This window comes from Castor canadensis, chromosome 1 (assembly GCF_047511655.1).
Source record: "Castor canadensis chromosome 1, mCasCan1.hap1v2, whole genome shotgun sequence".
Classification (NCBI taxonomy): Eukaryota; Metazoa; Chordata; class Mammalia; order Rodentia; family Castoridae; genus Castor; species Castor canadensis.
In genome coordinates, this window is record NC_133386.1 from 18,290,843 (window position 1) to 18,843,662 (window position 552,820).

At 37.0% G+C, this 552,820-nt stretch overlaps 1 protein-coding gene, 1 long non-coding RNA gene and 1 pseudogene across 8 annotated transcripts; 2 read left to right on the forward strand and 1 right to left on the reverse strand.

Annotated features, from left to right (window-relative positions):
* The first annotated feature begins 64,862 nt into the window (after positions 1–64,862).
* On the forward strand, positions 64,863–330,695 carry LOC141423177 (uncharacterized). Of its 6 annotated transcripts, XR_012447825.1 has the most exons (10): positions 109,778–112,322; positions 193,986–194,088; positions 194,208–194,305; positions 196,719–196,895; positions 197,965–198,109; positions 203,695–203,741; positions 283,641–283,900; positions 285,355–285,538; positions 318,680–318,747; positions 319,657–330,695. It is a non-coding gene; the product is annotated as an uncharacterized lncRNA (long non-coding RNA). The 6 variants fall into 6 exon arrangements; XR_012447824.1 differs by lacking the exon at positions 109,778–112,322 and adding an exon at positions 64,874–64,983 and having other exon boundaries at positions 194,208–196,895; XR_012447823.1 differs by having other exon boundaries at positions 108,785–112,322; positions 194,208–196,895.
* A 38,563-nt stretch (positions 330,696–369,258) lies between these two features.
* On the reverse strand, positions 369,259–520,709 carry Adgb (androglobin). Of its 2 annotated transcripts, XM_074072532.1 has the most exons (38): positions 520,636–520,709; positions 502,926–503,088; positions 497,124–497,216; positions 493,519–493,590; positions 492,370–492,579; positions 486,931–487,070; positions 484,405–484,491; positions 478,841–479,088; positions 472,014–472,154; positions 461,317–461,411; positions 455,554–455,728; positions 452,841–452,931; positions 441,295–441,424; positions 435,524–435,557; positions 434,342–434,516; positions 433,718–433,781; positions 430,690–430,792; positions 428,223–428,364; positions 426,584–426,698; positions 424,088–424,255; positions 423,434–423,569; positions 422,709–422,846; positions 420,759–420,852; positions 419,637–419,771; positions 418,977–419,130; positions 415,280–415,467; positions 410,477–410,661; positions 405,718–405,917; positions 402,985–403,096; positions 395,822–396,000; positions 392,849–393,028; positions 392,009–392,118; positions 387,838–387,860; positions 384,379–384,510; positions 381,222–381,233; positions 373,966–374,056; positions 373,121–373,304; positions 369,259–369,496 (listed from the first exon to the last, which is right to left on the reverse strand). In XM_074072532.1, exons 1-38 carry the CDS (start codon positions 520,707–520,709, stop codon positions 369,314–369,316), a joined length of 4,956 nt encoding a protein of 1,651 aa, XP_073928633.1. In that variant the 3' UTR covers positions 369,259–369,313. The 2 variants fall into 2 exon arrangements, with proteins under 2 accessions (XP_073928633.1, XP_073928629.1); XM_074072528.1 differs by lacking the exons at positions 381,222–381,233; positions 387,838–387,860 and having other exon boundaries at positions 384,352–384,567; positions 392,013–392,118; positions 392,849–393,025; ... (2 more) ...; positions 435,520–435,557; positions 502,926–503,112.
* Positions 385,391–386,269, forward strand: LOC141411421 (GTP-binding protein 4 pseudogene; annotated as a pseudogene).
* Positions 520,710–552,820: the final 32,111 nt, after the last annotated feature.

Genomic DNA, 552,820 nt, shown 5'->3' on the forward strand with positions numbered 1-552,820 from the left:
GAAATAAATTTAAAATTAATTAAACTATAAACATTTACAATAAAACAAGTACAAATTTAATAACATTATTCCTTTCAAAGTTTAATTCAAAGCTCAGCGTTTTACCTGTAGTTATATCTCAGCACAGTTTCATTTTTTGTTTGTTTCATTTCAGTGACTCAATCAGCATGTTGATTTCAAACAATTCAATAGCTTTCTGCCTTTGGGCTATGGACAGTTTCCCAAATGGAATTCTTTCTTCCTTGTTTATTGAAAACTGACCCAAGTCATAATGATGTGATAGCAAACCACATAGAGTTACATGTAGATTACATTAACATGAGTCAGGGTGGCACTAAATAATTCTGAATTAATAGATGAAAATAAAGACAAATTTTAAAAATCCACATACACAAAAAGAAAGGCAGTCTACTAAATTATGAGGCATGGAAAGCTAAAAACCAGGAATGCATAAAATTCCTGAATCTGCCAATCCTTATTATGTGGCTTAAAAAAGTTACCAGATTAATGAAGTCTCTGGTATTGATCTCATAGAGCAAACTGGATTCTGATCAAGATAAAGTGGAAACTGAAAATAAATATTTTAATGAGAAATTGTTCGTTGGCTGAAACTTTCTGGAAAGCAGACCAAACCTACATTACTGGTTAGCATTCATTTTTATTGACTTTTTGTGACTTAATTTCAGTTTCATGTAAGCATGACAATAATTGATTCGCTATCCCATTTAACAGAGTATTACATTTAAATTTTTCCTAAATTGCAGTATAGATGTTAATTACTTGGTTTTCTAAATGGGTTTGCTAGACACTGATGAAGTGATGGGCCTGGGCAACTAAGTTTTAGTCAGGTGACCCTGTTTCCTGATGCCAAGCCATTGGATCAAAGGTAGGCATATGAAATAAACCAAGCCAACAATTTTCCAGCAATTTGGAACTAGATTATAAAGTTGACAATTCGACTGGTCTAGGAGGAAGTCATGTAGGGACAGGGCTACATGCCATGATTTACGTCATGTACAATGAACTTGAGATTGACCATTCTTACATGGAACATAGGAGGATGAAGCCAGTGACCACCAGCAATTCCAGGGAGGTATAAAGTAGGATCTCTGTTCCTGATATGCCTGTTCCCAGGCTTTGCTGCTTGTACAGTCTTCCTTCTATATTTTCTTTCCTTATTTGTGTAAGTTAGTTTGAACATGTTTCTTGTTTTGCAATCAAATATTCTGATAGAAATTTAGTATCAACCTGCATCCCAAAGTAAAAGACTGTAGGGATATTATAGCTGTCTTTCACTGTCATTTCTACCTTCTACTGTCCATTCCCCCCTATAGTTAAGAGGATACTGCAGTAACCCAGCAAGGGATTGGTAGTTCAGACCAGAATGGTTAAGTGTGGCAGTGATGCAAAGTGGTCAGATTCAGGTCAGTCAGATTCTGGGTAATATTTTAATGGCAGAGCAAGAGGATTTGCTGATGGCATAGGGACTTCCAGAGAAAGAGAAGAGGCCAGGACAATGCCTCAAATTTTAGCCTGCACATTTCAGAGTGACACTGTAACTTAATTTTCACATTTATGACTCTTGGGTAATTTCCAGTTACCATTTGTACCTTAATGGACTCAACAAATATCATCAGCTAAATACACAGACCCTTGTCTGGGAACAAGAAATCTGATCTAACATATTGTGGCTCTGTTCTTTCTAGAAACACAGAGCATGCAGACTTTAGTGAGCCTTCACAATTCCACAGAATACTCTGTCACTTTAATATAATTTGTAAGAATAACATTAAACTATAGGCAAAAATGTCTAGATAAATTTCAGTAAGTTCAAGTAAAGAGAAAATTCCAGAAGTACAAAGCATAATTAATAGAATCAAATGTACACTTAAATGTAAGATATAAGGCATTCATATATTTTGTGAATGAAAATGTCAAATTCTTAAAACCTAGAACTTAATTGGGCAATGCTATTTCTACAATGAGAAGAGTATTTGATGAAGAATAATGCTCTCAGTAGTTTTAATTTCAGCATCTCATTTTAGGACTTAAATATTGTTGTAAATATTTTGAGCATTTTGCTAAACTTGCACCACAGGGTTACCTTCCTTTTAAGAAACTTATTAAAATTAGATTTGTAGACTGAACTCTAGCAGCAAAGTATCTTGTGCAATTAATCACAGTTAATATTCCAGCATAACAAAATAAGCTTTGAGCAATAGTTTAGTACTTTTTCCACTGTCCCTCACCCCACCCCAAAAGTAACTTAGAACAGAGAGTCAAAATAATTATCATAATGAAACTTCTCAATTTATGATAGGGTTGTATATGATTAATCCCATTGCAAATTGAAAACATTGTAAATAGAACGTTTTATATCCCCAATTTACTATGCAACCCAGCCTAGAGGCCCTACCACAGCAGGTGTTGATTGTTGACTGGGTGATCAATCACAGAGCTGAGGAGGAGCTGGGCTAGCTGCAGGAGCCCAGCATCACTAGTGCAGATGAAGAAGACCATCCCTCCTCTCACCAGACCCGGAAAGACTCAAATTCAACATTGGAACTGTGGTTTCTATTGAACGTGTGGCACTTTCACACCATCCTAAAGTCCAGAAAAATCATAAGTAGAACCATTAAACCATGATAAATTGAACCATTGAAAGGCTTCTGTACTTCTAAAAAGTACTCCCTTAGGGTAGATCAAGCATACCAAGTGTGATTCAGCTAGAATTGCCAAGGTCACTTTTTTTTTAATTAAACACTACTCAGTACACAAAGTAATGTTCTTTATCTGGAAAAAAAGAACAGTCACTAAATGCTAGCATACTAACAGAAAACTGACCACTTTTCCCCTAAGAAAGTCACCTGACAGGCCACCCAGTGAGATAGTGTCAACTGAGACAGAGTGTGACAAGGCCTTCCCCATTAGGCTCTGGAGCTAGACGTGGAGTTGTTTCACATCTCTTAGACTGATGCCAACTCACTTTTATCTCTGGTCAACCTTTAAGTCTATCACAGGAAATCAAAAAGGATCAAAACAAAACCATAAGGAGAGCAGGAAGACTCCTCTCTCCAAGGACCCTTCAGTGCCAAGAGAGTAACACTAACAATGAAAACACGTGAAGGATATAATTAGCTCCCAGAGGTCTCACACAGAAGGGGAAGAGCATAGTTATCCAGGCATATACTTTGAAATTCAGAATGGAGTCCTTGAGTGTGTTTCAAGCAAACACTTTGTCCAACAGCAATTCACTTGTAGACCCATAATTAGAGTATCTGCTTCTCCCAACTCTGGGTCAAACATCTTCCACTTTGGGGTAAATTTCTGACCCTTAGTCAGCTGCTCTTTTTCATGCTACTCTATTGTTCTATTTTCACATTTTCTTAGCTCCAATTCTATCTTCAGTGGCCACAATACTGCTCCTGGTTCTATGACCAACAGCATAAACTAAATTCATTGAGCATGAAATTTTTAATGCAAAATCTCTACTAAGTAACCTGCTGACATGTTAGTAAATCCAAATATTAGTAAAATGAATGTAAAGATACTCACTATGCCCCTAATAAAACTGGGTATCTTTTATTCTCAACACAACAAAATACACACAACACACACACACACACACACACCCCTACCTCCCAAAGCCTTGGAGAACAATTTAGATATTTTCTGAATGTTTTTAGATTACCATTTAAAGGAAGATTTAAGTACTTAGAATAGGAAAACATCCCAAGATTCTCTTCACTCATTTATTAGTCTCCCCACTGTGCACATGGCAGTTTTGCAACTATTCATCCCCTATCCCTCTCTACCTAGAAAGCCTAGTCTTACTTAGCTAGATAGCTTGTTTCATCTCTTGGATTTTTCTGCTTTACATACTGTACTTTCTTATGTAGCATCATCTATTCCCTTCCTTCTGACACTAGCTAATAATATCTCAGCTAATAAGGAAAAGGAAAAAAAGGGAGTAGCCCAGATGCAGAAAGAATATTCTTCATAAGAGAGGGACAAGGAATGTGACTGCTTGCACTTCAGTAGTTTACTGCCAGTTGACTCCTGGCAAGTGAATAAATCCAGAGAGAAAGTAACCATCATGTCAAGGCCATAAAATTACTAATGTCTATAAAGCATAGGAATTACAGATGAATACAGTGTCTTAGTGCTTATGTTCATCTACCAGCAGGATGATGATTTGTATTCCCTTCCAATCATTGCTGTGTGCCTACTATGTGACAGGTACTTTGCTGAAATGTTGCAGAGAATGTAGTCATGACACATGGTACAACTTGGTTGAAGCACTCAATAACAGAGCAACAAAGTGACAAGCAAGCAAAATCCTGAAAAAGAAAGGGAAAAGCCAATGAGAAATAAACTTTTATTCTCTTGAGCATTATTACTATTTATCATTTCACTGTCTCCATAGCAACAATCTCCCACAGGTTGTATCTTCATTGCCTGGATGTAACACTTGAGAATGGCAAACATGCTAGGTGGAGGAGGGAGCAGAATCACTCAATTCCCTGATATTCATCCCAAAGCTCCAACTAGTTCCACTAGGTTTCATTCAGACCAGCATGACCCAAATATTTCTACCAAGACTTGATCTTGTTCAACAAACTGCAAGTACAACTTCCCTTCCTTGGTTTCCTCATAACTGTAATGAGTGTGGCTTCATAATTGGGGCATGTAGCGTTCTCACATTTTCAGAGGGTTTGTTCCTAGTCCCCTTTCAGCATGAAGTGCCGAGCCTCTTTTGACCTTTGTGGTGATAAATAACAGGGAGCACTTCAGCTCCTACCATAGGTAAAAAGGGAAGAAGGACACCAGGCCTTTTTTTGCTCCTCATTATTTTATAGTGGTTAGATATAACTACACTTTTGAGAAGCCAGTGCAGACTAAGTAGTTGGAGACTAGCCGTCAACCAAAACATGTTTTGCTTAGGGCCAATATATTTGTGAAGGTAAATGCAACAGTGTAAGGATTTTAGTGACCCTGTGGGTCATATCTATTGATGAGTAATATCCTCTTTCTGTGCTGTTTCAAATGATTCATATTTAGCTTTCAGTTAAAAGTTCCTTTCCTCTGTTTTAATACAGGATTTTTTTCAGTGCCAAGTAAGACCACCCAAACTTGGTTAACAGTTTCCCTAAAATGCCATGCATGTCATAGATGCATAAATTCTTTGGAAATGACTGCCTCTTACTCTCCTTTTAAGGTAGAAATGTTCTGCTTATTTGTGATGAGAGAGTTTGTTAAATTCAGGAAATTGAGGAGGAAGTTTCATGAGAACATTATCATAGTTCATAAGTCTAGTGGTTTCCTTAAAACGAGGTCTCACCACAGTTCCGTTAAAGAAGAGGTACCCACCTGGGAACAACTCGTTGGGTAATTCTACTGCTTCTTTAACTTTGAGATCATCCCAGTTGGTGGTAACTTTTGTAGCCCTATTTTTTTTTCCAGTACTGAGATTTGAACTCAGGGTCTTGTATTTGCACAGCTGTTGTTCTGCTATTTGAGCCACACTCACAGATATTGTTCCTATTTCTCATGTCACAGAGTGACAGAGCTCAAACCGATGAGATAAGTGTACCTGAATCCTGTCCCTATCTAAATAGAGTTAGGTAAGTCAGTTAACACTTAAGTTTTGTTTCCTTATGTGAAGAATGGGGGTAAAAATGTCTACTAAAGTGTTATAAAACAGAGTGTAAAGTTCCTAGTCAAAACCTGTCATATATTGAAATTAAATGGGAGCCATTCAAATCATTCTTATTAATGGTCATTGCCCTTCGCTGGGTGATTCTATTCTGTTCTCTTGACTTAAACATTATTTAAACACGAGTGATTCTTAAATTTGTATATCCATTTCAAGTTTCTCCAGATTTGGTATAAAACCTCTTTAACATCTGGATATTCAGAAAACATCAAAAATTTAACGTTCAAACTAAATTATCCACTTCAAACTGCAAATGATACCTTACACATCCCAGTCTTCCTTATGTCTGTATTAACAAACACAAGTAATTCTGCCCTTCCAGATGTTCAGGCTCAGAACAGTAAACTTTGACCAGCACCTCCCCTGTCCCCACCCACAGCATGCACAGGTACACACACACACACACACACACACACACACACACACACACATACATACCAGCAAATCCTATCAGCTATAGCTTTACAATATATTCAGAATTGGCAAATCTTCTCACAACCTCCATCTTCATTGTTTAGTCCAAGCCAGAATCTTTTTTCATCTAGATTATTCCAGTTTATATCAAACTGACTCCCTCTCAATTATTCTAAACAGTGAGATTGATTTAAAATGTAAGTCAGATTATGTCAGTCCTATATCAACTGTCTCCATGACTTTCTTATCTCCATGTAAGTAAAGGTCAAAGTTCCCTACAGGATTCCTGCCCATCTCTATCTTTATCTCCTGTTGCTCTCCCCTCCCTAGTCCCAACATAGCTATACTTGCTTTCTTGCTGCTTTTTCTTTAGTGGGTCAGGTAGTAAATATTTTTAATTTTATGGGTCACATACATCCTGAGTTGCAACTACTCAGTGCTGCCAAGGTGGCACAAAAGAAACCACAGACAATATGCAAACAATGCAGCATGGCTGTGTTCCAGCAAAATCTCACAAGAACAGGTGATAGGCTGGACTTGGCAAATCCCTGGCCAGACATTTTCTCTTCCTCCAGATAGTTTCACAATCCTTTTCTACATTTCCTTCAAGAGCCTTTCTGATTGTCACAAGTTGATATGACAGTAATGTCCCCTCATTAATTACCCTTCCTTTGCTTTTTCCCATAAAATCGGAATAATTTATCCCCTCACCAACATACACAAAGAGGCTTTTCCCATCCCTACTTCAGAACCCCTATCCTGCCTTACTTTCCTCCTGAGCACTAACCACTACCTATCACACTGTACATTCATGTATAAGGGACTTTGTTTCTTCACTTCAGTGTCCCTATGGCATGGGACAGTTGATTGAGGGAGAATAAATTAATGGACTCTGGGCTAAAAGGCAGGGGCTCCTTCTGGCCTTTATTACAAGGCAACATAATGCCTAAGCATGTCATTTAACCCCTTAGTTTATAAACACCTCTATGAAATGGGAAACACAATAATTCCTGCTCTAGAGATCAGCTCAAGTAGCAAATGCCAAAAAAATACCCAAAACACACTATTGAAAAGCAATAGAAAAGTAGGAATTTGTTAGTTCTGTCTTAAGCTATTTTGGGAAAAATATAAGTACTTTTTAAATCAGAGAACTTTGATTTATTCAAAGTCCTAAAGAACCTTCCCCCTTATGGCAATTTTCTCTGTTCAAACTTTCTATATTGAAAAAAGTTAAGTCTTTAGGAATAATTCAAATATTCAATGTAATTGTTTCCACCTTTCCACAACCATCCCTTAATAATCTGAGTATCCACTATGGAGATCAGGAACAGGCAATTATTTAGGTTCCCATTTTACAATTTAAGAAATAAAGGTTATTAAATTTTGATTAATTTAACCTAGAGTCATATCATTGACCCACGTTTCTCTCAATAATTTGATTTGCAAGCTACAATTTATATTTAAAATGGAAAGATCACATGTCAGAATATTATTGTCTAATGTTTATGACTTCTAGTCCCTTGTGAATTAATTCTAATTTTGGCTCTTATTAATTCTGAAGTGATCAAGTTCCAGAGACGAATAAATCTCTGTCCAATGACAAACCCTCAGAAAGCCTTGGCATTTCTACACATATGGAAATGAATGCTTTCAAAGACTGAGTGAAAAATTGTGGTGCTATTGGCCAGGAAAGTAACTTTAAGGGGACAGAGAACTTGGAATGAGAGAGTGGGGTAAACCAAAAAATAGAAGCCAAAATCATTCTGGCAGAATAAAGCCCGTTCTGCTCTATGCCCCTGAGCATGAATTGTTATGTCCAATTAGCAAACATAGGATCTGAGATTTTCTTGGCTGCCATACAAGTCAGATTGCAGCTTTAGAGGCAGCCAAATGATTACCCAGGAGTGCATTAGGGAGAAGGGCAGAAATCCCCAAAAGAGCAGATCTAAGACATTATTATTACAGTAGCAGGCACAAAGTTCACAGTGTACAAATGAAACTTTCTTCATTTGCAAATACTAAAAATAATTTCTGACTTGTATATACCCTTCTTTTTTCTCTTAATGCAGAAAAGTAGTCTGAAAAATCAGAGTTAATTTTTCAGCCATTTCCAGTTTTAAACAGAGTCATTTCAAGATGTTTGCTTTTTTGTGTTTTTCACAGTGATACCACAGTGGGGATGGAGAGCAATGCACCTTCCCAACCTTGGTTTCATCTTCTAGGTGGTCAACACAGCAATGAACCTCAGGTCTTTAAAGGGCAAAGAGATGGTCTTGGGAAGCTGACCTGATTCCCTGCAGCTGACAGTCAACTAAAATATAGAAATGGACTCAACAGATTTCCATGGGGAAAGCCAATGTCATAGCCATCTCATGTGGCATCCTTTTATCCAGTTGTAAGATACAAACCAGGGACAGGGAGACTTTCTCCAACCCTGTCCTGCCTGCTATTGTGTTAGGTTCTGCTTGATTGATCTATACCAACTGGCTGGGGTAGGTGAATTCTCTGGAAAGCTGACAGTTCTCTGGAGCTCACCTGGAATAGAAAGCAAAGGCTCTCAATTCATAGATGGCTAAACTAAGCATGGTCTAATCGATGTATGCCCAGTGGATACATTGCATGATCCTCTACTGTTACTGCTGGCTCTAGACTTGCATTCCCTTGGGCACAATTTATAGTATTTTTCTACTGATCCAGCCACTGCCATGATAACTGAGAGATACACACTTGTTATCTCTGTTTCCTCCACTTTCCATATTTCCTAGTAACCTCTGGGATATTGTTACACCTCAGTTCACTGGATCATGGTAAAGAAGGGGACTAGACAAAATATATAAAGACTAACCTCCAGTTATCAGTTATCTTAAACTTCTCCAAGCATTACCTGCTGAGATAGGGAAATAAAATATTTTTTGCCCTTGTATAGAATTATTAAACTAGATATTTGCATTATCAGTTGTTGGGTCCTTTCCAATTCTTAGTTCAGGTATATGCCTTGCCTGGAGCTGTGCCTAGAGGGTAAATTTCCTGATGAACCAAGGACAGAGTTGGCTGGTAGATTCTACTGACATAGAATGGTACCTCAGAATAAGAGCTGAAGTGTAGGATACGAATTTAACCCTGCCTCAGGCTCAGCTCAGCAACACTTTCTCTCTCTGCCCCCTACTGTCAACCTACCTAAGAATTTCAAAAGCTTAGCATACCTGAATTCTAAGCTGATGCCAAGACACTTTGTTATGTTAACAAGAAGAGAGAAGAATAATGTTCAGCAACTGAACCTGAAAATAGCACAGTCAATATATTTCATTTGTATGGCATTTTATACATAAAAAGTCTATTTTGTCATCAATAGTTATAACAATACCTACATCTCATTGTCCCTATCTTAGGATTTAGACAATAAAGCTCACAGAAGATAAGTTGTTAAGTCACATAGCCAATAAATGACAGAGCAAGGTGAGAACTCAGCTCTTTGGACCACCTGCCCCAGATCCTTTTTTTCTATACCATACCAACTTTGTGGTAGCTCACGTTACAAAATGATGGGAAACAAGGATTGTGAGAAACTTCTTTGGCTTCGACTTTATTTTAATTCCTAATCCCTGCCTTCCACCAGATTTCCCCATTTGCCTCAATATCCTTCTTGCCTGTGAATCTTCCTTCCAGGCTAAATCTGACTTGGCTCTAAAAGATCCTTTTTCTCCCCAGATTCTCTTTTTCGCATTAAAAGTCTTCTTTAAAACCCAATTAATAGGGCAGTCCTAAAGTATATTCTTAAAATGCGTTTGAAGGTCTAAATTCAGGAATTAAATTTTATATATTGTGTCCTGCTCCTGTTAATACTCAAAACACTCTAAATAAACTTTAAAATTTTTATTGACACTTAATAATTATACAGATTTATGAAACACAATGAGATTTGATGTGTGTGTACAAGGTATAATGATTGAATCAAAAAATTAGCATTTCTTTTCCTGATCATATCTTTATGTTTGAAGTCTTCAAATTTCTAATTTTTCATAAAATATATATTAGGTTGTTATAATGAGACAAGTTGCAGGATCTAAAGCTGTAGATAGTGCTGACTTCTTCCACCAAGGTTATAATACCATGAAGTTCCTCCCTCACAGGGGACTTAGTGGATTTAGAATAGTCAGTCTATGAAAAATACTCAGAACAATGCCTTGAATATCATATTTGCTCAATAAAACTTGTGAATGATTTGTTCTTACTATTATTATAACTATTTTCCATACAATAGAGTAGGAGAAAAGTATCCCCCTTAGGTCACATTAAAAATATATTTGATTCTATTTTTTAAATTTAAATTAAACTTATTATTATCTGGTACATAAAAACACAAAAATTATACATAGTAAGGGGGGAATGTGATGTTTTGATCCATGTGTATATTGTACAATGTTCAAATCAGTCTAGACATTTATCTCCTCAAATATTTATTATTTTTTTATGGTACAAAATTTTAATATATGTTGTTCAGCTTTTTTTTTTTGGCAACACCAGAATTTGAACTCAGAGGCTTGTGCTTGTTTCTTCTAGGTTTTTGAATAGTACAGTTTATTGTTGTTATCTGTAGTCACGCAACACTAGAGTAGGGAAACCAGAACTTCTTGCTCCTATCAAACTGTAAGTTAGTACTTATCAATCCACCTTTCTTTCTCTTCCTTCTCTCTCCAGCATTTTGTAACCATCATTCTATTCTCTACTCCTATGAGGTCAACTTTTTTATATTCCACTAGGAGTGAGATCATGCACAACTTGTCATTCTGGGCCTGACTATTTCACTTAACATAGTTCCGTCCTGTCGCTGCAAATGACAAGATTTTGCCCTTTTCATAGGTCAGTAGTATGCCATTGTGTATATGTATTTCATTTTTCTTTGGTCCATTCCTCATCAATGAACGTATTGGTTGTTTCCATTTCTTTGCTGCTATGATACTGCTGCAAGAAATGTGACAGGGCTCATGTCAAAAACACGTACTTGATTCTAAGTGAATATTGCATATTGCCCTTCTGATTTGTATAAAATTAATTACTTTCTTTGGCTATTCTTTTAAAATGAATATTGACATTAATATTTATTGAGATAAAAGAATTCCAGTCTCATAAATTTCCTTTTACAAGATACGGGTTGCAAAAACTTCATATCCTGAAAGTTACTGGGGGTGAAAGTTATTTGGTGGCAGTTATAAACATGATCATTGTATCACCATTTTGGGGTACAAATATTGTAGTATTGAATGCTCTGGATTTTTTCAGGTTCTTTATTTTTTTAATCACTAAGGATAAAAGAAATGAAAATAATTTTCTTGTTATTCAAGAGTTCTGCTGGTGCAATTTATTTCTCTTGCCTGAAGTAGAAATATATTTTTAATTCCTAAAATTAAATGCACATAGTCATTATGTTTAAAAACCATAAACTTACAACAATAGAAGTAATAAACTCAAACTAAACCTGGGAAGAATGCGTACTAAAGAACTGTGTTGTAATTCAAAATTTACTTCTAACAAGAGACAGTATGGAGTGGTTTTATAGTCACCCAGAATTTATATAGTCCAAGCATGCAGTTACTGATATTGAGTGCAAACATATCCGTCATAGTGATTACCAAAATGCCTTCCCACTGAAATTTGCAATGATCCCTGCTCTTTGCCTCTGACATCCAACTTATCTCCTTTCCCAAAGCAAATGATTTGCTTCTTTCATCAGGTTATCTCACTCCTTCTTACATGGAAAATTCTACTATTCCCAGAATTCCAAGCACATCATTCTATAAATAGCTAAAATGCTGTGTCCTCGATGAAACTGTCCTTGATGGTTTGAAAAGAAAGTAGTTTTCCTCTATATTTTCATTCTGCCTCCATGTATGGCTATCAGAGCTTACCATTCCTCAAAGTTTGGTACGTACTATTTGTTCCTGTTTAATCATTTTGGCTTAGGGCTGTCGATGTCAGTTTGCCATTTCAAATTTGAAGTTCTGCTCTCTAAATGCTGTTGATGATAGCGACTTTTAGTAAGATGACTCCATTAAGATGAAGTCTCGCTAGAGAACTTGATCCAAATACCTTCTTAACAAGTGTGCGGATAGCCACACAGCTAGGTTCTTTTATTTTTTTAATTGAATCGTTCTAAATGCTCCTGGTGTGCCTATCCAGCTCATTCATTCCTTGGCATGTGCAAGCACCTTCCTGATCAGAGAGAAGACACATGCTCTATCCTGCCAGTATTCTCCAGGCAAGCAGCTTGATTGCAAAGGGGTGGATGCCTTGGAAAAGAGGAAGCTCAGTGTGAGGTTTTTGCTGCTTCTTGAGAACAGGTCAGCCCCGAGCTGCAAGGCCCCCTTCCCTCTGCAGGGAGCTATGGATCCCAAAGCCACCTACTCCTCAGTGTCAGTGAAAGGGAAATGATCCCAATAGCCTGTTGCCATCCGAGCATTTGCATGGATGCCACTCAGGAACTTCTGATACAACAGTTCTAAAGCTAAGCTGTTCATTTCTTCCTTTGAATATGGCCCCTGGCATTCTCTCTCTCAGAGAAGGCTATCATCATTCATCCCTCATCATTGCATCCAGTTAGTTACCAAGCCCTGGGACTCTCCCTCCTCACTTGCTGCTCTTCCTTTCCCAACTGCCACACTCACTCTAGTTTGGCCCCTCACTATTTTCACTTAGGTTATTGCAATATGACACCATCCTCTCTCTAGAATGGAACTTCTTCTTGCTATCCAAGAATTATTTTTTCTAAAATTATCATCTAATCATGTCTTTATTCAAAGTTCTTCATATCTCTTCACTCCTTGCCTCCAGGATACTGAGAGTATCTTTACCATCTGGTCCCAGCCTGCTTCTCAAGTTTATCTCCTGCCATGACCCACCTTGCATCTCACATTTCAGAAATATGGAAAACTGTTTTCTCCTTTCAGCCCTGTTTTTGCTTGTGCTTGGATCATTCCTTCTGCTAATCTCAAGTCCAATGTCATCTGATCCATGAAGGTTGTCATTTCCTCAAAGAAAATGGGTGCCTAGTCACTTATGTACTCATGGCCCGTACTTTCTTTTGTTTTGTAAGTTTTATAAGATTGGTGAGCAACTCCTAGTCTACGAAATGAATAATCAATCACCTGGATCTAATGCAGTGCACAGTAGCATAGCACAGATGTTAGTGGAGGGTAGTTCTGCCTGTTTGCATGCCTACCTTACTGCTTAAAGACAAGGATTTACTTTTGTTTCTCTCTCCAATAATTAACACTGACCAGGTGTTCTTTAAATTCCTAGTGAAACTATCTATTCACACACATAAACATTCTTCCTAAAAAGTAACTTTCCTTTCTCTTAGGTAACATAGGCATAAATTATTCAACTTTCAACTCCATTCAATCCAAATTGGAATAAATTCACCAAAATTAAGCAATCCAATTAAACCTCTTTCAGTGATTTCATGGCTTAGAGTTGGAATGATGAAAAAATCCTGTTAGTATTTTTTCTTCTTGTGGGTCTTGCTATGTAGTCCAGTCTGGCCTCAAGCTCCATGTGTAGCCTAAGCTGGCCTCCTCAGTCTCCCAAGTGCTGAGTTTACAAGCATATGCCACCGGACCTGGATGTAGGTCAAAGTTTATAAGAAAATTCCATTTTTATCTCTTTTAGAATAATAACAAGTAATTAATAAATAATTAAATTCATAAATTTTATTTTTAGAGCACTTTTTAGGTTCACATTACAATTGAGTACAATGTAAGATTTCCCATTTATCTTCTCTTCTCTCATTGCCACCCACAGCCTCCTCCCATTATCAACATTTGGCACAAAGTGTTACATGTGATATAATCAATGTGACACATCATTGTCTCCTAAGTGCATAGTTTACTTCCAAGTTTACTCTTAGTGCTGTACATTCTGCGTTTTGACAAATGTGTAATGGATCTACCATTGTAGTATCACACAAAATAATTTTATCTGTTTTTAATGTCTGAATTCAAAGACATTACTTTTGATTTTTTTCCTGGCATTTTTTTTTTTTTTGAATAAACTGGATATATCTTACTTTCCCTGAAATTGATTTTCTGTTTGTTTCTTAGGAGATGGCATCAATGATGTCATTGGGAACTATGGTGGATGTTAGTGAATGTGTTGGTAAGATAGACAATTCCCTCTAGTCTCTCTTCCATACAGAACCTCTGAATGGTTGAGGCTATTTACATTGTGCTGTTTACTTACTTGATGGCAGGCAAAGTGAACACCTTGTCTCCTGGGCTTTATTCTCAGATTTCCCCTCTCTATTTTTTTCCTCCTTACCTTTTGGAAAACTACATGGAATCTTGTTCTCAATAGGGCTTATTGTCTTTTTAAAAATGATAAAATTAATTGAGAGTAATATTAGAAAGTTTGGAAAACAAAGATAAAATTCACAAATGTAAGCCAAAGTAATCTGCCATACCCAGTGATAAGCATATCAGCATTTTGGCTTATTTGCTTCTTATCTTTTTCCTGTATGTGTGTGTACACATACACATATGTACTAAATATACTATATAATTATATTTATTTAAATCATTCTATATAGAGAATTTCATATTCTCTTTTTTAATGAAACATAGTAAGCACTTTATTGTGATCAGTAAAATTCTCTGAATAAAGTTTATCACAATCCAGTGCTAGATGTGGTGGGACATGTCTGTAATCCCAGCTAAGTGGGAGGCATTGATAGGATTGGGGTCCAGAATGACCTGGGCAAAAACACAAGACCCTATCCAAAAGTAAGTAAAGCAGAAAAGGGCTGGAGTGTGGTTCAAGTGGTAGAACGCTTGCTTAGAAAGCACAAGGCCCTGAGTTTAAACTCAGTACTGCTAAAAAAAAATTCTAAGCCATTGTATATTTAAGTGATTTGTATTGTTTGACATTTAAGTTGTTTTAAAAATAGTTTGCCAGCATAATTTTGAATAATTTTGCTGCGCAGTGTAGATTATTTCTTAGGAATAAATTTTTAGACGAGCACTCCTGGGTGAGAGGCTGACTACATGGACTCTATGGTAGTATTTCTCCTACCCACTCTGATTGAGCAAAGTTTTTCTGAGATACTTGCAGTCTTTTGGGTCTTTACGTCATTCACATAGCAAGATGAAGGGGAAAGAGAATAAGCACTATCTTTGGTAGAGCTACAGTGGTCAAATCCTCACTCAAATTTTTACACTGTGTGTGAACCTGGAAAAGCTAGTCAATATGTCTGTTATAGTTCATTACTAAAATTGAGCTAATAGTATTTTCTTTGTAGGGTTCTTTTTAGGAATATAACTACACTAAATATATGTGGCATCTTTTAAAATTCATCTAGTGACTAATGGAGTTGAGTATCTCACTGGAGTACTGGTTGAAACTCCAATCCCCTAAAGAGAATTCTCTCTTTAGCATCCACTACTAGATACGGTGGATATGACCAAGATGCTGAGCCACATGCAGCATATTTTTGAATTTTTTGTTACTATTTATTATTTTTTAATATATATGCTGGCAAGGCAAACACTATTTTTGACTTCTTAATATCCCAGAATGTGTTATCTTGGTTCTAGCTTTCTACTTTTCTTACTCTTTGAAATTAAAAGCAGAAGGTAAATGTAGAAAAAAAGTGTTCATATTCTTTTCCATTTTTTAATTTACACATAGCAGATGGAAGTTTCCAGATTAGTGGATTATGGTGGATGCATTATTCTGCACTGAAAATGTTTACCAGATTTTGCTAACTCATTGGGTCAGTTTCAAAACTTTTCCTTTTTAGTTTCTAATTCTAATATAATTCCTTGCAAAAAAGTTGCAAAAACTACTATGCTTTTTCCCCAGATTCAGCAGTCTCAACATTATAGCCCTTTTGCTTGAGCTTTTGTTCTCTTTTCTTTTTATGCACAAATACATTAGCATATATGTTCCAAGGACAATCTCTTACATTACCAAGGTACTTCCATTAAAACTAGGAAATATAACATTATTATCTAATTCATAGATTTTATTTAATTTTCACAACTTATTTCAATAATTTCCTAGTAGTTTTTTGCTTTCTTTTCTGGTCCTGTATACATTCAGAATCATTCATTGTCACATATCTTCTGATTCCTTTTATGTTCAGCAATTCCTCAGCCTTTCTTTTTGTGTTATGATCTTAGCATTTTGGGGGAGACTGAAGCCAGTAACTTTGTAGAATATCCTTTAATTTGGATTTCTTTGATGTCTCATCACAGTTAGCTTCAGTTTTGTAATTGTTATTGCAATGTCATACAAGTGATACTGTGTCTTCAGTACCTACCAGAAGCATAATGTCAATTTATTTGCTATTAGTGACACTGATTATTGAAACATATTGTTGTTAGGTTAGTCTCTACTGTCAAGCTACTATTTTTCTCTTTGTAATTAATAAGCAATTTGTTGTATATTTCTCTGAAATACTTTGTAAATACCTTCTTGCTCATCAAATTTTATTTCATCTACTAGTGTTAACACCTATTAAAATGAATATTGTGGGTTTTTTTGTTGACATGTCCCTCTTATTTTAGCACTTTCTTGTTTTCTGGCACAACAAAATGTTCCAGGCTCATTTTATAATTTTCCTGCCTCAGCCACTGACTTGGCTATTTCTTTAAGGATTCCTGGTTCTTTTGAGTTAAAAAATTGTATTTAGAAACAAAGATCTCAGTGTTTGATTGCTTACTGCTCTTGTGGTGTTTCAATAAGAAACTTAAACATACACACACATATTTCTATCTCTTTCTGTCAAATTAGGGATTATATTATATAACTATATATAGTGAATTCACATTGATACCTATAATTCCAGTTCAATTACAGAAGGATCATGAAATAGCCTTACAAGATAAAACAGATGTTCTTATTATTAATTGGATGTGGAAGTAAAAGAGAGGAAGAAGTGAGGGGTGACTAAAAGCTGTAAATACTGGAGTGGCATGTCCATCACTTCAGTGAAAATGGTTTGTGTACTGATCTTTTTTTTTTTTTTCATTGCCAAACCTACCAATAAAGTCTAAGGTTGTGTTACTTTATTAGCAGTTGTGTTACAGTATTCCTGTCTATTGATCTTGTGGTCAAATAAAAGTTAGGATCTTTTATTAACTGTTTTAACTGTTGTTGAGCAAAGTTTCCTACTTCTCTCATTATGAATTTGCTACTTCAAAATATACTGCATGTAAAATTATACAATATTTATCTTATTATAATTAGATCACCATTCATCATCTTTGAATCCTTTTAACCTTAGTTTACCTAATGTACTAGTTGTCCCTACAAATTATCTGTTATACAAATAGTTTTGTTTAACAAAACTGTATGCTTTGGCTGATATCTCCTTAGCAGATAAAGGAGAAGGGAAGATAGCCAAAGCTGTAGTACGGTGCTGTGGTGAGGTGATAATCTTGGAAGAGTAATTGGAATTGAGGTTGTTTCTTATATAGTATATACAGTAAGTTATAAAGTAGACAATAGGTTGTCAAATGCATAAAAAGAAAAAGTAAAGTAAGATGTGAAATGTGGCACAAAATTTAAAAGACAAGGGAATTTATACTTCAACTCATTAGTTGCTCTTATGTAGTCTGAAATGACTAATAGTAATTCGGTTCCCTCCTTGACCTTCTTTTCTTCTCACAATTTACATCCTTTCTAGGTGGTTCAATCCACTTCTGTAGCTTTAAACTCTCTACTATGCTAGAGCAGGGACTGTTTCTTCTATAATAATGGGATTTTAGCTATTTGTGTCAAGCAAGCAAGGGGTTACATTTCTTGATCTCATTTCAGTAGATATGGGCACATACATGGTGGTTCTCACATATGGAATATGATTAGAAAGATATGCAACTGACTCTTCATTTCCTTAAGAGGAAATCTTGAGCATCAAATATCCACTCTTTTCTCCAAGCCATATCGAGAAAATCCCATATCAAGCATGGAAAAACTACCATCAGCCTGGATCCCTGAATGGTTATTTGGGAGACAGCTAGTCACCAACCTGAAACACCTGTGCTAGAATTTTTTGTGAGTGAGAAACACCTTCCATTTTATTTGAGCAATCACATTTCTTATGTTTCTCCTGAGTACCTTCTATATTTTGTCCTTAGGTAATTCTACTTTGTATGTTACAGTTGGCTCAAATACAGCATATTTCTCTTCAAATTTTCTTTTCCTTTCAAGCACTATTCTCTTCTCAGATGCCCAATAAAGAAATTTTGGAGTTATTATTGAGTACTTTTCCTTTTTGCCTGCATCTGCTCTGAACAATTACGTCTTGTTTCTGACTTCTTTATTCCTCCTTTCTCCAGCCTTTCTTCTCCTTCCTCTTGTTTACTCCTTAGGTGAAGCCCCAGTCATCTCAGGTAGGGATTAATGCAACTAACTGGGTTTTTTTTGTTTGTTTGTTTTTTAAGTTTCTAATCTTGCTTCCTTCATCTCTATGCTTGACTCTGGTTCTATATTTGCTAGCATAGTAATGCTGCCTGAAAAAATAGGAATATTAGCAGTGTCTATCTTATGGAGTTTGTTAAGAATTAGTTGAGAAAATGCACATCAAGCGTTTGGCATGATGCCTGAGATATATGTTAGCTCTTGTTATAATAATATCATTAGCATATTTAACTGTGCTAAAATTAGTCATTGTGAGGCTGGAAAGTTCAGTTGGTAAGTGTTTGCCTAGCATGAATGAGGCCCTGGGTTCCATCCCTGGTACCAAAAAGAAAATAAAAAATTAGACATTATTATACTACTATTAAGTGTTTTCATGTCATATCTTTGTTAAAATTTCCTAGTGGATTATAATTGCCTCTAGGATAAAATCACATTCCTTACTGACCACGACTATTATTCCATAATCTAGTTTTAGCTAACTTTCCAGCTTTATCTCTTGTCATTGTCCCCTTTGCAGCCTGAATAGGTGTATTGAAACACCTATAGTGACCTCAAGACAACTTATGTACCTCTTTGTACATGTTGATTCCTTTGCATCAAGCATTCTTTTTCATTGTCTTTTGCTAAATTTTTATCCAGTCATTTTTCATATCTCAGTTCACATATTACCTTCTTTAAGAACTTGTAATGGCACATGTCTGTGTGTTTCCGTAACACCGTGTTTTCCTTTATTTTAGCAACTTAAGATAATGTTCTATAGATTTTATTAACTGTAGATTTGTTTTTGGTATTTGGCTGGCTCATCCTCCTTTCTTGGGGAATTATCCTGACTGGGCAGGCTTTGATGACATGATTTATATGAGTCTTAACACAGTTTGTCGTGTCTGACTAGAACATACCTAGAAACTAAACAGAGAGAAGTTGGTAAACCTATTAAAAGTTTGAATTGAGATAAAATTATGGTTAATGTGGATCCTTGGTCTTAAAGTATGGGTGTTTGGAATCAAGTTCATGTCTTAGAAGGGAAGAAAATAAAAATAAAGCTCATACATATAAAACCACAGGCAGAGTATAGAAAAACAGGGATTTTTGGAGAGAGGATTAGAATTGATTATTGAACTATCCAACCTGACCAAGAGAATAGTTTTCATATGAATTTGAACTTGAATTCATTTACTTAACTTAGAACATCTCTATAAATGACAAAGAATCATGTTTTCATACTACTTTGACTTACTTTTTGATTGCATGAATTTATAGTCATATCTTATAGTAATGATAAAAATACAAATATAATTATTAATGAAGTAACTGCAGAGGAATTGTGATGCTGCTCTTACTCTTATTTATATTCATTTATAAAAATTTTGAATAGCTAAACTTGATGTCACTTTTGACTGAGACTAAGATTTTCTTTTCAGTCAAGAATGGCCAAGACTGGACTGGAGGAATGGTTCAAGTAGTAGAGCGCCTGCCTAGCAAGCATGAGGCCCAGAGTTCAAACCCCAATGCCAGAAAAAAAGAATGGTGGTAAAGACTGATAACTAATAGTCATACCACAAACCAGAGCATTTTTGCAGAGCATAGAATAAAAAGCCAGAACCTGCAAAGGTGTCTGTCTTCCAATCCCTGTTATTAGGCAAATTATAAATTATAATTCTGAAGGTCAGCCTCATGAGCTTTTTAAGTATTCAAGATCCAGTATTCCAGAGAATATTTCTTTTAGGTTTAAGATGTGATTTGGAGTTGACCATGTATTTTCTCCACCTCTTTTCTCTTTCTGCACAGTTTTGTATTATACATTGAGTTGTATACTTTTGAAAAAGCGAGGGGGTATTTAAGAGACAATCTGCTAGAAAAACATTGAATGAGTCATCAGAAGGCCAAGGTTCTAGACTTAGCTCTGCTGTTCTTTCACTGTATAATCTTTGGTAAGGCGGTCACCTGGACTTCTCTTTCTGTTATCTCATTGCTAAAGTAACAAAATCATAATCCCTTTATTGCTTACTTTGGAGTTGTAACAATCAAATGTACATTTAGAAAATGCTAACTGTATATATATATATATATATATATATATATATATGTATATATATATGAGGGCTTTCTTAATATCCTGCAGTGGAATACAAACCTGGAATGATTGCAATGATTAGTTCCTAGAAAGGATGTTTACAATTATATGCCATGGTCATTCAAAGCATAGGCTTTTAGTTGCCAGTTGTCACAACTTATAAAAGTAGCATTTAACAATTATAGAAGCAAATGGGAATATAATGAGTTTAGCACAAATCCTAGCACAAAAAAAATTAGATGTATAAGTAAACTTCAGCCCTACTCTTTGCTCTGAAATGGAATTTGGAAAATGGGATTATTGATAAGAAGTGTGAAGCAGACCAGCTGTGGAAATGTGGTTTCAGGTGTGGAGTTTCACAGCAGGTCACTTCTTTGCATTTCCATAACATTCCATATGGGAGGATCTGGTTCCTTTTATTTGTCTTCTGGGAGGTGAGTTCTTATTGATCACCAATTCCTGCTGAACATCAGCCAATCAAATGGCATTTTCCAACATTTTAAACGCAGTAGGTTTTACCAATGTCTTGATGAAGCATTGTAGAACCAACCCAATATAAATATAGGAAACATTTAACCAGCTCCACCTAGTTTTTTAAAGATCTTTCAACAAATATTTACAGAAACCTATCATTGAAACCCCACCTACATTCTGATAGAATGGTAAATAAAATGTAAGAGGATATTAGATATGGATATAGCTTTATATGACATTGTACAAAAAAGCATGGAAAAAGTAATAAAACTTTGTGCTTAATGAATACTACCTTATAGGTATGCATTAATTGCAAATAGACCTGATGACAATAGTTCAGAAGGTTAATTTTAACTTTCTTCAGCTTTCAAGACTATTGTTAAATCAATTTTGGCTATAATTCTGAATACATTCGTAACTCCCTATATGATGTAAATATCATGAGTACCTATAGCAGAGGACAGGACTTTTGATTGACTAAGTGGAATGGCTGTCATTATAGAACAAAACAACTCTGGAATGGTAATAATAATAATGAACAATGCACACCAGAAATGTAATAAGCAGAGAGAGTCACTGAAATAACAATAATAAAAACATAATATTGCATGCATTTTTCAGAAACAATGGGGAATACTTCCCTCATTAGAAAACACTGGGCGTATATCCTTGGGGAATTACCAATCATTATTGTTTTAAATTAAGACAAAGGGGTTTTTTATTTTCTTAAAATTGAGTCCTCCAAAAAGCCCCAATTCAGTACTCTCTGTCCCTACCTGGTGCGGAGTGCCAGGTTTGCACTAAAAGATAGCTGTAAGTACAAAAAGGATCCACAATTAAATTAGATTTCTAGAAGATAATCTGTGGATCTTCTATATTTGAAATACTATTTCCTGGTTCAGTGCATTTTAAAAGATGTAATATTTCTAAATGTGATACACAATTTAACTTATATTGATGCTTAAACTTGAATTATGATTTTCATTTTCAGAGTAGGGAATAAGTTAAAACATGATGTGATGAAAGACATTATGTACACATGAAGCTTCTATGACATTCTTTTGGTTTGAAATCCTTTAAGAAACACTGAAGTATTAAATGGTAGCTCTATTTTTAAATTCTGTGAAATACAATGTCTTATACCTACTATAAGTTAAGTGCTTCCACTGATGTCTCATCCTTGGGTGACTCCATAGGACATGAAAGCAACTGAAAAAATGGCCCTACCAAAAAAAAAAAAATCACTGAGTTTATGGAGAAACTACTCTGTAAAGCAGCTTAAACATACAGATTTGAGATTTTTAAGAATATCAGTTTTTGAGTAAATTAAGTAGGAATTCTTTTTTCTATTCCAGTAATTCCACTTGTGTTAATGTGCATATGATATTCTGGATGTTAGTAGTTCTCAGATTTTGCTGTTTATAACAGTACCCTGATGTGTGTTTGAAACTGCACACTCCCAAATTCTAAATCCCCAAGAAAGTCTGGGGCTGGCTCATGGTTCTGTAGTTTTAAAAAGACCTTAGAAGGTCATGATCCAGGTGGTCTACCCATCATATTTGAAAAACATGAGAATTTTGTATTGGTTTCTTTCTTTTTTTTCTGCAATACTCAGGATTGAACCCCATGTCATGCACGTGGTAGGTCACTGTCTCTTTTACTTTACTTTGAGACAGGCTGGAAATCCTCAAGTCTCACTCAGCCTCCTGAGTATCTGGGAATATAGGTGTGTACTATCACAACACTAGAAAGTTTGAAATAGCTTTGAGAGGGAAAGCAGTTTATTTAGCAAGATCTGCAAGTCTAATCTTAATCTTTTTCCAGCAGCTTATAGACAAAGACAGAAAAAAAAAATCTCAATCTGTCGACAATAATAGATTTGAGCCCCAGGGCACCCACTTGTGGATTCTGTACACCACCTCTCTCTTCCAGGTTTGATTCTGGAATCATATGTACTGTATGATTGCAGTACATATATGTATGTGTGTGTAGACCTGGTTATTTCTCATGTACCTTCTCACACTATGTGATTTTGTGGTTCTGTGCTCGGCACCTCTGTTTTCCTTGGCTCCTGGTTAGATTGCCCATGAACCTAAGAGCATTTCCTGGCAGAGTTGGGGAATAGAAGCAGAGTGGAAGTCCACAAAATAAATAAATAAATAAATAAACCCCAGAATTATTTTAGAGAGTTCATGATTGTCTTCTCCCTTGGAAAGGGAAGAATTGGTTGAACACTGGGTCTGATGATTTTATGTATTTGTAGGAATATAAGAAATTCCATATTGAATTCATAAATATGATGGTCTTTCCACAAATTTGTATCTTCTTCAGTTTCTTTGTATTTGATTTTTTTTTGAGGCTATTGTGAGTGAGATTGCTTTCCTGATTTCTTTCTCAGACTGTTCATTTTTGGTGAAAAAAGCTATAAGTTTTTGTAATTTGATTTTCTATCCTACTACTTTGCTCAAAGTGTTTATCAAATCTAAGAGTTTTTTGGTAGAGCTGCTAGGGACTTTTAAATATGGGATTATATCATCTGCAAATAGGGATAATTCTTTTCCTGCTTATACCTCTTCATTTCTATCTGTTGCCATAGAGCTGTGGCTAAGAATTAAAGGACAATATTGAATGCAACTGGACAGAGTGGACATCTTTGTCCTATTCCTGACTTTAGAGGAAATTGTTTCATTTTCCCCCCCATTTAATATGATGTTGACTGAAGGTTTATTATATATAACCTTTATTATTGTGATGTATGTTCCTTCTTTACCCAGTTTCTTTGGTGCTTTTGTTATGAAGGGATATTGAAGGATTCCAAGCTGGTGACTAGAGGGAGGAAGCAGAAAGCATGTTTCCTAAAGTAAACACTTGGAGAGGTGCTGGAGATACACCTGGCAAGAAAAACCACCAAGAAGAGGCAAAACTCCAACACCTCCAAACCCACAGCCTGCGCATAGCATCCCCAAGCCACATTAAACAGAGAAACAAGGAAGACTCCTGTGCCACCAGACGCCAGCTCCTAACCTGCTTGGGAGACCACCAGATATCATCATTGTTACTATTACAAGCTAGACAATACTGAATTACACACGGTACAGGGACAGTAACAGTAGCAAGGGGAATGATGGGAAGATGGAAAAAAGAGGGAAAACGTTTTCCTCCCAATAATAAATTAGTACAGGAACCAGAGGGAAATGAAGAAAACAGATGCCCAGATCCAGACTCCAACAAAATGAAGATAAACTATGCCAAAGAACACAATGAAGCCCACAAGAACACTCTGAAAGAAGAAATCCTGCCAGTAATCAATGAGAATTTTATAGAGAAGATACTGGATAGGGTCAACCAAAATATACAGGAGACACTCAAGAAATTCCAAGACAACAAAAATAGAGAATTTGAGAAAGCACAAGAACAAATAAAAGAACTACAGAAGCACTGTATAAACTCCAAAGTGAAACAAAGAAAATGATAAATAAAGAGATAAATGAACTCAGGACAAAAGTAGACAATATTAAAGAGGAAGGGATTCAGGATATGGAAAACCTCAGAAAAAAGAACGAAACAGAACTGCAAAACAAAATGGAAGGCCAATCCAACAGACTAGAACAAGCAGAAGACAAAATCTCAAAACTTGAAGATGGAATGGTAATTAAAGGAAAAAACCAAAGAACTATTAGTTAAACAACTCAAGACCTGTGAAAAGAAAATGCAAGAACTTACTGACTCCATCAAAAGAACCTGAGAATCATGGGCATTGAAGAAGGAGAAGAGGTGCAAGCAAAAGGAATGTGTAATTCAGGTACGGGAAGCCTCCAGGACACCAAACAGACCAGACCAAAATAGAACTACCCCACGACATATTATCATTAAAACAACAAGTTCAGAAACTAGGGAAAGAATATTGAAGGCTGTAAGAGAGAAAAAACAAATAACATACAAAGGTAAACCCATCAAAATCACAGCAGACTTCTCAACAGAAACATTAAAAAAAGAAGAGCGTGGAGTGAGGTCTTCTGGGCACTGAATGAAAATAACTTCAACCCTAGGATACTCTACCCAGCAAAACTATCATTCAAAATAGATGGAGCAATAAAAGTCTTCCATGATATGCAGAAACTAAAACAATATGTGACCACAAAGCCACCACTACAAAAGATTCTTCAAGGGATTCTATACACAGAAAGTGAAATCCAATATAACCATGAAAGGGTAGGCAGTACTAAACTACAGGAAAAGAAAGTAGAGAGTAACCTCAACACACAATCAAACCCTCAAACAACTAAGACAACTAAATGACAGGAATCACCACATACCTATCAGTACTAACACTTAATGTTAACAGACTTAATTCACCCATCAAAAGGCACCGCTTGACGAAATGGATTAAAAGGGAAGATCCAACAATTTGTTGCTTACAGGAGACCCATCTCACTGACAGAAATAAGCATAGGCTTAGGATGAAAGGCTGGAAGAAGATTTACCAAGCCAATGGCCCCCCAAAACAGGAGGAGTAGCAATACTTATCTTGCACAAAGTAGACTTCAAACCTATATTAATCAAATGAGATAAAGAAGGACATTCCATACTAATAAAAGGGAAATAGATGAAAAGGAAATAACAATTATCAACCTATATGCACCCAATGTCAACACACCCAATTTCATCAAACATACCCTGAAGGACTTAAAAGCATATATTAACTCCAACACAGTGGTTGTGGGAGACTTTAACACCCCATTATCATCAATAGATAGGTCATCCAAACAAAAAATCAATAAAGAAATCCTAGATCTAAAATATACCATAGATTAAATGGACCTACTTGATGTCTACAGAGCATTTCATCCAACTTCTACACAATATACTTTCTTCTCAGCAGCCCATGGAACCTTCTCCAAAATAGATCATATCCAAGGGCACAAAGCAAGCCTCAGAAAGCCAGTTGGCCGTGGAGCCTCCTTGGGAACCAGCTCTCAACTCACGACCTCTGGCAGCTATAGGAAGAGAGTGCTTGAAAAACTGAGCCAAAGACAAGGTAATATAGTAAAGTACCTCAACATTATAAAGACTATATATGACAAACCTACAGCCAGCATTATACTTAATGGAGAAAAACTGAAAACATTCCCTCTAAAATCAGGAACTAGACAAGGATGCCCACTATCTCCACTCCTATTCAACATAGTACTGGAATTCCTAGCCAGAGCAATTAGGCAAGAAGAAGGAATAAAAGGAATACAAATAGGTAAAGAAACTGTCAAAATATCCCTATTTGCAGATGACATGATCCTATACCTTAAAGACCCAAAAAACTCTACTCAAAAGCTCCTAGACATCATCAATAGCTACAGCAAGGTAGCAGGATATAAAATTAACATAGAAAAATCATTAGCATTTCTATACACTAATAATGAACAAACTGAGACAGAATATATGAAAACAATTCCATTTACAATAGACTCAAAAAATCAAATACCTAGGAGTAAACTTAACAAAGGATGTGAATGGTCTCTACAAGGAAAACTATAAACTTCTGAAGAAAGAGATTGAGGAAGACTATAGAAAGTGGAGAGATCTCCCATGCTTATGGATTGGTAGGATCAACATAGTAAAAATGGCTATACTCCCAAAGCAATCTACATGTTTAATGCAATTCCCATCAAAATCCCAATGACATTCATCAAAGAGATTGAAAAATCTACCCTAAAATGCATTTGGAAACACAAGAGACCGTGAATAGCCAAGGCAATACTCAGCAAAAAGAACAATGCTGGAGGTATCACAATACCTGACTTCAAACTATATTACAGAGCAATAACAATAAAAACAGCATGGTACTGGCACAAAAACAGGCATGAAGACCACCAGTGGAACAGAATAGAGGACCCAGATATGAAGCCACACAGCTATAACCAACTTGTCTTTGGCAAAGGCGCTAAAAATATATGATGGAGAAATAGCAGCCTCTTCAACAAAAACTGCTGGGAAAACTGGTTAGCAGTCTGCAAAAAACAGAAACTAGATACATGTTTATCACCCTATACCATTATTAACTCAAAATGGATCAAGGACCTTAATATCAGACCCCAAACTCCGAAGTTGGTACAGGAAAGAGTAGGAAATACTTTGGAACCAATAGGTATAGGTAAGGACTTCCTCGATAGAACCCTAGCAGATCAGCAACTAAGAGATTGCATAGACATATAGGACTTCATAAAACTAAAAAGCTCTGCTCAACAAAAGAAATGCTCTCTAAACTGAAGAGAACACCCACAGAGTGGGAGAAAATATTTGCCAGCTACACATCAGACAAAGAACTGATAACCAGAATATATAGGGAACTCAAAAAACTACACTCTCCCCAAATTAATGAACCAGTAAGGAAATGGGCAAGTGAACTAAATAGAACTTTCTCAAAAGAAGAAATTCAAATAGCCAAAAAACACATGAAACAATTCTCACCATCTCTAGCCATTAAGGAAATGCAAATCAAAATCATACTAAGATTCCACCTCACCTCTGTTAGAATAGCCATCATTAGCAACACCACCAACAACAGGTGTTGGCGAGGATGCGGGGAAAAAGGAACCCTCTTACACTGTTGGTAGGAATGCAAACTGGTACAACCATTCTGGAAAAAAATTTGGAGGCTTCTTAAAAATCTAAATATACATCTGCCATATGATACAGCAATACCACTCTTGGGGATATACCCAAAAGAATGCAACACAGGTTACTCCAGAGGCACTTGCACACCCATGTTTATTGCAGTACTATTCACAATAGCCAAGTTATGGAAACAGCCAAGATGCCCCGCTTGACGAATGGATTAAGAAAATGTGGTATTTATATACAATGGAATACTACTCAGCCATGAAAAAGAATGAAATCTTATCATTTGCAGGTAAATGGATGGAACTGGAGAACATTATCCTAAGTGAGGTTAGCCAGGCCCAGAAGACCAAGAATCGTATGTTCTCTCTCATATGTGGACATTAGATCAAGGGCAAACACAACAAGGGGATTGGACTTTGATCACATGATGAGGTGAGAGCCCACAAGGGAGGTGTGAGGATAGGCAAGGAACCCATAAAAAACAAGATAGCATTTGATGTCCTCAATGCAAGGGAACTGATGCAGAAACTTAAAAGCAACAGAGGCCAATAGGTGAAGGGGACCAGGAACTAGAAAAAGGTTAGTTTGAGAAGAATTAATTTAGAATGTAACACATATGTACAGGAAAGCAATGCAAGTAACCTCCCTGTATAGCGATCCTTATCTCAACTAGCAAAAACCCTTGGTCCTTCCTATCATTGCTTATCTCTTTCTTCAACAAAATTAGAGATAAGGGCAAAATAGTTTCTGCCTGGTAGTGAGGGGGTAGGGGGGAGAGGGAGGGGGCAGGGGAAAAGGGAAGAGGCAGGGGAAAGGCGGGAGAAATGCTCCAAACATTGAATGCACATATGAATAAAAGAAATTTTAAAAAGAAGGGATATTGAAAATTATTAAAGGCTTTTTCTTCAGCTGTTGAGAGGATCATGCAATTTTTGTCCTTTATTCTGTTGATGTGCTGTATTACATTCATGGATTTGCAAATGTTGAACCATCCTGGCATCCTTAGTATGAAATCAACTTGATCAAGGTGCATGGTAAATGTGTTGTTGAATTTGGTTTGTAAGTATTTTATTGAGAATTTTTTGTCTGTGCTCATCAAGGAAATTGGTCTGTAATTTTCTTTTTAAAACATGTTCTTATTAGTTTTGGTGTCACAGTAATACTGATTCCTAGAATGAGTTTGGTAGCATTCCTTCCCTTTCCATTTTATGGAATAATTTGAGGAGCATTGGTGTTCTTTTTTAAAGGTCTGCTAGAATTCAGCAGTGAATCCAGCCCTGGGCTTTTCTTTGTTGGGAAACTCTTTTATTACTGCTTCAATGTCATTATTTTTTTATATATCTGTTTAGGGGTTTATATCCTTCTGATTCAATTTTGGTAGATCATATGCATCTAGAAATTTATTCTTTTCTTCTAGGCTACCCAGTTGATTAGACTATAAATTTTCAAAGTATTCCCTAATGATCCATTGAATTTCATTTGTGATAAATCCTTTTTGTTTCTGATTTTGTTAAGTTAGGTGTCCTCACTCTTTTGGTTAGTTTGTCTAATGGTTTCTCAGGTTTGCTTGTCCTTTCAAAGAAGCAACTTTTTTTTCATTGATTCTTTGTATTTTTTTTTAAGTCTCCATTTTATTGTATTCTGCCCTGATCTTTATTATTTCTTTCTGACTACTGCTTTTGGGTTTGGCTTGTTCCTGTTTTCCTAAGAGCTTCAGGTGCATTATTAAGTTATTTATTTGGGATTGCTGATTTGTTAATGAATGAATTCATAGCTATAAATTTCCTTCTCTGCCTTGCCTTTGCTGTGTCCCAAAGATTCTAGTAAGTTGTGTTTTCATTTTTATTTCATTTTAGGATTTAAAAAAAAATCCCCTCTCTCATTTTTTCAATGACTTGCTGATCATTCTAAAGTGAATGGTTCAGTCTTAATGTGTTTGGATATTTTTCTGTAGTTTTTCTTGTTATTGATTTCTAGTTTTTAGTCTATTGTGGTTTGAGGAATTTCAATCTTCTTGTATTTGTTAAGACTTGCTATATATCCCAAGATATGTTCTATTTTGGAGAAAGTCTCATGATCTGCTGAGAAGAATATGTATTTTGTGGCTGTTGGATAGAAAGACATCTACAGAATTCAATTTAATTTAATTAATTCTGAGGTTTCCTTATTGGTTTTGTATTTGGATGATCTGTCCAATGGTGAGAGTGAGTTATTAAAGCTACACACCATTATAGTATTGGGGTCTATCATCTGTGTCCTGAAGTGTTTGCTTTACAAAACTGGGCACACCAAACTTTGGTGTGTATGTGTTTATAATTGTTATCACTTTGTGCTTGATCATTTTCTTTATCAATAAGAAGTGATCTGTTCTCTCTTCAGGCTAACTTTGAAATGCACTATTCATTTAATATGAAAATGAACTTTAATAAAATAGCACAGCAATTTATATCTAGCTCAAGCATGTATCAATAAGTTTTCATGCTTCACTAACCCATAAATGAGAAATTGAAAGTCCTTTGATTTTCCAGCCTTCAAACTCTAGAATAGAATATCTCTATCTTTAAAATAAATGATCTCCAAAAAGACAAAAATGAAAAGAAAGCTTAACATACTATTAACTGCTCATCTTTGTAGTATTTCAAAAATTCACCGTATATGTCCTCTCATTGACATATGCAATTATGACATTTCCAAGAAGTGATGGCATCTGGTGTTAAGGACAAAGAGTGGGAATTTGCCACAGGGCCCTGATTCTCCCACATGTTCTGTCTGAACAAGAACGTTATCTGAGGCCACATATGGTATAAGTCGTTGCCTAATGTGAGAAGTAAAAGTTTGTCACTTTTCACCAATGCTATGGCTTGTGAATATATTAGCAAATAATTAGATAGCATGAACTTAGATTTAAGTATTATGTATGTATATAGATACACATGCATATATATTCATATAACTGACATGATAACTCTCATTATCTCCATTTTACAAATGGGAAGCTGAGCCATGAAGAAATTAAGTACCCTGACCAAAATTACATAGCTGGCAAGTGATAGATTGGATTCAAATCCAAGTAATGCAGCCCCACAATCTAACTTCTTAACTAGTGTACATCTCTACCTCTCAATGTAAAATCAGTTGTCCTGCTAAGTGGTCATCCTGGGAGGCTGTAGAGTTATTCCAGCTATGTTAGATTTGCTGAAAACATTCTTGGATTTTTCTCTACTGGGATTGCCAATTAATTAAAAGCCAATACAAAGAGTGAAATAACCCCCAAGAGCTCAATCTGGTAATATAAAAGGGAGATGATCTATCCTTCTAGCTGGACAAAGCCCACAGACAAGCTTAGTTTGTCTGTGATTTTGACCTTTACAGTGTTTTACATTTTAATCAGTTACCAAAATAGACACAGTACAATTTAAAAGCCTTATATGCAAATTCGAATTTACACTCTTTGAGATCATTGGAACGGTTACACTGGGCTTGTGTCTCTAGTTTCCCATTATACTCACCAATTTGTCTCCCACAAACTGGGCCTAAGGATCACAGCTAGGGCCTAGTGTTACTTTGTCACATTTGCATCTATTCCACTTTATTTTACCTGCCTCACTCTTCAATTATCTGATTTGCTGCTACTCAAACAAAAACATTGTTTTCAAAAGGTAGATGGAAACAAACCAATCATTGCAACTTACATAAAGGGCATCTCAGACAGGTGGCTTTTAGGCTAGAAGGATATTTTCTCCTGCTGTACATCCATGAAGAGTTAAAGGAAGTTCCTCACTTTTCATGGAGAATAGCATAGTTTCTAAATTATACATATGACTTACTCTATAAAATAACAAGCAAATCTTTTCAATGGCTATTCCGGGGAAGATTAAAATGTTGCTGTAATAATTAGGAAAAAAATATTCCGTAGCGAATCAAAATCTCTCTTTCTCCAAGGATGAAAAACAATGAATTCTCCAACAAACAGTATCCATGGAGTAATCACAAAGAACACATGCTAACTTAGTAATGTCTGCTGGCTAAGAAATGAGCAAATGTGTTGTTGATATTTTTATACACGACTAGAAATGTGCTCACCAACTGCCTCCAAATAAAATTCCATAACCAAAAATGCTTTGGATGGTGTCTTCAGAATCTTTGCCTTTACCTATAATGCAGGTTTAATATCTTTTACCTGAAATTCTTGGGACCAGAAATGTTTTGGATTTCTGATCTTTCCAAATTTTGGAATATTTGCATATAGAGAATATGATGTCTTGGGATTGGATTGAAATCTAAACACAAAATTCATTTATGTTTCATAAACAGGTTGCCTAAATATTATATAATGTTTTGAATGTGCTTCTGTTTTGGCTGGGCCCATCCCATGTAGTTAGGTGAAGATTTTTCTACTTGTAGTATCATGTCAGAACTCAAAAATTTCTGATTTTGGAGCATTTCAGATCCAGGTTTTCAGATTAAGTATGCTCAATGAGCACATGCAAACTATTTTATGCCTTTTTATGTGACACTGTTAGGATTTGTGGAAACACAAGCCTAAACGATATACCCAAGTATTTAGCGACTGGTTCATTCACAAGGTGATTACCGACTATGCGGTACTCAGCTTTATATGGTAATTTACAACTTGACATGAGGGATACTCAGAGTTATGATGAAGGGGGTCTCTGTGTGATATTTTGATGTTTGGATGGGGATACTGATATTAGTGAAGAAATAATTCCTTATATTTGAGTTATAAAATTAATAGCAAAGTAGCAATATCCTATATATACATTGTTCTCAATGTTTGTGATCCTAGTTAGGAGAAGTCGCTACATAATTTAGTATCTCTACATCATCAGTCTGCTGGCATTATAGGGGGAAGGCTGATGGGATTTTAAAGAACTAATTATTTTTCTTTGTGAAAAATTGCCACTTTGTGTACCCTCTCATGTCATTCCTCACAGTCTTTTTCAAAAGTTTTGCTACATTCAGTTTGGCAAGTTATTTGGTTTATATTACCTTGGACTACTTCCTGTCCCTTCCTTCTGGTTCATCCTTACTTGGTCATATTGAAGATGCTTTACAAGGTCAAACATATCAAGGCTTCTTCTTTCCAATAATACATAAATGATATCAGTGAGTAAGGTTTACAGTACCTTCCATTCTTTCATCTGAGATTAAAAAGAGTAATCTATAATTCTATTTAAATCTTGTAAGGTTGTAGAAGTACAAGTCAAACTGCTTTAAGCAATTATTTATGAGCCTGCTTCCTTTACTTGCTGATGTTCAGCCACAGTTAACAGCATCTTGGCCACTGGTTCCCTGAACAACTGCAACAAGTTCCAATAGAGACTATCAGTCAGAAGCCCATTAATGCCCTAATGAGAGCAATTTGTATCAACCAAGTCACAGTGAAGACTCAGGAGGGAAAAGGCTAACCCTGCCAAATCGGTGTCTTATTCCATTAAGTGAAAACTGCAGCTCTCTCTTTCCCCCAGAATTGTGGGTAAGAAAAAGATACAAGCTACATTGATGATACGTATTTTTGGATTATGTTTGTTTGTTTTGCTCTTATGGTTTGGCATATATTCATTTAAAATATCTCTCTACTGTACTTTATTTTACTTTGATTCTGAGAATACGTTGATGGAATGATCAAGGTGTATGTTGACGGGGGAGGGCGGGTTAGAGGGGAATGGAGTCTCAAAGAAAAGGAAATCAAGAGAGCTCTAAAGGTGTCTTTTATTTGCTGATTCAACAAGCAAAGCACCTGTTTTAGTAGGTATTTACCAGGCAGTGCTACCCATCTAATGGGTTCAGCTCCACCAAAACCTAGTATCGTTGGAATTCTTCGAATAGAAAATATATTTCATAGAGGTCTATTTTCTTTTTCCTGAGAAAGAAGAGTAGATAATATGATCACCATCTTCAACATTTGTAAATACATTTGCATAAGGATCTTGATTGAGGCCTTAGAAATAAGAGAACAAATGCTAAGGAATGTGGGCACTTTACTTATTTATTTAGCTGTACTGGTTTGAATTCAGGGCTTCACACTTACTAGGCAGGTGCTCTACCACTGGAGCCACACCCCCATCCCTTCATGCTTTAGTTATTGTTTTGGATAAGGCCTTGTGCTTTTGATCTAAGGCTTGCCTCAGATTGAGACCCTCCTAACCTTTGTAGCTGAAGTCACAGGCACAAGCTACCATGTTCAACTTATTGGTTGAGGTTGGGTATTGATAAATTTTTGCCCAGACTGGTTTCTTTATATGTAAGGAAACAGATCATATACATGTATAGATAATCAAAGCTACCTGTGATAAGTGTGTAGATAACTGCAATACAGATAAGGGTGAGACAGGAAGTTGAAATGGAAGTTTTCATGGAGATTACTATCAACCTAAATTTTCTGGGACTTAATGATATAAGGCCTAATATCAACCAAGGAAATGACTATTAAAAATAATTTAAGCTAGAGTGCCTGCCTAGCAAGCATGAAACCTCGAGTTCAAACCTAAGCACCACCAAAAATAAAAATAAAAATAAAAATAATTTAAGAATGTCCAAAGGACAGAAGAGACATTTAATTTATTTTCAATTTTTCTGTAAGAGATCTGTTTCCATTGTCCAGATTACTTGTTGCTTTTTGCATTGCCCCAGTGAATTGCTTTTGAACAAGGGTGAACAAATTAAGTTGACATGTCCCACAAGACACTGCAATGGGAATAGCCCACCTTTTTTTGGATTCACTTCAATAACTGTTTAGGCAAGCCTCTTCTGACCAAAGCTCTTCTCCCTCCCTGTGTTCTTGCTACTGTTGGTTTCTGTCTTAAATGTCCTTTTGTTGTGGTCTGCCTGGTGAACTTCTTACTCTTCAGAAAATACCAGTTCAAAAATTGTTCCTCTTTGTGCCTTCCACAGAGACCATCAGAAACATTAATTAGTTCATTATCTTTGCATTTTTCTCTGCACTTCTGATGTATTTACACAGTAACATTTAGAAATGAAAGATTATTGATTTATGGGTCTCTAACCTGGTTGCATTGGAATGTGAGTATCTCAAAGCAGGGATCATGTTAGATTAGTCTGCACATCACCTATTCCTTAGTCATGGAATCAGTTACCGAACTGATAGTTATTGATTTAAAGATGGCCATGCCTGGCCAGGCATGGTGGTATACATCTGTAATCTCAGCTACTCAGGAGGCTGAGGTAGGAGGATCATAGTTAGAAGCTACTCTGACTTTTAGTTTGAAAACAAACTAAAAGCAAAAGAGCTAGAGACATGGTTCAAGTGGTAGAGCACTTGCCTTACAAGTGTGAGGCCCTGAGTTCAGTCCCCATTACCACAAAAAACATGGTGCTGGCTATACTCAAATGCTTAATAAAAGGAGAAGACATATAACTAACTGGATTGAAAACATGAGGGCAAAAGTCAAGGACGACGCTTAATTTTAAACCTTTAAGTAGGTGGTTACTAAGAGAGACAAATGGTATCACTGATAGAAAAGGGGAGGAGTTTCTTTTTTGGAAAATAGGAGCCTTGGTTTTATTTTTCCTGAGCTGCGGATTGACCGTGGATCACCTAATAAACACTTTTTTTTTTTATCAGAAGTTAGAGAAACTAGCTGAATTTCAAACAAAAAATAATGTGGATTGTGTTGTTATTAGCATATTAGCCCATCTGTGAATTTAAGAGGCAGATTTCTGAGGTAGATAATTGCATTAAATAGTAATTTTCAACTTCAGGTATGCATAGCCATTATCTAGCAAGCATGTGAAAAAAATTAATTTCCTGTGCTTCAACCCACTGAGCTGCGGATTCTGAATGGCCCAGGAATCTTCACTTCACAGGGCCCTTGTGAGGATTCTGATGTGTAGAGCCCACTCCTCTACTTTGAAGGATGCTGGCATAATAGGAGAAAGAAAAAGGTTACAGAAATGAATTTTGGAGAGATTTGGAAGGCTGAGAGAAGATGGGTACTCAATGAAGGAGAAAGAGAAAGAGATAAAGTGCTGGAATTTAGAAATGGCTTTGCTACTATCTGCAAAAAACCAGAAAACACTGCAATTAGAATTTACCAGTTACATTATCTTCTGATTCATGGTTTGAATTTAAAAATGTCTTTATGTCACAGACTTTAGAAACAGTTTACTGGAAGGACTGAGAAGTTATCGGGGGAACTCATGCTGCTTTTCTACCTATGCTGACTATTAGAACTCTACTGCTCTAATTATCATGCTATTTTCTTCCACTTACCAAACGCTTTTACACTAATAAAATAAATCTTATTTTCAGATTTAACACCCTTTTGTTAAGCAAATTATTTAAAAACCCTTTACAGTGCTTTTTTTTAAAATACCATATACAAACCCCTTTGGTTATGACTCATCTCTACATGCAAAATTCAAAGAATCTATAATTTACAGCATGAATTACCATTGAAAAGTTTCCCTTCATTGTTCACTCTGAAAAATGAATGAAGCCTTTGTGAATATTTTCCATTTGCAATCTAAATTCTATTTTTTACACTAGCCATATCTGGTTCTACAAAGACAACAAGTACAACTGAAATTTTAATGATAAAATGACCCTTAATAAATTATTTAATGTCGTGAATTTTAAATAAATAAATGTTAACCAAAATATGTTACTGTTAAATTTGCCAATGACGTTACAATAAATGGTATCAAGCTTGAAAAGTAGCATTGCCTGCTATATGGGGAGAAAAATGAGAAGCAACCAAAGGAGAACAAGAAAGGACTAATATTCAGAGCTTGAATCAAGGACCATTGATTGTGTTTTGGCAGAGACTCAAAGGTAGGCAGAAGAGTGGAAAGACTTTATAGTGGGAAAAAAAAGGATGACCTCAGTTGTTCCTTGACTGAGGTCCTTGACTGTTGCCACTGGGAAGCTCTTAGAAGATTCTAGAAGCTGGATATGTGATTCACTAAGGGTTGTATTTGACGTTCTCTGGTTGGTCTAAGCTGAAAGTCAGGACAAAGATTAAAGAGCTGTCAGTTATTTGGGGGTTGGTTGTCCCAAAGGTAATTATTTGGCTTCCTGAGCTAGTTTCTAGAGATAGTGATTTGTCTTCCTATAAATCTCATCTATAGACTGCAGATGCTTCCTGGTCCTGTTACTGTAGATTATTGGTTCGTTTCCTCTGCTGGTTGCTCGGTTTGTGAGTTAGAATTCTGCTTTTATATCTGATCCTGTCAATGCCAGTTTGTACATTCACTCTCATATACAATGATATTTAGGAATTTTTAATTTATAGGAAAAGTTGAATAGAACCTCAAGACTTACTCTAGAACAACAAAATAAGCTGAACACAGACACATATGTTATCATTTATATTATGTGAAAATAATTTGAAAAGAAAGAAGAATCTACCTGAACAGTACTATAGATATTTAACAAATACATAATGTTTAGCAAGAGGTTAGGATTGCTAGACTTACCACGACAGAAAGCAAGAGAATCCCTGAGGTACTGAATAAATACTTAAAGTTTTTCCCAAGACTCAAGGATGGTGGAAAAGGGAGCAGTTTTTTTTTTTTTTTTGTAGTGAGGCCTATATATCTGTGTAAGGCAACCTTTGTGTGTGTGGGGGAACCTGAGGTGACAAAACAGGGGTAGTGGGTCCATCTCCCTTAAACATGTATCCCAGGGGGGAATCCTAAGGACTTGGCATTCTGAATTTTTATTTATAAATCCTAAATTCATCATCAGGATGGCTGTGAAGTAAGACTGTCAAGATAGGATAAAATGTATTTTATTAACAATTTATCAGCTCAATGCATCATTTTGAAATATTTCCATTTTTTAGTATGTGAGTCTCTGTGTTCCTCAAGTATAGTCCAACAGGCTGAGAGGGACTCTTGTCCTGGGACCCAAAGGAGAACTGAATTGAAAAGACTGAAGAAATGTGTCAACCAGGCAGAACATAGTTTTCCCTTTCCCTGTCTCAAACTATCTGTCCACACAATGCAGTCCACCTAGCTATACAGAGACCATTTAGACCGCTGGATTAAAAGCAACTGCTTCCCAACACCTCATTTCTGGTTTATGCGCTCCATGAATCTGTGTGTCTAATAAAGAGGATCATTCCACAAATTATATTTCCTAGAGTACCTTGAAATTATTCCACTTGGATTTTTTGCTTTAATTAAGAATGGAATTGAAAATTATTAGATTTTGATATTATTAGACTTTATTGGGAACAATTTCATGCTTCCTGAAAATACCATACAGAGAACATTTTTCTTCCCCATGTACTTTAGTTTATACTTCCTATAAACAAAACATTCTTCTACAAAACCAAAATATAATTATCAAAACTTGGAGATTAGTACCCTTTAATCTTCTGACCTCGGTTAGGTTGTGTCAATTATCCAGACAGAGGACACACAAGACCACACATGATCTGACCTACTGTGGATCTCCTGGCTCAGGTGGCTTCTGCTGACTAAATTAAAGCCTTCTCTCTCTCATGAATTCTTATTTCACTCATTAACATATTTGTATGGCCTAACATGGTGCCTAGTACATAGTAGATGCTTATTTAAATTTTATTAAATGAATGAACATGTATAACTTTTCATATATAATGCATGAAAATATATAATTTTTCTGCTCAGCATTTATGCAAATGAAAGTAATATCAATTCAATAATGTGATACAAATAATAAGTGAATACTGTGAACTACATTATGGAGAAAAAACTAAGCACTATCGATGTTTTTAAAAAACTAAACTTGAATTTACAATTTTGACTTTTTCTATAGAAACTGAAGAGTACATTTAACACAAAGATATTAGTTGAAGAATTTTCTTGCTGAAAAAAATTTCAATGTACTATGGATCTATTAATAAATTTTAGGGACATTTCATTGAGATCCATCCATTTAACTTAGAAAATACATACTAACTATTCCCTAGGAAGGGAATTTGATTTATTTGACTCTTAAAGGGAAAACAAGAGTAGCAGTGCTATTCCTATTGTTTTCATAGTCACTGTGGACATAGTAAGAGGCTCTTCTCTTGCATAAGAACATGTATAGATGTATGCAGAATTTGCACTTAAATTATCAGATAATTCTTTTTTTAAAAATTTTTATTTTATTCATATGTGCATACATTGTTTGGGTCATTTCTCCCCCCTTCCCCCCGCCCCCTCCTTTACCTCCCCCCACCCCATGCCTCCCCCCCACCCTGCTCCCTCCCTCTCTCCCCCTTACCCCTCACTACCTGGCAGAAACTATTCTGCCCTTATCTCTAATTTTGTTGAAGAGAGAGTATAAGCAATAATAGGAAGGACCAAGGGTTTTTGCTAGTTGAGATAAGGATAGCTATACAGGGAGTTGACTTGCATTGATTTCCTGTGCATGTGTGTTACCTTCTAGGTTAATTCTTCTTGAAATAACCTTTTCTCTAGTTCCTAGTCCCCTTCTCCTATTGGCCTCAGTTGCTTTAAAGTATCTGCTTTAGTTTCTCTGAGTTGAGGGCAATAAATGCTATCTAGTTTTTTGGGTGTCTTACTAATTCTATTAAGCAGTATAAATTATAAAACCTATAAGAATACATCATCTGTAGTGAGCTTTGTAAATGAAATGCCTGTTTTCAATAAGTTGAAACAAGCTATAAGGCAGAAAATAACACCTTCTTTCTTACCCTACCCCCAAAGTTAAAAGATAGATATGTGACTAGATTCTACTTTACTTTAAAATCATCACAATATACACAAAACTGTTAGTAATTCAGACACAATTCTTTTTCTACTGAACGTGTGCTTATTGGCATGGTCTGACCCCTATCACTAGCCACTGAAAGTAAAGCATATGTCATGTTCTACTTAAATGCGCTGTGAGAAGTAGCAGGCTTTTTCCGTTTTTCCTCTAGAGTGACAAAATGAGTATGTTTAGAGCAACGTACATAGTGTCTGGATGTTCCTTAACATAATGTGAGACATGTACAGAACTTTGAAATTTTCAACTTCTGTGTTGAAATAATTATATCTTACTTTTAAAATTTATTATTTATTCACCTACAGGTGAAATCAATTTTAATAATATATTTTATTCAAGCCACTATGTCATTTCAAAATGTATACAATGTAAAATAGATGAAATATTTTACATTTTTAATACTAAACCTTTGAAATCAGTTGTGCATTTTAGACTTGCCACTCATTTCTGTTTGGTTTAGCCATATTTCATGTGCTCAATAACCATGTATGGTGACTATATTGTATTGTGCAGTGTAGATATACAGTTTGCAGGAAAAGAAAAACAGATAAGGAGGAAGAGAGATGAAAAGAAGTAATAAGTTAGTTATTATTTCTTCAAAATAATATCAATAGTCTTTCCAAAATGAAAAGTAAGCATTAATTATATATTTAAGGCTTAAGGCAAACAAGAAACCATGTAGCTTGGTTTCCTACCAGTGTCTTGTGTGGATAGAATATGAGGTACTTACAGGCAAATATTTTTCTTATGCATCTCATTACTCTTAGAGCTTAACACACTGCCTGGCCTATATTAGACACATATATATTTGTTGAGTATGTGAATAAATGAATAAATAGAAGTATTATACCCTAAATATGTTTATTTTAGATATTAAGGATACCAAGCTGGTCGATTACTTATTAGCAAGGGATTTAGGCAGAGTATGAAAGATCTCCATTTCAGAAATAGAAAGAGAAGTTGTGTTTGGTACCCTGTATCATGGGTACTTGTGAAATATATTTAAAGAGAATAGTAAATATAAGCATGATACTATTCTAAAATAACATGGATTTAGAAAGCAAGTTTTCAAAAAGGTGGCCCTCTGGTAGAATTTGTCATTTCACCTAATTTTAGAGCATCAATTGCAAGCCCAAAAACTAAATAACTTGGTTAAATTCTTCATAAGAAAATCTTGTATTAAAAGAATGACTTTTAAAAAACATTATGGTGTGTGTAGTTCATGTGTTACTTTCATTACTTTTTCTTTTAATCTACTGTATAACTTTTATAATACATATACTTAAATTCTAAGGACTGAGTTCCTGAAGGAGAAATCAAATTCATATTTTATGTCTCAAAGAATCAAATTGCTTGGATTTCAAGGGCATGTGAAGTACATATTTACATTTAAAAGGAGACTCACTGTGCTCTTACCTGCTTGCTTCCAGACTAACCAGGAACCATTTTATTACAAAAACAATTTTACTGAGTATAACTCTAAGACATCCACTAACCTATCATCTTACTATTCAGAGTCACTTTAATATTTTTCTGAAGTAAAAATTATATTTAAGAATATAAATATATTAATTTTATAAAAATTGGTGTATTATATGTACAGGTTTATATCTAATCATTATAAGAATTTCATCTTCATATAAATAATCTTTGAAACTAAGAATTTTAAATTTATAAAAATTGGTGTATTACATGTACAGGTTTATATCTAATCATTATAAGAATTTCATCTTCATATAAATAATCTTTGAAACTAAGAATTTAGTGACTGTGTAAGATCTCAAAGAACTTCAATATGAACAACGAAGCAAAACCTCATGATTCATCCATTCTACTTTGTATGGAAGAAATCACTGAAATTCCTGATAGAAAGTGTGCTTCTAAGCTTTCTTTTCCTTCCTCTAATTCTTAAATGCTTCAGTATTGCTGGTACAAATGTTTTCGTGACATTGATAAGTAGTCCTGCGTGAGACAAGACAAAGTATTTTGCTTTGCTCTTGGAAAGGAAAGGGAAGATCAGAAGTTAAGAAGAGGCCAGTGAAATGGCAGAATGAAGTGCTGTGTGGATTTCTGTCTCTTTATTCATTCTTTCAACTAGCTCTGATGATTAAGATCACCAGCAGAGTTCTTGAAACTCAGAAATGTTTAGGGTTGAGTGTACTTTTTGTGAAAATTAGTGGTAATGCTTGACTCCAAGCACTCTGTTAGATTGACATGGAGTAAAAACAGTGAGAGTAGATCCATGGGCTGGAGACAAAAGGCTATGAAAAGGCAAACTTTTGGGAATTAAAATATATGATGGGAAATTGTTGGGCTACTACCAGCCATTGAAAAGTTAGGATCCATGTTTTTGGTCTCAGGAATTCTGTTTGGAATGTAAAGACAGTAATTCCCCGTTATTCACTGGAATATGTTCTAAGACTCTGAATGAATGCCTGAACCTGTGAATAATAACTAGCCTTAAATATACAATGGATTCTTTTCCTATACATGCATACCCATGATGATTTAATTTAAAAGTAGGCAAGAAAGAGATTAACAGCTATAAAATAATTATAGCAATATACTGTAATAAAATTATTACTATCTTTACTCTTGAACTTTAAAGCCATTGTTAAGTAAAAGAAGGATGACTTGCACACAGGCTCTGTGATACTGGTGTATCAGATGGTCTGACTAATGTGTGTGTAGTGTATATAGCATGGAAACTCTGGACAAAAGGGTGATTCATTCATATCCCAGGGAGTATGTAGCAGGATGAGGTGAAATTTTATCATGTTACTAAAAAAAAAAAAACACATAATTTAAAACTTATGAATTGTTTATTTGTGGAATTTCCTATTTAGTATTTTCAGATCATGGTTGACCACCAGTAACTGAAACCAAGGAAAGTGAAGCCGTAATTAAGGAGGACTACTATATTTATCTTAGATTTTCTCCTCTACTTTCCCAAGGTGGGAAGGCTAATTGTCATCCACATCCTTCTCATGGTCATATGTCTTAGACCTGAGATCTTTGATCTTTATTTCTCAATTACTTTCTGAGCCCTTTTCTTCTTCCACAAGCATTCTCAAAGCTTGGGAAAGCCTTCCCGAGGGTATTTCCTATGGTACTTATCTGGCCAGAGGCTTCAGCCTCTCTGGGTTCTGTCTGTAATTGGATCATGATTACATTGCTTACTCTGTTTCCTTCCTGGCCTCATAGCATGACAACCTATTCACTTCAACAAATGAAAAGCAAACAACAATGTTTTCCAGACTTGGTGTCTATATTTTAATTTTGATTCAAATTTGTCATTTGTTTCTACCATGTCCTCTAAATGTATCATAATATTCAAGGTAGAGAATTGCTTTTAGTTTATAACATGTTGGGTGGAGAGGGAAAGAAAATTAATGAATCTACAAAGTGTCACTAGGTTAATTGGTCCCACAGTTAGTGTGGATTCTCAGCTTCAATTTTATATTTTTTCAAGGAAAACAATCATTTAAGAGTTCATTTTTTAGTAATTACAGTGAAGAATTAGAGTATTATGGAGGGTCTTTTACATAATTGCTATCTAAATACCATGTAAGAATAAGTCATTTTGCAAAATGGTTGCATGTTAATTTAACCTTCCTGAGAGATGTTTCTCAATAAAATCCATATTGCAAGAAACAGTTATGTACAGTGTGGTTTGTAGGTTCCAGTCAATTGTGCAGACTCAGGTTACTCCATATCACTTTCAGTAACCGTGCTCTGTCTCTTCCAACAACTGTAAACAACGGATTTCTCCATTTACAGTTTTAAGGAGACTTAGAGTTACTTGGAAAGTAGCTGCATAAAGATTATTTCTGACTTCTAGAAAAGAAGAAAAACATTAAAAAAAACTTTCTTCAATCCATATTCAGGTCTAGCTATTTTCTTTGGATATTTCTATTTATTTATCAGAATGCTTATTTTTATTTTTGTCAGAATGAAAAGTTTTTATTGAATTGCTACTATAATCAAACACTGTGTAGAATATGGAAATAAATAAGACAAATTGGTTCCTTACAGAAAATTCCTAGGATTTATATTTATGTATATTTTCTTGATGTTTTGATGCTATGAACTCAGCATTTAACTTTTGTTGGTGGTGGTGGTACTGGGATTTGAGCTCAGGGTCTTGAGCTTATTAGGCAGGTACTATACCAATAGAGCCAACCCTTTTTGCTTTAGTTGTTTTTCAGACAGTGTCTTGCATTTTTCCTTGGGTTGGCCTGGACCATAATCTTCATATTCTTGCCTTCCCAGTACCTGAGATTACAGGTACCTACAATTGTGTCCAGCAATTTCTAAACAGTTTTGAGAAATAATAGCTCAGTCTATCCAGCAAATAGTTTAAACTCAATTTGTGCCTTGGATATTTATATCCACCTTGAGCCATCCAGCTCTTCTGACACCCTCAGATTTGAAATGGAAATGAACAGGTGGTCCAATGCCTCTCTGCTGAGATTGGGAGAGTAAAGGGAAACCAGAGGGCAGAGGCTTTTTCTTGCTCCCCAAGAACAAAAGGCAGAAAGATTGGCAGGGTTTAGGACAGCCAACATCAAGGTGGAATAGAGAGGTCCTTATCTCCCTTTCTTCTTTCCTTAATGGTGCCATTGGTTCTTTTTCTATTTTATCATTGTATTTGAGAGGAGAACTGGGAGGAAAACTGAGAGTGTAGTTGTCTTCATAAACATTATCACATTGAATCTAGTCTCTAACCTGGGCCAGAGGTTTGCAGGGAAGGAAACTGGCCACCATAAAGTGAAGAATCCTGACTTCTATATTTAATGTACATGGAACATATTGCTGGGGCAGAATGGTAATAAGAAAGGATTCTGTTATGAACCATCAGAGAGAAAGAGAGAGAGAGAGACAGAGAGAGAGAGAGAGAGAGAGAGAGAGAGAGAGAGAGAGAGAGAGAGAGAGATGGAAAACCGTGAGTCTTGTAGGGGGAAGGAGAGGAAGGAGACTTTCTCTTATCATTAGTCATACCTAAATTGCTTCCATGCATGTTTTATATGCATGCTGAGTTTACCCATGTTTATTATCTCCCTTTGCTAGACTATGAGCATCTTGAGTCACTGTCTTCCTCTTATCATCTAGCACATTCCGTAACTGTGGAAGAATAAACATTGAACTTAAGAACCACCCATGAATTTATTATCACAATGCAATTAGTATGTATGGAAGGAGCCATAGTAAAAGTGCAGGCATTAAGATTCCCAAATTGCTGCATAGGAAAAATTTGTAGCTATTGCTTTTTGAATTGTGTGGGCAGGAAATATGTCTAAATGGAGAGACAGTGGTGATGGTATACATGCTTTAGTCAAAATTTATTAACTTGAATTATAACTGAAAGATACAATAAACTGTCTTAGAGGTGGATTAGGTAGAGATGATGCCCATATGATGGGGAATTATTTATCTTTTAACATCAAATTAGAGTAAATTCCTAATTTACTCCTGCTACTTCTACTACCCATGCAATAGAGGAGAAAGAAATGGAATTATCTCTGGTTCACAGTGACTTGGATCTAAACTTTTATAAGTCTTCAAGAGTATTAAAGATAATGTCATTGGTAGAGAAAATATTCAGAACCACGGATTTTTGTCTCATATTTTTCCATCCTGGCAATTGTACACTGTTTTTTTTTCATCAGTTTTTTTACATGCACCTGATATTCCTCTTGTTAAAGTGTAAGAATTACAGGTAACAGGAAATGCTGGATCTGTTTTCCTATATATCACAGTACTTTTCAAATTAGAGGTATCCAATATAAACACAGTACAATGATCACAATCAGGATAAAGATACATTACTTTCCTCTAAATCTTTGAACCTCAGTCATGTTTTGCTAATTGTTCCAACAATGTGCCTTACAGAAAAAAATGCATGACATATAAGTATGTGCCTGATCTGACACCTGTTAACCTTATTTAACTATCTTCTTCCCAATTTTCAGTCTGTGAAAACTAAACACCTGACACATAATAAGTTGTAGTTTCTAACCAGGCTTTAGATAAATAGAGGGTGAATGTGGCATGTTTAACCAGACTTGCCCTTAAAAAATTAGCCCTGTTTATGTTTACAATGAACAAACAGAGTTGAGTCACCACTCATAAAAAGAATTTCAGTGATATAGTCCAAATAATCTTCAGTATCTTCTTTCCTCAGGAAGCTTCAGTTTTGAGGCTATGTGTCTGTCCATGACAGCTTCACGTGCTGACTGGAGAAAATTCATCCGTCTCAAGAATAGATTGCTCCAGCCAGCTATCAGGTGTCTGCATGCTGATTCTTCAGGGCGGCCAATGCCTGGAGAAGAAATAACAATGAGTGATGGCAGGCAGGCCCTGAGATCTGTCCTTCACCTTGTTCCTTCATTCTGTTACATTGTACAAAAGGCCTTGTGGCCCTGTCACTAGAAAACACTGAATAGCATTAAGCTACCTGACTGCGTGTAAATACAAGCTGTCTCAGAGTGAAGAGAGCTGACTGAAACATAATAGAGGGCTATCCAGTGTAAGAGGGGCCACGCATGGCAGTGAGGTGAAATGTGGCTGGAACATGGGGCAGGGTAGCAGTTCATGGAAATCTCTCTGACTTAGAAGATTGGAGGTGACAAAACAGAGGACAATTTACCTCTCCCTTCTAGTGCCACATACTAGCAAAGTCATCTGGCCAGACAGAGTCAAGCCTGATTTTGAAATCCATCTTGCTAAAAGATTAAAAAAACTTTAATGAAAATATGTTTTTCTTTTCATTGGATTACATGCACAAAACTACCCTTATTTTGTTTTAAGTGTCTCTGTATGTCAGCAGCTTTACTTGATGCTGGGCATCCAGGCATGAAATATAGTCAAGGATTCAAAGAGCTTGTTGTCCATCTGCCGAGGAGACCAGGCTAGAATGCATGCAGCAATAGAAGAACTAGAAAGGCTCAGGTCCCCTGGAGACAGAGCGTTTCTTGTTTTTACTCTTCAGAATAAATTTTCTCTGGTTTTCATAGCCTTTATTAATTTATTAAGCTTAAGGAGTAACTTCACGCCCATTTTTACTCTTAGAACCTAGCATTTTCTCAATTTGGGTGAGGCTATACTGACTTAAACACTTAGAAAAAACAATGCTCTCTTCCTAATGGATGCTCTTCTTACCTGTGTAGCAAGAATGCAGGATCTCTCACAGCTATTCTCCAGATAGTCATGAAAAGTGGCCTGGCTGAAGTGGGGATAGGACCAACACAGGCTTGGAACCTCTCTGACAAGCTCCAATTGAACCTGGTTCCAGAGGCCACTGAATGTGTGGCTATAGGGCTGTTGGGGTTGGAGAAACCTGAGGTGTGAAACCTCAGGAGAGGGGAGGAGAGGAATGGGCAGAGGAGGGTGTTTTCAAGAGGAAAATCAGGCACCATTATATTTTTATGCAAAGAAGAATTGGAGAATGAGCTCTGGAGTTGAACCTCCTGTGTTCAAACTTTGCTCTTTCAGTAACAGAGCCTTTGAGCAAATTACTTGGTCTCTCTGAACCTCAATTTCCTTATGTGCAAAATACGGCAGATAGAATGTTACATAGAATATTCCTAAGGTCCTTCGCCCAGTGTCTGTTTGTTAGATGATGATGATGACGAAGAATAGGATGATGGAGAAGAAAATGATGATAATAAGGAAAATGTCATTTGTGAGGAATTCACAAAAGGATGAGACAGATATGGCTGCTGGTCTCCAAAATGAATAAAGTAGACAGGCAAACCAGTGCAATAAAACAAGTGTTGCTGGGGAAGAAAACTTCCATGAGTTCTAAGAGCTCATAGGTAGATATCAAGCCCACACTTGGAAGATCAGAGAAGACTTCTTTGAGGAAGAATGATCTAAACAGAAATTTTAATTTTAGATAAGTAAGAGTAGTGAAAATGAAGAAGAGGGTAGGGTGGGAGGGGACAAAAGCACATAGGAGAAGGAATGGGGGTGGAGACCACAGTGATGTCAGGGAACTAGAAGACATTCTGGAAGGCTGCAGTAGGCAAGGGCAAGTTGGGGAGTGACAGAAAAGAGCCTGAAGAGTGTGTGAGCAAGAACTGTAGTTCCAGGCACAGACTTTGTACTATATTCTAGCAGGCCTGGGTATTCTTTTGATGTTCTTAGCAAATGAGAAATGATCAAATCAACATTTTGAAAGCTTCATGTGGTGGCAAGCTATATTCCTATATAGCTTCCTATGTGAAAAGCTGCTAGAACAGAATAAGACTGAGAGTTGAAGAAATTGTTGGAGAAATCCACAGGAGAGATGATGGTGGCTTGAACTAGGAAGTGGTATTCACTTTAGAAAAGGCTGACAAATATGACCTATATTTAGAAGGTAGAATGAGTAATACTTCACAATAGATTGTATATGTGGGAGAAAGAAGAGAGAGTTTAGGAGGAGACAAGTTTGGGTTGAGATTCTGATTTTGACATTATCTATGGCTTTATGTATCCATTAAAATGTTTTGGGCTATAAGTAGTAGGGAATCCCAGGTCAACTATTTAAATTAGTGGTTCTCAATAGCTGAGCAGCACTGGCATCAACTGGGAGAAAGTTAGCAATGCAAATTCTTAGGCTGTACTTTACAGGAACTGAATCAAAACCTATGGTGGTAGGGTTGGATCTCTGTTTTAGAAGCCTTTTACATGAGACTGAAGCATATTGAGTTTGAGAGCAATTGATTGGAGCCATCACTCAAAAGAAGAGCAGCCTGAGGAATGGGACTGTAGCTATGCTTCTTTACCATTTTTTCCAATTCTGTCTTCCATTGCCTCCTGCATTTGTTCTTGGGCAAGCTTCTGTATGAAAGCACAAGATGCCTGCAACAGTTTCAGTTGTCAACCCAAGCCCAACAATGTTCAGGGGCAACAAAGGGGCAGATTCTTTGTGTGTTTTTTATTAAAAGTGAGGAACCTTTCCCAGCAGCAACCCAACAGACTTCTGTTCATCTCATTGACCAAAATTGTATCACATGTTGGTACAAAGCCATTTCTAGACCTGAGGTCTAATATTGTTGCTTTAAAGTTCTTTCAACCAATGATGACACATCATGATTAACACTCAGGAACCTTATAGAGGAGGAAGGAAATCTGAATGAAATTGAGGTCGCAGAAGAAAAGGACAAAGGTAGATCTAGGTTAGGCATCCAACCTTATTTGCTACTGCTGATGCCTTAGTAGAGCAGGAGCAGAAATTGTGTAAATAATGATGAGTTCAAATTTAGATGTATATTTTATTGCATTTTGGACCCTGTCAGACATCCAAATGGAGATATTCAAAAGGAATCTGGATAGGTAGGTATGAAGCTCTGGAGAAAATTCCTAGCTGAAGACTGTTTAGAAATTGTGGAAATAGCAATTGTAACCAAGGGAGTGGATGAAATCACTCATGAGGAGTACATACAGTAAAAAGAGGAGAATCACTGAGAGATCTGTAATTAAGATAGCACTTTAGGAAAAGAATATGAGGTAGGTCTTAGGAAGAAGCTGAGAAACATGACCCAGAAAAGTAGAAGAAAAATGAGATGGTAAAATATTAAGGAAGCCAAAGCAAGAGTATTTTATAAGTCAAGAGTGGTCAACTAGTTCAGATGCTTACAGAAATTCCAATAAGATAAGAACTGAAAAGTGTGAGTTGTTGCTGTGGAATGACTGTATTTCAGTGATTAGATACTGAGGAATGGAGATTGCAAGACTGATAAACCTCCACTGTCATGAGACTGAATGGATGAGGTTTTAAAAATAAGAAATGGGACAGGAGGAAATTTCAAAATGATATTTAGAAGGAGAATAACCAGTGTAAAGAACCAAAGTTTTTTCAATTAGTTAGGAAGGTGTCATGGTTGCAAAATTATTTAAGTGAGTAGAGGGCAAGGTTGAAGCATTTTTTGCCTGGCAGAGGGCTGGAATAAAATGGAATTGGGAGAGTAGCACTCCATGACTAGAAAGGAGAGAGGAGAAGAGAGGAGAGGAATTCTCAAAAATTTAAGAATTCCATTGACAAAATAAATTTAAAATATATAAAACTAATAGCAGATAATAACATGTTCATTTGTGTAGAAATTTTTGTGATTGTAATTAGCAGTGTTAATCTACTACCCTAACAGATAATCAAATTGTTAGAAGGGTTATTAGCTTTTTAAAGCCATGTGGTACATTTTAGAAGACAATGGTAATCTCTAAATACAATCTAGGGGCTGTGATGACTTCTTAGGAAGGGCTTGGCTCTGTACACACTTCTAAATTGCCCACCATACTGATGCACAATGATTAACCAAGTGTCTTGTTAACCTGTGCCCCAAAAGTTACCAAATTAAAGTAGGCTTTTAACTACTGAATGATCCAAGTGAAAGAGCACTTAGTCATATCATTTTAAGACATACTTTATCTTTTACTTTAGAATTCTGTTTCTCCTAGAATCGTTTAATTTATCTCATCTACCTTACAGATTACTGTGGGGACAAATATGAAAAATATGATTTATAGAAACCTCATTTCAGTCAGAGAGAACTGAATTTAAAAGTAAAACTATTTGATAAATGACAGAAAAGGCAAGGGTAACAATACAATAATTAGCAAATCAACTTTGTCTTCACATTTAGTGTTTTTGGAGTTTGTTTTTGTCTTAGTATAATGTATCCCGAAATTTAGATGCTCCTGTGTTTTTCCATTATGAATTCATTCTTGGTGTAGCAGAGATTTGCTTTTTGTAATATCAGCAAATAAAAATGCACTCACAAAATATGTTTCTTTTTAGTTTCATTGTCTATCATCAATTATTCTTGATGAGAATTTAAGTACGAAGACAAGAAAGGGGCAGATTTAATGTTAACTATATATGTTTTATATGTTATGAGTTTAATATTCTTATGTAGCTTAATTCTAATAAGCAATTTTGAATTCATTTTAGTGAGTCAATATTACTCATTAGTTGTACCTCGAAATTTATTGTCTTAATTTAAAGAATTGTGATTTGTTCTTTTAGGTCTTGGAGCTAGAAGTTTTGAGTAGCATTTCTTTCAAGGAGTCATCAAAATTCACAAGTGATCATATTTAATTGTTCATCTTTGCAGAAGATCCTCCTGTGTCAATATCTGTGACCATGTTTCATAGCTAAAATTATTTGCTTTAATGTGTTTTGTTTTAATATATTTGGTAGTATATAAGATTTGTCAGAAAATTAGTGCTTATACCAGTGAACTGACTGTAATTTATTGGTTCAATTTGGTAAGGTTCATTTACTAATAATAGTAATAAATAGTGAAAGTGGCATCCAAATTTGTATCCCTCCAAAAAAATCCCAAAAGCAAAACAGCAACAGTAAAACCTGGCAAGATTGTCAGGATAGGGTTTTTCAGAACACTGGAAATTAGCCAAGCTTTATAACAACCAACCCAGGAGGTATTTATTCAAGAAAAACTACTGAATGTTGGTAAGAATTGCAAACTTTCTGGTGTTTTAGTTTAACCTAGTCTTAATTTACCCCCCCCTCCCCCGCCACCTCAGCAATCTGCCTCTCAGAACCAGAAGGAGCAGACCAGTGCTGGAGCCTTTTTAAAGCTTCATTCCCAAGAATTAACATTATTTAATTTGCCTGATGATTCCTTGGAAGACCCAACTGGAAAGCTTTGTCCTTATTTGACCCAACTCAAGCTTATCCAGAACTAAAAGCCTCTCCTTAGAGGCTTTTATTGAAAACATTTGCAGGCAGGTGTTTTTTTAGCATCATAATACCAGAGACAATGGCTAACAGTTGGGAAAAACAATAGACCACTATAAGAAAAAGCTGAAAATGAAAGTATCCATAGGGGCTTTGAAAGGCTCTGACGTATTCTTAGGATTCTAAAAGGTCATGAAATGTTTGGGGCTATATGCATAGTGAGGAAAGATCTGAGGAAGTATCCACATATGAAAATCAGTCAGTGTAATATACCACATTAAGAGAACAAAGAGCATAATTCTCTCAATAGAAAAAATCAAACAGAACAGACATTTGGCAAAATCCTTTGTCATTTTAGCATGAAACACTCATCAAGCTAGAAATTGCAGGGAAGTTCCTCAATCTAATTAACATCTATAGAAACCTTCAGCTAATATTGTAGTCAAGGTGAGAGACGATGCTTGACCTCTAAGACAAGGAACAAGAGAAAGACCACTGGCCCAAAATAATGTCAGGAGAAGTAGAATCTAGCACAGAATTTCTTCAGTGTGAGGATGTCTTCCTGTTGTATGTTTTATCAGATAAGCAGATAAGGACTGGGCATATTTCTGAAATGAGAATGCAGTGGGTCAAAATCCCCTCACTTTTAGTCCCTTTTGGAATTGTTTAAATGTTTATGCCATTAGGTGAAAATATTGGTCTCTGTCATTTTCACTCAGTCTTACTCAAGTCATTTCTTGAATTTACATCTTATTTTAAACTTTTTTTGAAGAAAACCATGACTAAATTTAGACAAAACCCACTATAATATCTTACTTTATGAATTAATTTGTAGAATGTACTTCAATCTTATTAGAATGGAGTTAATGCAAAATAAGTCAGTTTCTAAGAAGGTTATGAAGCTTAAAATAAGTATTTTCAGTATGTCCTATTTGGATGTGTTATTCCTTCCCAGTTTTACTGCAAGCTCTATTAAGATGACTTTAGTAATAAGTATAGATAATTGTATAGTACTGTTATAGAGAAAATAATTAAAGTACATCAATGAGATTGTAGTTGAAAGCACAAAATGAAGAAAGTTCATTTCTGTTACATATAAATTCTGAAATGCTGCTTCTGAAAATATCAGAGTCTAGATTCATCTAAAAATAGAGCACAGGTTCCTCCAGCTATGCAGCACTGCACCGTGTTATAAAGTTCACATATGTTCAGAATAATTAAAATAATTGAAAATTTTCAAATATTTGCATACTATTTATTTGGTATTACACTGCATACATGAACTTTGTTTTCCCAGTAAGGAAAAGAAACTCAAAGTCCAAACTAAGTAAAGAGTGACATACCTATTTTAGAAAAGCAAATATATGACTGCATTTGTTAAATTCCATAAGCAATAAGAACAGTTTTGCTTCAGTTTGCTTTAAGGCAGGGCAAAAAAGAAAGAAGGTGATAGATACTCAATAGTGGACCAGGCAGACATTTTTTTCTAAAAATCAAAGAAAACAATACAAAGAGGAAGTAGTGGGCCTAGAGGGAAGAGGTAGAGAGAGAAGAAAATGCAAGATACAGGAAGAGAAAAGAGAAAGAAGAGAGAAAAGAAACAAGGGGGAGTGACCGGAACAGAGGTAGAAAAGGATAAAGATTGGATGGGAAGGCAGAGAAACAGAAGGTATGATAGTTGGAGAGCATGTAGAATCTAAAAAAGTTGATCTTATAGAAATTGGCAATAGAACCATAGTTACCAAAGGCTGAAGAGTAGGGTTGTGAGGAAGATTGGCAAGAAGTTGATCAATGAGTACTAGGTTATGGTTAGACAGGAACAGGAAGTTCTGGTGTGCTATTGCACAGTAGGGTGACTATAAAGCAATAATACAATGTTCATTTCATAAAGATAGAAGAAAGGATTTCAAAAGTTTTGAAATGACAAATGTTTGAGGAGATACGTCTAACCTGACTTAAACATTATACAATGTATGTGTGTATTGAAGTGTTACATAGCACTCCAGTAATATGTACAATTTTTATGCGTTTATGTGTTGGTTAAAAAAATTTTAAAGACTAAATATATTTGTAAAGGAATAGTCAGACATGTATACGATTTCAATAGATCTCAAGTCAAATGCCATTTCACCAGAGACTTTTCCAGACCACTTAACTAAAGCTCTGCCTCCACCCAGTTATAATTATTTATCTTCAAAGCACTAATTGCCCAAAGTGATCTGATTTGTCTATTTACACATGTATTCCCTATCTAGTTTTTTCAAGTGAAGAACTTCTATTGTGGTCAGACCCATTACCTTGCTTTCTCCTTCACTTCCAATGCCTTAAAAATCAAATGTGTATTGAGCACATGCAATACGTTTAGTAAAGTTCCTAGCAAATACATGTTCAGTACACAAGTGATGACTGTAGAGTGCAAGAACATCTATGTATTTGCTGTTTTCATAAAATCAAGATGAAATCAGAATTTTGAACTCAAACTCCTGGAATTCCATATGTCAGTTCTGTCCACTTGTCCTCATACACCAAATAAAGAGACATGGTGAAGGGCAGAGAAAGAAGATTTACTATACAGCATGGAACATGCAATGGGAAGAGGCAAAGTAAGTCCCCAGCCCATCTTCAGCCATCTTCAGGGTATAGACATAGCTTTATCTTTAAATAGACAATGAATTAGAGGAGGAGACAAGAAGTTCCATTAAGAGTTCCTGTGGTGAATGGGTCCTAGTTGACCCTTATGTCAGTCCTTATTCTTCAAGACCATTCTGGAGAAGTTGTTGCTGTCCTCACTTGAGGGGAGCAATCTGTTTCCCAAGGCATGATTACTCTTGCTCCAGGATGAGCCCCATCATTATAGGTAATTGTTGTCATTTGGAGGGTTGGTTTGTCCTGCAAGGCCCTGTTGTTCCTTAGGGGTAGTTTTGGTTCCTTGTCAAAATGATGCTGTTAATCATTCCTGTTCTTTTTTTTTTATTATTCATATGTGCATACAAGGCTTGGTTCATTTCTCCCCCCTGCCCCCACCCCCTCCCTTACCACCCACTCCACCCCCTCCCACTCCCCCCCTCAATACCCAGCAGAAACTATTTTGCCCTTATCTCTAATTTTGTTGTAGAGAGAGTATAAGCAATAATAGGAAGGAACAAGGGGTTTTGCTGGTTGAGATAAGGATAGCTATACAGGGCATTGACTCACATTGATTTCCTGTGCGTGGGTGTTACCTTCTAGGTTAATTCTTTTTGATCTAACCTTTTCTCTAGTACCTGTTCCCCTTTTCCTATTGGCCTCAGTTGCTTTTCCTATTGGCCTCAGTTGCTTTAAGGTATCTGCTTTAGTTTCTCTGAGTTAAGGGCAACAAATGCTATCTAGTTTTTTAGGTGTCTTACCTATCCTCACCCCTCCCTTGTGTGCTCTCACTTTTATCATGTGCTCATAGTCCAATCCCCTTGTTGTGTTTGCCCTTGATCTAATGTCCACATATGAGGGAGAACATACGATTTTTGATTTTTTGAGCCAGGCTAACCTCACTCAGAATGATGTTCTCCAATTCCATCCATTTACCAGCGAATGATAACATTTCGTTCTTCTTCATGGCTGCATAAAATTCCATTGTGTATAGATACCACATTTTCTTAATCCATTCGTCAGTGGTGGGGCATCTTGGCTGTTTCCATAACTTGGCTATTGTGAATAGTGCCGCAATAAACATGGATGTGCAGGTGCCTCTGGAGTAACAGTCTTTTGGGTATATCCCCAAGAGTGGTATTGCTGGATCAAATGGTAGATCGATGTCCAGCTTTTTAAGTAGCCTCCAAATTTTTTTCCAGAGTGGTTGTACTAGTCTACATTCCCACCAACAGTGTAAGAGGGTTCATTCCTGTTCTTGATTGCAAGGTGGCTGTAGGAAAGAATGACATAGAGCAAAGGACAATGGGTACAAAATGGAGGCAGAGATGATAAGCTTTTCTCCTGTTTTTAGTTAATTCACGAGCCCAAGTCAGGAGTAAGTGCTTATCAGCAAAAGCAGTTTAAATACCTTTTACAAAGACAGTTCAGCTTCAATTGGGATAACACAAAAACAACCACACGTATAATAGCTGGACAATTTACCTTTTTATAGAGGCCTTTAAACTTCACTCCTTTAGAATTTCTTCTCTGGCTACCAGCTGCTCAGTGTTAAGGATCCTGTCACTAAGGCTCAAGGGAGTGTCCTCACTTCTGTCCCCAACAGCTACTTGTAGTAGACTTGATGCTATCTTTTACTATTTTACTGAATTCCAGCTGGTCTACAACTTTATAAATATAGCAAGTCATATGGAGGTGATTGATTTCCTAAGAGCTAATATATTTATAATAAGTAAAATTATAGTAACTATAAATTATATAAGGGAATAGGAAGTGAGTGGCAAAAGTAACTAGGGATCATTTTTTGGAAAAGCAATTACAGAAAGCTATTCATTACTGCTTCTTAGCAGAGGCGGCTTATTTCTTCTGCTCCTGGAAGCCCAGCCTTTGGCTTGTTACTCATTGCATGCTATTGTCCAGCCAATGAATGAGTTCACAGCAGTCTGGAAGTTGACAGCCTGCAGATTTCTTCATGTGATAAAGCAGGGACTTTATAAAATACAAAAATCATTTTTCTATAAACTATTTTATATGATATAATTAAAAGATCGAAACCCAAGTTTATAGCATTCCTCCACAGTGGTAAGAGTGGTTTTCTGTATTGTTTGGGGGCTTATAAAAAGATTCTAGTCCTCAATGTCACTCTTGTTTTTGATTTTCCCCCCTTTTTGTAGAGGTTTGCACATTTATGTAATTACTTGTTCACTGCTACCACTATTTAGGTGAATAATAACATGACATAAAAATTTGTCAGAAGAGAGTGATAGTGAATAATATCAAAATACATTGCATCTGCCTACGAAGATAGTATTGAATACACTGAGAGCTATTGAGTAATAGTGGAGCATGGAGGTAGAGGAGGAGTGAGTAATACAGGGGTAATCTGATCAAAGTACAATTATGCATGTGTGAAATACCATGGTGAAACCCCTCGAACAATCAATATAAACTTAAAAAAAGTGAAGAACAGGAAGGTAAAACAAAGTCCTGCCTGAGAGTGGGTACCAGTGGGAGGGTAAGCACAGAGGGTGACAGAAGGTGAATATTGTTGATGTACTTTTCATACATGTATGAAAATACAACAATGAAATTTGTTGAAAATTATTCTAAGGGAGGAAGGAAGATGAGGGAGAATGATGGGGGGATGAATTTAATTAAGATACATTATAAGTACATATGTGTATGTTACAATGAAACCCTCCTGTACAAATGCATGCTAATAAAAATTTTTAAAATGTGTCAGAAGAATAAGAATTTTGAATGCTTGAAGGGTTCAGACTGAAAGACACTGATGATTTCCCATATTTTCAAGTTGATTGGTTAGTATTAGAATCAAATCTGCAGCATGGAGTAGGGAATAAGTAAAAATTCACTTTATCTCCCCAAAATACAGCTATCTAAAACCTAGCAGATGTCTAGAGTTCTTAGATGTAGAATTTAAAAATTAAAACAGAGGAGTTCTATTAAAACTGTGAGGCTCACTTTGAGCTGAATTCAACTATCCTGTTTGGGAACTGAGCAAAATTCCACAATTACTAATGTGACTTTGACCTAAAGTTATGAAATAATGTTTTTGAGAATGTTTCTTGATCTCTGTGTTTAATACTGATTTGGTCAGAGATGGTGCTGGTAGAGGAAAGAAGGATCCAGAGTACAGGAGTCCTATGTATTTCCTATGAACTTCCCTAAGAAGCATCTTTTAAAGGGCCTGTATTCTCATGCCAAAACACTTTTCTGTTATTTTTAGGATTGGTCTGGAATGGTCATGAATATTAAGGTGCTAAATGGATTACTTGGTTTGCCCTAGGGCAGACACATTTTGAGGCTTGAACATAAAAAAATCTGGCCTTTGGTGGAGGAGGTATAGAATGAAGGTAACTAGGAGGAAGTCAGGAGGAGGGCTTCTGTTGAATACAACAAGGTGCCTTAGGCCAGACCCAATCCAGATTTTCTGAATTGGTTCTTGCATCAAGCCAGCTTTCAGAACTGGAGATGAAGTAAGGTTCTATAGGTTGAGTGTGCTTGTTCTCTTCAAAACTCACGTTGAAATTGCATTGCTATTGTAACAGTATTAAGAGGTGATTAGACCACAAGGGCTCTTCCCTCATACGTGGACTTAATGCTTGTATGAAAGGACTTTTGGTGGTGGGTTCTCTCCTGTCCTTCTGCCTTCTGGCATGAGATGAAACAGTTTGAAGACCTTCACCAGATGCTTGCATATGCTTTCAGATTTACCATGTCCAGAATCATGAGCTAAATAAATTTCTGCTGTTCATAAATTACCCAGTTTTATCACTTTTGTTATAGCAACATAAAACAAAGACACAAAGTATAAACAGGAAATGTCATCTCTTCTTTCCATGGTAACCTAGCATTTCAAGAATGTGCAATCTTATTCTTACATTTAATTTCAAAAACACCAAGAATATTAACAATATGTTACTTTATCATGTCCAATGTCATCAGTACTATCTTTGAAAGGTTAAAGAGTTTGAGTACTGGTTGAGTATCATTTTATCTAAAATGCTTGGGACCAGAAGTGTTTCGGGTTTCTAACCAATTTATTATTGTAAAATTCACACTTAGAATTAAGAAAATTAGAAAGAGTGCTTGCTTCAGAATGCTTCTTTAGTTGTTAAACTTTGATAGCTCTGTGCACAAAACAACGGGACTTCTTTATAGCCCCCAACATACACTACATTGGTAGGAAAAATATGCTAATACTAAAAAGGAAGAAGGAATGAAGTAGTAAGTGTCTGGACCAGGAGAGAGTTTAGTGGCTCTGTAAGGTTCTGCTAAAAGTCATGTTTCACTCCTAGAGGTGCATAGTAGTGGCAGTTGTGCTGTTTCAGACTGTCCCTTGACTTCTACTTGCTCTGGAAAAAGTAAGTCTAGTGAAGCACATTTGTTTATGACTTTTTTCTTAAAGGGGGACTGTGATGATCAACACTAATAGGTTTTATTCACAAGTTTTATTTTATTTATCATCAGTTTACTCAAGATCATAGTAAATGTTTAATATTTTAGTTCTCTATATTCTTTGGTAGTATGGTTATTAATATAGATATCAACTATGATTCATGCCATGTTTTTGTCTTCACAAAACCTCAAACAAGGTTCTTTCACCATGCTTCCTGTAAAACCCCTTAAAATTAGCCATTAGAAGAATTATTGATTTTTGTTAAAATATAACACTTTCTTGGTGTTTGAGAATGTTTCAATATGAATTTAACCTACAAACTGATGGATGGACAATCATTCTGAGTATTTGGATATGACTTGGAAGCCCAAAATAAAAATTTTAAATGATTACTTATGAATCTGGTGTCAGGTTTCTATAGAAACAAAAGCATTCTCTCCAGAAAAAAAAAATATTAACTTTCTTTTAGCAAAAGATGACAACATATGAAAATGGCAAAATGTAATACCTTAGTCAAATTATTTACAAGTATTCCCTGTGGTGCCACAAAATCAGAGCCGAACATTTAGCAATCTAGCTTTTCTCATTGTGAACTGGCTCTGTGAATGTGGAGACCCCATTGATGTCTGTGCACCCGTCAAAGAAAGTGTTAGCAATTTCCTTGTTCATTAGCAAAAAGCTTAGATTTGTCATAACATTCCTTGAAAACATATGTATTAGTTTTATAGGACTGCCATAACAAAGTACCACAAACTGGGTAACTTAAACGACAGAAATTTATTATCTTACAGTTCTGGAAGGTAGAAGTTGGAGATGATGGCGTCAGCAGAGCTGTGAGGGAGAATCTGTTCCAGGTCTCTTTCTCAGTTTCTGGTACTTTGCTGCAATCTTTGGTGTTTTTGCATGATAGATGCAATATCTTGATTTCTGTCTGCCTCATTACATGGCCTTCTGTCTCTGTCTCTTCACAGGGATGTCCTTCTGTGCATATTAGCCTCTGCATTGAAATTTCCTCCTTTTATAAGACCAGACTTCATGACCTTATTTCAACTTCATTACCTCTTTAAAGACTACATTTCCAAATAAGGTCATATTTTGAGGTACAGGAGGTTAGGAACTCAATGTGTCTGTTTTGGGAGACACAATTTGATATGTAGCAGTACTACTGAGGTTCCTGGTGCTAACACAAAGCCTATGCCATATCCATGTTCTTTTGCCTGGCCTTTCTTACTCACTCTCTTCTCAAAGAGCAGCTTTACTGGCTGACTTTGGGCAGCAGAATGAGTTGTGAGGGACTGAGTTTAGGATTTACAATAAGCAAGAGGCTGAGTTAGTATAAACCTAATTTAATATTCAAAAAACACAAATTTTGAGATATTTTTTACTAGATCTGTTCCTTGCCTCACATGAAAATATGTAACCTCTGAAAATGTTCTCTATAACATATTGATAAAACAAGTCACACTCTAGATTTGGACCAGCTTGATAAGAAACCAAATGTACTGTTTCCTTGGGACAATTATCTAACATTCTTTCATCTTGGTGCCCTTATTTTAGGGAAATCTGTTGAATCCACAGAAGGTCATATCTCTAAACTTCTCCACTGATACCATGGGAGAGAGAAAATGAGAAATAGATATGTACATATAGAGAGCTTCTTATTTAATTGGGATACTCAATCTGCTATAATGTGAGATTATAGGTAGCTTTGCTTTTTTCCACAAGCAAATGATTTGTTTGCAGCTATAGAGAAAAGGTGAACTCTCAGAATAAAAGAAACTTGAGACTTGTTGATACCATTAAATCTTCTGAATCTGTGACTAACAGTAGATCTACCCATTATCTTCTTAGTTATATGAGCCAATGGTTGTTTCATTTTTGCTTAAGGTAAATGGAAGTTAGGTTTCTCTTATTTGTAAAAACTAGGAGAATCTTGATTAATGCAAACAAGTAGTTTAATTTCTTACTCACTTTGCTTGGAATATTCCATTGAAAGTCATGTATATAGTAAGTAAATTATTTTCTCTATGTAGTCAAATAACAAAATCTTACCTTCTGTTTTATTTTTACATGACTTTTGGTGAAACAAGTACAAGGATGTGAATTTGTAATGTTCAAAAGAAACCATACTCACCTAGTGATATAAATATTCAGTTTATAAAGTATCTGAGTAAGCTTTTGTTGTCTTGAGGTGTGGCATGGACAACTACTAATCACCATACATGGATGTACTGTGGCAGACTTAGAAAACAGTCTTTTCCCTCCAGAAGCTGACAGTCTAACTGAGCAGATTAAGCATATACACACAAACCAGGAAAACATAATGGTGCAACACTCCAGTCAATAATTCATGCTGTGTATGTAAATGCAAAAATGATACCTGTTGAAACCATTCTAGGAACAGGAAGTAGGGAAGATAAAGGAGGGCGGTGGAGGGGATGAATTCAAGTATGATATGTTTGATACATTGTAGGAACTTTTGTAAATGCCACAATGTACCCCCACCTAGCATAACAATAAAAAATAATAATTTATTCTGGACTTAAGAGGATGTTCAGAATACTAAAAGGTAAGAGGAAGTGGTGGAAAATTCCAGCGGTGACATGCATGAACAAAAGCCAAGAGATGAAAAAGCATAATGCAAATACATATTTAGAGAGGTGATTCACCCATTTGGCTTGGGAGGTGATTCCTGTAGGGAGTACTGGAACTTAAAACAGAACAGTGTGACTCTGATCAGATTTTACAAGCTTGGACTTTCAGGTAAGGAATTAGCTTTTAGCTTTCTGGCAGAGAGAGTTGGGGAATGGAAGCTGCAATGTGGTTCAGGTTGTCTTTCAGGTGTTTCATGCCATGGATGTATAGTGATTTGCCCTAGGAACTTTTAGGGTAAAAGCTAGAGAAAGGAGTCATAACAGCCCACACCAAAAATAAATAAATAAATAAATAAATAAAGGAGTCATATCAGGAAATACTGAGACATTTGAGGCATGAAGTGACAGTGCTCAAATGTGGTTAGTGGCAAAAAGGCAGTGAGAAAACACACGAGAGAGGAAGAATTGGTAGAACTTTGAGCCAGAATGGATGGGGAAAAATGAGGCAACTAATTTTGAGCTAGAAAGAAAGGCAGAAAGTTGTATATGTGGAGGAGGGGGAAGAATTAGGAAATTTAAGAATTGTAGTAGCTGGATGGAGACTGCTACAATTTCTTGTTTATTTATGCTATAATTTGATTAATGTCTTTCTCCCATTACAGACTATCTACTCGTTTAATTGGAAGACCATTTCAGTGTTTGCTGTAGTTTCATATCTAACATTTAACATGGTTTCTGAGCCATAATAGGGGTTCAATAAATATTTGCTGAATGAATGAATATTTTGCATGACTTATTGGATGCAATGCAGTATACACATTAAGTTAATAATATATTTATTTGAGCTGAAGATAGTAGAACAGTTTGGTGTATCTTAGAATATTAAAACAACTCTGCCACTATTGAGCCATTATTATTTCCAGATTTATTGAGACATTTCTGACAAATAAAAATTATATTTTTAGGATATTATGTTGTGATGTTTATACACACCAACACTACACACACACACATCATTTTGTGGTGAGACTGTTTAAGATTTGCCCTCTTAGTAACTTTCAAGTATACAGAAGATAGTTTCAACTATAGTCACCATACTGCACACTAAGTCTCTGGAATTAATTCATTGTATAACTGAATTTTTGGACCCTTTGACCAGTATCTCACCTTTTCTTCCCTGGTAACCACACTTCTACTCTGTTTCTAGGAGTTCAACTTTTTCAGATTCTACAAGTTAGTGATATCATATGGTATTTGTCTTCCTGTGTCTGAGTTGATTCCTTTAGGATAAAGTCCTCAAAGTTCATTCAGATTGCTACAAATGACAGGATTTCTCTCCATTTTAAGGTAATATAATATTCCACTGTATACATACATACACTGAATTTTCTTTATACTGTTATCTGTTGCCAGACAGTAAGATTGTTTCAATATCTTGGCTATTATGAATATTGCTACAATGAAATGGAAGACACTAATTTTATTTCCTTTGGAAATATGCCCAGAAATGTCACTGCTGGATGATATGGTAGTTCTATTTTAAATTTTCTTTTTCACAGTACTGGGATTTGAACTCCGGGCCTTGCAATTGCTAGATAAGTGCTCTGCCACTTGAGCCATGATTTCAGCCCTTTCTACTTTAGTTTACTTTTCAGATAAGATCTCATGTTTTGCCCAGGCTGGCCTCAAACTGCAATTTTTCCATCTCTGCCTCTTGTTTACGAATATTTCCTCCCATTCTCCCATTTTGGTGCAGAAACTTTTTAGTTTGATGTAGTCCCATTTTAGTTTTGCTTTTGTTGTCTATGCCTTTGGAGTTAAATCTAAAAAATTATTGCTGAGACCAATGTCAAAGTAGCTTTCCTTCTTGCTGTTTTTTTTTTTATAAGAGTTTTATGGTTTCACATTTTATGTTTAAGTCTTTAATCCATTTTAAGTGTGATTTTTGTGTATGGCATAAAATGAATGAATCTACTTTCATTCTTTGTATAAGCAGCTTTCCCAACACCATTTACTGAACAGTCTATCTTTTCCCCATTGTGTATTTTTATTTCCAATCAAAGGAAAAGAAATATCTCCAGAAATTTTTTGAACTGCTAAATTATGTTACAAAAACAGAAAAATCAACCATCAAAAGTATATGTGAAGTCAACCACAAGATTAACATTTGCTTTCTGTTCTGATTAATTCTTCATGAAGGAGTTCTTTCTCAATAGGCTTATGGTACAATTATCATAGACAGTTATAGAAAATTGTCCTTAATTTCTGTTTAAACATCATAAACATTTGGAATCAGCCTTAAGTTCAAGTGCCAGCTGTGTTCCTAACTAGCTATGTGATTTCAAGGAAAGTCATTTCATCTCTTTGAGATTTTATTTTATCTGTAAGCTGGGGACAAGAGTGCTTACCCTCCTCCCTTGTTGTATTGATGTAAAGATTAACAAGCTATTTATGGCATGTAGTGTTCAGCATAGAACTTGGCACATGGCAGGTCCTCAGTAAATATTTTTTGTTTTTTTTGTACTTTGTGATAATTATTAACTTGACACCAACTCCAGGGCTTCAAACATGCCAGGTCAAGCCACCTGCCCCAATATGCCAATTAAAAGAATGGTGAAGGGCCAGTGCTGTAAAGAAGAGGGAGAGAAAACATCTCAACCCATCTTTGGGGGTACTGGTATAAGCTTTTGGTTTAAACAGAGGACAAATTGGGAAAGGGGATGAGAGGTATGCATAATTAAGAATTCCCAGTCAAAACGTGATCATTTTCTCCGTTCTGGTCCTGCAAAGAGGTTCAAAGAAGTATTTACTGCTTGAGGGGATAATCTGGTTCCCACGGGATGATTACTTCTGCTTGGGGTGGGATTTCATGATGGGGTGATCTGTCTGTGAAACTCTGCTGTTCCTGGAATCCAAGGTGAATGCAGATTTAGGACAATGATGAGAGACTTTGGGGTACCCTTTTAGGGGTTGAAAACAAGACATGGCATAAAAGGACAGTACTCTTCATGCCTTGTCTTTGAAGGTGGATGAGATAGGTTAAGTTAACACCAATGCTTAAATAAACACTCCTTGAATTATTGACATGCCTACTGCAGAGTTAAGTGGGAGTCTGACCCAAAGTTTTAAAACAAAGGACAAATGCATAGGACTTCATCTTGCATTTAGTTAACTTGTGGGCTCAAGTTAGAAATCAGCGTTATATAGAAACAGCAGTTTCTAAATACTAGTTATAGGAATATGTCTTAAAGCAGCTTACACCTAATGCTTAGCATGTTGGAACCCCAGCTCCGCTCAAGGATGTTTGCAGAATTGAACCAAGACCCTTCTGTTGAGAATGGGGATAATAAAAACAAAGAATCTGTGGAAAAAAGGAGTCTAGTGTTATAATTCAGTCACATGCTTTACATTCAGGTTAAAAAAATGTGAAGGCCAAAGAATCTTTTAAAATATAACCTACACAGGGAAGTGGATTTAATTATTTAAGTTGAAGCACTGGAAAAAACAGTCTAGAAAAATAAGGATGAATTTGTGTAATCAAAAGGTGATCTTTACTATTGCTTTGGTAAAGATAGACTTCTCATCCAAAATTGCTTTCATATATGCGACTCTATGAAGCCTTTTGTAATTCCCTGTGATAGGAAAACTGCATTCGCATCAGGCCATTATGAATTTATGCATAACAGACAATGCATAACATCACTTGACTTGTGTAATAACAATATGCATGCAATAATTGTCTATGAGAAAATGAGATTCTTTTCTGCATGGGTCACGTGGGTATGTTATACCAGAAAGTCAGTGGTGTTGCTGTATCTATTGTGAAGCTTTCACTTAAAGACAATAGATGTTAGAACAACTTTCAAAAAAGACATGAAACACATATGTAAAATTTTATGTATTATAGGAATTAGAAAACATTTGTTACCAATTATTATTGTAATTCAGGCTGAATGATGCTAGCTATTTTGCTACGCTGCTGAAGTCCCCTTTTTTGAGCCTACACTGAACCTGTAATACTTATGGAAAGAGTAACCATAGCAACGTATATTGATGTCACAAGCTAAGGCTTCTGACTTCATTGCATAATGCAGTAGCAACTGGATTTGCAGCAGAAACACCCTGCTCAAAGAACAAGTGTCTTGATTCACAGCAAAGAGGACAAAGGAAAACAGCAAGTGATGGGGGTTGAATCCTGGATTGTGAGTCAGATTGCCGAGTTCTTATTTGAACCCTGCCTCTCACTTGTTGCCTTGTTTTGAGTAATTGTGTTTACATGTGTGCACTGAGATTTGAAGCAAGAAATCTTCTGTCTCTGGGATGGTCAGAGCAGAGAAAAACCCAAAATATCTAATGTTTTGCATTTGGTAGAGAGCTTAATAAAGCTAAAACACCCTAAAAATAACTTGGAAAGAAAGGATTTTCTAATGCCTTGTAATAGGTAAATAGCTAGCTCATAAATTTAAAAAGGACACCTTGAAATAATAAGCATCTAGCTAGGCTTTCCATTTTTATCTTTTTGAAATAGTAATGGGTAAAAGACAAGATTGATGATTGATGTTTCAACCTTAATTTCAGTAAGGAAACAGAAAACATACAAACATGTCACTGTCTATATAGCTACATTTATTTAAAGATGTTTTTATGTCTACAGTGTGAAGTAGATTAATCTGGATCAGTGGGTGTGATGTTTCCCATGTTTATATTATACACATTAGATAATAACGCTTACCAATTTTATCATGTAAACGTTGATCTCATTAGAAAATGACTGAATAAGGGAAATGTTTTTGCTAATTTAAGATGAAGTTTTTTCAAAAACTCTAATTATACCCTTTTTAAAACAAAGAGCTAACCTTTTCATTGGAGGCTATAACCTAGTCATTATTTCCATTGGCCTAGTTTTTTATTATACACTAAATTTCAGAACTGACACTTGAATATTTTAGAATTTGAAAGGCATTTAAACTAATCAACTTCTTCATCTGAAACTAAGGTGAAAATATGATACAGTTTTTACATATTTATTTTATCTAAGGTAACAGGGTTAAACATTTTGAGAGAACTATGACCTTTGCCTTCTATCCATTGGTTAAATCATTCCGAATTGTCAGTAACAGTTTACCATACCATAAAACTTCATTAGCTCAGTTCCATGTGGAATAATCCTCATGAATTCATAACTTGCCAAGTAATGGGAAAAATTTAGGCTACTGTTTAAAAAGTGTAAAGGGAAATATAAGTGTGGGGCATATTTTAGAATAAGCACTTAAATGCAATTGAGTTACACATTATGATGTAGCCCAAGTATTTGTATCTGTGTCAAAATCTTTCAAAAAACAGAATTTCGCATATATAAGATTGTGAACTAATTCTTTTATTGTAGAGGCATCATGCTTATCTAACTAGCTAAAGTAATCTTTTATACTGGCAGAAAACTTCTTTGTGTATTTATGTAAGTTTTATTCAATAGATTTTTATTGACTTTAGTGATACAAATAGGTCCTAAGTACACAAAATTTTGTGAAAGAGCCTACATTTTAAAAATCTTAAGTCCAAAGAGCAATATTGGTTACTATCTACTTTGTCCTTCTGCTAAATTCTACTGCTTCCTCCAAGCCCCTTGAAATTGCTGAGACTAAACATCCACGTAAAATCCTGAACACTAAGGCATTATAATTATAGAAAGAGTTCTTGTTTATTCATCAAATCTATCTGATAGAGTTAAATAACTTTCTCAAAGATAACTGGTAGAATTTAAACCTCAACCAAGTACATATTCTGTCACATCAGATTGTCTTGATCATGTTTATGGCTTCCTTCCAAAATCATATCTTTGCCTAATCTTAACAATTCTGCACTAGCCCTCTCTCAAGATCTGTTCTTTTGGCAAAGTTTTAGCCAATAAACTAAGTTTGGCTACTTAGAGTTATTCAGTTAAATTCACTCAACATTTTAAAATGTCTATGGGTACAGAGATTTGTGATGTACAAAAGTAGTACAAGAATATTTATAAAACTTTGCCTGGTGCCATTACTTAGAAAAGTAAAGCAACTGGAAAACAAAATCAAGCACGTGTTAAAGCTGTCAGAACTGTATGCATGGAAATGGGAATTCCAGGAGTGGGTGTAATCAGAGGCAATGAGGCCATCAATTTAGACAAAGAACATTTCTTAGTAGAGGAGATACTTACACTGGTATTTGTCCTTCTGTTTTCATCTTTCTTGCTCACTCTATTGCTTTCAGTCTATTTTCTCATCACACAAATAATTTTTATTTATTGTTGAAACATTAGGTAGAATAGTTGAGAAAAATTAAATAAAAGGAAAACCTCTTGATTAAAAGAGTATCTGCAGCATCTTCTGCATATCTTTTCTCAAAAATTTTAATCATATATATTTACATATGTTCAAATATTATTATTACTATTTTGGCAGTACTGGGGTTTGAACTAAAGGTTTCACAAACTTGCTATGCAGGCACTCTATCACTTGAGCCATGTCTCTGGTCCCTTTTTGCTCTGGTTATCTTGCAGATTGGGTCTTGCTTTTTACCCATGCCAATTGCTATCCTCCTGATCTCAGCCTCCCAAGTAGCTAGGATTATAGGTGGAAGCCGCTGGTACTCAATTCAAACATTACTTTTAAAAATGGAAGTACATTGTGCATATTGCTTTGTAACTTACTCTTTTTCTGTGACCATATTGTGTGACTATGTTTCTGTGTGTGTAATTAGAGTTTTATATACATTTAAGTTACATAAAATTTTATTGTATGGATCTATCATTATTTACTTAATCATTTTATATTTTTAGAACTTAGTCAATCCTCAATTTCTTGCTGACATCATGCTATAAATTAAAAAATATATATGTGTGTATATGTACATACCTGCATTTAATATTCTCATATATACAACCTTGGAGATGTCTAGTTTTTTACTTAATTGAAAAAATAGCTCAGGTTTATTGAGGGATTATTTATATATATTCAGTTGTTTTCTGATTATAAAACCTTCAAGACAGAATTTCTAGATCAAAGGGTATACATTGTAAGAGTTTTAGTACATGTTGATAAACTGATTCTTAGCAACATATCAACTAGTAATGTAAGAATGAAACTCATATCTCTACTTGCATGCTACTGCTGAGTATAGGCATAATTTTTAGCCATAACAAACAGAGAAAAAAATACTTTAAAATGTGTGTGGTATGTTAGAGATCTTGTGATGTTGAGTAGCTTTTCATATGTGAATTAATTAAATTCAATTTAAATTGCTTCCTTTAATTGACTATGTGTATCCTTCACTTAGTTCCAACTGGGTATTAGTCTATTTCTTACGAATTTATGTGTTACTTTTATGAGAAGGTTATAATTGACATATCTCATTCTAATTTGTGTTCTAGTTAACCATTTTTCTTTCGCTAGAGTTTGTATTTGCTTGAGTCGTGTTATTTCATATTTTTATGTAATAATCTGTTAATCTTCTCTTATGGTTTCTGATTTTGGTGTCTGGACTTCAAAAGAAGTTTGCCTATTTTTTCTAAGATTACTTTTTATTTAATTATTTACCTTTTCTGGATTTTATGTTGAGTTAACAAGTAAAATATAGTTGAATATCATTAGAAAAATTTCCCAAGTTTTATATTTTCCTCTCTTTTTACCCAAGTTTGTATGTGGTTTTGATAATTCTGTTTCATGATCTCATGCCAGTGCTATACTGGTTTACTTATTATTGTTTAAAGCTTTTTGTATCATGCTTTTAGTAACTTTAGAAAAGGAAGTAGAAAATGTAAGCTTTTTTTAATGAGAATAGAACTGTACTGCACTATTTTCTTTGACTTGCTCTTTTCATCTAAGACCCTACATTTTATTTTTGTTGCATCCAGATGAGATTTAATTGTTTTATCTGATATGTAATATTTCTTTCACTGAATATGTGATAATTCTTATTTTCTCAGAAGGCACTTGGGTTAATTCACTTTTATCAAATATTCATCATAGATCCAGCAAGATGATTTTATGGTTTTTATTTTTAAGGGGTTAATGATGCAAATTTCATTGATAGATATTCCAATGCATATCTTGCATTACAGTTAAATTCAACATAATCATGATAGCATCATTTTCTACACTGCTGGGTTCAACTTAATGATATTTTATTTTGGGTTTTCACATCCATAGTTTCCAGGGAGATTTTCCTTGTTATTTTTATTTTTTCCTTATAATTTTTGGTAACAGGATCAGGCTTTCCTTTAAGAAAAGAATTTGGAATATTCTCTCTTTTTCTTTTTACCTGAAAAAGAAATTTTGTCTGTTGTTTGCGCCTTTATTTATGGTAAATTTTCCTGTGAAACCACATGGTCTTTGTTCTTTTTTCTGCTGTTATTATTTGTTTTGAAGTGGTATGACTTCTGGAGTAAAGATGGAATTACCTGTAAAATTGTGTTAACTTTTTTCTTGCTCTTCTTTGTTTTGGAGAGGTATGGAAGATTATTTAAATTACTGATTTGAATTCCTTAATGGTTATAGGTCTGCTTAAAAGTTTTGTTTGGTAAATTATTTTTTTTCTAGAAATTTATCTACTTTCTTTGTTTTCAAGTATTTACTTTTTTTTCTTTTTTGAAAGAGCTGACCTATAGTCTTTTATATCTTAATTTGTTTTCAAGGTATCGTGTGTACAAGTTAACCACTCTACCACTGAGCTACATCCCCAGCCTTAAATTTTTTTTTTTTAATATTTTACTTGTGTCTTGAAAAACAACAAAAGCAGCATTATCAGTAACAATGGGACACAAATGCTATTAGTTTTTTCAAAGAATGAATTTTTGGTTTTGTTTACTACTACTTTTATCTTTCAAAGTACCCTCAAAACATGCTGGCTTAAAAGTAACCACCATTTTATTATTTTGTGGTTAGGAATCTATATAGAGTTTGTTTGGGTAATTTTTTGCTCTATGTGTTATTGACTAGGTTTACCTATTGGTATTCAGTTGGTAGTAGTCTGATCTGCAGAGTCTAAGATTTGCCTGAGACTTTAGTAAGGACAGGTAAAAGGCAGAGCTCAGCCGTGTTTCTCCCATCATCCCTGGCACAGGCTCTCTCCACATGTCCTCTCCAGGAGAATGATATTTAGACTTCCTACATTGCAACCAAGGCTCCAAAAACCTTCCAAGGGATGAAAAGTAGAAGTTGCAAGTCCTCTTAATGGCTAGAATATGGATCTGGCTAAGCATCACTTCGGCCATAAGCTTGGTCAAAGCAATCACTAAACAAAGATTCAGGGGAGGGTAAATGCATCTGCCTTCTCACTGAGATGAAGATCAAAGAACTGGAGTCATCTTCATTCCATTCATCCTATATTTAGTTTTCAGTTTCAACAGTCTGCTCTTTTCTTTATTTCTTCGTGTATATTCTGTTGAGTCCTCATACCCCATTTTCTTAAGCTGGATGCTTAAGTCGTGTTCACTATTACTTCCTCTAATAAGTATAACAAAGTGTAAAATTTTGTTAAATTATTGCCTTTGCTGCTTTTCATAGTCTTAGCAATGTTGGTTATTTGTTCCTCATTGCATTTGCAAATAGTTTTAATGTTCCATCAGCATTTCCTCTGTGACTTATGTTATTTAGAAGCATGGTTTTAAAATTCCAATTATGTAGATTATTAACAGTGTATCTTCCCTGGACCTAAGAGACATTTCCATTAATTGCAATATATGGTCCTTATTTGCATCCTGACTTGACCAAACAAACAATGACATAATCAGGGAAATTTGAACATCAACTAAATATCGGAGGAATTAAAAAAAAGATATATAATGTTATTGTGGCCCTTCTTTGGAATTACAGACAGATGTATTTGTGGATGAATTTGCTTTAGAAGAGTATTGATGAGATGGCTAAAAGCTGCATATTTTAACAGACTTTTTCCTGCTTGAACTACTAATAATCAAAAAGGAATGTTTTATTTTCATATCATTATGATTTAATTTCTCTATGTATGTTTTGCATGATATGATTTGTGGTTTTCCTCTAGGTTCAAGTACGTAACTAAATTTAATCAACCATTTACCATTTCCCTTCCTTTCCTGAAAAATATAAGGATACTAGAATAGCACAACTCTAATCATCCTTCCTAACTTCCATGTCATTACTTAAGTTCAGTCATTTATCAGAGAAGGCATTTCAATATTAGTTATATGACAATGTTCATTTAAATTAGCCTCTATGTTTACCAGTTTCTATTTACCTTTCTTCTTAGATCTTCTGGGACAAATTGTTCTCAAAGTATATTTTAAAGAAATTTCATTATTTTTAACTGTATAAAATTTGTATAAATATATTTGAATATCTTTAATTCATTCTTAATCTTAAAGAAATTTCTCTAGGTATCAAAATAGTAGATTGCTATACCTGAACTTCTGGGGTGATGTGCAGGTTTCCATTTCAGGCCATGCTTTATGATCTTAGGAACTTTTAGGGCTTCTTCATCTTGATGGTTTTCATCCATCCTACCAGTCTTTCTGACACCTTCATACCTGTACAGCCCTGATGTGCCATGCCTGAGGACTAGGAACGCAGGAGATTGGTTTAGGCTCATTGGCTAGGTTACGTTCTACTTCCACTGCTGCCTCATTGCTTTGCATTACGTTGGCAGTGATCATACACAGGACTTACCCTTAAGTCTTGTGGGCTCTCCCTTAGAATCCTCACTAGTCTGCTATTTTCAGTTTTCCTTCCAGCCTATCTGTGTCCCTCTTTCCAGGACTTATGATTGAAGACATGACTTTCTTCATCTCCCCTGTCTCTTTTCTCAAATAATTTTTAAAAAGAAATTATTTCACTGCTCCTGGCTTCCATTGTTGTTTTGAGAAGTTGACTTGTAGACAACTACTCTTTTACCTCTTTAGATTTTTTTTTAAGGTTAGGGGTATGACTCAAATGGTAGAGTACCTGCCTAGCAAATGCAAGGTCCTGAATTTATACCCCAGTACTGCCCCCCCAAAAAGATTATCTCTTAAATTGTGGTGGTCTTCATTTTTTTACAATATATGTAGATGTGGATATCTTTCATATGCCTATCCAGACACTTCATTAATTCTGGAATTTCCCAAATACAATCTTTTAAAATATTTCCTCTCATTCATTCTTCTATCAGTCCTTTCTGTTGCCTTTATCTCTCTCACCTTGCATCTCCTTCCCCATCTGAATGATTCAGGAGTGTCTCCAGAAGAATCTTGCAATTTTCCATGTTTGTTCAACTCTATCAAGTTACTAGGTAACTCAGAAATTTTTATGTTTATTTTCATTATTATATTTATCCTAAAAACTATTTTTAAAACATTTGCTTGATCATTTAAGAGAATAATTTTCTCTTGCTGCTTTCCTTATGAACTTATTTCTTTAAACATTAGATATATATTTTTATCTGATAATTTTACAATTTGACTTTATTGGGCATCTAAACATGTTTTATTTTTCTGTTGATTTATACTCATGGTGAGCTGACCTCTATGTTAATTTTTATGATGACTTCTTAATATATGGGAATCCTTGGGGTTGAAATAAAAAAAAAATGCTTTTCTCTGGAAAGAATTGAGTTTGGTTCACTTGTATTCCAGGATTACTACCAACCTGGATCTGTTTTGTTCATGATCAAGACCCTCAGCCAAATATTGGAGATTCAGATTGTGCTCACTCAACCTTGAGGCAGAGACATGCAACGTATTTTGATGAAATTTGTCAATTTTTCCATTTTAAGGGAAATTTTCCATGTTCGCCAACATAGATATCCTTTTTTACCCTTAAACTTTTTTCTTTGTTCATCTTCATAGCTTAATACAGAGTTTCTGAATACATGGGTTAAAATAAGTTTTCAAAGAGGAATCAAATTGAAATTCCATGAATTGTGTTTTTTTAAAAAGAAGGCTTGAAGATGAAGTTTGAGTGAAAAAATAACATAAAATATTAAATAAATTTTATATTGATGAGAATAGATAAAATTGGAACATTACATTTATTCTGAGTTATCCATTTTATCACAAAAGAGAAAATATAATGAAAACTGCTAGAGAAAAATGGCAGTTATGGATAGCATGAATCAATTTAAGAAGAGCCTAAGATTGGGGAAAGGTGGGGTTAGAAGTTTTTTTCCCCATTTTGTTTTGAGGAAGGGTCTTTCTTTGTATCCCAGAATGGCCTGGAACTCCTGATACTGCTGCCTCTACCTCTCAAGTGCTGGGGTTACAGATATGTGCCATCATGCCCCATTTGTATGCTCTGTTTAATTAACCAGAGATGATGGCAGCAATAGTGTTGAATTTGGATGATGAGTAGCTCTGGAAGTGAAAGCTATTCTCTAAGAGACTTAAGTACTGGTAGCAGGTTAAGAGTGGAAGATGAGGTAAGAAATCAACCTGACAGAAAATAATGCTGATGATGTCATTGCTACTATTGGGAGTTAAAGGATATAAAACTTAGTGTTGTTTTTTAATATATTATTATATAATGATATTTTATTTTCCATTATTTCATACCATTGAGAGAAAACTTAAGTTGTTAAGCATCATAGTTAAATAGCTATGTTCATTATTGCTTTATTTCCCAATACTTCTTATATACCAAGTCATGTGACTTATTTTGGCTGTAGTACCAAACTCTGTATGTGTCCACAACAATTTCACTTACACGTCATAGTATCTTACTTTAAGGCCATGTCAAGTGCCAACCATTTCCCAATCCAGGACTTCCATGTTGACATTAAGGTGTGAGTCATCTTGCTTAGTATCTACAAATGAAGAGTCTGAAATTTTAGAGGAGTTAAGTCCCAGGAGAGTAAATTTTGACCAATGACTAAAAAAGAAAAGGTGATAAATAATTGTCTGTTCTTCTCAATATCTGTGGTCCTGAGATGCAGTTGATGTGACCTTTCATGGCTTAGACCCATGACATGAACCTGTCTAAATTAATGCTTACTAGTTCAGTGAAACATTCTCTAATCAATTTCCCCTTCTTCTCTATCTTAGTTCCTTTTATATTCACTCTCACTCCCTTGGTAAAAATAGTAGCAATTAAATCTTTACATCTGGCTCTGGTCTCTGGCAGATGCAGGCTAAAATACCTGCCCACATCACATCCAGTACTGAAGGGACAGGCCATGTTTTTGCATCAGATACTCCTTCCCACTCCTTAGGGGTGGACTGAACAAGCCTGCACATCTAACACAAAGGCTGCCAATTCAGTGAATGCATTGAGATAGGAATCTGTTTTTATCTTGGTTCCACTTACCTCTTAGGGATTATGAGCATCTAGCCAAACAAAATGTCCAGAATATATATATATATATATATATATATATATATATGTGATTTTTTTTGAGACAACATGGGTCCCATACTCAAGCCAGCTGATTCATCCACAGTTCAACTGAACAATCAGTGATTTGTTCCAATAATGGATGGAAAACAGCTGAGGCAGGCCTTACTGAGAGATTGTTCCAGGGTTATATCTTCCTAAGGGATTTTCATATGTAAATTTCATCATATGAGAATTTCACTTTTAATTCTGACTTTTGAATCAAAATGTATTTGTGTAGAACAGAGAGTTTTGAGATGTAAGAGATGTGAATGAATGCTAGAATGGCTTAAGAAGAAAGAGCTATAGTAATTAATTACCTTAGCATTACTTTCCAGCACTATGAAAAGCAGGCAGATCTAAGATGGAAAGGCATCATCATTACTTGAGGACCCCAAAGTCTTAAGTGAGGAAATTCCTTCCTTTTCCTTCCAGTTGGCTCTTCTTCTCTACATCCTAGATCTCACTTAGACTTCATCTTTTAGTCTAGGTGAAAGCAGTTAGGTGCCAACTATGTTCCAGGCATTGGGCTAAATACTTTATGTAGTTTCTCTCTTGAGACATTCACAACAATGTCAAGAATTATTATTATTATCTTCCAATTCACAGATGAGGAAACCAAGACTCTGAAGTCTAGGTGATTAACTCAGCTAGTAAATGAAGAAAGTAGGCTCAGAATGCAGCAAGACTAGACTCTTTCCAGCACACCATATCCTGTCTTTTTTAAGACTGTCTGTTCTTATCAATAATTTCTTGGGGTTGACTTGGGTGCCCTTGATGGCCGGGAAGAGATCATTTCCCCATAACATTGCCAAAAATGGAATCAGGTGATGGGCGGCCCTGCAACGGAATGTCAGCTACAATTGCCTTGATATCTGTTTGGATGTCATCAGTGCTTTGTCTTAAGGTTTAGTTTTCCTGATGGAAAGTTTAATTTCACTTTCCAGTGTGTTGCCTTTAGCTTGTTTGTAGATATAATTGTTTACTTAATGAGGATGCCTCCTTCCTTTCGGAGTGCTGCCTTTAAAATGAATTTCCATAGATTTACATAAATTCCCTGGGGATCACTATAATGTGAGCAAAGAAAGAATTGCCCAGTTGTGCACTGATTTAATGGAATTATGAAGCTTTAGGGTGTGGATTCTGAAAAAGATATCTGAGGGAAATAGTCACTCAAACTGTTGGAGAAATAGTTCCTTAAATGAATTTGCTCTTACTTCGATAGGAGGTTATTTGAGAAGCCAACATCAGCCCAAGGTTTTAAACAATTCATCTTAGGAAAAGCTTGTGAGAATGCCGTGCATTTCAGAAATCACTCATTCTTTTCAGGAATGAATGTAAATATTTTGTTATAGCAATTTTTGGGGTAGAGACTTTTATTTTAACATAGTTTCAGTTAAAACAGAGAGAATTTGCAAATGCCCTATATCTCATGTTGTCAAAACTATCTATTTACCTTTAAATGAAAAGGATGTGGGCCCCACTTTTTATGGATGTTCTCTATGTGCTTCACATCTCAGCCCGGCCAGTGATGGGCAAAGATCTAAGCAGGATACATCAACTTCTGGGGCTCAGGGATTTTGCCATTTATTTAACTGTGAATCTTTCTTTAGATGGTGGTGTCCCAAACAATTATGTGGTTTTGTAGTCTGTGGCTGGGTCTGTAGGTTGGTTAGAATAAATAATAGCATGGGAAAGAGCTGATCATTCCCTTGGCTTTGTAATGTAGTAGTATGAAGTATGTTCTTCTCAAACAGTGCCTTGGCCTTAACCAGTTGTCTGTATGTGTGTATCTTTGGTTCAAGGAGGCTTATTCAAGAATATGAAGGGATCAATACCAATTTATATTCCATGCTGAAAAAACAATCACTGATAGTGAGTCAATAGGTACATTTTTGTGTAAGAATACATAAGCCAGTCAATGTGAAATACAGTAATATATGGAAAATCCTCTATGAAGAGTGCAGATATTTTTCCATGACATCAGAGAGTGTTTACCATCTGTATCAAAGAAAACAATAATAAAAGCTAAATGTTTTGTACACTTAGGTGCCAGGATTTTCCTTTGACCATCTTGCATAAAATTCACAACAACCTTATGACTGGTACTCTAATTAACCCATTTTACAGATGAGAAAATAGGGGTACAGAATAACTGAATTTCCTCTTTTATAGGCATCACTGTTAATGTTTGGGATAGCTGGGGTGCTAACCTTGACATTTTGACTCCAAAAAAAAATTTGGGGGGGATTTAAAAGAGCACAAGTAGGATTCAGTAGGACTGAGGGTTGAACTCAAGGTCTCACACTTGCTAGGCAGGCAGACACTCTACCCCTTGAGCCACTCCATCAGCACCTAATTCTTATTTTTAATTACAATAAAGCACACCTTTCCCAACGTTTTCCACTTTAGCCATTTTTTAGTGTGCAGTTCAAGCATAGTAAGTGCATTTACACTGTTTGCAACCACTACCATCATCTATCTGTAAAACTGTGTTCACCTTTCCAAATTGAAACTGTGCTCTCCAGGTCTCCCTTCCCTCCATCCCTGGAAATCATCAGTATGCTCTCAGCTTTTATGAATTTGACTGTTCAAGGTAACTCATATGTGGAATTATGAAGTACTTATCCTTCTGTGACTGGTCAATTTCTCTGAGCATAATTTTTCAAAATTCATGTTGTAGCATTTATCAGAACTTCATTTCTTTTTATAACTAAATATAATTCCACTGTAGGTATGTGCTACATTTTACTTATCCATTCATCCAGCAAGGGACCCTTAAATTGAGGCCACTTTTTGGCTAATGTGAACAGTGCTGGTATGAAAAAGGGTGTTCGATAGTCTATTTGAGCACCTACTTTCAATTCCCTTAGGTGTATATCTAGAAATGACACTGCTAAATTCTACAGTAATTCTACCTTAATTATTTAAAGAGCTGTCATACCATTTTCATAGTGGCCAAACGATTTTACCTTCCTCACCAGCAAACCACAACATCCTTATCAATAGTTCTTTCTGTTGAGAATAGTCCTGCCAATGATGCTTCATGGTGGCTTTGATTTACCTTTCCTTAATGACCAGTGATGTTGAGGACTTTGCATGTACTTACTGAGTGTTTATGTATGTTAGTGAATTATCCGTCCTTTGCTTATTGTTAAAGCATTGCTTTGTTGTTAACTTACAGGAATTCTCTATATATTGTGGATGTTACTTCTTCCTCAACTCCTCAATATATAAATATTTTCTCCTAGTCCATAATTTGTTTGCCTTTTCATGCTGTTAATGTCACTCAATGCATAAAAGTTTCTAATTTTGATGAAATCTAATTTATCTATTTTTTTCTTTTCTGGCCTGTGCTCAAACCCATGCTCTTAGCCAATACACTGAAGCATGCAACTAAGACTGCATGCTGCAAAATGATTTTGTATCAGTCATATCTTCTGATGAGATGAGAATGAGTCTGTGTTGTCAGAGAATGTATAAACGAGGCAGGGAAATCTAGAACATTGTAGATTTGCTTAGTGCATGTTTCTCGATGAGAGTTCATTTTTCTATAAGAATTGATTGCAAAAAAAAAAAAAAGCCTTCTGAATGACCTGTGTGTCAACTCTGCCTGTTTCCCAGGCATTTATTAGGGAAAATGAAGGCTGGGAAAGGGGTGGGGTCCTTGGAGCTGAATATAAAGCTGCAGGCATATTGCCTGGATGTTTTCTGATAGAAGTTTCATTAAACCCTACTTTAAAGAGGTGAACTAGAACCTCTGTAGTCTCCTTAACAGTCTGCCACTGTAAGTTCACTTTCCCTTGGAGCTTAACCAAGGCAGAAAATAAAGAGGAGAAAAAGAGAAATGCCGTTTCTTCTCCGCCAGATGCAGCACTGAACTCTGCCTTTCTGGGTATCGTTGGGGCAGAGATGCTTGACAGTCTGAGCCCAGCTTGTGCTCCTTCATCTGAACAAGTGACAGGAGTGTGACTCAGGTTTCAATTACAGGTCTTTGCTTCTAACTGCTTACCCCCACTCTTGTTTTCTCTCTGCTTTATACCTTAACCCTTCTTGTTCTTTTTGTTTTAGTTTTTTAACTTGAGATGCACATAAGATGATTACTTTTTTTCCTCTGAACTATTAGTGAATTGTCAGTTCCATGTCTCAGGCATAGAGGTTGTGTGCAGATACCATCAACAATAACAGTTGCTAAAGTTTAACAAGGAACAGTCTCCTTCCAACCAGTAAAGGAATAAACTGAAGTTTTCATGTTGCAGGCAAATGCTTGCTCTAGGCTCAGAGCATTTTCTGTGTTTAAGGTAATCATGAAAGGGGTCTGCTTACAAGGGTAATAGTAGAATGCAAGAGTTTGGTATTTATAAGTGCAATGGGGTCAGAGCTAACAGGGAGGTTGCAGAAAGAAGTGGCCTTGTGTAAGCCTCCCTGAAGCTTCATAGCTACACTTTATGTGTAATAGCTTCCTCTCCTTGTGATGGCTTGGGTAACAGGTGAAGACCATAATGTTCTGGATTACAGGGTGGGAGGAGGGTTAAGACAGGAAAGCAGGAGGGGAGTTAAGTCCACCTGACTGAATTCCATGTGATAGCATCATCTTCCAAGTCGGGACCTCTGTGATCCAAGTACCAGACTCACTGTAAGCCCAAGATCCCCATGTTCTGGTGATAGTGGTTTTGAGTTCATCAGCTTCTTGCCCAAGGTCAGTTGAATGACGAGCCCAGACGTCTGGGCAATGAGTGGCAGGTGGAAAAGAAGTTTATTAAAGTAGATAAAGACAGAATAACCCACGCCGGTGGGACTCAGAGAGACAGACCCGCTGGTGGTTCCTTCGGTTGGGAGGTTTTATAAAGACTCTTCTTCCCCGGATAAAGAGACGCCCACCGAGTCCCAACACCATTGGCTTGTTCAAATCGCCCTCCATGCGTGCTTTGTTTGTCCATTTCTGATTGGCCCGGTTAGTGGGCTGCAGTGATTCCAAGATGCCTGGAGTAGTTTCAAGATTCTACACGACCTGTTTATTTTGCTTCTGGATCAATGGTACATTCCATCAAGTCCCTTTCCCAAATCCTGTCCTGCCAAGCAAGTCCCTCCTCCCTAGTGTCCAGTCTCACTGGTCATTGTCAGACAGATTTTTTCTTCCAAGGTCAATTCCAGCTTGAATTTAGCCTTCTTGGGATCTTTTAAAGACCAAGAAGAAGATTCATATTGCAAGAAAAATTTAATGCTATTAGTTATTGTATATACTGTTGCATTAGGTGCTTATGTATTTCATTTAATTCTGGTAACCCAGAGTAGGTTTTCCTTATTTTTGAGTAAATCCAGGCTGGGGAAGGGAAGGAAAGGAAATTTGCTCCTGGGAACTCCATTGTGACAAGCAAACAACAGTGGTCTGGGTAGGTCTCTTTGGCTCCAGAGCTTGCCCTCCTTTTCCTCTTTAGCTTTGGCTTCTTTCTGTCTTCTCTCCCTCGGCTTTTAAATTATCATTACAGATTCCAGTAAACAAAGGAAAATCAGGGATGCTTTGTATGAAACTTGCTAACTGAAGTTAGAAACAATTACCCCCTTTAGGAGGAGAGAGCTCTGTTCCCTGGCATTTTCAAATGACAACAGCAGGCCTGATATAATGCAAACATTAGTTGATGGTCCTGTTTACATGCTAAATGAATAACCCCATGCACACTCTTCCTTTGGTGTAACTGTTTTCTCCTCCAGTAGCACAGTTGACTATGGAGATCTTAGAGACAGTTCTCATACTGCTTACAGCAGCCTTTAAGTGAAAGAATTGCTGCGCAGGTGCAGGTAATATCATTCAGCTATAATGAGAGCAATTTACAAGAGAATTGCTCCTGTTCATGGCTAAAGCCAATGGCAGAACCTTGGCCAGCAGATACTTCCTGACAGATTTTTTTTCTTACTGCAGCTCAGTCGTTGGCTTATTCCTACTTGTTTTTATCTGAATAATGATTTTTTTTGTAGTGTCATTTTCAGGTCATGATTATTCTTCTCCCAAATCCAGTAATCAAGGCAAATTAAAAGCATTATTTATTGATTTTTTTAGAAGGAATGGGTTTATTGTGCCTTACTTATTCTTGATGAAGCTTATTTGATACCCAGAAAACAGCCTTAGGGTCAGATAATGCTACTAGTAAATATAGTTTGCTCAGTCATTTAGAAAAAGTCGTTATTTTCTTAAATATGGCACAGATATCACAGTAGTAATCATTTTCAGTGATGCTTATAGAACAAGAAAAGACTCAATTTTGCCTGTTGAAAACTGTAGCAGGAGATCTGAGCAGCAGCTTAGGCATCAGATTTTCTGGAAAAAACTACAATCAGGTAGGAAGTATTCCAGTTAGGAGGTGTTGTCACCATTTCTGTTGGATATAAAAGTGGCAGCCCCATTTCTTTCCTAGGTTTCAACAAGAGATGCAGGAAGGGCATGTCCTTGAGCATAAGATTTTTATTATTTTTTTGTGTGTGTGATACTGCTAGGCAAGCACTGTACCATTTGGGCCATGTCCCCAGCCCTTTTGTTTTTATTTTCTTTTTGATATGGGGTGTTGCTACCTTTTTGCCCGGTCTGTCCTTAAACTAGAGATTCTCCTGCCTCTGCCTCCCCAGTGGGTGGGATGAACTTTAGTATTTCTAAGGTTGGTGCTTTGGGTGGAGAGGGAGCAGTTTCCTTTTCACCATGGTAACAATAAAAGCAAACATATAGCATCCCAAGGTAGGAGGTCTTGTTCTGGCAATTTATGTGCAATAACTCATTTCGTCCTCATGGCAACCCAAGGAAATAGAAACTATTTAAAGTGAGGACAGTGAAGTATAGAGAGCTTAGGCAACTTGCCCAAGATTTCACAGCTAGCAAGTGGGAGAATTGGAATATATATCTAAGTAGCCTATCTTCAGGGTTCATGCTTTTAACTTCTACTCTACAGGACAACATTTATTGAGTAGCACTATATCATACATTGTGCTAGGCACTGTGACTAGAGAGATAAAAATCCCCCAGGTATTTATTGTCTGGTGCACACACATACTGATCTACCTCCTGTCTTTAGAGGTCATTGTTGAAGTTTCTGATGGCATGAAAAACTTTTCCCAGTTATCAATGATTTTTGTGATCATTAGCAAAGAAGCACTGCTCTCCATGAAGGAAATGGCCTAATGATGTCCATAATTTCGAGTCAGAATGAAGCTTGACATCAAGTCCACCCATCACTATTGAATGAGTGCTTTCATAAAGTAGGCATTGTGCTAGACACTCATGTATGGCCCCATGAAGTACTCACAACCATGGGGCTGGGTCATTAGCTTGAATGGATCACTACTTCTGCTGCCACACTTGCAGTTCTGCTTTTGGGTTGGTCTTGTTGGACTCACTCTCAAGCAGCATTCTTGCTATGTGCCTTGAGTCACAGAAAGGTGGAGGATATCCCTTTTGTTGGTTTATTGGTTGCAACTATAAGACATCCTTCTCACATAAAACCCAGAAATCACACCCACACTCAAGCTAGTCTGGTTGTTAACGAATTTTGTTGGGGGGAAATCAGCTAATTTCCACACTCCCCTGATCCTGTTATTTTCATTGTCACACTTCCCTGCAGTTCCTAGTTTCAATTAGGGCTGAAAACAATGCACCAAAATCATAGGAATATCTATTCTCAGAGTGCTCCCTTTCTGCTGAGAGGATGTAGTGCTTCCTCACCCAGGAGCTCAGGAGACCCAGCAGACCTCTTCCCATGGATTAGATGGAGTGGACTCTTGCAAACTGGGAAAGCTTTTGGAACCTAGCTACAATTTGCTGTAACTATTTCAAATGAACTTCAAAATAGTTCTTCGGGGGTGGTACTAGAGTTTGAACTCAGGGCTTCACTCTTCTTGGACAGGTACTCTACCACTTGAGCCATGTCCCCAGCCCAAAATAATTTTAAAGTTTGACCGTTGGTACCCCTGCCTTTTTTTGGGGGGGGGTTCAGCTGCTGGAACTGTGAAATGTTAGGTTGAACAACACTGGGCTATACATATTAATCATTTATATTTGAATAGTTAAGATTTCACAATGATGTAGCCAGCCTCATTAGGGTGAAATGACCTGAATTCTGAAGATTCCCAAAGACCCATCTTTAAATGGGTTTATTTATTTATAAAGCTAGAAATAAAATTTGTAGAACATTTCTTTCTCTTTGTGTCTGTGCCTATATCTACAGAATGTGCACATACTCAAAGGATGTGCAACAAACAGAATAGAGGAATGACAGATGAGGTGAGCATATTCATATTTTATACTTTCATATTCATATTTTATAATTTCAAGTATCAGAATTATAAAAAATACACATTTTTTGAAAGTTTACAAATACTTTTAAAATAAAGAAGCACACTGTTCTAGAGTTACTCAAGTGAAAAGAAACTTACATCTCCTTTTTTGAGAATAAAGATAATATTCTGGGGCTATTAGCCATTCCCTCTGAGAGACTTAACCTTTGCTGGAACAAATGTCTACATTTGCATAACCAGTTACTAAAATAATTCTCACGTTACAGCAACCATTGTTTACCTGCCACAATATATGACAAAATAGTTTGGGAGTGATTTTATAATTATACTTTCTTGATGCTGTGCCTTTGGCTGCCAAAAAGTCAGACCTACCAATGCAATGCATATTTTATATTATCATGTAAGTAAAGACTAAAAATAGATGATTTTAAAAGTTTGTCATTTCATTGTGTCATCCTTGGACAAATTATAGCTCCAAAATGAATATTATAAAAACATTTTAATTGGGCAGTTTTCTATAGCACTATTGAATTCTTTTTATGCAACTATCAAAAATACCTGGATCATTTACAGAATTTAAAAGAAAAATGGCCTAAAGCCTTTGGAATCTTTTAACCAAATATGTTTCTCATGATTACACAAATGCAAGAACACAAGTTTTTTTTTTTTTAAAATAAGCACAGATATCTATAAAAAGTTCCTGGTCTTCTCTGCCAATGTTGGCAGACAGCTTTAGCTAGGAAGAAAGTGAAGTTCATCTTCATAGCATCTGTTCACCTTTCTTTTCCCAACCTATAGCTGCCATTTCTGGTTCTAAGATATTTATGTATCCGTGCTCTTTTGCAATGCCTCTGCTAACCTTATTCTCACACGTGAGCACGTGCTGTCTTCCTAGGGAATACATTTTTAAGTCAACGGATTAAATCTTTGATGTCTGAATATTGAACAACAGAAAGCAGGAAAAAATTTGGGAGTAGATGATTTCCCAAGGTCTCAGAAGTAATCAAATAAATACACTTTAGAGTATGCTTTAGCTATCCTGGGTCTTCCCATAAAATATGCTTTGATAGTGTTATTAGAGAAAGAGTAAATATGGATTGGTTGTATCATCTACTTACCACATATTAGTAATAACATACTTTGATATTCTCTTTTTCTCGTATTTTATTTTGGTAATACCACTATAGCTATTTTAAAGTTCAGGTTTTAGCCTGTGTTGACTTAGAATTAATTTGAATTTAATGAAAAAAATCAAGTAACCCCAACAATATTTTATTTCAATATCTTAGTATTTATACCATCCAAAATGCTTAGAATGCTTGGAATCTCTTAAGCACCTCTTTGAAACATTAGTGTGTCCAATAATAAAAATATTTATTAAATATTCAAAATGTGCCAAACACTGTGCTGCAGTGTATAAGTTATATATTTTTTAATATTTGTAAGAATCCTTGGTGGTAGGAACTCATTCTTCCTCTTTAAAGAGGAGATTGAAGCTGAGAGAGCCCAAATAGTTGGTTAGTTGGTTCCTGTCCAAACAGGAAGTTGCAAAACCAGAATTTGAGTCTGGTCCTTTTTTAGTTCGTAGCCTTTTGTTCCTTCCTGTTGCCGTCTTTATCTAATATATGACTTGCTCATCCTTTTTCAATGTCAACGGTGTACCAGGCACTGAGTTTAGGTACCAACATACCTTTCCCCCTTCATTTAACCATGCTTAAGTGGCCTGTCCAATTTTACACAGCTTAGAAATAGCAGAGCCAGGGTCTTACAATTTCAAATTGAGTAGTTTTTCTACCACATGAAGCTAATCTCTTAATCAAACCAAGTATGATATAAAATATCAAATATCAAATAGAATTTTAGAGATGTGCTCTTTTGTACAATTCACTCAGAAAAACAGAACAAAATCACCCTTGCAAGTCCCTCTTCCAAAAGAATAACCCTCAGGACTACCTTTAAAAGGAAGCATAGAATTCACTATTTTGTATTTTTTGGGTAAGACATTAACTTAAAGCAAACTAAACTTAATAGTTGCCATGCTTAATATCTAGGTTAAATGACATCTAGCATATATTTTATAGCTAGAATAAATATCTTAGAAGCAGTTATTTTTAGTTGCTGGAAATTAATAGACCTCACAAATTAAAACTTTCATTGATTAGAGTGGTTTACTTGATGTTAAACTTGAGCTATTTCAGGTATTTTGCATAAAGGACGAGAATCAGGAAGGTTCTTCTGTAATGTAATGAGTGGGAAGTGGTTCTATGAGAAGGAGAAATGATTTCAGAAAGGGAATATAATTTTCCTGACTAGGAAAGATGGTGAGTACCTCTGCAGAAGAACACTAAAAATATTGTAACAGGAGCACACTGGTGATCAAAATATCTTGGGTATGTCTCATTCCGATGACGCTCATTCTGTCAGGAAGCATGATAACATCTCCAGGTCACCAGGTCTTCACATAAGTCTGTCTTAAGGTTCCATTTTCTTTTTCTTTGCATTGTCCCTCCTTTGTCAATTATTTGCTGCCATTTTCCTGATAGCTTCAAAGGGAGTGCTCATATCCACCCCAATTGATCTATTCTTTATGCCATAGTCATGGATCTTCTCCAACAGCATTTGCTAAACTTTGAGATCCCTCAGACAGAAGGAAAAGCTCATGGAGTTGTGGAGACGGTTATTAAGGATAGGAGATGCTACTTTTGTATCTGGAACACAGATTTCTGATGATTTTACTGCTCTGATTAGTTATGTACCATATTGCACTGATTTGTTAAATAATCACGTTTCCTTATGAACTTTAAAATGTAATAGCCATTGTGTAAGTTTCCTGGGGCTTCTGTAACAAAGTACCAGAAATTGGGTGCTTAAAACAATAGAAGTTTATTTTCTCACAGCTGTAGAGGCTAGAAGTTTAAAATCAATGTGTTAGCAAGGCCATGCACTCTCAGAAGCTCTAGGGAGAAATCTTTCATTGCCTTTTCCAACTTCTGGTGGTATCCGACAATCTTCAGCATCCCTTGTCATTCCTTTGCTTAGTGATGCTCCACTCCAACCTCTGCCCCTGTAATTGTATGGAATTATACTCTATGTCTGTGTCCTTCTATGAAGACACCATCATTGGGTTTTGGTCCCACCCTAATCCAGTGTGTCCTCATTTTAACTAAGTACCTGCTGAGGTTCCAGGCAGATGCACATTTTGGGTTACACCAACCCACTATAAAGTATTGGTTTGGGTCAGGCATTTGCTTGATCTATGTTCAAATCAATTCAATGGTAAAAACAATATGTATGAGACAATAAGAGAAATTTGAACTCAATATGAATCATAGATGACATTAGAGAATATTACTTTCTCTTGGTTGGGGCAAGGATAATGATTTGATTATATTTTTAAAGTTATCATTTTGAAATACATACTGAAATATTTATGAGTAAAATGATATAATTGTAGGGATTTGCCTCAAAATATTCTGGTTGCTGTGGAGAAGTGAAGAAGCAGATGGGAGAAGAGGGAAAACAAGCTTGATCTCTGTGTTGGGTTTGTAGCTGGGTGATAGGAGTGTGGGGAAATCATACTTCTTTTTTTCAATGAACAATGAAAGGAGGAAAAAAATCAATTAGGAAATAGAAAAGAACCTTCCTTTGTGAATGCCTACCTCTCTTCCATGTTATCATAAACATTTTTGGTGCCTGATTCTGGGTAATGTTCCCTTTCTCAAGCATGGTCACCAAGGCAACGACTGTTGTGTTTCCAGGCAGGGAATGTGGCAGTTATGAGGTCAGGATCCCTTGAGGTCTTTTACATGTTGAATTATCAAGTACCACAGGAAACTGAGAAAGAAGATGAAGACCACAGGAAAGATGTGTACCTCTGCTGTTTTCCTTTTCCTGAAGGAAGGATAATAGAAAAATCCAGGAAAAGATGTACCTGGTGTGCTTGAAACTGGAGGCTATATACTTTTTCCTGAACATAGCAAATATGGTATAAACAAGAACTCAACCACTTAAACAATAACTACTTGATTTTTAAAAAATCATCATTGTGTAGGTACTACCTTTGAGTGACCAACCAATGGCTGCTTAAAACATCATCTATAGAATTTTCAATGTTCCCTTTTTCTGAAATTAATTGCTACTTAAAACCTGGAATATTTGTCTTGAAATTACTTGAGTCCTTTTATATTGTTTGAGGAATCAGTAGGAAATTAGATTTGTAAAGGGCTTAGGATATAACTCATGATAGACATTAGCCTAACATGTGTAAGGCCTGGTTCCATCCCCAGCACTGCAAGAAAACAGAAATTAGCTTTGTTACCATTTTAGAATCCATTAGAATTATTTTTTAGTGAAAAAAATTGCTGTGGCTTATACATCTGCCAAAAACACAGGAGAGGAAGTAGAAAAAAATCAATATCTATTCATAATTACAACATATTAAGCACACATGAAAATCATAAAGAAAATTATAAACTTAGAATCGGTGTAGACTATCAATCTGTTTGCTTTAATAAAATATAACTAGTGGAAATCAGTCAAAACAATAAATATGCTGACAACACCTGAAAGCATCTCAAGGTTTAACCTTTGTATTGAGTTCCAAAATGACAAACTGACTTCTGGACTTTTCCACCTAGATGACCTTCCCACAAACAACTGAAAATCAATGAGTTTAACTGAGTTCAATTCAACATTTATTTATTGAGCTCTTTTTAGGAGATGTGTTGGAAGCAGGAGATACAAAGATAGTTAGGATCTGGCTTCCATCCAGAGAGGTCACAAATAAAACACAATTGTTTTCCCACCCAAACTTACACTTTCTTTTGAGTTCCATGTCATCGTAGATGGTGACCCATAGTCTCCAAGGCCAGAAACATCGGAATCATCTTTGGCACACTTTCCCTTACAACTGGCATTCAACCCGTTTGCAGTTCTTTCTTTTATCAATGCATTTTTAATTGTTATACTGGGGGTACCTTTTGACATTTACAAAAGTTCTTACAATATATCATAGTTATATTGACCCCCAGTCCATCATTCTCCTTTATTCTTACCTCCCTCCATTCCTGGAATAGTTGCAACAGGTCCCATTCTTTCTGATAATACTTCTAAAAATCCTGTGATTCTTTCCCCTTCTTTCTAGTTCTCCAGTTATGGACTAGTTTTGCACCTTGTCATCTTTCTGCTGTAATAACTTTCCTGTTCTCCTGTTCTCTGATTTTGTAGGAAAAGAAAACCATAAAAGATATAGTGAGAAACATGACATTTTTCTAATTTGAGATGAAGATAGCTACACAGGGAGATTCCTTGTGTTGTTTTCACACATGTATGCATTATAACCCCAATTGGTTCATCTATGCGCGTCCTCTTCACTCCTCCCTAGTCTGCTTTCCATGGTGGCCCTGGCCAGTTTAAAATTTCTGTACTCATTCCTGTACAGTGAGCACATCAACCTCATTCAAGAATTTAGTTTCCTTCCCTTGCACAGCCTCCCCTTAGATGACCCATGTCCTATAATATTGCTTCATTTGTTCTCAATCTACATATGAGGGAGAGCATGTGGTCTTCGGAGCCTGACTAACTTCACTGAAGATGATGCTCTCCAGTTCCACCCATTTACCTGTGACTGACAAAAATCTCATTCTTCTTTGTGGCTGAGTAGTATTCCATTGCATATCAATACAGCATTTTATGAATCCATTCATTGGTAGTGGGGCATCTTGGTTGTTTCCATAAGTGGGCTATTGTGAATAGTGCTGCAATAAACATGACATGCAGGTGCCTTTGTTGTAACCTGAGTCACATTCCCTCAAGTATATCCCTAGGAGTAGTATTGCTGGGTCGAATGGCAAATCTATTTCAGAATAACTTTTAAAAAAAAATAACAAGTTTGAAACTTCTCTCACCCTTCACCAAGTGCACTGCAATAAAAGATAAGGCATAAGAAGACAAAGCAGCTTGGTGCTGGTTGCTCATGCCTGTAATTCCAACTACCTTGGAGGCTGAGATCAGGAGGATGGTGGCTCCAGGCCAGCCAGGGCAAATAGTTCACAACACCAAGTCTCTAAAATAACTGAGCTAAATGGACTGGAGGTGTGGCTCACGTAGTAGTGTACCTGCTTTCCCAGCGTGAAGCTTTGAGTTCAAACCCCAGTGCCATCAAAAAAAAAAAAAGTCTAGAGAATAAAAAAGGAAAAGAGAGCTATGAAACATAGCTGGAGTCTTAGACAAGATGGAAATTACCATGGAGCAGAATTGGCACAAACACAAAGTGAGGTGAGGCTGATCTCTAGACTCCCAGCAGGGATTCAGACTCCAGAGGAGTGAAGGAACACAAAAGTACAGTTGGCTCTCTATATCTGTGTGTTCCACATTTGTAGGTACAGCCAACCAGAGATGAAAAATGTTTGGAAAAATATTATTGTAACTGTATTGAACACAAACAGAGTTTTTCCTTATCATTTTTCTATAAATATTACAGAAAAGCAACTATTTACATAGCATTAGGTATAAGTAATCCAGAGGTAATTTAAAGTATATAAGAGGACTGCAGAGGTTATATGCAAATATTGCACCATTTTCTACAAGGAACTTGAGCTTCTGCAGATTCTGGTACCTGCAAAGGGTCCTGGAGTCAATCCAGTATGCAGAACCACAACCCGCCTCAGTGCTTCTACAGTGAGGGAGGATAAATGCAATGTTTCAGACAGTTTCTATGCTGGTAGAAGGAAACTAAAAAGATTTCATATGCAATGTAAGTCAGGAAGAAAAAAATCAAGGCAGAAGGACAATTTGAAAACAATAGAATGGTACTCACAAGCTCAATATGTTAATATTTGTAGTAAATACAATTAGATTGGACTCTTCTGTCAAAAGTTAATTGAAATAGATTTTTAAAAATGAGCTATTTGTCTTGAAAATACATAAAATCTTCTGCAGAATATGCATTCTTTCCAAGTTTGCATTGAATGTTTATAAAAACTGACCGTGGACCAAGTCATAGAACAAAGGAATACCTGCAGTTTAAAAAATGTATATCAAAGAGACTAGAATCCATGTAATTGTAGGTAGATTAAAAACAGGAGAAGACGGGTTTAAAAATCTACCTGAGAAAAAATTTTGACCTATTTGGAAGAAATAGAGCATGAAGTTTGGAATCCAGTTTTTAATTATTTTCCAAAGAGGACCAAGATTGTTCATTAATTATAAATGCAGCTTTTTTCATGTGCACTATTCTCACATAGATTTGAGTCTTTTATCAAATTCTATGTTAGGATCTATTAATAATAGAGTACCAAATAATTTAGCATTGAAGCTCTGTGACATGTTTAGTGGACTGGTATTATCTTCTCCTTTGTAAAAATTTTATGCACTGTGTATTTTCTCTGATTAACTATAATATCATTTTTAATTTGAAAATTAATTGAATTTTAATTTTTTTGAATTTTAAATTTGATTGCATGGAATTTTTAGATTAACTCAAAAGTTTTACAATACTGAACTCTGCTAACCAAAAACAACATTTAAGGCATTTAAGCCTTTTTTGTTTTTGAGTGGCATTTTAATGCTATATGAAAACAGAACAATGAAACCCATTACAAAATTTAAAAATAGGGAGAGAAGAGTATGGAAGAGATAGAGGGGGTGAATTTGATCAAAGTACATTGTATGTATATGTAAGCCTAACACCATGAGGCCCCTTTGTACAATTTATATGTGTACAATTTAAAGAATTAGAAAGAAAATATACAGTTTTATGAATTCTTATTAACTGATTCCTGGATTTTTAAATGTATTTTTGGCTGATGTTATTCTTTGAATCTTATTTTTTCCATTTTTGCATTTAAATAAACAATAGATCTATAATATATTGTATATTACAAATTGATTTTGTAATTAGGCACATTTTTGAATTTTCTAATTGTTTATAATCGTTTTAAATAGCTTCTGTTGGATTTTTCAGGTCTATGATAATGACAAGAAAAGTGCCATCTCTGCATTCTGAAAGTCTCCTCTTCCTGCCTTATGTAATTAGTTCTTTCCTTGCTCTCTCCTTTTTGCATTGACTCATTACCTCCAGAAAACAATGTTAAATGAGGTTAAATAGTACTGGTGATAGTGATGTCCTGATTGTATTGACAGTGCTTCTACTTTTTAAAAAAATCATTAAATGTTCCCTGTTCTCAGCTAATCAGTAACCAAAGGAAGCATCAAAAATCATAAAATATGATTTTAACCAATTAAGACTTATCTATTGATAAAAACACAAGTGTATTGATTAGTAATACAGTAATAAATAATAACTGTTAACAGTATAAACTAATTTCTTTTTAGTTTTTAGGTGGGATCAAAAAACCAAACTAAGTACAAGAAATACATTTAACTCAGATTTAAAAAGGCAGACAAAAAATAGGAGGTAAATGCTAAGCAAAAAAATGTGGAGTTAGGATATTTCCATCAGACCATTTGGGCAGCGGTGTTAATGAGAAAAGGAAGAACATTTTAAGAATTATAAAAGGGAAAATCCACACATGGTTGTGATTTTATGCTTTAGACTTAGGCAGTAATTAACAAAGTGAGAATCCAAAAGTGATACTGGCTATGGCTGTGAGGTATGTGTAGCCTATGCTACCATGGGAGAAAAAAACCAAGAAATCTGTCTTAGGTAAACCACAAAAAATAAGAACACTTATTAAGAAACAAAGCCTTAAGTCTCTTTCTTGTAAGTCTTACTCCAGGAGAGAGCAACTTTATCTTTGGCATTTGAAGATAGGCAGCAATCCTTGAAGCTATGATAATCCTGTGAGGGAAAACATCTCTTATCTCCAAGGAGAAGAATGAACTAACTGTAACGTTGAGTATTTCTTATTCCTTAAAGTATGAACTACATCCTTCATTCAGGAAGCCCAATTCTTCTGAATTTTATTGCCAATAAAATATGATTCTCAATGCTCAGATTTTTCTTTGAATTTGCCTTTATTGTAACATCAAGGTATATTAAGCATAAAATGCAGGAAACAGGAGAAATGGACAGAAACACAATTATGGTTCAATATTAACTTATTTTTTGACCTTTGACAAAATAGGAACATAAAAATAAGAATATGACATTAGAAAAATATGGTTACATGTCTACTCAATAATATAGTTTTTACTTCTTATTAACTTTGTCAGTGTTGATTGCTCACAGAGAAAGATGAAGGTATGAGTGCATTTAAACTAGCTTTTCCCACTAACTACATCTTTAGCCGTATTACTGCTATTCAATTTTAATGGTATGTTAAAATATTAAAATTTGGCAATTTCCTCCATAACCCTGCTTCCCATATATACTTAGTGCTCACCATTGACTCTTATGTTATGGATTCTTTTTTCAAGAAGCACCATGGGTTCTGTCTTCTCTGTTCTCAGATATTGGAAGGTATCTGTCTTTGGCTGTAGAGTATAGTTATTGAGAGCCTGGGCTTTGTAGGTGAGTCAGTAACTGTGCTTGTTTCCTTAGTCTTAAAAGAGTTGTCCCGGCTGGTGGAGTAGCTCAAATAGTAGAGTGCCTGCCTAGCAAGTGTGAGGCCTGAGTTCAAACCCCCAATACTGCTAAGAAAAAGAGAGAGAGAAAGAAAGAGAGAGAGAGATGTATACTTGCTGTTTATCCTGTTTTCTGGTTTCCCCACACCTGCCCCAGATTCACTCTTGGCCCTGTTCTGCCTCATTTTTGCCTTGGAGGAAGACTGACCTCTGCTCAGCTGTATATGCTATCCCCCACTGGCTTCCAGTTGAGTTTGGCAAATGAGAAGGGATGCTTACAGGAAAGCAGAGGAAAGCAGGAGAGAGATGGGTGATTTTGCCCTTGCCTTTTCCCCAGTTCAGGAGCACACATCTAAGTAGGTGCTCTCTTTGTGAGGACAGTCCCTGCACATGGACACTTCTCCACAGAAAGTCACATGTACGCTGTGTTTAATAGGAAGCTGAATTCACTTTAAGGGAAGATAGTAAACAGACCAAAGAATTACAACGCTTTTCAGTTTTCTTTTTTGGTGTTATTGGGGTTTGAACTCAGAGCTTTGCACTTGCTAGGCAGGCACTCTCACTTGAACCATACCCTTTTATCTCTGGTTATTTTTGACATAGGAGCTCGTTGTTTTCCAGGTTGGCCTGAATGGTGATCCTTTTGATCTTAGCATCCCATATACCTGAGTTGAGAGGTGTGTGCCACCAGGCCCAGTGATTGGTTGAGATGAGGTCTCATCTCAACTGAACTTTTTGAGCTCTAATTACACAATCATCCTCTTGATGACAGCTTCCTAAGCAGCTAGGATTACAGGCATGAGCAACTGACACCTGGCTTGCTTTTCAGGTCATGTTAGAGGAGTAGAAACATAGGGAACATTTAAGACAATGTATTTGAAGGGTTTTAGAGCAAAAATTGGCAAATTTTAGATTGTGTGGCAATGGCCAGCTGCTTGTTTTTCTATGGCTTGAAATGTAGAATAATTTTAACATTTCTAAATTGTTAAAAGGTATTTCATGTCACTGGCAATTTATGTTTTAGTATTCATAAATAAAGCTTTATTGGAACACAGCCATACTTCTTAGTTTCTGGCTGCTTTTCTGCTATGAAGTAAGTAGTCATGACTACTACTGTCCATTCATTTACAGAAAACTTTGCTGATCCTTGCTCCGTAAATTGAAGATGATAGTGGGAAAAGCTGTCATTGAATTAGGAACCAAATTTTAATGGAAATAATGAGATCCTGGTGAGCCAGAGCCCTGAGCCAAGTGGTGAGGCTTAACCAACCAAACCAAAAGAATGGATATTGTATAATAGGTAGAATCTTAAGTGTCAGCTATTTTGGCCATAGGAATCTTGCCTGAGGTTAATTGATTATGTGTCAATAAGAATAAATGAATGTACAGCATATATCCATTAAGCTATTGATTAAGCTTTCTAATCTTGTGACCTAAACATGACATGCGGGAATTCACAGGCCACTATCAATTCTAGACTCAAACCAGTTCAGACTTGAAAAGTGATGGAGGGAAGGCTGAGTTTCTGTGAGAAGGGTCCTGTAACAGAGTCATCAATAGATGCTGTAAGTCTTTCCTTAAGTTTTTCCCTTGGATTTTTATAGGGTGATTGTATACTAGGGAAAGGGAATTTTCCAGACTTCCAGGTGTGATGTGATGCTGATCCTTGGGTGAGGCTGGGGTGTCTGATCATTAAATATGCAGTATGCCATTGGAGTTCCCTATGACCAATTAACAAAAGAGGAAAAATCGAAAGCCTAGCTTATGTGTGAGTGTGCTGGTACCAGCTGGTAGTGGAGAATTAAACTGCTTTTACTTATTCATTTAGTAGTATCTGATGGTTAGTGATGAAGGGACATTTCCCAGTGGGAAGAACTTTGAGCAGCACATCTGGTAGTCTGCTCTCCTTAAAGGAAGATCAGCTTAAATATGGATCTGTACTGAATCATGGGCTTGGCTGGTTAGGCAAGGTCTGAGGAAGAAATAACGGGAAGTTGGTGACTGAAGGTCTGGTAAACAGTGAATGTCCATCTACTTGCAGGCTGTCAGTAATGAGATGGGTTGATGACCTGTGCCGTGGAGGTCAGCCCCTTTATCAACAACCATGATGCTTGCCCAAGGGACTCTTTTTAAAGTGGGTATGACATCAGGGATGGAAGCTGTACAGTGGCTCAATAGCATGGACTTCCCTTTACCAAGCTGACCTACTCAACACTGTTGCTGAGAGTCAAAGGAATCAGTGGTAAGTTGACTGTATTGGTTTCCTACCATTGTGGAGAGGGAAGTTGTCCTCACAAGATTCATATTCTGGACATAGACTTGTCTTTCCTCCCCACATTTCTCCTATTAGTACTGCCATCTTCTATTGAGGGACCCATAAGTGTTCCCTACAACATCTCCTTCAACCAAGAGTTTCATTTCATAGTAAAAGAACTATAAGGCCATGAAATCCGCTGGACTTCCTACTTGCTCATGATCTGAAGGCAGCCAGTAGAAAGGTCAGACAGTAGAAAGTTTACTAAAGACTGAGTTATGGGGTCAGTTTGGAGATAATCTCTATGAGGTTTTAATGCTGTATTGAAAATAACATAGACTTCATTTTAGTAATGTTTGTGCCATTCCCCCAGAATATTTGGTGTGGGAATCAAGGAGCTGAGTTGTAAGTCACCCTTATTATTATTATTTAAGAATCTAGAATTTCTGCCCCTTTTTCTGCAACTTTATGTGTCCAGAGTTGTACCATCTAAAGGAAGGAGACTTCTCTTAGGTTATACAGTGGTGTCACATTAAATTGAAGACAATGTCCATGGCCATTTGGAGGTCTCAAAGGTACTGAAGCAACAGACCAGGGTTATTAATCCTCACTACCAAAGGGAAATTGGGTTCTGTTATATAAGGGGATAAGAAGGACAAGGCTCCAAATATAGTCATGCATATCTCTAACACTCATCACCACCTGGTATACTCCTGTTGAATGATAACTTTTAGCACATCAAAGTGTTAAGGAGTTTAATTGAACAGATAGCAATTCCTGAGTCTAGCAGCTCCAAACCAGAAATGGTGCTGGGCTCCTCTAGAGGTGGCTTAAGGGAAAGATTTCATTGGGTGAATTCAGAAGCATAACAAAGAACTTATTTCATTAGATACACTTAAGCAGTGGCCTTATTTGGATTATTCCAATGGGAAGAACAACTAGTGCCTGTGGTTGGCTGGGTTTTAAGTTTCATTTTCTTTTAGGAAGTAAGTCTTAGGTTTTGTTTGCTTACTTAGAACCCAAGTACATTGGTCTCACCTTATTATAATGGCTTCTCATTTAGTTATTTTAATATGACACGTTTCTTTCTTGCCTCATTGAACTGCACATTTCATGTTAGGATTTTGACCATCTTTTTCATTACTGTATACCTGACTTCTACAACTTAAGAGTTGCTTAATAAATATTAACTCAGTGAATGTACATTGCCTGTGTCAACTAAATGTTAAAATTTTAGACTCTAATCTGGGTTTGCATCTGATTTCCATTACTTTTTACCTATTTGACCTGGGCACACTTTGTGTCTTGACACTTTCTTGGCTTTAGTTTTCTCACTTGTGTGTTGTCCACTATAGGTCCCAGTTTCATACACAGAAGTCCAAAATCCAAAATACTCTACAAACTTTAAGTTTTTGGAATCTTGGCCCAAACTCATTTGATGGAAAAACCTGACCTAACCTGAACTTCCATGAGTTATTTATGGAATTATGTTTTCCACTTTATGTCTATAGTCATAGAGTTTACTACAAAATATTAACATGTTTGAACACAGAGTGCTTCTCCAGAACTGGTGGGTTTTGTGTCTTATATGAAAAACCTATCTTATTCACTCTCTAAAATTTGAAAATAATCTAAATTTCAAGAGATATTTGGTTCTAAGACTTTTGAATATAAAATTGTGTGTTAGTTGGCTTTCTATTACTGCAATAAAATACCTGAGACAATCAGCTTAAAAGGAAGATAAGTTTATTTTGGGTTATAGTCTTACAGGTTTCAGTTCATGATTGCTTGTTACTATTGTTTCCAGGTCTGTGATAAGGCAGCACATCATGCCCAGAAGCATATGGTAGAGTGAGACACTTAGCTCATGGCTCCTGGAATGCAAAGAGAGAGGCAGAGGAAGGACCAGGGCTCCCAAAATTCCTTTCCAGGGTATACTGCCAGGGACCTAACTTCCACTTCCCAGAGGCATCATGTGCTGGGGATCAACCCTTTAACAAATGAGCCTGTGGAATACTTATCCAAACCTTAGCAAACAGTATATTAATAATAATACCTGCTTTATTGGGTTGTTTATGAACTCAGTGAATGAATATATGGAAAGCAGTAGTGCTTTCCTGGCACATAATAAACAATAAGTGTTTGATTTTACTGGTATCATGAGGGTCTTTCACTGCTTGGTAGGGCTCAAATTTATGGGCTTCTTCTGGCTTCCTTCTGCATATAAAAATCAAGCTGGGGTCTAGTTATTATTACCCATCAATTTCTATGGGTGTACTGTTTTCTTAGATATGATAGTAGTGATATTTCTTCAATTTCATTTCACCTGAACCCTGTTTGAATTGTTTAGAGTCTGGAGGTTGAGTCATGTGTGTTGGCTTGTTTTCTGTTGCAAGAAGAGCAGGGGAGAGGAGAGCTTATCAGGATTCATGGGAAGCTGATCTCTGCTCTAACTATTCCAGATTGATCCAAAGCCCTGCTTAGAATTTGCTTTATGTATCTGAGGTTTTGTCTGATGAGACTGAGGGAGATTTTCAGCTTTAGGAGGCACCTAGAAACTTCTTTGCATAGACACAAGGCACACTAGGATTTTACTCCTTTCTCACTTGCATCTCCCCAACTGCTGTTTCTATTTCCAACAAAATAGGTTAAAACTTGTGGGCTGGGCTTATGACCTCCTCATTTGCTGAGAGGGAGCAACTGATCTGCTGGGGCTCTTTGTGGCTTCTCACCCTGGGCCTCTTGCATCTCCAAAAGAGTTTGTTTCAGACTTCTTCTATTTGTATTATTTTTATTTTTTAAATTTTGCTGAATATATATATTTTGTTGGATATAATTAGCTGTAAGTAATGGTGAACAGTCTGTCTTCTTTTTGCAGCTTTATTCTTAACTGGGAAAAAACCCAACAAAACAAAATACAAAATAGACAGTGAACTCTGGAGATAAATTTTCTGGTTCTGGAGAGATATTAGTGGTTTTTTATGTATCTTTCCTTTGAATTTTATATACCTTTAGTAGTCTTCCTGCATTGGAAGCATTATAAATATAACAAATGTATAACATATATATGTTATTAAGTTGGCTCAATAGCATGATTTCTCTTTACCAAGGCCGATTTAGATACTGCTATTGCTGCCGAGTGCCAAATTTATCCATGGTGGAAGCCAATTCTTAGCTTGCAGTAGACTTTCATTCTTCAGAGAGCTTAGCCAGACTCCTACTGGGAACATGAGTAAGTTGTTTTCCTATCATCATGGAAAAGGAAGCTAACCTCAAAGATTTATATTGTGGATATAGGTTATGCTTCTCATACAGTGAGCAAAAGGCTGTATCTCTTTCTTTGTTAGGTTGCTACTAGTTTATTTTTTTATGTCTTATTTTGTGCATGGCTTGTAAGTTTGGAAAGAATTTGATGATTTCACTCTGTCATCTTACTCAAAAAATTCCACCATGTACATTTTCTATTATAATAAGAAGGTATGCTGTCCAATGAGACAATTTTTAGGAATTCATGGGTAACAGTAACTAGACCCAGGCTACTTAAATTTTTATATGCAGAAGGAAGCCAGAAGAACCCCATAGAATTAAGTTCTACCACATATCACAGTAAAAGACCCTCATGATCACTCATTCATTCACTAATTTCTTCTACACATATTTCTTGAGCACATCCTATGAGCTGGAGACCCTCAGATAGAGCAGACCAGTGAAAGAAACATGAAAAATTCTTGCCTGCATAGAACTTAGATTCTGTTGAAGAGAAACAGGCAAAAAACAAAATAAATAAGTATATTCTTTAGTGTATTAGCATATGTAATAACTATGGAGAAAAATACATGAAAGCATGCTGACTGCAATGGGGGAACAGGAAGTTGCAGTTTCCTCTCTTTAGGGATAACCTCCCTAAGAAGTAGACATTTGAAAAAAAGAATTGAAAAATGAGAGAAAGCAAATCTCTCATATTTCTGGGGAGGAGAACATTCTAGGAAGAGGAAACAGCAAGATAACACCCCTCTCCCACAGTTTTCCTTCTCCTTTCTCCCATATATAAGAAATAAAAGTCCTTCCATGATCTGGGCTACTCAGAAAATAATTTCCAATTTTCATTCCAGTCTTCATGTGTAACATAGCCTGAAGGGACTGCAGAATTTAAAGTAATTATTAATACTTGTAATAAAACTTACAGAATCCTTTTAGCGATACAAGAATGAGTATGCACAAATTAGTAATTGTCAATAAGTACATGTTCTAGCAAAGTTAGCTTGGTTCTTGTTTTTCACATTAGCACTTGTAGGTTATCAGTTAAAAGCCCAAGCAATAGTGCTGAGTAGCACTGGACAGAGACAAGCTCCATCTCTCAGAATCTTTCAAGGAAATGCATCTTCCTCTTTTCTATATGCTCCCTCCAAAACCCCTCCTCACCACTTTTAATGGCTGCATGGTGGTCTGGGTTTGAATTGCAATTTCCTCTCTACACTGATCTGCTTTGCAGAGCTGAGGAAAATGATCTAAAAGGAAATACAAGCTTTTTCTTCAAGGGGGCTGGATGGTTTTATTAGGTGATTTCAATCTAAAAGTAAATAGTTCTCTGGAGGATAGTTGCTTATTGCCATTGTTTTTAAAGAAAAGACTTAACAAATAATTTTAACATATGCCTAGTTCTGGTTGAAACAGACATTAATAAAACAGTATTTAGGATATAGAACAAGGAGCTAAAAATAACAGAGACTATACTCCGATTTGCAAAAATTTGCTACAAAATGATTTTTTTCTTATTCTGAGAACTGCATAAAGCAAAACCAATTCACACTAAGTCAGGGTATATTTTCAAAGAGAATGCTGGTCATTTTAGCTCAGGACCCTCGAGACCTCATTATACTGCCATTACAAACAGACCTGCAGCGAGCTGTGTATGCCTTTGTGCTGGTGAGTTAAGCAAATGACATGGACTGCTGTGCAGAGACACTTACTAGAGGCTGCCACACATGCAAATACTCCTGATGTTCCTTACTTTGTGGAATAAGTGTGTTTTTTGAAATTGTATTCTAATTTAATTGTATCTTTAAGGGTTTATGTCAGCGATTCCCAGAGGACACTCCTGAGCAGGTTTATCAGAATCACTGATGCTTAGAGGTTATTTTGAAAATTCTGTGTGCTATAACATCCTATTTTGCTATATCCTCTGAGAGGACTTGTGAGTGTCTTCTACCCCCACCCACCTGCCTCCACAGAGGGTGAGAATCTCCTCTGTGGAAAACTGCTGTTCTTGTTTGGAGAACATGATGGCCTTAAAATTGCTGGAGTGGAGACAAGGTTGAACACTGTGCTAAGGCTTCCTTCTCAGGGTCTTATAGAATCAAGGCCAAACTTGGTCCATGGGGCTTTACACAGTGCTTTGTAAGTCTTTGTTCATGTTTGTATGGGTATGTGCTCCTACTAGGGATGAAGGTAAGAGTGGTGATTCATTATAACACCTTTTATTTAGCAACTGCTAGTGTTCTTGAATGAATGATTTTAAAGACACTATGTTGAGAGAACGTACTTTATACAGGTGTTTCAGTCCTCATGGATTTAAAAATCTAATTAGGAAAATAAAGCTTACATATATATGAAAACAAATCTAGGGTTAAAACACAGCAGTTTTTCTAAGGAGAATAAATTCTGTTAAATGAGGGACCATTTTATTTTGCTGATTGCCTTAATTCATTTGCATATGCAAATGTAGGCCTGATGCTGACTTTCAGAGGAAAGACTGGAGGGAATTGAATTCTTCTAACAAACTGAATTTATAACAATAACAGCAATAACCAAAACCTTGGCATTTGTAGAAGGTGCTCCAGAAAGGATGGGAGAGAATTGATGATGACAAAAGAGGGTGAATAGAGGAGAAGGACAGAAGCCACAGAGGTGAAGTGAAGCTGGGGTACCACTTGAGGCAAAAGGCCAGTGACACTCTTCAGTATGAATCCCCAGATCTCACTATTCATTGTGTTGCCATTTTTGATAGTGGAGTTTAGACTTTTGCTTTGTCTTCTCAGTTGTTCAGTAATGACTATTTAATTCCAGATCTCTGACTATACATCTCTGATATCTATACATCTGTGAGTCAACCTAGTGCATAGCTATTGCGTAGACACCTCTGTGGTTGTAATGTTTCCAAACTTTTGGTAAATTCTACCATTTACACAGAATCTTACACAGCAGAGATTTTTTTTTTTTTTTTTGCTTATGTAGGGTTGTTTTGTTTTTGTAGACATCAGGAAGGGCTGAATTCTATGACCAGGGGGCAGAATAGGAACAGCGCATACAGGAGAGGAAGATGAGCAACATACCAAATTAATTGTACAGAAGAAGGAGTTTGGAGCCACAGGTGATAATTAACACAAATGTACCCCAGGAATCCTCTAGAATTATGAAGCAGGTGGAGGATTGGCAGGAGTGGGGTTTGCGATACATTTAGATCTTAGTGATTAGATAGGTTCTAGCTGACATCTGAGTTACAGATACATGAAAAGAAGAAATTGAAATTACAATGCAATGTATTATAAATGTCAGATGAGTGACAGATAGAATAAACAGTAGAGAAGTTCAAAGTGGAAGATGTCAATTGAGCTGAGGGAGATGGAAAAGTTTCTTGAAGGAATGTGAACTAAATGCAAATCTTGTGAAAGGCTTCTGATTAGGAATTATTGTTCATAATATTTATTAAGCCAATCCTCCCTTTATTTTCTTTTAAATATTCAGCTCTTAGAAGATGTCAGGCATGATGGTGGGCTGTCTGAACATACAAATTATTGAGACATAATCTTTGTCCATAAAGAGCATAAAACCTAAGTGCAAAAACAGTTTCATAATTAATAATAATATTCTACAGTGGTATGAATCCTACATTGGTATATGATCAAAATCCTATGAAAAAACAGACATGGGAATGATCCTTTCTGCTTAGGTTATTTCAAGGAAGATTTCACTAGTAATTTGAGATTTGTACTGGGCCAGGAAGAATGTATAGACTACGAGTAATTAAAGAATAAGAATGTTTCAGTCAAAGAGAACAATGTGAGCAAAACTGGGAGATTTGAGTATATAAAATACAACAAAGTCCAGTTGGTTGAAGCACAGTGAGTGTGGTAGGAGAAGTCTAGAATGTTACCTTGGGGCAAGGAGGTTTGAATGGAATTGTTTGTAGACAGCAAGGAACCATCTCAGGTTCCTGGGTTGGAGAGCATGATTGGATTTATTTTGGAAAAGTGATTGAATGGGGTAGGGGTGAGAAAAAAAGAGAAAAACCCATGGGTAAAATTTGCCTAGATTTACTTTGTAGTAGGTGCATTCTCAGTGTTAGACACATATCACCTACACGACAACAGGTAAGTACTACTGATAACCCATTTTGTAGATAAGAAGCTGTATAAGTGATAAAGCCAGGTTTAACCCATCTGGTTGAGTGCAATGTGCATCATGGTCTTAAATGCTACATTGAACTGCCTCTTAAAAACTGTGAAATGAAAGCAAAAGTCCAAGGTAGAGATTTATGAGATTTTAAAATAGGAAAATGTATAGAAGAATGGTAAAATAGAGGTAGAACCCAAAACCACTGCCTGGAGTATGGGAGAAAATTTAACAAAAATGAATCAGTTTTCTTGTTTGGATTGCCCAGAAATAAAATGAAGACATTAACTTCAATATCTCAAATATTAACATATCAGTCTACTAAAAAGTAAGGAGAACACAGTAGCTTTTCAATATGTTGTGATCTTTATGCTCTCAACAAACATCTAAACATTATCAAAGGGTAATGCAGACACATACTAATATTTCAGTATGGATGGACAACCTTAAATTTGTGAAAAGAAAAAATATTACTGGTGTTACAAGCTGTCAGATTAAATTTAAATCTGTGATACATAATTCCAAACATCAAATACCAAGGGGAGGAATCAATCAATCACTCCATGGGTGTCACCTGATGAGCACATCTGGAAAATTGAATGAGTTTCACATGTAATGTAGTTTCTTTGCCATTATGTAGCTGCCATATTTAAGAAACGAGGCTAACCTCAAAGATGTATATGCAAAAATGCAGGCAACAGTAGCATCAGGGTCTGTTTCTGGATTGTAAAAACATTCTTAGCCCCTGGCATGTGCATATAGATTGCTGAATTTCATGAAATAATAAAAAAATAATGCTTCGTAGTGGGATAATGCTTTATACAGTTTTCAACACTTTACCAGAAAAAATGATAAAACCTAATATGCATATGCATTCCAAAGTGATTAGTAATATAACAGTATGTCTGGCTCTAATATTTCTTTATGTGTTTCTTGAATGTCAATAATGTATTCAGAAAGGAAGTATAAGGATTACAGGGAATTCAATAAAATCACATTGCACATGTTTTGTTTCTTTTATATTTTCGAAACCAGCTGGGGGAATGTTGAGACGGTTTATTTCCTACAGGCTGACCTAGTTAGAAAACGACCTCCCTTTGCTAAGCTTTATGCTTACACATTGCTAATGTGTTTTATACTTCTTTCATTTCTTGATTTGTTTATGCATTCAGCGTTTGTTCAGTTGTTTCTGTGTGTACTTGTTTGGAGTTTTATTTGAAGTTGCTAGAGGACAGAGACACTGTCTCTCATCCATGGTGCACAGCATGACATAGAGAGGAGGAACGAGGTGGGTGGGATGAATGATTCTGCTTGATGACAATAGGGTAATAATGACACATGAATACCTTTGGTGGTACCCAGAAAATTATTTAGAATATAGAGCCCACCAATTTTTGCTATAGTATATTATATGTTTAGATATCACATGATGCCATATGTATGATAACTAAGGAGAATGATGCTTTCATTCTATATCTATCCAGGAAAAGGTAGATGAGTAAAATCTCATCTCTGAGGCATTTAAAGATAGAACCTGAGCCAGGCTCTGTTCTGGTGTCTCAGCCTGTAATCCCAGCAACTCAGGAGGCAGAGATCAGGAGGATTGTGGTTTGAAGCCTGGGCAAATAGTTCAATAAAACCCTTGAAAAAGGGCTGGTGAAGTGGCTCAAGGTGTAGACGTTGAGTTCAACCCCAGTACCACAAAAGAAATAAATAAAAATAAAGATAGAACCTGATAGTTTGATAGCCTAAATGTGTATGTATACATACATACATACATACATATGTATGTATTATAAATAATGCTTTCCCTGCCAGGCACTTTACAGATTAAAGTACTGACACATCAAATTTTTTCATGTAACTTTCGATTACCCTAACATGGTGTTCGTATTAGTGTTATACAGGTAAAGAACTTAAAGCTTGAAGACACTAACCACTAACTTTCTAGAGGTCATACTCTTAGTAAAGCAAGCCTTGAAGACAGGTACAGGGGTTGTAAGGCAATGAGTACTCTTGTTTTACCTACTGAGGCAGCCACAGCACCACATGAAACTTAGCAAATTTAAGGGAACCCAGATGGAAAGAACTTCAAGTAACCAATCCCACAGTTAGAATATAGACACCACTTGCACGTTGTTAAGAATTCAGCAAACCCCTCCAACACTGCATTTCTGTTCATTACTTAAGTCTACTTCCCCACATATTTGGACTGAATGGATTACTCATTTGATGAGTTTAGAGAAGGTGAGTTACTCACAGATAATAGTTGCCTGACAAAGGAAAAAAAAGCAGTGAAAATGGATTATACTTCTACCAATTTACTTAAATTCAACTTTCAAAGCAAGTTCACACATAGCTATGAAGGGAGCACCTGTTATCTGTCATTTTGTTGTTCGAGGCATGGTAGCAAGGTTTAAACTCTTAAACAAACAAATCAAGCATGGTTGCTTCCCTCATTAAGCTTAACAATCATCTTGTTTGGAAAAGACCAGATGGGGAAGACCCCACTTCTCTTTTTTTCTTTTTCTTTTTTTTTTTTGTGGCTTATCCACCAGGCAAACTTGTTCAGTTATCTTCTAGCATCTGTACTAAAATCAATTCTAAACCAAGATGGGAAAATTGGGTAGCTTTTTTAGTTTGGTGCCACATTTCACAAAATCGATTGAGTGAAACCAACATGCAATGGATATATCTGACTATCTGGAGAAAGTAAACCAAGAGATTGCAAGTATAAATCCTAGTGTGAAGATATACAAAATGATGACCCAAACAACCTGAGTGTAATCCTACAACTGAAATATAATGGGGATTAGAAAACACATGCACTTTCACTGGGAACAATTTGAATTTGCAGAATAGATATTTAAATTTTCTATAAAATCTGAAGAATTTTTCCTGATTTGTCTTTTACATCAGATAGCAGAAAACTAAACTTGCTGATATCCAGGTAAGCTTGGTCAAAGCAATGACCGAGTATCTGCAAGTATATTCCATCAACTCAGGGTTTTTCTTGGATCACCTTCTTGGGGTGGTGAAAAGGAAGGGTCTGCTCTTTGAGTGTTCCCTGTCTGTCTTGACCTATGTCATATGGTCCTCATTGTTGGTTATTGATATTTTTTCTGAACAGGTCCCAGTGCTCTGGAGTTTTCTCCCACAAACTTTAAGTCCCACTGTCGATCTTACCTACTTCCTTAGAGGGTTCAGGAACTGTTTTTCCTAGAACAGTCTAGGGGTGCCTACATCTTTGCCAGACTGCTCATCTGTCTGACTGGCTTAGTCAGCCATATGTATTTTCCTATTCTCATTCTATATTGGATAGAGGCTTCCTTCATAAATTCTAAAGGCTATATGTTGGAAGGATGACATATATCTTCTCTGTTTTGAGACACAAACTTAGCTGGTTTTTCTGTTACCATGCCCCAGATTCAGTTCTTTTGAGGGGACAGGATACAGAACCTCTAAGAGAATCATATACCAGATAACTAATTTCTTTCCTCTTCTTTTCTGAACATTTTCCTCCACTAGCCTACAAATCATTTCCCTCTAGAGGATTAGAAAAACTGAAGAGATGACTGTCCTATCAGTCTCTAATTATGGGTCTTTTAGGGCCTTAGCTCTTTATGAGTAAGCCAAGTTTTTGGTGCTAAAAATCCTCACTCTTAAAAAAAACTTCATTATTAAAAATCAAAAAATCCTTGCTTTTCAAAACTATTGTTTTTGCTTTAGTTTCAAAATCTATTTGTAGATTCAATTGATTCTTATATTCTTGGCTACATCTATCTTTCCAGCCAGGAACCAAATGTCAAGTGATTCAATGGGTAAAGGTTGTAGGGCAATGAACAGAACAATGAAGCGACTGCTTGGTTTTCACAGAAATTGTGTTTCTCCATATTCAACTCCATGCTGAATTTTTTTCTCCCTCCAAAAAGTTCACGCCATCCTCCTGTCCCCCATCTAGGCATTATTCCCTCAAGAAAATTGGATTGGGGTGTCTGCCCAGGATCTGCTTCTCCTTAAGTGCACTCCTACACATGGATGTGGGATCATTGCAGTAAAATAGCATGTAGGAAACTGATTACTGGTTGAAATTCTCACCTCCCTCAGCTATAAGCACTATTTTGCTTGAAGGCTCTTCTTTGGTTCAATATGTTTTCTTGGTACATAGACATGAAGGTAGGAACAACTTTTCTAAAGGGAGAAAAGCAAAGAGGAATAGCAGCCTTTTAAAATATATATATAGGGCTGAACTCAGGGCTTTGCTCTTGCAAAGCAGGCTCTCTATCACTTGAGCCACACCTGCAGTCCATTCTGTTCTAGTTATTTTAGAAATAGGGTCTCATGAACTATGTGCCTGGACTGGCCTCGAACTTCTATCCTCCCGATGTCAGCTGGATTTACAGGGTGAGCCACCACATCCGGCCGAACAGTAGTCTTTTTAGAAAACTGTTCTTGAAACATTGTGCATGTTATTCTCCAAGTCCTTTCACCCAATGACATCCTTTCTGAAGAGTTCTTGTGTTAATTCATCTTTCTGTCCTTGAGAAAAAAACAACTTAAGGAGGAAAGTTTTATTTTTATGCATGGTTCCAGAGGCTTCAGTGCATGGTCACTTGGCTCCCTTGTCTGTGGGCCATGGCGAGGAAGCATGATAAACTCATGGCAGCCAGGGAGCAGAGAGAGAGAGAGAGAGAGAGAGAGAGAGAGAGAGAGAGAGGGAGAGAGAGAGAAGACAGACAAGAGGAAGGGGGAAGTACCTCTCAAAGGCAGGCCTGTTACCAATAGTGACAAACTTCCTCTAAGTAGGCCCCACCTCTTATAGTACCCTCCTGATCAGTTCATCTCTTAAAAGGCCATCAGTTGGCAACCACGTCTTCAACACATGAGCCTCTAGGGTGACACTTCACATCTAAATCATAACAGTACTGACTGCAGCTTTGAGCCCCTATACCCTTCCATCCCTAGTTTCTTGAAACCTCACAAGTCTACTAAGATATATGTTATAATTCACAATAAAGCAAAAATAACTTGCTTCTAAAGAGTCGTAGCAGCTGTTTACACTTCCCTTCCAGATAAGGCTTTGCTCAATGCTTACTATGTAAACTAGGAATGCTGGAATTGTTCAGGTCCATCTAGGGAGGAGATTTTGTACTTTTACCATTTCAGAGTGTGTGGGATGTTCAGTGAAGTTCAGATTTCTTCTTACTTTCCACTTTCTAACCTCTTCTAAAATAAATAGAAGGTGGAGACACTCTGCCTACTTTTGCGGCCTACTTTGGCACTCAGAAGAAGAAACTGCTATATATTGCAGATATTTATACTAATGTTTCTTTAAATCTCGTCTCCCCTCTCCCCTCTCTCTTTGTATAACTATCTACAGAAGGAGAAAGGGGAAGAAGGCGAAAAAGGAAAGTGAGAAATCAAGTACTTGTTATGATGGAAATGTTTTTTTTTTTAATTCCTGACTTTTCTTCTTAGAAAGTACATGATTCAGAGCAGAGATTTTTCTCATGAGTTGATGGATCTAAAACCAGAAAAGATTAATGTACAAGCTTCAGGGGTACCAAGGACTATCTGAATAGTATGAAATATTTTTTGCATATGTGAATCTTTCTGGGGAGAAGCTTCTTAGTTTTGCACAAGTGTCCCCCCTGCCAAAAAAAAAAAAAAGCTAAGAGCAAGTTTAAGCAAAGGTGGCAGCGATGTTTTTCTTAAGCACAAAGATAAATTTTCTTGGAGCACTGTGTTAAGGACTCTGTGGGTCAGCAGAAAACACTGATGAGCAGGTATGTGTCAGGTATGTGTATGTAAGGGAAGTGTTTCCCATCATTAAAGTGAGTTTTTTTTTCAGAAGAGCTGCAAATCCCTGGGTTCTTAAGGGAATTAAGAAACATTACCTACAATCTAAGGACAGTGCATTGTAAAAGGAAGATTTCAGCTTAGTCTGTGGGTGACTTATAAATTTGTTTTTAAAATACTTAAGAGCAGATTTAGGTTTTTAAATCATTTTCGTTTCTTGATATTTTCTGTATCAGAATTTGTACTCTTAAAGTAATAGTTAAGACATGCACAAATGTAGCATCAAGTTCAGAAGTATTCCATGCTAGCAAATTCAGTTGTTAAATGCATGAACACAGCTCTTGATTAATGTAATAGCAACTGTGAGCATGCATTAAAGATCAGAATTTAGCACTTTCTGAGTAGGACTATGAGCACATGACATGGTCTAAATATAAAACTAAAGCTAGGAGATAGGAAGGTTCGTAAGACAACTGAAATAAGCTCCACATGAACATTGCTGAAGTTACTGTCACCTTTGACACTCAGTCCCTTTGGCTTCCTTCATGTCTAGGGGAGCCCAGATCTCAGGGAGGAGAAGACTTCTGATCTTTCCCTCTCTTCATAAGGGGGGACATTGAGAGTGAACTGATGTAGACACAGCTTACTTTAAGGGCATTGCATAGACCTAAAGAAAGACTTGTTTACTAATCACTCCATAGGAGGTGGAAGCCAATGTGCCATAAGAGTGTTCCAAGAGTTCAGAGGGAGGACCACCTCAGGACGCATCAGTGCCAGTCAGTCCTGTGCATTTGCTCATTGACTTTACTCCATCTAGCCTGTGCTGTGTGATGACCAGGCAATGCCCTAAGGTAGGGGATCTGTTAATATATTCTCTGCTTAGCTTTCTGAGTAGACAGGGTATTGACACTCACCTTCTGGGCCTTATAAAGGAAACTGAACTTATGTCATTACCATTACAAGGATCTTACGTAATTTGGGTATTTATTTTGCATAAGCACTCTGTGTTTGTTTTCATGGCAGAGCATTTTAGTGATTTCATGTCTTAGTGAAATGTCATATTAATTTTATTTTCAGTAGAGCCAGGTGTTGACTTGCTACGTCAACAATAAATTAGCCTCTCCTAAACTTAAGTCAAAGGGTACATAAAGAAAAACATGGTGACCTTGTGGTAAGTGCCTGTTTGATGCATTTGGAAATGTTATATATCTTATATAGTCAAACTCTGATAATTGAAAGAAGGAAAGGGGAGAGGAAATCATGGAAGAGTCAAAGATTTGCTAGAGACCTTGAAATAAAAATGTTTCCCATAGTAAGTAGAAATTATTAATTAACATCAAGCAGTAATCCCTAGCTAGAAAAATGGGATAATTAATTATAGTTTTCAGTAAGAATCTTATATAATGTTTCAAAAACAGTTCTTAAACATATAGCAATTTATTACTGACCTCAAAAATTGAAAGCCAAAGCCCACTAGATGAATTTTACATTGGGGATTATGGACAGAAGGAAGAAATTGCCCATCGTCTATCTGGAGTGAAGCAATAAGCACTACTTTTTAGTTCTAGTACAATGAGAGAAAACCAGAACTTGGGCATTGATAACCATTCTAAACTCAGTATTCCTTCACACCATTCTCTTTCTTCTTGTCCTTATTTTGGAGGCCAACTTTATCCCTAGACTGACAGCTTTTATGTAGGCATCATTTTTGAGGAATGCAGGCAAACCAGTTTTTAGAGATTACCTAAAGTGTTTCTCATCCATCATGACCTTTATGCTGTACACTTATATCGAACGATTAAAATTACCAGAGTCAACAGTGTGCAAGTAATTTGGTGTAATTTTGTTTGGCTGTCTATGACCTCCTTTGTGTGCCTGGTTCATTATTTAGCTTCTTTTGTACACAGAATCTAGCCAACCATTCATGCATGTGCATGGCAAGAAGTCAGTTTGCAGGATGTTTGACAGCTCAGGAACAGTGATAAAGCAATGTTGTCACACAGCTTCAAGGAAGCCTTAAGAAGCACTAAGTGAGCCATCAATAAGTGATAAAGTCTTCAATCTGAAAACACTGAAGTCCTAGAATTCTTAGAATTCAAACACTTTGATTCCTATGGATTTATTTAAAAATGAAACTGGCAGACACAAAATAGAAGGGCACTGATGTCTGAGATCTGGATCCTCTTTCCACTGTTAGTAGGCTCTGTGACGCTGGCCAAACATTAAGTCTCTTTTTATTTTCCTGCTCTGTTAAATATCACCTATGAGACCTGCTCTACCTACCTTTCAGGGTTGCCATGAGAGCCAGAAAAGAGGGAAATCTTTGTACGGGGAGGAGTTCTGTATTTCTAAAGTGCTGTGTGATTACTGATCCTGCAGGTCCAGTCTTGTACACAGGATCAGGGTCTCAATAAATGTTTACAAAGTAAACAGACTAGGATATAATCTTAGCACCTGAAGTTTTGAAGCTGTTAAAAATCATGTTAGTCTCAGTAATCATCCTGCTAAATTAGAAAACCAGCTTCATTTGTTGTCAGGAAAAACTGAACAATAATGGTCAGAAGAATCAAAACATAGTTTGGTTTTTCTGGACATCTCTGATGAAAGATCATAGGTCAAAATGTCATTCTACCTGTAGACTTTGCATAAAAAGCATTATTTAACTTACTAGAGTTTCAACTTAAATCCAAAAGCTTTCAGGTCCTCTATAACCTTTATTTTGTTTCTTGTGGCTAGAAAATTGATTTATTAGTCAAGATATTTAATTATTTTTCTAGGCCTTTTGGAGAATATGATTTTTGTCCATTAGAGACTGGGAGCATCCTAAGAAAGATAGGACATATATGTTATATTTTTAAAGAAAATTAATTCAAACAAGTAGATGAGTGTAGGGAAGAAGGTTATATGAGGTCATTATGGGATGGAATAGCAGCATAGCTATAATTTGAGCTGAGTGGAAAGGAGCTGAACCTCAAGGGAGCTGAACAAGGAAATCCTGACTGCTTTATGACTTTTCCTGATGAAAAACTTTCAAAAATATCAGGAACTTGCCTTTTGAGAGCAAACTATTTTGTGTTTCTATAAAATGAAGATTTGTGTTAATTTTGGTGCACTGGCTTGTTTTCACACTAGACAACTTTTGTTTTAGAAAAAAAGACAGTTAATAATGTTTGGCCTTGGTTGAATTTCAGAGTTAGACTTAAATATTACATTGTGATTTTTAAATCTTATTGCTAGGTAGCACTTATCCGTTAATTGACAATGATATCAAGACATATATGCCTAACTTCTAAAAAGCCTCTAGTTTCATCAATGCAAGGCTAACTTTACCAAGTTTTTCTGTGACATGAATTCCTTATTTAAAACTCAACCTACCTTGGGTAGAATTCTAAAATATGGCTAGAATAACCTGAGAGAGAGAGAGAGAGAGAGAGAGAGAGAGTGAGAGAGAGAGAGAGAGAAATCCTGGCAGTACACCAGTACATTCAGGCCAGGCCAGATGATCCTCTGAGATTCTCTGGACGTTCTTGACCATTTCAAAGGTACTGATGAAATTTTAAACCATGAAAGTTCAGTTGTATATTCATTAGCTCTCTCTGGGAAAGTAAATAAAATATTGTTTGATTCTATTTCATGGATTCAACTTTGAATTTGTGTAAGTTTATTCCAATTTTGAGTTGTTTTATTGCAGTAAAAATTACTTGTGGTGTTTCACTGAAAATTCAAAGCAAGTGCTATTTTTCTCCAGTTCATGGCCATTGCCCATCCCCCTCTGCTCCCTAAACTGTGCTGCATTGGCCTGGGTGGGTGCAAATGACAGTTCTCAACAGGGAATTCCTACTTTACAGCTCCAGAAATCATGACTGTCTTTTTTAGTAATTCTAGTAATCGACTGTTCCTTATACATGAAACATGGCACATAAACACCTGTTATTGCAGGTTTTAGGTACATCACTAAAATCAAGCACCAGAGACTCATTTGGATGGAGGAGTGGTAAGCAGGCAGTAAAATGGAAAAATACAGACAACCTTAAAAGATTGAATCTGAAAGGGTCAGAGGCCCCATGCCAAATCAAATTCATGTGGAGAAGGGTTGTTACAGTTTTTCTTAGCTTCCATTTGTCTCTCTCTCTTTTTTTTTTTTTCCTGTTCTGGTTCTTTGTAGATTTGTCAAGTTTCATCTATAATCTTTCTCTTCTACAGCATGACTTGCTTCCCTGGGGCTCCTATAGAGTCTAGCTTAACTTGTGGCGAGGAAAAATGATTGAACCAGTTGATTTTCCTATAATACCAAAAATCTGATTTGAATTTCCAAATTATTTTAAGTTTTAATTGGCATGGCTGAGATCACCCAAGGAGGTTATCTCTAGTAAGAGGAAGGTTTGTTTTTGACTGAGTTCTTGGACTTCAATTTCCTTATCTCTAAAGTGGGACTAGAAATAACTTATGGGGTTATCTTAATGTATTTGAAACTTCTCTGTGTCCTATCATGTGCTAAATGAAACTGATTTAATATTCCAAAGGAGGCAGTTTACCTGAAACAAATAGCCTTTGCTGGGAAAGAGAAAGACGGTGTCCTTGGGTTTTATTTACATGAGAGAAAAGTAAAAGGGTTTTCTGGGGACATTTTTTAAATAGGACAGAACATACTTGTTCAAATGGAACATTTCCCTGGGATGTCTCCCTGGGGCAGGCTGGTTTTGTTGTTAGGAACGTATTGCCTACACAGGTTTCTCCTGTCACAGATGGTCGAGATACAGGAAGAGACTTGCGGTTTATCTCTCATCAATCTGGCTTCCTGAATACACTTGTTCAGTTCCTGTTAAACGGCACTTCCATTTGATGGTGGGGGTGACTGGATTTGTTCAGTATGGATGTCATGCTTCTTCTCTTCTCAGATTTATCCCTGCCTTTTAGTGACACAGTGTTCCCTTACCAGGTATGTGCTGGGCACACTGACAGCTCCAACAATGGGGGCACAAGGCCAGGCCAAGGAGAACTTGACCTACTTTGACTTGGCTTCTGTGACTGTGACTACTTGTCATGCCAGTCACATCTCAAGAGGTAATAATGCTGTTTTTGATTCTGCTGCTGGACCCTTTAACTTTAGTACTTGTAACAACCTTCTAAATTAAGACATTTCCTTCTTAGTTAAGCACAGTTCTATGTCTACAGAGTATTGTTTAGTTTAAGGTAGAGTGGATATTTTTAAATATATTCATCTGTATTCTATTTACTGTCACATAGCTATTATGCTTAGGGGCAGTGTTTTAAGGATTGATTCATTGTGTCTATAATTTTATTTATTTTTAAGGCACTAGATTTCTTCAGATGCCTTCTTTACTATTGACTGAGGTTGCTTTTTAGTAGTGCTTCTGGAATCTGACTCCCTGTGCTGAAATTTCCATTCTGTTTCTTACTAAGAAAATCTAAGACACAGAATAGAATGAATGTATCACTGAAGTAGATAGAGAAAAAATGTAGAGATTTCTAGATTTTTCTAAGCTCTTGCTGTTTTTAAACTATAAATTTGGAATGCCTGAAAGGTTTGTAGCTGCCTCCTATTAAAACTATATTCACTGCTTTCAGGTGTTTGGTTGGCAGAGAGGTCTGCAGGAAGGTTATGACCTGGGTTAGATTCAGAAAACAAATTTATCCAACCAGTGTGGATAGAGGATACTTTGTGTGTTGGCAGAGAATAGAGGATCTCTCCTATAAAATTCTTGCTCACCTTTGAGACATGCCCTCCACTGGCCTCTTCCTTTGCTGGGTCTGTATTGATCTATTGAGTGGTCCAGTGATAAATACCACATCTTGAGGATATCCTGATGATTCCCACATCACATCTTCCCTCTGTCTTCAGAATGTATGACTACCCATGTGACGTGATGGTCTATGTTTACTTACCTGCATTGGGATCACTTCTTCTTTACTGTAAGGCCATGCAAGCTGAAATCGTTAACTTCTGTGTGTTACCTGGATATGCTGTGAGCCTTCCTTCTTCTCCTTCTCTTTCTCCTCCTCCTTCTGTGCTGAGGAGAAAACGTGGGACCTCATATATGCTAGGCAAGTGTTCCACACACATTCCTAGCCCCCATTGTTTTCTTAATGAAAAAAATCCCTTCATCTAGAGCTTTCCAGTGTTGACACCTTTTGCACATATGCTCTCCATTTCCCTTTTACATTCTCTTTCTCACTATGGTGTTGTCATCTCCAGTGCTATCTAGCATGTCCTGCGATGATCCCAGATGTGCAGTAGGTGGGCTGAGGCACCTGTTTGTCAAAGACTAACAGCTCTCTGTTGAACTGAGGGTCTCAGGTTTTGGCTTGTGTAATTCTGTTAGGAAAGTGTGCCTCCTCGGAAGGCCTCATGATAACGGCTTTCAAAATCATGTGCACTCAGCAATGAAGTCTGTGTGCTGGGATGTCTGGGCTCAGGACTGGATGGTAAAGTGAATGCTCCCAGATGTATGCCCTGTGCATGGATGCTGGTCCTGAGGGTCCATGTGGAGGCAATTCTAGGAGAGAGGTGGACTTTGATGGATTTCTTTTTTATGTTGTCCCCTGGGCAGCTTTCACCTTGACTTTTTCTGGGTTTTACTTTTCCATCATTTTCCTATGGATGAATGCTTGTGAATAATTTTTGGTTGCAATTTCATGAAGTAAAACCTTTCATGCCAATTTTTATTCTCTCAAGTCTTCCTTGTTTCTAGACAAGATAGTTTCAGGGGACAGGAAGTGAGAAATGAGCATGTGGGAGGAAGGTAGCAGCGAACTTCCTACATGAAAATCTACTTCCTCTGAATTTAATCCTTTATTTGATATAAAATAGTGTTAGATATCTCCACCCTATGATGATATTAGTTGTTAACACTTACCAGCTCTTATTTTTTTTAAGTGTTTCACATGTATCGCCTCAATTAATTTCCTAATCCTATGAGGCAGCTTTTATTATTTCCCCCTGTTCAAAGAAGGGAAACTGCAGAGGATGAAGAGATTCAGTGACTTTCTGAAGTTACTTGTCCAATAGGCAGGTTTGCTGCTTCTAGACCTGTGTTCCTAACAAATAAACTGTACTATGGTTTCTGTAGGACCAACTGATGTTCTTACGGAGTTTAGGTGAAAAGTTCTGGTTCTCTTGGATGTAAGTCCATATTTGATTCCAAGCCTTGTTAAAAAACCCTTTGTAAAAAGCTCTTCTACTTCCTATCATATTAAGACAAAATTCCTTAATGTGACATTTGAAGCCTTGCCCATCAAAAGCCATTTTGCCCTTCTTATTATTTTTCCATTACTTTTTCTGTCAAATTTGTCAGTTCCATTTACAAAAAAGTTAACTGAACATTTTAATAGTTCAAGGTACTTAAAACTTGATTTTAAAACTCCATATCTAATTACCTTATATTTTGTAGATGTGGTATTAGCTAGGATGACCAAAATAATAAGTATGATTTGAAGACATATTTTATGCAAAATACTCTTTATATGTGAAACTATTCAATATGTCACTTTTAAATATAAATTTATAACCATTTCAATTTGTTTTAATGAATTTATTAAGCACCTGCTCTGTACTAATCATTGTGCTTCAAGCTCTGAATATGAAGTAATTGCTGACACAGTTCATGCTGTGAGGGAGATTAAGGTCTTATTAGATAGGGTTATTTATCGGAAATTACAAATTACAAGGCTAAAATTAAAAATTACAAAGCATTTAAGCTGAAAAAATATGAGACAAATATATTTTCTTTATTATGCTCATTAGTTTTCTGAAAGGAATTTAGAATACTTAAGACCCAACTTACTGCTTTTTACATTTCCATTCGCAGTTTTCACTCATCCATTTATTTCTTCATTCACCTAATATTTATCAAAGAATATGGGTAGAAGGTGACTATGAACTCTTTGAATGATTCCAAGATTCTGTGGAATAGACTTTGACAGCTATTTGGTAGGTTAATAAATGTAATTACAGATCTAGAATATCAAATAAGATGCTGGCTTCTAGTTCCATTCAATAATTTTAGGTTGGTGTTATAGATAAAATTGTTTCAAATCACAGAGTTGGCATCTATAGAGCACCTCTTCGTTTACAAACTAAATGGGAATTTGAAAAAAAAACTGTGAACTTTTCTTAAACACAGAAAGGGGAAAAGGGACAATCAATAATGGACTATAATGGAATGATAGATGCTAAACATACAAGTAAGCAAGAGTGTGATAGAAGATGGGAGGACACAGGGCACAAACAGCCTGGAGAAGTCAGGGGAGGTTTCTGGAAGATGAAACCTTAAAGTGGAGAGGAAATAGGGTGGACAGGATTCCAAATCGCTGGGTTGAAGCAAAGTGTATCTCATTCAGGTGCTCTCTCCCAGGGAGAAACAGATTGATTGTGTGTGTTTGGGGAAATGCTATAGGAAATTATTTATCTTGAAGGTTTGATTGAGTTAATCTGAATCATAGAAACTTATTAGAATCACTATTTTCTTGTTTTCCCAAGGATTGAACATAAGTTGCATAATAGTCAAACCCCTCTTACCTACAATTTCACTTTCTATAGTTTCTGTTATCTGGGTCCACTGTGTTCTGAAAAAATTAAGTGGAAAATTTCAGAAATAAACAATTCATAAATTTTAAATTATGCACCATTCTTAATATTGTGATAAAACCTATGACATCTGGCTCCACCCCACCCAAGAGATGGATCCTCCCTTGGTCTGTCATACCCTTGCTGAGTATGCTACCTGTTGTTTAGTAGGTACATTGCAGTGAGATATTTTGAGAGAGAAAAAGAGATTGCATTCGCATAACTTTTATATGGTATATTGTTGTAATTACACTTTTTTATTATTAGTTATTGTTGATGATCTTTTATTGTGCCTAATTTATAAATTAAACTTTATCATAGGTAGGTATGTATAGGGAAAAATATCTCTTAAATAGGGTTCAATAGTATCCGTGGCTTCAGGAGTCCAGTGGAGGGCTTGAAACACATCCCTCGTGGATAAGGGGGATTATTGTAGTGCAGATGCTAAAGGGAGAAGATAATTCACACACAGTGGATGCCTCATAGTATTAGGAGTTGAGTCTGAGGAACTCCAGGGGAGATCAGTCCCCAGGAACACTAATATGAATGTCAATTTTTTTTTCAGTCCTACCAGAATTTCCCAAATTTCAGTTGGAGCTCATTCTCAAATGCAGTACTTTTGTTGTATAAAATAATGTCCTATACTTAATTTATTTGATGCATACTTCTTTAGCCATATCTATAAGATTTCCTTGGCTAGTCCTTATTACCATCAAAATTACTTACTGGCCTCCAAGTCACAGACACCACTTTCTCCTTGTAAAAAATCTTCCTATACTTATCCTCTAGCATGAACTCTGAATCCATCTGCAGCTTTTCCTGTAACTGTTAATATGTCCTGACATAATTTTATCAGGAGATAATTGTGAAGAAATAGTTGAATATGAATCTTTGGTATAGCATTATAGAATTAAAATGACTTTTGGTTTTGTTTTTACTTCTTCCTAGTATTTATTCTAGATTTTGGAATATTGCTCTTTTGAGTTGCCATCCTATCTCCTTTTCTCCCTCCTTCTGTTTCTTTCCCTCTCTCCCTCCCTCCCTCCATGCTCCCTCCTTCCCTCCTCTCTCTCTCCCTCCCTCCCTCTCTCCCTCCCTTCCTCCCTCCTTCTTTCTTCCTTTCCTCTATTACTTTGGGAGAATCTTCCAAATAATTGGCCTTTTAGAAACTATTCTCCTCCATAGGCTCATAGTTCTTCCCGAAGGCTTCAATCCTTGGTACAAAATCACATTCTATTATACTCATTTATATCCTCTGCATGAGATTTTAAGTAAAATTTTCACAGAAATATCAAACTCATGGTGAAAGATGAATATAAATTGGCTCCACAAAGGTGGTTTTTAAGGCTAATTTGAGATAGGACTCTTTTTCAAAGTGACTGACTTTCCAAAGCAAATGTCTATAACAATTTGCTAGGTATTTAGAGTGAGGGGAGCTCTTTCTTTCTTCATTTTTTTTTCTTTTTTGTAAGGATTAATGTCTTCAGATGTCTCCCATGCAGTGTACTTTGTGCTTCTATATGTTTTTGCAGTTCTGGTTTACTTCTTACATTGCTGGGTAGATACATAACAGATGTCTCTCCTAAGTGATAAGTCATGTCTTTTGAAGACAGATAAGCTGCAGCTTCTGTCCTTTGACTTTGCCAGTTTGCTTTTGCATCAGGAAACAGTCTTCCTATCAAAAAGTCTTTGTTTCCTGGCTTGGGTTAGGGCTAGGTCTACAGAGGTTGACCCAGAAGTTGGCATTCTGTTCCTCGTAGCTCTGTACAATCCAAGAAAGCCAATGCTTGTGACCTCCTTTTAATTCATGCCACAGTGATTTAAAGAGAAAAGATTCACTCATTTATACAGATGCCTGTTTCTTCAGCTGTGCCTTCAGTATAAATACTGCACAATGCACAGCATTATCTAGGTAACTGGAATCCTATGATTTATTAGAAAATCAGGTTAAAGCTACCAAATTTCAGTGTGGTCACCCAAGTGGGATCTATTGAATCAAAATAAGGAACAATCATGGTTTATTTTCAGGACTGTGTTATGTGGATCAGACTACACATTCCTCTAATACTATTTGTCTTGGCATGCTTTGATAAGAAGATACTGGAAGTACAAAGGAGGAAAAGGGGGAGGAGAAGGGGGAGAAGAGAAGATGATGAGGAAGAAGAAGACCATCAGCAGTTAAATAAAACCAGTGTTATAGAGGAGTGAGTACACTATCTTTTCCTTCTCATGATAGACAAGCAAATTATTTCTCACATGGGCAATCTATTGATAAATATTAGATGGAGAACACTAAGTTGCATGAGCTTATCATGGAAATTTTTATGTTCCTGTGTATAACCAGTCTGGTTTTATGGGCCTGTTATAGTGGTTGGCTTAGCTTGATGTAAAATACAATCCACATCCCTTTGTTTTTATCTTGACAGTTTCTGTGGCCACCCTTGCTTCTTCGTGAATCTTGTTAGGTGATCTGTACATCTAAATGAAAGGTTCCAGCATACTGAATAAACACTACTCCTGCTTCTGGAATCCTTATGAGCTCCTCTGTGCATCAAACTGCTGCATCAGCTTTATCAGGAATGAGTTTGCTCCTGGCTGGTATTTCTCAGTGAAGGCCATGTTTAGCATGGCAAGGCTAACTTTGAAATCACTTTGATAAGCACTGTAAAAAGCTTCACAAAAAAATAACTTCTCAAGGTCTCCTTTATTTCAAAGCAAGCAAGTTAAATCCAGACATTTACAGAACATTTCCAAACATTGACAGAAATAGATTAGATGCTTTTTAATTTTTGAAATTTCATGGTGTACGACTGTCTCACCACTACCAGAACCAAATCTCATTTTTCCATTTTGATTATACTTTCAATTTGTCAGGTATTCCATACAGAAGTTGAAATGGTTCTTGCTATTAAATAATTCTTCTGAGACTGTACCTGCTGTTTAGATATGGTGCAAATTCTAAATGAAAGGCTATAGTCAAGCATTTCAGGAAAAATAATGCCATCATTTTAAGTTATTAACACATAAAAATTTCATGCTAAGTTTCCCTTCAATGCATTGAATTAAATATACTGAAATTATATCTTAAGGATAAATTACTATGATTTTATTTATAAAAACTGAGGGCTATGTATTTTTGTTCCTAACCAATATATATATATATATATATATACATACGTATATATATATATATATATATATATATATATACATACAGCTTATGGTTCAATCAAAAGTCTATTATGTTCACATTTTCATGTTTATAACTTACTCTACTTATGTGACTCCAGCTCAGATTTACATGCAGCCTGTGTCTTGCACTTAAAAGCACTGAATTATTTTTATCCACAAAAGAACCCTATTAGAGGATGTAATAAGATTTTGAAAATTAAAACAAAAAAAAGCTCAAGCCACTGAGTTACAATGTTCCACCTAATAGATGACATTAGGTGAAGGATGCTTGACTCTTACTTTTCAGTTTCTAGGCTATTATTTGCTCTCTCCTATTTCAGGGAGACAAAATAAGGAAGGTAGCATGGGAGACAGGCAGGAGAGAAACAGCAGAAGGACGGCTCCCCTATCCTGAAGGATCCCAAGGTCATGTTCCCCATGGTCCCTGTCTGTTCCTGTGGCACCCATCGGTGGAAGTTTTTTTTTTTATGAACACAAGGGTATCCAGTCAGCTGGCTGCCATGCTGCTGAGCCTCCTCTCAGCTTCACAGCCCAATCTCACCAGGTGATTTCCATGTTTCCACGAGCACACAATATCACATCAGGATGCACATCTGAACTCTGACCTCTTACTTTCTCTCTTGGGTCAGTCACAATTCTCAGTAATCATACTTGATGGCTATTGATGAAAAAGATCAAGAATTTGGTGAAGGTATGAAGAAATAGAATTTTGTACATTCTTACTGCAATTTTTCCTCCTTCACTTTCTGTGTAATTTGCTATGGAAATGAACCTGGAGACTGAGACAGTACACACTAGCATGCTTTGTTGGTGTCCTGTAGGAAATGAGCACAGACCATATGATACCACCGAGTAAGTGTTGATCCTTGGCGTTTCAGTCAGTCAAGTCATGATTTCTCTTTGCTTTTCCTGTATAATGGGAGCAATACTCTCTTACTGACTTATGTCTCAGTGTGTTTTGGATTATGGCATGTGCTAATATATCTAAAAGCAAAATTTTAAAGACTATAAGCAAATAGAAATGTAATTTTTCATCATTTCTACATTTGCTGCTGTAATTGAGGCCATGAAACTCACAGTTGGATAAGGACTTTTACATTTAAAAAGTGATTGTGTGAGAAGAGAAATCTACCCTGATTCTCCTCCCTTTTTTCTGTCCCTACTCAGTCTAGAGAAGCCATAAGTGCTTTATAAATCTCTTACACTTTGCTTTAAGAAAGAAAGTCAAAAATGTTTGGATTAATACACAATTTTCTAGACCCATGCTATGTGCCCTCTGTTTTTGTAGCAAAGAGAAAGTAAATTGAAATTACTATGTGCTGAATACTTACTACATGTTATGTGCTGACCTATATGTTTTCTCTGCATTATCTTTTAATTCTGGAAATACTGTGACAACTGGTTCACACCCTGTCATTCCAGCTCTAGTGAGATTAAGGCAGTTGGAACATGAGTTTGAGGCCAGCCTGGGCTATAGTTGAGTTGCTGTGTCAAATAAACAAACAAACAAATGGAGATTCCTAGGACAGCAGCTGCTTTTATTACCTCAGTTTTTTTTTTTAAATAGTACTGGGGGTTGAACTCAGGGTCTTGTGCATGCTAGGCAAGCATTCTCCTCTTTGAGCTCACCCCTAGCCCAATCACCCCCATTTTAGAGATGAGGAGATAAAGTCAAAGGAGGTTAACTTGCTGCATGTTCCAGAGCTAGTAGGTTCTCTTGGAAAGAAAGCCTGTGTTGTGTGGGAAGTTGCACTTGAAGACACATTCTGATTTCATTTGTGTGTGTGTGTTTATGTGAAAGTAAACTAGACCATTCTTCGGTATCAGTCAAATGATGTGGAATTGAACCATACCATTTGGTCAGTGCACAACCAAACACATCTGTTTCTGATGTCACAGAAATTAGCCCAGGAAATCTGGGCTAATTAATCAATGGTGATTGAAACATTGTGCATTTCTTCAGGGATTATTAACCATCTGGATTAATGGACCAGACCATGCTACAGGTCATTAACTACAACAGTAGTTATTTCTGGCAAATGTCTTATTTTGAAAGTAGTACTTTGGCTTAAATATGAATATTTGAATCAAACTGCTGGATTCTTCTTGTACTGTGTGGACTAAAGGGGTTACAATGAGGGAAAACCTGCCAGAGGGACTGATCATAGCTCTCTACAGCAAAACAAGAGAGAAAAATGGTGTGTATGTGAAAAGGGAAGCATACTCAAGTGCTTTCCACTCCATTTTCTTGTCTCAGAAGTCGGCATTTACATCATCCCTTGTCAACTACAGAGTCCTGGGAAGCAGTGCTACCTGTAGAATATTGAGCAAAGATGAAGGCCAAGGGCTAGGTGGGTGAGGGAGGGGAAAGAGGGAATTTGGAAAGGCGGAATTTCAAAACAAAAGTCAACAAAAAGAATTGGCAAAAGGGAAGAAATTAGGGAAATAGTAAAGAAGGTACAGATGACCTCAGAGAATTCTACTCACTGGATCTGTCCTTCTGTGTCATTTCAGCAGCTCCTTCTATGGCTTAAGTGTCCCTTGCCTGTTTATTTTGCATTTCTCATACACTCTTACCATCACTGCCACTGGTTGCTTTCAATAACCTAACTCACTGGGTAATTTCTACTCTTAAGGGAGGCTCAGATTGAATTGCCCTATGTACTTGGTACCTCAGAGCCTTTCAGACCAGTGCTTTTCTTCTGTTGCTCTAGGCAACTCAGCACTGCACCAGACTTGCACATCACACTCACAGGCAGTGCTCTGCTGTCCTCAGAGATAAAACCTCACGACCCTGAGCATGGCCCTTTTTGGCAGAGGGGGCAGAGGGAAGGGTGTCTTACTTTTGCCACCTCAAAAAACAATCAAATTTGCCTCCTTATCATATAGATTACTGCCATTGCTCTTTGAGAGAGGTTCAGGTAAGAGTAATTTGCTACAATGACATTTTTGTATCTTGTATAAATTGGTCCCCTGACAAGCTTTAAACTGGCTTTCTCAGGTGGCAAACTCTTTCACATTTCATTACATCTTTCATCTTTTAAACTCTATTCCCACCACTTCTCTCTCTCTCTCCCATACATACACATTTATAAACAAAATCTTTAAAATTCAATTCTAACTTGTCACTGATGCTCTTGATCTCATCCTTTTCTATGTCCTCCAGAACTGCTTGATCAATTACAATCTTATTTCTGCAAACATCATGTCTACAGTCTATAAACTGACTCACTTTTCAAAATTAAGAACAATATTTTTCTCTGGGTCTTCTTGTATACTTGTATAACCATAATCTTGTTTTGTTGTAAAGCCACAATTAATTAATTTATTTATCCTGGCAGTAGTCTGGGTCCTGTGTGCTAGCGGGTGCTACACTACTTGAGCCATATCTCTAGCCCTTATTTGCTTTAGTTATTTTTTCAATAGTGTCTTGAATTTTGGCCCAGAGATAGTCTTGGATTGCAATTCTTCTACCTGTACCTCTATGGAGCTGGGATTATAGGTACACTCCACCACACACAGCTTATTTATTTATTTACTGTGGTACTGGGCCTCACACTTGCTAGGCAGGTGCTTTACCACTTAAGCCATTCTGCCAGTCCAACAGTTTATTTGTTGAGATGGGATTTCACTAACTTTTTGGCCTGGGCTGGCCTAGAGCTGCTATCCTCTCAATCTTTGTCTCCTGAGTAACTGGGGAAGCCACAATTTTGTTGATGATGATGGTGATGGTAATATGACTAATACTTTATGTGGATTATTAAATATGTGCTACACATTAAACACTTTAGTGTCTATCATTTCATTTCCATTTCATATCAATCATCTGTAATTCATTTGCTTTCCATTTTAGATGGAGAGGCTGCAATATACAAAAATAAGTAAATTAGATCACACAGGAAAGAAGTGGCTGGATCAGAATTTAAAGCAGACCTGTCTGAATGCAAAGCCTTTTTAACAATTACAGTATAATTTCCTGACAAGCCTATACTTGCTCTTTATACTTCCCTACTTGCTAGAACCTGGGAGGAGAAGAATGACAGCATTTTGCAGTGAATATTATGTCTGCCTTTCAGTCTTTATTGACCTTGACTTTTCAGATGCTCACGACACCTTGGAAGCCCTCTTTTTTCAGAGTTTCTGTGAAACCACTGTTCTTGTTATTTTTATTTTGGTCAGTCCTTAGTCTGTATCACTGGTAAGTTTTACTTTTCCTGTCCTGTGAATGCTCCAAACTTGACCTAAAGGATCTCACAGTGTCAATTTGGTCATTTAAAACTGTATGTCCAACCTAGACCTTTCACCTGGATTTCACAAAGCTATTTCTAGTCACTTACATGATACTTACACATGGACAATTCTCAGAGAGACTGGAAATCCACAACTAGGATGTAAAGCCCATGATCTCCTTCCTATTTGGTAATTTCTATTCATTTGTCTTCTAGATCACCAGTCTTTCTTTGCTAAGACTCATTTTCTGTTAAGTCTGTTGAATACGTCCTAACTTCTGATGCTGTATTTATATGGGGTGTTTCAGTTTTCTCTTTTGCATTTGTCTCTGTGTTTACTTTTTCTGCTTGGTCCTTTAACACTTCTCATAGTTATTTTATAATCTGTCTGTAAATTGCAACTTTTAAGCTATCGCTAGGTCTACTTTAATGGGTTTTTTTCCTTTGTGTTCTCTAGCTTTTTAAAAATATAATCTACAATTTTAATTTTATTCTAAGCATGGCATATAAAAGTAAAAGTTCAAGTATATTTGCCTGCAGAAAATGACACATTTAAACTTCTTCAGGTGTCTGATGGTGTATGGAGTGGGGCAGAGTGAGCCTAATTGCATTTGAACTGCAGACTCACCAGTTCACTACTGGTTTCAGATACTTTGAAGGAGAGGGGGTCAGGACTTTCCCTGCAACAGGGCTTGAACCTTAGCTCTCAGTGGTGCTCTGAGGTCTCTGTGCTTTACAGTTTAAGAGCCAGCTTTCCAACTGAGGGAGATCTGTCTCTGTTTTGCAACCCAATTATCTCTTTTGAGTCACTGGGGCATGAATCATCTTTGTTCCATAGTTGCACCCCTGGTTTTCTGTGCCTTGGAAGATGTTTTAGTTCATTTTCTGTTGCTGTAAGTATATACCACAGGCTGAGTGATTTATAAAGAATAAAGGTTCATTCAGCTGTTGGTTCTGGAGGCTGGAAGGTCCAAGGATGAGGGGCTCTATCTGGTGAGGGCCTTTGTACTGGTGGGAACTCTCTGCAGAGTCTTGTGGTGGTATAGACATCACACGGCAAGAGGGGCACATCCAAAAACAGAGACACAGTGGCTCTTAGAACAGATAACCCATTAACCCAGTGGATTAATCTATTCATAAATGTAGGACCTTCATGATCTAATCACCTTTTAAATTTGCCTCCCATTCCTATGTTTTAGTATCTCATAATGAAGATTAAATTTCATCATAGGTATTGGGGGGGGACAGTCAAACCATATAAAAGATTGTTCTCTATACTGTTGCCCAGCCCCCAGACTTGAGAGGACCTCTACAATGCACTGGGGGAGACCTGGAGTTCTTGGAGGGATTCTTGTCTATTCTTCGGCCTCTCTTCCAGCCATCAGCGGGCTGCTGGCTGGTCTACATGTAAGCAGGCCTGAGATTCCTTCTGGCCCTCTTGCTCTGGTCTTTGTTATACAACTCATGCACTCAGGGCAAGCTCCTGGGAAAGCACTGGGAAGTGGGTGCAGACTGTCTGTGGACTGCAGTCCTTTAGGAATCGCTTTTCCCCTGTTAACCATTTGTTAGACTTTGGCAGTTTCTCTCTACCCTGTCTATTGTGTATCCCTTTCTCACTGTACTATCATAGTCAAAAGCAAAGTTTGGGTCTCCTCTTTTCTGGGAGTGGTTTTTGGAACTTAATTCATTTGGGTTAACATCTTAATGCGTTTGGACTCTTAGTATCCTCAGCTCTGGATGGGTTTAAAGAAGACTATTATTGCGTATCTTTTCTGACTTGTTCTCATTTTAAGAGTAGGAGAGAAACATGGTCTCCTCCTACACCTTAAATCCTCTGAATTGTCCCTTACGTACCATTCTCCCTACATTGCAAATGCTGGAAAACTAAAGACTACATTAAGGGCTTCTTTGAAGTCAAGTTTCTAAGTGTCATTTATGTTTGGTTGGTGAATGCACTCTCATGAAATAAAAAGGGAGGAAAAGAGTTGGGTTGTCTCCATTGCTTTTCTTGCTGTCAAGCATGGACATAGAGGCAGTGAATGTTTCTGCAATGGTGTTAATGCAGAGCCCTGTGACCCATGCTTAAATTTTTGGTTATGGAGAAACAGGTCACAGTGTGGGAGGCATCCATTTTTCTGCTATATGGCTGCTTAGAATGAACAGTTCTACTGGTAGTTTCCTGATTTTTCAATTGTAATTAAGACAGAATTCTTTTTTGCAGTTAACGCTTTGCAGGAATAACTTCCTGATGTGTCAGTTTTCTGATTCTTATAGAGGCTGCAAATGTCTGAGAGCCCAGTGCCATTCTGATGCTCTGAGAACTACTCTCGAAGGTATCACTTTGAACTTGCTGCTCTAGGCCTCCCAAACATTTCAGAAAAACCTTGGTTAGCCTCTTTTCTGCTTAAAAATAGAGTGGTTTTCCCTCTTCTACTGATTTTGACAGTTAATACAGAGCCCTTAAATTTTTGGTTATGGAGAAACAGGTCAGTGTGGGAGGCACCATGCTCATCTTTGTCATTTGTGTTGACATTTGTCATTTAGAAAGCACTTTTCCCTACATGATCTCACCTGATCTTGCTGAAGGTTTTATGTTTCATGAAACTGACGTGCCATTGATTGTGAATGCACGTTTACAAATGTACCACCATGAAAGCCAAAAAATTGTTTCACCATAACAAAATGCTTTTAATAACTTCGGAGTTTTATTTTATGCTTCTTGTAAATGCATTTCGAGTTCCTCCCAACCCCAGGTGAGTTTCCTAATCGTTCCCAAAGTGACTTACGACTAGAAGTGCCTGTAGTGGATGTGATAACTCAGAAGACAGATAATAGAGCTAGGCAACAGTTCACTGAAATCTGTCTTACCCAGTGTCCTGCATTAAACCACCAGGTTCTCCGTCTGGAGACTTTTAAACCCAGATTCAGCAGAAAGAGGACTTGGAGCAAAGAGGCTGTGTAAGAACAGCTAGGGAGACAAGGGGACTCCAAAGAAACCATGTGTTTGTAAGACACACCTCAATTTCAGTCAACCCTGTGGAAAGAAATGTGCATGTGATAATCACAGATGGTGCTTTATTATCTTTGTATAAGTGAGAACATCTAGGCTCAGGGATTGTAGTGACTAGAAGTAGCTAGTAAGATGCAGATATAGGAATTAGACTTGGTCTTTCAGAGCTAAATTCTGTGTTCTTCAGACCCCTTAGATGGCTACCTTGCATAGGCAAGCTATAGATCTGAAACCATAAACTAAATTTTCAGAGAAGCCCAATAAAATTGGATGAGATCTTGTGACAATTCCTTGTTATGTTTTTCTTAAATCTGACAAGAAATTCTTAACCTGCAGGGCTCAGCTCAAAACACTCAAATGGATGAGGATGTGGAAAGTCATTTTCCTTGAGCCTTTTTGGATCTTTCAAAGCCTGCTTCATCCAGGACTGTGTACATGTGCTGATATCATCCCATGGCTAAAACCAAAGTCTATTTTCAGTCATGCCTTAAATCACAGAAAATGAAACAAAATCCCAGCTAATGACAACCATTTTAGAGTCTGTGTCCTCCAGGAATCAAATAAAAGGGCTCAACAGCATGTCATTGAGAAGGACTGAATTGAGAAGGAAGCAGATTTAGTGGTACCTCCTTAAAGTAATGATAAAACACTGGTCTGTCTAATCTGTCCCTCAGCACTGGGGACAGTAGGTCACTTCTAATTACCTTTCCCTTTCTGGGCTATATATAGATAAATGCTTGTGATATTAAAATGCCTTGTGGGCTGGTTATTTAATTGCTACAGAATTGATTTCATAAGGGAACGAAAGCATATTAGATTCTAAGATGTTAATGTGAGAGTTGACAGACTGCAGTGTGTTGCTCGAGTCTATCAATAGAACTGTCAGCCCACAGTTTCAGGCTGGCTATTATGGGTCCTGGTAATATGGGAAGAACACATTTGACAACTATAAGAGCAAATGGAGCTGCTCTTCTCTCCAAAATAACAAGAAATGGTATATTTTTGTGCTTTTATTTCTCATGCCATCTAACATATTATATAACAAAATGGTTTTAGATTGGAGTAGTTTCCGTTTGCTCATGAGATGTTCATGCTTTACTTTTGCTCTTTTCTTTGTTTATTCCTCACAAGTGGTGATGACATGCTTTATTTTGGACACTAGAGAAGTGGGTTTTATGTTCTTTCTGTGTCTCATGACTATAAACTAGGAAACACATCAAATACATCTCTGATTTATTTTTTGCTTCAGGAAAATCTTGCCATTTTAGACTAGGGAAAGGAATATCCAAACATCAGAAAAATCAGACCTAAATCCCACTTTAAAATTCATTTATTTAACTTTATTTTTGTAGCAAACATCAACTGAGCATTTACAATGCATTACTTACTATGCTATGTTTTGAGGATTCAAGAAAGAAGAAGAGAAAGACTTGCTCTCATATTCCTTTCTAGATGTGAAACACACTAAAATCAGAAGTGTAGCATTAGGTCCAATAGGTTCAAAGAAGACATATTTTATTAATATATATTTAAGGTACATTTCTCTTCATTGCAATTATGAAAATAGAGTAGCATAAAAGTCTGCTTGGGCTGCCATAACCAAATTATGGCATAACATAAATTTATTTCTCAAAGTTTTAAGACAAGAATTCTGGCATTCTACCTACTCTCCTCTTGGTTTATTGGTGGCCCCCATCTTGCTTTGTACTCATATGACATCTTTGTGTGTTTGATGAGAGAGAGAGAGAGAGAGAGAGAGAGAGGAGAGAGGAGAGAAGAAAGAGGAGAGAAGAAAGAGAGGAACAGAGAGGAGAGAGGGAGGAGAGCAGAGGAGAGAGGGAGGAGAGCAGAGGAGAGAGGAGATGAGAGGAGAAGAGAGAGAGAAAACTCTCTCGTGTTACTTCTTATAAGGACGCTATTCTTATAGCATCCTTTCAGATCAGGGCCCTGTCCTTATGACTTCTCTTAACCTTAATTGATTCCTAAGCGCCCTCATGTTCAAATGTAGACACATATTCGGGTTTCAACATGAATTTGGAGGGAATACTTATATTTAGTTTACAATAAGTACAGAAGGGGATACAGTGTGAGAATAAATGATACCATGTGGGTTGATGGGAAGGACTGTTTTATGAAGATGATTTATCTTTCTGATAGGGCAGCCTTTGAGCAGAGACCCCCATATGAAAGGAGTGAGCCAGATGGATGCCTAGGGAAGAGTGTGCCAGGCAATGGGGTACTAAGAACAAATGTCTTGAGGAAGAAGCAGATGTGGTGTGTCTGAGAAAAACAGCAAGGTAGGCAGGATGGAATGAGCCAGAAGAGTGGTGGGAGGTGAGCAAAGAGGGTTTTGGGCCCAGTTTTATAGATGGTAACTCTCAACTTTATCAAACATGCCCTACTTTATAGAAAATATTTTATAATGACCATATGTTTCTTCCAAATAAAATTCATAAAAAGTATAATCAACCACTAGAAATATATTTAGAAAGACAAAATATTATATACACCAATATGTACAAGATACATTATTACACAACATGTAGAATATAAAAGCTTGAAACGTGTACAAAGTAAAACTAGAAAAATCTATCTTGTGTTAATGAAACTTAAAAGTGCTTATATTTTCCTCAGTTGCTTTGGCATACACATTTCTATTGGACTTACGAATATATTTAAAGTATCTACATAAACAGATAACATAAAGGTAAACTTAAGATATATATCAGTCAAAATTTCAGACTAAGATTTGAATTAATTCCACTTTCCTAAATCTCTTTACAAAGTGTTCAGATACGTGCTAGTAAACCAATTATTGTTTTATTTATATATGTGCTATACATCATAACCATACATACTCCAAAAGAATGGGAGTGGTTCTGTTTTTCCCCTTTTTGGCTACAGTGAAGGTGCATATTTTCTATGTAAATAGGGGAATGGGTGCTAAATTAGAGGAAACTCCAGAGTGGAATTCTGAAAGGAAGCTTGGGAAAGGTAAATGAAATTTCATACAATGCCTAAAAACAATTAGAGGTTGGGGAGAGTGACCTTGTGAAAAAAAGTAAAATGAGCTAAGATCTACGGGATGCCTGTAGCTCAATGGACCCGCAGGCAAACTTTCAGTGGCCTAGAGAATGATCTGGATTTAGGATGACTTTCCGGTGCTAGAGAGGGAAGCATCAACAGCCCCCTGTCAAAAATAGCTAGGGTGGAAATGAATGTGAACATTTTTGTCCTCTCATTTCTATTGTGCTAGGCTTACAGTAATGTGCTTTCAACATCAATATTTCTGGGATACTCTAAGCATTATGAAGTATAATATGGTTTCTGAGGTGACTGGCTTCCTTTGATTTGTAAATATTTCCTTGGAAGTTTATCCTCATGTTTATTAAAAAATTTGTAAATGATTATTGATGACCCATATTTCTTATACTTGAGATTTAAATGCTCTCACTCTGTATTTAATTAACGTTGGCTAGGAAGTTGAAAGAAATTCTGCCTCATGACTTATGGAAACTCAAATCCAATAGACAAATTTTCTATCTATCTCATGCCTTATCTATCATGATGAATGGACTCTAAACTTAATTCTATTTTATATAGGAAACTACATTAGATTGTGAATCTACTTTAAAAATTGTAAATGGAGCCAGGCATTTTTACAGACCCAGGACAGGTCTGTAATCCCAGCCCTCGGGAGGTTGAGGAAGGGTTTTGAATTCTATGTCAGCCTGTGCTATCTAGTGAAACCCTGCCTCATAAGAAAAACAAACAAAAAAACTAAACATGGTTTAATTTTTTTCCTGTCATGATTTATATTTTGGATCTGTGATAGTAGGTTTTAGTCAATGAAATAATGTATAAGAAGAGATATTAAATACTCTTAAGTACTTTTTCTCTTTAAAAATTGAACACTGGCTCTACTGTAGCTATTGTAAGCTCACCTTAAACATTGGTTAAAGTGATGCAAAATCAGTTGGTAAAATGCCAGCTTTTGTGCCTTGGGTTGGCAAGCTACTAAGCAGGACATGGGAGGGGTGCAGCTAGAATGTGCAAAATCTCTCCTTCAACACTACTAGGATTCAGTTATTCTTTTTCCTTTGAAAGGAAGGAGTGAAGAAGAGAAAAAGAGACCAGGAATGGAGCATTAGCAGAGAAGCCATGTAGAAGGACACATTAAGAATGGGCAAAGCATTCCTTTCTTAATAAGGAGGAAATCTTTTCATCTATAATTTTTAAATTGTACTTAGGCCTCTGCTAAAAAGTAAAGAAATTATGAGGTCATTCAGGTTTGATCAGATTCAAAGAAAGATATAATATAATACCTGGGTTCCTATTAGCATTTTATTAGGATACAGTGACTTTTTCTTGACAGAGAATATTATCATAGAAGGCATCAAATTTTATTTCCCAGAGATTGAGTCCTGATGAACCAAGAGGATATTCTAAGTGCTGAGGATTTTGCCTGGAGGCCATGGTTCCAGCTGAACAGATTTTGAATGGAGCAGCTGTACCAGATGCATTTTTTTTCTGCTTGGTCATTAGATTTCATGTTACTGCAGAGACAGATAAAATAAAAATCACTTCAGAAGGAGAAACCTATTAGATTTTAGCATTTTTATGAGGTAGGAATAGTCTACTTTTTACTAAATATAAATTTAAATCACTGAAAAATATAAACAAACAACATCCACTTCTGGAAACTTATGATATAGTGCTAAAAGAACCCCTCCTACTTTTTTCTAAAGAAATGTGACCATATTTAGATTAGGAGAGAAAAGCTAAAATACTAAAGATTTCTGCATAATCTGATTTTTCCATTAAATATAGTGTTGATCACTCTAATTAGCTCAATTTTAGGCACAGTTTTTCTCCTTGTATCTGCCATTTGTCATGGCTATGTTCCACGGCAGAGGCTCTGTCCTCTTAATCTCATATAGCTATTTTACAGTGTGTTTCCCTAGTCATAAGGAAGACTAAATAAATAAATAAATGGAGAAAGAAGTCATCATTGCATAATACAAAACACGGGACCTAGAGTTGGTTGAGAAGGCAGAGAGACATGTGCAGATGTCTTCAAGAAGTGCTAAACAACTTCCCATTAGAATACTATCTTACTTAAACATGCACAAGCCTTAAACGTAGGAGTTGCCACCATGGAAACCTGAAGGTGTTCACTAATTTGCTTTGGGCCACATAGGCATCAAGATCCAAATCTTGGTCCATCTGATACTAGAGTGATTGCTGTATATGCTACAGTGCTTTTCAGGGGCTGAGCTCTGCTCGGTCAACCACTTAGCACTTCCATAAAGCATGAGTAACTACTAACTTCAGATTTTTACTGGGAAAATTAAGATGGTACCATGTATATGAATATGCTTGTGAAATCCAAAATGCCAGAAAATAGGATGTATTGAAAAGTCATTATGATTCTAATACTGAGGGGAGCACTTCAATATACCCATGTCACCATGTGGGGAGTTCACAAGAGCTATTTTCCAAACAAATATGGAAAGTAATTGTATTTAAGATATACATTTTATTTGAAAATGATTGCCCAAGGTAGTCTGAATATAGGAAAGTAGAACCTAAAAGAGGAAAGGCTCTGTAGCAAGTACGATGTTACTAGTTGATAATTGGAAACTATGAGTGGATAAGCATGGTTTTCATAGGTGGAACACATAGGAAAATACTATTATGATTAAAATTTATCAAGAAGAGATGCATGCCAGTGGGCATAGTTAAATATAAGATTTCTTGTAGGTACTATCAGGAAAATCTTTGTATTTGCTAGTTTTATAAAAGTGGAGGGAAACACACATACACTTTTTACCCTTCAAAAATGTATCCTTTCATTCATACATAGTAATCAGACAGCACCAACTATTTCTGGCTCACAATCCCTTTGCAAATTGCCTGGCTACCACTCACCTTGTTTCATCCTTGCCTACACATTTGTCAGCCATCAGAACCACCTACAACAGCTTCCACTCAGAATAGCACGATTACTAACAAATCCCCTTAAAGGGAAAATACATGTGTGCAGTCAGGTGACACCCCCTCCTTTTTCCTTCTTCTTCTCCATGGCTGGGGCCCACTTGGCACCAAGCATTGTGTGGTCCAGATGGTGCTCTCTTCTCTGCTCCTGCTTGAGCACATCCTCTGCCAAGGCACTGAGTGCCAGTTTTCTGGTGAGAATCTGCTTGCAGAAAGATAGTTGCCTGGGTTATGTCACCTCCCATGAGGTCTACATAAAAATTGCTGCCATAGTGAATCAAGTGGTAGGGACAAAAGATGGCGAAGGCAGGAGGTAGGCAGAGATAATGTTTGTATGCAAAAGGAAAATTGTTGAAGATATGGAAAGCATTCACTTACCTGTGTGAACTTTGGTAAGTTATTTCAACTCTCTGCACTTCATTGTCTCATCTCTAAAAGGAAAGTTTTGAACTGGAAGACACCCTATTGCTCTTCATCTCTAACATTCTACTTTAGTGTAAAATGTTTCAGGAGGATGCATGTAAGTGAGATTCATTGTGTTGAAAACATTGTACATTAAAGTGATGTTATATTATAGCCAGCCAGAAATTTGGGGGAGGAATAAATAAGTTTCAGATAAGTGTGGGAGGTAGCTTCTTTTATAGAAAAACTAGGTCTGCCTGATGACAGATTTCAGTGAGATCCTAATTTCAGATTCTCATGCTCTTTAATGTTGAGAAGAGTTTTCTAGGCAAGTGCAGATTTCTTGTGATATAGACAATTGGTTTAGGATTGATGCAGGAAAGGATGGTTTACTGGGTTTCTACTATAATTTAGGTGTCAGGGATGTAGTGGTATAGCAGGCTGTACAATGTCTCGTACTAACAAAGTGTAGGCAATCTTTCCACCAGAATGCTGAATTATTACGCTTCAGATACTATTTGCTGAAGTAGAGGACATTCTGAAAGGCTATTGGAGAGGTCTGGTCTCCTGTTTTCTACTCTGGCCATCAGGAGAGCTGAAAGAGTACTACTCAGGAGCTGAGCTGGTCAGGTCTTGGAACAGTTCATGGTTGCAAGATTTGAGGTGGGACAGAGTCTGCAGCAGTCTCATTGAATGCTGAGCATTGGATCAACTCCTCTATGCTGTGTGGCTTTAAATATTTCTTTGTTGGTTCCATTATCTATTAGGTAGAAAATTAGAAGTCGAGAAGGATGCTTGAGATTAAAAAATACTGCTGATTTGATATTTAGGTTACTCATATCCAAATTATGAGTTATTCTTCCATCAATATGTTTTATAGCTATTTTGAATATATAATTTGAGTACACAATAACACTGAATATTTTTTCATGATCCATCCAGCTTTTCCTCCCACTTAAAGTTTCAGCTGATAGGCTTTGTATAAAAAAAAAAGTTTTGACAAAAAAGTTTTCTTCTCTTTGAATATGCTAGAGTTCTGTCTATAATGTATGAAAATGGATGGTGGTCCTGTGTTTCCTATACTTTTCGTTTGGTACACATTTCCTCTTGTGACATATACACTAGTGTACATAAGAACAACTCTGACCACAGGAGATGATATAAGGATTAGACCTGGGAAACTTTAGGTATCTGAAGTATATTTGGCTACTCAGGCTGCCTCTTAGTCCATTTTCTGATTTTATAACAGAATAGCACAGACTGAAAAATTTATAAAGAAAAGTATATTTGGCTCATGATTCTGGGGTCTGAGAAATCTAAGGGCATGGCACCAACATCTGCTTGGTATCTGGTGAGGACCTTCTTGTTGAGTTGAGTCTTAATATAGCAGAAGGTGAGAGAGTTTGCTTTTATAACAAAGCTACTCCCCAATAGCTAACCCATTCCTGTGAGAACTAACTTACTCTTGAGAGAAAGACCTTATGAAAAGTGTAGAGTTCTTATGAGCTAAAATACCTCCCACTAGGCTCTACCTCTCAACACTGGGAATTAAATTTTCAACACATGAATTCATAGGGGACACATTCAGGTCAAAGAAAGCTGCCGTAACAAAACACAACAGCCTAGTCCTTAAATAACAGAAATTTTTCATAGTTCTGGTGACTGGAAGTCCAGGATCAAGATTCTGGCCCATTTGATTTTTGGTGAGGGCGCTCTTTCTGGCTTGTAGACCGCAGTCTTCTCACTATGTCCTCACATGAATTTACTCATTGAGTGCTCAAGGAGAGAGAGAGAGGGACAAAGAGAGAGAGAGAGAGAAAGAGAGAATACATGAACATATACTAGCGTCTCTTTTATAAGGATACTGATCTTTATGGCTTCATTTAAGTTTAATTATTTTATTAGAGACCCCATATCCAAATACAGCCACACTGAGGGTTAAAGTTTGAATGCATTATTTTGGGAACACAGAAATATTTAGTTCATAACAAGAAGCATGCCTCTCAGGGGAAGTATGGTATAGTGTTTAAAGTGGTACAGCTTAGAGGCCCACGAATATGCTCTTGGGAGTCAGCTATCTCTCACTTTGATTTATATAAGATTTCCCTTATCATGTAACTGTAGGTAAATTTATTTAAAAGTCATTTGCTGAATATTTTTGAGTATCTACTGGGTTCTATGCTAGGAGCTGGTTATAAAGTTATAACTATGACAAGATAAATGATATTTATATTGTCATGTAAATCCTTAGAAGTAGATGGAACATGGAAAGTACATGGTAAATGCTACTTAGCTCCATAGATTTTCCAGTGGGACTGTGCTTTCACAAATATTGTGCAGTTTCTACAGGCAGTGTGAAGTATATGCATGTATTTGTGTGTATGAGGGGCAGAGGAGGGCTGGTCCAAGATGACATAAACAATAGAGCTAGATGTCACCTGAGACTGGTAGCATTCATTATGACCTGATTGGTAGGGCTTAGGCATTACAGATTGTGCCATAGAAGTGGTTCCCTCATGGCTTCTTTTTCTTCTTCTTATGGTTGTACTGGGAATATATTGTGACATTTACAAAAGTTCTTACAATATATCATAGTTGAATTCACGCCCTCCATCATTCTCCTTTATTCTCCCTCCATTGCTCTGAAACTCTTCTGGGAAAGAGATGAACCCTGGAGGTCCTTTGTTGGGGATTCTGCATGGATTCACTCACTATACTTGATGTTATCTCTTCAATTTTGGATTGATGTAGATTTCTCTTCCCCACTGAATAAACAAATTCATATGCTCACATGCATACACTTTTGTGGTCCTATTCACACGCAGACATATACACATATACTTTTTTCAAATTCACAGAGAGAGTTTAGAGGTAGAGCAATGCAGGCATAAATCTTAAAATCCATTTTGTTTTCCTATAAGGGAAAATGTTTCAGCAGTATCATTGTGTTTAGAATCACAGATAACATCTTTTAATTTTTTATTGATTTTAAAGTTAACTTGCTATCAGATCAATCTAAAGGCATCTTAAAAGCTGTCTCTAGACTCTCCAATAATACTCCAAGTCCAACCACTAATTTAGAGTTTTGTCAATCACTTGAAGGTTTTTCAACCTGCGATTTAATTATAGTAGCATTGGAATGCTGCAGGAAGGGCAGTGAGCTGAGAGGCATGGGGTCAGACCTAGTCATGGCTACCCCAAGCCAGTGAGGATGGTGAGAAAGCCTCTGATTAATTCTTCTAAAGGCGACTCTAGTCTTCCCCTTTTAATTACCTCTCTTGGACTTAATTTGTGAAATGAAGGCATTTAGTGTATGACCTTAAATGCCCTTTCTAGTTGATCTTTTAAAGGCTGTCAGGTTAAAATACCAAAGATACTATTCTAAGTGTTTTCTATACATTATCTCATTTAATCTTGATGACTACCTTAGTACGTTTTGTGTTGCTTCAATGGAATACTTGAGACTAGTCAATTTATAAAGAAAACAAATGCATTTCTCATAGTTCTGGAGTCTGAGAAGTCCAAGAACCAAGGGGCACATCTGGCGAGGACTTTCTTGCTGCATGGTGGAGGTCCCCACATGGCATGGCAAGAGGACAGAAACTACCCACTCAGGTCTTTTCTCATAATGCACTCAGGTCTTTTCTCCACAATGGAGACCCTGCCTCATGACCTCGTCTAACCTAATTACTTCCCAAAGACCCCCACATCCAAGTGGGAATTTGGGGATTAAGCTTCCAACCCACAAGCTTTGGAGGAACACATTAAGACCATGGCAGTGACCTTTGTTACTTACATCTTTGTTTCAAAAATGAGAAAACCAAAGCTCAGAGTAGTTAAAAAATTTTCCCAGAGATTTCATTACCTATAAGTGTGGCCATCCCAGCCTGCCACCTACATCACTCTCTTATACTTTCCAATAAACACACACAGCCCTATTCTACAGGCGTGGGTTTGACTCTGTGAGTGGTTATCACAATACATTAGCTAGAGTCTTCTGATTACTAAGAGGTCATGTCAAATTTGGGAAACAGTTAAAGAAACAAATATGCAAATGAACAGAAATACTAGAAGCTAATTGCTTCTTAACTGTGTGTTGTCATCTGAATGATAATTTGGCAAATGGAGAGACAAATTTGGGTCTGAAGTCTTCAAAATGGGTATGGGCTTGGGAATGGTGGGCCTTTAAACTTAAGGAGTATTTGAGTAACAAAGGGGGTATGCAAGAGAGTGTGCAAGAATGTGAATGCATCCAGAGCAAGGGCAAGATGTCAAATTGTGTCAGGTGTAGATTGTGACTTGTGGAGGTCTGTGTTAGGAAGTTATTGTGGAATCATATGGAGTTGGTCTAGGTACAAGAGACGTGGAAAATCTCTAAGTGGGAAGTTAGGAATTGGATGCAATTTTTAAAGCTGGGATGTAATTTGAGCAAATATGTGATCATGCATTTGATCAGGCAGTGTGTGCAGAAGATAGAAAGGAGAACCCATGGTAAGTATGTAGATTTTTGGACAAGAGAAGAGACAGAAAGAAAGAAAAGGAGTTCATTTTGAGTGAGTCTTAAAGGACAAAAATAGACTTGGAGGTAGTTTAGCTACAGGGAATGTAAGAACAGTAAATATCAAAGATGACTCAAAATTTCTTTGCCGGCTTTCTAATAAATGTTAACATTACTATGCTGCTCTGCATAAGAAATAAGAAGAAACTCGTAGATGAAAGAAAATAAAGAGAGACTTGTAGGCCTCCCAAGGAGCTGGAACCCACTTAGTGGAAATGAATATTTGAAGGGATGTCTAACACTGAATTAGTGGTATGCGTGTGAGTTGCTGTGATATGAACTCCCTCTGTTTTTCCAAAACTTCTGTAAGTCTACTACACATACAGATAATTTGTGACTACTCCTTTTGTTTATTTGTTTTTTCTGATGGAAATCAGGGAAAAGGGTTTTATTACTTATGTGATAGATATTGAGCAGAACATAGTTTGTGGAGCCACTCAGTTAAGGATCTGAAGCCAGGTTGGGACCTGAGAACCTACCCTTTATATCCTAAACACACATCTCCATCTCATTCCTGCCCTTCTTAAGGTTTGTGTTAGACTTTCTATAGGATGCAGGATGGGAATGAGTCCAATATTACCTAGATTCAATTAATGTGTTACATATGGAACTTTAATAAGGAGAAGTATAAAGTCAAGCCTATTGAAAACAATCTAAATGAAGTAGAACAATTTTAATCCTGTGAGAACCATTCACAGTATGATAATTAATTTGTAAGTTATTTAAATGATCTTTTATGTCTTTTATTCAAAAAGACTCCTTTGAAACTTTTAAAAGTGTGACTAGGATAAGGACAAATTCTTACAAAGTATTTTCTGCCAAGTTTTCAGAAAGTATGTATTTTCAGTCAATTTTTATAGAATACCAGTTATAATTAAGATATTGCATTTGGTCCTGTGGGAAGATCTAAAGGGATCTAGTGGTCTGCGCCCTGGACACTTAGAGTTTACTTCAATACATGGGAGCCCTTTTCTATTGATAAAGAGGGTATTCAGTGGAATCTCATCATTGGGAAAAAAGTTAGGGTGGATCTGCAGTGCTTTTTTTGTTGTTGTTGTTAGTAAGAGGAGATGTTTCAGCAGCACCCTTTAACCTCTGTCTTTAGCTTGAATCTGAGCAAATACCAGTCAGTGGTCTTCATAATGATAAGAACTTGTATGTGTATGTGTGTGTGCATGTGTGTGTAACAGAAGAAGCAGGAGCACAGTGTCAAAAATAGAGAAATTTCTGGGTGTCAGTGGTCCACACCTGTAATCCTAGCTACTTGAGAGGCTGAGATCAAGAGGATAGTGGCTTGAGGCCAGCCTAGGGGAAAAAGTTCATGAAACCCCATCTCCAAAACAAACAGAGCAAAATGGACTGGAAGTGTGGCTCAAATTGTAGAGCACCTGAAGATACTCATTCTTTGTGGAACATTACTTGTTCTGCCTTTGGCTCCAAAGTAACCAGTACGCCTATATCCTTGTCTATATTACAAATAAAATGCAATATTTTAAGGATCATTCATTCATTCAAGAAAACATTTAGCAGGTGTGCACCAAATCAAAATAGTGTTGTGGATACTGAAGATAGTGGACACAATTGAGTAGTTTTTATCATCACAGAAATTATATTTAAGTGGGGAAGGCAGAAGGAAAAACGTTGTTAATACGAAGTAAATTGGAGAGTTTGGGAGAGCAAAAATTAAGCAGGCTGGAAATGAAAGATGTAGATGGGACAAGTTGGGTTATAGTCATTGTCTAAGGTAATCAGGGGAAGCCTCACTGAGAAGGTAAGATTTAGGTAAAGACTTAAGGGAGTGAAAAAATGAGTCACAGGGATATGTGAGAAAGTATTCCAGGCAGATGAAAGAACAAGTTCAAAGATCCTGATGTTAATATAATAAACAATAGCAAGGAGGCCAGTTTGATAGGAAAGAGTAAGCTAGGGGATCACTGGGAAGTGAGCCACAAAGGAGTCAGATCAGGTAGGACTTTATTACTATCCTGAAAGAAATGTTGGAACATTTAGAACATAAGTGTGACATGATTTTTTTTTTTTTAGCAAAAAACCACTTTAGTTGCTGGTGATGATTAGAAAGTGGGGCGGGGTGCCCAGCTAGGGGGTTATTGTAGTAATGGAGGCAAGTCTTAACAGTGGTGTGTTGACAGGGGTAGCAATGGAAATGGTAAGAAACAGTTGAGTTCTGAATATGGTCTGAAGCTACAGCTGACAAGATTTGCTAATGGATCAGAAGTGTGTTGTGAAAGAAAAAAATGGTGTCAAGAATAACATCACGTTTTCAACCTGAGTCATCATTTGCTGAGATGAGAAGGGCTGAATGAGGAGGAGTGTGGCTTTGGATCTGTTTAGTTTGACATGCCCATAGCCATCCAAGTGAAGATCTGGGTTGAAGACAAACAAGCAGGAATTATGGATGGAATTTAAATTGAGGAAATTGGGTAATATCACCAAGGGGGTGAGAGAGGTAAGAGAATTCAAAAGGCAGTGCTGTGGGCTGGTGGCTGTTGACTCACACAGAGTTGGGAAGAGGGAAGAAGCCTTCTATATGTTCACTTGTACTAATGCCTCAAGAGTGTATTAGTCTTCTTGGAGGCTCTACCATACTGTGGACTTGTATTGAGCTTTCTGCTCCTGACTTTCCCTCTCCCATCTGATGACTCTTTCTTCTATGTGCTAATGCTACACTACACCATCTACCTCCTCTCTCTTCCCCACTTCTGTGTGCAGAGGCTGGTAAAACTTCCACCAAAATCTGGTTTGGATGTTGGGACTGATGATGTCACACTGCAAGAGAGTACAGATTTATTATTCACACAATGGAGGTCTCTGAGACCACCAGGTGGGCTTCTTAAGCAAGGGTGAAATGGCGTGAGAGAGTATGGAAAGGAGAGTTACCTGGGGTTTTCACTGTGACTGGATGTTGGAATTGGGCCAGGATACCTGTACAAGGGCAAGGGCTTATGTGGTGTGAGTTTCCTACAGGAGCTCAAGAAAAGAGCTCCAAGCTTTTCAGTGGCTTCCCCAGATGTGGGGCAGAAGGGGAAGAATGAGAGGATTATTATGTCAGGAGTCAGATATCAAAAAATGAAGTTACTTGTATTCTATTGTATCTGTATTGTACCCTGATTTTGTGTCATTAGTATTTCGACTTGAGTTCAGGATCATTCATTTATTTTTCTTGCACTAAGTATTTTTATATTCAGCCCATTGTCCTGGGATGCTAAAATATGAGAACCTGAATATGTTTTTGCAGTACTACCAAAACATTTATCAGTGGAAAATGCAATGACTGTAACCTCACATTTTTTAATGATTGATCAAAATGTTGAACATTATAAAGCCAAGATAAAACACCACGCCAGCCCCAGTCAATCGTTTCCTCCAGGTTTGCTTAATTCCATCCTTTGAATGTGGAAGTCACTAATTCACCAAATTAATCTAGCTTTCAAATGTTATTATTGTGGATTTTCTTGAAGGTCTTGAAGTTCTGGTTTCTATAGCACAATACAGTGACTATAGTTAAGAACAACAATTGTATAGCCCAACATAGCTAGAACAGAGGACTTTGAATGCTTTCACAGCAAAGAAATAAGTATTTGAAGTGATCAAAATGCTCCTTACCCCAATTTGATCATGAAATAATATATACTTGTAACAAAACAGCACATTGTACCTATAAATATATACATTTATTATTTGTCAATTAAAAATTTAAAAATAGGTCACAAACATGATGTATAAGCCCAGGTTGATCTACCAGATTAATGGTAGCTTTGAAGTAGGAAACATGGTTCTATTTGCTTTTTAATCATTGACTGACAATGCTGCTGGGAATCCAGCAAATTTCCCTCCCTGCAGCTTTTTAAATCCACTGTTTCATTTATTTCTGGACTCCCAGTACTGCTCTTATATCCAGAGATCTCAATTGCAAATTAGTTTTATACTGTGCTTTGTAATTCATCATGATCAAGAAACATGATTTCATTAAGAGCAGATAGGGACTGACCAATAAAGTCTTTACCTTCATTGGGCCTTAATTTCTTCCTAATGGAGTTTAGGCAGAGTTTTGGAGGTCGAACACCATTTTCTTTTTTTTTTTTCATTTTTCTTTTATTATTCATATGTGCATACAAGGCTTGGTTCATCCCTCCCCCCCTGCCCCCACCCCCTCCCTTACCACCCACTCCACCCCCTCCCGCTCCCCCCCCTCAATACCCAGCAGAAACTATTTTGCCCTTATCTCTAATTTTGTTGTAGAGAGAGTATAAGCAATAATAGGAAGGAACAAGGGGTTTTGCTGGTTGAGATAAGGATAGCTATACAGGGCATTGACTCACATTGATTTCCTGTGCGTGGGTGTTACCTTCTAGGTTAATTCTTTTTGATCTAACCTTTTCTCTAGTTCCTGGTCCCCTTTTCCTATTGGCCTCAGTTGCTTTAAGGTATCTGCTTTAGTTTCTCTGCATTAAGGGCAACAAATGCTAGCTAGTTTTTTAGGTGTCTTACCTATCCTCACCCCTCCCTTGTGTGCTCTCGCTTTATCATGTGCTCATAGTCCAGTCCCCTTGTTGTGTTTGCCCTTGATCTAATGTCCACATATGAGGGAGAACATACGATTTTTGGTCTTTTGGGCCAGGCTAACCTCACTCAGAATGATGTTCTCCAATTCCATCCATTTACCAGAGAATGATAACATTTCGTTCTTCTTCATGGCATAAAATTCCATTGGAACACCATTTTCTTATATTATCATTGTATCATTTTATCATGGCCTTTTCTTGCTCCCAATAAAACTCTAAGTTACTTTCAGTATTTAAAAATTGTTTTTCCCCTAAAATCTTAGCTCAGTTGGAGCATCATTTTCTCTGACCTGAGTCTTACTGGCCCTATCACTGTGCTATTCAGTGTAGATTTGTTCAGTCCCTCATTTGACAATGTTTTTTGAATATTTGTTGTATTCTTAGCAGTGTATCACTGAGAAGATGAAAAAGAAATACATTCATACTCCTCAATTGTATTATTCTTTAAAAATATTTGTAGCTATTTTTTTCAGCTTTCTTTCTCCTTTGGTCTTCATTTTATCATTTGCAATTGCACTCAAGATTGCATTTTTGAGACCATCATACACTTTTGAGTCATAATCTCTTTAGGAGTCTCATGCTATGAATAATGGATATCTTTTCTCTAAACATGTTGCAGACTTTCATCTAATCTAGGGTATATAATTCATAATGTCCAGCTTTCTTTGGAAAAAATAAAATTCAAGATAATCAAGTTACTTTCTAAATTCATATTATTTTCATTTCATCAATCAAGTTGTCATGTTGTCAGACTAGATCTAAGTGGTTGTTTCCTCTGGCTGTTGTTTCCTTGCCTGTTTTTAGAGATTAAATTGTCATTAATGACATTCAAGAATCTGTTATATAGTTGGCTTTTAGCCAAATAAAATGATTGGCTAATTCATGGATGGTTGAAGTTTTTTCTTTTTTCTCTAACTACTGATAAGAACAGGAGCCTTGCTTGTTTGGTCTGCCATTAATTCCTGCACCATGATGGACACTCCATAATGATCACTGATATTATCACTTAATGCTTTCTAGTGCACTTTGCCTTCAAGAAATGAAGATTTCTAAACAGATGTTAATCTTCTCAACCTTTAGCCTTACCCTGCTTCTCTTCTTAAAAGTCTGTTTCTGTTGAATAAGACAAATCTTTCTTCTATCTTGTTTTAATTTAGAGGGCAATCATATCTCAGAGATTCAGTGTATTATTTTTGCATTTACTCAGCAAATATTTATTGAGTGCCTCTACTAGAATAACAATCATATTAAAAGTTATTGTGATTGAGCATTTATGTCAGGTACTTTCTAAAGTGTTTTTATATAAAGTAATTAATTCAATCTTTATAATTCAACTGAGGCACAGAGACATTAACAGAATTTTCCAAGGTTAAAATTTTAAGTGGAGATGAGTGATAGTATTCTGGACACTAGCAATTAATCAATGAACAAAATTGATGACTCTGTTGGGGAATTTAGATTCCAGTGAGGAAACCAAATGGTAAATAAACAAGATGCTTTCTGATGATAAGTGCAATGAAGAAAGAGAAACATGGGAATGTCATAGAGCATGACAGTGGGGAGAAATCACTTTTATAAAGGGAGGTTTCTCTGGGGGAGGTGATGCTTTTACTATGGAGCAGCCAAGGTATTTTCAGGACCTAGTAACAGAAAACTGAGCACAAAGTATTTTACATAATAGGAGAATTTGTTATTTAGAGAAGAAGATAGAGAGTCCCTGAGACTAATTGTTAAGTAGCTAAGGATGTGAAAGAACATAGGTTCTTGCCATCTCAGAATGTAGACAGCTACTTCCTAGCTTGCAAGATGACTACAACACTTTCATGCAATCTGTCCTCACATACATTACACAAAGTTCTTAGACACAAAGAGACAGTTTCCTTCCAATCAGTCTCTTTCTTAACATGAAGAAAATCTTTATTCTTAGCTAAACTCGTTACCTGCATGAGGAATGAAATTACCTTGAATCGCCTAGAGTTTAAATTTTAGACTAATTAAGAATTTTTAAACCTGTTAAAAATCACCATAAGTAGGAGACTAAAGGAGAGAGGAGAAAAATGGAAGGATGAACCAATTCAGGCTATAATAGGTAATATATAGATGGAAATGTCACAAAGGACATTCCTTGTATAGCTATCTTAAACAAACAAAAATGTCTTTTTTAAAAACTGGAGGACAGAAAGGTAAAACAGGTCCTGTCTAGGGGGTGGTACCAGTGGGAGGGGGGGAGGATATAAGGAAAGGGTGAAGGAGGGTGAATGGTATAAATATTATATACTCATGAATGAAAATGGAAAAATGAGACCCATTGAAACTATTCTAAGAAGGGGGGAGGGTGAATAAAGGAGAATGAATGAGGGGGTAAATTTATTTATGTTCTTTGCCTCTTATCACAAAGTATTCATTGGACAAAAATAATATTACAGCAAAAATGATACATGTATGAAAGTGAAAGAACACTTGCAGTCATAGAAAAGGTGTATACAAAGAGACGAACATTCAGATTATACAGTTCTAACAAACTTTAGCATTAACATTTCAACACTGATTAGCAAACATAAAAAATAGAAAAAAAGTAATGTTCCTTGTAACTTATTTTCTGACTAAACACACACACACTCACACACACACACACACACACACACACACACACAGAATGAGGCAGAACTATAAGAGTTAACTAAGATACTTTGTAAGCACTTTTATAAATGTCTCAAGGTACCTCCAGTGCAACAATAATACAATAAAAATAAAAAAAGATTCAATCTTCAAAGCTTTAGTTTGGGTTAATTTTTCTTAAGTATAAGAATGAAAAAAGAAAGTTAAATAGTCAAAAAATATTACAGCCAGATAGGGGATAGATTTGGATAGGGAATCACAAATGCCCTGTAACAAGCTTACTCTCAGAAATGAGGAGACAAGCTTGTGTAAAGATTTGGGGGAAGAACATTTGAGAGAAGCAGACAGTCAAGTCCTGAGGAGTGGAAATTAACTCAGTATGTTTAAGGGACAGAGATATGTGTGGCTATGCCTAGTCCTCTGGGATCATGGAAGGCAGAGGAATGGAAAGAGATAACTTTTCACACTGTGGTCAGGAACCGTAGTGCATGGAATTGCATAAAAGACTTGTGTTTTTAATTTTTTCATTCAATTTTGTACAAATTACCTAACCTATGTCTCAGTTTCAGCATCTTTAAAATGTACATAAATAATATATAACTTGTGGGATCACTGAAAGATGAAAAACAAGATAAGATACAAACAGTGGTCAGAATAAGGCCTGGAATATGGTAGGTAGATGCTCAATTAATACTAGCCATAATTATGATATCATTTGTTCAGAGTGTAGATCATGTAGGGTCTTGTAGGTCACAGTAAGATATTTTGATTTTATTTAAATAAAATTGTAAAGCCATCGGTGTGTTCCATGCAGGCAGTGATCTGACATAATTTAGATTTTTAAGGAATCCTTTTTTTCTTCCATGTGTAGATTGGAGTATGGTAGGCGAGGGAGAGTAGGATTTTGTTTTAATCTAGGTCTGGTAGATTTGACTAGGGAGAAAGCTCTAGGAGGGGGAGTAGAGCTGGAAGAACTTGATGTTATCACCTTGTACTTGAGCTTGTAGTCAAGGGAAAGCAGGGATTCTGACTATTTGACTTGGAAAATTAGAGAAGTGATTATGCCCTTTACTGAGCTAGGAGAGGGCCCTGTAGGATTCACAAAACTGTTGAAAGGAACCATGGAACAAAGTGTTTAAGGTGCCTGCTTTAAAATTCTTTGTCCATACATCTGTTTTTCCACATTTCTGGAGATACTTTTTCTTTTGCGCTATGTTCTTGGCAATTCGCTTTCTCCCAATTTATACACTTGACCCGATAATAGATAAAATAGCTCGTGAAGATGATCTTTGTCAAACTGGCTTACCACAGAGCAGAAGTGAGAACGCAATGGACTTAATGCTAGCTTGCTGAAATGTCCCAAAGCTTTTAAGCCCAGCTGTTCAAGTTTACTGAGTCTCATGAAAACTAAATTGTAGTTAGTTTCATTTTTATTTCCCCTATCCTTTATTTCCAGCTGTTAGAACCTAATTTTTCCTGTAGGTAGAAAGTAATTTTAATTTCTTTTATTTTCAGTCAAGTTGAAAAGTAGACAGAATAGTCATTTCAGTTTAGCCTACTGTATCCCTTTGCCATGACCCCAATGGCCATCAGTGATGAGGAGATAAATGCCCGTCTCTACCTGTTCTTGACAATATCTGGTGACGACATTGTCTAGATCGGTGGATAGACAGTCATCTTTGCACATCACATGGGTTTTTTTCCCACGTTTTACCACAGAAGATCAGTAGCATTTGCAAGGCTTTTGCAAATGACTCAAGCCTTGTTGCATTTTCATGACAACAAATAAAACAATATTATAAATTATATTTTGTGTTGGCAAGAAACACTGTAGTGTTTGGGTCAATAAACACTCTAGCTCAGAGGATAGATCTATAAATAGATAGATTCATAGATAGATAGGTAGATAGGTAGGTAGGTAGGGAGGTAGATAGGTAGGTAGGGAGGGAGGTAGGTAGATACGTAGGTAGGTAGGTAGATGTTTGATATGGTTAAAGATCATTGACATGCTCCTCATATTTGGTCACTTAATTTATTTTTCTAGCAATGATGAAGTGAGCTAAACCACCTCTTTTTACTTTTCTTACCTCTGGTAAAATTTACTACATCAGAAAGGACATTTTTAGTGGCAAAATATAGAAATCCAACTTAAACTAGTTTTGGCAGAAAATCTAGGCTTGAAAATCAAAAGAAGAATTGAAGGAATTTTTACAAGGCAAGGAACAGCGTGGTTTGGGGCATCTTAGGAACAGGGATTGATGTTTGAACACTTTCATGGTTCCTTTTCTTTCCATCTCCATCTCTCGTCTGTTTTTTTTTTTTTATAACTTTTTTTTCTCAGCAGAACATCTTCTTCCACTGACAGCTTTGAAATTGTATCTTTCCAGTGTTAGCATCAGAAAGCTAAGGTTTTTTCCTCTCAGTTTCACATGAAGAAACCATAAAAAAGAGCTTTTATTGGTCAGGTTGGGAAGGATCCCAACTGCATCAGCCTGCTGCTACAAGTAAGTCAAGGCTGCATAGTGAGGTGGCAGCTCCCAGACCATGAGTGTGAGTGAATCTGGAGTGACTGAGGGCTCATTCCCCAACATGGGTGGGGGTAGGAAGCTGGTGCTGCTCCAGCAGGAAGAGAGGGCTACTGTAAAAAACCAACCAAGCTAAACAATTGAAAAATCACAGCAAGTGTTCACCAAAACAACACATTTACAAGATGACCAGAAGGAATTTGAGGCTGACTAGGGAATAGAGATTTACTGGTTCGGGAGTAGCATGTACCTCTCTTGAGTGGTCAGTCTGTCAGTTAAACTCATTAGATGGTTTTCTTAACAACTTTAGATATCTAATTCAAGATCAGCTCTTCCCCAGCAATCAGATCTCACCCAATTGCTTTGCTTTCTTTATGTCTTTGTTTTAATTTAGACAAGTGTTTTTTTTTTTTCAGTGTGTATGATGCTTCAGGGACTTTCTTTTTGAAGATCATCTAGTATATAATAGTTTTAAACTGAATTGAGATTTAGTCAGTATTTTCTCTGTCTCTCAATAACTGATTGATAAACTAAACCAGAATTATTTGGAATATATAATAACAGGTAGATCTGGGAGGAATTTTTATTATAGTTGGTGTAATCCCCATAATTTATGGACCAAGTGAGATTCAGAGAAAGTATATGATACACCCAAGCTCACTTCTCTCACCAAAAACTCCAGCACTAAAAATCCAAAGATTTTCTAATGTCCCAAGTTTTGTGTCTTTCTATTATATCAGTTTAGTGAAGAAAAGGTGAGAATAAAGAGCAACTAGGAAAATCAGGTTGGATCTTCCCAGTTCACTTTGATGAACACTTACTACCATTAGGACCTAGAAGGTAAAAACAAAGTTTTGGCCTCGGAAGAGAGGAAGTGCTTTAGGCAGGGGTGATGGGTGTTTCTGTGTTGGGACAAGTTATGACCAGAACATTTTTCTCTCTGCTTTCAGCCCAAGTCCAATCTGATTGTAGTTCTCATCCCTCCCTCCAAGCAGCACTTCTTGTACTTTGCCACTGATATGGCAGCAGTTCTGGTCCTCCTCACTCTCCCTGCTTCCCAAACAGCCTCTTTCCAACCCATCATCACCATAGTGATCTGTCTGAAATGCAAATTCAGTAGCATCGTGCTCCAGCTTAAAATAGTTCAATGCCTACCCCTTCCTGCCACCAGACAACTTAATTCATTCCATTCACACCAGCATTCTCTTTAGGCTGTTTCTGCCAAATCTAGTTCCTGATTTGAGATTTTGAACTGACCAAATAACTGGAACTCCTAGAGGTTAGGGCTATGGAGCCTCATTCATCTCCATGAATCTAGTGATTCACATCTATTTACTGAACCAGTTCTCTTTTGAACCAGACTAGACCTAAAAGTCAAAAGAAATAAAGCCACTGAGTAAATAAGTTAATGTTTTTGTAGACAAAAATGTAACTGCAAAGGATTGCTCTCATATTTTACCCCCATATTCTTCAGAAACTCCCAATTCATTGACAGTGTAATATGCAGCAAATGAATTTTGAATTCTGTAATCTGATTTGCAGCTTTGGGAAATAACTAGCACTTAATGCAAGGCAAAATTTGAGTAAATGTAGGCAAAGAAGTTTTCTTTCTTATCTCTTTTTTTGATGGTCTGGGATTGTTTAAGATTTCTGCATTCTTGGATCTCTTCTTATATATTCTTGCTCCAATTTTATTTTAGAAAAAAGTAAGTGAAACAAACAACAATAACCGAAAGAGGAGTGACTGCTGAGGGCAGAAGTCTGTAAGCATTGTTCAATTGAAAGAGTGATGATTACTTTAAGATTGTTAGTGGCTATATCCCTTGGCATATATGAGAAATATTTGCGTAACTGCACTACCCTGATATCTCCTTTAAAATAGTATCCCTTAAGATGCCCCTGAATGGTGCTATGAAGTGAAGTTAGGAAATCTGAAAGCAAGTGGGCCTAATTCAGTGGCACTAACTCAGCTCTAGGAAGACTGAATCAGAGAAGGTTAGCAGTAGTCCAAATTGCAATGTCATCAAGGGGAAATTTTAGGCTTTGATCAAAGTAGAATAGGATAAACCTGATGGGTGAACATTTCAACTGTGGGTATACCTAGGTATTAATGTAAAACATCAGGTGTCAACTTTCTTAGCAAGACGGATTTGGGCTTCACCTGATTCTAATAGCATTGGTCTAGATTGTCTCTGGGTCTGGGTGAGGCTGGCTGTCATCGTCATGCACCAGTGACTCTGACTGAGTGGGTATGAGGCAGAAAATGATGTCCTTATTTCAGATTCATTGACCTTCTCTCTTTTCCTTTCCCTGGACCGTGTCTGCCGCACAGAAATACATGATAGAAATTTATTGCATAAATGATAACTTGCCATTTTCATCATATTTGTATTTCAGAAAAATTCTTAATTTTAAAAGCATTTCCCCTCCTGTATCATTGGCTTGTGTGACCTTAATGGCTCCTTGTTATGAGCATCTATCTGCAAGATCAAGACCTTGTCCTCTGGCTGTCTGATAGCTCACACACACACTAATCCTGGTGCCCAACCTATAGCTGCCTCCCTCTTTCCCACAGGCACACACATATCTCAGCCTATCTGTTGTAGTTTTTATCTGACTCTTCTCTTATTGGCCCATTCTCTATAATTCTGGACTCCATTTCTCTTGGGTCCCATGGTTCCTTTTAGGCATCAGTGCTTCAGTAACTTGGAATCATTTTTTTAAATATACCCCAAACACTGCAATTCCCCCAAATCCAGGCAGTTAACATGTCCTGCCCATCTTCCTTCAGGATTTTTATCACTATTTCTTTTCTATTCCTCTGTAGGCATCCTTGCCCAAACTGTCTTTGCCTCATATAGGTTATGGTAGCCTCCCACAAGCTTTTCATATGTGCAGTCCTCTCTGTCACCTGGCATTTTGATGCAGACATTTTCCCTATAGAGAATTTCTCGTTACCAGCTTGCTGACTTGTATGCAATTTTATGATGCACTATTTTGCAAAATGATTTGCAAACCAGTGATCCCATCACTCTTGCAAACCTGCAAAGCTGTATCCTTTTTCTGTGACTTGGCTTGTGATTAAGCTCTGCTTGGAAGGTTTTGCCTTTGCTCTCTATCACCTGTCAGGGCTCAGTCCTTTTATCTCTTACCACTTGTGAAATTTTATCTGCCTCTTTTACTCTTTACTGAGCTCTTACTAAGTTTCACCCTTTCAAAGCTGCTGTTTTTTTAAGGTTTTTGTATGATTTACTTTTGTCCTACCTACAATAGTCATTTTTTTTTTCTCTTTGTGGTGCCAGGGATTGAATCCATGATTTTGTGCTGGCTAGGCAAGCTCTCTACCACTGAGCTGAATCCTAATCCCTTTCCAGAATAATCTCATTTTCAAATACATTGTGGGTTCATTGATGTCACATGTCATTGGTGGCCTGCTTGGTATAATTCTAAGTATGTAAGAGATCTTATGGGCTTATTAAATATGCTATAATGCTTTAAAAATACTGTTGGTACATTTTATTTTGTCATATATAGTTTCCAGAAGTCAGATATTTAAAATCTCCAAATGATACGCACTACTATGTGCAACTGTTCTATAATCCTTACATTCTAGGATTTTTTGGGCGAGCTTCCCAAAGAACAAAATGGCTAAAGAGAGAAGGGACTCACTCTGTGTTTTAATTAACTATGCTTCAAGCAAGCCAAGCTAATGCTAATTCCATAATGCTTGTTATAGAGAAAAATTTAATAGAGATGATTCAATATCTAGACTTTTGAGTGTCATTGCTTTAATTCTTGCGTTTTTATAGTTGAAAATAAATGACCTGTACTTATTACTCTCATATTCAGAATTTTTAATGCTTATCCTTAGATACTATTAACAATAGCAGTATTAACAGTAAAAGTAGAAGATGTAACAGTGTTAGTAGAAGTCACCATTTATAGAGAATTCATTATGTATCAGGCACTAAGTTAGGTATGATATATACATTATTTCATTTACCCTTATACAGCTTATGAAGTTTTGTTACTTATTACAAGATCAGTAGAACTGGTCAAAGAGGCTTATAACTTGTCTAAGGACTGTAGTTAGAATCTTGGCAGATCTGGAAACCTGATGTCTGTCTAATTTCAAAGCTGGAGTCCAAAGCAATATTATTTAATGTAGTGAAATCAATGGGAAAAAGCTTACTATAGATTTTTCAAACTACAGTCTTTTATATATGTCTTGTTGTAGCCTTATACTACTGTGTAACTGTATAAGATTAATTGAATCCTGAGGTTTTTTTTTGAAGGTACTGATGTGTGGTCTATACAATCTTGGAGTGTAACTTTGAGCAATTCAGAAATCCAAAATAGGTAGTCATATCTTTAACTCCATTCCCCTTCGTCAGGCATTCAGGTTTGAGATTTTAAGATATTTAAATTCACATAAACTGGATGTGTACTATTCTTGAGTTCACCTTAATTTTGATTTCTCCAATCATAAATAAGGAGTCCAGTCAAAAAATCATATGAAAGTCTGGAGAATGCACGCTATAAATAGTTTACTAAAGTTTTTTTGAGTACAATAATGACTGAGATTATGAAATCCAGCTAATTTTGTTAAGTTAATTCCAACAGCGATTTTCTTATTCTTCACTTATTTAGGATTAGAGTCAGAATGTGCTCTTGGCTGTGCAGCTGCTGTGTATGTTGAAGATGTAATGTGTGAAGCTGGTCCATAGGCAAACCAGTTGCTGTCTGACAAGTCTGAAGTTATTTGTGGTTCATTTTGTAGTTCCATGTGATGTGTGCATGATTTGTTCTTGGCCCTGATGATGAAAATCAGACACATTTAACATATAAATAAAGGAGTATTTTGCTTTGGCTTTTTAGAAGCTTCAAAATTGTTTAGCTGTTTCCATAGTCTGTGCAGTTTGTTTTTCTACCAGTTCACACTGGTAAAGAGTTAATAGTACCACAATCATAGGGATAGTGTTTCAAGGGTTGTCTCAGAACACTCTAGAGAAGTTTCTTGCTCAGGTTATGGTGCCATGATGGTGGTGATGGTTCTGGAAAGCTGCAAATATGCCTCTTGTTTTTACTAAAATTACAGCTTCCAATATATGTAAATGTCAATGCCATAGCTGTGGGTAAGTCAGAAGCTGATCCAGGCTTTCAAGGCAGATTATCTGATGCCTTATGTGGTGCCTTGTGTCCTACTAAATGGACAGACTTCCCTTCTACTCTGATACATACTGCAGATTCAATTCAGAGCCATTTGTGTTCCGGAAGGCTTGCAGACACTTCAGTTTTGTCACAGTCATTTATCATAGCCTGAGGCCAAGTTTATGTGCTCTGGGGCTGAGGATACATTTGAGTATCAGTGAGATGCTGTACTTGAAATTGCTTCTCTTTAGCCTGAGGGTGAATTCCTTCTCAAGAGGGATTCATGATTCTCATGTAAATTAACCTCTGGACAACAGTTAGAGAGTCCACATTGCCCATTTAATATAACTAAGTCTTAATGTGTTCAAACTTCAGGTCTGAATTAATTTTACATGTTCTTGTTATTTAAGCATTCCTGTGCCATATTTGTGCTAGCTCCAAGTGCATTCTTTCAAAAGACACAGAAGTCATTATGTTCTAGTTAGTGCAACAAGAAGTTTAAGTAAATTTGTTTTCAATGACTTTAGCAGAAACTTTATATTTTCTTCCTCCCTCCTTTCCTTTCTTCTTCCCTTCTTCTCTGGTTCTCTCTCATTCCCTTGTTCCCTCTCTCCCTTGCTTCTTTGCTCCATTAACTAGATTTCCCTGTAGGGTGGGAGTGAGTTTTTAGAACAAGTCAGTTTACCTGCATCAGTTGGCTAGGCCTGTATCATGCCAACAACAGGCAAACAGGAAGGATATTCAAACCTTAGCTAGGAACAGGAAGAACTGGCTAGGTCAGAAGTGTGTTTCCTTTCATATCTGGGGCATTTTGCCTCACCCTGATTTGTTGTCACACCTACAAAGTATAGCAATGTCTATCCTACTGTTGTAGGGTTATTTGGTCTCTGATCAGAAGATTTCTAAATTCTTGTGTGCCCCAAAAAGGAATCCAGGCAAAACATGTGGATGTATTAAGGGAGGTAATGGGGTTTATTAAACATTAAGGAAAGGTTTTACACAAGGCCATGGTGGGCCAGGTGAGAAAGACCAGAAGCAGAGAGAGAGTTGGCTGTGTCAAGGTGTTTAAAAGTGTACCAACCTGTAGTAGTAGTAAAATCTGGGCAGTTCTCGACCACCAATAATTGTCTAATGAGGAGGAATTTGGGTGTTCTGGTGGGTCAGGTTAGGGTGATTGACAGTTACTCTGCTCATGAACCCAAGCCAACTCCTAGGCACTCTAATCATGTGTGTGGGGTGTGATCAACACCCAGGCTTTTATCTGAGAGATAATGGAGTGTGAAATCACCCCAAGGCCTTTGGTCTTACAATTTACAGCAGCAAAGTATATCATTAGACTGAGATAAAGAATTTGGTGTTAGATGTGCAGAGAATAAGTTGCATGGGTCTGAGGAGTCCATGGCATCTTTTTCTATTTTCTAATCTGCCTCACAACCTGGTCCCATCTTACTCATATATGTTCACAATAACTCCATGGCAACCTGAATGCTCTCTGCTCTCTGAAATTTTTCCCAGTGGAGGATCTCCCATCTTCTACCTTCTTGGACTCTTGCTTCTAGGAAAGTCTTTTGGGTATCCAATTGTTTTTTTAATCCTGATAGACAATTTTGAAAGAGAGGTCTGGTCCCCAGAGAGAATGACATCTGGATGGAGGGACATCTGGATAGAGGGAGCTGCCCAATACTTTTCCTTCAGTTGAGGGCCTCCAGCACACAAAGAACTCTGTATTAGAGGTGGCATGCCCCACCCTGACTTTTGGTTGGTATTTAGTGATAATGTATATAGTCATTGCTTCAAATCTATGAAGAACTCTACTTCCAAAAAGGTTAATTGTGTCTGCTCTGCTGGTTATTGTAGATAAATACTGCTTTTCAGTAATGTAACCTCATCCTCATTTTCCATCATGGTCAGACTCACACAACACATTATAAATTCAGGCTTTCCTTAAGTTTGGTATTGTGATATGCTGCATTGCACCTAATCTTTATTTCTGTCAGAAAATTGAAGAGTTGGAACTGTGGCATTTGTGAATATTAATCAACAAATTCAGAATTTTTTTGACAGAAGGATTGACTTAACTGAGCATTCAATATTGAGTAATGAGCAAACTTTATGTGCAAAAAGAAATGGTTTATTTATTAGATGTCAACCTTGTATCAGGTACCATTGTGTATGTCAGTGTACAGTGGGAGGCATCTTAGCCCTGGTACTCTTGGAGCTTATAGTCAGCAAGAAAAACGTTTATTGAATAGGTAACACAATGTGTCTATGAACATCATGGTGAAGAATCTCACAGAAAACTTGCTCGTTTACTATGAAATCTTAGAGAGAAACAATGCAATATATAGAAGAATATTTTAATTAAGAAAACAATTAAATGTAAATTACTTAAGATTGAAATTCAGTGTTTTCTTAGTACCTTAAATATTTTTTAATAATGAATCTAACCTTGTTATAAGGAAAATTATATCATGACCAACAGCAAAACATAATAACAAAAAAAGTAAAAGAAAATCTAACTATGGAGTTGACTAAAGGAAAATACTGTTGAAAAGACATGTTCCTTACTCCTATCTCCATTCCTATTGTTTACTCCAGTGCCTTGCTTAATTGTTATTTAACAAACTCCAAGATGTACTTGAAAACTATAACATAGTCCTTAAGGGCCTATTATGTACACTAAATTTACAAATAGCAAGGACTCAAGCTTAAAAATCTATATGAGAATCATATATGTCAGGAACGGGAATCCTATTCCCCCGAGAGACAGAGAGCCAGGCGTGAATGCAATCAACAAAGCAGAGTTTATTGGGCTGGCTAGCCAGGGTCGAGCTCCCACATGGACACGCAGGACCGGTTAGGAAAACACAACCCTGAGCCTCTTTAGGGGAAATCTTATATAGACCACTACCTGCCGTTAAAGCAAAAGCCCGTGCAGCACTTAACCAATGATTTTGTAACACAGAGTAAAAGGTCAGCAGTTGTGTGTGTATTTTCGTTATCAACATTGAGCAAGCAGGCAGAGCACATCTTGCACGTACATCCCATCACCTTTCACAACCTTCTCACATTCCTCACATTCTATATCCCCGAGCCGAGCCCTGCTGCCCTGCTTATCTTATCTACAAGGGGCATCTGGTACCGGTTTCTCCAACAGGGGGGTGGGGTCCGTTGAGACATCTCATTCCTTCTTATCCCTTTCATTCCCCCCTTTTCTTATGGCCCAAATTGAGGAATCATTCTCAAGGGGATGAAGAGCCTGATATTGTTGGCGGAGGACCAGAAGTTGGATAGTATTAATTCGACCTTTGACAAAAGTCATAAGTCGGTTTAGAATCCAGGGTCCTATGGTAACAAGTAATAGGAAGATTATTATTGGCCCTGCCAGTGCAGATAAAAGGGTAGCTAACCATGGGGACTGGTTAAACCAAGACTCAACCAGCTTTCCCCGGCCTCTTTTTCTCGTTTTCTTTGTTCCAGGCTCTTTCGAAGTTTAGACATGGAGTCACGAACAACTCCGGTATGGTCAGCGTAAAAACAACATTCTTCCCCTAGAGCAACACATAGTCCCCCCTTTTGGAGGAACAACAAGTCCAGACCTCGTCGGTTTTGAAGTACTACCTCAGACAGAGAAGTGAGGGATTTTTCTAGGTGGCTAATGGAGGTTTCTATTCTCTCTATATCTTCGTCTATGGCTGCGCACAGCAAAGACATCCCTTTCTGTTGGGTGGCCAAAGAAGCTATGCCGGTTCCTGCTCCTGCTAACCCTAGGCTGAGTAGGGTAGCAATAGTTACTGCGGAAATAGGTTCTCTCTTTTTCCTTTTTTCAACCATTTTTGTATTCCAGTATGAATATAGACTCTCTTCCGAATGATAGAGGATGCAGGGCAGCACAGCCACTATAACACAGAATTCTTTAGAGCTGTTAAACACCTTAGTTGATAGGCACGGGGTGAGTCCAGACCGCAAGCATAGCCACCACCCATTGTCCTTTGGAATTACCCATTTAATAGCATTTTCCCAGGTAGAACTGGCGTTAATAACAGTACATAAGTCCCGTCTGTTCTTTGGCACTTTTCCTAAGCAGGTTCCTTGGCCACTTACCTGCTGTATGGTCAGACCTCTCTTTTGGTCTCCCCAGGAACACTGAGTGGGGTTTTCCTCAGATGAGGTATTGTGAGTGGTGTTTAGCCCTATTGCCTCATAGAATGGGGGCCTCACATCATAACATAACCAACAGGAGTTAGTCATGTTAGGGTTGGTGTGGTTTAACGTCAGGAAGGCAGTGCCCCCTAGGTCCCAGAGGGGGTCTTTAGATCCGGTCATGAGACTGGGCCTCACCAGGGGAGGGCTGGTTCCTGATGGTCTTGGAGTTGTAACATTAGCCCGGGCTATGGTTGAGGGAAGGTGGTGAGTTGTGGAAGGTCGGGGAGGTGGCTTTACATAGGGTGGCCTAAGTACCTTATTAGGGCCTACTGCTGTGGACGGTGGCCCTGTGGGCTCAGTTTTCAATCTGACTACTATGGTCGAGCCAGAGTGTCCACCATATTTATAAAATACAATTCCCCATGCCCTTCCTTGTATCCATCCTGGGGTGTCCTCTTTGCCAGCTTCAGTGAAAGTGACCTTGATTCTATCTAGATCTGCGGGCCAGCACTCGTGGGTGATATGCGGAAGGCGCAGGCCCCCCCCATCTGCTTCCCCATGGTACCCCATTTACAAAGGCAAATTTGAGCAGGTCTGGTTTTGATACTCCCCATTTCCATTCACCATCGTTAGATGTGACGCATGCCCATGACTTACAGAAAGAGTATTGTATCCCCCCACAGTCTTTGCTCTTTTGGTGGCCCGGGCAAGCATAAAAACCATAGCGTCGAGCTGAGTCCGGGGCGGTGGCCCCTTAGGCAGGATTGATGTCTCTGAAGCAGAATTGTAGTTCCAGCCACCAAGTTCCCAATGGGGCAGTGTGAGTAGTCTCGTTGAGGGTGGTATGTATCTCCCCATCGGTGAGTATCCAGGTTTGTTTATAAGGCTGGTGAGGGTTGGTTTCAGCAAGGCTCCTGCTCCGGGCAATGAGCAGGATCAGGAAGATCATCCAACTCATTCGTGACAGCTCCTGAAGACTCTGCATGTTTTTGGGGCCGCAAGAGCTTTAGCTTTAATGGGTTGTCTGGGTGCTGCCGTACGGTCCACTCTTTAGCCCCTTTTTGTTTTTGATGATTGGCTCGACGCACGTGGGAGTAATGGATCCAAGGTCCAATGCCATCAACCTTGAGGGCGGTAGGGGTAGTAAACAGTACCACATAAGGTCCTTTCCATCTAGGCTCTAGGGTTTTGGACTGATGCCTTTTAACCCATACCATATCCCCTGGGACTATGCCATGTTCCGTGTTCAGGGTCCTCTCAGCAGCATGGTACGCTTGAATTAGGGGCCATATTTGTTGTTGTACTTTAGCTAAAGCCTGTAGCATAATCAGATAATTTGGGGCCAGATCATCTAGTCTCGGGCCTAAGGTCCTTTGAATGATGGGGGGTGGAGCCCCATACAGGATCTCAAAGGGAGTTAGCCCATGGACATACGGGGAGTTCCGGACCCGGAAGATGGCCAAGGGAAGGAGTGTCACCCAATCACCGCCAGTCTCCAGGGCCAATTTGGCTAAAGTCTCCTTTAGTGTCCTATTCATCCTTTCTACTTGCCCTGAGCTCTGGGGGTTGTATTCACAATGTAACTTCCAATTGGTCCCCATAGCCTGGGCTAGTCCCTGCAGGACTTTACTAACAAAAGCCGGACCATTATCTGACCCAATTGCCTCGGGCACTCCATATCTGGGTATGATTTCCTCTAGCAAGGCCTTTGCCACTACCTGACTCATCTCCTTCTTTGTAGGAAAAGCCTCCACCCAGCCCAAAAAGGTATCTATGAATACCAGCAAATATTTGTACCCAAACTTTCCTGGTTTTACCTCAGTAAAATCCACTTCCCAACTTCTTCCCAGAGCCCTCCCCTGTTCCTGAGTACCTGTATGGTGCCCCTCCCTTCGTCCTGGTTTCATGACTGTGCAGCTGGCACAATCTTCCACAATTTGGCGGACTGCCACGGTCTGGTTCGGAAATCAGAGCTGCGCGGATGTCAGCAGGTCTAGCAATTTTCTCCGCCCCAAATGGGTGGACTTATGTAAGTTAATCAACAGGAATCGTCCGAGTTTTTCGGGCAGAATTAACTTGCCTTTTAAGTCGCTTCTCCATCCGTTTTCCCCTTCTCTAATGGGGGAGTGGGCTCTCATCCAGGTGAAATCCTCCGTGGAGTATTCTGGTCGGGGGAGAGGGGTAGCGAAGGGAGCTCTGGGACAGGCACGTCTACAGCCGCGACCATGGAAGGACTCACCATTGCTGCTCTCTTTGCTTCTTGATCTGCTCTGTTGTTACCGACAGCTTCCGGCGTCTTGGCAGACTGGTGGCCTGGGACATACATCACTGCCACTGCCTTCAGTTTTTCCACTGCCATTAATAGACGCTGGACCTCGGCCAGGTTCTTTAGATTTTTCCCTTCTGCTGTGCGGAATCCTCTTTCGCGATAGATGGCCCCGTGGACATGGATGTTACCGAAAGCATAGCGGCTATCGGTGTAGATATTGACTCGCTTTCCTTTTGCCCTCTCCAGGGCCTCTGCCAAGGCAATTAATTCCGCTTTTTGGGCTGAGGTTCCGGGTGGGAGAGCGCTGCTCCATACCGTATTCCCTTCTTGGTCGACTACAGCTGCCCCTGCCCTTCGGACTCCATCTTGGACAAAGCTGCTTCCATCCATGTACCAGTTTAATTTGCAGCCGGACAAGGGGGTATCCTTTAGGTCAGCCCGTACCTGTGTAACTTCGGTGAGGAATTCTTTGCAGTCATGGACAGGTGTCGGTAGTTCCGGGTTGGGCAACAGGGTGGCAGGGTTCAGGGTTACGGGATCTGTGAATGTGATTCGAGGGGAATCCAACAAGAGCCCCTGGTAGTGGGTGAGCCTGGCATTTGTCATCCATTTCCCGGGGGGTTGTTTAAGGATTCCCTCCACCGGGTGAGGGGCCGTTACCCAAAGGGCCTGTCCAAAAGTTAATTTATCGGCTTCTCTCACTAGCATGGCGATGGCCGCTATGATGTGGAGGCAGGGGGGCCATCCCGCTGCTACTGCGTCTAATTTCTTGGAAAGGTATGCCACAGGTCTCTTCCAGGGGCCTAGTTGTTGGGTCAGGACTCCTTTGGCTACCCCCTTTTTTTCATCTACAAATAGAGTGAATGGTCTTGTAGGATCTGGCAAGGCTAAGGCAGGGGCCTGTAAAAGAGCGTCCTTTAGCTGGTCAAAGGCCTGTTGTTCTCTTTCCCCCCATCTCCAATCCGGAGCCTCTTTGGTGGCCTCATATAAGGGTCTGGCTATCTCTGCAAATCCCGGAATCCAGAGTCTACAGAATCCTGCGGAGCCCAGGAACTCTCTCACTCCCCTAGTGGATGTGGGGGATGGGATAGCCAAAATAGTCTGTTTCATGGCATCAGTCAGCCATCTTGCCCCGTCTGTGATCCGATAACCCAGATATGTCACTGACCTTTTACAGATGTGGGTTTTCTTGGCACTCGCCCAATATCCCAGCTCACCTAATTCCGTTAGCAGGTGTTCAGTAGCCTCGTTGCATTCCTCTCGGGTTTCTGCCGCTAACAGTAAATCATCAACATACTGTAATAGAGTGACTCGCGGGTGGCTCCGGCGAAAGGGTTCCAGGTCCTGGCTCAGGGCCTCGTTAAACAGGGTGGGAGAATTTTTAAATCCTTGCGGCAGTCCAGTCCAAGTAAACTGTCCAGATTGGCCCCCATCCTCGTGCCACTCGAAAGCAAATAGCGGCTGGCTAATTTCTGACAATGGAATGCTGAAGAAAGCATCTTTCAAATCAAGGGTTGTATACCACACTTGCAAGGGGGGTAGATGGCTGAGCAAGGTATAGGGATTCGGAACGGTGGGATGAATGTCCTCCGTCCACTCATTTACCTTTCGCAGGTCTTGCACAGGCCTATAGTCCTTGCTTCCTGGCTTTTGGACGGGGAGCAGAGGTGTATTCCAGGCGGACCGACAAGGCTGCAGTACTCCTTCCTTTAATAGCCTGCAGATATGAGGGGCTATGCCTCTTCGAGCCTCCTCGGGCATAGGATACTGTTTCACCTGAATGGGAAGAGTGGAAGCCTTCAATTGTATAACTACGGGAGGGAGGTGTTTGGCGAGCCCAATTCCTGCAGTCTCTGCCCAGGCCGTGGGCAATCATTTTACCCATTGGGCCATGTCCCCTCCTGGCTCCTGTTGACTCTCAAACAGACGATGTTCATCAACCAATGATAGGGATAGGACATGTATCGGGCTCCCCTCTCGATCAGTCACAATTATTCCATCTGGCTCAAAATGGATATGGGCCCCTATTTTGGTGAGTAGGTCCTGTCCGAGCAGGGGAGCGGGGCTCTCAGGAACGACCAGGAAGGAGTGTGTGACCTGGTGTTTTCCTAAGTTTACCCTTCTTTTGGTAGTCCATGTACATAACTGTGTACCGGTGGCCCCCTGAACGACACTTGTTCGTTCCTTGTTCAAAGGTCCATGTGCCTTGTTTAAGACCGAATACTGGGTGCCGGTATCCACCATGAACCCCATCGGCTTCCCCTCCACATGTATTGTTACCCAAGACTCGGGGAGGGGGTCCGAGCCCCGTCTCCTTCAGTCCTCTTCTCCGCTAGGAGGACTCTGGCCTGCTCTACTGCTTGTTCCCTTTCCCTTTTATCCCTCGGTCTCCTTCCAAACCCTCTTCTTCCCTTTAACTTAGGGCATTCTCTCTTCCAATGCCCAGTTTCCTTACAGTAAAAACAGTGTTCCTTATCCGGGGTCCTGGCGTGGCCCCCTCCCCTGGGTTGGTCCCGGACACCTGCTAGGAAGATACGGGCCATTTCTCTTTGTTGCTTTCGGTTTTCCTTAGCCTGGAACTCCCTGTCCTCCTTTCTCAATTTCTCCTGGGCCTCCCTGTCTTCCTTTCTCCGCCTTTCCTCCCTTTCTTCTGGAGTTTCCCTAGCGGTAAAGACCTTCTCTGCTATTTGTAGCATTTCCCTAATGGTCATTTCCCCTAAGTTTTCCTGTTTATTGAGTTTTCTCCTAATGTCTGGAGCTGCCTGATTAATGAATGAGAGCACCACAGCAGACCGGTGGAGCTCCTCCTCAGGGTCAATAGGGGTGTACTGACGGTATGCCTCGTAGAGGCGCTCTAAGAAACCGGCCAGGCTTTCGTTTTCCCCTTGGGCGACTGCTTTTACTTTTGCAAAGTTGGTGGGCCTTCTAGCGGCCGCTCGGAGACCGGCCATAAGAGTCTGGTGGTACATTCGGAGACGCTCCCTACCTTCTGCGGTCCCGAAATCCCAATCAGGGCGGTGTAGGGGGAAGGCCTCGTCTATGGCCGGTTGGAGAGTTGTGGGTCTCCCATTATCCCCCAAGACGTTTTTTCTTGCTTCATTGAGGATGCGCTCTCGTTCCTCCATTGTAAAAAGAGTATTGAGCAGCTGATGACAGTCATCCCAAGTGGGGCGGTGTGTATGCATGATGGACTCCAAGAGATCTATGAGATACTTAGGGTCTTCTGAAAAGGGTGGGTTCTGCGTCCTCCAGTTATATAGATCACTGGAGGAGAAGGGCCAGTACTGAAACTGTTGCCCCCCTCCCGGTCCCCCTTGGCCTACCATCCGGACTGGAAATGTGGGGACAGTTTCCTCCCCCTGTGTTGATGAGGAGGGCCCGTCTTCCCCCTCCCTTTCCCGAACCCCTCGGGGGCGAAGTCTTCGACCCATTCCTCCTCCTGCTGCCAGTCCTGTTGAGGAGGATGAGGAAATTTCCTCCTCCGGGGCACTGGCTTGGCCAGGGGGAGTCACGTATGGAGGCGGCCGATCTTCCTCTGCCCCTGCGAGGGATGGGTAAAGGGGGGAACTCTCTGGTAAGACCGGAGATGGTAAGGGAGGTGCCCTATTCTGAGGACCGGTCAGGGTGGGAAGAGGAAGTTTCTCCTCCTCCTTTATGACCAAGGCGGGCGTGACTGGGGTTTTAGCCCCGGGAGCCGAACTGGAGGGGTGAGTCAGAAAAGCTGTTAACCAAGGGGGGGGGGGTTCCTCGCCAGATCCTCCCAAACCATAATGTAAGGGACTTGGTCTGGATGGCCTCGATTGCCTGGCCGAAAAATGACTGCTTTAACCTTAGTGATCATGTCTAGGGAGAGGGAACCTTGAATGGGCCACCCGACTCCGAAGGTGGGCCACTCTGCAGAACAAAAGGTGTTGAACTTACCTTTCTTGATAACCAGACCCGCATTTAAGGCCCTTTCTTTAACTTCTGAAAAGTGAGAAAGGATCAAAGACTTTGGGGTTGTTTGTCCCTGTCCCATTGTGGAAGGAGAATCAAACACCAAGAGAGATAGAACAAAAAGGGTAAAGGCAACAATAATTCCACACACACACAACACTCTCCAGCACTCGCTCAGACCGGTCCTTCTCTCACGCTGGTGCGCACCCCATTCAACCTCCTCACCGTCCGACTTGGATATTAGGCCAAAAGGCGTCCACTTGACGGGTGGTTGGTTGACTAGCTCAATTAGTTCTTCACCTGGTGCCAGGATTCCTAAAATGCTCGAGCCCAAATGAGAGGAGAAACTCTCCCGGCAGGATCCTGCGGTCCTCCTAATGAAATTCTCAGAGTAGAACTCCCTGGGGATTGGCCGAATCCCCGCCACGGCCCAAATGGAACACTCAAGTTCCTCCAAATGAGGGTCTTGGATCCCCTCCCAACGCCTAGGACTTGGGATCGCCCCTGCTTTCTCGTGGGCAAGTTCTGTCTCTCGAGAAAATGGAATCTCGGTGGGACCTCCAAATGTTAGGAATGGGAATCCTATTCCCCCGAGAGACAGAGAGCCAGGCGTGAATGCAATCAACAAAGCAGAGTTTATTGGGCTGGCTAGCCAGGGTCGAGCTCCCACATGGACACGCAGGACCGGTTAGGAAAACACGACCCTGAGCCTCTTTAGGGGAAATCTTATATAGACCACTACCTGCCGTTATAGCAAAGGCCCACGCAGCACTTAACCAATGATTTTGTAACACAGAGTAAAAGGTCAGCAGTTGTGTGTGTATTTTCGTTATCAACATTGAGCAAGCAGGCAGAGCACATCTTGCACGTACATCCCGTCACCTTTCGCAACCTTCTCACATTCCTCACATTCTATATCCCCGAACCGAGCCCTGCTGCCCTGCTTATCTTATCTACAAGGGGCATCTGGTACCGGTTTCTCCAACAGGGGGGTGGGGTCCGTTGAGACATCTCATTCCTTCTTATCCCTTTCAATATACTCATAGCTAGCACAGCCCAATCATCCCTTTGGATTCAGAAAAGTCGGTACAGATTGTCACCCAATGGTATCAGCTCTGACAAAGGATTTAGAAATGGGCTTGGCTCATTGAGAAGGCTATAAAAGCCTTTTTTATATGGTGGGTAGGGTTGAGTTTGGGAACACAAGAATAATGGACTTAGAGAAGGTGTTATTTTTCAGTACATGCAGGATAGTCACTGTGATTCAGCTGCAAACTCCTCTACTAAGGGCCTTAAATTTAGCAAAATATCTATGCAAGAAGAAGAAAATCTTTATCTTCTTTTGGACAAATGCCTAACTAAACAGATGGACTTTTTGTAATGCCCTAGCCAGTTAATTTGTATGCTTCAGACTAGAAGAGAAAATATTTCGGAGTTCCACTACTCTTGTAGAAGAAACTATGTTTTATAATTCAATAAATCCAATTCTGGAAAATTTCATTACTGTATGGGACAAAAACATCAGTAAGGTGAGCAGAGTCCAGGCCTACTAGGATTATAGATTAATGACAAACACCTTGCAGTACCTGGGGTGGGAAATAATTTGGCAGGCTACAAGCACAGGTGTGAAGCTGATAAACTAGCAGAGAATTTTTTATGTGATTTTCAAGCAAGCTGTAAATATTTTTCATTTTATCAATAGTCTATTGCTATTTACATTAAAGGAAATAATGGATATAAAGATTTTGCATAATTATTCAAAACAAACAGCACTAAATAAATAAGATGGTATTGTTGTGTACATAATTCATGAAGTAGTTTCAAACTCTGTTTATGTCTAGAAGAAACAACCATTATCTAGTCATGAAAACTTAGTGGACCCATAGTCCAGCTATGCATTTGCCTGAAAGCAACATTCCTGTTAAACTGACTCCTCCTCCTTTCCTGAAGGTTTGGACTACATTAGCTGCTAGTGATCTCAATGGTGAAGTGATCCAGGATGGACCGCACACTATTAATTTGGCAATTTAGAAATCTCAAACAGTACCTGAATGTTTCCAATGCATGATTTTAGATGAATCACCTGTGTCTAAGAAGTAATCTCTAATCTCTCTGTCCTTTTCTTTCCTCAGGGCACTAAGTGGAAATGACTTTTTGGAAACTTTACCCAATGTTCTATAAAAGCATTTAATGTTATTGTAATAGATACTGGGTTGGAAGAAAGAATGGACTTTTGTTTTCACATCTGCCAATTATTAATTGTGGTCTTTTGTCAAATTTTTCACTACTTTGAGTGAACTGACCCATTTATATAAAGGGACTGGGAAGGAGCTTTTAGCTGGGTAGGAGGGGGAGTGAAATAGGGGTGCATCCAGAGCCCTTCTGACAGTCAGGGGTTCCTTGAGAGTTGCTGAATCCTGAATCTGATTTTTGTAAGATATTAATATCTGGTATACCTGACTTGTGTTAGATGCCTCCCATTGATGGATGAAATACCTGTGAAATGAAAGAGAGAAATGCTAAGGACATTGATGGAAGAAAGGAGCCAAAACAGGCTTTAAATTTTTTTTCTTTTATGATTGGAGAAATAACAGGTTAATTATATTGTAGGGGCAATCAAATCAATAAATAGAAAGGGAGTAATTGATGCTGGAGAGAAAAGGAGAAATTTATTGCATCAATGTATTAATTTGGTAATTGGTATAGTTGTGTGTTTTTTATCTTTTGAGTCAATTTTGGTAACTTGCACTCATTGCCATTAATACTGGTATTTCTATCTTTCTTTGGGTACTAATTTCCTACTACATATTTTTTCTGACTCTAATTTTAAACATTCTGTCTCACATTGTTTTGCTCATAGCTCTTATAAATAACATGTTACTAGATGAGCAAAGTATAATGTAGGAATTTCTATCTTTTAATCTGGATTTCGGGCCTCCTTCTTCAAACATCTCATCCAAGATAGTTGAGAGCACCTGGAGTGTAGCTTCTTCACATTTCTATACTGTGTTGCCTTTCAGTGACTTTTGATAGCTACATATACATACTGATGTCACCTTCTTAGGGGACACATTTAATGGTAGTGAAATTCTTCATGGCTTAAGTGGAGCCAGTGCCTTCAATTATTTCAGTTATACTAATGTTGATAGGTTTAAACTTATTTTTACACATTTTTCTATATATTGTATTTTCTGGTTTTTTCCCCGGCCTTTTCTGCTTTAGAAATAAACAACTTGAATTAATTCACTTTAATATTCAGCCAATTTCAAAGTTATAAACTTGACTTCAATGTTTAAACAGGAATACTTAAATTTATATTTGTCTAAGATATTTAAAGTTAATGAATACTTTTTTCCCCAACAAGATGTGTTTTTAAGTTTGTCTGAATTCTTCTTACCTCCATCTGTCAGGAACAATGAAAAGCTTGGGATTTTATGCTACTAGCAAACTAACAAGTTAAGCTGCCATAATTGCATGGGTGCTAGCACAAGACATAGCCCAGGTGAGAGGCAGAGAGCTTTACACTCATTGTAAAAGTTCTAGCAAGAAGATGGGAATTTCCTTTCCCAGTTTCTGGAGTTCAATTTCCAGAGTGACACAGAGATGGCAAGATGACACTTGGAAACACAAAAGGTTGTACTAAAGCGAAAGAGACCCTGAATTTAGAGAGCTCAAATGTTTTATGATAGGCATTGAGAATAGATAACCTTCGTCTTCCAACCTTTCCAATAAGGAAAACTGTCCTCTATTTCAGAGAGAGACTCTGTGTATAAGGAATTTTATGCTACTAGCAAACTAAACAAGTATGTCTGCTTGCATGACATGGAGAAACATTGCACCCATGGTGAATGTTCTCCTCAATAGTATTATTTAAAAAATAATATTATTAGGTACTTTGTACCGTTATTAGGTACTTTACAGAAAAATAGATTCAGATCCATGTTTGATTAACTAATTTGGTCACATCTACTTTTGACATGTCATTTCTTTTCATTGTGTTCCTTTTTCTTGCTAAAGTGTATCTTTGACAAGGCTACCCATGTGGGTCTGTTGATAACAAACTTTCTGGGTGTTTTCTTTTTAAAAGGATGATTGATTTATAATGTGACTGGATATAACAGTTATTTTCACTTAGCACTTTGAGTATATGACATTGTTCCTTTTGGAATTCACTGTTGTTTATACAACTTACTATCATTGCTGTTGTTAATACTTTATAGATTTGCTTTCTTTTAGGGATTTCTGTTCTGTTTGATGGTCTGCAGTTTTATTATAGTTGTGGGTTTTTGTTTGCTCATTTTTGTTTTGTTGTGGTGTAGAAATTGAATTCTGAGCCTTATACATGCTAGGCAAGTGTTCTACCACTGAGTCACAACTCTAGCCCCCCTACAGCTTTTTTATTTTTGTGTTTGGGGGAGACAGGGTCTCACTATGTAGTCCAGGCTGGTCTTGAACTTATGATCCTCTTGCCTCAACTTCCCAAGTTCTGGGATTCCATATGTGTGCCATCATGCCTGGTTTATTGATGCATATTTAAAAGCAAACAAAAAATCCCAAACACCAAATTTTGGCATTCAGCAGATTTTTAAATCTGAGAAATCAAGTCTTTTTTAAGTCTTGTAGCATTTTCATTGTCTATTTCATTATCACATCTTCCCTACTTCTTCTACTCCTTACTTCAAAAAGACTTACCAGGGAAATCTTAGTGCTTATTTATTCTCTTTATTGCTTAATTTTTCTACATTTTTCACTTTTTTCTTTGTAATGCTATGGGAGGCATTCTTAATTTTATCTTTCAATTCAATTAATTTTGTCTTAATTTCGTAACAAGACCACATATGGCCCATATGTGGAGATCTTAATTTTAAATTACTTTAATTCTGTAATACCTATACTTTATAACAAACTGACTTTTTTCACAATTATCTGATTTTATTTCATAAGTGATGGTCTGTACTTAGTCTCTAAAATTTTTTAAAGATACTCCTTACAGAACCTTTTTCATATTCATTATATTTCTTCAGATAGAGTTTCTTGCTTGATATGTCTGTGAGTTGTCTTTTTTTGTGTGGTACTGGGGTTTGAACTCAGGTTGCAAGACAGTTGCCTTACCACTTGAGCCAGACTGCTCAGCCTGTCAATCATAATTTATAATAGTTGATTCCCTTTATTTTTTTTACTTCTTTCCCAGGTTTTTCTTCTGGGACTTGATATTCATGTAAGGTTCAGCCTTTTACTACTTCGGGTGTATAAAACTTAATCCCCAAGTTTTCTGATTTTTTTCAGTGCTCCAAACTTATAGCCCATGTGTGGCCTCAGCTTTCATGAGAATTTTTGGTTTATCTTTTGCTTCCCTCTCTGGAATATTCCTTCATTTATGGCATCTTGAGATTTTTGGTTTTGACTTTGTGGTTCATTAAGTAGTTTATATATTTTTTAAATTTTATGCTTTTATGTAGTTTGAAGAAAAAGGTTGTTTTAATGTGTGTTTAATTTGCCATATTTAGCATGAATTATTTTTTAAAGATTTGCAATGAAAAATTAAATAAGAGAATGGTAGTTTGGGATTAATAAAGAATTTCTAGAGTAGAGGAAAGAAAAAATGGTGGAACCAGAGAAAAACAATTTGATGAAAGAATAAGGGATAGAGAATCTTGGAAGAGAAGAGAGGGATTAGAATCACAATCTAAGTTGGACTTTCATTACACTTCAAAGATGAAAAGAGAGATCCAATGGAACTCAGGATGCTTAGATATCACATCAGGTCAGCTTAAGTCAGGGCCAGATTATCTACTCTAAAGAGTCAGAAATTTGATTATGTCAGTATTCTTGCAGATAACCAATTTTTCAGCGATAAACTCACAAGACTGGTATATAAATAAGAATGGCATTCTTTTACAGTGAAAAGTATACTTGTCAAAAGAATGTTTCTGTCTTGACCTACAAGACAGTTAACTAACAAGCCTAATTAGTAACAGTAGGTTGGTTAATGAGCAAAGTGTTAGAATAATGAGAGTTCATGGGTTATTTGGATGTTTTTGAGCCATGGTAGCCCAAAGGACTACATGGAAATGTACCTGCCAAGAGAACTGACTAAAACGGCCTCCTTGATTAGGGAACAACTGCCTAGTACAGAGTCATAACTGCCCTTTGACATCACTGTTCTGTGTACAATACTAAGTGTTACCATGTCACATTAAGACCGACAATGTTGTTATGGTTTGGATCTTAAATGTTCCCTAAAACTCATGCATTGAAGACTTGATCTCCCAGTGATGATGGCACTACTGGGAGGTGATGGAAACTTTGGGGGTAGGGTCTTGTTGGAATAAGTAGGTCATTAGGTGCATGCCTTTCAAGGATATACTGGGATCCTTGTTCCTTCCACTGTCTCTCTCTCTTCACTTGCCAGCTACCATGATGTAAGCAGTTTTGCTTCACCATATCCTCCATGATGTTCTACCTCACCTTAGGCTCAAAGGCAACAGGGCCAAGGGACCATGGACTGAAATCTCTGAACTACGAACCAAAATAAATTTTTCCTCCTTTTAAGTTATCTCAGGTTATTTTGTCACAGCAGTGAAAAGCTAACACAAATATTATCCAATTACCACTACAACTAGTACAATTTCTACGATTATAGTTACAGCTACATCACTTGTTATTGACATCATGTACATGTTACATATAAATCTTTACAATTGTGTGACGTATGTACCATCAACCTTATTTAATAAATGAGAAAATGAGAGAGAGAAAACATAGATAAATTTGACAAAATTACATGAGGAGTTTAGCCTGAATTGCTTAAACAATGACTGTTGGTCTCCAAATTTCATGTCTTTCAATCTAGTTGATTGGCTATAGTCCTACACTGGCTAATGATTCTCAGAGCGGGCACTGAGGGCACTGAGACTGGATGTTCCTGAAACACTTTAGCTTCTCTGTCCTGAGAGAGGATGGCTAACTTCATCAATTATATTTCTCTCAATTTCATGCTCAGCGTGTAAGCTTGAAGTTATGAGAAGGACTTCATTGACACTCCCCCTACTATTGTTTTCTAGAATACCTCTGTAAGCAAAAGAAACATCTGTTCTAAAATAAGAGTCAGGAAGGAAGGAAAGGAAATGGAGATGATAGAAATTTAGGAGAGGACAAGAAAAAAGCCAGGTAAGTTTAAATGTGGTAACTTCTATGATTTCTGCGCAGTAGTAGCTAATGTTATCCTTTGGCTCTGAAGCAAATATTCAGTCTTTAAGTTCAATAATTTTAATGACATTGATGATTAGTTGCTGTTAAAAAAGGAGTAGGAAATGAACTACAGGTGAGAATAAATTTGAAGTAATCTAAGAAGAACAGCCATGGAATACTCATCTGTTGAGGAAGCTGAGAGAGCAAGCCCAGGGGCTTGTGTGCCATGGATTTCTGTTCTTGGGTTCACAACAGACACCTGGGTGGGAGGTCTGGCTTGAGCATCGTCAGCTTCGTGTACTTAGGAACGTAATGAATGAACTGGCCCGGGTAGATATGTAGACCAAAATGCAACTGGCAGAGTGGAATCCTGGAGATGAAGGAGGGGTTGAGCTGGGAAAGAGTAACACAGCATGGAAACCAAGAAGGAGCAGGGAGGAAGACAGAGAAGAACCACAGAAGGAGTCGATGTTTAAGATGGTGCATGTGATCTGGGGATGTCTGATATATCATTGTATGTGCCTTTTAGACAGTATACATAATTAGGATCAGTTATTGAAAAGAACAAATCAGTGATTGTATTTTCTAAAAAGTTCTTTAAGATGCCCAAGAGGTAATCTGGGGGCAGGTAAAGAATGTTGATTGTTACAGTTAGGAGGCTTACTCTTATTCTTAGTTATCAGACATTGACTTACTGACTTACTTTCTCAGAGCTTCAATATTTGTGAAAGTTTTTCATACAAAGAAGGTCATCATACAAAAGTGTATTATTGTTTGTTTTTAAAAAGTTGTAGAGAGTAAGAAGCATACTATATTTAAACTTCATTATTTAAAATTTTATAATTTGTGATGGGGAAGATTTATTAAACTATGTATGATTTCATAAGTTATTGTATGGTACAAATGACAGAGGAGATAGTTATTGTCTTAAAACTCTAAGTTTCAGATGGGTAAAAGTTTTATTCATCTATAAGATATATTCAATGGACTATTATCCAATAGCCCATTAAGAAAACTGTTGTCAGAGATACTTCTTTTTTGTATTTCTGTCTGTTTTTGTCCTCTATATTTTGAGGGCAATGTTAGGAAGCACATATAGGATTGTCTTCCCTTGAACAATCCTATATATTAAATATTATATAGTTAAAAGTATTATATTATTAAAAATAATAGTTTTATCTTTAACATGATTTCTGCTCAATACTTCCACTACCTGATATTACTATTGCAATTGTATCTTTTGGTCCTTTGGGTTAACTGATTCATTATTTCCTATATTTCCTGTATCTTTAAGTCTTACATAATAATTTATGTAAACAGAAAATAACTTTTGATTTTTTAAATCTTATCTTAGAATCTCTACTTTCTTATGGTTGAATTTAACCCATTTATATTTTTTGTGATACTGACTTGGATTAATATTGAACATCTTAGTTTGTCTCTTCTATTTACCAAGGTGTAGTTTGCTTTTGTAGTTCTTTTTTTTTTTGTGTGTGTGTATGTATATGTGTGTGTCTCTGTTTTGCTTGAAATTTTACTTTTGCATAAGTACTTAGCTTGCCATTTTCTTCTGGCTTCTATTTTTGCTGATGTGAAATTTGATATTCTTCTAATTGTCATCCCTTTATTTTCTCCCAGTTACTTTAAAGATTTTCTCTTTGATGTTGTATTATTCTGATGAGCTGTGGTACAAATTTATTTTATGTTTTCACTCTGCTCAGGATTTATTATACTTGCTTCAATTGTGGAAAGTTCCCAGTTATTCTCATTGAATTTTTGCATTGACATTTTCTTTATTATTTTGTCTAGAGTTCCTATTGGAAATATGCTAGGATTAATTTATTATTCATGTCTTAACAGGTATTGATTTTTTTTTTGTTGGTACTGTGGTTTGAACTCAGTGCCTTTTAGTTATTTTCAGAATAGACTCCCATGTAGCCTGGACCATGATACTCTTTGTTAAGCCTCCTGCATAACTGGGATGACAATCATGCACCACCATGCCCAGCTTTATTGGTTTAGATGGGATCTTGCTAACTTTTTGCTTGGATTGGCCTCTAACCACAATCCTCCCTCTCTCCGCCTCTTGTGTAGTAGAGATTAAAGGTGTGTGTGAGTCACTGTTCCCAGCTTGATGCTTTCTATTTTTGATAGCTCTGTGTTACACTCTGGACACTTTTTTTTCAAACTCTTTTCCAATTTCCTTTTTTCTCTTTTTAATGCACTTTTTTACCCACCATTTTCACTTTATATTTTAGTGATAATTTTTTTAAATTTATAGAATAATGTTTTTCCTTATCTGTTTTTATACTAGCATCATTAACTTGTAGTGATTTGGTTCACATTCATATTTTTTATTACTTTGAAATACTTATTTTGGAAGCTTTCTATACCATTTCAAGGTTTTAGTTAGCAGCCTCAGTTTCCTGTTCTATCTTCTGACTACAGTGATTCATTTCCTTGTGTGATTTATGATTTCTTAGCGTTAGCTCATCTTCATAATTATCTGTGGGAGTTCTATGTGATCTGCATGCTTACAAAGTAGCTGTATCTTTTTGTTATTTTTCTTTTTACTTCTATCAAAAATATCAGCTCTTAGAGCCATCAACTGTTATATTTATTCCTTCATTTTATAAACCTTTAAAATTTGTTTTTTATTTTAAAAATGTTACATTTGCCAAGCATTTCTTTACTTATTTCAAAGTAAAGTTTGCATCATCTGAGCCAGTCATATTCCCAGAAGAGATAATATGGAAGCAAATTTTAATTAATCTATCATTAATAAATAGATCTATTTTAAAAATCTTACAGCTTAGTGCCTTTATTTAGGCAATTTATCTTTCTTGACTCAATTGTTCTGAAATATAATGTAGCCAAAAATTTCTGGAATAGGTGTCAGGAATATATAAACAGCTATACTTTAATGAAAGATTTCAACCTTTAAAGGATATGTAGTAAAACTCACATAAAACTATAGACTCTGGGAATGAACATGAGAAAAGGTAACAACACTACCATGCCACTTCACATCAGACCTTCCTGGGAATTTGATTCTGCTACTTCACTTTTCTTTCTTTGTACTCTAGTAACCCTAAACCCATATTTCTTGATCACATTCTGAGTCACCTTTCTGACTCTCACTGTCCCTTCTCGCTGCAGTTTTGTATGTCTTCCTGTCCAGAACCTCCTCCTCTCTCCTACCTCTGCTGTGTGGTGAAGCTCCTGTAGGAGGGAGTGGAAATAGATCAGGGTGTTGTCCTTGAAGAATGCATGAATCAACCTGACATGTGGACATGAGTTGTAGGAGTTCTCATATGGACTGAATTGTGTCCTTCATAAAAAACATGCTGATATTGTAGCCCTCAAGTATCTGTGAATCTGACCTTATTTGGAAATAATGTATTTGTAAATATAAACTCAAGTTGAGATGAGGTCACTAGGATGAACCCTAATCTTATATGACTGATGTCTTACAAGGAAAGGAAGATGCCATGCAAAGACAAAGACAGACAGGGAGAAGGCAAAGGCAGGATTGAAGCAGCTGAGAGCCAAGAAATATCAAGGACTGGTGTCCTTGGAAGGGGCAAGGGAAGATTCACCCTTTTAGGTTTCAGAGGGAACATGTCCCTGCTGACACCTAGACTATGAACTTCTTGCCTCCGGAACTGTGACACAACAGATTTCTGCTGTACACTACTTAGTTTCTAGCACTTTATTCTAGCAACCTAAGAAAACAAGTACAGATTCGTTTATGCGTAGTGAAGATGAAAAGTCCTGGATCAGACTGGAGAATCTTTCATGGTTGGATCAGCTTCTATTGTTATTTTTTTTCCCTTATAGCTGAGCATCTTTTCCTGCACTACATGAGTGAATCTTCCCACTTTGTGGGAGAGATGATTACTCCTGTTTTCCTCAGTTAGAATTGTTCACTATTGAAGGGATACCTTAGTTTACTGTCCTGCTCACCTCACTGTGGCTCTCCTATCCCCCACTCCTAGAAGTCAAAAGGAAAGAAAATGCTAAGATAGTTAAAAAAGGTGAAGCAACTTATTATTTTCCACATCTAATTTCGCCTTAAGATATCTTCCCCCGGCATGTCTATTTATGCTATGTCCATGGTGAGTCAAACAAGAATAAACACCTGATTTTCTTTAGAGACTGCCACCCCTATGCTAAAAAAAAAGTAAGCTCTGATCCTTCCAAAACGCTCTTTGCAGATAGTAGCTCTGCAGCATCTCACTACCCTCTGGGAAAAGCAGACCTTTTTGGATTGCTTTAGAATAGCTTGGAGTGGGAGAAAAGTAAAATCATCCCATTCTTTTTACAAAGTTCAGAATGACTGACTACCTCAAATGGTCACACTTACTCTACTTAGCCATTTTTTTCCAAGCAAGTAAAATTATAGGTCTGACTTCTTTTCTCTCCCCGTCCACCCACATACTACCTTTTCTCTTTGGTGATTTCTCCTCGCTGTCGAACTCACCCACCTCCAGTTAGTTTCCAAAAGAAAGCTGAACAGGAAATATGTGTCTATTCCTAATTGTACTAAGGACTGCAGGTGATGGACAAGAACGGCTGGAACTGGAAGCAGCATGTGTAATAAGCCTTGGGGAGTGTGGACCGCTGGGAGGGAGGAGGAAGCAAACTTTATGTCCAGCCTTCAGTCTTCGCTCTGCCTTCAGTTCTTGACACTTAGTGTCATGATGTGGGTTTGGGGCCTCAAGTTGAGAAATGTTGCCAAGTCACGCTCCTCTACTACTCACACTGTCTTCTAAGTACAACTTGTTCTCACTGTCTTTTCTGAGACATTCATACTGGCCTTTTTCTGCTGTAAATGGTGGTAGTAATGATGGATAAATTTCTAAGGTCTTTCTCTTTGACATGTGTGGAGATCAGGCTGTTCCCTGCTCCAGAGTTACTCCATATTATATAGAACATTAGCTTTCAGGCTGTGCCTTGACCTGAGTGACTCCATTTTATATAATAGCAGATTGCTCCATTTGAGTGCAAATGCTGAGACAGAATGACTACATTTTTTTTTCTGCAAATAAACAACCACCATCTGTCCAGCACAAACCATAAGGCAGACTGATAAACAACTCATTTACATTTATGAAAGATTACCACCTATGAACTTATCAAAGTAAATCAAGAGTATCTGGAAGGTAGGGTATCACACACATTGTCAGAAAAAAATGAGCTATGATCTATAAAACACACAAGACCCAGGAATCATGCAACCTCCTTACCTAGATCATATAAAAAGAAGGACACCTAAGACTGGGCTATGGTGGCACACACTGGGACCATCATCTTTGCATGCATGAAGCAACTACAGGTGACAAAGTCCCAAATTTGTTCCCAGGGCTTCAGCTCAGCTCAATTCTCCTGCTTGGCATGAGCCACTCAAATTGCAGTCCCTCTTACCCAGTAACCCTGGAATCAATCCTGTGCCTTAAACCCACACTGTGCCTTGACACCACTGACCTTACAGCTCTGTGACTGGGTTCATTACTGTGATCTGGTCACTAACCACCTGTAGTGACTCTCTGTACATCTATATTAGTCCTCTGCCCTTGTCTTCAAGCAAGGCTTCTTTAAAGTCTGCCACTTTAGCCCTTTCTTAGTTTTTGGTAGCTTTATATTATTGTGAAGGATAATGTCTGATCTGAGAGTTAACATTAGTAATTAAGATTGGAATTAAAAATCTCTGCCAATTGCTGATGGCTATCAAGCCAAATCATTAGTACTTGACAAATTAATGCCAACAAAATTATGTAGCTTGTGAATTTATTGTTATTTAATAAATTCTGATATTGTGAAAATACATAAGCATGTCTGTGTTTCTGATGTAGCTTGCCGATGACACCTGGGCTCAAATCCTGACTCTACTATTTGAGTTCTTTGAGTCTTACTGAGTTTCTTACCTGTAAAATAAGGATAAGTTTCATATCTGTAAAGTCAATAACAGGATTAAGTAATATACTGTTTGTTCCTGGCCTTGAACAAGCACTCACTATAAAGAGTAACTGCTTATTGTTGAAATTGTTGATAAACTTGGCTCCATGTTTGCCTTCAGGTGATAGTTAATATTTTTGGTTAGAACAAGTTCTTGGGTAGATGTTTTTAGTTTTAAATATCACTATTTTGGGTACATTAAGAAATGTACCCAATATATATGAATATTTTCACTGTTGCTTTCTGGGATTTCTTGGACAGTGTCTAACAGGGCACATTGAAGTCATGGAAGGTACCACAGCAACTTTTGTCTCTTGCTTTGCTGCGAGCCCTTTTTGAAGTGGAAGTACAGAAACCACCTTGGCAGGCAATCAAGACTCACATTGGAATTAAGCCTGAGATGAAGGATGTTGGAGCTGTGGCCATGAGAAGGCCTTGCAGGGAAACTTTGGAGCCTAGCAGCACAAAGACATGGGTGGCAATGCTGTGATGCCAGGTCTTCAGTGGCTAAGATGTTATTAATGCATCTGTCCCTCCACATTTCTATGAAGTTGACATTATACTAATTTTATAAAAGGAAGGCCACTGTGCTGAGCTTGCTGTCTGCAAAGCAAGCCAGCCAGGGAGGTGGGGGTAAAAGGTATATCTAACAAATTACTTCCAACATACTAACAGTGCTTTGATAAATGACCCTTTCTATATAGCTTCAAAATCAATTTAAGATTACAAAGAAATGAAAAAGCTTTTTATTTTCATGGAAGGGGAAGTTTCTATGCCTTTAAATTGAAAATTTAGAAAACAATAGGTAGGAAGTAGATTTTATATTCTGTCTGGTAGTTATTGAGAAAAAAAAAGGCAATTTAATTAATTGGTTTGGATACCCTATAGATTATCATCATAGGAAGGTTTATTCTTTGTGAACATTACCTTTATGTCTGTTGGCAAGATTGTATGGAGTCCTTGGCTTCCACCTACTGCTTTCACAATACTGCTTTTGGAAACAAATAGGATAAAACAAGTAGGAATTTCATTTTAAGATGTTAGTTTCTTTTTGCCTCTATTTAATCGGTGGTTTGCTGGTTTGTTAACTTCATTTTGTCATGGGATAACAGTGAAGTAAGTCTTTATAAAATATACAATCGATTTTGCCTAAATCTAAAAGCGAACATGAAAAGTTGCTCGGCCCTTGAATGTCTTACTTTTGGAGAAATGCCAGGGAAAATCATAAGAGCAAAAGGTGTATTTAATCCCTCATTCTTACTGTCTCTAGTGCATTGTGGTCAAAAGAACATGCAGTTGAGATTGACTTGGATTCCAGAACCACCCCTGACACCTGTGAGAAACTGAGATCCTTTAGCTTCTCAAACTGTCAGTTTCTTACTTCCAAATGGAAGTTACAGCTTGCATCTATCTGGTTTCTAAGGACTTAGCATGTATAGTGGAACTCTGTAGATTGTATACTATAATGGTTAATTTTATTTATTGATGTGGCTAGATCAAGATACCCAAATATTTGGTTAAATATTATTCTAGATACTTCTCAGAAGGCATTTTAAAGATGAGATTAACATTTAAATCTGTAGAACTTGAGTAAATTATCCTTCATAATGGGGTGGGCTCATGTAATCAATTATAAGCCTTAATCACAAAAGACTGATCTTTCAGTAAAAAGGAGGAATTCTTCCATATCCTTCTTTCGAATTTGAACTGCAGCCCTTCTCTGAGTCACTAGCTTGATTTGCCTCCCTGCAAGTTTTGGGCTTGTCAAACCTCCACAGCCAAGTCTCCACAACTTTTTTTTCTCTCTCTCGCTATTGCTTTTGCTCTCTCCTTTTCAGTTGGTTCCTTTGGAGAACCTTGACTAATACAAATAGAAAATATTTTGGCTAAGAATGTTTTTCTCAATAAAAAAGGTTTAATTTCTGCTGTTTCTTGTTTTCTTTTTCTAGAAAGGGCAAAATTCTTTCATAAAGAGATCATTTTCCAGTCTTTTCTTTTTGTCAGAGTTATTGATCTACATATAATAAAATTCACCAATTTTGTGTCTGGTTAGATGAATCTTGACAATTTCAAACCACAGCATGTTTCATGAACATTATTATATAGATATTTCTCTTAATACAAAATTTGTAGCTATTTGTTTGCAGCCAATCATCCAGGCAACCACAGATTTGCTTAGAATCATTCCAATTGTGCTTTTCTAGAATTTAATAAAAATGAACCCACAGAGCACATAGTCTTTCTGAGTCAGTGAATAGATCTGTATTCCATCAATTCTTTCTCTTTGTGTTTTGCCTTTTGCACTTTTGAGAGCTACCCATATTGTTGCATCTAGCTGTACCCTGTTCCTTGTTATTGCTGAGTAATATTCTACTGCAGGAGAATACTCCCACCTTGTTTATTCATGCATCAGTTGATGGATATTTATATTCTTTCCATTTTAGACTCTTACGAAGGAAGTTTTCTTTGAAGATTTGCATGCAAAACTTTGTGTGGATATGTGCTTTCTTTTCTCTTGGGTAAATATACTTAGAAGAGGAATTGCAGGTCATAGGGTAAGCACCTCTGTTTTACAAAGTGATTTTTAAAGTAATGTATTTCTGCATTTGGTGAATAAGGGTCTGGGTTGCCTCACATTCTTGTAAACACTTGGTAATTTCAGCCTTTTAGATTTTAGCCAGATTAGTGGGTGTGTAATACCTCATTGTGGTTTTAATTTGTATTTTCTTAATGATTAATTACATTGCTTATTATTTTCATGTGGTTATTTTTCATCTACATATCTTTATTGAGCTTCTATTCAAATCTTTTACTCATTTTAAACAAAGGGTTGTTTGGTTTTTTTCTTAATTTGTAAGTGTTCTGTATGTATTTTAGGTACAAGTCACTTCATAGACCTGTATTTCATAAGGTTTTTCTCTTATGCTGTGGATTGCCTTTTAATTTGCTTGAAATATTTTTGGAAAGTAAAATTTTTCATTCTTGTGAAGTTTAACTTACTGATCTTTTGTGCTTTTTGTATCCTGTTTAAAAAATTTGGCCTAACACAAGATCACAAAGTTTTCTTCTGTGTTTCAACCTAGAAGTTTTGTTGGGTTAGTACTCAGTTTATAGGTCTAGAATACATTTTTAGTTATATTGTGCATATGGTGTAAAGGAAAGTCATGGTTAGTTTTTTTTTGATAATGGATGTTCAATGGTTCCATCAATATTTCCTGGAAAGATTGTTGTTTCCCAACTGAATTACTTTGGCAACATTGTTGAAAATCAATTTGAGATATATACATATGTGTGTATATATATATATACTCTATTCATTTCCAGTGACTTGAATATCTATTTTTATATCATATAATGCTATTTTGATTGCCAAAGTGGTAAAGTAAATCTTGAAATCAACTGAGTAGGCTTTGACTTTGTTCTTCTGCTCCCAGATTGTTTTGGCCAGTCTGTGTAAGTTTTGTAATCAAATTGTCAATAAAAAAAGCCTATGAGAGTGTAGATTACATTGAGTTTATATTAGTTGGGGAGGAAATTACCTTAAAAATTATTGTGTCCTATAGAATTAGAGGTATTCCTTTATGTTTATGAAGGTATTCTTTAAGTACTTTCAACAATGTTTCATTGTTTTCAGTCTGAAGTCCTTATGCAAATTTTGTTAAATTTCATATTTTAGATGCTATGGGAAATGGTACTTTACAATAAACCTTACTTGTGGAATTGTTTTAGATGTACCAAAAAGTTATTTTTCAGAATTTCCATATATCCTGCATCTTGCCTCCTCACTTCTCAATTTCCTTAATTAATAGGTGTACCTATGATAGTTGGAAAGCCAATATCAATACATTAACAAAAGCATCCACTTCATTCACACTTCCTACTTTTTCCCTAATGTTCTTGTTTTGATCCTGAATCCCATCTAAGATGCCATGTTACATTTGGTCATCATCCTTTTGCCTGTGAGTGACAGTTTCTCAGACTTGTTTTGTTGACATTAAAAGTTCTAAGTCAGTTATTTTGTAGATTGTCCCTTAATCAAGACTTACCTGCTGTTTTCCTTAAGATTAAATTTGGGTTATGGTTTCGAGGAAGGAAGGCCTCAGAGGTAAAGTGCATTTTCATGAGATCACTTCAAAGGTACAGATCTTCAGCTTGACTTCCTACTGCTGAAGCTGGTATTGCTCACGCAGCAGGGGTAATGTATGTCCAGGTGCCTCAGTAGAAAGTTACTCCTTTCCCCTTTTTTATAATGTAGTTTTTGGAAGGAAATCACTATGTGCAGTTCACATTTAGAGAGTGAAGAGTTATGGTTTACCTTCTTGAGGGTGGAGTAAATATGCAATATATTTGGAATTCTGCCCAGGACATTTGTCTCTTCTCTGTTGTTTGATTATTAAATCATTTATTTAAGTAGTGCATATTCATGGGTATTTATTTTTATAGTTTGGGTTATAATCCAATATGATTTTGTTTTGATGCTCAAGTTGTTCCACCTTTAGCCATTTTAGAACCCTTTCATTTAAGTTCTGAGTAACCCTGTCATATTCTCTGTGTGCTAATTAATGTTTCCTTACTTGCTAATACTACAAGATACTCCAGTAATGTATTTCTTGTTCCCATCAAAAAGTAAGACATTTCTTCAAGGAGCTCTAGTTTTTTTTTTAGTGAAAGAATAGTATTAAAAATAAGATTTGGGCACTAATGGTGCAGGTGAATTTCGTATATGTATTTGTGTTTTAATTTCAGCTTTTTTTTCCTTTAAAAGCTTGCAATTGACATTTATGACCTGACCTTGAATCTTGTGGCATCGTGGAACTTGAGTATGAGATATAGTTCCATTCTTCAGGTTCCTCGGAACGAACATATAAACAATCATGTTTGTAGTACAGATACTGTTTTTTCCTTTCCCACTGGCACACATTTTGAGTCTTTCCCCTGCCAATCACAATATCTATGACAGTGGTATAAGAAGATAGCCTTACGTAATGCTAAAGACAAACATTTGGTTTCTTACTCTTAAGTATGTTGTTTTTACAGATGCCATCTATTAGGTTGAGGAAGTTAATTGTAAATTTCTGGTTTGATAAGAGCTTTTAATGTACTTTAATTTTTATTGAATTGTTTACTGTATCTATTGAGTTGTGCATATTTCTTTTTTATATTTTTGATACAGTAAATTACATTGATTAATTTGTGAATGTTGAAATGGTCTTACATTTTTGGAATGAATTCCATTTGGCCATATATAAAAAGAATTTTTAAAGGCATTTGGATGGTAAACCCATCAAAATCACAGCAGATTTCTCAATAGAAACAGTAAAAGCAAGAAGAGCATGGGGTGAGATCTTCCAAGCACTGAATGAAAATAACTTCCATCCTAGGATACTTTACCCAGCAAAACTATCATTCAAAATAGATGGAAAAATAAAAGTCTACCATGATAAGCAGAAATTAAAACAAAATATGACCACCAAGCCACCACTACAAAAGATTCTCCAAGGAATTCTGCACACAGATAATGAAAGCAAACAAAACCATGAAGGGCAATACCAAACCACAGGAGAAGAAAAGGCAAGAAAGTTAAGAGTAACATTGTTTCAGCTACACATGATCAAACTCTTAATCAACAAAGACATCTACATGACAGGGATCACCACGTATTTATCAATACTAACACTGAATGTTAATGGACTAAATTCCCCCATCAAAAGACAATGACTGGCAAACTGGATTAAAAAGGAAGATCCAACAATATGCTGCCTACAGGAAACCCACCTCATTGACAGAAATTTTTTTTTAAAAAGTGAAAGTGAAAGGCTGGAAAAAGATTTACCAAGACAATGGTCCCCGAAAACAGTCAGGAGTAGCCATACTTATCTCAGACAAAGTAGACTTCAAACCTACATTGATCGAATGAGATAAAGAAGGACACTTCATACTAATAAAAGGGGAAATAGACCAAAAGGAAATAACAATTATCAACCTATATGCACCCAATGTCAATGCACCCAATTTCATCAAACATACTCTGAAGGACCTAAAAACATATATAAACTCCAACACAATGATAGTGAGAGACCTTAATACTCCCCTATCACCAACAGATAGGTCATCCAAACAAAAAATCAATAAAGAAATTCTGGAACTAAACCACACCATGGATTAAATGGACCTAGCTGATGTCTACAGAATATTTCATCCAACTTCTGCACAATTCACATTCTTCTCAGCAGCCCATGGAACCTTCTCAAAAATTGATATCTTAGGGCACAAAGCAAGCCTCAGCAAATATAAGAAAATAGAAATTAATCCCATGCATTCTATCTGACCACAATTCATTAAAACTAGAAACCAACAAAAAAACAGCAGTAAAACACATGTAAACTATTGGAAGCTGAACAACACATTGCTCAATGATCAGTGGGTTACTGATGAAATAAAAGAGGAAATTAAAAGTTTCCTGGAAGTTAATGAAAATAAAAACACAACCTACCAGAACCTATGGGACACAGCAAAGGCAGTCTTAAGAGGAAAATTTATAGCCATGAGTGCATATATTAAAAGGACAGAAAGATCTCAAATCAATGACCTAATACAACAGAGCAAACTCCTAGAAAAACAAGAACAAGAAAATCCCAAAACAAGCAGAAGGAAAGAAATAATTAAAATAAGGGCTAAAATCAATGAAATAGAAACCAAAAAAAAAAAAAACCATACAAAGAATCAATGGAACAAAAATAAATAAGATTGAAAGACCCCTGGCAAACCTGACTAAAATGAAGAGAGTAAAAACCCAAATCAGTAAAATCAAAATGCAAAAGGGGAGATAATAACAAACCCCATGGAAATCCGGGAAATCATCAGAGACAACTTTGAGAGGCTATACTCTAATAAATTTGAAAATCTTGAAGAAATGGACAGATTTCTAGAAACTTAACCACACAAAACTAAACCAAGAAGATATTAATCACCTGAATAGATCTATAACACAAAAGGAAATTGAAGCTCAAACATCTCCCAAAAAAGAAAAGTCCAGGACCTGATGGATTCACTGCTGAATTCTATCAGACATTTAAAGAAGAACTGACACCACCTCTCCTTAAACTGTTCCACAAAACAGAAAGGGAAGGAACACTGCCTAACTCATTCTATGAAGCCAATATAACTCTCATCCCAAAACCAGACAAAGACACCTCCAAAAAAGAGAATTATAGGCCAATTTCCTTAATGAATATTGATGCAAAAATCCTTAATAAAATAATGGCAAACCAAATCCAACAACACATCAGAAAGATCATACACTATGACCAAGTAGGCTTCATCCCAGGGATACAGGGGTGGTTCAACATACGAAAATCAATAAACGTAATAAACCACATTAACAGAAGCAAAGACAAAAAACTACTTGATCATCTCAGTAGATGCAGAAAAAGCCTTCAACAAGATTCAACACCACTTTATGATAAAAGCTCTAAGAAAACTAGGAATAGAAGGAACGTCCCTCAACATTGTAAAGGCTATATATGACAAACCTACAGCCAACATCATGCTTAATGGTGAAAAACTGAAGCCACTTTCTTAAAATCAGGGACGAAACAAGGGTGTTCACTATTACCACTCTTATTCAACATAGTCCTGGAATTCCTAGCCAGAGCAATCAAGCAAGAAGAAGAAATAAAAGGAATACAAATAGGCAACTTACAAAAATCATTAGCTTTTCTATACACCAACAATGAACAAACTGAGAAAGAATATATGGAAACAATTCCATTTACAATAGCCTCAAAAAAATCAAGTACCTAGGAGTAAACTTAACAAAGGATGTGAATGACTTCTACAAGGAGAGCTACAAACACCTGAAGAAAGAGACTAAGGAAGACTACAGAAGGTGGGGAGATCTCCTGTGCTCATGGATTGGTAGAAACAACATAATAAAAATGGCTATACTACCAAAAGCAATCTACATGTTTAATGCAATTCCCATCAAAATCCCAATGACTTTCATAGAGTAGATTGAAAAATCTACTCTAAAGTTCATTTGGAAACACAAGAGACCGCAAATAGCCAAGGCAATACTCAGCCAACAGAGCAATGCTGGAGGTATCACAATACCTGACTTCAAACTATATTACAAAGCAATAGCAGTAAAAACGGCATGGTACTGGCATAAAAACAGACATGAAGACCAGTGGAACAGAATACAAGATCCAGATATGAATCCACACAACTATATCCACCTAACTTTTGACAAAGGTGCCAAAAACATACGATGGAGAAAAGACAGCCTCTTCAACAAATGTTGCTGGGAAAAGTGGTTATCCATCTGCAAGAAATTGAAACTAGATCCATGCCTATCACCCTGTACTAGTATCAACTCAAAATGGATCCAGGACCTAAATATCAGACCTGAAACTCTGAAGTTACTAGAGGAAAGAGCAGGAAGCACTCTGGAACTAATAGGTATAGGCAAAGACTTCCTCAATACAACCCCAGCAGCCCAGCAACTAAGAGAAAGGATGGACAAATGGGACTTCATAAAATTAAAAAGCTCTGCACAACAAAAGAAATGCTCTCTAAACTGAAGAGACCACCCACAGAGTGGGAGAAAATATTTGCCAGCTACACATCAGACAAGGGACTGATAACCAGAATATACAGGGAACTTAAGAAACTAAACTCTCCTAAAATCAACGAACCAATTAAAAAATGGGCAACTGAACTCAACTAGCAAAACCACTTTGTCTTCCTTATTAGGCTTGTCTCTTTTCTTCAACAAAACTAGTGATAAAGACAGAACAGGACCTGCCTGGAACTGAGTGAGGAAGGGAGGAGAGGATGGGAGAGAGGGGCAGGGGAGAGAAATGACCCAAACACTGTATGCACATGTGAATAAAAGAACAACAACAACAAAAAAAGCAAAAAAGAAAAAAAAAGCATTTGGATTAAACCTGTTTAAACTTTGAAAGGATTTGTGTCATAGACACAAATTCCTTCCTTCCTCTTTTTTGTGGTGCTAGGATTTGAACTCAGCACCTCACTATTGCTAGGTAAGTATTGTACAGCATAAGCCACACCCTCAGCCCTTTTTGCTTTGTTATTCAGATGGGATCTTATAGTTTTGCCTGGGCTCTGCCTTGGACCATGGATCCTCCTACCTCTGCCTCTTACTTAGGTATGATTACAGAAGTGAGCCATCATATTTGGCTTGATCTTTGAGATAATGTCTTACTAACTTTTTGCCAGGGCTGGTCTCAAATCATGTTCTTCCTATCTCTGCTGGGCTGAGATATGATTTTCTTGATATTTTGTAGACATTTCACATGCATTTGAAATGCATATGTATCCTTCTGTTTGTTGACATGTTCTACTAATGTCAGTTTGGTTATGCAGTTTGATGTTATTGTTTATGTTATCAAAATTGCTTTCAATTTTGTGTGTGCTGTTCTATTTGTTATTTGTTCTATAAATATTGAAATGCTAAATGTAATGTGGATTTTCAGTTTCTCTCAGTTCTATAAGCTTTTGCTTTAATTTAAGTCCTGTGGTTAGGTGCATATATATTTAGAAATTTTATGTCATTTAATGACTTATTTTTATGATAGAATATCTCTTTTGCTTAATAATATTCTTTCCTCTATAATAGACTTTTCTGTAATTTCTTTTTCTTCATTTTTTATTAATATTTGCTTGACCTCTCTTTTCCCATTCTTTTACTTTGTGCTTATATTTGAAGTGAGTTTCTTTTAGAGGGCATAGAGCTGGATTTTGATATTTTTATCATAGCTATCATTTCTGCCTTTCAGTTGGAATGTTTATGCTCTTTTGAGTGGATATGGTTATTGGTAAGATTTTGATTAAGTCTCCCACATTGCTATTTGTTTTCTATATGATATGTTTATTATTTATTCATTCCCTTCCTATTCTCCTATCTTCTAGATTTATTGAGTATTTTTTAAAGGATTCCTTTTTTACTCCATTGTTAGCTTATCAGCAGTAAGACTTAGAAGCAATTTGTCATCACCTATTTCAAGTAATATAATAGCATTTCATATGTTGAAAAAGAAACATAAACCACAGCACTTCCTGTTTTTCTACTTTATTTTACGCTGTTGTTATGTATTTAGGTAATAGACCCAAGACAACTATTTTTCCTTTAAATAATGAGTTACCTTTTTTTTTTAATGAGCTAACTTTTTTTAAAAGTTAGTGAAAATGAGAAATATTTTTCTTATTTACCTACCATTTATCATTTTCCTGTTATTCTTTTTGTTAGATCCAAATATGTGCGTGATATCACTTCTTTTTGCTCAAAGAATTTCTTTGAATATTTCCTATAGTGTTCTTAGGCTGATGATAAATTCTGTGAGCTTTTTTAAAATCTGAAACATTTTGCTGAGTATAAAATTTTATGTTGGCAAATTTTCTTTCATTTCAGTAAATATGTCATTCTTTTCTTTTGTCCCATAAGAACTGTGCTGTAGTTTTTGTTTTACTGTTTATATCTTTTTGTCTTCTGCTTACTTTTAATATTTTCACTGTCTTTACAAATTAGTTGCAACGTGTCTTTATAGGGTTTTTGTGTGTGTGTGTTTCTTTTGTCTTTTTGCTCGAGGTTCATTGAATCTGTTGGACCTTTGGGTTTAATTTTTCTCAAATTTGGCAAAGTTTGCCATTAGTTCTTAGTATACTTTTCTCACTGTACCCGTCTCCACTTTCTTTTTAGAAATCTCAGTTCATATGTGTTTAGAGTATTAGACATTGACCACATGTCATTGAAGTTCTATTCTTTTTTTTTTTTTTCATTAAAAAAGCTTGGTACTTTCTGGATAGTATCTCATAGAGCCTCAAGTTCTACTTAAAGATTTTCAGGAGTTTCTGATCTGTTGCTAACTTCATTTAAGCTATTGTAATAAAACTTTTTTCTTTAGAAATGTTGAGTCTGAAAAATAATCTCATATGTATAGTTTTTCTATCTTCTTGAACAAATGGATTGTATTTTTAATAGCAGCTACAAAATTCTTATCAATTTTGTCATCTATTATTTAGGGTCTTTTCTGTTGTATTTTCTCTTATAATGTGTGCTATTTTTTGCTTCTTTGCATTGTTGGCAATGTTGTATTAGAATTAAGATACTATGAATTTTAAGCCTGGTATGGTGGTACACACCTATAATTCCAGCACTCAGGAGGCTCAGGCAGGAGGGTCATGAGTTTGAGGTGAGCATGGAGTATAGAGCATGACTTGGTCCCTAAAAACATTATGAGGTCCTAAAGATTTGTCTGTCCCTTTAAATAATGTTGGGCTTTGTTTTGAGAAATCAGGTCACTTGAACTTGTGTTAAGATCTATTATGGTGGATGCAGAGCAACTTTTACCCCTGAGTTAATTTGCCTTATTACAGAGTACCTATCTGAAGAAGGCACACAATGTCTTTTGTTATCCTTTCTTTCTGGCTACTGGGAACTTGTTTCCAGGCCTGTGTAAGTCTCAGTGATTGTTTCCTGCTCCACCCTAGTGATGCTTTTCCTGGTAAACTTTTCTCTACTGCATGAGCCAGTCAGTGCTCAGCTGAGGATTTTGTGGGCCCTCTCTCTCTGTATCTCTGGAGCTCCCTCAGCAGTTTCCCACTTTTCAGTATTTGACTCCACAAATGTCCTCCTTCTGGCCTTCCTAAAGTCCAGATTCTATGGTCTCCATAGAGACCATATGGGGTTTCTCTCCCTCCATGACTTGGAAATACTGAGGTTAGAAGTTGGCGGATGGTGTATTTATTTCATAGTACTCTGTTGTGTGTTCTCTAATATCTAGGAAACGTCATTTTATATATCTGTCCCACGTCCTCGTCTCTTAATGTGGATAGGAAAATCTGGTCCCTATTATTCCAACAGGGTAAGATGTGGAAATTCATAAACATGGTTTTTTTTTTTTTTGGTACTTGGGATTGAACCCAGGGCCCGCTACTTAAGCTATGCCCTCAGTCCTTTTTGTCTTTATTTTTTTTTTTTTGAGATAGGGCCTGCCTAATTTTCCCAGAGCCAGGCTTGAACTCAGTATCCTCCTGCTTCCATCTTCCAAATAAGCTGGAATTAAGGCCTGAGCCATGGCTGGCTCTAATCATGTCTTTATGACATTCAATGTCCAGATTTATTAACTTTCTGTCAGAAATAAGAAAGTAAATAAAGAAAGAAATAAACTCACCCTGGTGTCATTGTACTTGTATTCAAATCCTAGATTCTTCACTAATAACTCTGTGACTTTAGACAAGTTAATCCAGCTATCTGGACTTTAATATTCTCCTTTATTTAAGGAAGGAGTTAGATGTGATACTTTGCAGGTTACCTCTATGTGGCTCTGTAGCTATGCTCGAGCAGAGCCCCTGTCTTAGGTTACAGGCTCTTGAAGACAGCCCTGAAGATGCAGAATGAGCTACACAAAGTCCTTTGATTGAATAATCTGGGCAGGTCAAAATTTCCAGAGTGACCAAGTTTTCACAATTTAATTCCAGAAGAAGAACGATATTCACATCAAAATTGAGGTGTGTGCCATTTCCTGGTGTTTCACAGCAAAGCCCTTGCTGAAGAACATGGCAGACCGAAAATACCAACCTCAGTTAAGCTAAATCCTTATTCAGCTGGTTAGAGCTTGGGCTGCCAAACTGGAAAAATAACCCCCATCTCAATGAGCACAGAGATCTCTAAAAATGCGTCTTTCTTGCTTGCTCTGAAATAATCACCACACACAAGAAGTCCACTGCATTAGGACTGTTAACATTAGAAGGGGTTATGCTCTGGAAGGGCTGCGGGAGAGCTGAATAGTTTTCTAGTGGTCTGGAAGATGAAGCATGTGCAAGGCTATTACAGGCCTTAGAGCTGAGCTACATAGATTTGAATCTTGGCTCTGCTGCTTTTTAGTGGTGTGATTTCAATTCTTGTATGCTTCTGTGTTCTTCTCTGTAATGTGGCTATAAAATAGTACTTTCATCACATAATAGCCATAAGGAATGCATAAATGAATACATAAACTAAGTCAGTACATAAAATAAGATTTAGAAGAATATCTTTTCAAAATCTGTTCAAATGTTGGCCAATTTATTATTATTTTTCTTTAAAAACTATTGATAGCCTGTGAGGTGAATCACATGTAACCTTGGGAAATAAGGAAGTTTTTCCTTGGTTACATCTGTTTAGTTTAGTTTTTTTTTTTTTTTTTTTTTGTGTTACTAGGGTTTGAACTCAGGGCCTAACTCTTGCTATACAGGCACTCTACCACTTGAGCCACTCCACCAGCCCACATCTGTTTAGTTTCTTTAACCACCATTATCTGTGCCCCATCCTACAGGGCTTTGCTGTGGACTAAACTTCTGAGCTGCAAACTGAATTGACAAAGGGATCCCCCCAGTGGCTTCAAATGTTTATTTTTCCAGGAACAGTTGCATTTCTTTTTTTTTTTATTGTTTTATTATTCATATGTGCATACAAGGCTTGGGTCATTTCTCCCCCCTGCCCCCACCCCCTCCCTTACCACCCACTCCGCCCCCTCCCTTTCCCCCCAATCCCCTCAATACCCGGCAGAAACTATTTTGCCCTTATCTCTAATTTTGTTGAAGAGAGAGTATAAGCAATAATAGGAAGGAACAAGTGTTTTTGCTGGTTGAGATAAGGATAGCTATACAGGGAGTTGATTCACATTAATTTCCTGTGCGTGTGTGTTACCTTCTAGGTTAATTCTTTTTGATCTCACCTTTCTCTAGTTCCTGGTCCCCTTTTCCTATTGGCCTCAGTTGCTTTTAAGGTATCTGCTTTAGTTTCTCTGCATTAGGGGCAACAAATGCTAGCTAGTTTTTTAGGTGTCTTACCTATCCTCACCCCTCCCTTGTGTGCTCTCGCTTTTATCAAGTGCTCAAAGTCCAATCCCCTTGTTGTGTTTGCCCTTGATCTAATGTCCACATATGAGGGAGAACATACGATTTTTGGTCTTTTGGGTCAGGCTAACCTCACTCAGAATGATGTTCTCCAGTTCCATCCATTTACTAAGACTCTGGAAGATGCAAAACCTTCTTAGTCTTAATGAATTACTTGCATCCTCAGGCCATTTAGACAGGGCTATTGTGGCCCGGCAGGCTTGGCAGCCTATACCAGAAATAACTTGGTATAGTAATTTTCAAATCTTGCTTGTTGGAACCTCTGGGATTATGGACACCATGAAGAAAGAACTCCCTGTACTCTCATTTTCCTATTCCTGTAGCTGTTTTGTGCAATTTCTATGCTGGACATGGTGTACTTTAAAAAGAAGTTTGGAAAGCATAGGTTTAGTGTAGTGTATATGTATGCATATGTATCCCACATAAATATTTCCAGTGAATGGATTGACAGGCTATATGGGAAACATACTTTTCTCCAGTAGAGTATCCAAACCTCTGTGGCTTTGACTAAAGAATACTGATTTGCGATAATACATCTTCATGGTTTTGATCTTAAAGTCTGTTACTGTTTAATACACATAACTTCATCTTTGCCAGGTGACATGACTCCAGTGAGGCTTGTTGAAAGCCAAATGTTATTGTGTGATTAACAATGGAATTCCTCAAATGCCAAAGGTCTCTTGGATGTCTCATCTGCAAATGTGTTCATGTAGCAAATCCAAAAGAGATTTACATAAATCTATTTTCTGAGTATAGAAACAATATGACATCCTTGACTTTTGACCTTTGCTGTCTCACCTTTCAATTTTCTTTTCTACATTTCAAGGGACATACATATCTTCAAATGTTTAAATTTTGTTATTCACTATTAGAACTAGAAGAGGCCTCACAAAGACCATCTTTAGCAACCTCCTACCAAGAAAGAGATTTCTCTTTGTCACATGTCATAGAATCCTACATTTTAAAATGGAAATGTATTGTAAAACTTCTTTAACATAAACAGCACATCCTATATGGCATCTGAAAATTGCTTGAGTTAAGTTACATAAAATGCCTGAGGTAGTAGTATAAGGTAAAGGTTGAGTTTTCAAGTAAATGTGACAGGATATATCAGCCGTGGAAGAACTGCTGGGTGGGAAAAACACCTATGCTACCAGGTATTTTCTTCCTTAATCAAAAGCCTTATTTCCCCTCCTGTGACTACATGTAGTCCCTCTCCACTTTTCTCATCCAACAAAGCATGTTCATTGTTTCTGATATTTTCTCTGCTTTACCAGCCTCTAGTCATAAATCATTAGCATGGAATACAATATGCCCCTATGAACTCATATCTGGGGCAACGGATCTAAGTAGGTTATTGGTTGTAATTTCAAGGTGGGAAAAGCAAGAACTGGACATGATCTCCATCCCTGATTAACCCTTTAAGCAAATTCCAAAGGGAATTATATGAAAAGAGTAGTGAGCTGGACTGGAATATAAATGTGCTGTAGAAATTTTTTCTCTGTCTTTCGGTAAAAGTTGTTCTTTAGAGTCCCTTATTCACACTTTGATTAGGTTAGCATGCCACAATAACCTAACCTGGCTATGTGAGGCCTGTCATGTGGGGATATGGCCCTTGATTCATCTTAATGACTGTGTTCCATGAAACTGCCAAGATAGAGCAATCCAAAGTGGAACGTATGTCTGAAACAAACATCAAGAAGAATGAACTATATAGCTACATGAACTTTGTTTTTATTTTCCTTTTTTAAATGTATTTATTTATTTTTTGTTCATTTACTCACATGTGCATAAATTGTTTGGGTCATTTCTCCACCCTATCATCTCCCCCAACCTTCCTCCCCTCCCCTGCTTTGTTTCAGGCAGGTCCCTTCTGCCCTTTTCACTGATTTTGTTGAAGAAAAGACATATGCATAATAAGAAAGACAAAGCATTTTTGCTAGTTGAGTTAAGGGTAGCTATACAGAAAGATTCCTACTATTGCTTTCATGAACTTTGAAGTGCTCCTTTCTTCATAGTAAAACTCTAACCTATAGTGGTTTAAGTGACCCTTGGTATTGACCCAAGACAAGTTTCCTCTTCCTGAATGGAACAACCCGAGACTACTTGAGTAGATGAAGATTGTGTTCATATACAAGACACTAAGCTAAAATAAAGGCAGTGGCAGTAGTCATTGTACTACCTTTCTCTGGCTTCTTCCTTTTGGGTTCATTTCTTTTTCCATCTACTTTTTAGGTATCACAGTACTTCCCAACCTTCTTAATCTGGCTCTTTGGTTTTCTTAGCATTAGTCAACTTGCTACTTTTAGCTCTAGGTTTATAAGTGAATCTTACCATGGTGATCATACTCAGAGGGGCTTTCATGTTTTGATAATCTTGTGCAGCACTTTTGATGAAAGATTAATAGTCCACAAGTTGTTAATAGGTATTTTAAGAAAGAAGGTTCTATGTTTAAACAGGTTTGGCAATACCATATTCTATATAGTCTTCTTTCTCTTTCTTCACTGACACTTCCAATTCTAAATCTTTCAGTTGTGCATATGTCTATGAGTTTTGTAATTTTTTTGTGTGAATGAATTTTTACCAGATAACAGAGTGATGGTGGCTATGGAACATAGGTACAAACACATTTAGAGAGATGTGAGGGTCAGTGGCTTCTTGGTGATCTCCTTGATGAAACAGAAATCTTCCCAGCCAGAAATATGTATGTAAAAACCCAGAACAGACTTTCATTTGCCTGCCTTAGATAGTATAAATGTAGTGTAGGGTATAAACTCTACCTAGCATGATGGACATACTGGGATTTGCCAATGATTATCCTTGACTATCTCTTGGGTTCAGGAAATCAGCTTATTATGGTTGGCAACTCCACTAGTATTGGATAGAGAATATAAGGAGTTACTCATCAGAGGAAAAAGGTTATGTTGACAGAAGTGGGAGAAGGAATGCTGTGCAGATAAATACAGCAGATGTCTCTGAATACCTTTGTTCACTGGAATTGCCTAGAGAGATTTACAAAAGGCTGATGTCTGAATCTCACTCCCCAGTGATTCTGATTTACTTCATCTAGAGTGTGGCCTGATCTTTGAGGATTTTAGAAGTTCCACTGGTGATTCCAGTGCTAACTGTTGCTCACCTCTTATCTAGTTTTATTTCCATGCCATTGTTTTACATATTATCAAGAGTTATTCTTTCTGAATCTCAGTTCTCTGTTCAGTACAAAGGGCAGACTCCAAATAAACGCATTCAACACTCACTGAAATTTAACCCAACTTTCCTGTCAACTTTTATCTTCTACTATTACTTTGTTGATACAACAGGCTTCAGCAAATATGGGAAGTTTACTGGTTTCCATGCATCTGTAAAACTCCTGCCATTTCCCATGGGTGTTTATCCCATGTCTTCAACTTAGAACAGAACTGTGCCACAGAGTGTTTTGCATAAATGGAAATGTTCTTCTATGTGGTCTGCTGTGGTAGCCACTAATGACTGTGTTGTTCTTGCCTACTGGGCACTTGAAATGTAGCTAGTGTGACTGAATTTGTGATTTTACTCCAGTTAAATTTAAATTTAAACAGCTACATGTGGTTCGTGGCTACCATACTTAAGGGCAGACAGATTGCTTTATTCAGTTGATCTCTGCCAATGTTCTGTCAAATATTTCAAGGTCCATGTTGTATAACCCTCTATCCTAATATTTTCCTGATGTCTCTAAAATGTTTGTTAATTACTGAGCATTGTAATTGGACCCTGGATATGGCACTTATCTATATTGTCCCCATATTGCTGTTTTCTGTTGCTCTTTCTTCTCACCTCTGATACTAGAAATTTCTTGAAAGAGGGACTGATTAGGGGGCTTTTGAGTTTAATGCAAACTCAGTAAGCATTTGTTGAATAAATGCAGACAAAATTGCACCAAGCATAAATGTCTGTACCCACTTATACATTTTATTAGGCCATAAATACACACACATGGAGGTTCATGTGTTTAAGTACTGACAACTAGATGGGAAGGCACATGTCCTGGCTGTGGAAGAGAAACTGGGCCAGTAGAATAGGTAGGAAAGGATGACTAATTTGTGAAGCAACCACAGAGTGCTAGCCTATTTTATTTGGCTTGGAGGCAAAAATAATTGTGGATATCAAAACTACTGATGACTTTTATTAATGCAAACAAGAGGGTGTGGCCACTGAGAATATACTCCAACACTTCTTGAAGAATTATGGGATCTGTCCTGGTGAAATGGTTATAAATTCTCCCAGACCCACACTTTTTCCCCAAAATTAGTTTGTAAAATGATGAACTCTCACTTCCTAAATTTTCTGCAGATGCTACTGTTGCTGGAGAAATGTCACTGTTAAAGAATAGAAGACTATTATTCTAAAGAGTATTTCAGACTGACTGAATCAGGTCTGGAACATTATTGAAATGGTAAGATAAACCCAACTACTTCCTGGTAAAAGAAAAATTCTTTTTACAAAATCTATTCCCTTCTGAATTATGGGCAAATGTCACTGACTCATTTTCAATGAAATTTTATCTGTTAACAGTAAGGAGATGGGACGAGGCTCTGAGCTCCCCCTGAGAGCCTGCAGCTGAGGTTTCTTTCCCTTGAGAGCTCCTGTGATAGAAGCAGCTGAAGCCGGAGGTCATTAACATTTTGAGAACACTGCAAACTGACACTGTGTAATGTTATGACATTTCATCTCCAGACATTTAATCTCTTTTAATCAGTGTTTATGTTGGTGATACTTCACAGTTATTTGCTTTCACGTAAAAATGGAACACGTTGGCATGTCATTAACATAGGACTAATTTACTATCTATTGCAATTGTTTTCAGATCGTTTTCTCTTTTCCTTTTCCTTTTTCCCTTTTGCCTTTCTCCTTCCTTTTTTTCTCTCCATTGTTTTTTGACTTTTGCTGCTATTCCTCCTATTTTCAAAAACATTTCCAATTTTTTCCCTTTGTTATTGTCTCCCCTGTCAGTTGGTGGTTTGGGTTTTCAGGCCATTGCCTTAGTAAAGTTTCAGTATAGAGTCTGTAAGAAGAATGATCTCACCTTTCTGAAAATTGTTTCTGGTCCCCCGTTGAGCTAGGTTAGAAACAACTTCTTCCTTCCTTAATGGTGCTCTGAGGATGACTTAGCTGCACTTGGCTTTTCTCTCCCATTTTCCTTCTCTCATTTGCTTAGGATATTATTGGAAGTGTCTAGCAACTATCTTCCTGCATGCATTTCTCTTTGTCTTACTTTAAAGACACTTTCACTTTTCTTCCCCCCCCAATTCTTTTCATTAAATGCAGAATTGACTACTGATTACTTTATACTAGAGAAATAATTTTCAGTGGGTCTCTTACTTGCAATATCTTAACTTAGGATGGTGCCAAACAATATACATTCAGCAGAAACTCTACTTTGAATTTGAAATTTGATCTTTCCCCCAGCTAACAGTCTGTGGTATGAGCTTCTCTCATTATGGTTGGCAGTGGCAGTGAGTCACAGCCCTCAGTCAGTCCCACAATTTTGGGGGTGAGCAACTGACACTGTGCTGTATGCTGTGTTTCTAAACTATGTCATTCATAGGTTAAGTGTACTGAGTGCATTTCTGACATAAAAGCATTAACTTCTGTTGAGTTATCTGGGATTTGACTCCCTGCTAAATTAAGGACCACCTGTACTCCTTAGCACAAAAAGTGCTGTGGACTCACTATCATTTTCTTTATTTTTAAATAAATGACCACAATTTCTGTTATAAACCTCTTATTTCACCAATGGTCAAGACCGATTTCAGTTTGGTCATTGTCTATCAAACAAGACACTATTGACATTTGTCCCAAGCATCTAGAACATTTATCAGCACCTCTGACCTTTGCCCACCAGATACCAATACTATCTTCCAGGCAGTGGCTGGGGGGATGGGGAGATTGGCTCTCTGTTGAGATCCACTGGGTTTGAGGCATGCCCTCTGTTTTTAAGGAGTTTGTGTAAGTTCCATAGAAGGGACTTCAGGACAGAGGGAGATGACCTGTTTTTGAAATCCTGCAACCCCATCCCCCTATGACTTTGAGCCTTGGTGCATCTACCTTGATCAGGCCAAGGGCTCTTAGCAGCAGTCTTTGCTCTGCTGCTAGAAACAAAGCAACTTCCTGTTCCCTGTAACTTCTGTACTTTTGGCAGCAAGAGGCTCTGTGAAGAGGCTTTAGGCCTGTCTGCAGTGCCATCCTAGGGAGCCGAGGTGGGGGATAAAAACTATGGAATTTTGCCACCTCCAAGGTCTTCCGAGTGCAGGAGTTATTTCTGACTCAGGTCCTCAACAACTAGTGGGGAGGCACTCAGGAGTCCACCATCACCTGAGGTTTGCTATTTTTCTACTCTCTTTGTTCCACTCAGTCTCACCATATTTATGTAGTCTGAGGACAAGTGTGCCTGGTTCTTTATCCGCTTCTTCAAACAATGTCATATGGCATAAAACTTATGTATTTCATTAAAATTTTTTTCTTTATTTTCTACTGTATTACCCTTTCCCTAATGCAATAAATTTTGCTGAGTGAAAGTGAGGAAGAGGTCAGAGGCAGAGGAAACAAAGATACAAGAAAATGAGAGAAAAAAATTTTATTTAACAATCAAAATATTTGTGGATTGAACCCTAGTACCACCAAAAAAAGTGAGTAAAATAAAAATATTTTACAAATCTAATTTATTAAAAACATAATCATTCATTTATTCCAGTGTTATATTTCTACAAGAATAGAAATATTTAGAAAACCAGGTAAAAATCCAGGCCATTTTATCCTTAGTCTACTGTAGGATGATATGGTGGTTGATTTTAATTTTCAACTTGACTGGATTGAGAGATGCCTAGAAGCACACTTTGGGAGTGTCTATGAGGGTGTTCCAGAGAGGAGTAACACATGGGGGAGCAAATAGGGGCCAAAGACTTGTCCTGGATGTGGGCAGCACCATCCAATAGCTGAGAGCCATGCGTGTAAGCGCCATTCTTCCTAAGCAAGTGCATCTACCTCTCTGCCATCACCAGTGACATCAGGTTCCACCTTCTTTAGCCTTTCAAGGCACATTCACCAGCTCCCTGGAGGGGGCTTCCAGGCCTTCAGCTTTGGACTAGGGCTGCATAATTGGCCCTTTCATTCTAAAGCCTCCAGCTTCCTGGACTGAGCAGCTACCAGGTTCTCTGGCTCCCCAGTGTGAAGATGGCCTTTGAGAGACTAGCTTCCAATCATGTAAGTAAACCTAATAAATCATTCTTTATAATAATGTATAAGTGTGTATAAATATATGTTTAGATATTCTGTTGGCTCTGTTCTACAAGACTCTGACTAATACAGATGATTAGGAGTATGGGGACACTAGAGAGTCATGGGGGAAACAAAGAACTTGGATGATGGTGGACTTCCAAGCCAGGTGGCCTGTGGGTAGGAATCCTGAGAGAGAAGTGGGAATCCAGAGGGTGGGTGAATCTCCTCTGCGTATTCTGGTTTGCTTTGTGTTAATGAGCCTAGGGCTCCTTAGCCATTTGCTGTAGAATATTACAGCTAGCAGCCATTTGTCTCTGCAAAGCCCTGGTCTGCTCTCCCAGTTCCCCAACATATGCTTAGTACATCTTTCTATTTTAAAGCACTTGTGTAAACTGTGCCACATTTCAAGTAGTTTAAATTTACATACATGGTATAGTGTTTCTTAGGGATTTTTTTTTTTTTACTATTTAGGATCTGATAAATGTAATGTGCTATTCTTTCTTTTTATTAATTTATTTAGGTGGTACGGAGTTTGAATTTAGGGTTTTGTGCTCGTTAGGTAGGCACTCTACCACTTGTACCACACTCCACCCTTTTCTGCTTTACTTTTCAGATTGAACCTTCCGTTTTTGCCAGGGGTGGACTTCAGACTCACAATCCTCCTATCTATGGCTTCTTATATATCTGAGATTACTGAGATTACCACAGTTGGCTTGCTGGTTGAGATGGTGTCTCACTAACTTTTGACTAGGCTGACTTCAACCCACTTTCCTCTTAATATCTGCCTCCTTTTTTCTTTTAAAATTGTGTTTCTCTGGTTTCTAATGTCTTTGAGCATTTCTTTACATATATTTTAAGGCTTTGAGTTTCTTTAGCTACAATTGAACCCAAATATCCCTTTCTTTTTAAAAAAATTATTTATTTTATAGCATATAATAGTTGTACAGGGGAATATGCTGTGACATTTACATATGTGTTTACTATGTATCTTAGTTAGATTTACCCCTCCATCATTATCTATTATTCCTTTATCATTTTCTCTCTTTTTTTGCAGTACTGGGGCTCTTCACCTTGAGCCACTCCACCAGCCCTATTTTTGTGAAGAGTTTTTCCAGATAGGGTCTCAGGAACTATTTGCCTGGGCTGACTTCAAACTGTGATCGTCATGATCTCTGCCTTCTGAGTAGCTAGAATTACAGGTGTGACCACCAGTGCCCAGCTATCCTTTTCTTGGATTTGAAAGTTGGGATGAGTTCTTCACATGAATGAATTCTCTGTATATTTTGGATATAGTTTCTTTTTGATTTTAGATATGAAAAATATATATCTGTGATATCTTTCTGCTCACTATAACCACAGAATTTCCTTATTTTGATGTGATTAAATCTGTTAATTTATGTTTTGGGGGACTTGCTTAAAAAATTCTTCTCTAGCCCTAAAGTCATATTCTGTCTTTATTGTTTTCCTTGACTTGTTTCTTTAATATATCTGGGTTCTATTTTTACATGTGGTAATAGGTGTGAATTTTTCTCTGTAATGGGTAGTTTTCTTATCATCATTTACTGAGCAGTCTTACTTATGGTGCCATCTTTACTATGAATTAAATTATGAGATGTGTCTTTCTCACAGAAATCCTAATCTGTAGGTCAATTTGTCTCTTCAGAATGCTTATGCTACCATGACCTGTAAGGGGAAGTGTTTCTCTCCTTTACTTACCATGTTAATATTATCTATAATTATAATTCAAGATTGATTTTAAGTAAGTAAGTACAGACCATTTCTCAGACCACACCCCAGATTTTGGGGGGTAAATTAAAGGGAAATAAAAGTATTTGGAAGAGTTCTGTCCAATGTGGTCTTGGGCAGACAATGAAAATTGAGTAAAATCAACTTAAACCAGAGAGGAACTCTACTTTTGGGCTACAGGGCTTTTAAACCACATGATTTAAGAAATTCTAGAATTGAAAACAATAATTAATGAATTTAAAACATAATGAAAGTGTTATAGAGTTTAACAAAAAAAGAGGTTACATGGATACTGAATAATAAGACCATCATGCATCCAATGAGAATTACAGAAGGATAAATTTATATAGTCTGTTTAAGTAAAAATAATAATAACATCCAGTTCATGGGGTAAAAGCAAAGCAACAAAGAGCTAAGTGTTTTAGCAACAGCAGCTGCACACTGGCAGGAAGTGATGGAAATTGCATGCCAGGGTCCTTGAACTGTTGGGTTGAGGGTAGAGCTATTGATTGCTATTAGACTTTGCTAAGTATGCATATTAAAATTTCAAGGATAATTGCTAAAAAAGAAAAACTGAGTGGTTATATTCCACAACTGTTAAAAGAAGGAAAAGAAGAAAATCAATTTAAAAGATGGCAATTTTCTATTTGGAAGGGCATTGACTTCACCAGTTGGAAACTGCCACCAAACCGCTAACTAGGTGTTTTCCACTCTGATCCTGAAAATATTTCTCTGTCATCTTTCTCTCTCTCTCTCTCTCTCTCTCTTTTTGGTATTTTAAAAAGAAGGAGTCTTTATTTATGGAATAAAAGAAAAAGAAACTTGCAAATTTTTGAAAACTTAGGTAGACTTAGAAAGAACTGTATTTTGTATAAGTTGATTTAAAAATAAATTAAATTTTTAACATATTAAGTCTGACTCTGAAACAAAATCCAATAAAAGAATTAATTGTTATCAGTAATAATCATTCTCATCTGAGTTACTAGTAACTGAAAACAATTCAACTTATCATAAAGAAATACTTTTATCTTTGCCGAGGATCTTTGTCATAGTTCTGTGTTTGCTTGTAACAACCCAGACTGCTATTACATTTTGCCCAGTTTTTTTTTTTTTTAACACAAGAAAAGAGTTAAAAAAAAAATCACAAAATTTGGTACTAAGAGAAAGTACAATGTAAGATTATAGAAATAAATCCAAATATATCAGGAAACACTGTAAACTGGAAGAGATTATCTGGGTACATACTTTGAAAAGATGAAGCCATACAGCATTTATAAGAGACATGCCTACTACAAAAGCACACCGAGAACAAGGAAAAACTGATGAAGCTATTAGTTTTAACTACATGAACTTATGGATAATATAATAGTATCAAATAACACAGTTAGAAAACATTTAGCATAATGAGTATCAGTATATATTAATATAAGTTTGAATCCACTAAGAGAATATAGCCCTTAAGAATATAACAGCAGAGATTAAATCTATAAGAAGCAAGAAGTCAAAATTTCAGGGACAAACAAATATCCAGCATCACAGTGAGACATTTTAACATCATTCTCTGTTATTTATAATTGAACCAGAAAATTTATGGAAGATTTCAGTCACATAACTAAGAATAATCTACTAGAAACAAAAATTTTCAAAACAATTAAGAATTGTTTTAATCAATCATATTTAAAACCATAAACTCTGCCTCAAAAAATATCAGGGAATGTATATCATACAAGCACAATATGTTGGCCTTATAACAAGTAAGTCAACAAATTTCAATAGATCAGTTTACAGTGTTTCAGGTCACAGTAAAATTAATCAAGAAAGAATTTTTTAAAAAATCCTATCTATTTAAAGAATGAAAAACATAACTTTGAATAACCAAAGCCAAAGATAATATAAGAAAGTAGTTTAACAACATGGAGGCTTCTTTAAAAACTAAGCATGGATCTACCATATGATCCAGCAATCCCACTCCTAGGGATATACCCAAAGGAATGAGACTCAGATTATTCCAAAGGCACCTGCACACCCATGTTTATTGCAGCACTATTAATGATAGCCAAGCTATAGAAATAGCCAAGATGCCCCACTTCTGACGAATGTATTAAGAAAATGTGGTATTTATACACAATGGAGTTTTACTCAGCCACGAAGAAGAATGAAATTTTGTCATTAGCAAGTAATTGGCTGGAACTGGAGAACATCATCTTAAGCAAAGTTAACCAGGCTCAGAATGCCAAAAATCATATATTATCTCTCATATGTGGATTATAGACCTAAAACAAATGCAGTAATATTATTGGACATGGGTCACATGATAAGGGGAGAATGTGTACAGGAGGTATAGGGAAAGGGAAGAAAACCTAAAACTTGAAAGTGTTTGATGTGCCCACTGTAGAGGAGCTAATAAAGTAATCTTAAACTGGCAGAGGCCACTATGGGAAGATGACCAGGAAGTAGTGAAGAGGTCAGGTAGAGATAAGCCAATTCGGGTTGCAGTACACATGTGCATGGAAGCAATGTTAGGAATCTCTCTGTATAGCTATCTTTATCTCAAACTAGCAAAAATGCTATGTCTTTCTTATTATCTCTTATGTTTTCTCTTCTACAAAACTAGAGAAGAGGGCAGAACAGGTTCTGCCTGGAAGTGAGGGGGAGGGAACAGTGGGCAGGGGAGAGAGGTGACCCAAACAATGTATACACATATGAAAAAAATGAATAAACAATAAAAATAAAGGAGTTTAATATTGAGTGAAAAAACAAAGCACCAAAGAATGAATATGTGATATCAAGTTTATAATTTTCAAAAGTAAGCAAAAGTAAAAATATGTTAAAACAAAGGAGGACTGTGATTAAAATTTAAACTCCTGCTAGTGGGTTCTATATGTGTAGGCTGAGGAAAGAGGAAAGGCTGATGAATGGTATTGAAAATATTTAATTTTTACTTGGCGGTGACTTATGGCCTTCACCTTTTGTTTTCATAACCTGCATATGACGTATCCATTTCTTTTCTATGTTAAATGAACCAAAAGAAAAGACAACCAAGCTGCTCATCCTTTCTCTTCTCAATTGGCACAGAACTGTCATCACACTGTTTTTAAATATTCTCAATCTCCCTTTTCTGGAAAATCACTTCCTATTCTTTCTGTCCACTCCTCTTTCTTTCTTGCGCTTATTTCAATCCAAATTATGTTGTGTTTTTTTGTGTTGTTTTAGTTTATTTTTTAAACTGTTTGTTCCACTTCATGGTAAAATTCATGTGACCGTTGTTTTCCACTTAACTCCATCCTATCCATTTCTTATACTTCTTGGCACTGTCTATGACCTGAGAGGCTGAAGACTTTTATCACTTCAGTTCCCCTACCTTCATACTTCCAGGTGGGGCTGGTCACTGGGGAGCCCTGGTAAGAGACTGGACTGGGAGAGGAGAGAGACTGAGATACCTCCTCCCTACATTTCCTATCTTTAGATGGCATTTGTATCTCTCATAATTTTTCTGGACAGTCTTTCCTCATTGCTTCTGTAACACGATGCACCCTTTGTAACACGATGCACCCTTTGTAACACGATGCACCCTTTGTAACATGATGCACCCTTTGCAACACGATGCACCCTTTGTAACACGATGCACCCTTTGTAACACGATGCACCCTTTGCAACACGATGCACCCTTTGTAACACGATGCACCCTTTGCAACACGATGCACCCTTTGTAACACGATGCACCCTTTGCAACACGATGCACCCTTTGCAACACGATGCACCCTTTGTAACACGATGCACCCTTTGTAACACGAAGGTGTGGCCACAGCTTCTCACTATTGCTAGTCTGAATGTGATACAATTTCCTCAACATGTATAGGAAGCCATTTCATTAAAATCACTTAATTTGTTCCACGTGGGGTAAATTTTGGTTCCTACAAGTATCTTTCTACACATCTGTCCTGTCTCATTCATTGTTGTTTTTGCAACATCTAGAATAATACCTTATACAGTGGGGACAGCAACAAAAAAGCAACAAACCTGAGAACTCTTTGTCATATGTGGTAGACAGACTTATAGTACCTTGGAGTTGGAAATAACTTTAAGGGATATGTTATGGAACCATTTTCCATATAGACATGGAAATGTGCTTAAAGAAATCTAGTTCACTGGAGAAGAAAGCTAGGTCCCCACCCACAGCTCTGGGTAGTGAGTGATGGATTCTTTCTAACACACCCAGAAAATTACCAAGTGATTTCATCCCACAGCAGCAGCTCATTAGGCCAAGTTAAGGTTGAGAGATTGACTTAAGGATGCTATATACATACTAGCTAGCAGCATCTTTAGATAACCTGGCATAAGAACTTTGCCAAAAAAGAAAAAAAAAATGAAGGTAACTAAATAAAGCATCAGATTCTCTTCCTTGGAGAATATGAGTGCAAAATATGTGGATAGCATTCCAGTTGCTAATGAAGGCTGATGCTGAAAAAGATTCAGAAGTCAGGTAAGAACCTATAAAATGGCAGTGGTCATGAGCCTCCTGTGAGTATGTAGAAGCTGTGAGTACATTCAAATTTAAAGGAAAGGTTTTATGACCAAGAATAAACTGAAAGACATGCCACAGTGAGGCAGAAAGGGAACTGCATAACCATACTGACAAGGGATTGTCTGAGTGAAAAGACAACTTTAGATCCTAAATGACTTCCAATTCTAAAACTCTGTTCCTCTTCCTTACCATCTAGACTGCACCTGTAACTGTTTTAGCAGGGATTCCCTAGGTTCATATATATGTCTCTCTCTCTCTCTCTCTCTCTCTCTCTCTATATATATATATATATATGCAAATACATATATATGCAAATATTTTATGATAGTGGAAAACCAAAACTTCTTGTTCCCACTTTGGTATTCTATTCACTACACCAATAACGTTGAGTTAGTCAAACTTTGATCTTATTTGTGGCTTATTCTTATTGTAGGTTAAACAAAGCTAAAAACATTTTTGATAGCTTTACCGAAAAAAAAGATTGGTAATATTTCTTTTCTTTCACATTGCCAGTGTGACTTTTGGAGAACACTGACACCAAACAGAAGATAATCTGAAGGGTAAGTGCAAACTTGCCAAAACTTCTTGCCAAAAATACTATCTGTATTTTTATAGATGATCTAAATTATAAATGGGAAGACAGAAAAATGATCACGTCTAGGGATAAGAATGAGAATGACATAGAAGGTCAGTCATTTCATTCTTCCAAAAGCTTCATCTCTGATAGTCAAAATCTGGAGCAGAATTGCTTGGAAAACCAGAATCTTATGAAGAGATTCAGTTTGACAGGGAAAGAAGGCAGAGGACGAGGTGCTAAACCACAGCGCAGGGAGCAGAAGGAGCCCAGCAGGCGCAGCGATGTGTGGCACTGCACCACGCTTTGTTTCGGATGAGCTCATAGAGGGCTGTTTGGTATGAGAAATGTAGAGATGTCGTTTATCTTGACTGTGTCCCAAAGGCCTTGGCAGAATATTTTCTTGAAGACTCTTTCCCAAGAAAGTGAACTCAAATTTCCCTGAAAATTGGCTGATGGGTCAAAAAATAAGAGCGAATGCATGTAGTTCTAGAAAAGTACCTAAAATGACAGAGAAATTGGTGTTGTCTTATAGTCTTCTCACATTTCCTAAAGTTACCTAGAAGTAGATTTTTTTTTTTAAATGAAGCAACTTAAACTTACTGTGTGTTCGATACTGATGTTCCATACTGAGTTAGGTACTTGGAGTGTATTGCCTATCTTCCCAGCCATTGTGAGGAAGGATTTTAGGTTGCTCTTGGATACAAGAGATGGCAAAATATTGTTTGCAGGCTAACCTACTGGATTTTCTGGCATGTTTTTTTGTTGTATATAGAAATTTGAAGACAAACTTTTAAATCAGAATAATTCTAGGAAATGCAGGACATATGTTATTAAGCAATGAAATATGCACTTCTCTGATAACAAGGACCTTAACATCTAGGAAGGGAATTGAAACACACTGGCACACACCATAAACACAGAACAGTATCAGAAACCTGGAAAGGACAGGGTGTAGGGACATAATTTCTGGTTTCTAAGATTTCATTTTCCTCCACTCCAACCTTTTCTTTTTAGAACCCCAGAAATGTAAACCTATGAGTTGGATTCTGTCATTAACCTTAAAACCCTCCAGGGAGCCTCAGTTATACCTTGAAAACAATTCAGAAATCTTATTATTACATTTTCTACCTATCCTGCCCTGTTACTTACAGGACTAGCACATTATAGGAATTCAATGTGCTGAAAATGATGAAAGAATGAGAGAATGTGAAAAAAATATATATTAAATATACTGCAGGATGCTTAACCTGAGCTTCCTTCTCTCTTTTCTTTTGACTGAAACAGCTCTTCCTCTTTCTTGCATAATTGCAGGAATGTTAATAAAAATGTTTAATTTAACTGACATACAACAAAGACTTTAAAACACAGGCTGTATTTTTATTGCTTGGATCAGATTTGCTTAGTAGAACCAAGAATGCATTTATTTTAACTATCTTAAATCTTAAAGCCAGTCTATAAGAGGATGCAAATTGTAATCTGCACACATTCAGGAGACCCCTGAGAACCTTCTCATATGTGAGAAATCTTGAGTTTTTAGGGCCTTGAAGGTAGGACTAAATTTTTTTCATCTTTCTGTTCTCCTCACTGTCTGTTATTATAATGAAGAAAGAGTTAGAAATTAAGCCATACTTACTGATGTAACAGAATTCTAAAATAATCATGTGTTATATATGGGTTTTTATTTTGTGGGCTGGTACTGGGGATTGACCTTGGTGCCTCACGCTTGCTAGGCAAGCCCTTCTCCGCTTCAGCCATGACTCAGTCCTTTGGCTTTTCACTTGTGTTTTGGATCTGGTCTCTTTTCTCCAAGCTTGCCTCAGACCTTGATCCTCCTCCACATCTCAAATAACTGGGATTACAGGAATGTACCATCTGCTCAGCTTGTTTTTGAGATAGGTTCTTACTAAGTTTTGCTCAGGCTGACTTTGAACTGCATTCCCCCTAACTCCACCACCTGTCACTGGGATTACAGGTGTATACCACCCTGCCTAGCCATATATATGTTCTTTATTTTGAATAACTCCAGCTCATAAACTAATATATTAATAATATGTAATTAGTTCATTTAAAAAGTTAAGTAAGGAGTCATGAAAATTATTCCTGTATAACTTTAATTTTTATTTGTAATTTAAACCATATGTGTATTCATTCATCAATCTTTTGAGCTAGAGTTCAGACATAATCTTTGTTTATGAGTCCATTGACAAAAGTTGTAATTAATTTTATTACATTAATTACAAGCATAAATTTCTATATTCTTGAAAGCAGAGAAGGAAAAGATATTTCTGACACAATTAAGAATCCTTTCATGTTTTTTCTTAACTCTTCCAGCCCCATAACCTTATATCATTATTCTGTCCACAAGTAGTTTTGACAGTGAAATTTTAAGTCATTGAGTCTTTCTAAACCATTCAACTTCAAACTGCTAGAAACAACAATCTATTTTCCCACCTAAATTAGTTTATTAAATAGTAACTTGAATTACATAATTATTACCAGTACAATCAAACTTGATTGACTCTTATCCAGTAGATAACGCAAAGGTAGGAACAGAATGTCAACATTCATATCGGTTGTAAACCTTCATATTGAAGCAGAGAACCAGTAGGAATCTGTCAGCTAGGTTCAGTTTGGAGGATTTCTATTATTTTGTTATTGTAATTACATCATTATTACATGAGTAACAAATAATATCAAACAACTGAATATAATACAAAAGAGTAAACACATATATCCTGAAGAGATTTTAGCTACAAATAACTTGACACTTAATCTTATCCCACCTTAACTAATTTAGGGAATGACTATGACTTTAAGGTGGAGAACAGCCACGTTTGTGAATCAAGATCGTTTGTGTGCTATTCATTTAAGAAGCGTTGGCTTAAAAAACGTGTTGACTAAAGATGGTTTTCTAGAGCAAATGGAAGAAGTGTGAAAATCAAATATACTTGTGAAATTCACAATCATTTACACTTTGATGCTAATGTTGTTAATGAAAGTAACTTTTTCATTTATAGCACATTTAAAAGGGTTTTCAGGAACATTATCTCATTTGAGCCTCACACCCCTGTGAGCTCAGCACTGTAGGAATAATCATTACCCTAATTTCAAAAATGAGGGAGTGAAGCCACCAGGAGAACAAGTGATTTGTCTAAGGCTTTATTAGTACACAGTCATAACTCAAATCACATCACTTCAAGTTTTGTTTTTCCCTACTTCAGCATGAAGTGTCTTGAACAGGAAGGCTCAACAGAGAGCAAAGCAATGTTTCTTTGTGTGTTGTTTTCTGTTTGAGCTGATATGTTCAAGTATTTTGTTTTTTAAAAAAATATTAAAGCAATAAGGTTTTACATTTGTTTGAATACAGGTTTGAAAAGTCTTACCAGCTTTTTAAAATAACTTACACACCTTTCTTCTGATTATAAAATTCATTTGATATAGAAAATTGTGGGAGAAATGACCCAAGCCTTGAATGCACATATGAATAATAAAATAATAAAAAAAAAGAAAATTGTAAGAGGAAAAAATGATTCACCCACCTTTTTAGTAATAAGGCAGAGATCTGCAAACCATACCTCATGGGTGGCATTCAAATCACTGCTGTTTTTTGTGGAAAAAAAAATAAATAAAACTGCTTTGGTCCACAGCCACACCTACTAGTCTACTCTGTCTGTGGCTGCAGTGGAGTCAAGTTGTGAGAACAAACTGCCTGCGAAGCCCAGCATTATCTACTGTCCAGCCCTTTATAGGAAAAGTTTGCTGATTCCTGAGTTAGAGAAAAACCAATAACATTTTGGTCTCTTTTTCTATCTCAATCTGTTTATCTTTGATATCAAAATATGGATCAATCCATTTATCAGTCTACCTATCTGGAGTCAGCATTGACCAGGGTCTCCCTAGTGCCAAAATTTCCTTGAGCATTTGAGGGAATCAATGTGTGTAAGTAAAAATACTTAATTTTCTAGATTCTCTTTGATTAAGTGCAATCTTGGGATAGATTCTGAAAAATGAGGCTGTATCAGTTACTGATTTCTATAGAACATATAAATGTCATAGCTTAGAAAAGGTTAGATCAAGAAGAATTAACCTAGAAGGTAGCACACATGCACAGGAAATTAATGTGAGTCAACTCCCTGTATAGCTATCCTTATCTCAACTAGCAAAAACCCTTGGTCCTTCCTATTATTGCTTATACTCTCTCTACAACAAAATTAGAGATAAGGGCAAAATAGTTTCTGCTGGGTATTGAGGGGGCCGGGTGGGTGGTAAGGGAGGGGGTGGGGGGAGGGGGGAGAAAGGACCCAAGCATTGTATGCACATATGAATAAAAAACCCCAGCTATTTAAAATTTCTGAGTTCTTCTAGTGATCTAAGCATGTCTCAGCAGATTCACTTATGTGTCTGTGGTCACTTGGTGGGCTGTCTAGGGTTAACCAGGCTAGCGAGGCCTCAGGTGAGAACTCATCCCTTCTCCATGTGGTTTTCATATCCATAGAGTTGGTTAGCTGATGTGCAAGTTCATTTTCATCTCTACTATATTAGATTTGCTACTATCCTATTGGTGAAATTAAGGCACATAGCCAAGGTCATAGTTATAATAAAAAAGCATGAATAGAGGAGATATGAAAAACTTAGTGTACAAAAACAATTCAATTACCTATATCATAGATATAGGTAAAATCCATGATGGGGCATTCTTTCCTAAATTAAAAAATATATATATTTCTTCTATCTGATGTAAAGATGTGAGGTCTGGTGGTGTGGCCACCCTCTTATGCCCTGAGGTGACAAACATAGGAAGACTGGCCTATCTCTCTGCTAATTATGCTGCAGCAGAAAGTTAGAAAGATTCTGCTTTCCTGATGGTCCTTTGGACCTTTTGAGTGGTCATGGAATGAGTTTATAGTATGAGGTATCTGATCCAGCTACTAAAGGAAGTTTTTGATAAATGTTGCCAAGTATTCTTCTAGTCTATAATATATTGGTTGTATTTCTTATTAGTACATATAAATCTAGCATTTTTTTAAATGGCTTCTAACATATGGCTGTAAAGTGTACTTAACCAATCTCTTTTTCAACATATTTGTTTCCAGATATTCACTGTTACAAATAGCACTTCAGCAATCATCCCTGAACATGTAACTTTGCACATTTCTTCAAGTGTCTCATAGGATACAATCTTGCCAGAAGAATCTTGGAAATTCTTCATTTCACATATTTAAAAATATGGTAGGATAATCCTGCAAAAAATTGGTAAAATTTACCCTCTTCTCAGTAGTTCATGAGTGTGCTTATTTTACCCAAAGCTAATAAAAAATTGGGTTTTGACAATCTTTAAAAGTTTTTATCGATCTGTTAGAAAAGTATATTTCTTATTCTTATTAGAAAAGTATATTTTATCAATCTATTAGAAAAGTGTAATTCATGATTCTTTGATTTTTAGTAAGACTGACCTCTTTCCATAAATTTGTTATTTACATTTCACTTACAAATTTTGTTTATATCTTTTGCCTGTTTTACTACTTGTTTATATTTTTTTCTGACTATTTTGCATTTGCTCTCTGTATCATATGATTAATGATTTTTGCCCTCTATACATTGTGTACATGTTTTCACCCTTGGACTTTTTCTTTGTTAATGTATCTTTGCCATAAACTTCATTTTTACTTAGAAAAATATTACAGGTTTTTTATAAAGCCTCTAGGTCGGTTCGCGCTTAAATATTCCTTTCTTTACATGACAGCAGTATTTTCCTGTTTTCTTCCCTTTGTTTTTGAGGTCCTTAAATATACTGTCATGTGCCACTTACAGACCAGGGTATGTTCTGAGAAATGTGCCATTAGGTGATTCTGTCCTGAGAACTTTACTGAGTGTACTTACACAAACCTAAAGAGCATAAGACAGTCACTCAATGTGACTTTTCATGTAGTGAAGAGAGGCGGTAAACACAGCCTGTGTTGAGGCTGTTGACACTGTCACGCACAACACAGCTTACAATTTTATAGTAAATGTTTTGTTTTATATATATATATATAAGCAGGACCACACTCTAAATTAATGATAAAGGAATCATTAACTAAACATGTACTAAGGATGTAGACCACTGAAAGTTTTTACTATCATCATGGAAAGTATTTTTTACAACTTGTGTACAGCAGGCAGCACAGGTTGTTTATACTAGAATTGTGTGGGGCCGTGGCCATGTGACTGGGTGATGGAAACTTTCATCTTCCTTATAAACTTAGGGTCAGCCCTCATAAATGCAGTTCATTCTTGACTGAAATTCATTTGTACTATGTCTAACTGGATCTTTCTTTAATCCATTTGGATTTTTTACATTGCATGTTGTGGGTAGAAATATAACTTAATGTTCTTTCAAATAGATGACTTCCTTTGTGAAATGAGTCTGATTTATGTGTGTATTTTCATGTTATTTTTGGCAGGCTATGATATGATTCTTATTTTGGATTTGAAAAAGAGTATTTCCATGATCTGCAAATGATTAAATAACAAGATTTTTTTAAAAACAGTTTGGGGTACTAATTTAACTTTACTGTTAGCTTTTGGTCTATTTGTTTTCTATATTTTCTTTGATTCTTTTTTACTTTTTTTTTTTGAGATATGGTCTCTCATGGTCCTCTTACTTCAGATTCTCAAGTGCTAGGTATTTTCTTTATTTTTGAAAATTTCTTTTAATAATTTATATTTTCCTAGAAAATTATAAACTTAATTTATGGTTTCGAATTTATTTTCAGAGTGTATAAATTATTCTTCTACACATTTAAATTTTTCCTTTGTATTTTATAATTTTTCTTTTTCTTTTTCTTTTCTTTTTTTGTGGTACTGGGGGTTGAACTCAGGGTCCCACTTGAGCCACGCTATTTTTGCTTTAGTTATATTTCAGCTAGGATCTAGCATTTCTGCCTCATATTTCTGTGATCCTCTTACCTATGGGCTCCGGGGTAGATGGTACCACTGGCATGTACCACCATACCAGGCTTGTTGCTTGAGATGCAGCCTTGCTAACTTTGTGTGTGGATCGGCCTTGAACTGTAATCCTCCTGATGTTCACTCCTGGAGTAGCTAGGATTGCAGGCATGAGCCATTGCACCCAGTTTCTCTTTTGATTTTTACGTACACTTGTGCTTTTTCATTTTTCTTGGTGGTTAGCTAGTGTTCAAAATTATTGTTCAAATTATTTTCTATTCAACTACAATTTACTTTCACATATACTTATCAGTACAATTACTATTTCCTAATTCATTAATTTCTGTTTTATCTTTATTCATTCCTTCCTTTGCCTTTCTTGGGGGTTTTCCTGATTCTATAGTTCTTAAACAGGATGCTTTATTTAATGTTACCATTTTATAAAGGAAGTTTAGGCTTATACATTTTCCTTTATGTTCAACTTTAACCAGATGCCTTAGTTTTAAAACTGAAGTATTTTCATGATTATTTCCTAATTATTCTGTTATGTTAATGTTTACTTATTTGTCAATCACAAATTTTCTGAGGGAATTTTTATATTCTAAGAGATTGGTTTGTTTTGTTTACATTTCAACTTTATCAATTCTATTATTTGCTACTTTATCAAATTCTAGATGAAGAAACTATTTAAATTATTCATACTTTTAAGTATCAGTGATTTCCTTGAATGTTAATGTATTGTGAACTTTTATAAATGACCTACAGATACTTTACATGAATTTGTCACTTTTATGGCAATATATAAAATATATAATATCAGGTGGGACCATGACGACATGAAGAGAAAGCATGGAGTTAGCAGCAGAATATATTTATTATAAAAGATACCAGCCTTGGACCAGAGATTCCAAGATGGCAGCTAGAGGAAGGAAGCAGAAAGCGTGCCTCCTATAGTGAAATCTTTGGAGAGATGCTGGAGACACACCTTGCAGGCAAAACCACTGAGAAGAGGCAAAACTTTGACCCCTCCACACCTCCAGCCTGTGCAGAGCATCTCCACTTCACGTTAAACGGAGAAACCAGGAGGGCCCCCAGGCCACAAGTCGCCCGTACCCAGATGTCTTGGGAAGATGTGGACAAGGGGAGCTTAGCGGTATGTGGTACTCCCACAGACAACCCTGGGAGAGAGCAGCATAGCCGCCTGGACAGACTGACCTCCACCCAGAGAAAAAAAAGAAACTGAGTAATAAGCAATAAAAACAATAAAGAGATGTGGGAAAGAGGGTGGGGTGCACTGAGCACCAAAGACTGGGGGAAAGGAATCCTTCCCAGAACTGTAAATAAACAAGCCAAAGTTCCAGAGAAGCTCCAGTGGGCACAGGGCATGCACCCAGCAACCAGGAGCAGGAAAGCTTATGAGAGTGGCAGAGGGAGGAAAACTCCACAGGACAGAGGGGAAGACCCACCTCCCACGTGAGCTGTAAACAAACATGGTGGCTGGCAGGAGCAGCAGCACTGCCCAGTAATCAGAAGTGGAAAAGCTTGTAAAAGTGGTGGTGGAAGGAAAACTCCACAGGAGAGGGGGGAAGACCCAATTCCCACATGAGCTGTAAATAAACACGCAGGCCTGAGAAAGCGGGTGCAGTGTCACCTCCCCCAGTGTGCTTGGAAAGGGGAAAGCTTGTAGCAGCAGCTCACACGCAGGAGAACTCTGAGTAAACAAAGCCTGCAGGGCCAGGTGAGTGCTAAGCTCACCCCAGAGATCTGCATAAATAACGCCTCCAGCAACAGCAGGCTGACAGCAGTAGGCAGGCAAGCCACAGCCACAGATACCATTCACAGAACTGTCTCCAGACTCTTTTTTTTCTTTTTCTCCCTACCTTTGATGAGAGAACAAACAAATTACACCTGCATGCTAAAAAACTTACTGAAACTGTATTGCATTTGAACTTGGGACACTTTGTGGGGTTTTTTTTTGTGTGCAGTTTTGTTCTACTTGATGTCTCCCCTTGATGAGACAACTACAGAACAACATCTGAGGCAGCATCTCCAGGATTGGAGACTGAGACAGACACCAGAATTATTAAGACTGAAACTTCATTGCATTTGAACTTGGAGGCTTTTTTTTTAAATATCTATTTTTCATTTTGTTTTATTTTATTTATATATATATATTTCTTTCATTTACTTATTTTTTCTTTTTATTCTTATCTTTATTCTTTTTATTTTTTATTTTCAATCCTCTCTCTGTCTCTCTAATGTTGTTCAGCTTACTGTCGATTAGTACACTAATGCTCCCTGTTTATACCTTTGAAATTTTCTTGTTTGATTCCTTGTTTTGTTTTCTCCTACTTGTCTGTTTATTTGTTTTTCCCTTTTCTTTAACTTCTTGCTTTCCATCTCAGCTCACCCTTCCATTCTAAATATTACCATTGTTATTATTACAAGCTAGAAAATACTTAATTGCACACAGTACAGGGACAGTAACAACACCAAGGACAATGACAGGAAGACAGAAAAAACAGGGAAACCAGTTTCCCCACAGCAAAAATTAGTACAGGAACCAGAGGGGAATGAAGAAAACAGAAACTCAGATCCAGACTCCAACAAAATGAAGATAAACTATGCCAAAGAACCCAATGAAGCCCACAAGAATAATTTAAAAGAAGAAATACTACAGGTACTCAATGAGAATTTTACAGAGATGATACTGGATATGGTCAACAAAAATGTACAAGAGACACTCAAGAAATTCCAAGACAACAAAAATAGAGAATTTGAAAAAGCAAAAGAAGAAATAAAGGAAACCATAGAAGCACTGTATAAACACCAAAGTGAAAGAGAGAACACAATGAATAAATGGATAAATGAACTCAGGACAAAAATAGACAACATTAAAGAGGAAACCACCCAGGATATGAAAAACCTCAGAAAAAAGAATGAAACAGAACTGCAAAACAAAACGGAAGGCCAATCCAGCAGAATAGAACACACAGAAGACAGAATCTCAGAACTTGAAGATGAAATGGTAATTAAAGGAAAAACCGAAGAACTATTAATGAAACAACTCAAGACCTGTGAAAAGAAAATGCAAGAACTCACCGACTCCATCAAAAGACCAAAGTTGAGAATCATGGGCATCGAAGAAGGAGAAGAGGTGCAAGCGAAGGGAATGCGTAACATATTCAACAAAATAATAACAGTAAATTTCCCAAATCTAGAGAAAGATATTCCCATACAGATGCACGAGGCCTCCTGGACACCAAACAGACCAGATCAAAATAGAACTATCCCACGACATATCATCATTAAAACAACAAGTTCAGAAACTAGGGAAAGAATATTGAAGGCTGTAAGAGAGAAAAAACAAATAACATACAAAGGTAAACCCATCAAAATCACAGCAGACTTCTCAACAGAAACCTTAAAAGCAAGAAGAGCGTGGGGTGAGATCTTCCGGGCGCTGAATGAAAATAACTTCAGCCCCAGGATACTCTACCCAGCAAAACTATCATTCAAAATAGATGGAGCAATAAAAGTCTTCCATGATAAGCAGAAACTAAAACAATATGTGACCACAAAGCCACCACTACAAAAGATTCTTCAAGGGATTCTGCACACAGAAAGTGAAACCCAACATAACCATGAAAGGACAGGCAGCACCAAACTACAGGAAAAGAAAAGGCAAGACAGTAGAGAGTAACCTCAATTTAGGTACACACCATCAAACCTTCAAACAACTAAGACAACTAAATGGCAGGAATCACCACATACTTATCAGTACGAACACTTAATGTTATAACAGACTTAATTCACCCATCAAAAGGCACCGCTTGGCGAAATGGATTAAAAAGGAAGATATAACAATTTGTTGATTACAGGAGACCCATCTCACTGACAGAAATAAGCATAGGCTTAGGATGAAAGGCTGGAAGAAGATTTACCAAGCCAATGGCCCCTGAAAACAGGCAGGAGTAGCAATACTTATCTCTGACAAAGTAGACTTCAAACCTACATTGATCAAATGAGATAAAGAAGGACATTCCATACTAATAAAAGGGGAAATAGACCAAAAGGAAATAATAATCATCAATCTGTACACACCCAATGTCAATGCACCCAATTTCATAAAACATACCCTGAAAGACCTAAAAGCATATATAAATGCCAACACAGTGGTTGTGGGAGACTTTAACACCCCATTATCATCAATAGATAGGTCATCCAAACAAAAAATCAATAAAGAAATCCAAGATCTTAAATATACAATAGATCAAATGGACCTGCTTGATGTCTACAGAACATTTCATCCAACCTCTACACAATATACATTCTTCTCAGCAGCCCATGGAATCTTCTCCAAAATAGATCATATCTTAGGGCACAAAGCAAGTGTCAGCAAATATAAGAAAATAGAAATTATACCGTGCATACTATCTGATCACGATGCAGTAAAAGTAGAACTCAACAACAAGAATAAAGACAAAAAACATGCAAACATCTGGAAACTAAAAACTCATTGCTTAATGAACAATGGGTCATTGATGAAATAAAAGAGGAAATTAAAAAGTTCCTGCAAGTCAATGAAAATGAAAACACAACCTACCAGAACTTGTGGGACACAGCAAAGGCAGTCCTGAAAGGAAAGTTTATAACCATGAGTGCATATATTAAAAAAACTGAAAGATCCCAAATCAATGACCTAATGATACATCTCAAACTCCTAGAAAAACAAGAACAAGCAAATCCCAAAACAAATAGGAGAGAAATAATAAAACTAAGAGCTGAAATCAATGAAGTAGAAACCAAAAAAACCATACAAAGAATTAATGAAACAAAAAGTTGGTTCTTTGAAAAAATAAGCAAGATTGATAGACCCCTGGCAAACCTGACTAAAATGAGAAGAGAAAAAACCCAAATTAGTAGAATCAGGAATGCAAAAGGGGGGGTAACAATAAACACCATGGAAGTCCAGGAAATCATCAGAGACTACTTTGAGAACCTATATTCAAATAAATTTGAAAATCTTGAAGAAATGGACAGATTTCTAGATACATATGATCATCCAAAACTGAACCAAGAGGATATTAATCACCTGAATAGATCTATAACACAAAATGAAATTGAAGCAGCAATCAAGAGTCTCCCCAAAAAGAAAAGTCCAGGACCTGATGGATTCTCTGCTGAATTTTATCAGACCTTTAAAGAAGAACTGATACCAACCCTCCTTAAACTGTTCCATGAAATAGAAAGGGAAGGAAAACTGCCAAACACATTTTATGAAGCCAGTATTACATTTATCCCAAAACCAGGCAAAGACTCCTCCAAAAAGGAGAACTATAGGCCAATCTCCTTAATGAACATTGATGCAAAAATCCTCAACAAAATAATTGCAAGCCGAATTCAACAACACATCAAAAAGATTATTCACCACGACCAAGTAGGCTTCATCCCAGGAATGCAGGGGTGGTTCAACATACGAAAATCAATAAACATAATAAACCACATTAACAGAAGCAAAGACAAACATCACTCTATCATCTCAATAGATGCAGAAAAAGCCTTTGATAAGATCCAACACCATTTCATGATAAAAGCTCTAAGAAAACTAGGAATAGAAGGAAAGTACCTCAACATTATAAAAGCTATATATGACAAACCTACAGCCAGCATTATACTTAATGGAGAAAAACTGAAACCATTCTCTCTAAAATCAGGAACCAGGCAAGGATGCCCACTATCTCCACTCCTATTCAACATAGTACTGGAATTCCTAGCCAGAGCAATTAGGCAAGAAGAAGGAATAAAAGGAATACAAATAGGTAAAGAAACTGTCAAAATATCCCTATTTGCAGACGACATGATCCTATACCTTAAAGACCCAAAAAACTCTACTCAGAAGCTTCTGGACATCATCAATAGCTAGAGTAAGGTAGCAGGATATAAAATCAACGTAGAAAAATCATTAGCATTTGTATACACTAAAAAGAATGTATGAAAACAATTCCATTTATAATAGCCTCAAAAAAAATCAAATACCTAGGTGTAAACCTAACCAAAGATGTGAAAGACCTGTACAAGGAAAACTACACACTTCTGAAGAAAGAGGTTGAGGAAGACTATAGAAAGTGAAGAGATCTCCCATGCTCATGGATTGGTAGAATCAACATAGTAAAAATGTCTATACTCCCAAAAGTAATCTACATGTTTAATGCAATTCCCATCAAAATTCCAATGACATTCATTAAAGAGATTGAAAAATCTACCATGAAATTTATATGGAAACACAAGAGGCCACAAATAGCCAAGGCAATACTCAGTCAAAAGAACAATGCTGGAGGTATCACGATACCTGACTTCAAACTATATTACAAAGCAATAACAATAAAAACAGCATGGTACTGGCACAAAAACAGACATGAAGACCAGTGGAACAGAATAGAGAACCCAGATATGAAGCCACACAACTATAACTAACTTGTCTTTGACAAAGACAAGCTAAAAATATGCGATGGAGAAAAAGCAACCTCTTCAACAAAAACTGCTGGGAAAACTGGTTAGCAGTCTGCAAAAAACTGAAACTAGATCCATGTATATCACCCTATACCAGTATTAACTCAAAATGGATCAAGGATCTTAATATCAGACCCCAAACTCTAAAGTTGATACAGGAAAGAGTAGGAAATACTCTGGAGTTAGTAGGTAAAGGTAAGAACTTTCTCAATGAAACCCCAGCAGCACAGTAACTAAGAGATAGCATAGATAAATGGGACCTCATAAAACTAAAAAGCTTCTGTTCATCAAAAGAAATGGTCTCTACCCACGCACAGGAAATCAATGTGAGTCAAAGCCCTGTATAGCTATCCTTATCTCAACCAGCAAAAACCCTTGTCCCTTCCTATTATTGCTTATACTCTCTCTACAACAAAATTAGAAATAAGGGCAAAATAGTTTCTGCTGGGTATTAGGGGGGGAGAAGGAGGGGGCGGAGTGGGTGGTAAGGGAGGGGGTGGGGGCAGGGGGGAGAAATGAACCAAGCCTAGTATGCACATATGAATAATAAAAGAAAAATGAAAAAAAAAAGAAGGGATAGAGAACATTGTCAAGAAGCAGTACTAAAAAAAAAAAAGAAATGGTCTCTAAACTGAAGAGAACACCCACAGAGTGGGAGAAAATATTTGCCAGCTATACATCAGACAAAGGACTGATAACCAGAATATATAGGGAACTTAAAAAACTAAATTCTCCCAAAACTAATGAACCAATAAAGAAATGGGCAAGTGAACTAAACAGAATTTTCTCCAAAGAAGAAATTCAAATGGCCAAAAAACACATGAAAAAATGCTCACCATCTCTAGCAATAAAGGAAATGCAAATTAAAACCACACTAAGATTCCACCTCACCCCTGTTAGAATAGCCATCATTAGCAACACCAACAACAACAGGTGTTGGCGAGGATGCGGGGGAAAAAGGAACCCTCTTACACTGTTGTTGGGAATGTAAACTAGTACAACCACTCTGGAAAAAAATTTGCAGGCTACTTAAAAAGCTAAACATTGATCTACCATTTGATCCAGCAATACCACTCTTGGGGATATACCCAAAAGACTGTGACACAGGTTACTCCAGAGGCATCTGCACACCCATGTTTTTTGCAGCACTATTCACAATAGCCATGTTATGGAAACAGCCAAGATGCCCCACCACCGACAAGTGGATTAAGAAAATGTGGTATCTATACACAATGGAATTTTATGCAGCCATGAAGAAGAATGAAATGTTATCATTCGCTGGTAAATGGATGGAATTGGAGAATATCATTCTGCTTGAGGTTAGCCTGGCCCAAAAGACCAAAAATCGTATGTTCTCCCTCATATGTGGACATTAGATCAACAGCAAACACAACAAGGGGATTGGACTTTGATCACATGATAAAGCGAGAGCACACAAGGGAGGGATGAGGATAGGTAAAACACCTAAGAAATTAGCTAGCATTTGTTGCTCTTAACGCAGAGAAACTAAAGTAGATACCTTAACAGCAACTGAGGCCAATAGGAACAGGGGACCAGGAACTAGAGAAAAGGTTAGATTAAAAAGAATTAACCTAGAAGGTAACACACACCCACAGGGAATTAATGTGAGTCAACTCCCTGTATAGCTATCCTTATCTCAATCAGCAAAAACAGTTGTTCCTTCCTATTATGGTTTATACTCTCTCTTCAACAAAATTAGAAATAAGGGCAAAATAGTTTCTGCTATTTATTGAGGGGGTGGGGAGGAGGGGAAGGGGTGGAGTGGGTGCTGAGGGAGGGGGTGGAGGCAGGGGGGAGAATTGACCCAAGCCTTGTACACACATATGAATAATAAAACAATAAAAAAAGTATATAATATTGTGTGTGTTGCCATAAAATTGATATAAACGCACATTAGCATTTTCTATTATAAGAGAATCTTTTAATTCTCTTTATTTAAAGCTTCTGTGCTGCTTTGAAAGCAGATTCCTGGGCTCCATTCATAAACATTTCGCTTGAGTGATTCTGGAATCCAAAGTTCCTACTGCAGTTAGCATGCTCTGCAGAATAGGAGCTGAAAGAGGGTCATTGGGAGTCCTAAGGGATCCATTCTTGTGTTTCATATTTTGTGTTGATTTCCTCAGCTTAGATGACATTGTTTAGCAGCAATACAGCTCCCTGCATCTTTCTTCCCCTTTCTGATCTCCAGATTATTTCTCAGGGCTGGGTATATGATGATGTATTGGCACTCTGTTCTCTATTTCAGTTGTGCTAAACACTTATTGTTTGGGTTGTAGCCATTTCCTAGTTTTGTTAGCATGGTGTTTCTGCTATTGTACATTATTTTTCTAATCTGGTGTTTTAAAAGAGACCATTTCCCTCTGTTTTGAAGAAATTCTTTTAATTTTTTAAATTAAATTCTGCTATTTTCCCTATTCATCTCAGTCTATAATCTTATCTTTTATGAATTTCATTACAAAAGCCTGTATTTCAATTTTGTCCAGTACAATGCATTTTTGGCCTAATTAAAAAAATCTAGATTCAATCTTCTTATTCTAGTTATAGTATGCTACATTTCTTTTCTCATTTTAAAGCATTCTTGCATAGTTTTTTCATTTCCCACTCTTTCCTGTTCTATTTAAACAACACAAGTGTATGTGAGTTTGATGTCCACCACTTCCAAACAATAACATGGTTTTATTCTTAGACTCACTACCTATTTCCCAGGGAATTATTCAAATAATTCCTTTAAAATATAAGTTGGACAATCTATATTTATCATTCATTGGATATACCACACTTCAAGCACTCAACAACCCTAGAATGGCAGAAAGAAAATCGAGTCCCTTGTCAACAATTGGATAATTTGATAAAATTCTGGAAAACTGAGTCCAGTTTAGAAAGGTGATTACACTTTCCTCACAATCAATGCAAACACCATAATGGAGGAGAGGATGCTTGAGAGGAGCTTTCCATGGACCACAGATTTTCTGGTTCAGACATGTGTGTTTCTTTAACAGAGTTGCCTTGGTGATGCTGACCTGGAGCCATAAAAATGGTAGAAATTCATCTCTCACATGGACCATCCTTATCTCCAGGCTTTCTCCTTTACAATATGTTTTAATTGCAATATGATATGTTACAAGTCTCTTTTCAGATAAGGAAATTAAGCTAGGGAAACTTCAAGTTAGTCAGTCAGTCAACCAGCTTTGTAAACATGTGGGTTGTAAACATGTGGAGTAACCCAGCTTCTCAGCCTAAGCTCTTTACCATTATTCTATTCTTTCTTTCCACCAAATTTATTGAGTGCTGATGTTCCAATGCCCTGAACTGGCAGGAAGTCATCATATGAGTTCAGAATGAACACGATACTTTTTGTGTATAGGTAGTATAGTCCTTGTTTGGGTAAAGCACTCACTATCTACTTCCTTTTATAGGTCGCTTGATTTAGATGCTTGCTGATATTTCTCCAGGCCCTTTCTCTGGTAAACCCTATAAAATCTAAAAGGCATACAACCGGAGAAAGCAGAGAACAGGAGTATGATCTATGTACAAATGCAATCATCAGTCTCTGGATAGTTGAAGGTTGATTAAATGGTATCACAATTTGTTATTTTTTCAAAGAGATGGACCCAAGACTTTCTGAGGATACTGTAAAATAGGGTGGTTATTTGATAACTTTTGTTATAGTCTACTCTTTCAGGTGCCTCAAAAGATATGGTTAACATGAAGCCATTAATGGATTAGACATTTAGTTTGACACTTCTTTTTCTTCCAGTTGCAGTTGATACTTTCCCATGATACAGGGAGTATCATCACTCAATTGGCACAGGAAAACAAGCAGAGCATTTTCATATAACTACTCAACCAGAGGTCTGAAACTGACTCTAGGATTTTGTTGACTATCTCTGTGCAGGAAGATGATAACTTTTCTGTTGTCTTTATCTTGACACCAATATATGCAACAGTGCAAGTTCCCTTTGCTGCTTTTTGTGATTGACTTTTGAGTCAGAAGAAGCATCCTTTCACTGCATGAAGATCTGAGGGTCCAATGCTTTCATGGGGGAACTGATGAGGCACAAAGCTTTTATCTCAAAATTTGTTTCAGAGAGTGTGATTGTTAATCTTGATTGTCAACTTGATTGGATTGAGAAGCACCAAGGAGATTAGTTTACTAATGTCTTTTGAGTTTGTCTCTGAGATTGCTTCCAGAGAGTCATCAACTACCTAAAAGAGGCAGATGCATCCCCGCCTCAATGTGGGTGGCACCATCCTATAGGCTGAGGGCCCAGATGGAATAAAAGGGGAAACAAGAGAAAGTTCATTCTCTCTTTTTCTTTCTGGCTTCCGGCTAACATGAGTTGAATAGCTCTACTCTACCACGCAATTCAGCCATGATGTACTGTTTCATTATAGGCTCAGAAACATGGGCCTGTCTGCCAGGTGCTGAAACCTCTAAAGCCATGAGTCAAAATAAATTCTTAAGTTGTGTTCTCAGATATTTTTTCACAGCTATGAAAGTCTGTCATAAACAGAGTGTTATTGCAAATTTAAAAATCCTGCCCAGGCAGTAATGCAAATGAAGTCTTGTACTCATCCTGTACTCACAGACTATTGCAGATGGCCAGTTCAGAGCACCTAGCCTCTACCTGGGCTTGGTAAGTCTCATTCATCAGGTATTCTTGATTATCCTATGCTATGCTCATATAGAGCCTTTAAATTTTTTCAATATTCCATAGGCTAATAAATTCTATAGTTGATCAAATAATCCAAGTTAATAAAAAACAAACACCTATTTGACGCCCTTGCATAGAGCTGAAGCCATGTAAGCAGCTGAGATCATGGTTAAATTTTCTTGTCATGTTCTCTGCAGCTTGAGCTACTCCTCTGGGTTTTGTGATATTGTTTTGCTCTATGTTTTTCATTCAGGGAGAAAATTCAGTTGACACTTGTAATTATACTTGATATTATATGGAAGTAGGAAGCAGAGTGTCTTGATCTGTCTTGAGCTATGCTGTCTGATTTTGGTAGATTCAAAGACTGATTTCCTTCACTCCATTTGGAAGAGCCACTAATATTTATTATAAACATCCTGTGTTTCTAGACATTTTATATCAGTGCCTTTAATCCTCCCAAGAAACTTAATAGGTGTATATAATAATTCTGGTTCAAAAATAAACTGAATAAGGAAGTTATGAGCATCAGTAGGAACCTGTGACTTGATTCAGTAGTCTGTCATTTAAAGTAAGCATAGAAGTTTCAATTTATATAAAATAAAAATCTTAATGCCAATAATAGTTTTCAGGGTTTGAGTATGAAACACATAAAACTCTCCTAAACAGTTTTACTTACTTTTTCCTACACAATTTTACATTTAGCTCTTATAAACTTTTCTTGCTTAGAATTTGTTTTGTGCACAGCCTATTTATGTGGCATGAAATGAAAGGAAGAGTCACTATTCGAATCCAATAACTTTTATATTAGTAAATGTAGAAATCAAATACAGATAATACAGGTCCCGATGTTTTTAGAAAGGAGAAAGTAAGATGCAAAACTATAGAAATAAGATTAAAGAAACTTCCTCAAAGTCCAATAGCAGAAGGGGAGCTCCATTAGCTTTATAAACAAGAATACAGATTTCAACAGTTCATAAATTATAAATCCTGTAGATCTCCTTCCCATGAAACACATGAGTTCCCTTCCAGTAGGTGAAGAGGGGTGTGTGGATATAAGCCAGTACCTGGTTCTCTTCTTTCCTTTGTTCCATTTCTTTCTGCTAAGAAGCTTGCAATCATTTGTATTTAAGGATCTCCTCTGTAGATGCTTGAAGCAGTGAGCTTATTTGATATCTGAGCTAGTTGGTAAATAAAGATGAAAGAAAGATAAAATGAATATTGGGTGTAGAGAAGGTATTCAGAGTTTCAGAAAGGTGATGAGTACTGTAATAGTCTTAGATCTTAAAGTCCAGGAGAAACCGTTCTAAGAGATGAGTGATTACTATAGTTAGATGCTGTGTAAAGTTTAAGGATAATAAGAACTGAGAAAAGTGTTGTGGGTTTTAATGATTGGGAAGGCAATAATCTTTTAACAACATTATTTTAGTGTTCAGTGGTAAAAATGAGAGCAAGATTCAGAGTTAAGGAGAGGAAAACAAAGGGGCTGTAGCTATGTGTGCTGTTATTATATTTATTCTATTATTTAATTATTCTGATTTTATTTCTTAATAACCCACCCTCAGGTCTGATTCAAAAAAGATTTGTGCACAGATGTGATTATTGACACTTAAATAATTTAAAATGAGTTATAAAAATGTTTTTCTAACTCAGGCTAATTTTTCTCTCCTCAAAACTGGAAAGACTACATTGTTATCATCATTGTCAGTAGGTAATTCATTATACAAAGCACAATCTCACTGGATTCACAGATTAAGTAAACTTGTTTGGAAGGAGATACATTGTTCAGATTCAAAGTTGTGAACTGGGAGAAACGAAAACATTAGAAATAAGATGCAATACTTACTTTGTGTCCTTCTCCCTCCTGTCTATAAAACTCAGAAAAAGCTTGATGGTATTGCATATTCATAATTCCCCTTTATGGACAGATCACATCAGACCTAAGTAGCTGCATTTCTATAGGTAACACCACTGATATGCTACCTGGGAAAGCTGAGTGAATCACTTTAAGGAAGGTGCCTACAGAAGCAATTATGTATTCATGTAGGTAGAACTAGAAATAATAATTTAAAAAAGAAATAGCAATAGAAGAGTTGAGACATCCTCATGGCTAGGGGAAATCATTGCAAAATAACCAGCATATATTGACTTTAAGTCAGGAGCCCTGAGTTCAAGTCCCCACTGGGTCACTTGGGTGATTATGAACAAGTTAAACACTTGATGTGTTCCATATTGCATAGAAGAGTGATGATGGAATGACATCTGGCCCATTGTCCTACATCACAGAGAGGGCCAAAGTGAAACTTTCAAGAAGCTACATGTGGAAGTATTTGTGCCATTATTATTCCTGTTTTGATTTCCCAAAGCTTGGATTTGTATTTGGCATGAGAACTACTTTCTGGACAAATGTGCCAACTTGGCTGATTTAGAACTCTGTGGTGATGATCCTTTTACAAAAATTAACAAACACACATAAATAAGCAAAAGATAATGAACAAGGACAGAAGTAATTTGTCCAAGGATATACAAGTCATCAGTGGAAACCCTTAGATAAAACCATATTTTTGGATTTCCAGATTTTTACATATTCATGCAAAATGAGTAAAGCAAGTAGTCAATGATTAGAATTTTAAGAGAAAATAAAAACAAGGACCGTTTTTTAAAAACCTAGTTACGACCATCTTTCTGTCCAGTTGTTCTTCCTTCCAATATAGTTTGGCTAGGCACTTGTCTCTCCATATCTCTTTTGGGGAGCGGGTATCCAGCTTCAGGAAGAATAGCTATATTGTATCCTTATCTGCCTCCTTTAAAGAGACCACAATGGAATGGTCCAGAGAAGGGTGCCTGTCTCTAAAGAAATGTTCTGGGAAATTTCTATCTGGATTCCCAGGGTATTTGCAATGAAACTCAGCAGTTGTCAGTGGCCATGTTTTCTGCTATAAATTTCTAGAGAGCTAGAGAGATAGTTTTGAGAGGGAAGAGAAGGGAAGGGAGAGAAAGAGAAGAGAGGAGAGGACAGGAGAAGAGGAAAGGGGAGAGGAGGGAAGGAGAAGGGAAGGAAGGAGAAAGATGGGTTAGAAGACAAGAGGAGAGAAGAGGGGAAGGTAGAAAGGGGAGGAGAGGAGCTGAGATGAGAAGACAAAAGGTATTCTAGAGCACAAAAGACACCATGTATAGCACAGATCTTTTCAAATTGAGTCTCAGACAACACTGTTTCTGCAGGTTAGTTTTTTTCTCTGTTGGTCTTTGGTGGATATACTAGTGTGTATAGATGCTTTGGGGTCACCTGAAATGATTGATTCCTATAGCCACACTTTCTAAGTGTGATCTTAGGGGAGCTATTTAAATTCCAGAACGCCAGTTCCTGAATCTGTACAAGAAGATCAGTAGTTCCTACATTTTAGCATTTTTCTAAAGTTTAAATGAGCTAGTAGGTGTAAAAATGCATACTTCAGTTCTTGTACAAATTAGACACTTGGTAAATGACAACTCTTAGAGTCTGATAAATTACTGTAATGACAGAGTGCCAGAGTGGAAAGAATTCTTAGAAACCATGTGGCCAATTGATTCCCCTAAGACTGTTTGGAGCCATAAGTGCTCTTTAAAGGCCGGCAGTGGGAGGGGTCCACACTCCAACTTTTGTTTCGAATTGAATTCTTCTTTTTATGTCTGCCATATTTTGGACTTCTTAGTTTAAAAACATAGAAGGAAAAATATTGCAAAAAGAAGAAAAAACAGTTTGGAAAAGTATTCTAGTATGATCTCTTAATTTTACAAAAGGGGAAATTGAGGCACAGTGAGTGAAGTGATTTGCTTTATTGTTCATCTTGTTTAGGTGACACATGCTGCTCATTAATATAAGCAAGCCTGAGGGAGCTTCCTAGTTACAAGCCTGCTTTCAAGAATGGCTCTCACCTGCTTTGCCTATTGAAGACTATAGAGTGACTAAAGTCATAGATGGAGCTCCTGATCAGATTAATCATCTAAAACTATTTCTGAAGACAGTACATAAATAAAGGAAATGAGAATGACTAAATCTATGTGGTTCTCTCAAGTAAATTTAAGCATAATTAAATACAAAGAACTCTGAAGCATAGAAAGTAGGCTTCATGATGAACTTGTGATTCTTATTGCAAAAGGGTAAAATCTTTCGTCATGTGCCATTAAGGGAATTGAGTTTGTTATGGTCCAGTCTAGATGCCTCTTCATCACTCATGTGCTGCTGATATGGTTCATCTCCCATCCCAGACTAGGATGACATTTTCACTGTCTTCAATCAAGCTTTTATTCATAATTACAGTGAAATTTTTAGTTTCTGCATCTGCAATTGCTCAAAGATTGTATTGTAAATCAACTGATTTCTAAAAAAGCTTCAATTCTGAAAATGCCTGTTGCTAGTTAGAAAACCATAATGATTAAGATGACATTAATAGGAAATGCTTATTGAGCACTGCAGTATTTCAGCCAGGTTACAGATTGACAGGAAGAGATTCACTCCCAACACACATACTGCAAGGTTACATTAAGTTCCTGATTGAATTTGCTGAGGATGCAAACCTAATCAGTAAAGGTGGCCACACAGGAGAGGAGCAGACAGATCTCAGCATAGCTTCTTGGCTCCCTCCCCTAAACAGTGCTCAGCTGCAGGGCACTGTCCATACAAGGCAGACAAATGGTCATTCTTGCCATGACAGTACCCTTTTGTATGCAGGGTTTTCACTATTTTCTAGAAGGACTTACATAGCAACATATTTGCCTCTTGATCTCAACATGATGGCTGCAAGAGTTCATCTCCAGCCAGGGTGTAAACAGTACCTGGGCCTGGATGCCTCGGAATGGAATCTCTGCTTCCAGGTTTCCAGAGTGCTAAGAAACCTTATTCTCCATTAATTGTTATTTCAATGTGATAGATTAACAAAATTAATGGAAAAATCCTTGATGCACAAAATATCAAAATGTTGTGTCAACATGGTATCAATGTTACTGGTTTTTCATTTTACCTCACATGTCAATATGAGGTAAATAACTGCCCAAGTATTGCTCTATCTATGTTCTGTTCTTTCTGAAATGAGATGAAGTCTGATATCCCATTCATTTTTGCAAGAAAATGAATGGGTGCTGCCAGAAAATGGCAGGTACTGCCAGAGTGGAGCCAAGGGAAGTTCTTACTCATAAACTTCACAATGCTTCATCAAAACCAGGATTTAACATTCCTTCTAGCTACAGTTCCCTGATATTATTGTTGAATTGTTTTATCCCAAACTCAACACGGCAAGAGAAGAGACATTATTTTTTAAAGACATCTCAACAGAATTAAGACATTTGAATTGAAAAGTTTAAGTTGCTCTACATTCAGGTTCATGATTGTGTCAGTCAGGATCCAGGAAAAAATAGAATCCACCCAAATGAAGAGACTTTAATGAAGAGACCTACCAGGGGAGGGAACAGAAAGTAGATTAAACACCCAAGACAAGCAGCAGCAGGAAGCTGACACTTCCATCAAGAGAAGATGACTGTCCTGGAATCAGAGAGCTTGAGCAGTGAAGAGGAGCTGCCTCAAAGGAGTTGTAGTCAGTGGAGACACATCACTGCCAACCAGGAAGGAATAGAGAGAAGTTTACCCACCTTCTCACTCCTCCACCTCATCCAATTATTTGCCAGTGCTTCCAACTGGCTGTACCCATAGAATATAGGTGGAGTGGAGCCTGATGGTACAGGAGTAGTGTACAGGAGTGAGTCTGATGGGGGCAAAGAGAAAGCCCTTAAAGAATGGAGAAAGGATCTGTGGCAGGGAGAAACTGGAGAAAAACTATGTAGAATTTTGTTATTCAATTTTCCCCAACTCATGTGGCATCAAGGCATTCTGATGTTTAGTGAAACATCAGAGAAGTGTTTAGTGAAAGCAGGAGGGGCACAAAGATAGTCATTTTAGGGCTGAGTATGATGGCACATGCCTGTGGTCCCATCTACTTGGAAGGTAAAGGAAGGAGGACTATAGTTCAAGGCCAGATGGGACAAAAGCATTAGACCTTATCTGAAAAACAAGCTAAAAAAGCAAAACAACTGGGTTGTGTGTGTGTGTGTGTGTGTGTGTGTGTGTGAAGTGGTTGAACTCTTGCCTAGCAATCTTGAGGCTCTGACTTTAATTCCCAGTACCACAAAGAGAGAGAGACAGAGAGAGAGAGAGAGAGAGAGAGGAGAGAGAGAGACTTTTTCACTATCACTTAGACTTAAAATAAGTAATTGTATGCAAAATTGTCATTGATTATACAGTGTTATTCTTGCTGTGCAAAGGAAAGATTGATTTCACTCTCCTTTTCTGTAATTAAAAAAACATTTAAATTACACAGAAATCAGCCATGTGTACATTAATGTGAATCCCTGGCAAGATCACTTAGATGTCTTTATTCTCTCACCCAAAACAACAAGAGAAAGAGGGGAAAAGAAAGCCTTGAAGATTTTCAACGGTAAATAATCCTTCTGAATCAGCCTCAGAGACAACAGGATTCAATGAGGGATTTAAATAAAGTAGCTATTTTTTGCACATAATTTTAAGAGCTGATTAAGGAGATTGTCATTGATTTGGTATGATTCACATTCTCTAAATATATGACAAATCAATCTTGGATTAACTATAGGTTTATTTTCCAAGCAAATAACTGCATTTGTAGGTAATTTACTCTGGGCTCCTGATACAGAAGGAAGATAGGGAGCATGAGAGCAAGGTAATGAATCTATTCCCAGGATGGATATGGAAAGAGGTTCTCCCAAGGCAGCTGATTTCCCATCATCTCTTCTTGACTTCAAGTTGTTGTGCTGTATTTTAAGATTAAATTCTTGGTTGTTATCTTCTACCACAATATTTCTTCAGCTATTGCTCATCTCACTTTCCCAAGGATCATTACGATCTTGATAAGGTCTAACATGTCAACTTTTCAGGTTCCCTTTTGATATGGTTGGGTACAGTGGTTAAGCTTTGTATAGGTCACTGTGTAGAAAACACTGTAAAATTCTTTCTTCTATAAATTATATCAGATAAGGAATTACACATTTTAAAATGTGGTTTTCAGGCTGCCCACAATGTTGCATGGCTAAGTTCCTTGCTCACAGCACCATGTCTTTATTTGTGTAGATTTTTAACCATATTTTAATATTCAGTTTTTCTTTCTGCCTCAACCCTTTCTTTCCTACTTGAACAGAACTAAAAATTTGCTCTTTTACTAATTTTTTTCTTCCTTTCAGAGACCCACAAAGGAACACACGCTGAGAAAAATTTTCAGGGTAACTTAGATTTCAAGAAATGCTTATTCTTTAAGTCACATCCTATAGCCACTGAGTTGTTGTTTATTCTGTACTTGACATTGAGTCATATGTTAGGAATTTAATGATAAGTAAGACCCTGCTCCTTTATTTTGAGAAATTTCAAATCTAATAAAGTGAGCAACATGTAGTAATGACTTCATCTAATTTGCTATAGATTATTTATACTTCTGTATTAGCAACTTTTTCTGGATGTAGGAATTCTGATCAAGATTCACAAGAAATTGATGAAATAAGTTCAAATACTTTATTAGTTTTCCTTAGCATGTTCTCCAAAGCCTTCATTTCTGAGGCTATATTTTTAATGTGCTCTATCAGTTGTGTAGAATGGCATAGTGGAATGAACATTCTTGCTGACAGCAAAATGATGTGTCATATCTGTGGCCTAGAGACAGATACATGATTGCAGCCTACACTCATACACTCAAACAATGAAAGTTTATAAGGTTGGCTACTGTGGAATTTAATTTAGAGATGATATAGTTAAATGGTCAGGCTTGGAAGTCTGAGAGTGTTGAATTTTGGCTTTGATTCTGCTAAGAGATTTTAGGCAAGTTATGTAAAACTCTTTGAGGATAGGGTTCTTTTTCTAGTAGTGGGGTTTGAACCCAGTGTCTTGTGTCTGCTAACCGTAAACTGTACCACTGAGCTACACCCCCATCTGGGGACTTTTAATTTTTAAAGTAGGAATAAAATATAGTCATTTCTGAATATCCTCAGGAGATTTATTCAGGGCATCCCCAAGATATCAAAATTCATGGATACTCAAGATTCTTATATAAAATGGTATGGTGTTTACATAAAGTCTATGCTTATCCTCCTGTGTACTTTAAATCATCTCTAATACAATGTAAATGCTATATAGTTTGTTTCTATCCTGTGTTGTTCAGTGAACAATGACAAGTAAAAATGTCTGCTCAGTACAAATTCAATTTTTTGAATATTTTTGATCTGTGGTTGCTTGCATCCATGGATGTAGAACCATGGGCATGAATGAAGAGTCAACTGTACTCATATAACAGCATGGTGGTAGTGATTAAATGATAATACATGCATAAAAAAGCATAATTCCTGCCTTAAAGACATTCAGTAAATTATTATTATTATTATTATTAAACAAACAGAAAATTTGACTTGTGCAAATAACTCTTCCTTCTAAAATTTTCAGTTAAGGAATCACAAGAATCATCACTGCTCGATTAATTTATGAAATTATAACCTCAATGTGTGTAAGTGTAAAATTACAGAATCATAAATGTTTTTAAGGTGAAACTGACCCCCACCCATTTTCCAGATAAAAGTACTGAGGTTTAGTGGGCTTCAGTAAATTGCCCAAGTCATTGAGCTGTTTTAAGAACCCAGGCCTGCTAATCCTGTTCAGTGCCTTGGTCAGAATATACTTGTCCTCCCTATTCACTAAATCTCCAATCTCTCTGTAGTTTCCATCTGCATTATAAATATCCTTTCTGTCATGAACATTTCTGATTCATGCTCCGTTGACAGTGAAGCTGAGCTATTCTATCATTGATGAGGTGTGAATGAGATGCTGTTATTAATACAAACAGAGGCACCCTCTGGGTATTATGCATTTATCAGATCAAGCATCAAAATATGAAACTACAAAAACAACTAATGAAAACAAAATGGATAATGTTAGCTAAATTAATGTTATCATCTTCCCCAAGTGTGTCTTCAAAATGAAATGGTCCAGCGGCAAAAATAGAACAAGCTGGGAATGCTTTGTTCCACCATGTAAAGGACTTGAAACACAGACTTAATTTCCAGAGTGTTAAATTGTTCAAATGTCAGTGTTGAATAAAATTAACACATGAGAAACCCCCAAACCCAGTATTCCCCGTTCCAGTAATGCCATAGAATTAAAGCATAAAACACTGGCTACGAACAATAGCCATTACAAAACTCATCTGTACTTTGGAACCTGACCCAGTGATGCCCTCTCTGCTTCAGGCTCACCTACCTGCTCTAGAAGTTGCTCCTGTACCTCCTAGTGCCAAAATATTTATTGTAGCAGACTCTACATCATGGAGCAAGAAGACCAAATCAACAAAACTTATTGCTGTGCATGTTTATTTGTTGAAAATAAGTAATTCTCAAGTATAGCAAAATTACTTAGCTGTATTTGTTAAACTCATTCTCGTTGTCATTCTTTGAACAGTGAAAGTCCTTGTGGTCAATACAAAAGGAAATATTTTAGAAGTTCTGTGCTGACAACAAGATAGTAGGTCAAGTCTTGTTTGTTCACCTTGAGAGTTGCTTTGGTTTGAAGACAATGATGATTTGCATATTGTTGAGTCAAGATGATTTTTCCATAGTAGGAAAGAGGCTGTTTCTGTTTCCTACATATTGTCTACTGTCCAACATGTCTCAAGAAAGATGGGATTTTTCTGGAGGAAGTGTGACAAGAATGCCACTTTTAGGAAGAATACTTTGTTACTAAGGTTGAGAAGGCAGCTTCTCTACTATCCAGACAACCAGATCAGCCAAGACAGCAGAAAATGCACAGTGAGCAAGCCTTGCTCAATCAGCTGAGACATTCTGACTGATTTTCATGCAGAACACAGATTCTGTAAGAGGAAGAGAAATTTTGTTTGAAGAGCTGTAAAGACATCATAACGTTTGTTGCTTTCACTCATTCATCTGAAACATTGCTTAACATCTGTTTTGCCTTGCTCTGAGAATTTGGAGGTAACTAAAATACAGTCCCTGACATCCAGAAGATCACAGTCAAGTAGGAAAGATGTAGATATTACCAAATAATATGAGAAATTCTGTAATGTCAGAGGGGGAAATGTAAAATAATTCCTTAGTGAAGGTTGTGAGGAGTGAGTAAAGGCAGAATGGGATTCTTCAGAGATGAGAAGAAAATGTCTTAGTCCCTTTTATGAGGTTATAATAAAATGTCCAAGTCTGAGTAATTTACAAAGAAATGAGGTTTACTTAGCTCTGGAGAACCAAGAGGATGGCCCCACCACTGGCTTTTCATGTGGGCCTCGTGGAGGATAGCATCACATTGCCGGAACTCATGCAAGAGAGAGGAAATACATTAAAAGAGGAAGCAGTCAGGTCTTGCTCCTTTACCACAATCTACTTTGTTGGAACCTATTCAAATCCTGGAAGACACAACCAACCCAGTATGCAAGTCCAGCAACGATTGCTTCACGAGAGCAGTCATAACCCAGTCATCTCCAACCAGATCCCACCTCCTTAAGACAACACTGTGCTTCAATACAGTTACACTGTCAAAGGTCCAGCACATGGACCTTTGGGAACAAACCACATTTAAGTCATAGCAAAGAGTGATTGACACCTGCACTAATTCTTGAGCAAGTAGGAATTTTCCAGACCAGATGGAAAAGTATCAGAACAGAGAGACTAATGCATGTAAGGAATGTTTTAGATGAAAGCTGGGATCAAAATGTTCTATGGGCTTTTTGAAAAGTTTAAGATTAGTCATTTTTCTTCCTTGCATTCATTTCATTTTACCTGGAAGAAAATAAATTAGTGGCACATGAAAATAAGAAAAACAAAACATATGTTCCTGTCAGTCTTTAAAGCCTAAGTAGATGTTGTCATAAAATCTTTATATCCAGGCCACACTCAAACTGTAACTTGGACATTTTTTTTTAAAGTGTAGAGATTTTGCAAGAATCTTATCGACCACTATAGTTCAGTCATGACTGGAAGCTAAAATTTTAAGAATTTTTTAAGAAGTGGGGAAAAAAGGAACGATGTGTATGTTATACCCCTTTCCAATACAACTATTATTGCATAGATGACTTGATGTAGATTACATTGGATTTGAGCTTTTATGCTGAAACTCCCTAATTTGCTTCTCAGTGTGACATTTGAAATGCCCCAGGACAATTTCTAGTTGGAGCCTACATAACTTCATGTCACGGAAATGAAAGGAGCAGCTATTCACACAAAGGATGATTTTAACATGCAGTTGAAAGCTCTCTATTGGGTTGGTCTAGGACATGAAATGTAAATTCTGGAAAACATACAGATGCATAGGCTTAGAAAGGTTTTATTTTTCAATGAAGAAACCACTTGTAAATTCAAAGATGTTGACCACAAGTTTTGTACATATAAGGGTCATATTAAGAATGCTCCCTAATTAGAAATTCTTAGTGTGGAGCCTAGAAATGGGCCTCATAAGTACTCCTATCACTTGGCATCGGGTTGATGTTGTGGTCATTAACAAATAAGCTAGGAACTGCTTGGCTAAAAGCACGGGATGTTGCATGTTGGGATAGTCCATAAACAGCCCAAGTGTAATGGAAGCAGATACTGGGTATAATACGTTACTGATAAAGATAACTTTTATGACATTTTTCAAAATATTACTTTCCAAAATTATGGAACAAGGTATATGTTTACTAAGGCAATTTGGCACTTAATGAACATTTAAAAATTCTTCTCTTCCTATATGTTAGCCACTGAATTAGCATTCAGCTATTCCAAAGATGCAAGAAACCAGTGTTTGCTGGTAGGAGGCAATGAGTGCAGTTACAGGGCCAGAAACTGTGTTATTTCCTCAAAAGCAACCTTCCCCACCAACACAAATGAGCCACACAAGATTCCTCCCTTGGTGTAGAATCCCGCACAGAATCTGAACACTGTGATTCCGATCCTTTCATCCCTCTTCTCTTTCCTCACACACCCATGTCTGCACCAGCAAGGGTTAGAGTAGGATAGACATAGCTTAGAGAAGTGTTGGGGGCAGGGGCTAGGGACAGATCATGTAGAGCTTTGTAAGTGTTACTACCAATGACATGGAAAAATATTAGAGAGAGTGAGGCAGAGAAGAGCATGTATGACAGCTTTTAAAAAGATCCTTTGACTACTATATAGTGAGAATAGATCACAGGGCAACAGGATAAAGCAGTATACTCGGTGTGAGGCAAGAGTAACAGAGACCTGAAATAGTTTAGCAGAAGTAAACATAATTAAAAAATACTTTTCAGGTTGTGGCTATATTTGGAAGACTGAGCAAATGGGATTTGATGATGAATTGAATGGTGTGGGGAGATGAGAACGAGAATACAAAGAAGTCGCCACCAATGAGGAGTAAAGAATTTGGGAAGATACAGATGCTATCAACTGAGATTTCAGCCACAGCACGTTTGAGTTATCCTTTTAGGGGCACTTTGAAAAATAAGATATCTAATATACGTCTTGGTGGAACTGTATATTGTCAACTCTATACAGTCTGTGTTTTAAGGGAAGTGGGCTGCATCAGTTGACAAATCTGCCAGTTGACAGAGTATAGCAGGTATTTAAAGTCACAGAACCGAAAGAAATCACCAATAGAATTAAGCACTGGAGCAATCCAGTATGTAGAAATTGTGAAGATGAGATCCCAAAAGATAAAATTCATATACAGAATTGAAGTATGTGCATAATTTTGTCTACTGTTATAAAAATCAAAGAAATGAAATTAAAATATGATGTAATGAATTATAAAGAGAAGTTTTGGTTATATAGCTAGATGATCTAACCTGGAGAATCCATTTAGCATTTGAAGCAAATAATGACTTTGTAAAAAAACCTGATGCTTTAAACAGTGCTTAAACACAGGCACAGTGTTTCACCAATAGAAAAGTCTTCATTTCTTTTTTCTTTTGTTGAGAGCTGGAGTAACTACACCAAAAAAAAAAAAGGAAAAAAACAGTGTCACTCCCCTGTCTTTCTGGATTTGTCCTTATAATTTGTATAACCACCAATTTTACTGGGAACTTGTGCCTAATCATAAACCTAAATATACAGAATTTTGTGACTATGGGTTAATTTTGACATCTTTGTGTTACACTTCTAATTTTGCTGCTGAAGGTACTGTTACGCTACCTGCACTGGAAGCATTGATGTTAGAAGAACCACTGACATACTGCTTCTAGAAGCAAACCCCTTTATTAGCTACTAAGGATCCTAAATTGACCAGAATCTATACTAGTAAGGAAATGAGAGTTAATAATGAGAAAGCCAGTTGAATGCAAGCTATTTTTAATTTGTAACATATTTTCTGCCAATTAAGAGTGTGTTTTGACAAGGCATTTGTGTTATTATTCCAGAAGGTGGTTGATACATTGTCTTGGTAACATAAGACTTTTCCTTGAGTAATTGACATGAGATCTTCGGTATAAACTATGTTTAGTAGTCTAGAACTCATTATAATATTTTTTTTTTAAAAAAGAATGGCAGTATGTGCTATGCCAGGAGATTTGGAATAAATCTTACAAGGCAACTGATGTTCCTGATAAGTGACTATGCAGGAACTTCTGGATTTTGCCAGTCTTCTAGAGCTGGCAAAATTTCCAGAGCCAGAAATTTCCTGAGTTCCATCACAAATCTCTCAGGCCTGCAAAAATCAAAGTCCTCTACTCACACATACAAATCAATCTCAAAATGCTATTGTTTTCTTAGCAGTTGTTCATTTAGTTTGACTGAGTCTAAAGAATTCTTGGGCAGGAATCTTAGGCACCATGTCATGTCATCATTGCATGGCCTCATCTGAGGAAAAAGGCAGATTTGAGATTGTAGTAACAGAACCACCACTGCCTTAAAATGAAGGGATCTCAGGTTACTTACCAGATTTCTTCGCCCCTGGGTGAAGAAGCTATATAACCAGTAGATTTTTTTACACAATGTGCACCATAGCCACTTCTGTCTAGATTGAGTTTAACCTTGATGAAGAAATAGCTTCTAACAGCTCCTTCTTTACTTTCTAACCAAGGATGGAAAGCCAGAGAGCCAATGCTGAAATTCTGTAGTTTGAAGCCTGGCATTAATCTAAGTCACATAGTTAACAGATATAATAATTATTAAAATCCATCCTCCATGAAACCCAACCTAAAGTTTTGTCAAAATTTGTTTATTCCATTCCTGTTTTCCAGCTACCCAACGTAAAAGCAGTGAAAAGAAATTCAGCTCATTTAACAGAAGGTTTTACCCTGTGCCTAACTTGTCTGCTATATGCTGTATTTTAGATATTAAATTTATTTCTATGGTTTTGGGAGCATTATCATGTTCTGCACTTTCTGAAAAGTCCCAAACACATATATGGGCACTGTATGAAGGGTTCACATAACTGCTCATAGTTTCAAAGAAGGCTGGATTTATTCTTTTTAGGAACACATCTAGAGAAATTCCCCATAGCTTTCGTAAGCGCCTGATTTGTCCTGTCCCCCGCCACTCCGATAGAGGAGGAGGTGATGGAGATGGTGCAGGAAGACCAATGACTTCTTTCCAGCAGAGTGGTTTCTGTTTGAAACACTATTGATTTTATTCATTTTCATTTCTGGGAAATTTTTTTATCACCAAATTGATGTGTGATTCTAATTTTTAAAAACTTTTTTGAAAGAAATAAATTTAGGTGCTTATTAGGTGCTTCTGTATCACCTACAATCATCTCGCCCATTGGAAAATAGATCTGAAAAGCCTCAGTTTGCCATATATTCAGCGCTTAGATCACCTTTGCAAGTTAACCGTGGATTGTCAAGTTCAGTTTCTGGCCTGTAAGGGCTCTATCTCAGCCATCAGTGTCTTAGCTATAAAGTGAGAATGTTGAGCCAGATAAGATTCTAAATTCTTTTCCATCTATAAATTCCTCAGTTTCTGTTTAGTTCAGATTTAATTGAACACAAAATTCATAGGGCCTGGTGGGCATTGTGCCTCTCTGAATCCCTTTACAAGCCTTCTCTTTAGCATCCCCTCTGCTAAACTAGATGGATGTCCCAATGCCTATTTTCTCTTGTGTCTTTCACATACGGTAATTCACCTTTTCCAGTGACACCTTTCTGGCTGTACTTGAAAGGAAAGGTGATGCTGGAGCCAGCAGTGTGACAAGCACTGTGTAAATCACCCAGGCAGAGAGCAACACAACATCCGAGAATAGACGGCAGAGTTAGCAAGTAAAAATAGCTAGAAAGATGGAAAAACCCCAGAGGTGTGAAATCTGACTTTCCCCCATTTTATTTAGCTTTGCTTATTATTATTTTTCTTCCTTTCTCTTCCACTTATCTTCATGCTCCAAAATGTAGTGGGGATCCTTAGCAATGGCATATGGTAATTTTTTTGAGCACATGAATAGTTATCTTCTTATTTAACAAAAAATTGGACAGGTAAACTCTCCATCCAGGAATACTTCTTATTAGCAAAATGAAATGCTCAGCAAGACTCGTGGAGCAGGTTCAATAGCATCACAGGGGCTGAGGATTAGAGTTAGCCAAGACCTCTGCAGTCACCCTCATCTGTCCTTTTGACTTAGACCAGGCCAAGCAAGCAAGAGAAACAGGAAAATCCAGTTCCTTGTCTGCCATCATGAATTATGTGAACAAGAAGTTATTTTGTTAGAACTTGTCCCATGTCCCCATTTTCCTGTCTTTGTATTGATCCTATCCAAGAGTGAAGAAACTCAGATGTTTTTGGTGACATAGAGAAAATGGCTGTGCCAACATGATGATGGATCTAATGCAGAAGCTGGTTAAGTGTTGACACTGTGTAGGAGTAGTGTTCCCCTTGGATCAGGTGTATCGCATATTGTATGTTTTTCTCCACAAGCTAGGTATGTTAGGTCACGTATCTCCGGTCAGAAAGATGTCTGTAATCATTAGATCTAGGCAGGTAAACCCACTTTCCTCAGACAAACATTCCACAGATAGGGCTGATGTCCCTACCGAGATTTACCTCTGCCCTCTGTGTCACCTCAGACTCAGTGATCCCTTTGGTTACTGCCGCTTCCTCATGTAAGGCTTATCAACAATCACTGTGAATTTTTTTCTGACATTTAGGTCATTACAGGTTCTTCTGTAATGGGGAAATAGTCACTTAAAATCCTGCCCAGTTTCTGTGCAGGCTGAATTTCCATTTTTCTCTTAATCCAAAGCACATCCTTCTCTCTATTGTTTTACCACAAAGGAATTTAAAAGGAAAGAAATAATTTCTCACTTAAAATTTCATAATTTGTTCATACGTCTTTTAATCAAATAGCTTTTAAACAAAAGCTCTACTGTAATCCAAGCACTACTCACTGGGAGCGCAGTGGTGAACAAGTGAGAAGCAAACACTTCTTATTTAAGGGACTTATATTGAAGTTGGGGACCCATGCCATTAACACGAGTGATTTGTAAATATGTAGTATAAATGAATGCTAATAGGCACTGATTATTCAGGAATAATTGACTTCCATGCAGAGTGCCATTATTTATAATTATTGTTATTTATAAACTCATGATGGAGGAGGTGTGTGCACGTGTCTGAGCACATTTCAAAGGAACCTAATTGTGCATCATATGTTGTCAGTACAGTCACAAGAGTACGAATTTAGGTGAGGATTTTCTACTGCCTTTAAATGTTAATACATGCATCCCAGAAGTACAGATGATAGAATATGCATGTTTCTATATGCGGGAGTTATTAAGAACTGCACTAGTAATGGAATCTCGTGAGACGAATAATGACATATAAATGAAGTGTAAGGCAGAATTTAGCCCACAAAGGTGTCCAAATAGAAGTGTTGTTGGTTTAACTTTGAATTTGTTGTAGGAAACCAAAAACTTGGCTTGCATAAAGTTTCCTTTGGAACTTCATTGGAATAACCAGTTAAGTCAGTTATGTATTTTGCTATTCTAAAGGAAAAGACATTCATCATATGATGAAGTTATATTCAAACATTACGTAGATTTCTTCACATTTTGGAGAAAAGGAAGCAATGACCAGCCCAATAGATAACTACCAGATTTGACTGTTTTTATGTCTTGGGGACATCAAGTGGCCTTGGATGCTATAAAAATCCTCTGGTAGAACTTGATAATTCAGCAGATCTGCTCACATAGATTTGTGTTAAAAGTGTCCCCCATCAACTAAAACACTGAGTGGAATCACATGTATTCATGAATTTTAGCACTAACTACTGATTTCTGCATTAAGTGGCTTGTGTGCAGTAACAATGTACAAGGTGCAACATTAAAGGTAGAAGGGGACTTTTCTGTTTTTTTTCTATTACAAACAAAATGTTGAAATTCACAGCTATCTTTCAGTGAAATGGCCAAGTTTGAGAATGCTTTCTGATCTGTGTCCTCAATTAAAGATGTAAACCTTGCTTTACTGAGTAGAGGCAAAGGCAAGCAAACCCATGTGCTGTAACCATTTAAATGCAGGCTAGAAGGAAATGCTTGTCTGAAATGGGTTATATAACAGAACATGTGATTGGAATCACTATCCTAAGATACGTACCTTTGGAGAAAGGTGACTATCAGGGTGAGGCCAATTGTTCTTTACCTGTGGTACCAAGTCGCAAGGAAAACAGGTTGATAGATTTGGGGACATTACAGGGCAGAGATCCAGTGGCTGTGGTAATCATCCTGGCAGTGCCCTTTGATGATTGGGATGGGAATGGCAGCAATAGTCAAGTGAAGGGCTTGGAAGATTAAAATTGATGACCACATTACACATGATACTGATGCTTATACACTATACTTGATGAAAGGAGCCATGTGACATAAATAGGAAAGCCACAACTTTGGTTCATTCCTAATTGTATCTCTTTTTTCCATCTGCTCCTATGACGGCACCTTCATTCATTCTACGAGAGATAGAAATATGTCTCTGTGGGAGTCAGGAGCCCATTTCAGGGCTTTTTAAAGAACAAAATATAATATACCTATGAATTAACAAGTTCTCCTATTTACTGAAGGGTCAAAGGTTCCAGAAAATATGAGCGGTTGTGAAGGTTAGTGTAACATATGGAGAAAAAATGGTTCCTGCTCTCAGAGGATAATATGGTATTTTTAGATTTGAGATACCAAACACTGTTGAGACACTGATAGGTTTGAAAGGCATAAGGATAACTTTTTTTTCAGGGAGGGGTGGTACTGAGGTTTGAACTCAGGGCCCTCTCACTTGTTAAACAGGTGTTCTACCACTTGAGCAATGCCAACAGCCATTTTTTGCTTTAGTCATTTTTCAGGTAGAGTCTTGTGTTAGCTTCAGATCATAGTCGTCTTACCTATGGCCTCCCATGTAGCTGGGATGACAGGCATGCACCACTATTCCCACCTTATTAATTGATGGGGTTTCACTAACTTTTTCCCTGGGGTTGGCCTGGAACTTCAGTCCTCCCAATCACTGTCTTTAGAGTTGCTGACAGACAGGCACGAGTCACCATGCCTGGCCCAGGAACTCCTTTCACAAAGATGGAAAAACAAGATCAAATGATAACAACTGTAGAAGAATCATGTTTTGTTTTATGTTTTCTCCCCAAGTCCAAAGCCAAGACACAGATGTACAGGTACTTACGTGCCTTAAGTAGCCAGATCACACGTTGAGAAGTGTTTCCTGGGGAAGACAATATAATTTTAACGTGGGGTGGGAAAAGGACAAGTAAACCTTGTGCAGAAGCAGCATGAAAGAAAATTAGAGGTGTGTCACATTGATTGATGGACCAGAGAATGGTGCTTGGATGATACCAGCTTTCTCTGTGCTGCTCAGTTTCCTCTAGGTCAGGGACTCACCATCTCTATCGCCTTTCAACCTTTGCCCCACGCAAATGTTTCTAATGATTACTTTCTACTCTATTACTTGTTTCTATTTTCATTCTGAGACTTTGTAGTTGTCAAATCTGACCTTTTTGTTTCCCTCTACTTTCAAGTTCCTTTGGTTGTATACATTATTGCAAAAATTCTGTGCTTTCTGCCTGGAATGCCTCTTCTGACTCATCTGTCCAGCAGTTTCATATTTCAAGTCTTCCCTAGGTTTGGTCAGGAGGTGATCACCTTCCTTCTAGGCCACCAGAGTTCTTCAAATTATCCCTGTGACAGCACTTGCCAAAATCAGTTGAAATTCCCTCTTTAAATTCCTATTTCTCTAGCTAGACCATAAGCTCTTTGAAGTTGAGGAGTTTCTCACTAACACCTGGTTCAGCCCAAAATAAGTAGTAGATTTTTAATAAATTTTAAATATTCACTAAGTAAAATTTAGATATTATCTGAATAAAAGACTGAATAAATATAGGAAGGATTGATTATATGAAAGCCCTAGGTGTGCTGATTAACTCAATTAGTTGAACTCTCTTACAACCAGGGAAATTAACAATTTTCAAGTATGTAGTCTGCTTAGAATGGTTAAGGAAGAAAAGCAGCAAATCAGTATTTGAGAGGAGGCGGAAGGCTAAAATTTCTTGATGCATGAAATGTGTATAAACCTAAGTCAGAAGAAAAAATAAAATTAAAGAAGTGACCTTAGAAGATATTTTGCACAATTTCTAGAGAGAAAATAATAAATAATCTTTCCTCAGGCCTCTCACATGATTACTGGAGAGAACCAAAATCCAGGGCCCCAAACTTCTAATCCTGCACAGTTTTCTCTCTCCTCATGCTGTGACAACTCCATTTCAAATGCTTATCCTTCCTGCACGGAATGCAGATGATGTGGTTCTCTTCCCTTTCGCTCTCACTGAATAATTTTCAGCAGCTCCTCCAATTGCTGGCTGTTGCCCTGCTGTGCTCTGCTGAGTTTGCCCTTACAGAGGACATCTGGTCATAGAGCAGTGAAAATTATCCAGCACTTTTTCTAATATCGCCTCAGTCAATCAGTCAACAAGTTATTTATTGAGCACTTGTGGATGTGATCAACTTGAGGCTAATATGACAGAGTTGGCTGCCTTTAAACTCAATGCATCAATTAAATAGCACTTTGCATGATTTTGACTTGGCATATCACAAAAGATAATAATGCTTTTCAAGGTCACTGTGAACTCCATCACAGGAAACTCACCTGTCAATTAATTTTACATAGAATCATGTATTTTGGCCTGATCCCAAAGTGGTACCTTTTAAGGCTATCAGATGCAAAGCATCTAGGACCAAATTCTGTCTTCAGATGTTCATGCAACATATCCATCTACTCTTTCACTTTATGACTGAGACTGAACACTCAGAAAGCAATAGAACAAGGAGGGCATTCTTTTTAATATAATGTTTTTGAGTGCTCCATTGAACATTGACTTGGGGGCCAGGAGTATGGTAGGATAAAGTGTGATCATTGGGAGTTTGTGATAGCTTTTGCCATTCAAATGACCTACCCTCTGTGCCCCAGGCTTCAACTGTAATATAAAGAGATGGATTAAATCTTCTGGAAAGGCAGAGTTCCTGTAATTAGTCCATTATGTCACACTGCTTAGTGTGCTGGCCAGAGTAGCTGCTAGCAAGGGAACTGATCAGCTGAGGGAGGAGTGGGGATGGAAGGTCATAACCACAGGTGACTTTCAGGTCTGAATAATTCTTGGAATTCTCCCTAGGATTTGGCTCAAGATGGGCTGTCAAATTTGAATATGAGTGTTCTTTTCCTGTTCAGTGAATAATATTTGGGATTAAAGGAGACCTAGGTTAGTAATGACAAGATAATACAATACAACCAGTTAAATTTGAATTTCAAGTAAACTAATTTTTTTAGTATAGGCAGTCTATGTGGGATATTTTTGTATTAAAAATGTCTTCACAAGCAAATTCAGACTTACTTGGGCATTCTGTAATTTTATTTGCTAAACCTGGCAATCTTAAATCAGGATTGTCTGTCTGTACATTACATTAAAGACAAGGAGGATCTTAGGGTATTACCATGAAATTTTCTGTAGGTTCAGTCTTGTATAGCTATGTGAATCAATCATGGTTCATCTAATGGTGTGAGTTCAGCAATGTGAATCTCTTGACTAATACGTGAATGGGAAGCTGACTGGACTAAGTTTCAAGGTCAGTACTGCATACTGGTTGAGAACTCAGTTTAGAGTCAAATGATACAAGCTTGAAACTTGACCTTGCCACTGCTGATTATGTTACTTTGGCAAAGTTACTCAACCTTCTTGTACTTCAACTTCTTCATCAAGTGAAATGGGGCAAATAGTATCAAACTTAATGGGTTTTTTGGTTTTCTTTTTTGCAGTTCTGGGGCTTGAACTCAGGGCCTTCACCTTGAGCCACTCCACCAGCCCTATTTTTGTGAAGGGTTTTTCAAGATAGGGTCTCAAGGAACTATTTGCCCAGGCTGGCTTCGAATCACTGTTCTCCTAATCTCTGCCTCCTGACTAGCTAGGATTACAGACTGAGCCACTGGTGCCTGGCTCAAACTTAAAGTTTTAAAGGTTAAAGTTGTGTAAATTTTTTACACAAAAAGTATTTGGTACATCATAAAAACTCTAAATATCAATTGTTATTCATGAGACCCACATAAATTTCTATGTATAATTTTTTGCTTATTTTGAAAATAAATCTTATGCTTCTGGTTTTTGTATGTTGATTTTGTACACTGCAACTTTATTAAATTCATGCTGCTAGTTCTCATAGTTTTTGTGGTGGAGTCTTCAGGATTTTATATATATATATATATGCAACTATGTTATCTGCAAGCAAAGACAACTTCTTCCTTGCTGATTAAGATTCCTTCACTTCTTTTCTTGCCTAATTGCTCTCGGGAGGACTTCTTGTGCTATGTTGAGTAGAAGCAGTGAGACTAACCACCCTGGTCTTGTTCTTGATCTTAGAGGAAAAGCTTCTTTCTTTGTAACTTTTCAGCATTATGATGTTTGCTGTTTTTATTGTTTCTATAACTAGATTTTATTTTATTTGAATTATTAACAATCTGTGTGTGTGTGTGTGTGTGTAAAAAATTATATGCTCATGGAGAAAAGTCTGGAAAATAAAAACTAGTTCATTTAGTTACTAGGAACTCCGATAAGAGGTCGAAGTGTCAATACAGAATTAAAGAAGAAAAAAATCCCATAGCCAGAAAAAAATCCCACAGATAGAAAACTGTGTTAGCCAGTTTTCTATCACTGTAATGAGTACTTGAGATAACCAGCTTATAAAGGGAAAAGATTTATTTTCCCTCACAGTTTCGGAGGTTCCAGTCTATGATGGATGCTTTTGGGTCTGTGGCAAGGCAGCACATCATGTGCAACAGAGTAACGCTGCTCCTCTCAGGGCCAAGAAGAAAACAAAATAAAATAAGCAAGAGATCAGGGTCCCAGTTCCAGAATTTCTTTCTGGACATGTCCCCAAGAACCAGATGACCTCCCACTAGGACCCACCTCTCAAAGCTTCCACCACCTCTTAATAGCTTTCAAGGCTGCAGACACATGGCCTTTGAGGGAATATTTTAGATTCAAAGTACAGTAGACTATTTATATAGGACATTAAGCAGAAGTATCTGGTTTGAATTCATTCTGTAGAAGAATTTATTTATTTAATCAATGCTGGTATACACATCTTCATTGCACAGCACCTTGTGCATAGAATCATTATAGTTTCCATGTCATTCAAGTTTTGTCAACTTTTACTATCATACCAGAGAAATGTCATTGTAAAAGATAGAGGGAAAATAAAAACCTTAAAATTATTTTAAACATAAATAAAGCAATTTGATTGTCAATTGCCTCCATGAAATCCAGGTAAAGTCTGCATTCAATAAGGCTTTCCTAAAAGAGCAGTTATCTTCTGAAATTGCCTAGAAAATGTGTGATAATTGTGACATGGGATCAGAGGAAAAAAATGTGACACAATGCATTCATGAGCTTTTAATGAAGAGAGTAGAATAAAAATTTGCTGAGTAAGAAAACAGACATTTTAGATGTCACAGTCTGATTCAATATAATCATGCCATTAAATTGGGAAGTAAAAATATAATTTAAAATTCTATCTTTGGTCTACAAAAGAAAAATCATTATACTCTGTCTTTTTGTGTTTAACAAGCCAGACATAGTGAATTTTTTTTCAGTTTCTATTGAAATATAGATGAAAAAATAATTTCATTTACATATAAATTAAATTATATCCAGTTATATGGAGAAAAAAATAAGAATATCAAAGGCTTTGGAAGGAGAATTTTGAGGAAGACTTGCATGGAATCAAAGGCTCACTGACCTTTGCTGACTGCGTTTATCCCCCAGTCTGATGCCTGCTGGTTGGAGGGGACTTTTCTTGCCTTGGCAACCTGTAATTTTGGGCAAGAGAGGTATTCCAAACCAACAAAACTTTGGTTTTTCATACACATCTTTTCAGCAATGGAGTTTTTGAAGAACCTCTCAGCATTATAGAAGAAGCATGTGTAGGTCCTGAGACCCATGGGAGACTCCCTAATATTCTTCTGAGATGAGACTGGGTTTCCTGGTGCTACCAAGGGAAATCCATAGATACACAGGGGAGGTCTTCAACACTTTCAGAGTATCTTCAAACTGCAGGTCTCAAGCTGATCCATAACAGGTCATGTTTCCATGACCGAGAACCTACTATTTAAAAGGGGTAAGTTTGAGATCAATACATTTGACAACAAATATGACATCACATAGAAGGGATCATTGTTTGCCTCTTTATATGGCTGGGGACACTGGACTCTCACCTTCTTCCAAGCTCTTTGTCCTATACTGCACAGCAAGGTTGTACAATCTTTTATTTTCCATTGCAATTAATTAGAATTCTTATATGTAAGAGGTACTTGATTGGCTTCAAACCAGTTCTTCAAAACAAAGCAATAGCTCATTCTCATTCTTACTGTAGAGACAACCCTCTTTCTGTCTATTGAAAGTATATTCCTTTAATAAACTTTACCATCACTCTCACTGCAGAAACAAAAACAAAAACCAATACAGGACAAATAATAAAGCTAGCTAGTATACATAAAGTTTATTTGAACCTCTGAGTAAGAAATTTGACCTATTTTATGGAGCCAAGAGAAGTAAAGATGAATACTTAATGAATTCCATGACTTTTTGAGTTATGGTTTAGAATAGACTGAAAAAAAGTTTTAACCAAGATGTTATGACTTGTAGCTGGATAAACATAGCAGTTTAATATTCAGTCTAGTCAAGATAATAAAGATGGTTTCATATCTGCTGATATTCTCTGGACAATTTAGGCCAGTTTATTGCTTTTTATCCAACACTCATAGGAAATCTTTATTAATTTGCTGGTGATTCTGTGCTTTTAACCTATTCTTTAGTAAACAGTTTTACAAAGAATAAGACTGAAAATAAGTGACAAATATTGTGAGCTAGTCAGCCAGGGACAAGAACAAGGTGGAACAAGCAGAAGATTCAGAAAGAGATAGCATTTCCCAGTTCTTAGTGTGATACTCATTGACTCCACTATCTTCTTACAGATAATTTTAAATAGGAATGTTAGAGAATTTATATTTTTTCTGTTTTCTAGAGCAATGTTATGTTAGAACAACTAGCCAATAAATCTTAAAATAATCATAAAATATCTGAATTATTTTGCATTTGTAACAAAATGAATAAAATGTGATATTTTTAATCAATAAAAAAGTTTAGGTGGATTTTTATTTACCTTGACTTATAAATTTATAATGCAAATTTGAAACACAAATTTGTATTGGAAAATCAGTCTTCTTTTTTTTTTCTTTTATAACCTGTAGGCAAATTTACTTTTTTCCTGGTTATTGAAACAGAGTTTCTGACAGATGGCCTTGACTGACAGGTCTACCTAGTGAGGTCCTGTAAGGTAGGGAGATTAGGTTCTGGTAGGAGAAGGGAATATGGAATAAAAGATAATTAGGAAAAATTGTTTATCAACTGGAACTAGATGGAACTAGAGGTGAGTGAACCCTGATATAACAGATTTACAGTTTTGAAAGGAAATTGTGGCAATTCAAATCAAAGTGTCAATGGGAATTTGTGTGGTCTAAAAAAAGTGGTCTGGATCAGAAATGGTAGGATAACAAAAATAGTTTTATATTAAGTCATAGTTTAAAGCCTTAGTAATGAAGACTAACATTGAGGCAACAGAACTATGGAATGGAATGGAAAGCTTAGACTCTTGTGTTTACAAAATGTTAGTGTATAGTAAACATGAGCCAGTAAACTATGAAAATGTGAAGGGTCACTAATGAATTCTACTGGAATAATTAATTTCCTTTTAGAAAGTAATAAAATTCTAAAGCCTCATGGTGTATGTCAAAATAAAGTCCAAATGGAAAATTTATTTGAAAAGAGTGAAAATGTGTAGGTGAATGGAAAGAACAGCTGGATATTTTTGGTGAGAAAGTGTTAAGTATAAATTCTTCTCTGTCTAAAACACATTTCCCTCCAAAATGTCCATAAAACAACTACTACCATACACAAAATTTAAAAATCACATTAGTGAAAATATTAGTGTCACATGACAAAGGATTAATAGCTTTACCACATAAAATATTTTGTAAATTAATGAGAAACCAAATGTAATTTTCCATGAAGGCAGAAAGCAACAAACCGTCTACCACCACTATCTCCTCAATATTCTTTTCTCTCAATCTAGCCCACTGTCTGGCACATTGTAAACACTCAATTCAAATTAGTTAAATCAAAAAAAGAATTACTGAAAAAAATTGCACTGGAAAAAAAGGGAAATAATTTGAAGAGTTCACTTATAAAAAGAAGCATATTAATTTGGAAATACATAAGAAGCTCTAACCACTAGTAATCAAAGAAATGCAAATTCAAATATAATAAGATGATACCTGCTTTTGAATTAGTCAAAGTGATACAGGTTTTACTTGGAGTTTGAAGAGAATGATGAAATAATAGTAGAAATACATTTTTCTAAACTTATTAGAGGTTTGGTTACATATCAAAAAGTTTTAAAGATTTTGTCTTTTTATTAAAAAGTATGTTTTAAGGTAATTATCACAGCTGTTCAAGACAATTTGTGAACAAAGTTATGCATTGTTTTGTTACTACTTGATTGAAAATTGGACTTGGGCTATTTATCTGCAATGTAGAATTATTTAAACTAATTGCAAAGTATGTATAAGATAAAATAATAAGCAGTCATTAAAGTTGTGTTTTGGAGGTCGTTTAGGATACAAGGAAGAGATTAAGACAGATAATGTAAAAATGGTCAAAAAGAAATTCTGATTCATGACTATTGTTTTCTTATGTCATATGATTATTTATTTATAAGCTCATTCAATTCTGTGAACCAGTGCTCCAAGGGTGTGAGGAAGTAATATGTGCAATCTTGACTTAATTATTTTTGAAAAGTTGATTATATGTTTCATATGATTGTTGGGTAATCCATGTAAACAGTAAGAATAGTTTTCTCTATGAGGTGAGATCCGTAATGGCTTTTGTCTTTATAATATTCTGATACACTTAAAAAATTATCTTATAATGAACTTAACATCACCTTTATAGTCAGAAGAAAGTTTAAACAAAAAGTTGAGTTCCTCCAGGTTGTTTGGATGCTGAGCAGAAGGTTGCAGAGTCCTGCAGGGGAAGAAGGGAGCCTCAGAGTCTCCCCAGAGGAGGTGGGAGATGGAGAGAAGCCAGCCTGCTGGGGAGTTCTGATGGGAGAAAGCCTGGCTGATTTGGAGCGGGTGCAGCAGGATGGAAAGACATCCAGCAGGGTGCAGGTGCTCTCCTGTCCTGTGCTTGAGTGCAACCTTCAGGCTTCCTTCATTTCCTCTAAGGACCAGGAAGCAGGTGACACAGGAAAAGGGAGATTTGGGGCTTATGCAAATACAGTCTTCTCACAGCCAGTCTACCTGGCACCTCAGAATGTAACCTTTTCTGGCAGTAGGGATTTTGCAGATCTCAACAATAGAATTATCAGACTAGTGTCTAGAAAAGAAAGAAGTGGGAGACTTGTATCCTCAGGCACATAGGAAAGAAAGCCATGCAAGAACAAATGCAGACACTTGAAGTGATGCTTCCTCATGCTGAGGAATGCTGGGGCCACAAAAAGTTGGAAGGGGGAGGAAGAGATTTCAGAGGAAGCAGGGTACTAATAACCCTTGATTTTGGATTTTTGGTCTCCAGAACTGTGAAGAATCCTGTTGTTTAAAATTACCTGCATTGTGGTAAGCCATTCTGACAGACTCAAGAAAATGATTATCTGGGTGAGACAATGATGACAGGTATAGTCCAGGGGAAGAGATGGCTCAACTTAGTAGAAAAGTCCCTTCTCACTATGGTCATCAAACAGGACAGCTCTATCCAGGACTCCTGCTCTGCCTTCCCCTCTAGTATTTGTTTATATTGTTTATAATGTAACTTGGTTTATATTAGTTTCCTAAGTCATGAGTCATATATTTAATGATGCCTTTGGTGATCTTATTGTAAAAGAGGTTAATATGTCTTGCATACATTGAAAGACCTTCACCAGAGACATATAAACGAGGCTTAGACAGTGACCTCATGGTTCAATTTTAGCAGAAGGAGCTCCTGTTTTCTGATGAATTTTGGTAACGAGTTTCTCTGTGGCTTCTGAATAGACTTGGAGGTGAACTCTCAGAGATTTTGCCTCTCTGGGCTGTGAAACGCCCAGTTTGAGGTCCATGGGACTCCTACCATGTTAGAATATGACTTCTTATGCAATTGTTAATAATTTACAAAGAAAAGCAACTGTGTAGGAATTCCTACTTCTCTGTGGTTAGTCTCACTAGTTTTCACAGCCAGATTCCCAAACAAAATCCATTGTATGAATTGGACAATTCATTTGAGTAAAATGACATTTCAGAAAATTTGGGTGTCCCTATTTAAGGTTTATCTGCCTTAATAAAATCCTCATGATGAGCATTGTTAGTACTGTAGCAGAGAACAATATGAACCTGTATGTTTCTCAGCCACAGCCACTGATGCCAACTGGATCCTGCTGCCAGTTGCTTTATTTATGGCTGTGCTGTAATCTTAAGCAGAACACAGAGAAGCTGCTATTGCTGATTTAGTTAATTAGACACAGCACCAAGGGTTAGGAGCTTTGAGGGCATTATTCGTTGACAATAATCTGCAGCCTGCTATGAAAAATGCTGAATGCTGTGCAAATACAGCAAGAGTGCCTTCATAAATAATGTCAGAAACACTAGCAGTGCCAAGGCAGATAGGATATATTGATGGCAAGTTAATGTGCTAGGCCCCTGAGTTCGCTTAGTTGTATCGGTTAATTTACCCTGGAAAATGAGAATTCCCTTAGCTAAACAGAGGCTTTGGGGCCCATGACCCTGTCTCTCTTCCCCTTCCCTTCCAGTCTTCAGGTAAAACCTTCGAATAATGATGCAATTTGCTTGGCTCCTCCTGAATTTTATCTCCTTACAAGACGCAGTGCTGTTGTTCTAATTTTGGTAATGAGAATAGTTTCTCTGATTGTATTTATCTTTACCAACAACACAAGTGGATTTTCAGCCTGTCCAGAGATGTCAATGTCTGTTTACTTTCAGGCTGTTTGAATGCAGAGGAGGTAATAGTAGTCTAAACTCATTGCTCGATTTATGCAAAATAACATTACTCATACATCCAGGCCACAGCCCTGAGATGGGAAAGTGAGAAGTCATATTACTTATAGGGAATTCCTCTCCAGAAGGTGATCATGTACGACATGTTTGAAAGATACAAGTGGCAGTTTCCGTGGGATTGTCCAAGGAAAGGGCAGTTTGTTCCTAGATTCATATCATGTAACAATGTTGTAAGCAGAAAATTGCCCCCAAAGATATAGCCATCATAATCCTAGAGCCTGTGAATCTATTATGTTACCTCAAAAACAACCCTTTGCAGTTGCTAGTAAGTTAAAAATCTTGAGATGGAGAAATGTCCTGGATATGTGGGTGAACCCAATGTAGAGGGAGGTAGGAGAGTTAGTGTTAGAAAGGCAGCATGAGAAAGACTCAGCTGGACATTACTGACTTTGAAGATGAAAAGGGACCACAGTTCAAGGAATAAGAGTAGCTTCTAGAACCTAGAGAAGGCAAGTCAACAAATTTCTCCCTTATGTCTACTGGAAAAAATACACCTCTGCTGACACCTTGATGCTAGCCCAATGGCTTCTATTAGACTTCTGAGCAGAACTATAAAGTAATAAATCTATGGTGATGAAGAACTAAATTTGTGATAATTTGTTAGAGCAGCAATTGAAAACTTAATGCAGATGATAATAAATGATACATACCAACACTTTTTCTATTAAGAAAGTGTTCAGTTTCACTCACTCACATTAAGAAACTCTCCTTGGGGGGGGGTATAGCTTGGTGATAGAGCATTTGCCTAGCATGTACAAGATCTTGAGTTCAATTTCCAGCAATCCCTCCATCCCCCCCAAAAAAAAGAAAAGAAAAAGAAGCCCACAAAACTATCAATGACAACTACATATCAAGTATTGTGCTTGGTCATTGATGATATATCAGTGAATGATCTATAGTCATTAGTTTGTTCTCAAAATAATTATTTAGTCTTAGCATTTGCAAAGTGCTATACCATTTACAAGATGTAGATGGGTGAATAAGAGAACACTCCTGTCCTCAAATGGCTTATACTTTTGCATGATAAAAAGATAATATGCAAGTACATTAATAACATAATTACAAGTTGCATTCAGTGCTATAGAGAAAACCAAAACAGAGTAACTAATAGAGATTAAATTACAAAAATCTCTCTTAGGTCAGGTGGATAGGAAAAGCCTCTAGAAGAAAGAGAAGGTGACATTTGAGCTGAGACCCAAAAGTCAAGAAGGGAGCAGCTTTGATACTTTCCAGTGTGGAATATCCTAGTTATTAAGTACTATTCACATTTTGAACCTAAAGTAAATTTGAAGACCATTAACTTGATTCTCTCTTCTTAATGGAAAAAGGTGCCCACACTGGTTGATTCACCTGCCTAGGATACAAATCTATATCCTGTCTTAGTCTCTACACCATACTTTTTCTGTGATACCCACCACTTCTGCTCAATCTGATTAGTTTTTCATCCTTCCTTCTTTTCTTCCCCGTCTTTAATTTGAATCATTTGGGAGCTAAGATCTGTTGGGTAGATTCTAAAGACATTCTCACCAACTACTGGAAATGGACTCAGAAATTGGAAAGAAAAATCCCAAAGAAGCAGACCTTCCACTGTGCTTTGCTTTGTACCCTTATCTTCATGAATGGTTTAGTCTGGGTCTTTCATATTATTTTATGAAAAAAGTTATTTGTTATAACAACCTGCATAACCTTTTGATGTTTTCTTTCTATTTGCCTATGAGAGAAAAGGATTGTGCTGGAAATGGGAAGGTTGGCAGTTGCTAGGCACCGAGCTAACATTCAGGAAGTGGCAATGAAATACAAGAAGACTTAAAAATAAACAACCATTTTAATCTTTAACTGCAATTCCAATGATTTGGATTAAGTTATTTAATTGCTGGTATTCTCCACACAGACTTTTAGCAAGAGAAATCGGATAGTAAGTGCTCTGTCAGTTGTGTCTATTATTACAGTTATTTTTCTTCCTAATATATTAGGTGACTAAAATTTACTTATATAAATTTTATGTTAGTGCTTAGAGGGGTGCACAAATTTTTTTTTGCAAGGTAAAAATCGTATTTATGCCATTTAACTTTTAGAAGAGTTGGTTTGACTATTTCCTTAAAAAGACATTTAAATATGGGTAGAAGTGGGTTATGTAATGGACCTATTCCATGATCCCTGATGTATTCTTCTACCTTTGTGAAAAGAATCATGCTCAGAAACCCAGCCTTCTGAAACTCTGAGCTAGCTGATTCAGATCTTAAGAGCTGTCACTACCTGTGGCCTTTTCCCTCCAAACCATTTTATTTACATTCATGGTTTCTCTGAAAGAAGGAATGGCCTCTTTCAAGCTCCATGGAGCCTTAGTAATCTCTGTGGGAGATAGTGTCAGCGTGTTATATTGAATTTTAAATCTATAGTTATAAAAGACAATAATAAATGAGGTAGATATAACTCTACCGGGAGGAGCAGTATCCTGGTAATGTGTTACTTTGCAGAATTAGCAACACAGGACAATGACACAAGGCAGCATTGTGCAATGGTTAAGAGCACATCTTCCATAGAGGACTTGCTTGGTTTTGAATCTTGCTCTGCCATTTATAAGCTTCATGACATTAGGCAAGTTATCTATCTTCTCTGTTTCTATCCTTTCGTCTTTAAGAGGGAAAAATAGCAGTAGCTACTTCATTGTTATTAAGATGACTAAATGAGATGGTTTTTGCAAAGCTCTTAGAAAAATGCCTGGTCCAGTAAGTACTACGTAAGTGATTTGAAAATAAGGTATGAGGAGGGTGCTTTTTCATCATATTCTAGCATTTTGTCCTATTTTTCTTTCTTATTTTTAAACTATACCTACAAAAAGGAGCTAATTGTTTCCAATATGCAGTCCTTATGAATAAATGCATATGTAATTCCAATTTATAGCAAGTCAGCCCTTGCTTTGTACAGTTCCCACACATATGAATTTCAGTTACCACCATACATTAACTGAACACTTGCATAGTATACAAACTTCCTGTTAGCTCTTCAGTCCACACTCATTATGCAAATATCAGATGTATATCAAGATCAATTATAAATTATGCTACTTTTTTCAAAATTTGTCAGTAATTGATCACCATACATCTGTTTCCAGTTCATACACAGACAGCAAAGTGTGTGGTTGAGTTTCCTCCTTGTCTACCAAGGGCAAACCCAGTTGATGTTTTATACAAATGCATAATAATCAAAAGTAACTGGACAAAAACAGATGCAAATACAACAATAAAACAAAAGGTGATAGCACTTTGATTGAAAATAAATGAAGCTACAGGAATAATTGACTGAATGGCTGTTGACACTGGCCCTCATTTGAATGATGCTAGATATTCAGCCAGAGAACCTTAGTGAGGGTGAACCTATTAACTAAAATGAAGAAAGAAGTTGTGACAAAAAGAATAAAGCTGCCCTACAGGAAGTGACATCTTCACTTTAAAAAAACTCTCAGAGGCATTTCATGACATTGGAAATACAAAGGATGAAATACTTCAAGCTGATCAAAACTGGAAACCAAATATGACAAGTCCCCAAAGCAAGGAGCGATACTTTCTGTACCTTAAGTTATTCCTTGATGAGATAGAGAGGCAAACACTGTTCAAACTACTTCTGATGAAAGTACAAAGAAATAACTTTAACTCTCAGAGGAGCTAATATTTTCATAGCAAAATAATTTCAAATCGATATATTTTATACCAAATTATGAATAAAAATATCAAAATTTAGTGTCAATGTGTTTATAATATACTAAATAAATATTAGTTTACCTTTTCCTTTCATTTCCATGTGTATTTATAAACCATGATAAGAAAGTTTTTAAGTTTTAACAAAAATTTCTAGAGGTCATGGAACAATCTTAACTTTTCCTGCCCATTATGAAAATCTCTTTGTACAGTTCCAGCCACCACAGTTATTTTTGTGATCCTGAATGACCATGCCAAGTGAGGGGTCTCTGCACAACTCTGCAGGCAGTAGGAGGGGAGGCTAGGAAAGGATATCTGAGCTGCTTGGAGATTGTGCTGCTTGGAGAAGAGTCTTCAAAACAATTGAAGTTTTGGTCAAGCAAATAGTAAATTATCCTATGTTTGGGATTTTTTTTTTGATTCAACTTTTAATCACCACTACAACACAATAGTAAACTTCATTCATTTGGATTGCTCAGTGGCATGAACTCTCTAAATACATTAAAATACCTGAAGTCAGCCTTCTTATTTCCTAGCCCTGTATTATTCATGGGAAGAAGTAGAAGGAGTCTTTTTCTCTAGTTCAAGAGAAATGTGTTATTGGACATAAATTCTATGCTCAATATAGAACTTAGGTTGGGTAAAATTTCACATGCAGCAGCACTGACTCTCATTGTTCACCTGAACTAACACAAAGAATATTGTAGTATTTTGTTCAACTTTAGAAAGAACACAAAATTTAGGGGTTTCTGGATAGGTATCAACATTATTTCATAATGTTTTCAGATTAAAGGTAAGCCCAAATAGTATGTTGAAGGTAGGTCTGAATTGGTTTCTCACCCATTCCTACACTTAAACATAATAAAATCTAATTTAAAACACTCAGGAAGGATTTCCTTATATTTGAATGATTGCGCATTCAGGATCTTATACTATTAATTCTGCCTCGATAAAATTGAGTCAACATTTAGTTCTTACCCTTTGGAATACATCTATAAAGTCCTAGCTCAAAATAATCTTAATAGAACTTATTATGCAAAGATAAAACTATCTTTAATAAATGTCTTATCACTAGAAGATTAAAATTCTGGAAAACCAGAGGAGTACCTTACATGTTTTTAATAAAAAAGTTCTCCATTATGTTCATTCTTCCCTTGTTGACATAGATACAATCAATGAACAATGTAAATACTTTTTAATGTTTTTAGTGCTTGGTCTAAGAAAAAAAAATTAGGAGGGAAGAGCACTAACTTCTGGAGTCTCTAACCAAAGAATGACTTCCTTTGTGTTTCTTGAAATGAAGCCAGTGCTTCTGTGTCCTCCCCTAACAAAGAGAAAGAGATGTACTGCAGTCACAAGAAAACTTTCATGATTATCTTCAACCTCTCAATGGTCAAAGCAAAATTTTGAAGACTCAGAACTTCCCCATAGGATCCAGGGTTTCACAGTTCTGGCTATTTATTCTTGGTACTTGACATTCTCTTTTCCTGATTCCTTGCCTTGGAAGGATTTTCAAAATTAATTCCAACCATGCTTTGGATTCATACTACTTAAATTCTTAAAAGTCAGTTAAGATTACCAGCATATTTAAAACATACACAAACACATAGGAATTACCTATAGTTAACACATAGTTCACAATTTTAAAATGTCCATTTCCACTGAAAGATAAATGCAATGAAGTATATGTCATCACCAATTTAACAGGCAAAGGTCAATAGCAGATGTTGTGTCCTGTTATTGATAGTGTGGGAAAACACTATTTGCTTCCAAATATACCAGTGTAATCTGGTATATACATCTTTATATAGGAAAGTAAGCCAATATAAACACCAATTTGGCAGTATTTATTAAAGTGGCCATTAATTACTTCCTCTTCTTGGATTTATCTAACATTTTGGATGTGTATAAAATGATGTGTGTACAAAAACATTCACTGAAGAAACTATAATTGAAAAAAATTGTAAATACCATATAACAAGATGTTAAAAATAAAATTTCTACAAGGTGCCTATAAAATGAATTTCACATGCTAAAAGAATCATTAGACAGAACTTCATGTGCATTCCTTACAAAGGAAATGTTTATGGAAGTTGTTTTATGACTCATGGACCCATCAGACCTGGTAAAGGATTATAAGATTGACAGCATTATTTCCAAGACAGAAAAGGAAACATTCTGTCCAATATATCTACCTGGAGATGTGAAGAACACCTGACAGCATGGAAGGAAGACAAAGAAGGAATTAGAAGCTGTTCCCAGAAACTGAGCCCAGACCTCTCATCTCAGATGTCAGAGACCATTTTCTGACAACTGGTTCTCTGGGTAAGTCAGGAAAGCATCTATCAAAAGAAAGCTCCCTTTATCCTCCAGTAAGGCTCAGAGAGTGAGGGATCTATGCCTCTTCCTCTGTGGGAAAAGAACAGCTACAAGGGCTCACATGACTCCCACCTGGAACACAGGCAGTTGGCCACCAAAATCATGCCATGGCATGAGATGCTAATTATTGGATGGAAATCCAAGCAATTGATCATTTGGACTGGACCTTATAACTTCTATATTTAGACTTAAGTGATCAGAAGCATATAAATAAAGTCAGATACTCTTCCCAAGTGTTCTCTAGAGGCAGACAGTGATTATCTTCATGGCATAAATATTAATGGATCAAAGGCATATATTATGAAGTCGTGTGTAACATCAATTATTGCCACAATGTAACACTAGGAGGAATCATTACCTAAATAAAGTCTGGCAGGTCACATATACTGGTGTTGAACTAGCTCTGGGATATATTCATGAGTAAAAATGACAGACATGTCTGGAAAGATATGTGGAAGTGATTGCCATTATGGAGGAAAAGAGGAACTGAGTAACTAGGGACAGTGGTAGAGGAAGAAATTTAAGATTCTCTGAATATTCTTTAACTTTTGGATATTTACTATGTGAATATTTAATGTATGTAAAATTTGGTAAAATAACTGAGGAAAATAAAAGTGTTCTAAAGAACAGAACAAAACTTTAACTGGGAATAAAAGAATAGTTCCAAAACTGTAGATAAACAAGTTACTAGTTGAAAGATGAAAGGAAGGAAAACAGTGCAAAGCACAGGCTTCTCAGCATTGTTAGGGCACAGGCCTCCAGCAAAGAGCAGCTGGATACTGGCCAGAAAGGGAGACACTGGGTCTATGGTGAGGTGAGAGGGTGGACAGTCGGGGAAGCCATAGCCCAGTAGGACCACCATTTCTGTCAATACCAAGATCCTTATACAAATGTGAGTATCCATGTGGTCAGAGTACATGACCATCATGATTTGATGATTTACAAAATTGTAACTCCCAAATCAATCCTCTGGTGCTTTGGTGGTCATTTGTGGACAAGTGCAGAGTGAAAAAAAATTTCAGTGACCTGATATGCTTGTTCCCAGGTGATGGTGAGGGGTCACTCTACCTTCTTGTTTCATTTCTTACACTGAACATAAGTTTTCTCTTCATGATAGATTTATAGCTACCTTTTTTTGTACTTTTTCTTGGTCATTTTGCTGCTGCAAATGTCCTCCCTCCACACTCCACATAGTGGTGTCTAGTGTCCCCTAAATGCAAGTATGTTGTGAGATGTCTTCTAGAGAAAATACATGAGTTCCAGTTTGAGTTATACTGCAGTGGCTGTGAGTTCAGTGGTAATGAAACAATAATATATATTAAATAAGTGTTCAGTGTTCATGGAGACTTTAAACGACACAACTGTAAATAATCAGACTCAGTTGCGTGTGTGTGTGTGTGTGTGTGTGTGTGGTTTCTTTACAGACATTCACAAAAACAAGGTTTTATATTGATCAGTTGATGAAAATGTATGTGACCAGAGGCTTGTATGAACTAGCCTTGTATTTCCCCTAGGAACAATGATTCAGTGACTTACTCTTTAATTCACTGTTCATAGGGACTTTATAGAATGCAACTGTAAATAACAACTCAACCCATGTGTGTGTGTGTGTGTGTGTGTGTGTGTGTGTGTGTATAGTTTCCTTTTTTCTCACGAGGGAGAGTAAAGATTCTACTAAGCATATGACATGTTCTACAATTTTCTAATTGTGTTATTGAGATTCCCTGACTAACTTTCCCAGAGAAAAGGCAGAGAAGTCCTATATGGCTGTAAGGAAAATGTCCCTTTTATGAGATACACCAGTGAGTTTCCTGTAGGAGAGAACTCATCCTAATGTAGCAGAGAGTTTAGATCCAAGAGTTTGCTGAAATACAGTGGATCTCACTTAGAAAGCATGGGGTGTTTGGAATAAAACTAGTTGTGTACTAAGAATATTGAACCCTAACCCAGAGGAATTTGTGTGAGAACCTGGAAAAGAGGAGACAGTAGCAGCACTCTCCCATACAACGTGGCCTACATGAAATTCTTCTGCTTCAGTATGGTAATTCAGGGTAAAGGAGACACAGCAAAGAAGGCAGCCAGAGGACATCATTCTAGCCAGCATCAGAAGGAAGAAAAGCACAGTGACCTGTCTAGTGGACCCATAGCAGGATAACAGAGGGCTCTGGGATGGCAAGCTGGAGTGTGACCACATAAATGGAAGGAATAGAGAAGAAAGGAGGGAACCAAAGGAGGAGTGGCCATGGAAAGAAATACCATGGCCCAAAAAGCTAGGCAATTTAACCACACATTCAAGAACACACATGGGAAGCCCATCAGGGTTTATTGCATGCATTTGAGATATTTGAGGACAATGTAATATAGGGCAAAGTTTTCCAAAATTCTGCAGGAAAGGACTGAGACAAATGAATAATTTGTTATGAAAGTAGAGGAGACTCTATAAAACTTTTGCCTTTGTTATGTTTTCAGAGAGGAGGAAGGTCAATTCTGAGATTATAAATATGATTTCAATGCTGAATATACTTCTACTAACAATTATGGGGATTTTTTGGATCACAAAGAACTGACATTGATTTATCAACAGTACATAATATTAATTTGAGTCTCTTGTGTGCAGTATTTTTGTTAACATCTCTAGATTTCTTCATGAATAAGATGGAGAAATATGGCTTTGATTGTAGTAATATGGCAACTGCTTTCAAATGAAGTATTTGGCCCTGATAACTTTGTTATCAATAACTTAATCAAGACAAAGAGAACCCATTTATCCAATTTCGAATGACACAAACATGGTATTCTGAGAGCTGAATATTTTCAATAGTTAGAAATGAGTCAAAAATTAATAAGATGCAATTCAACAGAAATGAATATAAATAACCATATCTATGTTTAAGATAGTAAATGCATAGTTTGAGTTTTAGGAACCTTAGCATAATGAAATGTTTTAGTTGACCAGTGCAACATGAGTAGATGTGGGTGATGAAAAGGCTTATGAAATGTCACTTTTGCATAGTAGAAATTTGTGCCCAAAATAAGGAAAGTAAAAGCTCACTATTCTCCCAACAGAATAGAGTATATCAAAATATTAGATCCTGTTTTATCAGGCCTCATCAAAAGACATGGCTATATTAAGTCATAAATTTTTAAGAACAATCAGAATCAGAGCAATTAAGGAGTGTTTAACCTAGAAAATAGAAAATTTAGGTAGAATTCAACAGCTGTACCTAAGTATTTGAGAGATGGTCACGTGGAAGAAATGTTAGACTTGCTCTCTAAATTTTCAGTAACCAATTTGCAGCATGGTGGCAAGCAGGCTGTTAGAACTGAAATGGTGAGAAAAGAGTCTGGGGATTAGATGGATCCAAGGTGAGAAAGGGCAAGCTGTATTAAGGACAGTGGATAATGAGGAAGTACAGAAGTGCTGGAAGCAACAGAGAAGTGGGAGCATGCTTATATTTTGGGGAGAACTATTAGGCGGTGCTGGATGCAGGGATTTATAATTCCTTCAGAAAAATTTCAAAATTCTAATCTTGAGATAGCCCAACACAAACACAATGGATGAGGAAAGGAACACTGTAGTAAATTATGAACTGGAATTTAATTAGCAAAGAAAGTTAAGCAAAGAGCAATTCAAAATCCCTTGCTTGAGACGGGCTTTAGTTTCTAAAGCCCTCAGAAAATAAGCTTAGTCATACAAGGAGAAAATTTGGAATGGAGATATTGTTCCCACCTTCACTATCAATAAAAACTAAGATCCCCCAATATATGTGATATATTTTTCTTTCAAGTAAGTGACAGTACAAATTGAAGAGATGATAGATTCAGAAAAGCCAAGATCATGGGTTAGCATAGGATAGGTCTGCTTATTACCTGCTATGAGGGAGACTAGCACATTTATGTAGGATCTACAAGCTCATTTCTCAACTGGAATAATTTGTTACCTTGAATTAACCTCATTCTCTTTATTAGCTTCCATTAATGATATCAGTGAGTGACTATAGGGGTATGATTTTTTCATGCTTTTCATTTTACAGTAAGAACTTGTGATCAGACTATATTCTTATGTCTCCTTAATCATAAATATGAAAGAAACTACTCAGCTAACAAATTGGAGACAGAATGACATAGTTTAGTGATGACTAGAATAACAGAAGGGGCAAATGGATAGAGTCAGGGTTAAACATGACACTTTGGCAGCAGTTTGAGTGTCTTGATTCAGTATTATTAGAGATGTTATTTGATGTAAACCACTCAATACTTCTGTGTGACTTCCTCTGTCATAGAATTGCTGAAAAGCTAAACAAATCATCTTATAGTTGTGCTTGACACATGGTAGGTAGTCAGATTGTATTAGCTATTATTGCTCTTAGTCCCGGCTCTGGCTCAATTAGTTATTATGCCAATCAAGACTGTTAACTTCCTTGGAATTTAGTTTCCTCATCTTTAAAATGAAAGCATTGGACTAGATGCTAGAAACTATCTCCTTAGTAAATATAGTCATATTCTTTTTAATATCTTTATCTATCAGTTGTATTGGCTGTCTATTACATATTATTAACTATACCTTAGAAAAATGGTTTATACAGATATTTTATTGGCCTTAGAGAATTTATAAAATATAAAGGATATGTATTATAATATATAAAAGACATCCTGTTTTAGCAATAAAAAACTGACTCCTTTACAAAAAAACTGAACTTCCCATAACTATTTTCTTTTATGGAGCTAGAAAGAATTGGAAAGATAGACTGCATACCTCTCTGATACTACAGCTACCTCTCCCTGTGGTGACCACTCACCTCTATGGGATTTATGCCTTACCCAGCTACTTACAATTGTGCTTAGGTGCTAATGTGAGTACATTCAGACTCTTTTTCTTACCTGATACTTCTGCCTTAAAACCTTCTCTGCTCCTCCACCCTGGAGAACGAGATTGGGCAATACAGATCACTTTTGCTTTTCCTTGGAATCTTATCAAGTCCTAGGAATTCCTTTTGTTTTTGCCCTTACTGGTCCTCCTGACCATGTCAGATCTCCAGAGCTGAAGACACATGGCAACTAAAGGAACACCTGGCACCAAGACAAAAAGAATGAAGGAGAAGGAAGGCAGATTCAGTTGATTTCCTGATTCTTGTCCTCCAAAGGTTCTTGTAGTCAACCTTGGGCAAGGATTTGCTGAGGCATTGCCACAAATGGTGTTTTTATGTTCTTGATAAAACTCTAATATCTGTATTTCCTAAGGAAGTTAGAGAGAAAATCATAGGTGAATGAAAGCAAGTGAAAGGAGCATGGACTTGAGAATCAAAGGGTCATGTCTGTATTGAGAATCTTAGTCTGCCTCTTTCCGGAGGCAGATACTTTTCTAGACTTCTGTTTTCTCAGCTGTGAATGGGCAAAACACCTAACAGGTTTGTTTTGAAAATTCAGTGAAAAGATATAACCAGAAAACTGTCATATAATAAGACCTCATTCAATGTCATTATTACCCTTTCCCACCCCAACTTCCTACAGCAGGCCCTCTTCCTTTTTTCTCTTGATACTCACTTCCTCTGGTTGGTTTGTTATGCATTCAAACTGTGGTAGAAAATAAGTTGTTACTGGTAATTTTGAAAATTCCTTTATACTACCTCATCCAGAAATATATTATCTTAAATGACAAAACAAAATTTTCTGTTGCTTGTTTAAAATACTTCAAGTATTTTGTCCTTTTGATGCTTTTTGGATGCTTTAGAACTCAGAACATTTTAGTAAGGACCTACTAAAATTCTGTAGGTGCTCCATCCTCAGAGAGCCTTTTCTCTGGTCTCTGTTTCTATCCCTGGAGAAGTCATTCAGCATTTTCCCTTTCTCTGAATTGTGTACAAATATTTAGTGGAGGATTGCTATGGTTTGAACATGCAGTGTCATCCTAAGGCTCGTTGTTGAAGGCTTGGTCCTAGCTGAGAGTACCAACTCCAGGTAATTGGATCATGGTGATGCTAACCTCACCAATGGGTTAATCCACTGATGAACTCATGCTAACTGGAAAATTAGGAAGTGGGGCCCGGTTGGAGGAAATAGGTCACTGGCAGCTGCCTTTGAAAGGTATGTCTTGTCCCCATGCCCTTCTTCCTGTTCTGTCTACTACTTGATTGGTAGGAGGTCAGCAGCTTTCCTCCATCATACCCTTCTGCCATGATGTTTCAGCTTTGCTTCAGGCACATAGCAATGGAGCCAACCAACAATGGCCTGACACCTCTGAAATCATAAGCCATAGTATCCTCCTTTAAGATGCTTTTCTCAAGTATTTGTCACAGCAATGGAAAAGTGACTAACACAAGCACATATCTTAACGTAGTGAAAAAGGTATGTCATTTATCTACCTTCCCAGACGGAGAACTCCTCATGGAATGTCCATAGACCCTTGACTCTCTTCTTGAGTTTGTTACTACCCTAGTCCACTCCTGACTAAGTACCTAATGCTCTTGTAGCACTCCCCTGGCTTCCAAGGGCTCCTCAATACCAACCTGCATTTAGCCCTAACTTTCTACAAGGTCTCCATGTTTTCAGTCATTCTAATTCATCCCCCTGAAAGTGTTTTTGACCTTTCATCTAATCTTAATAGCCAAGCTTTGCAAACACTAAACAGCTAATCAAATAAAACAATTTATGCCAAAATGTTATCAGGTAATCTTCTAAAATATATATTATATGTACTATTCGTCTATTCTGATATTTGCCTTAAAATGTAACTACTAGAATCTTTATCAGACATTGTACCTGAATAATGAATATCTTTTGTGGCCAAAAAATACTCTTTCTTTGTTAAATATAGTCTCTTACTGTGGGACTAGCTCCGTAGCCAAATTCTCTCAGATTAAATCTCTGTTACTTTCTGGATGAGAAAGGATTTTGTTTTTGTTTTTTTTTTTTTTTTCCGGTGCTGGGGACCGAACTCAGGGCCTTACACTTGCCAGGCAAGCGCTCTTCCACTGAGCTAAATCTCCAACCCCTCTGTTACTTTCTGATTGTATCACCTCAATCAAGTTATTTAAGTTATCTTGCTTCATATCTAAAGCAAATTTTTTCAGATGCAAAATGCATATGTAAGAAAAATTTCCTTCCAGGAATGTCCTGGTGATGAATTTGATTTAATACATGTAGTATGGTAAGGAAGATTCTCTATCCCTTGTATTCCAGCTGCTTGGTCACAAATTGTAATTCCACACAGTGAAAGATTTCATTTAAGAAAATACAATCCAATGTTTACCTAAATTTAGCATTCTGTTGGACAAAGGATGGGACAAAGAACTTGTAAGGGCACACACTCACACCAAGAGCATTTCTTATGATATATAAGTATAGGCTATGCATGCCACACACACGTTTATGAATTAGATGTTTCATGTGCACGTTTGGTTTTGTTTTTACATCAGCAATGTGAACATGAGGCATTAGTAATATAGCTGATATCTAGAAATATAAACATTATCTGCCTGCCTAATTCACAGGGTGTCATTAAGATCAAATGGGCTAAAAACTTCCCAAGGTCAATTTTAAAGTGTGATGCAAATAGTGGCCTTCCACTGTGACCTTTTTCAGAGAAGGTGCAGTTCCTGTCACAGTGCCTGTCAGACAGTAAGTGCTGATTGTGCAAAATGATTTCTTAGGGAGAATGCATTTGCACCAGGCCAGGGCAATACTTCAAACTTCATCCCAAAGAATGAGGCTACAAGACTTGATATGTATAACATGTGAGAAATTTTAGGGATTTTAGATATTCTTTTATTTCCATGTTTTTGAAAATGTTTTCTAACATAGGAAATGTCATGTAAGCAGCTTTCACTTACAGTATTTCCTTAGTAATTTCCTGGACCCACGTGGGTGCATGTCCTTCCTCTGCTCTTGGCAGCCCTTAGATCTCTCTTCAAATCATCACAGTATTCAAGGAACAGCAAAATCAATTTCTGCTGGTTGAGTGAATGGATAAGGGGCTGAGTATTTTTCATATTTAGCCAAAAGAACAGACTCTTAAAACATTTCTAACAATCCTGCATTCCCTAAGTTTTCATGTCTTAAGGAATTTTTGTTTAAAGAAGACTAGCATGAAAACAGTAAGTCTTTCTTTAGACTGGTTGTCATGAAAATTATTTTACAACAATTCACAATATTAATTGCTGCTTTCACCACTGTAGTTTGTTTATTGCCACAAAATCACAGCATATCAAATTCTTGTCCCCTGACAGTATTCACTAGAGAAATACAGAGGATTAGATGCTACCCCAGAGATCTGTACACATGGACCTTGGTTAATTGAGGAGAGAAAAATGCATTAGTCAGGCTTCATTTTAAGAGCAAAGGAATAAAGCTATGGATGACAACAGATACATCTGACTTAATCAGCATCGATCATTTTCAAATTCAGCAGATAAATCCATCTTCCTAAAATTAATTGAAATCCAATAAATGTACAATGTACATAGATCAATTGCTTCCCATAATGAAGTTACTTGAGCTAGTCATGTTTAAAAATTGTGGATGAGAGCCTCATGGCTCTTGCTTAGAATAATTTTCATGAACAGATATTCAGGACTAAATTTAAGTGTCATTTCAGGCCAAGAGCATGGTATGTATTGAAGTAATGTTTATCTTCTTATACAGGGAGGGTCTTATTGATAAAATTTCACTCCATACAAGGTTTGTTCTGACCATAGAAACTGTACTCTGTATTAGACTATATCTATCTATCTATCTATCTAACTATCTATCTATCTATCTATCTATCTATCTATCTATCTATCTATCATCTATCTATCTATCATCTATCTATCTATATCTTAATGCTTAAAGAATGAGTGAAGCTTCTTCTGGGTACTATTTATTTCCATCCCCAGAGAACCATACCAGGTTATTGCAGGATTTCTCTGCCTTGTCAATAAATCTTCTTACCTCTAGTACCAATAACTTTTTTAGATCAATTGAACCCTGGGTCTTACACATGCTAGGCAAACACTTTATCACTGAACCACTTCCTCAGCTTTTTCATCAGATCAAGATTCCAAAAATACCTATTTGATTTTGCCACTCTCATGCTCAAAACTTTCATTGACTCTTTGACTCCTTCTGGAATTAAATCAAAATACTGTGGCTTATATGCAAAGGTGTCCTATGACTAGTTATGGCATCATCTACAGTTTAAGTCCAAGCCCAGACCTACAAGTCCCTAAATGATTCTTTCAATATGGTTCATCTCAACTCTCTCTTCCATGCTTTGCTTCCTACCAGTCTATGCCATCCCCAAAATTGGAATAACCCTGTAACCTTTTATTGAAATGCTTTAAATACAAGTTTAGTACTTAGATTCTTTGTAGCTCAATTTCTATCATATCATCCTAGAGATTTCTCCCTGTACGAATTCCTATAAATTCTCATTGGAATGATTTTTTGCCATCTAAACCAATATTCCACAGTGTTCCTGTCTCTAGTTTCTTTTAAAAATTGTGTATCATGTAACTGTTTTTGTTTTGTTTGGTATGACTTGGATTTCTTTTATTTTTATTTTATTAGCATAAATTAATTATACAAAGAAGTCTCACTGTAATATTTCTATCATTCATTCACATGTGATACAGTTTTATGGAGACATCTAGACTTAGATTTATGTGTGTCGGTTGTGTGTATATGTGAGACATTTTTAAAATGAGGCTTAAATTTCACTTATAGATGAAGAGTTGTTTTGATTCTTTTTCGGCTTTGGCAATTTGTGTTTTTCAAGGAATTTTCCCAATTCATCTAAAATATTGAATTTTTTGTACACATCTATAGTCTCTGTTTCTGTTTGGAGTTTTTTTTTTTGCTTTTAAACTCACCCATCAACTTTTTTCTATAGCATCTAAGTTGCTATTAAGCTCATTCATTGAATTTTAAACTCCATCAATTGCATTTTCAGTTCTAGAATTCAAGTTGGTCCTTTTTTATAGGTTCAATTTATTTCCTCATTTTTATGATCTTAAAAATCTTTCAACATATTTACAAAATTGGTGAGCATTCCTAATCTGAAAATCCAAAATGTTCTGAAATCTAAAATTTTTGGTACCATAGTTTCATATTTTAGAACATTTTGGATTTTGGAATTTTAGACTACAGATGCTCAACCTGTAGTCTTTATATAAATACTCCAAAATCCAAACTCTGAAATGCTTCTGATCCCAAGCATTTTAGATAAGAGATATTCAACCTGTATGTATTAAAAATCTTGTCAGCTGATTCATCTGGTCAGTCATTTCTGAGTCTTTTTCTACTGATTGACTTTTTGTAGTTACATTTCCTAGTGTATTTCTATGCTTACTGCATTATTATTGGATGCTGGACATTTTGGATGTTTCATTGTTCTCTGGGTTTTGTTGTCGTCCTATAAAGAGTATCAAGTTTGTTTCAATCAAAAAGCAACTTACTTGGGAATCTGCACTATCTGTTCATTGTTTGTTGTTTCATTGAGTAAGTGCTGGTCTTGCAAGGACAGGCCTTCTCCTAAGTCATGGCTTTTTTATGATCTCTACTGAACATTCCCAGGTGCATTGAGGACTCTTCACTGTAGCTGACTGCAACTTGAACATGGGTCAGCTCTAATGCTTGCTGAATTTAGAGTTGCTTGGAAATTATTTCAATTTTGTGATGTGTCCATAGGTATGGACAGCTGTGTTTCACCAAAGACCCACATACAGTCCATTTCAGATAGCAGAGCTCTTGCTTTGTGCATTTCCTTCCTTCATTCATTACTCTGTCCTGCTATTCCAAATCCCTCAACTTCTCCAAGGTCTTAGTGATACTTCTGTGCTTTGCCTGGGTTGGTCCTTCTGCCTCTGTCTCTGCCAGCAAGACTGGGTGGTCATAGGGCTCAACTTTCTGATGTCTTCTTTCAGGAATCATTGTGTGTGGTGCCTATGTCTGAAAACATTATTCTATGTGTTTTGCCTAGTTTTCTAGCTGTAAACAGGAGGGATAGTGAAGTATTGGTTGCTTCATGAGGACCAAAATGGGGTCTAATATTCCTCAAATACAATTATCGTAATCAGATTTTTTTTAATTTGAAGAGACTTTCTTTTAGAAAATATAATTGCTAATCAATTTTCCATGTAGTGTATGCAAATATATTTTCATTTTAAAACAAATTTATTTTTTGAATGATATTTCTATGTAACTTTTGGAATTTATGACATGATGCATTGATAAGATTGATGCATATTAAATTTTACTGGTCATAACCTCTGTAATCTGCCATACTAATTTTCTCTGGCAAAGTTTACCACTGACATAATTATGGCTAAAGACAATGTTATCATACAGTCCTCATCTTATCTAATTTTGAAATTATTTTCCCCATCCTTTCTGAATCATAAGTCTCTCCCAGTAGACCTCCTTCCTGTCTAAAAATTGTCCTTTGGTAATTTCTTTTCTTCTAATGATTGCTGGAGTATGTTCTCTAGGACTCTGCTGTTTGTCTTTTCCTAACTGGCTGTCTCTGGGCAAGTTCATTACTCTGGGTTTCCAGAGGCACTTTATACTGAGGACTCCCAATTCGTATTTTTTTTTAAAAATACAATTCAAGCCTCTCTCTCTCTTTCTCGAGCTTGAGACTTAAATGCCTCAACTGTCTACCATTGAGATGTTTCAGATACTTTTCATGTCCAAAACTGACCTCATCATCTTCCATAAATCTTTCTTTCTGTATAACTTATTTTAGAAATTCACCAAGCTGTTCATAACAAAAGCCAGAAGTTACCCTAGACTTGAAATTTTCTTTCAGCACTGATTTTACTAAGTCCTGTAATTTATAACTTCTCTAGTCCTCGGTTAAGTTCCTCTGTCTTCCTTTCATGGCAGTGACCTAAAGAACAGTGGTGTGTAGTTTCGCATACTCCCATGACACCATTCACATTGCTGCTATTGAAAATAGATAATGGAATTTAATAATATCTGATACTCAACTGTTAAAAAGGAATGTTTTTCTCTTTTGCCTATGGATAAGGGTCAAAATCCACATTCCAGAATATGGCAAAGAAAGCTGTCTATATTTTGTCTCCCATCTGTGTCAATTGTGACCTTCTTCCTTTGCTGCAGAAAAACTACCATAATCACTGTAAATGTCAGGTTGCTGGAGTGTCCTTAACATCCCTTTGATTTTTTTTCCTTCTAACCCTGTTCCCACTACTAATGCACATGTGTAGCACTGGAACACTGCACGGGTGTCCTGTGAACAAATGAGAGAATAAATTAACATTCAGAATAGGCAATGAAAACTGAAGGATTATGTTTCATTATATGTGACTGTAAGTATTCTAACATTCTTGAGTTCTGTTAGACTGTCAATAATACTTTCACTTCCTTAGTCTTGATTTGGCCCAATAAAAACTTTTTGGAAAATTAAACAAATTTAGGAAGAATAGTGTTATGAGCTATAAATATAGCTCATTGTGCATAGTCGGTTTTAGACTAGAGAATTTAATGAAATGAGAATCCTTTATTACATATTGCTCATTTTGCCTTTTATTATATATATATATATATATATATATATATATATATATGCTTTATTACTGCTGAAGAACACTTCTCCATTGCTAGTTTATTTATAGCTCTTAAGATCACTTCTGAACCTTTGCTTTCCATTATTTTAAAATCAAAATAAAGTAGGACTGGCACTCATAATGGTATGAGTAGTTGGTACAAGTAACCAATTTGTTATTGTGCAACTTTATTTAAAGTTTGGCAGAGCGTATGATCATAAGTTGTGGAAGAACACGTAAAATGTAATACCTATCTTTCCCCATCTTTCTTTTCTCTTCATTTATTTACAGGCATACTTTCCACTTCCTCAGAAATGCTTTTAGATTAAGTAACTGGCACTACTCAATGTGAAGTTTCAAACCTTCATTTCAGAAGCTGCAACATATGCTGGCTTAAATAGACAAATAATTATTTTTTAATTAGAAGTTTCCTGCCTATGATCCACAGGATAATTTAAAAGAGGAAAATATCCAGAGATGTGTAGAGGACGGGTAACATGAAGGAGTGTTAGTATTCACCCTCAGAAAGCAGGTGATGGAAGCTAACTGAAAATAGATAGGTCAACTGCTTAGTCAGTACTTGCTAGGAGCACATTGGTTATTCTAAGATCAAAAGTGAAAAGAATGTAACTGTCATGGGTCGGTTAAGCCATCTGGAGAATCAGTGATGTGCTTGCAGCACACTGGTAAATTATAATTAAAGCTGGTTCTATAAATACAGAGGGAGACAGAGTAAGGGTGAGAGAGAAAGAGAACAGGGAAACACTCACCTCCCTTTAGTTATATAAGAAGGGTCTTTGAGCATTTGGTGCTAGTCTGCAGTTGTGTGAAGGAAAGGAAAAGAAATCAAGAGATTCTGGCATGAAGATCATGCTACCATATTAGCTTAACTGTAAATTTAATATGAAATGATGATCTTTGCTAAGCTATGGCATTCATGAATACAGGCTACAGGAAGGAATTGATAAAATTGTGAGAGAGACTTTTAGGACAAAACCAGTGAACTTGGAAAGGAGACAGAAAAGAGAAAGTGCTGTTTCCCCTTATTTAAACTGTGTTGACTTTTTCAAAAGCATATACACAATAACAATATGGCACTTTCTGAAATGAACAAAGAGACATGATAGACTACATTGGCCCTTGATGAGCCATGAAATTCTATATTAAAAATGAATAAAAGTCATAATGCTAAATCAGCTTCCTTGCAGTAGTGTTTTGTTTTTCAGATAGGCCTTCACATTACCAATTACCAGATTCCTGCAGGTGGGATAATATTTTCAAAACACTCACTTTAAGGAAAAGAAAATACAAACTACAAAAGTGAAACTATAACCTTGAAAAGAATCACCTTGCTGAGAATATGTCTCCAGCCATGCATGACCCTCCCCAGGCTTCGTCTTTCAAAGCAGACTTGCTGTTCACATATCTTAGTGGGATATAACCTCCAACATAAAGAATAACTGCCACTCTATCTTGTTAATCATCCATCCAGAATTTTTTTCATAGTAATCATGGCAGTTGGAAATGATTTGCTTTGGGAAGGAAATGGGGAGAGAAAACAATAAGAAGGCTGCAAAGGTAGTATAATTTGGTATACTCCTCAAAAGCATAAGGATATAACTATGGTTAGTGAGGAGAACAAAAAGTATTATAAACATGACAGAGATGATTCTCATTAATTCAATCTATGTACCCCAGCAACTGGTTTCAGTGCTTTGTAAACAGTATTTTGTTTATTACAGGAAATGTTGTTTTTTTTAATACTTGCCATTTTTTTTATTATTCATATGTGCATACAAGGCTCTGGTCATTTCTCCCCCTTGCCCCCACCTCCTCCCTTACCACCCACTCTGCCCCTCCCTCTCCCCCCCACCCCCTCAATACCCAGCAGAAACTATTTTGCCCTTATTTCTAATTTTGTTGAAGAGAGAGTATAAGCAATAAAAGAAGGAATGAGGGTTTTTGCTGGTTGAGATAAGGATAGCTATACAGGGAGTTGACTCACATTAATTTCCTGTGCGTGTGTGTTACCTTCTAGGTTAATTCTTCTTGATCTAACCTTTTCTCTAGTTCCTGTTCCCCTTCTCCTATTGGCCTCAGTTGCTTTTAAGGTATCTGCTTTAGTTTCTCTGAGTTAAGGGCAACAAATGCCAGCTAATTTTTTAGGTGTCTTACCTATCCTCACCCCTCCCTTGTGTGCTCTTGCTTTTATCATGTGCTCAAAGTCCAATCCCCTTGTTGTGTTTGCCCTTGATCTAATGTCCACATATGAGGGAGAACATACGATTTTTGGTCTTTTGGGCCAGGCTAACCTCACTCAGAATGATGTTCTCCAATTCCATACATTTACCAGTGCAGGAAATGTTGTTATACACACTTTACATAAGAAATAACAGGTTTGGAAAGGCAACATAAGCTAAGGGATCTTGGCTGATAAATTGTGTAAGTGGGTTTCAAGTTCATCTGATCCCAACCATGTGTTCTTACCTTTGTATTGTATCATGTCTCCTCTGATTCTTACAGTTGTTTTATAATGAACAATTGCATTATGTCAAATAAACCTAAGTAGGATTATAAAATCAAAGATAGAAATTTGAGTTCTAACAGCGTTGAAAAATACATTTTCTATTAAAATATCATTTAAAAATTTTTGAAACATTTTCTCACACCTTAGATCATCAATCTTTACAATATTCCAGGTTGAAAAAGAGCAGAGCCATTATTTTTTCTACTGTACAGATGAAGTTACTGGAACTCAGAGATCAACTGGTTTGTCTGTGGTTGCAAAACTTGCAAAGTGAGATTTGGATGCACGTTTTAGGATTTTCAGCTCCCTGTGGTTCCATTACTCTGCTGTCCTGAGTAGTATGGCCGCTGGTATAGATTCACTCACACATTTCAGTTTTACTCTGAATTTCCTAAAGTAGTACCACTCAGGTATTTAGAGTCTATAGGACCCATTTCAGTATGTTTAGTTAATGTTTGCATTAAGGCTTGGTCAATCCAGTTTTCTTAAAAGCCATAATTTTAGCCTCTATAATAATATAAATTATAGTGATCAAAGTTAGTATTGATAATTATTTTAACTGTAGCATTAAGAAAGCATCACTTAGGAGAAATGGATGCCTTATCTGTTAAAAAACATAAGGCAAACTAACAATTATTCTGATATTTATGAAAACCTGTAGTGTAGTTTAGTGCATCCTTATTCTGAAAGATGTTTCTCCTACAAGAGCAAATGGCTAGTTCAATAAGAGAACAGACTCTACTCCAAAAATGTAAGTTCTTGGCATATTGCAGGCTCTTGATAAAATATCTGACCTCCTTGGCATCATCACTTCCTGTACTATCCTTACTGGGTTTCCTATTTCCTAATGAAGTAAGTTACTCAATTTTAATCTAATTGGAACTCAGTATATTAATAAATGTACTATTTCTATATGTATGTACAGAGTATGTCAGTGAAGTAAAAGTACAAAATGTTTATATCATTGTGAGAATATTGATCAGATGCAAAATTGTAGCAGTATAAGTTGAAAATGAACTATCAAAATGTGCTGACAACCCAAATAATTAGATTACTTGAAATTTCTTTGCACAAAAGATAGGATAAAGAAGAAGCATTTACTTGTGTGAAAATTTGCAAAGTGATGTCACAACATTGTTCATTTCTTTGGACCCAGTATTCCTAATGAATAGGTCACTTTGCCAATAACATCAACTAACAAATGTGAAGTGAGTTGAGCATGGGAAAGGAATGGGAGATGTGCTTGAACAGGTAACTCAGGTCATTCTAATGAGTTTTTCTCCCCACTCCTAACTCCTTTCACTGAAAATTACTTTCTATATTTCTTGGCACTCAAAATTACAGTTGCAGTGCTGGAAAACTTTTCCTCATTAAGTTCTGGTGTATGATACATGGCTATAATTTTATAACAAATAAAATTAATTGTCATGTATTGTTAAATATTTAAGTATGATATGTACATGAATTCCGATTGCATCTTTATTAGAAATGAGGAAAAGAAAAAACCCATGCCAAATGAAGACCAACCTAGACCTGAATCCCAGACTTAAGTAATGAACCTCAGTGTCTAGCAAAATGGAGATACTTCTGCCTCTCATGTGAATAATTAAGAATACTTGCTTATAGTATGAATACGAAATGTTCTCCACAAACTTATGTGTTTAAGGTTTTGTCCTTATTTAGTGGTGCTATTTTGGGAGGTGGTAGGAATTTTAGGAGGTGGAGCCTTTAAGGGTATCTTGTCCCTGGTCCCCTCCTGTCCCTCTCTCTGCTTCCTGGCTGCCATAAGTAAGCAATTTTTTTTCCTCCACACCCTTGTCCTGTGATGTTCTGCCTCACCAGGTCCCATAAACAATGGATCATACTAATCATGGATTGAAACCTCTAAAACTGTGATCAAAATAAACATTTCCTTTTAAAAATTTTTTTCTGTCAGGTATTTGTTACTGCAACACAAGACTGACTGACATTTAGTGAGAAAACAGATGAAGGGCTCCTGGTATCATATGTGGTTTATAGTACTTGTTCAATAAAATGCTCAAGAAAATACTTGCTCTTTCCCTCATCTCAGCTGCTCACAGTCACACTTTAGTAGCCCTTCCTACTACACAATTTGAGTTGTTAATTTCTGTAATTTGATTTCCTTTTAGAATCTGAACATGGGCTTGGTGTTCTACTGGGGCCACAGGTCAGGTATGGCATTTTAATGGAAGCAAAAGCCTACCGAGGGACAACACATTCACTGGGGCTGGAGACAGAGGGTCACAGGTGGCCATTTGGAGTGCAAAATCAGAGAAGTCAATACTCCCAGGCTGAGGCTAGGTCTTCCCTGAATTCACTTTTTGTCATCTTTTCATAATTCCTTAATCTTTCTCTTCGGGAGAGGTTTTTTGTTTTTTTTTTTTTGGTGCTGGGATCGAACCCAGGGCCTCACGCTTTCTCACATATTCCATCTGGCAACAAACATGCTCTTAATCTCTCAATCCAAGACATTTTTTTGCGTGTGATAAACATTCTGTGCTGGCTATTCAAGTGTTAATCATTTGATGCTGCCTAGCCATTTGTGATGTGACTAAAATGTGAAAGGCTAACTTTGCTCATCCTGTTATGGGAGAGAACAGACAATATAATTCCTTTCTTAACCTGGACATTTCTTAGGAGGAAATATGGATATCAAAGTCAACTTTTCATAATTTTGTTCAAACTCTTTTCTGTCATTCACATATCTTCAAATGGAACTTGCTTCTTGACTCTCATAGAATCCATGTCTGCTCTCTTAACTTCAGGTAACAAACCACTGTAAAATTGTTTCTATTGTGTTTCTCTTGAACCTCTAAGCTTTTGTATGGTTGATCATCCAACTTTATATTTCTTCTTTTTCTGTCCCCAAAATAAGTGGCATGGTCAATTGGCAAGTCCAACTAAAGACACAGTGTCATTGGAGACCTATGGCAGGTTTGGTCTCTCTGAAGAAAGAATTCAAGGGAGACACACAGAGGAGTTTTAACAGAATGAGATTTATTAAAGATAAAGTTAGATTAATTGAAGAAAAAGCAAAGGTGAACCCTTAAAGGAGATTGAGGACAGGCAGTTTGACCAAGCAGCCAAGTGCTCCAAAAACAAAAGTATAACCTCCAGACAGGAAGATAGGATGAGAGCAGGACTCCTGACCAAGCAGCTGAGTGCACTGAGCTTTCAGTCTTTGGCACTTTTATGGGCTATAAGAAGTTAGACAAGGTAATTTTATGTACATAATTACGAAGTTTTCCAAAACCTAAGATGACTTTTCCAAGAACCAGAAGATGGGGGTAGTTTTACATAATAAGTTGCCCTTAGGGTCAAAACAATGATTTGAAGGTTGATACTTGCATGAAACCAGAGCTATAATGAGATGCAGATGAGGCCATTATCTAACCTTTAGGGTTGGGAAAATCCCTGTGGGAGATTGATGGTCACTGCACCAAGAAGTAGTCTCAACTGAGGGCAACTCTGGGATAATGGTATTGTAGTAGGATGTTTGGCAAAATGTACAGAGACTCGGTACTGCACCTGCTCTCCTGATCCTTTGTGTCATTGCTCCCTCTCAGCCTATCTACCCCCATCTCACAATGACAAAAAAACTTATTCTAGTCCATTCCTTGGTTATTGGGCTATGGAAGAGTTTAACGTACTCCATGACTCATTTTTCTCATCTATAAAATGGGAATGGTCATTTTAATATAATTTCCCATTTGGGTACTTTCAGAAGAACCAAGCATAAGGGACAGTCTCACTGGGACCACACAGCTCTTGAGACTTCTGGTAGATGGGGGTTTATGGTGATAGACTTTTAGATACTGCCTGTGGTGCTACATAGTGACAGCCTTGGGGACATAAGGAGGTTGTGGTGATTGCTTCCTCCTGGCTCTACCATTCAAGAAGAACTCCACAGCTAATTGGTGGACCACAATCACAGCAGTATGGATCTGCGGTTTTCATGCTTATTTTATTTTTTGATGTACTGGGGTTTGAACTCGGGACCTCACACTTGTTAAGCAGGTGCTCTATCACTTCAGCCATTCCATCAGCCCTGGATCTGTGGTTTTAATCATCAGCTCTGGATGACTTCAAAAGATACAATAGAAATTTTGTTGTTTGAACTCATATAAACTTTACTGAAAATATCTATGTCACTTGAGAGGCAGTAGCAAAAATTACCTTAAGAATGTTCTAGGTGCTGAATTGATTAAGGAAGCAAGCAGTTATAAAAATCTATTAGAGCCAACCTTTGATTCTCTGTATCTCAAAATGACCTCTTTCTCAGGTCTGATTTAAATCTTACTTGTCTGTGAGGAAAAATAAAATCCTCATTTTCATTCTGCTTTGTAAGGAATTTCTTTAGCCTGTTCTATGATTATCAGCATATCGCTTTTAAAATCAGCTTAGCAGATTGACTGTGACCTTTCCAATTGCAACCTAACAGCTTCCTTTTTACCAACTGGAGATTGTGGTTTTGGCAATCAAATTATTCAAGGTGATTTATTAATGTTTGCATCTTTACACAGACTCACTCAGATCTACCTCACTGGCAATTTTCCTGATAATAAAGAAAAAGACCATAATAACTCCAAATCTGAGCTGAATTTGCTTGGAGAATTTTGATTGTTTCATGCCTGATGACTTTACAGTAAGTCCCAAGTCTGTGGTCAGGAAATTTGTGAGTGTGAGTCAGACAGAAGAGAAACTTAATAAAACAGCAACAACCAACAGCTTCGGCATTCCACACAGCAGTGCCATGAAAACTCAGGCACTAATAAACTGGCTTCCAAACAGTCTTCCTGGGAATATCTGTGTGCTGCAGAAGGCTCCTTCTTCCTGCAGAATCTTCTGTACTTTCCTGTGAGAAGCCTAGGAAGCAGAACTTGCTGTGCTCCTGTTCTTTAATCACTTGTGCTGCAACACCGGATGACATTATTGTATCATTCAACCAGCTGACAAGGAGAGATGAAACATTACTTCAACAGCAATACATTAAAACTCCAAACGAGTCCATGGAACTGGGTGACCTCCCATGAACGCTTGCTATATGACTCAGAAGCAAGATGCAGCCAGCTTGTGGCCAAGATGGATTTTGAGAAGAGGCAAATTCTGACTTTGTTCTGCCTCACAGAATTCACGATGTGCTGCAGACCTAGTGCTCCCTGGCACAAAGAGAGAAACTGGCAGAGTTGTATACAGCATATTACTAAAAGGGCTCGAAGGAAATTTATTTTAACTGAAAAAAAATCACTGCTCATAGTGATTTCAAATCCTGATGGTCACTAGAAGTCTCTTCTGGATAGCAAATCTCTTTCTTGAGCACTTATTGTGTGCACTTAGATCAAAAAGGAAAACCCAAATCAAAAGGACAAAGTCTCCTTTGTCCCTGGTTCCTTCTGCGAGGCAGATCATATTTCTGTAGTTTCAAGTCTGACAATTTGCATTAGCATATCATCTGCCTGGTTACCAAGAAAATGTGCCTGAAGTAAAAAACAGGAGCAAGTTCACGGTCATTAGGCCTGCATCATGAGCGTGAATCAGCAATTTGGAGGTTGCAAAGCTGGGCTTGAAACAGGCCAGGGAGCCAGCACAGCATGCGGGAAACTCCAGGCTGCCGACTGGGTCTGACCACACCCTGGGTGCACAGCATCTACCCTTGCTTAAGGAAGGGGCTGAGGGACCCATGATGCAAGAACTTCCTTATTGTCACATAGCTTCATTTTCTGACTCTTTTAACAAATACCAATCAATTATAAAGGCAAAAAGTACATTTGACAGTACTTACAGATGAATCTTTGTTTTTGACAGAAACAAATCAATGAAAAAATTTGTATATTCTGATTTTCTTTGGACATCTTAAGTCATTGGTACTTGAAAGCAGTGCTAATACTGTGACTGATTTATGCCATGCATAATAAATGCAAGAGATGCAAAATAGCTTTAAACTCCTATAACACTACTATCTGTTATTTCACTCCTATATCTCCTATGCATAAAACAATACCCACCTCACAATAAGCACTCAGGATGATTGACAAATGAAGTTTGTGTTTTCTTCAACCTCATCTGAGAACATCTCTGTCTGTGTTGGTTCCACAAAATGTGTACCTACAACGTAGAAACACCATAACAATGCCTTGAAAATGTTTTTTCAAACAAGCTCCCATAAAGCGCTCTTTAAAACCACATTTACCAAGTGGACAAACCAGGGCACAGGCAAGTCGTGTCTTCTGTAAAGTGAGGGGAGTCACCTGAGGGTAGAGCCAGGCCTTGAAAAGATATCTCCTGATATTCAGAGCTTCCTCACTGTACCACCATTAAGGAGGCTCTCAGTTAAAAACTTGCTCACCACTTATCATCTCTTTGGGCAGAGGCACTGGGCTAAGGCGCTGCCTCTCACCAGAAGGTTGCCATCAGGGGCATAAAATCAGTAGATCCTGTTATCAGTTATAAACCTGTAGAGCGCTTTGTTTCCGCAGACTGCTTTCTAAGGAGTCAGAATGATGAACACAGCTTCTATAGGAGCAGCATCCACAGGGCTGGGGATGAGGAGGCTGTTCCAGGGCCACTAGGAGGCTCACAAAAGGGTATCTGGGGAGGGAGATAGACAATGCTTGGGGAAGAGGAAACTTTCTCCTTCAACTCTCCCTTGCCATCTTCTCCCCAATTTGTGTGGACATGATGATGGTGTAGATTAGATGCGCTATACAAAGTCAGAATGCTCCTTTTGATGAAGTACCATTAATTTCCTGGATGCTTGGGGTATAAACTTCTTTCTGCTTTGGGTTCCATGGAGTAGCAGCTGATTTTATTTCTTTTCAAGTCAGGGGCCAAGTTTTGAGTCTCCTTTCAGGATAGGCACAAACCACTAATGAACACCACCGTCTGTGTTGAAAAAAATCTACCCTCACTACATTTCTTTTTCATTCTAGAAAAAGTACATTTTTGTATACTACTAAAGAATTTATTAGCATATGTTCCCATAATAGCACAGTCCTCTTGGGAAACCAGACCTCTTAGAGGAGAAAAGAGAAAATATTGTGAAGCTAAGCCATATGTACTTTTGTCTTGACTCTTAACAGCAAAGCAACTTTATAAAATGTGATTATAAATTATTGAAAATTTTCTTAAAGACAGGAAAATATAAATAAATGTTCTCCAAAGGGAAAAAGTTGCTATGATTGGTGTGTGTTTGTTAAATTATTCAAAAGTAGACATCAAAACAAATGTTTGTTTAGGGGTTTATTTGCTTATAATTTTTTGTCAATAAATTTAATAAGAATGAGATGTAAATGTATTTATTCAGATCCATTTTAAAGGTTCAGAAACAGGGTACCACAATGTCAGATTCACTATAATGAATGGTAGAGATCTGAGGACCAACTATTAGGGTACTATTTCACTAAAACTTATCTGTAAGCATCCATGCACTCGACCAACAGTATGGATTGGGGCAGAAATGTGAAGTCAGGTTGTGTCCTGGCTTCTCATTTTCTCATCTTTCTCAATGTATTCTGGGTAGGAAAGTGTGTCCATCTACTAATTTCCAATGGACTTCCAGTGGATCCCAAGCTAGAGTGAGGACTACCTGAGCATGAAGTCATGTGACTTGAGTAATAACTAGGTTTCCACTCTGGGAAATTTTCTGTTTTTATCTAAAAAGTAAAATTATTACTTCAAATCAATACTTTGCAGTTTGAGTGAGGTTAGTATGCCATTTTGGCTATGAAAGCCCTTTATAAATGTAGAATGTTGGCCAAATGTCAGCTAGTTTCTAAGAGGTCATCATGGCATTGGTGATCTGCTGCACTCTGATGGACGTATCATGGGCTTCAAGTATGAAAGAATTCTCAAACATCTAGATTGACTGAAGGGCTGGGGGTTTAACACAGGAGTAGTGCTTGCCTAACATGTGCAAGCCTCTAGGTTTAATTCCCAGCACCACCAAAAATAAAGGTTGACAGAAACATTTAATATGTGTATTTATTTTTATATAAACACTTGTCAAACTATGGGAAGAATAAGTTAGTGTGAATGTAAAATAAGAAAATCTAGAACACAGTCCACTTTCTTCCATAAATTATCTCTTTAAATGTGTATAAGTCACTAATACCTTTCTAGGCCTTGTTTTTCTTCTTTATAAAAAATGTGGTTTGGATGGGGCATACCGTAGCTTTAAAAAACATGATAGTAACAGAAATGTAGTGAATTGACCTTCTAAAGGGGTAGCTGATTTAATATAGTATAAGTTTTATATTAATCAGGAAAAAATTACTCAATTCACCATCAATTTCTCAAAATTCATGGTTTCTGCTGTGGTTTGTCCCCTGGGGTTATGTAGTGGAGGCTTAGTCCCAAGGGTGGAGATAGTGTGGCCCCTAGCTGGTGGGCCCTAACTGGGTGGAGATGTAGCTCAGTGGTGGGACACTTGCCCAGAGTGCACAGGCCCTGGGTCAGTCCACAGCTTCTTCCCCACAAAAAAAGAAAAGTCCATTATATTTTAAAACAGATTGCAAGTTCATGGATAACCTGGGCTACATCATGAGACCCTGTGTCAAATACACGAATAAATGCATAAATAAAAAACAAAATAAAAGATGGGGCCAACTGGGAGGTCCTTAGACCATTGAAGGCACTGCTCTAAGAAAGGATTAAAGTAGTTCTCATGGGGCCCTGGTCAGTTTTCATGAGAGTGTTATTTCAAAAGCCTGAACCTGGTGTCACCCAGCCTGTCTCCAGCTTCCTATTTGGTGATCTAATTTCTTTCTTACATGTGAGCTCCCACCATTGCCATCTGCTATGAGATAATCCAGTCAAGGGGGGTGTGGGATCCTTACCAGAACCTATACCATGCTGCTTGGACTTTTATCTTCCAAAACAATAAGCTAAATGACCACCCTTTCTTTATAAAGTTAGCCTGCCTTGAGTATTTTGTTATAGTAGCAAAAGGCAGACTGATATAATTTTCAAATAAGAAATATGATTTCCTCTTCTCAGAGGAGAGGAAAAAGCAGAAGAGGGACTTTGCACTCTGCTGAACAACCTATTGGAAGGACACATTTTGCCTGGAAAGACATGTTTTGTTTTGTTTTCCAAAAGCACTTTACACACTTACCTTGTTGAAGGTAAACTGACCTAGAATGCATCCAAGATGAACAACTTAGCCTTTGAAAAGAAATGTAACTCCCAATCAGGAAACATTTGTAGAATTTAAATGTTAAAAAGGAAAGCATGTTTAAAGGATTAAGTATCAAAAATGATGTAGCCTTGTTTCTTACAATTCTGTTGGCTGAATTCAGCATGTCCCCTTGGAATTCAGCACATCCTCTTGTCTCCTGTTACTTAAAGCTATAGATGAACATGTGTCTAGAATCAGAAGTGAGAAGCAGCAGGAAGAGGTGAGCTGGCATACAGAGGCATGGAGACATGAGAAGAACAATTATCAACAATCCAGGCACAAGATACACTTAGAGACAAGTCATCTGGACTGTTGGAAAGAGCTCTGGTAGTTTTCATCTTGTACAACCCAGAGAAGTGTTCACATAGAACTCCACTCCCATGTTTACTTTCATTCTCTCAATAATTGAGAAAATACAATTTTTTTTTTTTGTGCTGGTAAAATCTGTGGTTTCAATTTTGGTTTTTCATTGGAGGGAGGAACAATAGAGGGCAGGAAAGAAGAAGTATCAAATTGTTTAGGAAGACAGTAGAGGCACTGGAAATAGTGTTTGTGGAAAGAATATTATATTGAAACTAAGCAAGGAGGTAAATTTTCTTGCAGGGAAAATGAGGAACAAATCAATACAAGGTAAAGTAGGTGCCAAATTGGGAGAAAAAGAAGAGACAGAAACATTTTTTAGACTTGTCAAAACAGCTCATTATTGTACTGTCTGTGCCAAGGTCCTCAGAGTCAGTACATTTATTTATATTTGCTCCCCAGACCGCTATAACTATTTAGCTTGAGGATCCACCTCTCTTGAAAGACAACCATTGCTGACTTGTTATTCTGCATTCTGCCTCAGCCACACTTGACCCCTTAAATGCTGTACTTGGATCATGGCCTTAGCACAGGTTCTCTACAAGTTCATACTAAAGTTCTCCATTATAATGATTTGATCGTTGTTTAGTGAATTTAAATTAGCCTGACACAAAACCCTTCATGCTGAGCACAGTGGCATAGCACTTGGCAGACTGAGGGCAGGAGGATTACGAGCTTGAGGTTAGACTGAGCCATAGAGTGAGACCCTGTCTCATAAAAAGGAAGAAAGGAGGGAGGGAGAATGGGAAAGAAAAAGAAAGGGAGGGAAAAAGGGAGGAGGAAGGGAAGGAAGGACCACTTTCCTACTTGTCTTCTATTGGGTGGCTTTAAAAATCCACTCACTTGTGCCTCCAATAGTTAGGAGTGTCATACAGACATTTATGGAGAGGTGAACTAACAACTAATCACCTCTTTCATAAGATTACATCATGATATGACACAAAATATCACTTGGAAATTCCATTGTTTGAATTTTTACCTCTGTTCTTCCATAAAAGGACAATGTCTAACATCATTTTGAGAACATGGACCTTAAGAGATAAATGAGGAATTAAAGAACTCATCAAAGCCCATCTTTCATTTTATAGTTGAAAGAACTATGGGCGGAGCAGTTGCTATTTGAACAAGGTCATACATTACCTATAAAGAGGCAGATGAAAACTTGTCTACCGACCCCAGATTATAATTCTTCCTCACAGTACTGCCTCCTTCAAACAATGGAATATTATGGTAGATACTGTGCAGATTCTGTTGTAATTGGGCAAATTTTCCTATTGCTGGCTTTTTTGGTTTGCTCTGTTCAAACTTGGTTAAAACATTTATTTTTATGGGATCAACTTTGAGATTTTTCCAAATACTGGGAGACACCATGCACAAAGACAAAGTATACAGCATACTTAATGTCAAATTCACTTGGTGCCAGAATGATCAAGAGTGAAAAGGGAATTGTACACAAAGGCCAACATAGGATCAAATCTCCAACTTGCTTCACTTGAGAAATACACTGAAGATAAGTGGGTGATATTCATTTATACTGATACAAGTATAAATGGGGGAGGTACTTCATCATCTGACTGCCTTGTGATTTAGAAGGTCTGCCTTCAAAGATATCTCTACATGCACATAAATGACTCGGGCTCCAGAAGCCAGAGAGAATGACAGGAGAGCAACAGATCGGTCAATATCTAAGACAGTTGGTGCCAGAAGATGAAAGTAGAAACTGAGTGGCACAATGTATAGCCAGGCCTGGGTTTAGAAGATTAGTAAAGACATAAACACTGAGTATTCAGAGCACACATGTCCAAGAGGAAGTCATCTTGTCAGAAATGGTGTCATAAAGGATAAATGAGAAAAGTCATTTCTTTGCATTTGTTAGTATAGATTGTCCCAAGGGATTTGAACTATGTATCCTCACATGAGTTCCTACTTATGTTCTATTGTGCATAGATGGAAGTTATTTATGCTTAAGAAAATAAATTACAGGAAACAGGATCTTCCAAATATCCTTAGCTTTCTAAAATAAATTGCTACAAAAATAATGAATGTAATGTTCAGAATTCTAAATTTGATAAAGAAGTTGTCAATATTATCCTATTAATGTGATAAAGAAGAAAGACCTTTATGTGTTTGAACAGTTACTAATCACTAGGAACTTCCAATAAAATACCACACTTTAAGAGACCTTTTTTATTGTTATCAGACTATTCTATACAGACCTTAGATATATAGCTCAAAGATGTCTCTATATCAAAAGACATAGAGGCACTGCTATATTTGTAACGTGTGATTGGCTTCTAGCTATACTACAAAAGATGACCACTGAGTAATATTTTCTGTAGGGAACATTATCAGCTGAATATTACCAATGCTATTGATGTTTTCCAATAACTTAAACCAGGTGTCTGGGTATTCTCCAATTCAATGGGCTGATTGTTATCTGATTGCAGGGTTACATCTAATATAGTCAAGATTTACCTCAAGGTTCACAAAGAAAAGAAATCCAAGATCTACAACTCTAAGGTAGCCTACGGCCACAGGACACAATTCCATGGCTTTCTTCTGCTCTTAGCAGTTTGAGTTCTACAAACAAAAAATGCTGCCCATTTTCCAACCATGTAAGAATGGAGTCAACTTCTCAAGGACCCATGAGTGTCCAAAAATTCCATTCTTTTTTCTCAAATGGAAACATCAGCATCTTCTTTGCAAGGTGAGAAACTTTGGCACTTCACTCCTCTCTTTGGTTAAGTATTCTTCCTGGCAGAAAGCTTAGAAGTTATATTAATACTTGCTGTGTTTTATACATTCCCTTTGAGTCCAAGCCTATGTGGAAGTCCAATTGTCTAAAAAAAAAATAGAACCTGTTTGGGCTCTATTTATTGAACTGGAGTATGAGTGCTGGTAGAATCCAATATATAGGGGAATGTTACTGATTTCTACAGGGAAAATAAATCTACTGCTTGCATAGAAATTTAAATATTCAATCTACTTTGAGGTATCAAAAATATTATATTACAGTTCCAAAGCCAACTGTATATCACTCAAAAGTATACGTTAACTGAATAAGAAGTAAACATTTTTAAAATCCTGTTTTGTTATCACCTTCATTATCTGACTGAGGACAATCACCTTATTTTTATTTCATTCAGTTCATCTTTTAACATGAGATTCCCACCCATAGAAGTTGTGAAATTAAGCAAGGTTATGAACAGTGTTGGCTTAAGAAGATACTGTTTTGGGTTAACAATGAGGAGGAAAATAGCCTGTGTCTAGGTATTTAATTCCCTTTTCATGTTGTATAACTTTTTCAAGTATAATCAGGGAAGATGAAACTACAGGAGAAAATATGACATAGTACACCAAGGGGTAGAATATCAGTGCAAATATGAAGATATTATGGAGTAATATTCTTGTACCTCTAACATTTTTGTTTCATTCACCAAGTTGCCTTAGGTAATCATACAATACAAGGCAAATAACTGGGCTTAGTACACTCATGCAACTTTAAGACAATCCCCAGCTCCTTTTGCAAACATATAAGTGCCTTAAGCCCACACTGTGAGGAAATTCTGGAAGCTACCATCTTCTAATCACATAGAGATTAATAATAATAGCAAAATTTCTAAAGGAGTCTTGTCTTGAGCTCAAAATAACTCATAGCTTCCTCATCTCTTTTGCTGTTATTAAGGAGTGATGAATCTTGTATTCAAGCAATTTGTAAATAGAGAATATCAACAATGATCTTCTTAGTAGTAACACTGGTTAAGCACTTACCAAGTACTAACATACTAAGTGCTTTATTAAGCACTTACTACAGGACAAACTCTGTTAAGTACTTCTTGTGCCTATTTCTACTTGTTTCTTCCAGTAGCTTTGCATGAAATAGGTGCAATTATTTTTCCCATCTTAATAACTGAGAAAACAGAATCAATCTCAGAGTACACATGTCTTGCCAAAAGTTGCATGGTGGTGGCAGAACTGAGAGGTTAGTACAGGTTGTCTTAAAGGAGAGCCCAAGCACGTAACTTGCCATTGTAATATTGGCAAAAGATGAATGGATATTTTCAAAGTCTTGAGCATATGTGGTTTCATGGCCACTAGGAAGCTAAATATGAAAATAGCTTGGCTTGTGCAGGGCAGAAACATGTTTATTCTGTTTCCTAGGGTGTAGGCTGTTGACAGAAAGTAGACCCTGGAGAAGAGAAGCACTTGATCTAAAAAAAAATTTGCATTAAATATTCAACTTTCCTGCGGCTTTATGTGAGTACACTACCAGAGGCCTGGACAAACTGGCAATGACTCAGTCTTGGCATAAACCAACATCTACATCTGTCCTATCAAATGGCAGGTATGTTTTCACCATATGAGATCAAGAAATGGAAGTTGGGGCATACAATTTCCTACGGTTGGGGATGGTGGTGGCTACCATCTCTGTGTTTGGAGGCCTGGGATCCAGGTTGATAAGAATTGATGTGGTTGGTTTCGTACAGCTATTTTACTCTACCTGTAATCAAACACATGGAAAATGTGAGCTCTCCAGGTAAGCTAAATGCCAGCAATGGGTAGCTTAGTGCCTTTGTTTTTGCTTGATAACAGGTGTGTTTATTTCCTCTAGGATACTGGGCAAATGCCCAGGCTTTTGGCTAAGAAAGCAAAGAGTTTCAAAGGGAAATTACCAAAGGTCTGGGTCTGGCTGAAGGTTTCTGCCAACTGTTGCCATTCCAAAACTAAAGAGGAGGGGGAAGAGCCAAATTCATTTTGCAACTGGAGTTCTTTGGGTGTTCGGTCTCTTTGTAATGTACTGTTAATGTGATTGAAATGGAGGCATTGAGACTAAAATGGTTATTGGAATAAATTAGGAACATCAGAATTGGCAGGGTTTAGGTTTTGAAGAACTCCATTCTGTCAGCTTTCCCTGAAATTTAATCACTCCAATATTAAGCTATTTTTTTTCATGATGTGAAATTTGGCAGTGAACAAAATCAACAGGATCACAGCTTTGAAAAGAAATTACTGCATTTTGGCAGAAGGATGAGGTCTAATAATGGTTCTTTTAAAGGACCTAAGAGAAAGCAGCTATTAATCATTTAAGTCATTGCAGAGGTGGTAGAAGAGTGTGTGTGTGTGTGTGTGTGTTATATGTGTGTGCCTGTATGTGAATGTTCACAACATAATTATATATATACACATTATCTGAAATACAGATTTTTTTAAGCAATCTGCTGACTTTAAACATTTTTCCACTGGTCTCCAAAAACAAGAAGCAGCAAAACACTGAAATAGCATTAAAAAACACCTTAAACATACCTGTGACACACATGTACACACATACATAGGTGCACACACGCACATACACAGGGGAACAGCATGTAAAGAATGAGAATGTGAGAGATGCATTTGTATTAATTCACACACATGCCCATGTGCACAGTGACATTTTGGTTGCCCGGGTAGCAAACAGAAAGCTACTTGTTAGAGTGGAGCTAGCCATGTCAGGATCTGTCGTGTATCAGGAAGTCCTGGGAGTCAATCATTGAGATAGGGCACTATGAATGTTTCTTTATGATAGTGTGTATACCTCAGACTTCTGGGATTTTTTTCTTGGCTTGTCTTTATGTCCTCAGACTTGTTAACTTCAGTTAGAAAGCATTGATAACAGGGGGCTGGTTTATTGGCCTATGAGTTAATGAGAGTTTCTGGATCAGTTATTTCCCAGAGAACAAATTTCTTCTCCCCCAAACACACACACACACATGCACACACACACGCGAATACACAGCAGCACTCAAAATTATCACCTATTTTATATGCAGGTATTTGTCCACCAGATTGGAAATAGCATTTATTTTTAGAGTGTTTTAAACATTTCCCTACAGATTATTCAAACAGTAGCTTTGGAAAAAAATACATCAAAGGCCACATTCAAATTATCTTTTGAATGATGCCCTTGCCAGCCGTGAAAATAAGCTTTCCCACATGCCCGGGGGCAGTACTAAGAAAGAATCAGGCACCAGTCTTAATGAAAATCCAGTTTGGGAACTAGGAAAAATTTAATATATTTTGTCTTTTCTCCGAGGTCATGACTCTACGTCAAGAAGGTCATAGCAAACAACATTGAGGTGTGGAAAGCGCCATATATACAACATCCACCGGGAAGAGATCTTTGACTTACAATGCACATGCTAGAGAAGGAAATGAAGTCTTTCTCTCTCACAGTAGATCCATTTTAGACCCTTTCTATTACCAAGTAGAAAGAAGAGTGCACTATGGGTCTGAGGCCAAAGTTCTTTCCATTTTTGATCTGGATTCTATCCAGTTTGTGACCATGGCCTAATCATGTCCCTGACTCAGGATTCTTATCTGTAAAATTAGGATGAACTTATCCTTCTATACCTTTGTGGTTGAAAAGAACAAAGCAGATTTTTAGATGTCAAGGTGTAAATTTTGGAATTTACAAAGAGCTTTACAAATAGTAGCTCAGATATCAGGGAGTCGTTACATAAAGGGAAACAAGTGCACATAGTTAGAAGTGCAGAGCTTCCTCCTGGGGAGGAAGATGCCACACAAGGAAGAAGAAGGGTCTCCAGGAAAGGTCAGAGGCACTACCTGCTGTAGGCTAAAGCATCTGTGTTGAGGTTGCCACTGTAAGTGCCTCTTCACTGCTGACCCCCAAGTTCCCATTTTGTTTGAGGGCCTCCAAGGTCAATTTGAGTTGGATTTCCAGTCTTCTGATGGATGCTGATGCTGACAAACTTGCATCCTCTCCTCCCCAGATGATTTGCTATATTATCTATAGAGCCTGAGTGTTTGATCTTTCCCCCTTTCAGTGCTAATGTAGTGAAAACAGAATGATTTCACAATGATCCAAAGCCTGCGTTGATTCTCCAACTGATGGTAATTTTGAGTCTCTGACCTCACAATCTATCCTAAAGTCTTTCTCTGGTGGAGCATTTGAAGTAGAACACAGGGCTGGAGAACGTGGTGGGAGAACTTCACGAGAAGGAGATCCAAATTCAGATTAGACCTTTCTCTTGAAGGAAAAGATACTCAGGCCTCAGATACTAACAGGAGCAAGATTCCTCTTGGGGGAGTTGAGCCTCAAGGCTTTTTTCTAAAATGTTACCAGCTATCCATCCTGTCTCCCAGACCAGTCTGCCTAGCTGGGTGGTTTTACAACCCTATTTCTTCTCTGATTATGTGGTTATGTGCTTCATCCTTGCCTAATGTGGGCAGGTTTCCAGGCTTAAAGGCAACTTTGTATTTTTGTCCTTTGGCATTTAGCAGAGCATTGGGTGAGAATGGAAAAGACAGAAATGGTGCCGGACATGGTGGCTCACACCTATAATCCTATTTACACAGGATGCAGAATCTGGTGGGATAGTAATTAAAGCCAGCTGAGGCAAAAAGTTAATAACAACTCATCTTGACAAAGAAAAGCTGTGATTTCAAGCTACAAGGAAAGAGTAAATAGAGGATCATGCTCCAGGTTAGCCCTGGCTTAAACCCGAGAACTTATCTAAAAAATAATTAAAGCGAAAAGGATTTGGGTGTGGCTCAAGAAGTAGAGTGCCTGCCTAGCAAGTGTGAAGCCCTGAATTCAAATCCTAATACTGCCACCCAAAAGGGATAGTGATTCCTTTCCACCATTCATAAACTTCATACTGTATATACTATTTGTCCTAATGTCCCCATGGACCATAAATAAATGGCAATGTTGCCAAAATGTGATTGATTAAAAGATATGAAAATTATAAAGCCTAAGATAAGTACACATGCATGTATATGCATGTTATGTATGCACATATGTAGATACATATATGTACATGTAAAAAAATGTATATGCACACAGGCTCATATATACTCTATAACTATGTATGCATTGAAACTTTAAATAAAAGGTTAGAAGACAATGAGTGCCATCCCGTGGAGAGATGTTCCACTACATTTTCCAGATTGTCTACCTCAAACTTTTTTTAATGCTTAACTGATATTCCTTAGAGTAAAGCATTTCCTTCCTACCTTTTCAAGTTGCTCATAAAAATGATACTAAAGGTCTTCTAAATAAACACTGTCATGGGCCAATATGCCAGGACATACCTTAAGGAAACTGTGCTCACAGGAAGTGGTGTTCTGGTGAGTCACTATTGACCCTGCTCAGGCAAAAGTTGTGACAATCCATAGCAAGGGTTATGGAGCCCATCAAGGGCTCACAGTATTTTAACAACCACTCTCTGTTTTGTGACAAGCCAATGTCACTGCAGTCACCATTTCCTATTTGATCCTATCACATTGTTCACTCTCTGACTATCCATGCACAAGAGCTCGATAGATCTTAAGACATGTATTTTTACTTTCTTTTGGTAAGCTGGCCTCACAGTATCCTAGCCTATCAACATGTATAGTCCTAAAAGCAATAGCAACACCCTATTAGGTCTGTTGCCTAAGATACATACAGGCAAAGACATGCTCAGCCGCTGTGATGTGTAGCTATGTATAAGATGAACTTCTTTCTTCCCCATACCAGCATGATCGGGATATAGGTTCACGTTCCAAGGTATAGTGAGAATCCAAGGGAAAACACGCTGAATACTGTATGAGCACAATTAATCAATAGGAGCACATCGCTCAGCATTGGTACGTGAGGTATTTTAATAGCTATTCCACAATTAGAAATGGGTGAAAGTCCTATCAGAGTTTTGACAATAAGTGAAAAGGAGAATTACCAGTAAGAGAACCTTACATGTACCCTTGTGTCCATTCATTCATACATCAAATATGGATGCTGGCTCTGCCCAGGAGCTGTATGACAGATAATCCAAGAGATTGAACAGGAGAGAGCCTCAGAGGACTTGGGTTCTGGTAAGGGAATACAGACACCTAGTGAGTAAAGTATACTGTTTGTTGTTGGATGATAAGAGCTGTCCTCTGTAAGAGATAGAAGAAAGCCAGTGAGATAAGAGAATGAAAACAAAAAAAAAAAAAAAAAAGAGGAAAGAAACCAAGAAAAAACAAAATATTTAACATCTATCATTGTTTTAAACAAAGCATAAAATTAGTAATGAGCTATCCTCAAACTATATTCATTTTAATCATGAGCAACAGACAAATGATGAAGGAATGGTTTCCAAAGTTGAACTTGTCCACCCCAGAGAGGATGGGAATAAATCGGTGTTGGGTTGTAGCAGTCTTCCCAGCATCTATATCAGAGACAGCACTTCGTCAGTTCAGCCAGCATTCACAGAGCATGTGCATCTGCAAGCTGTGAGTGAGTGCCTGCCAATGCAAACATGGTTGGTATGAGTAGTGTTTCCTTCCTCTTTTCTTTGATAACCTACCTGTCTTTTTTGGAGAGCTCAAGTTGTGAAACAAAGTCCCCAGGACCTAGTTTTTCCTTTTTTTTTTTATTATGGTTAATTCTCTTTCCATTTTAGCAGACTCGTTAGATATTAGTTACTAGTGATGTTTAAATTTTTCATATAAATGCCTGGTAGTGACTGAATTTTTTTATTTTTATTTTTGAAGGTATTGGGGATTGAACTCAGGGCCTTGCATTTATCCATGCCCCAAGCCCTTCTGGATTTAGTTTATTTTTTCAAGTGCAGTCTCCTGACAGTCTAGCCTAGAAACCTAATCCTTCTACCTCTCCTCCCTGAGTAGCTGAGATTACAACCTTACACCACTACGCCCAGGTTATATTTTGAAATAGGATCTCACTTTTTTGCCTGATGCTAGCCTCAAACTACAGTCTTCCTATGTCTACCTCCTGAGTAGCTGGGATACAAGAATGAACCACAATGGTGGGAGTGATGTAAGTTTTCAAATTAGATTTGTTCCATTCATCCTTTAGAAATCAGAATTTGGAAGACGGTTTAGTGTGCCCAGAGCACAGCTTATACTGAAGGACATTGGAGAGTCTAAGATTTGTCACCAAAGTAAAACTGCAGAAGTACACACACACACACACACACACACACACACACACAAGCATCATATCTTTAATTTGACAAAATAAGTCTCTTTTCCACACATACTGATTCAGTTTTTGCATATAGTTTTTTGGTCTCTCAGCATTTAAAATTGTTTTTAATCCAAATGAGACATCTCAATTTCTATTTGTCTGATCCTGGCATGAAGTGGTTTTTAGAACCCTTACATTTTCTGTGCCTCTCCAGTGATATGGTTGGTTTGGCATCACCTTTCTTAATATGTGTTTACTGTTAAAGATGTTACCTCAGGGAGGGGCTCATCTGATGAGAGTTCCTGGTGCTTACTTTTGTCTGAAACTCACTTGGGTTAGATAAAATCCACTTGTGTAGCAGTTCTTCACAGAATTGGTTTATTTTGGACCAATCCACTAAAGATGTTTTCCTAACAAATTCCTTTAAAGACAGTTCTTCTTCATCTTTAAAATCTATTCAATTTAATTTAAAAGGTATACATTTAAAAGCCCTATTCTATTTATGTACCTGAAATGTCATCTTATACCCATATATCTTCTCAACCATTAAAGATGGTTGTAGATCTTGGTGAAGGTGGGGAAAGGCATGGTACTGATGAATCCAAATCAGCCACATAAGGAAATTAAACAATAGGTACCCAGTGGTCCACTCTACTACCCTACATTTGCATGTGCTTGAAATTTTTTGAAGTGAAAAATAAGTAATTATCTACTTGCTTTTACACAACCTTAGCCACCTCATCTAAGGATATAGCAGAAATTTTGCTCAGCATTTTTCTGAAATCAAAAATACATTATTTCAAAAATATTCTTATCAGTTAATGATCTGGTAATTTTATCCAAATTCATCAAATTGGAATTAAGCATTAAAAATTAAACGAAACTGTTCCAGGAATGGGGGGAAGGGAGGATGAAAGAGAAGGACGGTGGGGTGAACTCAACTATGATACATTGTAAATGTGAAAATGTACCCCCAGTACAATAATAATATGATAACAAAGAGTAATTAAAAATAAAAATTAAAAAGAAAATTTAAACATTGTCAAGATGTTTCATTAGTCTTGTTTTCCATCTTGGCCACGATTTTATTACATGTAACAATATTGCCTTGCATTTTCATCCTTACCATAGCATCAAAATTGGTCACTTATATATATTTGGAGACCTTAGTTGTTAAAAGAATAATCAAAATGTAGACAGCCATATAAGGGAAGCTAATTGTCACTGGTTGCAAAGACATTAATGGGAATATAAGAAGCAGAAGAAATAATATTTACCAGAGTTCCTCTACAGAAAAGTGGTTGGAAGAATTCTTTGATAGAACTCTAGAGTAGAGACTTCCAAGATTCATGCTTAGGTTACAGTAAGGAATGTATTACCTAAATTCAAGGCATGTGTTTGCAGAATGAGTGTAAGAACAGCTGAGGTCCAGACTGGACTACTCAGAATAGCTCAGCACAGCTGTGAACCAGCCTCCTTCTGTGACTGGCCCTATAGAGTATTTAACTTTTCTCCTTAATATGTATTGAAGAAATATTTTTAAAACAATGTTTGAAGGGGTAGCAAGGTATTAGTACTCTGTCTAGGTGAACCCTAGATCTCAAGACAATTTGAAACAATTAAAATTATGACTAGAATACTGGAAAATAGAGAAACACTTCCACTTAAAAAACAAACTCTCAAAATGATTTCACCTTGGTTTGTGTTAGGAATTGTAATATTCCATCACCAGACTCATTCATCACTCAATGTTCAAAGATTATGGAGGAGAAAATGTTTGATTAAAAAGAGACGAAATGCCCAGGACACAGCTTAGGAATCACGTTGGGTGCCCCCATGGCAAATCAAGACCATTCCTTGGGGGTCCTTACCCACACTGTGTGCACAGAGTTGCTACATGTCTCACAAGCACTATAGACAGAATTACTGCAGATACAAAGAACATCAAATTCATCCAACCAGCTCCAGGTTAAAAGAAGGGCAAATATAGTCATGACAGTACTGAGAAATGTTTAATGAGCTTTTTTTTTAATCTTCCAGAACTCAGAAATGTGAAAGACATATCCTTGATAGACCTCCACATCATTCTCATCAGAAAGAGAGTCTCCTCTTGATAAATAGAAAAGGTTAGCATTTAATAGTTAATGAGTCCAAGGGAATCTGAACAGATAGGAGCTGCGTCTGCACAGCCTGCACTTGGACAAGCCAAATCCTCTTATCTCTTCTCAGAAAGTCAGCTGTTGGCAATATATTGTTTTAAGTAGAGGGTGACAGGAACAGCAGCATGTACAAGGGGACCTGGTATCTTTTTGAAAGAATGCCAAAGCGGGATACAAGAAGAGGTGCTGCTTTGCAATTTTATAAGGTACAAAGCAGCATACTGTATTTTTCCTTTGAATTCAAACACTAATCCCCTAGTAGCTAAACTTTAAAATATTTACAATATTGTGGATATATTGTGAGATTCCTACCTCCCCTTACTGCTTGTTCTGTTCTTTGATCTATATTCTTTTGTATTCACGTTGCTCATGGTGAGGAAATGCTGTAAGACTCAGGAGGGATGGATAGGGGGTTAAACTTTCTTGTACAGAGGAACTCAGATAGCAAGCCTTTGAACTAAGGGTTATTTAAGGCCAGACTTACAAATCAGGTAAGTGTCTTTCCCCAGTTCACTTTTTTTCCCTCCTTTTCATATCTCTTGTCTTGAGACAAATCTAGCACTACCTCCCTGATTCTCTAGAAATCATCTAGATTTCTAGATGTACTGTACCATCAGTACAGGTCTGGTTAATCTTTCTCTGGAAGTGTATCCATTGTTCCCCAATAGCATCTGTTCCCCATTCCCCAAGGACTGATGTAACCAATGCCTCCTGACCCTTCTACTTTGATGACCATCCAGAAAACAAGCTCCTCTTCCTCTGTGTTCCCCTATCCTTTTACTTCCAAATACTTCTTTGCTTTTCCTTCTACTACTTAACTTTTCACCACTGCCATCTTCTATGTTCTTTCTTATACTATGTCCATAATTACTATATGCTATCAGCTGCTTCATTTAACAGAGCTTCCACACCTTGACTTAGCTGACAGCTTATTCACCTGAAGGACTCTGCTTCGCTAGGAGGCATAATCTCCAAAGTTCACTAACATTACCCAGCTTACTGCTTACTTTCAATGCTACTTCCAGGCATTGAGTTCTCCTCTCATGTGCAAAAATCCTTGTTCTTTTGAGACTTGTGAGACCTCACTAAGTCAATCTCTCATGATACTTCCTTTACCAAATTCCCATTGTCCCTCTTGTGCTTTGGAAGTACCTGGGTTGCAGCCTCTTTCTCTTCCCACCACCCTCCATCCCAAGCCCTGTCTCCATCCTGGTTCACTTTCCTGTTCATAAGCCCCCACATAGCACACAGGGGCTTACAGCTTCAATAACTTTTTTCTTTTTAATCACAATGCCTGTGTTCTCTGCCTTCTTGCTCCAGGAGTTGCACAGTTTATGCTCATCACCTTCATCAACAGTTTCAATCTCTTCACTACATGACAGTTAGTATTAAACAACCAGGTGTATTTGTGACATTCAAATATCATTCTTCTATTCCACTTTTGTCTTTTTGGTGTTGGTCCTAGAGCTGACTTCTTGACAAGTCACCCCTGCTTCTAATACATCCCTGTGTAGGTCTGATTTGAGGTCTTATCATGTCATTGTCTAATCTTTAGGACCTGGAAATCACTCTAGATCTTTAAGGTAATTTTGATACACTGCTATGACCCTTTATGAATTGATTTGCTGTTTTATACATCACATTGATTTGGAATCCTATGTTGGTTGTGTTAAGTTCACAATATGTACTTCTGTCTATACAGTTCTCATCTATTACCTGTTCTACCAGGTGCCAGGAATTTTGTTAGCCATTGAGTATATTCTGTGTTGGAACATATTGGTGTCAACATTAATACTCTTACATGTCAATACATAGTCATAAAAACTCATCTTGATCACTTTATAGGCTTTTCCTTCTTGCAGAATTCTTTACTCTCCCCTGCACCATTCTAATTTGAGTTTGCCTAGAGTTCCTCCTCCATCTTCATGGGTCTCTCTGGGCCAACAAGCATCAACTGTATCTTAAAATTAACTTAATTTCAATTTTTATATGTTATTCCACTCATGTGGTAGGTGAATTTTAGCAATTTCCTTTTGAGCCTAACTCAAAGTTAGGTTTTTAACTTCATTAATGTGAAAAAGAACAGTTACCCCTACAGCCCAAAGTGTTGGTTAAATTTAACTTGAAAGGAACTTTCAAATTTATTTTTAGAGCCAAATTGTTTAATTCATTTTAAAAATAAATCTTAAAGTCTACTTTCTACATAATCTCATCTATTATATTCTTTTTGTTTGAACCAGAAAAATTAATATGAGTACATGTTGCTGTTTAAGAATTCTTGTGCTTCAACTACATGTCTAGAGGTAAAGTCTGTCCTTTCTGTATTTATTGAAGAGACTGCAAGTTATTCTTTTAAATGCATAGAATATCATACACATCACTGAATATAATAGCTAACAAGTATTTTCTCCATTATTAACTAACTTAATGATCAAAATTGCTTTTTTTCTCAACTAATGGGCTTCAATTTGCTTGCAACACTTCAGAAATGATAATAGTACCATTGGGCTCCCATCACATCTTGCCACAAGGAGCATATATCATTATCTTCATTTTGAAAATGAGTAAACATGGAGAAAGTATGAAACCAAAGATCCCAGAATAAATAACTTAACTGAGATCTAAAAACAGAGATATTAGCACTTAAATACTGAACCTTCCCATCCACAAGACATCAACCTAAACAACTCCAAATTCATTGGCTACATGGTGACAGGGGAGGGAATAACCCATACATTTCCCTGCATCAGTGGAGCCCAAGTATCCTTCAAGTCCCACTAAATTGACTGATAGGTAGTAGTTAGACGTAAGTGATGGCCACAAGAGAAACATCCCAATTGGATCCATTTCCTGAAGGGCAGAAGGAATGACAAACAAGTCACATGGGATGATAAAAGGAAAGAATGTGCCATCTCACCAGAAAAGGGGAAGTTATGATGACTCAGAAGCACAAGACCACTGACTTGAAAGCACATTTTTACTTAAAAAGAAAGCTTGGAAAGAGAAGTATCATCCTATCATAATTATATTTATTTTGTAGCACAGGAAGATAATTTAATATGTATTCTACTAATAAAAGGTACAGTACATCAAAAGGCAATAACAACTATCAACCTATATGCACCCAATGTCAGTGCACCAAATTTCATCAAACATACACTAAGGGACTTAAAAGCACATATACACTCCAACACAGTAGTAGTGGGAGACTTTAGTACCCTTCTATCACCAATAGATAGGTCATCCAAACAAAAAATCAGTAAAGAAATCCTAGAACTAAATGACACCATAAATGAAATGGACCTAATTGATGTCTACAGAATATTTCATCCCAAACCAACACAATATACATTCTTCTCAGCATGGAATTTTCTCCAAAATAGATCATATCTTAGGACACAAAACAAGCCTCAGCAAATTTAAGAAAATAGAAATAACTCCCTTTATTCTCAATGCATTAAAACTAGAACTCAACAACAAAAGCAACAGCAGAAAACATGCAAATAATTGGAGGCTGAATAATACATTGTTCAATGATCAGTGGGTCATAGGAGAAATAAGAGAGGAAATAAAAACTTTCCTGGAGCTAATGAAAATCAAAATACAACCTACCAGAACCTATGGGACACAGCAAAGGCAGTCAGTCCTAAGAGGAATATATGTCATGAGTGCATATATTAAAAGGATAGAAAGATCTCAAATAAACTACCTAATGTTACATCTCAAACTCCTAGAAAAGTAAGAGCAAGCAAAACCCAAAAGAAGCAGATGGAGAGAAATAATAAAAATAAGGGCCAAGATTAATGAGAGACCAAAAAACCATACAAAGAATCAATGAAACAAACATCTGGCTCTTTGAAAAAATAAACAAGATTGATAAGCCCCTGGCAAATCTGACTAAAATGAAGAGGGAAAAAACCCAAATTAGCAAAATCAGAAATGAAAAAGGGGAGACAACAAGAAACACCATGGAAATCTAGGGAATTATCAGAGACTACTTTGAGAACCTATATTTCAATAAATTGGAAAATCTTGAAGAAATAGACAAATTTCTAGATACTTATGACCATCCAAAATTGAACCAAGAAGACATTAAACACCTTAACAGATCTAAAACACTTAATGACAGTAAAGCAGCAATAAAGTTTCCCAAAAAAGAAAAGTCCAGGACCTGATGGATTCTCACCTGAATTCTACCAGACCTTCAAAGAAGAACTAACACAAAAACTCCTTAAACTTTTCCATGAACTACAAAGGGAAGGAACACTACCCAACTCATTCCCAAACTGGACAAGGATACATCCAAAAAGGATAACTATAGGCCAATCTCCTTAATGAACATAGATGCAAAAATCCTCAATAAAATTATGGCAAACCAAATCCAAGAACATATCAGAGATCATTCACCATGACCAAGTTGACTTCATCCCAGGGATGGAGGGATAGTTCAACATATGCAAATCAATAAATGTAATTCAGCACATTAATAGAAGCAAAGACAAAAACCACATGATGATCTCAATAGATGCAGAAAAAGCCTTTGATAAGATTTGATACCACTTCATGATAAAAGCTCTAAAAAAAATTAGGAATAGAAGGAATTGACTCAACATTATAAAGGCTATATATGACAAACCTATAGTCAACATCATACTTAATGGGTAAAAACTGAAACCATTTTCCCTAAAGTCAGGAACAAGATAATATGCCCATTCTCCTCACCCTATTCAACACAGTCCTGGAATTCCTAGCCAGACCAATAGCGCAAGAAGAAGAAATAAAGGAATACAAATAGGTAAATAAACTGTCAAAATATCCCTATTTGTAGATGACATGATCCTATAACTCAAAGACCCAAAAAAACTCCACCCCAAAATTTCTAGACACTATAAATAGCCTCAGTAATGTAGCAGGATACAAAATTAACTTACAAAATTCAGTAACAATAAACAAATTGAGAAAGAATATAGGAAAACAATTCCATTTACAATAGCCTCACAAAGAATTAAATTCCTAGGAGTAAACTTAACAAAGGATGTAAATGACCTCTTCAAGGAGAACTACAAACAACCGAAGAAAGAGATCGTAGAAGACTACAAAAGATGGAAAGCTCTCCCATGTTCATGAATTGGTAGAATCGACATAGTAAAAACAGCTATTCTACCCAAAACAATCTATACATTCAATGCAATACCCATCAAAATTCCAATGACATTCATCACAGAGATTGAAAAATCTACCCTAAAGTTCATTTGGAAATAAAAAAGACAGCAAATAGCCAAGGCAATACCGAGCAAAAAGAGCAAAGCTGGAGGCATCACAATAACCAAATTCAAACTATATTACAGAGCCATAGCAATTAAAACAGCATGGTACTGGCACAAAAACAAATATGAAGACCAGTGGAACAGAATAGAAGATGTGGATATGAGTCCACACAGCAATGCCCACCTTATTTTTGACAAAGTTGCCAAAAACATATGATGGAGAAAAGACAGCCTCTTCAACAAATGGTGCTAGGAAAAGTGGCTATCTGCCTGCAGAAAACAGAAACTAGATCCGTGCCTGTCATCCTGTAGTAGTATCAACTCAAAGTGGATTAAGAACCTTAATATCAGACCTGAAACCTTGCAATTAGTACATGAAAGAGCAGGGAATACTCTGGAAACAATAGGTGCAGGCAAGGACTTCCTCAGTAGAACTCCAGCAGCCCAGCAACTAAGAGAACAGATGGACAAATGGGACTACATGAAATTAAAAAGCTTCTGCACAACAAAAGAAATGGTCTCTAAATTGAAGCAACTACCCACAGCGGGGAGAAAATATTTGCTAGCTATACATCAGATAAAGGACTGATAACCAGAATGTACAGAGAGCTCAAAAAGCTAAAACTCCCCAAAAATCAATGAACTGATAAAGAAGTGGTCAACTGAGCTAAACAGAACTTTTTCTAAGAAAGATATCTAAATGGCCAAAAAACACATGAAAAAATGCTCACCAGCCTTGGTCATAAGGAAAATGCAAATCAAAACTACACTAAGATTCTACCTCACTCCTCTTAGAAGAGCTTCATCAAAAACACCACCACCAACAAATGCTGGTGATGATGTGGGGATAAAGGAACCCTCATATACTGCTGGTGAGAATGTAAGCTAGTACAACCACTTTGGAAAACAATATGGAGGATCCTTAAAAAACTAAACACAGATCTGTCTTATGATACAGCAATACCATTCCTTGGAATATACCCGAAGGAATGCTACTCAAATTATTACAAAGACCTGCACTCCCATATTTATTGCAGCACAATTTACAATAGTCAAGCTATGGAAACAGCCAAGATACCCCACAACTGACAAATGGATCAGGAAAATGTGGTATTCATACACAATGGATTTTTACTCAGCCACAAAGAAGAACGAAATTTTATTATTTGCAAGTAAGTGGATGGAACTAGAGAACATCATCTTAAGCGAAGTTAGCCAAGCTCAGAAGCCAAAAATTGTATGTTCTCCCTCATATGACCTAAAACAAATGCAGTAATATTATTGGATGTGGGTCACACACTAAGAGGGGAACACGCATGGGAGAAATAAGGAAAGGAAAAAAAGCCTAAAACTTGAATGTGGTTGATGTGCTCCCTGATGAGGAGCGAAAAAAGTAATCTTAAAATAGTAAAGGCCAGTATGGAAAGGGGACCAGGAAGTAGAAATGAACCAATGTGGGTTGTAATACACAAGTGCATGGAAGTGAAGCTAGGAATTTCTCTGTATAGCAATCTTTATACGAAACTAGCAAAAATGGTATGTCTTTCTTATTAGCTCTTATGTTTTCTCTTCAACAAAATCAGAGAAGAGAGCAGAACAGGTTCTGCCTGGAAGTGGGGGCTGGAGGGGGTTGTGGAGGGAGGTGGCACAAACAATATATACACATGTAAGTAATGTAAAAATGATAAAATAATAGGAGAGAAAAAATATATGTTTGGAGTAAAAAATTTAAATTAAATTTAAATTTAAATTATTAATTTAAATAAATAATTTAGAGTTATGTAACAGTGGATGGCATGCATCAGAATGCAACCAGACTGGCAGCATTTCTCAGTCAAACTAAACTCATAAAACTTATTTTAAGGTGGTGGCTGTTTAAAAAGAACCTTGGGGATCTTAAATTAACACTCGATAACTCACAGAAGGGACTATAACCCATCATTATCTTCTTCCAAACTAGGACATACACATGTCAACTCTCTCACCTAACTGCTAGAATTATCTTTTAAAACACAGGTCAATTTGAATGACTTTCCTCCTCAAAAACCTACAATGGCTTGGGAGCAAATTTCTAGCAGTGCTCCAACTTCTCCATCTTGTAGTACCTTTGTTATTCCCCTGGTCCATCATTCAGATCCTCTCTGAATTCATCACTGGCTTCCCTGCCATAAACTATGCTTCAGAAGCCTGTTAACATCTCCCCACATTCTTTCATCTGTGCTTTCTGACACTCTCCCTCCGTGAATCCTCTATTCATTTTCCAACTGCAAGTGCCTGACCCTCTGTGGAACTCCAAAGCTGTGGCACCCCTCAGAGCTGCTACATACTGCCTTTGTGTGATCTCCAGGATGTCAGCTGCTTTTACACTTTCTTGAGTCTCCTCCAATAGTGGTGCCACAACTTTGGTAAGCATCAGAGTGACCTGGAGGACTGGTTACAGCTCAAATTGCCAGGCCTGACCTCAGAGTTCCTGATACGGTAGCTCTGGGGTTGGGTTTAAGAATTCACATTTTTAGCAAGTTCTCAGATATTCTTGTTGCTGGTCAGGGAAACCAGCATACCATGGGTCTAGCAGAATAAAGCTTTAAACATAGCAGTATTATTTCAGCCCCTAACCATTAGGACCTGGACCTGGGTCTGGCCACTTGCCTGCCTCAAGAGTAAAGCTACATAAAAAAGCAAAAATGGAAAAAAATGGATTTATTTATAGTTTGGCCCAAACTGGGGAGATAGCTGTCCTAAGTCCCTCTGCCATGTAGCATTACAAATAATACAAAGGAAAGAACAAAAGCCAGGAAATATGCATATGTACATTTAGCTATGGGTTCCAGTTACCTGAGCTTGGAGGCAAATCTTTCTCCTGGTTAGACGCTAGGGCTTCGGGATGGCCTGAGATTTCTCTATTCTCATCGTATTTCCTGTCAGGACTTGGGGGACTAAGTTTTGTGGCTTATTTCTGTAATCCTAGCTACTCTGAAAGTAGAGATCAGTAGGATCTCAGTGGGAAGCCAGTCCAGGCAAAAATTTCTCAAGACTCCATCTCAACCAATAAACTCTGTGTCCTGGCTGAGGCCTATCATCCCAGCTATGCTGGAGGATGCAGGTAGGAGGATTATGGTTTGAGGCCAGCCTGGGGCAGTAAGTCCCTATCTGAAAAATCGCTAAAGTAAAAAGGACTGGAGTGTGGCTCAAGTAGTAGAGTGACTGCCGAGCAAGTGAAGCCTTGAGTTTGAACTCCAGTAACTCCCCACCCCCCGAAAGAAAAAGAACCGCAAAAAACCTGAGAGACATTTTTATTTTTTAAATTCTAATTGTGAAGGGAGCTTCTTTACAAATTCTTACTGGATAATTGGAGAGATGATCCAGCCATATTTTTTCAACTGTGAGTTTAGAAAAACATTGTATTGAGACTTTTAGCAGAATGCTGGAAATCCTAAGACATTCTAAGATGATTTCCCTTTCAGAATATGAGGAGGGGAAGTGGAGTCTAAGTAATGTGAAAAAGTTGACAAATTTATTTTAAAGTATCATTTGAGCTGTTCTGATAGGTATTAAGACCCTTGACAAAGTGCCTGAGGACCCACAGTGAAGGAAGATCTAACAAGAGGGATCTGGAAAGAATGGAAACTGCAGATTGTCCTCAAAGACACATGTCAGTCATAGTTTCTACCTCCTGGCAAGGGAAGAGGAAACAGAGAGGAAGCACAGAAAGCTCGTAGTAAGGACAGAGCAGAGGGAGAACCCACCCAGGTCTTCATGCTCCCAGGCTCAGTGAGCTTTCTGCTCTACTCATGTCTCCTCCTTAGAAGCTGTAGCATCATATATGGATCTAGTAACAGATATTTAAGGAACTACTAGGTTTAAGCCCAGGACAACAACCAAAAACTTCCCAATTCATTTTGAGTGAGTTATAATGAGTAGGTTGCAAATATATAACACCAAGCATGTGTTTTTGTGTCGCTCACTAGTCCCTGGGAGCTAATCATTTCATGCCTCCTAAGCTGTGACACAAAATGTTGGTCAAGAACTAAGGCTCTGTGATATAAACTATTTCTAGTTTTTTGCTTGTTTTTTTTAACCTCTTCTTTCAAAAGCATGCACACGTCTCTTTTCTGCTGCTGGGGGAAATGGCAGAGATTAGAGCTGCTGCCTCCCAGAGGTAAGAATAAGAAAATTAGTAAGTTAGCAGGAAATGTATCTATATCTAATAAAGGGAACAAGGTTTTTAGGAATCTCTAAACACCATTTACTTGCTCTTAAAGACAGAAGACAAACAGATGGAAGCCTCTTCTATGACAGTCAAATGGGATGTGCCTGGGTGCAGACAACCCTCTTTGATAGAGGCAGTGTTGGGTAAAGTCTTGTCCAAGATCAGCCCTGGCTAGGAAATTGTTAGAGCACAAGTTCTCACATTGTACACCAACATGGTGAGCAAGAGGCTCAGGAGTGGAAGGGGTCTCAGGAGTCTGTATTTTAATAAGTCCTCCAGGTACTTCTGATGGAGGCTAAGCTTTAAGAATCACTGCTAGTGTTTAGTTGTCAACAAACATGCAATTCTTCAAACTTCATTTCTCTTCTCAATGGTGAGAGGCCTGTTATTTCTGTGAGAAGTACACTGTTTTCCACACCTCTTTAGATGTCTGCTTTGGAAGTGCCTCTTTCATCCAAAATGGAGTCACCTGTGCCATTGCTCCCCTTGCGACATTAAATAATTGTTGGCCTTGTTTCATTCACCTTCACCTCTTTGCTCTAAGCTCAGCCCTGTACTTGCAAATGTCTGGCAGCAGGGTCTAAGGCAAATCTCCCAGTTTTCCCTCTGCACACAGCCTATCTCTCTCTGCATGAGACTCCTCACCCACCACATGATAGTCATATTATGAGTATTATTGGAGGCTCCAACTTTAATATGCCTCATTGTACTAGAGATTAACAGAACATGCAACTCACTGCTGCTTGCTGGTCACACAAATGCAGTGGAAACTGTACATTTGGAAAGCTTGCTTATGTTAGGATTTTGTTCAGAAATGAGTCACTGGAGCCTCTGTTTCTCACCCACTTTGTGCTTTGTAGCTCTCTTTCTCTCCCTCTCTTTATCTCAGTGACAGAATTTCTAACTAGCAGCCACAAAGAACAGATTAATTCAATTATTTTTTCTAGTAAAGAAGCTCTTCCAATGATAGTACCAGTGGACATGTCAGCAGATTTCCAGTTTGCACAAAAAATAAAGTGTAAAATTCTGAAGGAGAATTTTGAGGTGAGCATAGAGAATGCCCTGGCTGATGAGAATGAGGTGGCCACAGTGAGTAAAGACCAGTAAGACAGGTATCCAAATATCCACTGATATTTGAGTACAGACATCATGCATTGGGAGGTCTTAGGTAAGCGTAAGTTAATGGGTCACATGACTCACAAAGCAAATATGTTAAGATTCATCATGGATCTACATATCTGAACTGGGATGAGTTAGGTCAGTAAATGGAGGGCCAGCAGACTGGGAGGCTCAGCTGAGAGAAGCAGACTCAGTTGTAAATGGCAGGAGTAGGGGGAGTTAAGGGACCTCGTGAGTGGATAGCTCTCCATAACCAGGTTTCCTTATTTACTTCTCAATATTTATTCCAGTTTTCTGAAAACTATTTCAGGAAGAAAGGGCCATTACTATCTAGATTGGGGTCAGGGGAGGGATTTAATTTTGTTTGAAAGCCTCTTGTTCATAATGACTCTGGCAAGTAATGAGAACTATGTAAAATAGGAATCTAATTCAAAATACTAAATGTATTTAAAAATCATATACAAAACTAGTAAACAATTTTCAAAAAGATCCCGTTTTAAAAGGAATCACCGTCTAGCAAAACGTCATGGGTTTTAGTGAATAAGCTTTAATATATATGTTTGGAGTCACGACATATAGTTAATATGTTCATCATTCAGGACGATTATACATGCATCATTTTAATCTTCATTATCCTTTAATCTTCACTAGCTAATTTATCGGCAGCAGACCCCCTGGAGAGTGAAGTATTATTTCTGTTATTGGACAGGCAGAGGAATTAATGCAAGATGAAAGTGCTTGAGTCTCTAGGGTTTCATTTCTGAACATTGATCCAGCTGAAATATCAAAGACTAACTGTTAACTGTGAGCAACAGAAAAGTAAAATATTTGCCCGTGCAATTGGAAAGTGTTGCTGGTGTTTACTCATCCTACAAGACTTAAATGAAGCAAGGATCTGGAAGATATTAAAGAGCCACGTATGCATTTTCAATGCTGATTATAATACAGACTCTGTTACCTGCAGAGAGCACCAAAGAGCGACCTGGGTCTTTCTCTCTAGAGAAATAGAGACAGCTTTGCTTTCCTTTAGAGTTCCCTGTTCTCTTTCTGCCTTAGTCCTAATGGGACATCCTCAAAGTGACCATTTGTATAACCAGGCAAGTTCAATGCTCTCTCAGCAAACAACCCTCCTTTCCCCTGCCACTTGTGACCAAATATATTCATTGCAATGATAAAACATATCTAGAACATCCTGACACATGATGTCTGTGCTCAAATGTCTACGTACATAACAGGTTTTAGAGAACTTAACTGTGCTTTTAGTTTCTACACAATGTAACCATTTCATTCTCATCACACAAGGCATATAGTCTATGCTCACTTCAAAATCCTCCTCCTGGTTTTCTTGAAGAGCCAATAAAACTCCACTTTTCTCTTTAGGCAATCTTGTTTTAACATTTTTATTTAGTTCCCCTAAAGGTGGTACTGATGAAATTAATCAGAAATTGATTTTGGAGGATTTGGTAGAGCCATAGATAGAATATTAAAATTGTGTAACTCTTGATCCCCCATGAAACCAAATATTTCTTTGGGAATTTTCCTGTATTGTCTAATCTAGTTTCAAAGGACAGTGTCTTAAGTAGACTGTAGAGGTTGGCAGTTCAGCACTTACTATTATGTGGGCAAATTGCTTTGTTTTGTTTTTTCAGTTCTTTTTGTCTATAAGATGAGTGAAGTACTAACTCAATCAAGCATTACAAAATGGTACAGACACTCTATTAATTTCATAGCAACCATAATTTGATGATTAAATGTATTTCAAATTTGGATCTTGTTATTAAGCTAGTATTTCCATTGAAATGCGTTTTTGAAAAACTGTTCAAAACTTGTTTTGTTTTCTACTTTTGGAATGATATTAAACAAAATATAGTCTTTCTTAAGAACAAAATATGGCTTGTCTGTGGTTCCTTAAAATTATTTGAACTTTATTGCACAGCAAATTAGTGTCTCTCTAGCTTTATAGTACATGTAATTCTGACTTCCTTTCTGGAAATTCCCTTTTGAAAAATTCCCACCATTTCCCAACATCTTCCCTCAATCATTCAGAATCATTCTTCTGCTGAACCTGGATGAAGTCTTCCTTTCTTTTTGCCATTTCCTTATAGTCCACATAATTTCTGAAAATTAGAGGGAGATGACACTCAAATATGTCTGTCCACAGAGATTATGAAGAGAAGATGAGCATGGAGAGAAGAAGTAGTTCATTTTGGTAGAAGAGGGAGGACTTTCAAAAGACTGACTCCTTAAATTTCTCTTTTTCCCACTCCTTGCTGGAGTCATTTCAGAGTGGAATCAGCAGAGAACACAGCAGTGGGGAAACCTTTATTAACCCTGGCACTGGCTGTTCAGAGGGTAGTGAATTTGTCCACAACTAAGAAACAGTCTGTAGGTGGGAAAAAAATGGAGATTCAGAATGAGCAAGGGGGCAGAGGTAGGCAGTAAGGGAAGTATCAACAGGCTGCAGGGTGGCAAAGACAGAGACATGTCAAAGTAGTATCTTCTGCATCTGAGCAGACAGAAGCAGAGACTTTGTCCCTTTTCACAAGTCATATTTGACAAGCTGAAAGAGTAGCACTTGAATAAAACATATTTAATATTGAACATCCACAGGCATTCTTTAGATGTACATACAAATTTAAGGTATGGTTGTATGTTGTGTAATTGTTCTGCTTCAACCACCCCCAAATTTAGTCTATATAATAAAGAAAAATTTCCTAAAAAATAATTTTAAAAGCCATACTAAAACTACTAATAAAAAAGGCAACTATTGCAAATTCTCCTATGATACTAATGGTTTTCTTTTCAATTATTAAATCAGATTTTGGTCTGGCATGGGGATATTTGGTGTCTCTTCTAAGAACCAGTTTTAATTCTTTCAAAGGCAGAGAAGTTTATTTAATTTAATATTGCTTCTCAAATATTTGCTTACTTTTAAATATCTATAAGAATTTGCCCTTCCTTTTGTTAGCTTTATACATGCAAGAGTCACTTAATTTCTTCAGAAAGAAATAACTCCATGCTTAGGCAGAGATAAGTTACTATAAATCTGAAATCTAATACTTATATCATCCCTACTCAGACTGTCAAGCTCTTTACACTTTTGGTGAGTGATTCCAGTTAATACTCTCCCCCCGTGGAAACTGAAAGGCATATAAGCCTTCTCTGAACTTATTGTAGGGCTTTAGACAAATCGATTAATTTTTCTGGGCCTGATTGAGGATGTTGTGTAATGAGAACTCAGTGTTTCCTCCCCCAGTCCCCATCCAGTCCTCCTCAGAATTGCTGAGAAGGACTTAGAAGCTAAAGGGCTTAGTCTCACCCTTACCACATGGAATTTTCAAGCTTTGTCTAAGTCTGGATTTACTTAGGGAGGCACAGCTGAGTTTATCATAAGGGTTGGGGAATGCTGAATTGACTTCTATAGAAATATGCCAGGAAGTTAATCTTTTTGTTCATAAGAGGAAGAATACAGAGAAGCTGGGATGAGTGAAGCTTGGGAAGGAGGGTAGGACAAATGACTTTTACCAATAGATATGTCTAATGTGCAATTCTAAATTTTTGGAGATGAGGCAAAGTAGGCCTTTTCTTTCATTTAACATATCTACAAGCCTTCAGTAAAGTCTGCTACCCAAGTAGAGGCTCTTTTATATATGGAAATCAAGGGAAAAGCCTGAACTCAGCATTTGGGTTAGTGCAGAAAAGAAAACACTGATTCATCAGGGCCAGAAAGGTGGGGCCTCAAGCCCCCATGAAAATGTGATCTTGGAGGAAATTAAGAAAGAAAGGCAATGGATTTTCTCTGATTGTTATATAGAAATCAAGACCAGTATTGTCATTATCTTAATGACACAGAATGCCCCGAAATAGCAGCTGATTACGAGTCTGGGGCCCTGACTGGGTTCCATGCCCACTTCAGCCATAAACTGGCTAGTTAATAGAGGATGATACAACTTAGAAGCTCAAATTGCCTCATCAATAAAATGGGCATCATATTGTATCCTCCAATGTGATAGTCCATTCAGTGTTATCAATGGATGATAAAATAGGTGAAATATAGTTGAAGAAAGAGATAATCTCAAAGTACTATCCCTGTACAACATTTGAACTATAGGGAAAATGTATCAGTACAATTGAAAAATTGGGCAGATACTCTTATCCAAGTGATCAGACTGAACATCATCCAGTGGTAATGGTACAGAGATTTTGTACAAGAACAGCTTTGTTTTGGGGGATGCATGCTAAGGTATTAATAGGTAGAGTATTATGATGTCTATAACTTACTTTAAAATGTGTATGTGTGTGTGTGTGTGTGTGTGTATGCTTGAGAGAGAAAGAAAGACACAAAATGTTTATGAATAATGAATATTAGTGGAGAGTAGATGAAAGTTTATTGTACTAGTCTTTCAAATTATTCAAAACATGCAATTTATGAATAATTATAAAAAATAGCATCACATCAGGCACTATGTCTATGCTTCTTTTGTATTTGTTACCTTTTCCTCTCTTATTTGTTTTCCTCTTCTGTATTTGTTCACTTTTCTCTAATCATGATAACCACCTACTATGGTTACTTAAGTATACCTTGGATCTCATTACATTGCCCTAAAAAAAAAAAAGGCAGAGAGCAGAAAAAGGGCAGCATACTCCAGAAGTGCCAGGGGTAACAATAATTGTCAGCTCTGCACAGTTGCTCAGCTCTCCAAAAGGGCCAACTCAAGGTGGTCAGCATTAATAATTTTGCAACATAAAAAGGAAGAAATCAGTAGAAAAACAGTAGAAATCAGTTTAGAAAAAAACAATGCCCTGAATACTATCCTTTCTCAAATATGAAAATGGAACATATATTTCAGAGTGATGATTTAGTTGTGCAAAAACATGGTTTTCTTTTCTTAGAGTTTTCCTTCTCTCCTAACCCCCAAGGTACCAGGTTTAATGCCTGTGGAAATGATGAGCATTTTTCTGGAGGTTGCCTCAGGGGCCTGCGTTGTGAACACAGTAATATACCTTTGAAAGGGATTTCTGCTAAACCTTCTGGCCAGCTTAACTAGTGGTCAGTGCCTAGCTTTATTTTTAGGATAAAACTCCAGGTTTCTGGGGTGCTTTTTCTTTTGAGTCTATAAAGCTAGAATGGAAATAAGGAGGATACAGAAGAATTTGCTCTGTCTTGGTATCCCTCTGGGCCACAGTTCTCTAGAATCTCATTTCTTTTCTTGGTGACTTTGTAAAATGAGCCTTTTTATAATTCTGTCATTAATCCTCAGAGCTCTCCTGGTAAAGGGCAGTGAGTGGCAAATTATTTATCATCTTAACTTGTAAGGCAAGAAAACAGAAGAACTCATAGGGAAATTATTTTCTAAATTCATGGAAGGAAAACTCATTTTCCATTTATCTTTCATCCACATGCAAAGTTTTTCCTATGTGAAATGTAGGAAGATGTGGAGGAGAAAAGAGTTTAGAACATTTTTTCTAACTAATAAGAATGACATAAGATGGTGTGTGAGAGAAATTGCTGTATACATTATAAACTTCTATCTAAATGTCAACTATTATTTTATTCAACCAAATTGCCATCATCATCTTCATTATCCTCTGTGTTTATGACTATGGAGTGTTCAGGAATTGAGGAAAAAGAAGAACAATAATTTGCCATTTGGAAAAATAAATTGTGTAGGCACATCATAAATGAAAGTCATAATGCTAAATATTTTGTTTTATTTTGTTGGTTTTGAGACAGGGTCTCTTTAGTAACATGCAGCCCAGGCTGATCTCAAAGTCACTGTTTAGCTCACACTAGCCTTGATCCTCTTGCCTCATCACCTTGAGTGCTGGGATTATAGGTTTACACCACCATATCCAATTAGAGTTTTAAAGACATGGTTAGACAAGGAGCAGAATGAATGTGTTCAAATGGAAAATGTAACATGTGATAAGGTACAAGAGACAAAACTCTCTGGTCATAGCAGAATGATAAATTAATATATAAAAATATAGAAACATGGCAGTCATGGGGGAATAAAATGTGGGAAGATGGGAAAGCCAGTAGTTGAAAAGGGAATAATGCCCAAATACAATTTAATTGGATTTAGGAGGAAATCAAGAATAACCCTAAGCGTCCAAGGAATGAAATATCATGACCAAATGATGCCTAGAATGGTGAAGTCTTTTTACATGTTTTGATTATATGGTGAATAACTGAAACCAGAAGAGAAAGGGGATTTTAAGATAGCGCAAATTCGGGGAAATAAAGATCTTGCTTAGGAAGATATGTCAAGAGAGAGACAATGGATGTTTTGAAAGCACAGCTGGGCATCTGCTCCAGGAGAAAGGCTTTGGTAGACTTTCAGGGTGTGGGAACAAAAGACATGATCTGAAGTTAGAAAGACTCCCACTGGCACCTAGAAAGAAAGACTTTCCTCTGTGGCCTGAAGTGCATATGAGACTGGAAACCAGAGAAATATTAACCAGTGTGCTTTTAAGCTCTTATTCCTTTCCATCACCATGGTCGCTTCGCTTTCAGTGACCATCTCCTCAGTCCTCTGTGCCAAACAGCTGATCCCTCTCCAGTCTTTCTTTCTTCCCAGACTTGCCACAAAAGGATCTTCCCTCCTCTGAGCTGCCAGGGCTCCAGGTGTCTGCTTGCAGTCTCCCATGGTAGGGTGGGGAGGAGTCAGTGCTTGGGTGATTGGCAGCTTGCAGAAGTGTGCACATTAGGTATTGCTGCTGCTGCTTCAGTATTTTGTTCCAGATGATTACAGTGAAAACTGCTTGTAAAAATAACCCATTAATGTAGTCTCTGCATTGTGGGCTTTTGCTCTTTCCTCACAAAGAAAAAATTGAGACCCCTATAATGTTATCTCTTGAGACAAATGTGTGGTACACCATATGTACACATAGACAGAAAAGATGAATGGGGTGCTGTCTAGAACCACTGTCTCTCCATGGCTCCCACTGTCCACATGTGGTCCCATAGTTTTCTCTTTCTGCTCCTTAGTGTCTTGGGTAGGAAAAACTTTAAAACTGGATGCCAGTGGCTCATGCTTATAATCCTACTTGGGAAGCTGAGATCAGGAGGATCGCGACTAGAGGACAGCCAGGGCAAAATTTAGCAGGACCCTATCTCAATCCATAGCTGGGTAAAGTGGTGTGCACTTGCCATCCTAAGCTATGGGAGGCTGATATAGGGAGTACTGTGGTTCCAGATCTGCATGGGCAACAGCTAGCAAAATGCCAGTTCAATGGAGAAAAGCTGGGCATAGTGCCGCAGACTTGTCATCTCAGTGATGCTGGGAAGCCTAAAATAGAAAGATCACAGTCCAGGTCAGTCTGGGCAAAAAGCAAAACCCTATCTCCAAATTAACCAGAGAAAAAAGGACTAGCGGTTTGGCTCAAGTGGTGGAGTGACTTCCCAGCAAGCACGAAGCTCTAAGTTCAAAACCCAGTGCCAAAACCTTTTATTTGTTGTTCTTCAACTAGCAGGATACTCAAATAGGAGCCGTATTCAACCATGTCACCCATTCATCTGAAAAAATGACTGTCAGTTTTTTCCATAAGTCCTTATGGATCTGGGCCAGGGGAAATTTTATGTGATGTTAGTACGCGTACATGGAATCTTTGGAAGTACAAGAATGTCCAGGGTTTTACACCTCAAATTCTCATCTCACATGTGAACCTCTATGATCACTGGCCTCTTGAGAAGACTCAAGACATAACGAGTGCGGATGAGGAGGTCACTTCCTGCAGGGCCTTCCTCTCATGTTATCTCTGTTTCCCATTCCTATCACATGGCCAGTCTTCAAAGTTCGAAGCTAATTGTTATAAATAATTTACCTTAGTATTCTTCCCTCTTCTGGGCAGAGGTTGGCCAGGGCACCATTGTTATAATTGATTGGGTTGCTTTTAGATTGCTCCCTCACTTTTACTCCTCAAAAAAGGTTGGGCTGGGGCTTCTTAACTGAAGTTAAGAAGGCAGGCAGTGGGCTGTGTGTTTTCAGTAAGAAGAGGTCTTTGAATATGGCCTGCACATAGAGTATTCCTCCATCCCAGCCAATTCACTGTACTGCAAACCCCTTTTGTACTTTGCTATTTCTTTTCTTTGGTTTATGTCTTTTCTGCCACTAGTAATGTCTTTCTAGTCACTTAAATCATAGTTGCAACTATCCAAGAAGTCTTCCATGCTGATGGCAGCAGAAAAGGATTACTATCAGATTAAGTTTTTCCATGACATTTTAATTGATAAACCATTTATTTAGCATTATCATTTACTGCTTTCTATCACTTATCCATACGCCCATGTCTCATCTCCCAAGTACACTATAGGCTATTTGAAGCTACCTAATAGATAATAAAGACCTGAGGGTTGAGAATTGCTACTGTAATCTTGGGGATCTCCCTGGGGGCTTGGTTGTCTCTTGGAAGTCAATGCTTCTGAAGAGCTGCCCTACTCCCATGTGGTACTAGAGTAATTGCAATGTAGTAAGGATTGATGCACAAGGACAGCCTTGTATATTGGCCTAGGAAGAAGAAAAACAGCATAGGCATAAATAAGAGAAGTATGAGAGAAGATGCAGACAAAGGGAGACAATGATCTTGATTGTCTAATTTCAGAGCAGTAAAGATGTCAAACTCCCAGAAACCAACCCATTCCAAACAAAGCCACCAAAGCCAGATAGGTGGATTATCAGAACTCTTTCTCACTAAAGTTATGCCACTCTGCAAACAAATGTAAAAAAAGAGGTTCACAGAGTGCAATGTTAATTTAGAATCAAGGGAGAAGCCAAAGCTTGTGACAGTTTTACCTTTAGTACATGGTCTATTTCAAACTAGGTTTTATTATAGAAGCACATTCCATAGCATGCATGTAGTGAGAGACAGAATGGAATGACAGCTGATGGCAGCTCTCAGCCTTTGCAGAGGAGCACTGTGAGCAGGAATCTGGTTTGGTGGGATTTGGAAAGGAAAAGGGGAAGATCATCCAGGGCCTATTAGGTACACAGCAGTTACAAGGCTTAGATAACCAGCAGTCAGAGCTGCACTGATGGCAGATTCAATGCTGATGTTAGAGCCTGTCAACAAAAACTCAGATGAAAAGTAGCTAAAATATATTACCTAGCATTAGAGGAATTCTTTGAATGAAGAGGATTAACAACAAAATGTTCACTTATTTCTAAAGATCCCACCTAAGGAAACGATTTTTAGGTTGATGAAGTATATTTGAAGAAACAACAACACAAACAAACCAAAAAAGTCCCCAAACCCTTCAACTCCCCAAGTCAAAAAACCTACAATTCAGCACCCCATTTGATTTGAAATGCTAATAAAAGTTATAATCATTGTACAAAGAGTATGATATACAAGTATGAAAAGATAAAATGACTTTCCCATCTTTAGACAATGAGTCAGCATGGACTCAAGCTTTGAAGTATAGATCTGGCACCAACTCTGGGAAAATGAGGTAACAATGGACAGAGCAATTGCCGACACAGGCTTAGTGCTTTCACATAGGAAGCACTTTAATCACCATGTTGGATTCACTACGCAAGAGAATTGCTTCTGTTTTTTTTCTAGTCTTTTCTTTCCTCTTTCTTGAACTATTTTATTGATTATCCTTTTCTTTTTTGGCAGTACTGGGGTTTGAACTCAGGGCTGTGCACTTGCTATGCAGGCACTCTATCACTTGAAACGCATCCTAGACAATTTTTGCTTTTTTTTTAGTTATTTTTCAGATGGAGTCTCATGCTTCTGCCCAGGACCAGTCTTGGACCGTCATCCTCCTGCCTACACCTCCTACATAGTTGGGATTACAAGCATGCACCTCCATGCCTGGCTTGTTTTGTTGAAATAAGTCTTGCTAACTTTTTCTTTCCCTGTCTGGCATTGAACCATGATCCTTTCTATCTCTGCCTCTTGAGTAGGTGGAATTACATGTGTGAGCTACTCTGACTGGCTTTAATTATCTTTTCCTTGAGTCGAGATAACAGCTGAGTGTGATATAAATTAAAATATTTTCCAAGTTTTATCCTTATCTCTCCCTTTTCTCCATTTGATTTATTAATGTCACATACTTCTATTGGTTTCTTACCTTTCCTGCAAGAGCTAGTCTAAGCACTGATAAGCATAATCTACAAATATAATTATATTCTGCACATTTTCTGCATCTTAGTGTTATAATTAAATGTGTATCCTATGAACTTTTATGTATTTGCCTGCCCTGTCTTTTTTGAAACTATATATTTCATTGTGCCTAATTATAAGTTAGAGACAAACATTTAGCAGTATTCCACACATCCACATTTATATTGCTCCCTGTTTTTATGTTGCTATTTCCAGCAGTAATCCAATTAATGTTCTCTGTTCAAATTCATTTCACCCGAGTGTGGATATACTGATAGGATCACCGCTTCCTAAAGATGGAACTTTCTGGATTAAACAGTAGGGTGCTCCTGTGATTTTGATGGGCATGCTCAAATTGCTTCCCATAGAAGTTCTGTGAACTTATAGCCCCACGAACAATGGGTCAGAAGGCCGTTTTCCCCAGCCCTGGTTAGTGATCCTGCTAACATTCTAATCATTGCAAAATTTTATTCATGCAAAATGTTATGTCAGTGTTTTACTTTTAATTTTTCTTTCAAAGAATGAGAATGAGTTGTTTTGCATACATATGTTTATATTTCAGGGGAGGCAGTACTGGGGTTTGTGCTCAGGCCCTCACACTTGCTAGACAGGCACTGCACTAGTTGAGCACCCCCAGCCCTCCCCCACACACTCCCTTTTATGCTTTAGTTATTTTTTGGATAGCACCTCATGTTTTTGCCTGGGACCAGCCACAGGCATAGACCACTGATCTTCCTACCTACAGTCTCTTGCATATATGAGACAACAGGGATGCACCACCACACCCAGTTTGTTGGTTAAGATGGGAACTTTTTGCTTGGGCTCGTCTCTACTGAACTCTGCCTCCTGAGTAGCTGGGATTACACACGTGAATCACCATGCTGGGCCTTAGCTTGTTATATATTTAAAAGTACTTTTCTTTTTTTTTTCTTGAAAAGCTAATGTTTTAGTTTTTTAAAAACTATCATTAACTTACTTTTTCATTACTAATTAAATGAATTAAAAATTGAAAATTCACAGCACTTTAAAATGTGTTCATTATTTATAGCTTAGTGACAGCTCTAGCTTCCCACTTGACCTCTCACAGTTTTCTCTGAACTACTTCACTTTCTCATCTAGAAGTGGAGGGGTGTGTGCCTGTGTTTGTGTGTACATGTATGTGCATGTACACATGTGTGTGAAGTGGATTATCACCAAGGTGACTTTTATTCAGCATTCCTTCAGCAAGCTTGCATATCTGTCCCTTAATCATCTGTCTTTAAATGTCAAAATATTCATGTATAAAGTCTATCTCGGTACGTGAACGAATAAATAACTAGACTGGCACAAATAAAGGAAAATGTCAGAACAAAGGTGAGGGTTATCTTTTTCCCCTTTGGAAATTATCATAAAATGATTATTAGAATTTTTCCTTTGAGATGAGCACCTTTTGTAAATTCTTCCTATGACTTCACCATTAAACCTAACTTTCCCAGTCCATCTCTGAGATTCTTCTCTGTTCTCAGGGATGCAAGAGAGATAAGCTATCTGAATCTTCTAGGAGGTTCTGAGGTTACTAAAGAAAGCTCCATGTCAAAGGAGAAAAGAAACTGGGTAGAGAGCAAGATAATGTTAGCTTCACTCCCTGAAGGGATGGGGCATCAGGAACTCAGACTCTGCAGGACTGGATCAAATCCAGGGAGAAAAAGCACCATTGTTGTTTGGCTCACAAGATGGAGTATTACAGACTATCCAAAGTTATGTTTCCCTGGAGAGCCAGGTACCATGTGGGTTTAAGCACCAGAGTCATGGCTTTTCCATGGACCAAAGCTCTACTTCCCCAGGGCCATGGTACTAGGCTTAGGTGCCAAAGGGATGCAGCTGCTTCTGCTTCACCAGGTGAGGTATGACTTCTCCTCTAGACCAGAGAATCTGATCCTCGAAGAGTAGAATGCCAGTTGGGGATAGCTTCCCACCTAGGCCAATGCTCCTGTTTTCTGTGGGCAAGGCACTGAGTTGGTTCAGATACTGAGGGGGCCTAAGCCAATTCAAATGCAGCCTCTACTTTGTGCCAGAACACCTAGTTCCAAAGGGCCAGAGAACTACTTGAATTCAGGTGCTGGCGCCACAGCTGTTCCGTAGGCCCGAAGCTCCAAGGAGCTGGGAATGGGGTATAGCAGTAACTGGGACAGGAGAGGTGGATGTCTCCAAGTCATCTTGTTCTCAGGGGGTAGGGAGCGCTAGCAGCTCAGCTGGGGATAAGGCATCACCATGTGCGAGCATGGTGCAATGATAGCATAGCACCATGTGGAGATGCAGTGGCTCCTGGCTCTTAGAGCACGCCTCCTGTTTTAAGATGGTACTTTACAGTAGCAACTTGAATTACAGTGGGGGCTGGGCACAATGTGGCTCCATCTCTGGAGTATTATAGCACAGCAGGTAGTTCAGGGCCTGTGAGGAATGCAAGATTCTCTAGTAACAAAAGCCACAGGTGTCTCCAATGGTATTGGGGGGTGGGTGCCGAGAGGCTCTTGCTTTTCTTTTCCCCACAGGGAGAAGTTCATCCTGATTCTGAGCTGATCTTGACAAGAGAGAAAGGTAGCAGAAGAAAAGCATTTTGTTCCCTTCTCATTGCAGCCATCCTGAGTCTCTATGCTCTATCATAGGGTCTCTACCACTCCCTTGCTGTTTTCCAGCATTCTCCTTTATTCACTTTGTTTGTTCATTGTGTTGGTCCATTTTTAGTGGGAGGGGTGATTATTATGCACCTCAAATTGGTGAACTTGACATGTCTGACAACGCATATCCTTTTTTAAAGTTTTAAAAACTGAAGGCAAATAATTGGATTTTAAGAAGAGAGCGAGAGAGAAGAGAGGAAAGGGGAGGAAGAGAGAGGGAGAGAGAATGTGCGCATGAGCAAGTGCACTCAGTGAATGCCTTAAATATTTAGGAGTCTGTAAATATACTTTATTACTCAAGAGATTCATTTGAAAAAAATCGATCAAGGAAGCTGTGCAATTTGTGATATCATTTGGTTAATTCTGGGAAAAACCTGGTGCATCCATGCCTTTTATTTCTGCCAGCTTTTCCAGTGAGCATGTGGTTGAACTTGTAACTAGAATGTGCATGTGAAACATCCTAGTGACAAAAGTCCAAGACACATCTTAATGGATCCTGGGTAGTGTTCTGCAGCCCGAGCCACTGGTGTTTTGAAGCAACGTCAACTTGGCCATAAAATGTTTCCATGGTTTCTACACTTATCACTCTCTGCCTTGGTAATGAGCACCAATAAAATATGACCTGACTGGGTTATAGCAAGAGAAGAAACTGATGAACACTCTTTTTTTTACAGTTTTTTTCCTTATAAAACACTCGACTGACTTCTTTTGCTAGGGCTGTCCTAAAATTTACTGTACGTTGCAGTATGAGGTAATTGGATTTCCATATTTCAGGAAGGTTCTATGCTGCATTCAGATAAATATTCTGTGCCATGTTTGTGTTGTCAGAAGAAAAGGAAACTGTAGAAAAGAAACAAACATACAAACAGCCCACTGAGAGTGACACAAACAGGAAAATGCTCAGTGCTGCCAATGTCCCTAAAATGCATGAAATGTGCAAAAAATCAGCACCCCATGCAACAGTAACAGATGGAGCTGTCAGGCAATGGTAAAATAAAAATTAATTGTAATACAAGTATCTTCCTTGGAGCTGCTTGAAGGAAGATGCACTGAATTCAACTTTCAATTGACCAGAGCTAAGGGATGTGATGGCACAAGATGGGTGCAGTTTTCCATCCTGCAATGGTAAAAGGGTCACTCAGTTACATCGACATCTTTTGCTGAAGGATTCAACAACTGGTTATGTTTTCTGTGCTATATGCTTGGACTTTTCCTTGATAAGAATTTCCAGTCCATGTTTTTCTTTCATAAGAAGTACACTATGATTGAAAGTAAAGGGCCTGTTCCCTACAACATCAACCTCAAGTAGCCACTGCCTCAGCACAGCCCCCTCCCCAGCTCCCAGACCTGGCTTGATAAGCCACTGCCCCTTGGTTTCCCTTGTTGGGTATGCAGGTGAGGTCTTTACCAGTGGGCTAGAGGGTGGAAGTGACATAGTTTTGCTGAAGGACCTTTTATGGGCATTTTACTGAATAGCACAGCAACCAGGGACTCCTGCCTTCTCTGGGGCAGTACAACCTGACAGTCGACATCCTTGCTACTTAGACATTTACTGGTGATGAAGACTGAGTCATACAGAGAAAATCTTTGACAAAAAGCCATAAGGACCTGTTTTTCCTGAGCTTTGGGAAAGCACTGTAGATATGGAAAATGGCTGTGGTCGCACTGTTCTATCTCTTGTTAGTTGTATAACTTTAATATACTTGCTTGCTCTCAATCACAGATTCTTCATCTTTAAAATGGGGATAATAGTGTTTCCTGTAATAAGTTGTTGTGAACCTTAACTGACATAATTCATCTGAGGATGTGGCATGTGATAAAAGTTCAATAAATTCATTTACCCATATTATGATTCTGGGGAAATAATCCTATTTTTCTAATCACTATACATTTTCTCATTGTTATGTGTATAGAATGCTTTTATTTGGGAAAAAAACCTTAAGAAGTACTTTTATTTCCTCAGGAGCTATTCAGATGTCTAGTCTCATTATAAATACTTTTGCTTTCAGCCCAACAGACATTTTCAGAAGTGGAATGGACTCTGGAGCAGATGAGGCTATGGACTTAATGGCTTCAGGTAAGTGATGACACCCACTGTAGGCAAGTTTGAAAATATACTCTGCCTTGTGTATATATTGAGTATTTATTGAGTTCTATATGTACAGTGTTATATTCTAACTGCTTTGAGACTATATAAAATGTATAAGACACTGTCTAGTAATTCCCAGGAGCCTAGCATAGTACGAAAAACATTGTACACAAAAATAACTGCAATAAAAGTAGGTATTAAAACTACTGTAAGAATTATGTAAACATGGGAGCTCAAAGCATTCATTTTTTTCCACAAAAAATAAGTTTAGATTTTGCCTATGTATGTTAAGGAGGCACTTAGTACCTTGGGAGAAGAGTAGACAGGAGGCCACCCTCCCTAAGTCCTCTTTAGCAATGGTACATGCAATTACATCATATTCCTGGGGCATCTGGGAAGAAAGTGACTAAACTGTGCATTTGTTGTCAGGAGAGCTTGGATCTAGATGACATAAAGATCTATTGTCAAGAATGGATACAAAATCCTCCAAGGAAAATTCAGGAGAATAGATAATTGACTTTGTTGCAACCAAAACCTTTGAATAACAGGCAGGTGTTGTTGGTTGAGATCATGTGGATTTGGTCTCTGGACTAGTGCATCAACCAGACTTTCTAGTTTTCTCTTTCTCCAACTTGCCACCTCCTGTTCTTTTACAGAAAGAACATTTTGGAAGGGGTTAGTTCATAGTGTTCTTGAACAAATTGATAGGAGGCATCCAAATAAAGTTCTGATGGATTTTTTCTTACAAAAGAATTGTAGAAACTCAAAAATTAATTGAAGAAGGAGGCATAAAATAGAAATATGTGATCTTTAAAAAACCACAAGCTGAAAAAATGGCTCATGCTGGCTATACATGAATATTAACTCAATTAATTTATAGATATTTCTTGTTCTCAGGTTGTCTAATTCAGCATCTTAAATGTTCATGGACTATAAATGTGGCAGTGATGTTGTGCTGCAGTGGACCGGCATGGGAAGACTCATCACAGGAGAAATGATACATGAAACTGTGATTGTCCAGGGAGCCACCTCTAGAGAGGAGCCTTGATTTTTTCCATAAGAATTAGCTTTTAAAGTAGAATATTTCCAAACAAAAATGACAACAGAAAGAACACCTTTGTGACATGAGCAATTCTTTAGGGGAACTATGACCCAGGAGATAAGAGGTGTCCTTATGATGGTACTCATTGGGCTTCACAGAAGATACCACTTTAGGGTGGTTTAGTTTGAGTGTTCACAAAACCTGCATTTGTAACATACTCCCACAAATGTGTTGGCAGCTGGGAACAGAAATGTTTACAAGGTCGTTAACATCATAGAGAAATGCAATAAAAGGTCTATTATTTGGGAAAATATATTTAAACATGTATTTGTTTTTTATCATCTATAATTTTGGCCTCATGAAAATAATTTAGGGTGAAGTTGGTCTCTTCCTTAACAGTTTATGAACCCAGCAAATGTGCATCTATTCTGACCTCACTTGTTGACCTGATAATTGATTTTTCAAATCCCAGAAATTTACAGCTATGTGCAGAATAGCCATCATAACTTGGAAACAAACTCTCAGGTTGTTTTTCTCCATTACTAAACTGAGTCTCTGCCCAGCACTTCTTAGCAGTTCTACATAAGTCAAATAATTAAGGAGGTTTCTGACAGATTTGCTCTGTTCTTCCTTACATAATTACCTTTTTGGTGACTATATTTCCCTAGAATCTAGAAGTACTCAATGAATTAAATGAGTGTGTGGAGTTAAATAAATCTCACTTATAAGAATAAACTTGCAGTATGAAACTTACAGTGCAAGTGTCTAGACAAAAATACTCTGCAATCCAACTAATGATTTGAGCTTCTCAGTGACTAGCTCCATGTCACCTGAGTGGCCCCTCTTGTGCTGGAGATCGTTAGCAGCATTTCTGGCACAAGTTAGCAATGCGATGTAACTGAAATGTCTTAAGATCCTTCCTCCTGTATGCGGCAAATGGTTTCATGTTTCTAATGCCCAGAGTAGAGTACTTCTGAATACTCAGCCACACTTTTACTGTGCTGTCCATGGCCTGTCCATGTCATTTAGTTAACACATAAATTCATATTCAGACCTTTAACAACATATGCTCTGATTCCTTAGAAAACCTGCTGACCATTCCTTAGTGAACCTGAATAGGTACCAAGCTCTGCTATGGTGTAGAGTGCAGAATTTGGAGTCAGAGAAAAGTTTTGTAAGTGTGTGGCTTCTATCACATATATCGCCTATGTCTGCATCATATGTAGAAATCTGAAAGTACCATCTGCTGGTTATCCTCTGGATTATGTCACTGGATTATATAGACAAGAATTACACCCTAGTTCTCATCCAGTCTTTTTGTGGGCTCATACTACACCAATAAAATGGAAAACAGAAAGCCATAGAAAGTAAACTTTTGTAGCTGTCAAAGGGCATCCCAGGCATCATTGCTGGAAAGAGCTTAGGGACAAAGTACTTCATTCTGTAGAGCATAACCAGGTTCTTAGGCTTCTTCCCACACTTGCATACACTGTAAGGAGGATAGACCAAGGACTTGGAGGGGTATGGAGCCAAGCACAGAGTCCCTGTGCCAGTCCTTGGACTGGTGCCAACTCTTCCACACCCAAGTAAATGTGGGATAATGTATTCTACTCTTCACAGGCAAAGCAGGTCATGGAAATTAGTTTATGAAAAGTGCCTGGGAGTTTTGCCAAACTCTTTTTTTGGACCATTATACCATCTATTATTAATACATTATTGTGTAATGATAGCAAAGTCTGATTTCTTTCCTCCTGTGTGCATTGTGGTGGTTTTCCCCTGTTTTTGAGAGTACAGATAATGTAAACAACTCATGGTCCATGCTAAATTTTAAAATTCAATCATGTAAATATTGACAGAAAGATTCTTCTTGTAAATGCAGGTCTTCTGAGCAACTGCTGAGTAACTTTGTCATTTGACTCCCCTTTCAGAAGATGGAGAAAGAAACAGAAATTTACCTTTCTAGACTTAAGTCTGAGCAACTGGGAAGAAATGCAAGGTCAAGTAAAATAATAAAGAACCTTGGGAGAAAGTAACCATGTCATCTTATGGTTCAGAGTAAATGGGGATAAAAATACATGGACTAATATAATGCGCAAATTTATTTATTTACTTTTTGGCCTTAAACTTGCTAGGCAGGTGCTATACTACTTGAGCCATGCCCCCAGCCCATTTTGCTATCGGTGTTTTTCCACTAGAGTTTCTTTATTTCCAAGTTGATCTGTACCAACTTGAAGTTTAAATCCTCCCATTTAAACTTCTCATGTGGCTAGGATGACAGGTGCATGCCTCCGAACCCAGTTTTTTATTGGTTGAGGTGAGGTCTTCTGAACTTTTTGCCTGGCTGGCCTTGAATTATGATCCTCTAGATATCTGACCTCTGCCTCACAAATAGCTAGACCTGCAGGTATGAGTCACTGCCCCCTGGCAGATTTTTTAATTAGAGGAAAAAAATTATGGACTATTCTTGACTATAGACTTCAAAAAATAAAGACCAATTAAAAGCAGTGAAAATTTCAAAACATTCTAATTGTACAATCCTGGAAGGTCTCATATAAGGCAGTTAAACAAACTAGTACATCAGAAGAGGGATTGATACTTATTTTTAGAAAGCCTTTGACCAAAAAGAAAAAAGAAGTGTTAGAGCACAAAGGACCAATTTTTACATTCCCATGAGGGTTAATGCTTTCTAAAAAGATAGATGTTTCATTCATCTTTGCAGCTCTTGTGCCCACTACAACACTAGGGTCACCAAGTTTCTTTCATTGATTCTATGGTCAGGGGAACTTTGCCATAGCTCCTGCTGTGATGCTAGTAATATGTTATGAAATGTAGAAAAGAGAGGGGAGGTGTCAAAAAGTACAAAAATATCATGGCAGAGAGACGGAGTTGCCTACTCCATTAGTGAATATCCTTATGTCATTAGCAACAGAATTCTGACGTCATTTGGCAGGTGGGCAATGCATCCAATAAAAAACATACATTATCCAGCTTCCCCTTAGAGCTTGATATGGCCCTGGTACTATATTCTGGGCGCTGAAATGCAATAGCAGGTGTTAGTGTGACTTCTCATTTAGCTCGTAGAAATGGTCCTTTTGTCTCTGCTGTCCTGATTGCTGCATCTTGTAATGCAGTTGGGATAGCTGGTCTCAAGCAGATATCTTAGATCAATGCCATAAATTAAAGGAGTAGAGTTACATACTGAGGATAGTGAAAGGTAAGGATAGAAATCTGATTCTCGATAGTTTCATGGTTCCAACTCCAAACTCACTACCTCTGAGAATCTTTTACTGAGAGAATAAAAAAACAAAACATTGTGTTTAATATCGATTATCCATTTTGAGATGTCATATGCAGTTGAATCTAATCCTAACTGATAAAACTTCCAGAGGCTACAGACTCATTTCAGGGCTAAGATGTGCAAGAGAATGTAAAAGTGAAAATTCTGGAGGGGGGAGAACCTTAAAAAAGAGTTCTGTCACCTTGAAGGCACTTAGGGATAGACAAGACACATTCAATAAGCACCATTACTGCCTTGTTATCAGATTACAAGCTTTCATTTAATAGCTAACAGTGTTAGAAGATATAGTACCTTCCAGGTGCTGCTTTAAGAATTTTATATGCATTAAGTTTTGTAGTCATCACAATGGATGTTATTAACATCCTTACATTGCAGATGGTGAAACACAAGCACAGAGCTCTGACCCAAAACAACAGTTACTTAGTGATGGAGACAGGGTAAAAAATGTGAGTTCAGAACTGGCTCTCTTTTTTAGTACACTACATTGTCTTTCACTGTACTAATAGACAGGATCCTTGTTTAGAATTTTATAATAATGGGGAGAATGTAATGGAGAAATATGAAATATGCATTTAGATAAATTCAAGATGCTCAACCACTGTCAACCTATAGAGAAGTCACCTGTTACTTGCTAAAGTTTTTTACTTAGTTGGTTCCTGGATTTTATTAATGACTGTGAATATAGAAGATATGTTTATTAAGTGTGGCAGAAGTAGAAAAAGTTCAGTATGGAAAAGAGAAAACACAAGGAAATATGACAGTCTCAAGAAACACTTATTCTACCATTTTAAAGTGAAACAGCGTCTAACACCATTGTTCATGCCCCTCAACGATAGTGAGAATGCAAAGTTGCACAAGACCTGTGAAGGAAATATTTGCAGTATTGCAATACTTGACATTCTTTTGAAAACTTACAGATGCTTTTACTCTTTGATCTAGAAATTTTATATGTAGGATATTATTACACATATACATAATAAAGATTTTTAAAAAGCAACAAAACGAATGCAAATTTGCACAGCTTTCCATTATGCATAAATTGCAAAAGTGAAGGGCTTAAAACAGCCCCCAATTTAATCAGCTGTGCCCTTGTTGAATAAATCATGGCATACACCTATTGACTTGTAAAATCAAATGAGGAATACTTGTATATATTCCATTGAATGATTTCCAAGATACAGTGTAAAGTGAATAGAGCAATGTGCAGTTAAACTTGCATTGCATGCTACCTTTTATTTAAGAAATAATTATTGGAAGTAGGAGAAAAATGAATAAATTTGCTTATTAAAATGAATAAATTGCAATTTTTTTCCAAAATACTATCTGTAGAGGGAGTTAATGATGGAAATGAATTTTTCTGAACATATCTTCCTTATTCATTTGCCTTTTTAAATTGAGGTATTTTTGTTATTTATTTATTTATTTTTATTTTGTCATTTTTACATTTACTCACTTCTATACATTGTTTACTCTACCTCACCCCTGCCCAGCTTCAAGGCAGAACCCATTCTGCCCTCCTTTTCTCTGATTTTGTTGAAGAGAAAACATAAAAGATACAAAAATCCTCATTAAAATAATGACAAACAGAATCCAACAATATATCAGAAAGATCATTCACCATGACCAAGTTTGCTTCATCCCAGGGGTGCAGGGATTGGTCAACATATTCAAATCAATAAATGTAATACAGCACATTAATAGAAACAAAGACAAAAGCCACTTGATCATCTCAATATATGCAGAAAAGGCCTTTGATAAGATTCAACACCACTTCATGATAAAAGCTCTAAAAAAAACTAGGAATAGAAGGAATGTACCTCAACATTGTAAAGGCTATATATGACAAACCTACAGCCAACATCATACTTAATGGGGAAAAACTGAAACCATTTCCCCTAAAATCAGGAACAAGACAAGGATGCCCACTCTCCACACCCTATTCAACATGGTCCTGGAATTCCTAGTCAAAGCAGTAAGGCAAGAAGAAGAAATAAAAGGAATATAAATAGGTAAAGAAATAGTCAACATATCCCTATTTGCAGACAATATGATCCTATACCTCAAAGATCCAAAAAATTCCATCCAAAAACTCCTAGCATCATTTGCTTTTTTAATCCATATAAATATTTTATATTAATCTAAAAATAAAATGAAGAATTTTTAAAGTACAACCCTCTATAATGAAAATAATATTGAATCAACTGATATTAATTGTGCACTTATCTGATGGTGTTACCTACTGAGATGTTAGAACACATTTGTCTATCTATCTTTAATGAACAGGTATTTTTAATCTGACAGGCATGTATTATAAAGTAGATTAGTACTAAGAATGAATTCTTCAGTGTTAGAGGACACACACATATTAAACACATAGATTCATGTACATAAATAGCATATATATCTGTATGTATGACACTGGGTAAAAACTCTGAAGGCTTGAATGTAAAATGAAAGAATCAGTTTGAAGTCAGGATGTATCTCTATCTTTATAGACCTAGAAACAATGACTAATCCAATAGTAACAAGCACCTTTCACATCCAGACTGTGGTCTCTAAATACTAATAACCCACTAAAATGATACTGACCTCCTTATAATGGAATGTTTCATTCCATATGTGGGATTAGGAATGTACAAGAGAATTCTTGAATTTTGTTATACCTGAAAGGAAGGGAGCCATCAAAGACTACCAGGTTTATGTCAAAAGAACTAACGAAGCAACTCAAAAAGAAGAGACCCCCCCTAGTGAAAAGTGGGACAATTTATCAGCAACACAAAGTATAATAATTGCAATGGGAGAAACCACATCAAATGTGTTTATATTCCTCAGTTCATAATAATATTTTAAAACCCCTATTGATGATCCTTATTAATGAGGATATTAGGGAACTAGCTGGTTAGTAACTAGCCAATGAAGGTAAAAAATTAAGTATTTATCTCCTTTTCCTATGAAAATTTTATTCCAGGAGAAACAAATAATTGACAAGGAATATGACTCTTTAAAGAAGTATTCTAGCTAAAATCAAGGAAATGATACAATTCAGATATCATTGTTCCACATGTATTGAATTAATGGATTTAGACAAGAGCCATCAGCAGCTAAGGCATTACAAAACTAGAGACTTCCAGATACTGTTTACCTCCTGATGGAAGTACCCCAAACCTCCTAGGAGTGATCCTGAAGCAGTCCTGAATCAGAAGTTCTTCAAACCTCTGGATATAGCTACCAAATTTTCCTCTACCAGGTGGCAAAGGAAATATTCAACAATACAATGGAGGCATACAGAAAAAATCCAGACTCTAAAAAACCCTCCAGGACAATTAATCTAGTTTCTTTAAGCAACAAAATTTTAAGGATAAACTAAGAATGAGACAGGAGCACTTGTTGATCAAAAGAAGCTTAAATAGTATGAAACTGTAATAGTAAGAACTTCTTTGCATCCTGATTCAAAAGAGCAAAGAGAGGAAAAATGTAAGCCCTGCATAATTTGAGGTATTTAGCAATAATTTCTAATTGGGGTGGCAATGATAATAATATAGTATATTATTCTTATAATTTAGAGAAGCAGTGAATCATTATGAATGACATTGAATACTACCTGGGATTTGCTTTAAAGCAATCAGGAAGGAGGGAAACTAAGAAAAGAAGTATAAAATAAGATTGACCACAGGTTGATATACTTACAGTTGGGTGATATATGCGAGAGCATTTGTTATTATATTAGATCTACTCTTGTATATGTTTGAAATTTTATGTAATAAAATTAAAAAATTGAACCATAAGTATATGAAATACTTCACTTTGCAAAAATATTCCACTTGAAATGTACAGATGTGTATCTTTAAAAAAGAAACTCACTGAACAGAGAAAATGATACCCATAGGAAAAGGCTAATTGAATTTAAGCAGAGGTCACACACTTGATCTGCAGTGGAGTAAAGGAACATATTTGGGAGTTTAGAAAGTGCCTCCAGTACCTTTTCTGTTTCACAAATGACTCTTAGTTAAACGATGTGGATGCCAAAGGGAACTGTGTTTTCTGGGTCTTTAGAGGAAAACCAATCAACCAAAGTTATAGAAAGGCGAATTTTGGCTAAAAACAAGTTTTCCTACAAATAGGCTATTGAGCAGTACATGGGCTTTTCTCCAGGTTTCAGATGGCTTAGGTCTGGATGGACACAGGCAGAGGCTTTCATGGCCACCTGGTTGGAATCTATATTTTTCTTCTTTCTTTTTATTTGTGTATATTAATTGTCCAAGATAATGGATTTCCTTATGACATTTTCATGCATGTCTACAATGTACTTTGATCATAGTCGTCATCCCAGCACCCTCTCTTGTCTTCCCTCCCCCTTCTGCTGGTTCCCTTCCTGAAAGAGATTTTGTAAGAATTGCTGCCTCCACTTGGCAGCTGGACTGAGTGACCTTCAAACACTCTTCCTACTCCATGATGCTGTCATCTGTAATGAGATGATACTACTTGCTTGGACACAGCTCTTGCTAGAGGGCTGCATGGGCCACAGGCAGTATTAGTAGTTGATGAAATTACAAACTTAGTCCTTCACCAACTAAAAACAAAAAGATCCCGATTGTTATTGCTAAGTAATGACAGTACTACCCAGTTGGACTTTTGTGCATTTATTGAATTCCTTGAAAGTATAAGGTGCTTAGACACAAAAGAGACCAGGTTCTGGTCCTTGGGCAGAGTGCTCAGATGAACCGCTTTGGTACTTCAGCCTCACTTTTCCCTTTCTTATGAGTGGCCCCTGGTACACTACACTTACGTTCCTTTTCCTACAGGAAACCAATGCCTAGACACTGTTCTAACACTCACCTTATAGAGCCACTTTTAAACTACAAGTAACATGTCACCATTCTCAACTCTTTTTCTTTGAGCTTTGTTTTTAAATGGAATATAAAGCTTTATTCCTGGTAAAAACTGAATTACTAGTGTCAGTAAAGTAATTGGTAAATGTTGAAATGACATAGTATAACCAACCTGGCTATTCTGATGTTCCAAAGAGAAACTAACCACATTTCTAGATCAGAGTGGGTCAGGGGTCCTACTGTCTCAGGCCAAACGTGACAACTACTCAGGGCCTCAGAATTAGCCTTGTAATTAATGAACTAGGAATGATACGGTACTGGTCTTCCAAAGATCTGTAAAGGAACCTATTCTGTCCCTGCAATGTTATTATCTTTTCTTTCTTTCTCTCTTGTAAGTGACACGAGCCTGTGCTCCATTCTACATGGTGTATTTCTGATCTAATTCTAATAGCCCCTACATTTCAAGAGATGGATATAAACACCAGATGGATATCACAAGAAAATTGTGTTGCTCTGCAGTGAGTGATACATGGAAAGGCTTCCCAACCAAGCACTTGGCAAAATTGTACTAGTGAGATGTGTTTGAAATAAGGTGGTTCATAGATCAGAGGTGAAACAGCCTTCTGTAAAATATGAAATTTTTCCTTCTGTTATGTAGAATGTGGATCAAACAAAAGAGCACACCAATCCTTTGATGTTTATGAATTATGTTATTGTTTGCCTCAATTCTTTATCATCTATCAATATATCCTGTAATAAAGCAATAAGATTCTTTAAAAGAATATATTTAATATGCTTCCATGCTTGATCCAGAGCAAATCTGGTTTGTTCCAGCAGATAAATCATCCTCACTTCTAGAGTTCTACAGAGTTGACTTTAAATAGGCATCCACTCCTGAATTTTGCTGGACTTCCAGTATGATGGATTAAAGTACTTGCATTACTTAATTCTATTTCCTCTTTTACATTTTGGGCCATACATTAGTGTACCCTTCACATTGCCTTCAGATCATTTCAGCACCTAACTCACAATTTTGCTTCCCACGCCACTTTCACTAACATCCTTAGTGTCCTGGTCAAGTTCATGTGTGTTGAAATTTCTGCCAGTAAATTTTTCTTCCACTACTCATTGTAAGTATATTGATCTCAATATTTCTTTGGCATAGACCATAATGATAAGCTGAAAATCATTGGGTCTATGACTCAACATGTGGAAAGATGATTTTTTTTGCAGTGCTAGGGGCCAGACCCATGGTTTTTTGCATGCTGGGCAGGGAGCTTGCCACAGAGCTATATCCTTAAATTTTGCAGGGTGATTTTTATCTAAGGTTTGCTTTTTTTTTTTTCTGGTGGTACTGGGGTTTGAACTCAGGACCTCATGCTTGCTAGCCAGTCACTCGATCACTTGAACCACTTCACCAATCCCCATTTTTATTAAGGTTTACTTTAATCACTGTTCTCTGTTACCTTTAATCCTCCCTGGAGTCTAAGGCTGCAATAGTAGAAGAGGATTTTTATGATGCAATCAGACTGAGAAGGAGATCTAGATATATTTTAGGAAAATTCAAGAAAGAGTGGCAGGAAACTATTTGCAGTGCAAAATGTCTACTCATCCTCTTATCTCTCCTTTAGAGGCCAGATCACTATGAGAGCCCCACCCTTCTTGCCAAATCCCAAGCTTTTAAATTCCCTTGTCTAGCAATGGATAAAATGTTTGGCAACTTGCCCCACAGGCAGAAGCAAGTAAAAGAGCAGTGAGTGCTATTTACTTACCTTTGATCAGTGTTGATGATCTGAAGGTTTTAGAGGGGCTGTGGGAAAGGAAAAGAGTGCTGAGGGTGGAATTATTCTCTGTCCAACCACGGGGCCCCTGGATAGAGGTTAGCATAGATAAGAGACCTGAACTGTAGATCACCATCGCTTTGTAGACTTTAAATGTATTGTTGTGAAAGCTTGTCAATCAAAATGGAGTCACTTTCGTAAGCCCTAACAACAACAACAAAGTAATAATAAATTAAACCAAGAGTCTGTGAATGAAGGGATCTCATGTGTGTGTCTGATAACAAGAACTGTTCCCAAAAGACTGCAAGAATAAAATTACTTCTACAAGGACATCTGCCCAACCACTGTCTGTTTAATCTTGGACTGATGCCATCTTTCTTATTGAAATCCTGAATCTTGTAGCCAAGGACTATTACTTTGAAATGTTCTATGGAATCCTTCTCATTTTGCCTTTCAAAGCTTCCTTTTGCCTTAACAGTCTTGAATATTCATATAGTTTGACGAGGTCTTCTCAGAGCACACATAAATGATTAGCCTGCCCCCTATCAAGTGGTGAATGTTTGGGTTATTCTTATGAATTGCACAATCTCCAAGGTCTAGGTGAAAAGTAATATTGGATGGGGAAGAACTAGAAAAGCAAAAGGAGGTATTTCTGGAAGAAGATACCAAATCAGGGTTCTGAGTTAGTATGTTGAAAGCCAATTTACTAAAATTAACTTGGAAAATGATGAATTTTCTCACTCATTGCTTTTGTTTTAGTTCCTAAAACTAAGTTTTAGCTTAGTTCCTGCTCGTAGCTCTGCCTCGCCTTGTCCCTGCCTTTAAATGTGACCCTTCCTCTGTGACAAATTAGCCTGGCCAGACCTTGGCGACAGGGATAAGGGAAAACACAAGACAAGGATGGAACTAAAACTTTCTAAAAAGATTTTAAAATGTAAATTGGGCACCTGGCAAATTGTTTTTTAGGAAATTTGTAATTCAGTAAAATGGCCTCTTAATTGTCCCTTTCCTAGCACAGGTTCCTATTGCTTCACACTGAATTAAAATAAGGAGAGATGTCATCTGTGAGGATATGCACATTTGCACAACTGGACACACAATCTACTTCATGGATTTTCCCTGATGCTACAATTCTGCTTTATGCTAGGCTACCATGAAAGACAACATTCCCAGAATTCTTGTATTTAGATCTTCTAAGCCTGGTAGGTCTTTTAATATTATATGTTGAGTAATCAAACTTAAGAATAATTCTAACCCAAATTCATATGACATGTCCCTAATTTTCATGGTTGTGAATCCAATTGGGTTGCTATAGCAAAGTACCATGTGCTAGGGGTTTATAGAAACAGAAATTTAGCTGGGCACCTGTGGCTCATGCCTGTAATCCTAGCTACTCAGGAGGCAGAGATCAGGAGGATCACAGCTCAAAGCCAGCCCAGGCAAATAAATAGTTCATGAAACCCTATCTCGAAAAAACCCCTTACAAAAATAGGGTTGATGGAGTGGCTCAAGGTAAAGGCTCTGAGTTCAAGCCCCAAAACTGCAAAAAAAAGAAAACAAAAAAAGCCAGAAATTTATTTCTCACAGATCTGGAGGCTGGGAAGTCCTAGATCAAGGCACCGACAGATTCAATGTCTAGGGAGGCCCACTTTCTGGATCAGAGATGGTGTCTACTCACTGAGTCCTCACACAGTGGAGGGCAAGGGAGCTTTCTGGGGTCCCATTCACAAGGTGACAACTCCACTCTCATTACTTTATCACCTCTCAAAGGCTCTGCTTCCTAATACCATCACATTAAAGATTAGGGTTTAGCATATGAATTTAAGGGTGTCAAAACATTTAGTTCACCCCAAATCCAGAATACCTTTAAAAGACTCAGTCTATGCAAGAGTCACTGTCTTATCAAATCTCAAATATCTTAAATGCCATAATTTACCACTACACTTCCCTTAGTTCTTTGACTGCTACTCACTCCAAACAAAGGAGTGCAAATTAGAACAATGAAATACTATTTGCATGACCTATAAAACCGGCAGAGCACATGAGAAGGAACACTACTGATGTTGGCTCATAACTGTTGGTGAAAATACAAATTGGCACAGCACCTTTGAAAGAGCATCTATAAACAGACACTGAGTATCTTAAAAGATCCATTAATCTTCAGTTTTTCCCCTAGGGATTTTTTCCTAAGGAAATACAAAAGTATGCAAAAATTATTAACCTCGTATTGTCTTATAACAGTAAAAATAATGGATTTCAATGTCTATCCTTACTTGGTTAACTGAATATTTCATGCTACATTTATGACACATAAGAAGGAATAATATGTAAATGTTAAAAATTATCAAGATAGTTTAAAGATTTTCAATCATTATATATAGTATTATAACACTTCCAAGCCTAGTATATATAATGTTAGAAAGATAATTATCAGTAGCTAACTAAGTTAGGTGACAGCAACAATTATCTTTAGGTTAAGGAATTCACCTCGAGATTAAGTGCATTTTATGTTCTTTTTTTCTCCAGATCTAGACTTTCCAAATTTTCTACACTTAGTATGTCTTTAGTGAAACAAGCCTGGCTTTGAGTTTTCAAATTTCTTTACAAAATAATTTCATGATTTTCCTTACAGTGTAATTAAGGAAGGAAAGAAGTAAAACAGCAGCCCTACTTCCCTACCAGAAATAATTCCATAATACCTCTTATCTCCCTCTTCATCAGAATCCATTTTTAGAGTATAGTATCCAGAAAGATCACCTCTACATTGAAGAAAATTGAAAACAAAGCAAAGTAAACAAAGCCCTAAACAGCAATGCGGCAGCAAGATGAAGCTGATTTAAGAAAATCACAGTGTCCAGGCTCTGCTCTTTCTGTAAACACAGCTCTCCAGCTCCCAGATAGGCGGAACACATTTGAGAAGGCACTGAAGTCCTCTGGCTTCTCTCCTTCCCTCTTTACCTCCCTCTCTCCCTTTTTGCAACAAGCTGCATTTAGCACAGCGGGGAGGCCGATGGAAAGAAAATACTATTAGGACCCTTGCTGCCTGTGGGGGGATAAAAATGGCAGGGAAAGGCACAGGGTGCTTATCCACCCCCAGCACCCTGGAGGCATACGGGGGCAGTTCAGGAGAGGAGGCCTATGATCACTTGATTATTTAGTCTTTAAAGCAACCAGGGCAGTCCTTTTCAGAAAGCAAACAGGAGCACTGAGCTAGCACCACTCGGATCACAGGCAGCTGACAGCTGTATGCAGCAGCAAGTCAACCAGAAAAACAACTAAGCCGTTTCTAGGGCTCCATGGGAAGGAGGAAGATTCCTGAAATGTATTTGCAGGTCCGTCCTCCCTCCCTGGGGACGTGAGCACCATGGGCCTTAGATGTGCGGGTCTTTTCCCGAGTCTGGGCTGCGTCAGCATCGTTTGGCCCGGGAGCTTGCGCCCTCATCATTGCGTAACCTCCTTGTGGCCGCTAGGTCCGTGCGCGCGATAGCGGCGCCCCCTGCCGGACAAATGGGGAAATGCTGTTGGGACTGACATCCCAAACTTTTCCCGCTTCCAGAATGCTATTTCTTCTTGTGCCACCGTGAGAAGGGAACTTTCTGAAGAGAAAGAGAAGACTTGAACTTCAACGTCCAGCGCAGTGCTCACCCTGATGGATCAGGCAATATATGGAATCTCTGGGAGGAGGAGCTGGCTCTCAGCGGTTTCCCTACAGGCTCCAGTCCTCTCCCTATACCTACAGGATGGAGAGGCCAGGACTTGGCCAACAGAGCAGAGAAGCACCCAGCCAGGATTCCTTAGTGAACTAGAAGAAGTGGTGGGGACCGTGAGGTGGATGAGTTTTCAGTTTCCCTCTGGCTTGTAACTTTGCATTATATCCTAGAAGCAAAAAGGCTCTCAGACCATAGGAATGTTCTAAACTTCTTTCTATCTTTCCTTTAATTCTTTAAAACCTCTAACGAACGGCTCTCACTTCTACAGAATTACAGTGATCTTATTTGAAACATAAGCTGTTAACCCTCCTCTGGCCATAAAAATTTCAGAGGCATTCAAACTTGCTTCTTAATCTTCTCTTTCAAAGATTTGTGATCCCGTGGTTGGTACAGTTTGTCCCCCAGGGGTTCATATGGTGGAGGCTTGGTCCCCAATGATATCGTGTCTGGAAACCTTTAAGAGGTGGGGCTTATTGGGAGGTAATTAGGTCACTGGGGGGTGCTGCCTCCTGAAGAAACTGATGTAGTTCTTGTAGGACCCTAGTTAGTCCTGTAGAGAAGGTTATTATAAAAGGGCACGAGTGGCCCCTTGCCACTCTTTCTATGTCATCACTGTAGAATATAGGAGTGCTTGGCACCTCTTGTGATTTAAAAATATAGCTATAAATTCTTTTGTATTCCTTGGAGGTCCTTACCTGCTGGTCCCTCTAGGTGGGAAATGGCTATCTCCTATATCTGGTAGTTGGATGTGACTGACAGGTCAGCCCTTGAATTCCCAGTGCTCCTCTCTTTTCTTCTGGTCTTCATATGGACTACATATTTGTGCCCCACTTCCCCCAGGAATTTGCTTGTTGAAGCTAGAATCACCAGTGTATTGGTACTAAGATGTGGGGCCTGAGGTAAGTAGGTAGATCATAAGGTGGGCCCTTATAAATAGAATTAGTCCCCTCATAAGAAAGATGAGTGGATGGAAATACGATCCATATATTTATAATGGAATATTAGTCAGCCTTAAAATAAAAATCTTGCCGTTTGTAACTACATGGGTGAATCCAATGCATATTATGCTACGTGAAATGAACTATATGCAGAAAGACAGATACTACACACTGTCTCACTCACATGAGGACTCCAAAAAACTGCATTCATAGAAACAGAGATTTAAAAAGTTGTTGCCATGGATCGGGGATAGGGCAATGGCGAAATGGCAAAAGGCACATTCTGTATCTAGTGACCCAAGATACAGAACAGTGATTCTAATTAATAATGTCTTGAATACTTGAAAATTGCTTAAATAATAGATCTTAAGTATTTTCACCACAAATTTGAAAGAAGGTAACTATGACAGGGAAATATTTATTAGCATGGTTCTAACTTGACAATGCACATGTATGTCAAAGCATCATGTTGTATACCTTAAGTATATACCATTTTATTTATTTATTATGCCTCAATAAAGCTGGAAAATGAAATAAAATATATGAATGGAAAACATGGAAATGAACAAGCAGTATGAGAAGAAGGGCGAGCCACGAGAGCTGCCTCCAGCACTGTGAGAAATAAATGTTTTTGGTTGAAGGCACCTAGACTGTGGTACTTCATATAGTAACCCAGACTAGCCAAGAGCAGGTCAGACTATGACTCTAGGCATTATCTGTGGATGAGCAGTTTCTAGATTCAATCAACTCTCCTCCCCATGCCCTCACAATGTATTCATGCTTCTGGAAAATTCAGTACTTTTCCTTGCTTAAGTGAAGGAAGCTAGATTCATGTGGGGTTTGCTTCCTCTCATTCTGCTACTTAGGCTTGAGCACATAACCACTCAACTTTCTACTTCCCAAGAATATCTAAGAATTTTGTCTTTATGTTCCCACATTCCAGGACACATAAGCCAAACACTCCCCAGAGTCTCCTTAAAAGTCCTCACTTGGGCTCAAAGTGAGCAAGGGAAAGGAGCATAAATCCCTTTCCCTATGTTGGGAGGATGTGGGGGACACAAAAACTAACTTCAGATAAGTTTTCTAGACCTTTCCACTTTAATCTCTCATAAAAGTTGGAAGCAAGGCCTAGCCTCTCACTGTTGAATACTGGAATGCTTGACACCTCTTGTGATTTTAAAATACATCCATAGATTCTTTTGTATTCCTGCTGTTTTTTTTTTTTTTAAGAAATAGAGTCCAGTTTCTTTCGCTTTAAGTGAAGCTTTACCAACTTTAAGAAAATAGAATAAAACCTGCTCTCCCCTTGTCCCCTACTCTGTTCCCTCCCTTTCTACTGGAGATCCAGGACTTTCAGCCAGAAGCCTCTGACCTCTGCTACCCCATCCTTTCTATGTACCCTCCATGTTCCTTCTGCCCTCCTGCCTGGCTCTGATCACCCTGCATGTGGACTCTGTGTAGAGCAGGCCTGGCTGTTCCCTCCTCTCTTTCCCTTCCAGAGTGCTTGCTGTGCCTTAGGGGAGAGGGGTGTTTAATAAACCCTTGTTGCTCTTGCAATAAAGAATGCAAAAGAACTGATGTATGTGGCTTCTAAGATTAGCTCATACTCATAAAACACCTAAACTTCTTGTCCCTGTTTTTCTCTATCCTAAATCCCTTCTTCTGGGAAGAACCCTCACTTGACCCCCTGCAGAGGCTCATATGGTATGGAACTAAGGGCTCCTGCCAATAGCCTCTGTGTAAGCCATCTTGAGAATGGATCCTTTAATTCAAGTCAAGCTTTCAGATGCCTGCAACCCTAACCAACACTTGATGGCAACCTCATGAGACTCTGAACTAGCATTACCCAGCCAAAATGCTCTCAAATTCCTGGCCTGCAGAGATTGTGAAATAGAGAAGGAGTCATAGTTAAGATCTTGTTTCACCATCTTGACCTATAAAAAAGAAACTTCTGCTTTGGAGAAGTAACAGGGAGACTTGCTTGTATCTGGTGGAAGCTGACAATGTCCCACTGATGGCCCCACAAAACTGACCATTCCTCCCAGTACCACTGCTGCTTTGTGCAAACAATTGTGAGTCTGTCTAGTCGCTCCTTCTGGCCTCAGGAGCCTGCTCTTCTGAATGGGAAACACTGGCAACACCTGTGAGTTAGAGTTTCCAGGAACACCTCTCTAGTGAGGGAAAGGGTTGATGAATACAGTCTTCATTTACCTCTCTCACAGTAGTATCTTGCTTATCTGTGCTCTATATTGACTCATTTCTCTCCTGTGTGTCACCTTCTCATTCCCCAGCCAATATGTCCTAGAATCATCTCCACATAAATTGTTTGTTCTTAACTTCTGTGTCAGAGTCTCCTTCTGAGAGAACTCAACCAAAATCATCATCCCTTTGATCCCTCACAGCCTGATTGCATTGAGCTGACTGGTAAGTCTGGGAGAAGGAATGTGCCTTGGGGTGCACCATTCCTTTTCTTCAGAGATGTGTATTTAGGTTCAGTGTGCAAACATTCATCCTGCCTTTAGTATGCACACATTCTCTGCTTATCCACCAGCATTATTGCCAGGACAACCTGCCATCAGGGGGAAGATCTGAGATTTATGGTTGTCTAGCTCAATGGGAGGTAGATGTTTCAGACAATCTTATTGTGGATATAGAGTAATGCATGCTTTCCAATTCAATCTCCTCTCAAACAAACTGCTGTCATGAGCCCCATTTATCTAATGCTTGTCTCTTTCCTCAAGTTAATTTCTTACTTAGTAAGGGTAAACAAGAATTTTTTAAATTGGTGCCCTAAAACTTCAAGTATGTACAAAATATGGGAGGGGCTAAATGTCTAATTTATAAGCATTTTCAAATAATTTAATAAATGAATTGTATTAGTAATAATACTAATGCTAATTATGCCAATAAGCAGTTATAAAAATAACTCCATAATCTATGGTGAAGGATCACGTTACATGTCAAGTTCAAGTTATGATGCCCTACAAAAAAGCCTGAAAGGGGGAACAACATAGCAGGACTCAAGTTTGTAAACCTTGCATGTTTATATCTAGCACTGTCAAAACTCTGACTGATGGTTCTGGATTGCTGTTGGGAGTTTTAGCTTCACAAAATGAACCATCTCTTTGCTTAGTGTGAATTGATCTTGTCACAGAGGCCAACCTTAGTCGCAAACTCCGGATTATTTTCCAGTGTAGATAGTCTTTATATTTTGTAGCTGCATTGTTGAATTCCACTTCACTCCCACACAGCTTGACTATCATTTCCTCCCACAAATACCTTAAAATGATAGTTAAGTACAGAAAATCTTTTTTAATAAAAGGAATGTAACCCACTCAAAATATATGTTTTATGAAACAAGAAATGGAGTTGAAACCATAACTGAATCTTTGGACATATTGGCTTTCTGGAGCAGAAGCAAACATTTGGCTTCTCCAAGGTGATGGAGAGCAAATATATTCCATAGTAGTAGATGGACAACCTGAGCCAGAGTTATTGGGGCAAAACTCAGAGCTGGGGATATTCTCCCTCATGTAAAAGGCAGTTGAGAAATGAGTCTTCTCACTGTTGAGGGGTATGATTTGTTTAACTAGATGCTGAGAGGAAGATCATGGTGGTACAATCATGGTAGGGCCAGCCTCCTACCAGATCCATGCATGGACCTTTAATGTCCCTGGTATAATTGTAGGATAGAATGCTAAGCTGTCAGATTAAGGCCAGGGACCAGTTGGAAAGAAATTTTGAGACTGTCTGATGGGAAATGGTGAAGGTGGGGAGGAGAAAAAAATATGCATTCAAGTTAAACCTGCACACTAACTTTCTACTGTATGCAAGGAAAAAAATATTTCTGGGAATACATCTAAAAATATCAATATAGCCATTTAACAATTTATTGTCAGTGAAATATAGAATTATGTGAATAAGATTAAATATAATTTTTCTTAATATCCAATTCTAAGAAATTTGCATATATCATATCATTTAATCAAAACAATAGCACTATGAAGTAGTTACTGTTATTTTTATTTTACAAACTAGGAAACCAGTGCAGAGCAGTTAGAGAACTAACTCTGAGTTACACAACTTGTGACTGTGAATGCAGAATTATGTATTCAACAGGAACAAGAAATAACAAGAAGTACAAAATATGAAAGTTAAAAATGAACAAGAAATTGTGAATTTAAAAGAAAGACAAAGGACTGGGGCATGACTCAAGTGATAGAGTGTGTGCCTAGCAAGGCTCTGAGCTTAAAATCTAGTACTTTAGATAGAAAAAAAAAAGGAAGGAAGGAAGGAAGAAAAGAAAGAAAGAAGGAAGGAAGGAAGGAAGGAAAGAATTTAAAAAAGAAAGAAGGAAAGAAAGATAGTAGGGCTATGGATATAGTATTAGAGCATGTGGTTAGGATGCATGAGACCCTGGATTCAATCCACAGCATCAAAATAAAAACAAAGCCAGATGGACAATGATAATAGGTGATAAAAAAGAGGCAGTTGTAGATATCGGAAATAACCACACACACAAGAAAGATAGTCAAGGAAATATTTTCAATAAAGAATAAACTTAAATGGGACATAGATAAAGGATAGCTTGGTGAAGTAGTAGTGAGTAATTTACCTAGAATTTACATGGCAAGATAAAGAAATCAAAGCTATGAAGCGTATGTTAGCCACAGTGAATAAAAAGAGAGACCCCAGCATGTACCTCACATAAATTCCAAAAGTAGATACTTGAGAGAATGTCCGAGAACACTATTGGAAGAGTTTTCAGAAATATATTTTTTTACATTGAAAACATATATTGCTGATGAGTATAAATAGAAACAAACACATTGGTACACACAGGAGTGAAATTTTCCAAGCAAGGAGAAAGATAGATCTTAAAAGTAACTACAGAAGAAATCACATTGCATACAAAAGACTTATAATTAGACTAACATCAATTTGGATGAAAGTCAATGAATATCTTCAAAATGTAACAGAAATTTTACTGTCTACTCATAGTCCCTTTTGTGGTTGAAGTCTTTCAAGATGTGATATAAGATCCAAGAAAGATTGCCACAGGGGACTCTCACTGAAATCATTAGTGAGCAGTGCACTTATTGCTACAAGAAAAACATCACCCAGAGGGAATGAGCAGAATTCCAAACAATCTTGTGAGCAGGGAAATTGTTTAAATATATCAGGAGAAGTCAAGCTGTGTTTATTCAAGAACTTTCGCATTCTGTTTAAATGCTGGTGTGTGACAGTCTTCTATTACACATCCTGAGGTTCTCTGAGAACTGGAAAAGTTATAGTTAGGATGATAACTATAGTCCTAGAAGTATAAGCATGCTTGTGCCACTGTTATTTAAATATAAAGAGAATAGTTTTATACTAGATTAGTGTCTTTTTGTTTAAAGGACATGAAAAAGCATGGGGAAGAAAAAACTTAGAATATGAATTTCATTTACCTTATTTATAATACATATCTCAGAAAGAAGTCAAAATTTTATATTTTGGTAAACTAAGATTATGGATAAACTGATCCTAACTAAGACTATGTACAACATTATACCTATAATACACATGTGAGTGAAAAAGTCATCTTGTCGGATACATGATAATAAAACTTACAGAGATACTTAAACATGCTAAGCATAACAAACATCCAAGTAACCATCACTTACACAGAAAAAAGCTTGGACTGTCATCTCTTGATCTCTTCTCTTTTCTCCTGACAAACTCTCCCCTGTAAAGGCAACTACTGTTCCAATTTCTAATACTATGGGTTTGTTTTCAAATTTCATGTTAATGGAATCATCCAATATTCATTCTGTTTTGTCTTCATTTTGTTCAATATTAAATTTATAATATTCATTAATATTAGTTCGAGTTCAACTCTTCTTTTAGAAAAAATGCATGCATGTATGTGTGCGTATATGTATATATGATCAATTTTGAAAGCATAATGTGTTATATAAATCAGAACTTATGTTAGTAACAAAAAAGTATTAAAAGATCTACAAGGTCTCAGTAGCTGAACACAATGTGTTTGTTCCTCACTGATGCAAACTCCACTGTAGGAGAGGTGAATCCTGTTGTCCTGTACATGTGAGTCAGAGATCTCTACCCTTGGATCTCATGGCTCTGACATTTCAATATATAGCCTCCACATTTGCTGCCAGTGGGCAAGCAACAGGTGTGAAGTCACAAAGGGGCTGTTTCCTTTACCATGGGGTGACATACACATCACATCTACTGGCCAAAACCAGCCAAAATACCCTTTCTACCTTCCTGGAGTAAGAAGGCTGGGAAATGTGGTCTTTGGAAGCCAAAGCAAGAGAGAAGAATCAGAGACTGGGGGTCAGCCATGAGGTCTATCACTCATAGCTTAGTAAAAATAATTTTCAGAGAGATTTGAACATAATTATAATACCGTAGCCATAGAAGAAAAGACATGTGCTACTGCTTTTGATAAACTAATGATGAATGAAATCTATTCCAAGCAAGAAAAGGAATTCATTTGCCATAAAGAAAGAAGTGATAAATTTAATTATAAAATATGTTACAAATTTTGATACTTCTAACGAATAAATAAAAGCTCCAACAAATGGGTAACAAAAACCCAATCAGCCAATAGAAAAACAGGGAAAAGATATCTGCAGAATATTTATATGTAATGTAATTAAATTGACAATGATGCTGTAATCACCAGTAATCAGTGAAAAGCTTTACCAATCAGAACTCGAGAATTTCTTTCAAAGGGAAATTTTCAGTTCCAGAAAAATTATAGGAAAATAGGCACCAATGTCATATACTATTGGAGAGAATGTAAATTATAATAACTTTGTGGAAAGTAATCTGATGTGATATGTTAAAATTTTTATGTATGTATCTGTGTCCTGTAACTTAGCAATTCCATATGTAGGAACCTATATAAAGAAATACTAGCACATACACAAAAGGATCTATGCTTTAGAATATTCATTCTAGCTTTGAAACTACTCCAAGAAGTAGTAAGAAATACACTGGAACATATAGGTATAGGGAATGACTTCTTAAGTAGAACTCAATAGGTTTGCCATCTAAGAGAAAGAATGAACAAATGGCATTGCATCAAACTAAAGAGCTTCTGTACAGCAAAAGAAACAGTCACTAGACTCAAGACACAGCCCACAGAATGGAAGAAAATCTTTGCCAGCTATTTATTGGATAAGGTACTAATATTCAGAATCTATAGGGAACTCAAAAAACTCAACCCCCCCAAAAATCAACATCCCAATGAAGAAATGGGCACATGGATTAAACAGAGAATTCTCAAAGAAAGAGGTACAAATGGCAAGTAATTACATGAAGAAGTGTTCAACTTCCTTGGTTTTGAGAGGTGAAAATCAAAACTATGCTCAGATATCATCCCACTCCAATTAGAATGGCCATATTTAAGAGCAATAACAATAACAAATGCTGGTGAGGATACGATGAAACAAGAACTCTTATACACTGTTGGTGGGAATGCAAATTAGTACAACCAGGACGGAAATCAGTATGGAGATATCTCAAAAAGCCAAAGATAGTACTGCCATATGATCTAGTGATATTGCTCCTGGTCAACTACCCAAAGGAATATAAACCAGGATACAATAGAGACACCTGTACACTGATGTTCATTGCAGCACTATTCACAATAGCCAAGCTATAGAAGCAACCCATCTGATGAGTGGATCAAGGAAATGTGGTATATATACACAATATAATTTTACTTAGCCATAAGGAATAATGATGAGGTTTGAAGGTAAATGGATGCTATTGGAGGACATCATGTTAAGTGAAGAAAGCCAGACTCAGAAAGACAAAGGCTGCATGTTTTCTCTGATATGTGGAAGATAGATCCAAAAGATAAAGATATACCCCAAAACAAGCAGGATCATATACAAACTCATATATAGGCCATGTTTGTAACAGTGGAACTACTCTATGGAATTTGGGGAAAGAGGGAAAGGAAAAGAGAATGATAGAGCATCAGTAATATCACATAACATAAGATGTGAAGGTAGAGGATATAAGGATGTGTATTGAAAGCTGTCGAAAATGGGAGGGGAGGGGGAGGTAACAGGGTAAGAGAGAGCAATGGGAAGAGTTGAATGGTCCAAAGAGTTTACGGACCAAGTAAAGTATACCCACTGTGGGGATACATTGAGAAACCTCTTTGAACATCAACTTAAATATTAAAAATGAAAGACAGGACTGTAAAATAGGTACAGTGTGTGGGGGGAGTACTAGGGGAGAGGATGAATGGTGATTGAGGTAAGGGCATATGGTTGATAGACTCAATGACTTAATGTACTTATATGAAATAGAGCAAAGAAACCTCTTGCTTTAAGTGGGGCTGGGAGGGGTCTGGGGGGATAGATGATGAAGGTGATCTAACCAATGTACAATATAAGCCTAACTGGAATTGTCACTATGAATCCCCCTCATATAATGAGTATATCCTAATAAAAAATTATAATAAAAAAGAATATTAACTGAACTAAACAGAACTTTTTCAAAGGAAGAAATCCAAATGGCCAAAAAAACACATGAAAAAATGCTCACCATTCCTGGCCATAAAGGAAATGCAAATCAAACCCTCACTAAGATTCCACCTCACTCCTGTTAGAGTAGCCATCATCAAAAACACCACCACCACCAAATCTTGGTGAGGATGCGGGGAAAAAAGAACCCCCATACACTGCTAGTGGGAATGCAAACTGGTGTAATCACTTTGAAAAACAATATGGAGGCTTCTTAAAAAACTAACCATAGATCTGCCATATGATCCAGCAATCCCACTCCTGGATATACCCAAAGGAATGCAACTCAGGTTATTACAAAACCACTTGCACACCCATGTATATTGCAGCACTATTCACAGTAGCCAAGTTATGGAAACAGCCAAGATGCCCCACTACTGACGAATGGATCAAGAAAATGTGGTATTTACACACAATGGAATTTTACTCACAAAGAAGAATAAAATTTTGTTATTCACAAGTAAATGGATGGAACTGGAGAAAATCATCTTAAGTGAAGTTAGCCAGGCTCAGAAGGCCAAAAATTGTAGTTCTTCTACATATGCAGACTTTAGACCTAAAATAAATGCAGTAATATTATTGGACATGGGTCACACACTAAGGGGAGAATGCATACAGGAGAAATAGGGAAAGGGAAGGAAACCTAAAACTCAAAAGTGTTTGGTGTGCCCGCTGTAGAGGATCTAATAAAGTAATCTTAAACTGACAGAGGTCACTATAGGAAGATGACCAGGAAGTAGTGTAGAGGTCTGTAGAGATGAACCAATTCGGTTTGTAATACACATGTACATGGAAGCAATGCTAGGAATCTCTCTGTATAGCTATCTTTATCTCAAACTAGCAAAAATGCTATGTCTTTCTTATTAACTCTTATGTTTTCTCTTCAACAAAATTGGAGAAGAGGGCAGAACAGGTTCTGCCTGGAAGCGAGGGGATGGGGGAGAGAGGGAGGGGGGAAAGATGGCCCAAACAATGTATGCACATATGAGTAAATGAATAATAGATAAGAATATTCATTCTGTATGGTGATATATTTTCAATTCATATATGAAAATAGAAGAATGAAACCTGTTGAAATTATTCTAAGAAGGAGGGAGAGGAGGGAAGAGGGAGAATGATGCAGGGGTAAATCTAACTGAGATATATTGTAAGCCCATATGTAAACATCACAATATAACCCCCTGTACAACTGTTAATAAAATTTTTTAAAAGAATGTTCATTCTAACATTGCATATAATGGTGTAAAATCACTGCTAATTTAAATATCCATTAATAGGGGACTGGTTAAGCAATTTATGGTTGATCCATTATACACAATTGTATAAGCCACCAAAACAACAGACTTACCTCATATAATAATTATAGTCCAATTACCAACTTTTCTCCAAAATGGCTTTTGAAATTTACACTATTTTTGCATGACTTTTTTTTTTAATAACAAGGTTTTCACTTAAAAACATAAAATAGGACTGGGACAGGCTCCAGTGGTAAAGTGCTTGCTTATCAAGGGCTTACTAAGTAAACCTTGAGTTCAATTCCTAGCACTGCAAAGAATCCCCAAATCCAAACCAGACACAAAAACCACACAAAATAAATAAGATTTTTAAAAGATATTTTGATTTTAACATTTTAGACAAGCACACACATTCAAAATTTTACCCTACATAACAATGTCTACACAGAAAACAACTGTGGGACACATTGGAATTGCTTCCAAGACATTTTCTTTTATGTAGGAACACAGAGCAATGGAGATGAAGAAGTGGCAACCGCCATGGTTCTTCATGCATGTGCACTGCCATTTCCAAGAATAAGTTTCCAACTTATTCCTGTGTTTAGTCTTCTCTACGCCCTGAAGTTTCTGTGCTGTAGCATTATTTTTAAATATGTTTTGAATTAAAGGTAACCATAACTCCCCAAATGACTCAAAAATGGATAAAGTAAATGTTGCAGAAAGAAAAGGAAGTATAAAACCTAGAAGGATGGAACAAAATATGGGTATGCTAAAAGGACTGAAGAGGCAGAGTGAATTAAAGATTTTGACCCCCTGTGGTAGTTCTGTTGAACTGGTATCAGCTGTTGAAAACCTGGCTGGAAGTCAATTGCTGTCCTTTCAACCATCTTGCTCAGAATGACTCTAACAATGACCGTTCACTTTCTCTTCCTTCTTAACAAATAGAGGAAACCTTCATTACATTGAACATTTATTTTCTGAAAAACAGACTTCATTTTCCTTCAAATTATTCTTGTTACTTACATGAATTTGACTTGATAATCAATTAATCTATTTTTTTCTGTGAAAATAGCTTTGATATTTTAAGATGGGTTTAAAAGAATCATAATTTTTCTATTAAAATTGATATAAAAACTTTACATGTACTGTCAGTTTCTGAAATGAATTAAAGTTAAGCAACATATGAATGTATTAAAGAAAGAATACACAGTGACACTCAAGGTTGTCTGTGATTAATGAGTGAGAAAAGCAAATTGACTTTTGCAAAAAGAAGAAAAGTTCTGGACTGATCTTGAGTGATCCTTTCGATCGTGGTTAGGTGTGAGCTTATGTATCATACTAATGACTAATTTTCAGATCTTCAGACCCAATGCAAGCGATCACATTCCATCTCTATAACTTAACTGTAAAATTTGAGACAAGATAATTCCCCTCTCTTTAGCTTTGCTGTTTTAAAAACTTGCATATCAGGGATAGTAATTATTATTATTCCTGGGTGGCTATTATCCTAAAATATAGTAATCAGCTGCCAGACACTGTAGAAAACTCATCCATGATACAGATATGCATATTGTTCAGGTTTTTGAAATGAACATGTATTAACGTTGTAAAAAAAATTAAAGTGAATCTGAGCTACTGAGATTTTGGAATAGATTTTCCTGTACTACCAATGACTGCCCCTTTTTTTGAAGAATTTGAATAAATGCATAAATTTGAATAATTTTTTTTAGGACATGACAATAGATTTCTGGGTCTGGTTCTGGTTCTACTTCCAAACTCCTGCTGCTGCCTGACAAAGAAGCTTCTTGAGTTTTGGACTCCAGATAAATTCGAGCACCCTAGTTTCAAATAACAAATAGAAAATGTTTTTCCATATTAAATATAAGTTCTTATCATTTATTAATCATTGTTTTGTTCTCATGTTGCATTTTGTTTTCATTTTTTTGAGAGGAGACGAGACTTGGTGATGAGAGTGTTTTAGTGTGGAAACTCTGAACTCATGGTTTCCACTGACCTGCCTGCTGGGGACACAGGTAAGTGGGGTTGGAAACCAAGAAAATAGAAACCTCTGTCCACTGCTGTACCATAGGGTGCCCTCCCAAGTAAATCACTGAGTGTTCAAACACACCCAAGGTAGCCCCAACCTGGACTTACATTAACTACCCAGGGCAGCATTCTTTAATAAGTACTTCTTAAGTAAATCAAACAGACTATAAAGCAGATTTGCTCTCCCTTGAAATATAAACAAATGCATGTCTCCTAGTATCTGTGAGGAAAAAGATGGCTAGAAGGTGGAAATTAGAAGGGAAAAAATATGGAAGAACTGAGAGAAGGACATTCAATCACTGAAGATTTATGAAGATGTAACTTTTATTCCTCATTCCTTTCACAAAAAATATATAATAAACTTTAATTTTGCTGATAATTGGAGTAAATTGACTTGTAGCATCATACTATTTTTTTCCTTTTGGGCTCCTTTAGTTTCAGATTCTTGTAGGTTAGGATTATTCTGGGTACGCTGTTACTCAGCCTTGCATCTGAGATTCAGAATCATTTCACACCTCAACAGATGTTCAAATGTAGCATCGAGTTATCTCATAATTGATTTGTGTTCACTCTGTGTTTTGTCACACAAAATTCCAGTGAAATTAAAATGTAACAGATGGGAAAAGTCACTTGGAAAAGAACACTAATGAAATAGTTTTACTTCCTCTTTGAAAGTCAAGATTAATATATGGATATCAAATAACTGAGGATATGTTTGCAATCCTTGGTGTTCGGGCTGTAAGTAGGTGGACAGAGAGTCTGAGCAGTAATCAGTGCTTCTTTGGGGACTTTCAGCTCACCATCAAGATAATTCTTTATTATCATTATTGCATATCAATCCTATCACCAAGCTCTTGCTTGTGAGAGCAGCTGATAATGCTGTTGTCATCCTGATACTTCCTATACCTCCAGTCTTACCTGGGAATAAAGCAAACAGATAGCCAGTCAGGGAAGTTCCAACCAAACCAGAAACCCCTCAATGGCAAAGTCAATCAGTCTTCTGCTATGGTGTAATATAATAGCCTGGACGCTGACATGATACAATCTACCATTTCTTATTTAGATTTCCATAGTTTTGCCTATAGTTATGTGTTGGTGTGTGTGTGTTTAGTTATCTGTAATTTTATCACCTATGTGGGTTTGTGCATCCATCATCACAAGATAATAAACACTTCCATCACCATGAGAAGGGTCTACATGCTGCCCTTTTAAACATGGAATAAATCACAGTAGCTGCTCATCTGTCCTCCATTACTAAAATTTAGTCATTTCAAATGTTTGAAAGCAGAGAAGGTAAAGAAATTCAAATTTTGCTGCATTTGGGCTTCAACTCACACTTGCCAGATAAGCTCTCTACCACTTAAGTCATCTTCCTCAGTTCTTTTCCTTTTTTTTCCCCCAGTTGTTTTTGAGATAGGGTCTCTTATTTTTGCCCATCTGGCCTGAAACTGTGATCCTTTTGATCACCCAAGAAGTTGGGATTACAGGCATGCAACACCATGCCTGGCCCTGTCACTATATTTAAATTCTATAATTTCCATTCCAATTTTATAATATCCAAAGAGCCATTTCCATTTGGTTTTTATATATTTTTTATTTGTTGAGATTTTCCCACTTTTATTTGCTTAAAGAGAATTTATATTAATTAATGAAGATTTTTGTAACTTAAAAAACTCTTGTCAGGGCCTGGGGGAGTGACTAACAAGCATGAGGCCCTGAGTTCAAACTCTAGTGCCAAAAAAATAAAAAAATCCTTGTCAAATAATTCTAACATCTGACTTGTCTCAGCACTGTCACCAATTCATTTTCTCATTAAAGTCATAATTTTCTTGGCTCTTGGTATTAATCAGTTGTATTTTGGGCAATTTCCCCCCTCTATCATGATAGGAAACTCTGGGTCATATTTTAGTCTTTTATTTCATTATTTTTTTTTTTTTTAGCAAAACTGGAGCTCGAATTTAGGGACTTGCACTTGCTAAGCATATACTCTACCACTTGAACCATGCTCCCAGCCCTTTGTTGCTTTTGTTATTTTTCAGATAGGGTTTTTGCCTCAGACTGCGATCTTGTTATCTACATTTATCTGGAATTATAGACATGAGCCACCATGCTCAGCTTTCAAAAGACTTTCTCAAAAGCAAATAGATAAACAACTGGTTATCTAAATATAAAAAGATGTACTAGTGTGTCAAATCAGCACAGTACATTCATGTACATTGAGATAGACAGTGAGTTTTATCAAAAGCTGGGGATGAAAAGCCTTTCAATTCATTATTCCAGGAGATTTACAAGAACAGCAAATCACGCAAACTGTATGTTGGAGCCAGCATTCTGTTTTTTTCACTAATTCAAACACCCTATTTTCCTTGCCATTGTTTTTCAATCAGTTTGATGATTTTATGAAAATAAAGAAATCTGTTCACTGAAAAAAAAAAAAACAAACCAATGTTGACATTTGCAAATGCAACATTGGATCAGCACACTAGTTACTGTAATGAGTCTCTCCTTAGTCCTTTATCCTCCCACGAAAAATTTCTCCTGCAGAAAAAACACTGACCACCTTACATGTGAGTGTATTATTGGCTCTTACTTCTTTCTTAATGCTTGCTGGTTCAGAGCTCCGACACCATACATTGTTTTGTACTCAGATACTTTCTGCTTTCCTATTTTTGTTCAGAGAATGAGATGTTAAAAACATAGAGTTGGAAAGGGTCTAAAATCTGTAAGATATCCAATTCAGTCTTTTCAAGAGGGATAAACTGAAAACAAAGAATTTCTATTTAACCACTTTCAGAGAAATAAATTTCATGATACCATTTGTAGATACACTCAAACATTGAGGAGCTTTAATTGTTTCTGTGAAAATGTATCCAAGTTAACTAGGTATTCAGTCATTATTACTAAACAAAACAGAAACAAAAAATGCAATTGAACAAAATCTTCACCAGAAGAAAATCTTTTGCTATTGTACTTCCTTATGCTATTTGAAAACTGAAAATAACTTTTTAGAACAGTAATTCTTAGCATTTTATGCATTACAGCCTTTTAGAATCTGATGAAGGCTATGAATTTCTCTCTCTCTGCTTAATTGCAGAAAGTGTAGCAGTGTCTTAGAGTTCATCTGAAGTTCCCAGCTTACAAATCCTTGTCCAGGAGATTAGGTAATTTTCTCTCAGAACTCTTGAACTGTCTCCTCTAAATTTCAGAATCCTTCAAAAATAGACCATTTTAGGAAATAGAATTCAAAATTAGGTTTCAATGCTTCAATTATGATTCTTTGATTTTGTACTAAAAAAAAAAAAACTCTGCTTAACTTAAGAAGAGCAAAGCCATTATAGATACATTTGAATGACTCCTAGGTTTGCCGAAAACCCAGACGGCAAATAATGGGCCTTCTTTTTGAGGTAACGCTCATAATGATTCATCTTCAGCTCCTTTGTTGCTGCTATGAAAAAAAATAGAAGGGATATTGGTCAGGAAGAAACAAGAAATGCCCATTACAGTAGCCACAGGATCATGGCAAGTTAAAGAAAGAAATCATTGTTGTCTTGTATTTTAATTGTGTTAGATATTTTTAGTATTCCCACAATTATTCTCCTACCTCTTAATTTATATCTGCGTATAATAGATCTGTGTGTATTCAGAGGCACTAGCTGCAAACACTAGTGAGTTTCCAAGAAGGCCATGTTTTCAAGCGACCACTTTGGATGTGACCAACGAGTGTGACTGACAAGAAGAAATACTAAGTGAATAGTGCCGCAATAAACATGGGTGTGCAGGTGCCTCTGGAGTAACCTGTGTCACAGTCTTTTGGGAATATCCCCAAGAGTGGTATTGCTGGATCAAATGGTAGATCGATGTCTAGCTTTTTAAGTAGCCTCCAAATTTTTTTCCAGAGTGGTTGTACTAGTCTACATTCCCACGAACAGTGTAAGAAGGTTCCTTTTTCCCTGCATCCTCGCCAACACCTGTTGTTGGTGGTGTTGCTGATGATGGCTATTCTAACAGGGGTGAGGTGGAATCTGAGCGTGGTTTTAATTTGCATTTCCTTTATTGCTAGAGATGGTGAGCATTTTTTCATGTGTTTTTTGGCCATTTGAATTTCTTCTTTTAAGAAAGTTCTGTTTAGTTCACTTGCCCATTTCTTTATTGGTTCATTAATTTTGGGAGAATTTAGTTTTTTAAGTTCCCTATATATTCTGGTTATCAGTCCTTTGTCTGATGTATAGTTGGCAAATATTTTCTCCCACTCTGTGGGTGTTCTCTTCAGTTTAGAGACCATTTCTTTTGATGAACAGAAGCTTTTTAGCTTTATGGGGTCCCATTTATCTATGCTATCTCTTAGTTGCTGTGCTGCTGGGGTCCTATTATTGCTTATACTCTCTCTACAACAAAATTAGAAATAAGGGCAAAATAGTATCTGCTGGGTATTGAGGGGGTGGGGGGAGATGGAGGGGGCGCAGTGGGTGGTAAGGGAGGGGGTGGGGTCAGGGGGAAGAAATGACCCAAGCCTTGTATGCACATATGAATAATAAAAGAAAAAAAAAAAAGAAATAGAACAAAAAAAAAAAAAAGAAGAAGAAATACTAAGAAGACAGAACCAGGGACCATGGCAAGGACGTGAATGGAGAGATCGCCTTAGAGGACAGAACCAGACCTGCTCAAAGATCTCTCCCCATCTTTTGGGGCCTTTGCATTATTTACCCTGAGTGGTTTCTGAATTGTCATGAACCAGTAATGGGGATATCTCCCACTCTGCCCTTCCTGAATGAAAGAGTTTACTATTTATTCTCAGATCCAAAATCGTATGTTAGATTTGTATGGAGGAAGTGGATAGAAAAGAACGTTGCACCCTTCTGGTCAAAAACATAGGTAACATTTTTGCACATGTATGAATAAGGAACATTGAAATCTGTGGAAGCCATTTTAAGAAGTCAGTGGGGGAGTGGTAGAGAGACAGGTAGAATAATGGAGGGATGAACCAAACTGGAGTATATTGTATACATACATGAAAATGTAACAGTGAACCTCCCTGTACAAATATTGTGTACTAATAAAAATGTTTAATAAAAACACATATGTAAAAGTTGTATACTGCCATATATTTGGGAACTTTTCACTTTAATTTCATGAATGTGAATTTATAGATTAATGACTCCCTGGTTGCCTTAGTGGTGTGTAAATTAAAATGCTATCTGGAAAAAAAGCTGTCTTGATTAGACTCTGATACATTGCGTCTATGAACATCACAAGATATCATTGTTGACAACTCACCATCTGGTATTATGAAATTCTCTTAATTACAGGACTCTTTTCTTTAAGCTCTGTAAACTGTGTTTTTCAATATTTTCACCTGAAAACTAATCATGGATTTTTGAAAAGTGACCATAAATATAGACATAAAACTATTTTAACAGCCTACTAGTACAAATAACACAAATAACATAGTACATTCTATAACAATTTACTAAAAACCTGTGAGGTTTTTTTGCTATATTCTGCGGTTAATTAAAATGAGTAAGACTTGAAAATTACATTTTTTTTTGTGATTCGTGCATAGTCAATGATATTGTTCTATACTTTTCATCACTATGACAAAATACCCTAGAAAACAACTTAAGGGAAGAAGAGTTTATTTTGACCTGTGGCTTCACAGGGTTTCTGTCCATAGTCACTTGCTTCTAGGCCCTTCTAGGATGAGACAGAACATCATGGTAGGAGCAGGTGGTAGAGTACAGTGTTATCACCTAATAGCAGGTGGAGACATAGAGACAGAAGGAAAAGGTCTGGGAACAAAACATGTTCTTTAAAGGCATGCCTTCCCTCCTTCCCCCACCTATTTACTAGACTTCACCTCCTATTTGTCCATTCATCTGTGAATTAATCCATTGATGAAGTTAAAACCAATTATCTCTCAATAGCACCACCAGCTTGTACCAAACCTTTAACACATGAGTCTTTGGGGAAATTTTATACCAAACCACAACAGAGATTAAAGCCTGTTCTTTAACAGAAATTAAATCTTCTACAAAATAAAATGGACTTATATACAAAATAAAATTCATTTTCATTAGTCTATTTTTAATAGTTCAGTGACTTTAGATGGTTTTGTAGGGTAATGAAGGTTTTTAGAAACCTTTAAACTTGTTTCTAAAGCCTTTGTACAAATGCTACTCCAGAAGTAATTAAATTGAAAATTAGCTGAAGTCATGGAGATATTGTGTAACACTTAAGAGGTTCTTGGGGAAAAACCTTGGCAAAATGTTATATTTTATCTTATTTTTTATTTTGGTGGGATTATGGTTTGAGCTACAACCTGGGGGTGATTACCAGTGCCTCAGAGGCAGACCTGTGACTGCTGAAGAGAAATCCTGTTTTTTTCTGCTCTTTGAAGAGCCCCCAAAAGGAAGAGATTGAACTTGAAGTAGTTAGGAGTGCGTTGTGAGCTACTGTAGATGGTGAGAGACTAAGGAGCAGGAAACTGAATGGTAAACCAGACATTTAGGGATTGTAGACACTGTGACATACTTTGTAGGTATACTCTGGGTAACTCTGTCACCCTAATGGAGGGTATTTATGTGGCAATGAATTCTAATAGTCCTTTATTAACTGTCACCAACATTACTGTCTTAGCTTATTAACAATCATTATTCTTCCTATAAATAGGGATGATGTTCTCAGTGAGGGCAGTGCTTCTTCTAGGGAATGTTCTAGAACATATGTGTGGACATTTTTGGTTGTCCCAACAATGAAGGACAACCACTGCAACCACTGCTAATTTATTGGCTCAGTATATTAGACACCCTGAAAATTTGAAACAGTCACATGCAAAAAGAGTGATTTGACCTTATATTTGATTTGAATGGTCCACAATTTATATTGAAAAACAAGTTAATAACACCAGAACCTAACTTGCTAAGAAATATAAAACCAAAGTAATTGTTCGTACAGTTTTAATGTTCATTAAACATTTTGGAATGAAATCCTTGTGTGCAAAGATGATAGACTGAACATTGTTATCTTTGGAAATTTACCAGATTGTTCCCCATATTGGAAAGTGTGTGATGATTGTCAATCCCATCTGAAATATTTGAGTCTGTAATAAACCACCTGACGATTAATCTGCTCTTGTACCCATGTCATTGTCATGGACTAAAGCAAGCACTGGTTCATTTCTAATAAATTCTCTCAAGCACATGTACATCAGAATTTACAGTTATTTTAAATAAAATATTTTATTTTTCTTTTATTTAAATGTTGGGTACTGTATTTTTACTTATTAGAAGTTTTTTTAATATTTATCATCATGCTGTTTTCTATTTTTGAAATATATTAATTATACATACTTGTGGAACAATATAATCCCATTTCTCTAATTTTGGTTTTGTTGCAGATGCATTTTTGTTGATCTCTTATGACTTTTTAGATTAATTGAATTATTTTTGGTATGTCATCTACTAGTGACTTCTTTAGTGACTGTTCTAAGCTTAAAAATATAGTTCTTGAAGTTATCATTGCATTCATTCAAATAATATTCTATCACTTTACATATTGTTTAGAATTGTTACATTCTTCTACTTTTATTTCTTTCTACTTGTCTTTCTGTGATTGTTATTATGTATTTTATTTCTATGTATGTTTTAAACTGCAAAGTGCACTGTAATTATTTTCTTTAAATAGTCAATTATTTTAAAAATGAGAAAAAGTGCTTGTTACATTTACTTGCATATTTCACAATAGTCCATTGCCTGTGTAGACTCGAATTACATCTAATGTAATTTTCCTTGTTGAAATATTAAGTTTGTGTTTTATTGTAGTAAAGGTCTTAAGATGTTCTAGATTAACTTTTTCCCCATTTCTTTCAACACTTCACTATTTTCAATACTTAAAATACATATTCTATTGTCTTCCATAGTGCATAGTTTCTGATCAGAAGTCTGATGTCACTTGTATTGCTCTTTGTTTTCCTCTGGATGTTTCAAGGAGCAATCTCTTCATAACTGACTTCCATTAATTTAATTATGATATTGCTTGATTTGCTGTTCTACTTCATATTTCATGTGCTTGGAATTGGTTGAGCTTCTTGGAGTATTTTAGCTTTCATCAAATTTTTTTAAAATGCCCATTTTTCATCAAATATCTTTTTAGGGTCCCTCTTACTTTCCTTCTTTGACTTCTAATTACACATATATTAACCAACTTAATGCTACCCCACAGCTCCCTCATGTGCTGTCAAATTGTTTTTGGTCTTTTTCTCTCCCTCTAAGTTCACGTAGGGAGTTTCTGTTGCTCTACGTTCAAGCTCAACATCTTTTTCTTCTGCAGTGTCTAATATGTTTTTAATCCCATCCAGTCAACATTTTTCTGATAAATTGATATGACTCTTTTCTGTCTCTTCCGGTCATTTGCTTATCTTGTTTATTCTTCTCTTTATCTTCTTAAACATATGGAGTCTACTAAATATAACTTTTTTTATAGCTTTGTCTACTAATATCGTCATAATTTTTCAGACTGTTCCTAAAAGCAGATATTTCTCCTTTTTATGGGCCATGTTTTTCTGCTTCTTTCCTGCCTGGAGAATTTTGATTGGAATCCTGACATTATGAGTTTTATATTATTGGCTGCTCTTGTTCAGTTTGTTAGTTTTTTTTTTAATACATCTGTCTGGGCACAATTATTCATGCCTGTAATCCTAGCTACTTAGGAGGAAGAAATCTGGAGGATTACAGTTTGAGGCCAACCCAAGCAAAAAAGTTAGTAAGACACCCCCTGCTATCTCAATCAATAAAGCTGAGCTTGGTAGTGCATGCCTGTTATCCCAGTTACTCAGAAGGCATAAATAGGAGAATTGTAATCCAGACTAGTCTGGGAAAAAATGCAAGACTTTATTTAAAAAAAATAACTGAAGCAAAAAGGCCTGAGGGCATAGATCAAGTGGTAGAGGGCTTGCCTAGCATGCTTAAGGCCCTGAGGTTAAGCCCCAGAGCCATCCAAAAAAAGTTTATGGATTTGTTCTATGAGACAGTTAAGTTACCTCATGATGGTTCAGTCTTTTCAATGTTTGCTTTAAAATCTGTTTGATGGGTCCAAAAGAGTACTAACTGAGAGCTAACTTGGTCCTACTTAGGAGTCATTAATTTTCTGAGGACTTCCCTTGATCCTATGCTTGTCAGTAGATTTTTAAATTTTTGGTTGATAGAGCAAAAACTATTCTAAACCATGTGTGAACTGTGAGGATTGCTCTGTCTGCTCCTTACAGTGGTTCTTTCTCCTACTTAGGTAATATCCTCACATGTCTCACTCATCTGGGACTCAGCTAAAGATGTGTGAGGACACCTCTGCATATCTGCAGGTCTCTTTCTCTGTGTCATCTGTTTACCACCTTCTGTAGATTCTAGCACCTGATATCTCTGAAGCCATCACAGTTTTCTAAACATAGGGATTCTTTTGGGAATAATTTTTGGATTTTCCCTCCTTAATATCCTACCATTGTATCAGCTTTTTTTTGTTTGTTTGTTTTGGTTTTGGCCAGTATTTCCATTATAAATTTTTACATTGTTCTATTATTAGCCATTCTATGATTTCAAGTTTTTTTTATTGTTTTATTATTCATATGTGCATACAATGCTTGGGTCATTTTTCCCCCCTGTCCCTACCCTGTCCCTTACCACTCACTCTGCCCCCTCCTTCTCCCCCCAACCCCCTCGATACCTGGCAGAAACTATTTTCCCCTTATCTCTAATTTTGTTGAAGAGAGAGTATAAGCAATAAAAGGAAGGAACAAGGGTTTTTGCTAGTTGAGATAAGGATAGCTATACAGGGCATTGACTCACATTGATTTCCTGTGAGTGTGTGTTACTTTCTAGGTTAATTGTTTTTGATCTAACCTTGTCTCTAGTTCCTGGTCCCCTTTTCCTATTGGCCTCAGTTGCTTTAAAGTATCTGCTTTAGTTTCTCTGCATTGAGGGCAACAAATGCTAGCTAAGTTTTTTAGGTGTCTTACCTATCCTCATACCTCCTTTGTGTGCTCATGCTTTTATCATGTGCTCAAAGTCCAATCCCCTTGTTGTGTTTGCCCTTGATCTAATGTCCACGTATGAGGGAGAACATATGATTTTTGGTCTTTTGGGCCAGGCTAACCTCACTCAGAATGATGGTCTCCAATTCCATCCATTTACCAGCAAATGATAACATTTTGTTCTTCTTCATGGCTGCATAAAATTCCATTGTGTATGGAAACCACATTTTCTTGGTCCATTCTTCAGTGGTGGGGCATCTTGGCTGTTTCCATAACTTGGCTATTGTGAATAGTGCTGCAATAAACATGGGTGTACAGGTGCCTCTGGAGTAACCTGTGTCACAGTCTTTTGGGTGTATCCCCAAGAATGGTATTGCTGGATCAAATGGTAGATCAATGTTTAGCTTTTTAAGTAGCCTCCAAATTTTTTTCCAGAGTGGTTGTACTAGTTTACATTCCCACGAACAGTGTAAGAGGGTTCCTTTTTCCCCTGCATCCTCGCCAACACCTGTTGTTGGTGGTGTTGCTGATGATGGCTATTCTAACAGGGGTGAGGTGGAATCTTAGCGTGGTTTTAATTTGCATTTCCTTTATTGCTAGAGATGGTGAGCATTTTTTCATGTGTTTTTTGGCCATTTGAATTCCTTCTTTTGAGAAAATTCTGTTTAGTTCACTTGCCCATTTCTTTATTGGTTCATTAGTTTTGGGAGAATTTCGTTTTTTAAGTTCCCTATATATTCTGGTTATCAGTCCTTTGTCTGATGTGTAACTGGCAAATATTTTCTCCCACTCTGTGGATGTTCTCTTCAGTTTAGAGACCATGTCTTTTGATGAACAGAAGAAGATTTTTAGTTTTATGAGGTCCCATTTATCTATGCTATCTCTTAGTTGCTGTGCTGCTGGGGTTCCATTGAGAAAGTTCTTACCTATACCTACTAACTCCCGAGTATTTCCTACTCTTTCCTGTATCAACTTTAGAGTTTGTGGTCTGATATTAAGATCCTTGATCCATTTTGAGTTAATATTGGTATAGGGTGATATACATGGATCTAGTTTCAGTTTTTTACAGACTGCTAACCAGTTTTCCCAGCAGTTTTTTGTTGAAGAGGCTGCTATTTCTCCATCATATATTTTTAGCTCCTTTGTCAAAGACAAGTTGGTTATAGTTGTGTGGCTTCATATCTGGGTCCTCTATTCTGTTCCACTGGTCTTCATGTCTGTTTTTGTGCCAGTACCATGTTGTTTTTATTGTTATTGCTTTGTAATATAATTTGAAGTCAGGTATCGCCAGCACTGTTCTTTTGACTGAGTATTGCCTTGGCTATTTGTGGCCTCTTGTTTTTCCATATAAATTTAACAGTAGATTTTTCAGTCTCTTTAATGAATGTCATTGGAATTTTGATGGGAATTGCATTAAACATGTAGATTACTTTGGGGAGTATAGACATTTTTACTATGTTGATTCTACCGATCCACGAGCATGGGAGATCTCTCCACTTTCTATAGTCTTCCTCGATCTCTTTCTTCAGAAGTTTATAGTTTTCCTTGTACAGGTCGTTCACATCTTTTGTTAGGTTTACACCTAGGTATTTGATTTTTTTTGAGACTATTGTAAACAGAATTGTTTTCATATATTCTTTTTCAGTTTGTTCATTATTAGTGTATAGAAATGCTAATGATTTTTCTATGTTGATTTTATATCCTGCTACCTTGCTATAGCTATTGATGATGTCTAGAAGCTTCTGAGTAGAGTTTTTTGGGTCTTTAAGGTATAGGATCATGTCATCTGCAAATAGGGATATTTTGACAGTTTCTTTACCTATTTGTATTCCTTTTATTCCTTCTTCTTGCCTAATTGTTCTGGCTAGGAATTCCAGTACTATGTTGAATAGGAGTGGAGGTAGTGGGCATCCTTGTCTGGTTCCTGATTTTAGAGGGAATGGTTTCAGTTTTTCTCCATTAAGTATAATGCTGACTGTGAGTTGTCATATATAGCTTTTATAATGTTGAGGTACTTTCCTTCTATTCCTAGTTTTCTTAGAGCTTTTATCATGAAATGGTGTTGGATTTTATCAAAGGCTTTTTCTGCATCTATTGAGATGATCAAGTGGTTTTTGTCTTTGCTTCTGTTAATGTGGTTTATTACATTTCTTGATTTTCGTATGTTGAACCACCCCTGCATTCCTGGGATGAAGCCTACTTGGTCATGGTGAATAATCTTTTTGATGTTTTGTTGAATTCAGTTTGCCATTATTTTGTTGAGGATTTTTGCATCAATGTTCATTAAGGAGATTGGCCTATAGTTCTCCTTTTTGGAGGAGTCTTTGCCTAGTTTTGGGATAAGTGTAATACTGGCTTCATAAAATGTGTTAGGCAGTTTTCCTTCCCTTTCTATTTTGTGGAACAGTTTAAGGAGGGTTGGTATCAGTTCTTCTTTAAAGGTCTGATAGAATTCAGCAGGCAGTCCATCAGGTCCTGGACTTTTCTTTATGGGGAGACTCTTGATTGCTGCTTCAATTTCATTTTGTGTTATAGATCTATTCAGGTGATTAATTTCCTGTTGGTTCAGTTTTGGATGATCATATGTATCTAGAAATCTGTCCATTTCTTTAAGATTTTTGAATTGATTTCAATATAGGTTCTTGAAGTAGTCTCTGATGATTTCCTGGATTTCCATGGTGTTTGTTGTTATCTCCCCATTAGCATTCCTGATTCTACTAATTTGGGTTTTTTTCTGTCCTCATTTTAGTCAGGTTTTCCAGGGGTCTGTTGATCTTGTTTATTTTTTCAAAGAACCAATTTTTGTTTTATTAACTTTGTATGGTTTTTTTGGTTTCTATTTCATTGATTTCAGCTCTTATTTTTATTATTTCTCTCCTTCTATTTGTTTTGGGATTTCCTTGTTCTTTTTCCTAGGAGTTTGAGATGTATCATTAGGTCATTGATTTGGGATCTTTCTGTCTTTTTAATATATGCACTCATGGCTATAAACTTTCCCCTCAGGACTGCCTTTGCTGTGTCCCATAGGTTCTGGTAGGTTGTGTTTTCATTTTCATTGACTTCCAGGAACTTTTTAATTTCCTCTTTTATTTCATCAATGACCCACTTTTCATTAAGTAATGAGTTATTTAGTTTCCAGGTGTTTGCAAGTTTTTTGTCTTTACTTTTATTGTTGAGTTCCAGTTTTATTGCATTGTGATCAGATAGTATGCATGGTATAATTTCTATTTTCTTATATTTGCTGAGGCTTGCTTTGTGCCCTAAGATATGATCTATTTTGGAGAAGGTTCCATGGGCTGCTGAGAAGAATGTATATTGTGTAGAAGTTGGATGAAATGTTCTATGGACATCAAGTAGGCCCATTTGATCTATTGTATATTTTAGATCTTGGATTTCTTTATTAACTTTTTGTTTGGATGACCTATCTATTAATGAAAATGGGGTGTTAAAGTCTCCTACAACCTCTGTGTTGGAGTTAATATATGTTTTTCGGTCTTTCAGGGTATGTTTGATGAAATAGGGTGCATTGACATTGGGTGTATATAGGTTGATAATAAAAGGTCTATTTCCCCTTTTATTAGTATGGAATGTCCTTCTTTATCTCGTTTGATCAATGTAGGTTTGAAGTCTACTTTGTCAGAGATAAGTATTGCTACTCCTGCCTGTTTTCGGGGGCCATTGGCTTGGTAAGTCTTCTTCCAGCCTTTCATCCTAAGCCTATGCTTATTTCTGTTGGTGAGATGGGTCTCCTGTAAGGAACAAATTGTTGGATCTTCCTTTTTAATCCATTTCATCAAACGGTGCCTTTTGATGGGTGAATTAAGTCCGTTAACATTAAGTGTTAGTACTGATAGGTATGTGGTGATTCCTGCCATTTAGTTGTCTTAGTTGTTTGAAGGTTTGATTGTGTGTACCTAAGTTGAGGTTACTCTCTACTGTCTTGCTTTTTCTTTTTCTGTAGTTTGGTGCTGCCTGTCCTTTCATGATTATGTTGGGTTTCACTTTCTGTGTGCAGAATCCCTTGAAGAATCTTTTGTAGTGGTGGCTTTGTGGTCACATATTGTTTTAGTTTCTGCTTATCATGGAAGACTTTTTTTGCTCCATCTATTTTAATGATAGTTTTGCTGGGTAGAGTATCCTGGGGTTGAAGTTATTTTCATTCAGTGCCTGGAAGATCTCACCCCAAGCTCTTCTTGCTTTTAATATTTCTATTGAGAAGTCTGCTGTGATTTTGATGGGTTTACCTTTGTATGTTACTTGTTTTTTCTCTCTTACAGCCTTCAATATTCTTTCCCTAGTTTCTGTACTTGTTGTTTTAATGATGATATGTTGTGGGGTAGTTCTATTTTGATCTGGTCTGCTTGGTGTCCTGGAGGCCTCTTGCATCTGTATGGGAATATCTTTTTCTAGATTTGGGAAATTTTCCATTATTAATTTGTTGAATATATTGTGCATTCTCTTGGCTTGCCCCTCTTCTCCTTCTTCGATGCCCATGATTCTCAACTTTGGTCTTTTGATGGAGTCGGTGAGTTCTTGCATTTTCTTTTCACAGGTCTTGAGTTGTTTAATTAATAGTTCTTTGATTTTTCCTTTAATTACCATTTCATCTTCGAGTTCTGAGATTCTGTCTTCTGTTTGTTCTATTCTGCTGGATTGGCCTTCTGTTTTGTTTTCCAATTCTGTTTCATTATTTTTTCTGAGGTTTTCCATATCCTGGGTCGTTTCCTCTTTAATGTTGTCTATTTTTGTCCTGAGTTCATTTATCTGTTTATTAATCATGTTCTCTGTTTCACTTTGGTGTTTATACAGTACTTCTATGGTTTCCTTTATTTCTTCTTTTGCTTTTTCAAATTCTCTATTTTTGTTGTCTTGGAATTTCTTGAGTGTCTCCTGTACATTTTGGTTGACCATATCCAGTATCATCTCTATAAAATTCTCATTGAGTACCCATAGTATTTCTTCTTTTTAATTATACTTGTGGGCTTCATTGGGTTCTTTGGCATAGTTTATCTTCATTTTGTTGGAGTCAGGATCTGAGTATCTGTTTTCTTCATTTCCCTCTGGTTCCTGTACTAATTTTTCGGCTGTGGGGAAACTGGTTTCCCTGTTTTTTCTGTCTTCCCATCATTGCCCTTGATATTGTTATTGTCCCTGCACTTTGTGCAATTAAGTATTTTCTGGCTTGTAATAATATCACTAGTGATATTTAGAATGGAAGGGTGAGAGGGGATGGAAAGCAAAGATGTTAAAGGAAAGGGGAAAAACAAATAATCAAGTAGAAAAAAAACAGAACAAAGAAACAAACAAAAAATGTTTCAAAGATATAAATGGAGAGACAGTAAGCTGAAAAGGCATTAGAGAGACAGAGAGAGGATTGAAAATAAAAAATAAAAAGAGTAAAGATAAGAATAAAAATAAAAAAATAAGTAAATGAAAATATATATATATAAAATAAAATAAAACAAAACAAAATTAAAAAATAAAAAATAAAAAATAAAAATAAAAACCTCCAAGTTCAAATGCAATGAAATTTCAGTCTTAATAATTTTGGTGTTCATCCCTCAGCCTGCAGTCCTGGAGATGGTACCTCAGATGTTGTTCTGTAGTTGTCTCATCAAAGGGGAGAAATAAAGTAGAACAAAACTGCACACACACTCAAAAAAAAGCCCACCAAGTGTCCCAAGTTCAAATGCAATACAGTTTCAGTAAGTTTTTCAGCATGCAGGTGTAGTTTGGTTGTTTTCTCATCAAAGGTAGGGAGAGAGAGAAAAAAGAGTCTGGAGTCAGTTCTGTGAATGGTATCTGCGGCTGTGGCTTGCCTGCCCACTGATGTCAGCCTGCTGTTGCTGGAGGCGTTATTTATGCAGATCTCTGGGGTGAGCTTAACACTCACCTGGCCCTGCAGGCTTTGTTTACTCAGAGTTCTCCTGTGCGTGAGCCACTGCTACAAGCTTTCCCCTTTCCAAGCACACTGGGGGAGGTGGCACTGCACTCGCTTTCTCAGGCCTGCGTGTTTATTTACAGCTCACATGGGAAGTGGGTCTTCTCCCCTCTCCTGTGGAGTTTTCCTCCCACTGCCACTCTCACAAGCTTTCCCGCTCCTGGTGCTGGGCGCGTGCCCCTCCCCCTGCTCCCACCAGAGCCTCTCTGGCCAGGCCTGGCTTGTTTATTTACAGTTCCAGGAAGGATTCCTCTCCCCCCCCTTTGGAGCTCAAGGTGCCCCACCCTCTTTGCCACGTGCCTTTATTGTTCTTATTGCTTATTACTCGGTTTCTCTTTTTTCCCTGGATGGTGGTCGGTCTGTCCAGGGGGCTATGCTGATCTGGCCCAGGGTTGTCTGTGGAAGTACCGTGTACCACTTAGCTCACCTTGTCTGCGTCTTCCCAAGCTGTCTGGGCATGGGCGACTGGTGGCCCGGGGGCCCTCCTGGTTTCTCCATTTAACTTGAAGTGGAGATTCTCTGCACAGGCTGGAGTGTGGAGGGGTCAAAGTTTTGCCTCTTCTTGGTGGTCTTGCCTGCAAGGTGTGTCTCCAGTGTTTCTCCAAGATTTCACTGTAGGAGGCTCGCTTTCTGCTTCCTCCTTCTAGTTGCTATCTTGGAATCTTTCTGACTTTACTTTTTAGAAACAAAAATATATTTTGTTTCTCTCTAATCAGTTTTTACATTTTATAATGTTTTATTTCTTAATTAGAGGATTAATTCATTACATTAACATTTTAATTTAATCTAGTATTTGACATATGACATGATGTGTTTTATCATTTAACTACACTTAGATGACCTTCAAGATTCATAATTCTCTTCTCAGATACTATAATTTGTTGTTAAACTTATTCATTGAATTCTTAATTTCAATGATAACTTTTTTGTTCTAAATTTTCCTCTTGGTTTTTTTTGAAGTCAGGTAAACTTTTTATTGAAAAGTAGTGTATACACAAAGATATGAATAAATCTTAAGTATATGATCAATAAATTTTCACAACCACATCACTGGAATCACTGGATTACTATCAGTATCCTAAATATCCCTTTTGTGGAGGAGAACCCCTTTGTAAGGAGACATGACAGACAGAAAAATGCCAAGTGCAGGATGGAATATGAAAATGAGACAAGCCCAGGAAATAGGCCAAATGAAATCTGGAAGTCAAGCTCAAGAGATATTCCTACATGTATGAAATTCAAACTATGATCTGAGGAAGAAACAATCAATCAATATGGCCCATGAGGAAAAAAAATCAAAGAATTTGCAAGTAAACTCTATAAAAGCCTGTTCCCAACCTTGCACAGCAGTAGCAATATTTCCCTTTTGCTAGGCTGCCCACCATTTTTTTTCTTTAATGGTGTCATAATAATCTTTGCTTTTTCCTACTCTCCCATCTCAGCAAATTCCTTCACTAACCCATGACTCCAAATCCCACAGCATCTTCATGGCCTATCATGGGATGTTATCTCACCTTTTCCACATCTCTACACACAATAAGGATGAAGAACCTGTCTGTCCTTGCATCTCTAAGTCTGCACTTCCAATACATGGTGAAGTAGGCAGTAGGTGGCTGAGTAAATCCATAGACACTGTTGAGTGACCGTTTTCCTCCATCTTTATCTTCATTTTCAAATCCCTTCTTGGTCTGAGAAGAGAATCTAGAGCCAAAAGAATCTGGAAACCATCTCCATGTTTAAAACTCCACAAAGGTCTCTGATATGTTCCTTGAGGAACATAAATCACCCTCTGTGCTTTTGTTCCTCTGGAAGCCTCTCACTATGTGCCTTTACTGTTCTAACCTAGACAAATCCTGCAATTCTGCCATGTCTCATCCAGCAGCCAAGCTCCACAGAGGCCATCCTCACCAGGATAGTGCTAGAGTGCCATGATGGTGATAGGACTGATGGTGGGGGTACTTACCATCTTGTTGTACCATACAGAGAATTAATCTATGGCTAAAAGATCTACCTGAGAGTACTCTTGTTTATATGTGTTATTTTTGTAAGTAAAGAAAAGCTGTTGTCTCTTTTTTTAAAAATAAGTTATCACAGTCAGGACTAACTAATATGAACACACTTCTTGGGACCTCTAGTATCCATTTTACTTCTTTTCACCATTGTACTTTGATTTATTAACCTTCTAATCAGATTTGTTTCTACCTGACTCCAGGCCATAAAGTTACAGATGATGCTACAACATGGGATCCATCCCCTATTATCTGACCATCCAGTGACTCTTAGTACTGTGAGTCAGGCTTCTGTACAATTTTTTCCAGTATTCAATTATATAATGCCATGTCTCCATGGAATCCTCCATAACTCTGCCTGAACAATAAATAAAAAGGCAGACGCTTCCCTACGAGCTCTCTAAGCTCAGAGCAGTTATAAGAAGATGAGATATTTGTTCTGGTAAAACCAGGATTGATATTATTGTTTTGCCTGTGGGAATGTGGAGGAGACCTTCCTTTTAAGGAGATATGGTGGACAGGAAAATACCAATGGCCAAATGGAGCATGAAAGTGAGTCAAGGTTACCAACTGGGCCAAATAGAATCTGGAAGCCAAATTAGCAAGATGGTCCCACATGCTAACTAACTTCATGATTCAAGGAAGGAACAACAATCAATAAAGCCCATGAGAAAGAAACAACCAATTGGTGAAACCCCAAGTAAACTTTGTAAAAGCTTGTTCCCAACCCCTATCAGTGCAGTAGCAGCAACATTTCCTTTGATGCTAAGTTGCCCACCGTTTTTTCCTTAATGGGACCCTAATAAATCTTTGTTTTCTCTTACTCTCCTATTTTGATAAATTCTTTTATCAACCCACAGATTCAAAATTCATGACATCTTCATGACAATTTCTGGTACAATTCACTCCACAAATTTAATTATTATTGTAATTTTTAAGGCCCAAATTAATTTTGCTTGGTGTTAAAACATACATGTATGAAATACTTATTAAAATTATTTATCTTGTGGAGCATGCAAGTGGTTCATTTACTCAGCAAACATGATATTTATTTATTTGGCAGTAATGGGGATCAAGCCCAGAGCCTTTCCTAGCCTTGTGTATGCTAGGAAAGTATTCTACCACTGAGCTACATGACCTCCACGATAAACTGACTTATTCAATGTACTATCAAAGGCAATTTGAGTCTCCCTGGTATTTGACTACTATAAATAGTGCTGCTGTGAATATTTTTGTACATATTTTTAATAGAATTTCAATAGCTATTTTTTGATAATAAAAAAAGACAGTGTTACTACAGAAATATTTGCACTAACTTTTGAGCTGTTAGCATCTTATTAATAAAATATCCTTCTGTTCAGTTGAGTAAAGGTAATTGACTTTTTCATTACTGTTAGCTGAATACATTCTTAGATGACAACATTGCTAAAAACAAAGATTACTCTAAAGACAAATTTAAAAATACATAATTGATCTTTATAACATACCTTTCAGAACTGGACAAATGGAATAGAATAAAACAAGTTAAAATATGGAGTAATTAAAACTTGACTGTTATATTTCATTGAAAAAAAGATGTAAATTTTCTATAAAACCAGGTTGAGGACTTAATTTTGTAAATGCATAGGCATCTCTTAAATTAAGATTTGCATTCTCTTTTCAAGCAGTGAAGATAGATAGATGATAGATAGACAAATAGACAGCTAGCTAGCTAGATAGATATAGCACTACATATTGTTACAGTATGTTGTAGGTCCCAGGTTTCATAGGTTGGGTACTGTCACTTGCTCCAACACATAAATAAAGATGAATAATGGTGAAGGGCAGAGAAAGAAAATTTATTACACAGTAAGGGAGCTATGGAAAGTAGAAAAGCAACATTTCAACTCATCTTAAGCCATCTTTCTGGAACAGAGATTTGCCTTAATTTAAATAAAGGAAGAATTGGGGGCAGTAGGTGAGCGGTATGCATAGTAAAAAAGTTCTAGTCACAGTTGTGTTCAGGTGGACGTAGGTGACAGGCAGTAGTCACACGTCACTGTCTCAGGATTGTGGGGCCTTGTTATAGGAAGAGTCATTGATGCCTGGCAGGTGGTTCAGTCCTTCTTGGATTCCCAGGTGGCTGCAAAGTGACTACAGGAGAGAATGGCTTAGAGGAAAGGACACAGGTACATAAAGGAGACTGGGTACCTAGCTTTTATCCTGCCTTCAGTTAACTTGTGGCCCTTAAGAGTCCATCTTTCTCAGCAAAAGCAGCTTTTAACCACTTATTACAATATGTCATATGTATATATATGCCAAATTTAAGATAAGCCTACACACTTACAGCACTTAATTCTCTGTTTCGTTACACAGAAAGTTTTCTTAAATTTTTGAAAAGTAAATATTTTACAGACCATATAGTCTGATTAGAAGAAAAATAAGGAATAAATAACAGACTTCTAATATTAAGAAAATGGTAGTATTATTGTACTGAAAGTCCACACACTGCTCCTAAAAACTGTGAGTCTAATGAGGATGCTAAAACATGCATACACAACACACACCCATACTCTCTCTCTCTTTCTCTCTCTCTCTCTCTCTCTCAAACAAAATCAAAGAAAAATCCCAGATAAATGGCCAGCAAAACTGACAAAACATTCCCATGAACACTTGTGGCAGTTTGGGGCCATGGGCAGACAAGCAATGGACTCAGCATTTACATTTGTGTGGTTGGGACTGGAGAGAACACAAAAACCTACCAACTTATCCTATAATCCATGTTTTTTCACTAGGACCCACAGAAAATCCAGAAAAGCAAGCTTCAAAGTAAGAAAACATCATTAGAAGAATGAAGCCAATTGAAAAGTGTTAGCAGTAAGAGAAGGTTCCAGGAGAAAAGTGAGGCATCCTTCTTTTCATGGATGAATAATATTCATATATATATTCATTCATTCATTCATAGATGGACACTTAAGTTGTCTCCATATTATTTTTGTGAATAATGCTGTCATGAACATGGGGTTGTCAGTATCAAGTTTAGATTTTGATTTTATTTTCTTTAAATGTATACCCCAAAGTGGTAGTTCTTACTCTTTCAGGAACCTCCATACAGTTTTCCATAATGACTGCACCAGTTACACTCTCACCAACAGTGTGAATATAATTTCTTCATAGGCTCACTAACACGTGTCTGTTCCACGTTTATCCTTTAGATAAACACCATCCTAACAGGTATGAAGTGATATCTCATTGCTATTTTGATTTGCTTTTAGATGATGATTAGTGATGTGGAGCACAATTTTATAATAACCTGTTGGACATTTGTATGGTTTCACTGGGAAAATGCCTGTTCAGGTCCTTTGTTTTGCTACTAAGTCTTGTGTGTTTACTCGCACCTTTTAGATAATGTCTTATCAGAATGAGTTTACATTCTCTCCCTCTGCACACTACATTTTTGTTTTGTAACAATAAAAAAGCTCTGCAGAAGCTTTTTAGTTTGATATAGTCCCATTTGTTTGGTTTTGCTTTTCATGCCAAGCCAATATCAAGAAGCTTTTCCCCTATGTTTTCTTCGAGGAGTTTTATGGTTTCAAACCTTGTGTTTAACTTTTTCATCCGTTTTGAGTTCATTTTTGTATCTTGTATGTGAAAATAGCCCTGTTTCATTATTTTGCACTGTATATTCAGTTTTCCCTACCTTGTTTATTGAGGAGAACTTCCTTTCTCCATTGTTTCTTCCTGGCACCTTTGTCAAAAGTTTTTTGACCGGGTATCATGGTTTGCATATGAAATGTCCTCTATAGACTCCTTTGTTGAATTCCCAGCTGTGGCGCCATTTTTGGAGGTAATAGAAACTTTAGGTGGTGGGGCCTAGCTGGAGGGAGGAGGCCACTGGGCACATGACTTAGAAGGTAATAATGCCTGGCCTCTGGTACCTGGTCCCATTCTCTCCACCCCCTCCCCGCACCTGCCCTTTACACTCTCCCACCACCATGCTGTTCTGCACAAGTGCTCAGGACCAGGCATGAAACTTCTCACAAAAGAAATGATTCCTCTTTTTAAATTTTTCTGTCAGGTGTTTTGCCAGAGCGACAGGAAAAGTAACTAATATAACATGAATGTTTGGATTAAATTAAGTATTTTTATAATAAAGATTTATGTAAGGAAGGAAAACTAAAATCATTTAACCAAGCAATTTGGTTAAAAAATACAATGACAGTTTTCCACCTGAGATAGTCCTGAGTTGAAAGTATACTTCTGGGGAAAGTCCAGTGCTTCAGTTATCCATTCACTGCATTTTCCTAAAATAGGTTTACAAGATCTCGCTCTCTGTCTTGCAGAAAACAAGGTCCTGGTATTTGGGAAAAGGGATGTACTTGCACTCACATCCTCTAGGCCTGGGCTTCCAAGCTCACAAGGAGGCTCCTGAGTCCTAACACCTTGGGCAGACTACATCAGCACAGTTTTTGCGCAATAAATTTTAATGAAATTCAGCTTTAAAAATTGGCATGGAGGAGGAGGGAGGTGATAGGGAAAGGGGGTGGGTGGGTGAATACAGTGCAAAAAATGTGTAAACATGCATGTAACTGCAATAATGATACCCGTTGGAACTATTCCATGAATGGGGAAGGGGCAGAATTCAAGTATGATACAGTTGATATATTATGAGAACCTTTGTAAATGCTACAGTGTACCTCCACCCAGCACAATAAAGGAAATAAACAAGCAAATAAATAAATAAACAAAATTGGCATGAGGATGAGGCATATTTATTAATATTTTAAAATCTTCAAAGTTTTAGCCAAAACTTCTTCGAAGGACAATAGCTATTTATCTCATTACTGATTTGTTCAAAGACAATCCTATTCTTTTATGAACTTGTTTTACTACTAATTAAAAATGTAGGTGATTCAGAGTGTGACATATAGATTTTATTGTAATCTAAAGATTTGACCTCAATTTTATGGAAATTAGAACATTTTCAACCCTAATGGTTTTGAATGCTAATTTTCTGAGAAAAAACACAGCACATTAATATTAAAATGTAGAAAGTATGTCTGAAAATAAGAAGCTTTCTAGTTTAAATTGTCCTAACATTCCATCAACTTGAAGCTCCAGGTCATTGAATATTTTTGGCCTCTAACAGCAGAAGAGTGGACTAGGTATCTCCTGGCTACTTTTTCTTTCCTTTCTTTTTTTTCTGTGAGTCAGGAGGGCTCTTCTTTTCTGTCTCGGCCTTCATTGCTGCCTCCTGAGCAGCCAGCATTTCCAGCCGTAGGCGCTCGTCTTCCAGCAGCTTGTTTCTGTACTCTTCACGGACGTTAAAAATCTTCTCTCGCTCTTCATCTAAGGAGTCCTGTTCCAAAACAAAACCTCAAACAAATCAGTTCCATTGATAATGATTTATGGTCCCAGAAAAAAAAGTAACACCTTTTCTTTATCTTTTCCTTATGCAATAGATACATAATTACCTTCAATAGACTACTCAAGATGAAAATTAGGTTACATTTATCAATACACAGAACATGAGATAGGAATATGGGGTGTGTGAAATTTTAAGATGAAAAAAATGAAAAATAAAAACACCGGTAGGAGAAAAATATAGAAAGGTAAAGAAAAAAATTGGTAAAGGAATAGAGAAACTACCTGCCTTATATGAGTTCAGATGTAGTCTGTCTCTCACACAGTAACTGCTCAATAAATTACTAGCTCCTCTCCTGTTTTCTAGCCCTGACAGGAACTTCCAAATACCACCACAGAATTCACTGGCTTCCTTGGTTATTGTCCGCTTGATTTTCATTCTTATCATACCAAAAATTGTATTTATCAGACCCAGTCCTTGAAATGATGAAGAGAACTTTTTAGAAATGCCTGCCTTTTTTCATCTCTGATTGTTGAAGAAATTTTTCATATTTCTGCAACTGACATACTTTTGTTGAGATTTTGGAACAGCTACCTAGGGCATTTATTTGTACTTCACACTTAAATGAATGGGATCTGAATTCAAAATTAAGCCAGTGAATATTTCTTCTCTATCTCACCTTCATCTATTGCATTAGCACAGAAATCAAGAATAGCGATCTTAAAATTCCCTTTTGTCTGATAATTTAATTTTAATTGTTTTCCACAGGACAAATTGAATCTATTCAATGTTAACATTTATTCACATATTCACTGATTCATTTATTAAACACTTTTGGGAAGCACACATCCCTTCCAGGCTCTGGGAACACAGCAGTGAATCTAAACAAAGTCCCCATTCACATACAGTCTATATTCTAGTCAAGACAGAATAAAAATTATTTATATTTAATATATAGATCTACTCTTCAATATTAAGTGAAGATCTATCTAATGACAAGACAGATTATGAAATGAAGGTTTAAACCATTTGTCTATCTGGGGAAAGGATATTCTGGGGGAAATTCAAAAAGCCAAAGACAGTGAAAAGTGAAGCCATTAGAGGAGCAAAATGATTCTACTCTCCATTTTAAAGATGTATTACTATGACCATTAGTACCATTCACTAGGATTTCACAATCTCTTCCAGATAGGAGGAAGCACTGTCCTCTGTATTAGTTTGCTACAGCAGCTAAAACAAAGTACCACAAACCTTGTTTGTGTATTCAAAACACCCTTGTCTTGGTGGAAGCTATTTGATGAGAAACATAATAGTAACATACTTATCAGACAGGAGAAAATATGGCCATTCCTTCAGAGATTACTGACATATGACTTAAACAACACAAACATATTGTCTCAAAATCCTTGATGCTATAAGTTCAGCTAAGGTTGGTTCCTTCTTTGAAGTTAATGTGTGACCATGTGACTTGCCTTAACCAATGAACTGTAAGTGGAAGCAATGTAGCCCTTCTGGATAGAAATCGTAACAACCAATGCACAGTTTACAATGTTCTCTTCCTCTACCACAATGATGTTTGTTGAATGTTTTTTATGGAATCATCTTTACCCTGAGTATCTTAATAAATGTAATAAAAAGGGCCTCCTACTGAACATGTTATACAGGTAGCTAGATAAAGCAGGGGTTGATACCTAAAGACTGTGGAACCAATCTGACTTATGTTTATTTTTCTACATAGTATTCACTTAAGTATTATTTTTGATTTTGCATTAATAGTGGTAGAGTTGAGTGGATGCAACATACAGCCTGGAAAAAGGACAAACTATTTCCTCTCTGGCCCTTTTACAGAAGCTAAGCCACTATAAACTGGAGAATTGTAACCAATGGAAAACACAGGGGATCCTGGTGGATAATGCCTTTTGGCTTCTAGGCACAAACCACATTATAGAGTTGTATAAATGAAAATAGTGGGATTAATTGGGGGGGGGTCTGAAGCAATACTCTCAGTGGAGAACAATGATGATTTGAACTGTGGTGATAGAGCTAGATGAAGTGAGGAGCTGAACTTTGAATGTTTTTCAGCATGGAGTCGATATGTTTTGGTAATGAATTATATGTGAAGAATGAGACTTAAGGATGTCTCCAGGGTTTCTCTCTGAGCAACTGAAAGAGTGCAATTGTTACTTAATGGGAAGGGGAATATTGGAGTGGTGTTTGTGTGGAGATAGGAGGGAAGGCAAGAATCCTAGAATTTAGATTTGGAGAGGTTTAGTTTGGGGTGCTTATTGGACAAACAGTTGTCAAACTCCTCCCATATGGGTGGGAGCAAGTGATATCATTGTGACTAAAATGTTTAGAAAGTTCTGTAGCCTACATGTATGGGTGTTGTAAGGAAGAGAGAGAAAAAAAGGTAAATCCCCATCCTCTATAGTGGGAAGTCATCCATACAAATTTATTGAATTTTTCCATTTCTAGTACGATATACCTGTTTTCAATTAAGATCTGTCTTTCCCAGTAGAGAAAGTCTTTTTTGGGGGGCGGGCATGTCTAAATAAAGCACCTCTGTTCTTCTTTTTTTACATATAACTTTATTATACATTTATCGATATGGGGAATATGTAGTCATAACTTATATGACTTATACAAATAATATATATAACATTGTCTGTTGTAAGTTACATATAGCCAATGACTCATGTAGAATGTTTTTGAGGTTTTTGCAGAACCCTTGTATCCTTAGGTAACCAGTGATTGTAACCAACAAACAAGTATAGCTCTGATATGGATACTGGTGTGCATTTTCATTAATGTTAGGAGTAAGATGAAATTGAAACTACAGAGATATATGTGCTGGGGCTTCATTCATTTGTCAGTGGTGTGAGTAACTTCTGGCTAAATTGGATCATAGTTTTGGAAAGAAAGTCTAGTGCTGGTGGCTCAGGTCTGTAATTCTAGCTAATCAGGAGGCAGATCAGGAGGATGGTATTGCAAAGCCAGCCCAAGGAAGACATTTTCTTGAAAAAAAACCCATCACAAAAATGGGTGGTGGAGTGGTTCAAGGTGTAGGCCCTGAGTTCAAACCCCAGCACCTCAAAATAAAAAAAAGGAGGAGTGATAGTCACCTGGCTATAAAAAGTTGAAGTAGTGATCTATAATTTTAAAAGAGTTTTAAACCCAATTATTTTACCTTCCTTCCAATTCACTTTTACTTCTTAACATGCATTGTGCTGCCAATTGCTGAGTCTGTAGGAATTCTGTGGAGTAAATTGGTTTCATTCTCAAAAATGTTCCCACTGCCAGTTCAGGCTTTAGCTGTCTCAAGTCTGTTAATATGGTTTTCATCCATTTTTTTCCCCAAATTCACAAATAGTTTTGTCTTTTCTCCCACTGTTTTCATCTTTGAGCATGGAGTCCCAGTATGACATTTTAGAGGCAGTTTATGAGGTAAGTAAAATGACATATGTATGATCAACTGGTCATCTTTACTAAGAAGTTGTGACTTGTAGAAATAAACATTTCTAAGACTTCTTTTTATTCAGATACTATATGATTTTGTTTTCTTTTTAATATTACAAAAGAAATTATCAACTGTGACACTTGTATATACTTTAAACTCACCCTCATTTCCCCATACATGTTGACAACTTCATCCTTTAACTTAAACCGTTCTTCTTGATCAATGTCTCTAACACTAAGGATTCTGGTTCTATGTTCACGAAATTGGTGAACTTCTTCTGCCTTTTGCATTGCTTGCTGCTGATTCAGTTCGTCTGTCTGCAACAGAGCTTCATCTTTTGTTTTCCTTGACATAAAATCATCAAAAGAAATGCACAACTCACTTAAGAACTCTGGAATAAACTTTACTTTAGAACACAAAAATAATTTAAAATCTTGTCAGTGGAGTTATGGGAGTCTGAATCAAATCAAACATTGGATATACAAAGAATAACTATTAATTTCTTAATTTACTAAATCACTGACAGTTTTAGAAAATATCAGTAAATTTGAATAGTCATGTGTTGAGGCGATTATGGAACTGGTATTCAAAACTATGAGACTATTTTAAGAGTTTTCCTTCTGAATTTAGGCAGTTAAATAATTTTGACAATATTTTCAAACATATAACTATACATGAGGGGTTAATCCTATTGCTTAGTTCTTAAGAAAATTCAATGTAATTAAACCATAGCAGAAGGCATAAGGAGAATTTTCTGCAGCTCGACTTACCTTACAAAACTTTTACAAAATATTTGTAAAAACTTTTAAATGCCTTTATAATTGACTTAATGAAGTATTTGCCAAATTCAAGATGTAAAATCATGACTCCTAAAACCTTAGACTCACTTAAGAGATAATAAACATTTAATTCCAAATTTTTAGTTGCTTAGCAACTGCACATTGGCAATGTATCCAAAATTTTATGAACACAGTTGTCTGCATTAATCATGTTTGTTAAGACTTACCGTACATATTGATTTATGTTCACATGTTCCAGTGCCTTTCGAATGAGTCGTGGAGATGTTTCCAAAATTGTTGGGGTTCTTGAACGGGGCACTACTGAAAAAAGAAGACTAGACTCTCAAAAATTAATAATGCCTAACTCATTGATTGTCATGTCTTGTTTTAATCAAAAATAACATTTCCTGTTAAAAAACAATCACTGATTAAACTTGATTTATTTATTATGATTTTATTGAAATACAATTATGTAATTGTTTTATATTTATCTTATTCAGTGTTAATATACCAATGGTCAAATAAAGGAAATAAGAAAATGAATATTCTTTAGAAAACTAATGAAATATTTACTAATTACAGTTAAGTGAAGGAGACAAACTCTTTAACTTACAAGATTTCATTATACATGAGTTAAATGATTCAATATTTAAAGAGCTTGAGCAATGTATGAAAGCTATACTAAGCACTATATGAGTTGGGATTTAAAAATGCTTAATTAAGACAGTATTCTGCTCTCAAGAAATGTTTAGTCTATCTGAAAAAGACAAACACTGAAAATCAAATCAATAGCAGCATCTTAGTTCATAAATCCCTAGGAATCTATGGATCCATAAGAAGAGATTTAAGACTTCAGAGTCTTTGGAGTTTTGTGTTTTGGCCTTCCCAGACCATTTACACTTTTAAAAATGTATTAAAGCATAATTTATGCACAATACAGAGTAGTTCTTCTGCCCCTCAAATACTCTAAGCTCCATCTATTCTTTTCTCTCTTACTTCTAACCCTGCCAACCACTGATCTCTTTACTCTCTTCAAAGTTTTCCTTTTCCAGAATTCTATATAGATGCAATTATATGGCCTATAGTCTTTTCTAATTATCTTCTTTCACTGAGTAGTATGTCTTTACATTTCCTCCATATCTTTTCATAGCTTCATAGCTCATTTCTAAAAAGTACTGAATTACCACTCCATTGTCTGGATGTACCACACCTTGTCAGTTTCCCTCCAAAATGCCTCTTGGTTGCTTCCAAGTTTGGGCAATTACAAATGAAGCTACAATAAAATCCATGTGCAGGGTTTTGTGTAGACATGAGTTTTCAGCTCCATTCAGTTCATGCCAAGAAGCATAATTGCTGGATCATACAGTAAGAGTGTGTTTAGTTTCTTTTTTCTATGTTTGAGTATGTTTAGTTTTATGAGAAACTATCAAACTGACTTCCAGAGTAGATGCACCATGTTTTATTCCACCAGCGATGGAATAAAGCCGTTATAATGTGCTAATATTTCACATACTCACTAGTACTTGATATTGTCCATGTTCTGGATTATAGCCATTGTGCACAGATATTTCATTATTGTTTTAATTTGCATTTCCCTGGTGACAAATGCCATAAAATTTCATCTGTTTAGTCAGCATATTTTCTTTAGTGAGGTATTTGTTAAGGTCTTAGGCTCATTTTTTAATTATGCTGTTCATTTTTTTATTGTTGAATTTTAAGGACTCTACATATTTTGTAAAGCAGCCTTTTATCAGATATGTCTTTTAGAAATATTTTTATATCATGCTCTGGCTTATCTTCTCATTCCCTTGACACTATCCCTTCTAAGCAGAATTTTCAAGTTTGAATGAAGCCCAGCTTATCAATGTTTTCATTCATGAATTGTACCTCTGGTCTCATATCTAAAAAGTCATCACCCAAGGTCATCTAGATTCTCCCCTGTACTGTCTTCCAGGAATTTTACAATTTTGCATTTTACATTTAGGTCTGTGATCCATTTTGTGTTAATTTTTTGTGAAGGGTACAAAATCTTTGTATAGATTCATCTTCTGCATGTCCAGTTGTTCTAATGCCATTAGTTCAAAAAGCTATATTTTCACCATTTTCCCTTTGTTCCTTTGTTGAAGAACAGTTTACTATTGTTGTAGTCCATTTTGTCCCACTACAACAGAATATCACCGACTGGGTAATATAAAAAAATTGACGTTTATGTTTCTCACAGGTCTGGAGGCTAGGATGTCCAAGAGCATGGCTCCAGCATGTATGCATAATGGAAGGACAAACAAGCATATGTGAGACAGAGAGAGGAAATTAAACCAAACATATCCTTTTAGTCAGGAACCCACTTCCACAATACCGAATTAATCCACTCATGAGGACCTCCTAGCCCCACTTAAAGGTCCCACTTTATTTCTTTTTGAGACGTGATCTTGCTAAGTTGTCCAGACTGATCTTGAACTCCCAAGCTCAAGTGATCCTCCCACCTTGGCATTCTGGGTGCAGAAATTACAGGTGTGTACCACCACACCTGGAGGTTCTACCACTTTAGATTGCTACAATGGCAATTACATTCCAATGTAAGTTTTCGAGTGGACATTCCAACCATGAGCAGCTCTATTTGCTTGGGTCTGTTTGTTGGCTCTGTTCTGTTGATGCATTTCTCTATTCTTTTCCAATATCACTCTGCCTTGAATTCTGTACCACTACAGTAAAGCTTAAAGTTGAGTAGTGTCAGTCTTCCACCTTTGTTTTTCTCTTTTACTATTGTGATGGTTTTTCTGGGTCTTTTCTCTCTCTGAGTAAGCTGTAGAATAATTTTGCTAATCTCCACAAAACAATCTGTTGGGATGTTGATTGGGATTGCACTGAATATGTAGATCAATTTAGGCAGAACTGACATGTTGAAAATACTGAGTGTTCCTATCCTGAATGTGGGGTATCTTTTTTTTGTTAATCTTTGATTTCTTTCATCAGGGTTTTACAGTTTTCTTCATATCTATCTTGTATATATTTTATTAGATTTATGCCCTAGTATTTCATTTTTGAGGGTCTAACATGAATGGCATTGTGTGTTTAATTTCACATTTCTACTTATTCATTCCTGGTATATAGGAAAGTGATTAATTTTATATATAAACCATGTCCTTTGCAACCTTCTTATAATCAATTATTAGTTCCATGAGGCTTTCTCATCTTTTGTTTTTAATCAGTTCTTTCAGATTTTTTAAACAGATCATGATGCCATTTATAAACAAAAAGAGTTTTATTTCTTCCTTCCTAATCAGTAAACCTTTTATTTACTTTTCACTTATTACTGCATCAGGCAGTTCATATTAACAATGTACCATGTGACGTTTTGATACATATTCATATTGTGCAGTGTTTAAACCATATTAAACATATCTATCTCTTCAAACATGGATTATTTCTTTATGGTGAAACCATTTAGAATCCTTTCTTCCAGCCTTTTAAAATGTGAAGTATAATATTGTTATCAATAGTCATGTTACTTGCAATAGCACACCAGAACTTCTTAGTCTTATCTAACTATAATTTAATACTCTTGATCAAAGTTTTCCCATCTCTCCTCCACCTTACATGCCCAGTCTCTGTAAATACCATTCCAGTATCACTTATGAGATCATTTTTAGATTCCACATGAGTGAGGTCATGCATCACTCATCTTCCTGTACTTGTCTTATTTCACTTAGAATAATGACCTCTACTTCTGTCCATATTGTTGCAAATGATAACATTTCATTCTTTTTTATGGCTGTGTTTGTGTCGGTATACCAGATTTTCTTTATCCACTCATCAGTTGGTAGATACTTGGGTTGTTTCCATTGTTGGTCTTATGAATCGTGCTGCAATAAATATGGAGTGCAGATGTCTCTTTGATATTCTAACTTCATTTCCTTTGGATATACATCCATTTCTAGAATTTCTGGATCACATAGTAGTTCTATTTTTTTTTAGGAATCTTGATATTGTTTCCATAATGATGATACTAATTTACTTTTCCACCAACAATGTACAAAGGTTCCTTTTCCTCCATATACTCACAAACACTTGGCATTTTTTTTTTTTGTCATTTGATAAAAGTCATTCTTACTGGAGTAAGGTCATTGTGGTTTTGATTTGCATTTCCCTGATCATTAATGTTGTTGAGCGTTTTTGGATACCCATTGGCTATTTGTATATCTTCTTTTGAGAAATGTCTATTTAGGTCTACTGTCTATTTTTCAACTGAGTTGTTTTTTGTCATTGTTGTTTTGTTTTGGTGTTGAGTTTTTGAAGTTTCTTACATATTCTAGATATCGACTCCTTGTCGGATGTTTAGTTTACAAATATTTTCTGTCATTTTGTAGGTCTTCTCTTGACTCTTAGGATTGTTTCCTTTGGTACTCAGAAACTTTTATGTAACTTCTTTCTTTGATACAAACTTATTTGTCTGTTTTTTCTTTTCTGTGCTTTTGGGGTCTTGTCCAAAAATTCTTGCCCATTCTAATGTCCTGAAGCATAATGCACATGTTTTCTGCTAATGCTGTCATAATTTGGGGTTTTATATTAAGTCCTTAATCCATTTTGAGTTGATTTTTGTAACTGGTGAGAGATCAGAGTGTAGCTTCTGCATGTGGACACTACATTTTCCTAGCACAATTTATCAAAAAGGTCATCCTTTCTACAATGCATGTTGTTAGCAGCTTTTGTTCTGACAATCAGTTCACTGTAAAATCAGTTGGGTTTACTTTTAGGCTTTCTGTTCTGTTATTCCTGTCTGTGTCTATTTATATGTCAATAGTATGGTGTTTTCATTACTTCAGATTTGTAGTACATTTTGAAATCAGATAGCTGAAAGCCTTCCACTTCCCTTTCCTCTTCCCTTTATCCTTCTTCTCTTCCTTCTTCTTGTGCTGAGATTGTACTCAAGGCTTCACAAATATTAGGCAAGTACTTTACCACTGAGTTATATCCCAAGCCTTATTTTACCTTAATTTTTGAAGGATGGTTTTGACTGGGTATAGAATTCCTTCTTTAGTTGGCAATATTGGAGTTTGAATTCAGGAACTTGGACTTTCTAGGTGAGTACTCGACCATTTGACCCACATCCCCATTCATTTTGCTTTAGTTACTTTTCAGATAGGGTCTCACACTTTTTTTCTGGGTACAGTATCAGATCATGATCCTCCTACTTCTGCCTCTTGTATAGCAAGGCTTATAGAAGTAGTCACTGTGCCTCCACCTCTGAGGTAAGATATTGCTAACTTTTTCCTGCCCTGGCCTCAAACCCCAATCTTCCTATCTCTACCTTCCAAATAGCAGGAACCATAAGCATAAGCCGCTGTTCTCAGCCACTTGATACAGAATTCTTGATTAACAGTGTTTTTTTTTCAATTATTCCAGAATGTTGACTTTATTATCTCACTGATTCTGGCCTCAACTATTTTGTAGGATAAGTTAGCTGTTGATCTTATTTTAATTCCATTGCATAAGATATCATTTTTCTCTTGCTGCTTTAAGACTTCCTCTTTCTATTCTCTTTTCATAGTTTTACTATAGTGTGATTCTTTTTGAGTTGATCTCACAATTCTCTGTTATTTCTTGGACATGTATTTTAAGTTGTTTGTTTTCTTTAATCAAAATTGTGGTGTTTTCAGTCATTATCATATTTCAATTTTTTCTGTCATTTTCACACTTTCATCTTTTTAGGGGACTCTTACTATGAAGAATTTGATATGCTTGATGGTATCCAATAGCTCTTTCAAGCACTAGTCATTTTCATTTCTACACTTCTCATTTTAGACAATCTCTATTAACATATGTACACATTAGTGGATTCTCCCTCTGTTAGATCCAATATCATGTTGAGTCCTTTAATGGATTCTTTATTTCCGTTACTGCACTTTTCACCTCCAGAGTTCCCATTTGACTCTATTATGATTTCTATCTCTACCTTTATATACTCTTTCTGATGAGTCATTGACATTACACTCTTAATTCTTTAAACATGGTTTCCTTCAGTTTTTGCAATGTATTTATAATAGTTGCTTTGAAAGTTTTGTTCACCTGTGTTCCCTCAGAACTTTTTTCTATTTAGTCCTCATTTTTCCCTGTGTTTGGACCACACCTATCCGTTTATTTGCCTGTCTTATAAATTTGGTTAAAAATTGGAATTTTATATAATATATTGTATCAGTTCTGGATTTTGATCCCCTATACAGTCTGGAATTCCCCTCAGGGTTTATCCAATGGTATTTTTACTCAGTTTTCTATAATTTTAACTATTTTTGAAAAATAAAATCTCTTGATATTAGTGAAATATATCCTATTTCCCTTTTGGTGATACTTTTGAATGCTATTTGATAGATCTTTGTGACCTGAGATTTCTTAATGAAGTCCTTTTAATATTCATTATTTTGATAGGATTTCCCTTCTGTGTGTCATCCAATGTACAATGAACCGTAATTTCCCACTGAAGGATTTTTTCACACTGATTACATTTCTAGTGACATTGTTTTACATGAGCTCAGTTGTGTACAATGAGTAGTGATTTCAAAATGAAACCTTCTCACATTCACTACACTCATGAAGTTTCTGTCCTGAATGAGTTCTCAGGTGTGAAGTGAGATATGACTTGCTGCTAAGTGCTTTCCCGTGTTTGCTGCATCCATTGGTTTTTTCTCCTGCATGAATTCACTGATGTTGAGTAAGCTGGCTGTTTCACAGTCCCTACACTCATAGGGATTTTCTCCTGTGTGAATTCTCTGATGCACAATGAGTTTTGAATCGAAACTGAAGGATTTTCCACATTCACTGTACTCTTCTATCAGTGTTTGCCTTCATATAATGAGGTAAGACTTGCTCATGAAGCCTTTCCCCCACTCACTGCATCCATATGGCTTTACTCCTGTGTGATTTCTCTAGTGCCTGATGAGCTGTGACTTCAAGCTGAATGCTTTCCCACACTAATTGAACTCCTGATGGAAAATGAGCAGTGACTTAAGCATAAAGCCTTTGCAAATTCAAAACAACCATAGAGCTTCTCCTCTGTGGGTGTTCTCTAATTTCCATAAGGTTTAACTTTGTATTAAATGCTTTCTGTCATTCACTTCACTCATACAAGTGAATTCTTTCCCGTTTGAATTCTTTCCTGTTTGAATTCTTCCATGTACAATTAACTGTGATTTCAAACCAAATGTATTTCCTCGTTCAGGAATCTCAGAGTTCCTATACTGAATAAATTTTCTGTTGTGAAATGACCTTGTCTTTCCTACTGAAGACTTTTCCTACTTTTTTCCTACTGAAGAATTTATGGGGATTCTCACCTATGTGAAGCATGGTGTATAACCAGTTGTGACTCAAAAACTTAACATTTCCCACATTCACTTCATTCATGTAATTTCTTCCCTACATGAGTTTTCTCATGTGCAATGAGGCATGGCTTACTGCTAACTAAAGTCTTTCCCACATCCTCTGTGTCCACAGGGTTTCTCCTCTGCATGAGTTCACTAATGCTTGCAAAGTATGACTTGCTGCTGAAGACTTTCCCACAGTAACTGCATTCAGAAGATTTTCTCCCCCAACAAGTGTTAGCACGTAAACTGTGACTTTCTGATGAGAGTCGTTCCAGATTCATTCATTCGTTTCACACAGTTTTATTCCAAAAACAGTTTGCTCATGTTTATAATGAAGGAATGAAACACCATGTATGCCAAACCGACCTGGACTCTTTCCAGCGTAATTTCTAATGAAATCTATATCATGTTTCAAACTTTTTCCGTGTGTGCCACATTTTGTCTTGAAGAAGAAAAAAACTTGTATTAAGAAGACAGTTTTCCAAATGCAGCACAATCACAGGCTTTGGTCATATTTCCCAACCTGCCCTAATTTTCCTAATGGCATTTCATATAATCATCAATTTCCCAGAATTTTCCCACACAGACACTATCTGGACCATGATGGCTATCCTCACTGTCTGTTCTGTGTGCTTGGGGAAAGACGGCAGGTCTCAGAGTGTCCATCACCTTGAACCTGGAGGCATTCATCACATCTCGCTCCTCCAGCTCTAACCAGCAAGAGACAGACTCCAGGGACTCTGGCTGCCCCACCTCCCTGGCCTGGGCCAAGGGGCTCGGTGGGCTTTGTCCTCACTCCAGACACCCTGAAGTCTTTCCCAGGACCTTCAGAGAGGGCTTCACACTTATGCCTTGGGTAACTAGGTGGTCTGGACCAGGGGCTCCACCCTTGGAAGAGGGCTCTTCCTACCTTCACTATGTGATGGCAGCAGTTCACATTTTAATTTTTACTTTTAAACTTGACTTCTTAGAGACCGCTTTTGGGTCAGAATAATTCAGTGGCCAATCAATATTTTGTCAGACTTTTTCCCTAAGTACCTTAGGGCAGGAGGTTTCTATTCTTGTCTGTGGTATCTCTATGTGGTTTGGAGGACACATTCAAAGTCCCTGCATTATATGAAGTTGCACCTATGTCACTAATGAAGCCTCATCCTGAGTTAGGTGCACAAGATATCATGACCCTCTGGCTGCTTTTGAATGTACCCTCAACTCTGAATATGTGTGAAAGCTTCCAGATGCTCAAGAATATTTAGAGCTTGTCAAAGCCTGCTACAACTGTTCTGTTACTTAGCCAACCCTCTTCAATTTTTGGCTAATCTCTTGCCTGCTCTGACCAGTATCACAGTCTCAGAAAACTGTGATATTCAGCATTCCCAGTGTTTGACATCAAGTTTCCTATTACTTTCAGATTGCTGATAGGCATGGAGCCTCAAAGCACTGATGGCAAGATTTATGGTCCTCATGTCTGCTATGCTACAGACCTTAAGGGTGAGGAGAGGACCCCATATTAATATGCCAGAGGTTCATTCCATGAACACACCAACGAGTTGTGATAAAAGAGTTGATGGCTCCCAAAGGTGTCTATATCTTAAATCTCACTAACCTGTGACTATGTTGTCTTACATAACAAAATAACTTTGCAGATGTGATTAAGTTAAGAATCTTGAGATGGGAAGAGTATCCTGAATTACTCAGGTGCAAACAATGCAATAACAAGAGCTCTTATAGGGAAAGGATGGAGGCAGGAGAGGAATAATCAGAGCAAACAAGACGTTAGATGTGACACACACAGAGAGAGAGAGAGAGAGAGAGAGAGAGAGAGAGAGAGAGAGAAGATCTAACTCGCTGGTCTTGAAAGAAGTTAGGTTATCTTAGGAACTAGAAAAGAAAAGAGATTCTTCCCTACAACTTCTAAGAGAAATGTAAACCTAGCAACACCTGGATTTTAGAATTTCTGCCTAGAAACCGTAAGAAACAGAGCTAAGCATGGTGGTTCAAGCCCATAATCCCAACCTTCAGGAAGCTGAGTCAGAAGGGCTGTGAGTTCAAGGCCAATCTGAGCTATAAATAGCAAGACAAAACTGTAAAATACAAATTTGTGTCGCTTTAGTTAAGTTTGTGGTTATAACATCAATAGAAAAGTAATACATTTAGGGACTCAAGTGATATAATACATGAAAAAGCAGTCTATAAATTAAATGTTAATAAGAATAAAAGGAAGTCTAATAAGTTCTAGTGCCACTGTCATGAACATTATTATCCATTAAATGTGTGCTTACTTTGAAGATATCTGTTCAAGAATACTAGAATGTCTTGTTATTACAATAAAAGAGCCCTTTGCATTTTGGGACTTTCCTCTTTGCTATGGAAATCACTCAAGACCATGTTTTAGACTGAAAAACTTCTTAACTTAAAAACATGTATTGAGCAATTTTGAGAAGGGAAACCACTGTTGGTATTATTGAGAATACTTTTTGTGAAATATTCTTTCTAGCCTGGATTCTGAACAAGTGGATAAACACAGAATAAGAGTATACTGCTGATGCAGGTTTAATTGGAGATGAAGCTGGATGTGAGGGGCAGGTGGGCCATGCTCCCCAAACCCCAAGACTGGCTGATTCCACCCACCCAGCGAGAGCTGATACTCCCAGCCCAAAGACGGACAGAAGACTCAGGGTCCAAATGTATTTTTTCCAAATCTATTAATGAGTAAGTCACTTAGCCGCCTCAGGACAGAAAGAGTCTGGGGAGTTGCTCAGGGATTCCTATTCTCATGGAAGCCAGGACTGTGGAAAGGCATTCTCCTGAACCACCTTCTACCATGAACCCCAGTTTACTTTAGTGAACACTTATGAATCCATGCAGAAATCAACCAAGTTGATGTGGCTCACGTACCACTGAAAAATCACTCTTTCTGCAAATCTATCATGTAGCATGCAATTGATAAGACAATAAAGTCTCTTTGTTTAATGACAACTGACTATGTGAGTGCTGACATTTTATTCTCAATATTTGTAGACACAGGTTTAAAAAAATCCCCTATACATGGAAAAAAAATATACCTGCTAATTGTTTTGGCCATCTTTCATCTTCAGGTTTAGTATTTAGTAATCAGTATCTTGAGCAAGTTATTAACATAGAAGTAAAATAAAGACCTATGAACCCCCAAATTTATTAACCCTAGCATTGCATATAATTTTTACAATCTTATAGAATTTTTACTTCAAAATATATATGCACCTCACCAATGTGATCAGCACTTACCAATGGTTTCTTTCCATGCACTCTGCTCTCGCTCTTCCTTCCCTGTGCTCCCACTTTCGCTGGTCATGGCTTTTGCCAGATCCTTAAAGCCCCTGGACATTTGGAACTTCTTCCACAGCATGCTCCCTGATATTGATTTTATTTCTTTGCTGTCTGAACTCTGAGAAGGCTTTGCATCTGCCTCTTTTGTGACAGTTGCTGGCGTTTCTCCTACAACACGATATGTGCATTTCTGAAAAAGCTTGCAATTTGCTAAATCACATGTATTAAGCTACAGGGCTTGCTTGTGGAAGCACAGATTTGGAAGAGATGAGTCAAAAACTTTGCAACCTCTGATCAGAGCACTAGTAAAAATAATCATTTGTACCTCTGATAATGATGTGGACAGCCCAGGCAGGCAGTGTGTCTGGGAGCTTCCTTGGGATATTAAAACTTCACTTAAAATCAGAGGCTTTTTGGAACTGAGACAGTACACATGGAAGTAAGATCTTTAACTATTGGGGCAGCTGTTAGGGTGAACCCTGGAGGAAATGCCACCAGCTCTGCAGGGCAGGGCAGACCACAGTACATAGATAAGGTACTTCTTTCTGGGAAAGGTGTCCTGCATATAAACACTTATTTAAAACTGTCTTAAAATACAGGTGATATAACCAGTGACACTATGTCCTTTTCAGATATTTGGTACCTGGTCATATTTCTCAGACAAATCCATTAAATCCCCTCCCCCCTCTCCCCCACTTTTTTAAAGATCCAAGTTATTTTCTACTCAATATTTCATTCCCTTTTCTTCCTGGGTCTCTAGTTTCCATTCTCTTACTGCATGCCCCTGCTTCTTCTGGCATGAAAGTGGGCCTCTCCTGATCATCTGCCTCTCTTGTTTGATGCAGTTAAATGCAATCTACTCAGCACCTCATTTAAATCATTTCCTTTCATTTTGGTTTCCACTCATTCAGCCAAAAGCCTGTTACAAACCTCTGTCTAAATTGAATAGCAGCTTGCTTTGTAATGGTGTTGGTCTCTATTCCAGGGAATCCTTCAGCCTGCAAATCTGCAAGTATTATCTGATCACTTTCAGAAAGTTCAGCTCTTTTCTTCACATCACATTTGTATGCTATAAGAGGGTTATTTATATGCTATAAGAGGGTTATTGATAAGGAAAGGTCTGATGTTCTCAAAAAGTCCTAACTTCTCCTTCAAACCACATCCATATTTGTCAGACAAATCCATCATGTACAGAATGAAGACAGGAAGATGGGCCAGAGCTGTGACAGCCTGAATTTTGGTGATGTTCTGATCCTCCAAAGGATGATCCAAAAATCCATGGAGTATCTACAACCCGCCGATGTAGATACTTATAATCCATGAGCCCAAGAAACAAGAACCTGGAAGAGTTAGAAAAAGAAGAAGAGCTAAGGACAGCCACTGGCAGTCATGACAGCGAATATGAAAGTGTAGAGGAGGAAATGGTGGGGATCCGACAGCTGGCAAAACAAATTATGGAAAAAAGAAGTTGAAAATTCTGCTGTCCAAAGAAAAGAATACACAGGAACCCAGGATGCCTGACACTGCTAAGAAGGTTCAGCAGACACATTTGGAGGATGACGAGATGTGTAATCTTGGTGTTGACATGGATCTTGGAATGTCACCAGGAAAAGAAAGCAGAAAGAATCTGTTTCATTCTCTTCTACAGGACAGTTGATCTTGAATGCTGCATAATGTTTCTGGTCTTCAGGATGTCAAGAAGGTGAACAAAGCCAAGACTGATGAGCACTTTGAAGAAGAGGAACCACTTGGGGAAGAAAAGGAGGCAAATTGACCCATGTTTGATATGAAGCGTATGCACTTACTCTCTGGGAAGAAAAAAGCTGGTACAAAAGACCCAAGACAGTGTCCAGTTGACATGGGTTGGTGAGACTGTTGCTTTTTATTTCCTCATTTTGTATGGTATGGTTTTATAAAATTGAAATCATGATCTATTAGCTGAAAAAACACAATGGAAATTGACTAATGTATTCTTTTTGGCTTTATTGAAAACTATGGTCAACCCTATATAGGTGTGGGAAATATTTGTCACTGCAGAATATTACAAATGTGTTTTTGTTTTCATTTCATTTTATTGGTAGTACTGGAGTTGAACTTAAGGTCTTGCACTTGCTGGACTGCAAAAGTTTTGAGTAGACTAATGTTTCTGCATTAATGGTGTGTTGATTGCTTCAGATCTGCAGAACTGGAAAGATTTATTGGCATGACTAGGTTGTTTGTAATAGAAGAAAAGCTTTCTTTTCAAAAGGGAGCTTTGGTTCACCACACGAGAAGAGCCTGTTTTTATAAGAAAGCACCTCCAATAGTGTGATACAGGTAGGTTACCAGTCCTGCCTGGGAGGCTTAGGGGTGATATGTTTATGAGTGTGTCAGAACCCCTTACTTAAAACACTCTTAAATTATCATCTAGACTTTTAGCACAATGTATCATTGTAATCTATCTTCAACTATTTTACCCAAAATTAACCTCCAGAGGAAAATAGCTTCGATTTACTTAGTTCTTTTTGGTTTAGCTAGAAATCACTGTTGAGGCTGAGGATTGGCTCTGAGTTAAAACCCTCAAATGAAAGAAAAAAAGGGAAGAAAAATAAAGCTCACTTTTGATTTGACCAAATGAAACAGGAAGGAAATACGACTTTTCTTTTGTTTTTAAAGAAAAATACTTTTCTTTGGAAATACAATTCCTAAGCTATTGTGTGTGTGTGTGTGTGTGTATGTTGTAAAAATGCTCTTGCTTGTGAAAACTTAAAGCTAAAAAGTTTTTTTCTTAACAATAATTCTTACTTGCACTCTTTCAGATCCCTACACCGTAAAAGACCCTATAAAGCTGCCACAATTTCCTCATTAAGCAGACAGACATTAACTTTTTATTTATTAGGAAGAGATGTTCTAATTTGCTCTATATTCTGCTTTGAATGAAAGGAATGGAGAAATGTTGAAACAGAAAGAGACATCTGTTAGTCAAAATCTGGTTCTTTAAAGATATTATTAAAACTGATGCACCCCAAGCAAGACTGACCAAGATAAAAGAGGGGGAAAACATAATTTATCCCAATAATTTTATAAGTTTCTTATTTTTATTACATCTGACCTAGGAAAAACTAGAAATGTTAAACATTAAGGCACACAGAGGACATAGTGCATAGGTTTAAATAGATGAAGTTTACGAGCATAAGATTAGCAGTTATCTTGAGGGAGGAAATGGCTGGGAAGGGGGATGAGCAGGGCTTTTGCAATAAGTGTTTTGTGTCTTAATCTGAATGGTGGTTTCTGCATATATACATATACAGAAATCAATCAAATTGTAAAAATAAAATCTGTGCCTTGGTTGCATGTGTGTGTATACAAAGTTAGTCTTCTCTGAGGCCTGTTCTCAGCTAGTAACTCTTGATGGCCTGCTGATCCCAGTTTTAGCAAAGAGTTCTACTAATCTAGAGCCTCTCCCCTCCCCCGTATCCAATCTAATGCCTCTTCTCTCACACTTGACAACCAATCACATTCCTTTCTCCTACTCCTTGCTACCCAACTAAATTCTTCTCAAGAATTTCCCACCTACTCCTTCACCTGCCTTTGGGCAAAATCCCTATTTGCTTCTGTTGTATTCTGAGTTGCATTCTACCTCCCCCATTTCAGCAGTCTTAAATAAGGTCCTCCTTGCTTTTAATGAATGCTCCATGTAATACTTTTTTAACATTCCTTAATAGAAAGTATTTACAATAATAACAAGATCTACATCTTAAAAGGTAAGAACTGAATCCTATTTGCCTTGGTCTTCTTGGCATTATATTGGACTCTAACAATCAGAGGAATATAGCAGCACTCCAAATCCCAACTTTGTCACTTTCTATATATATGACTTAGGAAGAGTAAGGTGACTTTCTGAGCTGTGGTTTCTGTCTGTACAATGGGAATAGTAATAGCTGCTTCATAGTTGTGGTAAGTGTAAGTGACATCATAAAAATCACTTTGCCCAATGCCTATGCCAGGATATCAAGAAAAGGGTGATGATTTCTGCTTATAATATTCATATGAAAATTCAGGGGAATCATTTTTATAATAGTTATTGAATTACATTCCTCAAGATGCAAACATGAGAGAGCATGATTTGGGTTGTTAGTCCTTTTTGTCTCCATGGAATCCCAGAGTGATAAAAGACAGAGTTAGCCAGTGGCTGTGAGAAGACACTAGAGTCTTGGAAGGCTCAGTCTGCATGCTGTCTTGGTCTCTGGTGTCTTGTAAACTTAGAAATATTACTTTTTCCCAGCATCCTCACCAACACCTCTTGTTGGTGGTGTTGCTAATGATGGCTATTCTAACGGGGTGAGGTGGAATCTTAGTGTGGTTTTAATTTGCATTTCCTTTATTGCTAGAGATGGTGAACATTTTTTCATGTGTTTTTTGGCCATTTGAATTTCTTCTTTTGAGAAAGTTCTGTTTAGTTCACTTGCCCAATTCTTTATTGGTTCATTAGTTTTGGGAGAATTTAGTTTTTTAAGTTCCCAATATATTCTGGTTATCGGTCCTTTGTCTGATGTATAGCTGGCAAATATTTTCTCCCACTCTGTGGGTGTTCTCTTCAGTTTGGAGACCATTTCTTTTGATGAGCAGAAGCTTTTTAGTTTTATGAAGTCCCATTTATCTATGCTATCTCTTAGTTGCAGTGCTGCTGGGGTTCCATTGAGAAAGTTCTTACCTATACCTACTAACTCCAGAGTATTTCCTACTCTTTCCTGTACCAACTTTAGAATTTGTGGTCTAGAGGGGGCGGAGTTGGTGGTAAGGGAGGGGGTGGGGACAGGGGGGAGAAATGACCCAAGTATTGTATGCACATATGAATAATAAAAAAATAAATAAAAATAAAATAAATAAAATAAATTTTAAAAATGAGGAAAAAAAGAAATATTACTGCATGGCTAAATAAACTAAACATTTTTTTCATATTTATTGGCCATTTGCATTTCTTTTGGGAACTGTCCAACTAATTTGCCAGTTTATTAACTGGATTGTTTTGGTACATAATTTTCAGAGCTCTTTATATGTTCTTTATCCAATGAATACATGGAAAAGATCTCACATTCTTTAGGCTGTCTCTGCACTCTATTAATTGTCTCCTTTGCTGTGCAGAAGCTTTTTAATTTGATGCATTCTCATTTGTCATTCTCTTGCTATTTCCTGAGCAACTGGAGTCTTATTCAGAAAATAGTTGTCTATGCATATATCTGGAAGTGTTTACCCTATGTGTTCCTTTAGTAGTTTCAAAGATTCAGATCTTACATGAAGGTCTTTGATCCATTTTGAATTGATTTTCATACAGGATGAAAGATAGGGATCAAGTTTCAGTCTTCAACATGCAGATATCCAGTTTTCCCTACAGCATTTGTTGAAAAGGTTGTCTTTTTCCTACATATATTTTTGACACCTTAAAGAATCAGAGGGCTATGAGTTTATTTCTGAGTCCTCTACTCTATTCCATCAGTCTCTGTCTGGTTTTGTGCAGGAACCGCACTGTTTGCTACTATGGCTATGTAGTATAATTTGAAGTAAGGTATTGTGATACCTCCAACATTGCTCTCTTTGCTCAGGTTTGCTTTGGCTATTTGGGGGTCTTTTGTTCTTCCATGAATTCCTATTTCTATAAAGAATGTCATTGAACTTTTGATGGGGATCACATTGCATTTTTAGATCAGTTTGGATACAATATTAATTCCATTAACTTAACTTGAGATGCCTTTCTGTCTTCCAGTGTCTTCTTCCATTTCTTTCTTCATTGTTCTATAGTTTTCATTGTAGGAGTCTTTTACCTCCTTTGTTAGGTTTACTCCTAGGTATTTTTTTGAGGTTATTGTGAATGAGATTGTTTTCCTGTTTTCTTTCTCAGTATATTCATTCCTGATATATAGAAAAGCTATACTGATTTTTATATGTTGATTTTTGTATTTTACTAAAAGTATCAAATCTAAGAGTTTTCTGGTGGAGTCTTTAGGTATTTTTAAGTACAAGATCATATCATCTGCAAATAGGAATAGCATATGACTCTTTCCTTTCTATTTGTATGCCCTTTATTTCTTTTTCTTGCCCTATTGCTCTGGCTAACACTTCAAGCACTATGTTAAACATCTTTAGTCATCAAGGATATGCAAATCAAAACTGCATTGAGAGTCCATTTCACCCCAATCAGAATGGCTATCATCAAGGATGATAACGAATGCTGACAAGGATGTAGGAACAGGAGCATTTATACACTATTGGTGGGAATATAATTAGTTCAACCACAATGGAAATCAGTATGGAGGTCCCTCAAAAATCTAAAAATAGAACTATTCCATATCTTGCTGTACAACTCTCAGGCATTTACCCAAAGGAACGTATGTCTGCATACAATAGAGAGACACCTGCACATACGTGTTCAGTGAAGTACTATTCACAATAGGCAAGTTAGGGAATTAGCCTAGGCACCCAACAATGGATGAATGCGTAAGGAAATCATGGCATGTATACACAATGGAGCATTATTCAGCCATAAAAATTTTGTCATCTGCCAATAAATGGATGGAAATGGAGATAAGTATGTTAACCAAAATAAGCAGACTCAGAAAGGCAATATCATGCTTTCTCTCACAGTCATAAATATGAATCTGACATAAAAATAAACAGAAAGACATGGACATACAAGAGGGACTATTTGGGGAGCCCAGTGGGAAGAAGGAAGAGGTCAAGAGGTTGATACAGATAAACACAATTGAAGTACATTGTATACATGAAGAAAATGTTATTTTGTAAAACTAACAACATGAAAAAGAAATATTACTGAAGTTCTCTGGGCCTTGAAAGTTATATAATATGCCTTGGTGGGTTGACAGAAGGATAAAATGAATCAGTTCGCCCTCTGATTCTGCAGGTTGAATCATCAGATTCAACCAACCAATCAGGGAGCAAAAACTTTTTTTAAACTGTTACATTTTTGTACAATCAATGTATAGTTAGTCCTATGACTGTACACGGAACATGTTCAGACTTTTTCTCTTATTGTCTATTCACTAAACAATATGGTATAACAACTACTTAAATAAAATTTATATTGCATTAGATATCATAAGGGATCTGGAGATGATTTAAAGGGTGCAGGAAGAATACACCCTTGCAATAGTTTATATGTAAACTAACCACTGTTTTCTATAAGGGACTTAAACATCTTTCAATTTCGGTATCCATTGAGGGTCCTGGAACCAGGGACACCAGGACTGGCTAAAATTATGCACAGGCCAGATTCAGGACAATCATGCAACAAAAGTTAGTTCTCTTTTATTTAGATTTGTAGTAGTAGGCCTGCCTTCAAGTTCTGCCTGCCACCTTTGAACTAGGATGCATCCTTATAACTGGTTTCATAATTCCTTAAGCAGGGAAAGTCACATCTATATGGGCTGGATGGGAAGGTGGGAATTAAATGAGAAATGAGTGAAAGTGATTTGATAAGCAAAGCATGTGAATCTGCATGACTGTTCACAATCCTGGAGACTAGAGATTCTGTTTTACCAGTATATCCACTGACTATTTTCTAAGAGCTACAAATAAAAACTGTGTGCTGGGAGGCAGCTGGGGTGGGAGTCACTGACCTTCTTCCACAGATTTTGCTTGACTTTCAGTAGCAGATACACTCTCGGGGGTATCACTTGGTTTCTTAATGTACTGGCTGAGGTAATGCAAACGAGCCTGAGAAGCCTGGAGGACAAACATTGTCAGTCTTGTGAGCACTCTGAAACCCACAACCAGTACAGGCAACAACATGCACTCAAGTGAATCAGGAAAACGAACTGAATAGCGCAGTTTGAACTTAGTCAACAAGTAGACTCCAATTGTAAACCATCCATGATTTGACTATTTTTTTTTAAATGAAGAAGTTCTAAAACTAATATACTGGGCATGCTATCTTACTTCCAGTTGCATCTGAATCTTTTTTCATCTATGAGCACCAGTTACCCCAAATGGGGACATGAAACACTTAAATAAGTTTCACTAGGGCAAAGATTCTTTCAACAAATACAGGGGAAAGGAGAGGCAAGGTGTTTATATTCACAAGGGGGCAGCACATACTTTTTCTCTGTGGAAAGTTGTTCAATGTACAGACAAGCACATTAAACATTTTTAAACTTTCTAACTTCAGAGTTTTAAGGCCAGATGTGGATGCAGTCCTGGTTATGTGAAAGAAAGAGAAAATTCATAGTTTGGACCTCTTAGTAGCACTATTATGCTATTATGTGCTTTGCTTTTGTGAAACCTCTATGAATCAGTAGGGTAATATTTTATAATATGTTTAAATGTGATCTTAAAATATAGGTAATCGATGTCTGATAAAATCCCAGCTACCACTCCTAAAGGAAAAGCGATAATTTCACCAGCATGGCTTTTTCTTCTGAGCATATAAAAAATGACTGATCTCCAGCTGAGTGACCTTGATCGCTCTTCCTGGCTCCGTGGTCTCCCAGGCTTGTTTCATGGCTCGGATCTCATCTGCTCGCTCTGTATCTTTTTTCACTTCAAAGTATTCTGATTCACTGGGTTCAGAGACCAACCTCAAAATCCAGTAGGGTTTGTTCGGATCTTCTTGTTGAGAGTGAACAGTGGGTATCTGCTAAAATAAAAAAGCTTTTAGGACAAATGCTTTTCTCCTTTCCAAATGGTCTAGGTCTCATCTTTTGATCCATAATCTCACTATTAGGTATCTACCCAAGAGAAATGAAAACATAATTCACAGAAGACTTGACAACTATGTTCATCGCAAGTCTTATTCATAACAACAAAAAAGAAAGAACATGAATGTCTATCAACTGATGAATGCATGAGCAAATTACCATATATTCATATGATTGAGTGCTACCTGACATTAAACAAATGATAAGCTACTGATACACAACACTGTGTGAAAGACCCTCGAAGTCAGATGTTTCACTGAGATGAACAAGCTGAGCTCAGAAGACTGTATCTTGTATGATTCTTTTGTATGGAATTCCAGGACAGGCAAAATGAATCTATGATGATTGAAAGTAGACCAGTGGCTATGGAGGTGAGCAGAAGGGATGACACAATTGACTGCAAAGAGTTTATGGACATGATATATAATCTGTACCTCAGTGCAAGGACATGGATTGGCAAATGCATTTGTAAGAAATCATGGAATTGTATTGTTAAGATTTGTTTATATCACTCTATGCAAACTTTACTTGAAATTGTACACAATAAGATCTAAATTATACTTAGGTCAGAAGTGGACATTTTGATGTCATGGGATCACTTGCAAGAACCATAGGCTAGAAGAAGATATATGGTTTGAGAATTTCTACTTGGGAAAGAGGTTCATTGGTAGCAATTGGGTTCTTTCTACCACTTTCTCTTCCTGCCTTTTCAAGTTTCCATTATGTATTTTAATATATATGACGCAATATTTGTCACACAAAGTCTCTGAGGATTGTTTCCTTTTCCTTCATTCTTTATCCTCAGACTGGATGATCTTAATCAAATTATCTCCCATCCCGGAAAGAGGTTTTTCATAATGAACTGGTTTTGAGAATTTGTAATGGGATCTTCCAGGGAATCACCAGATAACTCAAATAATAAAACTGGTGTGGTTCATAGCAATTTACAAATGGTGACACCCTTGTCAATTATCCATATTAAACAATGCACTTGGGGAATGGTTGCAGCCACTGAATAAGGTTTTCATGTGCAATTTTGTTTCAGGGTTACCAAAACCACATTGGTATTCCCCTAATGTGCAGATGAGAATTGAATCTCAACAGAAGGAAATTCTTTTCTTTCTTACTTTTCACCCACAGTCTATTAGCATTTATCATCTTTTAAATGACTTGATAAATGAATTTATTGGAAGCTTTTCTAGGATCAAGTCTTGATCCAGGGAACAGAGCACTACCAAGGGGCTAACGGAGAGCCACATGTCTTGCATCAGTCTCTGGATAAGGCTAAGCTTACTTATCTCATGATGCTTCAAAGGCAAGAAATGCTTCAAAGGCCAGATAAATGAAACCTTTCACATGCAAGTGAACAGGGTTTTCCATTCCTGGAGTCTGTGCTACCCAAGCCATCCTCTGTATTTGCTAATACTCCTTGTCCATTTTAGTAATGCTAGTGACATGTGACTTAGTAATTCACTTGGAAATACTTTCACTGAGGGAACTACTTTCTTCTTTCTTTTTCCTTAACTCTCACTTTGGGTTAATAGCTACAACTCAGTCATCCCCTTCCTTTTTTGGTTTTTGACCTGTTCTTGGAAAGACCTTGTGCTCCTTTCCTTAGACTACTGTAGCATTTCTTTTATGCTTTTAAAAACCCACAAAAGTACCTGAAATATAAATCTGATCATGTCAATACCCTTCTTAAATCCACTGACTTCCAATTGTGCTTAACAGAGGCAATGATCACAAGTGGTGAAAAAATCTTGTCATCCTCACAGTTATTTTGAGTGCAGCCTTTTTTGTTCTGGTTTTGGTTTTAGTGGTACCAGGGTTTGAACTCAGGGCTTTGAGATTACTAGGCCAACACTCTATCACTTGAGCCATTTTTGCTCTGGTTGTTTTGGAGATAAGGTCTCACTTTTGTCCAGGCCATCCTGGACTGAGATCCTCCTATTTCATGCTTCACACTGTTGCCTGGGATGACAGGTGTATACCACCATACTCAGCTATTGGTTGAGATGGGGCTTCAAGAACTTTTTGCCAGGCTAACCTCAAACCACCAAGCATCAGTCTCTCAAGTAGCAAGGATTATAGGAGTGAGTCACTGACACCCAGCAAGTGCAGTCTTTTTATGTAACTTGAATGTGAAGTTCTTTAGGCCTGGTTCCACTCTTTGTTATTGGCCACTTGCATTCTCTTCCTTAACCTCCACACTGCAATGTTCTATGTGGCCTTTGTGCTATAGATAGAGTCCTAGGTCTCTAACCAGACTGATTTATTTTTTTCCTCAGCAAGGCTTTCCTCTGTATTCAGTTTAGGGCTTAGTTCCTCTTGGAATAGTACTTCTCTTTTGACACTGCACTTAAAACACTCAACACAAAAACTCTGTTTACCCGGGCTGGGGTTGTGGCTCAGTGGTAGAGAACTTGTCTAGCAGGTACAAGGCCCTGGATTTGATCTTGAGCACCACAAATAAATAAGCAAACAAACTCCCTCTTTTTATTTTCAGTCTCCTTCACTACAATGCAGTTCTTTTAAGGGTAGGAATCATATTCCAAGAACAGTGTTCTGCATTCTTTTTGACCCTGAACTGGGAAAGGGACCTTGGGAAGCAGTCCAAAAAATACCCTCAAGGTATCTAGATGATTGCTGGAATCAGGAAGATAGAATTTTTCACAACTTTATCCTCAAGAGAAATGGTTCTTTAAGTGACTTCAACAGGAAAGAGGTATTGCACCCACCTGAGGCTCAAAGCGAGGTCCTTGCTTTTCTTTAGCTGTCCTTTCTCTCTCTGCAGACTTTTCTTTGCCTTTCCTTGTTGATTTAGAAGTCCCTGCAGATTTTTGCCCCTCACTAATAGTATGGGAATCTGGGCTTCCCATGTAAATTAGTTCCTCATGTTTCTCCACATGAGCTAGAAAGACATATAAATGAGAAACAGGGTGTGAGGACATGACAATAAAAACACTCCAGGTAGGGCTAATGGAAGCAGGTGAGGACAAAGTTGTTCATCTAATTAGTTAAGATTTAAAAAAAAATAAACAAATAATAGGACTGAAAGCATGGCTCAAATGATAGAGAACCTGCTTTGCAAGCCTGAAGCCCTGAGCTTAAACCCCAGTCTGAACAATAACAAAAACAAACAAACAAAAACCCCAAAATAATAAACAAGCATCTTACATAAAGGTCTGTTTGACTCCCTTTTTATAAAATTGAGATATATTTCCTCCACTTGAAACTTCCCACCAGAGTGTATAAATCAGTGGGCTTTGGTATTTAAGGTTATGCCACCATCACCACTAGCCAATGTGTTTCCTTTCTTGGTGGCACATACTGTATTCCATTTGCAGCATAGTTGTCTGGCTGGTACCTGCAGTACAGTATTAAATCTATTGACTTCTGCTCTGATCTTTATTATTGTCTTCCTTCTGTGTGTTTTGGGTTTAGTTTGTATTTTTCTTTCTGTAGTTTTCTAGTTTTTTTAATGTAGGAAGTTACTAATTTCAAATTTTTCTCATGTAAATTGTGTAACTATAAATTTCCCTCTTAGCAATGCCTTTCTTGCATCCCATAAATTTTGTTGTTGGTTTCTTTTTCACTTTCCTCTGAGTATTTGCTACTTTCTCTTGTGATTTTTATCCTCATATATTAGTTTACAGTATATTGTTTCATTTCCATATAGTTGTGAAATCCACATGGTGGTATGTAATTGTCATCTCAGCTACACAGGAAGTAGGAAGACAGCAATCCATGCCTTTTGGGGCAAAATCACAAAACCTGACCTGAAAAATAACTAAAGCAAAAAAAGGATTGGGAACATGGTTCAAGTGGTGGAGCACCTGCCTATCAAGCACAAGGTTCTGAGTTCCAACCTCAGTACTGAAAAAAAAAAAAAAGAATTCAGAGACTCTAAAGGTACTTTCACAGAGTGGTTCTCAAACTTAGCCTGTATTGAAATTTCTGAGGTTTTATTAACGTATGGGTACCCATCCTAAGGTTTTTGATTTGGTAGGCCTGGTAATGTGGCCTCCATGTTTGCATCTCTCACAAGTTCCCAGGTGGTGCTAAGGCTGTTGGTCCAACCACACTTTGAGAATTATTGGCTTACATGTAGGAAAGTATAATTACCTTCCTTCCAACATAAAGGGAATTGGCCTTAGGACAATGTTGTATCTTCCAACATTCATGTATTAGAAATTTATCCCCAGTGCAACAGTGTTGAGAGGTGGGACTTGTCAGAGTGATTGGATCATAAGTCATCTCCCTTCAAAAGTGGATTGATGCCATTGCTGTGGGAGTGGGTTCATTTATTCAGAGAGTATGGTCCTTGCAAAAGTGTGTGTTTGGCCCCCTTTACTCCCTGTCTCACCCACATGATGCTTTCTAACATGTTATGACACAGCAAGAAGGCCCTCACCTTATGCAGGCAACTTTATCTAAAGTCTCAGAAGTACAAAATGGACTAAGATAGTTTATTTTCTATGAATTCTTTCTACCCACTATCTATCCTCATGGCAAGGAGGCAAATAGTATTTGTTGAATCCTGGTTATGTTTCTTCCTTTTTTGATTCTCAATGTATCCCAGTACATTGGGCAGATTCAGACAGGTTGTACTGTTTTCTCAGTGTCATAATTTACTGTTAAGAGATGACTCAACATTGAATTGAAATGAAAGTTCAGAATTGAGGGATTATGAGTCACCTCTTTTTTTTTTTCCTTTTTCTTTTATTATTCATATGTGCATACAAGGCTTGGTTCATTTCTCCCCCCTGCCCCCACCCCTTCCCTTACCACCCAGTCCGCCCTCTCCCCCTCCCCGCCAATACCCAGCAGAAACTATTTTGCCCTTATTTCTAATTTTGTTGTAGAGAGAGTATAAGCAATAATAGGAAGGAACAAGGGTTTTTGCTGGTTGAGATAAGGATAGCTATACAGGGCATTGACTCACATTGATTTCCTGTGCGTGGGTGTTACCTTCTAGGTTAATTCTTTTTGATCTAACTTTTTCTCTAGTTCCTGGTCCCCTTTTCCTATTGGCCTCAGTTGCTTTTAAGGTATCTGCTTTAGTTTCTCTGCGTTAAGGGCAACAAATGCTAACTAATTTTTTAGGTGTCTTACCTATCCTCACCCTTCCCTTGTGTGCTCTCGCTTTTATCATGTGCTCAAAGTCCAATCCCCTTGTTGTGTTTACCCTTGATCTAATGTCCACATATGAGTCACCGCTTTAACAAAGTAAAATCATAATTGTAAAGAATCTAGATCTCTCCAATTATCTGTACCTAGATATTAGATACTGTCCAACTGGAAGCAGATCACCCTATAAGACTGGCCAGAGACTATGGGTGCCCTATTGTTATAATGGTGTAATTTGTCTTTCTGGCAACAGTCCTAGCAGCTCACAAGGGTTGAGCCGGGGAAAATCTTTGGTTAAATAATAAAATGACTTAGTGGCTCAGCCACTAGACAGCTTAACCTTGTCAAGTTTAATCATGTTCTTTGAGCTGAAGTTTCCACTCTGTATAGTGAAGATACTAATACCATAACCACAAATTACCAATGTAGAACCTTTAAAATAGGACTCTGTTTAGTACCATACATGCTGGGCTTCTAAGATGTTTAGTAAATGTTAGCGGAAATTTAATCTCAAGCTCCTCCAGAAATATTTCTGGGGCTCTCTTTTCTTACTGACCATAGTTCTTAAGTGTTTGAATCCTATACTTAGGGTATTTGACCCCACCAAAAGCAACATATTATAATTTTCAAGTGTACACACATAAAGCACCTGCTGCAGTGTCAGGTGCACAGCAGATGCATAACATAATATTATGTTATTAATATAACATGTTCTTTCATGGAACATTAAAGGTTATTAACTATAACCTATAGTGACCTTTTCTCCCATGAATTACAAGTTCTCTAAAGGCCAGAATATCACTTCATACCTCATTTTAAATTCCCAATTTCAAATCCAATATACTGTTTAACTCATTGTATGTATTCACTTTCAGATTTTTTAACTTTAGTATGCAAAGCTTACAAGAAATCTGTATGTATTGGCAACATATGTAGGAATAAGATGTGAGAAAAAAACAGCATAGTGACTCAAAATTATGAAAAATCTACAAGTATGTAATTATAAGACCTCTTCAGGAAACAGTCATTAGAATAAACCTCTGCAGAGAGGAAGTGCTCAGAGAGGATCTGTTGATGAAATTAATTCAAAAGGTTTTTCCTGTGGTCTCTTACATTATCCTGCATGTATCCAAAATACAAGGGATGGAAACCTTCAGTAAATAATAAAACTTATAAAAATTACAAAAATGCAATTCTACCTTTATGATTAAAATTAAGTACTTGATTTGTATATTTAGGAACATTCAGTTGGGATTTGGACATTCATTTAATTTCTAAAGTAGAATATTTGTTTAAGACAAAGGTCAAGTTTATCAAGTACAATCACATTTAGCAAATGTAAAGAGAAAAATCTCTTATTTATATATACTGACATGTATGGTTTATATAATAACTACATATAGCTATATAATATAGTGTATAAGTAGTTATATGTAACTATGTAGTATATAATTGATAATTTATAATGTATATATTAAATACTGTAATATATAACATAACATATACTAACGTATACAATATATCAGGAAATGTATAATATATATAATAATGTTTGGTTTCTTCAAAGACTTTGAATTGGATGCTGCAAGATACATTCATTGTTCAACACTCTTTTACAAAAGCTCAGAAAAACAGTACATTAATTAGAGTTAAGAATGTAATGTTATAATCCTGCTTATAAAATTCAATGTGACTTTAAATCAAATATTTTTTTATTCATATGTGCATGCAATGTTTGGGTAATTTCTCCAATATATAAAATATATATGTATTTTAGCAAATTGATTAGAACTTCAGAAGTACCAGCCAGCAATATAAAGATGTAATATATTGGCAAAAGAAATTTAAAACCAGAGCATCACTAATTAAGTGTGAAGGCAGATGATATGACTAAGAACTCCTTGCTCAAACCCTCTGGCTTCCTATTTCCTTTAGTGAAAGTCAATCCACTCAGTGAGCATCTTTTACTAAAATTAAGGTATTAAAATATTCTAAAGGTGGCACTGTTGCTTCATGTTAGCTAGAGGCCCAGTTTCTTAAAAATTAGAGCAGAAATATCCTTGTTTGGAAACAGCTGTAATTCAGGGCTTATTTTTCCATTGTGAGTTATAAAGGTGGGAATTTTTGAAAATAATCATTTCTCATGGAAATCAAATGCTCAGTTTAAATGAGGAAATGGAGCAACATTTTTATATACTTCAGGATGAATATAAAATTTTAAGTTAGATCATTGATATAAGAACACGACCAATTTCTTCTTGATCTAAAGTATTTATATTTTTAAATTAATCTAGGTGGATAATTTGAAGACATTAGCAACTGAAGTACTTCTAAAATATATCATACCCTTAAAATTAGAGCATATGGTCTTTGAAATATAAATATAATTGAAGTATAGCAGTTGATGCATTGATGTTTTAATTCAATCAAATTGACAACCTAAAAGCTACATTTATAAACCTGATATTAAAGATCTACTATTTTGAATTCAAAGCTGCTTGACTTTCAAAAGAATTGCTCGACACATTCTTTCAAATAGAAAATGTTCCTACATCGTTTTAAATACAATTCAATTCTTAGTTTCTTGCTGCTTTTCAGCAACAAGTATATTATTTAATGCAAGATGTAATTTAATTTTCACAGCTGCTCATTCATTCATAACATTGTCAAGTGTGATGTCAGAAAATAATATATTATTATTTCTGAGGCCTTATTTTCTAGTTGGAATATGTAATAATGATAATGCCAGTTTTTGAAATGCTGCTAGGTTTACTAACTTTATATTATTTTGAGTCTTTAAGACAGTCTTGAAAAATAGGAATTATTCTAGTTTCATAAGTGATAAATAACCCCAGGTCATGTGACTGATGTATAATTTAGCTACTATGCTGAATTTCCCCAATTAATTATAGCCTTCCTTTTAAAAACTTAATTCATATCATTAACTTTTTAACAATGTCTAGCTCTGTGTTTTTACATTATCCTCTACTCTGTACTATATGGTGCTGACTATCTTGCCTTGGAAAAACTTAACATTTTTATATAAATATTTCTTCCTTTACCACTGCACATTTTTATAAATATCATTGTAACATTATTTTGCAGCAAGTTTTCTCTGTGAGTGAGTTCTCCAACTGAATTTAATCAGATCATCCAGTGGTTTTCTTTTCTTTTCCCTTTTCTCCTCTTCCCCCTTCGCACACATGCATGTGTGTGTGTGTGTGTGTGTGTGTGTGTGTGTGTGTGTGGTGTTGAGATTGAACCCACATGAGTGTTATAACACTGAACTGAGCTACATCTCCAGCCCTGTAGTTTTCGTTCCACAATTTATGCTAGCATTATTTATTCCTTTCATGTGGTTTATATTTATGATTGCTAAACAACAATAGCATGATTACTGGGTTTATTGAGACAAATCAAACAATTTTATAGTATAAAAATCATAAATCTAAAGAGATTCGGACAATTCATGAAGGTGGGAACACAGGCAAAAACTGGGGTTTGGTTCTCACTCTATCATATAAATTCCTGGTTGCAGGAATGTAATGCAAAATTTACTGGTATTAGGAATTGTCTTTTAAGAACAAAAAAAAGAAAGAAATGAGAATAGCTTTGTTGAATGAATAAGCACACACAAGACTATGTTGCTTCTCTATGACTCTATGATTTTTTATTTATTTCTATAATTGTAAGTATTTTATTTACATAGATATTTAGTATAAAATATTTGATTCCATTGGTACAAAGCACATACTATGTATCTATTACTTTGCGGGAGAGGTACACAAAGCTACCATGATTTGTACTATCCATTATTTCAAGCAGGTTCCTGTTGATCTATATAGAAAAGAAATCTAGAGTTTTTTTTTTTAGGCACAGTATGGGCAAAGCGATTTTGAGTTGGATCACAGGAGAGGTGGAGATAGCATAAGGAAAGGCATTTTAAAGGACATCAAGAGTGACAGCCTGATCAAAAAGGATATTGAGATAAAAAGAACATGGTAATATGCAAAACAAAATAAATAAATAAACAAATTAATACAATTAACAGGTTTTCTTGCTTATTTTCCATTAGAACTTTGTAGGTCTGGGTGGTTGATTACAAAATATTGAAAAGTCTCAAATTCAAGGCTACAGATATCCAAAGGCAGAGTTAGGGAGAGTTGGGTGGACTCGGGGAGGCTTCATAGCAATCTGCCTTAAACTTAAAATAACATGCCTTCACATTTCATCACCAGAATGCATGATGCCAATAAAGCTTAGGATCGGAGGCTGTTTGACATTTCCCTCTTGTTCTCTTTGTCAAAGGCATAAAGCGATGATTTCCTACTCAGGAAAATTGAGAATAATTTCTATTTTGAAAAAATGAGCCAGAGTCCTTCTTCACTGGGAGATACCTCGGATGTGACTGAAGGATTTGTTAAATATTTGAAGAGCTTGTATTTGGTGTCATACTTTCTCAACAACTATGGGCAAAGATAATTTTATAAACAGAAAAGTTCTCTGTACATTTCTTGAAATGTCCAAATTGATATGTAATTTTTGCTAACTAGGTAAATTGTGCTTCAATAAGGAATAGTATATTTTTGTTTTTCATAAACAATGCAGTAAAAATGTTGAAGTGTGTAATCAATCAACACAAAAAGAAATAAAATGGTGTATAGAATATAAATCATAACCAACAATGTTAAATCATGTGATCAATTTATTATTAAATACTTATATGAAATGCAAAGTACATGCATAAATGTTTAGGGTGACTTACCTTTGATATCATTTTTCTCTAAGTCTTTTAGTGCTTGAACAAATGTCTGCTGATTTTCAGTGAGAGGCCAACTGTTATTCAACACCAAACACTGTATAATATACTTGTAGCACTGTGAAATAAAGTGCAAAGCTTAACAAAAACTAAAAAGAATATAGACAGTATGCATCTAATATAACTTATCTGTGCAAGGCAGATAAGTGTATAATTTTCTAGATCATATGATCATAATTTAATTAAATATGCCAGATATTCTCAAAAACTCTGTCACAGAACAGCTAATAAAACTTTAATATTCTTACATACCAAACAATGCCTGCTCTATTTAAGTTTCTAATTTTTGCCAGTGCAATGTGTATAAGGTGAAATCTCACTGTTGTCATATTTTGCATTTTTCACATTATTAAAGACAGTATTTTTTCAAAGCCATTGGCCTTTAGGGTTTTCTCTTCTTTGTGTTCATGGCACAAAAATGGTCTCTTACATAATCTTTTATTACTTTTAGCATTAAAATTTTACAATTGAATCTGCAATATATCTGGAATCCACCTTTATTAATGGTGTGTGCTAGTGGTCCAGTTTCATTTCTCTTCATAGACAGGTAATTTTCCTTGCACTTCTACTTGACAGGTCACCTATTCTCCATTGATTTATGGGGTTGTCTCTTTTCTATACTAAATTTTCACATAAACACGGAATCATTTCTATTCTCTTCTCTTCCATTGCTCCTGTTTATGTAGTCTCACACTAATTATTATATTTTTACTGCAATGACTGTTCTGTGTAGCTTAATATTTAAAAAAGGAAGTGTCCTATCTTTGCTTTGCTTTTCCATAGTTGACCTCACTATTTGTGAATTGTGATTTCTCCCTATAAATTTTAGAACAAGTTTAGAAAATCTCTGAAAAGCACAATGAGAATTTTGATTGGAGCTGCTTTGAATTTAAAGACTAACTGGAAAATAGATGATGTCTTCATCCATTGTGTCACCTCACTGAACAGCATGGAGTACTTCTCCACGCAGAGACGCCATTTATGTTCTTCAGTTGGCTGGATCACTTACCACACCCTTTACTAAAGTGATAGGCTTTTCTGTGTAGAAAGCTTGTGTATTTTTGTTTAGGTTAATTTCTAAGTATTTTATAATTTTGTTACTATTATGAAAGGCAACACATTCTGTATGCTAATGCATTAGTGGTGCTGTTGAGGACAGCTACGGATTTGGGCAGAGTGGGGTGGCCAACGGCATAACCTCACTGGCTGGACTTGTCTGGGTTCAGATGCAGCTTTACAACACACCAAATGTTTGGCTCTGAACAAGTCATTTAACCTGTGCTCCAGGTTCTTCAACTGTTACAGAGATCACGAGAGTACTTCCTTCAAGAGTTACAGGAGCACTAAAGATCTACATACTCACACACTACTGAGTGCACAATTGGGTGGTAAGTAAGTACTTAAGAACTTATTGTTATTAATGTCTCTGGTGATCTTGTTAAAAATCTCTTACTGGTTTTAAAGCTTGTCTATTCTGTTGGCTTCTCTTGGGCATATAATCCATAAATAACTCAGTAATTTTTTAGAGTTGCTTACAAAGTTTGATTTATTGAGTTTTTAAAATTCATTATTGAGTTTTAAATATTGCATGTTTTCTTGTTTGGTATTCTTTTTAAGTAAGAGTATTTAATATATTTCATCTATTTTTCAAATTTATGGGCTTTTAAACTGTTGTTAACTTCTTATTTTAGTGTGTTGTGTTCATGTAACATATCTATACCATCTAGATAGTTTGGATTTTATTCAGGATTCCATTTATCACTTATCATATGGTATGTATTTAAAAATATCCTAGCCATGCTAAGAAAAAGTATATTCTTGGCTAATTATGGGAAGTTTTCTGCATAGATATCTAAATGATAAAATTTTAAATTTCTAATCTTCACCATCATTCTTACTTCTGTCTCAGAAACTGATGAATATACCTATATTCATTAAAAATTTCAATTATGAATTGTTGACTTAGCTCTCTTTTCTCTGAAGTTCTAGTAATTTTATTTTTATTCATTGAATCGGGGTGGCTAGGTAAGATCATGTGTACTAGATTCATTCTTTTATTTTCATAGGCTGTCCCTTATAATTTCTATGTATTATGAAATTAAACTTATTATCACCGTTCTGTCTTTGTTCATGTTTGCCAGTTATGTTTTCTTACCTTTTTAATCTTTAAACTTTATGTGACATTTTAAATGTCACTTTGGACAACTTATATTGGATATTATTTTTTATGTAATTTAAAAATTTTAGCCTTTTAACTTATTAATGTGTTTATTATAACTATTGTCATATTATAAACTTATTTATGGCACTTTATTTTCTTTTCAGTTCCTTCTGCTACTTTGTTTTTGTTTTCAATAGGTTGTCATATTTGATTCTGCTGTTTAAAATAGATGCATTGTTCATTTCCTCTTAAATTTATGACACATGAAAATCAGTTTTTTTATTAATGTGACTTTTATTAAAACATATGACCTTCAATGTATACATTATGACTTGTTTTTAAAATAAGATGATCACCTCTACATTATAAGGGTTAGTGTACAAATTAAAGATCTTCATATAAAGAAACTGTTTAATGTTTTATTATTCAAGTCTGGTTATACACTGGTGGCACGGCATATATGAAGTAGTACATGTTGAAGAAGTCTAATTGAGCAATTCTTTTTGATGTTAATGTACCTGTTGTGGTGTGCTAGAATTTTCTTCTATAGTGGGGATATTGATAACATCCTCCTCCAACAGACTCAGAGCTGTGTCTGCTATCGCACTTCCAGGTCTACCCTTATTGGATTTCTGACTTCCCAGGGTAGCTTTCTTCTTAGGAGACAGTTCGGGGTCTCTTCTGGTTGGCATATGAAATGAAAGAATTTGTTTGCTAGCTGTAAAAGAGAAATATTAAGTTAAAATGTGATATGCATTGCTATCACTGACTAGATTGATCCTTTATAATACAACTAAAAGAAAAGGTATATTTTAATGAGATAAAACCAACTTCACTGGATTTTTTGGGATATGCTGGTCTCAAATAAATAAACCCTAATAGTACATGACCTGTATAGCACAGTGCATATTCTGAAAAAACACTGAGTGCTAAAAGAATATCGACAATTTCTCATTCACTTTGTTCCACTTGAATGGCCTACATATCATGCAACTGAATTCTTTAATGTTTAATATCATGTATGTTATCACATTTAAGAAAATACTTTCATTTTAATTTTTAATTTCCCTGTTTATTATTTTGTAGTTAACATATTGTAAGTACAATTGGGGGAATAAAAATAGAAATGTGTTGAATGTTATTAATCTATCAAACGTATATTGAGTAACTTTAGTGAATGATACAAGGAAATTCCAATTCCAGTCAAGAAAGAATAATGGGCACTGGACAATATACAGTGTAGGATAATGATCTTTGAGAGTGGGAAAATGTACAACATGACGTCCACTTGTTTCCAATCTCTGCCCGAGAGCACTTTCCCACCTGCAGCACTGGGAAGAGCAGCCAGGACAGAGCATAGTAATGCTGTCAGGTCAGAAACAAAGGTGGGAGTTTGGGACCCTTGACCCTGCTGTTTGTAATGTAGGGTGGCAGAGAGGAGTATTTGAACAACAAAGGAGTTCAGAAACATATAAAGGGTTCCCTGGAGTAAAATCCAAATTTAATTCATACAAACACTCAACAATGTCTGGCAGATAATAGCTACTGGAAAATTGTGAGCTTAGTGGAAGTTCTGATAGATGTGCGATATTGACAGTTGTTAAAGTTCTGATCTGCCAAAATGAAGAGAATTTAAGAAACACACAGAAAATTCAGTTAGGCCTCAAGAGGGTCCAAGTTTTAAGACTAGAGCTACTCTGATCCTGGAATAATGATGACTCTAGACTTGACTTGAGAAATCTCACAACTGTCAAATGTGGTGGCTCGAGTCTATAATCCCAGCTACTCATGAGGCAGAGATTGGGAGGATCCAGGTTTGAGGCCAGCCAAGGCAAAACATTAGCGAAACTCCATCTCAATCAATAATCTGGGAGTGGTGCTCACACCTGTCATCCCAGCTATGTAGGAGTTATAAATAGTATCACAGTCCAGGCCAGCCTCAGGCAATAACATAAGACCCTGTTAGAAAAATAACAAGCAAAAAGAATTGGGGGTTTGGCCTAAGTGATAAAGTCCTCACCCAGAAAGTGTGAGATACTGAACTCAAAACCTCAGTACCTGAGTATAACGCACCCCCCACCGCAAAAAAGTGAAAAAAACAGGTCACAATCATCAGTATGATCAAGCTAAGCTGTTAATAAATTAATTGAGTACCGGGACAAAATTCAATATTCCTTCAATGAACAGAGCATGATATAGGCTCTTAGCAATGCACACTGTTTAGCACAAATTGATTTGATATATGAACAAGCAGGAAATGTGACCATAACTTGAGAAAAACAGTCAAAAGAAATACATATATACCTGGCACAGATGTTGAACTCGGTAAATATGCATTTTAAAATACGTATTAAAAACATACGTAAGTAATTTAAGTGGCATTTTGAACTAAATTGGTGAATATAAATTAAAAAATGAAACATATAATGAATCACAATGAAATCTAGATCTAATTATGCCTGAAATGAAAAATTCCTGTCAAAGTCAGAACAACAGATAAGCAAACCTGAGAAGCAATACAAATTGTCTAACCAGAAGCACAGAGTGAAAAACATTGAACAGAGGTCAAGTGACCCACAATATGACACTGATAAATAGAGTATTAATACTTGGAAGGATATTCCTATGTAGTACCTCAGGATGTAATCTTATTTAACATAAGTGCAGTTGTAGCTATAGTTAAAGATTCTACAATGACATCAACCTGTATTTAGATACAATGACAATGTCCTTGGAAGAGGTGGGGAAAAAAAGACACAGAATCACACAGAAAGAAGAGGGTTTTGTGGAGATTTTGGCAGAGTTATACTATTAGAAGGCATGGACTGCCAAGAGCCACCAAGAGCTAGAAGAACTCAGGACAGACTCTCTCGTAGAGTTTTCAAGGGTAATATGACCTTGATTTCAGACTTCTGTCTTCCAGAACCATGAGAGAATAAAGATATTCCATATCTTACATGTGTGGGTCACACTAGTGCTCATGCACTTATCAAAACTCACTAATCTATGCTTTTTGTACAGAATATGCAAATAATACTTCAATAAAATATTTAAAGTGTATTGCACAAAGTCCCAATCCTTGAGAAATTGGTCCCTTCTCCCATCTATCACTCAGCAACTCAAAATCCTTTCTTTTTCAAAAAATATTTGAAAACCATATGAAAAAGGACACATTTCCTTATTATATGAGAATCTATAAATCAATTTGAAAAAACTAGCTAAGTCCAATAGAAAAAGGTACAAAGCACATAAAAAGTTTAAGAAAGAAATAAAAGGAAGAAGTATGAGACACAAAAATATGCTCAAGTCTCATTATAAGTGAACATAAGTAAATACTTTTACTTTTATTGAAAAAGTCAAAAATTAAAAACTTTTTTTTCAATTAGCAATGAATGGATAAAGGAAGGTAAATCTGTATAAACTCAATGGAAGGCAACTTAACAATGTGTAATGAAATCGAAGTGCATGTACTTACTGACTCAGTAGTTCTGCTTCTGGCATTTATACAATTTCTACCCATATGTACGTTCAGAAAATCATATGAACAAGTTATTTTTAAAATTTGGTATTTTTAGAAGAGCAAAAGATTGGAAGAAACACAAACCACTGTTGGTTTGTGTATAGTTATAAAAGGCCATATTTTACAAAATAAAATATTTTACTATCTGTTTTCTACAAGGATTTCTCAAATGATTGCTTAGATTATAAGTTTTGTGGAAAGTCACAAATTTTATATTAACTGTACAGCATGAATATTATTATGACATTACTATGAAATAACACAAAATCTGAAGATTTTGCTGCTGGCTTACACATCTTTGAAATGAAGTTTATTTCTCTGTAAGTTTATTTCTAGTAGGAATGTCTGCATACACAATAAACTACACAATAAACACTAAGGTAGTCTCATATCCTGTATACACACAGTTCTGGTGGGTGGGTGCATTCCAGAAATGCATATTGTAGAGGATTTGTAAGTAGATGTGTTTCCAAGAGAAGGAGCTGGTAAGTGTTTGGGAAAAGAATAATTTCACTGTCTTTTTTATGTAATTCATGAACAAAAGTTCATAGCATCTGTTTGTATATTTCCTATTTAAGATCCAAAGAAAGAAAATAACAATTGTAATTGTTAGTTACAATTATATCTGTATTGATCTATGTGAAGAAAACTTTTAATTTTTTTCTGTAAAACATAAAAGTAATAGATAATGGAAAGAAATAACATTTACTTGCAAACAAAGTTCTGTATTGGAAAGAAGTTGGTTCTCCTTAATTTATCTAAATATCCAAGGCAGTCAGAAGGAAAACAATGACAGACTTTGTGGGCTTTGAGACACACTTGAGAAACTTACTGTGAAGTTCATCTAGAAATGCAAATACTAAAATAGCATCATCTTGTAAAAGAGCCAGCAAGGGTGATTTTTTTTTTTTCAATCAGTTTCTGAACTCTATTGCAATTATCCCTCTGTTCCACTTTCCTGCCTCTTTGCTGGAAGTAAACTCATAAAATATGGCATGAAACATTTTGTGCACTTCTCTTAAAAATGGTAAGTTTTTAAGTAAAATAATGTAAAACTATATGATAAACTATAAGCAGCATTTACCTCTGTGATGTTAAATAGATTTAGATAATAATGTTTTGGTAACTAGGAATTTAAGGGAAAAAATGTAGTCAGAAATAACTGGGATAGTTGCAAATAGATGCTTGCCAAGTCCTGGAGCTCAGGTATCCTTCAAGGCAGTAAACTATTAAACCAGCATGAAATGCATTAGAGCAAAGAAAACAAAACTAACAAAATGTATCAGCACACTGGTCAATGGTTTTAACGAATCTGAAGCAAAAAGATAAATGGACAAGAAATCACAGCATAGACATGCAAGCTGAGTATGAAGAACAAGCCTGGGAGATATAAAAAAATATTGAATTAGTATAAAAGAAAAGTAAAAAATTATTTCAAAATAATAAAGATTCTACTTATTAATACAGCTCATGTATACAAAAGAGAATTTTTCTCCAAAGTGAAAAGTCTTCAAACTAGTTACTGTACAACAGATCTGCTGGTATTCAGAGCCTGAGTTGACACATAATTACAATGGTGTTAGTGCCATTAAATACAACGGTTTTGGGTTTTTTTTTAAAAGACTTTTCAATAATATTCAGTTTTAGTGGTAAATGGTTACTTTCCATTTTAACTTAAAGAAAAGGTTTTAAAATGTCATAAAACTATCAGTGTCTGTTTCTAAATTCAAACACCCAATTGCAAAAGGCACACTTACACTGGGAGCTCAGCACCTTTTCACTCCCCAAGAAGCTAAATGCTGGGATTATAGCTTGCCCTTTTCCGATAGAGCTCACCATAGTTTCTTCACTTTCTAATACCTGCAGCTTGATGAAGACATCTGGTTTGGATGTGCGTACCTGTATGGTAACAGGATGTACTAAAGCCACTCTAACGGAATACCTATTAAGCCAAAACAGAAAAAAAATCAAACCTCATAAGCAAGTACAATGGCTTTTTCCTCAAGTCAGAAAGGAAATGATACAATTTTCTGATATGATCATCTCAAACAAAACCTCTTTGTAAAGCCTAAAAACATTCTGGCAATAGTAGAGTTACTGTATACTTTGACAAAGATGCCCAATATAGTATGGTCAAACAAAATGAGCACATGGTTGTTATTATAGTCAAATTCAAAGTGTAGGAAACCCTCAGGACCCCCAAAGCCTCTTGGAAAGGAGTGGAGTCACAGTAGCTTTTTTGCAACAGCCCTAAGAGAGACTGCAACAGTCCAAGAGGACAATTGCTGAACTCCCCTGTTCCCTCTCTGCCAGACCGGGAAGACCCAGTCCCCAGAACACGATGTTCCGCCCTTAGGCTTGTAGCCACAGCAACGTGACAGCCAATCCTAGTACAGAGGTCAAGGGAAACCAGGGGACTGACACATACTCCTTCCTGCTTGTCTGCACTGCTTAAATACTCTCTTCAGAAAATAAACCAGGCCATTACTGCCTGGCACAACCCTGAATTCATGTTGTTATTTGCTGTTCAAGCACCCAAGACCAGAGTTGGAGCCCCCACTGCAGCTGGACTGCGGCACAAAGAATAAATTGCACCTTTTTGTTTAGTATGATGAGTGGTCACTCATGAAACTCAATAGAGCTAAAAGCCACCAACCTTTTTAATAATTCTGCAAACTACTACTTCCACACCAATCCTCCTTTACAGCTAAAGAACTCTACTCTCGCAGGCAAGATGATCCCTGCAAGTTTCTTTCTTGACAGATTTTCCTTCAATCAAAAACCACAGAGAAACTAAAAGTAGTTCCCACAGCCTGCACTCATCCTTTACCATACTGGTTAAAAATTGCCTACAAGAGATACTGGAAACACAGAATCAAATCCCTTCTTTCCAACTTCCCCTTTTAATTCCAATGAAGAGTTGTAGAAGATTTTTGTGTTTTCTCTTTCTAGCGAGTCCTTGCAAAAGCTTAGAATGTCAACTTTCAGTTTCTCTAAAACAGATGAAAACAAAACAAAAAAGCCAACAAAATCCACCTGACTTGCAATCCAGACTCCACTGCATCTCCTGCTGCTGGGGCCCCATCTCAGGAGAGTGGCCTGCTTCTGCTCTTCTCACCCATCATCTCTCATTCACTTGTTCTGCCACCAACATTCAACCAAGAATGTGCTAAACACATTCTTGTCACTACCATATAGAAACTTCATGTCTCATCTTCCTTGACCTCTTAGGAGAATTGGATTGGGTTGAATCAACCCCCAGCTCCTCCAAGAGCTGTGCTCCAAGAGCACAGAAAACTTTATACATTCACCCCTTTCCAAGGCTATTTTTTTCAGGTTTCTATTCCACTGGGATTCACAAATGTCAGAGAATCTTAATGCTTTGCTCTCATTCTGTACAATGAGAATGACTCTCATTCTACAAAAATTTCCTAGGCATTCCATGAGCTGAAAGAGAATAAAGATTCCCAAATTAAAGTCTCCAGCCTACCTACCTATGCAGTGTCACATGGCTGTCACTAGTGTACTGCATTTAACAAGGCATCAATCATCTTCCTAGTGAACACCTTGCAAATGGGCTTCTCTCCTTCTCCTCTACCTAAGTAAATGAAACCATCCAAATATTTCCTTAAGTCAAGTTTCAGGAGTCCCAATGAACCTAGCATGTTGATTTTACCTCAATATTTAAAAACTTTTTCTCTCCAGATCCACCTCACTGTCTGTGATGGGTTGAATTGTGTCCCCTCCTTCCACAAAAGCTATATTGGAGTCCTGTCCAGCCCAGTCCCTTCTCAGCAGATGAGGTTTTTCAGAGGTAAATCTAAAATGAGGTTATTATGGAGAGTCCTGATTCTATATGTCTGGTGGTTTTATAAAAAAGGGAAATTTGGCAACAGCCACAGAGGGGAAATACCAAATAAAGATGGAAGCAGAGATCAGAGTGATGTATCCACAAGCCAAGAAACACCAGAAAACCCAGGGATGCCAGAAAAAAAACATCCAGGAACAGATTTTTCCCCACATCCTTCAAGAGATACCCGCTACTGACACCTAGATTCAGGCTTGGAGCTCCCAGAACTGTGAGAAGATATACTTCTGTTGTTCTAGCCACTGCACGTGTGGAACTTTGTTAAGGCAGCCTTAGGGGTCCAGTGCATTCCTATCTTAGGTTGCCATCTTCACATATGGAATTATCTCACAGCTTTCTGCCTGCTCTTCAGTCCATTCAAAACACTGCAGGCTTTTGAGTAAACTTTTTTTTTCTTCAAATTCCACATCTTTTATAATTAAATACAATTTCACAATAATATGGTTATAACTTTTTTTCTGTCTCAGACATGATATTTAATTGTTTTGCTTTGCAAACGTAATTCTTAAACACTCTTCGGTCCATTCAAAACACTGCAGGCTTTTGAGTAAACTTTTTTTTTCTTCAAATTCCACATCTTTTATAATTAAATACAATTTCACAATAATATGGTTATAACTTTTTTTCACAATAATATGGTTATAATATGGTTATAAATTTATAAAAAAATTTATAATTTTTTTATAAATTATAATTTATAATATTAAATATCTCAGACATGATATTTAATTGTTTTGCTTTGCAAATGTAATTCTTAAACAGGAGACTGATAGTGGCAGTTTTCTTAAAAACAGTGGCAGTTTTCTTTAAAACATTCCTTTGCTCCTAAGGTAAAGTCTGTATGTCTTGTCTTAGAAGGTCCTTTAGGAAAAGGCTGTGTCTACTACTGTCTGTCCTACACACTTGCCATTCACTGCATCCTAGAAATCCATGTTGTAAACAAAACAAATGTTTTTTGATCCCAGGTAAGATGATAAACTTTCCCATATGCTACTCAAGCAGTTCCTACCCTCCTTACTACTCATCTTGGCAGCGTTAAGGCCAGCTTCTGAACTAATTTAGATATTAAAGTTAGTTATTGGTGCTTCCTTCTTTTTTCTTATTTTCTTTCTAATAAGTAATATGCAAGCATATTATAAGAAGAAACATTGATGATTGAATCCTCTGTCTCTCCCATTGCCTACAGTATAGTGTGTTTTCTTTCAGAAATTTCTCTGTTTACCTACATGTAACACACACACACACACACACACACACATATATATATATATATATATATATATATATATATATACATATATATATATAAACTTTAAAACATATACTTACCATTGTATTTGGGATTATACTGGGGATTATGCATAGTTCTATAATTTAATTTTATGTTGAATATTTTTTATTTCAGAAATTTGTTCATTTTAATAGAAATTAAGCTTTAAAGTAAAGTTAAATAAGGGTATAGGAAAAAATTAGATACATACAGTAAATTATTATTTGTGCATATGTTGTCAGAAAGACTTAGACTTTCCTTTTACAAACCAATTTACCAATGTATTGTTTCTTTAAATATGTAATCACCTTAATAATCCATACAAAGTAATTTAGAATTTTTTCTAATATTCACAATAAAATATGCCCACCATATCTTAGTTATTATGATAGAAAATGTAAACATGGACAATTGTAGCAATGAGGAATAACTTACAGTCAAGCCAGTTTCTGTATATTCACAATGAGTGATTACTGGGCAATCATAAAGTAGAGCTCACAAAATACTTTAGTGGAATTAATAGATGTTCATAATATAATCTTACATAAAAAGTTCAGGATTACAAAATTCTCTAATGATTTCAATGATGTTAAACTGTGACTAGGAAAAAAGTATAAGAAAATACAACAAAATACTAACATTTTTTTTTAGGTTGTCTGATTATGGGTGACTTTAACTTACCTAAAAATATATGAGTATATTTTCCAAATTTTCTGGTTAAAACAGTATATATTAAATATTCCAACAACGTACTCAATGCCAACTGTTACTTAATGAAGATACATACTATATTCAAAAAGCACTGTTCTGGTATGTTAGAAAGGTAACTGTTCTGGTAGTAAAGGATGGACATGTAAATGAATATGGGAATGATAAAAGCATTAAGAAGAGAAACATAATGGGGTCATGGAGTCCAGAAATGAAATTTGATAGACCAAACATAATGAGAACTTGAAGTAGTGCAAGGATATTGAGAATAGAGAGGAAGCATAAAGGGAAGAGGCATGTCAAAATCAGAATCCACAGAACCAATTACTGAAAGAGAGTAGTCCATGCTGAAGCTGGTCAAGGAGAGCATACATAGATAAGCATGAAATAAAGGTCAAGTTGACAGGTAAAGAAGAACACTTCTAGAGACTAGTCAGAGATGGAGCAGAACAAGGAGAAAATAGTAAGAGCAGTATCAAGTAATAATAACAGTATCAAGAAGAATGCTTAATAAAAGTCAAGTAGGATGAAGTCTAAGAAAATATGCCTACCATTATATGCAACTATTCAGGCTTGGTCCTACATAATCATGCTACTTTAAATTAGTTGTTTCCAAAGGAGTCCAAAAATTGAAATTCAAACCACTTAGGATTTTGCAGTGGAATTTATTTTTTACCTAAAATAATAACATTTAAAAAAGAATGCCTTATATACCTGAATAAAATTTTCTTATCATTGGGTATGTAGTAATCTCTGATTTCCTTTATGGCGAAGGTATTGGATGGAGTGTCTCTGGAGAGGCATGGGAGTGGAGTGTAAGAGCCAATGAGGCGCAGTTTCCATCGTGAGCCTGTCACGAACACATCACCAGTAAATGCTTCAGCCACAAATGTGTACCCCTTCTGGAAGAAAGTGCAGTTACACAGAGATGAGATGCATTGTCCAGGTCTCTCCAATGTGTAATGTATAGCATGACATCAGATGCTTTATTTTCTGGATATACATATGGGTCCTACGACCTCTTAATAAACACTGAACCATTAGCATTATGTTGGAAGTCCCGCTTAGACAGCATCATCTTAGGGCTGGGGACATTGCTCAGTGGCAGAGCACTTGCTTAGGCCTTGGGTTTGATCCCTAGAATTGCAAAAATAAAATCATGTCATATGCTTTACATGTTTTCAGGAAAATGATCAATGTTAACATTTTCCCTTGTGTGGTTCTTCAAGTCTAAAATAAAGTGCTTTAACTGCAGTAGATAGTTACTGCGATTTCTTCTAATGCTTAAACCATTGCATCATCCTGGGGGAGCGCCATAATGAACTATTTGATTCTTCTGTCTCCAAGATTCATTTCTCTAAAATACTGAGATGAGGAAAGCAAGATTTGATAGTACTGTAGCTATTGACGTACAACTGATCGGATCCACAGAGCTGGATGTGGATCTGGAGATGAGCTCTCAGGTTGGAGGACAGAACTAAGAAATCCTTTAGGAGAGTATTCTGAATCATACTCTTTGGTCTTTTAGTAATTATGAAAGAAATAAAGCAAACAACTCTGACTTTTTCTCAATTGAAGAAGAGTATGTTCTTGCACAACGCATACTAGTAAGTTTAACAAGAGCCCACAGCAGATCCTGAAAAAGATGCCTCATGAATACACAAAAGAACAAAGGCACAGATTCCTAAAAGCCAGCATGAGCTTATTGGGAACAAGACCTTCATTTCTTTTTTGATAAGATTAAAAGATACAAAATCAACTCAGTATCATAGACATCATGATCATGGTTTTCAAGAAGGCATAGGACAAGACTTCTGGTGATTTCAGATGGGCCAGAAAGCTTGCTGATGAGCCCACCACACAGAGTGACCACTGCTGGGCAGCACCCAGGGCAACCTGCTACCTAGCTGTTTAGTAGAGATTTAGACATTGTCTATCTAGCCAAAGGTGTTCACTTGTCCAGTGAAACCTCCTCAATTAATCACCAAGATGGTTAATAAAGGCTATTTCCAATTATTTAATGACAGAGATAAAGAGAAGAGAGATAGAAAGACCATATGGAAACTTACAAGGATTCTACTATAAATAGTATTTTCGAAATTGTGTTCTGTGCAATTTTGAGCTAAGATATACTACAAAGTTCCATTGTGGAATAATGTGTATTATTGTCCTTTCTGAAGGTATGCAATATAAATTAGCTTATTAAAGACTCTGCAAAGTCTTTGTTTTTTGGCAGTACTGGAGTTTGAACTCAGGGCTGATCTTTGCCTTCTGAGTAGTTAAGAAGGATTACAGGTGTGAGCCACCTGTGCCCAGTGCTCTGTGAAGTCTTGAAATAACAGTTATTGAAATAACTACTGTATTTTTATTTTTAAGCCTTAAGACACTATGTTTTTCATAAATATATCTTGTTTTATGGCTATCCATTGGAAATTGATGACCTTAAACAATGTCATATGTCACATGCTTTGTTGGTGCCACAGCACTGATACAATGGCAGGCCACAAAATAAGGGAGTAATGACCTCTTTATATTTAGGTGGCTCAGACTGGTGTTCAGAAGCAGCATTTTGTTCTGAGAGTCATGTTTTAGCAGGGATATGGATAATTTGGAGAAACATTTAAAATTTGAGGAACAGAAGAAAACTGTACCAAGAAAGGGGTCATTGAAACTATTCTATTCACACAGCTCTACATTCTTATTTCCACTCTTTCCGTTTATTTTTCATAAAAAGTTAGCTGAATAAGAGTGTAGAAGAGAAAATATGAGAGGCGGGAATGGGTGTGTTTGGGACAATTCAAATGTATCTTTTAAAATAATTGTGAAATGCAGATACAATGTGCTTCCACATATTTAATCAAAATGCACCATTTACAGAAGGCCAAATTACTGAAGGTTAGTCTAAGGAGCTAGGTCATCACTGAAGTTCGAAAAAAAAAAAGTCAAATAAAACCCAACCCCCCCCAAAAAAAGCATGCTGGGTGTATGCAACAATTGGTTCTTAATTCTTATTTAATTCAACTAAATATTCTTTAAAGGTTCCTTCCAAAATTAAGTACCAATGATTTAAATTAGTAAATATTGTCTAAGGTACAATTCTAGAATTGGATGTTATTTGTGACCATTAGAAAGTTTCCTTTTAAACACAATCATCTATTTGCTCTTGATATTTGAGGTTTTTTTAAAAATAATTTTTAATCACAAATAAAATAGATTAATTTTATTCAAAAGAAGTGTAAGTCAAACTTGACAAACAACACTGAAGAAATAGTGTACTGGTGTAAAGACGAATTTGTTATGGAAGCACTAGTTTTGTTTTGTTTTTTTCTCTAGTGTTTGGTTAAATACAAGGTGCTGTGCTGTACAGAGGTAACATGTAGAGGCAAGGGAAATTTCATAGTGTCATAATTTTTAATAAAATGTCATTTATTAGTACACAAAAAATAAATATAGTGGAAAAGGAAATTCTATAGGCTAAGTAAGTGTTTAGTGTGAAGAAATTGACTTTCATTAGCAAATAGATCGAAGTGCATTATGAATATCATTTCCAAAGAAACTAAGAAAAGTAATGAACATTAAGAAAAACACTATGATTAAATATAAATAAGATTGATTTACTGGCTTTAATCAATTGAGGTTTTAAAATTATGTTTTAGTGTATAGTAGATATAGATAGCCATGGGATATTAATATTTATCAGATTTTCTCATCAAATATAAATGTTAAGTTTGCCCAATTTAATAAAGAGTAATAATAATTTAAGCTGCAAGCTACAATTTTATATATTCAAATTTAGTAAAATCTGACTGTAATAAAAAAATTTATCTGCTGAAAAATAATAGAAAACTGCTAAGTTTAATAAAACATATGCTTTTAAATTGTAATGAATAGTAAAACACTCAATAAAATTAAAGTTTAAAAAATATTACTATGCACACACATGGACCTATATATAGATAGGTATGTATATAAGGTTTGTCAAGAATTTTATAGCCCTAATTTTTAAAAAGTTTCTTAAAGTCCCAAACACAGCTCAAAAGAGCTATTCAGTTTTCCTGGAGGGTGAGGTTATTATCTTAATCTGAAATGTTGAAGAGTAGAATAAAAGCTCAGTGTGAAACAGAAACAACCCCTGATTTGGTGTAAGGATTGGACTAAATCAGCTCTTTAGATGGGTTTCTGTTGTAAGGTTTATGTGGTTTTATGATTTCAACAATTAGAATTTCTAATGCTTTCCTTTTGTAATGTAAAGAGTGCTCCAGCATCCACATTCACTATTTCCTGCTGTGAGACAATGGGAGTTGTATAAGGAAAGCCCAGGTTTGTCTTAGGAAGATTGAAAGTATCTCTGCCCTACTTTCTCCCAGGTGGCTCCATTCTGCCCTATGGGGAGAACAAATTTTACACCTACCTTATTCTTGGTATAAAGATAAGGCACTACTTTTTGGAACACCTTTGGCACCTGTTCCATGGTGTCGTTATTGACAATGTGAAGCATACAGACCGGAAGAGTAGTGTACACTTTGGGGAGCAAAATCATATCTTGAGGAACCAAAAATGTTTCTCTGTAATCACAAAAGTATGAACCTTTCAGTAACATGAACCGTCAAGTTTAAAATTAAATTTAATGACAAGGAATTATTTTAAAAGTTTAATGTTTCAAATAAATGCAAGGTCTGGATATTATTTTCATTTAAAATTATTATTAATGTGCCACTTTGACACATAAATGAAGAAATCCCACTTTTTAAGTAATTTGTGACTTGCACCTGATATGCAATTGCTTGGAAACTAAAGACTTTGTTTCTACAACAAAAACACATCAATTTGTCATGGGTTTTTTTGTATTCATAAAAAGGTCTTAATTACTTCACAGTATTTATATTTTTATGTAAAGAACATGAATAAAAATTTCCATATTATCTCATCCATGAATAGCAATCATGGAAGAATTTCAACTAAGATATGAAAGCAACCTAGAAGCTGGATACTTTTACTGCCATAATTAACACTCTCAAGATATGATATGAATACTGCCTGTCACTTATTTGCCAGTGTATAATAAACTCACCTGAATACTATAAACCACGTATTTGGTGGCTGATCTGGATAGTTCACTGTATAGTCAGCAAAAGCAATCTTAGTGTCTTCATCTTGATAACATGGATAGGATTCCATAGACTTACACTTGCTTTTAAACATTAGTCTAGAAATGTAAAAATAAATTGTCAATGATAAAATTCAGGGTTTTTTTTAAAAAAAACTATTTACAAAAAAAGAAATACTCCCTCCCCAATAGCATAAATATTTGAAGGACATTGTTTGCTAGATTGAGTTACTGATCAAAGCAGGCCAGGTGATTTGTGGTAACTGGAAGGGGAGCCCATCCCAGGTCAACTATGAAAGACAGTCTCCAAAAGGTTCTCAAAGTTACCTGAAGCTGTTAATTGAATGTAATTCATGAACATGGGAAAAATCCAAATGTTTACTAATTTAAATCATTGGTACTTTTTTTTTAAACCAAGGAAATACCATAACCTGGCCAGAGAGTTTCTAAGAACTGTAAATACTCTTTAAAATAAAGAGACAAAAACCAGTTCTCAGATACATATAGGATCTATGCAGTAGAGCCTTCAAAGTCTTTAGTGGAAGTCCATAGTACAGTTCTGAACACGAAGCATCCTAAGCACATGCGAATTTTCTCTCAGTAGTGGCTTCCTTAGAGCCATACACCCACAGAGACCAAAGGTCTACTGTGTAAGGCAAGAAAACTAGAAACAAACAAATCACCCGTAAAACAGAATAGGAGCCACTGAAGGATCCAGAACTGAGACAGAGAACAGAGTCTAAAATGGAGTTTTATGTGAACAATGGGTTTGAAAAAGTAGGTTTGAATAAACAAAGGGTATGAACAAGGGGGGAGTACTAGAGTTTCCTTTCTGCATGATTTCTGGTGCAGGAGGGACTCATACATACAACTGGTTAAAAGAATTATGGACTGAGCTTTCTTGTTCCTGGAAGGGGATGGCATATTTCACAACATGGTGGAAGTGAAAATGAGATAGTTCCTGTGAATCTTATCTCTTCTATCCTGCTAGAATCCAGGGTTTTTTATTTATCTCAGGTGGAGATGACCATACAAGATGGTTCTCTAACCACTAGTGGTCTAGAAAGAGATGACAGTGATTTTTACCTTAAGAGAGAAAGTGCATACTGTTCCATGTTCAGTTCCAATATCGCCCAAACTTTTTGAAGAGTTTCTGCAACACTGATATTTTCCTTTGTTTCTAGTAATAATAAAAATAATGGCATTAAATTGTAAGATTCCTGAAAGATCATCTTGTACACACCTTTCATTTTGCTGATGAAGAACTTAAACTCATAAGGAAGATCGCTCCAAATTCATAAGATTTACCAGCAGAAAAATCGCATTTAGTCAAGAGTTCTGCTTACAATATTATGCTATTTCCTTACACCCTTAGTTTAAAAATCATAAAAACTTTTAAGGTACTCATCAAGTAATTTACATAACACCAAAGATTCCTTATAGAAAACCTTATTTTAGAAAAAGTAATCCATCCAATTTTTCTAAAGAACAAGAGCTAATGGGATTCCACTAAAATCAATTGTGACGTAATCCACAAAATGGCTTAAAATTAGGTAAACTGTGGAAACATTCAATCCCTAGTAAACACCTCAAGGTTAACGAGGTGTCAGGAACTGAGACTGTCTTTCTAATTATCTTGTGTGGGCATCTGAGATGACATCTTCCTATATTTACTTATCTTCCATATGCTACCGTAACTGAGACACACAAGTCATTGTGTCACTGACTTCTGGAAGGTCAGAATCCACAACAGTGCATCATACACAAGATTTAGTCAATAAGTATGTGTGACTCACAGAAATTCTCTTAAGTACATTGTTAAATTGCTCAAGTTTTTCAGTTTCTAAAATGGGGAACAACACCATTGTTTGAATATAATTTTTATAACTCACAGGGACAACAAAAAGCATATTTTACATTTAGTTTGATAAATGCATAGATTTTTTTGTTCCTAATAGGAAAAAAACATAAAGATCAGGGAGTAGGAGTTTGGGGGCTGTTGCTTTTTTGAGGCAGGGTCTTATGTAGCTTAGGCTGCCTCGCAATCCTCCTGCCTCAACTTCCACAATCATGCCCGACTTTGTGATATTTTTCTATTACAAAACTGCAAAGTTGACCTTTAACCTTTCTGTATATATAGCTTTTCCTCCTTAGATGAACATTTTGAGTATTGTCACTAATGTGTCAAAGACAGATGTTTTGGCTGGAGGAGTGACTCAAGTGGTAGAGATCCTGCCTAGCAAGCACAAGGCCTGAGGTGAATCCCCAGCAATACATGAAAAAATTCTGATTTCATGATTTGATAATCAAATGAAGATGTTTTTATAACAAAATGCTTCAATATAACCAAAGAATTCTGTTGGAAGTGTTTTCCTACGAAATTATCAGTGGAAATCATAAGATAAAAACGATTGAATATAATTTCTACATCTGCTCTTTATTACAAGCCAATAAAATTAACCTTATCACAAAAATTCATTCCATACACCTAAATATATTTGATATAATAAATCTAGAACAATTAACATGAATTTTGGGCTTTTTAAGTATATGTTACCAAGGACATGCCTGCAGGTGTCTTTATTATTCACTCAGCCATTCATTCATTTACTCATTTATTCACTTCTTTGAAATCCAGCCTAGAAATGTTAAAATATCTCTGACTTAGCTGAAACTGACTGATGCAGCCTATTGCTAGGCACTGGGGACATACAGGGAGAAAGACCAGTTCTTTGTTTGAAAAGAACTCAAAACAGATTGGGAAAACAAAGCTGATCACTTCCTTATTCATTCATTTATTCATGAATCCTTCCAGCAAAATGTTAATCATATACTTACTGCAAGCCAGGCACTGTATTACATTGCAGGAAGAAGAGAATGCACACGGACTTCGTCTTAATCTCAATGAATTTCAGTATTTGCAGAATAAAAATTAATTAACTGAGCCATACAGTGATTCCAAAATATTTCCCATTAACACATAGAAACAAAATATTCATTCCAAGAAACACAAGTTCTCAATGTGAACAATTATACCTGGCATTCTGGCTTTCATGAGGAGCCTAACATAGGTCCCTCTCCACATAGATTGGATTTTAACTGCTGCTGCTACTCCTTCTGGAGAGTACTCTCTCTCCATTGTTGGCACAGAACATTTCAAGTCTACCCATTCGGCTGGAAAGAGGAGAAAAGGAAGACACTTGACCGAGAGTTATTTTTCATCCTTTCCCCAAGTTTCAATGCCTGTGCCTGCTAAAGTCCTCCCACGTAAAAAATGCCACAATGAAAGATTTGCCAATAAATTTTACATTGCCACTGTCTTTTTAGAACATAAATGTTCTGGAGAAGGGAACACCTCAGTGAACTGCTATAGATTCATCTGTAGTAATAGCCAGAGGCTCTCTCCTCAGAACTGAAGGACACATTAACATGGCAGGAGAAGAAACAGACTCTTGGAAGCCAAGGAAGTAGGTCAGTTGGGTTGAAGGTCCTTAGAATTTCTCAAATCATACCATGCAGATCAGTGATTTATGTGTTTTTAGGTTAGAAACACATAAAGCAGGGAAATTCTAGGTGACCCTGGAAGCGTGTGTCGGGTATTAGAAGGGATACTCAGCTGCCTCTGGGAACTCCTTGAGCTCACTCCATGAGTGTCCATGCAGACCTGTTACACAGACAGCACACAGCCTTGAGTTCACTCTTCTCAAATTACTAATATGAGACTGGAAATTCCTAGTCAAATACCTAAAGTTAATCAGTACCTAAAGAAACTTCCTCGAAGGAGGAATCAAGTAACTCCATATCCAAAAGCATAGCACGAAATGCAAATTTGAAGTTTGTAGGAGGCTTTGTTATTTGAACTTTTCTCATTAAACGCCATAAAGAAATGTGGAAAACCTGAAAAAAGATACAGGTACATATAATTTTTTATTTTTATTTGTTTGTTACAGGCATGTACTACCACGGCTACCATGGCTCACTTTTTTTTTTTTTTAAACCAAAGGAATACCATAACCTGGCCAGGGAGTTTCTAAGAACTGTAAATACTTTTCAAAATAAAGATACAAAAAACAGTTCTCAGATACATATAGGATCTATATAGTAGAGTCTTTAAAGTCTCACTCACCCAATAAGAGACCAAAACTATTATTTGACCATTTCACATTTAGTAACTACAATAATGTTTGTATTGCTAATCAAAATATAGCACAAAGCAAGGAGATGTAGAGTAAGACAAAAAATCCGATCCTTGTATTTAAGCAAGTTAAAGACCATATTTCATTGATTGGAAGATGACATCCATGGAAAGCCACACTAGTACTTAATGTGCTACTAAAAAGGAAAGTATAATGCTTAGAGTTTTTATCACTTTCTTGCCACATAGGACTACTTAATTTCATATTTAAAAAGCTCACCCTGAAGTGCTGTGCAGTGAGTTTTTTGTTGTGGAGGGGGATAGGATAGTGAGCTGCTTGCAGGTCCTTCATAGCTGCAGAAAATTTACGCTTATCTTTGAAATTTGCAATCACACTTCCAACAGCTTTCAGAATTGTTATAGACTGCTCTACAAATCGGTAGCTCTCCTGTGAAGACAAAGCACACACAACAGTCACCCTCATGTTCACGTAAGTGTACATAAGTAAACAAACTTTTAATTTCTGGGAAAAGGAAATCACCTGCTGCATGATTGACTCACCAGTTATGGATGGATAACTTGCTCACTCACAACATTTTACTGGATGGCACATGGGTCTCAGATACACAAAACAAAGAATGCAGTTCTCACATAAGTGGGAACACACTGGGGGTTGGGGAAAATTCTTCCACAGTATTAATATCCAGAGTTATTTCTGAAGAATGTCTAGGAGTTAGTTTGAGAAAAATTGTGTGGGACATAGGCCTGAAGGGCAGAAAAGATTGCAACAAGAAAGTCATAAAGATCAAAAAGACAAGAAAGTGAGTAAGCTTGGGCTGCCAGTCCCCTTCCACTATCCACTCTGAGAAAGAGTGAGAGCAAGCGGGAGACAGGGATCTCACCAATAACTAATTTTTGGAAATCTGGGAAAAGCCTGAGGAGTTTGAAGACTGCCCTAGTTGGTGCATGGTATAGTGGAGGAGCTGCAGGGAGCAGGAGGGAGACAGGGATCTCACTGATAACTAATTTTTGGAAATCTGGGAAAAGCCTGAGGGGTTTGAAGACTGCCTTAGTTGGTGCATGGTATAGTGGAGGAGCTGCAGGGAGCAAGAGGTGCTTGGTGACAGCAGAGTTCAGCAGTGAAGTTGGAGGAAAACTGTGACCTCTGTCTTTACTGCTCCCCTAGGGGGCACCATAGTGCAAGCATTGCTCCTTGGTTGCTTGCACAAATCCTGAGGGATGGCCCAAGAGTGCCTACACATCACCGGTACCTTACTGGGTGAGAAGCTGATGGAACAGATGCAGCTGACTTGCTATCTTAATCCATGTGCCTCTCCATTACCTTGCAAACCCCCAAATCTAGAGAGAGCCTCATGTCAGTGGTGTTTCTCCTTAAGGTGAATCTGAACAGAGAAGTTGTGTGGTCAAGTGGCAGCATTGAGACTGGTCAGTTATGGCTCTGGGGGACTTGATCTCTTTGATCTTGGGCCAGTGTATCCTTCTGTGCTTTTCATTAAATCAAAGAGCAATGAGGATGGGGCTTACATCCCAATAACCTTACAAGATAGAGCCACGATAGCTCCAGGGAAACATGAGCTCACATACCAAAATAAGTGATCACTTGCCCATTAAATACCCTATGAGACAAAAAGCAGGATAACGCATTGCATCTAGAGGACGTTTATTTTTAAAAGGATAAGAAATTAAAATAAGCAGTGCAATCATGATGAAGGAACTAAGTAGCACCTGCTCGTGGAATGGACTTGCTGATCCTTCTGTGTCTATGGAGCAGAATGGAAGGACATGGTGAGAGATGGCACAACGAACAGAGGAGAGCCCAGGAGAATCTTGCCCTGCCACTGCCTATCTGAATTACATGAGTGAGACAGGTGTTGGCAATGAGGACATGGTGGAAGGAAGCCTTTCTGTTGCTACAAGATTTGCTGCCTGGCTTAGTGAATCCCACTGATATGTGGCTGTACCACCTCGAGTTGTTTTGTTTGGTTGTTTTGTTTTGCTTGGCTTTTAGAGAAGAGTTCTTAGATCCAATGAAGTCTCAGGAATTACGCATGGGAAAAGCCATATTCTAGTCTTCTCCTAAATGCACATGGGCAACGTGAGGACATCTAAAATGAAGACCAAACTTCAGAGGTAGGTTTGGCATCATTTGCCCTGTCAGAGCAGAGGAATAAGAGAAACAAAAGAGAGAGAGAGAGAGAGAGAGAGAGAGAGAGAGAGAGAGATATGAAGGGAAAGTGATAGAATCTTCTATAGTCCATTCTTTACCTTCAGAATCTGAGATGTACACTCCATATTCCTTAGGCAGGAATGAACTGAGAGAGAGAGAAAGAGACAGAGAGAGAGAGAGAGAGAGAGAGAGAGAGAGAGAGAGAGAGAGAGATACCAGAATTTCATATTTCATTGGAAAGGACTTTATTACCCCAAAGGACCAAGGAGCAATGGTACTATGAAATCTACCTGATATTTTAACAGATGCAAAAGGGGGCTCAACAGAGTAGAGGTGAAGGTAGTTGTTGGAGAAAAATAATTATTTGTATCCCTACATAGTTTGGACTATTCACTATGCAGATTATATCCAGGGCATTTCTTCAAGAATATGTTAATTTTAAGGAAAAATATGAGTAAGTTAAATAAAAAATAGAAATAAAATTTAGTTCAAAACTTTGAAGATAAAGCATGCCCCTCCAAACACACACACACTCTCTCTCTCTCTCTCTCTCTCTCTCTCTCTCAAAGCAGCTGCTGAAATATTTACCGGCTCGAAGTTAGGTAGCACAACATCTTCATCCCCGATGACAAAAGTCACCATGCTGCAGACGTGTATGGCATGTCCCACTGGGGAATGGGCAGTGAAGAGCAGCATGTGTCTCCTAAGGAGAGTGGACACAGGTGAGGACCATGCTTTTCCCTGTCGTCTTCACCTCTGCTGGCTGCCTGCTGACAGTTTAGAACGCTAAGCCTCTAAGTTAGTGAAGAGTTGAATCTTTTCTAACATAGATAGGACAAAGACCATTGAATTTTCACTCTAGAAGAACTCTCAGTGGTCATGGGATCTATGTGCTACCCATTGCAAGGGGGAAATACGGTTAGAGTAAATAATCAACTTGTCTCTGCTGGAGACACTTCCCACACGCTGCCTTCACACTGTGAAAGACTTGTCTTGGCTTCTCCCTAACAAGCACAACACATCTGTGAGTTTAGGTCTTGGTAAATTTCTTAGTCTTTTCTAGACAAATCCATCTTGTCATGCATGCTACTTGTGTTTATCCCACCAGGTGGCAGCGTGGTCAAGAACGGGGACATTTGCTTCCCTCCATGGCTGGGAATTTAGTGCACACTCACAACGTGCAGGCTGCTGGCTTAGAGCTTGAAAATGTGGCTCCAGGCAGATTCCTTAGTAATTCCCTTTGGCTGAGTATGCAAAGTGACTTGCTTTCTGGGAGACTTTCTCCCTGCCAGAGTCCAGGTGAGAGAAACAGTGATGTTTAAATTGTTTTCTTTTTTTGGCAGCAGTGGGCTTTGAACTCTTTGCCTCACATTTGCTAGACAGGTGCTTTGTCACTGAAGCCATGCCCCTCTGGCCAATATATATATTTGTCAGAAATACTGAATGCCTTGTGATTGTTTTGCTGCTTAGGATTTGCTCTTTGGAAAAGAGCCTTAGTTTTCATTGGTCACACAGAATTAGCATGACAGATCTTAGAGAAAACAATTCCCTGGAAATATTTCATTTGAAACATGAGGGAATATTCTGAGTTTCATCGCCAAAATCAAGAACATGCTTCCATTACACAGCCTTTATTTTTATCTAGTGTTCCTTTTCTTGGTGCTGGGGATTGAACTCAAGGCCTCATGCATGCTAGGCCTTTTATTTTTTGAGATACAGCCTTATTACCTTTGCCCACACTGGCTTCAAACTTGGGATCCTTCTGCCTCTGCCTCCAGAGTAGCTGGGATTACAAATGTGCACCGCCAGACCTAGCTAGCTAACTTATCTTGATTAAAAGTAGTATGTAAAAAACAAACCACTGGTGAAAGTCTAGATTGCTGAGGAGAGATGCTATGTTTCTCAATTTGTGTTTAAATGGAATCAAGTTTCTTGCTGAGGAATACAAGATTTATGAGAAAACAAAGGTGATTCATTGATTAATTAATTTTAGAAACTCCTGGGTAAAATAATGGTCCTAGAATCATTAATCATAACAAATCTTCTAAAAGGACATCCAGAGTATTTTTCAATTCATTCATTACAGAATTATTTCTCTCAAGAATCTGAATTATAGATACACATCTGGTGAAATGGTATCCTGTAGTCAGCATTGTTCATTTCTTTATCAGTCAACAGTTTAAAAGGCTACAAGAGATTTAAGTGTAAGAATGTAGTCAGCCCATACCCGACAGGCAGACGCACCATCATGGCCTTGGTGGCATGTGTGTGAATCTTCAGAACAAGGTTTCGTGGCTTCAGAGACTTCCAAGAAATTTCTTCAGCTATTAGCAGTCCAGGCTCCACAGGAGGGCTGTCTTTCGCTAAGGCTTTAGGAAAAGTGAAAATGCATTGAAATTTGATTGTGAAAGTACAGTTAGCCTTCACTTGTTTCACTTTCTATTTAGTAACAACTAAATCATAGCAATAATAAATCAAGTATTAGAGACATTCTAAAAATGGCCATGAAATATCAGAAACTACTTTAAGTAAATAATTATTTGAAATAACACTCAGTTAGAACTCTGATTTGCCTCCCTGTTCTGTTTGCATCCTCATAATCATTCCCTGAGGTTAAAAAAAAAAATAGCATGAAGCTGGGCACCAGTGACTCATGCCTATAATCCTAGCTACTCAAGAGGCAGAGATCAGGAAGATCATGGTTCAAAGCCAGCCAGAGGCAAATAGTTCACGAGATCCTATCTCAAAAAACAACCATCATAAAAAAGGGTTGATGGTGTAGCTCAAGTGGAAGAGCAGTTGCTTAGCAAGCATGAGGCTGTGAGTTCAAACTCCAGTACTGCCAAAAAAAAAAAATAATAATAATACCACAAATCAGAAAATTAGAAACAAGAAGGAGGACAGGTATATTTCATTATAGTTTTTGACCTCATATTTGTTGTCTCTTTAGCAGTAATTATAATATCTTCCTAGTTGTAATTTTAATTGAAGGAAATATGTAGTATCTGGATGATAAGAATTCAAGACAATGTCAAGGAAAATTAAAATATTCCATTGTCTATCTAAAATTTTTACCTTTAATGCTCAGAGTCTTTGTGTAGAAGTTAAAAGTATTAATAAAAGTTTAATTTTAACAACAAGTTTCTCTTTTAACATGAATAAATAATATGGATTAGTTTTCATCAATGACTCAAGGCAAAATACTTTTTCACTCTATTTTTTTAAAAAAATAACCTAAAAGTGTGTCCTGAAATTGCTTCATCATGCATATAGAATTTAAATGTCTAGGATACAGTGTCTAGGATACGCTCAGGTAGACATATCAACCTTAAGTCACTGAATTTTGGAAAGTTTATTATATACATAAATTGGTCACCTGCTGTACAGTAGACTCTATCCAAAGCCCTAGGGACACCTCCATGTTGCTAAAACACTCAATATCCTGGTCATGTTGATCTGAGTTAAAGATGTCTTAACAAAGTAGACCAAAGAATTAAAGAATGATGGTGTGTGTGTGTGTGTGTGTGTAGCCCTGCATAGGAACAGGCACTGTCCACTTATTACAGCTGGAGAAAGGTAGGCTAGCACTTCAGGGAGTTCATTGTGGGATGATGAGGTGGGTCATTTCCAATTTATTCTGTCTCTTCATTGGAATCGGCAGCCTGCTCATTAGCTAAAAATGAGTGAGGCTAGGGTGGGTGTGAAGATTTGAAAATAGATTAGATTCAAGTTTGCAATAGTCACTGATAATGAGAGTGGTAATATGAATGAACTCAGAAAACGCTGGCAGTGCTTTAAGTAACTCATTGAGATCCTTGTTCCTTACTGTAAAGTGGGACTTTTTCTTTCCTCCTGTGCAAAGGTATAATTACAGTGATGGACCACAGAAATTATGTGGGGGTGGGAAGCAAAAAGACATGAGGAGAGTGGCAGAGAAAAAGTGGTAGGGGTGATGGATGGAGGTCTTGGCAGAGTGAAGAATTGTAGGAGGTGGTGGGCAAAGAGTGGCATATTTGAAATGGAGGCAATTGGGATGATGTACTAATGGTAAAGATGAAGTCTACAGTGTAACTCTGCAGTATACAATGTTGAATTAGTCATTTTCTGCTGCTGTTGCTGTAAAAAAATGCCCAAGGCTGCATACTTTATAAAGAAAGATGGTTCATTTAGCTCAGAGTCTGGAGGTTCAATAGCATGACACTAGATTCCTGGTGAAGGTCTCTGTGGCTGCATAACACCATGATGGAGAACTTATATGCAAAGTGACTATGCAGAAGGGAACAAGTGTCTGGAGGAGCCTCACTGTATAGCAATCTAATCTCTCGGAAAGGTAATTCGCTCAATCATTAACTGTTTCCTTGCACAGTGCCCCAGTGACCTAATTACCTTCCACTAGGCCCCACCTCTTGAAGGTTAAATATCACCACAAAGCTTCAAGTCTCACTTTGGGAGACAAACCACATTCAAGCCATAACAGAAGCCAAGGTAAGATGAAGGAATAGTCACATCAAAGAACAAAGCATTCATGTTTTTCAACAGATATTGGGAAAATCATGGGTCGTCCTGTGTGACTCTTGACAATCTCTGGAAAGGAAGATGTTCCTTTAATTATGGCCTAAAGCTCTTATCCTGCACATTTCTCAATCAGCCCATGGGGAGTGGGCATTCTGGCGATCATTTTCCCAGCTTCTTACCTCCAGATTCTCCCCAGCGTACCAAGGCAGAAAAGCAAACCAGCAGCTCAATAGGTTTTAGACTGTCCACAAATAGGTAATAGGGCACACGCTCTTCCGAGAACTGCAAGAAATGAGATCAACCATCATACTTACTGTCAGTCCATCAAAGCTGTAATACATTGTTCTACTTGTATGATAAACTAGCAAACCCTCAACATGGTAAAAAGAAAAATTTACCTCACAGTATGTACCTTACAGGTTTAATGACTTGAAGAAACTCATACTGATGCCTGAACTCAGGCATCAATCCATGGAAACGGTACCCGTGAGAGGCAAAGCTCTCCTCCAGGAACAAAAATGCAGATGTGCTTGCTCCGGAAATGAAGAGGTGAGGGGGAGGCCAGGCTCCCTGAGGAGGCTGCCTCTAGGCATGGAAGTCATAGTGTGAGGATGACAGGGAAGGGAATGTCTCATGGGGATGTATTTAGGCATTTAACAGGGTTGTATGTGTTTTTTATTAAAGTGAAATCCTTCTTTTCACAAGATTGTCAGAAATGTGCTCATTGCTTGCCAGCACACCAGAAAGGACTTCTGTTTTGGAGATGAAATCAAGTGTTAAGTTAGAACAGAACATCCTTTGAAAGGTAATCCTATGATTTATGTGATTATGACTTCAATGCATCCTAAATATTAATATCCCTAATTATGGATGAAGGAACTGGGACATGGAGATGGTAAGGGATTTGCCAAAGGCCACAGATCTTGTAAGCAGCAAAACTGAGATTCAAAGGTCGGTCTGTCTGTCTATCTATCTGCTTATCTCTAAGGTCAGAACTTTTGACTATTGTTTTATCACTGCCTCTTAAATTCCTAGTGCTTCAACGTAAGTTTGACTGCTGATGGACGAAGAATGTACTCATTGAATTTCTCTTTCATTATACTATAAGAGTTTTAAATAAAACACTACTTTATCACAATATTTAAATGACCAGTTAATATAAGAAAGATAAATCTATAAACGCTGTGAAAAAGGAAGACTTGTTATTCAGTAGAGTATGAAAAGATTACCAGAAATGTTTGACACAACATAACAGTGTTTGAAATCATTGCCTCTCCCAGTATATTCTAAGTGAAACTTTGTTTCACTTGTTTCCTCTCAGTTGCAACAAATCATCATTACAGACAGTAATTTCAAATATTCGCTATTTGAAATTTTGAAGGACTATGGATCTGTCAGCCCAGCATGCATGTGTGAGGAGGAGTTTCTGAACTGAGGTTTTTTGCTGTCATTTTTAAGAGTCTGACAGTTGGGGACTATAAAATCACCAAAGCCACACAAGAGGGACTCTGCCTTTGAAAGGTCCCCACCCTATCCTCACACCAAGCAATGACAGAATTTCTATGGAATATACTGGAGTCATGCCTCAGGCTCTGTGCTCAGCTGGCAGAACCAGTGACTAAGATCAGGGATGACTGACCTCAGACGACAGGCAACCCTTCCTCTCAGGCCACACTACAGGCCATTAATGTTGAGTTCCAACTCTCTTCAAGAAAATGGCATGATTTTCTCATACCATAATGTTAAAAATATTCACGGAATGAAGGACTCATGTAGGGGTGTCATCATTTTTATTTTGCTAAGCTGAGAATTTAAAGGAAAAAAATCTATGCCAACCATCACTGCATAATAATAAAATGAGAACAAAGAACATATAACCACATGCACACCCGTATTAGGAGGGTAATAGGGAATAAAAAGTCATAGGCAAACTATGTTGCCAGCCAATGCTTATTATCACTTACCAGTAAGTACTCTTCTAAGCGTGCCACATACTCCATTTCAATTATATCCTAACCAAATGATGTAGGCCTCTTATTACCACCATTCTGAAGATGAGACCTGTAATCCTAGGTACTCAGGAGGTAGAGATCAGCAGGATCAAGGTTGCTAGGCAAGCACCTTACCACTTGAACTACAACTCAGCTCTTCCATGTTTTTAAAGATAGAAAGAGGTGGATTGTTTCTCCCCTCACTGTGGCAGACACGATTCTTGCATTCAGAGTGGGTAACCAGCCACAGAGCATTTCCTGATGAATGCACAAAAGATTTCCTCTGTCTGGGTTTTCATGAGTTGCAATGGGAAGAATCACTACAAATGCTCCTTACTCCCCTCACCTCTGCAGACCACTCAAGGAGGGTGGGATTATCACTGGGGGCTTGTATATGCTCTTGTCTGAAGGCAAGAAAACATGCACACTTTGGTCCAATTTATTTCCCCAAGATGTTTCATAGCTTTTCCCTCAAATTCTACTCAGTGTGAGATTCACTGATTAACCTATTTACCAATGTTTTAAAAATTGAACTCCTACTTCATTCCATGAATGGCCTTTCAATAGTAAACAAAATCCCACAGTCCTCATGAAGGTGCTAACATCAAGTAGAGGCATGAAGGAAGGTGTGGAGAAGCAGCCAGGATGGTGAGAAAGAGGCACCTGGGTAAGCACAGAGCAGGCAGGGGGGAGAAGGTGGAGCCACCATGACCAGGGAAGCTGGCCTCTCAAAATCAAAGACATCTGTGATGCTCTGAAGGACTTCCAGGCATTAACTAGATGAAGGCAATACAAGTGGAAGAAGAGAGATTCCAGACAGAGAGATGAATGGGGATGAGGAAAGGGGACCTCCAAAAAAAACTAGCACAGTGGTAAAAATATGCTTAAGTTTGAGGAATTACCACAGTCTTCAGTGAATACTAATTGTAACCAAATAAAGCAAATTTATTTCCATAATGAATTTATTTTCTTGCATGGTTTTGTATTAAAATGCTGCTCAAGATTTAACCACTACAGTAGCCAGATGGATCCCATTTGGGGACATAAACCAGTAGAGTTTTGCTTATTGTCTGGATAAGGGATTATTAAGAGGCTGAAAATTAATGTCTTAAATATGTTTATGTTACAAATTTATAAATACTTGAGAAATATGAAGAAGTATTTTCACTAAAACTTATATATAAAAGGGAAAAATAAAAGATCATAATATACTTACCTTAAATTCTGATTTTTGAAAATTAAGGCAATAAGAACTTGGCTTGTGGAAAATATATATATTCCTGGAAAATATTTATAACAGGTTATTGATATTCTATGCAAAGACATTACCTACATATTGAGTTTCTTAGAATCAAATAATGATAGGTAACTGTTTTGTTACTTTGTCAAAGGGACAAAAATGATCTCAGTTAAAAAATTATCTCCATCTTAATAATGAGTCTGAAGAGAAGCTGAACTGGCCCAGGGTGGGTTTGGCTGTCAGTGTGCTATGGTGATAATTGACACATTCATTTTTTATTATAAATGTTTTATTAGGATATATTCATTATATGGGGGATTCATAGTGACAATTCTGATTAGTCTTATGTTGTACATTGGTTACCTTGCCCCCGTCGTCTCTCCCTCTCAGGATACATTCATTTTTCCCTTCAAAATTTTTGTTATGCCAACTCTCAGTTGATGTTGGCTTTACTCTTTTGGATGATAACTAAGAATTAATTGGTCATATAACCAATGTATTAAATATAGAAAAATTAAATATTAATGTGAATTTGTATAGTCATGCAGCTCACAACTTTCTGCTGCAATATAGCCAGATAAATTTCACTTGAATACTTACTGAAAGCAGACACAGAAGTCTTCAAAATCTAACCATATCTCTTTAGAAATGACATTATTTATTGTTACAAGTTCTTCCTGTGATTTTTCCTGTATTTCTGTTTGGCTGATCAAATCCCTTTCTATACTAACACCATCGAGATGGGCATCGTTCACTCCAGGGTCTGTTTGTTCTTCTGTATGTGGTAAAAGACAAACATGACAAACACATCTATGCTGCTAAGTAGCAAGCTATTAAAATATGAAAAAATGCAGATGGGAGTTCAAATACGAACATCAATTTAGAGGAAAACATTTACTGAGATAATTTATATGCAGGCCTCAAATTTGTAGAGACACATTTCATACCATTAGGAGAATTTAATCACAACTCTTGTGCATGCTAGAATGTTCAAAAAATTTGAAATCACTTTGTGATAAATTTGTGAACACATTCTTTAGAAATTGAAGTCACACCAGAGATTATGTACTTAAAATCTGCTGGAGATAGACACACTTATGTAGGACTTAGGGAATGGCCCAGGCCACAGAAGGGAGAGTGAAAACTCCACAGATCTATTCCAACACATGTGTTTTCAGCAAGCCACTTCATTACGCCCTTCAGTCAGTGACTCCATAGTCTCATGTTTACCAAGTAAGTGCTGTCAGAAAACCCTTGTAGACTTTGAGAACAAAAATTTTACATACATATACATAGCACGTTTTTGGAATTGACTCTACGCCAGGTTTTTACTTAACAACGGAGCAGTTTTCAGTGATTTGCAGTGTTTTGATCACAATGTGCCTGCATCAAACCCATGAACTTGCCAGACATGGTGGCACAGTCCTGAAAATCCAGGACTCAGGAGACCAAAGCAGGAAGATCAGGAGTTTGAGGTCAGAATGGGCTATAAAGCAAGGCTGTGTACAAAAACAACAATAACAAAATAATGAATGAATTTTACTTATGGCTCTTTAATCAGAGTCCTTCTATTTTTTTATTTTTAGTTTGAATTTAATGTGTGAAATTACCTCATTTTTCTAGGCCAGACCACTTTAGATTTAGCAAGTCAGAGGAGGTGCTTACGAGAGGGTGCTGAGAGGTTGGGAGAAGGGAGAGCTAAAAGGTGTCAAGAAGCAGAGACCCCCCGAGGTAACATGAAGTCCACTGGGGGGAGGGAACATGACAGGATTATTAATTTACCTTTTGTGGGCACAACTTGTACTGCAATATTACCCTGGTTAAATGAAAGGAACACATTAAGAAAACATTTTGAAATCAACAGCTTAGCACTGCTATTTAATGAACCAAAGTTTTTAAGTTAATAGAGTTTTTTTTACAAAAAAAAACTTTGAGTAGATTTCTGAAAATTTTTACTAGTACATTACAGTAAAATAGTTAACCTTAATCTTCAAAAGATGTAAGTTAAATAATTAGCTGAGGGTTTAAGTTTGTGACATTAAAATACAATGTATATGAATTTACTAAGTTATTGAATCTAATAATTTAAACAATAATATCCCTAAGTATACCTCATGCTTGTGCTGAGGTACCTATCATTAATACAGAAAAGGTGAGATTATGGCTGGCAAATAATGCACAGAATCCCAAAACACTGGCTTCAATTACAATGATGGTTCCTGAAATTATGTTGAATTCATGTACACAACTCTGTTTTCTCTGGAACTTCATTCAAGTAGATGTAAATTGTAAGCTCATACAGACTGTTACAGATGATGTTAGCAAGATCTAGGATGACAAGACAGAGAGGATAGCAGAGTAAAGGTAGCAGAATACTGCATGCTAGTTTGAAGCAAGACTGTTCCTTAGGACTCCAGAACAATTTGCAGGTATCTGAGGAGCGGAGAATAGGACAAGAGCTGAAAACAGAAACAGGTGGAATGTTGCATAAGGAACTTCACTTTTCCTCAGTCCCTTAAAGTTTATCATCTGGTTTTCTTCCACCTGAGCAGGACACTGGAAATTAGGTGAGAAATCTCTGGATCTGAATTCATCGACAGCATGGAATACAGGAGAAGCTTCTGTGCAGTGAGAGGAGAATTCTGTGAAAGTCCAACTGCTGACTGTTGAGACTGTTGCTCATCTGAACTATTTTGCTTTAGTAACATAGACAAATCCATGTGATCCCTTAGCTGGAAAAAGAATTCAGAGCCAGGGAAAAACCCAGCGACACTGACTGAAGTTTGGAGCCAGTCCCACCTCCAAATGAAGCTCATTCACCCCCAATTATCCTAACTGAAAGCCAACATTTGGTGAGCTATAGTTATGATATAAAGCTGCTTTCATCAGTGGCTCTTTAGTGCTTTGCATGCCTTAAATATATATATATATATACACTTATATATATCTATATTTAAATATATATATATATATATATATATATATATACAACAAAATACTACCAGACTATTGAGAAAAAGTTCCTATATGAAAGAAAGAAATTAATTACTGGGGTAGAGTGATTCATGGAAAATAGAAACAATACTATAAAGATAAATTTTTAATGATACCTTAAAGATAGGAAGATTTTTGACTATCAAATAAGAAACCACCATAGAAAGTAATAAAAGAAACTTCTCAGAAACTAAAAATGGAATAAATGAAACAAACTCAATAGGATGCTTAAACAATAAGTTAATATAAAATGCAAAACTCTTAGAAGAAAACACGGGGGAAGTTTCAAGACACTGAATTTGGCAATGATTTCTTGGTGACCCTAAAAGCACAGGCATCAATAGTAAAAATAAATGATTTGAGCTTCAAAATAAAAACCTTCTGTACATCAAAGAATACAGTCAGCAGAGTGAAAATTTAAACACAGAATGACAGAAAATATTGTAAATCATCTATCTGATAAGGAACAAATATAAAGAATATATGAAGAACCTCTACAAAAGAACAACAATAAAACCACAAAACCACCCAATTAAAAATTGCCAAAGGAATTGAACAGACATTTTTCCAAGCAAGATATTCAAATGGAAAGCAGAACATAAAAAATTCTCAATATGTTTGGAGAAGTCATTAGGAAATGGAGATGAAAACTACAGGAAGATACCACCTCACACCGATAAAGATGGCTACTATCAAAAAGGAAACAAAACAAAAACAAAAATCCCACAAAAAAAAATAACAAGGGTAGATGAGGGTGCGAAGAAATTGAAACCCTTATCCATTGTTGTGTAAAATGGTGTAATGAAGAAGAGTTTGGTGGTTCTTGAAAGGATTTGATCCAGCAAAATTACATAGGCATAGAAGTGAAATTGAAAGAACTGAAAGAAGAGTCTCAAAGAGAGATGTACAACCAAATCATAGAATTATTCATGATGGCTAAAAGGTGGAAGAAGCCAAAATGTCTCCTGAAGGACAATGAGTATTCAGAATACAATATATACATATTTATATATATTACATTATAAATATATATATATATATATATATATATATACACACACACACATATATAATGGAGTATCATTCGCCCTAATAAGAAAATGAATTCTAAGACATGCTGCAACATAGATGAGGCTTGAGGACATTATACTAAATGAAATAATCTATTCAAAAGAATGCAAATGTTTTATGGTCTCCCCTCCCTCCTATGAGGGTCCTAAAGTGGTCAAGTTCACTAAGGCAGAAAGCAGAACAGTAGTTTTCAGAGGCTGGGGGGAGGGGAAAATGGGAAGTTGTTGCTTGGTGGATATAAAGTCATAGTCTTGCAAGATGAAGAGATATCTGGATATTGATTGTACAACAAGAATGACAGGAAAGAGTTTGGTGTCCCCACTGCAGGGAAACTAATACAGAAACCTTTAAGCAACAGAGGTCAATATGGGAAGGGGATCAGAAACCAGTGAAAATGTCATGTAGAGATGAATGAACTTGGGTTGTAACACACTTGTGCATGGAAACAATGCTAGGAATATCTCTGTACAGCTATCCTTATCTCAACTAGCAAAAATGTTTGTCTTTCTTGTTATTGCTTATGTCTTTTCTTCAACAAAATTAGAGATAAGAGCAGAACAAGTTCTAGCTGGAAGTGAAGTGGAGTGGGGGGAGAGGAAGGGGCGGGAAACAGGGTGAAGAAATGACCCAAACAATGTATGCACATGTGAATAAATGAATAAAAAAATTTAAAAACAGAGGGAGATTTCAAGGAAATAATATAAGAAAATTCTCCAGTACTGAAGAATGATGTTCCAGGTGGAAGAGACTCAAATACCCAGCAGAGTTCATGGAAAAAGAGATAGGGGTTCATGCCAGTCATCATTGAATTTTACTATGCCCAGATGAGAAGATGATCCTAAAACTGTCTAGAAGGCAGAAGGTTATCCATATTCTTGAGAGAGCAATGCCTAAAGGAATTAAAGAAGATCTTCAAATTTCTGAAGAAAATAACTTCCAAACTGGGATTCTATATTCTGCCCAAATAGAAGTCCATTGAGAGAAAGAAATATAGGAATCTTCAAGTGTTCTCACAATGTTTACTTCCCATTCATCTTTTTGTAGGAAATATTGGAAGACAAGCTACACAAAAATTAAAGCATAAACTAAAAAAGAAGACATTGTTTCCAAAATAGGAAGTCCATGAGAGAAACGAGGTAAAAGGACGTCCCAATGCAAGGTATCTGTTTACAGTGAAACGGAACACAGGAGTCTTGAATGTGATGTAGCCAAGAAAATTACTAGTGATGATAGGATACCTGATGTTTGACTGTTAGAAGGGTTTTAAAGATTTTTTTTAGGATTTGGTAAGAAGTGCAGGAAATCTAATGTGCCACCTGGTGACTAGAGCTAGTAATAGTGTATTATATTATTGAAAGTTACTTAAAGGGTAGATTTTAAGTGTTTTCATAACAAATGTTAAGTATATGGGATAATTCATACTTTAGTTAGCTTAATTTTCACAGAGAACATCTATGAATTGATAAAACAAAATATACAACCCAAAGAAAAATTAGACAAAAGACAAAAGCAGTAACTGCAAAGAGACACAAAAAAATAGTGCAAACATATAAAAAGCTATTCGGTCACATTAAGAATCAGGAAAGTGGAAATTTAAAATATAATGAACTGCTTTTTCTTACCAATCTGGTTGGGAAAAATTAAAAATGAAAGTCATGCCCTGTGTGGGGCTGTAAAGAAACACTCACACATTTTGGGTGTGAATGTGAAATGGTGCCAATCCTATGGGATGCAGTGAAAATAACTATACACATTTTCAACAGGCTTTTATCTGTTGACCCAAAAAAATCCTACTTTCCACATAAGATTCACTGATAAGAGCATTATTTGTAGTAGCAAAGGGTAGGAATCAACCCAAGTCCACCTACAGAGATCGGTAGAAATAAAGTATGGTTCATTCACGTAATGAAATATTATGCAACAAAGAATGAAGATACCCTTTGGGTATAGATAAAATTATCACCAACTTATATTAAATGATTTTTAAAATTTAATTTTGAATAAAAAGAGGAAGTATGTAATATTGTGTGTGTGTGCTTCTTTGCAATTACACAGAGAAACTCTGAAAGCTTCCTATGGGAGATTGAGAGGTGAAATGGAATGGAGAGGCACATGAGAGGAAAGAAGATTTTTTTAGTGTTGAAAATGTGAATATATTACCTGCTTTAAAAATAAAGTGCCCTTTAACACCTAGTACCTATACTAATCAACATCATACAGTACTATATGTTGGCCAGCACATGAAATAAAGAAAACTCTCTTCCAGTGCTGACAGGACCACTCCTGTCCTATTGATCCATTTATGTGAAAAATTGGCATTTTATTGTGAAGCTGAAAAAGCTTCAAACAATTATATTTCCAGGTTCACATCCTAGAGCAAGTTTTCCTAATCTTGTGTCCAGTTGGGTCCATAGTTAGATTTCAAAAAAATCCATCACCATGGATGTTTAAAACAACTGTATCTGTAGCTGGAATCTGGAATTTTCTTTGATTATCAATTCATTGTTGAAATACAACTGGCCACAATTTTAATAGCAACAACTTTGACCATATCTAAAAAACAAATGGCAATATTTTATATTATATTAAAGTTGCCACAAGGGTTTTAAAAGATCGTGTGTGCTGCTCACTACTTTGAAAGTACAGCAGTTATTAGGACCATTGTTATGTTTTGTGTTGTTATATTGTCTTGTCTATAAATAGTCCTGTGATCTATAGCTGGTCAGTTATCTGACAACTATGCTTAGCAGTCTCTCAACTATCAAATAGTGAAGTTGTGTGCTTATACAATGATAACTAAGACAGCTGTCTTGCTTTCGACTGTTCTCCATTGATGATTCTCAACTAACTAATACACAGAGGTGAGTATTAAGGTTTTACATAAATGTCAAGGGGAGCCAGTGTACATAAAACATTATGTAGGAGATATTCGAGGATGATCATTGAGGCCCTGGGTTCAATTCCCAGCTCTGCAAAGCCATCCTCATTATCACTATCATCATCAGCATAGTCCCATTCCTTGCAATAGCAAAAAACAAGAAGTGATGAGTGTAGCCATTAGCACGGTGATGGATTTTTAGAAACAGTAACAATTGTTATACAACAAACCCCATCAGCCAATGAATAAGCACAAAATATCCAAGTTTCACAAATATTAAGTGAGAGAAATCACAGAATAGTAGATACAGCTATATATCATTTATAAATATGATACAATAAACACATACTTAACTGGCAAAATTATAAAAATATGGAATTTGATTAAAACAATGTCTGAATGGAAGATAATCAATAAGACCCAGAAGAGACACATAGGGGCTTTCATAACACATAAGTATTTCATTTTCTAACCTGTCAGGATACATAAACTATTCACTTTAATAGTATTCTTTATGCTTTTCAGATGAATGTTAAGCGTTCTTTTGCATATACAATATATATCACAATTTACAAAAACCATCTTCTATAACCAAGGGTTTGGCTAATACCTGAGATACAGCTCCTGTCACTTGATTCAATTCTGGTTGGCTAAGACTTGCAGTTTCATCATTTTCAGCAAGGGAAGGTAAACTGGACCCTGGAGGCATCCCTTTCTTAATAATGGACTGTACATAATGCCTAATGGAGAAAAAAACCCCACGAAACTTTGATTATTGTAATCTCTTCTTTAAAGTTTACTGATCAATGACTGTAGTTTTGTCAGTAAGAGAAAGCTCTGATTTTGCTCATTTTGTCATTCTCATTCTTTTACAATGAGTAATTTTTAAATTTCATGTGAAAACTCTAAATTGCTTTATATACTACTGAATAAATATTCTATATAAGTCAATGTATTGGGGTAATATTTTTCTGGAAGACTTTATTTTAAAGCTATGGTAGTCACCTGGATGTTAAAGATCAAAACACAGGAATTTGAAACTTAGAATTGACTTAATTAATTATCAGAGTATGTACTGGTAAAATAGGGCTGAGTCAGAAATTTAATTAACTTTAGCACATAACTTTACTACTGTTGATATTCATAATGTCTACCCAAATGTTTAGTACTTCTTTGTAAGTTATTTGTTGATATGATCCCAAATCATCATTACCATAGCTAGAATTTCATAGCACAATAAAGACATTTGTTATGGCATAAATTTTAGATACGTTTGTTGTGAAGATAAAATTAAATTCTATGTATATAGATGTCATAAACTTGATTTTTTCCAGTTATTATTTAGTAAAACTTAATTCACGTATAACTAAATTTCTCTGACATACATGAAGCTGCCATGAGAGGGTGGAAGGAACACATTTTTGAGGCTCCAGTTTTCTCGTACAAGGCCATGAGCCAAGAAAGGGTGAATCTGGCATGTTGCTACAGTGACAGCATTCCAATGGAAAAAACTATAATAGCAGCCACTTTCCAAGCCTCGCCTAAAAAAAAGAGCTTGTTTTTTATGTTGAGTTGAGAACTCTGACAGTCCAGCAGAGCAGGACAGGGGACATATGTCTTTCACATAGGATGAAATGCCTTCCACATCTCTTTGCATTTGGCTCTGTAAAAGCATGAATATCCAGGTGAATTCATAACAGACTCCAGCAGGGGATAGATGGCTTGAATCCCATTAAGTGATGAAGTCACCTGTTTTTGGGTGTTAGAAATTCATCCACCTTAATCAAGTAATAAAGCTGGATGAAGTTACAAGAAAATCAAGTAAGGGAGCATCAGGGAATTTGAGCTATGAAATCAACCCATTTATGGTCCCTGTCAACACAGAGATTTTGCAAAATTGGGAATGATCATATAAATTGTGAGCAAATTTATCCTAGTGGTCCACAGCTCAATTCTTACAATGCACATAATCTCTGATTAGTATGCAAACTCAATCAGCTAAAAAGACTTATAAAAATAGTTGGATGGCAAAATCATCATCTGACTACCTGGGATGATTAATTTCAGGTGTCAAACCAGCTTCTCTTGCCTTTGGACTATAGGATCTGCACAGCAGCCCATCAGGTTCTCAGGCCTCCAATCTCAGGTGAAGAGTTAGACCGCTGGCCTGTGTGGTTCTGAGGCCATGACCATGCTGCTGGCCTCTCTGGTTTTCTAGTTTGCAAATGGTTTATCGTGGGACTTCCCAGCCTCCGTCATCATGTGAGCCAATCCCTCTAACACATACCCTGTCGTTGTCCATAGCTAGCCAGCTATCTATCTATCTACCTACATATCCTTTATCTATCTCATCTATTATCTATCTCCTACATCAATCATCTGTCTATCGTTTATCCATTCATCAGATTGGTTCTGTTTCATTGAGGAAGGCTAGATAATTCAGTGGCCAACTTTAAGTATAAAATTAATTAGAATAATTGTGAAGTGTTAGCATTTTTATGTTTTTTTTTTAAAAATATCTGTCTGTATGTCATAGATGAATGTTCTGTATCCTCAAACTTCATATGTTGACATCTAATAACCTATATGATGGTATTTGGAAGGGCAGCCTTTGAGAGGTGATTAAGGTCATGTGAGCAGAGCTCTCATGCCTGAGAGGAGTGCGCTTACAAAAGTCACCACCGAGATACCTGCCATGTTTAATATATGAGACTACATAGGGGAAAAAAAAAAAAAAAAGGTCAACCGTAACACAGGATGTGGGCCATGCCAGATGCCAGAAATCTCAGGTTCTAGAGCTGTAAGAAATACATTCCTGGTGTTTATAAGCCACCAGACTATGATATTTTTGTTTTAGCAGCAAAAACAGACTAATGAACTGTATGTGGCATTTTATAACATACGAAAGAACTTAGCACAGTACACAACCCAACAAAAAAAGGCTTTTAAATGAACAGCTTCATACTTGATTTTAGTTCTGTTGATTAAATTAAAAGGCACATGAAAATTTTGATTTGTAAATACAGTACATATAGGAAAATTAAATTTCTACAAAGACACAAGTTTGATTTTTTGTGATGATTTAAATATGATTTTTTGCTATAATTTTTAGTTTCTAAAATACTTTTTTTAAAGTTTTTAAATTTTTTTATTATTCATATGTGCATGCAATGCTTGGGTCATTTCTCCCTCCTGCCCCCACCCCCTCCCTTACCACCCACCCTGCCCCCTCCCTCTCCCTCCCACCCCCTCAATACCCAGCAGAAACTATTTTGCCCTTATCTCTAATTTTGTTGAAGAGAGAGTATAAGCAATAAAAGAAGGAATGAGGGTTTTTGCTAGTTGAGATAATAATAGAACATGGTAAAGTTGTAAATGCAATTTGCAATGTTTAACTAAATAAAATAATTTATTTTAAATCTTTACAGAAATTAATAGATTTATTATAAAATAATATTTTCTATAAGTCAAGACTGAATTTGAGTTAAATTTGTAGTAACAACTTTTTTGGGGGGTCGTACTGGAGTTTGAATTCAAGGCCTTGTACTTGCTGGTAGGCGCTCTACCACTTGAGCCACACCCATTGCCTTTTTTTGCTTTAGTCAGTTTTTGGATAGGGTCTTGAGTTTTTGCCAGAGGCCAGCCTCAAATACCTATGTGTCTGCATAGATGGTATTACAAGTGCACACCAGGCTTGTTGGTTGAGATGAGATCTCACTAACTTTGTTGGGCTGACCTGGATCTACAGTCCTCCTGATTTCCACCTCCTGGGTAGCTGGGATTACAATGCTGTGCCACCACACAAGGCAATGGTTAAAAAAACCCAACTTTTAAAAAAGTAAATAAATCATCTCATTTATTAGGCTTTCCCTCATGGTTTGGCACTTTTAACTGCCCATATTTGTCTGTTACCACTGTGTGGAGACCCATTCACCCATTTTCAGAGTTAATAATATACATACAAATTATTCCACTTACTTTTGTTTTCACTATCATGTGTATAGCTATAATTTCCTTTGCATTTATATTGCTTGGTGCTTTCAGAACTTACTGAATTTGGATTTTAATTTTATACTTTTTGGAGCACTTTGGGCCATTATGTCTCTATGTATATATGTATGAATGTAAATTTATATATATATGCATATGTATTCAAATCTTCCTATCCTCTATTTCTGAGAACCACTATTGAGTCTATCGGTTATTTTCAACTTGTCCCATTTATGTCTTACTATGCTTTTTCTTAATTATTTTTTGTTTCCATGCTTCAGAGTCTGGATTTTATCTCCTGACCTATTTTTCAGTTGTTTCAGTTCTCTTTGTGTCTGTATCTAGTATGTTATTAAATACATCTGTGGAGTTCTTAATTAGGGTTATTTCTTGGAACCAAAGTCCTATTTTATTTTTTTAAAACAATTTTGTCTACTTTTTACACTTTTACAGTTATATTGAGAGATAACTGAAGTACAATTATCTGTCCAAATTCAAATATTGATCATATTAGATAAGTGTTTCTGTCACACAAACAGTAGTGTCCTTGTAAGTAAATCCAATGTCCTCCTCACCCTTTATTTTGACATCCTAAGATGGGAGGCCATTCAATTTTTTAAAAGTTTTATGCCGATAAAGGTCATATAACATAGGCCATATTTCAATCCATTCAAAGTTGGTCATAAAGTAAGTATGTATTACTGTAAAAGAAATAATCACTGGTTGATAATTTTTTGGCACATTTGTCATCAAAGCATAAGTAACACTGACAAGGTTGAAATACTTCAGCTATCATATGGACCACTTAAATTCAATAGACCTTTTGAATAGACAAAGAGAATTCTGCCTAATTATATTATATAAATGACTGATTTTTTCATTTGAATCAACAAATAGAAATGAAGTTCAAAATATCAAAACTAAAAATATTATGATAATAGTGTTATAATAAAATGCCACTATGGGCAGGTCATCTGCATATTCTCTTTAATATCATATAGTGATGAAATATTCACTTAAAATGTTTAACTATTGAGAACTTAAAATGTGACTGATGCAACTAAGGAAATTAGTTTTTTTTTCTTTTTTTATTTTATCATTTTTACATTTACTCACATGTGTATACGTGGTTTGGGCCACCTCCCCGCCCACCTTGTTCTCTGACTTTGTTGAAGAGAAAACATGGGAGATAATAAGAATGACATAGCTTTTGCTAGTTTGAGATAAAGATAGCTATACAGAGAGATTCCTAGCATTGCTTCCATGCACATGTGTATTACAAACCACATTAGTTTGTCTCCACCAGACCTCTTCACTACTTCCTAGTCCCCTTCCCATAGTGGCCTCTGCCAATTTAGATTGCTATATTCACTCCTCTACAGTGAGCACATCAACCACATTCAAGTTTTAGGTTTCCATCCCTTTCCCTATTCCTCCTGTGTGCATTCTCCCCTTAGTGTGTGATCCATGTCCAAAAATATTACTGCATTTGTTTTAGGTCTAAAGTCCACATATGAGGGAGAACATGTGATTTTTGGCCTTTTAAGTCTGGCTACTTTCACTTAAGATGATGTTCTCTAGTTCCATCCATTTACTCGCAAATGACAAAATTTCATTCTTCTTTGTGGCTGAGTAAAATTCCATTGTGTATAAATACCGCATTTTCTTAATCCACTTGTTGGTAGTGGGGCATCTTGGCTGTTTCTATAGCTTGGCTATTCTGAATAAGGCTGCAAAAAACATGGGCATGCAGGTGCCTCTGGAATAACCTGAGTCATGTGCCATGGTAGTCAATATGGCTACCGTATTAGACAGAGCACAATAAAAATAATAATTTAGATGCCTACAAATATCCTTCATTCAATTATATTTATGGAGTACCTGCCATAGGCAAGGTATTATGTTGATATCAGTGTAACAACAAAGCCCAGATGCCAACCCTGTTATGGTCATCTTTATAAGTATACGTAAACAATGTTAACTGATTCCAAGTATCTGATAACATTTCTCACTGTATCCAGAAAATTGGAGGTGAATTTGGAAGAATCAATGCTATTAGAAACACAGAATATTAAGCATGATATAGAAATGACTAGTAATGTAAAAGAAAAACTATAACTACAACTAAACTAATCAAAGAAATAAAACCCAGAAAGAACCAGTAGTCTGAGGCCATTCAGTGTAAGGGTACTTATAGTTTCTCAAGCCTTTGAGGTCCCTGTGACATAACAAGACAGTACAGTAATAATACCAAGTATGATTCAAGGAACAAGGAAGCCTTTGATTATGCTGCACATGATGCATTCATAATATGTGCATTAAAAGAAATTAATATACTAACTTTTGGCCAAATTAATGACAGCAATAATCAGACTACATTTCATTTATATTATACTGCAGCATCACTCAGGAATGATTGTGTCTCATGTGATAGAAGCCTAATTCATAGTAGCTTTAGTAGGAAAAGAAATTCCACTGGATTTTGTAACTGAAAAGTACAATGGGAATGGAATATAACATGCCTATACATATCTAGAAACCTGACAAGAAGAGAATGGAGTAGGACACATAACTGTCTAATATTTGAAAGTTGTTCATGTGGAAAGGGAATAAAAAAAACTGAAGTATATTAATTTAACAGCTTCAAAGGTTACTCCTCTTGGGTGATAGGGAACTGAACACATAACTTGATAATACAGGGATAAAGGAAGTGCTGTGGTTTGAATGTGTGTATATTCCAAATTCCTAGACTGAAATTGTAACCACGGATGCAATGCTATGGTGAGGCTTTTGGAAGGTGATTAGGTCAGAAGGACAGAACCCTTATAAATGAGGCTAGTGTCCCTGAAAAAGAGACTCAGTGACTGTATTTGTCCCTTCTATCGTCTGAGCGCAGAGATAACAAGAGTGTGCCTTGTATGAGGAAACTGGTCCTTACCAGACATTAAATTTGCTGCATCTTGATCGTGAGTTTCCCATCCTCTAAAACAATGAGGTAAGTATTTGTTATTTACAAGTGACCTGGTTTATAGTATCTTGTTATAGCTGACCAAATGGACTAATAAAGAAAACTGCTGATAAGAAGTAGGGTTGCTGCTGTCATAGCCATCTAAAAATGTGGAAATTGTTTTAGGACTTGGGAATGGATAAAGGCTAGCACAGCCTCTTAGAAAAACATGCATGCTAAGAGAAAAGTACTCACTACCCTGCACTTTCTGGGTGAGAGCTCAGAAAGAAAAGAGGAGCAATGTACAGAAAGTTACTAATCCTCTTAGGGAATATTTAAGTGGTTGTAGATGTAATGTTGTTTTAAATATGGACAGTAAAGACCATTCTGTTGAGGTTTCTGGTGGAAATGAGGAATATGGTATTGGACAAAGAAGAAAATGTTATTCCAATAAAGTGGCAAAATGTGTGGCTGAATTATGTTTGTTTTGTAGTGTTTTGTGGAGAGTAGAATCTCAAAAGCATAGGATATGACTTTCCACACCGGGCAGCCACTGTGCAGTAGTCAAACCATTTGAGGAGGGCCTCAACCCTCCTCAATAGGGTTGTGTCAACCCTATTGGTTAATAAAACCTCAAGCCCCAACAATTCAAGGCAGTCGGTTCTTATCCAACTGCCTGCTTCTCACCTCCAGGCGTGCTTTTGCTTTGCTAGTAAATCATTCCTTACTGTCTTCCTACTCTTTGTGGTTCTTTTGGTGCACCTGGGGCAGTGTCCTAATTTTAGACTTTGTACCCAAAGAATTGAGGAATATCTGGAAGGCCCCTTCCACTGGCAACAAAACTGTACAACATGGTGAGAAGCTTGAAAGACTATGGACAATGACCCCCGTGGGAATCCTCAGTGGTGGAGTGGCTGAATGATTTAAGAACAGGACTTTCTAAAATTCTCTCTTACTCTTTTCAGTTGCTGGAATATGACTAACATGTAATACCTCCTGCAATCTCTCAGCACTTTCCATCAACCTGCTGAAACATGCTACATATGCTAATCAATTAAACAAATATTTTTCTTGATTTCGGGTTGTTTGATTGGTTGGTCTTAAGAAGTGCTGAATGGAGGTTTATTAACGTGAAGTGAGTTCTGAGTCTGACTAGGTGAAATGCCAACAAGGGAACAAAGTAGGAACTCACAAGAGATATGTATTCACTTCAAGATAACAAACTTCATACAAATGTGTCCCTCTTCTCCCTCCTGCAACCCCACTGGGGGCTCAGAAGAAATTAAAAATAAGAGTGACATATACAGAACTTGACAAATAGGAGTGTCATAATCTGATTCCTCAGAGGCAGATGAGAACTGCTGATGACCAAACAACAGGAAAAAAAGCTACAATCCAATTACAATAAAAAAGAGGGCCTCCAAAATTAGTGAGAATACCCAGAACTCCTCCAACAAATCCTAAATTAAAGTTAGCAGAGGCTAGGGAAAGATCAGAGCATGGAGGGTTTGGACAAATGTTTACAAGAGAAAATGAACTAACTATCCAATTACCTTCACAACACCTGACTCTAACATTTGCTCTCAAGAAAGCTTCCGCTTTCTGTAGAGTGCAAACTTTTTTTTTTTTCAGGACTGGTGTTTGAACTCAGAGCTTCACTCTTACATGGCAGGCACTCTGTCTTTTGAGCCATGCCTCCAGCCCTTGTTCCTCTAGTTATTTTGGAGATAATGTCTCACATTTTGCACTGGCTGGCCTGGACTGTGATCCTTCTATTTTACCCTTCCCAATGTAGTTGGGATGACAGGTGTATGCCACCATACTCAGCTATTGGCAAGACTTTATTTATTTATTTGCCCAGGCTGGCCTGGAACCATGATCCACCTGATTTTGGCCTCTTGCATAGCTTGGGATGACAGGCATGTACCTCTGATTCAAGCTATTGGTTGGGCTGGGGTCTCTCAAATATTTTCGGCCAGGCCAGCAATCCTTCTGATCTCAGCGTCCTGAGTAGCTAGGATTACAGGCATGAGCCACCCACCCATGCCTGGCTCCACTCTTAGAAGATTTGAAGTTTATGCATGGCTAATAGAGGAAGGAAAGGAGGGATGGGCCTCAAACACTGGATATGCTTTTCACTTCCAAGAAAATGAGGAGCTTTAATTTCTAGAAAAAGGGCCACCATTTCACAGGCTGAGGCAAGTTCTTTTATCTCTTGCGCAATCATTAAAACCAGGACTTTATATTTGGGGCACTAATTATCTCTTAAAATAGGTTTTTTTGAGCTATAAGCATAGAATTTGAGACATACTTCTATAATGGCAATTTAAAATTTTTATTGTAATTAATTACTTATACATGCAGCAAACCTCCCCCAAGATGTTATTTTTTCTATCTTCAAGTGCAATATAATGCTTGTTGTATTAGTCTGCTTGGGCTATTGTGACAAAATTAAGGCTGTGTGCTCATAAGTTTTCCTCAGTATAAATGCTTGCAGAGAGGTACTTTCTAGTGTCTCTTCTAATACGGACACTAATCCTATTGGTCCATCACTTCACATCTTTGTGACCTCACTTAACTTTCATTACTTCTTGCTTAATTCATTTTCTGCTGCCATAAGAGAATAACAGAGACCGGGTAATTTATAAAAATAAAAAGAAAGATGTTTTTTAGCTGGTGGTTTTAGAGACTGGAAAGTCTAAAACCATGGTTCCAGCACCTGACAAAGACCTTCATGTTGCATCATCACAGAAGTGGAAGAACAAAGAAGGTTAGACCAAGTGAGCAAGAGAGGTCAGAACCGGTGTTTACAACATACACCCTCTCATGGTAACTAACACAATCCCATGGTAATAACATTAATCTCCTTTGGTAGGCCTCACTTCCCTATGATGTTACATTGGGGACTGAGTTTACAACACATGAACTTCAAGGCACACATTCAAATCTTTCCACTTCTTTTGAGCTCCCATCTCCAAATACAGTCACAATAGGAGTTAATGTTTCAACGTGAGAACTTGGGAGAAACTTTCAGTCCACAACATTCTGGCCCTGAGTCTCCCAAATTCATGTCTTTCTCACATGCAAAAATTACATTTACCCTAAACCAACAGCTCCAAAATCTTAACTTGTTCTAGCAGCAAACTTAAAATATAAAGTCCAGAGTCTCACATAAATATCATCCATATTAGATATGGGTTATCCTCAAGGCAGGATTTATCCTGAGGCAAAATTCTTCTCCAGCTGCAAATCTGTGAAACTAGGCAAGTTATGTGCTTCCAAAACACAATGGGACAGGCAAAATACAAACCTTCCCATTTGAAAAGTGAGAAATAGGAAAGAAGGAAAGGGTGACAAGTCCCAAGTAAATGTGAAACTTAACAAGGTGAATTTCATTAGATCTTACTGTTTGAGAGTGAATCTCTTTGGTTTGATGGTTTGCTTTCCATGCCCACTGGGATGGCAGTGTCACCCATAGTCCTGTGGGGTTCTGTGTGAGCCCACCTGGGCTGCTGAAATCAAGGAAGAAGCAGCCTGGACCCTGGGCCTGGAGTGCAAGTGGCAGCCCTGCTGATTCTGAATCATCTCAGGGCTCTTCGTCCTTTTCTTGAAGATGCATGTTGACAGCTGTCCTAAGTTCCCATTCCACTGAGTCCTAGGAGTCCCCCACCTTCCTTTACTTTGTCCCATTCTTATCCACTCCAGTTCAAATAAGTGGTTTTTCTACTAGTCCAATTCTATAATCTATCTAGTGATCATTCATCTATACCCTTGGTGTCTCCTCAGAAAACACTTTCTCACTTTCTGCAATATTGACAGGCCAAGAATTTTCTGAATTTTTAGGTTCTGGATTTCTTAAATTAACAATTCCTTCTTTAGTTCATCTCTCTATCTTGTATTTTTATTATAAGCAGTCAGGAGGACCTGGGTCACACCTTCAACATTTTGCTTAGAAATCTCTTTGCTTGTAAGTACTAACTTCCACAGAAGACTAGAACACAATTCAGCCGTGTTCTTTGTTACTTTGTCCAAGTACTTCTTTTTCTCCCATTTCTAATATCCTGCTCCTCATTTCCATCTGAAACCTCATCAGAATAGCCTTTAACATCCATACTTCTGCTAATATTGTGTTTATGGTTATTTAAGTATTCTTTAAGAAGGTGGAGGCTTTCTCTCCTCATCTTTTCTTTGAAATTCACCAGAATCACATGCCAACAGTCTCTTCTGGCCAATGGGTGTTTTTTTCCCAGCATGTACCTCAAAATTCTTCCAGACTCCAACCATTACTTGCTTCTAAAACCACTTTTACATTTTTTTATTGTTTATACATTTATTCATATGTGTATACATTGTTTGGGCCACCTCTTCCCTCTGTCCCCGCCCCCCTCTTCACCACCCCCTCCTCCTCACTCCTTTCCAGGCAGACTCTGTTCTGCCCTCTTCTCCAATTTTGTTGAAGAGAAAACATAAGAGATAATATGAGACATAGCATTTTTGCTAGTTTTAGATAAGAAAAGCTACACAGAGAGATTCCTAGCATTGCTTCCATGCACAAGTTTATTACCACTTCCACATTTTTTAGTACTAAGCTCTGTATTAGCTTGTTTGAGCTTCCATAATAAAACATAATAACACATGCTGTGAGTGTGACTTAAACAAGAGAAATTTATTTTCTCACATTACTGGAGCCTAGAAGGCTGAGATTAGAGTGGGTCCTAGCAGAGCTTGTTTCTTGATGAGGGCTCCCCTCTCCTCCTTCTACCAGAGAGCTGCCTTCTCTGTGTTCACATGGCCTTTTCAGGACAGGTGTGCAGGAAGAAACAGAACAAGCTCTCTAGAGCCTCTCCTGGTAAGGTCACTCATCCTATCAGATCAGAGTCCCATCTTTACACTCCATTTAACCTTAATTACTTCCTTAGAGGCATCATCTCCACACCCGACCACACTGAGGGTTAGGACTTCAACATAGGAATTTGGAGGAATACTTGGTCTGTAGCACTCACACATAAAAGATGAGCAAAAAATGTTAATAAATGAATTAATGTAACACAAGCTAGAAGACATCAAGGAAATTTTTAAAGAAAGTTTTGTATATATTTTGCCTTTTCCTTAAACAGTGTTCTTCAAATCTTCTGTTTTAGTGTTATTTTTAACCACAAACCATCATAAAATACTTTGTTAACACAATGCATTTGTGCGGAAGAATGATATGTACTTACGTTTCTATTGGAATCGTAAATGGAGTCATTCTATAATTCAAAAATGGACTTGAAATCTCAAGAAACTGTTCAGGTTTCTTTATCACTGGATCTAAAAAGTAGCAATTAAGAAGTGTGATGTACATTTTAAAAATCTTTCAGGTTTGTATGCAGAATTTAATATTTAATGGCATGCTGATTGGATTAACTATTTACTAGAAAATGTCAATAGAATTAAGTAGGAATGTATAAAGATATCTAAGGTTTTTTATTGAAAGAGTTTATAGGTCTTTCTAATATTAGATTTCTTTTGTTTTCACCTCTCTTGCTTTCCAGATTACAACCGAAATAAATCTCAAGGGGAAAAGTTACCAATGTCTTATAGAATTAATCCTCAGTATTTGCTGCTATTTCAAGTATAGGAATGATTTCTCTGTAACAGTCTTTTACTTAAAAAAAAATGCAATCCCCTACTTAACTTCTACAACACAGTTGCTTAGGACATGAAGAAGAATTGTGAGCTAAAGCATGGAGCTTGTAGTGGAAGGACAGAAGATGTAACAAAGCAGCAGATCAAAAGAGAATCTGGGTATTTAAATCTGAAGCTTGTCTGCAAGTGGAAATTCCCAGTAGGAAGGGGACACAGTGTGCACATTACCAGGGTGAATGCTGAAATTGAACAGTAGGGGTGATTATGAGAAAGAGGAGTGAGGCCATGACACTCTACACATACATTTTCTCTGACTGTTCTACACAAAATGATCCCTCCCCATTTTTGTGAATTTTCATTTCAAATATTATCCCAACAGAGAAAAAAAAAAGAGAATTGTTTGATGAGCCCTCAGGGTAGGGCACCACTATTATGAAACCTCCCCAACAGTGAGATTTACCAAAGAATGATCGTTCTGCATAGAATTACACAACAATGAAGGAAAATCAGAGGAGAGGCACATGTTCCAAATTCTTCCTTTGGTTGAGACATTTCCTTGTTGTCTTCATGAACAACTAATGCATTTAACTAAAATATAACATTTAAAAGTAAAGGTTTTCTTTCATTTTAATCTCATGTGGACATTGATCTTTGGCTCAGGAAAGAACGCAAAGGGAAAAGTGCAGAAAGGCAAGGAAGGAAGGAGGGAGGGAGGGAGGGAGGAATATCTTTGCATCCAAATCGGTAGATGTACTTTGTTGGTAAAAACAATCCACTGCAGAACCTCAAGGAATGAATGGCAGACTACAGTAATTAAATACGAAGGGAAGAGATGGCTGGGCTATACAAAAAATGAACTGACCACTTCTCTTTTCCATCCAAAACACATGTTCTTTGTTTTTTGTTCTTTTCTTGTAAGGATAACACATTGTGGTAGAGAAATCCTTCCTACCATCTGTACTGCCTGTGTTAATGCAGGCAGAAAGCAAATTTGAGGAAAATTACGAGGTTATCAGTTGTTATTTATATTTTAAAAACGTGTAAATTATGATAGGAAGTAAGAGGCAAGGAACAGGTAAATATAGAATGAAGTCCTTCCAATTTCTGTCTGCTGAGTAGATGGGATTATAGACACAGCCACCAGGCCCAGCCCTACACTGACAGCTATTTTTGAACAAGCATAATTTAAGCTCCTTGGAATGAGAATGTATACATATTACACACACGCACACACACATGCGCACATCTATAATACTGCACTCTGTCCTCCACCAAAAAGTACAAATACTGGGCTGGAGAGGTAGCTCAGAGGTAGAGGGCGTGTCTAATGTGTACAAAGCTTGGGTTTGATCCCCAGTGCAAAAAGAAAACAAGACAAAACAAAAGTTAACTATGAGAAGACTATTCATGTTGAAAAAACATACACAAATTATAAGTTCTACTATGACTAAATTGTTGAATTATTTCTTTTTAAAATCACCTCCTCATGTTCATGTTTCTGCTTTAAAATTGATTCTTTTAGTTATGGCCTCATTCATTCTTTGCCTTGCCATCTCGATTCCTCCTCCATTCAAATATTATGCTTGTAAAAAAAAAGTAAGAGTGAAAACTTGAAAAGAACAGAAGATTGGAGGTGTGAAGACATGAACCACGAAGAATTTAAAACTGAATTGCAAGAATAAGAACACCTGGGGTACTCCTCTCCCTGCCCTTAGTACTAGGAACAACTGTCACTGACAAAAAAGACTTATGACAGTATTAACACAGGAGTCACTTCAAGTACAAGTTCTGTTCCTATAAGAGTTCTAATTATAAATCAATAATTCAAAGAGTATGTTCTACACGACAGTCTGTGGTCATTTCCACATTACTAATTCATCCTAGAACCTTAATATATGCTGTTTAAGTTTCTATATTATCTACTACAAATTACTCTTCTATCACACTAATAACAACAATGCTATCATTTAAAGAATTAGATTGGGGGCATGGCTCAAGTGGTAGAATGTCTGCCTTGTAAGCACAAAACCCTGAGTTTAAATCCCAGCACCACTGTACCCCACCCCCCACCCGGAAAAGAGAATGTCCTGTTTGGTCAATTTCAGCATCAGTCAAATACTGGGCTTCTGAGATGTGCAGAAAGAATCCTGTAAAGACATAATTTAGACATAAAATTCAAGTAGGGTTTGGTGTGATGCTGCGTGGTTTACTTCAATACATCACTCTCTTCACTACAAAAGAAACTTCAGCTCTCACATACAGAAGTGTCACTTAGAAAGATTTTTAACACAACACAGTGCATACCTCGAGCTTCATCTGTTATAACAGTTTCTTTCTGCTCACGAATACGTTTCCAGGGAGGCACAGGAGGTGGTTTTGGTGGTGCCACAAGGGGACAAGACCTACTTCTAGTCACCAGCACGGGATGGCTACAGATGTGGGATAGCCCATATTCTCTAAGTTTCTCTGCAGAATCTGCCTAAGAGATGAAAAGAAGATTCAAGAGGATTCCTGCAATTACCTCTGGCATTTAGAATGGTACTTCTGTCAATATAGAAATACGCTCACCACTATAGTGATAAAAAAGCAAGTAAGCAGCTGTATTTCCTCTACTCTTTTTTTGGCAGTACTGGGGTTTGACCATGGAGCTTCATTCTTGTAAGGCAGGCACTCTGCTGCTTGACCCACACCTCCAGCCCTTTTCACTGATTATTTTGGAGATAGGGTCTCATATGTTTTGCCCTGGCCCACCTGAACCATGATCACCTTATTTTATGCTGTGACTGGGATGAAAGGTGCACACCACCACAACACCCAGCCACTGGTTGGGATGGGGGGGTCTCACAAGCTTTTCCAGGCTAGTCTGGACCCGCCATCCTTCTGATCTCAGACACCCAGAGTAGCTAGGATTACAAGCGTGAGCCACTGGCACTTGGTTTCTGCCTCTTTTATTGTAAGCTTTATAACCATTTGTAGCTCTTGCCATCTTTAAGTTTTCTTGGGCTCCCTGTTTCTTTATTTGAAAAATGAGACTTTTCAGTTCTAAAAGCTTAAGATCCTTTGTGATTTCAAAAATCTTAGCATCAGTTTGGGTTCAAAATTACTCAGTCATTATCTTGAGAGGTTAAAGCTTTAATACTAGTGCTTATCATGCATATATATTTATATGTCTGTATATATTTAAAACTCACTAGCAATCGTTAGTTATTTTACAATATTCTAGTCTTAAGTGCATTTGGTCAGTGAGGTGGGGAGTGGTAGCCTTATCTACAGAGGGCACCCCCACTCTTTGATAATGGGTTCTTCCACAGGAAATCCCCCAGGTTACTGAGGACAAAGGAGGCATTCATAGAAGTTCCAGCAGACAGACTGCACTGCCAAATGAAGTAGTTGACTAGGCAAAGACCTGCCATGTTCAAATGTTCAGCAGTCTTGGAACCATTCTGCTTTGGAAATAGTTTCAAATATTTAAACAGAACTTTAGTTATTAATTGCTGCCCAAAACATGCCATAAAAAAAAAACATTTTTTAAAGTACATGAAATTTGAAGTGATCTACACCATAGCCAAATTTTGAATTTCCCAGCCCAGCTTAACGTTGAAACTAAAATAAAATACTAACTATATTAAAGTCAGTTTTGCCAATAACTATTTTTCCTCATGATTCCACATCACTGATTTCTGTGCGATAGCATAATCATGTAAATTGTGGTAGAAGCCCACCACAGGCCTATTCCATATCATTGCTTCAACTGGAACTGCCTTGCTGTCAGGACTCTGATTCTTTATAGCTCGTCTTACACTTCTCTGAAGCACAGGACAGGCAGGACATTCACGAGGTACAACAGTTCTTCCAGGAGCCAGACAAATCGCAGAGAAGAGGAGTAATCAGTACGCTAGTGAGACCTGAAGGCCCATTTCAAGAGTCATAAATATTCAAGATAAAGAGAAGAGTGATTCAGTGGTTTTAAAAAGTGACCTGATTAAGAAGAAACTATCTATTTCTCTCCATCTCTTTTTTTAGCAGTTTAGTGAAAAACATTCAGAAGTGTCTAATTTTGTCTTAGAGTGGCATTATAAAACTTTGTCCTACATAATCTAAAGTGTAAACCTTTTCCCTTTAACTCAGTATAGCTTTAGGATGAATGAATCAAGTCAACACTTCAAAGAAAATGGAAACTTATGGGAGAATTTGAGGCCATTCAGTAAGATGATGCCTTACTGTAGTATTTTAAAAAGGGGCGTTTCTGTAAGTCCCATTTAAATGGTATTCAAAATAGAAGTCACTTTTGGAGTACTGTAGGAGCTGGACGCATGCTGGGCATCTTATCAGTGATAATTTTTGGTCTACATATCTTAATTTCTCTTTATGATGTCAACCAGTATTTTAGTCTAAAAATAATTTCTTTCTTGAACCGTAGAACATTAGAAAATGATTTAAAGTATTTTGAAAATGTAAAGAACTAACTCAAACAACAAAGCATAGTATTAGCACATACTTACTGCTTGAATCACTTTGATAGTACTAACCTGATTTTAGCATGAGAACTTTAAAAACTAATTTCTCATATTTCATCTTATTTTCAACATTCTATATAGCGTGTCTGATTCATGAAAAGTAATGGTATTAATAATACTTATAGTTTGATGTTAAGAAGCTTTGTAAAAGGATCTCAAAGTTTTTTAGGTATGAATTGGGAACACAGAGATTTAGAATTGTGAATAATTTGTGTGTTAGACTTGAATTAAAATTTTCCTTTCCCTAGACCCTTTTACTCTTTTTACCCCATTTCATTTCAACCTTTCTAAAAGAAGAAGTAGGGGTTTGGGCAGGTGGAGGGAGTTTTTTTTTTTTTTTTTTTTTTTAAAACTCCCAACTCATCCATCTAAATAAAACCAAAACTATTTAGAATACCCAAGAAGAAAAGGATATTGGAACATGTTGGGTAATTCGTGTCTTATTTCTTCTAAAGTTTGGTTCTTGTTTTTCTTACAGTCTCCTCACTTCTTTTTGTTTTACGTTGCTTTTGGGGGGTCTTGCTCTCTACTGCAGGCTGGACTAGAACTCACAATCCCCCTGCTTTTGCCTCCCTAGTGCTGAGTACTGGAACTACAGGCATATAACACCAAGGATGGCCAGCCTTCATCATTTCTTTAAATAAATGTAAGTTATTAACTTTTTTTTTACTTGTTGATTTCATGGTTTTTGGAGTTATAACATTTAGTAGTATGCTCCATTTAATGAAATTTCATTAGGAAAGAAAATGTTTACTACAGGTTTATTATTAAAACATATCTCTATTATATTCTGATATTTACCAACAAACCTAGATCAGTGTCCTGCACAGTTAACTTAAAAGAACCAACAGGCAAGCTGGGGGACCATGAGACTATAGTCAGTGCATTACAGTCTTGGAGGTTATGCAGTTACTGTTACAGACATGGGACTAATTTTAGATTCTCTGGCACTTAAACCCTTTTCATCATGCAAAGGGAGGATTTAAACCAGGCATGGTAGTTCTCTCAGCATTAGAGAGTCTGATCCGAAGCAAGAGGATTCAAGTTCAAGGCCAGCTTGGATGTATAGAGCAAGACCCTGTCTCAAAAAAAAAAAAAAAGGATTGATAGATTGTGTTCTGACTTCTACCTACAACTGGCATTGCCTGCAAGACTGACTTCCTGTGTGACTTATTCAGTCTTGGGTACTTCCCTGAACCTGATGGCATCTCCCTTGCCTCCAGACTTTCTAACATGAGATTCCCTTGCTTTGAACACATTTTCTTATTTACTTGCATGACTTTTAAAGTCTCAGTTTAAATAATTAGCTCTTTCCTTGAGAAGACTTTCCTGGTCCCCCATTAGAAGAAATGACATGGGGGTTGGGGTATGACTCAGGTGGTCTGGTGCTTGCCTAGAAACAAATGACGTGCTTTTGTTTTGTCTCCTCCATTGATTCTTCTCACTCACTCATTCTTCTCACTCATTCATTCAAGTATTCATTTGTTCATTCCTCCACCAAACGTACATTTATGCACCTATACCTACATATGGTCAGTACCTTGTATGCCTTCTTTTATAACAATTTTTAATTGTTTTATTGTTTACTTAATTGTCTGCTTTCCTCATTAGACCCTAAGTTTTTGCTCATATTTATATCTTCAGAACACAGCACGTGTTTAACATACAACAGATAATTAATAAACACCTGTTGGATTAAACAATGAATAAACGGATGTGAGGGTTGATAGTCTGTTTTAGTCTTCTAAATTCAAAAGTAACTTTGTTTTTAAATCTTAGATTCTCAGTAAGATCACCAATTTTTAAATGGATTATTTTCCATACCTTTTTGTTTGGTGATTAATTCATCCTGTGCTTTCATTTTGCAGTTTTAAAAGGAGTTTGAAGCCAACACCTCTGGTTCATACCTGTAATCCTAGCTACTCAGGAGGCACAGATCTGGAAAACTATGATTCCAGGGCAGCCCAAGCAAAAAGTTTTTTGGAACTCCTTTCAATAGAAAACGCTGGGCATGGTAGCATACATCTGTCATCCCAGTTACTAAGGGAAGGACAATAGGAGGACCGTGATCCTGGCTGACTTGGGCATAAAGGAGACCCTACCTCAAAAAAAATCAGAGTAAAAATGGTTAAAGGTGTGGCTCAAGCAGTAAAGTACCTGCCTAGCAAGCTGGAAGCCCTGCACCAAAAACTAAAAAAAAAAAAGGGTGAGTACTTCTTATCACCTCCACAAAAAAAAACATGGCCAGTGTTCTTCAGTAACCCAAGTGGTCTTTTCCCTCTAGAGTATCTGAGACAGTGCCTAGGCCAGTGGCAGGTAAAGAGGTTTAAAAAAATCAGAGATGAGGTGGTCATCCCTAATCTCAACAACAGGCTGAATTTGGAAAAGGCTTTTGAAACACACTTGGACTGTTGAGTGCTATTGATTTTAAGACCTAGACTTAATTTTTGATTCTGAGATTAAACCATGGCTAATGTTATTTAACTTTGGATTAAAATCAAAGAACTTATATTTATGATATGAAGTTACCACTCTTATATGGTTAATTTTTACAGGTAAGAGTAACTTCTGTCTAAAGGAGATAAAGAAAGACTAAGAGGAAGACCAGGAGAACGAGGAGGTAAAAACCGGTAACAATTACACCCCCAGACTAATCTCAAAGACAAATGCAACTCAGAGTATAGTATAATACTCATCCAGGTGGAATATTTACATTTCAAGATAATTTTCACTCAGCTCTTTCTAACTATTCAAATGGATACTTGTATGTAATTACATCACTGTACCACCTAAGCTTATACTTCAATTTAGTGACTTTAGGACATATGGAATCCTAGGAATGAAGTGCTAGATGTCTTAAGTACCCAAACAGGCTTAGGAGTCAATAAGCATTTACAATAATCAATATACATAATCATTCAATAAGCAATATTCAATGATCAATGTATATATGTATAGTAACTTCATAGACTTTATCATTATAAGGGAAAGAGAAAAAATTGATTTTTAACCTTAAGAACAAGACAGTTTAAAAAATTGTGGAACTCCATAAATACTATCCCACCAATAAAAATCATATTGACTAAAATAGAAAACCATGGGAAATTGTTAATAACATAGTGATAAATGAAAAACTGGCTTCTAAATGGAGTGTAAAACATGATTCCATTCTGAAAAAAAGTACACACAAAAACACATCACAGAATATATGCATAAAAGAAAAATCAAAGATATATGGCAGTGATACATGGTATAATATCTTTACCCAGGTATTTATACTATGCATGTGTTAATTGTATTTCTTGACTAAATTTTTCTTATAATTTGTAAGAAAAAAACTAGTAGTGTTTATTTTGTATAAATAATAGATAATTCTTCAAAATTAAAATGAGATATTTATATAGTTTTTCCTCTTTTTTTTATGATTGTCTAGTACTGTGATCATCTAAGATAATTTTAGAAGTGCCAAATTGCTTAGGTCAAATAATTCTCCACATCCCATACAGATACAACTTAAATAATATTGTAGTTCTTGGTCTTGAATGCTTACCATCTTCTCTAATGAAAAAATCTTGTTTTCAAACAAATAGAGAGGTGTAAAGGTAGCATACACGACCATGTGAGGGGACTGTGTTGCTGCAGAACCTGTAAAACAAACATGCATTTTATCATGAAGATTCTAGGCAAGCTAAGTCAGACAGCCACCAGCTCACTGTGTCCTTACATGGCCTCTCCACTGTGTGTTGGAGGGAAGGAGGTGGGGCGGGGGGGTGGAGAGGAAAGAAGGAAGGGGAATGGAGAGAGAAGTATCTGGTGTCTTTTCTTTTTTTATAAGGATTAGAGTCCCACCCTATGACCTCATTTAATCTTACACACCTCCAAATGAATTATATCCAAATATAGTTACATAGGGATACCCTCCTCCCATCCCTATGTGTCCTACGAAGAGCAAATTTCATCCCATCCCAACAGGTACCAAGAGACTCAACACATTTCTAATCAAGTCAAGTCCAGAGTCTCGTCTAAATAACATCAAACATAAATAGATAAGACTCAAAAATCACTGCCTTACAATTTCTCCACAGCAACAAACATATGATACTAATAAATTATGTGTTTCCAAACTACAATGGAGAAATAGGGCATTTTCATAGAAAAAGTAAGAAATCAGAAACGAGGAAGGGGCGATTGAACTCCAGGAAGTCCAAAAGCTTGCAGGACTCCATTGAATCTTAAGGTTTGGGGAAAGTGCTCCCTGGCTGGATCCTCTGCTTTCTGGGCCCACTGTGGTCCTCTAACTCTAGGTTGTGGCCACACCTCCTTGACGAAGGGCAAAGGCCTAGCCTAATCCACAATGAGTCATTGCAGAGGGCACCCCACGGCTCTTTGCTGGGGTAGCCTGGCTTACTGAAAACAAGGAAGTGGGTCCACCCCAACCCAGGTGGAAACAACCTTGCTTCCTCTGGTGAGAATGTAGTTCCGATTACTTTGAATCACTGTGGGAGCCATTCTTTCCTTTTCTTGAAAGATGAATTCAAGACATTCATGAATGTCCATGTTCAAAGTCAGATAGATTTATGGTCCCATCCTGTGTGATTTTAGTCCAGCAGACTTCCTTCATTTTACCCTGTTTTCTCTGTTTCCTCAGTAAAACACACCATAGGACTCACCTCTCCTCCGGGCTCCGGAGCAGGAGTCATGGGCCATTAGAGCACTATTAAATACTTCTAAAGCACTGTTAAGGTTAATGATGAGTCTTTACTATTGTGAGCGCCCTTTTCATATACAGGTGATCTGACTCCCTAATCAACAGCCGCTAGGCCCTTCCCTGCTTTGACTATCAACTAAACAGTCAGCCAGATTGTCCTCGTGCCATCACTGGCTGCTCTGAACACTTCATAGACAGCTTGAGGAAGCCACGTGACAACAACAGTTTGCTGCTTAAGAACAACCCCAGCTCCCAAAGGCACTGTCCCAGCGAAGAGTTTGAGCTGGACTTTTTTGCCATCAGAAGCTTGGATGAACTGTGGATGACCCTGCAGCCATCTCCATCCAGGCCAGAGAGGAAGTACTTCCCCTTGTGGCCCAACAGAAGACTTGTCACTAGTGTAGACACAATCCTTAATTCAAATAAGGAACTGCCATGACTGGTGACATGAAGGACTGTGCCATGATTGGTGCAGACACTCCACTGACACACCCCTTCTAGCTATATAAACTGGCAGTTTGAGTCTCTTTGGGAGTCAATCAGATTACCTTCCTGTGCTGCTTCTTGGTGTTGCAACATTAGCCACAATAAAGCTTCTCTCCAGTGCTCTTTTCTTGCCTACTTTTGATTTCCATCATTGGTAGAGTGCTAACATGAAGAAAGAGAAGAGGTGATGGGAGATGCAGCAGCAGTGCCAGGTTCCCAGGAACTGCACCAGCGATAGACCCAGCAGTGGCAGCCATGATAACAGACCTGGCAGCAGTAAGAGCAGCAGCTAACCCAGGTGACAGTGGCAGTGGTAGTAGTTTCAGAAGAGGCAGTGGTGAAAGATATGGCAGAGCAAAAGGCAGAGAGCAGCAGTGACAGTGACCAGGGTAAAAGTAATCGGGAGCAGAAGTGGCAGAAATGACACAGAATAGCAGGAGACAGAAAACAAGAGAGGGCAAAGAGGTGAAGCAGAAGAAAGTCAGAAGCCTGTAGAGACAGAAAGAAGAGAAACTGCAAGTTTTGGTCACTGGAAGAGGACTGTAATACTTGTTACCACTCAGAAGCACTGAGGATCCCACCGTCTGAGGGGCTAGAGGTATATAACACTTGTAGCCGTGGAGCTAAGGGTCCCAGCACCCAGGGCCCACTCAAGAGTTGGAACACTAGAGAGCACCACCTGCCACTGCTCACTGCTTTCTGTTGCTGCTGCCCACACAGGATTACAAAACCACCAAATGCCTGGGATACGCTTCTCCTTGCCTACCCATGAGTGTTGTCTGGGCAGAGCAAAAGGACCCCAAGCTAGCTGATATGGGGCACAGCTTTTGTGGGTATAATCCAAGTTCTATTCTTAGTCATCGCTGAGATGGCTGATTAACTCCACCAGTAAACCACATGCTCAGTGTTCTTTCTACAAGTTTTTTCATTTTCAGCAATGAGATTAAGACAAAGGATTTTTCAAATCTTCAAGTTCCTTCTCTCTTTTCCCTCACAATCCCATCATATTAGCTCTCTTCTCTCATCGTAAACTATCATTTCATCATCTTATTCTCTCATCTTTCATCATAGTAAGGAGAATCTAGACATCACTTTGCTTAGATATCATCTCAGATAAATACCCCATGGCATTGCTCACAGGTTCTAACTTTTAGAAAACACTAGAACACATGTCAGCTGAGTGTGAAGCAAGGATTGTCTTTCCTCTAGTTTTCAGTACCATGTTCCTCATTTCCACCTGAAACCTCACCAGGAGCAGCTTAGCAACTGTATTCCTACCTGCTGTCCCTTCAAGGCACTTGGGTTTTTTTTTTCTAGTGTTCACTGCAAAATTCTTACAGTTTCTGTACATCACTCAGTTTCAAAGCCACCTCCTTATTTTAAAGTATTTCTTACAGTAGCATCTTACTTTCTGGCACCAACATCTGTGTGTTAGTTCAGCCTATCCAGAGAAACAAAACCAGTACGAAAATAGATTTGTTATAGGAATCATGTGATCATGGAGGCTGCCACTTTCCAAGATCTGCCAGGGGAGTCAGCCATCTGGATACTCTGGAGAAGCAATGGTATAGGTCCCACCTCTTCAGGCATTTTACTAACTGAATGAGACCCACCCACATTAAGGGGGACAACCTGCTATGCATTGTCTATTGATGTGAATATTATGTCATCCAAAAACATTGTCACAGGAAGTTTGAGCAAATGACTAAGTACTCAGTGAAATTGATGTGCAAAGTCAACCAGCACATTAACTCTCATCTAAATATTAATCAAAACAAATTTTTGGCTGTAGTGGGGTTTGAACTCAGGATCTCACTTCCTAGGCAAGCACTCTACCACTTGAGCCACACCTCCAGTCCCTTTTTCCTTTAGGTTATCGTTTAGAAAGGCTCTAATGCTTTTTGTCTGGGCCAGCTTTGAACTGTGTTCCTCCTTCCTATATCCCCCATGTAGCTGGGTTTAAAGTTGTACACTACTACACATGACTTGTTGGTCAAGAGAGGGTCTCACTAATTTTTTTCCCAGGCTGGCGCTAAACTACAATTCTCCCAATCTCTGCCTCCTGAGTTGCCGGGATTGCACTTGGCCCTTATTTAAACATATTTAAGTTCAAAAATAGTTCGTTATAAATTATATTCTGTATTTGTACAATGCTCACTGGAAATTTTGGTGCCTTTCCTCAAATTACTTAAAGCTAAATAGTTAACATTTAAGAATCGAATACCTTGCCATAGATCTTTAATGTGATTCAAGTTTCTAGACTATGATCTTAAAAATAAAACTTGATTCTGATGCAAGTATTTTGAGAAAGTCTTCCACCTATTTTATGGCCTTACATAGTAAAATCTTTTGGAGCTTGGCAATTCCAGGCAAGGTCATGGAAAAAAACTTTATAAATGTGGGTGAAGAAAGTGGTTTTGCCAGGTATGGTGCTGTAATCCAGCACTGCTCTGGAAGTTGAGACAAGAAGATTGTGAGTTTGAGCCTGTCTCAAACAAAAACAAACTGAATATGGTCCTTGACCTACAGATGTTGCATAAATGATGCTGATGATAGAAAAGATACTGCTTTACATGATAGGACAACATTTTATATGGGATTACAAAATCTCATGTTAAGATATTTGTATCCTCACGTTTTAGTCAAGGGCAAACATTAAAATATTTCATAAGTAGTAAATCGTAGGCACACATCAGAGTAGATGTGTGCTGGTTACAAACACTGAAATCACAGAACTAGTGTTATAAATTTATCATCAACCTATAAAATCTGGGTAGCACTGCAATATAAAACAGTAATTTTTAAGCGAAGTGCTTTATTCTCTTTTTTTGAGACAAGGTGTTTATATATGTCCCAGACTTGCCTAGAACTCACTGTGTTGCCCAGATTGACCTTGAACTCATGATCCTCCTGCCTCAGCCTCATGAGTGCTCAGATACAGGTATGAGCCACCATGCCCAGGTTAAGTTGCATGCATTTTATAAATGGGACCGAGGTCCAGAAACTCTCTTAAACATCATGTAAAACACTGGATATGTGTGCATACTAATAGTCCTAATTTACTTTGTGCTGCTATAACAGACTACCTGAAGCTAAGTAACTTACAAAGAACAGCCCCGAGCAGGTCTGGGAGCTGGGAAGTCTTAGACTGAGGCCCTGTTATCTCGTGAAGGCCTTTTTTCTGCATCATCCCATGTCAGAGACACAAGGAAAGAAAGAATTTATGTGTGTGTGTGTGTGTGTGTGTGTATGTGAGAGAGAGAGAGAGAGAAAGAGAGATAGAGAGGCAGAGAGAGAGAAAAGGGGCCACACTCCCCGTTTTATAATTAACCCACCCTTGCCATATGACATTAATCCACCCACACCGCTGAATCACTTCTCATTAGGCCAACCTTCCAACACTGCCACAATAGGGATCAAGTGTCCTGTGTGTGAACTTTGGGTGACACATTCAACCCATAACACTAAGTATTTTGAAAAAAGAGTCAAGGTTCATAATTTTCATAAAATTCTCAAGAATCTGTTACCCCCCCAAAAAAAGATATCTGTAGAAAGTCTCAGATAATTTATATTTGGCCCAATATCTCTCTATAAATATGATGTCTGATTCTATAAAATTAGAATACCATACTGCCTTCTGGTTTTATTAGATATGAAGTAAAGTGTTTCTGGAATATCTTAAAGGCAAATATTTGAAACCATGGGCCTTATAACTGTCTTTTACTAATGATTCAGGACATAAACCATGGAATTTCTCTATCCATCATTCCTGATGTTGAAGTAGCTCTTTATTGAATTAGCACGTGTGCATACAACCAAGTTGAATAATTGATGAAGAAATTTAAGAGAAAAATAGATGCACTTTAGGATGAAGAAATGACATTTAAAATCCTAATCTCCAAAACAGTCTTAAAATTTTTTTGCAATATTTATGAGTCTTCTATGTCCTAAAACTGTCATATTAATTGCATATATTTTATTGCCAAAGAGAATTTTGTCACATTGGTAAGATTTAGATACTTCATTTTGTATGTGATACAGCTCTTTTGGTTTCCTATGAGCATATTTTAGAAGACTCTGCTATAAAATGTGTAAGACTATTTAAATATCGCTTTTATCATGATTTATTTTACATTAATCATTTAGTCTTGATAAATAACTATTTTAGCTGGAAACACTGATTCACAGTGAGTTGAACACAAATTATTACAAAACTAGTGCAAATCTCTAAGAGATAATTTGCTCCAGATCATAAATTTCTCCTCAGATGTGTGATTAAGTCAATTCTTACTATGGCTAACATTTACTGACTGCTTATGATATGTTAAGCAATGATCTAATCCTATCACGTAAGTCGGTTCTCCTTTAAACCCTGTGAAATAAGCTTTAGTGCTAATGTTGTTTTCTTCAGGTGACAAATAGGTTGAGTAGCACGTGAAAGGCACACCATTGGGAGGTGTGAGGTGGTGTAAAGCTTAGCTTTATCATAAACCGTTCTCTGTGGTAGAATGTAAAGGCGATGTTGCCAGAACGCTTGTGAGCCTACTTCCTGCTTGCAGGTCCCAGACTCGTGACCAACTTCAAGAATAAAAGATTTTTTTTATATCAAGTTCAAGCTACTTTGAAGACATCTATGGCAGAGAGGCTCTTAATCGTTGACACATGACAAGGTAAGTTATGGATATTTATTGCTAAAGGATTTCAAAGTCTTATCTCAAGTTATTTCTGATCAATAAATAATCTTTTCAATGTTACCCTTTCCCTGAGCTCTGAAATTTCACTAGTTTTTCTTGTATTTCAGGAAAACACAAATATTGCCTGAGCTCATATCTTATTTAAAATATCTCGTTAAGAGTAGACATTAAAAACTAACACCACCCACAGTGATAGTCAGTCTGCCACTTATGGCCAAGATTGGGTTCACTGAGTGGATGGCTATCTTCCAAGTTACGACAGGTCCAGTTTCATCATTTGCTGTGGTGTAAGGTAGAGCTCCAGGTTTCCTTGAGCTTGAGATATCTGTTTTGTCATTGCCCACCACTGCTACTGCTATGCAAACATACTTTCCATTTGTAAGTAGTACTCTAATTTTGGTGGTATTTATGTATCGTGAAGTAATTCTAGTCCCTATAATTACAAACTCTAAAATATGTATGACTTTTCACATGATATTGGTTTCTTTTTTGCTCATATAAAGTACAAAATGGGACTACCGGCAGATCTCTAAGTAGCAATTCACTTCTTCTTGCTCATCCCACCTGTGGCTCTGCCACTTTTAACACTGTGCCTCAATCACACCAGGCTAGCAAAAGGAGCATTTGCACATGGGAGAAATTCATGGATCAACTATAGTTGGTATGTATCTCTGGTATTTGTGTTCCACAGGCAAGAACACAGGCACAGGCCACATCTTACTTGGAGATGCTGGGAAAATACAGTGTAACTGTGCTCCCAGGGGAAGGAGGAAATTATGAACAGCTGGCCGGCTCTCTCAAAGTCAGAAAAAAAAAATCTAACCTTACCATTCCACTGAGTCATACTAGAATCTTACTGATTTTTATTCTCCTGAAACAAAAATTTTAAATGTTATCTACCATGTTATTGATCTGTGTTTCATTCCTAAACAAATTCTAAGTTATCATGTAGTTAATAAGCCCATGTCAGAAGTCAGATCTCTAATATTTCTGATCATTCTTTTTTCTCAGATATCAGAAGGGTCTGATTCTACTTGCTTCTGGAATGTAGGTGTTTTTCATTAATGTCTCTATTTATAACCAAGTTTCTTTTAAAGTTACATTTTAAATTTAACTGTTTAGAGAATAAAGCGTTTAATGACTTTTTAAAGCTGGTTATAGCAATAAGTACAAAGAGGAGGTAGAATATAGTAGTTAGCAGTGTAAAATTTGGAGCAAGAATTCCTGTGTTCATAAACCCACTTTACACTTCATTTGGAATTTCTTAAAGAAAGCATAGCCAGTGCCAAAGAGCTCCCCGACTGTGCCAGGACAAAGGTCGCACAATGCACTCTCAGGAGAAGTTCCTAAGTGACCACAATGCATCCGCTATTTTTTCCTTTAATGAGTGGGAACTTGTATAGCAGTTATTCTGTTCCTCTTCCAGCACATCTGAGGGGAGATACCTATGAGTGTCGTGTGTACATGTGTGCACAAGCACATGACAGGGAGATTCTGGATTTTGAACTAGATGCAATCACTAGATAGTAATTTGAGTTGAAATTGTTGGTAAGTGGTAAATATACATGTAGAAAAGATAGTCATGTAGCTATCTGGTGTTCAGGGAAGTAGAACACAGCTAAAATGGTCTGTTGTCCAGAAAATGGTTTCCTCTGCCTCTGAAACACTCAGCCAAACTATATCTTTCAACTTTCCTTAGTTAGGTGTGCTCATGGACTCCAACTGTAGTCAATGGGATGTGAGCAGAGGCAATACACAATACAGTTGGTTTTATCCTTAAAAATCTTGCATCTGAGACTGGAGGTGTGGAGTGCTCAAGCACCTGACTTGTAAATGCTAAGCCTTGAGTTCAAACTCCAGTCTTGCAAAAAAAAAAAAAAAGAAAGAAAGAAAGAAAGAGAAGGAAGAGGGGACAAGGAGGGGGGAAGGGAGAGGAGGAGAAGCAGAGGGAGAAGGAAAGGAGAGGGAAAAGAAAGAAAGAAAAGAAAAATCTTGCATCTGCAATCCTCCCATCTCTTTTCCTTCTGCTGGTACACAACTTTAGAACTCACATCACATTGCTAAAGGTATCAGACCTGTAAGATGGAAGGAGCAGGGGCCTCTTAAACACCATTTAGAAAAGAGGTCCTGACAATCACAAACACTAGTCTTAGATTTTATGTTATTGAGAAAGACATATGCTGTTGGAACCATTTGTAAGTTACCTTAATGAATATACATTTATCTTGAAAATAAAATGGAAAAAGGCCCCTTAAATGTCCCATAGTAAGGTATATACAGTAGTTTATAAAAATATACATATAAGCATGCATGACTATTGACATGACTTCCACCACTTTAAATCATTTTTATGGCATTTTAAAACTGAGTGCCATTTTAGTTTAATAATAGCTGTGATAAATATGTTACTCTGAGAAAATTAATAAAACAGGGATTCTTTATACATATTCCATTACTTCTCAGAGTTAACTATAACACATTCTACTTCTAAGGTCAAACCAAGGTCAAACCAAATACAAATTATGTAAACGCCATGTTTCTTTTCTTTTTTTTCCTCCCGGTACTGGGATTGAACACGGGATCTGCTAAGCAGACACTCTATCACTTGAGCCACACTCCCAGCTCTTTTCTTTATATTTTGTTTTTGAGACAGGGTCTTGCTCACCTTGCTCTGGCTACCCTCAAACTTGATCCTCCTTTCTCTGCCTCCTGAGTAGCTGGGATTATAGGCATGTACAACCATATCTGGCTCATGTTAATTTTGTGTATAGAAGTTTGGACTGTAAGCTACCTTTTGAATTCCATCCATAATCTTGGTTATAAGTAAAACTAAAACAGCTTATTAAAAGAAATGACTTTTAACCATACCACCCAAAATCTACTTAGATTTATCTGTATGGGAGAAGGAAGTTCACATGGCCACTCTCTTTTATTTATGCTAGATGAAATAATCCTGTAAAGTTCATTCTAGCATAATATCTTATCTTGGGCACATTAAAGAATTAACAAAGGCTTCAGTAATATGTCTGTTAAAACATGGCTTTACAAACAAATGCTAAGCAATTTAACAACTAATTCTCAGAAGAACCCTCACAGATGCCGTGGTGCTGACGTACAGAGAGAGGCTCAATCACATGACTGGTACTCACACACTCAGTGTTGGAGCAGAGAGCTGAACACAGCCCAGATTTGAGTCACATTTTGTCTGTTGAGATTGACCTAAACTATGAGTTTAGCAGACAAAAGGCATCATTACCTTAATTTTCACAAAGAAAGAACTCAGAGTGAGGTTTAGACATTTTCACAAAGATGAGGTATCATCAGTCACTTTGGCAATGAGATGTTTATTGCCCACTATCAAAAATATTGCTTATGGCTTCAATATAAGAAATTAATTTTAATATAGAATCAATTAAATAGTAACTAATAGCTGTCTTCTCTACATCACAAGACATGCTTCAGTAAGACATGTCAGAGACTCTAATAATTAAAATATCCTCATATAAATTATCACAATATATTAAAGAAAAATGAAAATAAACCAGAAAGGATCCAGCTTTAGAGGCAAAAGGATATGTTTTCAACTATGTAATGAAGGATAAGCTAAAATTACAGCCAACACTCTGGAAGCACTAAAATAGGTGGCTCAATGTTGGGATTTTAAAGTCTCAAAAGAGATATTTTGATCTTCCTCTTGAATAGTCTAAAGTTAGAGTCCAATTTGGAAATACATTAACTAAAATGATGATATGATACTGAGTAGTAGAAAGAGAAATACGGGCATTTTCACTAAAACCACATGACATTTATTCAAGAGGAGTGTACAGTAGATCTCTGTGTCCATCCAATCACAATGTGACACATAAAAAAGGGTAGGTGTCGGTACTGTGACATAAATAGGTAACTGTCTAGAGTCTAAAGCTCCATTAGTTATTATTTAAAATAGTAAAAAAGCTGGAGGCCCACTGGGATCAAGGAGTTATATGCATACTTTTTGTTCAGTTGGCATCTGAATATTCACACAAGCAACTGGTTTTTCTCAAATTTGGATGACAAATTTCATCTCGAGTATTTTTTTGGAGAAAAACCTAAAAAGTGAAGAAGCCTCCTCCACATGTGGACCCTTATCTATTGACTGTTGTATCATAAGAATTGGACAACCTTGCTTCTCTTTCTTAATAGGACTACACCCTAAAACATATACCCGTCATACATGTTGAGAGCCCAACATGTATGAGAAACACTGAATAAGCTTACTTAGATATTTCAAAAGAGAAAATACAGTTCTATGTTCCAACATGTTCTAGCATTTTAGGAAACAGCCAAAATAATTATTGTTTTATGAGACTGAGAACTTACAATCTGATAGAGACTGCATAGAGTATTGCACATCTGATGAAGGTCTTGAACCATGAAGTGAGAATTTGAATTTTTCCTTCTCTTTTTCCTTTTCTCCATCTTTACTCCTCTTCTTCCCAAGGTCTTTTGCATCCACTTTCTCTAACATATTTAAAAAAAAAAGAAACGTGATAAATCTTTCAACTAGTAAACCTCAAACCATGTTTCCTATTTAGTCATTGTGTTGGAAAAAAGGCCAAAATGATAGTATTATTTAAATGTAAAACCCACAATGTCACCATAACATAATCTCCTCCAGTTAGAAACACTGCAATAAAGCCAGAGAAGAATTTTGAAAACTGACAAAAATATATGCAGCATTACTTATTATTATATATTGCTAAATTACTATACATAATTTTATGTTTCATGGGAATCATTATCTGAATGGTTTATTTATATAAAATTATAGTGTTGGCTAATTTTGCCACTTTAAAAATGAAGACAAAAATTAGCAAAGCATATGCTAAAAGCTAAATCTTAACTATGAACCACTCTCAAATCTTTCATATTTGTGGCCTTCTTTTTTTTTTATTGTTTTATTATTCATATGTGCATACAAGGCTTGGGTCATTTCTCCCCCCTGCCCCCACCCCCTCCCTTACCACCCACTCTGCCCCTTCCCTCTCCTCCCCACCCCCTCAATACCCAGCAGAAACTATTTTGCCCTTATCTCTAATTTTGTTGTAGAGAGAGTATAAGCAATAATAGGAAGGAACAAGTGTTTTTGCTGGTTGAGATAAGGATAGCTATACAGGGAGTTGACTCACATTAATTTCCTGTGCGTGTGTGTTACCTTCTAGGTTAATTCTTTTTGATCTCACCTTTTCTCTAGTTCCTGGTCCCCTTTTCCTATTGGCCTCAGTTGCTTTTAAGGTATCTGCTTTAGTTTCTCTGTGTTAAGGACAACAAATGCTAGCTAATTTTTTAGGTGTCTTACCAATCCTCACCCCTCCCTTGTGTGCTCTCGCTTTTATCATGTGCTCAAAGTCCAATCCCATTGTTGTGTTTGCCCTTGATCTGATAATTGCATATGAGGGAGAACATACGATTTTTGGTCTTTTGAACCAGACTAACCTCACTCAGAATGATGTTCTTCAATTCCATCCATTTACCGGCAAATGATAACATTTTGTTCTTCATCATGGCTGCATAAAATTCCATTGTGTATAGATACCACATTTTCTTAATCCATTCATCAGTGGTGGGGCATCTTGGCTGTTTCCATAACTTGGCTATTGTGAATAGTGCCACAATAAACATGGGTGTGCAGGTGCCTCTGGAGTAACCTGTGTCACAGTCTTTTGGGTATATCCCCAAGAATGGTATTGCTGGATCAAATGGCAGATCAATGTCTAGCTTTTTAAGTAGCCTCCAATTTTTTTTCCAGAGTGGTTGTACTAGTTTACATTCCCACCAACAGTGTAAGAGGGTTCCTTTTTCCCCACATCCTCGCCAACACCTGTTGGTGGTGGTGTTGCTAATGATGGCTATTCTAACAGGGGTGAAGTGGAATCTTAGTGTGGTTTTAATTTGCATTTCCTTTATTGTTAGAGATGGTGAGAATTTTTTCATGTGTTTTTTGGCCATTTGAATTCCTTCTTTTGAGAAAGTTCTGTTTAGTTCACTTGCCCATTTCTTTATTGGTTCATTAGTTTTGGGAGAATTTAGTTTTTTAAGTTCCCTATATATTCTGGTTATCAATCCTTTGTCTGATGTGTAGCTGGCAAATATTTTCTCCCACTCTGTGGGTGTTCTTTTCAGTTTAGAGACCATTTCTTTTAATGAACAGAAGATTTTTGGTTTTATGAGGTCCCATTTATCTATGCTATCTCTTAGTTGCTGTGCTTCTGGGGTTTCGTTGAGAAAATTCTTACCTATACCTACTAACTCCAGAGTATTTCCTACTCTTTCCTGTATCAACTTTAGAGTTTGTGGTCTGATATTAAGATCCTTGATCCATTTTGAGTTAATCTTGGTATAGGGTGATATACATGGATCTAGCTTCAGTTTTTTGCAGACAGCTAACCAGTTTTCCCAGCAGTTTTTGTTGAAGAGGCTGCTATTTCTCCATCGTATATTTTTAGCTCCTTTGTCAAAGATAAGTTGCTTATAGTTATGTGGCTTCATATCTGGATCCTCTATTCTGTTCCACTGGTCTTCATGTCTGTTTTTGTGCCAGTACTATGATGTTTTTATCGTTATTGCTTTGTAATATAGTTTGAAGTCAGGTATTGTGATACCTCCAGCATTGTTCTTTTGACTGAGTATTGCCTTGGCTATTCGTGGCCTCTTGTGTTTCCATATAATTTTCACAGTAGATTTTTCGATCTCTTTAATGAATGTCATTGGAATTTTGATGGGAATTGCATTAAACATGTAGATTACTTTGGGGAGTATAGACATTTTTACTATGTTGATTCTACCAATCCATGAGCATGGGAGATCTCTCCACTTTCTATAGTCTTCCTCAGTCTCTTTCTTCAAAAGTTTATAGTTTTCCTTATAGAGGTCATTCACGTCTTTTGTTAGGTTTACACCTAGGTATTTGATTTTTTTGAGGCTATTGTAAATGGAGTTCATATTTGTGGCCTTCAATTTAAAGGAAACAGTTTTCTGTATACCAAATAACTTTTTATGGAAGCAAAATCCAACCAACATCCACAAACCAACCTCTTTTTGCCAATATGCCTTAGGTAATAAAACCTGTATACCTAGAACTATCCCCACCATTTGAATTCTCATTCATATTTATGATTCTATGAAATATTTCTTCTTTTATTTAAAAATTTCCCCAAGATTTGTTTTATTCTCTAATAAATCCTTTCCAAGTCTGAATCAGAAATTTTAGATTCTCTGCAGCATCTGCTAAATTCATAATCATCATTGGTTATGTTGTCATTTTTTAAAAATTTGCACAAATAAAAAGTATGATTTAACAACTTACAATGTTCCTTTTCAAAAAAAGCAAATCTATGTCATGTGTTAACTTTAAAGTAGACTTAACACATTAGATATTAAAAAATGAATATAACTTCAAACACAGGATGAAACACTGGGAAACAAGTATAAAAATAGGTTATTGAAATTTTCTTTGAGGGATTTCGTCTAAATATTAACTTAATTCAATGAAACTAATTTTGGATAGAAATATGGGATTTCATTTATAACTTTAAAATTGGACTTTAACAGTGTTCAAACTCCTATTCAAAATTTATGATAAACAGTACCTCATAAAAATTTTAGATAGAAAAAAATTTAAGCTGTTTAATTTAAAAATTTAAATAGTATACAAGTTATTTACCAAAAATGTGTTTTTGTCAATAGCTTAAATAAGTGGTCCTCCTCTTTGTTTTCATTCCACGCATTTGACAAAACCCCTCTTTAAATAAACTGGCAGCTGAGTCCTACTGGAAATTATCCTTCCCTGGTTCTGTAAACAGCACCACATCTATTTTAAGACTCCACAAGTCTACGTCTTCCATCTCTATCTCATTCTGAACTCATGGCAAGGTGCCTACCCACAGAGAATATAGAGATCTTTCATCAGAAATCCTTAACTTCTCCCTAAGAAACTTGTTCTTTCACGTACATCTGTATTCATCCTTTCCATCACCCTCCATGACCTGTGTCCATCCACTAGAAAGGAAGAACGATTGCTTCCCCTGGGTTGGGCCAACTTCTCCAGCGGGGCTGTGGGTCCCAGTCTTCCCATCTTTCTTACACTATTGCTGTCATCTCAGTTGGGTCTTCCCAATCACCTACTAAATTTTCCCTGATTAGGTTAACAAATACATATTTTGTCTGGGTTCCACATTGTTCCCTGAAAGCTTCTACCTAGATCTCCCATCTCTTTTTCCACACTCAAATCTTCTCTTCAAGATCAAACTTCTTACAAGGTTGTCTATACATTCTTTTCCTTCCCATCTTCTTCTTAACCCTCTCAGCTGGTCTTCTACTCCCATAACTTCCCAATGACAAAATCTAATGGAGAAATTTAAGTTCTCATGATAGCTCATCTTTCAACAATATTTGACACAATGTCTCTGCTTTTTGAAGCACTTTTCTCCTTTGATTTAAATGCTAGCATGTTGTTTTTGCTTTCCCTGCTTCTTTGGCTACTCCTAAGTCTTCTTCTGTAGCTCATCATTTTGAACCAAACTCTCAGATATTTCAGTGTTCCCAGGCTCAGTCTCAACCTCCCCACCGTTCTCATTCCATGTTGTCATTTTGGGAAATGTCATCCATTCTTTCATATAGCATGTATGTATCAGTGCCCACAAATGCATATCAGCAGTCTGGTTCTCTTGATGTTAAAACAAAACAAAACAAAAACCACTTGACTACCGTAAGGGAACATCCAGATTTCCAGATTCAGTATGTTCAAAACCATCTTTGTTATCGCTTCTGATAGGTACCAACATCTATCTAGCTTTGCAATGCAAGTGTACAAATTATCTGCTGCTTTTTATTTCTTAAATAAATATCAAATCAATCATCTTAGTTGCATCTCCACTAAGACCACCCTACTTCCCTATTCTAAGCTGCCATCTTCTCTGATGTGTGCTGATAACCAAACCTGTTTTTCTACTTCTACCTAGATCTCCCATCTCTTTTTCTACACTCAAAGCTTCTCTTGTCAGTGATGCTAGAGTGATCTTTTGAAAAAGCAAATCAGATTGTGAATCTATTCTAAACTCTTTACTCTGCCAGCAACTCTTATGGTAAAGATCAGTAATCCTAGCCTGACCTAAAAGCAGGTTCTTCTCAAGCTACTTCATTCCTTCACTTCCTCTGCTTAAGCTGAGCACATTTTGTGCCCACTCTTCCAACACATTGTCCTCCCCTCCTCTGCCTGATCATCTTTATTCCTGTTGTTTCCTCTGCCCACAGTGCTCTTTGAGCCAGACTCCCTGTCTACCTCTAGGTAATTCCCTCTCATCTTTGCAATCACAGCTCAAAATTCCCTGGGAAATTCTCCTCTGATGACCCAGACTAGAACAGGTCACTCATATGAACTGCCAAAGCTCTGCTTAGTGTGTTGTAAATTATTATCATCATCATAATCATCATTCTTATTAATGTGAGTCTCTCACTGGATTGTAAGCTCTGGAAAGTAAGTGCCACATCTGATTCCATTTACTAAGATAGTACCAATTCCTGGCACTCTCAACTGTTGGTACTGTAGTTAGCAAGCAATATATTTGCATGAATTAATAGATGACTGGATATGAACTTATGAGACATGAGAAAAGACTTCTAGAAGCAAATTAATTAGAAATATATTGGACAGACTTCTTTTTTTTTTGGATTTTTTTCATAAACTATGTTAGATCATTTCAGGAGGGACCTATATAGGCAGGTACTGTTCACACATTGATCTTGGTATATTTTTGAGGAAGATCTAAAGTAATAATTCTGTGTAATATATGGTAAGAACTAATGGGAGACATAATTTTTTCATTTTCTCCTTCCTTCCTTCTTTCCTTCCTTTCTCCTTTCCTCCCTCCTTCCCTCTTTCCCTCCCTCCTTCCCTCCCTCCCTCTCTTCTTTCCTTCCCTCCCTGCCTTCTTCCCTCCCTCCCTTCTTCCCTCCCTCCCTCTCTTGCTCTCTCTCTCTCTCTCATTCCTTTGCAGTGGTGGAGATCAAACGCAGGGCTTTCCTTATTCTAGGCAAATGCTCTACCACTCAGCTACCTCCTACTTCCCTAGCCCTTGGTTTTTTGTTTTGTCTTTTTGAAATAGTGTCTTATTCTGTAGTCTTGCTGTCCTCAAACTCTTGATCCTCCTGCTTCAGCCTTCTGAATACTGGGATTGCAAGCATGTGCCACCACACCCAGCTTCACCATTGTTTTTCTGAGACAGGGCCTTACTATATAGGTCAGGCTGGCCCAGAACTGGAGATCCTCCTGTCTCTGCTTCCAGAGTTAGACATGATCTCAATAAGGAATAATTCTGACAAAATATCAATACTGTATAAAACATAAATATTTGAAAGATCATTTTAGGTACTACCAAAATATACAGAAAAACCTGAATATTTTCTATTACATTTAATTATACTTCATGAGCCTTATTGTTCATATGCATTATAACTATATTAAATATTTTAGTAGATGTAAAAATTAATTATTGGTAATTTGGAGAAGAGCAATAATTCTGAATTTTGTAAAATATGTTGCAATTACTTTTCCTTCAGATTTGAACTTTCACCTTAGAATAAATTATTAGAAAATCATGATTTTCTAATGCTTATTTCTCATGTCCAGAAAAGTAAGTGTAAGTGTTTATTTCTCATGTCCCCCAAAAAACAGTGTAAGTTTTTGCTTTTGCTGTTTTGGTCCATCCCACTCTGCATATAAACATGAGAAAAATGTCCTTGATGGAAATTAAGAATTCAGTGTCTTTTCACTTTTACTATTACTGCGATAATTTAGAATCATCAAAGTGAAGACTTGCCTTTGGTTTTTAAGGAGAGATATGGAATAAGGATTAAAAAATTTGTAAGTTCTAAAGTCCTAAAAAAAAAAAAGTCTTACTTACCTGGCTGTTTTCACCACACTTAAAATGACAGCAACAGTAAAGAAACACGAGCTCTAAAGCTCGAACTACAGCTCAGTGGAAGAGCACTCACCCTCATCGCGCATGTGCAAGGCCCTGGGCTTGGTCCTCAGCACCACACACGCGCACACACGTGTACACACAAAAGCACGCAGTAGCTTCAACAAAGATTATAACATTTATGTGCAGTGTCCACATAAGATAATATTTTGTCATAAAATGTCTTGCCTTTAGGAACTTTGTCACTTTTCTCAGGCACTTTCAGTGCTGTGAAGGAAGATTGAGGTTTGAAGTCCTTCACATCCTTCACTTCTTTGCCATCTTTCACTTCTTTGCCATTCTTTATCTCTTTCCCTTGTTCTTTTAATTTGGTATCTATCACTGTTGTTTTGCTTTCAGAGCTGGGCTCCTCTGTCAGCTTAAACTCAGGCAATATTTCTTTTAAGAGCTCCCAAACTTTGTCTGCATATCCTGGGCTTAAAGAAAAGACACCAACATTATTTTCCAAATGATGTGTTTCCAATTCATATCTAGATATTGGCAGAGAAATTGACTTGCTATTTCATGACTTACCTCAATTGATAAATAAATTGTAGTTCTAAAACACCATTATACATTCATTCATTCAACATGCTTTTACTGAATGTACACTGTGTGCTGGGCTTCTGCTGGCACAAACAGACTGCAAACATGGGTCTTACTTTAAGGATCGCTCAGTCTGCCAGGGGATGGAGGCACATTAAGACCCTGATAGGATGCTGTGAGAATTCCTTATAGTAGCAGACAAGGCCTATGTCTGTATGGTCCCTTCTTGTCTCAGATCCCCTGGTCCATTCATCCTATAGAATTCAGTAGCACACTGAATTCTAGATCATATAGATCTAGTCATATAGATCCACTGCTTTTCTGGGATTACATGCTGCTCTCTTCCACTTCCTTGCTATTCTTTCTTCTCTAAATTGGTTTCCCACCTCAATCAGCTGCAGTAATTTCAACTAATCCTTTCAAATCACTTTAAATATCGTTTGAGGAGGGCAATTGAGGTCTATGTTTCTGCTCTAAATTCTCTAGGAATCTTTTACATACTTAGAGTACAGCCTTTAAAAATACTTTTCAAATTACTCACTCAATATACCCTTAGTGAATAAATATTTCTATGACAGTCGTTCAGTGTCATTGTTCTGAGCCACATAGGGCATAACACTGAGTAAGACAAAAAGGCTCACATACTCCTCTCATTGACTTTAAGCATACAGTAGATGGATACAGTCCAAGAGAGGGAGACTAGAAAAAGCAGTGATAACTTCTGTGATGCAAATGAAACAAGGTGGGATATGGCACCTTGGGAATGAATAATTTTGGTTTGATAGGCAAGAAGGCCTGTGTCACCAGTTGGTGTTTTGGCTGAGTGAGATCTAAATCTTATGACATAGTAAAGTAAATATCTAATGAAAGATCATTCCAGGACCCCCAAAAAAGAATCCCACAAATAAACAAAAACCAAGTGACTAATGTACAGACCCCCAGTGACAAAGAGTTGCATATATTTGAGGAAAAGAAAGAAGACTGGGGTGGCCAGTGAGTGGGTTGCCAAGATGGAGATGAAGTCAGGGATGTGGCAGAGATTATATAAGGACTTTATTCTTAAAAAACTTTATTCTAGTATAATGATTAATGCTGAAAGGCTTTAAGCAAGGAGAAGAGATCTGATCTGATCTGTATATTTAGAACTATTCTTATGACCATCAGGAAAATTAACTAGAGGGTAGCTGTGACCCAGTGAGGCTACTTGTAAGGCTATTACCAGTGAGCAGTGATGAACTGGGATGCACAGCTGAACTGGGATGGTGATAATGGAAATGTATAAAGACAAATTCAGAGTAAGTGGAAGAGATATGATTATTGACAGGGCTCAGTGAGGGGTTGTAGGTGAGAGGTGAGGAAAATGAGTGATCAAGGATGATTCCTGGTTTTTCCTGTACATTAAGTACACGGTTGTTGGTGGTGCAATGTACTGAGAGGAGGTTTGCTAGGAAAGATGCACATTTGGGAGATTGAGAAACAAAATTCCTTTCTTGATACTTTAAGTTTGAGATAGTTTTTTTTGCATCTACATACCTATGTAATTTAGACATTTGTGTATCAAATAATCTAGATTTCAAGAGGTGAGGATGATGGAGATGGAGATGAATAAAGATTGGGTATGGAGACACAAACACTAATAAGCTAATAGCTTGTTAATTTCAGTTATGGGACAAGGGCTTTATTATACACAATCACTTAGTGGTTGAGAAACTATGTAAGAAATGTGGAAGGGTAGCAAATAAGATAGGATTAAAACCTGGAGACGGTGGTGTTGTGAAAGACAAGGGAATCAAACGTCATAAAAATAAATTTTTCAAGAAGTTCAAATACTGGGATGCTGAGTAAATGGAGCAGAAGTAGTGCGCACCAGTTTCAACATGTTAAGGTCTTTGTTGACTTAAAGAAAAGCCATTTCAGTGGTGTGACAGAGAAGGAAAGGCAGAGTCAGATGATAAGAGATTAGGAGTTATGGTGATAATGACATGTGAGAACATCACTCCTTCACTGTGACTTTCTCTGAGGAAAATAAGTGAAATGAACTGGTGGTCTGAAAACAATAATTAGTTTCCGTGTGCATTTGTGACTTGCTCGAGTGCCTGAACCACTCTTACATCCATTGGACCACATCACACATCAGAGAAGCATGGTGACAGGAGTCATCGCTCTATTGGAAATTGTCAACTTTCTATCATCCACTCTGTCATGTCACTGATTGTGCTTCTATCATCATGTGGAGAATGAAAAGAGATTCCTTTTTGATTTTCCAAGAGGAAAACATAAGTGGTAAGGTCAAGAATTATAAACAGAGCAGTGCCTCCCTTTGGTGTTCATGTGGGAGACCATAAGGGAAGGAGCTAGTTCACTGAGTTCCCAGAAAACACACTTTCAGCCTAACTGATTTTCACATGAAAAAATAATCGGTAAGCAACACAAGCCTGAAATGTCAGTGCATTAATTTTTCTTGACCCTCATAAAACCATGGCTGAACTGACCAAATTTTCTATACATTCTAATTTTCCTAATAATAGAAATATCCCATTTCTGAACATGCCATGGGCTTTTGCTAATATAATTCTCCCCCTTCTGTGCTATCTTGTTCCTTTCCATCAAACCCAGCCAATGTTTCAATGTAAATATTTCTTGACAATCATTCACACAGTTTATTGTGACATCTTTCCCCTTTAAAATATGTGTAACATGGATTAACTGTTACACTTCACAGTATAATTTTAATTTAGTTATTTGAATTTTTTTTCATATGAAAATTCAATAAATCATTACATAGGAGATCAACGTGTGTATATCTTGTGCTTTCTATCTGTATTTAGAAGAACATTATACATTGGTCTGGAACATCTTCTTTATACTTTTCCCTGTTTCCAAAAGTTGATTATTAGCTTCCCTACATATTTCTAGATAATATTAAATTGTCTAGTGAAGGTCATTAGAGATGAAAAATAAACTTTCATTAGTTATTTCTGTATTTTACAGTAATACTAGCCAACTTTTTTTCATGTACTTTACCTTCAGAACCACCATAGAGGATAGATATATTATCCCCTCTTTTTTATAGATGAGGAAACCAACCTTGAAATTGGAAGTGTAAGAATTTAGCCACACAGTTCTCACCCCAAAGCTCAAATTTTTCCTGCATGTCATGTTCAAAACAATTATAATTCATTCACATCAAACATCTGAAATCTTTCAAGTTTTAATCTGCTAATTAATAAAGTGATCTCCTAATAATATGAGACTATATGAACACTTTTCAATGTTCAATTATACTATATGACTCTAGTAAGGGACAATACACATTTTTTAATTATTAATTTTCTTGTTGTAAATTATTCTATTTTCTTTTTCTCTTTCCTCTAGAAGACTTCTAACAATTTCATGTTTGTGGTATCCAAACTGACTACTGTCCAGGAAAATTATTAAGGCAAAACTGCCATCAACACTAAAGTAAAAACTTTAGAGAAGTCCATACTTTTTAATGTCTCCACTTCTCTTGTTAACATTGTCTCCACTATATCAGGATGTTTCTTAGGTATCAGAAAATGGTTTTACATAAGTGACAAAAGGGTGTCATCTTGGCTTTTCCCAGAGAGAAAAACACAAGAGCAGCTCTCCTTAGGTAAGTGATCCTTTGAGGAGGGTGTCTACTGTTCAACTTTTTTCCTTGCAAATATTTTTATATTAGCCAACCCTGCTGGAAAGATGTACTAATGGAAAAATTCAAGTTATTAGAGCCTATCTTCAATCTCCTCCAACCTTAATCAATTTTAAGTAACTATGCCTTGACATCATCAAATATCAGACACCATATAGTTGGTAACTGTATTGTGGATGTTACCACTATAAACATCAGGATCTGAATAATTTCATGATCAGATATATTGCTACAGTTCTTTTCTATGTGCTCTCATCTTATTAGTTTCTGTCAATAGCAGTGCAATCAAGTTGAGTGTCTATAACCTTTTTGTATTAAATAAAACTATTTTTATTTAACTATTTTTGAAGCTTTATGTAAGCACTACATTAAGTGGTGTCTCTTTTCTTCATCTAAGAACTGCTTTGGGGGATAGATATGGAATCTCTATACATATAGAATCCTACGAAGGAAAAACTGTGGGTTTGGATAAGCAAAACTTAAATGGGCAAAGCTTTGAAGAATTCTACCTTTCTGAATTTCAGTATCCTTTTTTATAATGATTTATTCCTAAATATTGAGTCACATGAGTTATTATATAATGTAATACTTTTAGGACTTTGTTATTAATTAGAACTAATATAGTTCTAATGCATAATAGATATTAGGATTAATTATTCCCTAATATAGAAAGCTATTTTTATGTTTCTGTATTGAAATTAAGTAGAATAGTTGTGTAAGTATAAATGGAACCCTATAAGAATTTTTTGATAATAAATAATTATCCCAATTTTAATATTTGAAAATCAGATACTTAGTAAGTTCATAAAATATATATATACAGTGTTGGGGATCAGTATATGTCACCCCAAAATATGAAGGATTGTTGAACTTAAGGCATTAAGAAGAAGCGGATAAAGGAGAAAGCTCTCTCCCTTCCCTCTGTTTTCCTAAAAGCAGGACTTAGACTGATAAAAACAAGAGGTATTCTGCCTTACTCACTCCCTCTCCTATGAGGGAGGATAAAGGTAAATGATTGAAGGAAACTGTGGACCTCTTGGACCTGAAGATGGTACCAAAGGAAGCTTCCTAACAAGCCTTGCAAATCAGCTAGTCTCTGGACATTTACATGCCTTCCCACAAGTTGCTATCTGCAGATTCAAAGTCACTTCTCTACAAATTTACTATTCTTCATTGAAAATGCTATATAAACTACAATTCAAAGCCACCTCTTTGAGATCTGCTCGCTCCTTGGTTGCTTCCCATGTAGTATAATGAATTATGCATGGTAATAAGCTTCGGGGTTTTTTCTTGCTAGTCTGTCTTTTGTTATTGGAGTCAGTTTTAACTAAGAATTTATGTGGATAATTATTCTCCTACATAAGAAAGCAGACTTCACTCTAAAATGCCCCTAAAATTTTATATGATGCCACAAAATGTTATTCTCCTGTACATTTTCTAAAACATGACCTTTGTTGAAATTTTCCTAAAGGCTATTTAAAAGAAATCCTTGAAAGAAAAAAAAAATAGAAATGAGCAAGTTAATCTTCAAACCTACTGAAGAGAAATGACTTCCGGTAACCATCCTGTGAGGGCATGAATAACTGTGAACTCTCCCAGTTCTCTTCTCTGTGCTATGTGGATGCTAGAAAAGAAAACACATGACATTGTGGTTACCAAAATCTGGAAAAACGGGGCAATGTGTCAGGACTAGGAATCACTACTAAACAGCAGTGAAATAATCAGCATAGGGTGTCATTTTGGTTGTATATTACAGTACAAGAAAACACTCTGAACAACCAGATGATTCATTTTGTTACAACACTTAAGTTGGTCCAATGATAAAATTTTAAGTGACTAACAAAACATACATATCACCTTTATTTTAAAAAGATCTAAATTAGTATTAATTCTATAGACATGAAATATATATTATACAATGTGTATCATGAATACTATATCTTATTTTTTATATTCAATATGTGATCATTGTTCTTTTGAAAGTAGAGCAGTGTTTTTCACCATTCCAATTTCAGTAATTATTTTGAGGTGACTATAAGGATCTGTGTTAAGTCAGTTTCACCCATGGCTGGTCAAGGTGGGCATCCAAAATCCTTAGCTAACTGCGAAGAAACTAGAAAATATCTGGCCCATCCTGTACAGAAAAGAGGACCTACCAGTATGACATAAAGTTAGAGGCTGTGATTAAACAAATAGCACTGGACTCACTGAGTCTTTTTAGCTATGTTCTTCCTGAAGTGATTAGTCTACTTGCATGTATTTGCAGAAATGCCATACCTTCTTTCCACCCAGGAATCCTGGTTGTTGTCTACCCTATGTCTGTGGTGGTGTTTATGGGACTAACACTAGTCCTTTCCTCACACAAAAATTACACTTTATTTATAATATGTTTTAATGAATTTATGTTTATCTAAATATTTGTATTGGTTTGTTTGTAGATTTTGAATTTCTTTGTGTCAACATATCTCAAAAATAACATATCTGTTGATATAGTTCATGCTGTAGTCTGAACTTCTTTGGATGATTTAATTCATGAGGCGACCTTGAAATGATGATCTTATCTTTGCATATTTCATATTGGTATTTAAACAACTACTACATATTAGACTTTTTAAATGTATAAAGCTAAATGAACCTCATATGAAAATTATCATGTACTATAAAATACAAGATACTGTTATAGAAAAATTTAAAATGTATCATATAGGACAGGTTGCCACTAGAAATCTTAAGAAATGTAATATATTTTGCTTGGTATATTTTATTTCCAAGCTAGATTTGTTTATTTTCTTAAATAACTGTAACTCCATTACTCATATTCCTGTTAAATTCTACTGAAATAGAGCTGCAAGAATTCCAGGTCACGATTTGATGCAGCGCTGATTCTCAGAACTTCAAGGTAGGTCTGAGAACTGGGAACATTAGGGAACATTATTCTTGCTATCTTTTCCCCCAAATAAACATAGTCACCACCAGTGTGAACACTTAGTAGCATTTAGCTATCTATAAAGTTCTCATCTAAATTTTTACAAAAGCCACTGAAGTTAAAAAAGCTGAAAGCTGGTTGAAAGAAATTCTCAACAGACATTGAAGAAAAGAGAAAAGAAGGGAGGATGGCAGTATGAGTTGTAGCTTTTGTTTTGTAGCCTTGGGAGACAAAAAGGAAGGTGAGCCAAAGGAGGACCTCGCAGATCAACCCTGGCTCTGATAGGCACTGCTGCGCTGTGTTCATTACTGAAGGGGACAGGTCAGAACTTTGAGGAAGTGGCTGAAGCATGTGGGTGTGCTCTGTTGAACGCGGAGTTGCCATGACACATTGGTGTGAGGGCATGAAATCTAGGCCTGGGCAGTATAATTGAGATTCTCCCAGAGAGAGATGATATGAAATTGCTATGCATTTTCAACTCAAGTGTAAACGTCTGCATTGTGAGTTGTGTTATTATGACCAAGTTGGAATGAATGACTGCTTTTCTATAGAACATAGAAAGTATGCTATATCTTGTATATGTTGAGTGTACAAGTCATTGAGGAAAATAAAGTACAAGCAGCTTTTGCAAGCTTATTTGAAGCAAATACGAGTAGATTTCATCATGAATTATCTAAACTGACAAGTATTATCAAAAGCATGATCATGTTGATGCCGTTCTGAAAAGTTCAGGTTTTTAAAGTTTTGTAAGTGATTGTTGTGTGTACAGAAACTAAAGCTTTAACTCAATTCCAGTACATATTATTCAGTATTTAGATAGATCAATATTTTCCCTTACAAAACAATTTCTACCTCTCATTAAACTGAAACATATTTTCCAAGATCCACTTTCCATTTATAGTAAGAATAATTTTTGAGTATTTTTTTTCTTCAGGGAATTTTGTCTTTTAGTTATTTAACCCAATACTTCAAATCAGTGGTTTTGACATGTTAGTTTTAATACTTGAAAGTTTGTATTGTTTGGAAGAAAAGTTTTCATTCATTTTTTAAAAATAAAGCTATGCAATATGGATGCACAGTTGCTGTTTTTTGCCTTTTTGTTTTCATACAAATGAGTGGTCATTTCTCACTACATACTCAACATTTGCCAGCTTAATGATAGCTTTAGACAACAGCATTGGCCAAAGTTCAAATTCATAGGTTGTAGCCGGAAGCAGCAGATTGTTATCTTCATCAAAAGGAAAAAAGTCATCAATAGTTATCTTTCTCCAACAACCCTAAAAATAAGAAGAAAAGAAGTAATAATCAATAATTTACAGTGTTTTCCTGGATATTATGATATACTGCTAATATTACTTTTTACTATTTTTATAAATTTATCTTAGCATCTTACATTGGAAGACTGAAATTTTTTTTCAGAACTAATCTAGGTAATCATTTTAGCTTATTTAATAAAATTATAGCACATCTATATCTATAGCAATACTGTTCTCATTTTGAGGCCTTGTGAGCACATAAAGCAGTAAATTAAAATGTTTGAATGGCAGAAGCAAATATTATTCAACCATGAATGAGCTTGGCCAAAATTAATTTAATTTATTTAGTCATAATATAAATTCATCAAATATAACTTTTATAACTACTGCTTATTCTGATATATGCTCACTGATCTTGCATTTCTATTTCCCATTGTTATGCCTACTGCTAATTCTGCTAAGCAAAGCTCTAATTTTTTAACATGAGTGAATTGATGTCTTATTTAATAAAACTGTTAGATATTTACCTCTGCCTATTGCTTCAGAATTAAAAACGTGAAACAAATAATAAATGATTGTGAATTCAGATATAAATTTTTTCTTTAGTTTTTACGTACTCAGTTTTATTATGAATTAATAATAAAATGTTTGCCAGCAAATATTTTCAGCAGTGTTGTCAAGCATCGTGAGTTCCCAAATACACATAATGATATCTATTATCATTAATTATTTACAGTCTAGTAGGGAAGGCACATATGCAAATGTAAAGTATAACATATTCTAAGTGCTCTAAGATCAGAAAGGCAAGTATGACTAGTTTAGCTAGGGGAACGTCATCACAAGAAAGTGACATTTGAACTGAAGATTCAAGGGACAGCATATTTTCCCCATGTAGACAGGAACAATAGGGTAAAAAAATATATGTTTTCATTACACGACACTTGCAACCATGAAATCCATATTGTCTTATTTCTATGTATTTTTCTTTCTTTATTGATAGGTAGATTATGTCAGGTAAAACAGGAATAAGTGTGCCACTCCTTTTCTAATTCCAAATGAAGTGACTCAAAAGAATTAACAGAGGAATAAACTAGATACAAGAGGACAAACACTATACTCACCTATTTGAAGGCAAACTTAGAAAGGTAGAAAGAGGTTACTAGGGGCTGAGGGGGAGTTATAATTTAATGAGTACGGAATTTCTGCAAGAGTTGCTGAAAAATTCTGGAAACAGGCAGTGATGATGGTTGCACAACATTGTGAAAATACCTAATGCCCTTGAATTGTATTTTCCAATTGTTGAAACATTAACTATCACATTTTTTATATTTTACCACAACAAAAAATAGCAATAGGAGCTCCTTTCCTACACTTTGGTTTTAAAACCAAATTTTGAAGGAGCCAGTCAGATTCCCACCAAGTAAATGTTTTAAGCAACCACAAGAAGGTAAGCCACACCAGTTCAACAAGAAAACACCTGCTTTCATATGGTCATAGATAACATTTTTCAACTGAAAATGCTTTAGTTACTGAACTGTACATTTTAAATGAGTGATTTTTATGAAATGAGCATTGTGTCTCAAAAACTTGTTACAAAAAAAGAATATACAAGGATGAATATTCAGTATTGAGTGTACTTCTAAAATATAATTTGATGAGACTTATAGCCATTATTTGTGAATCCTTTTGATTCATTGATATTATGCATTATTAATTGTTTCCTTAAAATTTATAAAGAAATTAAATAATTTAAATATTTATACATGCATATATAATTTCTATAGATTGTTAGTTTACTATCAAAACCCATATGTTGAAAAGTTAGAACCCAATATACTGGAATTGGGAGGTGGGGCCTTAGGAAGAGGTTATGTCATAAGAGTGGAACCCTCATGAAAAGGATTTGTGTCCTTAGAAGGAGCTAAAGAGACTTGAGTTCTCCCCTTCTGCCATCCTAAACAGGATAAACTCAAACAAATCCACAGATAGACATATCAAATTTGAGATGTCAACACAAAAGATAAAAATCTTGAAGGCTGGCAGCAAGAGAAGACACATTTTCTGTAGGGGAAAAACATTATTCTGTAGAAACCATGGAAGGCAGAAGGAAGTGGCACTCTGTTTTCAAATGCTGAAAGAGATTAGGTGTCAACCTAGAATTCTGTAAATAGAAAAATATCTTTTAGGAATAAGGATGAAATGAACACATTCTCAGATAAAGGAAATAAAAGGCACTTTGTTCTCAGGAGACTGACTCAGGAAGAGGGAAAGGGAATTCTTCAAAAAGAAAAAAATAGAATGAAAGGAAACACAGAAGGTCAGATATAAAGGAAAGAGTAAACAAATGATTCAATGTGGTAGAGTGCTGTTTTCCTCTTGAACTTTAAAAATTGCATTTGAATTTACAAGTAAAATTTATGAGGTTGTGAATATATGTACATATTGATATGTAGATAGATAGAGAAAATATTCATCAGAAAGGAAGATGTGTAAAGGATCATAAATGGTGGCAAACTATCTATATTCCACTTAAATATTTACCAAATAAATATTTACCACTTAAGTGAGTGCTAAAATGTGGGTATTAGTGCACTGTTGTGGTAAGTTATGCATGTGTATTGTAATTCCCAGGGTAATCACTGGGGAAAAAATACATAGAGGCATATTTTAAAAAAATTGCACATAGATAAACCACAGTGGAATCCTAAAGAACATTCAAGAATCATGCTGGAAGGCAGGAGAATGCATAAAGATTACAAATTTAATAATAAAAAGTAACAAGAGTAAACGAATAATAAAATGGCAAACTTACATCATAATTATATCAAATATAAATGTTGTATAAACACAAGTTAACATATAAGAGTAACTTGAATACACTTCTTGAAATTAACAACTTGTGTGTTCTTAACAGAATAATTCCATATGTGGAAATCCTATTTAAAAAACTCCACACAAAGATGTTCTTTTACAACCTTGCTTGTCTTGGTAAACAATGATCATAGCCTAAGTTCCTGTCTATAAAAATTTAGCAAAATACCTACATTTATTTATATATTCATATAATGGAGTACAAAATGTATCAAACTATACCAGAATAGGAAATGTGCATGGACAGAAAGGGATAGTTTACAGTGTAATAAGTCTTATTTACCTACACTGTTAGGTAGTCAGTTTACATATGTTCATAAGAATATCGGAAAGTTTAGCTGGAGATACATGACTTGATTGTCTGAATAGGGTATAATTACAGACAACTTTCATTTACTTCCTTGAATATTTTAATAGTATTCAAATTTGTGTTACTAAAAGCATGTATAATAATAAAAATAAAAAAATAGCAATTTTTGGAAGATAGTAACTGAATAATATAAATATAGTTTGTCATACCACTGAGAATTTATTTATAAAGCAAGCTTACAGGCTCCAATCACAGAGATGGACTCAGGAGTTCCGAGATAGGGCCTAGGAAACAGTAGTTCATGAAACACCACAGGTGGTTTTGGTGCTGGGTTTTCTGCACCCCACCAGTAAGAAACTGAGTTCTACACTCATATTGTACCTAAAAAGTACAAGGGTAAATGAGAAATAAAAACCTATGCTTTTTTCATGTAAACATATTGATAGAAGTAGAGGAGAATTGTTGGTCCCAGTGTGGTGAGTATGTTTTATCTCTTTATCAGAGACAAACGAAAGCTCAGAGACAGAGAAAGGTTGGTTGCCAAAGTAAACCGTATTTTAAGTGGAGAACAATGGCTAAATTGCTTCTTTCAGGGAGCCAAAGGAAGACTAAAATTGGAAAGTGCTGGACAAAATGTTATGTATCTCTGTGTCATATTATTACTACCTGGTGAAAGAAAAGAGAGAACTGATCTCACTTTTATTACCTTGTTCCTAGCTACTCAGTACATTTTTTTTTTATCTAGCTGATGTCAAAAAAGAATCTTATGCAACTTGCTTAGAATCCAAACTGGAAATAATGGAAATATTCTTATAAAAAATGATATTCTGTGTTAAAAATCAGAATTTTATTTTATTTTATTTATTTATTTTTATTTATTTATTTATTTATTTATTATTATTTTATTATTCATATGTACATACAAGGCTTGGGTCATTTCTCCCCCCTGCTCCCACCCCCTCCCTTACCACCCACTCCGCCCCCTCCCTCCCCCCCCACCCCCTCAATACCCAGCAGAAACTATTTTGCCCTTATTTCTAATTTTGTCGTAGAGAGAGTATAAGCAATAATAGGAAAGAACAAGGGTTTTTGCTGGTTGAGATAAGGATAGCTATACAGGGAGTTGACTCACATTAATTTCCTGTGTGTGTGTTACCTTCTAGGTTAATTCTTTTTAATCTAACCTTTTCTCTAGTTCCAAAAATCGGAATTTTAAATGTCACATGGAGAAGTTCTGAGATGTTGGTGTGCCTTGGAGAAGTGATAAAGGGAAATACTTCAAGGGACCACAGGAAAGAGATAGAAAAGGAAAAGCAATCTAATGAGAAAAAGACAAGAAAGCATCAAAAAATTGAAGAGAGAAAATAGAGACTCAAGGTGTGCAAGACATGAATGGGAAGGAAAAGAAATGGAGGACTTATGATATATCTGTATTGGATCATCTGGAAACAAACAGTAGAAAGGAACAAAGCCTATTTTTATGAGCATGTTATTAAAATATTTAAATAAAATATTTTTATATTAAATATTTAATATAAAACATTAAAATATTTGCAGAATGAAGCAAATAGACATTTCAAACTTTGAACTAGAGCTGTAAGAGAACAGAATTTAAACTGTGTCTGGAAATTGGCAAGAAAGGAGAAAACAATATAGTTTATCTCATCAGAAATAATTTAATTCTTTACTATGTTCTTACACACACAGGTGTTAATTGAGGCCTGCTAACTGGTAATAACTTAGAAAGAAGTAGAAGTTTCTTCCCCCAGACCAAAGAGAACAGATTTCTATCAACCTGAAAACCAGGCAGCCACCTCTCTATCATATGCCAAATAATTCTTACGGAACCAGATGCCTCTCAATGCCTACCAGTTTGATGACATCGCTATGAGCATTCACTGGGTACGTCCAGTGAAAAACCAGAGGAAGCCACTGAACTTGCGAGTCAGTCTCTGACTGCCACATGCCTGGCACGCTCTTGTGAAGAGCTAAGTTACCTGGAGAAGCACTGGATGACTGCATTAAAGTGAGATTTCCAAAGTGAGCTAAATGAATTTTTCCAGCCTTGTATTCTGATTTGACAAATCTACTTCAGTATGAAAGACACATGCATTTTAATGCTCTAGAGCTTGAACTTACCATCCAGTAAAGTTTCACAACGTATTTTCCATAGCTGTTGAACAACGGCATATGGTCCTTCACAGCCTTACATAGGGAGTATATATGTTCCCAGGGCTTCCAGAAGAGAACAGGAGGTTCTCCTGTATTTCCTTTAAAATAATTGCTCAAAATCCCTCCATTGAATATCTTCCACACTGCATAGATTTCACTGATTATCCATCTCATCAGCTAAAAACAAAAACGGCCAGCATTAATTGGTTATTTTTAAGTTATAGGTAATGTAATTCAGAAAGAATTACAGTAAAAAAATCTATTTCCAATAGTAGTATTAAATTTTACATGCAATGTATTTTATTCCATATTTTTTTCTTTCTTTCTTTCTTTTTGGTGATACTGGGGTTTGAACTCAGGGCCTAACACTTGCCAGGCAAGCCCTCTAATACTTTAGCCACCTCCAGCCATTGATTTTATATTTTGATTTCTGATCCACAGAAAAAATCATAGGTCTTCCCTTTGGTTTTCAAGAAACACAGTCACAATGCAAACTAAAATAATAAACTTTACCTTCAGTTAGCTCTGAGAGAGAGAGAGAGAAAGAATATGTGTGTGTATGTGTGTGAGAGAAAGAGAGACTGTGAGGTTCTGACGATTTTTTTTGTTTTTGTTTTTGGTGGTTCTGCGGCTTGAACTCAGGGTCTCATGCTTGTTAGGCAGGAGCTCTACCACTACAGCCACTCTACCAGCCCTTTTCTATAATGGGTATTTTTTGAGATAAGGTTTCACAAATTGTTTGCTCTAGCTGGTTTCGAACTGCAATCAGAGTAGCTAGGATTATTTACAGGCACAAGCCACTGGCACCCATCTCTGATGATTTTTTTTGACAGTAGATATTGAGTGTTCTCACCACACAAATCAACAAAATGTGAGATGTTAATTGTCTTGACTGAATATACCACATTGTATAACAAATCATGAAATTTTATACCTTCAATATATCTAATTTCTAATTGTTACCTATACTTCAAAAATACTGGAAGTATTTCAGTATTTCAAAAATACTGGAATACTCAGTTATATCAAAACTTAAATGTGAACAAGATAGAGTGAAACTGGCTGTCTGGGAGTTGCTTGCTCAAGGCTAGGCCTTCCTCAGTGGGCCTGCATTACCTCACTGCAGAATAAATGTTCATTGACTGAAAACAGGTCAAACATGATCTCATTTTTCACAACGACCGGGGTCTGAAATAAAAGACATGAACATAGATATTACTCCATAGAAATATAAAGGAAACATACCTGATGACATATGCCAAACCTGATTTCATTTCTCACCATCAGAGGAATGAGACTAAAGGAGAAATAGGCTCACCATTCCTTCAGTTAATCCTTAGTAAGAACTTTAGGTGACATGAGTTTAACATGTTGCTGACAAAATGGAGTATTTAACATACAAATAAAACATGATACGTAATATATTATATATGTAGATAAACTAAGCAGGCACACACAGAAAGAGAGGGTAAAAAGTGATTTGAAATTTAAATTAACCACTCAAATTAAAACTGAAGCTTCGTTAACATCTGGTAGCCAGAAAAATATCTTCATCTTGGATAAAAAATATTAACTGTGGAAGCTTTTAAAAAATTTTGCCCAACTGTAAATCCTGTCACATTTCAAAATTAATTTTTGGCCATTTATGTAACTGGCATAATAATAATATAAAAATAATAGAGAAATATGACTTGTGACATTTTAAAAAGTGAGCTCCAAATTATATCAGAGCTTATATATTTAACATATCAAATTAACATGCAAGTAGTTTTGATTATAAAATTAGATACTTTTTTGATGGGAGTGAGGTTTGAACTCAGGACTTTGTGCTTGCAAAGCAGGCCCTCTACCACCTGGACCACACCTCCAGTTCATTTTGCTCTGGATGTTCTGGAGATGGGGTCTTGCAAATGTATGTCTGGTCTGGCCTTGAACCGCAATCCTTCCAATTTCGGACTTCCAAATAGCTATGATTATAGGTGTGAGCCACCAGAGCTCAGCTTTTAGAATTAGATTGCTATGGAAGGTAATGTGATCAATTTACCCTCAATCACTTGTACAACTAGTGCCTTAAAAGTCAATAAAAATAATTTTTGTATATTTGAGAAAAGTTTACCTAGAACTATCTTGAAAGCTTGGATTGACTCTTTGGTCATCTGGTTTGACTGGCTCCTGAACTGCCATCAAGAGACAGCAAGTATTAATGTGCATGAAAGTCAGTTAGTGGTGAGTGTGAGATTCCTAAAGTTTGAGGCATTAGACTTAATGTCACAAGCTGACAAAAGAAAAGTAAGAATTGGCTTTGCAAAAGACAACAAATATTAAGGCAGAGTTCTCTTCAATGGCTTTTTGCATCTCTCTTCCCTACACCTTACCTGAATTCATTTTCAAACATTACACAATGTTTAATATAATTGATGCTGAAAGGTCTTGGCCACTAATTTCTAGTGAGCAAAAACAAGATCTGATGAGTCACTCTGATCAGATCTTACCAATACTCTTGGTTGGAATGGTTCATGTTGACACTAAAGCCAGGATTTTAAGATCTTTAATAATTTAGTTTCTATCACAAATCATGTCACTTGATTTTGTCTTTTGTTTAGTGAATTCTGTGATATATTCTAGGTTGAACTCGTATTTTTTTTTTTTTGGTGGTGGTACAGGGGTTTGAACTCAGGGCTTCATGCTTGCTAGGCAGTCATTCTACCACTTGAGCCACCGCACCAGCCTGAACTTGTATTTTTAAACATGGGTTGTGATTATTTAGTAATTCTTGTAATGAGTTTGGTAGGTCAGAACTAGTGAGAGATAGAGATAGAGATAGAGAGAGACAGAGAGAGAGAGAAAGAGAGAGAGACAGAAGATAAAATAGAGTAAAGCTCACATAGGAAGATTATTGCTTTGTGGGAGTTTTGTTTCAAGTTTATGTATGTGCATTTAAATGAGTCTCACTATAGGCCTAGACATTACAGCCTGAAAAATCCTATTCTAGAACTTTCCTCCTTAGCTGCACTTCCAGTTGAGGCTGTTTGGTCCATATTCTAGGATGACAGGTCAAGAAAAGTCCATGCAGAGGGAGGGAAATGGCTGGAGGTGGAGAGCAGCACTATGGCATATGTAGCAGGAGGCGTCTTCAACAACAATGGATACATTCATCTTTAGCATAAACGTATTTCTTAGAATTAACATGCACTAAAAAGAAAGGAAGATGGTTCGTAAAACTTTTCTATTTATTCAATTTTAGTAGTTCCACCTCATGAAATTCATATCCCTTTTTTTTTGGTATGAAATGTAAACCATGGGCACTTATAGTAAGTAGACTAAGTGTTGATCATAGCATGTCAATATCAAGCACATTGTATTTACAGGCCAGAATTTGTATTTGTTCTTCACATCAGTGTTACATCACATTAAAATTAATTTAAAAACCTGGCTCAAGCATATTTGAATTATTTTATTTAAAAATCTTACAAGAAGGCATTCAAAAATATTCTGATGTGCTGAGAAGGATCTTTTAGTAAATCTTTGAGATTTACTAAATCTAATTTTATCCACTAGTATGATGGATAAATTGTATTTTTTGTGCATTAGTATCAATGCTGATGATAGCTAAAACTTTTAGGAATAAAATCACATTTGTGTGGAAAGAGAGATTCGAAAGAGTCTACAAATGTACAGAACAATAAGCAACATTAAAACCATTTGACTAGTACGAAATAATTTGGCCTACTGCTTTTCTATGTATTAAATGAAAATAATAGGAAATTCAACAAGAGAAGGGCATTAGTGATAATTAAAACCCTGGAAAGAAGAAATATCATAGCTATTAAGGAGTTAGACTAGTGTGTCTAAACTATATGTGTTGTTTAAACTGAGCGTCTCTCAGAGGATGACCCAGTCAGTATGATCCAAGAGGTTGAGCATGGAGTCCAGAAATGAAGGTTGTTTTTGGAAAACACTTCAAGAATCTGTTGATTGGAGAAACCCAAATGCAAACTTCTTGGATTGGAAAATTTATGCTAATAAACACTAGAGAAAACAGATCTCCATTCTACATGAGCTCATGCTGAGAAGCAGAAAGGAGAAAAAAGAGAAAAGCTGTCCATGAGAACTTCAGAATTGATGCTCAACATTTTAGGCTAATAGTTGATATTTTGGAGTGAGGTAGAAAATTCAAGGTTCTAGGCAAAAAGTCAGTGATCTCTTGGAAACCAATACAAGAATTTACTAACCTATACTGAGAAACATTAATCTCTGATTTAAATGCCAAACAAGCAATTATATTGCTTTGTTGTACACCTCAAGAAAAATTAAATCATTTCAAAATCAGCCAGATGTGGTAGTAAGTGTCGATAATTCCAGCTACTCAGGAGGCAGAGTTTGAGGCCAGCCTGGGCAAAAATGTTAGTAGACCCTATCACAACAAGTATGTTGGGAGTGGTGGTGTAGCTCCAAAATCCCAATTAGGTGGGAAAATTCCAAGAAGGTGGATTGTGATCCGAGACCAGCACCAGGCAAAAATTCTAGACCCTATCTGAAAAAAAAATTTAAAAATATTTTTAAAAAGTTGGCAGGAGCTAGGAGGACTGCCTAGTAAGCATGAGGCCCTGAGTTCAAACCTCAGTACTGAAAAAAATATAGTTTCACAATTGGAAATTTTTACTCACTCTGATATTGTATACCTATAGTTAATAAGTATTTTGTTGAGTAGTATTTCTTACCCGACTGAGCATAAAATCCTGTGGACGTTTCCAAGAATAAATTTTCAATGATTGTGGTAGTTCAATCTTTCCTTCTGGGTCTTCAAAAAAATGCTGTGCAAAAATAAATTGAGCATTTTATTCATATGGTTTTATTAAAACAAAAACACCCCAACCCTAATTAAAAAATAAGTGAATAGGTCTGACTAATAAATAAACATCTATTGAGCAATGTGTATGTGTTTGTTCCCAGAGACACCTCCTGCAGTATTTGGAGAAAACTGAATGTAACAATTCTGTATATTGTTAACAGAACCTTGATTATCCAGTAGCATTTGATTGTAGAGGAAGCAGCCCAAACAAACATGAGCTGCTGTCTGATGCAAACTAGGTCCAGTGCGAGAGCTCTTTTGGATGCATCAGAAATGGCCATATTTTCCACAGAAAACATTTTGTTTTTACATAAGTAGAAAAAATATTTTTTGATTTTCAATTATTGGAATCATAAACAGGATTATAAATATGCTGGACCTTTGACCTGACTTTATCAATTTTTCAACTTAATCTTGTCCTGTTGAGATAACAACTATATGGATTCACATGCAATTGTATGAAGTAGCACAGTCCTGGAGTTCCCCCCACCCAGTTTCTCCAGTGGTAACGTCTTCTAGAACTCTAGTACAGTATCATTGTTGGAACAATGACCTTAACACAATTGAGATCTGGAGCAGTTTAATCTCTACAAGGATCATTCCAATACTACTTAGAGTCACACCTACCCACCCACTTGCCACCCCATACTCTCTTCCCTCACGTCTGACACTCACTGATCTGTTCTCCATTTCTATAATTTTGTCCTTTTCATAATGTAGTATTGGTAGAATATATAGTATGAAACCTTTTTGGATGGGCATAATTCTTCAGAGACTGATCAAAATTTCTGCATGTATCAATAGTTTGTTCTTACCTATAGCTGAGTGATATTTCACAGTGTAAGTATTTGTTTGTTTATGATTTACCCATCGAAGGTCATCAGGGTTCTTTCTAGCTTCTGGCTACTACAACAATGCTGTCATGACGTTTGTGTAGAGTTACAGACTTTCGTGTGAACTTGCTTTTATTCAGCTGGAACAAATACTCAAGAATGCACTTAAGCCATTAATCTTCACACACCCCTATGTGGGTCAATTAGTGAGCTTCGGAGAAAAAATGATATTCAAACATTAACCCTTAAATCCTAGCAATTTAAAATGTTAGAAACACCTCAGGGAGTTACTATGTAAGAGTTCACAGAGCTCAGGAGATACTAGGTAAAAAAGATACCTACAAGAAATAACATGAAAGCAAAAATAAAATGCTTGAAGAATATCAGTGTGGTAAAATTGTGCAATTATATTTCACCTTAATGAAATAATGAGTTAATGAGGACAGAAACAAATAAATACTTTTGTGATTTTCATAGTAATCCTATTTTTACCCTAAGGCTGGTATGACTGAGAAACATAGAGAGGGCATTGAAAGAGCTTTTAACATTGTCAGTACACATGCTTATATCAGAACATGTGATTTGTTGTTACAGTAAAGACACTGCAACAATTTGAATGAAGAAAAGGACACCTCAACATCTTGCTAAAATGTACAATGATTCTTCAAGACACTGAAGTTTCCAGGTGCTATTGCAAACCTAAGTGGTTTCCCCTGTATTGCTTCCTCCCCCTTTCTTACAAATATTAATTAATTTATTTTAAAATGTCCTTTTCTGTTATAAAAATTTAACAAGAAAAAAAGTGTCCCTCTTGACAATTCCAAAATCAAAAATCACATGTGGATCATTTCCTATTATCTGATTTTTTCCCTTGGTTTCTCTTCATGCCTAATAATTTTTTATTGACTGATATAACATTTTTAATGAATATGGGATGCCTTTTTAAATAAATATGAGATTTTTTAAATAAATAAAATGTCTTCTTCCAGAGAGAAAGATTTTATTTCCTTTTGTCAGGCAGAGTATAGGATGACTCCACAATGCTGGGTCCCAGGATTAAGTAGGACTGGTGTAACTTTGGCTTGCCTTACTTCATACAGAATGCTGTGTCTGTTCTGGGGCAAAATGTAAGATTGAACTGCTGATCAAGGTTCCTTCAAACGTTATGTATCCTAAACAATCTCTCCTCACACATGAAACTCTTTCTTAGTTATCAGCCTGCAGGCTTCTGCTTCTCACTCATCATTTGTGTGGCGGCTGCTCTTCACACACATAGCTTAGGAGTTGAAAAAAATGTCTTTTTTTAGACCAAAAATCATATATTCTCACTCATATGCAGACATTAGATCAAGGGCAAACAGAACAAGGAGATTGGACTTTGATCACATGATAAAGTGAGAGCACACAAGGGAGGGGTGAGAATAGGTAAGACACCTAAAAAACTAGATAGCATTTGTTGCTCTCAAAGCAGAGAAACTAAAGCAGATACCTTAAAAGCAACTGAGGCCAATAGGAGAAGGGGACCAGGAACTAGAGAAAAGGTTAGATCAAAAAGAATTAACCTAGAAGGTAACACACACGCACAGGAAATTAATGTGCATCAACTCCCTGTATAGCTATCCTTATCTCAACTAGCAAACACCCTTGATCATTCCTATTATTGTTTATACTCTCTCTTCAACAAAATTAGAGATAAAGGCAAATAGTTTCTGCCGGGTAGCAAGGGGGGGGCAGTAAGGGAGGGGGTGGGGGGAAGGGGGGAGAAATGACCCAAGCATTGTATGCACATATGAATAATAAAAAAATTTTTTTAAATGTCTTTTTTTGGCCATACTGGGGTTTCAACTCAGGGCTTCGTGCTTGCTGGGCAGGTGCTCAGATGCTTTAGCCCCACCTCCAGCACTTTCTGCTCTGTTACTTTTGCTATTGCATCTCACTTTTTGTCCAGGCCTTACTGAACCATGATCCTTCTATTTTCTCACTCCCCACTACATCTGGGATAGCAGACACATGCCACCATGCTCAGCTTTTTTATTGATATGGGGGGGGGGTCTCACAAACATTTTTGCTGAACCGGAACCACAATTCTCCCAATCTCAGCTTCCCATGTAGCTGGGATAACAGGTACGTACCACTGCACCCAACTATTAGGAACTTGTGAACTTTTTGCAAGCTAGGATTACAGACATAAGCCACCTGTGCTTGGCTTGAGCAAATGTCTTGAGATTAAATTAGATGCAAATTGTTCAGATCACTTGTCTGCAGTTACCACTTCTTTGCATTTTGGCTTAAGTCCTGGTCGCTTCAGTAGCCACAGACAATATCCTCTGACTCTCCAGCCCAGAGAAAATGACACAAGGCCCCAGGCCACTACCTTCAGCTTGATCTCTGGTCTTCAGGCCCTGAATTAATAACTCTCCTTGAGGAAAAAATCAGAGGTGAACATGAAGCTCTCCTTGTCATGATTCTCTTTTTTCCAGGATCTGAGCCTCTTGCATTAAGAAGTTAATGATGATCTTCCATGTCATTTCACTTGAGAGAGATTCCTTACATCTACTGTACAGTACTACGTTATATGCTTTTAAGTTTGGTTCACCTGCCACATACATTAGTTGGCATTTAGCTGGAAAAGTGAGACCTGCCTCTGTACTTAGAGGGAAGGGTTGACTCATCTGAGGCTGGTTTCCTGGTGAGTACCTCATATCTAGGCAAGTGGCCATCTGAAAATCTCCAAGGATACCTGCCATCATTGGATGCTTAAGGCAATTCATTCTGGTAAGATATGGATGTTGAAATCAGGGCTAAGAGCTATGGCGCCACCATCCCACAGAGAGGCAACACAAAGCTTAGACACTGTGTACCACTCAGTACAGAACTGCCTCCTGAGCCATCAATACTGAGGCCATGGAACAAAACTGAGGATGAGGAGCAAAGTCCTATTCCAGATTTGACCACTTTGCACTGTAGTTTGAGCTGGTGGTGTCCTATGCTTGAAAGCTGCAGTGATAGGATGGAATTTTGGCTAAGAACCTGAAGTGTCATACTCTGTTGTGTAGCTCCTGTCCACAACATAAAGTGAGCCAATACTTCCTTAACTATGCAGTTATAAAGCACTGTAGTATCTACTTTGGGGTCTTATGCTCAGCCAGTCTGGTTAGTATATGCTGCCCCAAACTGAAAGGGACATTATGTGACTACAGGCTTGCTAATGCTCCAATTAAGTACACATTTTCCCCAATACATATTCTTCTAACAGACTTGTCCTTGCTTTAACAACACTGATAAGTCCGAGAACTGGATACCCAATCTTCCAGAGACCTGTCAGATTTCTTATAGTCACTGATAAAGATACTCCAAGCTCCCTAGAAAGCTATTGTTATATACTATATCAAAGTTTTTCAAGCAGTTCCTTCCTTCCTCTCCCTGTTGTTTCTTCACATCTTGGTATGACTCATATTTAGGTCTTTTCCACAGCTCATTTATTCAACTGTGGGTTAAACAACCTAACCTTCCTATCTGAATTCTGAAAGTTACAAATAAGACAACAGAGACACACACCTATACATAAATTCAAACACAGTTCCTAAAACTTTTGAACTGCTGCTAAAATACGTAGAGTATTCCCATTTTCATTTGAACACACAGAGTTCAAAGACCCATTGTATCTAAAAGTTCCACAATTACTGTAGGTATGGTAGAGAGAATTGTATTCTCTCACACATTGCTATTTTGGAAATTATTCTTCAAATGCTAACAGAGTCAGTAACTAGTTGCCTTATTAAATATCTTTGGGGAGCAAAGCTATGAGTCATTCAGTTTGTGATTTTGTATGGTATAAGCATAATTTAAATGCTATTATTTACTATTTTAAAATGCTTCGTGAAAATAAAGAATTCATAGTTCAAACTAACCATCCTGACAATATATTTTATTTTTTTAAAAATTACATTATGGTCTAAGAGTTTTTAAAAATTTCTACACCAAATAAATAAGTCATATTTTAGACACAATCCAGACCTGTAGCCTCAACAAAGTCTAAAAATAGAATAAACATTTTTAAATAGGCAAAAGAAGCTAAAATAATTTAATTTAAAAATAGACAAACTCCATGTAGCTCCAGTTTTGAAGACACATCATGTTTATGTAACCAAAAGTAAACAAAGAAGAACTCGGATCTTTATCAGTGTATCTTGAGGGAATTAAGAGGGATCCAGTTCTTATCTCTGTAATAGCTCTTTAGAATCATGCTTTGGACTGGGGTGTAGCTCAGTGGTACAGTGTTTGCCTGGCACATGGGAGACCTTGGGTTCATTCCCACTGCATACATATCTGGCAGCACTGAGGTTTGAACTCAGGACCTCACACTTGCTAAGCAGGTGCTCTTACTGCTTGAACTACTCTGACAGCCCCTATTATGGCAAAAATAAATGAGCAAGAAATAAACAAAACAAAAAAATAACAAAGTCATCTTTTCTGTACTGTCCAAGTAACAACTCAAAAATGCACTGTGGACTCGGATTCTAAAGTACTCTCTAAATACCTGGTTTCCAGCTCTGTCCAAAATCTGTTGCCTCTTAATTTTCCCTTTATTTCATTAGCACTCATTGTATACTTCCTTCCTCCCATTTACCCAACCGTAATCCACCAGAACTCTAGGGTTTGTAAAGACAAGGCAGTGATTGGGGAGGCTAAGTAGACAAAGACGGAATTCCCATTTGGAATATAGATCAAAGAAAAGAAGATGAGTACAGTCTCTTGTTAACAAATGATTCCCCTCCCCTCCCCCCATTATGAAATAAAAACCCAAATGAGATCTAGTCACAGTCAAGTTTACTTACTAACACAGGACTTTTGCCTGCTTTGTCTTTTTCTTTCCCGCCTTTGCCTGAGTCCCACTTCTCTGCATTGATGTCAGCTTCACTCCACTCTGGCCAGATTGGGAATTTCCCCTTCTTTTGTTCAGCAGAACCAGATGGTACATTACTGCCAAAAGGGTACAGACGCAAGACAGTGAGTGAAGGATACCTTTGTTTAAATGTCTGAGATAAAATATTAGATTAATTGCATGACATAAATTTAATTATCTTGTCAGTAGAGTATCTTAAACACATTTGTCAATCAGACATCATCCACGTGTGAGGGTTCTGAAGACCGAAGCCACCCCAAAGAGATCATTCTAGAAGCAAACTTTGAGCATTGGTCTCTACTTACTAATACAAGTCACTAAAAAATTGATACAAAGGGAGTTTATCTGTTACCATAAACATGAGATAATCTGAATATAATTCACATTTATGAAATGTACTATACATTTAAAATAGTAACAGCTTTTAGAATATCAGTACAAAAATAATGTTGATTTTTTTTCCAAGGGTAAAAGTACCAAGTGATCATTATTTCAAAAGAAAACTGTAAAACAGAAATCAGATACATAAGAATATCCACCCCACTCTAGATACCATCCTCCTAACAATGATCTATCTTCTCAGACCAATATGCAGGATTTATTTTTCATTCAAAACCAAAATCATTCTGCACATTTTTTATACACTGCTTTTTGCTACTTTTCAGTATATTGTTATATATTATCCATGTCCATAAAGTGCTTATCTAAGTATTATTTTACTGATTCCATAGCATTCTGGTACTATTATAGTATTATATAATATACCACATTTCATTTAATTGAGCTTCCATAATTTGGAAAGTTGAGCGTTTTGATTTTTAAGTTTTCCACTTTTATAAACAAAACAATGGTGACTATCCTTGTATGCTAAATCTTTGCTTATATTCTCAATGAATTCCTTTGGTTGAATTTTATTTAAAAAGTTGTCTTATCTATCAAATACATTTTGACCAGTATTCTACAGAAAAACGGACTTGCTTTTTACACTTGCCAATTATTTATTATAGTTATCATATCTATAAACCCTGAATATTAGTTTTTGTTCATTTTTATTAATTTAAATCTGAAGTAAGCATCTTGTTTAATTACTCAAGTTTTTAAAGTACTCTCAAGGGCTAGAACATTTCTCCAGCATGTGGAAGGAAAAGAAAAACAAAATTTCTACTCTTATAGAGTGTATATTCTAGTAGGTTCTAGATATGAAATATGCAGCACAAATTATGTATAATATAAAGTATAAGGTGAAAAATGCTAAGAGGAAATATAAAAGAGAAGGGAATTAAAGAGTTCAGGTATGCATTTTTTAAATAGAAGTAAGAGAAAGTGTCTATAATAAGGTAATATTTAAGTAAATAGCTAATGAAAGATAAGGATCAAGCTGTGTGTATGTCCAAGAGAAGACTTTTCCAAATGAAGGATTCAGCAAGAATAAACATTAAGGAAGAGTGAGTATTCAAGATGAAAAGATCATGTTGGCTTATTTTAGGAACAATATGGAGGTTGGTGTGGCTGATGCTGGGTGAGTAGAAAGGACAATAAGGGGAGGAAGATGACTTCAGAGAATGAAATGAGATGTGAAAATTATAAATAGGATCTAAGCTAAGGGAAGGACATTGGTCTTTAGTTTGAGCAAGACTGGAGGTGGAGGGAGGATTTGAGTGGAGGCAGGGGAGGACTTTCCTGAGCACCATGTCTGTTACAGACATGTTACTTCATTCTCTGTATTCTTTCATAGTCTTCATTTTTATAGCATTTGCAGCTCTCACTAATCCTTTATGTGTACACTGTGTATCTCCATAGGTAGGATTTGTGAGTTCCACAGTGGTAGGAACACTGGATTTTTCATTCAGGCTTTCTCTATACTTAGATGGACTTTTTTTGGTTGTCATTGTTGTTCATCTTTTGCAAGAGAATAAAATTCCTGGAAAGCCATACTGTTATCTAAGGTTGGCATACTCTATGTCTTTTTGTGTGCTCAAGGTCTTTTCCTACATATGTCAAAACAAATTATTCCAGTTCTGTAACACTGATAATACTTCCATCAGAAGACAATCTGATCTTCAATTCCTCCTCATTTCTTGGTCTTAAGGATTCCCATACTTTATACAGGTATTTCTAGGCATTATTTTTTTTTAACAAAAATCTCAATCTACTATCTTGCTGGAAAAGAAAATCTGAGGATACATACATTGTAAGTAGCATGGAAGAATATAGAAGAGGTAAGGATGAATAAAACTTTTCAGGAAAAATAGAAAAAATTCATATTTTAAACAGAAAAAACCAAGGCATAGAATAACATATCATAATATCTACTTTACTGAGTTAAAGCCTACAGACAAAAAAGAAATCAGTGATTTTGTATCCATACAAAACCATGATAAAATTACTTCACTCAGGAAACTTAAAATCTTAAACCTAACTTTTAAAAGAAAGATGTCACTTTTAATAAATAAAGGCTCAGTACTAAGATTTGCATCCTTCTTTATTCTATCAGGCATAAGTGATATGTTAGCTCTCTCACTTAAGCTGTTTTAAGCTTTATCAGTAACTGGCCTACTTTCCTTGGAACACATCAAATTTGTTTCCATTTACATTGAATATCACCTTTGAAAACTCTCATTAGAGATGTCATAATAGCCCAATAGAGTTCTTTGGGTGTTAGGCACACAATAAACAACATTCAAGGGCAGTCCATGGTCAGATGTACTGCAACTTCAAGTGACCATGGAAAACGTTGATTTTGAAACCCTGAGCACACTAAGTAAGCTTTTGAAGTCCACTGGCAGGATTTACCTACTGCTCCAGCAGAGTTGGGAGTTTTTGGGTGTTTAAACCATGTCATGCCTGATCTCATCAATTCTGAGAAGAAGATAATTTTTAAACATAAAAACTAATAAAAGAACATTTAGGAACAGGTAATAGTGGGAAATAAATATTGCCAAAGTTTTGAAAATTCTAACCTGCAACACTGAAAAGTCAGTTATTCAAAGAGTCAGTTTATTCATTTATCAATATACCTTAACTACTAGTACATGATTCAATTCACTCAAATTATCAGAAAAGATATTGAAGAAAAATATAATATAAATTGTGGAAATAATTATTATTTTTAAAACTTATTAAAAGTCAGTGGGGGAGCATTCAAATGATAAAATCTTTATATTCCAAATTCTCAGTATGGGATATTCTAAAAGAAACCAATGTTTGGAGGAGGAAAAAAATTTTAGCCATCAAAGCACAAGGCTGGTTCCCAAAGAAGAAATTACAAAATATGAGGATGCTCTTGGAGAAAAGAGAGTATGCATAACAGAAAAAAGTAATTATAACTTAAAACCATTGATAAAGATCAGAAGACTAATTACAGAAAGAACCTATAGTGGTGGGGGACTGAAATAGAGGATTGCACAAGTAGACACTGAGAAATGGACTCAAATAGTATAAGCTTGAAAGTCTACAAGCCGATCCTGGGAAAGGAGCTATAATTACTCTGCAAATGCCAGGACCAGACAAAGGATTCATGAAGGAACAAATGAATAGTATGTTCATAAGATCCAAGATTTGAAATAATACTGGCACAGCTCCCACAATAGTTTAGGGTGCAAGAGGAAATGGGGCCACTTTTTTTCCTGTGATTCTATGAGGAAACACACTGGCCAAAAGAGAAAAACTGGAGGTGGGGCAACCCTGTGTCACCACAGTTGTGGCATCAGGGATAGCACTTCCCATATGGCATAAAATCCTATCCGCTTCCAACATTAAGACTCGGGAGGGGCAGAGGTAACATAAAACTTCAAAAAAAATTATGGCAAATACACCCAGTAATCAGAAAGAACACTGTTCTTCTGTTGGAACAGAGGGCTTAGAGGGCCTTTTTGATCCCTTAACTATTCAGTAGCTGAACTGTGGCTAGGTTCTGGAGTTTCCAGCTAAGGGCCATAGTTCAGTAGTAGAGAAACATTCTTTAGTGAGCTGCAAAAAGCAGGTGTTTGCCATCCCATTAGGAAGTATTTCAGTAGTGTAACAATTACCCAATACCTTCCAGGAGTGCACACCAACAGCATTTCATCAATGGATTGGCTGCTGATCCTCCTGGAAGGCCATTCAAACTCCATGGGAGAGAATAGTTACATAATTTGAAATTTTCTATAGAAGACAAATTAAAATTATGAAGCAAAAAGAAGAAGCTTAAAACTATGCAGAACAGTCAGTATCTTAAAAAAATCACACCCAAGGAAAGAAACATAAGGTGCCAAACATAAAAGACTTTATGATTTAGTATTGTCAAAAAGACTAAGGAGAGGCAGTTTCTACTTTGCAATGAGATAGGAAAATATTAAGCAAAAAAGTTAGAAATGAAAAAAGGCATTTTGAAAAATTTCTATAGCAAAAGTTCAGGTGTTAAAATACTCTATAAAATGACACAATGAGAGACAAACTACAGCTAAAGAGCAAAAAATACTCATAGTTAGAAGGTAGACTTTTTAAAAAATCTAGTATTTGCATAAAAAGATGAAATGTATAAAGTGGCTAGATTGAAAAAATCCAGCATGTGTGTGATAGAATTCCAGAAAGACAAAATAGGTAGAATGTGGGGATGTAGGACATTTGAAGAAAGGACCACTGGAATACGTTTAGAATTTACAAAAGGTGTGTCTTCAGGAAACTAGTGAGGTGGTGCACATCTGTGATTCCAGCTGTTTGGTGGGAAGAGATGGGAGGATTGTGGTCCAAGACTGGCAGGGAAAAAAGAGTGAGAGCCCATCTGAAAAACAAATTAAAGCAAAAGGATTGGGATTGTGACTCAAGAGGAAGACAACCTTCTACGTAGCAAGCTTGAGGCCCTGAGTTCAAGCCCCAACACAGCAAAAAAAAAAAAGTGTCTCCTAAAAAATTAGCTAGCATTTGTTGCCCTTAACGCAGAGAAACTAAAGCAGATAACTTAAAAGCAACTGAGACCAATAGGAAAAGGGGACCAGGAACTAGAGAAAAGGTGAGATCAAAAAGAATTAACCTAGAAGGTAGCACACACACACAGGAAATTAATGTGAGTCAACTCCCTGTATAGCTATCCTTATCTCAACCAGCAAAAACCCTTGTTCCTTCCTATTATTGCTTATACTCTCTCTACAACAAAATTAGAGATGAGGGCAAAATAGTTTCTGCTGGGTATTGAGGGGGTGGGGGGAGAGGGAGGGGGTGGAGTGGGTGGTAAGGGAGGGGGTGGGGGCAGGGGGGAGAAATGACCCAAGCCTTGTATGCACATATGAATAATAAAACAATAAAAATTAAAAAAAAGTGTCTTCATACCCAAGAAAGTTCAAGTAATAAAAAAGAGTTAATAGAAGGTTGAGAGGTGGTGATCTGAACCTAGATATATCAAATATAATGACAGGTCAATCATATGGATAAAAAAATCTATTTGCACAGAGAAATGTTAAATTATCCCCAAACAAGAAAAAAATCAAATTGGCAGCAACAGTAATAGGAGATACAGTAAGTTCTAAAGTTATATCTTCAGAACTGAGGTAACATAACTGTCAATCCTGTACTCACTATCAAATTAAACTCTTATTCAAAAGTAAGGTTAAAATATTTATCTTGAAAACATTTTAACACTGAGTCTACCATAGAGATTCTTGACTATAAAAAAAATAAAAAATATTGGAAATAAACCTAGATCAAAAGTGTGGAATACAAGTAGTAATAGTACACAAACAATATAAGTAAACTTGTTGACAAAAATTTAAACAGCATGTCCTGGAAACATATAATGATAACAATCGCTTTATGCTTTAAAGAACTGGGGGGGGGGGTGGTAAAAGAGGGGAAGGGAGAAGAGGGGAGAAATGACCCAATAATTGTATGCACATATGAATAAAAAAAAAGAAAGAAAAAAATAAAAAAGAACTGCGATTAAAATTCTAGAAAATAGAAATAAAAGAGATGAGGAAGGGAATTCTAAAAGATTTTTCTTTAGAAATGCTACTGAATAGCTGTAGACATTGTAGAAACATATTCAAGTTAAAAAAAAAATATATATATAAAATAAACATACTCCAAGAAATAAAATGTTAAAACTTTCAAACACAGAGAAAGAAAGGGTGGATCTTCTGTTAGGGATGATTTAGTTGGAAACTATGCCACAGATCGAAGGGAAATTGTAAATGCAGAAGTCTTTTAATTAGGGTCAAATCAATTGATATGTTTGAAAAGTAAAAAAAAAAATAGAATACAATTTCAGATTGATGAAAAATATTCAACCAACTGTTCACCTATTTCTAACTAACGTGTAGTGAACACTGTTCTGTGCCAAGCACTGTACAATATGATATGGTTGTCATGATATATAGGTAATGTACAGGTGGCTGTGGACATAGATAAAGATATATAGACAGAGCTATAGATACACATACAGAAATAAGTATCTTTGCCACTGAACCTATTTGGAAGACAAATAGATCAACCACTAACTTCAATATAATGTGGCATTGGAGAGGTGGAAATCTTTCCAGGTGACCAAAAGGAGGATATTGTGCCTGGTGTGAGGCAGAAAATACCATCTGACATGTCCCAAGAATAAGTAGAAAATTTCCGGGTTAATGAAGGTGAAAGGCATTAGTATGAACAGTGAATTGGCATAGAGACAGAGCATAGGCAAGAGGCAAAACCAGACCATAGAAGAGGACCGTGGTCCAATGTCTCTCATAAACAGAGGGGCAAAAATGTAAGTAAAAATAGAACATGTCAAATTTCACAATGTATAATTTAAAATAAGTCCAGATCAGGTGAAGTTTATTACAGGTTTGCTTAGCTACTTTAACATTTGATAATCAATTGGTGTAATGTACCATATTAACAAATTAAAAGAGAAAGTGATATGATCATCTAAATAAATATAGAAAAAAGCATTTGACAAAATACAATGCACAATGCTGATTTCAGAAAACAAGGAATAGAAGCCAACTCCTTCAAACCTGACAAAAGATATCTACAAAAGATAGCTACAAAAACCTGCAGCTGACATTGTACTTAGTGGTAAAACTAAATGCTTTATCCCTGTGGTCGGGAACAGGACTAAGGTATATACTCACTTCCACTCAATATTTTACTGAAAACTTACCCAGTCCACAAAGACATGGGAAAAAAACAAATGCATATTGGAAAGAAGATAATAAAATAATAATAAAATAAAACTGGTTTTATTTGTAGATGACATGATTTTCTATGTAGAAAATCTTAGGATATTTATCAAATACTCCTGTAAATGGCTAAAATTAAAAAGATAAACATATTAAGTGCTGATACAGATGTAGAACAACTGCAACTTTCACCGCTCCTGGGGGAGGGAGTATGAGAATTTAAAAGCAAATTAGGGAAATTCCAGATGATAGCAATATTATCTATTCTTGGATCCTATATTCTATTGCACATTTGATTACCAAATCGTATTCAATATGATATATTTTATCTATATATTCTTTCTTTCATATAAACCTATTTTTGGTAAATTAAACACCATATAATTTCAACTGGGACAAGACCAAATTGTCTTTATTTATAATGAAATTGGTATATGAGTTTATTAACACACATTTGATAAGTCTTATATTAATAAAATACTAATAGTACTTTGAAACCTAAAAGCACTTATTAACCATATACTTTGCAAAAATGCTGAAGTGATTTAAAAAAAATTTCTAAGTTAGCCAAATGTGGTGGTATACCTCTGTAAGCCTAGCACACAGGAGGCTGAGACAGGAAGCTTACAAGTTCAAGGTCAGCTTCTATGAGTTTCCAAACCTTCAATGAAAACTTTAGCTGGTACAAAGATATGAAGCCATTGGAGACTTTTTTTTTTTTTTTTTTTTTTTTTGGTACTGGGGTTTGAACTCAAGGCTGGGCAGGTGCTCTACTGCTTGAGCCATGCCTCCAACCCTTTTTGTTCTGATTATTTTGGAGAGAGACAGGATCTCACATTTTGCTCAGGCTTGCCTGGACCATAACACTCCTTTTATAGGCTTCCTGCTGCACTAGCATGACAGGCACACCACCACACTCAGCTTTTTTCTGTTGTGATGGGGTCTCACAAACTTTTTGCTGGGAATGGTCTCAAACCACAATCCTCCCTATCCTAGCTTCCCAAGTAACTAAGATTATAGGCATGAGCCACTGGTGCCTGGCCACTGGAGACTTTTAAGCAATAAAAAGTGCAGGTGAATCTGATGGTTTATACAGACATGGACGCATTATCTACGTACTTTAATTAGATTATTTTATGAAAACTGCTCATTGTGGGGAGATGAAAGTTTCCACAAAATGAGGGTCTGGAATTTTGCCATTTTTTTCTTAAAGCATGCTGTTCAGTGTGAGGACATGATTTTACTCCGTGTGGGAGGCACTTTATTCATGCAATGTGCAGTCAGTATGTCTGCTAATACTCCCAGGAATCCATTATGAATAGAATTGCACAATGGCCTTAATTTGGGTTAGGGGCATTGTGAGGGACACTCTTTAGAAAATCAGATATGTAAGGAAACAAATTATAAATTAAAAGATGCTTTCTAAATCAAAATAGTTGAAACCAGGTTGTTAATTTGACTTTTCATTTCCATGGTTTAACTAAAATTATTTAAATGGCAATTGATTTTTAAATTTTTATCTACTCCCCTACCCAAGGCATTGTACTTAAGTTAATGGAAAAAATAACAAGAATCAGTTTGTACTATCAAGTAATGTAAAAGTAGTGAGAATAAATAAACTTAATAATTAAAAAGCAAAAGTGAAAGTAAAGAGGGTTATAACAAAGTTAAAAACAAAGTGTTGGGTGCCTGCCTAGCAAGTGCAATGAGGCCCTGAGTTGAGGTCCAAGTACAAAAAAAAAAAAAGTGCTTTACTAGCACAGAAGAGAGAGAAAAACTGCCTCCAACTGGGAAAGTCAATGTTGACTTCATAGAAAAGAAGACCTTTAGATTTGGATGAATTGGAAACAGTGTGAACGTCATTATAAACATGAAAAAGAGGATGTGAAGAGCCCAGAGGTGGAAAAATGGCAAGTAGTGTGTCAGTTTTGCTTGATGCAGAGAATTGAAGGGAGCTGAGGCTGTTTGTAGCACTGATTTTCAAGATCTCTCTCCTTCCATCCCTCTCCTTCTCTCCCCTCTCCTCCTTTCTCTAGTCTTCCCTCTCTCTCCTCCCTCTCCTTCTCTATTCTTCCTTCCTTCCCTTCATTCTATTTTTTTTAATTTAAGCATGAACATCCTACCAGCAATTTGGTGTGGAAAGACTACGAACAGCACTATATACAAAGTAAACTGGATAAGAAAACAGTTTGAGTAAAGGCCAAGGAATCCAAATGTTTTCTTAATGGTTCTTCCTAAAGTTAACAAGGGCCTCAACTAGAGTATGGAAGAGAAGAAAATGAGTGGGAACCAAGGTGGAGAATCAAAAGAATAAGGAAACCAACTGGATGTGATGGGTCAGGGAGAGGGAGAGGTCAAAGATGACTTGTCCTAGAACTAATGTGGCATTCTTTAAAATGAGCAACATGGGAAGTGCCTACATTTGGGAGAGAAAAGATGACCCCATTTTGGACAGATTTAATCTGGAGTAGGACACAGACAGGTACAATTTTCCACATAAACATGAGCTTAACTGTGTGGCAAGGATCAGAGATGTGAATTTAGTCTTATTGAATCAAGACTAATTGGTCTAGATGATCAAAAGGAAGGGAAGGGAGGCTCCAATAAGACTATTGAAGAATGACTTCATTTTGGGAGCTCTTCAAACAAGGCGGGGACAGTTGAAGGGTACAAACGGACTCCAGAAAGAGAGGTCAGATTGAGCTAATGTACCATGCACCCTCCTGTGTGTCCTGAGCCCTGTAAAAGACAGGAATCAGCCAGGAAAGCAGTGTGGGATGCTGGCTGCTGCTGTTACTTCTCTGGTTCAAAGTCAACACAGGATGTTAGAATCTTTAGCTTTTGCCATTTCCCAGAAAGGGACACCTAGCAGTAGCACTGATGTTCATGAAGGGCAAACACAATACATGATATGCAAAATGCACAAGATAGTGTTCCTAATGACTTTAAGCAAAAAGTTCTTTAATGACTTTGCCAAAATCCATGAAAGAAATAGCAGGTCTGTAGGACCAGAGGCTCCTATGTGTACATCCCTTTTACACAAGTCCAACTGTTTTCCTCATAACCTTCCTTTGTGGGGCAAGCTAGTCTAAGATTCTTACACCATGGCTCAATGTGGTACAAACAGGTAACTTTGCCTCAAAATTCTAATTAATTTATCTGCATTTTTCATTGCAATAGTATGCAGAAAGGATCCTGCTGCCAGTGCTTACAACATAGCCTTAACCCCTGACCTTAACCTAACCTGGTTAAACTCTCACTGCCTTTCTGGCTCATACCTTGGGAAAAATCAGGCAAAATGGTTCACAGTCATTTCTGCTTCCTCTCCTTTTGCCTGTATAGTCACAAGATTCTGATGACCTATGTGCAGCTTTTGTCATTAATGAATGACCTAGATACAAAGCCCTCCCCTTGGATTAAATATATTCCTCCCCTGAATGACTCTACACTCAAAAAAAGTGCCACTCAAAGACAATGTCTGCACAAAGTCAAAAGACAAAGAGCTAAGAGACAGCTTTGGGTTGACCCTGGCCGCTGAGATAGTCTCCAAAAAGGATATAGATAAAAGCCAGTGACCAGAACTGAAGACCAAAGGTTGAGGAGATAGGGACAGAAAAGGTGCACTGATCTTTTGAGAATTTACATAATATGTAAAATTCTGACAGGCATCAGGTCAGAAGAATGGAATAAAAATGATTTTACAAAATATTTTGACTATGACATTCACTTTGACAGAAAAATACAAGTTTTTATTTACTTTTAAAATGTACCATGTGTTAATTCAACCATATAAATTATCATAGCTACAGCCTCAGAACCTGTAATTAATTAACTTGGGCCTATCCTGAGAAGAAATTGTGGAGGAGATCCCCATTTTAAGGAGCCCTAGTAGGCCAAGGAATACCAAGGAACAGAAGGAATGTGGGGGGTGGCTCAGGCCTGATGAGGGCCCAGACGGAACATGGACGCAAAAGCCAAAAGCCAGGCTTGCATATATGTTCCCATGTCCATGAAATTCAAACCATGATCCAAGGAAGAAACAACCAATCAGTAAGGTGCACAAAAAGGGGTATGACCAATTGAAAGTGGCCTAATGGAAGACATAAAACCTATTCTCAACCTGTCTCATTGAATAGCAGCCCACCATTCTACCCCCTTCAATGGCATCCTAATCTCTGTTTTTTCAGATTCTCAATCTCAGTAAATTCTTTTACCAACCTGTAGCTCCCCAAATCCGCAACAGGAATGTTAAGAAAATTTCAAAGGACCTAGTCAAGTACTTTATGATGTCATGACAACGTGTGTGTAGCTTTTTCACCAAGTGCAAATGTAAGAGAGGTCAGTGACACTTCTACCCAATCTTTCCTGCTATACAATTTATCAAAGGTATATTTTAATTTCTTAGATACACTTTTTAACCATTTATCTCACAATAAGTAGCAGAAAAAGTTTATAAATTATTGCAGTTAACCCTTTGATTGAAGTAATCTCTGGCCTAGAAACATCAAAGTAATATGAAAGTCAATTAAATGCTCTAGAATCATTTTTGATGGAACCACTATTAGTTTGAGAATGTAAAAGCATTAGCAACAATGCTACCAGTGTCGAAGCAGAAGTGTACGTTTTTAGGTAACATAAAGAACTAGTTCCATGAGTTTGTATATTTAAATCTTTTCAATTTCACTTCTACCCCTCTAATAATTCTATAGAGCAAACTTGCACCTGTAGCTCCCTCAAGACTTTTTTTTTGGTGGGGGTGGTTCCAAAGAAAAGCTTCACTGCCAGAGATATTTCTTAAGTCATGTCAAATTTTAGTGAATTACTATACAAATGCTCAAAAGATTACTTCAAAGGGAAAATGAAAGGCAGACTTTGTGAAGATTAGGAAGGCAATTCCATCCTCAGTAAACAGGGATGTTCAGCTCAGGGTTTTATAAATGCCCTAACATTTATAAAATGTCCTGATCTGTGCTAAGTGTTGTCCTGGGGGCTGGGATGCCTGTGACCTGTGACAGGGCCTCTTCCTCTGGCTCTCATGTCTGACCTTCAAACTTAGAGGGGTTTATGGCACAGGCTTCCAGTTCAACTAAGTTAAATTACATATGCATTTATTAAATATACACTCTGCTAGACTCTGAGAATGCAACTAAATAAGTGAGACATTAAAATGCGTCTTTGAACCACACTTACACATATCTTCCCTTTCCTTTTCAGACATGGCAGCACCAACATCAAGTATACTACAACCGAATGCTGTAAATTTAGCTTCTGTAGTGTTTGTCCACAATGCCTCACAGATCTGCTTTGCATACCTGCTCCCCTTTTATTGTATCTTCTCACTGTCATCGGGAGTGTCCAGAATCAGGTATCCCTTTGAACTCAGGCATCACACTGATGGGTTGATGCTACATTGATTCTCAATCCAGTGTTTCCATTTAATTCTGAATTATACTTCATAAATCATCATTTGCTCCCCCAGTACACATAGTCAAAACTTCTTAATCTATCCCTCTCATTCCTCTCATACTCACTAGATGCTTTATGAACCACTACCTGTATCAGGGCATATATAGCGTCAGCCCAGAAAACCTAGATGACTTCTTGCTTCCCAAACACTCCCCTCACCCACACTAACCATCTCTCCAACTGAAAGGCTGAAAGAGAACCTCTGGTTAAAAGCAACTTCCTCTTCTCTAACTCACACCACGTCATTCTAGGAGTCTCATGATTTCTCTAATCTAACCCCAGGCTAGCACATGACTCCTGTGATTCCCAACAAGTTCAGAAAATTACAACATTACTATGCATTTCCTTGTTACCTCGGTATGAATCTTAGCTTCCTACCTAACCCAGATTACAAATCCTTTGAAATATTATGAATATTATGTTTCACAATTCCTTATCCTCCAGGGCTCACCAGTGGTGTAAACATGGCTCATACTCATTAAACAGTTGAGAAATGTAGATAAAGAAAAGGGTTTTCCCTTAGGAAGTTTCTATGAATGAAGTTGACCTTTGAGATCTGGCAATAGTGCTTAGTTGTTGAGAGGAAGGTCAACTGAGGAAATAAGAAAACTCAGTGTGACCCCTTGTATGTTTCCTCTGTGTTTCCTCTTCTTGCCTCTGCCTTTTGTTGTGCACTGTGAGGACTGACTTTACTCTGTGAAGACCATCTCCCTACTGTGTTTTGCTTGCTTTGGGGGATTTCTTTTCTGATTTCTACAGCCAAAGAAGCATTATTACTTACCAACCACTTTTGCATGGTGGCATGGGATCAGCTCTCTCTTGGATCTCAATTTAATACTGACTAAGAAGTTTATTCCTCCATTTTAGGCTGCTGTCATCATATTAATCAAAATTAACCTTCTCATCATCTTGTTTTTTAAGTTTTACAGACAGATGTTGACCTTTCTTTGAAAATTCTATATTATTTAGATAGATGTGTATTATAGCCATAAAGACAGATTAATAAGAATATTATAAATGTGTTTCATTCTGATTTTGAAAGCGATTTCATGACATTTCAGCACTTTTATAAATCTAGAAGGTTTCACAGCTCTTGTTAACTTATCTGTTTTTTATCTTGATTTAAATGTGTAGAATAAAAAGGGAATAAAAATTTTATGACTATAAATATCAAATTGTGTTCCTATCTCACACTGATCGCTGAAGTTCCAAATATTTTAGTGTATAAAGTTATGCACTACTCTAAATATTTACATTCCATTCCTCCTTTTGCTTCTGTTCAGTTACCTGAACAGTTACCTGAATTTTTGTCTCCATATTAATACAAATCCTTCTTGGAGGCATCTAACTGGTGGAAGAATCTTTGCAGTGCCTATTAGATACCAAAACAATCAGATTTCAAATCAATGTATTTCAATGTGGTTATAATTGCTAATTATTACTAGATAAGTTACAGAATGTATGTGTGGAAAACCTCCCTCCCAAATTCATATGTTAAAGTCCTAGTTCTAAATGGAGTGGTACCGTGACACATGGCCATTGGGAGGTAATTAGGTCATGAGGGTAAGGCCCTCATTCGTGGTGGCACGAGTGTCCTTAAAGAAGAGGAAGACAACTACCCCTTTCTATCATGTGAAGATGCAAAAAAAAAAAAAAGACAGGGGAAACAAGAGAAAAGAGAAAAGAAAAATGACTGTGAACCAAGAGGGTGGTTGTAACAAGAACCTGATCATGAGTCTTAGATTTCCAACCTCCAGGACTGTGAGAAATAAAGGTTTGTTGTTTAAGCTTTCAGCCTATGTTATTCTATTTCAGCAGCTTGAACTAAGTTGCATGCTGAAAACAAGAATAGTAATATGCATTAGCATTTGTTATGTTAAAAGATGAACACTTAGAAAAATCAATTAAATGGAGGTTTTAAACATTTTCTTATAACAAAGTTCCTATGATTGTTATTGGCCTGGTAGAATTTTTAAGTAATCTGATGAAATCATAGAAGTTTAGAACTAGCAGGGAAGGAAGGACAGGGAGCCTTGGGGTGGAACCAGTTTTAATTAGATGGTCATTCATTTAAAGAAGACAAATATGAGAATGCAAAATGAGTTGTCCAATGTCAAGCAATTGGTGCCAGAGTGAACCCTTGGGGAGAGATTTCCTACTGGCTGATTCTGAGATATGGAGAATAGATAAAATAGAAATTGTTTAATTTAATGTGAAAACTCACAGTTCGGTTACTTTTCATGACTTTTCTTGTTGATTCAAAATCATGTTTGCTTAAGAATTTGAATCATAAATGATTCTGTTCTATCAGTTGTAAAGTCTCAGTTTCTGAAATGTGCCAATGATAGATCAAATAGGAAAGGGAAACAGAACTGGACTTTAACATAATTCGGAAGGAATTAAAACCAAGGTAGGTAACTAAACAGCACATTTAATAAACGTAGAGTAAGAGCTTGTTATGTGCTAGTCAGCCTAGTCAGCAAAAGCCAGACACGGCTCTTGTCCCTAGTCTGACACACAATTTTAGGGCAAAAAAGAGATGCTACAGATGGTAGCTGTAGGAGAAGGAGATTCTATGGGATGGCCATTGTCAAGTCTCTGAAAGCTTTTTTCTTTTATTTCCATATCCAGTGACATGTTAGAGTTGATTGCTTTTATTGGATGTGTAACCACAAAGTGTGGTAAAATGACATAAAAACTTACTTTAAATGTCCCCAGGGTATCTCAAGTGCAAATTACACTGGAGCCTTGCTGGACTCTGATCCCTACACCTCATGACTGGTGACACTTTGTCTTGTGTCTGAGTCAGCCTGGTACCTATGATTGCTTCATCAGTAAAACTTAAGAGGACAGACTTGACTTTTAATATATTTCAGATCCTAACATTTAATGCTCTAAGTAAATATAGTGATTTGGTGCTTAATGATTAAAAATTTGTAGCAAAACCTAGCTTTTGAATAACTATTTGTTCCTTTTCTTCCATTTTCATAAGTAAAAAATACCTTTGTAACACTATAATTCAATTTACATGCTTTCTGCAAGAAAGAAACATGCGAGAAATATATTACCTTTTCAAAAAAGAATGGGAAGTCCTGTCAAAGGAACTCAGTGTCATACCAGAAGCAACCTTGTCTGTAGGGTGATGCAACTATCACAGGACCAGGCCAGGTAATGTCTTGTAGGGTAGCTGATTTTTATCTGTTTCTTCATGAGAGTTAAAAATCTTACCTCTTTTAGGATATAAACTCCTTAAAGTCAGAGATTGAATTAATTATGATCATCATTGACTGAGTTATTTTTCTGATGTAGTCAACATTCTATTTCAACTCTCTTAAAATCTCTTTAAGAGAATGTCAGTTGATCACCGACATTCAATAAACATTTTTGACTATCCACTATGTGTGACCTAAGAATTACTCTAGGTACTAAGAATTCAACAAGGTATAAAATAGGAAAAAAAAAAAAAAAACCAACAACAATAAAAAAAAACTGTCTTCATAGACCTTACACTCTTAGGAAAACCAATAAAAAAACCATAAATTTTTAAAATGTGAACTATATAGTCTGTTAAATGAGCAAAACCAAAATCCAATGAAGAAAAATAAAGCAGCAAAGGAAGAAAGGCATGTTTTTAGTTTTCAATTTTGGTTTTGGCAAGGAAGTGAGGTTGTGATTTTAAAATCAGGTAACCAAAGAAGTTGACAGGAGAAAAGGGCATTTAGGTAAACATGTGGAAGAGATGAAGCAGAAAACTAAATAGAGATCTGGAGGAACAAGATTTCCAGTAGGGAAAACTGCAAGTACAAAGGCCCTGGGAGGGGTGCGGGGAAACAAGCCTTTTAGTGTTCCCCAAGAGTAGAAAGGAGGCTAGTGCGTCTGAGGCTGAGTGAACAAGAGAAGGTAAATTCGGAAAACTAAGAGAGGCCTGATCCTCTAGGACTTTGTAGGCCTTGTACCTATAAAAATGGAAGCTATTAGACAATGTAATTACCTTACTTGCATTGGTATGCAGAAGGAGAGCAATCCTGTTAAAATCATCTAGCTAATATTTTAATCTGAATTTTAAGCTAATAAAATGAATAGATTATCTTCCAGGTAATTGGAAGCCTACTTATAAGACAGCACAGAACAAGGGGACCAAAGAACCATGGACATGGGACTGAGTCCAGGAGAAGTTGTCAAGATGAAAGAGTTTAAATATTAGGGATGAGTGAACACATTAAAGGAGGATTTTTTACTTATTAGGGAAAGAGATGGAGAGATAAGCAGCAAATATAAAGGTATCTAATTACAAATAATTTACTCCCACCCCTCCTGCAAGAACATGTATGATCCCACTGAAGTAGGTTTGGCCACTGGCATTCTCTCATGGCAGGAATGGGTGAGAAATTTTATAGGTTTAAGCAATAGCCTAGATGGCCTAAACCCTGTGCAATTGACAAATAGATCTCTTGGGGGGGGGGAGGGGTGAAGGGAAGACCAAAGAAAAAATAGTATTAAGAGGAGGTGCACACAAAGAGACAACATATTAACACCAGCCAGGTCACAGAGACATCATAAAGTTTCCATGAGCTTGTCTGTATATCTATCTCCTCAGAGTGTTTTAGCTACGTGAACTATATTCTTACATGATTTTAACTTTTTGAAGCCACTTCTGGCTGATTGCATCTGATTAAAGGTCTTGGTGGTTGGACTGGGCAGGTACAAATGAACGAATCATCAGGAAAATGAAATCTCTCCCCCACCCCCCTTGAGAAGCTGCAGCTTTTGAGCTGCCTGAGTGGGCTATGAAGAAGGCGAGGAGGGGTAGGAAGGGTGGGAGGTTTCACAGGTGGGTGGGAGTCAGAAGCACAGCGAGGAAAGGGGCTCTAGGAAAGGAGGTGCCTCAAGACTGTCCTGACTGGAGGAGCAGTGGTGGAGTCTGGCACTCTAGGACCCTGGTTCCCAGGGCAGAGGGGGAAAGCTGTGGGAAGGCCAGCTCTCTGTGACAGTCCCAGATCGCGTAGTGAGGCCGACGAGCAGCCCGAGGTCCCTTACTCTTTGGATTTATCCGAACCATGCGCAGAGTTGATCCGATGCACCTCTTTCTTTTTTATTTGTTTGGAGGTCATGACAGAGGCCGACCCAAGCAAAGCTGAGCTCTCAGTCCGTGTCCTCTGCGGCCCGCGCGTCTGCCGTTGCCAGGAGACGGCGCCAGCGTCCCGCGGACCGCCGGGAGGGCGGGCTTGGGGCGGGGCTGTGAGTGGGGATGCAGCCGCGATCGCAGGTCCCCACACCCAGGTGGAAACCCAGGAGTGGGTGTGGACTTGAGGCGCCAGGTCTGATTAATTGGAGTTCTGTCAAGCAGACTACCTGGCTTTGCTGTTCTGAACCTTACACGTATCATGCACTCTGTCTTGGATGTTCAGTTATTTGAGGATGGATTTTTTTGGTTTTTTGCCGTACTGGGGCTTGTACTCGGAGCCTTCACCTTAAGCCACTCCACCAGCCCTATTTTTGTGATGGGTTTTTTCGAAATAGGGTCTTATTAATTATTTGCCCGGGCTGGCTTCGCTCTGGTCCTTCAGATCTCTGCTCCTAAGTAGCTAGGATTACAGGCATGAGCCCCGGCGCCCTGCGAAAAATGAATATTATTGAGGCCTCACCCCAGGTCTTCTCTTGGCTGCACTAAGATATTCTTTCAATAAATACTAAGGAGACATGGACACCTGAGTTTGACAATGGTTCCAAAAATGAACCCCCTGGGTGCAGGGATATCCCTACAGGGAAGGCAAGGTCATGACACACTTAGTCCCTTAGTGATAAACAAGTAAAGGGTATTACCATGAAAGAATAAAGCGGAGTAATGGGATCGAGGAGCCCTTCACTTCTTTAGAAAAGGCACTGGTGCCTGATAACATAAATTTACCTATTAAGGCTTGACCTTGTACTACTAATGAGTCCTAAATAAAATAATATTAATAATAATAATAAATGAAGGGTAATAAGGAAAAAGTATCTATTAAGTCTCAGGACTAATGCTTGTTCAATCTATAATGGTATTTGTGGACTGTCTTGCTTTGGGCTAGTTCTTCCCTTTGGACCTCAGTTTTCCCATTTCTAAGTAGGAGATGCTGAAACCTAACTTGGTTCTGTTTTAAGGATAAATAAGACATATGTAAAGTGTTTAGCACACCATGAAAACACAGTGAATAAATGCCACACTCAGATAACAGCTCTAACAGTTTTACAGAGAAAGCAGATAACATGAATGAATGAAGCAATCAGCTACAGAGTCGGGGAGCCTATGCTCAACTAAGAAATTCTTATACTGGAAAGCTTTCATATTCATTAAAACAATGGACTAGCACAATATTACCTCACTTTAGAGATAATCTGACACTTAGTCCTGGAGTTGAGGTCCCTTAGGTGGTTTGTCCCATGAACCTAGAAATACTAAGCATCTTTAAACAAAATAATTCCCTCTGCTTTGGAGATCAGGTACATACTCTAAGTCCGCACGTGCAGGTGAGAAATACCTTCCTACAAGGCAAACCTTTCAGCATCTCTGGCAAATGAATGCCCAACCCTTTCTACTCAACACAGCCCAGCTTTGTCAGACTATGGCAGTCTTGGTATTATTGGAGTACGACATAGATGACAGACAGCCTCTTCATTATATATGCACATGCAAAATAAATAATCTCAAAGTCGGCAGTGTTAATGCTGTGACTGCAGGAGTGCCCTGAAAGATCTATATATACTGTACTTAAAGACAAAGAAGACACCTAGAGGACACTATTTGTTTATCCTAAGACTCGAATTTCCAGAGAACTCTCCTGAATGAAAGTAGAGAACTAAATCATGAGAAAACATTATTTAACACAAAATCTTATCAGAGTATTCAAACACGTAGCCATAAGTATATACAAAGTCTTGTGGATGAAAATAGCATGATTTTAAACAGCCAGCCTAACAGTTGAATTTCATTTTGACCAGGGACTATCTCTGAAGCCGTTATTAATGGCTATAAGATGCCAAGACCCTGAGAGAAGTGATGAAAAGACCTACAAATTAAAATAATCACTTACCAACCATATTTAAGGCTGAGAGAAGCTAAGTGTCTTGCCAAAAGTTGCAGGGATACTTGTTGATGGCATTTAGATCACAGACATAAAGTCAGGAGTGCTGAGCTAAGCTAAATATATCACTAATCCACCCGGAACTTACTTTTTAAATATCTGTTAAATTAGGATAAGAATAAGGGAATTGTCATCAGAATGGAATGAGAGGATCATAAAACTTTGATAAGTATAGAGTGCCTATTAATTCTTAGTCTAGTGTTCTTTCTCCTGTATTAATTAAGAATGCAACATGCACACATGGAAAGTCTCTTCTTTCTGGAGGCCAAACAGTGGCCAAGTCTATGATTATAAGAGGCAAATATGTTCCTTTGTAAAACAGTTCTAACTACAAACTTTGAGATGACATTTATATGTACCACTTGACAAAAGGATAATTGCTCCTATAACTGTTATCCTTTTCAAGTCCAAATACCTATGGTCAATATCACTTTGAAATGAAATAATATTGATAATAACTGTGATTTATTGAGTGCCTACTACACACTAGATTTGGGAAGAGTTGCTAGTTCCTTTAGAGACAGACCTGAATTTAAATACTGGTTCTTGTTAGTTGGGTAATAATGGGTAAGTAATCTAACTTCCTTTTTTTGTGATACTGGAGTTTGAACTCAGGGCCTCAGGCTTGCTAGGCAAGTGCTCTACAGCTTTTACCATTGTTACAGCCCTTAATGCTCTGGTTATTTTTGATTGAGAGTCTCGCTTTTTGCCCAGGCTGGCTTGGGCTGGGATCCTCCTATTTTATGTTTCCTGCCATAGTTGGGATGACAGATGCACCACCACATCTAGCTATTGGTTGAAAAGGGGGCTTGCGAACTTTTTTGTCTGGGTTGAACTGTGATCCTCTGCATCTTAGCCTCCGAAGTAGCTAGGTTGACACCACTACCTGGCTTCCTTTTTGTTTTTTATTGTTTCTGAACAGGGAAGAATAATACTTCAAATGTATTTGACACATCATTAAGTATTCAAAAATGAGAGCTGTTATTTCAGAGATAATAAAACTGCAATACAGAGAGGAAATGTGCCTTGGAAACTATAATGGAGACAGGACATGGAGCAGTTGGTGGGTGGCAGAGCAAGATGGGACACATCACAGCCTGAACTATACAATACTGCAGATTAACTGCTCATTTCCTCACATTCCAGATGACTCTCTTGGCTTCAGTTTAGGTAATTCCAAACTTTCAAAAGCTGAGAACAAGGGCTTGGCTTATATTTTATTAGAGTTACTGAGCATCAAGCCTCTCCCAAATCTAGACTTCCTTTTTGGAGAAGAGATATTTGACTTAGAGCAGCAGCAGTGCCTGCTCCACAGGGAAGTGGTTAGAAATTCTCACTTCCCCATGTCAGCAGAAACAAAACTGGCAGGACTCTCTCTCTCTGCTTGGGGTCTGCCCAAATGGGGAAGTGAGCTTTGATAATAATCTCCTCCACCCCCACCATTGGGAGTCCTAGAGGATTTGGAGCCAAGGAGGGATGGTGGCCAAGGTGAGAGGCGCAGCATTTCTATCTCTTAAAGATTTAATAGACAGTATCAAGTGCTTGGTCCCCTGGCCACAGGGAATTACATGATGGTGCTGCTCAGCCCCTTCTTCACAGTTAGATCAAGTGTACAGTGGCTTGGAATTTAACCAACCAAATGAGAAAGTGAATTCAACAGGTTCTGCATAAGGTTGAAGTTGGTTACTATTTCGATTTTTGTCCTTTACTTTTCTCATTTACTTAGAAATTAATATTGCTCTCCTTTATTGTCCACAGAGCTTCATTTGTTCATCTTCTAAAATTCCTATAACATTCTGCTTTAAAAAAATCAGTTCTTATGCCCTGAGTCTTCTTGACTGGACTGCAAGGTTACTCAAAGCAGCAACGGTTCTACTCTTTCACCAAATTCAGTTCAAACTTTTAAACCCCTAATGATTGGGGCTCACAATTGCTGTGCAATTGCTATATGCTTGACACACTTCCAAGATCCATTTCTGTTTTAGCTCACTTAATCCTTATGACACCCTAGGTGTTATAATCAACCCATTTTACAAAGAATGAAAGTAAACTTTAGGAAGGCAAAGCAACTTCCTCAAAGTTCAACGCACACAGGGAGTGGAGTGTATAGATGATCTGACTTCGAAGTGCAGGCTCTTCCACTCCCTGCTACACTGACCCCTTTAGCAGAGGGGTCAAAACATGTTTACAATTGAAAATAATTTTATAAATCACAATTTTAGCTTTGGCTTTTTCTCCTCATGTTCAGTGTCTACATTTGCAAAGTAGGATTTGGATCCTGTACATACAAAACCAGCAGCCCCCTCCCCAGAAATCCCTATTCCTGAGTAAACTTTAACTTATAGGCTCAATGATCTTTGAAATGAAATTATGAATAGAGATTCTTTGAAAACAGGAATAGGATATTTGAAAACAAGGAAATAGGATATTAATCTCATCTAACAGACCTTAGCAGCGGGACTAAAAGTGATCAAAATATTTTAAAAAACGGCATCGCTAAAAAAAAAATCTTAGTTTTTATAGGACTGAAAAAATATCCAGCACTCAACAAGGTAAATTCACAGTGACTGGTTTCCTATAAAAATTAGCAGGTAGAAAAACAATCAGAAAAATATGTCCCATTTAAAAAAAGGAAAAACAGCAGCCAATTACAAATGATTTTGAGAAAAATGCAGATGATAGAATTAGCAGACAGAATATTAAAATGGTTATTATAACTGAATTCTGTTTGTTTGAGAAAAGAGAAAAAGGAAGTTTGAATATGCGAAGTTTATTTTAGGAGCATCTAAAAATGCAAAATACAATGTGTATATTGAAAAATACACTGAATAAGATTGACAGCAGATTAGACATTATAGGAAAACAGATTAGTCAATTTGAAATACAATAATTGAAACTATCCAAAATTAAACATAGAGAAAAAACACTGTTGAAGAAATCTACAGAGCATCAGGGTAGGTCTAGGGTAAAGGGTGAGGTGGTAAATTTAAAAAAACTTATATGGAAAAGTAATGGTTGAATTTTGTTCAAATTTTAGAAGTTATAAATCCATAGATCCAAGAAACTAAATAAATCCTATCCCTAATAAACATTTAAAACACTACCTCAGGGAGATCATGATCAAGTTAATTAAAACAAATTGAATTTAAAGAGAAATCTTTTTTCCCTGCTCTCCTAAAGGGCCTGTGATAAAGTAGGATAGGATATTAGTGGAGGAGAATACATCAACATGTAAAAAACTTAAGACCAGTGAAAGATTCTAGAAACTGGTAATTGTAAGGAGTAAAAGAAACCTAGCTATTGCCATTTTAAAGACATGAAATACAGCAATAATATTTTTTCATATCCTTATCTTATTGAATCTACCATCTATACATTTTGTGGTTAGCTTCAATTGATTTATTTTTCTTCCTGATAGTTTGTGTTTTCCACAATATTTGTTACATTTTTATTAGCTGTAAGACAGGAATTTTATCTTTTTTGTGTTGGAATCATTGACTATGATTTTTTTTTCTTTTTTGACTTTAACTTAATCGTGTTTATCTAGAGGTTTAGTTTAGCTAGAGATTTAATTTTATGCATTGTGAATTTCTAAAAAGATGAGTAAGATTTGGTTCTTGCTTCTGAAGAACTCAAACAAGAGTTGATATTTACAGAATAATACAGTAAATTCTATAGGAAAGCTAGGACTCTGGCTCAATGGCAGCCCCGAGTGAGGACAGCTGAGGGGACAGAAAGCATATGATGCCTGGAAAGGAGTTTCTAGCCATGACCAAGACACACTACATGTGGGTGCTGCACAGGACAGATACATGAGAGGGTGAGAATGGCCATTCATATCGGGACCGTGGACATTCTTGGATATCTTACTACAACAAGAAGTTCTGGGTGGTGGAGATGATGGCTTGAGGGGCCCACACAAGGGAAGAGCAGTTGAAAGAACAGTAGGACAAACCTCCCTATTTTCTCACTTGTGCATAACCTGCCACCAAATTAACTTTTAAAGGATGTATGCATGACCACAATGGCATTCACACTGGGCCTTCTACCTAGCTCCATCACATGCTATGTGTACATTGTTAGGTAAGCAGTTTAGACTCTCCGAGCCTCATTTTCCTTGTCTAAAAATGTGGTTATAGACTTCATTCTTTATCTCATTATTGTGATTATTGATTGAGATATATATGTTTGCACAAAGCAAAACAAGTCATCAAGGTGATTCTCCTATGAAGCACCCTTATTTAATCTAAGTGAAATTTCTGAAATACATTAGCAAAAACTTAAGTTGCAGAGAAGACACTAACAAAATTTTGTGCTGTAATGATTTATGAATATTTCAAAGAATTCTGAAAACTTTAGGGAGGATAAAAAAATCAATTCAAAGTTTAATTTAAAACATGAGAAATAAAAAGAAAAATGATAGTTTCATAATTATCATAAAGTATATTATTTTCCCTCAAAGAACCATCGCTTTACATACCTTGTTAATTTAGTTAGAAGCGAGTCTCTTTTGATTCAATTGTTAGCAATTCTTTATATTTATGAAGCTTACTTAGTTTTCTATGCATTTTTATCTTGTATCTTACACATGCTATTTATATGAGAAAAATTTGACATTTACAAATATATTCCAGGATTTAAATATGCAGACAAGTTAATCAGGAGTGTGGAGCAGGAGAAAAGTTTAAAATATTGTTTCATTATAAAAGTGTTCATTTTAGAAATATAAGTGCTGGGATGTAGTGAGTGGTAGAGCACTTGCATAGCATGCACAAGGCCCTAGGTTTGATCCCTAGTCCTACAAAAGAAAACATTTAGAACTATAAAAGTATAAAGGCAAGTAAACATTTTATAATACCAACTTCCAGAAATTATAACATTTTAATGTACAGAACATTCCTATAATACATCTAATTATTTTCTAAATTAAGATTATAACATTTAACTTTTTTTTGCTTAACTATGTTGCAAATATTTACCCATCATTTAATGGTTTTCTACTTCATGAATTTTAGTGCACTACAATGGAGATTAACAAGAATGGAGAACTGGAGGCTTGGACTCTAGTTTCAACTCTTCAGTGGTTTGGTATAAGTCATTTCACCTCTCTGAGTTCCAGTTTCCTTACTTAGAAAATAATCAGGTGGACTAAATAAAGGTCCAGATGTTGTTAGCACTGCTTACTGCTAGCAATACTTCCAAGGCTGCAAAACAATGTGTAGGGGAAGGTCTTGGTTAGGACACTGCAGTGGGAGACTCTGAAAGTATTGTAAAGATTGGAAGGTATCTGAAAGATACCAAACAGCATGGCAGGCTGTTTGCATAATACAACAGGTAAGAAGTCAGCAGCAGCAGAAGCCTGGGAAAATCAATGTAAAGGTAACAAATATCTTTGATTCTCAGCCTAAGAGCTAAGAAAGTAGACAACACCTTGTAGTCCTCTGGACTCCAATCTTCTATTGGTCATTTGGAGACCACTAAAAATGGAGATTAAATCTTATGCATTGTGAATCATTTTGGACTTTATACACAGTTTGCATTTTGTGCATATTTTCAGCTACATCATCAAGCTCATTTAAAAAATATAGTTTAAAAGTATACATTAGTGTAAAGATAATTCACTTAAAGAGCATTGAATGGTAAAGATCTGCCAAGACTTAACAAACATTTATAACTGGACATCTGCTATGTTCAAGGTCCAGTTCCAAGGGATGGGATATGTAGGAAGGGTACAAAGTGGAAAAAGGGCCAGTCTTCATGAACTTACATTCAAGTACAGGGAGGCAGATAATTATATTGTTACAGTATCAGATTTGGAAATAGGAAATGTGGACTTGGAGAGACAGTTGCTGTCATAGGAGTGGCCATACTGATAATGTGACGTTTGAAGAGAAAAATGACATGTGTAAGAGAATAAACCACTCAGATCTCTAAGGATAAGAGCATACTCTGAAAGATCAGCAGCAAGAGAAGTGTCTGAAGTGAGAGGGTGCGTGGACTGTTCCATGCCCCTGTGAGTAGGGCAAATATCAAAAAGTGGTGATGGTGAATTTGGAGAAGCAGAGGGGAAAGATCCTATACACCCTATTAGGAATTTGGTATTTATTGGATCAGAAGCGATTAGAAAGATTTGGGGCAAAGAAGTAATATGATATGACTCGGACTTTCAATTGATCTTTCTGTATGCTTTATTGAAAATAAATAATGATGGGTGTTTGGGAGTGAGGAGGACAAGGAAAAACACACTAAAATGCTATTGGGTAATTCAAAGAAATGCACTGTTGGCAATCCTAGGCTAGAAGCATAGGAAAGTGAAAACTGGTATGATTCTTGGTGTCATTTGAAGAGGTAGCCAACAGGATTCGCTGATAGATTGAATATGAAGTATAAAATAAAAGAGGATCAAAGTAATGGCAAGGATTTGGCCTGATAAACTAGAAGAGTGGAATTCCATTTACTGAAACAGCAAGGCTTTGAGAGCCTAAGGTTTCGGCAGAAAATGAGGAGTTTAGGTTTCAGCTTGTGAGTTTTGCAATTAGAAACCTTTTAGAAACCCAAGCATTGACTTTCCACCTCACTCTCATGGAAAGTTATTGAGTTGGGTGTTTGAGTCTGGCATTCATTCAGGTAATAGGTATGGCCTAGAGACAGAAATTTGAAAGTTATTATCCTAAGATGAATTCCCTAAAAATCTTCAGTCATCCCATAAAACTTTTTGTTGTTGCTGTTTTTTGTGGTACTGGGGCTTGAACTCAGGGCCTGGGACTTGAACTCAGTGCCTACACCTTGAGTCACTCTACCAGTTGTGTTAGGTATTTTCAAGATAGGGTCTTGTGATTAGATCAAGGGCAAACACAACAAGGGAATTGGACTTTGATCACATGATAAAGTGAGAACACACAAGAAGGTATGAGGATAGGTAAGACACCCAAAAAACTAGATAGAATTTTTGCCCTCAATGCAGAGAAACTAAAGCAGATTCTTTAAAGCAACTGAGGTCAATAGGAGAAGGGGACTAGGAACTAGAGAAAAGGCTAGATCAAGAAGAATTAACCTAGAAGGTAACACAAATGCACAGGAAATTAATGTGAGTCAACTCCCTGTATAGCTATCCTTATCTCAACTAGCAAAAACCCTTGTTCCTTCCTATTATTGCTTATACTCTCTCTTCAACAAAACTAGAGATAAGGGCAGAATAGTTTCTGCCTAGTAGCGAGGGGTAAGAAGGAGTAAGGGAGGGAGTGGGGAGGAATGGAGGGGGTGGGGAGAAGGGGGGAGAAATGACCCAAACATTGTATGCACATATGAATAAAATAAAAATTTAAAAAAAAAAGGGTCTTGTGAAGTATTTGCCCAAGCTGGCTTCGAATTTTGATCCTCGATCCTCCTAACCTAGGAAGACAGGCATGAGCCTCCAGCACCTGGCAAAATATTTTTTAATTTTACAAAAACATGAGAAACAATTCAATTAAGTCAGAAAATGGTTGATATGGAGTTACATTTATGATCTTTGTGCAAAGTCATCCTGATTGTTATTTTCTCGAATCTGTGCCTGCCAATTAGATGGAATTCCCACTTTGGAACATTGTCTTTTATTGCTCTAGGTGATTAACTTATTGCAAACATTGCTCTAGTATTCTCCCTCTACACACAGAGACTATTGATGTAAATGAACCGTGCTAGAGAGCAGGGAGGTTTCACAAGCAACCATTGGATTTTAGACATACTGTTGCATGTAATCTGGGACTGTATTGCAAAGTGGGGTGAGGGACACACCAAAATTTCAAAAAGTGAAGAGATCTTGAAGTGATACAGTTAACATACTTATTTACTGCATACTGTGTGCTGGGTGGTGTGTCGAAGAATATCGATAAACAATGAGTACTGTCTCATGGGGTTGATGATCTTTTTGGTGGAAACCAGAAGATAAACCAAATAAACAGCAAATGTGCAAAATGACAGATAACTGATAGTCATCATGAAGAAAAATGAATCAAAGTTGAAGTAGAGTGATAAGTAATTTACTCCCAAACTGAGATACTTTCTAGAATAAAAGGAATTTAAAGCTAGATGAATGGCAGGCCAGCAAGCATAAGCTAGACATCTTGGACAAATCAAAGTGAAAATTCACCTAGGTAAGTTGGGTGGTATGGGTGGAGGGTGCTGACTGGTGTGAGTTGGAATAAGAAGATGTGATAACATATAAGGAGAGACCTAAAGATAGAGAAGGGAGGAGATATGTATATTTGGGCTAGATTGTTCCAAGCAAAGGAAACAATCAGGACAAATCTCTGTAGAGGGAGGTGTTTGGAGAAACAGCAAGGAGCCAGTGTGGTTACCAGAGACAACAATGAATGAAGAAAATAGTAGAAGATGGGAAGGATAACATGAGATTTTTAAAGCTCTTAAAATGAGTTGTGGAGCTAGTGGACTGGCTCAAGTGGTAGAGAGCCTACCTAGCAAGTGTGAGGCCCTGAGTACCACCAAAAAAAAGAAATGAGTTGGGGTATTCTATGAGTAATAGAGGAAGCCACTTGTTGGTTTTGAAATGAGGAGTGATACTACTTTTGTTTCAATGATAATAGTCTGGCTGCCATGTTTAGGGCATATTGTGGTAAGCATCAGAAGCTAAAAACAATAGCATTTACAATACCAGAAAAACAAAGCAAAAATCTTAGCAATAAATTTAACAAGGAAGACAGAGCTTCTATTTGAGCATTTATTGAAAAAATTAAAGAAGACCTAAATAAATGGAGTATGTCATATTTATAACTTAGAAGACTCAAAATTATAAAGATGTCAGTTTTCTGCAAATTCTATACAATTAATGCATTTCCAATTACAACTAATATATTTTTGGTAGAAATTGACAATCAGATACTAATATTTATATACAAGTCTCAACAACTTGAAATATTTTGTTTAATTTTTAAAATTGGGAAAATATGGGAGATTACATAATACCCTGAAATTATTAATGTGGAAGAGGAAAATAGATCAATTGCTCAAAATAAAAAGTTCAAAAATAGATACCCAAACAATGGTACATGGTAAATTTATTTTTATAAAGGCACCAATAAAATTTAATGTAGAGAAGAGAAGATTATATTGTTTACTATATTGTACCAGAAGTCCTGGATATCTATGGAAAGATGTAACAACCAGTATCTCACTTAATATACAAAATTAACTCATGATAGATTGTAAAGTGAAAATTCAATCTAAAAAGCTTATAGAAAAAAATATAAGAGACTAGTTTTCAACTTTGAGGTATTCAAAGATTTCTTGCAACACAAACCTTCACTAAAGTTAAAAACTTATTTAAAAAATAATCATTATTAAGGATAACAAAGCAAACCTCAAATGGATAAAATTATTGCATTATACTTACTATAATAAAGGACTTCTATTTAGAATTGATAGAGTTTTTTATATTTAATAATAAAAAGATGCCAGCTGAATGAAACTTAAACATCCACATAATGAGGTATATGACTGAACAGTAGCCTGGCCATTATGACAGTATAAGTTAGGACAACCAAAACGTACTGCAGAGCTACTGTACTGCTGAAATTGATCACTAAACCAAGCACTGATGTGCTGGGTTATTCTCTAACCTGGTTAGATGGAAAACTATATTTCCTGGACTATCCCCTTTTCATTTAGATTTAACCAGAAGAGGAACTTGAGTAAGACTTAAAGCATGTAAGCGAAGCAGGAGCCAATACTCTGAAAAGTATGTCATCGTCATATATGGTGTAAGACAGGTGCAAATGTGTCCTCTGGGTATAGAATGTTCTCATTTTGCTACATGTTCAACTCATTTTCCAGCAGGCCCTGCTAACACTGCTGCAGTTCTACCAGTCAGATTCTTGGCTGTACACCCAAAAAGGTGATAGCTATTCAGAGGTAACAACTTCCATTGACCTTTTCATGAATTTCCTCCTCTTGATCTCATTGTGGTGTCTGGCTTCTCAGATTTCCCAAAAACTCTGACTTGTCCACTCTAACCACTTTTTTACATAAGGTTATTAGTGACTCTCTTTATCCTCCAACTACCCTTTCGTTTATTGCATCTATTCCCACTTTTGTATAAAATCTACTAAAGTCTACTTTGTTTAATAATCCCGTATTCTAATAACTCTAATGTTAGCTCTGCTTCCTTGACTAAGCCTTGATCACTATCACTACTGGCTCCGCATTTGCATTTGGGTCTGATTTATCCAGGTCCTCACTTTGAGTCTGATACTATTTTGATATGAAAATTTGGGGAGTTCCTGACTGAGCAAAATTATAATTTCATGTGAGAATACTGTGACCAATTTGTCTTTAAAAAGAAAATTGCAAAAAGGTCTCAAATTCTTCTTATCCCTATAGTAATGTTCTTTCCTACTGCAACTTATCAACTCCTCTCACTGAAGACAGAGTCTTTGTCTACACCTCTTAAATAAAACATTAACAATCATGATCAAAGGAAAGGTTTGAAAAGTGAAAGTGTATTGGAACTTGCCTTTTCTTGCTGATTTTGTAACCTAGCTACCATGTGGATAAGTCCTGCTAGCTTCTGAAATACACAAGTCCAAGTTCTCCCCATTATTTCAGTTAATACTGAGATAACCATCAAATATGCAATTGAAGAAGTCCTAGGTCCTGGTTCTAATGAGCTGGTGTTATTTTAGGGCACTAGATTATATAATGATTCAACCCCAGTCTCATCAAAAGAAAATAAATAGATTATGTAATAATTTATAATGAAGTAAAAACTAAATAATACAAATAACAAATATTGGTAAGGATGTGAAATGTTTGGAACGCTGAGCCACTGATGATGGAAAATGACTCTGGAAAACTGTTTGGTAGCTAAGTATAAAGTTAAACACACATCTACTTTCTTAAGATTCAGCCACTTCAGTCTTGGGTATTTACCTAAGAGAAATTATACCATATGTTCACATAGGATTTGTGCACAAAGTTCACAGCTGTTTTATTCATGATTGCAGAATTGGAAATAAATGTGCAGCAACAGGAGAATAAAAAATTATAATGTGTTAAGTAACCCCATTCAAAAACAAAGAAAAAAACTAAAGATACACACATGGAGTAGTCATAAAAATACTGTGAATGACACAGTATGAAAGTATTTTCTACTCTAAAGTTCTCAAAAGAAAGAAAACCAATAGAATAGATAAATGATGGACAGATAAATGATGATGATGATGATAATGATGATGATGAAGATAGACAGATAGATGATAGATAATAGGTATAGACAGGAGATTTAGCAGGGGTATGTGATCATGTGATAATGGAGACACAGAGGTCCCATAATCAGTCATGTCATTTGCAAGCTGGAGATCAGGATAGCTGGGTCTCAGTTTCAAGACCTGAGCACTGATGTGGAGGCAGGATATACTATCCTGGTGTGATTCCCAGAGTCTGAAGTCCTGAGAACCAGTCGTTCCAGTGTTTGAGGGCGAAGAAAATAGAAGAGGCACCTGAAGAAAAAAGAGGAAGAGAATTCACCCTTTTCTGTCTTTTTGTTCTCGGTGGATTGGATGATAAACACCCAAGTGGAGAAGGCCATCTTATTACTCAGTTCGCCAATTCAAAGGCTAACCTCTTCCAGAAATACCCTTGAAATAATGTTTAGTCATCTATCTGGGCATCTTTTAGCCCAGTAAATTTGGCACATAAATTAACCATTGCACTATATAATAACATTTTTCCCAAGAGAAATATATAAGAAAAGAGAAACCAGAAAGTCATGGTACATACAAGGGTGTGATTAAAATGTTCAACCATGGAATCTAAGCTAGGTATGGAAAGAAGCTAATGAAGAGGAAATTGGAGGGGCGATTTATAAACTCGAGGTTGAAATGAGCTAGAAAGAAAAGAAGTTCTATTACAGGTTTAAATTCTTAAAAATTTTCACTTCCATATTTTTTACTTTTTGTCAGAAGGATTATTTTTATTGTCTCTCTCTAATATTTCTGCCATGGTTTATGTCTCAATTAAATATTAGTTAACTTCAGAGGTCTCCATGAGAAAAGTAGGCAAAGACAACACAATCGATCAGCTGTGGACCTGAGAAAAGTGTAATAAAATATTTTTCAGAATCAAATATAAAACTAGAAGCAAAATTATCAAGGACAATACAATTATTTTAACTCAAAAACTCCTTCTATTCCTGAAATGTACTTATATGATCACTTCATTTTGAAGAAAAATCCTTCCAGGTTATAGAGTAAGAATGGTTATCATTCTTTATTTCTAGATTCAGATTTTGAGGCAAAAGTCTATGAGAGACTTACTCAAAATTAGGCAACTAGTAGTTTTTTCTCAAAGCCACCCCTAAGTCTTCTAACTCCAAATGCAATGAGTTTCTCAGAGAACTGCATTGGAAAATAGTTCATTGATCCATAGAAGTACAAGTTTACACTTAACACAACTCTAGGATTTGAAGGAAAAACCAATGGAATTTTGTATCACTGATTCTTCACCTTGCCCAAATATTGATAGATATACCCAGACACCAAATTAACCTCAACATGTAGATTCCTATCCATAGTATCCCAAGTCTAAAAGTTTTCTTTTAGGGTGACTAGGTACAATGTCCCTTTTTAAAATTTTAAAAGCAGATCAGTAATAGCATAAAAGTTCAGTGTCAAAATAACTTCAGGACATTATTCTGTTCTCATCTTAATAAAAAAAGAAAACAAAGGACAATCTTTACTGAGGTAAAGTTCTAAGTAAAAAGTCTTATCTCCATGCTTCAATTTTATGGAAGAGATATTTCAGTTTGCTATATTGGAGGTATTTGTAGAAATTTCACATTCATTTTGTACAGGACTAAGTGAAATATGAATTTGATTTTAGAAAAAAAGATCAGGACCAAGGTCAATTTTTTGAATTCCTAAAATTCTTCCCAGGAAGTTCTGGAGATTCATTAGGATACAGACAAAATGGTGGAGGATATAGGTCAGGTTTACTAGTTTTCTCTGCTGTCTGAATACTTAGCTATTAATACAACTTAACATACTCATTATGCAAGATGGACATTTTGATTAGTGGTTGCTACATAACACACCAGCCAGAATTTAGTAGCTTAAAACAACCATTTTGTGATTTCTCAGTGTTCCATGTGATGACTGAGATCAGCTGCGATGCTACCTGGGACCACAGTCACTTGAAAGTTCCATTGGCCTGCGATGCTACCTGGGACCACAGTCACTTGAAAGTTCCATTGGGCTGAAACACCAAGGATGTCTCATTCCCATGGCTGTCAGTTGAATCTGGATGAAGACTGAGAGCTCTTGCTGAGGTTGTTGGCCACAACAGCTCCACATAGCCCCTTATGGCAGGGCAGCTGACGTTGGGAGGGGAAGTGTTCCAGGAATGACAGCATCCAGTAGGCAGAAACAAAAACTCTGCTCAGTCTTCTAAAAGTCTCATCCCAGAACTGGCACAGTCACTTTTGTTGTAATTCATTGCTTAGGCAGTCACTGAACCAGACTGGATTCTGGCTCAAGGAAAATAATTCGTACTTCTCAAAGGAGAGAGTTACAAAGAAATCCTGGCTATTTTCAATCCACTGCTTTGGGCTGAATTGTGCCCCCTCCCATAAATTCATATAAAGCTCCAACCCACAATGTGATGGGATTTTAGGAAGTAATTAAGTTTAGATGAAGTCATGAGGGTGGAGTCTTCATGATAGGATTAGTGACCTTATAAGAAGAACACCACCAGAAGGCTCTCTGTCTCTCTCGCTGTCTCTCTCTCTCTCTCTTTCTCTCTTTCTCTCTTTCTCTGCCTGCCATGTGAGGATACCACAGGAAAACAACCATGTACAATTCAGAAAGAGGGACCCATCCTCTAAAACTGTGAAAAATAAATGTCTGTTGTTTAATCCATCCAGTCTGTGGTATTTTGTTACCCTGATCTGACTAATCAAATTTCTTGTCAATAAATAAAGTTTGGATTTCACAAAATTTGTTAGGAAAAATATTTCCTATGTCTTTAATAGCTTCAATGTTTACTTCAATGACGTGCAATTTACATGACAAATGATGCCCCGGTAGTAATCAGATAATAAGAAAACCATAATATATGCTTTTCTTTATTGGTGATTATTTACTTTTTTTCTGTAGGGGATAACTTTAAAGGCAAAAGATTAGCAACCATATTTGTTCCTTCATGTCAAATATTTTTTCCATTTGCTAATGTGAAATTAAAGTGAGAATGGCCAGAATTTCTTTCAGATTATAAAGCAAGATCTCTCCACCACTAGGCCATGTTTCCCTCTTCAGTCATCAGTGCCATCCCACACAGAGCATTAAACATGAACCTAAATGACCTTTTTCATTGTTTATTCCCAATTTCTACCTTCTGCATGGTAAAATTATAACTGAGTGGGAAGCAATTTCTGTTCAGCTCAAGAATCTGTTGAAGTCATTCAAGTAACTTGCCCATAGCAACAGAGAGAAGCCACATGTAATACTTGCAGTTAAACACTAAGCTCTTCAAATTGTACAAATATAACTTCTTTTTCATAAAAATCAGTGGTTCAAATCTCAGAGTAGGCATACTCCTATATAAGTGGACCTAATATACAAAATCATAAATTAGCAGTCTAAATTTGGGATTTAGTGTTTTCCATTTACCTCTTATTGAGAAATTCATTTCTAAAGTGTGCCATTAAACATATTACTGTGCTAATTATAAATGAACATTCTTTTCATATTGCACAGCACCTGCTGTATGACCTGACTCAATTGCTGTAGCTGCATAGTAAGTTTTGAAATCAAGAAGGTTATGCCCTCCTGCATTTTAATTATTTTCAGCATTGCTTGAGTATTTGGGAACCTGTTATGGTTTAGATCCAGGTGTTTAAGGCTTAGTTCCCACCTGGGTATGGCCCAGTTGGAGGAAGAATGTTAGTAGCTGTGGGTGTCTTTGAAGGCTGTATTGGGGCACTGTTTCCCCTCCCCACTCCTGGCAACTACTTCCTGTCCACCTTGAGGTGAGCAGCTTTGTTTCACTATGTTCTCCCATCTGATGCTATGCTTTATCACAGGCCAGAAACAGTAGAGCCTGGCCTGAAACCATGAGCCAAAATAAGTATGTCCTCATCTTAAGTTAATCATCTCGGGTAAAAGCTGATGAATACATGTCACTGGCATCTCCATGTCAGTTTTAGGATCAGCTTTTTCTGCAAAAAAGTCAGTTGAGATTTTGATAGTGATTGATTTTAAGCAGTAGATCATTTTTGGCAACACATGTATAATAACAATAGCCAAGATATGGGGTATCTTTCTGCTTATTTCTATCTTCTTTAACTTAAAATTCTGTCAATAATGATTTATAGTTTTCAATATGTAAGACTTGTACTTCTCTAAGTATTTTATTCTTTCTGGCAGTATTGTAAAAAATTTGCTTTGTTAGTATCATTTTCAGATTATTCACTGCTATATAGAGCAATACACTAATTTTTATGTTTTGTATGTTGATCTTGAATATTGCAAACTTTGTAACTTTGCTGAGCTGGTTTAGTAAAAGAAAATCTAATAGATTTTTTTGGATTCAGTTGGATAAGAACAGATTTTCTGCAACCAGAGATAATTTTACTTGCTTACATTTAAAACTGATATCTTTTCATTCTTTTCCTTGCCTCACTGCCTTGGCTAGAACCTCCAGTATAATGCAGACTACAAGCAACACATGCCTGTGTTTTCTGGAAGCTTGCAGTTTTTCAGGATTAAGCATGATATTTGCCTTGGTGTTTTAACAGATGGCCTTTTGAGGAAGTTTCCTTCTAGTAGTTGGATTTTGTAAACTACTTTTTTGCACTCATCGAGATGATCATGTTTTTTTGTTCCTTTATTCTATTAATATGGTATATTATATTGATTGATCTTCAAATGATGAACCAATCTTGTATTTCTGGATAAAACCTCTCTAGTCATGGTGTATATGACTTTTATATGCTGCTGGATTTTGTTTTGTTATCTTTCCTTAAGGATTTTTTATCTATGTTCAGAAAGGGTATTAGCCTGTAGTTTTTACTTCTTGTAATACCTTTGTCTGTCTTTGGCATTTGGGAATACTGGTCTCTGAACAAATAGGAAGTCTTTTCTTTTCTTCTGTATTTTGAGAGAGTTAGTGAAGGATTGGCATTAATTTTTCTTTAATTTTGGCAAAATTTACCAATGAAGTCATAGGGTACTGACACATTTTGGAAGTTTTAAAAGTTACTAACTTAATCTCTTCACTTGTTACAGGTCTACTGTTTTTCTATTTCTTCTTTAGTTTGCATTAATGACAACTTAATTTCAATAGTAAATAAAAGCTTTAATCCTATATATCTGTTTCTCCAACTTTTTACTGTTATGAGAAATGACATTGTATACTCTTTAACTTAAGTTTATAGCTATTAATTTATGCAGTTATCTTTTAATTAAGCCAAATAGAACCCCAAATAGGGGTACCAGCAAACTTCATTCATTGCTGGTGGGAATGCAAACTAGTTGGAATACAGTTTGACAGTTTCTTACAAAACTAATCATCTTTTACCCTATGATTCAACAATTGTACTCCTTGGTATTTACCAAAAGGAGTTATGCCCATACCAAAAAATAAATAAATAAGAAGCCTGCACACATATGTTTATAGAGCTTTATTCATTATTGCTAAAGCTTAGAAGCAACTAAGATGTCTTTCAGTATATGAATAGATAAATAAACTGTGGTTTACCCAGAAAAATGTGATATTATTTAGTGACAAAAAGAAATAAGCTTAATCAAGAAATGAAAAGATACAAGGAAAACTTAATTGTATATTACTGAGTGAAAGAAGCCAGTCTGAAAAAGCCACATATTGTCTGATTGCAACTAGATGACATTTAGAAGAGTCAAAATCAGGTAGAGAATTAAAAATTAGTGGTTTCCAGGGGCCAAGGTGGAAGGAGAGATGAATAGACAAAGAACAGGGTTTTTAGGGCAGTGAAACTATGCAAATGCTGTAATGGTGAATTTATGTCATTATACATTTACTTTAACTCCTACAATGTATCATAGTAAGAATGCAATCTAATGGAAACCATGGTCTTTCAGAGATAATGATATGTCAATGATGATGTAAAGATAGGAGCATCTATAAAAACTCTAAAGGGGGGGAGTACCAATAATGGGGGAAGCAATGTGTTTGTGGTGGCAAGAAATATATAGGAAATTTCTGCACTTTCCTTTGAATTTTGCTATGAACTTAAAAACTCTCTAAAACATAAAATCTCTTAAAAATGAGTTAGGCTGGCCTCAAACTGTTGATCCTCCTGCCATGGCCTCCCAAGTACTAGGATTACAGGTGTGCACCACCATGCCTAGCTCTCCTTCAGTTTTTGAAGGATAGTTTTGTAAGGTATAGAATTGAAAGTTGCTTTTTTTTTTCCCCTCTACCTTTTTGAATCTGTCATCCCACTCCTTTTTGGTTTCCGTGGATTCTAATAAGATGCAGCTGTCAATCTCACTGAGTAGCTCCTTTGTGATTGGTCATTTTCCTCTTGCTGCTTTCAAGATTCTCTCTTTTTCTTTGGACAGTGTAATTATGACATACCTAGGGAAGAATCTTTTTGAGTTTATTTCACTTGGAATTCATTGCACTTCATGAGGTATAGATGAATATTTTTAATCAAATTTGGGATGTTCAAGCTATCATTTATTTATATATTTTTTTTTCCAGGCCTCTTTTCTCTTTTCTCTCCCATTTTTCTTATGTTGATATACTCTATGCTGACCCACCTTTCTTCATTTTTTCTTCCCATTTTCTGGACTCAGTTCTTTCTTCTGCCTGTCCAAATCTGCTTTTGAGCTCCTCTAAGGAATGTTTCATTTCAGTTTCAATTCCAGAATTTCTATTTGGTTCCTTTTTATAACTTCTGGAGGTTTTTTGGACCAAAGTAAAGCATATTAACAGATAGGAAACATTGAGAAACACCTTTTAACATTGACTTTGGAAATAATAATGAAGGACAGGGCTGTAAAATAGGTACAGTATATGGGGGTGGGACTTGTGGGAAGGGGAGTGTGAATGGAGATGAAAATGAAGGAATAGGGTTTAATGGACTTCATATACATAAAGGAAATATAAAGATGACACCTCTTGCAGTTGCTTTCAGTGGGATGGGGGTGTGTGGCAGAGAGGGAGCTTGAGGGGGAGAAATAAACAGTGTACAATGCAAGTCTATTCAGAATTGTCAGAACAAATCTCCCTTGTTCACTGAATATATGATAATAAAAAAGAAAAAATAACTTCTGCTTTTTGTCTATAGTCTATATTTTGCAAGCCATTCATCTCATCATTTCCTTTATTTCTTTTTACATGATTTTCTTTGACACTTTGAACATAGTTAATAAAATAATTGAGTTATTCCCAATTGAGGAAACCTAATGTCTGGGTTTCCTCAGGGATGCTGTTTCTGGGTTGGTGGGTTGGTTTCTTTTTTTTTTTTTTTGCTTACATTGTAATTTTTGTTGTTATCGTTAAAAACTGGATATTATGTTAGGGAACTCTGAAAATCAGTTCCTCTCTACTTCCCACTCAGGTTTGTTGTTTTTGCTGGCTCTTGTAGTTGTTCATTTGCTTAATGACTTTTCTTAACTAATGCTAGAAAATGCTGATTGAGCATCTCTAACTTAAAAATCCATAATGTTCCAAAATCTAAAACTTTTTTAGTATCAACCCTCAAAATGTTTTAGATTTCAGAGTGTTTTATACTTTAGATTTTTGGGTTCAGGTTGGTTAGCCTATATCTGTCTTGTCAGTTTAGTGGTCAGATAATGATTGGAAGATTTCTTTAAATGCCCGCAGCTACATTTCCCATTCTTTCCTGAAAGGTGTGCTGCCTTCAATACTGAACCACAACAAACCACAACCCTACTTTAGCCTTACTTCCTGCATTCATAGAGCCTAAGCACCAGAGTTGTAAATTGAGGGCCCTACTGTTACCTGTAGTTTCAGGCAACAAAGGCTAAAATATTTACCTGTCAATATTTTGAACAAACCTCCCTAAATAGAAACTTTAGCACCAAACTAGTTTGGAGTCAAATGAAATAAATACCAACAACCATTAGACAAATCAAAATAATAGTCTGACCTGTATTGTCTAGTACTGGGAACAAGGATTACTATTTTCAAAGCTACCTCTGAATTAAAACATAGTGTGAGACTGGGATAAGTCAAAAATGCCACAAAGCTTTGTGTTCTTACTGAAACCAGACATTGCTCTTGAATAAGTGCTTCCTGCAAGCCTTTGGTTAATTTCTAGACTTCCAAAAAAGCCTAAAATCTCAGCTTTACAAATTCATTTATTGCTTTTATGGAGGGCCGTAAGTCTGCTATTTTTTTGTTATGTCTTTAATATTGGCATTTAGTATTTCACGAATGCCACTCATATTATCTATCTAAGCCTCATTAAAAATTAGAATTTTTTGAAATAGTTTTCTTAGCTGAGCTCTCTGATTTCAATCAAAACTCCTTGTATTGTAGCAATGACACTCCTCATGTTGTAGGGTATAGTCTGACCAATATTATGGTACAAAAAGTCTTGATCTTCAGTCTCCCCCAACCATCAACAAGCTATGAGCTATGACACTATTAAGTCTAGAGACCTAAGGCAGATGAGTGAGTATTCCATCCCCCCATGGAGAGCACTATCATTCCTGCATCCTGAGAAGGAGTTGTAAATCTGCATTCCTGCATCCTCAAGAGGAGATGTAGGGTCTGATAGATCTGCCACAGGACCAATAAGCAAAATGTTCTCAAGATTGTTTCCCCTCCCCTGATAAAGGGGAGTTCACCTAAGAAAGATGAACAGACCAGCTCATCTATGAAAGCCAACAAATCCACAGCCAATGAAAAGAACCCCCCAAATCCAGAGTTAAAACATCCATAAAAGCCCCAGCCTTTACCTGAGCAGCGAGCTACCGGTTTCTGGGCTCCGTGGCTCTGCTCGAGCTGTAGCCTCTCTAATAAATCCTACTTCATATACTGGTTTTGGCTTATCATTCAGCTGCCTCACAAGCCAGTTCTCAGGCATGTGAAGTCAAGGACCCTCAACACTGGCCTGCAACATTTCAACTGGCACATAACATTTTGGCGACTGCATGAAGGGACATTTCTCCTAGACCAAGGTCAGTATGACTTGAGCACCAACCTACAGGGGCACGCCTAAGGTGAATGCCAGATGCTCCTGCTGGGGGAAACCCCCTGCTGAGGACTAGCCAAAAGCAGATTTCCTTGCATTTCTTGCCCTGTCTCTTCCTATGTTCCTGAAGGACTTTCCTGTCATGGTATCAAACCAACAGCTCCTAGCCAACTTTGGCCTCACAGTGATTCCAGCTCTCGGGGTGCTTTTGTTTCCTCTCTGCTGGCCAAGATCAAGCCCAGAGTTTATTCAGGTATGCCTTATGTTATGTTGGAGGAGATCTGATTGATTTTGCTACCTGATGACTTTTTATCTTTTCCCACCTGTCAAATACACCTTCTGCTGGAGGCAGTGACCCAAGAATGGAGATTTTGTGTGGCTGACAGTGTTCCAGTACCACTTAGTGGGAGCGACCTGGAAGCACACTTAATTGTTAATCCCTCAGGCATGCATCCTGCCTTCAAGCTCTGCCTTCCCCTTCCTTGTCTAAGATGTCAGGACACCCCTTCTCTCCTTCCCTGGTCCTGCCGCCTTGTCCTTCATCTCTGTCTGCTTTCCCCTCCATGTGCTTACTAGGACCCTGGCCTCCTATGGAAAACTCATACCATGGTACATTATGACTGTCTTAAGTTACCCCCACACCTCGTTTGTCATGACCTTCCATCCACAGCAGCTTTAAATCAGCTGCTGGGTGCCAGCAGAGGCAAAGGGACCTGCAGAAGACTGAGGCTGTGCCACACTCATGCCCTAACTCTGCCCTCACAAGGGGAGGAGGGAAAACAAACAGGTGCACACGTGCACAAGGATGCCAGCCCCTGGGCACAGAGGTAACACCTGCCATAGCTAAGGCAATCTGTAGAGAAGGATACACGGCAGTGACTGTGACCTGCCACCACTCCCCAAAAAGGGATGAGAGGAAAAATAACCGTGCAAAGGTGCATGTACACAGTGGGAGGGGTGATGGGCCACAGGGGTGGGCCTGGGCAGACAGGGTGGCACATTCTGGGCATGTGGGGGGACATTGGCACTTTGTGCAGAGCCCATTCCCAGCCCCACCTCACACCTTGGGCCTGAGTGACCTGGCCTTGGAAGCCAATTCTTATCTCAAGGTTATGGTCCCAAAAAGCACTAATGTAACCTTCTGCAAATAGCAAAATGGGTGTTGCTATGGCCTCTAAACTTCTCATTTAAAATTTCCTGTACTTTTGGCCTCAGCATAAAAATTCTTTTTCCTCCAGATATTAACACTAGTTGTCCCTTGTGGCACTGTGATTGCCCTGGGACCCACTCTTAGTGCACTTCTCTAACCTTACAGGCACCTCTCCAAATAATGCATCCCTATGTTAAAGAGGCTGCCTACTTTGGGCTAAAAGGCAGGACTCTAGAGTTTTTCTATCACTGTGTGGGTCAGGTGCCCTATTCCAACACAGTCATTTCCTTTGGTCCTGGTCACAGATGGTGAAGGAAATCACGGGACAGGGTGACCTGCTCTCATTAGTTAGGTCTGATCCCCAGTCGGGATGCTGATAAAAGGGGAGTCTGACAAGTTCATATAGATGGGACCTGCCCCTTCCAGTCTTCTGGCCTTGGTACCCAAGCAGTCTCTGCTGGCCTATCTATTGAAATGTTGGAAGGACCTTGACCCTATTAATCTCAAGAAAAAAAACTTCATCTTTCTTTGCACTGAGGCCTGGCCTCAGCATCCCTTGGGTGACCAAGAGAAGTGGCCTTCACAGGGTTCCTTAAATTATAATACCATACTCCAGTTAGACCTTTTCTGTAAAAGGGAGGAAAAGTGGACTGAGGTCCCCTATATACAGCTTTTCTTTTATCTCTGAGACCACCCAGAATGACTCCATAATTGCTATCTAGATACTCAAACATTGGCCATTCTTTGTAAGTCACAGGATAAACATGGGGAAGGAGGACCAGAAAAGCCCCTTACCAATGACAAGCCCCCTGTCCCCACTGCTCCACTTTCTGCCCTACCTTCTAAGCCACCCCAGTATTCAGAACCTCTTAATGGATATTTCCCCCTTCAACAGGCAGTGGTAGGAAGAGGGCAAGTCTATGTCCCCTTCCAGTTATCACATCTAAGGGAGATTTTAAAAGGTCTGGGTAGCTATACTGATGCCTCAGACCAATACATTCAAGCCTTTACCTCTGTGATCCAAACCTATTGAATTGACATGGGAGGATCTTATGCTTCTACTAGACCAGACTCGTTCCTCATTAGAAAAGCAACAGGTGTTGGCCCAAACCACTCAAGTTGGAGATGATTTCCATCTACAACCAGCCTTAATACCCATGGCACCTGGATATGAGGGAATGAATGTGCCCATACCCACAGGGGCACAGGCAGTCCCCTTGGCAGATCTACATTGGGATCAAAATGATGAGGAGGATGAATGGGATCCATCTTATAGTGGAAGGGCTAAGAAGGGCCAAAGTCAAACCTCTAAACTATTCCCAGGTGATTGTAGTACAACAAGGCCCTGAAGAAAACTCCCTTACCTTTCTACATCATCTTAAGGATTCTTAAGCATCCACACAAAGTATACCACAGTGGACCCAGAGTCCCAGGTGGGAGAGGTTCTCCTCAAAGATAAATTGCTAACTCAATCAGCCCCAGATATCTGTAGAAATCACCAAAAGTCTGTAGCTGAAGGAGAAAAATCACTGAACTAACTAGTGCAATTAGCCATGTCTGTATACTATAACCAGGATGTTATTAAAAAGAGATAAAAGATACCATGACCTCTTTGCAGCTCTCAGGGAGTGCCCCACCCAACTGGTGCCTATGCACCGAGCTTGCTACCATTGTGGTCAGGAGGGGCACTTCTGCAGAGAATGTCCAAAAGGGGGACAGCCCAGAGGCAGCTCCAGCCCCTTACTGGGACCCTTCCCTCTACAAAAGTAACCACTAGAGGTCTAAGTGCCCCCATCTCCATATGGAAGCCAGTGCCACCTCCTATGGATTGATGGGTCCCAGCACCTCCTGTCGAGGCCTTACTTCTTAACATCAATGCTGAGGAGCCTCAGGTAGCCATAATGGTAGAGAAGCAAAAGGTCATTTTCCTCCTAGACAGTGGAGCCTGTTTCTCTGTCTTACCATTTTCTCCCAGTCCCTGGTCTGAAAACAAGGTTATTGTTTGGGGCATATCTGGCCAGCCCCTAGAGCACCATTTTACTCAACCTCTGGCCTGCTCTTGGGGAGATCTCCACTCCTGTCATTCTTTTATCATAGTCCCTGAGACTACAGTGCCCCTGCTGCAGCAGGATTTACTATCTCAACTAAAGGCTCAAATTCTACTTCCCCCAGGCGACTATCTTTGCTGCCTCCTTCTTCAGGAACAACTAGATCCCACAGTGTGGACTGATGGAATGACTGTAGGGAGAGCCAAAATGGCCCTCCCAATTCAAATAAAACTCAATGATCCCTCACAGTTTCAACATCAAAAACAGTATTCCCTGATACTGAGGGATGATGAGGCTTCTTACCTACCATAAATTCCTTAAAAAAAAACAAGGGCTACTAATTGGTTGCTCCAGCCCCTACAATACCTCTATTTTTGCTGTCTGCAGGGACCAAACAAATGGAGGTTGGTTCAAGACCTCTAGCTCATTAATGAAGCAGTCATTCCCCTCCATCCAGTTGTTCCCAGTCCCTATGCTCTATTGCTTCAAATATCCTCAAAAGCCCAAAATTACTGTGTACTACATTTAAAGGATGTTTTCTCTTCCATTCCTCTGCATCCTGACAGTCAGTCTCTATTTGCCTTTGAAGATCCCACTAACCCTTTACAACAACTAACTTGGACAGTTTTGCCACAAGGGTTTAGAGACAGCCCTCATCTTTTTTGGACTGGCCCTAATCAGAGACTTATTAGATTGGCACTACCCAGAGGGCACCCTTCTTCAATATGTTGATGGCTTACTTATGTGCGGAGCCACAGAAACCCTCATCTCCAGGGCGACTGAGTCCCTTTTAAACTTTTTTGGTCTCCTGGGAATATAGTCTCCAAGGAGAAGGCTCAGTTATGCCACCCTCAGGTCACCTACATAGGCATGATATTAAAGGGACAGACTTGCTCCCTGAGTACCGAGTGGATTGACCCAATCCTCTGTTTCCCACTCTCCCATACCATAAAGCAGCTTGGAGCTTTCTAGGGAGTTCCAGGATTTTGCAGAATCTGGATCCCTAGTATTCAGCCCTTTGCCAGACCCCTTTTTATGCTCCTACTAATATTCCTATTTGGGCCTTGCATGATAAATGCTCTCTCCAGATTCATATCTCAACAGGTCCAACAGATCAAACTCTAGCTCTTAATCAAGGAATACTTGCCTCTGCCTACACAAGAACCCTCCATCCTGTTCTATCAGGGTCCCTGGAGACTACATGGGTCAACTCCTGAGACAAATACCAGCACCCCTTTTCCCCCATCACCCCATTGTCAGCATAAATCAGCTAGATGAGTCATCACCCTTCTCCCCAACAGCAGTTGGGTACTTGTCTCAGAGTGGGGATTTGTTGGGTCTGGAGACCTAAGGCAGATGAGTGAGTATCCCATCCCCCCATGGAAAGCACTATGATTTTTGCATCCTGAGAAGTAGTTGTAAATCTGCATTCCTGCATCCTCACGAGGAGATACAGGGTCTGATAGATCTGCCACAGGGCTGATGAGCAAAATGCTCTCAAGATTGTTTCTTCTCCCCCAATAAGAAGCAAATGGACCAGTTCATCTAAGAAAGCCCACGAATCCACGGCCAATGAAAAGAGCCCATCAAACCCAGAGTTAAAACATCCATAAAAGCTCCAGCCTTCACCTGAGCAGTGAGCTACCAGGTTCTGGGCTCTGCTGCACTGCTCTAGCTGTAGCTTTTCCTTTCTCTCTAAGAAGTCCTACTTCATGTACCAGCTTTGACTCATCATTCAGCTGCCTCAAAAGCCAATTCTCTGGCCTGTGAAGGTAAGGACCCTTGACACTAGCCTGCAACACTTCAACAGGCACAAAACAACACCTTTGCACTCCACACTGGGTATTCCAGGGGTTCCACTCTCTCACTCTTTCTGGTTCTGCTGATGAAATGTTACTGTCTGTCTGCACTTTGATTTATTTCCTTTTTCTCCACTGTTCACTGTTGCTTCATGCTGACAATGGAGTGATGGGGAGATAGAGGTGGTGGTACTTGTCAGTTTAGATACATTTCTTGGGTGTCCAGATAGGCTTATACTTTTATCATATACCTGCCTCAGGGAATTTTTATAAGGATTAGTTAAATTTACATATGCAAAAAACATAAAGAACTTCATAAACTGGGTACCGGTGGTTCGTGGCCATAATCCCAGTTACTTGGGAGGGTAGGACCATGGTTCCAGATTAGCCTGGGTAAATAGTTTTTGAGACCCCATGAGGTGCTGGGAAGCTCCAGTGGTGGTGAGGATCTGTTGTTCCACTTAGATAGAAATCAGAAGTGCACGCAAGCAGCAAAGGTCAGAAAAGTTTTATTTGCAGAGAAGAGAAAGGAAAGGCCACATGGGGTCAGGCAGTGGGACCTGGAAACTCGTAGTCCCCTGGGTCTACAAAGAGATGTTTCTTGGGAAGGAGAGGGGGCATTTTTCCCCCTGGCTAATTGCCATCTTTTGGAAGAACGTGGACCTCCCACAATTTGCCCTTCAAGTAACCCCTCTCAATGATTTTTCTAACTGCTGTTAGGAACAGGGATGAAGAAGTCTATTCAGTGACTGCTTCCTGCTGAAAAGGGATGGATGGAGGGGCCTGCAGCACAGGACTGACCATGAGAGGATTATCAAGGGGACTGTGATAGTTTGCCATTTTCATCTCCATCAGGAGCATCTGTAGTTTGATGGATTTTAGGTGAGAGCAAAAAAACCTGACAAATAAGTTTAAAATGCAAGGCCCAAACACAAGTAAGAGAATAATGGCAACTATAGGACCCAGAAAGGGTAGGAACCATGTCTTGGAGGGGAGCCAGGACTTTATTTGATCCCATACCTGTGTGGATATCTGAGTTTTGAGAGACTGTTTTCAGAGCCACTTAGTCTGTTGGAGAATGTAGTCTGCATGTTCTTCTACAATGCCTGAAGTGTTTATATATGTGCAACAGAAGTATTGGCAATGGTACATACTCCTCCTTGTTTAGCTACAAGAAAATCTAGGGCTAGGTGGTGGTTCATGACATTACAGGCAAGGGATGACAAAAACCCTTTCATGTCCTTAATGGCAAAGCCAACCTGGTCTGAGGTGCTCTTTAGTACTTTGGTTAGGTTTTTTGCAGTTACATGATTAGCAACCACCCTATAGCTTATTCCAGCAAGGGCTGAAATCAATCATATCCTTAAAACTATTAGAGTAACCTCTCTTTTATCTCTTTCGGAAGTCATTCTTGTTCATTGGGAAAATTTAGTCTGTTGTTTTCTGGTATTATTCCAAAAAGAGATATGTTCAGGATGGGGCCTAAGTTCCTCAAGTATGACTTGAGTATAGACATGGTAATCCCCATACACCGTTCTTTTCCATGACCTTCCCACAAGGAGATGTCCTTCCTCAAGGCATAAAATCCCTTGAGTGTTGTTAGCCTGGGTCTGGGAGGTGTTTCCTAGAAACAGGTAGTCAGAGACATTAACACTGCTGATAAAAGATGGAGGCACAGGGGGTGGCAAGGTAGAGCTATAAATTTTTTTTTAACCCTCTTGTATTTTTTTTTGTTAAGATACATTTGTGATGACCAGTAGCAAGTATGCAACAAGAGTTTTTATCAGTGAGGCTTGAGAACTTGGTCAGATTGGAGACATAGCTCCCATTACAAGCACTAGCCCTAAGCACATCAAGACCCATAAAAGTGGGGGCCTTAAAGTTATTCAGACAGCACCAGCTGGCTGCCAGATGATAGTTCCCTTTAGGCATGGTGAAGTTGAATGTGTCCATTCTTTGGGAAGGGGGCCCTAGGCCCTTTATTAATGAATAACAAAATGGTGTATAGCTGTCTGGGACAGAGACATTAAACATCCAGATTTTTGTCTGAGAGATGAACCCAAGGCAAGAGTAAAACATAGTAGGCTGGTTCTTCCATGGGACCCCTGTAAGAGGAACCATGGCATAGGAGAAGTTATCTGGCCTGAATATCAAAGAAGGGAAGGGACCCTGAGTGAAATTTAATAAGCACCATGCCAGCATGTAAGCAGCTATCAGTCTCTCATGGCAAACCCAGGAGTTCTGTAGTGGGGATTTTGGAAGGGCAAATGCTTGAGAGAGGTTTTAAAACCCATTGGTCTTTCATGAAGGGCTGTATCTCTTCCCATATGGGGGTGCTAGTATACCCAGAAGACCAAGACCCATAGCAATACCGTTAGCAAATAAAGGGAACATGCTGATGCTGCCTTTTGAGTTCCAGTACAATTAAAAGGAGCTTTAGTGGCTAGTCCTGTTCCCAGGAGGTATCGGAGGTTTGGATCAAAAAGGCTCATGAAGGTGACTTATTTGTATCTGTAGGCATTTTCTTTTTGAACAGCAGTTTTAATCCATTCAAAGATTTGCACAAGAAAGTAGGCTCCGATTCTGGGTTTGGAGATGGAGGTGTGATGTTCACAGGGGGATTCTAGCCCTTGACTCGAGTGATAGATCCAGGAATCCAGGCCAGCCACTCTCACTGCCATTGGGGATAGACAGAATAACTGGATATGGCCTATCCCAAGGAAGGGTGTTTAAGTCCCAGGTTGGATTTTGAGACTTTATTAGGCCTAGGTCACCAGGGCAAAAGAGAGGGGGTACCTTTATGTCCTCCCTGGGAGTGGCTTGTTTGAACTCTGAGAGTGCTTGTTGGAATTTAGCAAATTGAGTGACATGGGAGATTTACTGAACTGTTTCTCAGTCAAGAAGGAGATCATTGGTTAGGAAAGGCCTGCCTCATAGTGATTCAAAAGGGGTAAGTCACTGCTTACCTGGGGTATTTCTGAGCCTTATGAAAGCAATAGGTAGGAGCTTGGTCCTGGGGGAGTGGGTTTTTTGTGCCAATTTAGCCAGGTGTCTTTTTAAAAGTTTATTTGTTTTTGCTACTATTCTAGATGATTGGGGATGCCAGGCACAGTGGAGATGGTATTTTATGGCTAGTATCCTAGAGAGTCCCTAAGTTACTTCTGTCTTAAATGCAGGCCCGTTATCACTTGAAGGCTTTTTGGGGAGACCAAAGTGAGGGATTATTTCTGTGATTAGAATTCAGACCACCTCCCTAGCACATTCTCTACTACAAGGAAAAGCCTCTACCCTTCCAGTGAATGTGTCCACAAATACTAACAATAGTTTTGAATTTGGTCCCTCTGGCCTATGGGTAAAGTCTAGTTGCCAGTCTTCTCTGGGATAGGATCCCTAACCTATCCTCTGCCTCTGTGCCTTTGGGACCTGGAGTCTTTTATTATCAAGATTATATTTTTTGGTATGTTTCACATCCCTGTACAACTTGTTGGTCGGTATCCCTTAATTTAGTCCCCCAGAACATTTTGTTGATCAAAACCAAAGTATTGTTCAAGTCCAAATGATAAGAGTTAGTGGAGGGTCTTAAGAATTTTCTATTGGAGCGCCTTAGGGAACCATGGCTTCCCCTCAGTGAGACACCCACCAGCCCCAGTGGGCCAACCGGTCCCCTTGGTCTGAGGCTTGTTTACTTTCCTCTGACCAATATTGTGGTCTCTGTGAGGGGAAGGAGAGTCCCCTCCCAGAGGAGAGGGTCAGCTGTATATTCCTGCATGGCTGCCTGTTTAGCTGCCTCATCAGCCACTTTGTTTCCTTTGCTACCTTATCTTTCCCTTTTTGGTGACCTCTACAATGAATCATGGATACCTCTTAAGGTAATAGAACAGCATCTAGGAGGGCTAGTATGCCTTGAGTATGTCTAATGGGAGATCCTGTTGTAGTTAGCATTTCACTTTCTTTCCAGATGGCTGCATGAGCATGCAGGATCAGGAAGGCATACTTAGAATCTATGTAGATGTTGACTCTCTGTTCTTTTGACAGTTTTAGGGCTTCTTTTAGGGCCAGGAATTCTGCCAATTGGGCACTTGTATTGGGAGGAAGAGGACCTGATTTGAGGATGCCAAATTCTGTCACAACTGCAAACCCTCATTTCTGACACCACTTTTGACAAAGAAGCTGTGTCGGCGTATAATTCTAGATCTGGGTTTTCTAAGGGCTGATCAGTTAAGTCAAGTTGGGCAGCATAATTTTCCATAAGCATCTCCTCACACAAGAGTACAGAATATCCCTGTCTGTGGTAGAAGTGATGCAGGGTTTACACTATGACAGATCCTTAAATTTATTTCTGTCCCTCTCAGCAGTTGGGCCTGGTATTTAAGTAGACTGCTGTTGGACAGCCAACTCCTCCTTTTGAGTTTAAAATTTCCCCTAGGCCGTACAGGGTATAAACTGTCAGGGACTGGTTTAGGACAAGGTTTTGAGCTTCAGACACTAGAAGGCTAACTGCAGTGACTACTCAAAGACATCCTGACCATCCCTTGGCTACCTGATCTAATTCTTTACTTAAGTACCCCACTGGTTGGGGAGTGATGCCCTAGAACTGAGTTGCCACTCCCAGCACCAGTCCTTCCTTTTCACAGACATATAATTAAAACTTGTCCTGTACCTGGAGACCCAGGGCTGGATCTGTCATAAGGGCCTTTTTTAACTGGTGGAATGTGCTTTCTGACTTGTCATCCCATTCAATAAAAGGCTGGGAATCCTTCTGTGCTTCCTTAAGGATCTGACATAAGGGTGTTGCTAGGTCTGCATTTCCTGGGATCCAAATTCTACAATATCCTGTCACCCCCTCAAACAGCCCTCAATTGTTTTAGAGTCTTAGGTAGAGAAATCATCAGTATTGGACAGATCTT

Coding starts and splice junctions, on each gene's coding strand:
- Adgb (XM_074072528.1), bottom strand. CDS start 520,709: ATGACCTCCAAACAAATAAAAAAGAAAGAGGTGCATCGGATCAACTCT. Junction 503,113..520,635: donor GGTTCGGATAAATCCAAAGA/GTAAGGGACCTC, acceptor ATTTAAACAAAG/GTATCCTTCACTCACTGTCT. Junction 452,932..455,553: donor TATAACAGATGAAGCTCGAG/GTATGCACTGTG, acceptor GCTACTTTTTAG/ATCCAGTGATAAAGAAACCT.